Below are 576,716 nucleotides of genomic sequence, written 5' to 3' on the forward strand. Positions count from 1 at the left end.
GAGACTACAGCCAAATAGACATTGAAAGTGTGTATAATGCTGGACTAAAAATTTTCCGGACTAAAAACTTTTGTAGGATTGGGAAGGGCCCAACGAAGGGTCTGTCGGAGTGCTGAGAAACAGCCAAATGCCGACAGACCGCCCAAAGGGACAAACCCTATGATCAGTCCAGAAATCCAAAAATTTCTAGATCACTATTGAGTCCTCGAGGTGCCAAGGTGCCGAATTCAAAGATTTTCCTCGACTCGGCTCTTGACATTTTGTTAATAAAATTACCCCCCTCCAGTCATGTTGGATTTGTTGTATGGCCATATATTTAAGATTATTTGGGTTACCTTGATGGTATTGCTTGAAATGCGCCGAAAGGGGGTATTTCTCATTTTGTTTCTTGATATTGTAATGGTGTTCCAGTATTCTAGTTTTGAGTGCCCGTGACGTACGTCCCACGTATTGTTTCTGACACGGACACTCAATTATGTAAATTACCCCCTTACTTGCGCAATTCAAAAATTCATTAATTTTAAAAACAAAACCATTTGTAAAGGATTTGACTGTTAAAGTGCGTTTGTCAAATTTAGTCGCTTTGCAGCTGGGGCATTGCCCACATCTAAAAAAAAACCTTGAGGTCTATCAATGTAGAGGATGTTTTTGTGTGGGATATGTCTGCCCGAACGGTAGGTGCAACTTTAATACTCAGATTGGCTGCTTTTGTATAAATAATTGGTGGTTTAAGTGGAAGAACATCACCCTAAGCCTTATCTTGTTGTAATATTGGCCAATATTTTTTAATAATGTTCTCAATTCTTTTAGATTGAGTATTAAAAGGTATAATCAATTTAGACTGTTCTCTCTCAACTGTGGATCTGGAAGTTGGATTTTTGGGTATAAAAAATGTAGATCTATCTAACTTACGTAATTTCTCCAGTGATTGCTGGATATTTGTCAAAAAATGTATTAGTCAGAGTAATGGCTTCTGCTTCAAATTGATCATTATGTGTGCAATTGTGTTTTAGTCTACGGAACTGACTTGTTGGAACATTAGTTAACCACTGAGGTAAATGGCAGCTGGTGTGTAATATAAATCCATTCTTGGATACTGGTTTGTGGAAAGTGCTGCAAATGAAACTATTGTCACTGGTGGTGATGAGCAAATCTAAAAATGCAACGGAAGTAGAGCTGATATTTGGAGTAAATTGTAAATTAAGGTTATTGGAATTAAGAGATATGAATAAATCCAATTCAGTTCTAGAACCTCGCTAAATGAAAAAAATCAATGTAACAATGCCAGGACACCAGATTCCTCCCCCCAGCTGAGGATTGATGGTCGTACACTCCCAATTGGCCATAAAAAGATTGGCATAGCTGGGGCAGAATCTGGTGCCCATAGCTGTACCGTTAATCTGTAAATAATAATCTGAACCGAATAAAAAATAATTATTTGTAAGAATGAATAATATACTGTCTGTTATGAAGTTGATCTGTTCTGGTAATAGTTCTGCGTACATGGCGGCCATTTTGAAGTTGGCCATTTTTAATCCAACTTTAGTTTTTTCAATAGGAAGAGGGTCATATGACACATCAAACTTATTGGTAATTTCACAAGAAAAACAATGATGTGCTTGGTTTTGACGTAACTGTATTCTTTCATGAGTTATTTACAAGTTTCTGACCACTTATAAAATGTGTTTAATGTGCTGCCCATTGTGTTGGATTGTCAATGCAACCCTCTTCTCCCACTCTTCACACACTGATAGCAACACCGCAGGAGAAATGCTAGCACAGGCTTCCAGTATCCGTATACACTGCTATATACTACTATATACACCGCAGGAGAAATGCTAGCACGGGCTTCCAGTATCCGTAGTTTCAGGTGCTGCACATCTCGTATCTTCACTGCATAGACAATTGCCTTCAGATGACCCCAAAGATAAAAGTCTAAGGGGGTCAGATCGGGAGACCTTGGGGGGCCATTCAAATGGCCCACGACGACCAATCCACTTTCCAGGAAACTGTTCTTCTAGGAATGCTCGGACCTGACACCCATAATGTTGTGGTGCGCCATCTTGCTGGAAAAACTCAGGGAATGTGCCAGCTTCAGTGCATAAAGAGGGAAACATTTCATCATGTAGCAATTTTGCATGCCCAGTGGCCTTGAGGTTTCCATTGATGAAGAATGGCCCCACTATCTTTGTACCCCATATACCACACCATACCATCAATTTTTGTGTTTCAACAGTCTTGGAGGGATCCATCCAAAGTGGGTTAGTGTCAGACCAATAGCGGTGGTTTTGTTTGTTAACTTCACCATTCACATAAAAGTTTGCCTCATCACTGAACAAAATCTTCTGCTTAAACTGAGGGTCCTGTTCCAATTTTTGTTTTGCCCATTCTGCAGCACCTGAAACTACGGATACTGGAAGCCTGTACTAGCATTTCTCCTGCAGTGTTGCTATCAGTGTGTGAAGAGTGGGAGAAGAGGGTTGCATTGACAATCCAACACAATGGGCAGCACATTAAGCACATGTTATAAGTGGTCAGAAACTTGTAAATAACTAATGAAAGAATAAAGTTACGTTAAAACCAAGCACATCATTGTTTTTCTTGTGAAATTCCCAATAAGTTTGATGTGTCACATGACCCTCTTCCTATTGAAAAAACAAAAGTTGGATTCAAAATGTCTGACTTCAAAATGGCCACCATGGTCACCACCCATCTTGAAAAGTTTCCCCCCTCACATATACTAATGTGCCACAAACAGGAAGTTAATATCACCAACCATTCCCATTTTATTAAGGTGTATCCATATAAATGGCGCACTCTGTATAATGAAACGTATTAAGTTAAGTTAAGTAAAGTAAATGTAAGCAAATCTCCAGGGGCGGATGGACTACACCCAAGAGTTCTTAGAGAGGTAAGTTCAGTAATATCTGTACCCTTGTTCATGATATTTAGAGATTCTCTGGTGTCTGGTATTGTGCCAAGGGACTGGCGCAAGGCGAATGTGGTACCAATCTTCAAGAAGGGTTCTAGGTCTTCGCCAGGCAATTATAGACCGGTAAGTCTAATGTGCATTGTGGGTAAATTGTTTGAAGGACTTATAAGGGATTACATACAGGAATACATAGGGGATAATAGTATTATAAGTGATAGCCAGCATGGGTTTACTAAGGATAGAAGTTGTCAAACCAATCTAATTTGCTTTTATGAAGAGGTGAGTAGAAGCCTTGACAGAGGAATGGCTGTGGATATAGTGTTTCTGGATTTTGCCAAAGCGTTTGATACTGTCCCTCACAGATGTCTGACAGGTAAGTTAAGGTCCTTGGGCTTGGAAACTTTAGTTTGTAACTGGATTGAACACTGGCTCATGGATCGTACCCAGAGAGTGGTGGTCAATGATTCGTACTCTGATTGGTCCCCGGTTATTAGTGGTGTACCCCAAGGTTCAGTACTGGGCCCGCTGCTGTTTAATTTATTTATCAATGATATAGAGGATGGTATTAACAGCTCTGTTTCTATCTTTGCAGATGACACCAAGCTTTGTAGCACGGTACAGTCTATAGAGGATGTGCATAAGTTACAAGATGACTTGGATAGACTAAGTGTCTGGGCATCCACTTGGCAAATGAGGTTCAATGTGGATAAATGTAAAGTTATGCATCTGGGTACTAATAACCTGCATGCGTCGTATGTCTTAGGGGGGATTAAACTGGCAGAGTCACTGGTAGAGAAGGATCTGGGTGTACTTGTAGATCACAGACTACAGAATAGCATGCAATGTCAGGCTGCTGCTTCCAAAGCCGGCAGGATATTGTCATGTATCAAAAGAGGCATGGACTCAAGGGACAGGGACATAATACTCCCCCTTTATAAAGCATTGGTACGGCCTCACCTGGAATATGCTGTTCAGTTTTGGTTGCCTGTTCATAAAAGGGACACTGCGGAGTTGAAAAGGGTGCAGAGACGCGCGACTAAACTAATATGGGGCATGGAACATCTTAGCTATGAGGAGCGATTAAAGGAGTTACAATTGTTTAGTCTTGAGAAGAGACGTTTAAGGGGGGATATGATAAACGTATATAAGTATATAAATGGCCCATACAAAAAATATGGAGAAAAACTGTTCCAGGTTAAACCCCCCCAAAGGACGAGGGGGCACTCCCTCCGTTTGGAGAAGAAAAGGTTTAGTCTAAAGGGGCGACACGCTTTCTTTACCATGAGGACTGTGAATTTATGGAACGGTCTAACTCAGGAACTGGTCACAGCAGGAACAATTAACAGCTTTAAAACAGGGTTAGATACATTCCTGGAACAAAATAACATTAATGCTTATGCAGAATTATAAAACTACATCCCTTTCCCTTATCCCCTTACACCCTTCCCTTCAATTGCCTGGTTGGACTTGATGGACGTATGTCTTTTTTCAACCATACTAACTATGTAACTATGTAACTATGTATGTAAGTTATATGTGCATTTTCTAAAAATCGTGTAAGCTTATCTAATTAATTGCAGCTGTGGTATTCTTACTTAGGCTTTTGTGTTCCCAGCAGTCAATGCGCATGAATAAGAGGGTCCGCCCCTGAAACATTGTGCTATTGTTACACTATGCACTCCGGCCTCACACGCTGGCCGTGAGCACATGGTCCCCTTACATTCTGCTGCCGATGGGGCTGAGACTTTCATCGCGGGACGCACCCACATGCGAGCCCCAGTCCATCACTGTTTGGGTGTTTCTCCTGCCTCTGCCTCCACCTCTCTGCTCCGGCGCGGGTGTCCCCGTCCCTTAGGGTGTGCGCGCACCGGAGCTTTAAGATTTAAAGGGCCAGTACGCTCATTAGTGTAACCACCTGTGGCTTGTTTATAAATTCCTCCACCCTCCTCAGTTCTCTGCCGGATCTTTGTTGCCTTGTGCCCTAGAGAAAGTGTTCCATTGTTTTTCCTTGCCGTGTACCAGATCTCCTGCTCTTGTGACTTGACCTTACTCCTCTGCCGCCTGCCTACTGAACTCCTGCTATTTCCAGACTACACTACTGTGCCGCCTGCCCTGACCTACTGCGATCCAGACTACAAGTTGCTTCATCCCTCCTGTGCTTCGCATCTCCTCAGCTGCCTGTGTGGCCGAGCCATGTCAGGGGTAGCAACCTGGGTGTCGACTGCAGCTGCAAGCCCATCCTGCTTTGTGGCGGGCTCTGGTGAAGACCAGCGGCATCTTAGACTCCGCTCACTGGTACGGTCCAAGTCATCTGCCACACAGGTACAGCGGATCCACATACACAGGAGTTCCTGTCTTCAGAAACGTGAGTGTTACAGTAACATCCGGCCATGGATCCCGCTAAGATACCCCTGCCTGAAGTTGTGGATCTTTCCTCCATTGTGATACATCAGTCACAGCAGTTGGTCCGACAGGCGCACCATTTTCTCAACTTGCAGCCATGATGCAACAGCTTTTAGCCTTGCAACAGCAGCAGGTACCACAATCTGGCCCACTCCCACCTCCAGCTCCTGCAGTGTCTCCTGGCTCCCAACTGCACCTGCCTTTGCCTTCCAAGTATGATGGGGATTCCAAGTCATGCAGAGGCTTTGTTACACAGTGCTTCATGCATTTGGAGCTCATGTCTGACCTGTTTCCGACGGAACGTAGAAAGGCGGCCTTTGTCATTAGTCTACTTTCCGGAAAAGCCCTGGCTTGGGCTACACCCCTTTGGGACCGTGGTCATCCGGTATCCTCCAATTTGTCGGCATTCTTGGCAGAATTTCGCAGTGTCTTTGAGGAACCCACACGTGCCTCTTCAGCTGAAACGGCGTTGCTGAACCTCTGTCAAGGGAATTCTACCGTTGGTGACTACGCAGATCAATTCCGCATTCTAGCCTCTGAACTTGCCTGGAATGAAGAGGCCTTGTGTGCCAAATTTAGAAAAGGTCTGTCAAGCAGGATTAAAGATGCCCTTGCCGCACGAGATCCTTCATCTTCTTTGACTGAACTTATCCACTTGGCCACACGCATTGATGTGCATTTTGCTGAAAGACAGGAGGAATTGTGCTTTGAGAGGGAATCTGCCTGCCTGAAACCTGTGTTCCAAAGTCCACCTCTTCTGTCTCCTGCACCTCTTGCCGAAGAGGTTATACAAGGAGATCGTTCTCATCTTACGCAACAGGAGAGGTCACAACGACGCAATGAGAATTTGTGTTTGTACTGTGCCAGCCCGGAGCAATTTCTCAAGGACTGCACAGTTCGCCTGCACCTAGGGTACGTGGGAGAGGCATCCCTGGGTGTGAATACTACCTCTCCATGCTTAATTATTCCTGTACATGTCTTCGTTTCAGCCAAGTCTTCCTTCAGCGCTACAGCATTTTTGAATTCCGGATCAGCAGGTGACTTTATTGATGCAGCTTTAGTCCACAATTATCATCTTCCCCTTACTCGGCTTGCCAAGCCCTTGTTCATCTCCTCTGTTAATGGATAAAATCTGGACTGTAAGGTTCACTTCCATACTGAATCTCTCATCATGCAAGTGGGAGTATCGCATAAAGAAAAGATTGAACTCTATGTTCTGCCACACTGTACTTCTGAGATTCTTCTTGGTCTTCCTTGGCTGCAACGCCATTCCCCACAACTGGAGTGGAGAACTGGAGAAATAATTTGCTGGGGACAATCCTGTCAAAATTTTTGCCCCCAACCTGTTCTGCATAAAGTTGTTTCTCGTCTTCCTCCTTTACCTGGCCTGCCGCCACCTTACCAAGATTTCTCAGACGTCTTCTGCAAGAAGCAGGCTGAATCTCTGCCTCCACATCGTCCTTATGACTGCCCTATTGATCTTCTGCCTGGTACCACTCCTCCTCATGGGAGGATATACCCTCTGAGACCAATGCCATGGCTGAGTATATCCAGGAGAATCTCCAAAAGGGTTTTATCCATAAGTCCTCTTCTCCTGCTGGAGCAGGTTTCTTCTTTGTAGGGAAGAAGGATGGCTCACTCCGTCCATGCTTTGACTACAGGGGACTTAAGAAGATCACGGTCAAGAACCGTTACCCTCTACCTCTTATCTCAGAACTTTTTGACAGTCTACATGGTGCCAAGGTCTTCTCTAAGTTGGACATACGTGGTGCGTATAACCTCATTCGTATCCGCAAGGGAGATGAATGGAAAACGGCCTTCAATACTCGTGACGGAAATTTTGAGTATCTTGTAATGCCTTTTGATCTCTGCAATGCTCCAGCCGTTTTCCAGGAGTTTCGTCAACAATATCTTTCGTGATCTTCTCTACACCTGTGTTGTCGTATACCTAGATGACATCCTGATCTTCTCTTCCAACTTAGAGGAGCATCGTACTCATGTTCGTCGGGTTCTTCAGCGACTACGGAAGAATCATTTCTACGCGAAACTGGAGAAATGCCTGTTCGAGAAATCTAGTCTTCCGTTTCTTGGCTACATTGTCTCTCATCAGGGCCTGCAGATGGATCCAGATAAGTTTTCTGCAGTATTGGATTGGCCTCGTCCCTCGGGCCTACGTGCAATTTAACGCTTTCTGGGATTCGCTAACTATTATCGTCAGTTTATCCCACATTTTTCATCCTTGGTTGCTCCTATTGTGGCTCTCACTAAAAAGTCATCTAATCCTAAATCTTGGCCTCCAGAGGCTGAAGAGGCCTTCTCCCGTTTAAAGTCTGCATTTGCCTCTGCTCCAGTGCTTACAAGACCTGATCCAGAGAGGCCCTTTGCTTTGGAGGTTGATGCCTCATCTATTGGAGCGGGTACTGTTCTCACTCAGAAAAATGCCAAGGGCAAGAGTGTAACTTGTGGGTTCTTCTCCAAGACTTTCTCTCCTGCTGAGAGAAATTACTCCATTGGAGATCGTGAACTCCTTGCTATCAAGCTAGCTTTGGAGGAATGGCGACATTTATTGGAAGATTCTTCTCATCCGGTCAGCATCTACTCCGATCATAAGAATCTTCTATACCTTCAGTCTGCTCAGCGTCTGAACCCTCGCCAGGCAAGATGGTCACTGTTCTTTTCCAGGTTCAACTTCTTCATTCACTTCCGTCCAGCAGAATAGAACATCAGGGCGGAGGCTCTCTCCAAGTCCTCTGACGTCATTGGTTTGGACTCCACGCCTAAGCCTATTATTCCTCCTGACCGTTTGATTCCTGCCGCTCCTGCCGAGATTCAGCAAGTTCCTCCAGGAAAATCCTTTGTGCCCACCAGATTGATACACAAGGTACTGAAATGGGGTAATTCTTCCTTGACAACAGGACATCCTGGAATATGCAAGACCCTACTTCTTATTTCCCAGCACTACTGGTGGCCCCATCTTGAACGTGATGTTTCTGATTTTGTTCGGTCCTGTGTAACATGTGCCCGTGACAAAACTCCTCGGCAAAGACCTGCAGGACTCTTACAGCCTTTACCCATTCCAGAGACTCCCTGGTCCCAAATCGCCATGGATTTCATCACCGATTTGCCACCTTCTCATAATAACACTGTCATCTGGGTCGTGGTAGATCGGTTTTCCAAGATGGCTCATTTCATTCCTCTACCAGGTCTTCCTTCTGCTCCGCAGCTGGTGAAGTACTTCTTGTTGCATGTCTTTCGTTTACATGATCTTCCATATAGTTACATGGTCTTGCATATAGTTTCGGATCGAGGAGTGCAGTTTGTCTCTAAGTTCTGGCGAGCCCTTTGTAACCGTCTGGACATCAGTCTGGACTTCTCCTCGGCCTACCACCCTCAGTCCAACGGTCAGGTGGAGAGGGTTAATCAAACCTTGAGACTTATCTTCGGCATTTTGTTTCAGCACGCCAAGAAGATTGGGTCGACCTTCTCCCCTGGGCTGAATTCTCATATAATCTTAAGGATTCCGAGTCCACAAGGTCGTCTACCTTTTTTGTTGTCTACGGACTGCATCTCCGTCCTCCTCTTGCTCTCCCAGTCTCTTCCGGTGTGCCTGCTGTTGATGAGCTGGTCCGTGACATCTCCACCATCTGGCAACAGACCCGACAGTCATTGTCCCAAGCTTCTTCACGCATGAAGGCGCAAGCGGATAAAAGTAGAAGACCTCCTCCGTCCTTCTCTCCTGGTGACATGGTGTGGCTTTCATCCAAATACATCCACTTCAAGATCCCCTGTTACAAGCTCGGTCCCCGCTACCTTGGTCCCTTCCAGATTCTACAAAAGATCAATCCTGTCTCCTACAAACTCCGTCTAACGTATTCCCAATTCCTTCCACCTCTCTCTCCTCAAGCCTCTTGTCGTTAACCAGTTCTCTCAGAAGAATCCTGTACCAACATCTGTCTCCGGCTCATCTGACATCTGCAAAGTTAAACAGATTCTTGCTGCAAAGACTGTGAGAGGTAAACAATTTTTTTTGGTCGACTGGGAGGGTTATGGTCCTGAGGAGAGATCTTAGGAACCTGAGGAGAATATCCTGGATCGTGACCTTCTCAGGAGTTTACTCTTTCGTAAAAGGAGGGGGAGACCAAAGGGGGGGGTACTGTAACACTATGTGCTCCGGCCTCACACGCTGGCCTTGATCGCATAGTCCCCTTACCTTCTGCTGCCGACTGGCCTGGGAATTGCATCGCGGGATGAGCCATCATGCTTGTTTATAACAAGCCTGTGGCTTGTTTTTTAAATTCCTCCACCCTCCTCAGTTCTCTGCCTGATCTTTGATGCCTTGTGCCCTAGAGAAAGCGTTCCATTGTATTGCCTTGCCGTGTACCAGATCTCCTGCTCTTGTGACTTGACCTTGCTCCTCTGCCACCCGCCTACTGAACTCCTGCTATGTCCCGACTACGCTACTGTGCTGCCTGCCCTGACCTACTGCTATCCAGACTATGAGTTGCCTCATCCCTCCTGTGCCTCGCATCTCCACAGCTGCCTGGGTGGTCGAGCCATGCCAGGGATAGCGACGTGGGTGTCGCCTGCAGCTGCAAGCCCATCCTGCTTTGCGGCGGGCTCTGGTGAAGACCAGTGGCACCTTAGACTCCGCTCCCTGGTATGGTCCGGGTCATCTGCCACACAGGTCCAGCGGATCTACATACACCAGAGTTCCTGTCTTCAGAAACGTGAGTGTTACAAAAATGCTATTTTTCTGCTGCTATAATGCTGTTTAATCTAGACCTGAGAGAAGAATCCATGTTCAATAAGGAATGATGCAATAAAATCGGAAGAATTTTATGCATACTCACTTGCTATGTGAAGCTTATTTGGTGTTCTGTCAGCATTCTATTGCCATATAAATGTGTTCTACCCAGAGCTTAGAGGTAGCAGCAGCATGAAGAGACCATAATCTGTCCGAATGACACAGCCTAGAATTGGTGGCATCCAGAGGAGACCATATAGTGGCTGAATTACACAGCCTGGAATTGGCAGCAGCATGAGGAGACCATAGAGCCTCACAATCCCTAAGATAAAAAGAGGAATTTTCACATTTAAATTGAAGATTTATGGTTGCTAATGCTATCATAAAAATGTTTAGGTAATGTCCGAGCAGCATAAGGAGACCATATAGTGGCTGAATGACACAGCCTGGAGTTGGCAACAGCATGAGGAGACAATAGGGCTTCACAATCCCTAAGATTAAAAGATGAATTTTCAAATTTAAACTGAAGATTTAGGGTAGCTAGTGCTACCATAAAATGTTTAGGTAATGTGCCAGCAGCATGAGGAGACCATTTAGTGGCTGAATAACACAGCCCGGAGGTGGTGACAGCATGAGGAGACCATATGGTGACCGAATGACACAGTCTGGAGTTTGTGGCAGCATGAGGAGAACATATGGTGCCTGAATGACACAGCCTGGAGGTGGCGGCAGCATGAGGAGAACACATGGTGGCTGAATGACACAGCCTGGAGTTTGTGGCAGCATGAGGAGACCATATAGTGGCTGAATGACACAGCCTGGAGTTTGCGGCAGCATGAGAACATATAGTGGCTGAATGACACAGCCTGGAGGTGGTGGCAGCATGAGGAGAACATATGGTGGCTGAATGAGACAGACCTGAGGTGGCAGCAGTAGCATCCGGAGTCCTGAAAGTGACCCAGTGACAGAGTGGTGCGGTGGGTCGCAATATCAGTACTCGTTGACGAAGGTGGGTGAAAAAAGTTTTGATGCGGAGAAATGTTTGTAAATGGGGAGCAGTGCCTTAAATCTGTTTTGCAATATCCATATTTGTGAAGTGTTGGTGTGGCACCATGGTCAACCTAAATCCTGGATGATCCATGCCTGATTCATCTTCACAAAGGTCAGTCTCTCCACATTTTTTGTGGACAGACGAGTTCTCCTTAGTGTGACTATGGCCCCCGCCGCACTAAACATCCGCTCTGATGGCACAATACTGTCTGGGCAGGACAGCTTTTCCAGGACAAACTCTGCTAGTTGCAGCCACAAATCAAGTTTGGCTACCACGAAGTCCAGTGGATCTTCAAGGTGTGTTGGCATGAGCATGTCAAGGTATGCCATCACCTGCTGATTCAGGTCCAGCTCCAGGTTTACCTGCTGCTGATGAGTTGCTTCACTATGTGGGCGAAGAAAGGTACTTGTCACGATGCCGGCTGGCAGGTAGTGGATCCTCTGTGCCAGAGAGGGATTGGCGTGGACCGTGCTAGTGGACCGGTTCTAAGCCACTACTGGTTTTCACCAGAGCCCGCCGCAAAGCGGGATGGTCTTGCTGCGGCGGTAGTGACCAGGTCGTATCCACTAGCAACGGCTCACCTCTCTGGCTGCTGAAGATAGGCGCGGTACAAGGGAGTAGACAGAAGCAAGGTCGGACGTAGCAGAAGGTCGGGGCAGGCAGCAAGGATCGTAGTCAGGGGCAACGGCAGAAGGTCTGGAAACACAGGCAAGGAACACACAAGGAACGCTTTCACTGGCACTAAGGCAACAAGATCCGGCGAGGGAGTGAAGGGGAAGTGAGGTGATATAGGGAAGTGCACAGGTGTAAACGCTAATTGGAACCACTGCGCCAATCAGCGGCGCAGTGGCCCTTTAAATCGCAGAGACCCGGCGCGCGCGCGCCCTAGGGAGCGGGGCCGCGCGCGCCGGGACAGAACAGACGGAGAGCGAGTCAGGTAGGGGAGCCGGGGTGCGCATCGCGAGCGGGCGCTACCCGCATCGCGAATCGCATCCCGGCTGGCAGCGGAATCGCAGCGCCCCGGGTCAGAGGACGTGACCGGAGCGCTGCCGCGGGGAGAGTGAAGCGAGCGCTCCGGGGAGGAGCGGGGACCCGGAGCGCTCGGCGTAACAGTACCCCCCCCCTTGGGTCTCCCCCTCTTCTTAGAGCCTGAGAACCTGAGGAGCAGACTTTTGTCTAGGATGTTGTCCTCAGGTTCCCAGGATCTCTCTTCAGGACCACAACCCTCCCAGTCCACTAAAAAAAAATTTTTCCCTCTGACCTTTTTGGCAGCTAAAATTTCTTTGACCGAGAAGATGTCCGAGGAGCCGGAAACAGGAGTGGGAGGAACAGACTTGGGAGAAAAACGGTTGAGGATGAGTGGTTTGAGAAGAGAGACGTGAAAGGCATTAGGGATACGAAGAGAGGGAGGAAGAAGAAGTTTATAAGAGACAGGATTAATTTGACACAAAATTTTGAAAGGACCAAGATAGCGTGGTCCCAACTTGTAGCTAGGGACACGGAAGCGGACATATTTAGCGGAGAGCCATACCTTGTCTCCAGGGGAAAAAACGGGGGGAGCTCTTCTTTTCTTATCCGCGAACTTCTTCATGCGTGATGAAGCCTGTAAGAGAGAATTTTGGGTCTCTCTCCATATGATGGAAAGGTCACGAGAAATTTCATCCACAGCGGGCAGACCAGAGGGCAAGGGAGTAGGGAGGGGGGGAAGAGGGTGACGGCCGTACACCACGAAAAATGGGGATTTGGAGGAAGACTCAGAGACCCTGAAGTTATACGAGAATTCGGCCCATGGGAGGAGATCTGCCCAGTCATCCTGGCGGGAGGAAACAAAATGTCGCAAATAATCACCCAAGATCTGGTTAATCCTTTCTACTTGTCCATTGGACTGGGGATGATATGCAGAAGAAAAATTTAATTTAATCTTGAGTTGTTTACAGAGAGCCCTCCAGAATTTAGACACGAATTGGACGCCTCTATCCGAGACAATCTGCGTAGGCAATCCGTGAAGACGAAAAATGTGTACAAAAAATTGTTTAGCCAACTGAGGTGCAGAAGGAAGACCAGGAAGAGGGATGAAATGTGCCATTTTGGAGAATCGATCAACGACCACCCAAATAACAGTGTTGCCACGGGAAGGGGGTAAATCAGTAATAAAATCCATACCAATCAGAGACCAAGGCTGTTCGGGGACAGGCAGAGGATGAAGAAAACCAGCGGGCTTCTGGCGAGGAGTCTTATCCCGGGCACAGATAGTGCAGGCACGCACAAAGTCCACAACATCCGTCTCCAGAGTCGGCCACCAATAGAAGCGGGAGATGAGTTGCACAGATTTCTTGATACCCGCATGACCTGCGAGATGGGAGGAGTGACCCCATTTGAGGATTCCGAGGCGTTGGCAAGGAGAAACAAAGGTCTTTCCTGGAGGAGTCTGCCTGATGGAGGCAGGAGAAGTGGAGATCAGGCAGTCAGGTGGAATGATGTGTTGCGGAGAGAGTTCAACTTCTGAGGCATCCGAGGAACGAGAGAGAGCATCGGCCCTAATGTTCTTATCGGCAGGACGAAAGTGAATCTCAAAATTAAATCGGGCAAAGAACAGAGACCACCGGGCCTGGCGAGGATTCAGCCGTTGGGCAGACTGGAGGTAGGAGAGGTTCTTGTGGTCGGTGTAGATAATAACAGGAGAACTTGATCCCTCCAGCAGATGTCTCCATTCCTCAAGTGCTAATTTAATGGCTAGAAGCTCTCGATCCCCGATGGAGTAGTTCCTCTCCGCTGGAGAGAAGGTCCTAGAGAAAAACCCACAAGTGACAGCATGCCCGGAAGAATTTTTTTGTAGAAGAACAGCTCCAGCTCCCACTGAGGAGGCATCAACCTCCAATAGGAAGGGTTTGGAAGGGTCAGGTCTGGAGAGGACGGGAGCCGAAGAAAAGGCAGACTTGAGTCGTTTAAAGGCGTCTTCTGCTTGAGGAGGCCAGGACTTGGGATCAGCATTTTTTTTGGTTAAAGCCACGATAGGAGCCACAATGGTAGAAAAATGTGGAATAAATTGCCTGTAATAATTGGCGAACCCCAAAAAGCGTTGGATAGCACGGAGTCCGGAGGGGCGTGGCCAATCTAAGACGGCAGAGAGTTTGTCTGGATCCATCTGTAGTCCCTGGCCAGAGACCAAATATCCTAGAAAAGGAAGAGATTGGCATTCAAACAGACATTTCTCAATTTTGGCATAGAGTTGGTTGTCACGAAGTCTCTGAAGAACCATACGGACATGCTGGCGGTGTTCTTCTAGATTGGCAGAAAAAATTAGGATATCGTCCAGATATACAACAACACAGGAGTATAACAGATCACGAAAAATTTCATTGACAAAGTCTTGGAAGACGGCAGGGGCGTTGCACAGTCCAAAGGGCATGACCAGATACTCAAAGTGTCCATCTCTGGTGTTAAATGCCGTTTTCCACTCGTCCCCCTCTCTGATGCGGATGAGGTTATAGGCGCCTCTTAAGTCCAATTTAGTGAAGATGTGGGCACCTTGGAGGCGATCAAAGAGTTCAGAGATGAGGGGTAAGGGGTAGCGGTTCTTAACCGTGATTTTATTAAGACCGCGGTAGTCAATGCAAGGACGTAGGGAGCCATCCTTTTTGGACACAAAGAAAAATCCGGCTCCGGCAGGAGAGGAGGATTTACGGATAAAGCCCTTTTTTAGATTCTCCTGGACGTATTCGGACATGGCAAGAGTCTCTGGGGCAGAGAGAGGATAAATTCTGCCCCGGGGTGGAGTAGTGCCCGGGAGGAGGTCGATAGGGCAATCATAAGGCCTGTGAGGAGGTAGAGTCTCAGCTTGTTTTTTGCAGAAAACATCCGCGAAGTCCATATAGGCCTTAGGGAGACCGGTTACTGGAGGAACCACAGAGTTACGGCAAGGGTTACTGGGAACCGGTTTTAGACAGTTCTTGGAACAAGAGGACCCCCAACTCTTGATCTCCCCAGTGGACCAATCCAGGGTAGGGGAATGAAGTTGAAGCCAGGGAAGTCCAAGGAGAATTTCCGAGGTGCAATTGGGGAGGACCAAAAGTTCAATCCTCTCATGATGAGATCCGATGCTCATAAGAAGGGGCTCCGTGCGGAAACGTATGGTACAGTCCAATCTTTCATTATTTACACAATTGATGTAGAGGGGTCTGGCGAGACTGGTCACCGGGATGTTGAACCTGTTGACGAGAGAGGCCAAAATAAAATTTCCTGCAGATCCAGAATCCAAGAAGGCCACTGTAGAGAAGGAGAAGGCAGAGGCAGACATCCGCACAGGCACAGTAAGACGTGGAGAAGCTGAGTAGACATCAAGGACTGTCTCACCTTTGTGCGGAGTCAGCGTACGTCTTTCCAGGCGGGGAGGACGGATAGGACAATCTCTCAGGAAGTGTTCGGTACTAGCACAGTACAGGCAGAGGTTCTCCATACGGCGTCGTGTCCTCTCTTGAGGTGTCAGGCGAGACCGGTCGACCTGCATAGCCTCCACGGCGGGAGGCACAGGAACAGATTGCAGGGGACCAGAGGAGAGAGGAGCCGAGGAGAAGAAACGCCTCGTGCGAACAGAGTCCATATCTTGGCGGAGTTCCTGACGCCTTTCGGAAAAACGCATGTCAATGCGAGTGGCTAGGTGAATAAGTTCATGTAGATTAGCAGGAATTTCTCGTGCGGCCAGAACATCTTTAATGTTGCTGGATAGGCCTTTTTTGAAGGTCGCGCAGAGGGCCTCATTATTCCAGGACAATTCTGAAGCAAGCGTACGGAATTGTACGGCATACTCGCCAACGGAAGAATTACCCTGGACCAGGTTCAACAGGGCAGTCTCAGCAGAAGAGGCTCGGGCAGGTTCCTCAAAGACACTTCGGATTTCCGAGAAGAAGGAGTGTACAGAGGCAGTGACGGGGTCATTGCGGTCCCAGAGCGGTGTGGCCCATGACAGGGCTTTTCCGGACAGAAGGCTGACTACGAAAGCCACCTTAGACCTTTCAGTGGGAAACAGGTCCGACATCATCTCCAGATGCAGGGAACATTGGGAAAGAAAGCCACGGCAAAACTTAGAGTCCCCATCAAATTTATCCGGCAAGGATAAGCGTATCCCAGGAGCGGCCACTCGCTGCGGAGGAGGTGCAGGAGCTGGCGGAGGAGATGACTGCTGAAGCTGTGGTAGTAACTGTTGTAGCATAACGGTCAGTTGAGACAGCTGTTGGCCTTGTTGCGCTATCTGTTGTGACTGCTGGGCGACCACCGTGGTGAGGTCAGCGACAACTGGCAGAGGAACTTCAGCGGGATCCATGGCCGGATCTACTGTCACGATGCCGGCTGGCAGGTAGTGGATCCTCTGTGCCAGAGAGGGATTGGCGTGGACCGTGCTAGTGGACCGGTTCTAAGCCACTACTGGTTTTCACCAGAGCCCGCCGCAAAGCGGGATGGTCTTGCTGCGGCGGTAGTGACCAGGTCGTATCCACTAGCAACGGCTCACCTCTCTGGCTGCTGAAGATAGGCGCGGTACAAGGGAGTAGACAGAAGCAAGGTCGGACGTAGCAGAAGGTCGGGGCAGGCAGCAAGGATCGTAGTCAGGGGCAACGGCAGAAGGTCTGGAAACACAGGCAAGGAACACACAAGGAACGCTTTCACTGGCACTAAGGCAACAAGATCCGGCGAGGGAGTGAAGGGGAAGTGAGGTGATATAGGGAAGTGCACAGGTGTAAACGCTAATTGGAACCACTGCGCCAATCAGCGGCGCAGTGGCCCTTTAAATCGCAGAGACCCGGCGCGCGCGCGCCCTAGGGAGCGGGGCCGCGCGCGCCGGGACAGAACAGACGGAGAGCGAGTCAGGTAGGGGAGCCGGGGTGCGCATCGCGAGCGGGCGCTACCCGCATCGCGAATCGCATCCCGGCTGGCAGCGGAATCGCAGCGCCCCGGGTCAGAGGACGTGACCGGAGCGCTGCCGCGGGGAGAGTGAAGCGAGCGCTCCGGGGAGGAGCGGGGACCCGGAGCGCTCGGCGTAACAGTACTCATCAGCGACTGTAGACTCAGGCTGCTGCTGATGGAGCTGATACTGCACCTGCCACCCCACCCCTCCCCAGCAGCCATGGCAGTGGAAGGTGAGTGCAGAGGGCCCGAGTCATACATGCGAGAGGATATTGGCATCGGCTAACTGACTACATAGGGTGTCTCTGTAGTAGATCAGTTTGTCCTCCCGCTCAGTGGGTGTAAAAAAGACCCCCATTTTCTGCCGGAAGCGAGGGTCCAATAAGGTGGAGAGCCAGAAGTCATCCCTTTGCCGAATGGTGACAATTCGGCAGGCACTACGCAAGCAAGTGATCATGCCATTTGTGCAAGTGACTCGGAGGGACTCCCTGCCTCCATCTCCACTGCATACTGCCACGTTGTGTCTGGGTCCTCTGTCTCGCCTTCCTCATAAGCCTCAAGCTCCTCTGGCGGCTCCTGCTCTCCTGTCAGATGACTAGAAAAACAGTCCATTTCGTGAAACCTAAACTGTGCTCCACTGTGCCCCTTCCCCTCCAGTTCAGCCACCACAGGGCTGATGTGGCCGTGAGATGTAGGCGCCACGTCTCCAGTGCCCACATCAGCCATCGTTTCCAACACGTATTGTAGGAAATGAAGCAGTGGAATGACAATGTTCATCCTGTAATCCTGGTGACTGACTAATAATGTGGCTTCCTCAAAGGGCCTGAGCAAACGGCAGGTGTCACATATGAGCTGCCACTGGTTGACATTAAAGTTACACAGGGGAGTACCCCTATCCGCTTGAATCATCAAGAAATAAGTGATGGCTTTTCTCTGTTCAGTCCAACATATGTAGGGTGGAATTCAAACATGTGGCAACATCGCAAATCAGACTATGTTAGGGGATACCGTTCTGATGCTGCAGCTCAAGGAGGGTGTGCTTTGTGGTGTACGAGTGGCTGAAGTGCATACAAAGTTTCCTTCCCATTGTTAGGATGTCTTACTGGTGCTGTTCTAGACAAATACTTTTAAGCGTAGTGGAGCGGATTCTACTTTCACATTATCTAGGCCCTTGAGACTTTAACAGGAACAAAATAGTACACCACTTAGATGTACGTATGTGGTTTGCACTTATGAGGGCAGAAAAATGCGCTAGTGTATGCTTAAAAAAGTATTTGTGTACAACACTAGCTGGTGAGTACTTTTGCCTGGCCTTTCACAGTTTCTAGGCCCTTAAGACTTTAACAGGAACAAAATAGTACACCACTTAGATGTACGTATGTGGTATGCACTTATGAGGGCAGAAAAATGCGCTAGTGTATGCTTAAAAAAGTATTTGTGTACAACACTAGCTGGTGAGTACTTTTGCCTGCCCTTTCACAGTATCTAGGCCCTTGAGACTTTAACAGGAACAGAATAGTACCCCACTTAGATGTACGTATGTGGTATGCACTTATGAGGGCAGAAAAGTGCGCTACAGCAGGCTTAAAAAAGTATTTGTGTACAACACCAGCCGGTGAGTACTTTTGCCTGGCCTTTCACAGTATCTAGGTCCTTGAGACTTGAACAGGAACAAAATAGTACACCACTTAGATGTACGTATGTGGTAGGCATTTATGAGGGAAGAAAAATGTGCTTCAGTATGCTTAAATGAGTATTTGTGTACACCAGCCAGTGAGTACTTTTGCCTGGCCTTTCACAGTATCTAGGCCCTTGAGACTTTAACAGGAACAAAATAGTACACCACTTAGATGTACGTATGTGCTATGCACTTACAAAGGCAGAAAAATGCGCTACAGTACGCTTAAAAAAGCATATGTGCACAACACCAGCAGTACATACCAGTGCTGCAGCACACATTCGCTGTGTACTACACTCAAAGTTGCACTCTCTCTCTCCCTTCCCTATCAGTGCTTCTAGGCAGGATTTGTGCTTGAGCTGAATCGCTGCTGTTCTTCTGTACAACACACTGCTCTCAGTAATAGAAAGCTCTAGACAGTGACTGTAAGGCAAATCACTGCAGTAAGAATGTTTTTCTGTGAAACACACACTGCCCTCTTTCCCTCTCTCCGTGCAACAGAATGCTGACTTGACTAGGAGGTGAATCGCTGCTGGAAAAAGCTTTTCTGTGCAACACACAGCGCTGTCTGTCCCTATGCATCTCTCTGCAGTGAAAGGCTGAAGTGACTGGCCACAATATGGCTGCCAATTATATAGGGCTGTGACATCACAGGGGTGACTGGCTGCTGATAGGCTGCATCCTGTATGTGATTTAGGGTCATCCCATCAACCCCTGTCCCCGCCTTCCCAGGATTCCTTGCTCCATGTGCTCACATGTGTATCTGCCATTTTAGATGCCCTGGAGCCTGGACCTCACTAAATGGAGTTTAGTTAAGCGATTTGCGCTATAGAATTGTAGCGATATTCGCATTCGTTGCGAATCAAATTTTTCCTGAAATTTGTAATGAATTCGGATTTGTCACATTCCATTTGCTCATCCCTAGTAGCAAATATTCAGGTCCTAATGGCTTAGGGGGCCACAAGAATCCTCTCAACATTCAAAAAAGCTTGTTTTTAACCCCTTAAGGACCCAGCCAATTTTCACTATAGGACGCGGCCATTTTTTGCACATCTGACAACTGTCACTTTAAGCAATAATAACTTTGGGATGCTTTTACCTTTCATTCTGATTCTGAGATTGTTTTGTCGTGACATATTCTACTTTATATTAGAGGTAACATTTTGTCGATACTAGCATCATTTCTTGGTGAAAAATTCTAAAATTCCAAATTCCGTATTAGTCCAGTAATGCAAATCATAAAATGTTGCAGTATCTTGTAATACCTTTTTTATTGGACAATTGCTGTTAGTCCAATAAAAAGAAAGGTATTACAAGATACTGCAACATTTTATGATATGAAAAAATTTTAAATGTAGCATTTTTTTAAACTTTGAAACTCTCTGCTTATAAGGAAAATGGATATTCCAAATTTTTTTTATATTGATTCACATATACAATATGTCTACTTTATGTTGGCATTATAAAGTTGACATGTTTTTACTTTTGGAAGACATCAGAGGGCTTCAAAGTATAGCAGCAATTTTCCAATTTTTCACAACATTTTCAAAATCGAAATTTTTGAGGGACCAGTTCAGTATTTCTTATTAGAAATACCCCATAAATAACCCCATTATAAAAACTGCACCCCTAAAAGTATTCAAAATGACATTCAAAAGGTTTGTTAACCCTTTAGGTGTTATACAGGAATAGCATCAAATTGAAGGAGAAAATTCAAAATCTCAATTTTTTACACTGGCATTTTCTTGTAGACCCAGTTTTTGAATTTTTGCAAGGGGTAATAGGAGAAAAAGCCCCACAAAATTTGTGACCCAATTTCTCTTGAGTAAGGAAATACCTCATATGTGTATGTCAGGTGTTTGGCGGGCGCAGTAGAGGGCTCAGAAGGGAAGGAGCAACAATGTGATTTTGGAGAGTAAATTTTGCTGAAATGGTTTTTGGGGGGCATGTCGCATTTAGGAAGCCCCTATGGTGCCGGAACACCAGAAACCCCCCCCCCCCCACATGGCATACCATTTTGGAAACTACACCCCTCAAGGCACATAACAAGGGGTACAGTTAGCCTTAACACCACACAGGTGTTTGACGACTTTCCGTTAAAGTCGGATGTGTAAATGAAAAAAAACATTTTCTCTGCAGTTTTTTTCCCCAAATTTACAATTTTTACAAAAGTTAATGGGAGAAAATGCCCCCCAAAATTTGTAACCCCATCTCTTCTGAGTATGAAAATACCCCATGTCAGGATGTAAAATGCTCTGCGGGCGAACTACAATGCTCAGAAGAGAAGGAGTCACATTTGGCTTTTGGAAATCAAATGTTGCTGAAATGGTTTTTGGTGGGCATGTCGCATTTAGGAAGCCCCTATGGTGCCGGAACACCAGAAACCCCCCCCCCCCCCCCACATGGCATACCATTTTGGAAACTACACCCCTCAAGGCACATAACAAGGGGTACAGTTAGCCTTAACACCACACAGGTGTTTGACGACTTTCCGTTAAAGTCGGATGTGTAAATGAAAAAAAACATTTTCTCTGCAGTTTTTTTCCCCAAATTTACAATTTTTACAAAAGTTAATGGGAGAAAATGCCCCCCAAAATTTGTAACCCCATCTCTTCTGAGTATGAAAATACCCCATGTCAGGATGTAAAATGCTCTGCGGGCGAACTACAATGCTCAGAAGAGAAGGAGTCACATTTGGCTTTTGGAAATCAAATGTTGCTGAAATGGTTTTTGGTGGGCATGTCGCATTTAGGAAGCCCCTATGGTGCCAGCACAGGAAAAAAAACACATGGCATACTATTTTGGAAACTACATACCTCAAGGAACGTAACAAGGGGTATAGAGAGCCATAACACCTCACAGGTGTTTCATGACTTTTTTTGAAAGTTGGATGTGTAAGTGAAAAAAAAATATTTCACTAAAATGCAATTTTTTCCCACATTTTACATTTTTACAAGGGGTAATAGGAGAAAATGACCCCCAAAATTTGTAACCCCATTTCTTCTGAGTATTGAAATACCCCATGTGGTGACATCAAGTGCTCTGCGGGCGAACTACAATTTTTAGAAGAGAAGGAGCGCCATTGAGCTTTTGGATAGTGAATTTGTTTGGAATGGAAGTCAGGGGCCATGTGCGTTTACAAAGCCCCCCGTGGTGCCAGAACAGTGGACCCCCCCCCCACATGTGACCCCATTTTGGAAACTACACCCCTCACAGAATGAAATAAGGGGTGCAGTGAGTATTTACACCCCACTGGCGTTTGACAGATCTTTGGAACAGTGGGCTGTGCAAATTTTCACGGACCACTGTTCCAAAAATCTGCCAGACACCTGTGGGACGTAAATGCGTACTGTACCCCTTATTACATTACATGAGGGGTGTAATTTCCAAAATGGGGTCACATGTGGGGGGTCCATTGTTATGGCACTATGTGGGCTTTGTAAACACACGTTGCCTTCAATTCTGGACACATTTTCTCTTCAAAAGCCCAATAGTGCTCCCTCTCTTCTGAGCATTGTAGTTCGCCAGCAGAAAACATTACATCCACATATGGGGTATGTTCTTACTTAGAAGAAATGAGAAACCTTGGCGTTGGTGTGCGGGCTCTGGTGTGTCCTTCATATAAGGATACACTGGCGAATGTCTCAATTTTAACATCAGTGTTGAGGGATTAGCCAATGTCATTGTATACATCTACCACAGTAGTGCACCTAAATTTCTGTGTTGTATTATCAGAAGAAATGGGGTTACAAATATTGTTTTGTTTTTTCCTATTTTCCCTTGTGAAAATGAAAAATTCAGGGTAACACCTGCATTTTAGTGAAAAAAAATTTTCTTTTTCATTTTCCCATCCAACTTTAACGAAAATTCATCAAACACCTGTGGGGTGTTAAGGCTCACTACACCCCTTGTTACGTTCCGTGAGGGGTGTAATTTCCAAAATGGGGTCACTTGTGGGTATTTATTCTTTTGTGTTTATGTCAGAACTGCTGTAAAATCAGCCACTTCTGTGCAAATCACCAATTTAGGCCTCAAATGTGCATGGTGCGCTCTCACTCCTGAGCCATGTGTGCTCAAAGAGCATTTTACGCCCATATATGGGGTATTTCCGTACTCAAGAGAAATTGTGTTACAAATTTTGGGGGTCTTTTTTTCCTTTTACCGCTTGTGAAAATAAAAAGTTTGGGGCAACACCAGCCTGTTAGTGTAAAAATGTTTATTATTTTACACTAACAGGCTGGTGTAGCCCCCAACTTTTCCTTTTCATAAGGGGTAAAAGGAGAAAAAGCCCCCAAAAATTTGTAGTGCAATTTCTACTGAGTACGGAAATACCCTATATGTGGCCCTAAACTGCTTCCTTGAAATGAGAGAGCGTAATGCGCATTTGAGGACTAAATTAGGGATTGCATAGGGGTGGACATAAGGGTATTCTACGCCAGTGATTCCAAAACAGGGTGCCTCCAGCTGTTGCTAAACTCCCAGCATGCCTGGACAGTCAGTGGCTGTCCAGAAATGCTGGAAGTTGTTGTTTTGCAAGAGCTGGAGGCTACGTTTTGGAAACACTGCCATACAATAAGTTTTTCATTTTTATTGGGGGGAACAGTGTAAGGGGGTGTATATGTAGTGTTGTACCCTTTATTATGTGTTAGTGTAGTGTAGTGTTTTTAGGGTACACTAACACTGGCGGGTTACAGTGAGTTTCCCACTAGGAGTTTGTGCTGCGGGAAAATTTGCCAAAGCTCATACTTCAAGAAACTTACTGTAAACCCGCCAGTGTGAATGTACCCTGTACATTCACATGGGGAGGCAAACCTCCAGCTGTCTCAAAACTACAACTCCCAGCAAGTACTGACAGACGGTGCATGCTGGGAGTTGTACTTTTGCAACAGCTGGAGGCACACTGGTTGGAAAACCTTCAGTTAGGTTCTGTTACCTAACTCAGTATTTTCCAACCAGTCTGCCTCCAGCTGTTGCAAAACTAAAACTCCCAGCATGTACTGATCGCCGAAGGGCATGCTGGGAGATGTAGTTATGCAAGAGCTGGAGGTATGCAACTACAACTCCCAGCATGCCGAGACAGCTGTTTGCTGTCTGGGCATGCTGGGATTTGCAGTTTTGCAACATCTGGAGAGCTACAGCTTAGAGACCACTGCACAGTGATCTCCAAACTGTGGCCCTCCAGATGTTGCAAAACTACAAATCCCAGCATGCCCAGACAGCAAACAGCTGTGTGGGCATGCTAGGAGTTGTAGTTATGTAAGATCTGGAGGGCTACAGTTTGTAGACCACTGTACAGGGGTCTCAAACTGTAGCCCTCTAGATGTTGCTAGGCAACTCACCGGCTTCCGTAGAATCCAGGGAGCTGCATCGCCGTCCTCTTCTGCCGCTGATCTCCGTCACCGATCATCGCTCCGCTGACACGGATGGGTAGGTGGACTTCGGCGCCGGTCCTTTGTCGGTTTCCCTGTTCTTACCCGTCTACAGTGTGTGGGCAGGATAGGGAAACCGAAAGTTAACCGCCCCGCCCCCGATCTGCTATTGGTCGTCGCGTCTATACGACCAATAGCAGGGATAGGAGGGGTGGCACCCCTGCCACCTCAATCCTGTCCCTTCAGGGGGATCGTGGGTGTCTTGCACAACCCTGATTCCCCTTATTTTCCGGATCACTGGGTGACCATAGACCCGTATGAACCGAAATTGCGCAAATCAGAGATGTGAATTCACCTGCGATTTTCCGCGATCGCCGACATGGGGGGGGGGTCTGATGACCCCCTGGGCATTTGCACGGGATGCCTGCCGAATGATTTCAGCAGGCATCCTGGTCTGATCCCCGCCCGGCGCGCGGCGGGGACTGGAATTGCCCATGACGTATATGTATGTCATGGGTCCTTAACCCCTTAAGGATGCAGGGTTTTTCAGTTTTTGCATTTTGTTTTTTTCCTCCTCACCTCTTAAAAATCATAACCCTTTAAATTTTCCACCTAAAAATCAATATTATGGCTTATTTTTTGCATCACCAATCCTACTTTGCAGTGACATTAGTCATTTTACCCAAAAATCCACAGCGAAACGGAAAAAAAAATCATTGTGCGACAAAATCGAATAAAAATCGCCATTTTGTAACTTTTGAGGGCTTCCATTTCTACGCAGTGCATATTTCGGTAAAAATGACACCTTATCATTATTCTGTAGGTCCATACGGTTAAAATGATATCCTACTTTAATTTTGTCGTTCTTCTGGAAAAAATCATAACTACATGCAGGAAAATGTATACGTTTAAAAATGTCCTCTTCTGACCCCTATAACTTTTTTTATTTTTCCACGTACAGGGTGGCATGAGGGCTCATTTTTTGCGCCGTGATCTCAAGTTTTTATTGGTACCATTTTTGTTTTGATCGGACTGTTTGATCACTTTTTGTTCATTTTTTTTTTAATGGTATAAAAAGTTACCAAAAATACGCTTTTTTGGATTTTTGAATTTTTTTACGTGTACGCCATTGACCGTGCGGTTAAATTAATTATATATTTTTATAGTTCAGACATTTACGCACACGGCGATACCACGTATGTTTATTTTTATTTACACTGTTTTATTTTTTTTATGGGAAAAGGGGGGTGATTCAAACTTTTATTAGGGAAGGGGTTAAATGATCTTTATCAACACTTTTTTTTGATATGTTATAGCTCCCATAGGGAGCCTGTGATCAGTGTTATCGGCGCTTGACTGCTCCTGCCTGGATCTGAGGCACAGAGCAGTCATTCACAAATTGGACACCGAGAAGGCAGGTAGGGTCCCTCCTGGTGTCCTGTAAGCTGTTCGGGATGCCACGATTTCCCCGCGGCTGTCCCGAACAGCCCGACTGAGCAGCCAGGATAGTTTAACTTTCGCTTCAGACGCGGTGGTCAGCTTTGATCACCACGTCTGAAGGGTTAATACAGGGCATCACTGCGATTGATGATGTCCTGTATTAGCTGCGGGTCCCGGCCGTTGATCGCCACCGAGACCGCAGCGATATGACGCAGGAGCCGGCGCAGGACGTAAATATACGTCCTTCGTCGTTAAGTCCTAGGGTGTCATGACGTAACGTTACATCATGAGTCCTGTAGGGGTTAAAATATCACATAATATATGGGGAGCCCTGTTAGAGATTTTGCATTAGAACAAAAAATACAACAAGCATTCCCCTGGCTAGAGGTTCTCAGTAATGGGACCACTCACACTGTTTCACAGGTTATTGCCCTAAAAACGATTATGCAACCTAAAAGACAACACTCATTAGGCCTTAAACATTATGAAGGTAATATTCCTGGATTTCTATAGCTGCTAACTCAGACAAACATACAACCAGTTATACTACTACATAATGGGATCATGGGCACTGCCTCAACCAGGCAATAAGCCTTTTTTAATACCATAAATTCATGAAAGTGCAACACTTTGTTGGGACAATACAACGCATTTCAGGGCCAGTTACCGGAAGAAGAGGCCAGATCGTCCATGAAACGCATTGTATTGTCCCAATTTTTGCCAATTATTGCTTGCTCAAGGCAGTGCACATAAGCTCATTGTGGAGTTAATACAGAGTTAGCATTGGGACTCAAGAGCTAAGTGTTGCATTTCTGGCTGGCTGCAAAAGCAGACACAGCTCATGAGCAGAAGACACTATTTCTAAATGATAAAAAAAAATCACTAGCGTTAGCCATGACCCATCTCAGTTAGAGGTTGGTGGGCATTTCCTGTGTGTTGAAAAGAAAAGCAGGAAGTGTTATGCAGCAGGGATCAGGGACTGTCTGGACAGCATTAGTGGAGACTCATGGCAAGTGTGTATTTTTTTATTTCTAAGACAGTCTGGGATAATTTATATTATATATTTATAATATTTAATTCATAAGGGAATATCTGGATGGCATTAAAGGTATTACCTTTCCTAACTCCCTGGTGGCCCACTTTTGCCTTCCCTTAGCTATCAGAAGTATAACTTCTGAGATTTCAGGAACATCATGCAGCCATTGGTCACTGCAGATGGGAGTAATTTTGCCCACATGTAATGATCACGATACAAAACTTGTCCTCCCCATCTGAGACAAAATTTTGGTATAACTAGAGTGCCAACAGCAAGGAAAAACAATACTTTTTTAAACGTGTTGTGTTTTTATGATGTATTGATGTATGTATGGATACTTAATAAAGTTGCATATTTTACGGCAACAGATCAAAGTTCTGGAGACTTCCTTCTGGGATTATACTCCATCATTATACAATCTGTCAATTCTGATTACCCAATAAATCTGGCCATCCGAGAGCCCAAATCACATGGTCAATTCGTACATAGCAACACCAACACTGTAGACCATAATGAAATAGTCATGTATGAAAAATATACTCAATCTTTATTGAATTACAAAGGTTGAAAAAAACAAATAAAAACATACAATGGTTGGGTACAGAGGCATACACAGGCAGAAAAAGCAGGGGATGAGGGCAATAATAGAATAATCACATAGTTGTACAGGTATATGACGGGGCATATGTCACACAGATAATGAACGAAGAATATAATCTCAGATAAAGTACAGCCTGATGGTAAAGGTGTACCACCAGTTAAAATGTGCCTAGAGCACAAGAATACAGCACATGTACCAATGTGGTTCTACAGGAGAGGCAATGGCTACCCCTGCAGATACCAGAAAACATCACAATAAAGAAGAATGCTAGGATATAAATGGTCATATGCAAGATACCTGAACATGCACCCTACAGAACACCTCTCACCTGCTACCCTGAACGCATTTTCACTATGTCGCTTTGTCGGGGGGCGTGTCTACTGAGTGGTGGGGATCAGCATATATGGGAGAAAATGGCCAATCACAGTCCATATAGGTCAAGAAAATTGGTAACATGTGGTACTCACAGTCATGTCCATGTCATGTCCAGCAAAAAGTAACATGGAAAAACCCACACCATGTACATGTCCAAATTTTAAGGTATGTATAATATATTATTTTATAGATAAATAAATAGATAATACATATGAGATAGATAGATATTTTTTTTCTTTTATGAAAGATCAATTTAGTATGGGGAGATTGGGAAAAACATATCTCAGACAACAATAAACTGAGAAAAAGTCCTCTCACCCCTCAAAATCCATGTTAAAATCAGTCAAAAAAATGACAAAGGGATATTTCCTTAACGTGTTGTGTTTTTATCATGTATTGATGTATGTATAGATACTTAATAAAGTTGCATATTTTACAGAAATACATCAAAGTTCTGGAGACTTCCTTCTGGGATTATACTCCATCATTATACACTCTATCAATTCTATCTCAGACAACCCCTTTAAAGAGTACCTGTCTCCAAACTAAACTTTTAATATATTTTTCCTTATGTAATTATAAGACACTTTGCTATTTAAAATATAAATGAAACAGTCCTACTAGACTATAGGTGGGAAAAAAGGAGAAAATTGGGACAGTTAGAATGAGAAAATGAAGAAAGGGAAATCAGGATTGTGTCTAATTAAATTACATTTATTGTGAATAGTAAATGATATAAAAGTGAGATCCCAAGCAGGGCCCTTGCTTAGGACACCTCACAATACAAGTAATTTATAAATAGTATTTATATACATTAAAAACTAGTGATGCACAAGATAAAATTAATGAAATAGTGGGGACATATGTAAACTGCGCTATAATAAGCGCAATGCGATAGTCCAATTTATACTGGTGACTTATCGCTGGGGTGATATGAGTCACAGTTCATTAAACAGTTAGTTGGCGCAAGCAGCGCTAATAGATTAAATCCAGTATGGGGCTGCTGTATACTTCGTGGCTGCACTCAGTAGCGCTGGGGACTCCTGAATGGGAGCCCACTGGATCCTGGTCTGCGCAAGGCTGGTCGGATGCGCAGCCCGGCACTCTCTATACCCGACGGCACGGGGACAAATGGTAAGGGAGAATAGGAAGTCCGGCACTATGTGCCTCTTACCAGATCTGTTGGTGCAGGGTTGGGGATGTAAATCCAGTATATGGCAGCGTAAACGGTCCTCAGGGATTCTCCCTCTCTACCCCGACGGCACGGGGAAAGGTGTGAGAGGGGGATGGAGGTCCTGTGCTGGAGGCTTCTTACCGGCTTTGCCGGTATAAGGTTGAGATACTTGTCAATATCTGTAGTGATGGGTCCCAATCCTTGTGCATGCATACAGTCTCGGATCAGACGCGTTTCGGGGAGCCTTGTCCCCTTTTTCAATGGTGAGAAGGAAAAGACTGAATGCTCGTGGTTGAAAATAGCAGTCTTATATAGATTATATAGTCTTCTGACCATTGAAAAAGGGGACAAGGCTCCCCGAAACGCGTGTGGTCCAAGACTGCACGCATGCACAAAGATTGGGAAGATTGGTAAGAAGCCTTTCAGCACAGGAACTCCATCCCCCTCTCACACCTTTCCCCGTGCCGTCGGGGTAGAGAGGGAGAATCCCTGAGGACCGTTTACGCTGCCATATACTGGATTTACATCACCAACCCGGCACCAACAGACCTGGTAAGAGGCACCTTGTGCCAGGCTTCCTATTCTCCCTTACCATTTGTCCCTGTGCCGTCGGGGTATAGAGAGTGCCGGGCTGAGCATCCGACCAGCCTTGCGCAGACAAGGATCCAGTGGGCTCCTATCCAGGAGTCTCCAGCGCTATCGAAGTATACAGCAGCCCCATACACGATTTAATCTATGTAGCGCTGCTTGTGCCAACTAACTGTTTAATGAACTGTGACCCCCAGCGATAAGTCACCAGTGTAAATTGGACTATCGCATTGCGCTTATTATAGCGCAGTTTACATATGTCCCCACTATTTCATTAATTTTATCTTGTGCATCGCTAGTTTTTAATGTATATAAATGCTATTTATAAATTACTTGTATTGTGAGCTGCCCTAAGCAAGGGCCCTGCTTGGGATCTCACTTTTATATAATTTACTATTCACAATAAATGTAATTTTATTTGACACAATCCTGATTTCCCTTTCTTAATTTTCTCATTCTAACTGTCCCAATTTTCTCCTTTTTTCCCACCTATAGCCTAGTAGGACTGTTTCATTTCTATTTTATAGTGTTCTGTTTGGAACATTGGGTATGTGCAACACAGTATCCACAGCTTAAGCCCCTTCCGTTTTATGTAGAGCTCCCACACCTATGTATTTTGTATTTAACACTTTGCTATTTACTTGCTGTTAAAATTCTCAACCTTTATTTTAATGTGATTGAAAAAACGGCCACTTGGTGTCTCTGTTCTGTTCTCTGCACAAGTCAAACAGTTAGTTTGGACTCCTCCCAAACTTGCAGAAGTCCAAACTCAGGAAGTGGATGCAGGGCATCGTGAGGCCCAGCTTTCGCAAGCTTCAGTGACATTGCGTCTGCTGGGGAACGCCCACTTTCTCCTGCCGGGAGCTCACACAATGTGAGCAAGGGAAAAGGTATGATACACAGCCTTTTAAAGCTTGGAAGTATTTTTAAGGGCAGGAGGGGTGTTAGGAGTAGTTACAGACTATAATCTGAGTTAGTTTAGAAAATATGGTTTGATGACAGGTACGTTTTAAACATATAAAGAACATATTCAACTCCTTGACCATAGGAGTCCTAAGTGGTGGGCTTTCTTTATGACATCCTTATGTCCTATTATGGTATATGTAATGGGATAGAGTTTATCAGTTAAAGGGTTACTGCAGCCAGAATTAACTTATCCCTTATCCACAGGATAGGGGATAAGTAGCTGATTGCGGGGGGATCTGACCACTGCGGCCCTCCGCGATCTCCTGAACGGAACCTCGTCCTGCTCAGTCCAGAGCGCGTGTCATCTACCTCTAGATGGCACGTGCTCTATTAAAATGAATGGCGCGCATGCTGTCTAGAGGTAGATGACACTCGCTCCTGACTGAGCAGGCCGGGGGTTCCATTCAGGAGATAGCGGTTGACCCCAGCGGTCAGCAATCAGCTACTTATCCCCCATACTGTGGATAGGGGATATTTGAAACACTTTAAATAACTAAATTGGTCAACTCAAAGCTGGATATACACAATCCAAACAATAAAGAATGGAAAGAAGCCCCCCACTAGAAATGTCATTCCCAATATTAGCCTGCATTATTTTCTAAGATGTCCTCTAGCCCAGAGGCAGGTGCTAGTAATCCAGGAGATATTTCAAGTTTGGGATGTTCATGGTTTAACATTTTATACAGATTTCTTTCTTTCCTTCCCTCTAACTGACTCCATTATGACCAACAGAGCACATTATGTTTGGTGCAGAAAGTATCTTTCAGCTGTCTCACAGTAGAATGGAGATCATATGGAGGCCACATGGAGCAGAACCCTACATATATGCAGACAAGGAGTCAGGGCTGCGCTGCATGTGTCAGAATATTAACAATGAGGTCATCCATTAATGAAACATTCATTGTATTTAACACTGAACAGAGGCAGAAGAATGCACATAACAAGACAGGATCCTGATGTTAATAATATGGCAAGATAAATGGATTAAAATCACAGGACCAGCGACGTGCTGACCTTCAAATTCTTTCAGCCGTGTCTACTGTATAGACTAAAATTACATCTATTATATACACATAAATGTATGTCATACTCCTCCCTCCAGGACTGTCCAGAACTTTCCTGAGAAAGTGAAGACCTTCTGGACTCCTGGAAGATTAGTTAGTCTTTGCTGCATAGCTGGGAGTGGTCACTGGTCACTGTTATTGGATGAATACTTCAGTTTCCTTGAGGCATAACTGTAGGGGGTGCACAGGGTGCAATTGCCCCTGTGCCCATGTGATGTCCCAGTTCAAAACATGGTCCTGTACTACCCTTAGGCCCTGTCAGGTTGATTCCCCAGTGGCCTGGGGGCTCCCCTGCAAGGTCTCCCCCTCTTGGTTTTATAAAGGTGTGTGTGTCACTTTAAAGCCTAGACAGGATCCTTATGTATAGGTAGTATAGAGGACCTGTGGGAGGTCTCAAGGACCTGTGCAAGTCTGTCACGTTAAGTTATGCTGTCACATGATTTGTTGTCACATGTTCTCCCAGAGAGCACCAGTTTAACCTATGACCCGCAGCGTGACCAACGGGCTTTAGTCCAGACCCCCACTATATAAAGGGGTCGGCCATTACAATTTATCTCAGACTCTTCCTTTACTGAGAACCAGCAAGTACAGATGTCTCAGTGCAAGTGATCAGCATCTGGAAGACCTCAAAAGCTACAAAAGACCCCAGTAAGTCTCAAGTCTATGCCTGCAGACACAGTGTGAACACAGACAGCAGAATGAACAAACATAATCCTAAAACCGACTAATGTAATTCAGACTAAAATACAAGGAGTATGATATGTAACCATGGCTAAAAACCAAGATAAAATGACAAGATAAATACAAAGTAAATGCTCAAGCAGACATAGTCAGAATATTGCACAAACAGACATAGTGGCATAAAACTAAATGCAGGAGAAGTTTGGCTTAAAATAGAAACGCCCGAGTTTTCATTCTGTAACGGAGCTGGATGTGGATCCTCTAACCTGTGTGGCTGATGACTCGGACCGTATTGGGGAGCGGAGTTTAAGATGCCGCTGGTCTTCACCAGAGCCCGCCGCAAGGCAGGATGGGCTTGCTGTGGCAGGCGACATGGCTCGACCACACAGGTAGCTGGGCAAGGCGAGGTACAGGAGGATAAGGCAGTAGCGTAGTCATCGTAGCAGAAGGTCAAGGCAGGCGGAGTCAAATAACATAGCAGAAGGTCTGGGTACACGGGCAAGGCAAACAGGCTATAGGGAATGCTTAATTTCAGGGTAGGGGCACTTAAGATCTGGTAGGGAAGTGTGGGAGGTGCAGGGACTTTATAAGGTAGTGTCAGGTGCAAACAGTAATTATGGGCGTACTGGCCCTTTAAATTTCAGAGCTCTGGCGCGCGCGCCATAGGAGACGGGGACGCGTGCGCCGGGGCTGAGACACAGGAGTGGAGGCGGCAGCAGTACAGGGTGAGTGACGGGCCGGGATTCGCATGTGGGCGCGTCCCGCGATGCGAATCCCGGCCCCGCCGGCAGCCGGGGACAGGTAAACAATGCGCTCACGGCCGGTGCAGGCGGCCGGAGCGCAGGGCATAACACATTCATTCAGAGCATTAACCATTCCCTATCTAGGAAGAATAGAAAACTGCTCTGAACAACCTAGTGTGTGAATACACATCTAAACAGAAAAATACAAAAACAAATGAACGGACATTACAGTACCCCCCACCCCCTTTAAAGAGGGGCCACCAGACCCTCTAAAAAAACACAAAACAAGCATAAAAACATACCATACATTTTTTTTTTACAAAAAATACCTGGGCACCCATGTAGCTCCACGATTGCCACCTGGACACAGATGCATGGCTCAGGAACGGAGGAACGCCATACTGAAGCAGACAGGCCGAAGAGGTCCTTGCATCTTGTCCACTTGAAAACGGAATCAGGAACATGAAAAGTGGCAAGAGAGCAAGTGGGTTGGCTGTTTATTCTGTCATGACCGACTGAGGGACAGGGAGAGTGAGCCCTAACTGACCCTAAAAAGACTCTCCCGGCCTACTTGCCCATCCACCCTAAATGATGGATTGACAACTAGGCGCCGGTCCCTTCCTGCGCTAAAGTGCAGTTGTGTAAAAACACATAATATACATAGTCAGTCACAGGCCAGGTAGAGCATAAACCATTTCCTACCTAGGAAGAATAGAAAACTGCTCTGAACATCCTAGTGTGTGAATATACACCTAAACAGAAAAATTCAGTAAAGCCTCCGTTTGACCATAACTGGTTGTGGACTCTCATTTCACTTCTAGCAATTGGGATAGCGGAGAATCCTGGCATGTGGTGATCCGGAAACACTAGGGGTTAATACCATCCAGCCCCTGGGGTTAATACCATCTGATCCCACCACTCACACCGCTACACCCGTGGTCCCGCCATTTCACCCGGAGGTCCACCACACCCAGAAACCAGATGGGTTTCACTTTCCTATATGAGGAGACCATTGCTATCAATGAAGTATCAGAGTTTTGCACTGGGGCCCAGAAGGTCTAAGTTACGCTTCTCATTCCACCACTGATCTCTTGCTGGAATGAGAAGAATTGGGGGCATTTTTTTTTATTAAAGGGTACCTCTAGTGATCTTGATACATTTTTTAATCCTCCCAGTTCACTCCTCCATCATGATAAACCACCCCCAGCCTTTATTTTCATTATATTGTAGTGTTCTACCTTGTTATTGCTCTGTACCTTTTGCTCAGTCAGCTCCACAGACTGGGAAGGGGTGTTATCCAGCAGATGTGACATCATCTAAAGTCCTGCTGAGGAAAACTTCCTCCCTTACTTTGCTTTGCTGCTCTAAACAAACAGCCTAGAGGAGTTCAGTGTGTAATGGACTGTGAGAGCGCATAACCCCCTCAGCTCTTTGAACTGAACTTTACAGTGGGTCAGCTCTTCCCAGCAGCTCCAAAGGGGGGTATAAATATCCAGCACAATGTTTAGCACAATATTTAGCACTATGCACTGTAGGCATCATGACTCTACAGCAGTGTTTCCCAACCAGGGTACCTCCAGCTGTTGCAAAACTAGAACTCCCAGCATGCCTGGACAGCCAAAGGCTGTCCAGGAATGCTGGGAGTTGTAGTTTTGCAAAAGCTGGAGGCACCCTTGTTGCGAAACCTTGCTCTATAGTCTAGTTCAACTTAAAGGAAAAAGGAGCTGAAATATTCAGCTCTATACACTGTGCTGAGCAGAGGTCCCATGTTCATTTCCTGACATTTGTCTCTGCCAGGCTGCTGCAGGAGACAATCTGCAAGCAGGATCAGAAGGAGGACCCCTGGTGGCCAAACTTTTAGGGGTTGATTTAACACAAAGTTACAACATTTTATTAAAAAGCATATTAGAAAAGTAATGCCTGGTACCCTTTAAAGTATGGCACATGATGATACTATTCACAAGACACAGTGCCATAAACCATTAATGGGTTTACGCCAGTTGAATCTGTGGTGTCCCGGTACCGTACATCGTACCGTACCTTGTGTGCTAAGCCCCCAAAGTCAGAGTATCTGCGCACCGGTAGGATCCTCCTAGTGGGATAACCCCTTGTCACCTCTTCCTTCTTTAATTTTATATGTTTGGTGTATAAAATTTGTATATCATTTATATATGTATAGTACTTCTAGGACCTTAGGTCACATAAGGACATTTCAGGTCACGTGAGTGGGTCACATGATGTACCACAATGCTTTGTGAAAGGACTGACAGTTGGTGGAAACCAATAAGCTATGAACCTGCCCCCTTGCCATATAAGGGCGCTGTATCCAATCCTTGGTCTCTTGTTCCTGATCATCTCTAGAGAAAGCATCACTGTGTACAATTCTGCAAGAGAACTTAGGCCTGAAGCCTGCTAACTTCAGCCGAATACCAAAGTTAGTGAGTTCAACTAAACTCAATCCTAAATCTACGTGACTACTGAACCTAAAACCAAACCTTAAATTCAGTGGAACAGCGTAAAGCAAGCCTCAGAGCTTATTCCCTACAAGATCCCAACCAACTGTGAGGAACTTAAAGTCCGGTCCTCATTAAAGACTGTTACTACTGTTAACCTGCATAAACGTTGCAGTAAAGTTATTTCCAGTTTACTAAACCTCCGGTTGTGGACAATCCTTTATTCCTCCCTATTGTTCCTGGGATGGGTGGGATATAAACATATAGAGGAAGAACCCGTACCCTGGCATCACGACAGTTATGGGTTAATCCAAGACCCTTTCATCACTGCACAGCTACACCCTTCCTACCCTACATCCCCACAAGCTCATCACAAATCTATTTATATAGTCATTTGTCCTGAACTACTCGGGGGTGCACTATGTCTAGATTTATCTATTGGGCACTTTGTCTGGAACCATTAATAAGGGCATTATTGCTTTATGTATTCACACTGGCTTAAAGATTTTTTAGGGCACTATGGTTGGCTCAGTTTATGGGGACACTGATAGAAAATATTTATGGAGCACTTTGGGTTAAATGGCTTATAAAGGGATTCTGGCTTGAGCTATTTTGGGGCACTCTGACATGCATTTTTCATGGGGCACTCTGGCCGCCACAAGTAGTGTCAAATATTCACACAATGCACATAATATTTTCCAATCATTTCCCTTCAGTAGGTAATACGACAAGGTAGAAAATGACTTATAAATGTAAACAGAGTTTTTTTTTTCCTTTTCCGACAAGAAAGTGAGATTATATTCAAACATTTTACATTCACTTCCAGGCTCTTTAGTTAAATCCTTTGCATTAGAGGAAGAATTTTCTTCATTTGTTGCTGATTGACCATATAGTAAGAGGATCAGTCATTAGATGACATCTGTATATAGAGATAATGTCATTTATCAGAATATTCACTTACTCAAATGGAACGTTAATCCTCCATTGACAGAAAGGAAAGGATGGCACATCTATTATTCTTGTCTATTTTAACAGTCAGGGGCTTCTCATTTTTGCATAGGGATTATAGAACAGTATGAATAAAATAGCATTTTCTCTTTTACACCAACTCATTGTCACGATTCGGCTAGCTGGATGTGGATCCTCTGTGTCAGCGAGGGATTGGCGTGGACCGTGTCGGTGGACCGGTTCTAAGTTGCTACTGGTTTTCACCAGAGCCCGCCGCAAAGCGGGATGGTCTTGCTGCGGCAGTAGCAACCAGGTCGTATTCACCGGCAACGGCTCAACCTCGCTGACTGCTGAGAAGGCGTGGGACAGAAGGACTAGACAGAGGCAAGGTCAGACGTAGCAGAAGATCGGGGCAGGCGGCAAGGTTCGTAGTCAATGTGGATAGCAGAAGATCTGGAACACAGGCTTTGGACAACACTAAACACTTTCATTGGCACAAGGCAACAAGATTCGGCAAGGAAGTGCAGGGGAAGTGAGGTAATATAGCCAGGGAGCAGGTGGAAGCTAATTAGGCTAATTGGGCCAGGCACCAATCATTGGTGCACTGGCCCTTTAAATCTTAGAGAGCTGGCGCGCCAGGACATGACAGCCGGGGGCCGGGACAGGTGAGTGACTTGGGATGCGATTCGCGAGCGGGCGCATCCCGCTATGCGAATCGCATCCCCGCCAGCAATGTCAGTGCAGCGCTCCCGGTCAGCGGGTCTGACCGGGGCGCTGCAGAGAGAGGAACGTCGCGAGCGCTCCGGGGAGGAGCAGGGACCCAGAGCGCTCGGCGTAACAGTACCCCCCCCTTAGGTCTCCCCCTTTTTTTGTCCGACAATTGCTTCACGTGGGACGAGGACACTGGGAGCGATTGTAGGGTTTCCTCAAAGGCAGGCAGTTCAGCAGGAGTGGGAATGGGGAGGGAGGGCAGAGGGTGAAGCTTGGCACGGGGCAGAGTGTCACCAGGACGGGGGCTATGAGGAGGCACGGCACAGTCCTGATAGGCCTTGGGGAGACCAGGCACAGGAGGAGACACTGAGGCCCGACAGACGGGACTGGGAGCAGAGGTGAGGCATTTCTTACGGCAAGCAGAACCCAATTCTTGATCTCCCCGGTGGTCAAGTCAAGGGTGGGAGAATGATGCTGGAGCCATGGCAGACAGAGGAGGACTTCAGAGGTACAGTTGGGAAGGACGAACAATTCAATCTTTTCGTGATGGGGTCCAATGCACATTAAGAGAGGTTCTGTGCGGTAACGCACAGTACAGTCCAACTTCACTCCGTTGACCGAAGAAATGTAGAGCGGCTTGACGAGACGGGTCACCGGGATGCAGAACTTATTCACCAAAGAGTCCAGAATAAAATTTCCAGAAGCACCAGAGTCCAAGCAGGCCACGGCTGAGAGGGAGGAGTTGGCAGAAGGAGAAATCCGCACGGGCACAGTGAGACGTGGAGAAGCAGACTTCATACCAAGAGACGCCACACCCACGTGAGCTGGGTGCGTGCGTGCGTTTCCCAGACGTGGAGGACGAATAGGGCAATCCACCAAGAAATGTTCGGTACTAGCGCAGTACAGACAAAGATTTTTTTCCCTACGGAGAGTCCTCTCTTCCTGGGTCAGGCGAGACCGATCCACTTGCATAGCCGGCTCGGGGGGAGGCACAGGGGTAGATTGCAAAGGATACTGTGGGAGAGGTGCCCAGAGATTAAGGTCTTTTTCCTGGCGGAGCTCCTGGTGTCTCTCAGAAAAACGCATGTCAATGCGGGTGGCCAAATGGATAAATTCTTGCAGGTTGGCAGGAATCTCTCGTGCGGCCAGCACATCCTTGATGTTACTGGATAGGCCTTTTTTAAAGGTCGCGCAGAGAGCCTCGTTATTCCAAGATAATTCGGAAGCGAGAGTACGAAATTGGATGGCGTACTCGCCTACTGAAGAATTACCCTGAACCAGGTTCAGCAGGGCAGTCTCGGCAGAAGAAGCTCGGGCTGGTTCCTCGAAGACACTACGGACTTCAGCGAAGAAGGACTGGACTGTGGCTGTGGCAGGATCATTGCGGTCCCAGAGCGGTGTGGCCCAAGACAAGGCCTTTCCAGAAAGAAGACTCACTACGAACGCCACCTTAGACCATTCTGTGGGAAATTGGCCCGACAACATCTCCATATGTAGGGAACATTGAGACAGAAAGCTACGGCAGAGTCTAGAGTCCCCATCAAAGTTGTCCGGCAGGGACAAGCGGAGGCTGGGAGCGGCCACTCGCTGCGGAGGAGGTGCAGGAGCTGGCGGAGGAGATGGTTGCTGCTGTAGCAGTGGCAGAAGTTCCTGTAACGTGGCGGTCAACTGCAACAGCTGCTGTCCTTGTTGGGCGATTTGCTGCGATTGCTGAGCGACCACCGTGGTGAGGTCAGCGAGACTTGGCAGCGGCACCTCAGCGGGATCCATGGCCGGATCTACTGTCACGATTCGGCTAGCTGGATGTGGATCCTCTGTGTCAGCGAGGGATTGGCGTTGACCGTGTCGCTGGACCGGTTCTAAGTTGCTACTGGTTTTCACCAGAGCCCGCCGCAAAGCGGGATGGTCTTGCTGCAGCGGTAGCAACCAGGTCGTATCCACCGGCAACGGCTCAACCTCGCTGACTGCTGAGAAGGCGTGGGACAGAAGGACTAGACAGAGGCAAGGTCAGACATAGCAGAAGGTCGGGGGAGGCGGCAAGGTTCGTAGTCAATGTGGATAGCAGAAGATCTGGAACACAGGCTTTGGACAACACTAAACGCTTTCACTGGCACAAGGCAACAAGATCCGGCAAGGAAGTGCAAGGGAAGTGAGGTAATATAGCCAGGGAGCAGGTGGAAGCTAATATTCTAATTGGGCCAGGCACCAATCATTGGTGCACTGGCCCTTTAAATCTTAGAGAGCTGGCGCGCGCGCGCCCTAAGGAGCGGAGCCGCACGCGCCAGGACATGACAGCCGGGGGCCGGGACAGGGGATTGCGTGACTTGGGACGTGACGTGGATAAAATTGTTAGTACCCTAACGTTAAGGACAGAAACACTCACAATGCTCTCTGAAAGAACTTGAAGCTGACAAAAGTAATAATGAATAAAAATTTACTGAAAATGGCTTGGGTAATTGTGGTGCAACAGAATCATTTAGAAAAACAATATAATGAAACTGTTCTGGACAAAAATGATGGTCCCTGAACTTAATATTTTGTTGCACAACCTTTTGGGCAGTCACTGCAATTCAATGATTTCCGTAACTTTCTGCACTTGTCTCCAGGTATCTTGGCCCACTCCTCATAATATTCTGCTCCAGCTGTCTCTGGTGTGAAGGTGTCTCCTAATTAGTTCTAAACCAAACAACGACTTTAGTGTCACTATCATTACATTATCTTAACTTATTTTTGCCATTTTTTTTTTTTGCATGAATAAAAATTGCCCCCAAAAATTGTGGGCTTTAGGTCTTGCCATTTTTATTCCCTGCTTGTTTTTCATTGCATGTCATATGATTCATTCATCAAGTGACTCAAGGACTTCTTTTGAAGAATTGGGGGGGGGGGGGGGGGGAACACCCAGGAATGTCAATATTAAACCTACATTGCTTTTGTTTCGGTGTATTTTTCCTCCCATAGAAGTCTATGGAAGAAATGCCATAGTCTCAGTATGCTGCATTTTTTAGGAAACATAAAAAAAAATGTGGTTTTGGCATTTTATATTTCCCTATTAACTCTGGCCACTGTGTTTTCTGACCAAAAAAAACACCATGTGGCGAATAAAAAAAATAAAAAAATTGTGAAAACACAGCCTACAATAGGTGTCCCCCCAACCAAACTTATGACCTAGCCACTAGATAAAGGTAATACATGTGTGAATGTATGCTCATATTAAAACTTTTCAACAGGGGATTGAAGGAAAAAACGAGCACTCACCCCAAACTGAAGTCTTGAAAAATATTTATTCCATTCAGGACATCACAGAACACGACCAGGAGCAAGGTGTGCGGGTGTGGATATGAGGCGGGGGTAGTTTGTCTATATGAACTGTTCCCTTAAGTATGTGAGCACCCCCATAAGTCTAATACACGAGCCATGCCGCCAGCATTCTAGAAGCATTACATCTATTAGTGAAGGTCTCCAGATATTGCTTCATATTGACTTTGGTGCCAGTGTCCACTCTACCTTGCTATTGTATACTCATATTAGCCTTGCCCTATCCTTCATTTCTATGCAAATTCTACATGTGATTATTTAGATTTTTCCAGGTTACAGACAAAATGCAGACAATCTTTTAGATCACTTTCTTTGCTGAAATACAATACTCAAATATTCAGACTGTAAATTGACTTCTTCCTATACTTTCTACAAAGCAGAACATTCCTTTAAGAACACAGAACCTTCACATTCTCAGATCTGCTAACTGGAACTTACGACCGACAAATCATTAATCTTTGTCCACGCCATGGAAATGCAGAGTTGTGTAGACTGCCCGGTGGATCTTATACAGAAGGAAGTTTTCTGCTCTAGTTGAAGTGCACCAGCTGGTAACGTCATCTTATGGTATGGCGGTATTTAATAATTGCTTTTTAAATATTTGGTTAGCCGCTTTAGCATTGTAAAGCCTTTAAAAGACTAACTGTGCCATAGCCAAATGCACAGTAGATCAGGGAGGAGTCCACAGTGTATTGAGCCCCCGGTTGAAAATTAATACATATTTATTTAAGGACAACACAACATGTAAGTGAGATCAAAGGATGCCCAGTTGGCTGTATACACAGAACTGTCGGTTGTGGGGAGCATCAAGGCTAAGCTACAGGAAAAGTTTAGAAGAAAATTACGCTATGTAAAGGCTTGAATGTAGAAGTTGAGGACCTCTTTGAGGTGGTTACTATATACATGGATATAATCTGGCTTCAAGACTTAATCATTGTCAGAGGAACCTTCCAAAAATATATCAGTGTAAATGGTTGGCTTACAAAATATTAATAATACTTTCTTCAAATATGTCACGCTGTAAGAAATACTTCCAAGATTTGATAGATTGATATTCCTACATTAAAAAAATAGGAATAATGGAGGTATGCTGATTTGTGTATATCTCATGAGCATGTCATGAACAATCTTAAAATGGTAGTGATATTGCTAGCAAATGGCATATCCTATGGGTCTATTGCCTGGGGCCCTGTGTCCTTAAAATGGCACTGTTAGATTCAAAAACATTTTATATGTTGTACATCTTGGCAAAACGTTACTCTTTTTATGTACTTCATAGGAAAATGTTATTTACTTTTTATAGAAATCATGGCCCCATTCCATACAGAACATAATCCTGTCTGGCTGCAGCAGACAACCAGTGACAAAGCCCAGTAAGTGAGAGTGGGACTAGCACTCCTCTGTGTTCACTCCTGTCCTATCAGACTCCTGTCTGAAAACAGAGAGGAGGGGCTTACGGAGCAGCCTGCAGTGATTGGACGAAGAGACCCACCACTCAAGAGGAATATAAGTCATGCACAGTGAAGACATGTCAGCAACAGAAAGAAGGTATTTGTCAGAGAAATATAGGTGCTAGACACATAAAAATTATATATGTACATGATCAGGTAAAATATAAAGGTATCTTTAGAGTCTTCCAACACCCTCTTTTGTCAATGTAACTGTCTGGTGTTCTGTTCTGCAGTACCAGACATAGCCTCGTGGGACGTACTGTGTTGGGTAATTTAATGAAGGGGCTCCATGTAAGTACATGGTCTCTTTGTTGAACAAATAATTGTGGAGCAAACAATCATTTCACAGATGCAGACAATACCCATTATAGTCCATATGGGCTGTTAAAGTTCCTGAAGCTGGCCAAACATGATCAATGACACCAGGCAAAGGACGAATGATCTTTATGGATATATTGTGAGAATGTTCTTTCACAAACAATTGTCAACAATCTTTCTATCTATCACTCAATAATTTCCAACATGATCAAAAGGACTATAACAGCCTATCGATTGGCTAAAAATAATGGTTCATTGTTAAATGTCATCTGACAGAAAATCATTTTGTTTCAAGTATCCACTTTGATCAACTTTAACCTAAGGTTTATTGGCCCCTTAAGGCTTCTATGGACTATGCTAAGGCTTCTCATCTTCCAACCTGGCAACACAGCTAACCCCCTTCAAGCCAGGAAAAACTATGAGGCCGTGTCGGCATGAGATAGGAAGTGGAGCAGGGAAAGGCAATACCAGGAAAAAATAGATGAGTGTAGCTCACAGAAAAAATATGCGAGGTTAACTGAGAAATTCTCTCACCCAATGGAGAATACATAAGGCAAATGTAAAAAAGAAGAGTACTCAGTCCTCAGCACAACCACTCAAAAAGATTGTACGGTGGATGTGTGATATAACATGGAAAAAATGACCTTGCAGACCAATATAATAATTTTTTTACTTTTTAAATTTAATAAGCAATATTGATAGTAAAAGTTAGAAAAATTACAGCCGCAGGGCCCTACGGCTGTATAGTAATAAAAAAGAAATATTGCCAATAAAACCTCAGCGACAATTCATATTTACACCACAATATTCATAATATTCATAATTACACCACAAAGCAACATGGAATGAATGGAACAAATGTAGCAATATGTTTAAGTGAATTATAACAACTATACCATTCTAAACCTATATGGAAGAAAGTGTATATTGTTGTCCTGATAAATATCAGCTTCCGTCCTACAAAATAGATAGGCAGTGGGTAAATGCCCCAAGGGTGAAATGGACAATAGATAGAATGTCCCAAGAATGTAACTGGAAGTTCTCTGCGGGAGATAATGAACACCTGTTTCGGGGTGATAACACTGGAAGCTCGGCTAAAGATCTGCTGTGCCGATGGAGATCCTGTTAGGGAAAAAAGACACAGGCACTTGAGTGCCACTCACCCACTCCGCAATGGATCCGGTAACGGTGGTCGTCCTGCTCTAGCTAAGAACGGCTGGAGCACTGGCAAGTGCAAGCGCCGCCGCAAGCTCTCGGCGTCTGATGTAGCGGGTGGGTGGTCACGTGTCTGGCAACCAGCTGATCGGATGGACTCGGCCTGCTTCCCAGTGATGTATTAGTTGTGGCAATACTCAGATGATGATGTGGATAGCCAGCAATAAAGAAATCCTGCACAGATAGATTCCTGTAGTATGGGTGCTGAAAGGTAAGTCCGATAGTCCAGCACAGCTGTTGAAAAGTTGCCAAAATTATCCTTCGTAGAGGCAAATCCCCACAGATAGGGTATCCTTTAGCACAATGGATAAGTCCAGTATTCTGGCACAATGGATAAATCCAGTATTCTGGTAATGGAAATAAATCCAATAGTCCGGTACTGGCAAATGTACCGTAGTGATCTTATAATTTCATCAGAAAGCCCTCCAAGGTTGCTATAATGAGACCGTTTTGGTCTATATAGATATGATGAGGCAAATCAATAACATAAAATATGAAAATAAGAAAATAAAACACCAAACGCGTTTAGGGGTAAACCACTCCAACCCCTTCCTCAGTGGTGAATAGTATGGGTACCATTCACCACTGAGGAAGGGGTTGGAGCGGTTTATGCCCATTCACATACCCCGAAACACGTTTGGTGTTTTATTTTCTAGATCTAGATTTGCCTTTGTCCACAGTGCGCAACATTATCAAGAAGTTTGCAACCCATGGCACTGTAGCTAATCTCCCTGGGCATGGACAGAAGAGAAAAATTTATAAAAGGTATGAATGCAGGATAGTCTGGATGGTGGATAAGCAGCCCCAAACAAGTTCCAAAGATACTTAAGCTTTCCTGAAGTCTCAGGGAGCATCAGTGTCAGCGCAAACTATCCGTCAACATTTAAATGAAATGAAACTATGGCAGGAGACCCAGGAGGACCCCACTGGTGAACTTGAGTAAGCCAAAATCCTTCTGGGAAAATGTCTTGTGGACAGATGCGACCAAGATAGATCTTTTTGGTAAAGCATATCATTCTACTGTTTACCAAAAACGGAATGAAGCCTACAAAGAAAAGAACACAGTACCTACAGTGAAATATGGTGGAGGTTCAATGATGTTTTGTGGTTGTTTTGCTGCCTTGAATGTGTGCAAGGCATCATGAAATCTGAGGATTACCAAGGGATTTGGGGTCGCACTGTACAGCCCAGTGTCAGAAAGCTGGGTTCGGAAAAGGCGCCCTTCTAATAAGAAAGACCTGGAGCAGTTTGCAAAGGAAGAGTGGTCCAACATTCCAGCTGAGAGGTGTAAGAAGCTTATTGATGGTTATAGGAAGCGGCAGATTTCAGTTATGTTTTCCAAAGGGTGTGCAACCAAATATTAAGTTAAGAGTGCCAATGATTTTGTCCAGCCCATTTTTGGAGTTTGGTGTGACATTATTTCCAATTTGCTTTTTTTTCCTCCCTTTTTTGGTTTAGTTCCAATACACACAAAGGGAATAAACATGTGTATAGCAAAACATGTGTTACTGCAATCCTTTTTTGTGAGAAATACTTCATTTTCTAGAAAAATTTCAGGGGTGCCAATAATGGTAACTCAAAGTGACACATTTCTCATGCTCCATGTTCCAAGGAACATGGAACATGAGAAATATGTCACTTTGAGTTTCCATTAATGTATATATATCCTAATGGTTTCATCCACCAATTCTTTCCCTTATCCCTATCCACACTTAGATTGAGACTAGCAAATTGATAGGCAGGGATTATCAAGTGTCAGGTATTCACCTGTATCCTACCCCCTCCCCATCAGGAACCATTGTCAACCCTGTGATTTATGGTGTTTGACTTTTTTGTAATTTTATATGAATCTAGTAAAAGTTATATTTTATTTATCCTTGCCTTATTGGTTAAATTTTTCTATATTGTGACCACCCTTTTTAGTATATTTTTAAAAGTTCCAAGAGAATACATGGTCTGTGTCATAATCTCGCTTATCGTGAAGAAACTTATCTCTTTTTTGCTCCTTGATCTCAATCTGTAACAAAGCCATTTTTTCATCTAGATTTTGAAAGAATACTGAGGCTTGAGTTTCAGATAATCTAGTACGTAACTCTGTTTTAGACCTACATATGTCTTCTGTAATTTTGCTATAATCTTGTCTATGTTGATCCAATTTCTACCAGAGTTAACGTATGGGCCTTCTTCCATGTGTTAATAAAAACTTCATTATTGTAAAACTGGGAAGGAAATTTATAACTTCTCAGTCCCCTCGGTGCTCTCCCTGATTTCAAATAAGCCTGAAAAGAATTGATTGATTAAAAGGCCAAGGCTTCTTTGTCTGCTAGTGAGGTGACTCTGTGCTCTAGTGCTAATTATCTGCAGCTCGTCCTGCGTGTTGCAGGACGAGAAAAAGGCCCCTGCATCTTGTCTTCCTACGTCCGGTACCTGATCCCCACTGTATCCGGCTACCTCCATCTCCATAACGCTGTTATAGGATAACATGCTCAGCTCTTACAGGAATATGAAAGGATACATGTAGACACTTTTAAAGAACATCAATAGCGGCACCGATACATTCCATATCACAGTTCTCGCCTATGGATCACGGAACTACAGTGTGGGTAATCAGGATAACGACCCGCGGTGGTGCTAGGACAGGACTGAAAGCATTTATCAGCAAATGCAGAATGATGCGCTTCTTCCGGCATCGTTTACGTCATCGCGCTGTGCAGGTAAATAGTGCAATGCAGTGATCATGTGATCTCGTGACGTATCCCGCAGATAACAATAATAAAAAAAAATCTTAAAGTGGTACTCCGCCCCTAGACATCTTATCCCCTATTCAAAGGATAGGGGATAAGATTTCAGATCGCCGCGGTGCCGCTGCTGGTGAGCCCCGGGATCCCTGCTGCGGCAATGCGCTACCATTACAGCACAGAGCGAGTTCGCTCTGCACGTAATGACGCGCAATACAGGGGCCGGAGCATCGTTACATCACGGCTCCGCCCCTCGTTACATCACGGCCCGCCCCTTTCAATACAAGTCTATGGGAGGGGGCGCGGCGGTCGTCACGCCCCCTGCCATAGACTTGCATTAAGGGGACGGGCGGTGATGTCACAAGGGGCGGAGCCACGACATCACGCAGCTCCGTCCCCTGTATCGCCCGTCATTACGCACAGAGCGAACTCGCTCTGTGCTGTAATGATAGTACAGTGCCGCAGCGGGGATCCCGGGGCTCGCCAGCAGTGGCACCACGGCGATCTGACATCTTATCCCCTATCCTTTGGATAGGGGATAAGATGTCTAGGGACGGAGTACCCCTTTAACAGCCCCTCCGGTGGAACCCAAGTCAGGAGCTGTGTGACCTATACTACTGCGGTGAGTGCAGGTCTTTCAGTTTCTACTATTGCACTTACTACCTGCCTATCTACTTAGCAACCTTACTACCTGCCTACATACCTAGCATACTTACTACCTGCCTACCTACTGAGCATACTTGCTACCTGCCTGCCTACCTAGCAAACTTACCGCCTACCAACCTAGAAAATGTACTGCCTACCTACATAGCAAACATGTTGCCTACCTACTTAGCAAATGTACTACCCACCTAGCAACCATTATAGCTGCCTAACAAATTTACTACCTACCCAGCAAACTTACTACCTTCCTAACAAAGTTACTACCCACCTACCTATCAGACATACCACCTACTCACTGAACCGGCTAGCAAAGTTATAAGCTGCCTACATAGAAACCTTACTACCTAGAAGGTAGAGTAAAGAAAAATACTAGACACATATACAAGGAAAAAGATTGCTGCCAGGCACTGCTGAAGGTGGGGTGATAGGTGGTGCGGCTTCAGCACGGCATGTGCTAGTGAACACAATGAACAACTTCAATAGCAGTAGAAGTAAGAAAGAATCGCACTCACCACAACAGCAACACCAAGGAAGACGATCTTTACTCCAAAGAGCAGATGGAGCAGCAAAAATTTAGGAAAAAGGCAATTCCTAGGAGTGGGGAGTGAGAGCAGCCGCTCTCAAGACGCAGGGGCACACAGGGGGAGTGGCAACTAGTTTTGCGTCAGCCGAAGCTTCTTCCGGCCAGGTGTATGCTCACCACGTCTCTAGATGAAGTATCCAGCGGACTCTCCAGCTGCATGGACCAGCACTTGACCGTTTGGTAGTGAAGGCGTAAGCTGAGGAGCAATGGGAAGATCGCAACGAACAGTCCAGCACTCCGGAGAATGATATCAAATAAACGTCTTTATTTAATCTAAAGATAAAATCACAAAGGCAGTGCAAGTAAAACCAACCAACGCATTTCGCATAGCCTTTATCAAGGTATAAAGAAAATAGACCTTAGGTGACGAATAAATAATACTAGTCTGTAATAGCACTGCCTCCTAATCAAATTGTGAAAGAGCAGACACCTGTGTATCTCACCTCGTGCACACCCATTCACAGTAGTTAACTCAATGTGTGCTGAAATGAAACATCAAACCACATAAGAAGACAAATGCCGCACACATAAAAAAAACGGCGCTTGTGTGTGCATGGGAACATATGGGAAATGCACACCTAAAAAAGTATGAAAATAGAAAAATATATCCATAGTAAATAATGAAATTATCATAATATGGAATCTTGAGAGAGTAGCCATATTTTAAAGAAACCCCGATTAATAGCATAAAAATATAGAAAAAGGTTTCAATTACCACATAGCTGGTTATGCATAGGAAAATCGGAACCGCGTTATACGCTGTTTTAAAGGTAGTATTTAAGGTACATTTGTTGAGGGAAAAACGCAGACAATGATGGAAAAAAAAAACTGTTGGGCTAGTTCACACACGGCATACCCTATCACAGTAATAAACAAAAGATCTATGTTAATTTAACAGAAAAAGCACAATAAAAACTGAACAAACTGGATATACTAAAAGGGGGAATAAAACAACCTGTGAATAACTGATGTATATGTAAATATTATTTTCACCAAGAAATAAAATTGTCAATAGAAATACATAACATCAGAATGATAATTCATGCCCTGGTGCATTCTGGTGTCCATTTCCACGATCCAGAATACTTCCCGAGCATGAAGTTTCTTAATCCATCTTGAAACATGTTCAATGACAGTTAACCCAAGTAAAGAGATAGACCATCACCAATTTCTTGATGATCCAAGCGGGGGGACTCCCCTGTGTAACTTCAATGTCAACCAGTGGCAGCTCATACATGACACCTGCTGTTTACACAGGCCCTTTCAGGAAGCCACATTATTAGTAAGTTGCCAGGATTACAGGATGAACAAAGTAATTCCACTGCTTCATCTACTACAACACGTGTTGGAAACGATTGCTGGTCAGGGCACTGGAGACGTGGCGCATACATCTCACTGCCACATGAGACCTTTGGGGGCTGAACTGGAGGGGGAGGGGCACAGTGGAGCACAGCTTAGGTTTCGCGAAATGGGCGGTTTTTCTAGTCATCTGACCGGAAAGGAGGAGCAGGAGCAGCCAGAGCAGCTAGAGGGTTATAAGGAAGGTGAGACAGAGGACCCAGACACACCGTGGCAGTACACAGTGGAGATGGAGACAGGGAGTCCTTCCGAGTCACTTGCACAAATGGCAAGCTCACTTGCTTGCGTAGTGACCACCAAATTGTCACCATTCGGCAGTGGGATGACTTCTGGTTCTCCACCTTATTGGACCCTCGCTACACAAAATGGGGGCCTTTTTCACACCCACTGAGGGGAGGACAAACTGACCTACTGCAAAGACATCCTACGTAGTCAGTTGGCCGATGCCTATCTGCGCCATCATCCATCCTCTCGCAGGTCTGACTCGGGGGTCCTTTGCACTCACCTTCCACTGCCATGGCTGCTGGGGAGGGGTGGTGTGGCAGGAGCAGTACCAGCTCCATCAGCAGCAGCCTAAGTCTACAGTCGCCGATGAGTAGCTTTCTTCACCCGCATAGTGAAGCAACTCATTAGCAGCAGGTAGACCTTGAGCAGAACCTGAACCAGCAGGTGGTGCCATACCTTGACATGACCCTTCCAACACACCTTGAAGATTCGCTGGTCTTCTGGGTAGCCAAACTTAATTTGTGGCCACAACTAGCAGAGTTTTCCCTGGAAAAGCTGTCCTGCCGGCCAGAAGTGTGCCATCAGAGCGGGTGTTTAGTGCAGCGGGGGCCATAGTCACTACAAGGAGAACTTGTCTGTCCACGAAAAATGTGGAGACACTGACCTTTATGAAGATGAATCAGGCATCAGGCAGTGCTGCTCCCGAGTTACAGACATTCCTCCGCATCAGACCACAAGTAAGTATCAAGGATATGCAGTACGTAAAACTTAACTTTTAATAATATTCTTAGGATAAAATATATGGACCCACATTTTTTTTTTAAATGAAACAAAAGGAGAGGTGTGCAAAAAAACACCATGCGCCACCTACACCACCAAGTACTGATGTGATGCAAAGACCTCTAAAAGGTGGAAGGGAACAACATATGGTCCATTGTAACCAGTGGGAGTAAAAACTTCCACTCTAAGGCCCTACTCTAGCATTATTAATTCCCTTCTTGGCAAGTGTTACTTGCCCTAAAAAGGGCGGCCCCACACAGGAACCTCTCCCTATTTCCCCCTACAAACACTGCCTTTTTCCCAGGGTTTTTAGGTGGAAATAGAGAGTTTCCTGTGTGGGGCCGTCCTTTTTAGGGTGTATAACACTTGCCATGAAGGGAATTAATAGGGTGAGAGTAGAGAGTTTTTACGCCCACCTGCTACAATCGACAATACATTGTTCTTCTCCACCTTTTTAAGGAAAGTGTTACTCGTTTTAAAACGGGTGGCCCCACACAGGAACCAATCCCTATTTCCACCTAAAAACCCTGGGAAATGGCAGTGTTTGTAGGTGGCAATCGGGAGAGGTTCCTGTGTGGGGCCGCCCTTTTTAGGGCGAGTAACACTTGCCAAGAAGGGAATTAATAATGCGAGAGTAGGGCCTTACAGGGGAAGTTTTTACCCCCACCGGTTACAATGGACCATACATTGTTCCCTTCCACCTTTTAGAGGTCTTTGCATTACATCAATGCTTGGTGGTGTAGGTGGCACATGGTGTTTTTTGCACACCTTTCCTTTTGTTTAATTTAAAAAAAAAATCGGGTCCATATATTTTATCCTAAGCATATTATTAAAAGTTAAGTTTTACGTAATGTATATCATCAATACTTACTTGTGCACACTAACACTTTTACATAAGAGACCGTTTTCTACTGCCTACCTGCCTCAGCTACTATTCTGATCCGGCCACCCACCTGATGCCAAGATCTCTTTTTTTCACCCACCTTCGTCACCGGGTACTGGTATTGCCACCCACCTTACCACTCTGTCACTGGGTCACTTTCAGGACTCCTGATGCTGCTGCTGCCACCTCCAGGCTGTCTCATATATGTTGTTCTCCTCATGCTGCTGCCAACTCCAGGCTGTGTCATTAAGCCACTATTTGGTCTCCTCATGCTGCCGCCAACTCCACTGTCATTCAGCCACTATATGGTCTCCTCACGCTGCCACCACCTCTACGCTGTGTCTTTCAGGCACTATACGGTTTCCTCGTGCTGCCGCAGCTTCCACCTTGGCTCATTCAGCCACTAAATGTTCTCCTCATGCTGCTGCCAACTCCAGGCTGTCAGTAAGTCACTATATGGCCTTCTCATTCTGCCGCCAACTCCAGGCTGTGTCATTTAGCCACTATATGGTCTCCTCATGCTGCCACCAACTCCAGGCTGTGTCATTCAGCCACTATATGGAATCCTCATGCTGCCTCCACCTCCACGCTGGGTCATTCAGCCACTATATGGTCTCTTCATGCTGCCGCCAACTTCGGGCTGTGTCATTCAGTCACTATATGTTCTCCTCATGCTGCTGCCAAGTCAAGGCTGTGAGCCACTACGTGGTCTGCTCATGCTTCTGCCAACTCCAGGCTATGTCATTAAGCCACTATGTGGACTCCATGCTGCTGCCAACTCCAGGCTGTGTCATTCAGCCACTATATGGTCTCCTCATGTTGCCGCCAACTCCAGCCTGTGTCATTCAGCCACTATATGCTCTCCTCATGCTGCTGCCACCTCCACGGTGGGTCATTCAGCCACTATATGGTCTCCACATGCTGCCGTCAACTCCAGGCTGTGTCATTCAGCCTCTATATGGTCTCCTCATGCTGCCGCCACCTCCAAGCTGGGGCATTCAGCCAGTATATGGTCTCCTCATACTGCCACCAACTTCAAGCTGTGTAATTCAGCCACTATATGGTCTCCTCATGCTGCCCTCTCCTTCATGCTGGGTCATTCAGCCACGATTTGGTCTCCTCATGCTGCCACCACCTCCACGCTGTGTCTTACAGGCACTATATGGTCTCCTCATGCTGCCGCCACCTCCACACTGTGTCATTCAGCCACTATATGGTCTCCTTATGCTGCCACCAACACCAGGAAGTGTCATTCAGGTACTATATGGTCTTCTCATGCTGCACCCACCTTCACACTGGGTCATTCAGCCACTATATGGTCTCCTCATGCTGCTGCCAACTCCAGGCTGTGTCATTCAGCGTCTATATGGTCTCCTGATGCTTCCATCACCTCCACGCTGTGTCATTCAGCCACTATATGGTCTCCTCATGCTGTCGCCACCTCCACTCTGGTGCATTCAGCCACTCTATGATCTACTCATTTTGCCGCCAACACCAGGCTGTCATTCAGCCACTATATGGTCTCCTCATGCTGCCGCAAACTCCAGGCTGTGTCATTCAGCCACTAAATGGTCTCCTCATGCTGCCGGCACCTCCACGCGTGGTCATTCAACCAGTATATGGTCTCCTCATACTGCCACCAACTTCAAGCTGTGTCATTCAGCCACTATATGGTCTACTCATGCTGCCCCCACCTCCATGCTGGGTCATTCAGCCATGATATGGTCTCCTCATGCTGCCACCACCTCCACGCTGTGTCTTTCAGGCACTATATGGTCTCCTCATGCTGCCGCCACCTCCACGCTGTGTCATTCAGCCACTATATGGTCTACTCATGCTGGTGCAAACTCCAGGCTGTGTCATTCAGCCTCTATATAGTCTCCTCATGCTGCCGGCACCTTCACACTGGGTCATTCAGCCACTATATGGTCTCCTCATGCTTCCGTCACCTCCACACTGGGTCATTCAGCCACTATATGGTCTACTCATGCTGTCGCCAAATCCAGGCTGTGTCATTCAGCCACTATATGGTCTTCTCATGATGCCCCACCTCCACACTGTATCATTCAGCTACTATATGGTCTCCTCATGCTGCTCCCACCTCCACAATGTGTCATTCAGGCACTATATGGTCTCCTCATGCTGCCACCACCTCCACGCTGTATCATTCAGCTACTGTATGGTCTCCTCATGCTGCCGCCACCTCCATGCTGTGTCATTCAGCCACTGTATGGTCTCCTCATGCTGCCACCACCTCCACGCTGTGTCATTCAGGCACTATATGGTCTCCTCATGCTGCCGTCAACTTCAAGCTGTGTCATTCAGCCACTATATGGTCTACTCATGCTGCAACCAACTCCAGGCTGTGTCATTCAGCCACTATATGGTCTTCTCATGCTGCCACCACCTCCACGCTGTATCATTCAGCTACTGTATGGTCTCCTCATGCTGCCGCCACCTCCATGCTGTGTCATTCAGCCACTGTATGGTCTCCTCATGCTGCCACCACCTCCACGCTGTGTCATTCAGGCACTATATGGTCTCCTCATGCTGCCGTCAACTTCAAGCTGTGTCATTCAGCCACTATATTGTCTCCTCATGCTGCCACCACCTCCATGCTGTGTCATTCAGGCACTATATGGTCTCCTCATGCTGCCGCTACCTCTACGCTGTGTCATTCAGCCATGATATGGTCTCCTCATGCTGCTCCCACCTCCACGATGTGTCATTCAGGCACTATATGGTCTCCTCATGCTGCCGCCAACTCCAGGCTGTCATTCAGCCACTATATGGTCTACTCATGCTGCCACCAACTCCAGGCTGTGTCATTCAGCCACTATATGGTCTTCTCATGCTGCCACCACCTCCACGCTGTATCATTCAGCTACTGTATGGTCTCCTCATGCTGCTGCCCCCTCCATGCTGTGTCATTCAGCCACTGTATGGTCTCCTCATGCTGCCACCACCTCCACGCTGTGTCATTCAGGCACTATATGGTCTCCTCATGCTGCCGCCAACTTCAAGCTGTGTCATTCAGCCACTATATTGTCTCCTCATGCTGCCACCACCTCCATGCTGTATCATTCAGGCACTATATGGTCTCCTCATGCTGCCGCTACCTCCACGCTGGGTCATTCAGGCACTATATGTTATCATCATGCTGCCGCCACCTCCACGCTGGGTCATTCAGCCACTATATTGTCTCCTCAAACTGACGCCACCTCCAGGCTCTGTCATTGTGCCGCTCTGCGACGCCTCTGATCTGCAAGTCATACTGAATAACAGTATTATTTCACTAACCCAGCACACACCCTATGTGTGGTACAGCAGGGCAAAGTGTTCTACATCCCAATTGATGCTCTCTGTAGGCCAGAAATAGACGTTTGTAATAACAATTCACCGCAAATAAATTCGGACTGAAAACATTTTGGTGGGGAAATTCAGCGAATCGGCCGAATCGAATATTTAAAAAAAAATGTACTCCTCTCGACCTTGGGAAATAACGAGTCTTATAAATTAACCATGCTTTAATGTTTAATTTCATTCAAGAGAGTCTCTGATGTTAAAGCTCTTGATATCTCTCATAGACAGTTTTTTCCCCAAGGCGTTCAATTTTCAATTTATAAACGCACTAAAACTAATTTACACACCGTTTTCTACACTGCTTTTCCTCACAATTATGATTTATGTGTTGTGCATTGTTTAAAATCTTACAAACAAAGAACGGGATTGATTCAACATCCTTCCTCTTCACAATTGCTATTATCTTATTGCAAACCTTATTTGCCAGTCTCTACTCTAGCTAGATGGATTAGACAACTTATGTCTTTAGCAGGTATTGATGTTTTTGCTTTTCGGTGCTCATTCGAGAGGTTCTAGAGGTGCTATGTTAACCAGGTCTTTCAAGCTAGAGGATCTCTGTCAGATATACACCCTGTTTAAAATTATTATGCAAATGATTTACCTCATTTACCTAAATAATTGATGTAAATAACAGTCTGCATAATTCTCATGTTATCAACAAAGAGTAAAATTCAAATTTTATTGAACAAACCTCCTAATGATAACAGTATTTTTTTAAAACATAAATGCACTGTTCCAAATTCAGTGGGGGACATTCATCATTGCTTTTAGAACATTTTTTTATTTGTCTATGTTTAGGCGCAGTTCAGGCGCAAGCAGCATATTTTGAAACTTTTATGCGCCTTTTGATATAGACAGTTTGACTCTTTCTTCCTACCTGTAGAACTTTTTCTTTTTGACCATGCAGTGGTCACGTATTTATCATTTGCGATAAATCATTTATCATTAGGCGGGAGAATAATTTCTACCTTCCACAATTCAACATTTAACCCCTTGTGGACGACAGTGTCCCACTCCCCGTCTATGACACGTGCTCAGGAGCTGAGCGCGGGTCATAGCTGGGTGGTCCTGGTGGCTATCTGCCACCAGGACCCATCTCTAATGCCAGACATCACCGATCACGGTGATGCCCGGCTTTAACCCCTTAGACACCACAATCAAATTTGATTGTAGCATCTAAAATGCAAGTAAAAATGTAACGGCAGCTCTGTGAAAGTAAGTAAAAACACCTATCCTGCCAAATTCAGGACCCGGGAAAGTGCCTAGTTCCCTCCCTCACAAGTGTCTAGAAAAAGTGTATGTAGTAGAGATTTTCCCACCACAGCAGAGCTGCACAAAATTCATTATCCTGCTGCACCTTCTTGATAAATAAAATGCACGCTAGTCAAACCCACCACTCAAATAACTGTGGTAAAATAGCTCTACCGTAGACATTCCTTGATAAATCTGGGCCAGTAAGTTTCAAAACACTTCATAGGTTGTAAAGAACTGAAAATTGTCATTTGTTGTGTTTGCAGCATATTTACTGAAATCAAAAGCTATTTCAATCAAACTTTTAACAACAATTAACTTTTTAACCCCTTAAGGACACAGGACGTAAATGTACGTCCTGGTGAGGTGGTACTTAACGCACCAGGACGTACATTTACGTCCTAAGCATAACCGCGGGCATCGGAGCGATGCCCGTGTCATGCGTGGCTGATCACGGCTGCTGATCACAGCCAGGGACCCGCCGGCAATGGCCGACGCCCGCGATCTCGCGGGCGTCCGCCATTAACCCCTCAGGTGCCGGGATCAATACAGATCCCGGCATCTGCGGCAGTTCGCCATTTAAATGAACGATCGGATCGCCCGCATCGCTGCTGCGGGGATCCGATCATTCATAACGCCGCACGGAGGTCCCCTCTCCTTCCTCCGTGCGGCTCCCGGCGTCTCCTGCTCTGGTCTGTGATCGAGCAGACCAGAGCAGGAGATGACCGATAATACTGATCTGTTCTATGTCCTATACATAGAACAGATCAGTATTAGCAATCATGGTATTGCTATGAATAGTCCCCTATGGGGACTATTCAAGTGTAAAAAAAAATGTTAAAAAATGTAAAAGTAAAAGTAAAAAAAAAGTGAAAAATCCCCTCCCCCAATAAAAAAGTAAAACGTCAGTTTTTTCCTATTTTACCCCCAAAAAGCGTAAAAAACATTTTTTATAGACATATTTGGTATCGCCGCGTGCGTAAATGTCCGAACTATTAAAATAAAATGTTAATGATCCCGTATGGTGAACGGCGTGAACGAAAAAAATTAAAAAAAAGTCCAAAATTCCTACTTTTTTAATACATTTTATTTAAAAAAAAATTATAAAAAATGTATTAAAAGTTTTTTTATATGCAAATGTGGTATCAAAAAAAGTACAGATCATGGCGCAAAAAATGAGCCCCCATACCGCCACTTATACGGAAAAATAAAAAAGTTAGAGGTCATCAAAATAAAGGGATTATAAACGTACTAATTTGGTTAAAAAGTTTGTGATTTTTTTTAAGCGCAACAATAATATAAAAGTATATAATAATGGGTATCATTTTAATCGTATTGACCCTCAGAATAAAGAACACACGTCATTTTTACCATAAATTGTACGGCGTGAAAACAAAACCTTCCAAAATTAGCAAAATTGCGTTTTTCGTTTTAATTTCCCCACAAAAATAGTGTTTTTTGGTTGCGCCATACATTTTATGATATAATGAGTGATGTCATTACAAAGGACAACTGGTCGCGCAAAAAACAAGCCCTCATACTAGTCTGTGGATGAAAATATAAAAGAGTTATGATTTTTAGAAGGCGAGGAGGAAAAAATTAAAACGTAAAAATTAAATTGTCTGAGTCCTTAAGGCCAAAATGGGCTGAGTCCTTAAGGGGTTAAACATTTAAACAGGTCACATTACATTTTTACATAGGACCCCTTATTTGATAGCAGCTTCACAAGTCTTGCATCCATTGAACTGTTTTTGGACAGTTTCTCCTTGAATTTGTTTGCAAGATGTCAGAATAGTCTCCCAGAGCTGCTGTTTGGATGTAAACTGCCTCCCATCCTCATAGATCTTTTGCTTGATGCTCCAAAGGTTCTCAAAAGGATTGAGGTCAGGGGAGGATGGTGGCCACACCATGACTTTCTCTCCTTTTATCCCCATAGCAGCCATTGATGCATAGGTATTCTTTGCAGCATGAAATGAATATTACAGAAAGCATAGTTCTTCCTTCTGTACCAGGAAAGAAAGTGGTAAGTCAGAAACTCGACATACTTTGAAGATGTCATCTTTACACCTTTGGTGACCCTAAAGGGGCCGACCAGCTCTCTTCCCATGTTTCCAGCCTAAAACTTGAATCCACCACTGCCTTGCTGACATCGCAGCCTTGTTGGAACAGGGTGGCCGTCCACCAAGCATCCACTACTCCATCCATCTTGACCATCCAGGGTTGCACAGCACTTATCAGTGAACAGGACTGTTTGAAAATTAGTCTTCATGTATTTTTCTGCCCATTGCAGCCTTTCTGCTTGTGAGCATTGGTTAGTGGTGGCCGAATAGAAGGTTTATGCATGGTTGCAAGACTCTAGGGGGGGACATTTACTAATCTAGTCTATTCTGGGTATGCTTATAGACCAGCATATGTGGTAGTCTCCTGTCTATTGTGCTCCTAATTTATCAAAGGTCTCACAGCCCTTGATAAATTCTGTGCTCAGACTTCAGGGTCTACAGCTTAAACTGCATTTAGACCTGCTCCAACATGGTCTGACATTTCAGCGTATTTTGGGCAGATGCGACTTGTCGCACAAAAGTCGCACTTGATAAATTCAGCACCAATGCATTTTCCAATGCATTTCCGTTAAAATAGACTTGCATGCATCATGTTCTAAAAATCCTCTACAGCAAAAGTCGCAGAAAAGTCGCACATATTTAGACTGCGACTTTCTGTGCGACAAATTTAGACAGGAAAGACAGTCTAAATCCTTTGATAAATCTCCCCCCTAGGACTCTATATCTTGATGTCCGTGGGACTCCAGAGGTGCCAGCAGCTTCAAATATCTGTTTGCTGCTGTGCAATGGTATTTTAGCAGGTGCTCTCTTGATCCAATGCATGGATCTGGCAGAAATCTTCCTCAATGTGCCTTTATCTGCACGAACACGTCTATGATCTGAATCAGGCACAAATCTCTTAATAGACAGATGATCACGCTTAAGTTTTCGTGAAATATCTGATTTTTTCATACCTCGTTCAAGGCATTGAACTATTTCACTCTTTTCGACAGCAGAGAGATGCCTTTTCTTCCCCAAATTGCTTGAAAATTCTGTTCTGCTTAATAATGTGGAACACCTACATTTATAGTTTTTCCTTAAATTGGGCTCACCTGGCAATCTAATTATCACAGGTGTCCGAGATTGTTTTCAGTCATCAAAAGAACCCTGAGGCATAATGCCATCCATGAGTTAAACTGAAAAACAAAATATGTAATCTTTGTGACACTTAAATAGAATTTTCATAATAATTTGGAAAAGGGTGTACTCAAAGCTGCTTGGGGTTTAGGGTGGTCAACATACTATAAACAGGTATGTGATTAGACACCTCCTTCGACCATTTCCTGGATCTGTAGTTCTGGATTGTTTATAATAGACAAGATGATCTCTATTGGTTGCAAGGGATGTAGTTCTGGGACTTGAGTGCAATGTAGCCTAGTCTAGAATGCACAAGAGGGTATTGACGGACACTCACAAAGAGGGGTGGTCCATTCCCTTATGGTTCGAGGATCCTTATATCACAGTTAGAGGTGAGCGATTTGCAGAACATTTCGGAAAAATTTGGTCCGATCCGAATTTAATCGCGGTGAATCTATATTAAAAATGGCTATTTCTGGCTGACAGAGAGCCTCAATAGGGATGTAGAACACTTTGCTGTGTTCTGACACGCATATGGAGTGTGCTGGGGTAGTGAAATAATACTGTTAATCAATATGACATGCAGATTACAGGCATCACTATTAGAATCACTGCCACAGAGCGGCACAATGACAGAGCCTGGAGGTGGCATCAGTATGAGGAGACCATATAGTGGCTAAATGACACAGCGTGGAGGTGTTGGCAGCATGAGGAGACATATAGTGGCTGAATGACTGATACAGCGTGGAGGTGTTGGCAGCATGAGGAGACCATATAGTGGCTAAATGACACAGTGTCAGCATGGAGGTGTTGGCAGCATGAGGAGACCATATAGTGGCTGAATGGCACAGTGTGGAGGTGTTGGCAGCATGAGGAGACCATATAGTGGCTGAATGGCACAGCGTGGAGGTGTTGGCAGCATGAGGAGACCATATAGTGGCTGAACGGCACAGCCTGGAGCTGAAGGAGGAGACAATAGGGGCTCACAATCTGTAAGATTAAAAGATTAATTTTGAAATTTAAATTGAAGATGTATGGTAGCTAGTGCTACCATAAACCTTTTAAGGTAATGTCCCAGGCCCAGCAGCCTCACTAAACCATGTAGTTGCTGAATGACACAGACTAGAGCTGGCCGCAACATGAGTACACAAGAGGGCTTCACAACCCCTAAGATTAATTGGTGAATTTTGAAATCTGAATTAAAGATTTATGGTAGCTAGTGCTATCATAAAATTTTTTTTTAGGCCCAGCTGCATCAGTAGACCATAAATTGGCTGAATGACACAACCTGGAGGTGGCTGAATCATAAGGACATGCTATAGTGGCTTAATGGCACAGCCTGGTGGTGGCTGAAGCATGAGGAGACCATATAGTGTCTGAATTGCACAGCCTGGAGTTGGCAGAAGCATGAGGAGACCATTGAAATGTAAGAGTTTTGAATTTAAATTAAAGATTTTTAAATTGAGGATTTTTAAATTGAAATTTTAAGGGCCTCACAATCTCTAAGAATAAAAGATAAATTTTGAAATTTCTATTGAAGGTGTATAGTACCTATTGCTACCATAAACATATATAGCTAATGTCCTAGGCCCAGCAGCATCACTAAACCATGTAGTTGCTGAATGACACAGACTAGAGCTGGCAGCAGCATGAGTAGGCCCCAGGGCTTCACAATCCCTAAGATTAATTGATGAATTTTGAAATTTCTATTGAAGATGTATGGTACCTAGTGCTACCATAAACATATATAGGTAACGTCCTAGGCCCAGCAGCATCACTAAACCATGTAGTTGCTGAATGACACAGACTAGAGCTGGCAGCAGCATGAATAGGCCCCAAGGCTTCACAATCCCTAAGAATAAACGATGAATTTTTCAATTTAAATTGAAGATTTATGGTAGCTAGTGCTACCATAAAATTTTTTAAGCCCAGGCGCAGCAGCATCAGTAAACTATATATTGGCTGAATGACACAGCCTTGAGGTGTTGGCAGCATGAGGAGACCATATAGTTGCTGAATGACACAGCCTGGAGCTGGCAGCAGCATGAGTAGGCCCCAGGGCTTCACAATCCCTAAGAATAAAAGATGAATTTTGAAATTAAAATTGAAGATTTAAGGTAGCTAGTGCTACCATTAAATTTTTTAGGCCCAGGCTCAGCAGCATCAATAAACCATATATTGGAATGACACAGCCTGGAGGTGTCTGAAGCATGAGGAGAGACCATATAGTGGCTGAATGGCACAGCCTGGAGTTTGTGGCAGCGTGAGGAGACCATATAGTATCTGAATGGCACAGCCTGGAGTTGTCAGAAGCATGAGGAGACCATTGAAATTTAACATTTTGAAATAAAAATGTAAGATTTTGAAATTGAAATGTAGGATTTTGAAATAGAAATTTTAACTCCAAAGTTATTGTGTCGCGGGCCCCGGCATCTGGGAACAAAGGACCAAATGTAACATGGAGTCGTATGTCACATGGCAGCACAATGACAGAGCCTGGAGGTGGCTGAAGCATGAGGAGAAACCATATGGTGGCTGAATTGCACAGCCTGGAGTTTGTGGCAGCAGGAGGAGACCGTATAGTAACTGAAAGACACAGCGTGGAGGTGCTGGCAGCATGAGGAGACCATATAGTGGCTGAATGGCACAGCCTGGAGTTGGCAGAAGCATGAGGAGACCATTGAAATTTAAGATTTAGAAATAGAAATTTAAGATTTTGAAATTGTAATTTTAGCTAACCCTCCCAGGTACACTTAAAAAAATTTGTACTTTTGCCTGGGCTTTCGCAGTATGTAGGCCCTTTACAGATTAACTGGTACTAAATAGTACACTAGTTAGATGTGCGTATGCGGTATGCACTTATGAGGGCAGAAAAATGCACTACAGTACGCCTAAAAACTCTGTATTTTTGTAAAACACCAGCTGTTGATTACTTTTGTCTGTCCTTTCACAGTATGTAGGCCCTTGACAGATCAACAGGTACAAAATAGTACACCACTTAGATATACATATGCGGTATGCACTTATGAGGGCAGAAAAATGCGCTATAGTACCCTTAAAAAAACATATTTTTGTAAAACACCAGCAGTACATAACAGTGCTGTAGCCAAAAAAAGCTGTATACTAAACACAAAATTGCACTCTGTCACAGACTATTATGAATGGACTGCTGGTTATTATACCATCTACAGACTAGTATAACCAGCAGATGATTTGTTGTGGAACAAAGACACTGAATTGCACTGAAAAATTATCCCTGCCTCCTCTGCTAAGGTTTATGAAGTTGAGGCAGCTTGTTGAAATGTATGAGCAAACACACAGCTATCTACCCCTCTCTGTAATACAATGCTGAAGAAAGTGACTGGGAGGTTAATGCCTGCAGCTGCAGTAAAAATCCTTTTCAGTGAAAAAATGAATGCTCTTCGTCCACGAGAACGCTGATGTGACTAGGAGGATGTTAAACGCTGCTGGACTGCATGCACTTTTCTCGGCTTTAACACACACACAGGCTCTGCGTCCTATGATCCTTCTGCAGTGTATTGTAATGAAGTGAGGAGCCAGTATTATGGCTGCCAATTATATAGGACTGTGACATCACAGGGGTGACCTGCTGCTGATAGGCTGCATCTTGCATGTGATTCAGGGTCATCCTGCCTCCTTCCCTTCCCGCCTAGCCTTCCCAGTGTTCCTTGCCCCATGTACTGACACGTGGATCCGCCAATTTGATGCCCTGGAGCCTGCACCACAGTAAATGGAGTTTAATGAAGTGATTGGTGCGATAGAATCGCGGCGATATTCGCATTGTTTACGAATCGAATATTTCCTGTAATTTGTAACGAATTCGGGTTCGTCAGCTTCAATTCGCTCATCTCTAATCACAGTGTACACCCCTGAGAGCATATACAGTATCACCAGAGAAATAATTTCCTTTTTTTTTTTTTAGCTAAAACCGAATTCAGTCAGATCTTCAAACTGTGACCACTCTAGACTGTTGCCCCATCATAGTCACTTTTTTCCATAGTTAAATCCTATTAAAACATTGAACTGACATTTTCCTTTCAGCAAACTCAACTTCCCCCTGTTCATGATTTGTTCTTCATGTAACGGGTTTTATCTTATTTGACCACAACTATACTGTGGTTTGTTTTCTTTATTTTTTTAATGTCTGCATTTCGTATTCAGCTGCAAGATCAAAGCAGTTCGCTATGGTAATTGTTCAGATTGATCTCACTCTTGTGTGTTTATTGAAGATCAAAAACAAACTGGGACAAAGTGCTGGGAGCCTGCATTTAATTACAATGACTTAATTTGGATGATTTCTGCCCGTCCTGGGTTTCTGCAGAACAGTAAGGATTTTTTCCCACCACAAATGTACACAGTTAGGGCCGTACTGTGCAGTGTCCCCACCTGCTTACAGGGAAAAATGTTTAAAGCCACCATAATGACTGATAAACCATGCACTATTATGTGTTTCCTGACAACCTCTTTTACATCTACTAATGGAGAAACAGCAAGTATGTGGTGGACTGATGGTATATCAGGGCAGGCTGTAGAGGTGTATAACTTTCCAAAAGGTATTCAGACATGTGTACTGAAGGATCAGCACTCTTTCTGGACATTTTATAACTTGTTTACAGAAATTTTTACCCTTTTAATTTTCAGTTGTTCTCAAACTAGTAGATGAAGCCTAGCCAATATAATGTCTCCCATACACTACACACACAGAAGACCGGATCCTGCTCATCTATGTCTCTAGTTTCCCCTCATAAGCAGCAGAAGCAACATGGAGGACATTATAGAACAGTTTTAAGATATTGTAATCTCTGCAGTCTGATTAAAGGGGATTTAACCTCTTCAGGACGCAGTGCATATGGATACGTCCTGAATTCCGAGTCCTTAAGGACGCAGGGCGTATCCATACGCCCGTGGGAATTCCGGTCCCCACCTCTAGCCGGTTAGGAACTGGAGCCGGATGCCTGCTGAAATCGTTCAGCAGTCATCTCGGCATATCGCCCAGGGGGGGTCATCATGACCCCCCATGTCCACGATCGCAGCACATCGCTCATCAATGTGCTGCTATTCCGATCCCCGACGCTCGCCGGGCGGGGATCGGAGCCAGATGTCTCCTGATTTCATTCAGCAGACATCCCGGCAGTGTGCCGGAGGAGGTCTGGAGGACCTCCTATACCGGCGATCGCTGCAGGACGCCGGTAACTACTTACCAGCGTTCTGCAGCGGTTTCGTGTCATCAGAGTCACGTGTGACCCTGCGACCTGGATATAGATGGTGACTGGTGGTGTAATATACACCACCAATCACCATCCATGCTGTACTGGGGGCTGGCATTGTGGCCACCCCCCTCAGTACAGTTGTGATTGGGTGGCCAAAATGGCCACACCAATCACAGTGTAATGGGAGAGGATGGTGGGGACTAGGAGCATGTTGCTCCGTTCTGACCGCCATTTCACAGAGATCTGGCGAGCAGGACGGAGCCCCATGCTGCCCACCATCCCCTCACTGTAAAAAAAAGTGCCCCTTGCCCCCTTTCTGTGGCCCCTTGGCACAGAAATCCCAAGGGATAGCTTTAGATTTAGGTAGGGACAGGTTAGGGTTAAAAAAAAAAAAAAAAAAATTTTTTAATTTTTTTTGGTGTACCTCAGTGGGTGTCCGTGGGTCCGTAGCACCTTTAGTTGCATGACCCCGGCCCTGCTGGGTCGCTGCGGTCTGCCGGCCAGCCTTTTTTTTGGCACAGATCTTTTTTTTTCCTAAGCGTGTGTGCGGACCCTCTTAGTCATAAAAGAGCGGTCCGCCACCATTTTGTTAAAGCCCACCCGCCGCTGATCAGTCCCGTTTTTTCGGGGTTAAGCGTTTTTTTATTTTATTTTCAGTTTTTTTGTGTGGGGGTCTGTGAACAAGTCACCAGCCACTGTTCTGGACTGAGTGGCCGGACCCCCCACTGACTTCTGCTCCCCCTGCCGCCACAAGCGCTAATCAGTGCGCACACCACTGATTAGATAAACGCTTTTTTTTTTTGGTGCAGGGCTTTTTTGCGCTAGAAGTCCCTTTTTTTTTTTTAAAGTCCCCTTCTTATTTTTTTCTGTTAGGGCGGGTTAGTTTAGTTAGGTTAGGTTAGGGAGGGTTAGGGCGGGTTAGGGAGGTAGTCTCGCACCACACCACACACAGCACATACACCAATAAAGTTCCCCCCCCCACACACACACCCGTATCCCCATTAGAGTAGGGAAATGGCCCGCAGAGTGTTTTCGGCGGAGGAGGCATAGGACATAATTGCCTCCGACACCGAGAGCGGCTCAGAGGACGGTGAAGACCCCACCTTCCTTATTTCATCGTCCTCCTCATCATCTAGTTCTGATGATGAGCCACCAAGGCGGCGGAGACTGTCCTTGACCCTGTGCCCCATGCTAGTATGAGTCCCCCTGGCGCTCATACTAGTGAAGCCCCCCAGCCAAGGTCAATGGTACCTCGTACCGGAGAACTTGTCTGGGCTGAGCCAGCGGACCATGAGCCTGTGATTCCTGAGTTTGTTGGTGACTCAGAATCAAGATTAACATAGCCGGGTTCACTGAAAAGGACTTTTTCGGTCATTTTTTCAGTGACGACTTTATTAATCTAATGGTTACACAGACGAATCTGTATGCCCAACAGTTCGTCGCCGCTAACCCGGGCTCACTTTTAGCTAGACCCGGCGGCTGGACTCCAGTCGATGCAGCTGAAATGAGGACCTTTTGGGGCCTTGCGCTGCATATGGGTCTAGTTAAAAAACCCAGCGTCAGGCAATATTGGAGTGGGGACATTTTCTACCAGACCCCGCTCTACAATATGGCCATGACACGTACGCGGTTCGAGGCCATTCGGAGATGTTTGCATTATGCTGATAATGCGGCATGTCCCCCCCCGAACTGATCCCGCGTATGACCGCCTGTATAAAATCAGGCCGGTCATCAATCACTTCGGGGCCAGATTTTGGGAGGCCTATGTCCCTGGAAGGGAGGTCGCTATTGATGAGTCTCTCATCAGCTTTAAGGGGAGACTCAGCTTCCAGCAATACATCCCTACCAAGCGAGCGCGGTATGGCGTGAAGATGTATAAACTTTGCGAGAGTACCTACGGGTACACTAGCAAGTTTATGGTGTATGAGGGAAGAGATTCCCACATTGAACCCCCAGTTTGCTCCCCCACTCTGGGTGTTAGCGGGAAAATCGTTTGGGGCCTTTTGCACCCATTGCTAGATAAAGGTTACGACCTTTACGTGGATAACTTTTATACTAGTATCCCTCTCTTCACATCCCTCGCCGCCAGATCCACGGTCGCTTGTGGGACAGTCCGGAAGAATCAAAGAGGCCTTCCTTCCTATCCCCTGCAGACTCCTATCCCCCGGGGTGAGTCCCGTGCCTTTTCCCATGAGAACCTGTTGTTGGTCCGGTATAAGGACAAGAGGGATGTCCTTATGCTCACCACTATTCATGAAAACGGCAGCACCCCTGTCCCTGTGCGAGGTACCGTGGGACCGGTCCTCAAGCCCGATTGTATTCTGGACTACAATCGGTATATGGGGGGAGTTGATCTTTCTGATCAAGTCCTCAAGCCATATAACGCCATGCGGAAAACAAAGGTATGGTACAAAAAAGTTGCGGTCTACATGGTACAGGTTGCCATGTACAACGCTTTTGTACTGTACAAGTACGCTGGCAACACAGGGACATACCTGCAGTTCCAAGAGGAAGTTCTAAAGGCCCTCATCTATGGTGACCGCCAAAGAGCGGGTCAGAGCACCTCTGGATTTGTGGGCGCCCGGATCGTCCCCGGCCAACATTTTCCAGGTGTGATCCCCCACACTGGAAAGAAGGGACGATCTCAGAAGAAATGCAGAGTGTGTCGCAAGAGGGGGATTCGGAAGGACACTACCACTCAATGCGACACTTGCGCCCATCATCTGGGCCTCTGCATAGGCTGCTTCAGGGAGTATCACACTTCCATGGAGTACTAAATTTTCCATCCTTTGCCCTAATTTTCATTCCCCAAAATTCGACTCCAATGTACCAGTCCAGAGTACATTGTCTTCCAAATTTTATACAACCACCCCCCCCCCCCCCCGAAAAAAAAAAAAACAAAAAAAAAACCTTTTCCCAATACCCCCAATATCTTTTTTATTTCTTCCCCCTAACAAATGGGTCATGGGACACAGAGTCAACAGCATTGGAGGTTTGCAGTTGCCTCAAATGCGCAACGCTCTCTCTCCACCTGAGCGGGTTGCGCATTTGAGGTAACAGAATAGGGACGGCCCCACACATTCCCTTCCCAGAATGATGATTTAGAGTATAGGGTTTGGGGCGGGCATCATTTTTACTTTTGGCTGTACTCTGGGTCATCATTCTGGGAAAATAATTGGCATATCAGTACTAAAATTGCAATTTTCTTCCCCCCATAGTACACTTCATCCATTCCTGGAAAATAAATGAAGGGAACACCCGTCTGTTCCAAATCTCCACTTCCCCCTATACACCTTCCCTAGGGGGTGTACTGTTTGTAATAGGTTCACATGTGGGTGTTCCTTTCTTGTATTTTCCTCTGAATGTATGTAACTGTTAGGTCCGTAACAAACATCCGCCTCAAATGCGAAGAGTTCTCGCTGAGCTCTGTCGTATTTCCAGGCGACAATTCGGAGTCAAATGTTAGTTGTTTCCAGAAAAATGAAGCAGAGCATAGGTTGAAAATTGCAATTTTCAAAAGCTACCCTTCATCCTTTCCTGGAAAATAAATTTAGGAAACACCTGTGCGTTCAAAATGTCCTCTTTACCCCTATACCCATTCCTCAGGGTGGGTACTTTCTGTAATGGTGTCACATGTGGGTGTTTCATTTTTGTATTTTCCTCGGAATGTATGTAACCGTCAGCTACTGATATGCCATAGGCCACAAATACAAAGTGACCTCTATGACTTCTGAGCCTTGTTATGCGCCCACCCAGCACGTTACCCCATATGTGGATGTATTTTTATAGTCAGGGGGAAAAGCCCTCCAAAATTTGTAACCCAATTCCTCATATTACCCCTTGTGAAAATGTTAAAAATTGGGTAACCCCAGCATTTTACTGTAAAAAAATCAAATTTTTCAATTTATGGCCCACTTTTCAAAAAACCTGTGAGGTGTTATTTCCCACTGTACCCCTTGTTACGTTCAATGATGGGTGTAGTTTCTAAAATGGTGTCACATGTGTTTTTTTTTTTTTTTTGCTGTTGGGGACTTTATAAATGCACATGACCCCCGACTTCAATTTCAACAAAATTTTCACCCCCTTCTATTCTGAGCATTGTAGTGCGTCCACAGAGCAATTTACATCCACATATGGGGTATTTTTTTTCTCAGACAAAATTGTTCTACATATTTTGGGGCCTTTTGCCCTATTACCCAATGTGAAAATGAAACATTTGGGGTAACACTATCAATATAGTGCAAAAAAAAATGTTTTTTCACTTTTATGGCCCACTGTTCAAAAAACCTGTGAGGTGTAAGAACTCACTGTAACACTGTTACGTTCCCCGAGGGGTCTAGTTTCAAAAATGGTATGCCATGTGGGTTTTTTTTTTGCTGTCCTGGAACCATAGGGGCTTCCTAAATGCGGCATTCCCCAGAGCAAAATTTGCTTCCAAAACGCCAAATGTGACTACTTCTCTTCTTAAACCTGTAGTGTGCCTGCAGAGCACTTTTCATCCCCATATGGGGTGTTTTCTGAATCGGGAGAAATTGGGCTTCAAATTTTGGGGGGTATTTTCTGCTTAAACCCTTTCTAAAAATGTAAAATTTTTGAGAAACCAAGCATTTTAGGTAAAAAATATGCATTTTTTTTACATATGCAAAAGTCATGAAACCCCTGTGGGGTATTAAGGTTCACTTTACCCCTTGTTACGTTCCCCAAGGGGTCTAGTTTCAAAAATGGTATGCATTGTGGTTTTTTTTTTTTTTGCTGTCCTGGCACCATAGGGGCTTCCTAAATGCGGCATGCCCCCAGAGCAAAATTTGCTTCCAAAACGCCAAATGTGACTACTTCTCTTCTTAAACCTGTAGTGGGCCAGCAGAGCACTTTTCACCCCCATATGGGGTGTTTTCTGAATCGGGAGAAATTGGGCTTCAAATTTTGTGGGGTATTTTCTGCTTTAACCCTTTGTAAAAATGTTAAATTTTTGAGAAACCAAGCATTTTAGGTAAAAAAAACATTATATATTTTTTTTTACATATGCAAAAGTCATGAAACACCTGTGAGGTATTAAGGCTCACTTTATCCCATGTTACATTCCCCGAGGGTTCTAGTTTCCAAAATGGTATGCCATGTTTTTTTTTTTTTTTGCTGTTTTGACACCCTAGGGGCTTCCTAAAGGTGACATGTCCCCCAAAAACCATTTCAGAAAAATGTTCTCTCCAAAATCCCCTTGTCACTCCTTCCCTTCTGAGCCCTCTACTGCGCCCGCCGAACAATTTACATAGACATATGAGGTATGTGCTTACTCGAGAGAAATTGGGCTACAAATATAAGAAACATTTTCTCCTTTTACCCCTTGCAAAAATTCAAAAATTGGGTTTACAACAACATGCAAGTGTAAAAAATGAAGATTTTGAATGTTCTCCTTCACTTTTCTGGTATTCCTGTGAAACACCTGGATTTTGCTAAAGCGTTTGATACTGTCCCGCATAGACGTCTGACAGGTAAGTTAACGTCTTTGGGTTTGGAAATTTTAGTTTGTAACTGGATTGAACACTGGCTCATGGATCGTACCCAGAGAGTGGTGGTCAATGATTCGTACTCTGACTGGTCCCCGGAAATTAGTGGTGTACTCCAAGGTTCTGTACTGGGCCCGCTGCTGTTTAATTTATTTATCAATGATATAGAGGATGGTATTAACAGCTCTGTTTCTATCTTTGCAGATGACACCAAGCTTTGTAGCACAGTACAGTCTATAGAGGATGTGAATAGGTTACAAGATGACTTGGATAGACTAAGTGTCTGGGCATCCACTTGGCAAATGAGGTTCAATGTGGATAAATGTAAAGTTATGCATCTGGGTACTAAGAACCTGCATGCGTCGTATGTCTTAGGGGGGATTAAACTGGCAGAGTCACTGGTAGAGAAGGATCTGGGTGTACTTGTAGATCACAGACTACAGAATAGCATGCAATGTCAGGCTGCTGCTTCCAAAGCCGGCAGGATATTGTCATGTATAAAAAGAGGCATGGACTCGAGGGACCGGGACATAATACTCTCCCTTTATAGAGCATTGGTACGGCCTCACCTGGAATATGCTGTTCAGTTTTGGTCACCTGTCCATAAAAGGGACACTGTGGAGCTGGAAAGGGTGCAGAGACGAGCGACTAAACTAATATGGGGCATGGAACATCTTAGCTATGAGGAGCGATTAAAGGAGTTACAATTGTTTAGTCTTGAGAAGAGACGTTTAAGGGGGGATATGATAAACGTATATAAGTATATTAATGGCCCATACAAAAAATATGGAGAAAAACTGTTCCAGGTTAAACCCCCCCAAAGGACGAGGGGGCACTCCCTCCGTCTGGAGAAGAAAAAGTTTAGCCTCAAGGGGCGACACGCCTTCTTTACCATGAGAACTGTGAACTTATGGAACAGACTACCTCAGGAACTGGTCACAGCAGGAAAAATTAGCAGCTTTAAAACAGGATTAGATACATTCCCGGAACAAAATAACATCAATGCTTATGAAGAAATATAAAATCCCATCCCTTCCCCAATATCGCGCCACACCCCTACCCTTCAATTCCCTGGTTGAACTTGATGGACATATGTCTTTTTTCGACCGTACTAACTATGTAACTATAATTACAGCGGTTTTGACAAATGCAAAAAAAAAAAAAAAAACACCCAGATGTGACCCCATTTTAAAATCTACACCCTCACGGAACATGACAAGGGGTAGAGTAAGCCTTAACACGCCACAGGTGTTTAACCTCTTAAGGACTCAGGGCGCACCTGTACGCCCTGAGCCCAGTCCCGGTGTGAAAAACGGGGTCACGCCGTGACCCCGCATCACACCGGGTCGGTCCCGGCTGCTAACCATAGCCGGGACCCTGGGCTAACAGCGTGTGGCACCGATTGTGCCGCGCGCTGTTAACCCTTCAGACGCGGCGATCAAAGTTGATCGCCGCATCTGAAAACGAAAGTTAACGCTTCCCGGCGGCTCAGTCGGGCTGATCGGGACATCGCGATAAAATCGCGATGTTCCGATCAGCTGGGACGCAGGCGGAGGTCTCCTTACCTCTCTCCGTGGCGTCCGATCGGGGTATGATTGCTCCAAGCCTGAGCTACAGGCTTGAGCAATCGAGCCCCTATCTCGCTGATCCGTGCAAAGCTATGGCTTTGCAGAGATCAGCATAAGAGATCAGTGTGTGCAGTGCTATAGCACGGCAAAAAAAAAAAAGTGAAAAAAAAGTTAACAAAGGTCATTTAACCCCTTCCCTAATAAAAGTTTGATCCTTTTTCCCATAAAAAAAAACTGTGTAAATAAAAATTAACATATGTGGTATCACTGCGTGTGTAAATGTCCAAACTATAACATTATATCATTAATTAAACCTCACGGTCAATGGCGTACGCGCAAAAAAATTCCAAAGTCCAAAATAGCGTATTTTTGGTCACTTTTTATATCATAAAAAATGAATAAAAAGCGATCAAAAAGTCTGATCAACACAAAAATGGTACCGATAAAAACTTCAGAACACGGCGCAAAAAATGAGCCCTCATACCAGCCTGTACGCAGAAAATTAAAAAAAGTTACAGGGGTCAGAATATGACAATTTTAAACGTATACATTTTCCTGCATGTAGTTATGATTTTTTTCAGAAGTGCAACAAAATCAAACCTATATAAGTAGGGTATCATTTTAACCGTATGGACCTACAGAATAAAGATAAGGTGTAATTTTGACCAAAAAAGGCACTGCGTAGAAACGGAAGCCCCCAAAAGTTACAAAATGAAATTTTTTCTTCAATTTTGTCGCACAATGATTTTTTTTCCATTTTGCCGTGGATTTTTTTGGTAAAATGACTAATGTCACTGCAAAGTAGAATTGGTGGCTCAAAAAATAAGCCATCATATGAATTTTTAGAAGGTGATGAGGAAAAAATGAAAATGCAAAAAATGGAAAAAAGCTGAGTCCTTAAGGGGTTAAAGAATTTTCGTTAAAGTTGGACGTGAAAATGAAATTTTTTTTTCACTAAAATGCTGGTGTTATCTTAAAGTTTTCATTTTCACAAGGGGTAATAGGAAAAAAGCCCCCCCATAATTTGTAACCCCATTTCTACTGTTCTGGCACCACGGGGGGGCTTTGTAAATGCACGTGGCCTTCAATTCCAGCCAAATTATCTCTCCAAAAGCCCAATTGCGCTCTTTCTCTTCTGAGCACTGCAGGGCTCAGAAGAGAAAGAGCGCAATTGGGCTTTTGGAGAGATAATTTGGCTGGAATTGAAGGCCACGTGCATTTACAAAGCCCCCCGTGGTGCCAGAACAGTGGAACCCCCCCCCCACATGTGACCCCACTTTGAAAACTACACCCCACACGGAATGTAATAAGGGGTACAGTGAGCATTTACACCCCACTGGTGTCTGACAGATCTTCTGAACAGTGGTCCATGAAAATGAAAGATTATATTGTTCCAAAAGTCTGTCAAACATCAGTGGGGAGTAAATGCTAACTGCACACCTAATTGTATTCCATGAGGGGTGTAGTTTCCGAAATAGGGTCACATGTGGGGGATCCACTGTTCTGGCACCATGGGGGCTTTGTAAACACACATGGACCCCGACTTCCATTCCAAACAAATTCTCTTTCCAAAAGCCCAATGGCATTCCTTCTCTTCTGAGCATTGTAGTTCGCCCGCTGAGCACATCCACACATTTACATCCACACATGGGATATTTCTGGGGGCATTTTCTCCTATAACCTCTTGTAAAAATGGTAAATTTGGGGGAAAAAACAACATTTTAGTGAAAAATTTTTTTTAATTTAAACTTTACCGAAAAGTCGTCAAACATCTGTGGGATGTTAATGCTCACTGTACTTCTTGTTACGTGTATGAGGGGTGTAGTTTCCAAAATAGTATACCATGTGTTTTTGTTTTTTGCTCTTCTGGCACCATAGGGGCTTCCTAAATGCGACATGCCCCCCAAAAACCATTTCAGCAAAATTCACTCTCCAAAATCCCATTGTCGATTCTGAGCCTTCTAGTGCACCCACAGAGCACTTTACATTCACATATGAGGCATTTCCTTACTCAAGAGAAAATTGGGTTACACATTTTGGGGGGCATATCCTCCTTTTACCCCTTGTAAAAATTCAAAAACTTTGCTGCTATTCTTGTGAAACACCTAAAGGGTTAACAAACTTTCTGAATGTAATTTTGTGTACTTTGAGGGGTGCAGTTTTTATAATGGGGTAATTTATGGGGTATTTCTAATATGAAGGCCCCTCAAATTCACTTCAAAGTAACAACATGTCAACTTTATGATGTCAACATAAAGTAGACATATTGTATATTTGAATATAATGTATTTGGTATGTCTACTTTCCTTACAAGCAGAGAGCTTCAAAGTTAGAAAAATGCTACATTTTCAAATATTTCATGACATTTTGGAATTTTTCATTAAGAAATTATGCAAGTATCGATGAAAATGTACTACTATGTAAAAATAGAATATGTCACAATCTAACAATCTCGGAATCAAATTCATAAGTAAAAGCATCCCAGAGTTATTAATGCTTAAAGTGACAGTGGTCAGATGTGCAAAATTATCTGGTCCTTAAGGTCATAATGGGCTTGGTCCTTAAGGGGTTAAAGTAAATTGTTTCCAATTTTGAGTTCAGAAACTTAGGCACTTATTGCTACACATTAGATGAATGTCAGCTGAACCTACTTAATTTAGTAGGAATAGAATCTATGTGTGAAGGGAGATAAGCATCTGAAATCTGAATGTCAACTGCTTGATGTTAAAAATTACCGGAACGCTAAAATATAACCGGTCTGACCATGGAGAGAGTGAGCTCTTTGTTTGTATAAAAAAACATACGTTTATTGTAATCTTCTTGACATCATGGCAGACAGTACATAAAACAAGAAATCTTTATGTAAAGGCAGTCCTTAGCATAAGTAAATAATGTAGGAGGCTTATGTAGGCATGTCCATAAATCTTGTCTCACCTGCTGGGATTTCTTCCTTAGTACTTTATCCAGTGTGGTGGATCCATCTTGAAATGTCCATCAAAATGGCCGCCTCTGTTAGCTTCCTCCAGCTATCATCCTCCTTGTGCTGAAGGGCTGTACAAGACTTCCTAGAGATCTTCATCTGTTCATCTATCCACCTGGCTTTCTCTGGAACAACTTATGCTCAAATGATGGGTGTGTCCATCATGATTGAAGATGTGTCCTTTATAAATGTGGGCGTGTTTATCCTAATTGATCATGTGTCTACTATCCATAAATATACAAATAAGGTTTATTAACCCCTTAAGGGCCAAGGGCGTACAGGTACGCCTTTGCTCCCTGGTACTTAAGGACCAAGGGCGTACCTGTACGCCCGTGGGAATTTCGGTCCCCGCCGCGTGCCGGGCGGGGACCGGGCCGGGGTGACTGCTGATATCTATCAGCAGGTACCCCGCGCAAATGCCCAGGGGGGTCATTAGACCCCCCCATGTCGGCGATCGGCGCAAATCGCAAGTGAATTCACACTTGCGATTTGCGCCGATTCCGGGTCATTACGGGTCTATTGTGACCCGGTGACCCGGAATAGAAGGGGGATCGCGGGTGTCCTAGACACCCACGATCCACCTGTAGAGATAGGAGTGAGGTGGCAGAGGTACCACCCCTCCTATCTCTGCTATTGGTGGTCTAGACGCGACCACCAATAGCAGATCGGGGGCGGAGGGGTTTACTTTCGGTTTCCCCGTTCTGCCCACCCACAATAGGCGGGACAGGACGGGGAAACCGACAGGGACCGGCGCCGAAGATCCACTTACCCATCGGCGACAGCAGCGGCGACGATCAGCGGCGGCAGCGGACGACGATCGGCGGAAGAAGAGGACCGCGACGCAGCTCCCTGGATCAAACGGAAGCCGGTGAGTTACTTAGCAACATCTGGAGGGCTACAGTCTGAGACCACTATAGTGGTCTCTAAACTGTAACCCTCCAGATGTTGCAAAACTGCAACTCCCAGCATGCCCAGAGAGCTGTTTAGGCTTGCTGGGAGTTGCAGTTTTGCAACAGCTGGAGGTCTACAGTCTGAGACCACTGCCAAGTGATCTCTATACTGTGCACCTCCAGATGTTGCAAATCTACAACTCCCAGCATGCCCACACAGCAAACAGCTGTCTCTGCATGCTGGGAGTTGTAGTTGCGATCCCTCCAGCTGTTGCATAACTACATCTCCCAGCATGCCTTTCGGCGATCAGTACATGCTGGGAGTTGAAGTTTTGCAACAGCTGGAGGCACACTGGTTGGAAAATACTGAGTTAGGTAACAGAACCTAACTGAAGGTTTTCCAACCAGTGTGCCTCCAGCTGTTGCAAAAGTACAACTCCCAGCATGCACGGTCTGTCAGTACATGCTGGGAGTTGTAGTTTTGAAACAGCTGGAGGTTTGCCCCCCCCCCATGTGAACGTACAGGGTACATTCACACTGGTGGGTTTACAGTAAGTTTTCTGCTTCAAGTATGAGCTGCGGCAAATTTTTCGCCGCAGCGCAAACTCCTAGTGGTAAATTCACTGTAAACCTCCGCCAGTGTGAACGTACCCTAAAAACACTACACTACACTACACTTACACAAAATAAAGGGTTAAACACTACATATACACCCCCTTACACTGTCCCCCCCAATAAAAATAAAAAAGGTATTGTACGGCAGTGTTTCCAAAACAGAGCCTCCACCTGTTGCAAAACAACAACTGACAGCATTTCCGGACAGCCACTGACTGTCCAGGCATGCTGGGAGTTTAGCAACAGCTGGAGGCACCCTGTTTGGGAATCCTTGGCGTAGAATACCCCTATGTCCACCCCTGTGCAATCCCTAATTTAGTCCTCAAATGCGCATGGCGCTCTCTCACTTCAGAGCCCTGTCGTATTTCAAGGAAACAGTTTAGTGCCACATATGGGTTATCTCCGTACTCCGGAGAAATTGCACTACTAATTTTGGGGGCTTTTTTTTCCTTTTACCCCTTATGAAAAAGAAAAGTTGGGGTCTACACCAGCCTGTTAGTGTAACAAAAATTAAAAGGAAAAAAAGATCCCCAAAATTTGTAACGCAATTTCTCCTGAGTACAGAAATACCCCATACGTGGGCGTAAAATGCTCTGCGGGCGCACAACAAGGCTCAGGAGTGAGAGCGCACCATGTACATTTGAGGCCTAAGTTGGTGATTTGCACAGGGGTGGCTGATTTTACAGCGGTTCTGACATAAACCCAAAAAAATAAATACCCACATGTGACCCCATTTTGGAAACGACACCCCTCATGGAATGTAACAAGGGGTATAGTGAGCTTGAACACCCCACAGGTGTTTGACAAATTTTCATTAAAGTTGGATGGGAAAATGAAATTAATAAAATGCTGGTGTCACCCTAAATTTTTCATTTTCACAAGGGAAAATAAAAAAAAGCCCCCCAAAATTTGTAACCCAATTTCTTCTGAGTAAGAGCATACACCATATGTGGATGTAAAGTGCTTTATGGGTGCACTACAATGCTCAGAAGAGAAGGAGCGCCATTGGGATTTTGAAGAGAAAATTTGTCCGGAATTGAAAGCCACTTGTGTTTACAAAGCCCCCATGGTACCAGAACAAGGGACCCCCCCCCCCCATATGTGACCCCATTTTGGAAACTACAGCCCTCATGTAATGTAATAAGGGGTACAGTGAGCATTTACGCCCCACAGGTGTCTGACAGATTTTTGGAACAGTGATCCGTGAAAATGAAAAATGTAATTTTCCATTTGCACAGCCAAAGATCCAAAGATTCCAAAGATCTGTCAAACGCCAGTGGGGTATAAATGCTCACTGCACCACTTATTCAATTCTGTGAGGGGTGTAGTTTCCAAAATAGGGTCACATGTGGGGGGGGTCCACTGTTTCTTTGTAAATGCACATGGCCCCTGACTACCATTCCAAACGAATTCTCTTTCCAAAAGCTCAATGGTGCTCCTCCTCTTCTGAGCATTGTAGTTCGCCCGTAGCGCACTTCAGGTCCACTTGTGGGGTACCTCCATACTCAGAAGAGATGGGGTAACAAATTTTGGGGGGTATTTTCTGCTATTAACCCTTGCAAAAATGTGAAATTTGGGGGAAAACACACATTTTAGTGAAAAAAAATATTATTTTTTTTACATATGCAAAAGTCGTGAAACCCGTGTGGGGTATTAAGGCTCACTTTATTCCTTGTTAGGTTCCTCAAGGGGTCTAGTTTCCAAAATGGTATGCCATGTGTTTTTTTTTTTGCTGTTCTGGCACCATAGGGGCTTCCTAAATGCGACATGCCCCCGAGCAAAATTTGCTCTCAAAAAGCCAGCTATCACTCCTTCTCTTCTGAGCATTGTAGTTCGCCCGTAGTGCACTTAAGGCCAACTTATGGGGTGCCTCCATACTCAGAAGAGATGGGGTTACAAATTTTGTGGGGTATTTTCTGCTATTAACCCTTGCAAAAATGTGAAATTTGGGGGGAAACGCACATTTTAGTGAAAAAAAATATATATTTTTTTTACATATGCAAAAGTCGTGAAACACCTGTGGGGTATTAAGGCTCACTTTATTCCTTGTTACGTTCCCCAAGGGGTCTAGTTTCCAAAATGGTATGCCATGTGTTTTTTTTTTTTTTGCTGTTCTGGCACCATAGGGGCTTCCTAAATGCAACATGCCCCCCAAAAACCATTTCTGAAAAACGTACTCTCCAAAATCCCCTTGACGTTCCTTCGCTTCTGAGCCCTCTACTGCGCCCGCCGAACAATTTACATAGACATATGAGGTATGTCCTTACTCGAGAGAAATTGGGCTACAAATATAAGTATACATTTCTCCTTTTACCCCTTGTAAAAATTCAAAAATTGGGTTTACAAGAACATGCGAGTGTAAAAAATGAAGATTGTGAATTTTCTCCTTCACTTTGCTGCTATTCCTGTGAAACACCTAAAGGGTTAAAACACTTACTGATTGTCATTTTGAATACTTTGGGGGGTGCAGTTTTTATAATGGGGTCATTTGTGGGGTATTTCTAATATGAAGACCCTTCAAATCCACTTCAACCCTGAACTGGTCCCTGAAAAAAAGCGAGGTTCAAAATTTTGTGAAAAATTGGAAAATTGATGCTGAACTTTGAAGCCCTCTGGTGTCTTCCAAAAGTAAAAACACGTCAATTTTATGATGCAAACATAAAGTAGACATATTGTATATGTGAATAAAAAAAATGGAAAATTTTCAAATTTTTCATCAAATTTTGGGATTTTTCACCAAGAAAGGATGCAAGTTACCACAAAATGTTACCACTATGTTAAAGTAGAATATGTCACGAAAAAACAATCTCGGAATCAGAATGATAACTAAAAGCATTCCAGAGTTATTAATGTTTAAAGTGACAGTGGTCAGATGTGCAAAAAACGCTCTGGTCTTAAGGTGTAAAATGGCCTGGTCCTTAAGGGGTTAAAAGTAGCTCTATATATATATTCGGCAGCCATTTTCCGGCTCGTCATTTCCTTCATTACACTGCAGAGAGAGTATGGACATCGCTGTGTGTGTGTTTCACAGAAAAGCTTCTTGCAGCAGCGTTTCACCTCCTAGTCACCTCAGTGTTCTGTTGGACACAGAGCAAAGCTTTTTGCACAGAAATTAATTCTTACTGCAGCGATTTACCCCTCAGTCACTGTCAACAGCATTGCATTACAAAAAGGGGCAGAGAGCTGTGTGTTAACTCAGCTGCAGAAAGGTTTTCAGAGGAGGGAGAAATAATTGTTTAGGGCAAATCTGTGTCTTTGTTCCATAACAGCTGGTCTGCTGGTTATACTAGTCTGTAGACAGTATAATCCATACCCAGCAGTTCATTCCTAATAGTATTTGAGAGTCTTTTTGCAATTTGGGATTTAGTACACAGTGACTGTGTCTGCAGCATTGTTGTGTACTGCTGATGATGTGAGCAATTATTTTTAGCATACTGTGGCGCATCTTTATGCCCTCATAAGTGCATACCACATACCTACATCTAAGTGGTGTACTATTTTGTACTTGCTAATCGCTCAAGGGCTTAGATACTGTGAAAGTCCAGGCAAAAGTAATCACCAGCTGGTGTTTTACTAAAATACCTATTTTTAAGCATACTGTAGCACATCTTTCTGCCCTCATAATTGCATACCACATACGTACATCTAAGTAGTGTAGTATTTTGTACCTGTTAATATGTCAAGGGCCTATATTCTGTGAAAGGACAGCCAATAGTACACACCTGCTGCTGTTCTAGACAAATACTGTTTAAGCGTAGTGAAGCGCATTGTACTCCCCTCATATACGCAATAAGTAAGTCAGGCAGAGTATTGCCAGGATGTGCACAGTGGAGTGGCAGAGGCCTAAATTTATCAGGCGCAGGTAGAGGTCGAAGCAGAGTAGGGGGGTGTGGCAGCCAGAGTTGCAGCGAGAGGTCTGAGCCTCCGGTGTCAGCTAACAGTCGTGTCTCAACCAGCAACCCAGTAGCCGTGATTGATCAGTTCACTCGGTCATATACTTCATCCCAAGTGAGATCCGACACCCCCAGTCAACAGTCGGTGGGTTCCTGAGACTCAACCCTCAGTTGGCATGGCACTCATGCTGCTGCTGCCACCTCAAGGATCTGTCATTGTGCTGCTCTATGGTCTCATCATGCTAATGCTACCACCTCCACGCACTGTCATTGTGCCACCATATGGTTTCATCATGCTGATGCTACCGCCTTCACGCTCTGTCATTTTGCAAACATATGGTCTCCTCATGATGATGCTGCCACCTCCAGGGTCTCTAATTGAGCTGTTCTATGGTCTCTTCATGCTGATGCTGCCACCTCCAGGCTCTCTAATTGTGCTGCTCTATGGTCTCCTCATGTTGATGCTACCACCTCCAGGCTCTCTCTGTCAGAACCTATAGGGTTAAAAGGTTCTGACAAGTTATTTGTTTATTTTGTTGCCAGGTTACACCTAGCTGTCTAGCTGGTCAGCTGACCGCTTGATGAAAGCACCTGTGAGTTGTCCATTTAACCCAGCAGTTGGCTCTCAGTCAGCGCCTGTGAAAGAGTCTTTTTGCTCCAGCGTGTATTCCCTGTTTCCCCTGTATAACCCGGCATCCTTGATATTGGCTTTCAGCTCGACTTCTATCTGGTATTAGCGACTTTGTACTTTGATTTCTCCTGGCTTTGACGCGGTTAGTTGACTCTGGACTATTGTGTGAGTCTGTAGTTGTACTTTGTTAAGTCTGTCTGTTATGCCACTGTCCCTGGACCTAGTCAGTGTCATTTTAGTTTATTATTTTGACAATTACACCCCTCACGTATACAGGAAGGAACTGCCTTTGTGGTTACGGACCTGTCGTTTAGGGCAGGTACGTAAGTAGGCAGGGATAGATTTGTATGCACTTCTTCCCAGCCCATACTTGACACTCTCATTGTGCTGCCATGGATACTGCAAAACATATTTAAGGTGCTGGTCCCCAGTTTCAGAAATTCCTCTGCATTAGGGTCACTTTTCACGACTCCTGATGCTGCTGCTGCCACCTCCAGGCTGTCTTATTCAGCCACTATATGGTATCCTCAAGCTTTAGCCAACTCCAGCCTGTGCAATTCAGCCACTATATGATATCCTCATGCTGCAACAAACTCCAGGCTGTGCCATTGAGCCCCTATATGGTCTCTTCATGCTGCCACAAACTCCAGGCTGTGCCATTCAGCCACTATATGGTCTCCTCATGCTTCCGCCACCTCCAGGCTGTGCCATTCATACTGATGCCACCTCCAGGCTCTGTCATTGTGCCGCCATGTGACATGTGACTCCGTGTTAGATTTGGTCCTTTGTACACACACGCTGGGGCCCAGGCCACTAAAACTTGGGAGTATTGGCTAAAATTTCAATTTCAAAATCTTAAATTTCAATTTCAAAATCTTAAATTTAATTGGTCTCCTCATGCTTCTGCCAACTCCAGGCTGTGCCATTCAGACACTATATGATCTCCTCATGCTGCCACAAACTCCAGGCAGTCATTCAGCCACTATATGGTCTCTCCTCCTGCTTCAGCCACCTCCAGGCTGTGCCATTCAGACACTATATCGTTTACTGATGCTGCTGGGCCTAAAAAAAATTATGGTAGCATTAGCTAACATAAATATTCAACTAAAACTTCAAAATTCATCTTTTAATCTTTGAGATTGTGAAGCCCTAGTGTCTACTCATGCTGCTGCCAACTCCAGGCTGTGCCATTCAGACTCTATATGGTCTCTCAGTGCTGCCACAAACTCCAGGCAGTCATTCAGCGACTATATGGTCTCCTCATACTAATGCCACCTTCCGGCTCTGTCATTGTGCTGCCATGTGACATGTGACTCCTTGTTATATTTGGTCCTTTGTGCCCACACGCCGGGGTTTGGGACACTAAAACTTGGGAGTTAAAATTTAAATTTCAAAATCCTCCATTTCAATATCTTAAATTTCAATGGTCTCCTCATGCTTCAGCCACCTCCAGGCTGTGCCATTCTGCCACTATATAGTCTTCTTATGCTTCAGCCACCTCTAGGCTGTGGCATTCAGCCACTATAGGGTCATGATTTAACAAGCCCCAATATATGGTTTACTGACACTACTGGGCCTAAAACTTTTATGGTAGCACTACCTACCATAAGTCTTCAATTTAAATTTCAAAATTCATCTTTTAATATTAGGGATTGTGAAGCCCTAGTTCATGCTGCTGCCAACTCCAGGCTGTGTCATTCAGCAACTATATGGTCTCATCATGCGGCCAACACCTCCACGCTGTGTCATTCAGCCACTATATGGTCTCCTCACGCTTCAGCCACATCCAAGCTGTATCATTCAGCCACTATATGGTCTCTTCATGCTGCCAACACCTCCACACTGTGTCATTCAGCCAATATATGGTCTCCTCATGCTGCCAACACCTCCACGCTGAGTCATTCAGCCACTATATCAGGGATAGGCAGGTATAGGATAGGTATTTGTTTAGCATGGATAAGCATTTTAATTCAAACCCCAGAATCAGACCTCACCATAAAACAAACCCCAGAATCAGACCCCAGTATCACTGCCCTATATAATACTGACCCCATAATCAGACCCCACCATAATACAGACCCCAGAATCAGACCCCAGTATCACTGCCCTGCATAATACAGACCCCAGTATCACCACCCTTCATAATACAGACCCCAGAATCACTGCCCTGCATAATACAGAACACATCACAATACAGACCTCAGAATCAGACCCCACCATAATACAGACCCCAGAATCCGACCCCACCATAATACAGACCCAAGAATCAAACCTCTCCATAATACAGACCTCAGAATCACCACACACCATAATACAGACCCCAGAATCACCATCCACCATAATACAGACCCCAGAATCACGACCAACTATAATACAGACCCCCAGAATCAGTCCCCACCATAATACAGATCCCAGAATCCCCGCCCACCATAATACAGACCCCAGAATCAGACCCTACCATAATACAGACCTCAGAATCAGTCCCCACCATAATACAGACCCAGAATCAGACCCCACTATAACACAGACCCAAGAATCACCACCCACCATAATACAGACCCCAGAATCCCCACCCACCATAATATAGACTTCAGAATCATCACCCACCATAATACACAGACCCCAGAATCACCACGCACCATAATACAGACCTCAGAATCAGTCCCCAACATAATACAGACCTCAGAATCAGACTCCATCATAATAAGACCCCAGAATCAGACTCCACTATAATACAGACCCCAGAATCAGACCCCACCATAATACAGACCCCAGAATCACCACCCACCATAATACAGACCCCAGAACCACCACCCACCATAATACAGACCCCAGAACCACCACCCACCATAATACTGACCCCAGAACCACCACCCACCATAATACAGACCCCAGAATCAAACCTCACCATAATACAGACCTCAGAATCAGACCCCACCAAAATACAGACCCCAGAATCAGACCCCAGCATAATACAGACTCCAGAGTCCCCACCCACCATAATACAGACCCCAGAACCACCACCCACCATAATACATACACCAGAATCAGACCCCACCATAATACAGACCCCAGAATCAGACCCCACCATAATACAGACCCCAGAATCACCACCCCCCATAATACAGACCCCTGAATCAGACCCCACCATAATACAGACCCCAGAATCACCACCCACCATAATACAGACCCCAGAATCAGTCCCCACCATAATACAGACCCCAGAGTCCCCACCCACCATAATACAGACCCCAGAATCAGACCCCACCATAATACAGACCCCAGAATCACCCCCCCCCCCATAATACAGACCCCTGAATCAGACCCCACCATAATACAGACCCCAGAATCACCACCCACCATAATACAGACCCCAGAATCAGTCCCCACCATAATACAGACCCCAGAGTCCCCACCCACCATAATACAGACCCCAGAACCACCAACCACCATAATACATACACCAGAATCAGACCCCACCATAATACAGACCCCTGAATCAGACCCTACCATAATACAGACCCCCAGAATCACCACACACCATAATACAGACCCCAGAATCAGTCCCCACCATAATACAGACCCCAGAGTCCCCACCCACCATAATACAGACCCCAGAACCACCAACCACCATAATACAGACCCCAGAACCACCACCCACCATAATACTAACCCCAGAACCACCACCCACCATAATACAGACCCCAGAATCACCACCAGCCATAATACAGACCCCAGAATCAGACCCCACCATAATAGACTCCAGAATCACCACCCACCATAATACAGACTCCAGAATCACCACCCACCATAATACAGATCCCAGAATCACCACCCACCATAATACAGACCCCAGAATCACCACCCATCATAATACAGACCTCAGAATCACCACCCACCATAATATAGACCCCAGAATCAGTCCCCACCATAATACAGACCCTAGAATCACCACCCACCATAATACAGACCCCAGAATCACCACCCACCATAATACAGACCCCAGAATCACCACCGACCATAATACAGACCCCAGAATCACCACCCACCATAATACAGACCCCAGAATTCCCACCACAATACAGACCCCAGAATCACCACCCACCATAATATAGATCCCAGAATCACCACCCCCCATAATACAGACCCCCGAATCAGACCCCACCATAATACAGACCCCAGAATCACCACCCACCATAATACAGACCTCAGAATCACCACCCACCATAATACAGACCCCAGAATCAGTCCCCACCATAATACAGACCCTAGAATCACCACCCACCATAATACAGACCCTAGAATCCCCACCCACCATAATACAGACCCCAGAATCACCACCCACCATAATACAGACCCCAGAATCACCACCGACCATAATACCGACCCCAGAATCACCACCCACCATAATACAGACCCCAGAATTCCCACCACAATACAGACCCCAGAATCACCACCGACCATAATACCGACCCCAGAATCACCACCCACCATAATACAGACCCCAGAATTACCACCACAATACAGACCCCAGAATCACCACCCACCATAATACAGACTCCAGAATCACCACCCACCATAATAGAGATCCCAGAATCACCACCCACCATAATACAGATCCCAGAATCACCACCGACCATAATACCGACCCCAGAATCACCACCCACCATAATACAAACCCCAGAATTCCCACCACAATACAGACCCCAGAATCACCACCCACCATAATACAGACTCCAGAATTACCACCCACCATAATAGACCCCAGAATCACCACCCACCATAATACAGGCCCCACCATAATGCAGACCCCAGAATCAGACCCCACCATAATTCAGACCCCAGAATCACCGCCCACCATAATACAGACTCCAGAATCACCACCCACCATAATGCAGACCCCAGAATCAGACCCCTCCATAATAAAGACCTCAGAATCAGACCCCACCATAATACAGACCCCAGAATCAAACCCACCATAATACAGACCCCAGAATCAGACCACACCATAATACAGACCCCAGAATCAGACCACACCATAATACAAACCCCAGAATCAGAGCCCAGTATCACCACCCTGCATAGTATAAACCCCAGAATCAGACCTAAGAATCACTGCCATGCATAATCTGTAGATGAGTGTTATTGGGATCTGTACAGTGGGGATCAAAAGTTTGGGCACCCCAGATAAAAATGTGTATTAATGTGCATAAAGAAGCCAAGGAAAGATGGAAAAATCTCCAAAAGGCATCAAATTACACATTAGACATTCTTATAATATGTCAACAAAAGTTAGATTTTATTTTCATCATTTACACTTTCAAAATAACAGAAAAAAAAGGGTTGGCCGGAAAAAGTTTGGGCACCCTGCAGATTTTATAGCATGCACTGCCCCCTTTGCAAAGCTGAGACCTGCCAGTGTCATGGATTGTTCTCAATCATCATATGGGAAGACTAGGTGATGTCAATCTCAAGGGTTTTGAATGCCCAGACTCATCTAACCTTGCCCCAACAATCAGCACCATGGGTTCTTCTAAGCAGCCATAATACAGACCCCAGAATCAGACCCCACCATAATAGACTCCAGAATCACCACCCACCATAATACAGACTCCAGAATCACCACCCACCATAATACAGATCCCAGAATCACCACCCACCATAATACAGACCCCAGAATCACCACCCATCATAATACAGACCTCAGAATCACCACCCACCATAATATAGACCCCAGAATCAGTCCCCACCATAATACAGACCCTAGAATCACCACCCACCATAATACAGACCCCAGAATCACCACCCACCATAATACAGACCCCAGAATCACCACCGACCATAATACAGACCCCAGAATCACCACCCACCATAATACAGACCCCAGAATTCCCACCACAATACAGACCCCAGAATCACCACCCACCATAATATAGATCCCAGAATCACCACCCCCCATAATACAGACCCCCGAATCAGACCCCACCATAATACAGACCCCAGAATCACCACCCACCATAATACAGACCTCAGAATCACCACCCACCATAATACAGACCCCAGAATCAGTCCCCACCATAATACAGACCCTAGAATCACCACCCACCATAATACAGACCCTAGAATCCCCACCCACCATAATACAGACCCCAGAATCACCACCCACCATAATACAGACCCCAGAATCACCACCGACCATAATACCGACCCCAGAATCACCACCCACCATAATACAGACCCCAGAATTCCCACCACAATACAGACCCCAGAATCACCACCGACCATAATACCGACCCCAGAATCACCACCCACCATAATACAGACCCCAGAATTACCACCACAATACAGACCCCAGAATCACCACCCACCATAATACAGACTCCAGAATCACCACCCACCATAATAGAGATCCCAGAATCACCACCCACCATAATACAGATCCCAGAATCACCACCGACCATAATACCGACCCCAGAATCACCACCCACCATAATACAAACCCCAGAATTCCCACCACAATACAGACCCCAGAATCACCACCCACCATAATACAGACTCCAGAATTACCACCCACCATAATAGACCCCAGAATCACCACCCACCATAATACAGGCCCCACCATAATGCAGACCCCAGAATCAGACCCCACCATAATTCAGACCCCAGAATCACCGCCCACCATAATACAGACTCCAGAATCACCACCCACCATAATGCAGACCCCAGAATCAGACCCCTCCATAATAAAGACCTCAGAATCAGACCCCACCATAATACAGACCCCAGAATCAAACCCACCATAATACAGACCCCAGAATCAGACCACACCATAATACAGACCCCAGAATCAGACCACACCATAATACAAACCCCAGAATCAGAGCCCAGTATCACCACCCTGCATAGTATAAACCCCAGAATCAGACCTAAGAATCACTGCCATGCATAATCTGTAGATGAGTGTTATTGGGATCTGTACAGTGGGGATCAAAAGTTTGGGCACCCCAGATAAAAATGTGTATTAATGTGCATAAAGAAGCCAAGGAAAGATGGAAAAATCTCCAAAAGGCATCAAATTACACATTAGACATTCTTATAATATGTCAACAAAAGTTAGATTTTATTTTCATCATTTACACTTTCAAAATAACAGAAAAAAAAGGGTTGGCCGGAAAAAGTTTGGGCACCCTGCAGATTTTATAGCATGCACTGCCCCCTTTGCAAAGCTGAGACCTGCCAGTGTCATGGATTGTTCTCAATCATCATATGGGAAGACTAGGTGATGTCAATCTCAAGGGTTTTGAATGCCCAGACTCATCTAACCTTGCCCCAACAATCAGCACCATGGGTTCTTCTAAGCAGTTGTCTAGAAATCTGAAACTGAAAATAGTTGACGTTCACAAAGCTGGAGAAGGCTATAAGAAGATAGCAAAACGTTTTCAGATGTCAATATCCTCTGTTCGGAATGTAATTAAGAAATCAGGAATAGTGGAAGTTAAAGAAAGATCTGGAAGACCAAGAAAAATATCAGACAGAACAGCTCGCAGGATTGTGAGAAAAACAATTCAAAACCCACGTTTGGCTGCACAATCCCTCCAGAAAGATCTGGCAGACACTGGAGTTGTGTTACACTATTCCACTATAAAGAGATACTTGTACAAATATGGTCTCCATGGAAGAGTCATCAGAAGAAAACCTCTTCTACGTCCTCACCACAAAAATCAGCGTTTGAACTTTGCAAATTAACATATAGACAAGCCTGATGCATTTTGGAAACAAGTTCTGTGGACCAATGAGGTTAAAATTGAACTTTTTTGCCGGAATGAGCAAAGGTATGTTTGGAGAAGAAGGGGAACAGAATTTAATGAAAAGAACCTCTGTCCAACTGTTAAGCATGGGGGTGGATCAATCATGCTTTGGGGTTGTATTGCAGCCAGTGCGAGTAGAAGGAAAAATGGATTCAATAAAATTTCAGCAAATTTTGGATGCTAACTTGATGCCATCCGTGAAAAAGCTGAAGTTAAAGAGAGGATGGCTTCTACAAATGGATAATGATCCTAAACACACCTCGAAATCCACAGGGGGATTACATCAATAGGTGTAAACTGCAGGTTTTGCCATGGCCTTCACAATCTCTTGACCTCAACATAATTGAAAACCTATGGATAGACCTTAACCCCTTAAGGACACATGACGTACTGGAACGTCATGTGTCCACTCCCGATCTATAACGCGGGGCCACGGCGTGGCCCCGCGTCATAGCGGTTCGGGCCCGGCCTCTAACAACGGCCGGGACCCGTGGCTAATAGCGCGCGGCATTGATCGCTGTGCCGCGCGCTATTAACCCTTTAGACGCGGCGTTCAAAGTTGAACGCCGCGTCTAAAGTGAAACCGAAAGCATGCCGGCTAGCTCAGTCGGGCTGTTCGGGATGCCGCGGCTAATCGCGGCATCCCGAACAGCTGACAGGACAGCGGGAGGGCCCCTTCCTGCCTCCTCGCTGTCCGATCGCCGAATGACTGCTCAGTGCCTGAGATCCAGGCATGAGCAGTCACACGGCAGAATCGTTGATCACTGGTTTCTTATGAGAAACCAGTGATCAACATAGAAGATCAGTGTGTGCAGTGTTATAGGTCCCTATGGGACCTATAACACTGCAAAAAAAAAGTGCAAAAAAAAAGTGAATAAACATCATTTAACTCCTCCCCTATTAAAAGTTTGAATCACCCCCCTTTTCCAATAAAAAAAAAAACACAGTGTAAATAAAAATAAAAATAAACATATGTGGTATCACCGCGTGCGGAAATGTCCGAATTATAAAAATATATCATTAATTAAACCGCTCGGTCAATGGCGTGCGCGCAAAAAAATTCCAAAGTCCAAAATAGTGCATTTTTGGTCACTTTTTATATCATTTAAAAATGAATAAAAAGTGATCAATAAGTCCTATCAATGCAAAAATGGTACCGTTAAAAACTTCAGATCATGGCGCAAAAAATGAGCCCTCATACCGCCCCATACACGGAAAAATAAAAAAGTTATAGGGGTCAGAAGATGACAATTTTAAACGTATTAATTTTCCTGCATGTAGTTATGATTTTTTCCAGAAGTCCGACAAAATCAAACCTATATAAGTAGGATATCATTTTAATCATATGGACCTACAGAATAAAGATAAGGTGTCATTTTTACCGAAAAATGTACTACGTAGAAACGGAAGCCCCCAAAAGTTACAAAACAGCGTTTTTTTTTTCAATTTTGTCGCACAATGATTTTTTTTCCCGCTTCACCATAGATTTTTGGGCAAAATGACTGACGTCATTACAAAGTAGAATTGGTGGCGCAAAAAATAAGCCATCATATGGATTTTTAGGTGTAAATTTGAAAGAGTTATGATTTTTTAAAGGCAAGGAGCAAAAAACGAAAATGCAAAAACGGAAAAACCTCCGGTCCTTAAGGGGTTAAAAGAGCAGTGTGTGACAGACAGCCCAGGAATCTCAAAGAACTGGAAGACTTTTGGAAGGAAGAATGTGCAACGATACCTCAAACAAGAATTGAAAGACTCTTGGCTGGCTACAAAAAGCATTTACAAGCTGTAATACTTGCCAAAGGGGGCAGTACAAGATATTAACTCTGCAGGGTGCCCAAACTTTTGCAGACGCCATTTTCTTGTTTTCTGTTATTTTGAAAGTGTAAACGATGGAAATAAAATCTAACTTTTGTTGATATATTATAAGAATGTCTAATCTGTAATTTGATGCCTTTTGGAGATTTTTCCATCTTTCCTTGGCTTCTTTATGCACATTAATACAAATTTTTACCTGGGGTGCCCAAACTTTTGATCCCCACTGTAGATGATACACTGTTATAGGGGGATCTGTGGATGACACACTTATGGGGGATCTCTGGATGATGCATTTATGGGGGATCTTAAGATGATACACCTTTGTGGGATATGCAAATCACACACTGTTATGGGGGTCCCTTAGATAACACACTTATAGGAAGATCTGTGAATGAAACATTTATGGGGGATCTGTGAATGACACACTTATGGGGGATCTGTGAGTGACACACTTATGGAGGAGCTGTGAATGAACACTGTTAGGGGGGAGCTGTGAATGACACACTTATGGGGGATCTGTGAATGACACACTTATGGGGGATCTGTGAATGACACACTTATGGGGGAGCTTTGAATAAACACTTATGGGGAGCTGTGAATGACACAATTATGGGGGGGCTGTGAATGACACACTTATGGGATAGCTGTGAATAACACACTTATGGGGGAGCTGTGAATGCACACTGTTATGGGGAGCTGTGAATGCACACTGTTATGGGGAGCTGTGAATTAAACACTTAGGGTGTAGCTGTGAATGACACACTTATGGGGGAGCTGTAAAAGACACACCTATGGGGGAGCTGTAAAAGACACACTTATGGGGGAGCTGTGAATGACACACTTATGAGGGAGCTGTGAATGACACACTTATGAGGGAGCTGTGAATGACACACTTATGGGGGAGCTGTGAATGACACACTTATGGGGGAGCTGTGAATGACACACTTATGAGGGAGCTGTGAATGACATGCTTATGGGGGAGCTGTGAATGAACACTGTTATGGGGAGCTGTGAAGGCACACTGTTATGGGGGAATCTGAAGATAACACAGTTATGGGGATCTATAGACTGACAGAGACCAGAGCCTGTCTTTGGGGCAGGAAAGCTGCTGTCAGAGCAAGGAGCTGAGCTAAGTGTACTCCACAGAAACATACAGACGACTTACTGGTCTGTAGCAGTGACCCCTGACCTCCTTCAGACACCTCACTGTGGTTGGTACAGAGCTCAGAGCGATCCTCCTCCGCCCTTCATGCTGCCGACAGACAGCGGAGCACGGTAGCTGAAAGGTAACAGGGGAGGAAAAGAGAGAAATCTCTCTCTCTCTTAAGTTGTTCCTAGCGCAGCACAGCAATAACCGGGCAGGGAGAGGGAGGGATACATCATCTTCCATGCCTGGCCGGATCTTTTAGCAGCCGCTTAAAGTGACAGAGTCCCGGGAATACCTGCAGGTCGGCACTCGCCATGCTGCGTGCCAGGGGTTGCCGACCCCCAGGGCCAGATAAAGACTGCCTGGAAGACGGAGCAATTCATTATGATGCGCCCCCCCCCCCCCCCCCCGATAGTCCCCCTTCCCTTTCACTGAGACCTGTTGCGGGCCTGTCAAGTAAGGAACAGACTGAAACCAAAAATAGGCCTGGGTATGTTAGACTATGTCCCCTTTTTTTTTTTTGGTGGGTGTCACAGGAGTCAGGCCCCCGTTAAAATAAAATGGCTGCATGGTTTAAAATCACTTCAGTTCAAGTCACTCTTTACAGCTGTTGCAAAACTACAACACCCATTATGTCTGGAGAGCTTCAGGCATTATAGGAGTTGTAGTTTTGTAACAGCTGGAGCCTCAAATTGGGGTACAGTGTCATCCATTATTACTGCAAAAAATCGAATGGGACAGTCAGGAGAATACACAAACATAAAATGACTCACAGGAGACCTCTTCTCTGTTGTCTTTCCTTTTCTTCTTCATCTGGTCCAGACGCCATGTCTTCTTCCAGCTATATCTTCCTCTGTAAAGTTCGACGCCTGGACATCATTGGTTCCTCACTCTGCCAGCCGATCCTCATCCTCTGTATTAAGACAACAATCATTATAACACTTCAAGAGACTGTGCTTCCTAAATATAATACTGCCAAACCCTGTGTATACTGCCAAACCCTGTGTACCCTGTATATTATACTGCCAAACCCTGTGTACTCTGTTTATTATACTGCCAAACATCATGCCCTCTAAAAATAGTACTACCACACACTGTGTCTTCTGTAGTGTGCACAGAGCAGCAGCATCCCATTGAAAACAAGCAAAATTCTGCTGGCGGAAGTTCATAGTGTGGACGAGCCCTAATTCCCCCAGACCCCTCTGCCCCCTCAGACCCCTAAGTCCTCCTCCAGACTCCTGCTCCCAGAGACCCTTAAGGCTAGGTTTCCCCCTTTTTTAACCTGCAAAAACACAGAAAAACTGCTACTGCTTTTTCCTGTGTTATGGTAATTTTTTTACTTGTGCTTTTGCCTTCTCTGGAAACTTAGACTTAGTCCTCCCCTGGTCCTTAAAGGGTACTCCACCCCTAGACATCTTAACCCCTATCCAAAGGATAGGGGATAAGATGTCTAGGGGTGGAGTACCCCTTTAAGTCCCCCCCTTCAACACTCCTGGTCCTTCTCCACTATTACACTTTTCTGCACCCCCTCCCCCCCTCAGTCCCCTTCACACTCCTCTGCCCCCTTTACCAAACCCACATTTACCTTACCTCACCCCCCACCCCCCCAAACAACCTCACTTCAGCCCCCCATGCCCTCATGGTCCTTCTCCACTACACTTTTCTCCACTAAACCCACCCACAGTTCCCCCACATTAGGTTGTTGTTCCCCCACATTAGGTTGCAGTTCCCCCACAGTAGGTTGCAGTTCCCCCGCATTAGGTTGTAGTCCCCCCACATTACGTTGGCAGCGTCCCCCACAGACATACAGCCTCCAGCCATATACAGTGTATGGCTGGAGACTGTATGTCTGTGTACTGCCCCACTTCAGTGCTCCGACCACCGCTCCTCTGGTCCAGGGTCATGATCTACTGCAATGGCCTAGGGGCCATAGCAGCTGGTCCCGGGACCGGAGGAGCTCCTATGGGCGCACGCACGGGACGTCAGTGATGTCCCTGCGTGCGCTACCTCCCTGCGTTTTTAAAGTTATTGCGAGGCCACAGAAAGGTAACTGGGACATCCTTGTGTCCCGAAAAGATCTTTCAGGACCACAGGGATGTCCTGCTGAATGTGGGGGGGGGGGGGGGGAGGGGGAATTACAGTATTTATCTGCGTATAACACACACTGGCATATAACACGTAACCTCATTTTCACAGGAAAATTTGAGGGGAAAAAAATTAATGTAAAATAAATAACTATAGCTCTGAACTATATGCCTCATCATCCCCTCAACTTTGATTCCCCTTGATCCTCAGTTTGCCCCCCCTCCTTCCTCCAACTTTTATCAGCCCCTGTGCCATATTTAACCCCCCCGTCTCCTTTCCCATGTTTTCCCCTGCTCATCATCCCCCCTGCTCATAATTCTCCCCCCTGCTCATCATTCTCCCCACCTGCTCATCATTCTCCCCTCCTGTTCATCATTCTCCCCCCTGCTCATCATTACCCCCCCTGTTCATCATTACCCCCCCTGCTCATCATTACCACCCCTGCTCATTATTAACCCCCTACTCATCATTCCCCTCCCGCTCATCATTCTCCCCCTGCTCATCATTACCCTTTCCCCCTGCTCAATATTACCCCCCTGCTCAACATTCCCCCCCTGCTCATCATTCCCCCCCCCCCCCACTCATCATTACCCCCTGCTCATCATTCTCCACCTGCTCCTCATTACCCCCTGCTCATTATTACCCCGCCTGCTCATCATTCCCCCCTGCTCATCATTATCCCCCCTGCTCATCATTCCCCCCCCTGTTCATCATTACCCCCTGCTCATCATTACCACCCCTGCTCATTATTAGCCCCCCTACTCATCATTCTCCCCCTGCTCATTACCCCCCCCTGCTCATCATTCCCCCGCCTTGCTCATCATTACCCCGCCTGCTGATCATTCCCCCTCCCCTGCTCATCATTATCCCCCCTGCTCATCATTCCCCCCTGCTCATCATTCCCCCTGCTCATCATTCCCCCCCCCCCTGTTCATCATCCCCCCCCCCTGTTCATCATTACCACCCCTGCTCATCATTCCCCCCTGCTCATCATTATCCCTCCCTGCTCATCATTCCCCCTGCTCACCATTATCCCCCCTGTTCATCATTACCACCCCTGCTCATTCTTAGCCCCCCTACTCATCATTCTCCCCCTGCTCATCATTACCCCCCTACTCATCATTACCCCCCCTGCTCATTATTACCCCCTGCTAATCATTACCCCCCCTGCTCATCATTCCCCCTCCCCTGCTCATCATTCCCCCCTGCTCATCATTCTCCCCCCCTGCTCCTCGTTCTCCCCCCCTGCTCATCATTACCCCTCCCCTGCTCATCATTCTCCCCCCTGCTCCTCATTCTCCCCCCCATGCTCATCATTAGTCCCCCCTGCTCATCATTAAATCCCCCTGCTCATCATTAACCCCCCCCCCCGCTCATCATTAACCCCCCCCCCCTCATCATTAACCCCCCCCCCCGCTCATCATTAACCCCCCCCCCGGCCAATCATTCCCCCCATCATTGCTCCCCCCTCTTCCTCCTTTTTCTATTTTTCATATTTCCTTACCTGGCCGCGCTCGGCAGGCTTAGGTGATGCGTCGGGTCTTGTGGGCTGTGACGAGTGACGTCTCCTCTGCACAGTGTCAGGGACGTAACTCGTCATTTCCTGCAGCGCTGAGGTGTAATGAAGAAAACTGTGCCCTGCAGGAAATGATGAGTGACGCCCCTGACGTCGTGCAGAGGAGCTGCAGGAGACATCACTCGTCACAGCCCACAAGACCCGACCCATCACCTGAGCCTGCCGAGCGCGGCCAGGTAAGGAAATATGAAATATAGAAAAAGCAGGAGGAGTCCGGTGCGGGCCCACAGGAGCCGCCGCTGGTCACTGTTTTAAAGTGGCCGCGGCCGGGCTATCGGGGGGGCCCCGATCCGCTACTGAGCAGCCCGCAGGGATGTCCCGAATGTGATGGGGCCCCCTGCGGGCACGGGGCCCGGAGCAGGTGCTCCATGAGCGCCAATGATGATCCGGCCCTACTGACCCCTGCAATATATGGTCTCCTCATACTGATGTCACCTCCAGGCTCTGTCATTGTGCCGCTCTACGGCAGTGATTCTAATAGTGATGCCGGTAATCTGCATGTTATTCTGAATAACAGTATTACTGTATTTTTCGCCCTATAGGATGCACCGGCGTATAAGACGCACCCAATTTATAGGTGCAAAATCTAAAAGAATAAAGATTTTGAACCCAATAGTGGTCTTCAACCTGCGGACCTCCAGATGTTGCAAAACTACAACTCCCAGCATGCCCGGACAGCTGTTGGCTGTCCGGGCATGCTGGGAGTTGTAGTTTTGCAACATCTGGAGGTCCGCAGGTTGAAGACCACTTGTATAGGAGGTAATGCTCATGTGTCCCCGCCGCTTCGGACCCGTCACCGCTGCCCTGAATGTCGCTCCATCGCTGTCGCCGTGTCCCCGTCGCTCCGGAACATCTCTGCTGCCGGCCGGGTATCCTCGCTCTCCATTGCCGCCATCATGTCGTTACGCACGCCGACGCACGTACGCGATGACGAGGAAGGAGAGCGCCGGCCATACAGGGGATCCCGGCACGGAGTAGACTCCGAGGAGGCAGGTAAGGTCCCTCCCGGTGTCCTGTAAACACTAACCCGGCTATTCAGTCGGGCTGTTCTGGACCGCCGCGGTGAAATCGCGGCGGTCCCGAACAGCCCGACTGAACAGCCGGGTTAGTGTTATTTTCGCTTCAGACGCAGCGGTCAGCTTTGATCACCGCGTCTGAAGGGTTAATACAGGGCATCACCGCGACCGGTGATGTCCTGTATTAGCTGCGGGTCCCGGCCGTTGATGGCCGCAGCGACCGCCGCGATAGGGGTGTGTTCGCTGTATAAGACGCACCAACTTCCCCCCCCCCCCCCCCCCGTTTTGGGGAAGAAAAAGTGCGTCTTATATGGCGAAAAATACCGTATTTCACTAACAGAGCACACTCCATATGCGTGTTAGAACAAAGCAAAGGCTCTCTTTAGGCCAGAAATAGCCATTTTTAATATAGATTCTCCGCAAATAAATTTGATCCAAAACTATTTTTTTCGGAAAATTCGGCCGAATCAAATGTTTCAAAAGTTCGCTCATCTCTATATGTGATATTGAAAAATGACATACTTTTTTTCACCTGATCATTTAGTTCTTGGGGAGATAAGTTGCCACATTATGTGTCTGGCAGCTGCTTACCACCTCTTCCCTACTGAAGACATATGTAAATTTCTAAGCTCCATCTAGTAATTGTTTCAGGTGGCCTGAATTTTACTTTTTACAGTGGGGCAAAAAAGTATTTAGTCAGCCACCATTTGTGCAAGCTCTCCCACTTAAAAAGATGAGAGAGGCCTGTAATATTCATCATAGGTATACCTCAACTATGAGACATTATGAGATTTTTTTTTTTATAAAATCACATTGTCTGTTTTTTAAATAATTTATTAGCAAATTATGGTGGAAAATAAGTATTTGGTCAGTAACAAAAGTTCATCTCAATACTTTAACACAAACGAATGTCCAGCACTAGGTATGCGAATAAAATTTTTCCGTTTATTGAAGTTGCACAGGACAAACAGGTACAAGTGGTCAGAAAGACCACTTGTACCTGTTTGTCCTGTGCAACTTCAATAAACGGAAAAATTTTATTCGCATACCTAGTGCTGGACATTCGTTTGTGTTGGATTTACTGTGGAAGCCGGGGCGGTGCCGGCGGGTCCGAGACACAGGTGTGCGCATTGCAGGAGTGAGCTGTATCTTGCTTGGATATCTCAATACTTTGTTATATACCCTTTGTTGGCAATGACAGAGATCAAATGTTTTCTGTAAGTCTTCACAAGGTTTTCACACACTGTGGGTGGTATTTTGGCCCATTCCTCCATGCAGATCTCCTCTAGAGCAGTGATGTTTTGGGGCTGTCACTGGGCAACATGGACTTTCAACTCCCTCCAAAGGTTTTCTATGGGGTTGAGATCTGGAGACTGGCTAGGCCACTCCAGGACCTTAAAATGCTTCTTACGAAACCACTCCATTGTTGTACGGGTGATATGTTTGGGATAATTGTCATGCTGAAAGACCCAGCCACGTTTCATCTTCAATGTCCTTGCTGATGGAATGAGGTTTTCACTCAAAATCTCACGATACATGGTCCCATTCATTCTTTCCTTTACACGGATCAGTCGTCCTGGTCCCTTTGCAGAAAAACATCCCCAAAACATGATGTTTCCATCCCCATGCTTCACAGTAGGTATGGTGTTCTTTAGATGCAACTCAGCATTCTTTCTCCTCCAAACACGACTAGTTGAGTTTTTACCAAAAAGTTCTACTTTGGTTTTATCTGACCATTTGACAGTCTCCCAATCCTCTTCTGGATTATCCAAATGCTCTCTAGCAAACTTCAGACGGGCCGGGCATGTACTGACTTAAGCAGGAGGACACGCTGCATGATTTGAGTCCCTGGCGGCGTAGTGTTACTGATGGTAGCTTTTGTTACTTTGGTCCCAGCTCCCTGTGGGTCATTCACTAGGTCCCCCCTTGTGGTTTTGGGATTTTTGCTCACCTTTCTTGTGATCATTTTGACACCACAGAGTGAGATCTTGCGTGGAGCCCCAGATCTAGGGAGATTATCAGGGGTCTTGTATGTCTTCCATTTTCTAATAATTGCTCCCACAGTTGATTTCTTCACACCAAGCTGCTTGCCTATTGAAGATTCAGTCTTCCCAGCCTGCTGTAGGTCTACAATTTTGTTTCTGATGTCCTTTGACAGCTCTTTGGTCTTGGCCATAGTGGAGTTTGGAGGGTGACTGTTTGAGGTTGTGGACAGGTGTCTTTTATACTGTTAACAAGTTCAAACAGGAGCCACCAATACAGGTAACGAGTGGAGGACAGAGGAGACTCTTAACCCCTTAATGACGCAGGACGTATATTTACGTCCTGCGCCGGCTCCCGCGATATGAAGAGGGGTCGCGCCGCGATCCTGCATCATACCGCGTCGGTCCCAGCGCTCAACAACGGCCGGGACCCGCGGCTAGTACCACACATCGCCGATCGCGGCGATGTGCGGTATTAACCCTTTAGAAGCTGCGGTCAAAGCTGACCGCCGCTTCTAAAGTGAAAGTATCCCGGCTAGTCAGTCGGGCTGTTCGGGACCACCGCGGTGAGATCCAGGCAGGAGCAGTCAAGCGCCGATAACACTGATCACAGGTGTGTTAATACACGCCAGTGATCAGCATGAAAGATCAGTGTGTGCAGTGTTATAGGTCCCTATGGGACCTATAACACTGCAAAAAAAAGTGAAAAAAAGTGTTAATAAAGGTCATTTAACCCCTTCCTTAATAAAAGTTTGAATCATCCCCCTTTTCCCATAAAAAAAATAAAACAGTGTAAATAAAAAAAAATAAAAAACATATGTAGTATCGCCGCGTGCGTAAATGTCCGAACTATAAAAATATATCATTAATTAAACCGCACGGTCAATGGCGTACGCGCAAAAAAATTCCAAAGTCCAAAAAAGCATATTTTTGGTCACTTTTTATACAATAAAAAAATGAATAAAAAGTGATCAAAAAGTCCGATCAAAACAAAAATCATACCGATAAAAACTTCAGATCATGGCACAAAAAATTAGTCCTCATACTGCCCTGTACGTGGAAAAATAAAAAAGTTATAGGGGTCAGAAAATGACATTTTTAAACGTATAAATTTTCCTGCATGTAGTTATGATTTTTTTCCGGAAGTACGACAAAATCAAACCTATATAAGTAGGGTATCATTTTAACCGTATGGACCTACAGAATAATGATAAGGTGTAATTTTTACCGAAATATGCAGAAACGGAAGCCCCCAAAAGTTACAAAATGGCGTTTTTTCTTTGATTTTGTCGCACAATGATTTTTTTTTCCATTTTGCCATGAATTTTTGGATAAAATGACTAATATCACTGCAAAGTAGAATTGGTGACGCAAAAAATAAGCCATAATATGGATTTTTAGGTGGGAAATTGAAAGGGTTATGATTTTTAAAAGGTAAGGAGGACAAAACGAAAGTGCAAAAACATAAAAACCCTGAGTCCTTAACCCCTTAACGACGCAGGACGTATATTTACGTCCTGCGCCGGCTCCCGCGATATGAAGCGGGATCGTGCCGCGATCCCGCATCATATCGCGTCGGTCCCGGCGCTAATCAACGGCCGGGACCCGCGGCTAATACCACACATCGCCGATCGCGCCGATGTGCGGTATTAACCCTTTAGAAGCGGCGGTCAAAGCTGACCGCCGCTTCTAAAGTGAAAGTGAAAGTGACCCGGCTGCTCAGTCGGGCTGTTCGGGACCGCCGCGGTGAAATCGCGGCGTCCCGAACAGCTGATCGGACACCGGGAGGGCTCTTACCTGCCTCCCCGGTGTCCGATCGATGAATGACTGCTCCGTGCCTGAGATCCAGGCAGGAGCAGTCAAGCGCCGATAATGCTGATCACAGACGTGTTAATGCACGCCAGTGATCAGCATTAGAGATCAGTGTGTGCAGTGTTATAGGTCCCTATGGGACCTATAACACTGCAAAAAAAATTAAAAAAAAAAGTGTTAATAAAGGTCATTTAACCCCTTCCCTAATAAAAGTTTGAATCACCCCCCTTTTCCCATAAAAAAAATAAAACAGTGTAAAAAAAATAGAAAATAAACATATGTGGTATCGCCGCGTGCGTAAATGTCCGAACTATAAAAAATATATCATTAATTAAGCCGTACGGTCAATGGCGTACACGAAAAAAAATTCCAAAGTCCAAAAAAGCGTATTTTAGTCACTTTTTATATCATTAAAAAATGAATAAAAAGTGATCAAAAAGTCCGATCAAAACAAAAATCATACCGATAAAAACTTCAGATCACGGCGCAAAAAATGAGTCCTCATACCACCCCATACGTGGAAAAATAAAAAAAGTTATAGGGGTCAGAAGATGACATTTTTAAACGTATAAATTTTCCTGCATGTAGTTATGATTTTTTCCAGAAGTGCGACAAAATGAAACCTATATAAGTAGGGTATCATTTTAACCGTATGGACCTACAGAATAATGATAAGGTGTAATTTTTACCGAAATATGCACTGCGTAGAAACGAAAGCCCCAAAAGTTACAAAATGGCGTTTTTTTTTTCGATTTTGTCGCACAATGATTTTTTTTTCCGTTTCGCCGTGCATTTTTGGGTAAAATGACTAATGTCACTGCAAAGTAGAATTGGTGACGCAAAAAATAAGCCATAATATGGATTTTTAGGTGGAAAATTGAAAGGGTTATGATTTTTAAAAGGTAAGGAGGAAAAAACGAAAGTGCAAAAACGGAAAAACCCTGAGTCCTTAAGGGGTTAAGGGGTTAAGGACAGGGGCTTTTTCCGTTTTTTCATTTTCAATTTTTCCTCCTTAACTTTAAAAAATCATAACTCTTTAAAATTTTCACCTAAAATGCTATATGATGACTTATTTTTTGCGTCACTAATTCTAATTTGTAATGACATTAGTCATTTTACCCAAAAATCTACGGTGAAACGGGAAAAAAAAAAACAATGTGCGACAAAATTGATGAAAAAACACTATTTTGTAAGTTTTGGGGGCTTCTGTTTTTACGCAGTACATTTTTCGGCAAAAATTACACCTTATCTTTATTCTGTAGGTCCATACGGTTAAAATGATACCCTACTTGTATAGGTTTGATTTTGTGTCACTTCAGAAAAAAATCATGACTACATGCAGGAAAATTTATACGTTTAAAATTGTCATCTTCTGACCCCTATAACTTTTTTATTTTTCTGTGTTCAGGGCGCTATCAGGGCTCATTTTTTGCGCCGTGATCTGATATTTTTAGCGGTACCATTTTTGTTCTGATAAGACTTTTTGATCCCTTTTTAAAGTACTCCACCCCTAGACATCTTATCCCCTATCCAAAGGATAGGGGATGTCTTGCCGCTGGGGACCCCCGCAATATAGCATGCAGCACCCACCTGTTACTGCTCGAGAAGCACCGGAGGGTCTGGCTCCCGACCACGGGAACGGAAGATTGTGACGTCACAACTCCGCCCCCTGTGTGACGTCATGCCTCACCCCGCCTCGCGTGACGTCACGATCTTCCGTTCCCGTGGTCGGAAGCCAGACCCTTCAGCGCTTCCGGAGCAGTAACAGGTGGGTGCTGTGTGCTATATTGCGGGGGTCCCCAACGGCGGGACCCCCACGATGAGACATCCCCTATCCTTTGAATAGGGGATAAGATGTCTAGGGATGGAGTACCCCTTTAAAGAAGAAGTTACAGGTCTGTGAGAGCCAGAAATCTTGCTTGTTTGTAGGTGGCCAAATACTTATTTTCCACCTTAATTTGCAAATAAATTCTTTAAAAATCAGACAATGTGAATTTTTTCTTATTCTGTCTCTCATAGTTGAGGTATACCTATGATGAAAATTACAGGCCTCTCTCATCTTTTTAAGTGGGAGAACTTGCACAATTGGTGGCTGACTAAATACTTTTTTGCCCCACTATATGTGTATTTAAGGAACTTAGAACTATATAAAAAAAATCCCTGATGGACATAAACCTATTGACTTTACATTTCATAGAATTTACATTCTGAAGGTATGTGTAATACTATCCCTGTATAACTTTACAGGGGTACTCTGTCCTTTCTGTCCTACGCCTTGCACCTATTGTAGTATTGTGCTTGGAACACTTTTGCTTTACAACAGTATTTCTCAATCAGCGTTCCTCCAGCTGTTGCAAATCTACAACTTGCAGCATGCCTGGAAATGTTGTAATGTTGCAACAGCTGGAGGCACCCTGGTTGGGAAACACTGCTTTGAGAGAAATCTATTCTCTTCTCTGAATACATCGGATTGCAGAAATGGACAGTATTAAAACGTTTGTATTAACAACAATCTGCTGAATTATTGCAGCTGCCAAATAGAAATGGTGATCTATTTCATTGTACTCGCTCTCCTGATTACCTTATAATGTCAGAGCTGAGCCAGAACAGAATGTTAAAATAACATGACGTGAGGTTATGAACTCTGCAGATATTAAAGCTGTCTTTCATTTAAATGCTGGCACTCTCAGAGCCCGTCTCCTTCCAAATTTCCCATAGTCGAAAGGTTTAGTGAAGTCACCCTATAAAAAAAGTAAAACAAATATTTTATTCAATTGTTACACGAGCAAAGAGAGCGGTCTCATTCCGGGAATATACGGAGCAAAGTGTCTAAAAACATATATTTCGTATTGCAGTAAATAGGATGAAACATTTTTTACTGCCGCTAAAAATATTTGTATTTATTTTGTGTCACCAGCGTTTCTGGAGTGCAGTGACCAAGAGCTGAAGATGTCAAGTCCAAAAAACAGTGACAGGAACAGGTGTTTTTTTTTTTGGGTGCACTCAAATTCCAGTATCCAGAATACTTCAAAGAAAGCTTATCCAGCAACAATGTGTGTGTTTAAACGGTGATTCTTTATTCCAAGATGTGCATAGTACGGAGCAAGAAGCCTTTCGGGTTGGGTAACTCTTAGTCATGGCCTTAGTTGACCTAGTCTCTCACTGGAAGTGGCCAACGCTCAAAGAATTGTTCCAGAAGCATCAGTTGTAGCGCCTCTGCTTCTGTGGTTACTTGACAGTCCCTTCTGATGCCCAGGTCATCTGATGAGCCCATTCTATGAAGATCTGCTCATCTTGTCTCCGAAGGTTGTGGATCTTTAGATGAGGTGCTTCTGAGGTTATGTTGAAGTGAGCCAGCAGCCCGTCTTTCACCTATTCATACTCGGTTATCTCTTCATATAGCTTCATATGCTTCCAGCACTTGCCCTGACTGGCAGATTTTCAGCAGGGTGGATCATGAGGGCATAGCACCATAGGACCACCACCATGGGATGGCAGTGTGCCATGTGGATGAGAACAATAGCATTACAGACAATCCCCAACATACAGTCCCATGTAAATAACATCTCTCCCCAGCATACAGACCCATGCAGATAACATTACTCACTTCAGGCTCTCCAATACACAGTTCCATGGTAATTACATTATTCCCTTCTGGCTCTCAATAGATAGTCTAATGCTAATTACATTTCTCCCTTTATGCTCCTCAACAAACAGTCTCAGGTAAATTACATAACTTCCTTCAGGCTCCCCCCACACACAGTCCCATGTACATTACTATACTCCCCCATAGTCCCATGTAAGCAACATCATTCCTCTCCCTTTAGGCTCCCCCAACATACAGTCCCATACAAATAACATTGCTCCCCTACCTTTAGGCTCCCCAACATACAGGCCCATATAAGTAACATCACTCCCATATTTTTAGGCTCCCCCACACAGAGTCAAATGTACATTACCATACTACCCCATAGTGTAATGTAAACATCATCATTCCTCTCCCTTTAGGCTCCCCAACATACAGGCCAATGTAAATAACATCTCTCCCATACCTTTAGGCTCCCCAACATACAGGCCCATGCAAATTACATAACTCCCTTCAGGCACTGCAACATAGAGTCCCTTATAAATAAGATCACTCCCCAAAATACAGCCACATGTAAATTACATAACTCCCTTCAGGTTCCCTAATACACAGTCTCATGTAAATGCAGAAATGCTAGGTCACCTGGCCCCTTTGTGGACTGTTCTTGCCCCGCACATCTCTCTCCTGCACTGACAGTTAACTTAATTTTCGGCCAGGGAGCACAACAGGCTCAAGAAACAGCTGCTTGGGCCCCCTAGGATTGACTGGGCATGGGGAAGCTGCCCCTCTTGCCCTGTGTTAAAGATGGCCCTGGATGGGACTGATTGCTTTTTATTAAATTTTTACCAGGATGTGATATGACCAAAATTTAGCAATTCTGCCATTGCACATTTTATTTGTCATTTTTAACCATGCAGGATCAAGAGTATTATATTTTGATAATTACTACTTTTCTGCACATCGTGATATCCCAATGGCTTTGAGTGGCGTGTCTTTTACTCAGAGTATATAGGGAGAGATGCATCACTCGTGTATAGGAGAACAAGTGGGGCTCTGTGCACTGATAACAAGCAGACCTCTGTGCACTGAGGAAAAGCAGGGCTCTGTGCACTAAGAACAAGTGGGGTTCTGTAAACTGATAACAAGCAGGGCTATGTACACTGAGGACAAGAAGGGCTCTGTACACTGAGGACAAGCAGGGCTCTGTGCACTGAGGACAAGCAGGGCTCTGTGCACTGATGAAAAGCAGGGCTCTGTGCACTGAGGACAAGCAGGGCTCTGTGCACTGAGGACAAGCAGGGCTCTGTGCACTGAGGACAAGCAGGGCTCTGTGCACTGAGGACAAGCTGGGCTCTGTGCACTATTAACAAGTGGGGTTCTGTAAAATGAGGACAAGCAGGGCTCTGTACACTGAGGACAAGCAGCGCTCTGTGCAATGAGGACAAGCAGGGCTCTGTACACTGAGGACAAGCAGGGCTCAAAACACTGAGGACAAGCAGGGCTCTGAGCACTGAGGACAAGCAGGGCACTTTGCACTGAGGACAAGCAGGGCTCTGTGCACTGAGGACAAGCACAGCTCTGTACACTGGGTACAAACAGGGCTCGGTACACTGAGGACAAGCAGGGCTCTGTACACCAAGGACAAGCAGGGCTCTGTACACCGAGGACAAGCAGGGCTCTGTACACTGAGGACAAGCAGGGCTCTGTACACCAAGGACAAGCAGGGCTCTGTACACTGAGGACAAGCAGGGCTCTGTACACCAAGGACAAGCAGGGCTCTGTACACTGAGGACCAGCAGGGCTTTGTGCACTGATAACAAGCAGGGCTCTGTACACTAAGGACAAGCAGGGCTCTGTGCACTGAGGACATGCAGGGCTCTGTGCAGTGAGGACATGCAGAGCACTGTACACTGAGGAAAAGCAGGGCTCTGTGCACTGAGGACAAGAAGGGCTCTGTGCACTGAGGACAAGCAAGGCACTGTACACTGAGGACAAGCAGGGCTCTATACACTGAGGACAAGAAGGGCTCTGTGCACTGAGGACAAGCAGGGCTCTGTGCACTGGGGATAAGCAGGGCTCTGTGCACTGAGGACAAGCAGAGCTCTGTGCACTGATAAGCAGAGCTCTGTACACTGGGTACAAACAGGGTTCGGTACACCGAGGACAAGCAGGGCTCTGTTCACAGAGGAAAAGCAGGGCTCTGTGCACTAATAACAAGTGGGGTTCTGTAAACTGATAACAAGCAGGGCTATGTACACTGAGGACAAGAAGGGCTCTGTACACTGAGGACAAGCAGGGCTCTGTGCACTGAGGACAAGCAGGGCTCTGTGCACTGATGAAAAGCAGGGCTCTGTGCACTGAGGACAAGCAGGGCTCTGTGCACTGAGGACAAGCAGGGCTCTGTGCACTGAGGACAAGCAGGGCTCTGTGCACTGAGGACAAGCTGGGCTCTGTGCACTATTAACAAGTGGGGTTCTGTAAAATGAGGACAAGCAGGGCTCTGTACACTGAGGACAAGCAGCGCTCTGTGCAATGAGGACAAGCAGGGCTCTGTACACTGAGGACAAGCAGGGCTCAAAACACTGAGGACAAGCAGGGCTCTGAGCACTGAGGACAAGCAGGGCACTTTGCACTGAGGACAAGCAGGGCTCTGTGCACTGAGGACAAGCAGAGCTCTGTACACTGGGTACAAACAGGGCTCGGTACACTGAGGACAAGCAGGGCTCTGTACACCAAGGACAAGCAGGGCTCTGTACACTGAGGACAAGCAGGGCTCTGTACACCAAGGACAAGCAGGGCTCTGTACACTGAGGACAAGCAGGGCTCTGTACACCAAGGACAAGCAGGGCTCTGTACACTGAGGACCAGCAGGGCTCTGTACACCAAGGACAAGCAGGGCTCTGTACACTGAGGACCAGCAGGGCTTTGTGCACTGATAACAAGCAGGGCTCTGTACACTAAGGACAAGCAGGGCTCTGTGCACTGAGGACATGCAGGGCTCTGTGCAGTGAGGACATGCAGAGCACTGTACACTGAGGAAAAGCAGGGCTCTGTGCACTGAGGACAAGAAGGGCTCTGTGCACTGAGGACAAGCAAGGCACTGTACACTGAGGACAAGCAAGGCACTGTACACTGAGGACAAGAAGGGCTCTGTGCACTGAGGACAAGCAGGGCTCTGTGCACTGGGGATAAGCAGGGCTCTGTGCACTGAGGACAAGCAGAGCTCTGTGCACTGATAAGCAGAGCTCTGTACACTGGGTACAAACAGGGTTCGGTACACCGAGGACAAGCAGGGCTCTGTTCACAGAGGACAAGCAGGCAGGGCTCTGTACACTAATTACAAGCAGGGCACTGTACACTGATGACAAGCAGGGCACTGTACACTGAGGACAAGCAGTGCTCTGTACACTGAGGACAAGCAGGGCTCTGTGCACTGATAACATGCGGGGCTCTGTACATTAAGGACAAGCAGGGCTCTGTGCACTGATAACAAGCGGGGGTCTGTACACTTAGGACAAGCAGGGCTTTGTACACTGAGGACAAGCAGGGCTCTGAACACCGAGAACAAGTAGGGTTCTGTACGCTGATAACAAGCAGGGCTCTGTACACTGAGGACAAGCAGGGCTCTGTGCACTAAGGACAAGCAGGGCTTTGTGCACTGATAACAAGCTGGGCTCTGTACACGAAGGTCAAGAAGGGTTCTGTGCATTGAGGACAAGCAGGGCTCTGTACACTGAGGACAAGCAGGGCTCTGTACACTGGGGACAAGCAGGGCTCTGTACAATGGGGACAAGCAGGGCTCTGTACACCAAGGACAAGCAGGGCTCTGTACACCAAAGACCAGCAGGGCTTTGTGCACTGATAACAAGCGGGTCTCTGTACACTGAGGACAAGCAGGGCTCTGTACACCATGGACCAGCAGGGCTTTGTGCACTGATGACAAGCGGGGCTCTGTACACTGAGGACAGGCAGGGCTCTGTGCATTGAGGACAAGCAGGGCTCTGTGCACTGAGGAAAATCAGAGCTTTGTGCACTGATAACAAGCTGGGCTCTGTACACGAAGGTCAAGAAGGGTTCAGTCCACTGAGGACAAGCAGGGCTCTGTACACTGAGGACAAGCAGGGCTCTGTACACTGGGACAAGCAGGGCTCTGTACACCGAGGACAAGCAGGGCTCTGTACAACAAGGACAAGCAGGGCTCTGTACACCGAGGACAAGCAGGGCTCTGTGCACTAAGGACAAGCAGGGCTCTGTGCCCTGAGGACAAGCAGGGCTCTGTGTACTGAGGACAAGCAGGGCTCTGTGCACTGAGGACAAGCAGGGCTCTGTGCACTGATAACAAGCAGAGCTCTGTACACTGGGTACAAACAGGGCTCGGTACACCGAGGACAAGCAGGGCTCTGTGCCCTGAGGACAAGCAAAGTTCTGTACACTGAGGACACGCAGGGCTCTGTACACTAAGGACCAGCAGGGCTTTGTGCACTGATAACAAGCGGGGCTCTGTACACTAAGGACAAACAGGGCTCTGTGCACTGAGGACAAGCAGGGCTCTGTACACTAAGGACAAGCAGGGCTCTGTGCACTGGGGACAAGCAGGGCTCTGTGCACTGAGGACAAGCAGGGCTCTCTGCACTGATAACAAGCAGAGCTCTGTACACAGGGTACAAACAGGGCTCTGTACACCGAGGACAAGAAAAGTTCTGTACACTGAGGAAAAGAAGGGCTCTGTGCACTGAAGACAAGCAGGGCTCTGTGCACTGAGGACAAGCAGGGATCTGTACACTGAGGACTAGCAGGGCGCTGTGCACTGAGGACAAGCAGGGCTCTGTGCACTGATAACAAGCAGAGCTCTGTACACTGGGTACAAACAGGGCTCGGTACACCGAGGACAAGCAGGGCTCTGTGCCCTGAGGACAAGCAAAGTTCTGTACACTGAGGACACGCAGGGCTCTGTACACTAAGGACCAGCAGGGCTTTGTGCACTGATAACAAGCGGGGCTCTGTACACTAAGGACAAACAGGGCTCTGTGCACTGAGGACAAGCAGGGCTCTGTACACTAAGGACAAGCAGGGCTCTGTGCACTGGGGACAAGCAGGGCTCTGTGCACTGAGGACAAGCAGGGCTCTCTGCACTGATAACAAGCAGAGCTCTGTACACAGGGTACAAACAGGGCTCTGTACACCGAGGACAAGAAAAGTTCTGTACACTGAGGAAAAGAAGGGCTCTGTGCACTGAAGACAAGCAGGGCTCTGTGCACTGAGGACAAGCAGGGATCTGTACACTGAGGACTAGCAGGGCGCTGTGCACTGAGGACAAGCAGGGCTCTGTGCACTGAGGATAAGCAGGGCTCTGTACACTGGGGACAAGCAGGGCTCTGTGCGCTGAGTACAAGCAGAGCTCTGTACACTGGGTACAAACAGGGCTCTGTACACCAAGGACAAGCAAGGCTCTGTACACCGAGGACACACAGGGCTCTGTACACTAAGGACCAGCAGGGCTTTGTGCACTGATAACAAGCGGGGCTCTGTACACTAAGGACAAGCAGGGCTCTGTGCACTGAGAACAAGCAGGGCTCTGTACACTGAGGACTAGCAGGGTGCTGTGCACTGAGGACAAGCAGGGCTCTGTGCACTGAGGACAAGCATGGCTCTGTACACTGGGGACAAGCAGGGCTCTGTGCACTGAGGACAAGCAGAGCTCTGTACACTGGGTACAAACAGGGCTCTGTACACCAAGGACAAGCAGGGCTCTGTACACCGAGGACAAGCAGGGCTTTGTGCACTGAGGACAAGCAGGGCTCTGTGCACTGATAACAAGCAGAGCTATGTACACTGGGTACAAACAGGGCTTGGTAGACCGAGGACAAGCAAGGCTCTGTGCCCTGAGGACAAGCAAAGTTCTTTACACTGAGGAAAAGCAGGGCTCTGTGCACTGAGGACAAGCAGGGCTCTGTTCACAGAGGACAAGCAGGGCTCTGTACACTAATGACAAGCAGGGCTCTGTACAATGATGACAAGCAGGGCACTGTACACTGAGGACAAAAAGGGCTCTGTACACTGAGGACAAGCAGGGCTCTGTACAATGATGACAAGCAGGGCACTGTACACTGAGGACAAAAAGGGCTCTGTACACTGAGGACAAGCAGGGCTCTGTACACTAATGACAAGCAGGGCTCTGTACAATGATGACAAGCAGGGCACTGTACACTGAGGACAAAAAGGGCTCTGTACACCGAGGACAAGCAGGGCTCTATGCACTGAGGACAAGCAGAGCTCTGTACACTGGGTACAAACAGGGCTCTGTACACCAAGGACAAGCAGGGCTCTGTACACCGAGGACAAGCAGGGCTTTGTGCACTGATAACAAGCGGGACTCTGTACACTAAGGACAAGCAGGGCTCTGTGCACTGAGGACAAGCAGGGCTCTGTGCACTGATAACAAGCAGAGCTATGTACACTGGGTACAAACAGGGCTTGGTAGACCGAGGACAAGCAAGGCTCTGTGCCCTGAGGACAAGCAAAGTTCTTTACACTGAGGAAAAGCAGGGCTCTGTGCACTGAGGACAAGCAGGGCTCTGTTCACAGAGGACAAGCAGGGCTCTGTACACTAATGACAAGCAGGGCTCTGTACAATGATGACAAGCAGGGCACTGTACACTGAGGACAAAAAGGGCTCTGTACACTGAGGACAAGCAGGGCTCTGTACAATGATGACAAGCAGGGCACTGTACACTGAGGACAAAAAGGGCTCTGTACACTGAGGACAAGCAGGGCTCTGTACACTAATGACAAGCAGGGCTCTGTACAATGATGACAAGCAGGGCACTGTACACTGAGGACAAAAAGGGCTCTGTACACCGAGGACAAGCAGGGCTCTATGCACTGAGGACAAGCAGGGCTCTGTACACCAAGGACAAGCAGGGTTCTATATACTGAGGCTCTGTGAGATGCTCCCTGCTCACACAGCAGGCTGATTGGCAAGCCAGGAGCCTCAGAGCCCTGCTTGTCCTGCCCACACTGCCTGTAATTTGTCTCTGCACAGAGAAACACAGCCAATAGCTGCAGAGACAAAACAGCATTTTTGTACACAAAAATATAATATTACAATACATTTAATGTTATTAACTACAATATATAAAAGTTTTTTGCAAATGACAGGTATATTTTAAGGACAGGCATCCATTTAGGCTTAAGCAACTATAGCAAAGCAAACATTCACACGGCAGAATATCGAAGCTGAAAAATTCCGCAATTTAAGCGCCCAGTGTTTTTATTGGGATTCTGCTGCACATGGCAGAATTTCAATTATAAATTTTAGATTCAACATGTTTATTCTTTAAGCAGAATCCACTCGTATATACATTGGCATCAATGGTGACCGCGCCTGTCAGGATGGTCCTAGCAACAACTGATTGAGTCGCCGCCTGCCGCACACAGAATGAATATTCCGCCTTATGACTGGGCCCTTATTATAAAGACCTTCACAGGATCCCCATAGGCCAGCAGGTGCACCTTGATGAAATCAGAGCAACTCCCTCGAGTCTGAAACAATTAGAATCCGGAACCTTTTCGAAGTGATACAATAAAATCATGTAACAGATTATTTTCTTTATGTGTGAGTGATATAGCATCACCATGTACAACAATGATAAATGCAATCACAGCATCTGTAACATATGTGGTTGATCTGGGTCCAAAAAGTCCCATCGGATGAATCAGCAAGAGCAGATTTACTGTACTGCGACGCAGGGAAATATAATAACTTTCCCCCCATTGTAATGGTAATTCCTTTTGACTACAAGACATTACAATAGTAATCCCAGAAGGAGAAGGCGAGCGCTGATGGAGGCTAAAATAAGTAAGTAAATAAAAGGGGGTTTGGAGAAATTCTAAGATCTTTGGCCAAGATTTCTGGCAGCAGATAAATGGAGAAAACCCTTAATGATTGTTAAATTCAATCTAGTCACATTTGTGCCAAGTAAGACCTCCTTGAAACCTACAAAGAGCTTTCAGCTTGCACGACCATGAGGCACCTCTCATCGCGGGGAACGTAAATACTGTTATATATCGGGTGGCGGTTACTGTATCTGTGTAATCACGTAATGAGCCACAATTAACACAACGACTTTATTAAGTAGTCGCTAGAAGGGGTCGGATTTCAGATTCCTTCTGCATTCTGGCAGTCAGGATCCGCCATAGAAGGGGACCGAATTTGGGTAATTGGCAGATATGACACTACTATGTATGGTGCAATCTTATGTTTGTCCTAGCAATGTATTAAGTGACCCGGTGCAGGGTGCTGAGAGATCTGATTAAGGTCTTATTATACGTGCATTAACAGATTAGGCTTGTCAGGAGAAATTGCCCGGTTGCTTTCATGTAGGAGAACGACTAATTAAGGTGGATTATTTTCCAGAAAATGACATATCCAATTACACCAAAAAAAAAAAAAAAAAAACTGGGCCGCCAGCTATTGCAATGCGCAGACCTCAGGGATGATATTGTGCTCTTTGGATATTTATACAGCATTGGAGAATTCCTAGGGCGAGGACAGTTGTTGGGGTGGGAGGGGAAGTGGTAGTAAGGTATGCAGCTGACAAGGGCGCTAATGGAAATATGAATGTCCTTTAGACCTCTTGTACATGGCACACATAGCTCTCTAATACACTGTGCAATGGAGGATGCCATAATTATTTCCATCAGTGTCAAAAACTTCTGTATGAATGCGTAGATCAGTGTTTCCCAACCAGTGTGCCTCCAGCTGTTGCAAAGTTACAACTACAAGCATGCCCGGACAGCCTATCCGGGCATGCTTGGAGTTGTAGTTTTGCAACAGCTGGATGAACACTGATTGGGAAACACTGATGTAGATTGTAAACCCTTGCAAGCAGGAACCTCCCTGCCTCTCTCTGCACCAGTCTTTATTTTGTGTATGTTTATTGATAAGTGCAGGATAATGCACCGGGGGTGTAAAAACCCAAGGGCAGAGTATAGAATATGTGATACAGTCCTAAGACTTAAAGGTAGGCAGACAATGTCATAGAGCAGCAGAGGTATTAGCAGTAGAGGGAAGTGCTCATGGGTTTATAGGGAGAGGTATTAGCATTAGAGAGGGAAGTGCTCATGGGTTTATAGGGAGAGGTATTAGCAGTAGAGGGAAGTCCTCATGGGTTTATAGGGAGAGGTATTAGCAGTAGAGGGAAGTGCTCATGGGTTTATAGGGAGAGGTATTAGCATTAGAGAGGGAAGTGCTCATGGGTTTATAGGGAGAGGTATTAGCAGTAGAGGGAAGTGCTCATGGGTTTATAGGGAGAGGTATTAGCATTAGAGAGGGAAGTGCTCATGGGTTTATAGGGAGAGGTATTAGCAGTAGAGGGAAGTCCTCATGGGTTTATAGGGAGAGGTATTAGCAGTAGAGTGGGAAGTGCTCATGCCGCTGTACAGAGCACTGGTGAGACCTCACTTGGAGTATTGTGCGCAGTACTGGAGAACATTATCTCCAGAAGGATATAGATACTTTGAAGAGAGTTCAGAGAAGAGCTGCTGACCTAGTACATGGATCGCAGGATAAAACTTACCAGGAAAGATTAAAGGACCTTAACTTGTACAGTATAGCTTAGAAGAAAGATGAGATAGAGGGGATATGATAGAAAGTTTTATATACATAAAGGGAATCAAATCAAAACTACCACAAGATGACATAGTTTTATATTAGAGAAGCAAAGGTCTCTGCAGTAATATCAGGAGAGTAGTGATTGCATGGAATAGTCTTCCTGCAGAAGTGGTCGCTGCAAATACAGTGAAGGAGTTTAAACATTCATGGGATAGGCATAAGGCTATCCTTCATGTAAGATAGGGCCAGGGACTATTGATAGGATTTCGATTATTACAAATCCATATCCTGATAGTATTAGCAGCTGGCAAGTTTTGGTCTACAAAGCTTTAGCAGGTACCCTGCTGGCAAACCAACATCTGTTACACTTTCATTGTGCCTTAAAATTAATAATTAAGCCAGAGGCATCTGGAGGTATAGTTGGGTCTATGGTTGCTATAATATGTTCTTGTGTAACTCAAAGGGTAAGCGTGGTTTAGAGGGGTGGTTTCATGCCCCCTTATTTTGTGATATTGGTGTGATAAATCCTTTCCTCTTAATAAATCTGATATATAGCCGTCTGTGTGTCTTAACCTGTGCCAGATATGAGTAGCTTTAGATTTGCAAACCTTTGGTCTCTGGGTTACAGATGATCTAGTTATGATCTAAACTTTTAAAATGATGCTTTAAATATTGCATTCAGCTGTTCCTGCTTCATCTGCTTCCAGGAAAGCTGGGTGATAACGATATTGCAGCAATCTTATTTCCTGCAGCAGCTCTCATATTCCTGAATGGCAACTCCAGCCACTTATGCAGCTATACAGGAGCAGGGGATGTACTGCTAGATAACCAACAAGATTTGGCATTCATGGTTCCATAGCCAAACTACCAATGCTAATATTGTTTGATATTCAGCTTTCCTAGAAACAGATACAACTATTAAATATCTAAAGTGATTGTTTTAAGTCTGATTATTAGTAGGTTGCAGAGACTAGATATACAGATTTATTATAAGACCCTCCATTTAAAAGTCTACCTTCTTATCCTGCACAATAATTGCAACAGGGCAGAATGGCTCACATGATCCTTTCTATGCAGATAACATTTCAGGATAACTGTTTCGTATTTATGGTAAGAATATACATCAGCTGAAGCCACCGTCTCACTGACATTTATTGTTCACTCATAAATTACACGTGGGTGCTTAATATATGTACTGTAATAGAAAGGTCTGGAGTGCCATCTAGTGGACAGCTAAAGGATTTTTTTTAATATACAGAAGTTTTCTTTTTCATAAGAAAACCCAAATATACTATATTATAAATGGCATTACAGCCCCCTGATGGTCATTGTGAGGTGGAACTGGTTTCATGTGACCAGAACATGATCAGAATCTTTAACGCACAGGTAGGCAAAGATAGATTTCTATGGTGATGGTTTTGTCAGATAAAATTATTTTTATTTAAATCATATCAATGTAATCCACAGCACTGTACAGCACTTGTCATCAATCATATTGGTCCCTGTCCTCAGTCAGATGGTGGAGCATTTTTAGGAAAACCCCAGTGAATTATTATTATTATTTTTTTGTAAATACATAAATAAATCCATTAAGCAGGAGTATAAGGGGGATTTACCCTTTATTTACACAGATTTTTTTGTGTGTACATTTGTCACAATTTGCGCAAAAACTGCCACATTCAAGTTTGACTTCTGGTTGCGGTCACGGGCACATGTGGGTCTCATCCCGACCCCATTCACTTCAATCAGCTTCGGCAAAAGTCACTTCAATAAAGGTGTTTTCTGGGCCTTAAGGGTCTATTCACAAGTACAGAATTCTGCGCAGATTTTCAGGTAATTCAGTTTACATTGAAATCTGCAGCAATAAATCCTGCGCATCAAATTTGCGCAGAATACTGTCCGTGTGAATAGACCCTAAAGGTGTTTTCTGGGCACCAAGGAGCGTTTATATGTTGCTGGGGGCCACAGAGGCATACTGGCCTCCCCCAGTGATTGGCTGAACCATCAATGCTGAGAAGAGTGACAAGAGAAGGACTGGAAGACATCAAACCAGGAGCTGCGAGGAAACCAGGTAGAGGAGTATGTCCAGGTTTTTTCATGCTACCCCAAAGAACATATAAACTTTTTTCTTTGTATCTGCACAAAACCTTTAAAGAAAACTGGCCACAAAACCATTTGTATTTTTCCAGAAAACTCAGGGGTATTATAAAAGTCCACACCATGCAGTTTAAGGCTTATTTAACCTTTGCGTTGGAGGCTCCATTTGGAGCTTTCTCTGCAGTATCTGTCGCAAGAGACGGGAAGAATAGCACGGCATGCAGTTCTTTTTCTATCAAAATTAAGAACGCCACGATGGAACTTGACAAACCTTGGTATGAGTCATTTTCACTTAACCGCTCCTAAGACAGAACACACAGTTTAGGCAAGGCACACATATCTGTATGGGGCCTCCATTGCAGATTTAGTTCAATAGCAGAAAACAGGGCTAGCTGGTCTATTTTACTGTACTATGGGCAGACAAAAAATACATTTTTTATTTATATAGCATTTTGTGTCCAACTATGTAACCAGATTCTGCGCCAGAGGCTCTGAACGGAACCTCTGACACAGATGTAAATGAAGCAGTTTTTTTATTTAGATTTTAAATACCACGACAAACAGTATCCCAGAAGCTGTGCTGGTTCCCTTATGCCAAATGTCCAATGTTTTGCTACTCCAAGACTATTTATTTGTGTTAAAACAACACATTTCGGGGAATGTTCTCCCTTCCTTAGGTAACCTGATGAAGGGGAAAACATTCCCCGAAACACTTATATACAGTGTTTGCACACTACAACTAGCGTTTGGGGGTCTAACTTTGCTTACCCGTAGAAATTACAGCTCCTTCAGATTGAAGACTTTGGGATAATCATGGCTATTAAAGGGGTACTCTGGTGGAAAACAAATGTTTAAAAGTCAACTGGTGTCAGAAAGTTAAACAGATTTGTAAATTACTTCATAAGCCTTCTAGTACTTATCAGTTGCTTTATGCTCCAGAGGAAGTTGTGTTGTTCTTTCTAGTCTGGCCACAGTGCTCTCTGCTGTCACCTCTGTCTATGTCAGGAACTGTCCAGAGTAGAAACAAATCCCCATAGCAAACCTCTCCTGCTCTGCACAGTTCAGAGGTGTCAGCAGAGCACTGTGGTCAGACTGGAAATAACTACACAACCTCCTCTGGAGCAACTGATAGGTACTGGAGGGGTTAAGATCTTTAAATATAAGTAATTTACAAATCTGTATAACTTTCTGGCATCAGTTGATTTGAAAACATTTGTTTATCACCAGGGTGCCCCTTTAACCTGTTAAGGATGAAGGGCGTACTGGTACGCCCCTGCGCCCTGGTACTTAAGGAGTACATCCAAAAATGATTGTACTGCACAAACAATAATAAAATTAGAGCTGCAATGATTAATCGAAAAAAATTAAATAACGGGATTCGTTGTCGACGGATCCCGTTATCGAGTAATCGCCCGATTTGTTGTCCGCAGCCAGGAGGGTGAGGCGGACAGGCGCAAGTCCCGAAAATCCCACAGCAGCCTCAGTGACAGTGAGTCACCTGTGGAAATTGTATTGCCCAACGCCCGGGACATGTAGTTCCGGGTGCCGGGCAGGTGAATTCTTCAGTCGTGTCATGATATTTCAGCCCATCCCCCTCCCCTCCTCTCTGATCCCCTGCAACCTGTACTCCTCCCCCATGTGCGCTCCAGCAGGCTCAGGGGCTCGACGGTCATTGTTGGTAATGGACCGCATCCTCGGTCTGGAAGGAGGTGCATGCGATGAGTGACGTCATCGCACGCGCCTACGCCAGGACGCTGTCATCCTGCACGGCTCGCTATAAGCTGCAGCGCACAGCTTACAGGGCAAAACCGATTGCATTGTTATATGTGAATTCCTCAGGCATTTGGCCCTGCTTGCCCGATGCAGGGCTAAATGCCTGAAGAATTCACCTGCCCGGCACCCGGAATTGCATGTCCCGGGCGTCGGGTGACACAATTTCCAGTGACTCACTGTCACTGAGGCTGCTGCGGGATTTTCGGGACTTGCGTCTGACCCTCCTGGCTGCAGACAACAAATCGGGTGATTATTCGATAACTAGATTTGTCGACAACTAATCCCGTTATTGAATTTAATCGATTTCATTGATTAATCATTGCAGCTCTGTCAGGATCCGGAGGCGGAATCTAAGGGGTTAGATACCGGACTGGTATACAGAGAGGACACTGGAGGCGGAATCTAAGGGGTTACTGGTTTTCACCAGAGCCCGCCGCAAAGCGGGATGGACTTGCAGCGGCAGGTAACCCCCAGGTCGTTCCACCCGATAGCGACTCCACCCCACTGACAGCTGAGACAGGCGTGGTACACAGGGACAAGGCAAGAGCAAGGTCGGACGTAGCAGAAGGTCAGGGCAGGCAGCAATGGTTCGTAGTCAGGGGCAACAGCAAGGGTCTGAATACACAGGCTTGAGATACACAAAACGCTTTCTCAGGGCACTAGGGCAACAAGATCCGGCAAGGACAGGAAGGGGAAGTGGGTTTTTATATGGAATGGGAGTGATACAACTGATTTGGCCAGGCACCAATTAGTGGTGCACTGGCCCTTTAAATTTCAGAGAGCCGGCGCTCGCGCGCCCTAGAGAGCGGGGCCGCGCACGCCGGGACATGACAACAGGGGAACGGGACAGGTGAGACTATTGGGATGCGACCCGCGGGCGCGTCCCGCTATGCGGATCGCATCCTCGCTGGCAGTAACAGTGCAGCGCTCCCGGTCAGCGGGTCTGACCGGGGCGCTGCAGACAGAAGAACGCCGCGAGCGCTCCGGGGAGGAGCAGGGACCAGGAGCGCTTGGCGTAACGGGTCCCCCCCCTTAGATCTCCCCCTCTTTTTGGAGCCCAGGAATCTGCGGACAAGCTCCTTGTCAAAAATGTTGGCCTCAGGTTCCCAGGACCTCTCTTCAGGGCCACAATTCTCCCAATCAATTAAAAAAAATCTTTCACCTCAGATGATCTTGGAGGCAAGAATCTCTTTGACAGCGAAGACATCAGAGGAGCCAGAAACAGGAGCGGGAACAGTAACCTTGGGAGAAAAGCGGTAAAGCACAAGAGATTTGAGAAGAGACACATGGAAAGAGTTAGGAATGCGAAGAGAAGAAGGAAGATGAAGTTTGTAAGAGACAGAATTAATTTGATTCTTGATTTTAAAAGGACCGAGGTAGCGATGACCCAACTTGTAGCTAGGGACACGAAAGCGTATGTATTTGGCAGAGAGCCAAACTTTGTCCCCAGGGAGAAAGACAGGAGGAGTTCTTCTCTTTTTATCTGCATGTCTCTTCATTCGAGACGAGGCCAGAAGGAGCGAGTTTTGAGTCTCCTTCCAGATAGCGGAGAAGTCCCGGGTTACTTCATCGTTGGCCTGAATTCCAGAAGAAGTGGGAATGGGGAGGGGGGGGGAGAGGGTGACGGCCGTACACCACAAAGAATTGGGATTTGGCGGAGGATTCAGAATTTTTGAAATTGTACGAGAATTCAGCCCAGGGCAGAAGGTCGACCCAATCATCTTGGTGGGAGGAGACAAAATGTCGCAAGTAGTCACCAAGAATCTGGTTTACTCTTTCCACTTGTCCATTGGATTGGGGGTGATAGGAGGATGAGAAATTTAATTTGATCTTTAATTGATTACAGAGAGCTCTCCAAAATTTTGACACAAATTGAACGCCTCTATCTGAGACGATATGCGTGGGAAGCCCGAGAAGACAAAAATCTGCAGAAAAATTTGCTTCGTCAACTGTGGCGCAGAAGAAAGGCCTGGAAGCGGAATGAAGTGAGCCATTTTGGAAAAACGATCAACGACCACCCAGATGACGGTGTTGCCATGGGATACGGGAAGATCTGTAATGAAATCCAAGGCAATTTGGGAACATGTTTGCTCAGGGACGGGCAAAGGATGGAGGAGTCCAGCAGGCTTCTGGCGAGGAGTTTTATCCCGGGCACAAACAGTACTAGCCCGAACAAAATCAGTAACGTCACCCTCCAGTGTAGGCCACCAATACAGATGGGAGATTAGCTGAATGGACTTTTTAATGCCAGCATGACCAGCCAGGTGAGAAGAATGCCCCCATTTGAGGATCCTGAGGCGAAGGCGTGGAGGAACAAAAGTCTTTCCAGGGGGGGTTTGCCCCAGTGAGGCTGGAGCAGAGAAGACCAGGCACTCAGGTGGTATAATATGCTGCAGAGGGGCTTCAGACTCGGAGGAATCCGAGGAACGAGAAAGGGCGTCAGCTCTGACATTCTTGTCAGCGGGACGGAAGTGTATCTGGAAGTTGAAGCGGGCAAAAAACAACGACCATCTAGCCTGGCGAGGATTCAGATGCTGAGCGGACTGGAGGTAAGACAAATTCTTGTGGTCAGTGTAAATGACAATGGGGTGTTTGGAACCCTCCAAAAGATGTCTCCACTCCTCGAGTGCTAACTTGATGGCCAGGAGTTCACGATCTCCAATAGAGTAGTTCTTTTCTGCTGGAGAGAAAGTCTTTGAGAAAAAAACACAAGTAATGTTACGTCCGGTAGCGTTTTTTTTGCAGAAGTATGGCTCCGGCTCCGACTGAGGAAGCATCTACTTCCAGGAAGAATGGTTTCAACGGATCAGGTCTGGACAAAACTGGTGCAGAGGCGAAGGCAGCTTTGAGACATTTGAAGGCCTCATCCGCTTGTGGAGGCCACGACTTTGGATTAGCATTCTTCCTAGTCAGAGCCACAATAGGGGCCACAATGGTGGAGAAGTGGGGAATAAACTGTCGATAATAGTTGGTGAATCCCAAGAAGCGTTGGATAGCACGGAGTCCAGAAGGGTGTGGCCAATCCAAAACCGCCGACAGTTTATCTGGATCCATTTGAAGCCCTTGGCCAGAGAATAGGTAACCTAGGAAAGGAAGACTGTTGCATACAAAGACATTTTTCAAATTTAGCGTACAGGTGGTTTTCACGGAGTCTTTGGAGCACTTGACGGACATGACGGCGGTGTTCCTCTAAGTTAGAGGAAAAAATAAAGATGTCATCCAAGTAGACCACAACACAGGTATACAATACATCCCGAAAGATCTCATTAACAAAGTCCTGGAAGACTGCAGGGGCGTTGCAGAGCCCAAAGGGCATAACTAGATATTCAAAATGTCCATCTCTGGTATTGAAAGCGGTTTTCCACTCATCACCTTTACGGATGCGAATAAGATTATACGCGCCCCTTAAGTCCAGTTTGAAGATACTTGCTCCACGTAGACGGTCAAAGAGTTCGGAGATCAAAGGCAGGGGATAGCGGTTTTTGATGGTAATCTTGTTTAAACCGCGGAAGTCAATACATGGGCGTAAGGATCCATCCTTTTTAGAAACAAAGAAGAACCCCGCTCCAGCAGGGGATGAGGATTTCCGAATAAAACCTCTCTTTAGGTTCTCCTGGATATACTCCGTCATGGCTTAAGTCTCTGGGGCTGACAGAGGGTAAATCCTGCCACGGGGCGGAGTGGTACCAGGAAGAAGGTCAATGGGACAATCATAAGGTCTATGTGGAGGTAAGACCTCTGCTTGCTTTTTGCAGAATACATCTGAATAGTCCTGGTAAGCCTTGGGAAGGCTCGGTAAAGAAGAAGCCTCAGGGGTTTGACTAGTGGAAGCAGACGTGAGACATCGCTTGTGACAAGAAGGACCCCAACTTTTGATCTCCCTGGAGGTCCAGTCGAGGGTAGGAGCATGACGCTGGAGCCACGGCAAGCCGAGAAGAACTTCAGAGGTGCAGTTAGGCAGATCGAAAAATTCTATTTTTTCATGGTGAAGTCCAATGCTCATGGGCAGGGGTTCAGTGCGGTAGCACACAGTGCAGTCCAATTTCTCTACGTTTACTGAAGAGATAAAGAGCGGCTTGACGAGACGGGTTACTGGAATACTGAACCTATTAAGGAAAGAGGCCAAGATAAAGTTTCCTGCAGAACCTGAGTCCAAGAAGGCCACTGCTGAGAAGGAGGAGTTGGCGGAAGGAGAAATCCGCACAGGTACAGTCAGACGTTTAGAGGCAGAATTCACACCAAGTGTCATTTCACCCTTGTGAACTAGGTGCGTACGTTTCTCCTGACACGGAGGGCGGATAGGACAGTCTTTTAGGAAATGTTCAGTACTAGCACAGTACAGGCACAAATTCTCGTTTCGGCGGCGAGTCCTCTCTTGTAGGGTCAGGCGAGACCGATCCACTTGCATAGCCTCCTCGGCAGAAGGCACAGGAACAGATTGCAAAGGACGTTGGAAGAGAGGAGCCTGGGAGGAAAACAGCCTGGTGCGAACAAGATCCTTTTCCTGATGAAGTTACTGGCGTCTTTCCGGGAAATGCATGTCGATGCGGGTGGCCAAATGGATGAGTTCTGACAGATTAGCAGGAATTTCTCGTGCGGCCAGGACATCTTTGATGTTACTGGATAAGCCTTTCTTGAAGGTCGCGCAGAGGGCCTCATTATTCCAGGATAGCTCTGAGGCGAGGGTGCGGAACTGGAGGGCGTATTCACCCACAGAAGAACTCCCTTGGACAAGGTTCAGCAAAGCAGTCTCGGCTGAGGAAGCCCGGGCTGGCTCCTCAAAAAACTTCAGAGAAGAAGGACTGGATAGTAGCGGTGGCGGGATCGTTGCGGTCCCAAAGCGGTGTGGCCCATGACAAGGCCTTTCCAGACAGGAGACTGACCACGAAAGCCACCTTAGACCGTTCAGTAGGGAATTGGTCCGACATCATCTCCAGATGTAGGGTACACTGGGACAAGAATCCACGGCACAGTTTAGAGTCCCCATCAAACTTGTCTGGAAGAGACAGGTGGAAACTGTGAGCAGCCACTCGCTGCGGAGGAGATGCAGGAGCTGGTGGAGGAGATGGTTGCTGTAGTTGCGGCAGAAGCTGTTGCAGCATAACGGTCAGTTGAGTCAGCTGCTGTCCTTGTTGCGCGATCTGCTGTGATTGCTGGGCGACCACGGAGGTTAGGTCAGCGACACTAGGCAGCGGGACCTCAGCGGAATTCATGGCCGGATCTACTGTCAGGATCCGGACTGGTATGCAGAGAGGATACTGGAGGTGGATCCTCTGTGTCAGTGAGGTGATGGCGTGGGCCGTACCAGGGGAACGGTATCTAAGGGGTTACTGGTTTTCACCAGAGCCCGCCGCAAAGCGGGATGGACTTGCAGCGGCAGGTAACCCCCAGGTCGTTCCACCCAATAGCGACTCAACCCAACTGACAGCTGAGACAGGCGCGGTACACAGGGACAAGGCAAGAGCAAGGTCGGACGTAGCAGAAGGTCAGGGCAGGCAGCAATGGTTCGTAGTCAGGGGCAATGGCAAGGGTCTGAATACACAGGCTTGGGATACACAAAACGCTTTCTCAGGAACTAGGGCAAAAAGATCCGGCAAGGACAGGAAGGGGAAGTGGGTTTTTATATGGAATGGGAGTGATACAACTGATTGGGCCAGGCACCAATTAGTGGTGCACTGGCCCTTTCAATTTCAGAGAGCCGGTGGGCACGCGCCCTAGAGAGCGGGGCCGCGCGCCGGGACATGACAAAAGGGGAACGGGACAGGTGAGACGATTGGGATGCGACCCGCGGGCGGGCGTGTCCCGCTACACGGATCGCATCCCCGCCGGCAGTAACAGACCCGCTGACCGGGGCGCTGCAGACAGAAGAACGCCACGAGCGCTCCGGGGAGGAGCAGGGACCCGGAGCACTCGGCGTAACAAGCTCTAAATTTTAATATGGTTTGTACAGTACAATCATTTTTGGATGTCATGATCAAAATAAATAAAAATCAAATGTACATGTAGTAAAGTACCAGGGCGCAGGGGCGTACCTGTATGCCCTTCATCCTTAACAGGTTAAAGGGGTACTCTGGTGATAAACAAATGTTTTCAAATCAACTGATGCCAGAAAGTTATACATATTTGTAAATTACTTATATTTAAAAATCTTAACCCTTCCAGTACCTATCAGCTGCTGTATGCTCCAGAGGAGGTTGTGTAGTTATTTCCAGTCTGACCACAGTACTCTGCTGACACCTCTGTCTGTGTCAGGAGCTGTGCAGAGCAGGAGAGGTTTGCTATGGGGATTTGTTTCTACTCTGGACAGTTCCTGACGCGGACAGAGGTGGCAGCAGAGAGCCCTGTGGTCAGACTGGAAAGAACAACACAACTTCCTCTGGAGCATACAGCAACTGATAAGAACTAGAAGGCTTATGAAGTAATTAACAAATCTGTTTAACTTTCTGGCACTAGTTGACTTTTAAACATTTGTTTGTGCCTAGGGTGCAATGCTCTGAACATACCCCCATGGGTAAAGCAGTGTGTATGTAGTACATATACACTGATATACACATGGTAGTATGTGCAGAGCATTGCATCCTAGTCTTTGTAGTACTACAGAGTCTGTACTACAGACATGGGTCAGGTGCAATGCTCTGCAGTCTGCACATACCCCCATGTGTATAGGAGTGCTATTTAAAAAAGTTAAAAAATGTAAATAAACCGCCAAATAAAGATTAGCTCCCCCTTTTCCAATTGCTATACTAAAAAAGTTTAACAATTTTTTTTTACATATCTGATACTGCCGCACGGCTAACTGTCTGAACTATTAAAATTAAATATTAGTAAATCATTAACATTTAATTTTAATAGTTCAGATAGTTACCCATGCGGCAATATCAAATTTACGATGGTTTCTGTACTGGATCATTAATAATGAGAGCAACCGGCGTAAACGTATAAAAAAAAAGAAAAAACTCAAAAATTGCTGCTGTTTGGTCACATCACATGCTAGAAACTTTTAATAAGGCCATTGTACATAATTTTTCAAGTAGAATCAGCTGAATCCCTTTTTAGGCATTTTGACTTATTTTCTGATTAGTCGATGAAATAATCGACAACTAATCGATTATTAAAATAATCGTTAGCTGCAGCCCTAATTAAAATGACAAATTTACCTCTGCTACATTTTTGATTTGGCAGTTAATAAAAAGACAAAGACACATTCGTATACAAAACCTGAAATATTTTACTTCTCTTAAACTTTGATCTAAGTTTACTTAGATTTCAGTGACTTAATACAAGAGCATTTGATTTAATTTTGTAAATAAAAACACTGTAATAGCCACAATAAACTTCATTAAAAATGTACATGATGCAAAAATAAAAATAACCATAAAAAAACAGCATGAAGGGGGATTATACGCTATAATATAGATGCTGAGCAAGGACAATACACAATCTTAAAGGAAGCTTTCTGCAGAACTCTGGGACCCTATTAGATGCGCGTGCCTGGACCACTTTCCCAAGAGGGGGGAGGGGCGCTCGTAGCAAGTCGATACTGCTTTAGTTAATAAGGCCGCCATTGTTTCCCGTCGCTGGATTTTCATAGACAGAACATCTGGATAATGTGTATATAAACGAAGGTCATACGAAATGTACAAGTATAAAAGATTACAAACATTAATAAATTATTACATCATCACAAAACACAGAACACTTCACAAGGTGCTATTAAAATAACTGCATCATCTTCTCATAATACAATAATTCAAACAAGGAGCTGGTATATCTTTTGAAGGCCAGTCTTCAAAATATCTTTTTTTTATGTCCTGCTTTTTTTGAGGTTTACATAATTTTTTTTATTTTTTTTTTTCATTAATTTTTTTTTTATAATAAGACGTCTTTTTATTATGGCTGCACAAATTAACTACCAGGCATTTTTTTCCTTTCTTGCTTCCCCCCCCCCCCCCATTAAAACAAAAATATAATATAAAATAAAATAGTTTATTATACTTGGTAAAATTCTGCATAAATGCAACTGAAATTATCTATAGAAAAAATGGAAATCCTAAAGATACTGTATTTGATCTTGTAGAAAACAAAAAAAGTATTTAAAAAGCTATTTACAAGCTACATTCTATGAAAAAATATGCTGTAGCCAACACATAATAAAGGAAAAACTAAAAGGATGGGATTGCCTGAGAAACAATGGTGTCTTCTTGTAAGTGCCAAAGTGCAGACAAGTCATTCCTACACTACACACTACCTGCTGGACACATAGGGATCCAGTTACATTGTCAGTACGCGACACCTTCCTATACTTAACGGGAAATACTGGGATTTGTGCAGCCGCATTCTTTTGTAAAAACATCTGTATGTGGTAAGTTATTGGTAATTTATAGATAGAGCACTGGTTGAGTATCTGACGGAGTATTAACAATGGTTGTGAAGGTGGCAGCTAAAAAAAAAGGCAGTTTTGTGTGCACACCCACATAGAGCATCATAACAACAAAAACATAGAAAGGGAATGGCTTACGATAAGTGCGTCTCTTACAAATGTCTTCCAGAAGATGTCTTTTCTAAGATGTTTGTTAGAATCTGTAAAGTGTAACCAGAAGATTCAGATTTAACCAGAGTCAATCACTCACGCCCCAAAATATATATATATTTTTTTACATAAGGTCACATGATGCAAGGATAATGACATATATTAAAGGCTCTGTCCACTTTGCTCCAAACTATAATTTAAAAAAAAAAGAACCGTTTTGGGCTTGCAGGGCATGTGTCTCCATGGTAACAGACTACAAGTAAACGGACTCTGTAGTCACACTCTTTTCCATCTGTTTACTATAAGTTACAAATAATTGAGGACAGATGGAAAGCAGTATAGCGGAATCAGACCACACAGAGATTGTTGTAGGAAACACACGTATGCATAGGAGCTGTGAACAAAGAACGGTAGAATCATTTTAATAAGACTATTTTGCTAATTTTTTTTTTTTACTTAACTTGCATTGGAGCAATAAATAATGAATGAAAGGATGCACTCACCCAGGAATCTTGATAGCAGAAACTTTATTCAGGAATCGGTACAACACATAGGCGGGTAGGCACAGAGGAGCAACCTCGCGTTGCGAGGTTGCTCCTCTGCGCCTACCCGCCTATGTGTTGTACCGATTTCTGAATAAAGTTTCTGCTATCAAGATTCCTGGGTGAGTGCATCCTTTCATTCATCATCTTCTTGGTGTACATTTGTATCTGCTATTTATTGGATTGCACCCCCCGGGCACCACATGAACTGTGTGAATTATCACGGATTATCCCGTTTAGTTTAGGCTGTTTGGACAGCAGTGCCGGACTGTACTCTTTGCATACGCAATAAATAATGAATTGCCAAAAGGAGATAACCTTTAACATTCTCTGAATAGTGCAAAGATCCACCCTGTTTAAATAGTTGGATTATGTGATATCTAGCAGGGGAGGAGGGTATTTTTACAGAGGATGGGGCAGAGCATGATAACAGTGTGATGGAGCAAAAGAAGCTAGAAAATACCCTAATTCACCACTGTTGAACAATAGTATGTTTTGGAGGTGGGCCTCTGGCCTAGGATACCAACAAAAACTGTTTTTGTATTTGTTTTTTGTCTTTTTGTAACTTAATAATTGTCCAGATTTACACATGTCTCATGCATTGTCATAATAGCCAGGAGTAATCTGACCAGGCTAAAAATGGCAGAAGACAGGTAAACCTATCAGATTTCATTGGTAAAAGTCTCATGAATAATATCTGATTATCTTCCTGGTAAAGTGTACAAACAATGAAACATAGGCAATGTTGCACTGTGGTCCCTATTTACAGTGCACTAGAAATACCGGAACAGACATGTATGTGTTACCACAAAACACAGCAATCTCAAGGATGGTATATCCAGTGACGGACATGGCTGACAGAAAACTGAAGAAGGGCTCCTATGCAATAAATCTATCTAATGTCCTGCTGTGTAAGTCTTTCAATAAATAAATGCTGGCAATGTCTTATAATATAAAGGTCAGGGAAAAAACATGATTCTCCAATACAACTCCTATGTTTTTGGCCTTAAAATTAGATGAGTATCTAAAGCCTGTCCAAATACTTAGAAAATCTTTTCATTGTATGGACAGATTATTACATCTATGTTATAGTATAGTAAGTGCAATAATAAGTCTTGTAATTTGCTAATTGGAATTCCTTAAAAGAATACTTCAGGTAATATTGATACTATGTTATCCCTAGTTCAGGGCCGGAGGGTGCGGAGCATTCAAAAAAATCCCTGTGACATTCACTGACCCCTATAACCCTGGACTAGGCATAAGACTGTATCTCTTTCCCAGAGAGTGTTCTTTAATATGCATTCAGATTCTAGCACTATACGTAAGCACAGGTCAAAAAAAAAGAAAAAGAAAAAAAAAACATATTATGGCTTTAAAACCAAATTAGACAGCAAATGATACAGAAGTAGAGCGTAACAAAAGTGATAATGTAACTAATGTAGCTTAATTTAGCGACCCCAAATCTGTCAATAAAAACGAATATATCTTTAAGAAAGCTTTTACACATCTCATGAATAGTGTTAACAAGGGTTTTCACAAACTGGAGTTACAGAGGTTCTACAGTTTTCACTTATATGGTAACTAATCTTTAAACAACCCTTACATAAATCAATAGTGCAATAGTATAAGAAACTTTGTAATATATCTTATTAGAGACAAATGCCTCTTTCTCCAGATATCGGACTCCTTTCCTGCTTCCACCTCACTCTAAAACTCATCATTGTCTATGGGGAGGAGAGGGGGAGTCAGCTGCAAAGTGAGACAGAGGCAAGGAGAGAAACAGACAGAAACTGTTGAAACCTCTAGTAAGTGTTATATCTCACTCAGTGCTGGATTTACAGTTTCCACTACTCAGTAGTGCTCTATAATGTCCTCCATGCTGCTGCTGCAGGAGTGTTATAGAGATATAGAAAAACTGGAATTCCTCTTCTGTGTGTGTGAAGTGTATGGGAGACACCCCAGAGGCTAGTTTCTCCCCCACCAGCTTAGGGTCAATCAAAAAGCTGCAGAATTCGGATAAAAAAATTATATTTACGAGTTATGTAATGGAAAGATATAGTGCTGCTTCTCATGTGCATATAAATAGCTTATGCTTAAGACTGGTGACCATAAAATGTTTCTAATACAGACCTAAATTCTCAACTATTGCATTCATCCATAGTCATTTAAGTAAGCATCTTGCTGATAAGAACATGATGAAAGAACAGTCTCCTAGCTGTGCATTTCAAGGTCCGTGGTTGGATATGAATTGTATAGTAGTTTGGCTATATAAATAATAGACAGAGAACCCCTGTAAATTTCCAGTTTAAAGAAACATCCCCTACTGTTGGTCTGTAAGGTGTTTTAGACGTCTTGTCCCTTGACCTTTATTCCAGATATTTGTATGTCCATAAGCCTACTTAGTTGCTGATACCTAGCACCAGCCTTTGAAGTATGAATTTTCATGATGATGGAAAAGGAAATTTGGTCAATACGTTAATTCTTCCATTTTATATTTGACCTTTCTTCATAAATATCAACCTAAGTCCAAAGAAATAGTGGTGCTCTGTGTGAATTCCACACCTACATTGTCCTGTATAAGAAATGAAAAGCCAAATTTTTTTATCTGATTTTTTCTGGCAACAGCATCACTCTTGTCCATAAGTTTTGTTTGACATTGCAGCTGATCCCTAGGTGAATGGGACTGCAAAACTAGATATTTTTCCTGAAAAAAATCCTAATAAAAAGGACAAATTCTTTAATTTTAAAACACCCAATTGGCAACTGTGCACCTCACCTTGCATTCTGGGGACCATGGCTGTTTGAATATGTATGTATGGACATGGTTTACACCTGCAACCTGTACACATAAAAATGTATGCAGTAGTGTGTAAATGTGCAAGTAAGCAAAATCCATTCATAAAATATCATCATGGGACCCGAGTGCAGGTCTTTATAGTTTACCTTGGGTATATGAATGTGCCAAAGATCCAAGCCAGACAGCAAAATATAGAAAAAAGGAAATGTATGGTAGATGTAGAAGCAAATGCTTTCATATATGGTTCCTTGGTGGACAAAACTACCGTCACTGAGTAACACTAACTAAAGACCTTGACAATAATGGACCAGCTCACTAGAACAAGGATGACAGAATGATAATACAAAGCACGAGACACTAAGCCTGGGATGCCTGGAGTCTATGAGGGAAGGGTTCCTGACCAGATGCAGCCGCCATCTTGTGTGCTGTATGTCTGTAACATGGTTGCAAGATTTAAAAAACAAAAACAAAAAAAAAAAACAAGCAACACATTTATGTTCCTCTCATTGACCAGGTTTAAGTGGGTTCGTTCCTAAGACTGGAATGATCCTATAGATATATATATTTTTTTTTTTTTTCATTTTCTTCTTTCCTGCAAACTAGTCACTCTCAGCAATTTGAGAAAGGACAATATTATTATTATTAAAAAATATTAGCAGTATTCTGTACATGTCAATTGCTGGAAGTTAAAAAGAATTACTAAAGTGGTGGCAGGAAGGTAGAAGGTAGAGCGGGGTGGGTTCCTCCTAGCACATTTTGCAGAGCGCCACTGCAGTCCTTTCGAAAGTTCAAGGTTTAGTGTCAGCTCAAGTCCATGAGCCGCGAGAAGAATGTAAAAGTCTGTCTGTTTACAAACACTAAAGGAGAAGCTTGCCGTTCCGGTGGATTTTCAGGATCTTCCCAAGCCTCTGTTTAGCTGTTGCCATGCCTTTTTTTGTACGTTTACCTGCAATGATAAACACAAAGCCAAATCACAACAAGGAAACAATCTTTACACGGTTTACAAATTTGGCATGGCAGTAGCGTCAAAACTTCAGCACTCTGAACCAAACTCTGGTTAGCATTGGGGAAGCTATAAAATACCCATAAAGGGTTAAATCAGCCACCACACAGAGCATTCTGTAACTGATTGAAAGAAAGTCATTGATTGACAGGGCTCTTCTCTCAGTGCTCCGCTCATACATTTAAAGGACACTTCAGCAGGGTATGAACGAGCCCCATGCATCAAAACTGGTGCACAAGAAACATGGAGCTGTTTGAAACTTTTTCTGGGCACCAGTTTAAATTTACTTGTGTGCCACCAGGTTTGACCCTTTATTGAAATCTTAAATACAGCCTTTATCAAAGAATCAGTGTCTTATTTATTTATTTAAGAGAAGAAGAGCGTGCTCTCAATTCACCCAAGTGCAACGATAAAGTGCAAGTGTTCACACAAAAAAAAACCTGCACGAGGATGCGGTCCATCGCAAGCCCTTCTCTGAAAGGAGAGAGGCCCTCCAACAAACCAAACCCTTCTTCTCTGGGCCAAAAGGCACCTGCAAGGTACCAGGTACAATGTCCCCTTTCGCCGAAGCTACTCAGGGACCGAAAGTGCTCCTGGCGGACAACTAGGCGTTAACCAAGCCAGTTAACCAACCACGGAGGGGAGCCAGTAAAACCAGTTCGGCATTCCTGCCGAAGAAAGAATGTAACGGGGTATGGCAAGGAGGTGACGAAACTGATGGCCACACACACCTCCCCTAGAGCAGCAGGAGGGACACCCAGAAGGGCTACCGCACCCTGGCCAAATCCTAGTTACACATAAAAGAACACAAACGTGAGCACAGTGACAAAAACATATAAAATAAAAAAGTGGATGTGCACAGTGTGATATTGCCCGGACATCCAATCGGATCTATAAAAATTCCTCTGCAGATAAACAGCTGGAAGGCCGGAACGTTAGAGGTGAGTGCTCAGAAGAGTGAGAGATGAAGTGCATGCTACGTTCCATCAGTCAAGTGGGGTCGTTACTCCCAAGTGAGTTCCGGGACCCTGGGGTCACCACTCCCAGGGTATTTTTGCACCTCAGATCTTACCCTACCCAAACCTTAGGGCAAGATCCAGAGAGGAAAGGTCGCTTCAGGGTCTGCTGCCAGGCCATACAGCTGACCCTGGTACACCTGCACCACTCTGTGTGGTTCCCCATCCTGCCTTGGTTGTCTACCACTCCACCAACTAACAGGAAAGGTACTATGCTTGATCTTAGCCAAAAGGCCGAGAAGCTCCGCTCATACATTTGGAGGACACTTCAGCGCAGGGTATGAACGAGCCATATGCATCAAAACTGGTGCACAATAAACATGGAGCCGTTTGAAACGTTTTCTGTGCACCAGTTTAAATTTACATGTGTACCACCTATTCTATTGGATTCTATTGGAATCTTAAATACAGCCTTTATCAAAGAGTCAGTGTCTGATACACTAGAAGGACCCCATCCATCGCTAGTATGGGAGTCTTGTGTACATTGTTAGAATAAAGTGCTGGTTGAGCATGCAAAGTCTATGGAACTCATGGAGATATTGCAATCCATAATCCTGATTGGAATGACTGGCCTCTCATATTTACCTAAAAATATATTACATCAATAATAGTATGCCAAAGCTAGGAGTGGATATGTATAATGGAAAGATTTCCACCTTTTCTGACTTTTGGACCAACTCCTGGTTTTAACTTACAAATACTGCAGTGTGGATGCTGAAGGCTACATGAACTGAATGTTTAATTATACAATACATCCATAGAGATTTAAGTATATATCCTATCCATATGGATGGGACACATCAAGGATCATGCTATTAAACTAGACCAGGACTTGTGCAGAATTAAAAAGCCTTTATTTGCCAGTCTGTACTCCCCTTGCACCACCATCTCCCCAAGAAGTTATCAATACATGGACTTTTACACCCCTATAACATGAAGCCTAGTTATGTATATATGCAAATTTTCTACACTCGAACACTCACCCAAAACTAGGACAATGAGGTATTTTTTTCTACCATACTTCAGAAACACCTTTGTATAATGGTTATGCATATATTGGCCTTCTAAAGGGGTATTATTCACACAATGACAGTATGAGCTTCAGCTAGACCATAAATGTAGGTCTCAAAGCAAGCTATTTTAATATAAATGGCTGTTCAACCACTGTCACATACTACCATGTGCAAATATAATGGCTAAGAATTTAGACTGATACTTGAATATGCATTATTATCAACAATAAGTAAACTGTACTCTAATAATACTAAGGACTAGTATTAAGAGAAACCCCAGTAAATGTGGCAAAACCCGAACCAGACAGCTTGGCCATCGAATGCTTTAGTCTACATAAAATAGTAAAGCTTTCTAGTGCTTCAGTTGCCCGGAAAAGATGGATACAGTTATAGTCATCCTAGACTACATAGAAAGTGCCACTAATCCATCCAGTTTCGAACAACACTACTAAAGACAATAGAATGGAGAAAGCCATACCAAAAGTTATCTACTGCTGATTGAAGCCATGAGGGTTTGTATGCAGGGATGTGGAATTGCTATCGCCTGATGCCCGGGACATGCAGTTCCGGGCAGGTGAATTTTTCTGGCCCTTAGCCCTGCTTTGGGCAAGCAGGGCCGGACCTGACAAGCACGGCATCACTCAGAGGGGTGTATGGAGCGGGCTCCGGACTCGTGCCCACTCCATACTCTGTAGCCCCCAGCAGTTCTCAGTAACTGGGGGTGGGAGGAATCCACTAGAGGTAGCCGGAGGGCTTACCTCTGCTTCCCTGGTGTCTGTGGCTCTGACATTGATAGAGTATGGCTGGACTAGGCTCTATCAATGGATTGCAGAGCACACAGATCAATGGAGTTCAGTAGAACTCTATTGATCTGTATGAGGAATCTAATGATTCCTCCTAAAAGTCTTATTAAGTATAAAACAAAAACAAAAAGCTTTATAAAAGTTTAAGAGACACACATTAACCCCTTCCATGTTAAAAGTTCAAACATTATGTATCCCGTACATTGTGACGTAAATGTAAAGAAAATACCAAATCACTGAATTGCAATTTTTATAATATCCCAGAAAAAAAGTTAGAAAGCGATTTAAAAAAGTCTGATCAATAACAAAATGGTACCGATACAAAAAACAGATTATGGCGCAAAAAATTAGCCCTCATACAGCCTGGTATGCAAAAAAATTAATAAAAAAAGCTACAGGGGTCAAAAAATTGCAAGAATTTTTTTTAAATTACTAAAACATGACGGAAACTATACAAATCTGGTATTGTTGTAATCAGGCTAGCCTAAAGTATCAAAACAACATGTTAGCTCAACCACAAAGTGTAGAAAAGAAAACAAACAAATTAGCAAAATTATCTATTCCTATTTCAATTTCACTCCACCGATATAATCTTTTTTTGGGGTTCGGAGAATATGTTATTGAAAAATTTAAAGGTATCATTATAGTAGGTAGTTATGGCTATTATGTGTGAGGAGGAAAAAATGAGAGTGTAAAAGCGAAAATTGGCCCGGATAAGTGGTTCGTCATGAGGGACGAGTAGATTTTGCTCTGTTTTAGTCCTGTGGACAAGAAGGTTTTTTATTACATTTCCACACCCCTGGTATGTGAAGGTGGAAACAGGAAAAAAAGATAGGAAATAAATAAACAACAAATCAAAAAATGTCTTAAGAATTTCTTAAGTATTACTCCCCCGTTGGTCTGTTAGCAGCTCCCTGCTGCAAGGTTCATTGATGCACAAAAGAAAATAAAGACTTGTGGAGTTTTTTTTTTTTTTCACCACAGATGGAGAGTGCCGTTTTTTTCATATTTTTGCTTTGAATTTAGAATTGGACATAATCTTTATATGATAAACAGAGCACCACCAATAAAGTGGTATTTGTGTGTATCAACATGTATGGCATAGCCTTCCTACTAATGTGAACTGAGCCCTAATCACAGGAGTGTCAGACTTTACCTATCCATTTGCATACATATAACTTACATTTCAATGTAAAATATATATTTATATCTACAATGATATTATAAAAGCTATTTATAACACACAACCATTTTCACAATAAATATTTTTAGATGTATGTTCTCAGTTTAACAAAATTGGTATGAAAAGAGAACAACATGTCCATGGGCACCCCCATCTGCATCTCCAATCCGTGCAATACAACAATACCTAGCAAAGACATAGGATGTTATTTTTAACACTCCCTCAATATAAAAGTAGGAGAATTATAGAGATCCTATAGATCGATGGACAATTATGTGTGCAGAATTATGTGTGTATTCAGAACAAGCTTTCACGCTCACCCTTAACAATACTTGTATTACTTTGCTAGTTGATTGCGTATTTCACTTTTAATGTTCATCATCCAAGAGTTAAATACAGTATATACGTATATTATAATGTATGTATGAAGTGTTTATTTATTCTGTCCACCCATACTCTGCTGTGTATCCCGCTCGTGTCTTGGCTGCGATCTCCTCCAGTAACTGAAGTGGAACTAACGCTTAGCTGCTTATTTAGTCAGGCAGAGCTCCATGGAGGAATGTTAGAGGCTGCCTCGGAATCAAAGGCTGGGTTACTGGGTTACTACATTACTGGGTTATGTCAAGTGGAATCGCCGTCATTTTCTATGTGCACGTCTGACTTCATTACAAGTGTCAATGCCTTAAGATACTCTAATCAAAAGTATTCAATGTTGACATTTAAAATAAGAGGAGATGTGAGGGCCGCCTGTAATCAGGCATCTGATCCATCGCCGCATCACAGTCCAGGTCAAGGATGTTCTCTGGGATTCCTGGAAGCAGCTGCAGCTTTACAGTTCGACATTACACTTTTAGGACAACATTTATAGTATATTATTATTTATAAGATAATATATAAAGTTTCCTTTCACTAACCATATTTCATTCAAGTGAATATTCAGAAAATGAATACACCTCCGACAAGAGATGAAACCGACACAATGGGCTTAGACTGAAGCACAATAAAGGGTAATAAATAAGTGGGAGTTGCAATCTTAGAAATCTTACAATCTTATTATGAAATGTTAAAGGGGAGATCCCTTAGGGCCAAAAGAGCATCCAAGGTTATAAAACAAAAATACAAAATAAAATATTCCCACAAAAATGTGATCCCAGGTCCTTCTTGGCTCTCGCGGAGGCAGTGTTCAGTCACTACTGTTTAGGCAGATCCCAACTGATAACATGTAGCCGGGTGAAGCGCTTAGCAGTGTGCTTAACCCCGTGGCTTGGTACTCAATACAACTGATTGCAGGAAATGGAGCGGGGGAGTGAAGCATGCTGCCATGTGGTTCACCAGCCTATATTTAACACTTAAAGGGGTTTCAGCCCTGAGGCCCCAACCAATCTAAACTTTTGACATTTCTGTGCAAAGGGTTTATTTAAATGACAGAAATACTTTAAAAATGATCTGTCATCCCTTCTGCCAAATCTGGTTAAGTCAATACTTGTAGTTCTCTTTAAAAAAAAACAAAAAACACACACAATCTAAAGCATGTTTCTTGGAATTCTATACTGTATTGTTCCTCTGTCATTCCTACTGGAAGTGTAAGAATAAATTAACACTCGTGGACAAAAGGGAACGTAAATCCCAGTTGTTTATTCATACATTTCCTAAAAGAAAAAAAGGGGAACAGCACAACAGAGTTATGTAATGGATTATAAAAGTATTTACTAAAACAGCTGACAGTCCACTTTAAGCAAAGCTCGGCAGATTGATTTCTCTGTATGTAGCTTTACATAGATAAACAAAGATATGTAAAGACATAAACCCTACATGGTCCTTGAGAGCTGTTTTCTGCGTCTGAGTTGAGAGGTTCTGCTAGGAAAATGTTAAGCCTCCTGTCCTGTGGTTTAGGTGGTAAGACTGGTTAATAGGTATCCAAGTTGCAATTGGAAGGGCCACTATGGCCTAATATACAGCACACAGAACAAAATGTCCTTGTTTCATATTAACTGTAATACTGTGTATAGGAACAGAAATGGAATACCACTGATAACAGACAGTGGACAGCAGTCTGCAGTGAACTGAGACGCCTAGTGGCCAACACTTCAGGTTTTTCTCTGGGGTACTGAGTAATTTTTGGTAACTGCTTTGATTTACAAATGTATTACAGATCATATAGACTACCACATTGCTTGAAATGACAGTGATCCTTTATAGAATAATGTGGAGGCTCTTATGTATGTCTATTTTAGTTTAAATGCCATCCATGGATTGTCTACCATCTTGAATCTTTCTACCCCTCTGATATTGTTCCCCTACATTTCTTATGATGACTCTGACTTAGCAAAACTAGAAGAGCCAGAGTCTTGTCACACTGCCCTCTCTCCATCATCTAAGTCCTGTTTAAAAGCAGTGACACAGAACTACAGTCCCCTAACTCACTTTATAGAGTCTCTGAGTATTTCTATGTAATGCAGCTTGTCTGTTTATCTTATCTTCTACATCTGCATTCTTCAATTTTTCCAAGCAAGAGGCAGTTGAGTGTATTTAAAAAATGTATAACACTGAATACAACATACAATATGCACACAACAAAGAAAAGTTGTATGAGTGAGGGGAGTCTTATAACTCTGCAGTTCATTATTTTATAGTTTTACCTACTGTATTACTGCATTGTTTTCTGGTCTTTTAGATAAGGCATAGGGACACAAAGGGGAAAACAGGGGGCAGATGAGGGTGGGGAGGGGTCTGAGAGCTGCCAAAAGGGGATAGATGCTCATGTAATCCTTTAATTCACAGGAAGTCTACCTCAGGAGAGACTGGCCTACCTTCTACACAGTAGTGAAAGCTCTGGACTGTTGGTCAGACTGGACATCACATGACCCAACTGCCATTTTAAAAGTTCAAAATGTATAGATGCAACTGAACTGGGAAGAAATTAATTACACTGCAGGCATATTGCTTGTTCGCTACAATTATGGGTAAAAAATAAATAAATAAGAAAAAACATGCTATTTTCTTTGAGAATAGACAAGCCAACAAGAGAACAGAATGCTATACTGTACTTGGACCAAAGCATTTTGTTACTAGAAGATGAGATAGTTTGCAGGGAAACCGATGAAAGTCAGTGATGCTTGTTGGCTTAATCTATGAGCATTAACAATCTACTTAGTAAACTTTTACAGTAGAAAAATGGTGTCGTGAATTCCTATGTAGACCCATATCTGTGAAAACGTTTGATTTGAAAAACACCCCATTGACTACAGTGTGACTATTCAGAATCTGGTTCTATATCATGCAAATGCATTAAAATTACTTTGTAATGAGACTCTACTTTGACTTATGTGTGTGTACAATGCATTTGAAAAGTTATTTTTACTTTTTTTCAATTTTTTTAAACATTTTACTAGGTTGAGGCCGTGTGCTAAAATAAAATAAAACTCTTAATCCCCCCACCCACCGACTATTCTGCACTCAATGCCCCATGATGACAAAGTGAAAACAGAATATAATGAATTTTTAAATTAATTTCACATAGATCCTTTGCGATGTTTCTACACCTGTGAGAAACCTGTGGTAACAATTCAGTTGACTGGACATGATTTAGAAAGACACAGTCTTGTCTATATAGTGTCTGGTCCAATGGAACAAAGATTGAACTTTTTGGCCTCAATTCTAAAAGTCATGTCTTTAGGAAACCAGACATTGCTCATCACCTGTCCAATACCATCCCTACAGTGAAGCATGGAGGTGACAGCATCATGCTGTGGGGTAGTTTTTCAACGGCTGGGACAGAGAGACTGCTCATGGTTGAGGAAAGCTGAATGGCACAAAGTAGAGATATTGTAATTAAAAACCTGATCGAGAGTGCTCTGGAGCTCCTACTGAGTCGAAGGTTCACTTTCCAACATGAAAATGACCCTGAACACAAGCAACACATCACAGGAGAGGCTTAGGGCAACTTTGTGAATGTCCTTGAGTGGCCCAGCCAGAGCCCTGACTTGAACCCAATCGAACATCTCTGGAAAGACCTGAAAATGGCTTCCATTGACCCTATCCAAATGGACAGAGCTTGAGGATCTGCAGAGAAGAATGACAGAAAAACCCCAAATCCAGGCGCGCAAATCTTGAGACATTATCCCCAAGTAGACTAGAGGCTATATTTGTTGCCAAAGGTGCTTCAACTAAGTACTGAGTAAAGGGTCAGAATACTTACGTTCTGTTTTCACTTAGTCATTATGGGTTATTGAGTGCAGATTGACGGGAAATGACGGAAAATGACGGAAACTGTGAAAAAAGATAAATTGTTCTTATTGTTGCCTCCTTCCTCATACTGGCCTTTTAAGTTGTCTTAATGTCCCTGGCAGAGCAGATGTGGGGTAATATAGAGGAATGCAAAATAATGAAACAGAAAAATAAAACCAATAAGAAAACGTGCACCCAGCGCTGGCGAATAAAAACTGCTTTATTGACTCTTCATAAAATCTAACTGTACATGCACCAACCAGGCTCTAAACTGTCTGACGTGTTTCTGGAAGCAGACACCTTAATCATAGGCTATGATTAAGCAATCTGCTCCTTGAAATGTGTCAGACAGTTTAGTGCCTGGTTGGTGCATGTTCAGTTAGATTGAATGAAGATTCAATGAAAAAAAAAAAAAAGCGATTTTATTTACGAGCGTTGGATCCATGTTTTCTGTTTTCGATTTCTGGCCTGGCCTATCCAAAGGATAGGGGAGAAGATGTCTAATTGTAGGGGTCCAGCTGCTCGGACCCCACGTGCTCTCAGGGCCGGCGCCGCGGCTTTCTGAAAACGGAAGCTGGGAGCGTCTGTGTTCGTGATGTGACGTCATGCCCCCTCAATTGATGTCTATGGGAGGGGGCGTGACGGCTAGTACATAATCATCATGCCAATACCTCCTCCCATAAATATTAATGGAGGGGGATTGACGGCTGTGGTTGCCCAGCACAGAGCAGAATTAACTCTGTGCACTGGATGACAGGGGTTCCGCAACAGAGATCGCAGAGGGGTGCCAGCGGCGACCCCCCCCAAGATCAGACATCTTGTCACCTATCCTTTGAATAGAGGATAAGATGTCTAGGAGTGGTGTACCCCCTTCAAATACAATGATGTAGTAAACTGATCTAGGCCATGTGTTAGCTACTTTTGGAAAAATATATACCAGTATTTTATTTCTTATCTTCCCAACTCTAGGCCTTAACAGCTGATAATAAAAAAAAAATTTTCCACTAACATTATGGCCATTTCCAAATTTTGGATTACAACACAATCTGGAATACTAACAACTACCGAGATCTGGAGCTGAGCTATGCACTGGTTACATGCTAAGCTCATAAAAGTGATTTACTGACACATTGCTTAGGTAAGTCCAGCATACACTCCACATGTAGGTTTACCTTTGGCAGCTGAGTTATTTTGGGAAGACACAGACGGTCTCCTTTGTGTGACGAACACCCCGGGGGCCATAGGCTGAGACCCTCTGTTTACTTGGGCTACACCAAACGTGCTGACACCGGCCGTGTACTCGTGGTCTGTTAGACTAGTGTCCAGAGATTCCAGCTTTGTGGCTTCAGGAGAACTGCTTTCCTGACAAAGTTTATTTGTGTTGTTAGGTGAAAGCTTCTTTTTTGTATTCTTTTTCTTCTTGACTTTTTTTTCCTCCTTTAAGGAAGCAAATTGTTATCATGAGGCTGCTTTCAAATATGGATTGAATCTATCAGGTAGCAGAAATTTAGAAAAGAAACATCCACAGAAGGTGTTGCTAGAGAGCGTATGTTTACAGTGATTACCGAACGTAAGATTTTTTGTGTTATTTTTTTTTTTAGTTTTAGGGTGGGAGAATTTATTATTATTTTCCTTTCCTTTTTTTTTTTATAATTTAAAGGGGACTTGTTTTATAGACATTTTACTGTTATAATATTTGTATATACAAGTTAACACTCTTTACAAGTGTCTTAAATTAAAAGGAAACAGCATCATTTTACAGTGCAAGACTTTGGGAGCTACTGTGCTTACAAGTGTAATTTTTTTTAATCTTTGATATGTGTGTAGGGTGCTCTAGTGCTGTGTCTTTAACTGATATAAAACCATAAGCACTTTTACGTGAGCTCTGTCCTTACTCAAGTGAATGAGATTTGCAGAATACTGGAAGAGGCCTATATTTCACTCGGCTGTCAATACAGAAAAGATACACGTTTGCCAATGGTTTTCCTGCTTCTATATTCTGACGTATTTTCCTCTGAGTACATCCCTGATGATTCTGCCAGAATGCATGTAAACCTAGTCTACAATGAGAAAATACATCTGTAATAAGAAGGCAGTGTCAAGAGATCAAATACTTCTACTAGCACTGTCAATTGTGACCCAGTAAACCCAAAATCCTAATATATACAATGCAATGCCGCCACAAAGACAAAAGGGACAACCCAAAGTAATGACATAATTGTGACCCTTTCGCATTCTTCTAGCTGAGCTTAAAGGGGTACTCCAGTGAAAAACTTTTTTTTTTAATAAGCTGGTGCCAGAAAGTTAAACAGATTTGTAAATTACTTCTATTAAAAAATCTTAATCCTTCCTGTACTTATTAGCTGCTGAATACTACAGTGAAAATTATTTTCCGTTTGAAACACAGAGCTGTCCGCTGATATCATGAGCACAGTGCTCTCTGCTGACATCTCTGTCCATTTTAGGAACTGTCCAGAGTAAAAGGAAATCCCCATAGCAAACATATGCTGTTCTGGACAGTTCCTAAAATGGACAGAGATGTCAGCAGAGAGCACTGTGCTCATGATGTCAGCAGACAGCTCTGTGTTTCAAAAAGAAAAGCATTTCCGCTGTAGTATTCAGCAGCTAATAAGTAAAGGAAGGATTAAGATTTTTTAATAGAAGTAATTTACAAATCTGTTTAACTTTCTGGCACCAGTTAACTTAAAAAAAAAAAAAAAAAAAAAAGTTTTTCACCGGAGTAACCCTTTAAGTGCCTGTGTAGTTCCAGTCTGGGATAAGTGAAATGAATAATCTCACTATATACATACATATATATATATATATATATATATATATATATACACACACACACACACTAGAGAAATACGATATATAACAAGGGCATTTAAAAAAATATATATCTTGACCTATAATTATAATCTTTGGCCTTTAACTTTATATATAAATGAGGAGGAAACTATCCACCTCAGTGTAACATTAACCATGGAAATTGCCATGGATGTCAAAGAAGTACCGTAGTTTTATTTAATATGTTGTTTCCGGATTTCTTATTATATAGTGCGATAACAGCAGCTAAAAGTCAAACACAACCACATATAATAAAGCACTACAGCACATATCTTAGCACAGGCTTCAGATAAGGTTCTCTTAAGGTTAAAAATACGTGTTTTTTTTTTGTGGGGCTTTAATGTATTCAATCTATTTTAAGAATATGTGCTAGTTACTAGTGGATGCATGGAACATTATTAAACACATCCAGTGCAGGCTTAACTTCCTTCTTCAGAAAATTGCAAACTGCTCGATGAAGGAATTTCGGCTAAACTGCCTGCAACAACAATGCACCAGTCCTGTACTAGAGTGCAGTATGCTCTGCGCAACCCAGTGTTCTGGAGATAGAGATAAGACAACTTTTTTTAGTCTGAACATCATACTCTATATACAGTATGTTGCAAAGTACCTTTTCTTTTTATGCTCCCTAAAATAGGCAAGTTCTACAAAAAGTTAACTTTAGGGCTTTAATGGATTCTCTTTAAAAAATAAAAAAAAAAGTATATATTTCATAGGTATATAGACCAATCAGAAAGTACGTATTTGCAAACACCAAGTGTGCAACAAATGCACATATGCCATGCTGGTGTTTCACATGTTCTTCTAGGATTTATCAGTCCCACAGCACTAGAAAGCTCTACTTGTTTGTGAATGGTGCATATATTGAGGGTTACTATGTTTAGTAGTTACGTGGGCAGGTGTAAGTCATTTACTACCAAAATTATACATTATATTAAGTGTGTATTCTCAGTCATAAAGAGCATTTGTTTAAAGGGACATTGAAAATACAGTCCAATCTGCAGGCATCATGTTATAAGGGCAGAAATAGCTGAACAGATTGTTGTATACTTTGGTGGAAAAACATTCAGTATTACATGATTTATTGATCTAAACCTCTGCTCATTCTGGGCTTAGGAGTCCAGGGGGTGGTCCTACTCAGTGACTGACAGCTATCTCTGTATAAGTAAGCATTTAAAAATCAATGAGTAGAACCACTGAGTCCAGAATGAGCAGAGATTTAGATAAATAAATGACAGGTTATACAAAATCTTTCCCATAAAACTATATATCAGTGTCCTGCTCTATAACATGCGGCTTACAGCATTGTCAGTGTGATAGGTTTCTTTTAAATGGGCAGTCTGGTAATTTCTTCTGATTTTTAAGTAGTGGCCAGGCTGGGCTAAGAAATTAAAAATAAAAAGCAGTATTCACCTCTCCCCTGCTGTTCCATTGGCGCTCGATCCTCGTTGTTTCCCATTTTCTAGTCTTTTCTCAACAATCGGATGTGCCCACTTAGCCAATCATGGGCTGCAATGGTGACTTACCTTAGGCAGGGATTGGCTGAGTAGACACTTCCTTTTGTTGAGAGGAGACCAGGAAGTGGAAAACTGCGAGGGCTGGGTGCTACTGGAAAGACAGCGACATGGAATCAAGGCAGGTGAGGAAAAAAGAAAAAAAAATAAGAAAAAGACTATTCCTTTAATAGCACAGTTCAAGGGATAAAATGTTTTCCACTAGTAATTATTGAGTCTTAAAAAAAAATAAAAACAGTCCAAATGATTGTTGTGTACACTACATTTCAGGATTTCTGATGGTTTAAATGACTTAATGATTTATTTGAAAAAGAAAAGCAAGTGAAAGTAAATAGAGCAAAGAATAAGCAAAGCAAATACAGTGCACACATAAGCAAAACTATAATAATGCAGATGACTAGATATTTCCTAAGTGGGTATGGGAAGCATATGTAGGGAGAGCCGTATCTACTGTGACAACTACAAAAAGGTTGAAATGTACTCAATTAAAAAAATAAGTATTGTAAAATGTGTATCTTATAAAAAAAAAAATAGGATTTTGCCAATTTTTACAAGATGAGGTATGATCCTATAGTGTTAAGGTAAATAATTTCAAATAGATTCCCCAAGTTTGACATATATCACATGCCATTCAGATGTACCAGTCTTTCTCAAATTGCTGTTGGCTGTGGTGTACACATAAGAGGGAGCCCCATAGTACAGATCGATCGGGTCCCCCTACTATAGTGATGGGTGTTTGTTTCCCACTTTATGCCATTTCCACTACACTCAAGTCAACTCCTCACCCCTGTGTTTACTAACAGTGCGAATACTAAGAATAGGAGGGTCCTGACCGGTTGCTCACCATCCACTAGCCAAGGGAATAACCAAGACTAAGTCACCAATTTCCAAGGGCCTCATAGTCATTGCATTGGCTACCTCTATGCCCTTTGTAGATAAGAGGCAATGCAAGGAAAGCTGCATTGACAGGAGTCATCATTTGACATACAGTCCTCTCCTTGTTTGCACCAATATCTGATTTATATATGATACCCAGGAATCACTACGTTCTAGATGGTAACACCCAGCAGAAAACAGCTCCTAGATATATGGTCACTGCTAAATGGATGGGAAACCACAATAGGATCATGGTTCCCATTTTTGCTTCAGTTGTGGCCTTTCATACATAGAAGTTAACGGAAGGTCAGTCAATGGTGTCCTCAAAATTGTAGAGCTGACCGACATGTCATAAATGTCAAATGTGGGAAAACTTAGATTTTTTTTTAAATTAGAAAGTGAACAGAAACAAAAAATTTAATTATCTTCAAAAATGTTTAGCTTAAGTTTGGTAAAATCTGAAAATAGGTTATACCCCTAATCCAAAAATAAAGCTGTCTTTGGCCAAATAAAAAAATGCTTTATTCCACAAAGCCCTATTACTAGTGTGTCTATAATACTATACATTTCTATAAAATAAATATACAGAAAGCTTTACAAGTATGCTAATGTTGGGAGCTGAGTGCAATCTGTGAGGATTCCCTAACACGGCAGCCATTTTTAGAAGTGACATCACACAAAAGTCCACGCTGAGTAAGAGAGACTATTGCATTGTCTCACCTGCTGGGATAACTTGGCTGCAGCAGCTGCAAGTCCCGTTTCAATAGAGGCAACTCTCGTACCTTCACGGATAGGTCTGTCTTGCCGCGGTATGGAGGGGCCAACTCTGGCTATATAATAAATGTAATAAGGAACCGGCATGAATAGGATAACATGCGAGGACCTTACATAGTCATTCAATTCACAAGACCATCTCTGATGATAAAAGTCAATCCCTAATTATAAATGGAGGGTTTTTGTAGGAAAAAAAATAACTATTTATGTGCAGTCATTGCTGATTTTCATTTTCTTTAAAGTTTTGCTATTTCTATATTGATTGCTATAGAAGCATCAAGTCACCAGAAAAAAAAAAAATTTTATTAGATAAGGATGAATCTATAACATTCTATCAATGCTAGAACAATAGGTGCATTTAAACTAACTAAACAGCCAGTAGAAGACCCAACCAAGGGGCCAAAATTGGTGAGTTTCCTTGTGGGTGGCTGAAATGGGTCAAGCTGTTTATTGGGTGCAACTGCACAACCTAGTTCTACTTTCACAGCTCACTGTACTGCTCATAAAAGGAAATTTGTCCGATGGTTTCACATAGGGTAACGCATCATAGGGCCAGTTAGGGGTTTAAAGCCCCTTCAATTACCTACCTTTAGATGTGTGAACTTCTGTTTGTAAACCAAGCAAATTGCATTAAGCCATATATGCAAATGAGCAGGAAGAGCCTACAGAATGAAAATGATTCCATCACGTGTCTAGCATTTCTATCGCCTCTCATTTCTTGCCTCCGCCTTCTGCATTTGACTGACAGCCACTGTGCTATAGGGGATAGTAATGATGGGCACTTGAGGTGGACAGCCCCGGCTTGTGGGCATTTGAGGTGATAGGCCCTGCCCTGTGGGCACTTACTGCTTATTTGCATATGTAAAAAAACACAAATTGCTTGGCTCACAAGTAGATCACAAATTAAAATTATGCTCATTAAGGTGTCTTTACCCTTAGCTTGGTACTGTGATTAGTTACACAATACAAAACCATCTGGCAGATTCCCCTTAATTTAAAGGGGTACTCCGCTGAAAACATTTTATCCCCTATCCAAAAGATAGGAGATAAAATGTTAGAACGGGGTCCCGCCACTGGGGACTCCCGCAAACTCCGCTGTGGCATCCATGTCATTCGGTGCACGGAGAAAAAACCCCCGCTCCGTGCCCGATGACTGACGATACCAGCTGTCACATCCCCTCTCATAGACATGAATGGAGGGGGTGTGGCATGACACCCCCGTTGCCGCCACAGAGATCGCGGCGGTCCCCAGCGGTGGGACTCCTGCAATCTAACTTCTTATCCCCTATCCTTTGGATAGGGGATAAAAAATTTTCAGCGGAGTACCCCTTTAATGAACTTCTGTCCTGTTGACGGGATCCCTGGATTCCTTTTATAATTTTCTTGGTAAAGCTCATAATATGTATATAAAGGAAAGCTGCTGGACAAATTTTCATTCCCTGCCTTCCCATAAACATTCTTACCACTGATATTCCCTAGTTTTGCTGTGAGGGGTACAGTGAGGAGGCCTTCCTACACTTAAGACTGCTGAAAATGGCAAAACATGTATTAGAGCACCTACTTGGATGCAAAGCTATTACCTATAAAGATTACATCCAATAAGAGTAGCCATAGAATTGCATGACCAGTCATCATCAGAAATATCAAGTGTTATGATAACGCGCCTATACTCACATTTGCTCTAACTTCATGTTTTACCAGCTTAATGGTAGGGTCACATGTAACTTATTTTGCTGTGTATTTGCTGCTGCATATTTTCCTATCTATTGAAGTCAACGGGTAGCAAAATAAGCTGCGTATTTTGCTACCAATTTAGTTTAATGGGTAAGAAAATATGCAGCAGCAAAATACAGCATGTGTGACCCTATCCTAAAGGAACACTTCGGGCAAACTGGACAGACTGTGTTAAACCTAATGCAGGGGTTGGTAACTATATGGAATTTTAAACCTCTATGCCCTTAGGCCCTGCATTTGGCATAATACAGTGTAGAAGATTTACCTTTAAAGTGCAACTATCCTTAAATACTATAAGTGTCAAAACTCGTCTGGATCAAACATGACAAAACTTGTTGATTGCACCGGGTCTCAGCTGAGATCCGGTGAGACCATGACTTATTAGCTGGGGAAGTTGGCGGCATTGCGCACTGCTTCCTGGTAAGCCGAGAGATCCAATCATTTCTCGGCAATGTTGCTGGCTTCCCCAACCAATAACTTATGATTGCAGAGACCCAGTACGATCAACAACTTTTCACATGTCTAATCGACTTGCCAAAAGTTGGTTTTAATGACAGTAACTCTTAAAACCTAAATAGGTATTTATTCATACTAACAATTTAGTCTATGTGATTCTCCAATTACAATCTTATTTAGCTTTCAATAGATTTTCTAGCTGACATAGCAATGAATGACTTACTATCCATTTTGCTATTTTCTGTATGTAGAGTTGGATGCATAAAATTTATTTCCAAAAGAGCTGTAACTAATCCAGTAATGTTTTTGCAATTGGTTTGATTTATAAAATGTTTTATGTAATTTTTTTTTTAAATTGCAGTCTAATCTGGGAGGGGGGTGGTGGTAAATACAGTTTATTCATGTGTATTAAAGGCATTATGAGAGCCAGATACACTAAAATTCTAATGTTTTAATTTTGTGCATTACATTTTTTTTATACATTTATTCATTTTTTGCACATTAATATAGGTGTGGATGGGGTGGGAGGCGCTACGTTACCTGGGCTTCTTTCCTGCTTACAGTACTTTACAGCAGCTATATGGACATATGAAACATTAGACTGGAGGAGACTAATTGACTTCTACGAGAAAGGTTCCTAGACATGCTCTGCAACCTGTGCAGAGGTAAGTGTGCAAGAAGAGGTAGGAGAAGAGCTGTGACCATAATCTACTGTGAATCCCGTCTGATCTACATACTGGTGTCACCTTTCATTGTAATATTGCCTGTGATGATAATAATGACAATGCTAAAAGGTTTTCTCCACAGAACAGAAGGAATCAGCTTATTATGATGCCTAGTGGCCAGAATGAAATTGTCAAGATTTTAGGATTACTTTAAAATGTAAATAAGTTCCTAAATATGGTTAACAAAAAAACTTAATTCACACAATAGGTAATTTTCTGAAGAGACATTGCCTTTAAGAAAAATGCTCGTTTTTTTCCCATGGATTTTTAGGTGTACATCTTTTGATTACATATATATAAAGTAAGGAAACATTATCTTTGTTTGGTATATGCATGAAATATATAAACCTACTGTCACGATTCGGCTTCCAGGTAGTGGATCCTCTGTGCCAGAGAGGGATTGGCGTGGACCGTGCTAGTGGACCGGTTCTAAGCCACTACTGGTTTTCACCAGAGCCCGCCGCAAAGCGGGATGGTCTTGCTGCGGCGGTAGTGACCAGGTCGTATCCACTAGCAACGGCTCACCTCTCTGGCTGCTGAAGATAGGCGCGGTACAAGGGAGTAGGCAGAAGCAAGGTCAGACGTAGCAGAAGGTCGGGGGCAGGCGGCAAGGTTCGTAGTCAGGATGGGTAGCAGAAGTTCAGGTACACAGGCTTTGGACACACTAAACGCTTTCACTGGCACAAGGCAACAAGATCCGGCAAGGGAGTGCAAGGGAGGAGACTAGATAAAGGCAGGGAGCAGGTGGGAGCCAATTAAGCTAATTGGGCCAGGCACCAATCATTGGTGCACTGGCCCTTTAAGTCTCAGAGAGCTGGCGCGCGCGCGCCCTAGAGAGCGGAGCCGCGCGCGCCAGCACATGACAGCAGGGGACCGGGACGGGTAAGTGACCTGGGATGCGATTCGCGAGCGGGCGCGTCCCGCTGTGCGAATCGCATCCCCAACGGCCAACACAGTGCAGCGCTCCCGGTCAGCAGGACTGACCGGGGCGCTGCAGGGAGAAAGACGCCGTGAGCGCTCCGGGGAGGAGCGGGGACCCGGAGCGCTAGGCGTAACAGTACCCCCCCCCTTAGGTCTCCCCTTCTCTTTGTCCGGTAACTGCCTCCCCTGGGATGAGGACACCTGGAAAGAATGGAAGGTTTCCTCAACGGCAGGCAGTACAGCAGGAGTGGGAATGGGGAGGGAGGGCAGAGGGCGAGGCCTGGTACGGAGCAGTGTGACACCAGGACGGGGACCATGGGGAGGCACAGAGGCTTGCCTGACGGGACTGGGAGGGGGGGAGAGGCACTTCCTGTGGCAGGCAGAGTCCCAGTTCCTGATCTCCCCGGTGGTCCAATCAATGGTGGGGGAATGAAGCCGGAGCCAAGGCAGACCGAGGAGGACCTCAGAGGTACAGTTGGGGAGAATGAAGAATTCAATCCTCTCAAGGTGGGGTCCAATAGACATGAGGAGGGGCTCTGTGCGGTAACGCACGGTGCAGTCCAATCTGGCTCCGTTGACCGCGGATATGTAGAGCGGCTTGACGAGACGGGTCACCGGGATGCTGAATTTATTAACAAATGACTCCAAAATAAAATTTCCAGAGGCACCGGAGTCCAAGCAGGCCACGGCTGAGAGGGAGGAGTTGGCTGAAGAAGAAATCCGCACGGGTACCGTGAGACGTGGATGAGCAGATTTGGAACCAAGAGACGCCACACCCACGTGAGCTGGGTGCGTGCGTGCGTTTCCCAGGCGTGGAGGACGGATAGGGCAATCCACCAAGAAATGCTCAGTACTGGCACAGTACAGACAGAGATTTTCTTCTCTACGGCGATTCCTCTCTTCCTGGGTCAGGCGAGACCGATCCACTTGCATGGCCTCCTCGGCGGGAGGCCCAGGCGAAGACTGCAAAGGATGCTGTGGGAGAGGTGCCCAGAGATCTAAGTCTTTTTCCTGGCGGAGTTCTTGGTGTCGCTCAGAAAAACGCATGTCAATGCGGGTAGCCAAATGGATGAGTTCTTGGAGGTTGGCAGGAATCTCTCGTGCGGCCAGCACATCCTTGATGCGACTGGATAGGCCTTTTTTAAAGGTCGCGCAGAGAGCCTCATTATTCCAGGATAGTTCAGAAGCAAAAGTACGGAATTGTATGGCGTACTCGCCAACGGAAGAATTACCCTGGACCAGGTTCAGCAAGGCAGTCTCAGCAGAAGAGGCTCGGGCAGGTTCCTCAAAGACACTTCGGACTTCAGCAAAGAAGGACTGGACTGTGGCTGTGGCCGGATCTACTGTCACGATTCGGCTTCCAGGTAGTGGATCCTCTGTGCCAGAGAGGGATTGGCGTGGACCGTGCTAGTGGACCGGTTCTAAGCCACTACTGGTTTTCACCAGAGCCCGCCGCAAAGCGGGATGGTCTTGCTGCGGCGGTAGTGACCAGGTCGTATCCACTAGCAACGGCTCACCTCTCTGGCTGCTGAAGATAGGCGCGGTACAAGGGAGTAGGCAGAAGCAAGGTCAGACGTAGCAGAAGGTCGGGGGCAGGCGGCAAGGTTCGTAGTCAGGATGGGTAGCAGAAGTTCAGGTACACAGGCTTTGGACACACTAAACGCTTTCACTGGCACAAGGCAACAAGATCCGGCAAGGGAGTGCAAGGGAGGAGACTAGATAAAGGCAGGGAGCAGGTGGGAGCCAATTAAGCTAATTGGGCCAGGCACCAATCATTGGTGCACTGGCCCTTTAAGTCTCAGAGAGCTGGCGCGCGCGCGCCCTAGAGAGCGGAGCCGCGCGCGCCAGCACATGACAGCAGGGGACCGGGACGGGTAAGTGACCTGGGATGCGATTCGCGAGCGGGCGCGTCCCGCTGTGCGAATCGCATCCCCAACGGCCAACACAGTGCAGCGCTCCCGGTCAGCAGGACTGACCGGGGCGCTGCAGGGAGAAAGACGCCGTGAGCGCTCCGGGGAGGAGCGGGGACCCGGAGCGCTAGGCGTAACACCTACATACTGAGATTCTTTTAAAGGGTACTAAAGGGTAATCAACTGGTGCCAGAAAGTTAAACAGATTGGTAAATAACTTCTATTAAAAAATCTTAATCCTTCCAGAACTTATTAGCTGCTGAAAACTACAGAGGAAATTATTTTCTTTTTGGAACACAGTGCTCTCTGCTGACATCATGACCACAGTGCTCTTTGCTGACATCTCTGTCCATTTTAGGAACTGTCCAGAGCAGCATATGTTTGCTTTGGGGATTTTCTCCTATTCTGGACAGTTCTTAAAATGGACAGCAGATGTCAGCAGAGAGCCCTGTGCTTGTGATGTCAGCAGAGAGCTCTGTGTTCCAAAAAGAAAAGAACTTCCTCTGTAGTATTCAGCAGCTAATAAGTACTGGAAGAATTTACATTTTTTAATAGAAGTAATTTACAGTTGATTTAAAAAAAAAAAAAAAAAAAGTTTTCCACCGGAGTACCCCTTTAATAAATGAAACCTATATAATCAAAAACATAAAAATACAGTTTTCAGCTCTTTGTATACACATAGGCAATAAAGTTGGTCTGAAAGTTGCTGATCAGTAGTGCAGATGAAACAGGATTCTACCCATAATCCTCTTCACTTTCACTAAAAACTACCTTATGAGGCAGGGCTTACAGTAGTTGAAAGATTGGGTTTATCTTTGGGGGTCTCCTATTATATTACAGTGTTGAGGAAGTTTCCAGCTATAAATCTGGGTTGGCTCCTTCTTCAGCTGAAGAGTACATCTGCATACATACTGGATGCATCCCTGAAAACTGGATGCATCCCTAAAATAAAGGATGAAGAAAAGGAATATTTCACGTTGGTGCCAGTTTTTCTTTTTATTCATTTAGTCCTTTTAAGTAAGAGTCAGCAAAAAGTCCCTCACTCCTTTTTTTTTATTAATTACAAATTTCCTCCCCTTGCCAGCGAAGAGCGCTGCGTCTTCACGCCCCACTCCTCGCTGACTACTTGTGCTCCACTGCCGATACGTTTATTATGCACCCCCCAGGATCAACATTTTCGGGGGAGGATCTTTGAAAGAGCATTTTATATTTTATTTATTTCATTATTATTAATATTTTAGGGGAAACCACTTACATCCAACTCTCACTCCTTCCTTGAAAGGTAATGGACCCCAGAAGTGCAAATACTTGGGACTGTAAAATTTTGGTCATTCTCCAGAAATTCTATCAAATTTTATTGGTAAAAAAAAAATAAAAAAATATATAGATCAAAAGTGGTTCCTTCTGAACTTGCATCTAGTCTAGTGTAATGGGTCTAGGGGATGATATTATGTTATAGGCTTTGATGCACGAGAGACATTAAAATAGATGTAAAAAGATTATTCTGAGCATAGTAAAGATTCAAAACATATCTTCACTTGCTGCATTTTGTGTATGCCGTTTAAGGTAAAAAGATAAAATAGGATATTAAAATAGATAGAGACTATAAAATATCCAACAAGCATATATGTTTGGAGTCATTAAAATATAGAAATTCGGAGGGACATCAGTAAGTCTACCTATGATATATCCACTGGACCTAATCTCTACAATAACATCACATTGGTAACCAAGTACTGGACCTGAAGTTTATTCAACTAAGAGCCTTTTAAGTTTTATGTAGACTGCACTTATTTCTGGGATCTAGATAACTAGTAATATTCAAATTAAATTTGGGAGAGTTTAAAATGTAAAATCAATGTCATAGTTCTTCATTTGGTTTCGTCAATTTACAGGCCCAGACTAATAGAGTGTGTACTACTATGTTCCTCCTTACTATGATTTCTTCCAAAGAAAGGTTGTGTGGAATAAATGGCTTGTCCTATGGGTTCAGGCTGGTTTAAATATAAAAAAAAAAAAGCCATACTCATACCTGCTTGATCCCCCACCTCTTCTGTCCTGACAGTACCCAAGGTTTTCAGTCTCTGCTGATCAGTTTCTCCAGACACACAGAAAATATCTGCTCAGCCAATCACTAGCCATAGCAGTAACCCTCCTATGCCAATGATTGGCTAGTAAGAATTTCCTGTATGTTGCTCAGAGCTGATCAGAGTAAACTGGGAACATGATCCGTGCTTCATGCAGCCTTGGATCTTCAATACCTTACATCTATATTGAGGTATGATGGCTTTTTTGTTAAAGAACATTTTGCCCTTCTTGTCTAAAGCTTTAAGGGAACCTGTGAACACATTCATGTTACCTGAACCTTGACCAATCGGGGCAATTCATGGTGGCTTCTGCTTTCCTTGCTGCCTTGGCTGAAATAAGTCTCCCTATACCCAAACAAGGGGAGATCTGCCAATCAAGGCTGGTGTGGCAGAGAAAAGCCCCCAGAGACCACCCCAATGACTCACCATTTAGGCAGCAAAAAAGTGATGACTGGTCCCCTTTTAAGATGGGATTTACTTTCTCTTGATGAAATAAAAATTCATACATCCAACTTATTTAGCACTTTCAGCATTGTTATGGAATTTTCACTGTTCTTAAAATATAAAACATCAGCTATATGTTTAGGTTTTATTTTGTCTCCACAAATGTCTATTTAAGATTGTATATGTAAAGAAAAACAAAAACTAACAAAAAAAATTATTCAATGTGCAACTTGTTAATATGCTGTTTGTAGAAAAGCAGACCCCTTAATGCTCATGATGGTTAGAGGTCTCACAAAAAATGCTTTAAAGGGGTATTCCAGGAATCAAAAATCCAGCCTTTTTTCTTTCAAAGACACCGCCTTCCTTTTCTGGTTTTGCAGCACAGCTCCATTGAAGTGAATGGCGCAAAGCTGTAATACCACACCCAAAGTGGAGACAAGGAGGGCGCCATTTTTGAAAGAAAAAAAGGCCTGTTTTTTGATTCCTGGAATTGTAAGAAAGATAAATCATGTATAGATGTATAGTGATCTGTTACTTGATCTGTCTTTTTATTTTTCTGTACATTTACTATAAATATTATGTAAATCCATTGCCAGCAATCCTGCCCCCACCTCCCTCCGACCTCCAGCAGCATTTTTTCAGTTACTACTATCCTCATCATCCATCTATACAGTAGTTGTGATGAGATTGGTAATGTAGAGTACTACAAAATCCACTACACCAATGAATTATGTGATGATTTTGATGATATGGGTGCTTTGACAAAAAAATTAAATAAAATGACAAAAATAAAGTGCAATAAAATAAAAGACAACCTTAAAGGGGGATTAGATAAAAAAAATTATGTTTTTAGTTAGAATAAATTCACGTCCCACTGAGTAGAATTCATCTCAGTTGGGTTTTGGTGTCTTTGGGTAAACTGAAAAAACACTGCTGTGCTTTATACAAAGACATAGTCGTGGGCGTCTATACAGCAGGTGGATCACAGAGATGCATGCTCACCTGTGGGGCTATATGGAGCATCATCAGAACATTTTCTCTTCCGTGAACGGGATTTGAACACAGGATTATCTTCATCTGACTCGAGAGATGGGTAAACTACACAAACAGAGATGAGTGTTACTGGAGCGTACTGCACAATCTCCCAATACAAATGGTGAGCAGCAATCTATCCTAGGTGTTCTAAGGACACAGGCTGAATTTAGACAGAAAGTCTACTGGGAAATATACTGCTCTTATCTATTTAAAGAGATGCTCCAATTTTGCAGCTACTGTAAAAATATATTAGGGAACTGCACGAATAGAAATATACTAATATGGTCATCAAAAAGACTCACAGTAGCTGCGGGAGTGATTCAGGTATAACACAATATTCCCATATTTATACTGCAAACGTGTCAGCAATACTGCTCTATGACAATGTCAGCAGCTAACTAATAAACAGCAGTCAGTGCTCTGCTGCCAGGTCTGCAGCAAAAAGGAGGAATCTTAAACCTACACTTACAGAAAGTGATTCAGATATCATTATATAAGTGGGATCCTATTTATGCAGTTTAACAATATTTTCCAAGGGGGTCTTCCAAGTTATTATATTAAATTAATAGTAACATTTTCAATATTAAAGCATATCTGTCATTAGCAAAAACTTTTGATATAATGTATATAATACAATTATATGTATATTTGTAAAATACATTGGTTAAAAAATGTGTACATTTTTGGGTGAAAAAATGCTGTCCCTGCAGCTTCTGCCTGTGTGTCTCTGTAAGGAGACAAAATACAGGAAGTGAGGGCGGAACAAGCAGGGCTCTGTGCAGGCTCCTGGCTTTTCAATCACCCTGCTGTGAGCCAGGAGCGTGTCACAAAGCTTCAGTGCACAGAGCCCTGCTTGTCCTCAGTGTACAGAGCCCTGCTTGTCCTCAGTGTACAGAGCCCTGCTTGTCCTCAGTGTACAGAGCCCTGCTTGTCCTCAGTGTACAGAGCCCTGCTTGTCCTCAGTGTAGAGCCCTGCTTGTCCTCAGTGCACAGAGCCTGTGCTTGTCCTCAGTGTACAGAGCCCTGCTTGTCCTCAGTGTACAGAGCCCTGCTTGTCCTCACTGTACAGAGTCCTGCTTGTCCTCTGTGAACAGAGCCCTGCTTGTCCTCAGTGTACAGAGTCCTGCTTGTCCTCTGTGAACAGAGCCCTGCTTGTCCTCTGTGAACAGAGCCCCGCTTGTCCTCTGTGAACAGAGCCCCGCTTCTCCTCGGTGTACAGAGCCCTGCTTGTCCTCAGTGTACAGTCCTGCTTGTCCTCTGTGAACAGAGCCCCGCTTGTCCTCAGTGTACAGTCCTGCCTGTCCTCTGTGAACAGAGCCCCGCTTGTCCTCGGTGTACAGAGCCCCGCTTGTCCTCAGTGTACAGTCCTGCTTGTCCTCAGTGTACAGAGTCCTGCTTCTCCTCTTTGAACAGAGCCCTGCTTGTCCTCACTGCACAGAGCCCCGCTTGTCCTCGGTGTACAGAGCCCCGCTTGTCCTCAATGCACAGAGCCCTGCTTGTCCTCAGTGCACAGAGCCCTGCTTGTCCTCAGTGTACAGAGCCCTGCTTGTCCTCAGTGTACAGAACCCTGCTTGTCCTCAGTGTACAGAGCCCTGCTTATCCTCAGTGCACAGAGCCCTGCTTGTCCTCTGTAAACGGCTCAGTAAACAGAGCCCTGCTTGTCCACTCACACTCCCTGTATTAGGTCTCTTTACAGAGAAACACAGTCTCTGTCACTGCAGGGGCAAAATATACACCTTTTTAAGTAATGTATATTAGAATATACAAATAAAGTTATTTTCTACATTATATAAAATGTTTTTGCTAATGACAGGTACACTTTAGGTAACTAATGCTGCATTCCACATTGCTGGTCTGCTTGTTTCATACTTCTACAAGATTATGTGTTGTCTCCAGTGACATCACAGGACCACAGCAGCAATGCCTTCTTTATGGACAGTGCGCTATCATAGTATTGTCAGACATTTTGGGCAACCAAGCAGACTTGCAGCATAGAAATGGTGCAGTTATTTAGTACTTTAAAGGGGTACTCCAGTGGAAAACAATTTATTTTAAATTAACTGGTGCAAGAAAGTTATACTTTCTTTGCTAATTACTTCTATTAAAAAAATCTTAATTCTTCCAGTACTTATCAGATGCTGTTTACTACAGAGAAACTTCCTTTCTTTTTGAATTTCTTTTCTGTCTGACCACAGTACTCTCTGCTGACACCTCTGTCCATGTCAGGAACTGTCCAGAGTAGGAGCAAATCCTCAAAGCAAACCTATCCTGCTACGGACAGTTCCTGACATGGACAGATGTGTCAGCAGAGAGCACTGTGGACAGACAGAAAAGAAATTCAAAAAGAAAAGAACTTTCTCTGATAAGTACTGGAAGGATTAAGATTTTTTTTAATAGAAGTTAATTACAAATCTGTTTAACTTTCTGGCAGCAGTTGATTTAAAATAAATCGTTTTCCACCAGAGTACCCCTTCAAGGGCTCTTTTTCAATAAAGAAATTCTGTTCGGCATTATTCAGAGTGGCATTCAGCTTGCAGCAGTCTCCGGCATAATCGCACTTAAAGGGGTATTCCGGGGTTAACTTACTTTTCACTATCCTGCTCATTATGAATAATTATGCTAGTTTTACATTTACTTGCTATACCGCTCTGCCGTGGATCGTCTTCTTTTTCTTCATTATATGGTCCCCCAGGTCTAGCGTTTCCTTTCAGGTCCTGATGACGTTCGTCACACAATCCTTTGTGGCTCGAGGCAGCAGCTGGTATACGGGGGCTTGGCTATTTCTTGTATTTCCTCACAAGACAGCCCCCTGATGACGTTTGCGGTCCATATGTATGTCCTGACATCTTGTGATCTTGGCAATCTGCGCAGGGAACGCCGGCACGTCAGGACGTACAGATGGACCACAAACATCATCAGGGGGATGGCTTGTAAGGAAATACAAGAAATAGCCAAGCCCTGATACCAGCTGCCGCCTCAAGCCGCAAAGGATTGCGAGACAAACATCATCAGGAGCTGAAAGGAAACACTAGCGGTATAGCATGTAAATGTAAAACTAGCATAATTATTCATAATGGGCAGGATAGTTAAAAGTTAGTTAACCCCGGAATACCCCTTTAATGGCCATGTGGGAAATAAGAGCAGTTCATTTGACTGCATTGAAGTTCCAGGCTTAATAAAGCAAAAGAAATGAACATGCTAATTTTTTCGGCGGAATGCAGACCCACCTCAGAAATTCCCTGCCAAGGAAATTTTATAGTGTGCACAATGCAGCAGAATCCCTTTGAAATCAATGGTAATCAGCTGCAAGCAGAATTCATTCAGAATAATTTAGAGCAGAATTTTTAATATGAACAAGCCCTAAAGGTAACTTGTTACATTGAACATGGTACCCAAACAGCAGGCGGCATGTAATAGATCAGGAGGAGCGGAGCAGATTGATATATAGTTTTGGAGGAAAACATTTAGTATAATTTGTAACTTATTAATCTAAAACTTTTGATATGTCATAGAGACATATTAAAGGTTTTTATCAGTTGGGGTCTTGGGTGTTCAGCCCCCTGACCTATCAATAGATAAAGCTGGGAGAAGTGGGTTCTTGGCGCGTTCTTTCTTATCTCTGTGTCAGGTGATCCAGGACAGACTCATAATGTAGCTATTTGGGCCGTCTCGCTCACACAGAGGGCAGTGAGAGAAGTGTGTAGCATTCTGGGTCTAAACACTCATTCTCCAACCAATAAAAACCTCCTACTCAGTGACTGAAAGCTATTGTGCCTAGTCATACATAGAAAGCAGTAAAATACTAATGGAGACTGCCCACTGGACTCCTAAGTTCAAAATGAGCAGAGATTTATATGAATAAAATAAAAGTTATATTAAATCTATTCCTACAAAATTATATATTAATCTGCTCCGCTTTTTATATTGTGTAACTTGAGGCCTGTGACAGGTTCCCTTTAAAGGGGTTGTCCGGCAAAAATATTTTATCCCCTAAAGTATCTGATCCTGGGGAGTGGGGTCCAACTGCTGGGACCCTTTGCTATCTCGAGAAAGGGGCCCAAGCTCCATTTCCTTCTGTAGGAGCACCAAAGATACTCGAATACAGCACTTGGGCATCTGTGGTGCTCCCATAGAAATAGAGGGCATGCAGTCTACAGAGTTGGGGCCTGTTCTGGAGATCCAAGGGGGATCCCAGAAGTCAGACCTCTGTGACCAGATCACTGGACAACCCCTTTAACTTAATTGACAAAGGTTAATAACTCAGAATACCCCTTTAGGGTCTATTCACATATGCAGTATACATACCGTTTTATACTTTAGGGTCTATTCACATATACATATACAGTTTTATGCTGCAGATTTCAATGTAAACTAAATGATTGGACACTGCTTCAAATCTGTAACATCAAATATGCGCAGGATACTGTAAGTGTGAACAGATCCTTAAAGTAATAATACATTTCATATATTGTGTGGATCTGTTCTTCACAGTTTTCAATCTCTGCTATTAGCCACTAAAGGAAAACTTACAGACCATCATGTCCTGGCCAGGATAACCACATAGATTCATGGCTAATCACAAGAGAGATGTCTGATAACTGGATTGTACAAAGCCCTGTGCTTATACGTCTATGACATTACCAGGAGATATTTTCCGCTCCTGGAAGTAATCAATGAAGGTTCCTATTCAATGGCTACAAGCAGAGATCTTGAAAATGGTGACAAATCGATACACACATGATTCTAGGAAATGGTATAACTTTCTATTACACAATGAATAAGCTACATTTGCCTAAACCAGAAGACTAAATGTCTAGAGGGAGTTGATATGAAGTGTATTCCATATGTATTAAATTAACAAAATAATTAACAAAATAAGATTAATGGTTATGGACACAATATGTTGCAGACTTTGGTACAGTGTGTGAGGTATGTAACACACCAGAGTATCACAAAGGACAGGTGAAATGATTGGAGCATAACAATGGCCCAGCTACACACCAACTACTTCATTTGCCTAAAAAACACAGATTTACTTTTATGTAATGGACATGAATGGTCTAAGGCGCTGTTGCTACATCAGCATTGAGGCCTCCGCAGATGCCAGCACATTTTATGGAAAAGTAGAGCGGCATGCAGTTATTTTTTCTGGTGAGAGGACAGAAACCTCAGTAGAATTCACCATAAACTAATGGGGATCATCGGGTGCCGCTGGGGTTTTTGCTATAAAACCACAATCAAGATGTGAGCTGAGCCCGTAACAATAACACAAACATGTAGAAAAACAATGAAACATAAGTTAAAAATTGTAAAACCATCTATAGAAAATGTTCACTATAAACAGGGTTGGTACATATTGTGTTTATGTCAAAACATTAGAATAGCAAAGTTTGTAGGTGGTCTCTAATGCCCACTCCAGGTCATCTTCTATGCAAGGCACAAGTATGAGGAGAAAAATGGAGCTGACACTTTATAGTGGTTGCGCACATTGTGGCTGGTATAGGTAACAAACTATGTATGACAATGTATACAAGGGGGCACGGTGTGGCACCGTCATACTCACCTCATCAGCAGAATACCCACATTTTTATTTTAAAAATTCATCAAGTCAGACAATGCTTTATTTTCTCTTCTAAAGAGGTTCTTCAGCAGCTGAGGTAAAGATTCCGACTAATCACTAAAAAATGTCATCACTTTATGATCAGTGATGACGTGAGCACTGTGTTCCCCACAACCTCGACAATGAAGGTCCGGCAGGGCTTATTTATACTTCCTTGCAGTATGGCCTCATTTAAGATGCATTGTGGCCCCTTCAGTCTCAAAATTCAGGAGGTTGGAGCCAAATCGATCATTAAAGGGGTACTCCGGCCCTAAGACATCTTATCTCCTATCCAACTGGGGATAGACTTCCAAAGAGTGGTGGGTCTCCACGGCACTGACCAAGGACGGACATGTCAGGTTAGTAGAAGGTGGTTTCACCGCGCATTGTCCCAATAAAACCTGACGTGTCCGCGCTTGGTCAGTGCCGTGGAGACCCGCCACTCTTTGGAAGTCTATGGCCAGTTGCTGTTCACCTGGTTGGGAGGCTGTAGACCGGACCATACCGCTCAATCACACTTACCTTTTTTGTGTGTGAGTCCACACAACCACCTGGGGTAAGAGGCTTGCATAACCACTCCTTTTGCCATATCCACCCGGGTGGTTTTACGCTATGGAGCGCTCTCTTTTGTTTTTATATCTCCTATCCAAAGTATAGGGGATAAGATGTCTGATCGCGGGGATCCCGCCACTGGGGACCCCGGCAATCTCTCATGCAGCACCCACCTATGTGAGCTCCATGCATCGCTGGAGGCTCCCAGTCTGAAGCGCTACGACCACGGGGCCGAAGTATTGTGACGTCACGACCCCGCCACCATGTGACGTCACGCCACGCCCCCTCAATGCAAGTCTATGGGAGGGGGCAGGACCCCCACAATCAGACATCTTATCCCCTATCCTTTTGAGTACCCCTTTAAGTGATGGCATATCCTAGCAATAACCCTTTGTAACTGCTGCTGTGTGCTTGTATTGTCTCCAAAATAAAAATAACCTCTTACATCCATACGTCCAGAATAGATGGAATACAGTAAGTTAAACATTAATCCATATATATATTATGCTATTAATCTGTTTGACAAATGTTGATTTTCATGTATACTCCTATAATAAAGTTACTTGAATACATGAATACAGTCCAGTACACATTATTTATTCCAATTTAATTACTATTATATACTATTTATCTTACTTTACATGGGAGATAGTGTGCACAGTACTGCATTGTTTGAGATCAACTATACAGCCCCACATCTCAGTACAACTTCTGTAAATTCTTTAGGCCAGTATTTCCCAACCAGTGCGGCTCCAGCTGTTGCTAAACTACAACTTCCAGCATACTCAGATGTCCTTTTGGTGTGCTGGGAGTTGCAGTTTTGCAACGGCTGGATGCACCCTGGTTGGGAAACACTGCTTTAGGTCATATAAGGACAGTTGCACATTGTCCCAATAAATATACTGAATGAAACAGATATAATCAATCGTTCAACGTGTCAGACCAGTTTGTGCAGTATCACTTCCTTGGAAGGGACCTAGACACAGCCTGTTTCACGTAGTCTACTGAATAACACATGAAGCATCCTGTGATCACTTCTGCTTAAGTAACTGCAGTACATGCTCTCTACATGGTCACTGAGAAGAGAGATCAGGTCTTCCTAAAGAAATGCTAAAGTTGTAATATCTGTAACAGACATACATATTAATGGTTATGTAATACTACTGTAAGTATAATGTGTGTATCCGGTCACTGCCATTTATCTGACTTGACATCTTACTCAACCTGTCTGTTTTGGTAAATACTTGGATTCCTCATGGAATTATAATGTTGCACACTTTTCTTTCATTTTTAATGGTGGCGTTTCTCTGATACTCCTCCTGAAAATATGTGCATTATGACTGACAACTGGGTGTTACCCTCCCCCTCTGTCAGTGGGGGTGTCCCTACAAAGTATCACACTGTCCAATTAGTACTGGTTGTAAAATGACACACTCTGTCAGCAAAGTGGAATGGTAACACCCAGTTATTAATTTATTTATACTTTTCCAGGATGAATTAGAGAGGAACAGCCATATGGAGAGTTCTGCTCCAGCATTTTAATTCCAACTCTCCATTGTGCTGTTCCTTTTGCTATTGTTCCTGGAAATGTATGGCTAAATTGACAACTGGGTGTTAGCCTTCCCCTGTCGATGGGGGTGCCCCTACAAAGTACCATGCAGTCAAATTAGTACTGGCTGTGAAATCACACACTCTGTCAGTAAGGAAAAGATAACACCTAGTTGTTAATTTATTCATACATTTCCAGGAGGAATAACAGAGGAGCAGCACAATGTAGAGTCTTTCTCCAACATTTTAATTCCAACTCTCCATTGTAATGTTACTCTGTTCTTCTTCTTGGAAATGCATGACTAAACTGGGAACTGTGTGTTACTCTTCCCCCTGTCGGCAGTTTGTGCTCCTATATAATTTGAGACTTATGGACCTATGGACTGTATAAGACGGGGTGGGGACATCCCCTATTGACAGAAGGAATGCTGAAATCCACATACCAATTTATTCGTACATTTCCAGGAGGAATACCAGAGGAGCAGCACAACACAGATTTATCAGGAAAAATGTTCAGAACTGTTATTTGGGGAGGTAGGTCATTATGATGGATTTTAGGGCTGGCGGTATACCGGTTCATACCGAATACCGACATTTTTGGGCTGCACGATATTAATTTTTCCCATACCGCAATACCGGTTTGGCCCCTTCCCCTTGGGAATGAATTATCAGCCCCCATATCAGGGAACTAATCATATGTGACCCGCCAGCGCTGTTCTGCTCCCCCCCAATAATTATCAGCCCAGCGCTGCCCCCTTATCGGGGAACTAATCATATGTGACCCACCAGCGCTGTTCTGCTCCCCCCCACCAAATCATGTTACCCACCAGCGCTGTTCTGCTCCCCCCAAATAATTATCAGCCCAGCAGGGTACTACTCACATATGTCACCCGCAAGCACTGCCCTCCTCCTCTTTGTTGGGGGCCGCCGGCGATGGAACTCTATACTGTATGCCAGTGGTCTCCAACCTGCGGACCTCCAGCTTATGCAAAACTACAAATCCCAGCCGTTGGCTGTCCGGGCATGCTGGGAGTTGTAGTTTTGCAACAGCTGGAGGTCCGCAGGTTTCAGACCACTGCTGTACACTGTATCCCAATGCCCGGGCTGCAAAAGATAAAGAAAATAAACTTTAATTTACCTAAGTCGGCCTCACGCTGTTCCTTGGGACTGGAATGTCGGACAGCAGTCAGCCTATCACTGGCCACAGCGTTGTCCCGCCCCGGCCAGTGATAGGTTAAATGCACTGTCATGTAAGAAGCCGGCCAGAGCTCCTTACATGACAGTGGACTCAGCCTATCACTGGGGCGGGACATCGCTGCGGCTGGTGATAGGCAGACGGCTGTCCGACATTCCAGTCACAAGGAACAGTGTGAGGCTGACGTAGGTAAGTTACAGTTTCTTTTCTTTATCTTTTGCAGCCCGGGCATAGGGATACAGCGTACAGCAGTGGTCTCAAACCTGTGGACCTCCAGCTGTTGCAAAACTACAACTCCCAGCACGCCCGGACAGCCAACGGCTGTCCGGGAAAGCCGGGAGTTGTAGTTTTGCAACAGCTGGAGGTCCGCAGGTTGGAGACCACTGGCGTACAGTATAGAGTTCCATCGCCGGCGGCCCCAACAAAGAGGAGGAGGGCAGTGCTTGCGGGTGACATATGTGAGTAGTACCCTGCTGGGCTGATCATTATTGGGGGGGGAGGAGCAGAACAGTGCTGGCGGGTAACATGATTTGGTGGGGGGGGGAGCAGAACAGCGCTGGTGGGTAACATGATTTGGTGGGGGGGGAGCAGAACAGCGCTGGCGGGTAACATGATTTGGTGGGGGGGAGCATAACAGCGCTGGCGGTTCACATGATTTGGGGGTGGGGGTGAAAGAAATACCGTGGAACCGCCATAAGTTACAATAATACCGTGATACACATATTTGGTCATACCGCCCAGCCCTAATGGATATGACTACTAAGTGCATTTTAGGTAAAGACAGAAAACAAGGACCAGGATGTGTGTTGTTGCTCTGCAGTATAGATTATGGTCTCCTTCCCATGTACACGCTTGTCTCCTTTTCTGTCATTCACTTACACAAAGCCATTACAATGTATAGGCAGGAGCACAGGAAATGGATTATCCGCTGCAAACATTTTCTAATATTTATTTGCAATCTAAGTGCGCACAATTGTTGTTCACAAAGACTCCGTGCCAAAGTCTGGAAACCAAATTTCTTTTACTGGCCTGTGCTCACCACTGGAGGCCAAACCTGAAATCTATTTACATGAGACCACCGGCTGTTTCTGATTTCAACCGCAAATGGAGCTTTAAATTAAAGGAGAACTATTGCCTAATGTGAGCCCGGAATCAGCCGTCTCCTACATATTCATTTGTCTTGAGAACAAAATTGGGTTCACAACATTAAACAACCAAAATTATATTACTTTTCTGCGCGTCAATACAAGGAGAGGAAAAAGAACAACCAGTCTTGTAAACCTAAACGTTCTCTTGTCGTCCAAACTTTGGCAGCCATGTTCATGCAAAATATTACTATACAACGAAACTGTGAAAGGAAGTAGTCAAGTGTAGGTGGTTCCAATAACATATTATGAAAGTGGTGACATGACTACACGGTCTTCCATGCATGACAATCCCAAGATGTTTAATTCTGTCAACAGTAGGGGTCCCGACTGTCTGACATCTTTCACAAAAAGGTATCTAACCCCCCAATAAGATGTTGTCTAATGAGAACAACCCTGATCATAATGGTCTCTTAGTGCAAAAGCACATTATAAAAGGAGGGCCCCTCACGCAAAAACCCCTTTGATAAACCAAAACCCTAAATTAGCAGCTCTTGCTTTGGCAGACCTGAGCCTTCCTTGTATTATAACAGTCATGTGACTGGCTGCCTCGTAGTAGGTATTGCAGTTGAGTTGTCTTTGCTGGGACATCACCTGTGGCCTCTTTTGCCTATCTTACTAAATATTTGTATAACCCGCAAAATAACAGTTCTGAATCATCCCATAGCTCTGTGTTGTGCCGTTCCGCTGTTATACTTCCTAGAAATGAAGGGTTAATAGCCAACTGGGTGTTACCAATTGGTGGCGTGTCCCTACACTGTCTTGAGACTATCCAATCAAAGCTGACTGTGCCAGACAGTGTAAGGACACGCCCCCAACTGGTGACGCCCAGTTGGCTAACAGAGGATAACAGAGGAACAGCCTAACACAGAGCTGTAAGTAGAGATAACCCAGAATTGACATTTCATAGGAAATACATGTACAGTGGTCCCTCAAGTTACAATATTAATTGGTTCCAGGACAACCATTGTATGTTGAGACCAGAACTCTATGGAAACCTGGTAATTGGTTCTAAAGGCACCAAAATGTCATCCAAAAATAGGAAAAAGTGAGGATTAAAGAAAAATAAGTAGATAACTAATATAGATAAAGCAAATCCTTACATATAAAAGTAAGAAAGATCTGCTGGGAGTTGTAATCACTGTCTATGTCAGTGTTTCCCAAGCAAGGAGCCTCAAGCTGTCGCAAAACTGCAACTCCCAGCATGCCCAAACAGCCAAAGGCTGTCCGGGCATGCTGGGAGTTGTAGTTTTGCAACAGAGGTGGGCACCCTGCTTGGGAAACACTGATCTATGTAGAGGACAGGAGCTTCTTCGGGGTCCTGTACAGTATATGCAATGTCCTAAAAAAGTAAAATGGAGTCGCCCTCACCTGGTGTCCAAAGGAGCAGGTAACCCTGGTACAGGTAAAGAGTACAGAACATGTAATATCTCCCTGTACTGTAGGGGGCACCTCCAGACACCAGTCAGTGCATACGCTTCAGTAATACAGGGGTTTTACCAGTGAATGCCCATTCTGATTGGTCAGTTCTTCCAGCCATTGACGTGTTTCATAGATCTGGACTGTCCGTAGTATTGTATGTTGAGTCTGGTTTCAACTTACAATGGTCCAGAAAAGACCATTGTATGTTGAAACTATTGTATGTTGAGGCCATTGTAAGTTGAGGGATCATTGTATTAACTAAAACAGACAGTCCAGGCCGCAGGTCCTGTTTAAAGGGGATGTCTGGGCTTTTCTATAATAATAAAAATTAAAAAAAAATTAATGTCTGTTTCAATAAATACTTGTACTGCCATTCATGTTATTTCTCTTGGAAATGTATGAATAAAATAACAACTGGGTGTTACCATTCCCCTGGCCAATGGGGCGTATTTCTACATAGTTTGACATTGATCAATCAGTGCAAGACTACATAGGGACACAGCCTATTAACAAAGAGACTGGTAATGCCCAGGTGCCAATGTATTCACACATTTCCAGGAGTAATAACAGAGGTTTCATACAGTGCAGCAGATGTCCTGTTAGATGAGAACTTTGCTGCAGACTGACCACAGATTTCACCTCTGCTCCATTATCACTGGTAGAATCCACAGTATTCCCATAAGAGAGTGAGTATACAGCAGACCTGCCGCACAGACCTTGTCCGCCGTACGAGGATAAGATGAACAGCACCAAAGCACTTAGTCTGCAGAGATATATTGTGCCCACTGTGTGGTTTTAGTCTAATATTTCCTTTATACGGACATTTATATTCCCATTGTCTGTTCTATTAACATTTGCGTCAGCCATTGATTATAACTTGCAGAATAATTCTGTCTCATTTTCAGCTCCTGAGACGTTATGATCACATTTAGAAGGTGCCTGCAGCGTCTCACAACCTTTCCATGTATCACACAATACTTGCCAACAGTCACAGACTTCGGGGAGCGAGCCACAATGAGACGTCTGAAGGTGTTCAGCAAAATCTGAGGTTTTTGTTATTCAGCTGTATACACTGTACCTGGTGCAAAATTCCTTTATATATGAGCATATTGAATCGCGCCAACTTCACAGCACCGCAATTCTTGATCTCTATACTGCATGTACAGTAATTGCAAATAAAAAAAATTGTTGATAGCTCTGGATCTACTTTATGCATTAAAGGGCTGCTCTATTAACCCAGCGCCTGTCCATATGTCCTCTTAGGCATTTCGACATCATAGAGGGGGGTCTATCACCTGCAATCCCCTCCATGAGCCCTAGTAGAGAGTCTCTCGTTGTGAAAGACATGAGAGGCTGAATGACTGCAACATAACACTAAATCTTCCCCTGCAGGTGAAGTACATGGCTATCTATGGTAACTCCAGTGATAACAGCGGATCACCAAGGGTTAATGAAGCATACCGATGGTGATCAGCTCCTTCAACATGTGTTACATAACAGCACGACATCCTCCAAACCTAATAGCACTATTATGTGCTCTCATCAGATGGTCAATGTTACAATACACTCATGCAGGGTGTATTCATCTGATGTGTCTTACCAAAGTCGGAGTCTTTAAAGCACGCTCCCAGGTTGTCCTGCTCCTCCTCGTAGTCGTCCGCTGTGATGTTGTTCTTGGTGGCTTTCTTGCTGACCCGCTTGCTTGTACACTTGTTGTTGCCTGATTTCTTTGAGTTTTGGGCTGATATGGAGTTATTTTTAGACTGGTTTGTACTCCATGACGTCTGTAGACAGGAGTCAGAAGGCAAGTTAGCCATCGACAACATGCCCTGTATTGCTTCTTGTGTGCTTGGGGATGCGGGCGGCTGACTGTGGAGCAAATATAAAGTTTGGTTACAACACAGCAGAACATATACTGTGACAATCCCCTTTTTCTGTATTGTAGGACCTCTCCGGAACATACTTACTATGCCTAATGAATATGGCCCTGCAGACTTTTTATATGATATTATTGCCTGGTAGTTCATGACTTTATGTCATATTGTACCCCACCAAAAACAGAAAATATCAGGATGCACCCCGATGCAGGTCCTAAATGACTAGAACAGTACGTTATAGCAAAGCACTCTGACAGCCAAAGAAAATTCTTATTTAGTGTCTTCCTATATGACATTTAAATGATTCAGGGTTAATTCACATGTCCAGTGATCTGGAGCCACCCCATATGTAAACTAAAGATGTAAAAGGTTTGAGGTATTACATCTGGCATCCGCATGGCACTCCATAGAGTCTAACTGGCACGGCACCAGACCTGTTAAACAATGCTGCAATAAAATATGCCAGGAAGCTCCTTTCAAATGCTGGATATTTACTATAAGAACGTACCTTAAATACCAGATATTTCTATGTATCTACACAAACTGATAAATGTGCCCCAATTTACAGATGGGTACAAGTTTAGGGCTCATTCACATCTATGTTGAGGGAACTCTGTTCACAAATTATGTTAAAATGATGGGAGTTGTGCTAAGAAAAAATTGCAGGTCAGTTTTTTTCTTCACTCAACTCCTGCAAACAATGGACACCAGACAAAAATCTGACAGACCCCACTCAAAATTAATGGGACCTGACTGGTGTCCATTGTGCAATGGACCATCCAGCTCCGTTGTTTGTCTTGGAACGTACTCAGCGAAGGAGCTCCTGAACGGATGTGAACTTATAGGCAAGCTGTGTACATCCAAAGATATGCATACTATGAACTACATATGAGCAACACACACAGAAGTCATTTTTGGGGCTCATCCAACACACTTCCCACACAATGCCAGTCTTTGGTTCAGGCACCATATTTTCAAATAGGCAATTAAGTACGGTAATAAGGGTTGGATCACACGTTGCTTCTTTGCTGCAGATTTTCTTCCCAGAATTTCCACATGGAAAGTCTGAAGCATTTAAAAAGCAGCAAAAAGGATAAGATTTCAGATCATCAATTCTGCAGCCTCCTTACAGCAGAAAACCTGCAATATTTCCGAACCAAAATCCACAACAGAAATTCGGCACCAAAACTGAGCTCTTATTCTTTTGTATGGGCAGGGTTTGTCAGTTTTTTTCCATATGCAGATTGATAAATCTGGGCCAAAGTATTTAAGAACCTGCAGTTGTGAATTTTGCAGTGTATCTGCAGCGGAGCAACATATACAACACTGCACATATCTGCACACTGCAACATATACAACACTGCATATTTACTGTTGACTCCCCAGAGGAGTCAACAGAAAAATTCAGAATTAAATTTGTCATAAAAAATGACACAGATGTCGATTTGAAATATTCACTCTAGGTCAAATTCTGAACAGATAATGTGTGATTTTTCTTTATTCAGCATCTGTCTGCTTGGCTTTCAACACTGATCCCTGTAAATAAATCATGCAGGGCAGTGAGGGGGTGAGAAAGGCAGGAGACATGCATTATGCAGTTCAGCATCCCCTCTATGGCACTTGAGCTTGGAAGGAAAACAAGATTTTATAACTTTGCAATTTATTGCACAATTTGTTTTATCTCCTTTTAGCTAGCTGTTTCTGTTTGCAGCGCCGAGCATGATATATACTTGACAGATTCCCCTTAGGATTAAAAATGCAATTAATACTAAACATTTGGTTCCCCTTTAAGCTTTTAGCTATGAGAGCCTTTCTACTCAGCATCACAGAGTAATGAGATATGTGAAAAGCATCCATGCAAGTCTCTGAGCCGGGACCCTTACGGATTGCTACAAAGAAGGGGCCTGCAGAGCTCTACCCATTTAACTTAGATATTATGTGTTTTTGAGTTTTTTTGTCTGCATGTTGTGAATAGACGCACCACTAACATAGTTCAGACATATGGAAGCCTCTTAGCTAAAAGCATGTGCTCAATGGACCATTTCATTCTAGGGTACAAAGGGACCCCAACAAATGGACCTTCACAAATACTACCTACTGATATGTCACAAGCCATACCCGAGTGTTCACTTTCTCAAGGCAATGTCCTTATTTAACCTATTGATGGAACAGGAAGATATCAGCTCATCGCTAGTGAGATCTGCCAAGAAGCTCTGCAGCGTATTGCTGTGTGCGATCTCCTCTTACTCCTTCCCAGAGGTAATTGTAGGTGAAACAGACCATCAAACCTGCAGGAAGAGCGGCTGCCACGTATTGCTAGAGCTCTGCGCTATTAACCAGCACATAGAAGAAGGGGCCAGATCATTGCGGCACTGCCCATTACTCAATCAAGATGGAAATTCACATCTATGTGCGGGAATCCCATTACATTCAATACTATCTGCATCTTAATCTGTGTAATGAAGGACATTACCTACAGCTAAATCCTCAATGCATATTAACAGAGGTTATCTTAACCCAATGCTGGATACCCCTAATGGATTTATTAGAGGCCTGTCTAAAATCATTTGTGGAAAATTTCCCACTGATGTTAATCTCAGATATGTTAAAATGCTATTTTTAAACATATTTTGACTGCTTTCTCCATTAGAATGAATGAAAATGCATTAGGCGGGCTGTTTTCCCTCTTGTATAATAACCAAAGTACAGTAGGTACATAATGGATGAAGTTTGACTACAGGGGCATCAGACACAAGACAGACAAAGAGAGTTTAGTGTACAAGAAAGGAGAATGTCCAGCGCAAAAGACTCAGGAACGAGGGGTTTATTCACAAGCCACGCAGGACATAGTGCAGACTCAGGTACAAGTACCTGTAATGGAGTCTGCATTGTGTCCTGTGTGGCTTGTGAATAAACCCCTCATTCCTTAGTCTTTTGCGCTGGACATTCTCCTTGTACATTTACCTGGGGCGAGGTCCACGCCTGGTCCGTGCTGCATGCGGCGTGAGCTGAAGCACTTCACGCAAAGAGAGTTTAGGGATGAAAAAGAAGCAATGTGGCCCAATGACCAAAGCCAGTTCTGCTACACCAACTTACAGGGTGACTAGGGTTACAGATTCTTGTTTTAGCTTTTAATAAGAAATGCAGCTCTGCAGAACAAACTGCAGCACATCTAATGTATGAATAGTTACAGTTTAAACAGAAGATATTTCTTAAACAGAACACCTGGCACTGCTCTCAGGGAATCAATACTATGCATACTGCCGTCAGTGAGTATTGCGCTCATTCACATTAGCTGGATGTATGGTGGTGCTCACGCTATGGGAGTTCGATTAAACATTATTCCAAAGTAGACGAAAGAAAGAAGCGGTTCACTCACCAATCCATTGCTGTGCTCTTTATTCGATACAGTAGTTACATTGGCAACATACGGTAAGATGGAACGGCAGGGCAGGAAGTGTAACAGAAGCGACGGCGCCCTTTCACGACCCCCTGGGCATTTCTTCAGGCCCGGAATTGACCCAATTGGGATCGCTTCGGACGGGGCTCTGTTACACCTCCTGCCCTGCCGTTCCATCTTACCGTATGTTGCCAATGTAACTACTGTATCGAATAAAGAGCACAGTAACAGATTGGTGAGTGAACCGCTTCTTTCTTACGTCATCTTTGGAATACTGTTTAAACATAAGATATAGTCCTAGCAAATCTCCCTGGCATCTGCAGCACCTCTTAGACTAGGAGATGAAGGCTTCTTTAAAGGGGTTATCCAGTGGCTGGGCCCGTTTTGACACACAGGAAGCACCTGGGCCCGACAGTCAAGCTGCGGCTCAGAAACAGGATTGCTGCAGGGGACCAGAGCAGGACACAGGAGGCACCGCAGGAGTGCAGGAGGTAAGTAAGGGCTTGTTTTGTTATATACTACAGAACAGAATACTTTTGAAAAAAAAAAAGAAAACCGCTGCTAAATATCCTCTTTAACTCACTGACTGAGATCTACGCTTTCTAAACTTCTCTATTGGGGCCCAATCACACTACTGAATCTCTGCCAAGATCCTCTTTGCAGCAGGTACGGTCTAAATCCATAGTACTAGGATTGCGCAGACATGCACCGTCAGTATTGACGGCAAAGCAGTTTGTGTGGATGTCCACATAAAGAATGAACATGTTAATTCATTCGGCGGGTACGGAATCTGGAATTTTCACAGTGTGAAAGAAGATCCATTCAAACCAATGTTAAATTCATGCAACGGAATTTACAATTTCCATAGTGTGAATGTATTTTACTCTAGAATGCTGTTTCCAAACATGCGGCTCTCCAGCTGTTAGGATATGCAGGGAATTGTAATTCTGAAATAGTCGGTGGGCCACAGGTTAGCAAACAACACCCTAGAGCAGTGGTCTCCCAACTGCGGACCTCCAGATGTTAGGATATGCAGGGAATTGTAATTCTGAAACAGTCGGTGGGCCACAGGTTAGCAAACAACACCCTAGAGCAGTGGTCTCCAAAATGCGGACCTCCAGATGTTAGGATATGCAGGGAATTGTAATTCTGAAACAGTCGGTGGGCCACAGGTTAGCAAACAACACCCTAGAGCAGTGGTCTCCAAAATGCGGACCTCCAGATGTTAGGATATGCAGGGAATTGTAATTCTGAAACAGTCGGTGGGCCACAGGTTAGCAAACAACACCCTAGAGCAGTGGTCTCCCACCTGTGGACCTCCAGATGTTGCAAAACTACAATTCCCAGCATGCCCGGACAGCCAACGGCTGTCCGGGCATGCTGAGAGTTGTAGTTTTGCAACATCTGGAGGTCCACAGTTTGAAGACCGCTGATCGAGGCCAGTGGTCTCCAACCTGCAGACCTCCAGATGTTGCAAAACTACAATTCTCAGCATGCCCGGACAGCCAACGGCTGTCCGGGCATGCTGGGAGTTGTAGTTTTGCAACATCTAGAGGTCCGCAGGTTGGAAACCACTGCCCTAGAGCAAAATCCGAAACCAGTTATGCACAGGCCACAGATAGAAGATGCACACAGCATCTGGAGGTACAAAAACTATGGATTAGGTACCACAAGTATCAGAAACACTTATTTGGGATTAAGGTTAATATTTTCTCGCCTCCATCTTCATGGGCAAAAATCCGGAATAGATTTCAGCAATAGATAAAACCTCTGGACATACCGTACATATTTATTGACATCAAATGCTTATATGGAAACAGTTAGTTAGTTTGATAACCTTTTGGTTTAAAGCTACATTGATACAAAAGTATTTAGTAAAAAACCTTATCGTATCCATTTCTACTTCTACACAACTTCCTATAGTCCCATGTGTTTTCAGGTATGGAAATCGTTCCGATAATTCTTCCACAAGGTGGATACTTCCAGCTGCTCATGTGTAAGGCAGAATTTTCATGCAGAATTCCGTACAGACATTCTGCAGCAGCAGAGTCCCATTGATTTCAATAGGATTCCGCTGACCTGTGCTGAATTTCCACGCTAGATGTTTCTGGCCGTAAAAACATGTTCAATGTTTCTGTAGAGTCCGCACGGAAATGCACTGCCGTCTATTGAGTCTGCAGTTTTCAGAATCACCGCACTGAGAGTTTCTGCGTGGACATTCTGCCGTGTGAACCCGGCCTAAGATGTGACATGTGTGAGTTGTGTTCTTCTCTATCTTTTTCCCATCCCCACACATCGGTATATCATCAATAAGGAGCACTGACAAGACAGAAATGGTTTCTTTCCATCCTAGTAGTCACAGAAGTTTTATTGGACAGACCTACCCCTGAAGCCAGGTTGGCGAAATGCATATGTCTATATATTTCTGTCCATTTTAGTTTCCATGCCAGTCCAACATCCGTCCACTAGAACAGCTAAAAACAGCAGACACTTGCCTTAGGTGTATTAGAAATGTTCTGCCAAAGCATCAATAGCTATTTCCTTGTCACCCTAAAACATTATGACACCAATTCTGAAGCGCTCCGGTAAGACTGTCTGGATTTTTACCACCTGATACGGGTCCGGGGCTGCAGGCATTATCACTGGTACAGACACAATACTGTTAAAGGGGTTATCCAGGAAAAAAACTTTTTTTTATATATAGCAACTGGCTCCAGAAAGTTAAACAGATTTGTAAATTACTTCTATTAAAAAATCTTAATCCTTTCAGTACTTATGAGCTTCTGAAGTTAAGATTGTTCTTTTCTGTCTAAGTGCTCTCTGATGACACGTGTCTCGGGAACCGCCCAGTTTAGAAGAGGTTTGCTATGGGGGATTTGCTTCTAAACTGGGATGTTCCCGAGACACGTGTCATCAGAGAGGACTTAGACAGAAAAAAACAATCCTAACTTCAGAAGCTCATAAGTACTGAAAGGATTAAGATTTTTTAATAGAAGTAATTTACAAATCTGTTTAACTTTCTGGAGCCAGTTGATATATATATATATATATAAGTTTTTTCCCTGGATAACCCCTTTAAGTAGCTGTCAGTGTATTTAGATAAATCCTGGGAAGGAACACATTTCACAAGTGCCGCTCCCTCCGCCTGTCACCTGTACCTACCTATTCGAATTATAATCCAAGCCACCAACTTCTTTACTTGCTTGCAAAAGGTCCAGAATGCCCCCAGAACTTGTGCTGTCCTTCTTCACTTTGGAATTTCGGGCTGGTTTCGCTTCTGTGTCAATGTGCAGAGATCCCTCGTCGGAGGAGTCGTCACTCTGTATTGTGGGAGACAGCGTTAGATATATTACCTTCTCCTTCCAGGAATTCTATCTTCTATGGAAATCATTAGAGATGAGCGAACTTACAGTAAATTCGATTTGTCACGAACTTCTCGGCTCGGCAGTTGATGGCTTATCCTGCGTAAATTAGTTCAGCCTTCAGGTGCTCCGGTGGGCTGGAAAAGGTGGATACATTCCTAGGAAAGAGTCTCCAGCCCACCGGAGCACCTGAAAGCTGAACTAATTTATGCAGGAAAAGTCATCAACCGTCGAGCCGAGAAGTTCGTGTTGAATCGAATTTACTGTAAGTTCGCTCTTCTCTAGAAATCATCATAGAGCTTTCTACACCGCTCTATGTATCCAGATCAAAGAATACTCTACGCTGTCTTGTACATTGCTTTATTTTGTCAAATATTTCATGACTTCAGCGGCATTATGGCACATGTTAGCATGTCTTGCATACCTAGATCAAAGACGTAGAACAGTGGTCCTCAACCTGCGGACCTCCGGATGTTGCAAAACTACAACTCCCAGCATGCCCCGACAGCCGTTGGCTGTCCGGGCATGCTGGGAGTTGTAGTTTTGCAACATCTGGAGGTCCGCAGGTTGAAGACCACTGACATAGAACAACTAGGCATGCGTATCAGTCTATCCTCTCTTGTGTCTGTAGAGAATATACACTCATGTCTGTGATTTGCTTGTAACGTTAGTACAGGGGGATGTGTTTGCCAACCCAATGTGACAGCTGTTGCAAAACTACAATTCCCAGCATGCTCGGACAGCCAAAGGCTGTCCGAGCATGCTGGGAGTTGTAGTTTTGCAATAACTGGAGACACACTGATCGGGAAACACTGGTATAGGGACTGACAAGACCTTGAAGCGAGTTGTGATCTTATGTATTTCGGTTGTAATCTGGACTTGGAGGGGAAAAAAAGGTATCAATACTTAGTGGGGTGCACTAAGAAGGTACTGGGCAGCCAACCTGATCTAGTTGTATGAGTGCGATTAAAGGCTCCTTAACGTGGGCTGACAGGCTCCCAAAAACATACGCCATTCTTGTTACTTGGTGCTCGTCTACTGAGTCTTCATTTTATCATTGTCGGCCGCAAGTCCCCTGCTAACACAGGGCAATATGCGGCTGATAATGATGATTTTATTGGCCGCACAAGAGATGCGATCAGCTGACAAACAAGCGTTTACTCCTTCAACAGCTGATCAATGGCCCGTCATTTGCATAGTAGCGGAGACCGGTGCGGTCTTCCATTTCTCTACATATAATATACGGTATATATATCTATCACCATGACAAACCTGCAATCAAAAACTTAAAAAATGTGTGTGATCACAGGTTATTATACACTGCTCAAAAAAATAAAGGGAACACTTAAACAACACAATGTTACTCAAGGTCAATCACACTTCTGTGAAATCACACTGTCCACTCAGGAAGCAACACTGATTGACAGTCAATTTCACATGCTGTTGTGCAAATGGAACAGACAACAGGTGGAAATGATAGGCAATTAGCAAGACACCCCCAATAAAGTTCTGCAGGTGGTGACCGCAGACCACTTCTCAGTTCCTATGCTTCCAGGCTGATGATTTGGTCACTTTTGAATGCTGGTGGTGCTTTCACTCTAGTGGTAGCATGAGACGGAGTCTACAACCCACACAAGTGGCTCAGGTAGTGCAGCTCTTCCAGGATGGCACATCAATGTGAGCTGTGGCAAGAAGGCTTGCTGTGTCTGTCAGAATAGTGTCCAGAGCATGGAGGCGCTACCAGCAGACAGGCCAGTACATCAGGAGACATAGTGGAGGGCAACAACCCAGCAGCAGGACCGCTACCTCCGCCTTTGTGCAAGGAGGAGCAGGAGAGCCCTGCAAAATGACCTCCAGCAGGCCACAAATGTGCATGTGTCCACTCAAACGGTCAGAAACAGACTCCATGAGGGCCTGACGTCCACAGGTGGGGATGGTGCTTACAGCCCAACACCATGCAGGACGTTTGGCATTTGCCAGAGAACACCAAGATTGACAAATTCGCCACTGGCTCCCTGGGCTCTTCACACATGAAAGCAGGTTCACACTGAGCACATGTGACAGACGTGACAGAGCCTGGAGATGCCATGGAGAAAGTTCTGCTGCCTGCAACATCCTTCAGCATGACCGGTTTGGTGGTGGGTCAGTAATGGTGTGGGGTGGCATTTATTTGGGGGGGCCGCAAAGCCCTCCATGGGCTTGCCAGAGGTAGCCTGACTGCTATTAGGTACCGAGATGAGATCCTCAGACCCCTTGTGAGACCATATGCTGGTGCGGTTGGCCCTGGGTTCCTCCTAATGCAAGACAATGCTAGACCTCATGTGGCTGGAGTGTGTCAGCAGTTCCTGCAAGAGGAAGGCATTGATGCTATGGACTGGCCCGCCCGTTCCCCAGACCTGAATCTGATTGAGCACATCTGGGACACCATGTCTCGCTCCATCCACCAACGCCACATTACACCACAGACTGTCCAGGAGTTGGCAGATGCTTTAGTCCAGGTCTGGGAGGACATCCCTCAGGAGACCATCCACCACCTCATCAGGAGCATGCCCAGGTATTGTAGGGAGGTCATACGGGCACGTGGAGGCCACACACACTACTGAGCCTCATTGTGACTTGTTTTAAGGACATTACATATACTTGGATCAGCCTGTAGTGTGGTTTTCCACTTTGATTTTGAGTGTGACTCCATATCCAGACCTCCATGGGTTGATACATTTGATTTCCATTGATAATTTTTGTGTGATTTTGTTGTCAGCACATTCAACTATGTAAAGACAAAAGTATTTTATATTAGTTCATTTATTCAGATCTAGGATGTGTTATCTTACTGCTCCCTTTATTTTTTTGAGCAGTGTATTTCTTTTTCTTTAATCCGGTACCATGGTATAGTGTGAGGGTGCTGGTAATCTGCACAGTGATTTACTTTGATAATGTTTGTTACATAACTGTTTCCTGTCTGCTCTATAAAAATAATAAAATAAAATCACTGCACTGACTTGCATTATTTCTGCACCCTTCTAAGGTGTGCACTATAGAATACTGTGTCTAATACACTAAAACTAATATACCTTAAAAGAGCAATCAAATGTATATCAAGATTATTTTTGCAGGTATATTAAATACGTTTCCTAAAATGGACAGGATAGATGGTAAACAATTACTGGAGGCCCTCCTTACTGCATAATCACAGCAAGGAGGAGTCTGAAAGGAGCAATGGTTGAGTATGCACAGCGCTGCTTAATTCAATGCCCATGGGATTGAAGAACATTGCTAAGCTGTTCCCATCAGCCCCATAGACAATGAATGGAATGACACAGGGGAAGATTTATCAAAACATGTGTAGAGAAAAAGTTGACCAGTGGCCCATAGCAACCAATCAGATTGCTTCTAAAAAGGTTTCTAAAAAAAGGAAAAAAAGCTATCTTACTGGCCGCTATGGGCAACTGGTCAACTTTTCCTCTACACTGATAAATCTCCCAGATTGTGCATAAATATATAAAAACACATACTTATATAACAGGCTATGATAGGTTGATGCTTTCTTTCCAGATCAGTGCAATCCAGACCACCCCCATAGTCCATTCTCCCTCTCCATGGATAGTATTAACAGTGACTGCCGAGCAAAAACCTACAAATAAATGAAGTGCAGGTAGATTCAGAGAACACAAAAGGAGCCATGTCTGACAGGTGTCATACCTTATACTTCTTTTCCAGGACTTTGGGTTTCTTGGCTGGCACAAGAGGAGGAATTTCCTTTGTATCTGATAAAACTGGACACAGAATGACAACTTAGTCTTAGATTTATTCTAATGCACATTTTAGTCTGATGCATATACAATAGAAGAGGAAGAAGCTGCTATGTGAGCTGTGTGTCATGTCAAAGGGGATTACAGTGGTGATTTTTTAATGCAAAGTCTATTCTTCATTCTATCCTACACATTCCCTGGTTACAGCAACCTCCAAATACTCCCAAGGGACTTCAATAGGCGCAGAAAGGATGAGGAGTAATAGATGTATAAACGATAGCATTTATTTGCAGAACAACGCGTTTCGACACCAGGACGGGCGTCTTTCTCAAGTTCAGGAACTTGAGCTTGAGAAAGACGCCCGTCCTGGCGTCGAAACGCGTTGTTCTGCAAATAAATGCTATCGCTTATACATCTATTACTCCTCATCCTTTCTGCGCCTATTGAAGTCCCTTGGGAGTATTTGGAGGTTGCTGTAAGCATTACACCTATGTGGTGGCGGGACTGGCTGCATTTTGGAAACTCTTAACAGTGTTGTGCCTGGTACACTAGCACAACCTACCGGGTAAGCGCTTCCAGTAAACTACTGTGAATTTCAACTTGCCCGGTTAATGCACTATGGATCGCTTCTTTTTCTATTGTATTTGTACACATTCCCTGGTAAACCAGATATATATCAGGTCAATGTTCTGTTTTTAGGCCCCAATGAAACCCCAAGAGACATAAAACAGTTGCAGGTCATTATTTTAGCGTGTCCAAGCTCAGGTATATCTTGCTAAGAAGTGCCAATAAAACTGCACAAAGTGAGTGTCATGGACTACCTTTTTTTCTTATGGCCAATTCACAGTTTTACCACTAGAGGTCAATGATCCAAGCCCCTCTGTCATTATTTGGCATCTCCTGTTTTATCTCAGGATCAAACAAATCACTAAGGTCGTGATCACATCTGAGAAGTCTATGTTTGTGGTACAGGTTGGGTAACCGGCAGAACAATACAGTGATCCCTCAACTTACAATGGCCTCAACATACAATAGTTTCAACATACAATGGTCTTTTCTGGACCATTGTTACTTGAAACCAGACTCAACATACAATGCTACGGACAGTCCAGATCTGCGAAATATGTCAATGGCTGGAAGAACCGACCAATCAGAATGGGCATTCACTGGTAAAACCCCTGTATTAGCGCGTGCACTGTAGTACTGAAGCGCATGCACTGAATTCCTGTCTGGTAGCGCCAACAGTACAGGGACGTGTTACATGTCTACTCTTAACCTATCTCACAGCCGCTCCTTTGCACACCAAGTAAGGGCGGCTCCATTGAACTTTTTTTTTAGGAAATTACGTGTACTGTACAGGACCCTGAAGAAACTCCTGTCCTCTACATAGACCAGTGTTTCCCAACCAGGGCGCCTCCAGCTGTTACAAAACTACAACTCCCAGCATGCCCGGACAGCCTTCGGCTGTCCGGGTATGCTGGGAGTTGTATTTTTGCAACAGCTGGAGGCACCCTGGTTGGGAAACACTAACATAGACAGTGATTTACAGCTCCCAGCAGATCTTTCTTACTTTTATATGTAAGGATTTGCTTTATCTATATTCGTTATCTACTTATTTTTCTTTAATCCTCACTTTTTCCTATTTTCGGATGACATTTTGGTGGCTTCAGAACCAATTACCAGGTTTCCATAGAGTTATGGACTCAACATACAATGGTTTTAACATACAATGGTTGTCCTGGAACCAATTAATATTGTAACTTGAGGGACCACTGTATGCTTATGTTTACGGTGCTGCACCCATACCAGAACTATTGATTTCACTGGACTGAACATGTGCTAGTAGTGACTACGTTCAATCCATAACAGAGGGGCATAGTGTCACCATGTAAAGACTGTCCTGATTTTAAATCTATGACAGAACAAAAGGGTGTGTGCCCTTCTGATGAATAAACCATGATGACCTGCTCTGGTATGGTGCATCAGTATTAATATAATTCCTCATATTAAAGTAAGAATAGGACAACAGGTTCTCCCAAGATTACAAGTTTTCTTACATACTGAATAGGGGATAAATAGCCGATTGGTGGGGATCTGACCGCAGGGACCCCTACCTATCACAAAAATGGAGGAGATCTGCCTCCTGAGTGAATGAAGTGGTAGCCCACATGCTCAGCCACCACTTAAAGGGGTACTCCAGTGGATTTTTTTTTAATCAAGTGATGCCAGAAAGTTAATCAGATTTTTTAATTACTTCTACTAAAAAATCCTTAATCATGCCAGAAATTATTATTATTATTTTTTTTTTCTTTTCTGTCATGACCACAGTGCTCTCTGCTGACACATCTGTCCATTTTAGGAGCTGTCCAGAACAGCATATGTTTGTTATGAGGATTTTCTCCTGCTCTGGACAGTTCCTAACACGGACAGAGGTGAAAGCAGAGAGCACTGTGGTCAGACAAAAAAGAAATTCAAAAAGAAAATAATTTCCTCTGTAGTATACAGCTGCTAATAAGTACTGGAAGGATTAAGATTTTTAATAGAAGTCATTTACAAATCTGTTTATCTTTCTGGCACCAGTTGATTAAAAAAATAATAATTTCCACCGGAGTACCCTGTTAACTCACTCTCTATCGGACTTCCAGACATTGCTGAGTGAATGGAGAGGAGGCCAAGCTCTTGCAGAGTGGTCCCAACAGTCAGAACCCTCACCGATCAGCTAGTTATCTCCCCCATCCTGTGGATAGGTGATAACTATTAATCTTCAGATAACCACTCTATAAACAATGGATAGAATGAAAGATATAACAGGACACTATAAAAACATGAGATGCAAATCACTCATTTCTTAGATATCAATGTAAGCTGCTTTTTATGTGCCTCTGTGATCACCCCAGGCCAGAAACCAGGGATCTATCTGTATGACATCTTACATGATAAATCCCTCTTTGTTGTCGTTTTCTTCCTCCTGATTGGAAACTCATCGATTTTCAGTTCCCCGTCATCTGAGACATATTCATATTCATCTCGGATTGGCTTGTTTTTATCTTCTTTAAAATTCTGCAAGGATCCAAAGATGCTAGGGCTGTTCTGGGGCTTGATTCCCTTATGACTGAGAAAAATAACCACGTTACTAAAGGGGCCACAAAAAATCAACTTATACCAAGAAGAAAGTCCGGATAAGTGTAAGTGATGGAAAATGACAAGTCACACTGAAGGATAGTAAAACCTCAGCACTGGGATATGTGATTGTATGGTGGTCACTGTCACCCATCCACCTCTTGTATAAGTGCAGCTATCAGGGATTGTACAGTGTGTGGAAGCTGTATAACGTGGAGGCAGCTTAATCTTGTGGACAATATATGTCATCCCGAGCACAAGCAAAGGCCTATGTGAAAAGGTAAAGGGTAATAAGTCCCTGCAATGAATAACACGTTAGTACCTGCACAATGATCAATGGTGTCCTATACAGATAGTAAAAGACGCCCAGATTATCCAGATCATCATCTGGACCATCACATTCACCCCTCAAATGTAGAAGGCAATTATGGGACCAAGGATCTGTGATTTGTCAGGTGACCTGGATGAACCTGAACATCATTGGGAAATACTAGATTCACTTTATAGTGTCTTATTTTATATCCAGGTTCTTGGGAACGTTGGGGGAGATTTATCAAAAACCTGTGCAGAGGAAAAGTTGCCCAGTTGCCCATAGCAACCAATCAGCTCGCTTCTTTCATTTTTAACAAGGCCTCTGAAAAATGAAAGAAACGATCTGATTGGCTGCTATGGGCAACTAAGCAACTTTGCCTCTGGACAGGTTTTGATAAATCTCCCCCTATGTGTATTTATATAAAACTATTGTTTTATATAAGGACCACAGGAGAGAGAGTCCATCGCGGGGTCACCCTCATCAGGACAGTCCACATTTTCTGCCTTAGGACAAGCTTAGGATATTATAGGGTTAATGTACATAATACATTTTCAACTTGTTCCTAAGCATTGACTGTCAAAGGCATTATAGATAATCTTCTCAAATGGGTTTTCCGCCCAAAGACATGTATGGATAATTCAAAGCATATAAAAGTCTGATGACTCCTCATTCACCAATCTGCCTGGTGAAGCAGCTACCGTCTACCACATTAAAGGGAACCAATCATCAGATTTTACCCTATATAACGCTTGGTAAAGTGTTCTATAGGGTAAAATATCCTCACCATCTTCGGGGGACGTTCCTGCCTGCGGGGATGGTGAGGATATGAACTTATAAACTGCTCCCCGCTGGCCCTGTAAGTAGTCCCCTGAGCGGGGAGCTCCTCTCACCTAATCCCTTTGTTCGGCTGGCAGCACCGCCCCCTCCGCTTGATTGACGGGCTGCGTCATCGCTCCGCTCCGTCCGTTCAGTGAGCAAGGTGGGGGTCCCACCGCTGGTGAACCCTGCAATCTCTCCTGCAGCACCCGATTGTCATCAGCTGGATGTCGCAAAGATCGCTCCATGCTGATGACTCACGATACAGGGGCCGGAGTATTGTGACGTCATGGCCCCGCCATCACGCCCCCTTCCATAGGCTTGCATTGAGGGGGCGGGCTGCGACCTCACGAGGGGACGGGGTCATGACGTCACGATACTACGGCCGCTTTATTTTGAGTCATCAGCATGGAGTGATCTTCGCTCCGTCCAGCTGATGACAATCGGGTGCTGCAGGAGAGATTGCAGAGGTCACCAGCGGTGGGACCCCCCGATCAGACATCTTAGCCCCTATACTTTGGATAGGGGATAAGATGTCTAGGGGCGGAGTACCCCTTTAAAGTATATTGGGCAACACATCAAAATTTGTTTAAATTAGTTTAAAGTATCATTTGAATAAACATGGGGGAGATTTATCAAAACCTGTGCAGAGTAAAAGTGGTGAAGTTGCCCAAAATACCGATCAGATCGCATCTTTCATTCTTCACAGGCCTCATTTAAAATGAAAGAAGCGATCTGATTGGTTGCTATGGGCAACTGCATCACTTTTCCTCTACACAGCTCTTGATAAATCTCCTCCATGTTGTCCAGACATGTCAAAAGTTTAGATCGCTCTGCGTCTCATACCTCAGACCCACTGTGATAAGTGAATTATTACCCTGTGAATTGTGTGAACCCTTCACTCCCGACCGTCTGCTGCATGTGACCTTTTTTCTTCATAGACTTATGCAGTGCAGGTGTCTGCCGCACACTTCACCTGGCTGTAACCAGGGCTGAGACCTCATGCAATCTAAACTTTTAACATGTCTGGAAAACATGTCAAAAGTTTATTCAAATTACCATAATACTTTAAAGAACTTCAGAAATATGGAAACGTAAGCTAAATGGGTGCATTACTATGGGGTGTCCATTCTGTGAACTTGTGCCGTGGATCAGCTTAGAAAAAAAATCTCTTTCACACAGGAGAATCCGCATAGAAATTGATTCGCAGTAAGGATTTTAAAGCCCCATTTTATGTTGTGCATATAATTTGCTGCATATTTTCCATATCAACTTTTATGGGGAAGTATAGGCCCACAACAAATCTGCTATAAAATTTTATTATTGGCAATTTTGCTGCAGATTTTTTAATATATTGAATTTTTTATTTTATTTACATAATCTGCAGTCCATTCTGCAGCGGCAAATCTTCATAAAATCTGCACTATTTGGTGAGGATTTGCTGCCACAGATATAACTTTGGAGATTATGCAAATTTTCATTTTACAGTATTTCTGTTCCACGGGAAATGTACCCCAACAAAAGAGGGTACTACTAACACCTCTAGTGCCGCATTTCTCCAGCAGGGACATAGGATTGGAGAGGATAATACCCAGACTAAGCTCCATAGTAATCAGATTGTCAATGAACAGCTCTGCAATTGGCAGGATCTATCAATGCAAAGCTAATAGCTTGTACAACATCAATAGTGCTAAGTGATCTGACAAGCCATCAGAATCAAATGGGAACAATAACTATACTTGCATTAGTTGCGTACATTTTTTAGGACGTCACATACCTAAACAATTTCTTGCCAGTGAAGGAGAACTTGAATTTGCTATCCTTAATGGAGGAAAATGGGCTTTTCTGTATTTTATGCTCCTCTTCCATTTTCAGTAAGGAATCTGGCTTGCTGTTCTGCAATGTAAGGAAGTAAATGGGTTAATCAGTCTTCCGGCGTGCTTCCCCATAACAATCCCACCTTCACAGGTTTTATGTTAATCATAATCAATTCGGCTTCATTTTGCGCACTGGCAATGTATTCTAAACAGATGTAATGTACAGTTAGACAATATTACAAAGTTTATCTCAATCTGCCAAGTGTTACTTATTATCACAACGAATATGTACACTTGTCAAAATGCACATTAACTTAATGATCTCATTTTTATTTCAACTCAAGAACATTGCACCAAACAGCATATGAGAACAATAGGAGTCATTTGGGAAAGGGAAAAAAATGCAATTCAGATTCTGCTTTTCTGCTTTGCGTCTCAGCGTTTGCCTCACTGTCTGCAAAGATGGTGAATTTGATGATATGCAAAGAATACGGTCGGGGACAGAGTTTCCTGTAGATCTAATAATGTTCTCCATTTTTTCAGCTCATTACTGTAGCCCGGAGACATCCAGCATCGCATGTTACAGGAGGTCTTATTACACTACTTCATAGTGCACTCATAAAAATACAGACTACTACGTTTTATTCATATCAATAGTAAACTCTAGTAGGGAGACTAAGGACACTAGCAGACATGCTTTCCTTCTGCCATGAAAATGTACTATTGCATGGCATCTATGAATGGTTGGCCGTATAATGTTCCAGAACTAGAGTCACATATACTTCAGAGTCTATAACAGTGTTTCCCAGTATGTCACGAAAGCCACAAAAGAAGAAAAAAACTGTCTTGGGAGGCGCTGCTCATTGAGGTTACAAATTGGAGAGACACAGGCCAGCACAGGACAAGTAAATTTATTGACAAAAAGGACAACGCGTTTTGGCACATACCGAGTGCCTTCCTCAGGTCAAACGAATACAGCACTCTTCATTTAATGATGGGTCCAAGAGATACTGGAGGGGATCCTGTGTGATGCGGCGCTGGCGTTGGTCTGACAGTGCTGTATTCGTTTGAACCTGAGGAAGGCACCCTGTATGTGCCGAAACACGTTGTTCTTTTTGTCAATACATTTACTTGTCCTGTGCTGGCCTAAGTCTCTCCAGTTTGTGACCTCAATGAGCAGCGCCTCCCAAGACCGTTTTTTTCTTCTTTTGTGACTTTCGTGTCGTACAACTGGCTCTTCCCCAAGTGTCCATTCCCGGTCAGAGTGCAGCAGCCTCCATTCATATTCACCCACCAACTCACAACAGACATTTATGAACAAAGACCCCACGCAACTTGGGATCCAGTCTCATCAATCAACAGGTGAGTATATCACCTATGTGTGGTGGAGGGACATAACTAGTCCATACACCTTAAATAGGGAGTGCCCCCTGTCTCTCGTTTTTGTCTATCTATTTCTGAACATTCAGTATGTCGTCACCTGATGCAAAACTACAACATCCTGCAAGCTCAGACAGCCAAACCAAAACACAGGGTGCAAGAGGCAGATAATCTACAAACTGTCATGTCACATATATGAACCTCATTTAGAGGGGTTATCCAGGGGATACATACAATTTACATACTGTATTAGTACTGCCCCCCAGCCGAAGCCAAAATCCTTGTGTGAGTGCTGCAGCCTCTTCAATGTTTACTGCTGCTCATCCTTTCCATCTCACAGACACTAAGATGCGCTTGCGCCTCTTAATAAATTTGGTGCATTGTAACCCAGTGCCCATTGCTGTAAGACAGGCATAAGATATACCAGTCTTAATAAATTTCCCCCATAGCTTTTAAAAGGCTTCCTAAAATGTTGTACAATGGAACAGTGGAATTTAAAAAGTAAAAATGGCTCTTTACATTCTCGTAAAATACATAATATATTTGATAATAATCCTCCATGAGCAGCCGGTGCACCAAGCATCTTTATAAAGAAGCCATTAGTGAGTAAGATTTTTCCAGTGACTAATGACTTTATTTCTTTGCTTCCTTTCAGTTCCTGTAGTTCTCTTCGCTATGATAGCACAAAAGAGAGCGATTCATGCAAGTGATAATTACATGTAATTTACCACATATCAGATACAGTGTTGCCAAGTAGAAAAATTATGGGTCTGAATTTATTGTAAAGGCACAGGATGGTTATGACACCAGCCGCTTAAACTACTCTGAACGTTAAAATAGAGAACTTTTTTATTTTGAAAATATGTAATGAAATACCTTTAAAGGGGTACTCCAGCCCTAAGACATCTTATCCCCTATCCAAAGGATATTGGATAAGATGTCTGATCGCAGGGTCCCGCCGCTGGGGACCCCCGCTATCTCACATGCAGACACCACCTCTGGGATAATATAATAATACAGGAATATGGGTGCACTACTGTGATAGATGTAAACAATGACATTGGCTAAACCTCAACACTGATGTTAAAATTACAGCGGCATTAGGTCCGACTAACAGCCTGCTCCCAGGTTACCTCCAGTGTGGCTGGGCACATATACAATGGGAGGATATTACTATTATAGGCAGCATTAAGGTTCCCCTGTGAGGCCAGCAATATATTAGCCAACTTGGGTGGGGCTCATAGCCTTCTTCCCTCCTCCCATTGTATGTGTGCTCAGCCACACTGGAGGTAACCTGGGAGCAGGATGTGAGTAGGACTTAATGTTGCTGTAATTGCCCACTGGCCCCTGGTATTGACCATACGGCACAGGTAGGTTTAGTGTTAGGTCCTGTGCCACTTGAGAAACCTTGGCTTTGGTGTGCGGGCTCAGGTATGTCCTTCATATAAGGATATATTGGCTAATGTCTCAATTTTAACATCAGTTTTGAGGGTTAGCCAATGTCATTGTTTACATCTTTCACAGTAGTGCACCTAAACTTATGTATTATTGTATTATTCTAATTGTTACGCATCCACACCTTTCATCTGGAGTTGAGCACCTCCTGCCATTTGAGACCATGTCTGTGTTGTTGTTTAAACCCACCTGTGGGAGCTGCACACAGTGCTGCAGCCTCGGAGTCTGCCTGGTCACGACTACAGGGCCGGAGTATTGTGACGTCACAAATCCACCCCCGGCAATGCATACAGACTCCAAGGCTGCAGCGCTACATGCAGCTCCCAGAGGTAGGTGCTGCATGCGAGATAGCAGGGGTCCCCAGCAGCAAGACCCCCGCGATCAGACATCTTATCCCCTATCCTTTGGATAGGGGATAAGATAACTTAGAGCTGGAGTACCCCTTTAAAAAGAAAAGAAGATAATGCTAAAACAATGGGAGAGATTCATCAAAACCTGTGCAGAGGAAAAGTCGACCAGTTGCCCATAGCAAGCAATCAGATGGCTTCTTTCATTTTTAAAAAGGACTCTGAAAAATGTAAAAAGCTGATTGGTTGTTATGGGCAACTGGTCTCAATAGGTCTTGATGAATCTCCCCACAACGATTCCTGGTGGCAATGACTAGGACAACTTTTGTCAATTTAAAAGTGACAATAGTCCTGCTGTGATGTCACAAGGCAACCAATGACTTCAGTTTTCCATTGAAAACTTGGGTTTTAGCAAAGCAAATACTGTAATACGCAGATAACAATATCTGGCGCTTATGGAAACAGTAAGCCGCTATGACACCCACAAGTGGTTCCCTGCTTTGCCATTAAAAAATGAATAAAGTGTATGAAAGAAATAAATTGAGTGTCAGGGCTAAAAATAATACTGGTGATGGTGGTTAATATTTGAAAAAGTAAAGTATTAAATTACTACTATTGCAAAAAGGGTGATGGCAATATATATTTTTGATGCAATGCTGATATTTATTAGTGGATGTTATCTATTGATGCTTCCTTCTTGGACAATATATACTGTACTTTAAAAATGCAAAAAAGTCGTTCCACTGACGGCATTGGTGTGGAGGTCTGGGTGACGGTACCTTTGGATGTTACTTGCAAAGGAGTCTTTGTGCCTTTTCCTTGTAGCGGGTGCCGGGAGACATCCCCGGCCAGTGGCATCTATAACCGGCAGTTCCGCTGTAAAAAGAGAAAATGACCCGGCTAACCATAGGCTGGCAGTGAAGTCACTACAGTTTCCAATATGGATCAATTCTAACGCGTTTCGGAAATTAGCGATTTCCTTCCTCTAACTCTAACGCATTTCAGAAATAAGCGATTTCCTTCCTTTGAGGAAGGAAATCGATAATTTCCAAAACGCGTTAGATTTGATCCACACTGGAAACTGTAGTGACATCACCGTCAGCCTAAGGTTAGCCAGGTCATTTTATCTTTTTACAGCGGAACTGCTGGTTGTAGATGCCACCGGCCGGGGCTGTCTCCCGACACCTGCTACAAGGAAACAGCACAAAGACTCCTTTGCAACTAACATCCAAAGGTACCGTCACGCAGACCTTCACACCAATGCCGCAAGTGGAACGACTTTTTAGCATTTTTAAAGTACAGTATATATTGTCCAAGGAGGAAGCATCAATAGATAACATCCACTAATGAATATCAGCATTGCATCAAAAATATATATTGCCATCACCCTTTTTGCAATAGTAGTAATTTAATACTTTACTTTTTCAAATATTAACCACCATCACCAGTATTATTTTTAGCCCTGACACTCAATTTATTTGTTTCAAATACTGCAATACATTTTTTCCCTTGAAATACTTATGTTGTGTTGAACTATCCTATAACCTGTATCTGAGCACAAACAATCACAGCCATTGCAATATACGGTCCCGGCCCTGAAGTAGGTGTGGTGCTTAGTAAACTGCCACTGAAAATCCTCATGCTCCCCTATTAATATATATATATTTTTTTTTTGAGAAATTAAAGATATATAAGTAGAATAGTAGAAAGTAGAATAGAAACTGAGTGACATTTTTATACCATAATAAGTACAAAGCAATAATAATAATGCATTTAAAGTAGTCAATAGCCTTTAAAGTGTACCTGTCACCAGACTAAACTTTTAATATATTGTTCTTTATGTAATTATAAGACACTTTGCTTTTTACTTGCTGTTAAAATTCTTAAACTTTAAAGTTTTAAGGTGATTGAAAAAACGTCCACTAGGTGGCTCGGTTCTGTTCCCTGCGTCAAACAGTTAGTTTGGTCTCCTCCCGGCCTGGCAGGCTTCAGTGACATTGCGCCTGCTGGGGAACGCCCACTATCTCCTGCTGGGAGCTCACACAATGTGAGCAAGGGGGAAAGATATGATACAGAGCTTTTTACAGAGTTAGTTTAGAAAATATGGTTTGATGACAGGTACTCTTTAAAGCAATTACATAATTGGTTGTTAGTGGTAACCAATCATATTGCTCTGTTCCACCATCATGCCCTACATTTTTGTAGACATCTCTCCGGCTCACTTATAAGTATAGCTTACCTTGTATTTCCACTTTGCTTCAGTTTTGATTTTATTCTGCTCTCGGATTTCAAACTTTTCGATCTCATTGTTGTGTTGTTTAGTTGTTTCCTCTTTGATCGGGACACTAATCTCTTCTTTAGGTGTCTAGAAGACAGAAATAGCCATTACCAACAGAAAGGAGATCAGTCATTTCTACATTTAGTGATGTACAAAGGCCTAACCATTAAGTACTGTACAAGGACTGTAAGCAGTATGGTCAGAGGTAGTAGGCAACACACCTGTATCGAACACATACCTGCACCACGTTGTAACCATCCTTGAAATCCACACTACCATTCTATGACAGACTTAAATGTTCTACCTATCTAATATGCATAGTTATTTTTCTTTTCGATCCATCTATTTAAATGCAAGAAGTCAAGCAGCACTCCAGGGGATAGTCAAAGCACTATTCTCTGGAGTGCTGGTGGATTTCTTGCATTTGGATCTACTATCACAGTCTGCCACTGGGACTGTTCTTCTGTCTCCTTGCACCCTGCATCCTTTGTACACTATCTAGTTGTGTTGCTTCTACATCCGTTGCTATCTATCTTTTGTTAGACCTGATATTTGATAGTCTATTATTAGATAGGGAATTGTTCTTGCTAGATGTACTGTAGGCAATAATATCATAGTTCACTGAGCACTTAAACGGGTTGTTGCACCATTTCTTATTATGTTTGAAACTGCTCAGGCCTAGCTAAAAATAATAATAATAAAGTCTGTACTCACCTGCCTGATTTCTGGCTGCTATTCCTATGACACCCAATACCCACTGCTCATCACTTCATGATCTCTCCACAAGGAAGATCCTGTTCTGCCAATCAATGGCTGAAAAGAGTCACCACTGCGGAGGTGCTGAGCATCAGGAACTGGGCACCATCAGAATGGCAGCAGGGTATCAGGTTAGGAGAGTACAGTCTATATATATGGAATGGTTTTAGCCCAGCTTAAGCGATTTTAAGAGGGAGTGCCTACTAGTTTAAAAGTAGATACAGGAAACAGTGCAAGATAAGTATAGCTGCTTGTCATAAAAAAAAACTGCACAAAAGCCAAGCACTAATAATGACAGGATATAAATCATAAGCAAATGCTAAAAGTTCTCATCTGTGTTAACATGGACATCACCGTCCAAGTGAATGTACACATAAACACGAGGTATACTCACCGTTACTTTCTTTGGTGTTTCAACTTTAACCAGAGCATCCTTAGTGTGGGCCTCAAGAACATCGAGGTCAGGGGAGTCTGGTACTGAAGATGGTGAATCTTTGACCTTCTTTGTCTTCTTTTTCCCTCCTTCTTTACTTTTAGGTGATTTAGGGGGTTTGGGAGGTTTGGGCAGTTTGGCAACTTTTGGAGGTTTTATCTCTTTGGGGGGTTTAGGTGGCTTTGGAGGCTTGGGTAACTTTTCGTTCTTAGGAGTCTTTTTTTTCTGTACTTTTTCCACAGGTGGAGGAGAGTCTGGCACAGGTGAGGGAGGTTCTTCTTTCTCGATTTTCACTTCTGGAATATTGTTCACTTCTGGAATTGTGTTGGCACTGATGTCTACTTTGTTGACTTTCGATGCATTCTAAGTAGAAAAAAAAAGTGGTTATTAATTTACATGTAAACCTGGCTATAACATATAAGATACAAATTTGGCTCAAACTGTTATGGGGGAAACAAAGATTAGGCCTGTTGAATTTCAATTGCTCCCATAAGGATTAGAAGCAGCACATGTACATGGCTTATATCTATACCCTTCTCCTTGTGACAGGTAACATCAATGTGTGTACAGGAGGCAGAAATTTCTGTGACTGTTCCATTCATTTAAATTGCAGAAATCCCTGCACCTGCTACAGAAAACAGTCTCATTTATTGAATGGAAGAACATTTGTAATTACAGAAATTATTTTCAATTAGTAGTATTTCTAACATCACTCGTAGATGTATTTTGAAAACATACAAACATATGTAGTCATCAAAAATTATTATAGCTTCTATTGATGTGCAAATGAAGCTGACAAAGCAGCAAAAAGTCCCCATCTTTCTTTGGCTGAGCGTTCATGTTTTTAGAGTGGTGGCTTATCTGAGAACTAAAGGATCAGATGCCCGATCATTGCCTTCCCAGACATCAGCTGTTAGGGGCGAGTTCGGCCGACATGTCAGTTGTGTATGGGGACCATTCATCAAAAGACTCTCAAAAACTCACCTCTGTTAACCGTATTTCTTTGGCAAGGTCCTTGATAAGCTGTGAGGGTTTGAAATGTTCTGGAAGTTCATCCTCATGTTCTAATAGAGCCTTAAAGAGACAATGGAAATTTGTTATCAACTGGAAAAACAGTCATCCTAACTTAAAATGGCCAAAGAGCTTTTAAAGGAGAATACCCATCTTATGGAATATTGCTAGAACATACCAAATGGTAAGAGGCAAAAAATAGGTCTTCGAGGCACTGCTCAGAACTGGCATAATACCGACCATAGGTGTAGCACAGGAGGACAATCACTTTATTTGGTTTACAACTGAATAACGCGTTCCGGCACTAACATGTGCCACCAGAGCAACTGATGTAGCGTCCTGGTTTGGATCTATACGACGGTGATCCAAACCAGGACGCTGCATCCGTTGCTCTGGTGGACCTGAGGAAAGCACATGTTAGTGCCGAAAAGCGTTGTCCAGTTGTAAACCAAATAAAGTAATAGTTTTTTTGCCTCTCACCATTTGCCATTGATCCACTCTGTTAAGGATTGGGATTAGGTCAGAGTGCGGCAGCTCATTTACAGTTCGTTTTCCACACCTCCTATCAGAGTTTTGCATATCACTAACACTCCACCAGGTCTGTATATCACTTTAGTGTGCTGGTGTTATACACACCATTTGATAATACACACCATTTGATATACTACACAAGGGATTAACCCCTTTATTTTCTTTTTATTCCCTTACTCAACTTCTAGAACATACCAAAGCATTAGGACTGATAGGGTCCAAACTCTGGGTCCCCCAGCTTATGCCAAAACAAAGATATCCATTTGGCTTCACTCATGTGTTGCAATTTCCCCTAAAGTGGATGGCCAGCAATTGCGTTGTGCAACGAAAATTTATGAAGAAATATGTAGCCTCTTATTCTAAGGATCGGTGGGGGTCCCAACGTCAAACATCAAAGCCATACTGAACAGGAAGTGAAGGCAGTTCTTAGCCATATGCCATTACTTCTAGCTCTGGCAAAACCATGATGTCCCTAAGCACATACAAACATGGATTGTCTTAAATAAATACAGTGATCCCTCAACTTACAATGGCCTCAACATACAATAGTTTCAACATACAATGGTCTTTTCTGGACCATCGTAAGTTGAAACCAGACTCAACATACAATGTACAGACAGTCCAGATCTGTGAAACGTGTCAATGGCCGGAAGAAAAGACCAATCAGAATGGGCATTCACTGGTAAAACCCCTGTATTACTGAAGTGTATGCACTGACTGGTGTCTGGTAGCGCCCCCTACAGTACAGGGAGGTATTACATGTTCTGTACACTTTACCTGCTCCTTTGGACACCAGGTGAGGGCGACTCCATTACTTTTTAGGATACTGTGTACTGTACAGGACCCTGAAGAAGCTCCTGTCCTCTACATAGACCAGTGTTTCCCAAGCAGGGTGGCCCCAGCTGTTGCAAAACTACAACTCCCAGCATGCCCAGACAGCCGTTGGCTGTCCGGGCATGCTGGGAGTTGTAGTTTTGCAACAGCTGGAGGCTCCCTGCTTGGAAAACACAGACATAGACAGTGATTACAGCTCCCAGCAGATCTTTCTTACTTTTATATGTAAGGATTTGCTTTATCTATATTAGTTATCTATTTATGTTTCTTTAATTCTCACTTTTTCCTATTTTTGGATGACATTTTGGTGCCTTTAGAACCAATTACCAGGTTTCCATAGAGTTCTGGTCTCAACATACAATGGTTTCAACATACAATGGTCGTCCTGGAACCAATTAATATTATAACTTATAAAAAAGGAATGTTTTCTAAAGCAATAAAGAACATTGTGAACTTAGCAATTTAGAACTATAGTATGGGTTGCAAACATAACTTACATGTTTTTTCGTCCATGATCTAAAAGCTCCATTGAGAATTTTGGCCCCCTGGACAAGGTGAGGCACCGGCTGCTTCCCCGACTTATGTAATGCTGCAGCACAGTAACACACATAATAAGAGAGAAAGACATGTTCACATTATCAGTCTGAAAATGATTACCAATGATCAGATTAAAAGTAGCAGTCACAATTCTAAAAAACCTGGGCAACTTTTTAAAACTTTTTTTTACCCCCAAAAAATCAGCAGCAGCCCTGCCAAGGATCGCTGATCTGTGATACCGTCTGTGACGTAATAGAAAGAAGAATAGGTGCTTTAATTTAGACATTAAGGGGTGAGGAGTGCTGGGCGGGTGTAATTGCACCCACTAAGAGTTTTAGAATATCATCTACTAACAGGAATGTCATAGTGATAAAGATTTCTCTAGAATGATCCAATTGCTTTATATCAATTCATCTAGGCTGGAAAAATCCAGTCAAATGTCCGAATCCTCTCATCTCAGCACAGATTTGTCAGCGATTCTTTTTCTTCATTGGTGTATTGCTGTAGTACAGGTATATATATATATATATATATATATATATATATATATATATATATATGCTCAGTGCTGCATAGCCACAGAGACCAAGACCATTGAGACTCCTCTTTTGTGTAGCACCAGTGACCACACTGCTGGAAAGGTCGCACTTAAGGGAGGAAACTGTACCAAGGATTAAAATTTACTAAAAATTATAAAAGGCATAAGAAAAGCAACTATAATGGGCAGAAAACAACTATTACATAGGGAAAGGAAATGTGTATCCCAGAAAAATGAAGCTTAGCATTGTAATTACTCCTTACAGGGTTCCTACAGACTTCCTACTTAATAATATGTTCGAAATTCTAGATATTTCCTAGCAACTGAAGACAGTGCGGAAATCCCACGTTCCTGTGGAGATAAGTGTATTTATTCACTGAAGAAGCCCTGTGATACTCCACTCTGTAGGTTCCAGCGGCACGTCCATACGGTTCCTCCTTTCATGCTCTAGTCTTTGGCTAAGGCTGTTCAAGGGGTATTCCAGGAAAAAACATTTTATATATATATATATATATATATATATATATATATATCAACTGGCTCCAGAAAGTTACAACAGGTTTGTAAATTACTTCTATTAAAAAAAATCGCAATGCTTTCAATAATTATCAGCTGCTGAAGTTGAGTTGTTGTTTTCTGTCTGGCAACAGTGCTCTCTGCTGACATCTCTGCTTGTCTCGGGAACTGCACAGAGTAGAAGAGGTTTGCTATGGGGATTTGCTTCTAAACTGGGCGGTTCCCGAGACACGTGTCATCAGAGAGCACTGGGACAGAAAAGAACAACTCAACTTCATCAGCTCATAAGTACTGAAAGGATTAAGATTTTTTAATAGAAGTAATTTACATATCTGTTTAACTTTCTGGAGCCAGTTGATATATAAACAAAAGTTTTTTCCTGGATAACCCCTTTCACACTACAGAATCTCTGTGCGCAGATTCCAATCAGAGATTTTGTCAGGCTAGACCATGCGGACCTGCGCTGCCACCAGTGACGGCAATGCAGTCTGTGAGTAATTCCGCCAAAAGAATAAACATGTTAATTCTTTCACCGGATCAATTTTCACTGTTGAAATTCCGCAGAGTGCAGAATTCCCGGGCACAATTGCGTGCATAAATATATTGTAGTGTGAATATACCCCTAAGGGTCTGCTGGGTCAGGCTGCAGTTCTGCTCTGGATGCTCAGCGGCAATAGGTTTCTTAGGAAAAAGGGAATTGTGTGCTATGCCTTGCCAGCTGATTGTGGTTTATTCTGTATCCTGGGTTGACTCCTGATCCTGACCTCAGCCTTGTTCCATGATATTGCCCATACTTGTTGCTGTACTGTAGTGTCTGACCTTAAGTTTTGCTCCTGTCTTGTCCTCCAGCTTATCACATTGCTACTGCTTTCGTAGTGACAACCCTAAGTTCTGTTTCGGATTACATTGCCACAGCTTTTGTGCCACTGTTGCCAATCTGTGATTATTCTGGGAAATGCAACCGTGACATTTTCCTGCAGCAAAGTGCATATCTCTTTGTGGGGATAAAGACCAGGAGATCCTCAGATTACACCACGCACTTTAGCTATGCCAAACAGATTATGGTTTAGGGCAGCGGTCTACAACCTGCGGACCTCCTGATGTTGCAAAACTACAACTCCCAGCATGCCCGGACAGCCAACGGCTGTCCGGGCATGCTGGGAGTTGTAGTTTTTCAACATCTGGAGGTCCACAGGTTGAAGATCACTGGTTTAAATAATCCACATTTCTGGTACATGACTGTAGAAAACTATCTATAAAACACACAAACTATAAAATAAGGGGCTTTTGTCCAGTGCCAGCTCACTGACCGGGATTAAAAACAAAAAAAGGAGGTTGACACCTCTTATTGGTTGCATCTTTTGAGGATTAGCTACAACCAAAGCTTGTCCCAGGGGGACAGTCAATGGTTCTAAAGACTTGGCAGAGGAATATGGAGTTAGTGATTTTTCACCCTATAGGACGCACCGGCATATAAGACGCACCCAATTTTAAAGGTGCAAAATCTAGAAAAAAAGATTCTGCACCAAACAGTGATCTTCAACCTGCGGACCTCCAGATGTTGCAAAACTACAACTCCCAGCATGCCTGGACAGCCGTTGGCTGTCCGGGCATGCTGGGAGTTGTAGTTTTGCAACATCTGGAGGTCCGCAGGTTGAAGACCACTGGATAGGAGGTAGTATTCACGTGTCCCTGCCGCTCCGGACCCGTCACTGCTGCCCTGGATGTCACTCCATCGCTGTCGCCGCGTCCCCGGGGTGTCCCTGACACTCCGGACGTCTTCTTCCCCGGGATCCACGCTCTCCGTCGCCGTCATCACGTCGCTGTCATCACATCGCTACGCACACCGCTCCTATTTGATGACGGGACGGCGTGCGCGACGACGTGATGCAGGGGATCCCAGCACAGAGCAGACACCGAGGAGGCAGGTAAGGTCCTCCCGGTGTCCTGTAAGCTGTTCGGGATGCCGCGATTTCACCGCGGCGGTCCCGAACAGCCCGACTTTCACTTCAGACGCGGCGGTCAGCTTTGATCTCCGCGTCTGAAGGGTTAATACAGGGCATCACCGCGATCGGTGATATCCTGTATTAGCCGCGGGTCCCGGCCATTGATGGCCGCAGGGACCGACCCGATAGGTGTGTATTCGCCATATAAGATGCACCAACTTTTCCACCCCAGTTTTGGGGAAGAAAAAGTGCGTCTTATACGGTGAAAAATACGGTATTTTTTCTTTTTTATAGCAGAGGTAGGTGAACGAGGGAGGAGTATCCCAGACACTATCCCTATATTTTACATACCTTTGAACTTCTCCATCAGGTGTCTGCCCACATACCAACAGGCTGTCTCATAATTTGGGAACTGTGTTAAGCTGACAATCTTCAGTCTCTTTTCTACCTCATATGCCCTGTGGGATAGGGAATAACACACGGATGTTAAAACACCAATATCACCAAAATATAGCATTGCCATTTGTGTTGGTGAAAATATTTAGTATTAACTATTTTGACATTTTATTAATGTGGCATAGGGCAGTGACATACCAAGTGAAGGAGGTTTGAGAAGTGCTAAGCATGCTTGCACCGCTATGCCCTCAACTTGCATTAAAGACTTGAACAATCCGAGAGAGACTGGTTGCTATGGTTATGCTACCTGACAACACCTAAAAAAGGTTTTGTCTGTCAAGCAGAATATTGCTTACAACCAGGCCGACCCATGTGACATTGCTATTGGCACAGAACTCATGCAGCTTTGACAAAAATTGCTGCAAACTTCTGGATAGGCTTCACTTACCTAAACAATATCCTGATACTTATAAATTCCTTTAACAAAAGATTATTTGTGTTTCTGTAATCTTTAATAAAAATATTTATAATAGCACTGTCACTTTAAAAAAAAAAAACTCTTGACATGTCAAAAGTTTCAATAGATCGGGATCTCAGTGTTGAGACCCCGACATACAAGAAGAGTGAGCAGGCATAAGAATGAGGAATAAGCGTGCAGCAGTGTGTTTTACTCCCCGGCTTTCAGTGATCTTTGTTTTGCTGCCTCATAAGCTTATAATCACTTTTCTTCTTAGAGTACTTTAAATGGACACGTCAGATTCAAAAACTTTTTATATGTGGTTACTGATAAAAACTAAAGACCTTTTGTAATATGGTTATAAATTTTTTTTTGAATATTTAATAAAGAAAACAGCTACTGAAAATCCCACCACTAGGGGTCCCTCATACCTACTGGGACACTAACCAGTCCTGCAGCAGCATCAGGCTTGTCCATGAGTCATGGACAAGAGATGCCTCATGGACAAGGCTGCATGAGCAGTCACACCAATCATCTCCCACCACCACAAGGGAGGGACAAACCCCCTTCTCCTAAAGGATTTTTTAACACTGTGAGCTAATGAAAAGAAGTATTTTGTAATAAATATAGATGATGGAGGCATAAATATTAGATGCCCATGGTCAGGATAGGTACTGAGTAACATATTTATTTAATAATTTTTTATTGTGGGATCTGACAGGTACGCTTTAACCCCTTAAGGACCAAGGACGTATGCGTACGTCCTAGCTAACTGGTAGTTAAGGACCAAGGACGTATGTGTACATCCGTGGGAATTTCGTAGGGTGACTGCTGATATCTATCAGCAGGTGCCCCATGTCGGCGATCGCCGCAAATCGTCGGTGAATTCACACTGGCGATTTGCGGCCATTCCGGGTCATACGGGTCTCCGGTGACCCGGAAAATAAGGGGGATCGGGGTTCTCCAAGACACCCACGATCCACCTGAAGGGATAGAAGTGAGGTGGCAGGAATGCCACCCCTCCTATTGGTCATCAAGAAGCGATGACCAATAGCAGATCTAGGGCGGGGGTTTCCCCGTTCTTCCCATCCACAGTAGTCAAGGGCAGAACGGGGAAACCGACAGGGACCGGCACCAAAGTCCACTTACCCATTGGCGATGGCAGAGGTGATCGGCGGAGGCAGAGGACGGCGATGCGGCTCCCTGGATCCTATGGAAGCTGGTGAGTTGCCTAGCAAAATCTGGAGGGCTACAGTTTGAGACCACAATACAGTGGTCTCTAAACTGTAGCCCTCCAGATGTTGCAAAACTACAACTCCCAGCATGCCCAGACAGCTGTTTGCTGTTTGGGCATGCTGGGACTTGCAGTTTTGCAACAGCTGGAGGGCTACAGTTTGGAGATCACTGTGCAGTGATCTCTAAACTGTGGCCCTCTAGATCTTGCAAAACTACAACTCCCAGCATGCCCACACAGCAGTTTGCTGTCTGGGCATGCTGGGATTTGTAGTTTTGCAACATCTGGAGGGCCACAGTTTGGAGGTCACTGTGCAGTGGTCTCTAAACTGTAACCCTCCAGATGCTGCAAAACTGCAAATCCCAGCATGCCCAAACAGCAAAAAGCTGACTCAGAATGCTGGGAGTTGTAGTTGCGTACCTCCAGCTCTTGCATAACTACATCTCCCAGCATGCCCTTCGGCGATCTGTACATGTTGAGAGTTGTAGTTTTGCAACAGCTGGAGGCACACTGGTTGGAAAATACTGAGTTAGGTAACAGAACTGAAGGTTTTCCAACCAGTGTGCCTCCAGCTGTTGCAAAAGTACAACTCCAAGCATGCATGGTCTGTCAGTACATGCTGGGAGTTGTAGTTTTGAAACAGCTGGAGGTTTGCCCCGAAACTCACTGTAAACTTCGGCCAATGTAAATGTACCCTAAAAACACTACACTAACACATAATAAAGGGTAAAACACTACATATACACCCCCTTACACTGCCCCCCCCTCCCCCAATAAAAATGAAAAAACGAATTGTACCGCAGTGTTTCAAAAACGGAGCCTCCAGCTGTTGCAAAACAACAACTCCCAGCATTTGCGGACAGCCACCGATGTCCAGGCATGCTGGGAGTTTAGCAACAGCTGGAGGCACCCTGTTTGGGAATCACTGGCGTAGAATACCCCTATGTCCACCCCTATGCAATCCCTAACTTAGTCCTCAAATGCGCATGGCGCTCTCTCACTTCAGAGCCCTGTCGTATTTCAAGGAAACAATTTAGGGCCCCATATGGGGTATTTTCGTACTCGGGAGAAATTGCACTACAAATTTTGGGGGGGGATTTTTCTCATTTTACCACTTATGAAAAGGAAAAGTTGGGGGCTACACCAGCCTGTTAGTGTAAATTTTTTTTTTTTTTTACACTAACATACTGGTGTTGCCCCATACTTTTTATTCTCACAAATGGTAAAAGGAAAAAAAGACCCCCAAAATTTGTAACGCAATTTCTCCTTAGTATGGAAATACCCCATATGTGGGCGTAAAATGCTCTGCGGGCGCACAACAAGGCTCAGGAGTGAGAGTGCACTATGTACATTTGAGGCCTAAATAGGTGATTTGCACAGGGGTGGCTCATTTTACAGCAGTTCTGACATAAACGACAAGGGGTATAGTGAGCCTTAACACCCCACAGGTGTTTGATGAATTTTCGTTAAAGTTGGATGGGAAAATGAAAAAAATAAAAAGTTTCCACTAAAATGCTAGTGTTACCCTAAATGTTTTATTTTCACAAGGGAAAATAGGAAAAAAGCCCCCCAAAATTTGTAACCCCATTTCTTTTGAGTAAGAACATACCCCATATGTGGATGTACAGTGCTCTGCTGGCACACTACAATGCTCAGAAGAGAAGGAGAGAAAATTTGTCCGGAATTGAAGGCCACGTATGTTTACAAAGCCCCCGTAGTGCCAGAACAATGGACCCCCCCCCCCCCACATGTGACCCCATTTTGGAAACTACACCCCTCATGTAATGTAATAAGGTACAGTGAGCATTTACGCCCCGCAAATGTCTGCCAGGTTTTTGGAACAGTGGTCCGTGAAAATGAAAATGTAATTTTTCATTTGCACAGCCCACTGTTCCAAAAATCTGTCAAACACCAGTGGGGTGTAAATACTCACTGCACCCCTTATTAAATTCTGTAAGAGGTTTAGTTTCCAAAATGGGGTCACATGTGTGTGTGTGGGTCCACTGTGCTGGCACCACGGGTGGGTCTTTGTAAACGCACATGGCCCCTGACTTCTATTCCAAACAAATTCTCTTTCCAAAAGCTCAATGGCGCTCCTCTTCTTCTGAGCATTGTAGTGCGCCAGCAGAGCACTTGACGTCCACACTTGGGGTATTTCCATGCTCAGAAGAAATAGGGTTACAAATTTTGGGGGTAATTTTCTCCTATTACCCCTTGTAAAAATGTAAAAATTTGGGGCAAAACCAGCATTTTAGTGAAATTTTTTTTTGTTTTATTTACACATCCAACTTTAACAAAAATTCGTCAAACACCTGTGAGGTGTTAAGGCTCACTGTACCCCTTGTTACATTCCTTGAGGGGTGTAGTTTCCAAAATAGTATGCCATGTGGGCTTTTTATTTATTTTTTATTTTTTTTGCTGTTCTGGCACCATAGAGGCTTCCTAAATGTGACATGCCCCTCCAAACACCATTTCAGAAAAACTCACTCTCCAAAATCCCATTGTTGCTCCTTCCCTTCTGAGCCCTCTACTGCGCTCGCCGAACACTTGACATACACATATGAGGTATTTTGAGAGGATTTTTCTCCTTTTACCCCTTGTAAAAATTCAAAAACTGGGTCTACAAGAACATGTGAGTGTAAAAAATGAAGATTTTGAATTTTCTTTTTTCACTTTGCTGCTATTCCTGTGAAATACCTAAAGGGTTAACACACTTACTGAATGGCTATAAAAACTTGTATAAAAACAGTATTTCAACACTGCCTTTTTTTAATATTTTATTTTTTTTATTTTTTCCTTTACCTTTCCCAATGCCCCTCCCTGACAAGCACACCTGACTGTGACGTCACCCAACCAGCCGATTTTCGCGGTCTTTTTGTGCATATAAAAAGCATTATGTTACCTGTCTCTGTACCCATGACCTGAGGAAGAGGGGCGATCCCTCGAAACGCGTTGTCTGTCCTTTATGAAGAAATAAAGACTGAACTCTTTACCACACCTGTAGTCTTTTACCTTATTGACCACCTGGACGGATCCTGCGAGCGCCAGATGAGTATCTGATTTTCTATTCTGTGACCTCTGCCATGGGCACAGAACGCGCATCTTGACAAAACCGCCTCAACTATCTCGAGAAACGGAAGGATACAGGCTGCCGCGGATCGCACTATTTCGATACCAAGCCCACAACGGTGTCGCGCTCGCAGCGGGACGCAATAAGGTGAGCAACTTCCCACCCCCATTTCTTCTCTTGTCCCCACGAGGTAACGGCACAGGGTGCGCTGGTCTTTTGTTCCCTTTTTCTCCTCCCTTTCTAAAGCTATAAAAACTTGTAAACTCTGATTGTTAGCTTAAACTTTAAACATGACTATGGGATTCTGCTAGGGAAATCATGTTTTATAATAAATACCCCTTCCTGGATCCTCCCACTGCCCTATCTTCCGATTCCGATTTTGAAAATTCCGATTTTGAAAATTTAGTGAAAAATTGGAAAATTGCTGAACTTTGAAGACATATTGTGTTTGTGAATCAAAATATAATTTATTTGGAATGTCAATTTTCCTTACAAGCAGAGAGCTTCAAAGTTAGAAAAATTTTGGAATTTATCACCAAGAAATGATGCAAGTATTGATGAAAATTTACTACTAACATAAAGTAGAATATGTCACGAAAAAACAATCTCGGAATCAGAATGAAAGGTAAAAGCATCCCAGAGTTATTAATGCTTAAAGTGACAGTGGTCAGATGTGCAAAAAACGCTCTGGTCCTACAGTGAAAATTGGCCTAGTCCTTAAGGGGTTAAGCTGGCCATACACACTAATTACAGGGGTTTTGTCACCATGGAAACTTATCCCCCAAATGTGAATAGGGAATAAGTGTATGATTGGTGGTAGTCCAACTGATGGGACATTCCGCAATCTTGAGAATGGGAGAATGTAGCAGTAGTGTGCATATTTGACTGCAGCTATCTTTAGCACTCCCCTAGACAACAAATGGAGCAACAGTAGAGAATGCACATGCCAAATCATTGTAAAGTGTTTATACTAGGGATCGACCGATATTGTTTTTTTAAGGCCGATACCGATACTCTGTGGAGGTTAGGGCCGATAGCTGATAACTTATACCAATATTCCGGGATAAGTTAACGGCTATTTAAATTAAAAGCAAGTTTAAATGTCCCAATTCACAAAAAGTTTTAATTAATGACTTCTCTACTATAAGAATAAAGACCAATGCATGCAGTGCCTCACGTAACAGCAAAACGAACACGTTAAGTGACCGTGAAGAAGCATGCTTTTCATGTGCTTCACTATATGGCACACAACGCACAATTAGGAGTGGCAATACTTATACTTTCCATAGTGTTGTGTTCTGCTGTTACAGGGAACCCATGGGTAACCTAGCCTCTCACTTATAAGGGATGTTTTGTGCAGGACTAGAGACACTTGTATAAGTGAAGGGAATGGAGGGTCAATAGTTCAAGACTGAAGCTGTAAACCATTGGAAAAACTGCGGCCATTCAGCTAAGGCTATAAAAACTTGTAAACTCTGATTATTAGCTTAAACTTTAAACATGACTATGGGATTCTACTAGGGAAATCATGTTTTCTAATAAATGCCCCTTCCTGGATCCTCCCACTGCCCTATCTTCAGCAGCAGATCAGCACACAAAAAGGAGAAGGGAGCAGCTTCTGCCCAACTACAATCTCTGCTAGAAGAGCTTAGAAGAACTTGGTGGAACATCTTCTTGGATTCAACTGTAAGTGTTTATAAATACATTTGCATATTAATACAGAGGAGTCTGAGTCGGGGAGTCGGAGTCGGAAGTACAAAAAACTGAGCCGGAACATTTATCTACCGACTCAACAGCCCTGGTTCTGATAACCAATACACACAACTCCCAAAGCCTGAATGAGAGAAACCCGAGAGTAGCACTTATTTTACAATCCTGGAGCCAAAAGGACTAATGTGTTGTGAAATATGCTCTAAGCAGCCAGTTCACTATGTAGAAAATCCAAGACTAGCCCTATACATACACTCTATTAGGGCCTAAGGGCTGCTACAAATAGGGGCTGATGGAGGACATGCCTAATTGCATATAAAAAAATGGATCTAGGGGAATCCAAAAATATTGTAGTAATAAGTATATTCATAAGAGTAAATTATACCTCATTTGCATTTCCACGCTGAGACTGTGAAGGAAGTGACCAGAAAATGCTAAACAATCCACGGGGGTCAATGTTGCGTAGATCCACCCTACAACAGAGACAATAGAGATCATTAGCAAGTAACAAAATCCTACTATGTGAAACAAAAAAAAGAGAAACCGAAACATAGCCGCTAACCCACCATTTGTATTTTGATCTACTTGCTTCTCAGCATAATTTCAAAAACGAACAGGTTGTTAGTATATATTTTCATCAAAAAGTACAAGCCCACTCGCCACGTCAAGGCCACCTAGTCAGAGTGGGTCCCTAACCTACCACTGGCATAGTGCCGGGCGGCGACCACTGCCTCCGAGACACCAAGCCCACAGGGGGAATGACCCAGTGGCCAGGCAGCTCTACTGCTGCCTGACCAAGCCAATGGCTCAGAGCCACACTATTCCACAGAAAAAGCATCACAGAAACAATGGCCACCACAGAGCACCACGCCAGTGTTAGGTTAGGGACCCACTCTGACTAGGTGGTCTTGACGTGACGAGTGGGCTTGTACTTTTTGATCAAAATGTATACTAACAACCTGTTAGTTTTTGAAATTATGCTGAGAAGCAAGTAGATCAAAATACAAATGGTGGATGTGTGGCTATGTTTCTCTGTTTTTGTTGTACATTTTTAGTCTCTCCCCTCTTCCATGGCCAGCACTCCACTCCACCCATTTGGCCCAGGCATTTTTAATTAGCAGGAGACTGCATGTGGGTTTCCCCCTAGCATTCTCCCAGCCCACTGGTAGGGAGCACACGGTAGGTGTTCACACTGGTCTACACAGATCAAAATACAAATGGTGGATGTGCGGCTTAGTTTCTCTATTTTTGTTGTACAAAAATCCTATTGTGTACTTCCTTTTTTTTATCCCCAACATGAAGAAACAAAGAGGGTTGTCCAGCCAAAACTAACTTATTAAGATGGCACTTGATAATTTCTAATAGAGTGCCGAAGAGACCAGAGTACAGCACTAGGGCATCGCAGGCACTTCCATAGAAATTAATGGAGCACATGCAGTCCCGTTCAAGAGATCGCAGGGGTTCCCAGCAGTCAGACTCCCAGCGATCAGCTACTTATCCCCTATGCTGTGGATAGAGGATAAGTTCGTTTTGGCTGGACAACCCCTTTGACCATTATATGCAATAGCACTTCCATTCTCACTATCATGCAAAATCCCATAGAACAAACATGTGCCACGATCCTTTGTAAATTGTACATGTAGATCCTTATAAATATCTCTGGCTCAGTCTCACCTGATGGAATGAAAAGAGTCTGCCCTTGTTTAACTGTACACTTGTAACATTTGTCTACTTGATCTGCAAAGAACATCTCATAGTGATTGGCAGCTGATCTCCAGCGTTCGTATAGGGAGAGATTGGCTGAAGCCGGTCTGATCAGATAAAATATTTTTTCCCCCTGAGAAGAAAAAAAAAGACAAAAATTACATAATTTGCTATATCATCATTATAATCATATTAGGTGGAAAGGTTACTGCCTACCACAACACCAGCACAATCCGCTCCTGATGCTATGATCTTATGTGATACCCACGTTATATAGACTTGTAAATGTTAATATATACCATTCTACATTATCAACAGGTAACCCCATTAGGACCACATGTGCATAAGACTCTTACAGTCTATAGGAAATGGGTTAGAGGCGTAAGGTGGCCACTTATTTTGCAGCAAAAAGAGACTTAAAGAGACGCTCATACTTTGGGGGACTCAGGGTAACTATGTATTACATGGTAAACTGAATGGGTGCCATGCAACACCAACAGGTAGTGGACACCTCTGGTTTACCAAGGCAACAGCAGCTGATCACCATTGGATCCTCATTTACAGAAGGGGTTTTTCATGGAACCCATTTAATATTACCAAACCTTCACATAAAATGTCACAAAAAGCTGTGTCTCATGAGTAATAGTAACATAGTTCATAAGGTAGAAAAAAGACCATCAAGTTCAACCTATAACCCTAATGATACCCTACTGAATTGATCCAGGGAATGCAAAAAACCCTCATACTAGAGGTAAAAATTCCTTCCCGACTACAGAATAAATCCCTGGATCAACCTTCTGTCCACATAGATCTAGAATCCATAACCTGTAATGTTATTATTCTCCAAAAATGCATCCAGACCCCTTTTAAATTCTTTTACCGAGTTAACCATGACCACCTCCTAAGGTAGAGAAATCCACAGTCTCACTGCTCTTACAGTAAAGAACCCCCGTCCGTGCTGATGTAGAAAACTTCTTTCCTCTAAACGTAGAGGATGCCCCCTTGTTATAGATACAGTCCTGGGTATAAATAGATCATGGGAGAGATCTCTGTACGGTCCCCAGATAAATTTATACATAGTAATTAGGTCTACCCTAAGCCTTCTTTTTTTCTAAACTAAATAACCCTAATTCTGCTAATCTTTCTGGGTACTGTAGTCCTCCCATTCCTGTATTACCCTGGTTGCCCATCTTTGAACCCTCTCCAGCTCCACTATATCTTTCTTGTACACTGGTGCCCAGTACTGTACACAGTATTCTATGTGTGGTAGTGATTTGTACAGAGGTAGGATTATTTCCTTGTCGTGGGCATCTATGCCCCTATTGATGCACCCCATGATTCTATTTGCCTTGGCAGCAGCTGCCCAACACTGGTCACTACACAGCTAAATTTACTGTTAACTAAGACCTCTTTAACTAAGTCCTTTTACATGTCAGTCGTCCCAAGTGTTCTCCCATTTAATAAATAATCCCAACCCGGATTTTCCTCCCCATGTGCATAACCTTACATTTATCAATGTTGAACCTCATCTGCTACTTCCCAGCCCAAACCTCCAACCTATCCAGATCTATTTGTAACAGTGCACTGTCCTCTATTGTGTTGACCGCTTTACAGAGTTTAGTATCATCTGCAAAGATTGCTACTTTACTATTCAACCCCTCTACAAGGTCACTAATAAATATATTAAACAGGACCCAGGACTGACCCCTGTGGTACCCCACTAGTAACAGTCACCCAATCATAAGAAGTACCATTAATAACCACCCTCTGCTTCCTATCACTGTGCCAGTTACTTACTTACTAACACACATTGTCCCCCAGCCCAATCCTTCTCATTTTATGCACCAACCTTTTATGTGGAACCGTATCAAATGCTTTAGAAAAATCCAGGATATACGACATACAGTGATTCCCCCCTGGTCCAGTCTGGAGCTCACCTCCTCATAAAAGCTGATCAGGTGAGTTTGACAGGACCCATCCCTCATAAATCCATGCTGATACGGGGTCAAACATTTATTTTTATCAAGATACTACAAAATAGCATCTCTTAGAAAACCCTCAAACAATTTACATACAACAGTGGTTGAACTAACAGGCCTACAATTCCCGGGGTCACCTTTTAACCCCTTTTTAAATAGTGACACCCCATTTGCCATGCACCAGTCCTGGGGAACAGTCCCTGTTACTATAGATTCCTTGAATATTAAAAATAGGGGTCTGTCTATTACATTACTTAATTCCTTTAGAACACGGGGGTGAATGCCATCTGGACCTGGTGATTTGTCTATTTTAATTTTTTGTAGGCGGCACTGTATTTCTTCCTGGGTAAGACAGGTGACCTGTACTGGGGAGTTTACCTTATCTCGCTGTATTTCACCTGGCATTTAATTTTCCTCGGTGAAAATAGTGAAGAAGAATTTGTTTAATATATTTGCTTTTTTCCTTAATCCAGTTTATAATTTCTTCATCATCGTTTTTTAAGGCGCCTACACTTTAATTTTTTGCTATTTATATAATTTAAGAACATTTTTGGGTTGATTATACTCTTTTTGGCAATGCGTCTTTCTGTCTCTATTTTTGCGGCTTTCATCTGTTTTTTACATATTTTACATTTTTCGCTATAGCTTTTTAATGCTTCTTCACTGTTGCACTGTTTTAGTAGTTTAAATGCTTTATTTTTGTTATTTATTGCCCCCTTAACATTTTTATTCATCCATATTGGTTTTCTTTTATATCTGACCATTTTATTACCATAAGGTTCATACATCTTACAGTGAAAATTTAAAATATTGTTAAATGTCTACCATTTAGTGTCAGACATTATCCCATTTTATATTGCTTTCCTAAAGTTCAATGTTTTTGTGGCCCCTCGTGAGATTCCCTTATTGAAGAACAAGCTATAATGTATTATATTATGATCACTATTTCCTAGGTGTCCTTCTACCTGCAAATAAGTTACTCTGTTAGGTCTGTTGGTTAATATTAAGTCCAATAGGGTGCCCCCTCTGGTTGGGCCCTGCACCATTTGGGACAGATAATTGTCTTTAGCTATAGTCAGAAAACTGTTTCCTTTATGAGATTTACAGGTTTCAGTCTCCCAGTTTATAAGACGATATTTAAAGTCCCCCATTATTATCACATCATTCTGATTTGCTGCCTTGTTTATTTGCATCAGTAATTGATCTTCTGGCTCTTTCATTATGTTTGGTGGCTTATAGCAAACCCCTATCTGAATTTATCTCCATATAACTCTACCCATAATGACTCCACATTATCGTTTCCCTCCCGTATATATATCCTCCTGCAGTGCGGCCTTCAGACTTGATTACATATAAAGACAAACTCCTCCCCCTTTCCATTTTGTCCGATCCTTCCTGAATAGACTATAACCCTGTATGTTGACCGCCCAGTCACAGCTATCATCCAACCAAGTCTCTGTTATACCCACTAGGTCATAATTTTCCTCAGACATTATCAACTCCAGTTCCTCTGTTTTATTGGTCAGACTTCTGGCATTAGTCAACATGCAATTCAAAGGTGTATGTTTTTTCTTTCTATGAAGCCTATACCTGTTAACTATTCTAACCCCTCCCTCCGCTCCACCCCCAGGTACATTAATAAGTCCCCTCTCTCTATCTACACTATCTTCCTTCTCTATGTTGTAGGTTCTCTCCCCCCCAGTCCCTAGTTTAAACACTTCTCCACCCTTCTAGCCATCTTCTACCCAAGCACAGCTGCACCCTCCCCATTGAGGTGCAGCCCGTCCCTACGGTAGAGCCGGTAACCGACAGCGAAGTCGGCCCAGTTCGTAATGAACCCAAACCCCTCCTTCCTACACCAGCTTCTGAGCCACTTGTATACCTCCCTAATTTCCCACTGCCTCTCTGGTGTGGCTCGTGGTACAGATAATATTTCAGAAAACATTACCTTGGAGGTCCTTGCCTTAAGCTTGTGGCCTAAGTCCCTGAAATCATTTTTAAGGACACTCCACCTACCTCTTACTTTGTCATTGGTGCCAATATGTACCATGACTGCTGGGTCCTCTCCAGCCCCACCCAGCAACCTGTCAACCCGATCCGTGATGTGCCAAACTCTAGCGCTAGGTAGACAACACACTGTTCGTTGATACCGGTCTTTCTGACAGATCACCCTGTCTGTCCCCCTAATAATTGAGTCCCCCACTACCAGTACCTGTCTGGCCTGCCCTGCACTCCTGCCTCCCTCCTTACTGGAGCACACCCCCCCGTGGCGGTCAGAGGCAGAGTCCTGCTGCAGTACTGCTAGCTCTGAAATGGCATCCCCCTCAACTGCCAATGGGGCAAACTTGTTGGGGTGTGCCAGATCAGGACTAGCCTTCCTGACACTTTTCCCTGTACTCAGTTTTCTAACTGTAACCCAGCTAACTGCCTGACTGCCCTGCACCTCCGTCCCACTATCCTCCCCACCTCTACCCAAAATAGTACTTGCTCAGTGAACAGGAGATTCCTCTCCAAGTTGTCAATGTGTCTCAGTGTTGCCAGTTGTCCCTCTAGATCCAGGATCTGGGCTTCCATATGAACAACTCACACACATCTCGCACAACAATATGCACCCTCAAACTGCTGTTCAAGGATTACTTACATTGTGCAAGATGTACACTGGACTGCCTTTTCCAACATGGAGGCCATACTAGATTTGGGGATTGCAAAAATTAACAGTAAAAAAACAATCAAATATTTCAATTAAACTCCCTGAATTTCAAGTCCTTTAATTTTAAGTCCCTCTCATTTTTATACTTACACTCACTTGTATACTTCACACTCTTGTATACAGACACACAATCACTAGCTCAGACAATCACTTAGTATACTTTCTTTTATAGTTACCAGACACCATCTCTCTCTTCCACTGCCTGGAAGTGAATGCAAACGCAAATATCTCTTGTTAATGTTATTCAATGACAAACTATGTCTTATGGCTCGTTCACATGTTGTGGCACAGAAACATTAACAAAGGCCTGCTGACATATCTCATAGACATCAATGGCCTGATTGTAGTCAGCTAGTGACTACGTTGGAGTCATTTACAGAGAGTAAAGGTGTTCTATCTCAGATTTTAATGTACAGTGTGCTGAAGTCAATTGGGCTCATGTCTGTCGGATTACAGATATTTTGCCATTTTGACCAATTTTGTGGTCCAAATTAAATGACTATCACAGAGTATAGGATACACTTAGTGTCAACCGAAAAATTCCTAATCCAAATATGAAACACTAAAATTTAACTTTTATTATATACCTAAATTAAAGCAAATGAAAATTAAGATCCTATCAGACCAACATATGTTAAAATCAAAGGTCCTGATATATATTCATATTGGCATGATGAAAGCCATAATTGATTCATCAGAAAACCAATTGCTCCCACCAATCAGGAGACTTGCCGTTAATGGTCCGTTATATGGTTACTAAGGAAAAGATGGGGGGGTGGGGTAAAGGGCCTAGGGATATATTGGCCTATGGATGGCGGCCTCTACCTACTAGCCCTTTCTACTAGGTCCCTTCACTACCCCTAAACCTAGACGGAGTGATCGCCCTAGAAAGGGCGGCCCTGTACTGGAACCTACCCCTATTGTACTGGCCTTACCCTGTACTATAGACCATGGGGAGGCTCTCTGTCTCACTAGTGGGGGCTATCTATCTCTTAGGATGGGAGAAGGATAGAAATGACCTATTGTCACCACTGTCATAAGGATACCATCTGAGATGGATCTAATTGTAAGGGAAATGACAACAATGGTCCGTTGTCACCCCTATCATAAACTGTCGCTGGTACTATAGATCTTACTAGGTAATCTATATATGCGGTTATAGTACAATTGGGTTTTTGTATTGTCTCAACCAGCTACTTGGTATCACATAAATATAACATATGATGAAAAAGGATCATAACAGTATAGATAGACTGTAGTATATGTTAAAGCGACAGTAGGATCATACACAAGCACATATTGTGGAGACAGAGCAATAGGTGTAACCATGTAACTTATCTGGACCAAAAGTGGAGAAATCGATGATGGGGTGAAACCCCAGCTGTGTCCCGACGCGTAGGGAGCGGGAACACTGGTCATCTTATCCCTATCCCCAACTAACCATCATGCTGGACAACCCTGGTCCTAATTTCATCTTACACCCTTTATTGTCCCCTGACGATTAGGGCAAGAAACGCGTCGGGACACAGCTGGGGTTTCACCCCATCATCGATTTCTCCACTTTTGGTCCAGATAAGTTACAAGGTTACACCTATTGCTCTGTCTCCACAATATGTGCTTGTGTATGATCCTACTGTCGCTTTAACATATACTACAGTCTATCTATACTGTTATGATCCTTTTTCATCATATGTTATATTTATGTGATACCAAGTAGCTGGGTGAGACAATACAAAAACCCAATTGTACTATAACCGCATATATAGATTACCTAATAAGATCTATAGTACCAGCGACAGTTTATGATAGGGGTGACAACGGACCATTGTTGTCATTTCCCTTACAATTAGATCCATCTCAGATGGTATCCTTATGACAGTGGTGACAATAGGTCATTTCTATCCTTCTCCCATCCTAAGAGATAGATAGCCCCTACTAGTGAGACAGAGAGCCTCCCCATGGTCTATAGTACAGGGTAAGGCCAGTACAATAGGGGTAGGTTCCAGTACGGGGCCGCCCTTTCTAGGGCGATCACTCCGTCTAGGTTTAGGGGTAGTGAAGGGACCTAGTAGAAAGGGCTAGTAGGTAGAGGCCGCCATCCATAGGCCAATATATCCCTAGGCCCTTTCCCCCCCTCCACCCACCCCACCCCCCCATCTTTTCCTTAGTAACCATATAACGGACCATTAACGGCAAGTCTCCTGATTGGTGGGAGCAATTGGTTTTCTGATAAATCAATTATGGCTTTCATCATGCCAACATGAATATATATCAGGACCTTTGATTTTAACATATGTTGGTCTGATAGGATCTTAATTTTCATTTGCTTTAATTTAGGTATATAATAAAAGTTAAATTTTAGTGTTTCATATTTGGATTCAAAATTAAATGAGCCTCCCTTATAAAAAAAAAAATATATATATATATATATATATATATATATATATATATATATATATTGTAAAATAAATTGTAAAAAATCACATATGAATATCAGACTGTTGATGGTCCACTGCTGCCATGTTGTTAAAACCTGACTTGGTCATTCCTTATGTTTGCTCCTATAATGATGCGGCTACCACAACAATCATGTTCCAGGAATGCAGCGGTGCACTCCTCTTTCTCATACTGGCAGATTTTATACTCCAGAGACAATTCTATATTGTTAGATGTATCATTCGCAGCAAAAAATCTGCATTATATGGAAATTTATTCAGACTATTGAAATAACAAAAATATAAAAACACAATGGTGTGTATGGTGAGTATTGTAAATCTGCATACATTTACATTGTTATTACAGAGCGATGATGTGCAGGACTAGATATTGCAAGAGGAACACACAAGTGATATGATAAGATAAAGACCCAAGAAATCAAGGATTTGGTGACTTACTTTAAGCACATGGTACCAGGCTGAGGCACCCCCCGAGTCTATGTGGAAGTCAGTGTAGCTGTCTTTTACACATATCAAACAATACTTGGTCACTTTTGGTTTTGCGAGGAGAGCATCATCAGGCCAATGGTTGTCCACCCACGAGAGCTTCTTGACAATGTCTGGGGATTCAACAAAGCTGGACATTCTGGGGACAAAATGTCAAAGGAAAAAATTCTAGACCATCCTGACATATATAGTCATGTAACACATACTGCATTAAAGGTTACACATAAATATTCTACAAGACAGAGACTGCATTATTTAGTGTAGCTTCCAACTAATCCCAATGGATCATTCCTTGTTATGGTGAGGTCACTGAGACATGGCTGAAGATGCCATCGGTGGTGGTGGTTGGGGGGGGTATCCCTTAGGATCAAAATAACAAGTGGGGATGTGGCTCTCTTTCGATCTTTGTTCCTTCAGACCCACTTGCATTGTAGTGGATGGGAGATTTCCAACCAAAGATATTAACATTTAAGGATCAGAAGACAAAGGGGCACATCAATCTTAAGAGCACAGTGATCCCTTTATTATAGAGATCAGTGGGGGTCACAGGGCACAGACCTCTACAAATAATAATTTCTCACACGTCTCAGTGACATTTCAGATGTTTTCAGGGGAACCTTTCCATTAAAACAAAATAATCACTATTTAAATCTTCCTAGGACTACAGTTACATTAACCCCTTGACGGCACATGTTGGATATGCCATGGCGCTCCCAAACCAAGCCCCCTCCATACCCCACGCCTGTCAGCTGCTGCTAATAGCCAGCTATTAGGTGTTTAAATGCAGCTGTCAAAACTGCCAGAGGAATGTTTGACACACATCATCATTGGTGGTTCAAGAGATGAATCAGCCCGCTGCAAGCCAATCTGCTATCATGGCAGCCTGATCCATTCTGAAGGCCTCTGTTCCTGTCATGAATGATCTGCTTCGGGCCACAAGCTTTATAAGCAGATAAATTATTAAATAAATCAATGCAGTGGCAATCAAATGATTGCTTATACAAGTTATATATTTTTTTTTTATGTTAATAAAAATACATGATATAAAAAAATGCACACATAATAAAGTTTTCAAATAAAGTAAAAACTAAAACAACACTACATATTTGGTATAATCACATGCAGAATTGGCAGAGCACCCTTAAAGGGGTACTCCGTTTGAAACATCTTATTCCCTATCCAAGGGACCCCCGCGATCTCCAGGCTGGCAGTGGCGGCGTCCGGAACACGGAAGCTTGCAGCTTTCACATTCGTGACGTCTCGCCGCGCCCCCTTCATTCATGTCTTTGGGAGGGGGTGTGAAGGCTAGTACATAGCCGTCATGCCTTCTCCCATAGACTTGAATGGAGGGGGCGTGGGGGCTTACATCGCCAGTCATCGGCCAAGGAGCAGAGTTCGCTCCCTGCACCGAATGACGGTGTGCTGCGCCGTAGATCATGGGGGTCCCCATCGGCCCCATACAACATCTTATCCCCTATCCTTTGCATAGGGGATAAGATGTTTCCAGCAGAGTACACCTTTAAGAGGATAAAGCCATGCAAGCAGAAATTATACATGTCGTTTGGAGTCAGCGGACCAGGGTCTAAAATCTCCTTTGCGGGTAAATGAAATATATAGGATTTCCCATCAAGAAATCTACTATCCATTTTCCAATAGGTATAATAAGACAAATGGACGTCTTATAGAGGGGTCCCCCAGCCCATGACACCTTATATTAGTCAATGTAGAGGGCAGCTGCAATGAAGTAGCTCCTAAACTGGGGGACATGGTTTTGAAGACAAAGTTGTTATGATGGGACAAGCCCCTTTAACTAGTTGCAGCAGAGTTGAACTTGTTGTCTTGTGGTTCCTTTTATGTAACATTATACAGTTGACTTAGCAGATCACTTCATGCTAAACATTAATGCTTGACTCTGCATCATCTGCGTGTTCACATCACGAAACTGTTTTCAATCCGTTTTTCTAAAGAAAACCGCATGGCAAAAAAAACGGATGGAACAGTATGGGAAAAGGTAAACCGTATGCGTTTTTAAACTGTATACGGTTTTTAAAAGTGCATACAGTTCTGTTCGTTTTTATTTAAAAAAAACAAACATAAGTTTTGATAATTTTGCCCATTTTTAATGGGAGGGGTGTTGGGTGGGGACTTTGGGATGCAAATGCGCACGTGCAAAGTAAAAACCGTATACGGCTTCCCATATGGAACCATATACATGTGCATTTCCCATTGACGTCCATGTTAAAAAAATGTATGCGGTTGCAGTACGGTTTTTAAACCGGAGTCAAAACCTTGGTTGACCACGTTTTTGTCTCCAATTTAAAAACCCCACTGCAACCACATACGTTTTTTTTTTTAAACATGGACATCAATGGGAAACGCACATGTGTACAGTTCCATAAGGGAAACAGTATACGGTTTTTACTTTGCATATGCGCATTTGCATCGTAAAGTCCCCTCCCAACACCCCTCCCATTAAAAAGGGACAAAATGATCAAAAATGTATGTTTAAAAAAACAAAAAAAACAAAAACGGACGGAACTGTATGCACTTTTAAAAACAGTATACAGTTTAAAAACGCATACGGTTTACTTTTTCCCATACTGTTCCATCCGTTTTTTTGCCAAACAGTTTTCTTTAGAAAAACGGATTGAAAACAGTACGGCAAAAACGTGATGTGAACCCAGCCTTATTATATATAAGCAGTAGAGATCAGCAAACTTACAGTAAATTCGATTTGTCACGAACTTCTCGGCTCGGCAGTTGAGGACTTATCCTGCGTAAATTTGTTCAGCTTTCAGGTGCTCCCGTGGGCTGGAAAAGGTGGATACAGTCCTAGGAAAGAGTCTCCTAGGACTGTATCCACCTTTTCCAGCCCACCGGAGCACCTGAAAGCTGAACTAATTTATGCAGGAAAAGTCATCAACTGCCGAGCCGAGAAGTTCGTGACGAATCGAATTTACTGTAAGTTCGCTCATCTCTAATAAGCAGATATGTCATGACTAGTGAAAATGTGCTGTACCTGAAAATCTACTAAATGTTTGCTGTTTCTTGGAAAATATTTTAAGATTTTTTATAATTTTTTCGTAACAACAAAATTGATTTCCACCCTGAAAATCCTTCCCAATATGACAGCGTCTACAAAAATACAGCGAATATATCTGAATGCCCACAGCTGTAGTATTATTATTATGACTAGCTGAAGTGACATATCTCTATTGCTCACCTGGTGTCTGAGAATTCTAGGTTGGTTACATTGAGAACCCTTTTCCTGTTCGTGCTGTAGTAATAATCGACAAACTCCTTGAGCTTCATCTTGCAGTCCTTCTGTTTTGTGACGTCCGTAACATCAACCACCCTCTCAGGACCTGCAAACCAAGGTTAAGGAACCATTGAACACATTAGGCTGAATTCAGTCAAAAAATATCTGTCTGGAAGAGCTGGGTTTGCATTGTTGCCAACAGATAAAGCAAGGAAATGTCACACTCCGAAAATGCAACATGTAGAAATACTTAAAGGGGTATTCCAGGCAAAAACTTTATATATATATATATATATATATATATATATATATATATATATATCTCAACTGGCTCCGGAAAGTTAAACAGATTTGTAAATTACTTCTATTAAAAAATCTTAATCCTTCCAATAGTTATTAGCTTCTGAAGTTGACTTGCTGTTTTCTGTCTAACTGCTTTCTGATGACTCACGTCCCGGGAGCTGTCCAGCTCCTATGGGGATATTTTCCCATCATGCACAGCTCCCAGGACGTGACATCATCATTGAGCAGTTAGACAGAAAACTTCAGAAGCTAATAACTATTGGAAGGATTAAGATTTTTTAATAGAAGTTATTTACAAATCTGTTTAACTTTCCGGAGCCAGTTGATATATATATAAAAAAAAGTTTTTGCCTGGAATACCCCTTTTAAGCCGACCAAAAGTAATATCAATATAACCATTCACACTGCACAGGTTAATTTATAAATAGTCCCTAGAGCAGTGTTTCCCAACCAGGATGCAGTCAGCTGTTGCAAAACTACAACTCCCAGCATGCCCGGACAGCCGTTGGCTGCCCGGGCATGCTGGGAGTTGTAGTTTTGCAGTCAAGGTCTGAGTGTTCAGGCCCAGAGTGATCATTAAAAGGGTACTCTGGTGGAAAACTTTTTCTTTTTTTTAAATCAACTGGTGCCAGAAAGTTAAACAGATTTGTAAATTACTTCTATAAAAAAAAATCTTAATCCTTCCAGTACTTATTAGCTGCTGAATACTACAGAGGAAATTCTTTTCTTTTTGGAACACAGAGCTCTCTGCTGACATCTCTGTCCAGAGTAGGAGAAAATCCCCATAGCAAACATACGCTGCTCTGGACAGTTCCTAAAATGGACAGAGATGTCAGCAGAGAGCACTGTGGTCATGATGTCAGCAGGGAGCACTGTGTTCCAAAAATGTATTTCCTCTGTAGTATTCAGCAGCTAATAAGTACTGGAAGGATTAAAACATTTTAATAGAATTAATTTACAAATCTGTTTAACTTTCTGGCACCAGTTGATTTAAAAAAAAAAAAAAAGTTTTCAATGGAGTACCCCTGTAAGAACAAACAGAGAGGGAAGCATGCAGCTGTGTGTTTCTCTCCCCTTTTTGTGTCTATGAAACAAGGATGGTCCCATTGACTTATGAGTCAGTTTAGGTCACATGACATAGAAACGGGAGATATTGTGCTAAACATGCACTTCTGCCTTGTGATCGATTGGGGTCAGAACACTCGGACCTCAACCAATAAAAACTTTTGACATGTCTCAACAACACATTTTTAATGGCTAGAAATACCAATTATAAAAAATTAAATCAGTTTTTTTTCCATATGTGATCACTACCCCCCCCCCCCCCCCCAAAAAAAAAAAAAAAAAAAAACACCAATTTATTTCACAGCTGCAAAAACACTACAGCCACGAAATAATAATAATGTGTTTGCACTAAATGCTGTTTTACTAGAGTATTAACTAAAATCATTAAAAAATAAATGTTTAAAGCCTTATTTTGGCCTGTGTTTTTTATTTTTTTTACCAAGTTCTATGGGCATTTTATGGCCAAGACTAACAGGCTAAGATACATTGTGTGAACGTGCCATAAAAAGAACCTGTAACCTCTTTTGGTCTGTTTAAAGGAACCTGTCAGCAGATTTTACCCTGTATAGCTGTTGCCAACATGTTATATAGGGTAAAATCAATAGGGGAGATTTATCAAAAGCTGTGGAGAGAAAAAGTTGGCCAGGTGCCCATAGCAACCAATCACATCGCTTCTTTCATTTCTAACAAAGCCTCTGAAAAATAAAAGAAGCGATCTGATTGGTTGCTTTGGGCAACTGACAAACTTTTTCTCTGCACAGGTTTTGATAAATGTCTCCCAATGGGGGAAATCTATCTAACCCTGTTCAGGGGCTAAGTTGCCCAGTTGCCCATTGCGACCTATAAGCTTGCTTCTTACATTCTTAATAAGGCCTCTGAAAAATGAAAGCAGCGAGCTGATTTGTTGCTATGGGCGACTTTTTCTCTGCACAGGTTTCGATAAATCTATCCCAAGGTTCTTACCATGTTCCGATGTCCTGGATTGCGCCCTCCAAAATGCCGAAAAAATTAATTAAAAAATGTCCTTGTCATATGTTAATGACTCCCAAGTAGTCCCCTGGATGTGGTTCCACGTCAGCTAGTCACGCTGCTCTGGGCTGTATTCACACCTACCCGAGAGTGACTGAAAGCCCAGACAGCTCCGACGTGACCGTTCTGCTGCGTCTGCACATTCAAATGTGGGGGTCATTAACATATGTTGCAGAACATTTTTTTAAGTGATTTTTGTCATTTTGGAGGATGTAATCCAGCACACGGTAAGAACACTGGGGGAGATTTATCCAATCCTGTCCAAAGGAAAAGTTGCCTATAGCAACCAATCAGATCGCTTCTTTCATTTTTGAAAAGGTCTCTGATGGTCAACTTTCCCTCTGGACAGGTTTTGATAAATCTCCCCCAATGTGTTCACCCTACATAACATGTTGCCAACACTTATATGGGATAAAATCTGCTGAAAGGTTCCATTTAAAGGGGTTTTATATTTATTTATATATATAAACAGCACCACTTTTGTCCTCAGTCTGTAAGTGACATCACAGCTCGGTTCGTTTGAAGTGAATGGAGCCAAGTTGTAATACCACACACAGCCTGAGGACAGGTGTGGCACTGTTTTTGTACGAAATTAGCAGCTTTTCTGTGTCTATATAATATATAACCCTATATATAATATATATAATATATAATATATAACCCTTTTAAGCATTTTTCACGTTTGGGTTATACATGCAGGTTATATGTCAACATATCAGTAATAAGGTATTGTGACATAAACCACCGCATGTCTGCAGCAGGTCCATTGATAGACTTGGCGTAGTCTACTAGGGACTATTTACCCTTTATTTTCCAAACCTATATTTTATATGTGCGGGACCCAAAAGTCCCACGTAGCATGTTTGGGAAATGGACCACAGTCACTAATAGACTGTGCTCGGGCCATTACCCTTGATGTATAGTATATTGATGTATAGCCACAGTATACATCGGCATACCTTTTGCCAATATGCTAATGAATATTATAAATTCATGGCCCAAATATGATTTGTTTGGGGCCTTAGTAAATACTCGTATTGTCCATTAAACAACTTTAGAGCACCCTCTCTCTGTACAATTCTCCTGAATACCTATACAATAAATTGACAAATGGGTGTGTCCCTACACAGTCTGGTACTGGCAGCACTGATTGGACAATGTCTTGATAAGATGGAACACACCCCCAACCGGTAACACCCAGCTGTCAATTTATTCATAAATGTCTAGGAGGAATAAACAGAGGAAAAGCACAATGCAGCGTTATAAGAAACTATGTTCCAGAATTGATGTTTTAGGAAGAATACAAGTGTTTACTAGAACAGACACGTCAGGAAAGCCGACAAGTCCTGAACCGACTTTATTGCAGACTGTAAAATGAATTTACTCCAAACTTAATGCAACATGACAATAGGATGGGGTGGGGAGAGAATTACGGGAACGCTCGATAATGGTGACTTACCAACATAGTTTTCAACATCGCTGACATAGAATGTGGGAGCAGGTACAGAGAGACCCAGGCCATCTTTCTTTGGCACCAGAATTGGTTCTGTAAACCCAGTGTCTTCAAAATATTCCACTGTTAACTGACTACCGACCAGTTTGGTGACCACATCCTCAGCACTGCAAAACAAAAGGCACATATACTTTACTGGATAGCTTAATAAACAATAATAAAGGGGTATTCCAGCAGAGCTGAGGTTGCATTTAAAATAACAGAGGCTAATATCAAACTCGTTGGTTACCCAAAATAGTAAGTTACGAGTATAGTAATACTCTGGTCACTTACACAAATAAACACCAAAGTAGAAGACCAAAGTATAATTTTTGAAAAAGACATGTAAAGCTTTATTTAAAGTTAGACACATCAAATATATATATATATATATATATAAATATAAATATATATATATATATATATATATATATATAAATATGGCAAGATGGTGGCACAAGAAGAAATGGGAGGCTGAGAGGAGCTGTATATCCTATGTGCAGAGCATACCCATGGTATACAAATATTGATGGATGGTCAAGTATAAAAATGTAATTAGCCACATGGGGCATTAACAGTATATATGGCAGACATAGTGTATAAACACACAAGTATTTTACAACATAAGAAAGCAGAACAAAGTAATAATGAACATGCACCTATTCGGGATACCTCTCACCTCCACCCCTTATACCATGGGTATGCTCTGTACATAGGATATACAGCTCCTCTCGGCCTCCCATTTCTTCCTGTGCCACCATCTTGCCATATTATATATGTATTTTATGTGTTTCTATATGTCTAACTTTAAATAAAGCTTTACATGTCTTTTTCAAAAATTATACTTTGGTCTTCTACTTTGGTGTTTATTTATAATATCAAACTCACCTCACAATCTCCTACGGCTGTCGTTCTAATGGCTCCCAGGCCCCAAATGTTACTCACCTGCCCTATTGATAACTCCTGGTCCCCACTGCTTCCTTCTTCCTGTGATGCAGCAGCGACCCTTGGGTCCCAGGAGTCCGGGACTACGGACGTGATGTCACGCCCCCTCCCATAGACATGAATGGAGGGGGCGTGGCGTGACGTCATGTACCAGGGATCACTGTATTAGCAAATCGCCTTTCTGAGCAAATGGCAGTGCAGCAGAGAGAACGTGAAATTTTCTGCTTCGTCTTTCCAGGTGCTGTGACGGTGGCCTTCTCACGGAGCGGTGGCAAGGTGCTGACATCCATCATAACAGCTCTTTTGAGAACTCAATTCACAGAAGTCTGTAATTCTACTGATGAAGTCTTCAGGAAAGGAGCTGCAAAAGGTTTCATTCACTATATTAGGTGGCTTCAAAGCGGAGTCTGCCTTCAGGATAATGCTCACCTCTTCCTATATCTAAAACAACCGATTCTACACCACTATGAGGTGTGCCTAATGACAAACTCAGCTCTGCTACATCTTCACATGAACACTGATTGGAGCCTACAACCTCCTCGGATTCACGACGCCTGGAATTGACACTATTTCGCACTAAATTTTAACGCAGAAATAAGATTTGGAAAGTCCCATTAACTAATGAGCTTTTCTGCTGCGATGTGTGAACAGAGCAGCAGCATCCCATTAAAAGCAACGGGAGGCTGCTGCAAAGTATTCCGCTCAGAATAACCTCGTGAAAATTTATAGCTGAATTTCTGAGGTGTGAGCCCTAACCAAAGACCAAGGAATCTCCAGACTTAGGCATGGTTCACACTTAGAAGTTTCCGGTCAGAGATTCCCAGTGCGGCCAGCGCTGACCGATTCAGTCGGCGCAAGGACCACGCAGACATTGCCGTCCTTATAGACGGCAATGTTTGCGGAGTAGAAATCCGCCAATGTTGATATGTTCTGGCGGAATTTTTTGAGAAGATTTTCCAGGTGGAATGTCCGCCTCAAAAACTCTGCAGTGTAATCCCATTGCCAGCAATGGGACTCTGCTGCCCCAGAATTTCTGAGAAGATTTTCAAAACAAAATTCCGCTTGGAAATTCCATAGTGTGAACCCAGCCTTAAAGGAGTACTCCACTGGAAAACATTTTTTTTCTAAACCAACTGGTGCCAAAAAGTTAAACAGATTTGTAAATTATTTCTATTTAAAAATCTTAATCCTTCCGGTACTTATCTGTTATATGCTCCACAGGAAGTTCTTTCCCTTTTGAATTTCCTTTCTGTCTGACCACAGTGCTCTCTGCTGACACCTCTGTCCATTTTAGGAACAGTCCAGCGTAGAAGCAAATCCCTATAGCAAACCTATCCTGCTCTGGACAGTTCCTGATATGGACAGAGGTGTCAGCAAAGAGCACTGTGGTCTGTGGTCAGACAGAAAGGAAAATCAAAAAGAAAACAACATTCAACAGCTGATAAGTACGGGAAGGATTAAGATTTTTTTTAATAGAAGTAATTTACAAATCTGTTTAACTTTCTGGCACCAGTTGATTTAAAAGAAAACATTTTTCCAGTGGAGTACCCCTTTAAAATTTACTCTCAGGAATTTGGTGGCACTGAAATTCCGCTGCCCATTTGTTTGGCGGAATCAGCCTGGAATACACTGGGATCTATGGAAACGGTAATGTACTCACAGTGGATCAGTTGGCACCGGCCGCACTCGGACTCTCCAGATGGATTTTATCTGGCAGAAAATTACGTAGTGTGAACCTAGCCTAAAAGGCAATGCACAGAGTAGTATTTACCAACAAGTGTGCCTCCAGCTGTTGCAAAGCTACAACTCCCAGCATACCCGGACAGCCAACGGCTGTCCGGGCATGCTGGGAGTTGTAGTTTTGCAACAGCTGGAGGCACACTGGTCGTGAAACACTGGCACAGACTAAAGTGAGTCTTAGGGCTCATTCAGCTTCCTATTGAATTCTATGGGATTCACATGTTGAAAGTTCCGTCGTGGGACTTACGATGAGGAACTAGATTCTGGACAGGTTTAATCTCTGGCGGAATCCGTCAATAAAGTGTTGCTCGTTAAAGGGACATCGATTATGGCAAATTGTTGCGGACATAAGCGACAATTTTGGCAGATTTTTAACAGTGCGGATCCACTGTGGTAATTCGGCGTAGTATATTTCTGTGGTGTGAACATAGCTTTAGACTCAGCCTGTGAATTACTGATTTCATGTATGGATTATATAAATAAAGATCCGGCCCGTCTATTAGGCTTCCATCGATTCATATAAAAACAATTATTTAGACAAATTGCTTAGATGACGTGAGAAATGAGACATGACAGGAGACGGATGGAACAGCCACTTGTGAAGAATTATTAATTCAGCGCGCGGGGGTTTATTAAGAATTCATGAATTTTCAAATGAGAAACGCAGCAACACAATATAAAGGGAAGCTCAGAACTTGTGATTACTGTAGACCGGAGCTCACACATACCTAAACACATCGCACGCTAGGCATCGGGTACAGATGTAGCAGAGTGGAGTTTGTTACTGGACTGAAATAACCCTCTTGGCAGGCAAACACCGACCACGACTGTTGATAAATGCCAATACAGCCAACAGCTATTTCTCCTGTGCCAAACACACACACTCAGTGCATCTGATCATGCATTTTATTTTTTGTTTGTTTTGGTTATTTTTGGCATTTTATGCACTTTTTTTTTGTTTTGTTTTTTTTATTACAAGTCATGTGATTATTTCATCATGTGACAAATTTCTATATTATAAAAAAACTGTAGGGTAAAAACACCTGAAATAAAAGCCAATATTTATACATACTTTTTTTTTTTTTCCACCATAAGAAATGATGTATGGGAGAAAAAAATGCCAATATTTCCTTAACACAAGAGCATGCTGTGATTTTGGAAAACTGCTCCTGAGCTTAAAGGAAAACTCCACTACTGAACACACAGGTGTTAAAAAGAAAGTCAAGCAATGCTTCAAACTTTTGCGCCAATGGCTGTGGGGGCATGCTGGGAGTGGTAGTTTTGCAACAGCTGTAGGGTCACAGTCTGAAGACCACTGGCATTAAGCTATCAAAATGACATACAAGGCTTTGGCTCGCAGTAATTACACAGAGCTGACATCATGACCACAGTGCTCTCTGCTGACATCTCTGTCCATTTTAGGAACTGTCCAGAGCAGCATATGTTTGCTATGGGGATTTTCTCCTACTCTGGACAGTTATTAAAATGGATAGAGAGGTCAGCAGAGAGCACTGTGCCCGTGATGTCAGCAGAGAGCTCTGTGTTTAAAAAAGAAAACCATTTCCTCTGTAGTATTCAGCAGCTAATAAGTACTGGAAGGATTAAGATTTTTTTGTTATAGAAGTAATTTACAAATCTGTTTAACTTTCTGGCACCAGTTGATAAAAAAGAAAAAAGTTTTCCATGGGAGTACCCCTTTAAAGTTAATGCTGAGTTAATGCTGAGTCAGGGAACTGCTTTAATGCACACGTAATCCCAAGAATTTGTCTGCACAATTCTTCTTTTCACCGATCATTGTACATCTCCACTGTAATATTCTTAGATATGAGCTTTTATTATTGAGAGCTGCCAGCAGGTGGCGATGCAGAGAGCTTCCTCTCAATGCGTGTTTGTTTACATTTCATACAGTATGGAAGATTTGGTTTTGTGACAAAATAAAAGGCGGGAGCGCTTCCTGAAATATCCAGAGATTGTCGCTGTGAAGTCATCCTATGGCACACAAAAAAAAACAGACAGCCTTTCAATCTGATGGCTGTAAAATGAGCAACAAATGCACGCCTATAGGACAACATAAAAATAAAAAATGAATAAATAAAAAAAGGGGCAGGAATCTTATTGATAAAGGCAGAAAAAGAAGATGGAACTGGCGTATGAAATACTGTCATTGTTGCAGGTTACTCTACTTGGAGCTTCATGAGTTAACGCCCAGCAGATTTCCATGTAAGAAGGAAACCCATAAAAACTAACAAAAATGTGTATTTAAGGTTATTTTTCCTCAGGATTACAAAGACAATAGCTGCTTTCTTGCAAATTTTCTAAAAGTCAAATCCACACATTGTGGGGGAGATTTAACAAAACCTGTGTAGACAACAAGTGGTACAGTTGCCCATAGCAACCAATCAGATTGCTTCTTTTATTTTTAAGGAGGCCTTTGAAAAATGAAAGAAGTGATCTGATTGGTTGCTGTGGGCAACTGCACCGCTCTCTCTCTATACAGGTTTTGTAAATTTCCCCTGAATGTGACATTCTAGTTTAACCCATTTTCTTCAATGGAGCTGCCAGATACCCATGGACAGGTGTGGCACTGTTTCTGTACAAAAATAAATTACTATAAAATCTCTTTCTCTGAGAATCCATTGGGGGAAACAGGAACTGTGGGTATATCTTTCTGCCACTAGGAGGTTGACACTAGGCATTGACAAAAAAGAAGTCAGCCCCTCCTGGCAGGATATACCCTGCCCACTGGCTCTGAGCTAATCAGTATAGTTCCAAAGCAGTAGGAGGGAACCGTAAAACACAACAGAAGTCCGAGTAAGGCCCAGACAAAAACAACCTAACAAACCTACTGACAGGCAACCGACCCTCAGGTCAACAAACTAATAACCAACGGGGTGGGTGCCGTGTCCCCCAAGGGATCCCCCGAGAAAGAGATTTTACAGTAAGTATAAAAAAATCTACTTTACTCATTGGGCTCCATTGGGGGACACAGGAACAGTGGGATGCACCAAAGCAGTCCCCGGGGTGGGAAGCAGAACATAGTCAGAGAAAAATCAGGCGGAGGGCAACGCCACTGTCGCCTGCAACACTTTACGCCCAAACCCCGTGGCAGCAGACGCGGAAGTGTGCACTTGGTAGAATTTGGACATGTGCACGGACGACCATGTGGCCACCTTACACACCTGCAGTGCCGAAGCCCTGTTAAAGACCACCCAGGAGGCCCCAACGGAACGGGTGGAATGTGCAGTTACCCGGAAAGGAGGAACCTTCCCTTTAGAACGATAGGCCTCTGAGATAGCAGATCGGATCCACTGGGAGATGGTCGCCTTAGAAGCTGGAAGCCCCTCGCGCCAGCCTTCCAGAATGACGAACAGTGAATCACTGCGCCGAAAGAGGTGGCGGAGAGATAGACTCGAAGAGCACTGACCACATCCAAATTGCGGAGAAAGTGCTCATTAGGGTGAGAAGGGGCCGGGCAGAAGGAGGGAAGGACAATATCCTCACTCAGATTTAAAGCGAAGACTACCTTAGGGAGAAAGGACGGCACCGGCCGAAGCACAGCCTTGTCCTGACGAAGGACAAGAATAGGAGGGCGGCTCTCCTCTCTACGCGCCGGATGGAGGTAACGGCGATGAGAAAAAACACCTTCCAAGAAAGGAAGCGGAGAGAGACCTCCCTGAGGGGCTCAAATGGGGTGCCCTGCAAGGTGCTGAGTACCATATTCAGGTCCCAGGGCGGAGTGGGGGACCTGTATGGAGGTACCTCGTGAGCCACACCTTGAAAGAAGGTGCAGACATGAGGGTCGGATGCTAGGGGACGCTAAAAAAAAAAAGGATGGAAAGCGCCGACACCTGCCCTTTAAGGGAACTGAGTGCCAGACGCGTTTCCAGATCCGCCTGCAGAAAGGAAAGCAGGTTTGGCAATGGAAAAAACAACTGGAGACAGGGACCGGGCCTCGCACCATCAAAAGTAGGCACGCCAGGTGCGATGGTAGATCCTGGCAGAGGACGGCTTACGTGCCTGAAGCATGGAGCGAATGACCCAGACAGAGAAACCTCGAGCCCTTAGCACCGCGGTTTCAACTGCCACGTCGTCCAACCCAGCGGCAGTGAATTGGGGTGGCAGAGAGGACATGGAAACAGAAGGTCGGGACAGTCAGGAAGCCGCATGGGGAAGTCCGCCACAAGACCAACTACGTCAGTGAACCGTGGGCACCGGGGCCAATCCGGAGCCACAAGAATTGCTGAGACGCCTTCAGTCTTGAGCTTCCTCACTACCCTGGGCAGAAGGGAAGTGGAGGGAAGAGGTAAGAAATGGTTAACTGCTCCCAGGAAATGACCAACGTGTCCACGGCCAGAGCCATAGGATCGCGGGACTTGTCCACGAACTCTGGGACCTGTCTGTTTAGACAGGACGCAAAGAGGTCCACGTCCGGGGTCCCCCAACATTCGCAAATTGCTGCGAATACCTCCGGGTGGAGAGACCACTCCCCGTGGTCAGCGAGGAGCGACTCAGAAAGTCCGCTTCCCAATTGTCCACACCCGGAATGTGAATCGCCGAGATGGAGGGAACCTGACGTTATGCCCAGAACAGAATCCTTGTCATCTCCGCCATTACCGACTGATATAAGCCACTGCTGTGGCATTATCCGTCTGAAGTCGAACTGGACGACCTCGGAGGGACGACTCCCAGTGGAGGAGACAAAGAAAGATGGCCTGAAGTTCCAGGACATTGATGGGGAGATGGGCTTCCTGGGGAGACCAACGTCCCTGAACAGTTCAGTCCTGAAAAACGCCCCCCAAGGAGACTTGCATCGGTCATTAAGACCAGCAAACAAAGCTGGAGAAACAAGCGTCCCTCCCGGAGAAGAGGAGAGCAGAGCCACCAAAAGGAGAGACTGGCGAGCTGCTAGGGGCAGACTGATACAGCAGTGGAGGGACAGTGGAGATTTGTCCAACAGGGACAGGATGGCCCACTGGAGAGGACGAAACCGGAACTGGGCAAAGGGAACGGCTTCCATGGCCGCCACCATCTTGCCCAGCACTGCCATGCAAGAACGGATGGCCACTGGTTCAGGGCGGCGCAAGAGGTAAATCCCGGACAGAAGAGCACTCCGCTTGTCCAAAGGAAGCAGAACTCGAGCCCTTGCGGTGTCGAAATGAAGCCCCAGAAAAAACAGCGACAGAGGGAAAGAGATTGGATTTTTTTCTCCCGATTGATCACCCAGCCGAAACTGGTTAGGGTCTGAAGGGTGATGTTGAGACTCTCCTGGTTTTGGGCCAAGGACGGAGTACCGACACTCCCCAAGAATGGAGAATAGCAATCACCACCACTTGGTGAAGACCCTGGGAGCCGTGGCCAGTCCGAAGGGCAGAGCCACAAACTGAAAATGTCCTGTAGGGACAGCAAACCGTAGGAACCATTGGTGGGCTGGAAAAATGGGGATGTGGAGGTAAGCATCCCGTATGTCCACCGAAGACATAAATTCGCCCTGGTCCATTGACACAACAACAGAACAGAGAGATTCCTTCGGAAGTGCAGCAGGCGCAGATTGAGGAGCTTCAAATCGAAATTGGGCGTACCATTTCCTTTTATGGGAACGACAAACAGATTTGAATAAACCCCCAAAAAACCTTCCTGGGGCGGAACTGGCACAATGAACCCCTGTGCAAGGAGGGTGTGGAGTGCCAACTGAAAAGCCGCAGCCAGGGCAGGAGAGCAGGGACGACGGGACTGGAAAAAACGTTCTGGGGAAAAGAACCAAACTCAATTCGGTAGCCATCAGAAACGACGTCCCGAACCTAGGAGTCCTGGACCTGCGCCAACCAAACATCCCGGAAGAGGGACAGGCGACCACCCACCCGAGAGGAAGACTCAGGTGGGAGCACCCCTTCAGGCGGAGGTAGGCTTGCCGGTACCTGGTTTGGCGCAAAAACATCCAGAATGGCCGTCCTGCTTCCAGGAGGGACGCGCTTTAAAGGAAGGAGCCTTCCGAGACTTTGAGGCCGCTGGCTTGTCCTGGCGGCCCGAGGCAGAGGGCCAAAAAGAAGACTTGCGTCAAGAATTGGTGCGATGCGTCTTATTCTGAGATAATTTGAGAGATTTCTTGGAGGCCACATTGACATTCCAGGCCTTTAGCCACATAGCGTGGCAGATAGCAACCATACTGCATCAGCTAGAGGAAATTTTTTTACGCCAAAGTTATCAAAGACCGTGCTCCAAAATAAAAACTTTGGTGCAAAGATACCAAAAACACAGAAAAAAAAATCTACACAAATAGCTTTCCTTAACGAGAATTGATAAATCCCCCCCCCCCCCCAAATTTATGGCTCAAAAAGACTATTAATTTATAGCACCAACTAAATGTTGATTTTAACTGGTTTTTGGACCAATTATGGCTCAAAAAAGATAGACAAAAAGAAGCAGCTAAAAAGGGTGCTTTGCATAAAAAATTTACACAGGTGCGAGATTTGAAAACAGGGCTTGGCTTCCAGTTGACTGTCAATCAGGGATGGAAAGGGGAGAGAAGAGGCATTCTAGCCCTCAGCACTTCAGGGGCTTGAGAACACATCTTTGACACTTGGCACCAGAGAATAAAGTTTTTTATTATGTTATGGAGGCATAGATTGATATATAAAAGGTACTGGGTGCCTCCTTATCCTAACGGCTATCTGAGGCCATGTTAACATTACGGAATTTCCGAGCGGAATCCGTAGGAAAAATTCAGCTTGGAAATTCCATTGCAACAGAATCCCATTTCTTACAAACATTGGAAACATCTGCCATGGAAATTCGGATTCCGGCCTCCGCTCGGAATTGCATTGCCATCTATGGAGACAGCGCATCTCCAAGTGGTCCTAGCATTGCCATATTCTGCCGCAGCTGCTATTTGCAGAATGGCAGCCCATGTTTTAAGGGCGGAAATTCCACCAAATTTCCGACTAATGTTTGCACAGTGAAAAATCAGTACAGGCATTTTGCTGCAGCAGAGACCCATTGATTTCAATAGGATTCTGCTGCACTTTGCACACAGTGGAATATTCCGATTTTGGCGTCCACAAAAAGAATAGACTTGTCTTTACAGATTTTGCTCGGAAATGCATTGCTGTCTATGAGATGGTGCATTTCCGAGTGGTCCTAGCACACGCTGGACTTTCAAATGTTCAGAATATCCACCCGTGATTTCCAGACAGACATTCCACACATTTTCCTTCTGTGTGAACATACCCTAAGTGTCAGCAGTTTGTGACGTGAATTGCAGCTGACAGATTCCCTCTAAATATGTGAACTGCAATGCCACACAGAATCCATGGACTAATGTGGCGCAGTTCTTGAATAAATTTTGGACAAGCCCTTTAAACCTTGGTAAACAATAAACCTCTAGGCCGGTGTTTACCCCCATCCACACAGATTTCCTTTTTAATTTATGCATTCCTAATTCCAGACTGTATTTGATAGAAAGTGCCTTCCTTTTGAGGGTTATGTTCTATTTTCTTTTTTTATCATCTACATTTCTTTTCAGGATCGGAGCCAAACGCTCAAATCAATTCCTTTCCAGCTAGGCGGGCATTCTAGAGCAGAGCAACTTCCCTTTCAGAAGGTCTGCCAGCCCCTCCTGCCAGGAAGACATCTGTGGTCAGATGGCGGCTCTTCACAGTCCCCACGCTGCACTCTGAAGCCCGCATTGAGAAGCCACTAGTTGAATGAGGGTTTAATCTCATCAAGAAGACGGGCGCTCATTGCTGATACCGAACTGCGGAATCACACAGATTAATAAAGGCAGGTGCCGGGGTGAGGAGCCAACGGGGTCACGTTCTCCATATCAGGTACAGAAATGTGTATGTAAATGTATGTTTTTCTTTAAACAGGCAGGCACTATACATAAATGCTATATACACTGTATTATTTACTGTTCACACTGCCATCACAAGCTCTGTTTATATCCTCTGTCAGCAGTTCAGGCTGATTTGATGGTAAGAACAGCGCAGCATGTAGTGCTATTGTTGCCACCATAATGATAGAAACCCTAATGGAACCTATAAAAGGTGAATGGGTCTGTTGGACGCTATTATAGTCCATCGTATGGAAGCCGCAATGCACATGTGACAGAGCCTAAGAACTGGAAGGTCAGGTTCACACAGGAACATAGAGTGAAATTTGAAAAGAAATAAATATATAATAAAAAAAAACTACTGCATTCTGACAATGCTTTTGTCTTCAGTGCAAAATAAGTATATATAGTAATTCTGTTCCATTAAAGTTGTTTTCAAGCTTTTTTTTGATAACCTATCAACAATACAGACAATCAATATCTGATCAATGAGGATCTGACATCCAGTACCCACTGATCAGATGCTTGATGGAGCTGCAAAACAAGTATACAGTGGGCGCTCGAGTTACAATATTAGTTCCAGGAAGACCATTGTATGTTGAACCCATTGTATGTTGAGATCATAGCTCTATGGAAACCTGGGAATTGGTTCTGAAGCCCCCAAAATGTCATCCAAAAATAGGAAAAAGTGAGTACTAAAGAAAAATAAGTAAAACAAATTATACAGCTAAAGCAAGTTCTGACATATAATGTAAATCTCTACCCCCACAGGAGATTCTTCAGGGTTCTGTCCAGTACACAGTGTCTAAAAAGGAGGCGCTACCAGAGAGTCAGTGCATGCACTTCAGTAATACAGGGGTTTTACCAGTGAATACCCATTCTGATTGGTCAGTTCTTCCAGCCATTGACATGTTTCACAGATCTGAACTGTCTGTAGCATTGTATGTTGAGTCTCATTTCAAGTTACAATGGTCCAGAAAAGACCACTGTATGTTGAAAATATTGTAATCTGAGGCCATTGTAAATTGAGGGATTACTGTATACTATAAAAAGAGCCAAAATTAGACAATGCAATACATCGTGTAGTAGCTGTGTTGGGTTACTGCATCTTCAATATGAGTCCAGTTGCAGTAACCCTGCACGACCCCTACACAATATTTGTAGCAGTCTAATCTTCAGGATAGGCCATTGATAGACGCTCCCAGCATCCGACAATCAGGTTTTTGCCAGACAGAGAGAAGCAGACCCCTTCATAGATGTCAGGCATTGTCTGCTTTTGGCTCTTTTTCCTGTATATAGAAGCATTGTGCATCTGTCAAACATCTGATCAGTGGGGTGCTGGATGTAGGATCCCCACCGGTCAAATATTATTGGCCGATCCTGAAGACTGAAGTCCAAGCAGCAAAAAAATCCCTGGATATCTGGAGCAGCACTTTCAGCAGACGTCATCAATGGGACCTCTCTGGGCAAAGAGTTAAAGGGGGAAATTTATTAAGCTGTTTTTATGCTTATCTTGGGTAACAATATACCGTATATACTCGAGTATAAGCAGAGTTTTTCAGCACGATTTTTCGTGCTGAAAACACCCCCCTCGGCTTATACTCGAGTGAACTCTCGACCCGCAGTGGACTTCAACCTGCGGACCTCCAGAGGTTTCAAAACTACAACTCCCAGCAAGCCCGGGCAGCCATCGGCTGTCCGGGCTTGCTGGGAGTTGTAGTTTTGAAACCTCCGGAGGTCCGCAGGTTGAAGACCACTGCGGCCTTCGACATCATCCAGCCCCCTCTCACCCCCCTTTAGTTCTGTACAGTACTCACCTCCGCTCGGCGCTGGTCCGGTGCTGCAGGACTGTCCGGAGAGGAGGTCGTCCGGTGGGATAGTGGTTCCGGGCTGCTATCTTCACCGGGGAGGCCTCTTCTAAGCGCTTCGGGCCCAGCTCCAGAATAGTCACGTTGCCTTGACAACGACGCAGAGGTACGTTCATTGCCAACGTACTTCTGCGTCATTGTCAAGGCAACGCCTCTATTCTGGGCCCGAAGCGCGGAGAAGAGGCGCCCCCGGTGAAGATAGCAGCCCGGAACCACTATCCCACCGGACCACCTCCTCTCCGGACAGTCCTGCAGCACCGGACCAGCGCCGAGCGGAGGCGAGTACTGTACAGAACTAAAGGGGGGTGAGAGGGGGCTGGATGATGTCGAAGGCCGCAGTGGTCTTCAACCTGCGGACCTCCGGAGGTTTCAAAACTACAACTCCCAGTAAGCCCGGACAGCCGATGGCTGCCCGGGCTTGCTGGGAGTTGTAGTTTTGAAACCTCTGGAGGTCCGCAGGTTGAAGACCACTGAGGGCGGATGATGACAAGAGGATGATGAAGGGGGTGTGTGGGATGATGAAGGGGGTGGTGATGATGACAAGGGGATGATGAAGGGGGGGTGTGGGATGATTACAAGGGGATGATGAAGGAGGGTGGGGATGATGACAAGGGGATGATGAAGCGGGGTGGGGATGATGACAAGGGGATGATGAAGGGGGTCTGGATGATGACAGGCGGTGATGATGATGAGGATGTTAATGACGGGTCTGGATGATGACAGGGGGGGATGATGTATTTCCCACCCTAGGCTTATACTCGAGTCAATAACTTTTCCTGGGATTTTGGGTTGAAATTAGGGGTCTCGGCTTATACTTGGGTCGGCTTATACTCGAGTATATACGGTAAGCATACTGTATGTGTATATATATATATATATATATATATATATATATATATATATACATGGCTAGATCATTGTATATAGAAAGCACTTGTTAAATTTTGTCTCTACCCCATTCCTCCAGCTAGAGGCAGATTTTTTGAAAACACTTGGCTGCACCAGACACCTAAGGATTTTCTACTACTTAAATGTCTATTACCCTATGCCTAGATGTCTGAATTGCAGGGAGGACTCAAGAATGGCAGACCACGCTACTCCTTAATAAATGCTGTTTTAAGTCATTGTGTCTCTCATTCAACTCCTCCAGGTGAACAGCTCCCCTGCTGGGAATATGGAACATATCGATGTAATCTTGTTCTGTTGTCTATATATACTGCCCTGTGAGAAACTCTAAGGGTATGTTCACACTGAAGAATTGGCGTGGAATTCTCGCTTAAAGATTGCGCCGCGGAATTTCAGTTTTTTTGTGCAGAATTGATGCGGAATTCCGCTCAGAATTCCACGCGCAAGTTTTTTGTTTTTTTTTTGCTGGACAATAACCACCAGAGCAAATTGTGTAGTTCCTTTCTGTCTGACCACAGTGCTCTCTGTTGACACCTCTGTTCATGTCAGGAACTGTTCAGAGCAGGAGAAAATCCCTATAGCAAACTTCTTCTCCGTATAGTTCCTGATACGGACAGAGGTGGCAACAGAGAGCACTGTGGTCAGACTGGAAAGAACTACACAACTTAATTTGGAGCATACAGCAGCTGATAAGTACTAGATGGATTAAGGCCGTGTTGACACGATGTAATTTCCACACGGAATTCCGAAAGGACATTCCCCTGCAGCAGAGTCCCATTGATTTCTATGGGATTCTGCTGCGCTGTGCACACGGCCGAATATCTGTGGCAGATGTTTCTGCCGTGGAAATCCAGATTCTGGAGTGCTCACGTAAATGCACTGCTGTGCATCATGTGAACATCTGTGGGGCCAATAATAATTATCTTTTCTTCATACACCACTACCATAAAATATCCATAGAAGAAACACTCAATATTTCATCTAATACATTATCTATGGGAATACAGTAACTTTCTATATCAGCTGGTCAATTAACAATCATTATTAGAGTTATTCCTAAACTTTGAATACCCTTGCGCATGCGCAGTGATCTCCGTGTATATCGGGCTAAGTCCGGGTAATGAACAAACACGCAAGCGCGTTTTCCGGACATGCGCATTGAGGCGAGATGCCGAAGTGGAGCACAAACATCAGATATGTGGAACGCAAACAAGGGTGTGCACGATCTAAAGCCCAGGATTGGACGCGAATAATCAGATGACACACGCGTCACTACCCAGCGCCTGTCCACTTTGATGACGAGGAGATAACTCCGGAATGATGATAGGCTGATGGTGACACAGGTAAGATCAGTAAACAGGACCTGATTGGTCCCAATTAGCGTTACACAGGTGCGCACCAAATAATGAACTCATGATAGGTGGATCTATGAAAGTGGGAGTTTCCTAAAGGTATAAATACTCAGTAGGTAGACCAAGGAGTTGATGCCCATTTTCCCTCCTGAGGACGCTACGGAAGTAGTGAAACATGTAGAGGGGGCATTTTCAGCATTTTAACATTGTCAGCTTGTGCGTGCAATATATTGTGGAACTGCAGTCCACATAGGGACCAATTCACCTACCAGTGACAACTGGATGAAATACAAAACAATACTATTAAGCACACACAAGCCTATATATTTTTTAAGTTATACACTCACTTTATTAACTCTTTTAATAATATATGAATAAAAGTTAAATTTTAGGGGTGGGAGATAATAAGGGTTTCAGTGACCCTGGGCTTCCCAGGGTCAAAAGTTCTTTGATTCATTTTCACCCTAACCCATCCTGGGAATTGGTTGTTGCGGTCATGTGAACATAGCCTAACATTTTTGAATAGAAGAAATGTACACATCTGTATAACTTTCTGTCACCAGTTGAATACAAAACATTTTTCTTGCCTCCATAGTGGATTTCTCTTAAAAGGGATATACAGCACTCATTTACTGCACAAAAAGCGGCATAACACAATTGATGAGGGCCCCGCCATGCTTATTGCACTTGTCACTAGGAAGAATTTGAAATAATTGAGTAGAGAAGTGTAAAATGAGTTCATTTCTCTTTTACCAGTTGATGTGAATCTAAACCATTTTTGAATCTACTTCAGATTTCACACCTTGTATGAAAATACTATCCCGCAGATGAGAGATGATATAAGCGAGACGCAGCTGCAACATCAACCCCCCCCACCCCCCCACCAAGGCAGGATTTGTTTTCAGGCGCCTAGTATCGATCCTTGTCTTGTTTTATGTGCCGGTACAATTGATAAGGGATTCACCAAAATTTGACAGATCCTTTATGGAACTAGTCAATTTGTTTTTTGTTTAGGGAAAACTATTGCACCATAGAAGAGTTTTGACATTGGTGGCAGCGCCAAACCCTCTCACTCTGAAACTTTTCTTTTAAGGGTACGTTCCAACGTACCCTTAAAATTCATATCTATTAAAGTCAATGGGAAGGAAAATCAGTTTCAGAAAACTACACACATGTTAACGTACCCTAAGTAATATGTAAATCTCAATGAATTCTAAATAAAATATGAAGAAAATCTTGATTAAAAAATATCCTTCCATTTTGAGTATGATCCCACAAAGACCTATGTGCCTCCATGGCTACAGACTACAAACGGTGTGAAGTCTGAACTTAAAGGGGTTATCCGTAAGGAGAGTTTATTTTTTTTTCAGAAGAATGCCCATTCTACCTAATATAAAGAACAAACCTTTACTTACCTCCAGCGCTCCCGCATTGCCTCCACTGTCATACTCCTGTCCCTGGTTGCGATCATCCACCCGTGAGGAAGCATGAAGCCTGGGCCCGGAGTGATGTCGGGTTCCAGAGTGTCAATACAGCCGCTCATCCAATCAGTGGCCGAGGCGGGACATCTCTGCAGCCATTGACTGGCTGAGTGGCAGTATGATGATGTCACTCTGGGCCCAAGCATTATACTTTCTTACAGAAGGAGGATTACAACAAAAAATACAAACCTGCACATTCAAAACAAGAAAATGAATGGCAGGAGGGGATTTAATAATGCATTTATGCCTGTTTTATGGCAGTAAAAGTAGCACATTTCAGAAGAGACCTGTTTTCATGGCAGTAGTCACACCTACACCAATCTAATATAGATGGTCCCAGCTTGATGGACTATCTTAAGGATAGTTCATCAATATCAGATCAATCCTTGATGAACTATACTTAAGATAGTCCATCTATATCAGATCGGTGGGGTGTCTCTACTAGCATGAAAAGAAGTGTGCACCAATTTTTTTTTATTTTTAGTCTTGGTTGGACAGCCCCTTTTACTATAGTTCTGTTCTACTGCAAATAGGGAAGAGGGGGGAGGCTACTGCTGCAGTTAGTTTTCTTACAGGCAGACACAAGACAGTGAGGAGGAGAAGGGGGACATAGTTGATCTCCTGGGAAACATTCTTTAAATATTCTTTTTTCTATTGTTTTTTTTTGTTTGTTTGTTTTTAAAGCAGTATGCGACCAAATAAGATCAAAGGGAAGAAGAATATGCTAGTAATATACAGTAGATAGTCTACAATGGAATCAGCATCCGGACTGATCTTCACGCTGCAGCTTTTTGCAGAACTGCTTCCAACGAACGTTACCTGTTTACTTATCTCAGTGATCTTGGAGATTTTATGTATTTCAGTTTAGGAATTAATGACGTTCATTGAGATATTCTGCCTTTTCCTTTGATTTAGCTTAATAGACTGAGCAATGTAAATCATGGGACAACCCTAGAGTGCAATCCGTTTGCTCTCATTCTACATTTCTAAGTAAATTATATTTATTGTGTGTATTAAAGAGTTGCGAACTGGCTCTTCATTTGGATAGCGAACACTAAGTCATACAGCAGCTGACATGTTCCTAGGGCGGCCACGGCAATGTCTGGAGATTCTTCCATGCTGCTTCTGATTACCCAACCTTATGCCAAATAAGTGAATTTCTATGAGTAAGATAGTCCTGAATCCCTGGCATGTCATGGAATACAACACATCTGTTGTATTTTCTGCCCGACTTGTCCTCCTCTAGTACTGATCGCTGGCATTACAGCTTGGCATAGGAAGGGATAGCTACATACAAGTAACTACTTGTTCATAAGGCAAGATCATAGAGGTGGTGCATTGTATAACTATAGCTGGCACATCTGAATGGCATATTTGTATTGGTACTTTTATGGCTATAACATTTCTCTGGAAACTGTTGCAAGGGTACAGCTACACGTGATGAAAGTGCTGCAGATTATCAACACAGAATTTACGGTACATGCAGTAATTAATCTGCAGCATTAACTGTACCAGCAAAGTGCATGAGAATCTAAAAATCTGAACCATGCACCTTAAAAAAAGATTTTTGAAATGGTAATTTCAATTAATTTACCTCCATGTTATATCCTATGTGATTCCTAACATTTATAGCTCACTTTATTTACTAAAAATAAATTTTTAACCCCTAAAAAAAGCTTTAAATCTTGTCCACTACATGTCTCAATTCCCTGCATTCTGTTGTTCCATGCCTGTGCTCAGTCAGTCTCTAGTAACAGAGACCAGGAGAGAAAACTGGATGTGGGGGTGAGGCTTAGCAGGTGCTATCTGCAGGAGAAATTCTGAGCTGCGAACTTGAGATCAGAATGCCTGTCTGTCTCCTCCAGAGGATCCACACTGTCAATTAAAGGTAAATCAAAGTGTCCCTCTTATCTCTGATTCTTGCTGTTCCTTGAGTTCTTACTACTGTATGTACACAGTGCTGCCTCCTGAATAAAAGCCCCTTCCCCACTCTCTTTATCAATATCATCAGCAGCAGCAGCATCACTTCAGTGCTTAGTGTAATGCCTTCCTTGCTGTGCTGCTGTTTTTCAAATTTCTACTCACATATAACCTTGCAATCCCAATGCACCAGTCCACTAATAGACTTCTCCCTCCACATGGTATCTTTATAGTGTACTACGTAAATCATCCCTCAGCAAAGTGCCAGTCTGTTCAGTCCAGTGCACTTTTACCAGCCCTTTGTCATTGGAGAGACAAGTTGGTGTTGTCCTGTGTTGTGATTTGCTACAAATGGAAAGAATGCCTTGTGTGAGTACTGCTGGATAACAGTCCAGCTCTGGTCCCACTGATCAGAGCAATATTTAGGACTATTATTAATAGCTATAGCATGTCCAGTATTGGTTTGACTTTTACAACTGTATTCATAATGATAATTGTTTGATTTAAGTCTTGGAATAGTGCAGGGTAGGCAACTACACGTTACATAATAAAAGAGAATATTTCATGAAAAATCAGTCACAAGTACCATTAAACAGATTTTTTAGGACCTTTATATTAATGGCCTACCCTCATAGTAGATCATCAATATCTGATCAGTGCAGGGTCCGATATCAGGCAACCCTGAAGATGAGCTACTTGTCGAGTCAATGCGCCTGCTTTCACAGTGAATGGAGGAGGAAGTAGACAGCACTGTACATTGTGTTGTGGCAATGCTGTGTGGGAGCTGAGCTGCAGAAACCCGGCATGGCCATTTAACCTTTTACAGAACTGTCTACTTTCAGCTCCATTCACTGACTATGCAGGTGCTGAGGCTCTGATAACAGCTGATGGTTGGGGTGACCAATTAAAAAAAAATTGCCATAAAGGAGTACTCCACTGGAAAAAAAATATTCAAATCAACTGGTGCCAGAAAGTTAAACAGATTTGTAAATTACTTCTATTTAAAAATCTTAATCCTTTCAGTACTTATCCACATGAAGTTCACATGAATTTTCTTTCTGACCACAGTGCTCTCTGCTGACAACTCTGTCCATGTCAGGAACTGTCCAGAGCAGGAGCAAGTCCCCATAGCAAACCTATCCTGCTCTGGACAGTTCCTGACATGGACAGAGGTGTCAGCAGGGAGCACTGTGGTCAGACAGAAAAGAAAATCAAAAAGAAAGGAACTTCCTCCGGAGAATACAGCAGCTGATAAGTACTGGAAGTAATTTACAAATCTGTATAACTTTCTGGCACCAGTCGATTTGAAAAAAATAAATATTTTCCACTGGAGTACCCCTTTAAAATAAAGGTAACCAACCTCTCTATATAATTGACTTTCTATTTCTTGTGTAGCAACTATGTATGCATTTCAGCGGGCATACAATATTCTTTGGCTGCACCACATAAAAGGGGGTATTCCAGTAATTTTTTTTCAATTTGACTATGCTACAGGGGCTGTAATTTTAGTGTAGTTCATAATATGGTGTCTCACAATTCTTCTGTGATTATCACCCCGATATTAAAAAATTACTCAGGACTTCCCAGGTTGCAGTGAGGCAGAGACCTGACATCACTAATCAGGTATGCAAAAGGTGACTGTCCAGCTTCAATGGGTGGAGCGACCGCTGAATGGGAGAGAGATAATTTTGCAACAACTGGAGGCACCCTGGATAGAAAACACTGGTCTTTTGAATGGAATGCAGCTCATTTGTATTTCAATGGGTGGGGTGGCTCATGTGTGGGAGGGAGAAAAGTCACCTCACACTTACAAACAAGGAATTATGGGACATGTTTGAGAGAACGAACTCCAACAGGAAATACCCACTTCACAAAAAGCTAGCCACAGTGTTATGGTAATCTCACAACATAGCCATTTAGCCCCTTGACAAGCACAGATCCTTCCTAAGCATGCCCATTACTGTCTGCCAGGTATGTACTAAAATCCCCTTACGGTGGATAACCCCTATAAGATTTTGGTTATTTACCTTGGGAAGGTTCGACTCCGGAGTTCTTTAATAAAGACTTGACTGCCATTCTGGACTGGTTTGACATCTGTAGCTTGTCCCGTGTCATGTTTGTGCCAATTTCTTTTCTTTTTCACTAAGACAAAGCAGACAGAAAGAAAACATCATATTTCATTCCTAGATAAAGTGAACAATAGTATTAAAGTGTACCTGTCGTCAACAAAAACTTTTTATATAATGTAGATAATACCATTATATGTATATTTGTAATGTACATTGGTGAAAGAATGTGTATATTTTTCTCCCTGCAGCTATTACCTGTGTGTCTCTATGAGGAGTCCAAATACAGGAAGTGATTGTGGACAAGCAGGGATCTGTGCAGTAAGAAAAAGCCGGACAGTGTGCACTGAGGCTCTATAACATGCTCCTGGCTCATATATCTGGATGATTGACAAGCCAGGAGTCTGCACAGATCCCTGCTTCTCCCGCCCTCACTTCCTGTATTTGGACTCATCATAGAGACACAGACAATAGCTGCAGGGACAGCATTTTTTCATGTAAAAATATACACAATTTTAAACCAATGTATATTACATATATACATATAATAGTATTATCTACATAACATAATACGTTTTTGTTGACAACAGATACACTTTAAAGGAGAACTCCAGCAAAAAAAAATTATTTTGACATTTTGCCTGGGTTGCTGCAACTAAAATACTAAACCTTAACTTAGCTTCTGCAGCTCCCTTGATGCTGTTGGATTGCTCTCGCGTCCTCCGGCTACAATCTTCTTTCTGCTTTTGGTGTCTGACGCATCACACTGCGGTCAGCTAATCTCCGGTCACAGTGATGTCCCGGTCGGTGATAGGCTTAGCGGTAAGTTAAGGTTTATTATTTTAGTTGCGGCATCCCAGGTATAATGGCAAAATATTTTTTTTTGCCAGAGTTCTGCTTTAATAATGAATGGCAATGTCTGAAGACAGGAAAGCTTTCTTTGCAGTTGATAATCATCCTAGATTGTGCTGCAAATCAGGTTTACATTATGAAATACAATCCATTAAAGATAAAAACTGCAACCGATAGCGATAACATTCAGTGAATAGTTAAAGGGGTACTCCCATGCTCAGTGATTGGAACAAACTGTTCGGAACGCTGAAGCCTCAAGATTTTGGGCATTATCGGTATCGGCAATTACCTTGCCGATAATGCCCCGCCCCCCGCAACGCACCACGACCAATAACCCCCCCCCCCCCGACCCGCCGCACCGCACCGCCCCGGCCCCACTGCCTCCCCCATCCCCGGTTTTATAATTACCTATTCCCGGGGCACGGGGTCCACGCTACTTCTGGCTCCTGCTGCGTCCTGCGTTACGCTGTGCACAATGACGAGTGACGTGACGTCACCGTCAGTGCGCACAGTGACAGCTCAGGAGGACGCCATCGGAGCCAGATGTAGAGTGGGCCCTGGGAACAGGTAATTATAAAACCGGGGATGGGGGAGGCAATGGGGCCGGGGCGGTGGGGAGTGCGGCGCGGCGGTGGTGGTGGGGGGGGGGGGGGGGCGGTGCGGGGGTGGCGGTGATAGGACTAAGGACCCCCGGACAGGCAGGGGGAGAGTAGCGGGTGGCGGCGGCGGTCTATGGCACCACAAAAGCCACTGCAGTTCATTGATTTAAAGCGCCCGCTTTAAATCAATGATCTGCAGCGGTGTCGCGAGGGGATAAATAGCCGATAACTTATACCGGAATATCGGTATAAGTTATCGGCTATCGGCCCTAACCTCCACCGATTATCGGTATCGGCCCTAAAAAAACGATATCGGTCGATCCCTATAAAGAACAGTGATATAATTCAGTTAATGTCACACAGTGTAGAATTTGGCCAAGTGTTTTATTTTACGCATGAATTTTTTGCCACAATCCACAAGAAATTGTGCCTAAATTTTTTCTAATAATGGATGAAAAATGGGCGCATAAAATATGCAGCCAAATTTTAAGCTGTGTGACCAAAGCCAAAATCAGCTAGTTATCACCTATCGGTCAAATCATGAAATTCGAACTGCCAGCAGCTGTCACTAGGAGGCGCTTAGGAGTGTATTGTATAAGGTTTATCACTGAGCTCCATAATACAATGTTGTCCAGTAAACTGCCAGAAATGTGGTTTAAGGCTGTGTGTAAGCAGGTAATCTCTAAAAAAGAAAATAAAGATCTAATAATTATAAAACATTAATTAAAGTGGTCGGTCACTTTATGGTTAATGTTGTAGATCAATACATGCAACTTATGAATATACCCTATGCCTTGTACCATTTGTACATTGGCTATGCTATTCCCCCTTGGACAACAATAATTTGGATGGAGCTTCCACCCATAAAACAACTGCAAATAGATTCCACAAATCTAAAGTACAGTGGTCCCTCAAGTTACAATATTAATTGGTTTCGGGACAACCATTGTATGTTGAAACCATTGTATGTTGAGACCAGAACTCTATGGAAACCTGGTAATATCAACGAGGTGCAAAAGGAGCTGAAGTACTCTAAAGAGCTTTGGAGATCAGCACTGATCCGAGCACAAGAACTATATTTTCTGATGTGGACCTATTAAACATTTTTATCGTATTTCCCCTTTAAGTATTATACAGTAGTCCCTCAAGTTACAATATTAATTGGTTCTGGTACGACCATTGTATGTTGAAACCATTGTATGTTGAGACCACAACTCTATGGAAACCTGGTAATTGGTTCTGAAGGCACCAAAATGTCATTCAAAAATAGGGAAAAGTGAGGATTAAAGAAAAATAAGTAGATAACTAATACAGATAAAGCAAATCCTTACATATAAAAGTAAGAAAGATCTGCTGGGAGCTGTAATCACTGTCTATGTCAGTGTTTCCCAAGCAGGGAGCCTCCAGCTGTTGCAAAACTACAACTCCCAGCATGCCCGGACAGCCAAAGGCTGTCCCGGCATGCTGGGAGTTGTAGTTTTGCAACAGCTGGGGGCACCCTGCTTGGGAAACACTGGTCTATGTAGAGGACAGGAGCTTCTTCAGGGTGCTGTACAGTACACACAATGTCCTAAAAAAGTAACATGGAGCCGCCCTCACCTGGTGTCCAAAGGAGCAGCTAACCCTGGTACAGGTAAAGAGTACAGAACATGTAATACCTCCCTGTACTGTAGGGGGCACTACCAGACACCAGTTAGTGCATACACTTCAGTAATACAGTTAAAGAGTACAGAACGTGTAATACCTCCCTGTACTGTAGGGGGCACTACCAGACACCAGTTAGTGCATACACTTCAGTAATACAGTTAAAGAGTACAGAACGTGTAATACCTCCCTGTACTGTAGGAGGCGCTGCCAGACACCAGTCAGTGCATGCACTTCAGTAATACAAGTGTTTTACCAGTAAATTGCCCATTCATAAATTGCCCATGGTCAGCTCTTCCGGCCATTGACACGTTTCACAGATCTGGACTGTCTGTACATTGTATGTTGAGTCTGGTTTCAAGTTACAATGGTCCAGAAAAGACCATTATATGTTGAAACTATTGTATGTTGAGGCCATTGTAAGTTGAGGGATCACTGTAATTTGGCAACCAGCTTTATATCGGATGATGGATGGTAATACTATATATGTTATACATTGGCTCCAAGATATCACTTTAATTTTGACAGAATCAAGATAGAGTCCTGAAGCTTAGTACGGACATACAAATCCATTGTCATTCTAGGCCTCATCTCCTGAAATCAATATAATAACCAATGATGCTGAGGAAATACTTATTTTATAGATGGAATTACACAGACGCTGGAAGTCATTACAGGCATCAACTACAATGACAATCCTATAGTGCCATCAAGGCAGAATGTCATGTCAGACTTTCTGTTTTCTGCTGAATTTTACATATTATAATCCAATAATAACAATAATAAATAGATAATCGTCTTTTGCCCCGATTGAGTCCAAGAACTTTAGGCCGTATTCACACACTGCAGCTAATTAGAAATACCGCAACTAATTACCGCGTGAGTTTTGCTGTGAAGGACTGAGATTGTGTTTAAAAATGGTGGTAAAATGCTTCATTTGTACTGTAATTATGGTCATTCACAGCAAATACCTAGGTGGTTATTTACTAACTCGTGCGGGTTACCGGGTACCAAGCGGGTGAGTAAAACAAGTAGGACAGTGTCCTTGAGGATGGCCACTTACCTCGAGATGTTATGCTGAGAGCATAACATCTGAAAGTGTATATGAATGGATTGAGAACGCTGCCACTGTGTCCCTCCGGGATTCCTAAAGCTGGAAGCCGGTGTGTAGAGACTGTTCATACGTAGGAAGGAGATAACTTCCAAAGAAAAAGGGGGAACTCAAACCAGGGCGCAGGACTCGTATGCAAAAAAAGGAAGATTTATTGGAAATGGGTGCAATGCCAACTATAAGGAGCGTTTCCAGCCCGGGCTGGAGACGCTCCTTATAGGTGGTTATTTAGCTGCGATACCGCTAATTAGCTGCAGCGTTAGAACAAGCATCAAAATTATACCAAATTATAAAATATAAAGGAGAAAAACGGTCAAAAACAGGCAAGTTTATCAGATCCAGGTTAGCCATGAGACGTACAAATTAGGGATCGCCCGATTATCGGCTGATATTCACGATTATGGACGTTATCGATATCGGCAATTACCTTTCCGATAATCCGATAATGCCCCGCCCCCACCGCACCGCCCCGGCCAGAGACCGCCGCCGCGGCTGCCCCATTGCCTCCCCCATCACCTGTTTTATAATTACCTGTTCCCGGGGTCCACACTATTTCTGGCTCCTGCAGCGTCCTGTGTTACGCTGTGCGCTGCGCAGCGCAATGACGAGTGACGTCCTCCTCAGGAGGACGGCACCGGAGCCAGAAGTAGCGCGGACCTGGACCCCTGGAACAGGTAATTATAAAAGCGGGAATGGGGGGAGGCAATGGGGGGAGGCAATGGGGGGAGGCAATGGGGCAGCGGCGGCGGCGGTCTCTGGCCGGGGCGGTGCAATGCGGTGGGGAGTGCGGTGGTGGGGGCAGTCGCGGTGATAGGACTCAGGACAGGCAGGGGGAGAGAAGCGGGTGGCGGCGGCGGTCTCTGGCACCGCAAAAGCCGCTGCAGTTCATTGATTTAAATCAATGATCTGCAGCGGTGTCGCCGGGGGGGCGGGGGGGGGATAAATAGCCGTTAAATTATACCGGAATATTGGTATAAGTTATCGGATATGTGCCCTAACCTCCCCAGAGTATCGGTGTCGGCCCTGAAACCCTAAAAAACGATATTGGTCGATCCCTAGTACAAATGCCTGTGTGTGAGAGGGGAAAAGAATTTCACTGTTTCAGTTTTAGGGTGATAAAGTTTTATTCTCACGACAAACCATCAATAATAGATCAGCGGGGGGCTGACTCCTGGCACCCTTGCTGATCAGATGCTTGATGGTGTTGTACAAAAATCTGCAATGTTTACCAGTTCTTGTATATGCATAGCTGTAACATTAATGGAATAACCAATCATAGGCCTGCCAGACACTGCAATAACGCAATGTGAAATCAGCATAACTGGGTTATCCAGCAGCTATGGGGTATTTCAAAAGTATGCCCAACACCCCCCCCCCCTTAAATGTCTTTGGTGTTCGCCTCCTCCCCAGTGATTATCTTCTTAAGCTGCAGTGTTGTGTCCGGGAAGTACCAGGCAAAGTGTGTCACACTGCCGCTTAGTGAATCGCTGGCCACAGCAATGTCCCACCTCAGATAGCAATTCACTGAGGGAAGTGAGACACACTGGGCCCGGGTGCCTTACGGGCCTGACAGTCACTCTGCAGCTTTAGGAAGACAATCGATGTGGAGGACTGGAGCAGGATACCAGAGGCATTGTGGGATCGCTGGAGGTATGTTAAGGTTTATTTTGTTATACCCCACACAATACTTTTGAAAAACACCCCCAGCCAGTGGATAACCCTTTTGGGTGTTCAATTTCCCTGCAGTACCACATTAGGGAAAATTAAAGTATACCTGTCAATCAAAAAAAAACTTTTTAAATGTGGATGATAGGAGATGTTAAAAATGTTATCGGTCTAGATCTGAGTGTTCAGACCTTGACTAATAACGAGAATGAGCAGGGAGAGAATCATGCAGCCGTGAGCTCCTTTCATTGCTCTGTGTCTATGAGAGCTGGCGGGGCATGTGCCCAGAGTGCTTGGTGCCAGGTGGGACAATGCAGCACCAAGATGCCACTATGCCAGGGTATTTAGACACAGGGCTAGGGTTGGGAACTATATATTTGCCTTGGGTGAAACAAGTGGATCTTCTCCGCATAATACACCAGCAGAAAGATGACAACCACAGTGTGTGCCACTTTTTGCCACTAGATGCCTATAAAGTGTAGTTGTTTCTACTGGGACCATGAATATGTAATAAAGAATTAAAGAAGCCTGCTGCACCTTAACCGTGAGTGCCTTCTCATTTTCTCTTCTCTTTTCTTCATTTTGGACAACACTGATCAGGTACCACTGCACTTGTGAGTGATGCATCTTCTTTAAGGTTTATCAGGCACAGCGCTGTACATCTAGTAGTGGCAGTACCTGGTACTGCAGTTTAGTCATTTGTTGCTCAAAGCACAGCCACTATAAAATGAATCTGTTTAACAACGAATGGGATGTGGCACTCGCCAGAGTGCGATGACTCCTTCAATCAGCTGATCGATGAGAGTGCCAGGAGCTGAAAATCCACCGATCAGATACTGATGGCCTCTCCTAACAAGTGGAGCAGGGCAGCAACTGCGGAGATCACATTTTCTGCTGATGTTGCACTGTAAAAAAGCCCATGCATGCCTAAAATGTTGCAGAAAATATATTTTTATTATTTCTGTTTTGCTCTACTACATCACACGAGACAGAGAGTTGTTATATATGTATTTCCAACCTGGTGCATTACTCCATTCACACCCAAGTAGAATGCATGAATTGTACATATTATATCCCCATTCAATGCATCGATTTAACCATTTAATATGCCTAGATGGCTACAACCTCAGGGATGATTGATCCCTCTGATGCAAAGTGACTGCCTGTGCAAACTGACCACGGAGCCGTCAAAATAATACATGCATTCATTTTCTCTGTGGCTGGTCTGTGCGCCAGATACTGACACCCTCCTTCTGGACAGGCAGCAGCGGCATTCTCTGTGATTAATAACTCCAGTGACTATCAGTTTGTTCAGGCAGCTAAGAAGCAATTTAGTCGTGGGGCACGCACACTACTAGGCGAAACACGTCAATCTGGGCCCGCTCTAACAGGAGCCATCAAAACTAGATGAAATAAATGTGGATCGGGAAAAGAAAAAAAATCACAAGAAAACTCAAAAACCAAACAAACTAATTATGAAAAAAATTCAAGAGACACCACCAAACGTGCAGACATACATGCCGTATAAAGATGTTTAAATGTATTTATTTTTTGTCTGTAGCTGAAAACAGAAGAGACATCTGCTGCGTAAGATGAAAACCCAACCAGCTCCAGAAACATTTAATGGACCCCATGTTCCTTGAGGAGCATGGATTGGAGGGTTTACATCTCAGGAGACGACAGACACAAATCGTCTGGTGCCTTGGGCATTTACAGGAGAGACATGAGTTATTAGAAAACAGGGAAGGATAGGTTTATAGATATAGTATTTTAGTCAGTATTTTTAACCAAAACTAGCAGTGGGTCCAAAACACAGTAAAAAGGTGAAAATCCTTTCATTAAAAGTTTTGTCTGCGTTTCACTACTGGTTTTGTCTAAAAAAAATACCGACCAAAAAATGGCAATACACTAGAAATTGTACATTAAAGTGACTCTTTCGCGCTCCACTCCCCCCATTATGCCTTGTTTGACAAACAGGGCTCGGCTTCCAGTGTTGTGCTTTTGTCTTTGGGCACAAGCGCCGCCAAAGCTGAGGAACTTACCATAATTGGGCCTGAGCCGACTGCAAAGCACTTGAACGAGATCTCAACAGAGGTCAGAGCTGGAGCCAAGCCCTGTCTCTCAATCAAGGCGTGGAGAGGTGGAAGAGGTGGAACCAAAGGTGCTCCAGCCCGAGGCACTACAGGGCCTTAGGAACATATTCTTGACACCTGGAAGCGTACTATAAAGCTGTTTTTTATACGTTTCTGGACATTGTCAGCCTTTATTTTTAGTGGTGACAGATTAACAGATCTTGATGCACATTCACAGCAATCTCACAGTAAAACCACCATGTGTTACATGCCAATTCTCCTGCAGATCCAATGTGGCTTTCAACCCTTTACAATTAGGGCACGTCCCCACTTGGCGTATACGCAGCATATTTCATGTTGTGCAAAGTCTGCAGCAGGAAATACGCTGCGTATCCCTCACTCACCATTCACACAGGGCTTTCCGGTGGCAGCCTAATGCGTGTAGTGAGCTACTGCCAGAAAGCCCTGTGTGAATGGTGAGCAAGGGTAACGCAGCGTATTTCCCGCTGCTGCTGCAGATTTTGTGGGAACGTGCCCTAAAGGAATAAAATCTGCAGTGAAAATCCATAGCATTTCAGCAGCACAATGAGTGCACTGTGGATTTTAATATGTACATCCTTTTCCCCTTTCTGTTTAGATTTGCTCCAGTACATGTAGATGGGGGCATTAAAAATTGAATCCATTTGTGCCGTTATATAAATGGGTGGCAAATCCACTACATCTAAAACCAGCCTAAAAATATTGGAAGAACACATTGCAATGTTCTGCTTTATTTTAGAAGGGACATACACATTTTTACTTAAAGAGAAAGCCCAGAGAGCACAACTTTTTAGACACTGCCAATCACTGGCTGAGGTAGGACATCACTTAGACCGATGATTGAGTCCAGGAAGGATGGGGAAAGGAGCACAACGAGGAATGTAAGTAGCCAGGGCCCCATACAGGAGATCAGACAATTATTCCCGATCCTGTAAAGAGGGAATAAGTGTTGAAAAAGTTTGGTTCCCTGGACTATCCCTTTAACATGTAGCAGCACTTTCAGGATAAGATGTCATGTGTATACATCATATAACTAGTATATGGCATTATTTACCAGTTTTCCATTCTGAAAAATCCATCTCTAATTTTCAGCTGTCCCTAAGCTACTGGTTGGAGACTACCTGTAACGATGTCTTCAATACACTGCAAACACAAAGAAGAGAAGTTCCTGCTCCCCTATATCTTTATAGCAGACTCTCAGAAGCAGCAGCAGCATGAGGACATTATAGACCAGTACTGAGTAGTGTAAGTCTGGGCTATGCCTGTGTTGTATATTTTGTTGTCCTGATTCATTACAGGACCAAAACAATAAATGAAAATTGCACCAGCAGATCCCTAACACGTCAGACACTATTGCCGGATAATCCAGTGGGCTTCGTGCATGATGACAGGCATTTTACTAGATAAAATAGTGCAGTGTGCTGTGCTATTTGGTCCAATCTTTCTTTTTTACACAACCTGCAATGGAGCCTCCAACACAGTGACTTCTGCACTGGGGTGAGATATAACAATTAAAAGGGGCACTCCAGTGGAAAACAAATGTTTTCAAATTAACTGGTGCCAGAAAGTTAAACAGATTTGTAAATGACTCTATTTAAAAAAAACTTCCAGTACTTATCAGCTGCTGTATGCTGCAGAGGAAGATGTATAGTTCTTTCCAGTCTGACCACAGTGCTCTCTGCTGCCACCTCTGTCCATGTCAGGAACTGTCCAGAGCAGGAGAGGTTTGCTATGGGGATTTGCTTCTGGTCTATATACAGATTTATTGAATTCAAGACAAAAAACGTTATTCTTTTTAAGTAGACTCATCTGAGCTTTATTTCGAATGTACAGGTAATGGTTTACAGTGACAACATATTGTTGGCTTTGAAATAACTCATATGTAACAAGCTGGACTGCTTAAATTATTGCCTCAGGAAACTGCTTCTTAGTGCAAAATGTCATTGAATTTATTTATCAAAACCTGTGCAGAGGAAGAGTGGTGCAGTTGCCCATAGCAACCAATCAGATTGCATCTTTCATTTTCCACAGGCCTCTTTAGAGGCCTGTGGAAAATGAAAGAAGCAATCTGATTGGTTGCTATGGGCAACTGCACCACTCTTCCTCTGCACAGGTTTTGATAAATCTCCCTCATTGTCCTTTGCAGTCTATGAGGAGCCTGTTCTCTCTATAGATAAGTGTCTCAAGGGTAGAACCTGTACCTATCATGCATCTATGGCATACAGGGATTTTTACTAAACTTTAACAGAGCTTACAAAAAGGGGAAAACATTTAGTTTTAATTATTAATCATTTGCCAGACCTGTGAATGGCTACCAAGAATGACTCTCACTCCCAGTACACCCACGTATTAAAGGGGTACTCCCGTGGAAATCTTTTTTTATTTTTTTTTAAATCAACTGGTGCCGGAAGGTTAAACAGATTTGTAAATCACTTCTATTAAAAAAATCTTAATCCTTCCAGTACTTTTTAGGGACTGTATACTAAAGAGAAATCCAAAAAAGAAATGCATTTCCTCTGATGTCATGACCACAGTGCTCTCTGCTGACCTCATCTGTCCATTTTTGGAACTGTCCAGAGCAGCATATGTTTGCTATAGGGATTTTCTTCTGCTCTGGACAGTTCCTAAAATGGACAGCAGAGGTCAACAGAGAGCACTGTGGTCATGACATCAGAGGAAATGCATTTCTTTTTTGGATTTCTCTTTAGTATACAGACCCTAAAAAGTACTGCAAGGATTAAGATTTCTTAAGAGAATTGGTTTACAAATCTGTTTAACTTTCTGGCACCAGTTGATTTAAAAAAAGAAAAAGTTTTCCACGGGGTACCCCTTTAAATGGACACCCGATAGATGGTAATTGTGCAATGCATAAAGAAGTACTCCGCCCCTAGACATCTTATTTCCTATGCAAAGAATAGGGGATAAGATGTCTGATCACGGGGGGTCTGGCTGCTTGGACCTCCACAATCTCCAGGCCGGCACTGCAGCGTTGCTGCCACAGTGCCAGCCCAGAGATCTTGGGTGGTCCCAGCGGTCGGATCTCCCGCGATCAGACATCTTATCCCCTATCCTTTGGATAGGGGATAAGATGTCTAGGGGTGGAGTACCCCTTTAAAGGTGTACTCCAATCCTTTTCTTTCCAATCAACTGGTGCCAGAAAATTTAACAGATTTGTAAATGACTTATTTTAAAATCTGCTGCTGCTGTATACTGCAGAGAAAGTTGTGTAGTTCTTTCTAGTCTGACCACAGTGCTCTCTGCTGACACCTCTGTCCATGTCAGGAACTGTCCAGAACAGGTGCAAATCCCCATAGCAAACCTCTCCTGCTCTGGACAGTTCCTGACACGGACAGAAGTGGCAGCAGAGAGCACTGTGGTCAGGCTGGAAATAACACACAACTTTCTCTCATACATACTCCTTACAGCTGATAAGTACTGGAAGGATTGATATTTTTATTTAGCAGTCATTTACAAACCTGCATAACTTTCTGACACAAGTTGATTAGAAATGTTTTCCGGAGTACCAGTTACATTTCTCAGGAGGAAAACACATGCAGATGATCCTCTAAAGCAGCTGGAAATCCTTTGTGCAACTTATCGTAAGGGGACCCTTCTAACAAAAAGCGAATAAAATGGGTTGCTGTATCCACTGTGTATTTATAGTGAAGGATCGATGCAAAAACGAATATGTCGTCTCCACTAAATATATTTTAATTATCTAACCCAGTGTTTCCCAAATAGGGTGCCTCCAGCTGTTGCAAAACTACAACTCCCAGCATGCCCGGACAGCCCGAAGGCTGTCCGGTCATGCTGGGAGTTGTAGTTTTGCAACAGCTGGAGGCAACATGGTTGGGAAACACTGGGTTAGATAATTAAAATTGTTGTAGTTTTGCAACAGCTGGAGGCACCCTGGTTGGGAAACACTGATCTAACCTCTTAAAGGGGTACTCCCGTGGAAAACAATTTTTTTTTTTTTTTTTAAATCAACTGGTGCCAGAAAGTGAAACAGATTTGTAAATCACTTCTATTAAAAAATCTTAATCCTTCCAGTACTTTTTAGGGGCTGTATACTAGGGATCGACCAATTATCGGTTTGGCCGATATTATCGGCCGATACTCACGATTTTGGGCATTATCGGTATCAGCAATTACCTTGCCAATAATCCGATAATGCCCCGCCCCCGCACCGTCCCCACCGCCATCGCCCCCCCCACCGCACCGCCCCGGCCCCATTGCCTCCCCCATCCCCGGTTTCATAATTACCTGTTCCCGGGGCCCGGGGTCCACTCTACATCTGGCTCCTGCTGCGTCCTGTGTTACGCTGTGCGCAATGACGAGTGACGTGATGCGACGTCACCGTCAGTGCGCACAGTGACAGCTCAGGAGGACGCCACCGGAGCCAGATGTAGAGTGGACCCCGGGCCCCGGGAACAGGTAATTATGAAACCGGGGAAGGGGGAGGCAATGGGGCCGGGGCGGTGCGGTGGGGGGTGCGACGCGGTGCGGTGGTAGGGGGCACGGAGCAGTGCGGTGCGGCGGTGGGGGGGGGGCAGTCGCGGTGGCGGTGATAGGACTCAGGACCTCTGACAGGTAGGGGGAGAAAAGCGGGTGGCGGCAGCGGCGGTCTATGGCACCGCAAAAGCCACTGCAGTTCATTGATTTAAAGCGCCCGCTTTAAATCAATGATCTGCAGCGGTGTCGCGGGGGGATAAATAGCTGATAACTTATACCAGAATATCGGTATAAGTTATCGGCTATCGGCCTTAACCTCCACCGATTATCGGTATCGGCCCTAAAAAAAGAGATATCGGTCGATCCCTACTGTATACTAAAGATAAATCCAAAAAAGAAATGCATTTCCTCTGATATCATGACCACAGTGCTCTCTGCTGACCTCTGCTGTCCATTTTAGGAACTGTCCAGAGCAGCATATGTTTGCTATTGGGATTTTTTATCCTGCTCTGGACAGTTCCTAAAATGAACAGCAGAGGTCAGCAGAGAGCACTTTGGTCATGGCATCAGAGGAAATGCATTTCTTTTTTTGGTTTCTCTTTAGTATACAGCCCCTAAAAAGTACTGGAAGAATTAAGATTTTTTAATAGAAGTGATTTACAAATCTGTTTAACTTTCTGGCACCAGTTGATTTTTTTTAAATAAATTTCCACGGGAGTACCCATTTAATCAGGATCCTCTTTCCAGGTTCTCCGATACCCCAGCATTTACCCCTAGTGAAGCTTGTCCACAGCTTTCTTGCCAGAATTTAGGGTTTTTGCAGAAAGGTTTTTGACATTATTCTTGGCTAAATCTGAGTTTGTTGCTTTATCCTCCAAAACCAGGCTCATCTGCAAGGCAAAAGTTGCCAAAGTAAAGGAGGCCCCAAACATCATGATCACTAGGATGGATAAGCTAGAATTGGCCCACAAGCAGATGACCTCATCCTCCTTCAGGAAATTACTCTTCTGCCGTTATATGACTGAAGACAACAACTAGATGATAAAGTGTCAGGATGTGAATGAATGTGAGATCTCCCTGAAATAACCTCTATACGGACTCTGCTATTAACTCCTTAAAGGGTTATTCCAGGAAAAAACGTATTATATATTGCGAAAAGAACAATGAGGTCCGGCACTAGGTGGTTGCAGGTAAAAACTGTTTGTTGCTTTATTGAAGATAACGCAGTACAAAGCTGGAAGTCTGACGCGTTTCGCATAGATGCTTAATCATAGACTGCCAAACAATCACAAAATACAACTTAAAATACAAAAGGTACAAGTCACATGACTGTCCTCGTCATCATTAGAATCATGCACATGTAAAACCCGGAATTGGAATCCATTATATCCTCACCATATGGTGTCTGTTCACATTGAACAAATAAAATGCACTGCGTTTAATTTTCTATATCTATAAGATTATATAATCGCTGTCTGAACCGGAAAAGGGTTATTTCTTGTAATATATTTATATTTTTGTATATCTCCTTCTACATTTTCTCGTTATTATTATGAAAACCGCAGTTCAAAATAGTCTCAATGTGAACTAGACATATGACTTACAAATATTTCTATACAAGTTGGGTCACCAAGAGGAGAAGATGCATCAGTTGTTCATAGTGTTATGTGCGGGAAAGATGTATACATATTATTCTAAAATTGTAAAAAAAAATTAAAAAAAGAAAAAAGAGGAAACATTTCTGTCTAATAATAGAAGCAAGGTAAAATTTATATTTTTTGTATATTAAACCTCTTAAGAATTTTTCCTGATGGTATGTTGTTGTTGCCAGTAATAGTTCTTTATTATTCTTTCAATTATTATATTATGCCGTTATTACTAATTTATTATTACCGTATATACTCGAGTATAAGCCGACCCGAATATAAGCCGAGGCCCCTAATTTCACCCCAAAAACACAGGAAAGTTATTGACTCGACTATAAGCCTAGGGTGGGAAATACAGGGTGATGATCATCCCCCCCCCCCTTTTTTTTAAATCCAGACCCCCGTCATTAACACCCCCATCACCCTGTCATCATCCAGACCCCCGTCATCAATCCCTTCAATCAGTGGTCTTCAACCTGCGGACCCCCAGATGTTGCAAAACTACAACTCCCAGCATGTCCGGGCATGCTGGGAGTTGTAGTTTTGAAACCTCTGGAGGTCCGCAGGTTGAAGACCACTGCGGCCTTCGTCATCATCCAGACCCCCCCCCCCCCCCCTTTAGTTTTCTACTCACCTCCCCTCGGTGGGAAGGAAGGGTGAGCTGGTCCGGGCGATCTATGCTGCAGGGACCGTCCGGTGAGGAGGGTTAGTCATTTCGGGCTGTCCATCTTCACCGGGAGGCCCTCTTCTCCGCTCCGGGCCCGGACTAGTGACGTTGCCTTGACGACGACGCACAGGGACGTCCCTGCGCATGAACGTCCCTGTGCGTTGTCGTCAAGGCAACGTCACTAGTCCAAGCATGCTGGGAGTTGTAGTTTTGCAACATCTGAAGGTCTGCCGGTTGAAGACCACTGAGAAGGAATGGACAGGCGGCGAGTTCACTCGAGTATAAGCCGAGGGGGGCGTTTTCAGCACGAAAAATCATGCTGAAAAACTCGGCTTATACTCGAGTATATATGGTAACTTATAATTTATTGTTATGTGTTTATTGATTTTGTTTTCTATTTTATTTTTATTTTATTATTGATAATTTTTTTGTTATTTGTTAGTTCATTATTTTATATTTTCTTATTAATTATTATTTTTTATTATTTAATTAATATTAATTACAAGACAATATAAAATAATTAACTAACAAACATAACAAAAAATGATCAATAATAAATTAAAAATAAACAGGTTTCTGACTATAACTAAAGACAATTATCTGTTCCAAATGGTGCAGGGCCCTACCAGAGGGGGCGCCCTACTAGACTTAATATTAACCAACAGACCTGACAGAGTAACTAATGTTTTAAAAAAAAAAAAAAAATCAGTTATGTTTTTCTAATACTGAATAACCACTTTAATATGCATAGTTCTGTATTAAAGCTCTTCTATGGGTTGGACACTGACATACAGGATATCTACATATGAGTGGCACTCGGGAGAGCAGTTTCTTGCTTCTGTAGTAAAGCTAGCTTGCATACTTTTTTCCTATGGAGCATTGCCTGCAAGACTTCATAACCAGTAGGATCTCCTCGATGACCATCGGTACCCCTCACAGATATTAGAGGTATCATGTTCAATGTCGAAAACTATTTTTCTCTTATGACCTACTTCAATTAATGGCTTCTGATGTGCAATAAATAGGTTACATCCGCAGTCAAAAATGTACTAAAGGCTTCATGACTTCATGAATTTATACTAAAATATCCTCATTATTTACAAAGGTACTTTAAAAGAATTCATAATAAATAAGAAACAGGCTCCAGTACAACGTGATAAAGCAGAAAACATGAAGAGGGCAACAGATCACATAAACACAAAAAATTAAATAAACAATACCATGAAGATTAACAGATCAAAAAATGCATAAGGAGAAAGCAACACAGGAGAAACATAATGGAAACCAACAATGCATTTCATGTAGAGGTGATTCAGGGGTTCAGACAATAATATCAGACAAAACAGAGCGTGACAAAGGAAAGCAGGAAAAAAATACACGACAAAGCTTTAGCCTCAATATCAAACCATTGGAATGTTTAATATGGGTATTGTGCATCGTACCTATGGCTCATTATTTTTATCTGAGCTCCTCTGGCAGCTTGTCACCTTTTTCTACAAGATAAAATTATAATTTAGGCTACGAAAAAGCTATAATAAAAAACTAAATAAAAACGACCCTGACCCGTGTCTTGCTTCCTGCCAGCTATGTATTTGGCACTAGGTGCCAGGACATACGAAAGGTTTGCCCAGTAGCAGCTGATCGCTGGAGATTGATGGCGATCAGCTGATCAAAAGAGTGACTGTCTTAGGCTTTATTCACACGGCGGAATTTTAGAGGGAAATTTGGCTGAAATATTCTGCTCAAAAATTCTGCTGCAGCAGAGTCTCATTGATTTTAATGTAGTTAGGCTGCATCGTGCACATGGTGGAATTTCTGTGGCAGATGTTTCCATCGCGGAAATCAGATTTTGGTGTTTGCAGAAACAATGAACATGTTCATTGTTTCTGCAGATTCTGCTCAGAAATTAATTGCCGTCAATAGAGAAGGAACATTTCCGAGCGGTCATAGCACCAGTAGAACATGCAAATTTGCGGAATGTCTTCCCGTGTTTTCTGGGCAAATCCGCAAATTTTCTCAGTGTGGGTAGCCTTGGGGTGTGTTCAAACTACGGAATCTCCACCCAGAGATATTCCAGACCGACGTTCTGTCATTAGATGGTGCTGGAGTTCTTTGGGGTGGACCTGTGGCCTCACCACTGACAGCAATGCAGTCTGCACATAATTCCACCAAAAGAATGAACATGTTCATCCTTTGGGCGGGAGAATTTTCCTCCTCTGAAATACGGTAGCGTGAATGGGTCAATCCTTAAAGGAAGACCCATTTACACCAATGTTAGATTAGTGCAGCGGAATATCAGAGCAGAATTACGTGCATAGGTTTTGTAGTGTGAACATATACTTAAGGAATGTTCGCAAGAGGCTGTTCACATCACATTTAGGCTGTATATCGCAAATATAAATCAGGATATCGTCGCCTATTATGTACAGTGACCCCCCCCCGACCTACGATGGCCCCGACATACGATCATTTCAACATACGATGGCCTCTCAGAGGCCATCATATGTTGAAGGCAGCATCAACATACGATGCTTTTGTATGTCGAGGCCATCGCATAAACGGCTATCCGGCAGCGCTGACTACTTCAGCTGACACCGGATAGCCATTTACGGTGCCCCGTGTGGTCCGCTGACGATCACTCACCTGTCCTCAGGGCTCTCCATCGTCGTCATCACATTGCTGCGCACGCCGTCCCGTCATCCAATAGGAGCGGCGTACATAGCGATGTTATGGCGGCGACGGAGAGCGAGGATGCCGGGGAAGCAGAGGCCTTGCCGGAGCTTCGGGGGACACGGCGACAGCGATGGAGGGCGACATCCAGGGCAGCGGTGACGGTCCGGAGCGGCGGGGACAGGTGAGTATAACCTCCAATACCAGTGGTTTTCAACCTGCGGACCTCCAGATGTTGCAAAACTACAACTACCAGCATGCCCGGACAGCCAACGGCTGTCCGGGCATGCTGGGTGTTGTAGTTTTGCAACATCTGGAGGTCCGCAGGTTGGAGACCACTGTCCTATACTTTACATTGCACGGATCCCTCAACATACGATGTTTTCTGCAAACGATGGTCCATTTGGAACGGATTACCATCGTATGTTGAGGGACCACTGTACTCTACAATGATTTTGTTTCCTGCAGATAAAAGATATACCAGAGAAAAACAAACCAAACAGTCACATGTACCTCTGGTCTAGTGAATTCTATGGCCAAGCCATGGGTACATATACATTTAAACAGAATTTCAACGGAAACCCATGGCCGAAACATGATTTTATTTATTTATTTAATCTAATTTAATACCTTAGTCAACCATGTCACATGGTAAGGATTGAGACAGCACAATATATGAAGTTAAAGGGGTACTCCACTGGAAAACATTTTTTTTTTTTTTAAATCAACTGGTTACACAGATTTGTAAATGACTTCTATTAAAAAAAAAAATCTTAATCCTTCCAGTACTTCTCAGCTGCTTTTATGATCCACAGGAAGTTTTTTCTTTTTGAATTTCCTTTCTGCCTGACCACAGTGCTCTCTGCTGACACCTCTGTCCATTTTAGGAACTGTCCAGAGTAGGATAGGTTTTCTATGGGGATTTGCTCCTACTCTGGACAGTTCCTGACATGGACAGAGGTGTCAGCAGAGAGCACTGTAGTTAGGCAGAAAGGAAACTCAAAAATATAAGAACTTCCTGTGGATCATAACAGCAGCTGATAAGTACTGGAAATATTAAGAGATTTTAATAGAGAAGTAATTTACAAATCTGTTTAACTTTCTATCACCTGTTTATTTAAGTGGAGTACCCCTTTAAATCAGCTACTCTTGGTGACGTCTCAGAGGTCAGACTCCTCTGCATTGACATTGAAGAGGTGTAGTTGACCTACTGTACTGTAATTTGCAATATTCTACTTGAGTGCATGAGAACTTCTAGACCACTATGTGACTCCAAGATAACATGAATGATTTCTTGCTTGTCATTCACTAATTTCTGTTGGGTCAGCCTGTAATAAGCTGGATGACATGAGTGAACGGAATATCAATTGAACACAAGTATATTAAGATCTTGTCTACAGAGGAGGCACACGGTGTCCTTGGACTAGAGGAAAACTTGCTTATTCCGAATACAGAAGGGAATCGTAAGAAAAGAAAGCAATCCGAACACTGTAAAAGATACCTATGATCTATTGAAAAGACACAATATTATTCAGAGGCCTCTCCACCGCTGTCTCTGACCTTGCAGACAATTGAGATAGCAAGACTTGGTTAAAGGGGTACTCCACTGGCCGGCGTTCGGAAGTAATAGTTCTGAATGCTGTTTTCGCACTGTGGGGGTCGGTCACGCCGCCTGTTACATCACGGCCAAGCCCCCTCAATGCAAGTCTACGGGAGGGGGCGTGGCATTGACTTGCATTGAGGGGGGGTGGCCGTGATGTCACAAGGGGCGTGTCCGACCCCCGCAGCGCGAAAACAGCGTTCGGAACATTTACTTCCGAACGCCGGCCAGTGGAGTACCCCTTTAAATGCATCAATAGCTCCACCACTCGTGTATTTAGATTCTACCAGTCACAAAGCTGGATATGACAAAGCAAGGTCTGAATATACAGCCACAAAATATTTGGGAGATAATACCATTTAGTGGGTATTGCAAGATACATTTTATTTTTTATTTTTTAGAAAATTCTATATTAGTAGTAGGATAATGTATTTTATTATCCCAGAGCAGATAAAATAAAAAATAAAGCATCTATTTTTCCCCCTCCCATTGACTTGCATTGAGGGGGAGTGACCATGACGACACGAGGGATGTAGCCAACCCTCGCAGCGCAAAAACAGTGTTCGGAACATTTATTTCCGAACGCTGGCCAGTGGAGTACCCCTTTAAAGGAAAACTGTCAGCTTTCTCCCCCCGCACTAACCAGCGGTACTGGCTGGTAGTGCGAGCGACGCTCATCAGTTTGATCCTTACCGTGCCCGGATCCGCCGTACCGTTCGGCCGTAATCTTCTATTATGGGTATATTCAAATGAGGTGCTAACTGGCACTCTAACGTCAGTCAGATGTCAGAGTGCCAGTTAGCACCTCATTTTAATATACCCATAATAGAAGATTACGGCCGAACGGCACGGCGGATCCGGGCACGGTGAGGATCAAACTGATCAGCGTTGCCCGCACTACCAGCCAGTACCGCTGGTTAGTGCGGGGGGGAGAAAGCCGACAGTTTTCCATTAATACTCATACAGACATAGCCGCCCTTATCTTGATCCCTGTCTTGTTAAGATATTAGAATACTGAGTTACACAAACCCAGTTTTAACATTTCTCCAATCCAGTACTGGCCCTATCTTTGATCTCTGGTGCATTAGAACACATCTGTATGTATAGGAGATAGGAGATAGGAAGATTGTGAGGCTCTTTCTACTGATATCTATACGCAGCGACCGTGCATGTGCTGCTACCTTTCCTGTCCTTTGTCACCTGCCCTCTCTCTAAATAGTACGTTTTAGAAAACCAATAGCTTTTTACTGAAGAAGGAGCTTGAGAAAGGCCAGGAGAGCTGGCTGAAACGTTGTTTATGGACACTCGTTTTTAGACGGAATAAATATCACCTTTTTTTGGAAATGTGTGCTGCGGATTCATATAATTTTTCTGTATACTACACGTACCCCTGACCCAGGTCTGCTTTTGCGTGCACCGCCTACATGGTTACATATCTGGATTGTGCTGCTTCTCTACTACTATTTTTACTGAAGTAGATAGACAAAAGATGAATACTCACATGTAGACTTCCCGTGGGTCTTTTCACAATTTGGACAGTGGTAGATATCGATATCAGGAGCTTCATCTTCCTCCACGCCGACACAGCTGTAACATAACAAAAACAAAAAGTTAATCTTTTGACTTAGGTTATCATTATTTCCTATAGCTCTTGTCAGTCTCTATTTCTCTGCAAACTAAATGTTAGAAAACCGGAGACCATTTACATCACTTTTCTGCATACAATTTTTATTTTAGGTTTCTTTGGCTACGTGCACACTGCGGAATCTCATTGTCGCATTGTCTTTTTGAATCCATGTATATTATTTTTCTAATAAAGATTAATATTTTATACAGGATATTGTTTTAACTGAGAGGTGTGCACTGCATTAATCTTTATTAGCAAAAAAAATAAAAATATACAAAAATACACGGATACAAAAAGACAATGCAATAATCGCATTGTCTTTTTGTATCCATTTATTTTTTGTATTTTTTTGCTAATAAAGATTAATATTTTATACAGAATATTGTTGTTATTGATAGGTGTGCACTGCATTAATCTTTATTAGCAAAAAAATATACAAAAATACATGGATACAAAAAGACAATGCGATAATCGCATTGGGGGAGATTTATCAAAACCAGTACAGTGGAAAAGTTGCCCAGTTGCCCATAGCAACCAATCAGATCGCTTCTTTCATTTTGCAGAGGCCTATCTAAAAATGAAAGAAGCGATCTGATTGGTTGCTATGGGCAACTGGGCAGCTTTTCCTCTGCACTGGTTTTGATAAAACTCCCCCATTGTCTTTTTGTATCCATGTATTTTTTTTATATTTTTTTTTTGCTAATAAAGATTAATATTTTATACAGAATATTGTTGTTACTGATAGGTGTGCACTGCATTAAAGGGGTTATCCAGGAAAAAACTTTTTATATATATATATATATATATATCAACTGGCTCCAGAAAGTTAAACAGATTTGTAAATTACTTCTATTAAAAAATCTTAATCCTTTCAGTACTTATGAGCTTCTGAAGTTTAGGTTGTTCTTTTCTGTCTAAGTAATCTCTGATGACATGTGTCTCGGGAACCGCCCAGTTTAGAAGAGGTTTGCTATGGGAATCTGCTTCTAAACTGGGCGTTTCCCGAGACATGTGTCATCAGAGATTACTTAGACAAAAAAGAACAACCTTAACTTCAGAAGCTCATAAGTACTGAAAGGATTAAAAAATTTTAATAGAAGTAATTTACAAATCTGTTTAACTTTCTGGAACCAGTTGATATATAAAAATATGTTTTTTCCTGGAATACCCCTTTAATCTTTATTAGCAAAAAAAAAAAATATACAAAAATACATGAATGCAAAAAGACAATGTGATGATCGCATTGTCTTTTTGTATCCATCTATTTTTGTATATTTTTTTGCTAATAAAGATTAATATTTTATACAGAATAGTGTTGTTACTGATAGGTGTGCACTGCATTATAGTTTATCCCCTTTTTTCTCCTTTTGATTTGCATATGGCTAATGGGATATCCTGCTTTGCACCCTGATATGTCCTCTGATATAGAGGTTGAGCCCCCATGTTTTTGTGATTGTATGGTACAGGTAATCTCCCCTCTTCTTAGAGAACCTGGGCGCGTTGTGCGTCTTTTCCCACGGAGTGTGTTAATCGGAGATCAGCGCAGTAAATGAACTCACAATGAGGTCTTAATAGACGCCGCAACACAACGCCGGGAGGCATGCGAAAAATAATCTGGTTTTCCAAGAACCGTATATATAGAAGATTTGCATCATCAAATATATGGAAACTAGGCCCAACGCATAGGAATATGTAATAAACTTATCTGCTCAGGGAACCCCAGGCCTCTCTAACACTCCTCCTTAATTCCTCTTTCATTTGTTACACAATAGAGGTAGGGTGCGGGGATTACTGCGACATTACACTCCAGATCACAAGAGACATGATGAGGAGTCTCCTCAATGCTGATAACGTTAATAAAGGATCAATGACACACCGGCTTCCTTTGGCACCCATACGAATATTCTATTGTATTGATGTATCTATATATTACAATTGTATTGATGTATCTATATATTACACAATGCTGTGAGACATCTTTGTCCCCGTGCCCCCAGGGCTTGTGATCTGATTTTACTTGCGAAAGGCAATAATGGCATTAAAATGAATAGGAGGACCATAAACCTGCCAATAGATTTATGAACATTGGGACGACATAAAACATTGATATGTATCGATGCAGAACGTAAAACTCTAAAAAGCCAACCAAGCCACTGATCTGCCATATAACTACTTATCATGTCATTCAGTTATACCTGTAGTTGTGACTTTAACTGTATTTTGCACAAAAATTTAAGCGTTGCACTAAATTTTGTCACCGGTTTTCTGGTGAAAGCTTTAAATGGGTACTTCGCTGCTCAGTGTTTGGAACTAACTGTTCCGAACGCTGGAGCTGGGAGCTCGTGACGTCATAGCCCCACCCCCCATGACGTCACGCCCGCCCCCTCAATGCAAGTCTATGGGAGGGGGCGTGACAGCCGTCACGCCCCCTCCCATAGACTTGCATTGAGGGGGAGGGGTGTGACATCACGAGGGGGTGGGGCTATGACATCACGAGGGGTTGGGGCTATGATATAACGAGGGGTGGGGCTATGACATCACGCGGGGTGGGGCTATGACATCACAAGCTACCGGCGCCGGCTCCAGTTTTCGGAGCAGTTTGTTCCAAACGCTAAGCAGCGGAGTACCCCTTTGAGAAATACCCCCTTCCCTCAACAAAGGGTTCCAACAGACCCCATTGATTTATAAATGGGGTACATCAGTTTTTGTCGTTGTAGGGGAAAGAATAGCACTGCATGGAAAATGCAACAGTCTCTGGACCCAGATGTGAACACAGCCTATGTTTAGCCCAGAAAAGTCCTTAAAATTGTCACTTTGAAAGGCTATGGACACCTTTGCACTGATCTTGGCACTTTCTAAACTGTCTTCATTAGAGAAGCATTCCAGGTTTTCTATTTTCCCATATCATCCACATTTACTATCACTAGTCGTACAGCGCAATTATTATTTTTTTTCCAGCACAGCTGCATCTTTGTGTTTCATTACTGTAACTTGATCATGTGATCACCATTTTGACTCTGGGCTTATTACTCAGGACTTGACTTCCATTGGACACATTAAGCCAGGGTATCCTAACCAGGGTCCCTCCAGCTGTTGCAAATATACAAATCCTAGCATGTCTATAGGTATGCTGGAAGTTGAAGTTATGCCAAAGGCTGTCCAGGCATGCTGAGAATTGCAGTTTTGTAACAGATGGAGGCACACTGGTTGGAAAAGACTGCTATAGAAAAAGATAAATAAAGATATTACATTTTTGCTGCTCTCTGTTCTATGATGTGGAGCAGAATTTCTGAGTAAAAACTGAATAAATCCTGACAGGACTCTTAAGAGAGACAGCGAGAGTCCTGAATACCTTACACAGTGATTGACAGCCTTATCTGTATGCAGACCGATACAAGGAGCCAATCAGTGTGTGTGATAGTGAAAGAATAGGGAAGACCGGCAAGGAAGCGCCTAGTGCATTACCATGGGAGACAAAGTAAAAAATGTAAGCATGTGGGAGCAGATAGCCCCTAGGTAGTGGGTGCTCACCTGAAGCGAGCAAAAATTTGCATATCAACCCTCACAATAGGGTTACAATGATGGAAACAGCTGCTGAGCCCAGGGTACAGGAATCGGCTGGCGGGTCCTGGATGAGAAGTAGAGGTGAGGACGAAAATACCCTTAGTAGCAATATCAAGGTCCAGTACTACCTACCAGACCTTAACTAACCTTTAGTAGGGGTTGCACATACGTAACATAGTAGCACCCAGCAAACTCAAATCCAAGACCACACAAGCTACCTCCTCTGACTTTCTTGCTATCACCGGTAGCTACAAATGCGGACTCCGCAAATGCAAATGTTGTACCTCCATCACCCACAAATGCAGGTTTATCACCCCCACCACCACCAAAGCATCGTATCCCATCAAATCGTTGCTTAATTGTGGTTCTCAATACGTGGTTTACCTCCTGCAATGTCCTTGTGGGCTCCAGTATGTTGGGAGGACCATACAGTGTTTTAGGGAGCGCATTAATAAACATCGTAGCAACACCACCAATGGTTTCTTACTACATAGTGCGTCTCGTCACATGACAAAGGTCCACTCGGGAGATTTCAGCCTCATCAAAGCCACTCCCCATCGAACAGATCAATTAAAGGAGTATTCCAGCGCAAAATAACTTATCCCCTATCCAAAGGATAGGGGATCAGTTATAGATCGCGGGGGGTCTGAGCACTGGGGCCCCCGGGATCTACTGGACGTTGCCGCGGCAGTCTGCAGGAAGTGAAATTTTGTCCCCAGCAGAAAGCCGCGGCAGACACGCCCCCTCCATGTATCTCTATGGGGTATATGGAGGGGGCGTGTCATACCTGTGTATCATACCTTTCCCCTTGCTCACACTGTGTGAGCTCCCTGCAGGAAAAAGTGGGCGTTCCCCAGCAGGCGCAACATCACTGAAGCCTGTGAGAGCTGTGCTTCGCCATGCCCCGCACGCACTTCCTGAGTTTGGACTTCTGTAAGTCCAGGTGGGACCAAACTAACTGTTTGACTTGCAGCAGGGAACAGAACAGAGACACCTAGTGGACGTTTTTTCAATCACATTAAAAGCATATAAAGGTTGAGAATTTTAACAGCAAGAAAATAGTAAAGTGTCTTATAATTACATAAAGAACAATATATTAAAAGTTTCGTTTGGTGACAGGTACTCTTTAAGAAACTCAATGTGTAGCGCAGTGTTGGCCAACCAGGATGCCACCAGCTTTTGCAAAACTTCAACCCCCAACAAACTCGGACAGAGGGAACCCCGGTTTAAAAACACTGGTGTAGTCCATAAACAGCCCTATAATGAATCAGGTTGTCAGTGAAGGTCAGACTTCTAAACAGCGTTTAAACTGCAAAGTTCAGTCGTGTTCCTAGTGATTAAATGAGGATGTAAAGAAAACATCTTACAGATCAGAGAACGGAGATGAACAAGTGTTCTGGAGAAGAGATCGGAGCCGAGATGAGAGCTGGCAAATTGTCAGAGGCAATAAGGCTTCCTGTATCATTCGTCTAATCAACTCCGAGCCTCCAGATGCCGACTTACGCTCTACCTCAACCTGCCTCCTCCTCAGGTACACCAGAGTCAACATCACATTGTGTAATGAGATTACGGAGCCGGCCAGGACCATCACATCATCGATGAATGAACAGCAAAGTATCAGACACGCTGGAAATGTACAGACATCCTCGGAATCGATAGATTAATAGAGACACATCTGACTGCGAAAGATCTCATGAATGTTCAATCCATACGAAAGATATCGAGCATTGATCTGCCCCTAACACTGGATCAGCCCTCTTACTGACGACCCCCGCTGAGCCTTCAATAGGAAACAAAATGTGAACTGCTCTGTCTTCCTGTACACGACAAAAGCGCTAATCCTCATAGCGGAGCTGACCTCCTTCCATGAAACCACAGAAATACAATAAAGCTCTGAAAAAGAGAGACATCATGTCAGATCCATCCCTATGTATTAACTATTAGCAGGATGATCTGGGACTAAAATTATAATTTGTATTGGGGTCATGAATCAGATGTGGTATGGGGAATATATACCTTGCGGAAAAAAAAAAAGGAAAGAAGAAGAAAATAGATAAATAAATAAAAAGTATTAAAAATAATAGAGCTCATACAGAATAGTAGATTTATGAACAGCATGCCTTATAAAACCCTGTCCATATTCACTATTAGAAGTAGTGTTTTCCAACCAGAGTGCCTGCAAAACTACAACTCCCAGCATGCTCAGACAGTCTTTGGCTGTCTGGGCATGCTGGGAGTTGTAGTGTTGCAACAGTTGGAGGCACCCTAGTTGGGAAACACTGATTAAAGGGGTATTCCATTTAAAAACATTTTAACTCTGTGACATTAGTATGTATTAAAGGGGTATTCCAGTAAAAAAAAAAAATTATAATAATTTTTTCCATATCAACTGGCTCCGGAAAGTTAAACAGATTTGAAAATTAAATCTATTAAAAAATCGTAATCCTTCCAGTACTTATCAGCTGCTGAAGTTGAGTTGTTCTTTTATGTCTGACAACAGTGCTCTATGCGGACACCTCTTTCCTTTGTACAGATTTTGATAAATCTCCCCCTAAGTGTATAGAACAGTGGTGTCCAAACCGTTGCCTCCAGATGTTGCAAAACTACAATTCCCAGCATGTCCGGACAGCCGACGGCTGTCCGGGCATGCTGGGAGTTGTAGTTTTGCAACATCTGGAGGGCCACAGTTTGGACACCACTGGTATAGAACAACAGTGATGTCTGTTTTGCTCTCCGGTCATTTATAAAGTGATGTGATATTGTTTACTACACAGCATAGGACATGCTGAACAATGCCCCCATGTGTGTATATATATATATATATAAGCACAACAATGGATTACCGCTCACGACATCCACGGCTGCTCCTTAGCTCGTGCTGCGGACACGCCGGTACCGCCTCCGGCTCTCACATCGTACAGCAAAAAGAAAGTCCGGCACAGAGCTGTGGTTTGCAGTTAAAAACTGTGATTTTCTTTATTTCAGTACAACGCAATACACAGGATAATCTGACGCGTTTCGCACCTGAGTGCTTAGTCGTGATCTACGACTAAGCACTCAGGTGCGAAACGCGTCAGATTATCCTGTGTATTGCGTTATACTGAAATAAAGAAAATCACAGTTTTTAACTGCAAACCACAGCTCTGTGCCGGACTTTCTTTTTGCTGTATATATATGTATTATGAGGTGGATGCGGCTTATTATACATGAGAGGACCTGCATTAACAATTACACCCAAAGTAGCAACTAAACTGTGAAGGCTTTTTATACTGGATTCAGCTGCTCATGGGTTATCTTGGTCTCCTGTACTGTTACAGATGCTGGGAGACAATATATTACAAGGTCCACAGTGACTGGCACCCTGTCTTTCCACCATGTAAATCAGTCTTGTTCCTATTGCTCTGCTCATGGGTCGGTTATCACTGAAGCTCTGGCATTCTGTTCATGAGGCAGAGGAATCAGGATGAACTCTATTAGGCTATGTTCGCACATCGGAAAATCCGCGTGGAAAATCTCCGTGCGGACATTCCAGAGTCTGCAGGAGCTGTCTCATAGATGGCCATGCATTCCGTGCAGAGTCTGAAAAAAGAATGTATGTGTTCATCGGAATCGGAATTTCCGTCCCGGAAACATCTGGCACGGAAATTCCGCCGTGTGCACAGCGCAGCAGAATCCCGTTGAATGAGGCCATGTTCATACATCGGTATTTACGTGCCGAATTCAGCATTGAAATTCGGCACAGAAATTCTGACGTGTGAACATGTCCTTATTCCTGCAAAAATGTTTGCCCTGTGTGAATTTACTTTTACAAATCCCACCCAGGCAGAGGTGTCTAAATTAAAGATTTAGTAAGTGTTCACACAGGCAAAATGTGCCCCAAAAAAGGCCTTCTCCCAAAAAGTGTAGTTTCCAGCATATTTAACCTTTTACTTCATGGGGAATGTTATATATATATATATATATATATATATATATATATATATATATATATATATAGCTTGTTTGATGTGACAGAAATAAATTCACACTTTTTCTGGGATATTTGAGTGCTGCACCATGATATATATATATATATATATATATATATATATATATATATATATATATACACATGAGCATTAACAGTAGTTTTCATAAAATGGCACTGGAAAACAGGAGTCACTTTTTAGAGCAGTTCTGCTTAGAAGTTCCCATTATTATTAACAGGACCTTGAAGGGAAGGGAAAAAAAAAAAACGCCTGAAAAGCCACATCAGAATCAGCACAGCAAACTACATGCTGATTTTTAGGTAGTTTTTTCAGAGTGATTGTTGCCTGAGTGAATGCAGAATTATTTGGTAAATGGTTGTTTGGATGACAGTTATATTTCCTGATCACTTTATACACGTGAATGCTCGGCACGGCCTAGACTACTCTAGTGGGGGGTTTATCTTGAATATCGATCCTTCTCTCCTCCAACATCTTTGGAGGGATATCAGGACGCCCCTGTACATGGTTGGCAAGCCCAGGTGAAATCAGCAGGTTTGGCCAACTTATCTTTAGGGTACGTTCACACGAGCGGATCCACAGCGTATTTTACACTACAGATCTGCCGTTGAAGGACCCCTACAGGGTGCCTTTACATGTGCCTGCTCGAAGTGGCAATAGGCCGCTACGAACAGACACTGCTGCGCATGCGCGGTGTACTCGCACACATCGCGGCCGCTCCCCCTGCTCCCTGAGCTAGGCTGAGATCAGCCGCGATGTGCGAGTATACAGCAGCATAGAGCGGCCCTTCAGCGGCAGATCCGCAGTGTAATAAGCGCTGAGGATCCGCTCGTGTGAACGTACCCTTAATGTGTACAGGGAACTTTAGAGCCCATGTACACTTCAGGTTTTCAGCTTGGAATCAATTCTGATGGCTGTCTGCAGCAGAATCCTGATCTTAATAGGATTCTGATTTTCAGTGCACACTACAGAAGTTCTGTCGCAGATCTTCCAATGAGGATCCAGATTCTGCCAAAAAGAATTAACAGGTTTATTCTTTTGATGGAATTCCACCCAGAAAAGCCTATTGCCAATGGGGCTCTGAACTGCATGGGTTAACTTCTCAGATCTGCTGACAGTATTCGGCAAGTACGGTAGATTGACTTGTTTATGTTCATTATCATAATCCAATGATGGTTGGTACAAACCACTTTACATCATTATCGGCAGCACATGTCCTGTTCACACAGGGAGAGGAGCTGCCAACAAACAACCATTTTTATTCCCACTTTAAACATGTGATCAATGACAAACAAGCGTTTTATGTTTTTTTCGCTGGATGTCTGGGCAGGAGTAAGATTACTCCGGGTAATGACTGAGAATGAACGTTCCTAAGAAAGATCATTCGGGTGATCATCGTCTGTGTAAAGGGCCCTTAATAATAAGTGAAGAAATGCAAAATTCATGGCTGCAATCTGGTCGTCCTCCTCTAATTCCATATCTTCACGACTTTCTACATCTGTCTCTTCTCATTAGATGACTACATTAGTTGTGTTTCTGTGAATCTTTCTAGGAATCTAAAAAAAATAACAACTTGACTAAAACATCTTAAGCAAATTCCCATAAAACACAGTGGCAGGGGAACCGCATTAACTTGCCATAAGATTCCTTGCTGATACCTTCTGTTTGAGGAGTAATTGTGCACTTATCTTCTGAAGACTAAAGAAGAGGGGAAACTGATGAAATAATAATAGCAAGAAAACAGTGGGAAAAAAACACTAGGAATAAATCACACAACAAAACAATATTACATGGGAACGTTGTGTGTAAAAACCTGCTGGGACTGTTTGCCGGCACGTGGCATGCGGCGCTGCAGGACGGGATGTTTCATGTGCGCGCAGGCGTCCTATCTCGTAGCACAAAGGCAATGTAAATAGAGATAAATAAAAAGGACAGTCAGCTATACGGCAGCGCAGTTACGCGTCTCAATTCCCAGGCTGGTGCTCTCTTGCAAGAGTTACATTATCAGCTAATTCAGCTGCTTTATACGCAGCTCAAATTGTGAGTACGGAGGGTAAAGAAACCCGAAAAGAAAGCTTAGTAAGACCTCAGGAAAAACATTTCTTTGAGAGACAAAAAAATAATAATTGTGTTTAATGTTAAAGCCAGACCAAAAAGGCAGATTCTGTTTAATCATTGTGACATTTTTAGGTCCAATATTCTGTGGCAATTCATTTTTAAAGGGGTACTCCTCTGGCCAGCGTACGGAAGTAAACGTTCTGAACACTGTTTTCGCGCTGCGTTGGTCGGCACGGCCCCTCCCATAGACTTGCATTTTGGGGGGGGGGCGTGGCCGTGATGACACAAGAGGCATGGCCGACCAACGCAGCGCCAAAACAGTGTTCGGAACGTTTACTTCCAAACGCTGGCCAGTGGAGTGTCCCTTTAATATACCTTCAGGGCCCATATACACTATAGAAATTCTGATGCTCAGTTCACACTACTGAAGTTCCAAAGAATCGGATTCCTCCAGAGAAGTCCCAGCAATGCGGACAGTAAGGATCACACTGAGGAATTTCTGCCTGTCTGCTTGGAATCATTTCTGTGTATTTTCCATTTTCCGCCTGTTCAATGCTCTTGCGGTATTTTTCGAGCTGATATTCCAGGCTAAATTTCTGCTATAAAATACCGCCGTGTGAATGGCTGAACGGAAAACCCATTCAGTCTCATATTATTTTCCTGTAGCGGAATTTCCATGTGGAATTCCAGACAGAAATTCCGTAGTGTGAATCTAGCATAAGCGTCGACTCCAGAGAAGGATGGTGTAAAGTGGAATTCAGCAGCTAAAAATCCCCAAGTGGATTTTACTACCCAATCGACTTCAACGGGTAGTGACAAGATCGGCTTGCGGATTTTCCGTTGCAAAAGTTCCACTTGTGGAATTCCACAGCGGAAAATCTGCAAGCAAAATCTGTGAGCAAGCCGCAGCAAATTTATTTACATTTGAACATACCCTAGGCCATATTCACATGGCCGGAAATGTGTGGAATGTCCGCCTCTGAATGTTCTGGCGGTCAGTAGGACTGCTCAGAAATGTGCCGTCTGGTAAACAGCAATACATTTTTTGAGCAGAATCTGCAGAAAGAATGAAAGTAAAGGGATGAGTGTCAGATCGTGGGGGATCTGACCCCTGGGCCCCAGGCTCTCCTTTTAAATGGAGCGTGTCGGCCACCGCACAAAGCGGCGGCAAACACACCCCACCTCTCAATGCAGGTCTATAGGATATTGCTGAGTGCAGCGCACCGGCTCTTCCATAGAGCTGCATTGTGGGTGGCATGTCGGTCACCGCTTGTTGCAGTGGTCGACACGCTCCATACAGGAGGAGAGCCAGGGGGCGGTATGGGAAATTGTGTTAGGTCCCGGCGGTCAGATGCCACCATTCCCCCCATGATCTGACACTTATTCCTTATCCTTAGGATAGAGTTTTTGTATCACGGAGTACTCCTTTAATCTATTTCATTCCGTTTTGTTGCAGTGTAAAAATAAACATGGGGCACTCTCGAAAAATGCATAAATTATCTAAAGAAGAGCCGCTTTACTTAAGAAATATTAGAGCTTTAGGATATTTCCTATTTGTCTGTATTTTGTATCCACATTCAGTGTAATTACTTGTCCAATAAATGAGATTTAATATGCACAATAATGCTCACAGCAGAGTAGAGTCAGGATTGCGGCTAAGATCCTGCACATCAGACCGCCTGCAAATGTTAGGGTCTCACGTACCAGAAGCCTGGAGGCTGAGATACCGGTGTGGGCATGCTGTTTAGTGTAGTATTTTATTGATTGGTAAGCAGTTTTACAAGCAATAAGCAGACTCTATAGCATATCATTTTGCTGGGAGACAGCTTGCAAAACTGCATGTCTATAATCGATCAATAGGAAATCGCGCCGAACACTGTGTCAGCGCGACGTTTAACTGCAATGCAGTCACCTGGTTGATACCCAACCTAAAGGGAGGAAGGGGTGATATGAAATCCACATTTTATATAATAATACATTTTTATTTATATAGCACCAACATATTCCACAGTGCAGCTTTCTGTTTGTAGTGCGGCTTTCCATCAGCAGAATCTCTGCAGCCTTTGGCTGCACAGGCATGCTGGGAGCTATAGTTTTTTTTCAACAGCTGGGGGCACCATGGTCAGGAAACACTGGTGTAGGTGAACAATATTTGTCCACCTTTTGTCTTGTGAGGTGTTAAGGTACACAATTCCGTAAATGTCGCTTTAGAACCCCCTTTCAATGGTTTACTGGTGGTGAAATTTTTTTTGACTACTTATCCTGTTGCACAAAATTTGCCACTTTTCCACACACACCAAAAACCAAAGGCATGTCTGGGCTGTTGTATACTTGCAACTTTCTGGAGGTGTTTATTTGCGAAAGCCGCAAATGATAACAAGCCGCAAATGATAATTGTTGGGTACTGCAAAAAATAAAAATGCAATACTACATAACATTTTTTCTTAAAGGGGTTCCCCAGGCTTTTGAACATCCGGGTTGAAAGGCTTGGAGCAGCGGCCACAGTTGCGACGTCATGGCCATGCCCCCTCCATTGATGTCTATGGGAGGGGGCATGACTACCGTCACACCCCCTCCAATAGACATCAAGAAGGGGACATGGTGTGGCATCGTGACCGCTGCTCCAAGCCTTCTGAACCAGATGTTCAGAAGGCTGGGGCACAGGAGTACCCCTTTAAAGGAGAACTCCAGCTAAAATTAAACCAAACTTAAAATGTTATTCTCATTTTAATCCCCCCCCCCCCCCCCCATAAGCTGAAGATACGTCAAAAGAATATATTTTTTGCTGCCCTGGGCACAGGCTCACTTGTGCCCAATGGCAAATACAGCCCTGTGTCATATAGGATTACAAGACTAAAATGTGTACATTTGACACATAGGGTGACTTTTAGTCAACTTAAAAGGTACCTGTTAGGATCTATTCCTCCCTGTGATCAGTCAATTCCAGCCGTGTTGATTAGCAGACAGATTTAATGCACATGTATCGATACAGGTGGATGATCTCTTACATGCAGAGAAACAGCTCCGCAGAAGAAAATCATACCCCAAAATAGATTACAGCCCATTTATATGCAACACTCTAAGTGTGAGCTTATTGGCTAAGGAAACCCCGGTGGATAATAGTGTATAACTTTATTACCAATCACAGGGTTCCTTTACACCTTCTTCCTTATCATAGAAAAAGCTGTTTATCCAACAAAAACCTCATTATTTACCAAGATCATTTGGATAGGTTTCGAGCATCACTGGGCGCTGGCCAGGACTAAGACAATGGTTCATTGAAACTAGATAAACCCAGCCAACATATATATATATATATATATATATATATATACACACACACACATACATATACAGAGAACATAGATATCAAAATATAATTTTACCAACAGTACCCCTCTTATGGTGCTTATGGCGGCGGGTTGTGTGCGAAAATATCAGAGCCACTTCTGATTCTGTGACTTTCTTGCAGACTATTGCGATCTGAAGAGGGAGTTAATGGAAGTCCAACAGACTCCTATGGGACTTCAGACAACTCTGCCACCAGTATGTGATAGCTGACAACCAAGTCACAGGATTGTATGCGGCTCCGATATTTTTGCACACATCCTGCCACCGCGAGCACCATTAGAGGTACCCTCTAAACCTTGCATGACAAATGAGTTGCCTATAATAAGGCCGCCACAGTTTACCATCTGTCTACTCAACCCTTGGCTTGACGACCATACATCATATGTACCCAGATCCCCATGGACCTGTTGGTATCTGCTATTGCTTGGTTGGGATTCACTATTCTATACATTCAGGCAGCAGGCTACATATATAAAAAGGGGAATTATTTCCTTTACCTAAAAAAAAAAAAAAGTAAAGAGATAAAATATGTTAAGGAATGGCTTAAATACTCTGCACCCCCACTGAAAGTACTGGTGGTATGTCCTCAATGCACGAGCCCAAGGCTCCTGCAGGATAGCAGCTGACTACATATTAGTCTTTACAGAAAAGGTGTAAATTCAGCATAGTCACCAGCTGGCTCTGGCACCAATTTCAAGGTAGCCAAATAAATTAGTGAAGGTATTCATGATGGCTCCTAAAATGATTCCGAATCCCCCTATAAATACATCCAGGCCTCCGCACGGCTTAATAAGATCATTTTATACACATTTACTAATATTGGAGAAAAATAATAGTAAACATATTGGTGCATGCCGCAGCTCGCAGTATTCCCTCTACAAGACTCTGGCAGTAAAGTGCCCTGATCCTGAGAATCATCCGTAAGGAGAGCAGAGAAGCATGAACACGATAGGCAGAGCTGCGCACTTCCTGCTGGTGCCCTCCATCTGCCCACAATCTACAAATGGGAAAAACACCACTTTATATCAGAAAACTTAGATAAATATGTATATACCCGGTGAACAGCCGGCCAGGTCGGGGGCATAACAACTGAAAGAGGCATTAAGGAAGCTGCAGTTGTCAGGAAGGCAGCCAAAACCATGTTTTGTCAGTTTGCATCTCCTTAAAGTGACAGTGCTCAGCCATATAGGCAACGAACATATGGACTCTGCGAGGGTTCCTCTCCACATAAAATATCTTTCTCAGTACTTGTATCTTAAGGCAGGTTATTAAAGGGGGTCACCCAGGAGCAGAAAACGTGAGCTAATTTTATTCAAAACCACCACCACCCCTATCCTTTATTGGTTCTATGTGGTATTACAACAACTTGACTTTAATGGAAGGGAGCTGCAATAACACACACAACCTGAGGACAGTGCTGTTTTTTGAAGAAATCAGCTCTGTTTTTTCTAATCGTGGATAACCCCTTCAACAGGATTGCAGGGTTCCGATGAATGGTGGCAGATGGCCCCCTTACCTGAGCCAGTAGAGCACGAATCCCACTGCTCAATGCAATGAACAGTGAATGAAATCTAGTGGTGAAACAGCTGGAGGCACCCTATGTAGATAAACTAAGGGCGGAATTCCCCCCCCAGAAGGCATCAGTGACGTGGTGCCTGCTGTGGAAGTCTGCCTGGTAGTGAGCACGCTACCAGGCAGAAAAAAAGGTATTTTTAATATAGTAAAAATAAAAATGTAAAGCAGGGAGGGGGTTAGGGATAGATTGGCAATAGGCAGGGACAGAAAAAAAAATAAGATGGTGGGAGCTACCTTTAAAAGGTGTAAAATAAAAAAAAATATATATTTTTTTTAACTACATAGTAGCACCTTTCCAAATAAAAAATTAACATACCTCTCTTTTACTTACTTTACAAAAATAAAAATAAACATATTTGGTATTGCTGCAATATTGAAATATATTGTTTATGATTCTGCGGTGAACAGCTTAAATGTAAAAAAAAAAAAATACCAAATGCCAAAAATGCTTATTTTTGGTCAAACATAAAAAAAAAAATGAATAAAAGTTACCAAAAAGCCCCATCAAAACAAAAAAAGGTACTGAAAAACTACAGATCACGCCGCAAAAAAAGAGCCCTCATACAGCTTTGTATACAGAAAAATAAAAAAGTTATAAGATTCACGATAGGGCAATTTTTAAGCAAACTGATTTTGTTTGACTTTTTTTTTAAGTAGTACAATAATAGAATAACAACATAAATTGGGTGTCATGTTAATCCCATTGATCTACGGAATGAAGAGAACTTGTCATTTTTACATTTGATATCACTGCATGTGGAATTGATTGAACTATTAAAATTAATATTTTTTAATTGTGAACAATGAATGGAGTAAACAGAGATAAAAAAAAAAGCCAGAATTGTGTTTTTTTTCACATTCCAGCGCCCAACTGACCGATTATAAAAATAATTGTTATTGCTCAAACATCCTTAATTTGGTATTTAAAAGGGAACGTGCCACCACTTTAATGCTGCTAGAACTACGAGTGGTCCCAAGCGGCTCCTACCTGCTCCACCAACCCTAACTGATAGACCACTCCTTGTCTGGGTATAGGGAAAGGATAGAGGGGTGGGGAGAAGCCACCAGGGACTGCCCCCAATGACCCACGGTTCCAGCAGTATGAAAGTGATGACAAGTTCCCTTTTACACTGAGGGGATGTAAGTTTTATTGATACTTGTATACACTTTGTATGATTAGAAAGTTACAAGATGTACACGTATACTGATATAACAAATTGAAAAAAATTCTGGTTCACCATACATTTGGAAGACTGCAAAAATTTAAGTGTACCCGTCAGATACAACAAAATTTTTTTTTAAATATATCACTCAGTACCTAATCCTGACCATGTACATCTAATTTTTATGTGTCTAGCACCTTTATTTATTTTTTATACACTTTTAACTTAGCTCACTAGTCTGAATTCCTCTCAAAGGGAGGGGGCGTGGCCTCACTGTGCAGGTCTCCGCCCCCTCCCTCAGAATGCAGTCTGCTCACATCTCCCCTAGCATTAGTAAAACTACAACTCCCAGCTTATCCTCACTGGCAGTAGCGGGACACAAGCTGACAGTGGGAGGATTTTTCCTCCAGCTGTGAGCCCTGCGCTCACAGTTGTCAATCAAGGAAGTGTGTCCATGACATAGGTGATTATGCATGGACACAGCAGGACTAGTATGTGTCCAAGCAGGCAGGGGGGCAGTTGTTTGACTGTCTTTTTCAGTAGGAAATACTGAAATTTTTCTAATGAAAGCAATTGCAAAACCTATTGGTTATACATGCTTTACAATATCAAAAGTTTTTGTATCTGACAATGCCCATTTAAAGCTGGAATAACAAAAATCTATTTACATATACATATAGGTTGGTACCGATCAGCTCCCATAATGCCCCATTATAATGGATAGGCCAAGTTCTTTTTGAGCTTTAGTGTCAGGCCGGCGGCAATGCTTGGTAGTAAGTGCTTTAAATCAGACGTGTATGTTATGTGATGGTGAATGCAGACATTGAAGAGATTCTCTAGACATCTAGAAATGCGACGACTGTCTGCAGCCGTTCCATCGCTCTGTCTAACAATAAGAACCGTAACGTTCTAATGAGTCACATTCGCAGCTCCAGATGACCACAATGTCACGTGGCCCATGTTAAGTGCTGTAACCTACTAAGATAAGAGCGGCTCCACACCAGCGCATAGGACATTTATTTCTACCAGGCGCTCACCGGATCCACTGTGTTTGCTTTGCTAGACAATACAGTACAGTGCTTTAGTAACTGATATGTTCCACGCTGAAGATTATTTCCATCCTATGTAATTCATTCTGTACAGCAGAACTGGTCTTTTCCTGGTATTGCAATGGTGCCGAATATGAAGCACTGCAGTCCTATTGGTGTTTGCTGTGGAATATCCCTGCCTAGCAACAGATCGCTTAATGCTCATTCCCCACTGACTGTCATTACTTATTTATGCTACATATAAGTCCCTTAAAGAAACAGTGTGCCATTAAAAAAAAAAAAGTGCTACTATAGTTACAAGAAATTCTACCATAAAATAAGCAGCATGCTACTTAATCCATATTGTTTCAATGCAGAAATGCCAAGGATTATTCCAGTCGTGTGACAATGGGGCTAATCCTTCTATAGATCTGCACACTTTACACTGCAAATCTGAGGAAAATTGAGTGCCACGGATTCTGCTGGTGAATCCTCGAGTAAATACATTCTGTACCAGCACTGATCAGAGGGAAGAGATGCTGTACACTGTCAAAGTTGGATTGTATTGATACATTATTGGGTAAATAGTTTGGGAGCATTAGCAACTACAACACTGACCAAGAAAACTCTGAAACCATATTGGGGGAAAAAAAAGTTGCAATCCACGTTTCAATTTTTGCCAGAAGCAGAGATTATCAGAGCACTAATAGGCTAGGTTCCCACTATGAGAATTCTGCTTAGGAATTGTATATTAAATATATAAATTTAATGTCATTATCTACATTATATAAAAAGTTTTTGCAAATGACAGGTACACTTTAAATGAGCACTGTCATTTACAAAAACGTTTTAAATATAATGCAGATAATGACATTATATGTATATTTGCAATATAAATTGGCAAAAATATGTATGTTTTTGAAGAAAAAATTCTCCATACTTCTTAACTTTAGTGTCTGTGCATCTGGGCTGGGACAAAATACAGGAAGTGTGGGTGGACATCAGCCTGCTGTGTGAGTCGGGAGCATGTCACAGAGCCTTTGTGCACAGAGCAGCCAGTTGTCAGCTGTAAGGAGATAAGGAGGAAGTTCTCATATAAGATGTGAGGGCAATTGTTATCTCTTGTGGGAACACCCCCTCCTTCTCAATGAACTGCATGTAGTGTGAGTAACATAGACAAGGGAACTAGGCACGCAGATTTCGGCAACCAGACAGGATGACATCAGTTGAAGAGTAAGCTTGGAGCATTTAGTTTTTTTAAATCTCATGACAGATACACTTTAGAAAAATTTTTATAGCGCTTATTTAGTTGTCATTTCTAAACCCACAAGCATAAGATGAAAGTTTAAAGGGATACTCCGCCCCTAGACATCTTATCCCCTGTCCAAGGATAGGAGATAAGATGTCTGATCGCGGGAGTCCCGCCACTGGGGACCCCCGCGATCTCTCCTGCAATGCGGAGCCGAAGTTTGCTCCGGTTGCCGGCAATTCGTGACATCGCAACGTGGCCGGCAGCTCATGACATCACACTGGCGAAGCGCGACGACACGAGGGGAGGGGCCGTGACATCACGAACCGCCGGCCCCTGTATCGTGAGTTATCAGGCACGGAGCAAACTTCGGCTCCATGCTGCAGATGACTAGGGGCTACAGTAAAGATCGTGGGGGTTCTCAGCGGTGGGACTCCCACGATCAGACATCTTATCCCCTATCCTTGAATAGGGGATAAGATGTCTAGGGGTGGAGTACCCCTTTAATGGTTTGTCCACGATTAGAAAAAAAATCAGCATTTTCTTCCCCAAACATATTTTATTTTATTAAGAGCATATGTTTCGTGTTTTTTTTTTTTTTTTTTTTTTTGTTATTGTTCTGTGTTCCCTCTTTTTGCTTTTTAAACTCATGTTATTTGGCTTTTTCAAAGACATGAACAAAAAGCAAACATTAAAAAGGGAACCTGTCAAAGGAACAGTCTGATCTGCCAGCATCAAGTTATAAAGCAAGAATAGCTGAGCAGAACAATCTATAGTGTTGTAGGGGAAAAAAGTCAGTATTTTATTCATATAATTGCTTTATATTCTCATTCTGGACCTAGGAGTCCAGTGGGAGGTCCTAATCAATGACGGACAGCTGTCTGGAGTTTGAAAAAAGGGAAGGTTGTCAATCTAGATTAGCCACTGGACTCCTAAGCAATGAAAGCACAGAGATTTTAAAGGAAAACGGTCATCCTGTTCACCCATACTAAACCCAATACACTGGGTTACAGTGTGGGGGAACAGGAGACCGATGAGGGGGTCAATGAGTTAAATATGTACCTGTAGTCTGAAGCTCTGTCCCTTCGAAGATCCTCTTCTATCCCCACTGGAGGAGGGCCCCCCGCAATTCATCAGGAAGAGGATCTTCTGAGGGACGCAGCTTCTGACTACAGGTATGTATTTAACTCACTGACCCCTCATCGGTCTCATGGTCACCCACACTGTAACCCAGTGTATTGGATTTAGTGTGGGTGAACAGGATGACTGTTTTTATGATGATAAAGTTATACTCAATTTTTCCCTACAACATTATATATCAGAGGTCTCCAAACTGTGGACCTTCAGCTGTTGCAAAACTACCACCCACTGCTCTATAACATGATACCTGTAGACCTTTAATAACTATTTTTTTAGAAGAATGAAATAAGTACGATTAATTGAACTGTGGCAGAGAAAATGTTTATGCCAATGTTCTACGTCAATTTTAGGGGTTTCTAGTAGGTTTGCCAACTTGTTTCCATAGCCCTGGTACATGTTACCATGATAAAGCATGATGCCAAAAGATGAAATTGTTTCCAGTCTCTACAGAATATAAACCTGGTACAAATAATACAGAGCCGTGTAATATTTTGGTGCCCTACTAAAAAGCAAAATGTAGGGTCAAGTGCCAGAGGAAAACACAACCCAGTAAATCAAAGTCATCTTAACACAGAAAACCCCCTTCATCTTGATAGCCATGAATCTAAAAAATATATGAACGACATTAGCAAAGCTCCATTACATCTTACATAACATTTAATTTAATTAGTGCTGGGCAGTATGACCAAAAACGTGTATCACTTTATTTTTCAAACTTATGGCGGTTCCACGGTATTTGATGGTATTTTTTTGATCAGAAGTTCTGCAGCACCCGCGGCCCCCTGGCTTTCAGCGCTTGCAGGGGGAGGTGACAGTTTCCGTTCTCCCAACAGAAGTCCTGCGCCCACGGCTCAGAACTCATTCATTTCCAGCGCCGCAGCTCACAGGAGGAGAGCAGCGCCTGCGGCTAACATAAGTCTCCCGATGTGGGGACAGCGCTGTAGCTGATTGAGGTACTTCGCTCACCATTTGGCCAAATAGCGTGTACCATCCCCCCCCCCCCCCCCCACAATAAAGTGACCTCAATGGGAAGGACCCTACACTATGAATGTGCCTCTGAGCATTCAATTACCAGGCTTGCAAGGTCTAAAACATCCAGCACCTTACAAAATGGGTGGGGTGCACAAAGCAACATGGAGGTAGCCACTCCCCCATATGTACAATACAAAAAAAGGTTAAGTTGGCCAGCACATACTGATACACAACTATTGCATGGACCGGGCATAGAGGTGCATGCTGCTAGGCTAAATATACACAAGCAGGAGAATGCAATAGTTGTGTATCAGTTTGTGCTGGCCAACTTATCCTTATTTATATATAATATATATGTGCGTGCGTGTGTGTGTGTGTGTGTGTGTGTGTGTTTGTGTGTACAGGAAAGTGCCCAGGCTGCCATCCCAGGATTAAAGTACACCAACTCTGGAAATCACAGCACCAGTCAGGTCTTGGATCATGAAGAAAACTGGTAATTTCATTGTCCCCAAATAAAGTGCAACGCTTTGGCAGCAGTAGCCTTTGTCAAGCATAACAAAGGCTACTGCTGATGAAACGTTGCACTTTATTTGGGGACAATAACATTTCCAGTTGTCTTCATAATCCAAGACCTGACTGGTGCCGTGCTTTCCGGAGTCGATATATATATATATATATATATATATATATATATATATATATGTGTGTAATGTTGATGAGGGAATCGGGAGAGAGGGCTGTCAGCCAAATGTGTTGACAATTATACAATTTGTATAGCAAACTATTACGCCGGTGTACCTAAATGTGTATTCTCTAAGCCACAACCTGTTTGGTGAGATTGGGGTGCACAATCTTAGAAGTCCCTGGTATTTACACCTGGCTGGATAAAGATCCCCAGATTGGGATAGCCAGATTGGTGATAGAACAGAGCCAAGAGTTATTACCAGGAGAGCAGTCAGGATAGGACTGCCCAGAGGACAAGACAGCAGCCTAGTAGGAACTGAAGGGTCAAAGCCAGGAGTAAAACAACAGGTACCATATGAAGTATCCAAGGTAGAGGTATATGCAAAACCTGGGACAAAGGCCAAAGTCAGAATGAGAGGCACAAGAAACAAGAGCCAGCACAGGAATAAACCTACAAACACCTCGAAATGGCAGGAGGATTCTTTTTTTCTTCAGACCTAATGTCATCTCACATTGCCTTAGCAGTGGATCGTAAGCTGTATAATGGTGACCCAAACCATCAAGGCCATATAGAGGAAGAAGCAACAATTTGCCTAACAGCCATATAGGGCCAGCATCAGGAGCCATGGCGGTCTGGTGCAATGCATACTGCAACTGGGCATGCTTTGGCTTTTAATAGGATTTAATAGCAGTTGCATCATGGACAGTCTAAAACAGCATCAAGAGTGCTAAAAAACATTTCTGGTTGGCATGCAGCCTATGGAGACATGTGCACCAACTGTGGTTGGCACCATCTTTCTTTCAACTAGAAAGGGAGGAAGGGACTTGTTGAAACTGGACTTCGCTAACATTTAGTATAAGGTGGGGACAGCTATTTGCAAATCTACCAGTAAGAAATAGATCCTAATGACAAGAGATTTGTGCCAAAGTCACCTCCAAATAGGGTTGTCTTCTGCAGGACCTTAGGGGGATGTATTATAGCAATAGACTTCTCATAGAGAGATATATAGTCTCTACCCAGAAGCCAGTCATGCCCAGGAAGGTCCACAGTGTAATCCATCATGATGTAACCTGCACTGGACATGTTTGCACCATAAATCAATACAGCCAGAAGTGTAATTACTGCAAAAAAAGAAAGAGGAAAACTCACATTCATTGACAGTGTCATTTATATACTGATGGAGACGGCCCTTGGTGTGAAGGGATTCTCCAGCTTCAATTTAATCGCACTTTGTAACTCTTAATAATGAGCCTTTCTATGGCCTGGAATGAAATATTAATACCATATTTTATTAATGAAAATGAATCAATGTGAATCGGAACAGAGAAACGCAGAGGGATTTTGCGGCTCCGGCTGGTTGTAAGTTTAATGATGTAAATTATAAAAGCCGTGTCACATTTTATGATAGGCTTTAAATGGTTACGGTGTGGTTGTAAACACGGCACTGGATTCGCTATGACAGTGCTATTTATGGTAAATTGGGGCATTAGATTGTGAATAAATAGGACACCTGGTGCCTAAACCTTGTGGGAGGGTTAGACACTTACCTGACATGGGTGCACAAGTTGCCAATCAATCAAATAAGTAAAACAATATGGCAACAATAATTTTACTTGTGAATATTAGATTTTGCTTGTGAATATTAGATTTTTGCTTGTGAATATTAGATTTTTAATACACAAGTAGTAAATAACTGACAGACTGGTACAAAGAAGAGAAGGCCCCACCCACGAGGACCTACAATCTACAAGGAATGGGTGAAGAAGACAGTAGATGAGGGCAAAATCTGCTCAAAAGGCAATATAATGGCAGCTGGGTTATTGTAAACTTTTCTGAAGAGGTTATTTTTAGTTTTTGTGTCTGGTATGGGGTTGTATGGGAGAAATATTGGAGACAACTGTGTAAGGAACAAAAAAAAAAAAGAGGAGAGCAAACAAGGAAAATTGGAGATTATGTGTGAGGAGGTATCAAGAGACCAGATCAGAGATTCACGGATGTGACAGGGTACGGACAGTCTTGTAGGTCATTGTTGATATTTTAAACTGAATTGCTGGGCAATGGGTAACCTGTGTGGGGACTTGTAGAGGGGTGAGGTGGAATGAGGGGGATGGAGAATTAAACGTAGAAAAAAAAATTACAACAACAAAGACATTTCACTCCCAACATAATCTTGGTAAAATGAGAAGAAACAGATTTCTTTGTTTGCATCTTCCTGACAGGCTATGATTTTGGTTTTACCAAAACAGAGTTTTCCGGAACTTTTTTGCAGCATGCCATGTGACATGAATGTGCAGACCTTCTTTCAGGTTGTAATCCTACAAACAGTCCTAAAAGACATATGTTACCCTGCAGTACAGACATTAGAAAGTAGGCATGCACCTTCCACAAGACAGACGCCGTATATACTTGAGTATAAGCCGACCCGAATATAAGCCGAGGCCCCTAATTTCACCCCCAAAAACCCAGGAAAAGCTATTGACTCGACTATAAGCCTAGGGTGGGAAATACATCATCCCGACCCCCGTCATTAACACCCTCATCATCATCACCCTGTCATCATCCCCCTCTTCATCATCACCGCCTGTCATCATCCCCCCCTTCATCATTACCCTGTCATCATCCCCCCCCCCTTATCATCCCCCCTTCATCATCACCGCCCCGGGGGGTCTGGATGATGACGAAGGCCGCAGTGGTCTTCAACCTGCGGACCTCCAGATGTTTCAAAACTACAACTCCCAGCATGCCCGGAAAGCCGATGGCTGTCCGGGCATGCTGGGAGTTGTAGTTTTGAAACATCTGGAGGTCCGCAGGTTGAAGACCACTGCGGGCGGAGAGTTCACTCGAGTATAAGCCGAGGGGGGCGTTTTCAGCACGAAAAATCGTGCTGGAAAACTCGGCTTATACTCGAGTATATATGGTAAATGGTGTATATTTATGCAAAAAAAAAAAATAAGTTCCATAAATATCCTCTGCACAAAGGCCTCTTAGAGCTGAACCTACCCTGAGCCGTATTCAGACTGCACTCGCTGGGTGTAGTCTTTAGCTTTAAATATCTTACAAAAATCTCATATCTGTCCGTGGGCTTAGATTTATATACATCGAAGGCCACAGAAATTTTCTTTTACTACAATTCATTTTTTTAATTGAGATTCCGGAGTAAATGTTTAATACACATTCCCGGAGAAATTGCTAAATTATAATCCTTGTGAAAACAGCTATGAAATATGCAAAGCGGTAACCATTACACAGCGGGCTCCTGCCATTATATATATATATACTCACGGGTATAAACGGTGCTCAGAATGCAGGTCACAAAATGAAGTCATCTCCTCGTGTAAAGCCCCGATCCTTCTCTGGATTGTAAATAGCATTGTGTTCTGCCTACCTATACATTACACCCAGTAATACAAGACACAGAACAATGGCTCCTAATGATAGTACAGCGCCCTCATCACATGGCTCATGACTACACGGAAGCATAGTTATAATGTATGACATACAAATATAGTAGATATCGCCATCACAATGCAATAATCTGCACCCAGCTTTCTATTAGGGATCGACCGATTATCGGATTGGCCGATCTTATCAGCCGATATTCAAGATTTTGTAAGTAATCGGTATCGGCATCTGACCTTGCCTATAATGCATCCAACGCGTGCGCCCCCAATGAATATATTTGCAGCCTGGACATCCCTGTGTCCCGAAAGATGTTTTCGGGACACAGGGATGCCCCCGTCAACTCTCTGCGGCCCAGTGTTAAGTTTAAAAAAGCAGGGTGCGCCGGGAGATAGCGCACTCCGGTTCGTCACTGACGGAGGAGCGGAACATGGAGGTGGAAGACGCGCGCTGGCCAGCATGGTAAGTGACCAGCAGCACGTCAGCTTTGGTGCTCAGACCACCGCTCCTCCGGTCCCGGGACCTACTGCTATGGCCAGACCGGAGGAGCGGTGGTCAGAGCACTGAAGTGGGGCAGTACTCAGGCATACAGCCTCCAGCCATACACTGTATATGGCTGGAGGCTGTATGTCTGTGGGGGAACATACTGCACCTAATGTGGGGGAACTATACTGCCAACCTAATGTGGGGGAACTATACTGCCAACCTAATGTGGGGGAACTATACTGCCAACCTAATGTGGGGGAACTATACTGCCAACCTAATGTGGGGGAACTATACTGCCAACCTAATGTGGGGGAACTATACTGCCAACCTAATGTGGGGGAACTATACTGCCAACCTAATGTGGGGGAACTATACTGCCAACCTAATGTGGGGAACTATACTGCCAACCTAAAGTGGGGGAACTATACTGCCAACCTAAAGTGGGGGAACTATACTGCACCTAATGTGAGGGAACTATACTGCCAACCTAATGTGGGGGAACTATACTGCACCTAATGTGGGGGAACTATACTGCCAACCTACTGTGGGGGGAACTATACTGCCAACCTAATGTGGGGGAACTATACTGCCAACCTAATGTGGGGAACTATACTGCCAACCTAATGTGGGGAACTATACTGCCAACCTAATGTGGGGAACTATACTGCCAACCTAATGTGGGGAACTATACTGCCAACCTGATGTGGGGAACTATACTTCCAATCTAATGTGGGGGAACTGTACTGCCAACCTAATGTGGGGGAACTATACTGCCAACCTAATGTGGGGGAACTATACTGCCAACCTAATGTGGGGAACTATACTGCCAACCTGATGTGGGGAACTATACTGCCAACCTGATATGGGGAACTATACTGCCAACCTGATGTGAGGAACTATACTGCCAACCTAATGTGGGGAACTATACTGCCAACAGAATATGGGTATAAGTTATCAGCTATCGGCATGAAAGTTTACAGGTTCTCGGTATCGGCTCTAAAAAGTCAATATCTGTCGATCCCTACTATCTATAGACCCTGAGAGAATACCACATTTAGGCTAGGGCTACAAAGTTGCGAGACCAACATATTTGTGCAATTAGTCAGTGAATTTCTGCTCATCTACCCAAAAACAAAAGTAGTACAGCTGAAAATCCAGCATACCCGGTCCTTCTCCCCCCTCATGACTGCCATCAGGGGAGATTCTGAGGCCACCATACACATTAGATCATAGTTTCTCAAACCATGGTGCCTCCAGCTGTTGCAAAACTACAACTCCCAGCATGCCCAGACAACCTTCGTTTTAGTTGGTTTAGAAACACTGCATTAGATGGTAGGCCGGTTCTGCCCAAAATTCCAAATTAATATATGCACTTTCACAAGTTTTATAGATAACTTAAAGGGGTACTCCACTGGAAAACATTTTCTTTTAAATCAACTGGTGCCAGAAAGTTAAACAGATTTGTAAATGACTTCTATAAAAAAAAAATCCCAATCCTTCCATTACTTAGCAGCTGCTGTATAATACACATGAAGTTCTTTTCATTTTGAATTTCCTTGACCACAAGTGCTCTCTGCTGACACCTCTCTCAATGTTAGGAACTGTTCAGAGCAGGAGCAAATCCCCATAGCAAACCTCTCTTACTGTGGACAGTTCCTGACATGGACAGAGGTGTCAGCAGAGAGCACTTGTGGTCAGACATAAATGAAATTCAAAAAGAAAAGAACTTCCTGTGTATTATACAGCAGCTGATAAGTACTGGAAGGATAGGGATTTTTTTAATAGAAGTAATTTGCATATCTGTTTAACTTTCTGGCGCCAGTTGATTTAAAAGAAAATGTTTTCCAGTGGAGTACCCCTTTAAACGTGTGGTCAGATGAAAAGCAACTTATCAACAGGATAGGGGATTTGTCTGATTGCAGGATGGGGGGTTCTGACCGCTGGGACCCCTGCAAACTCTTGAATGGGCCCCGGCTCTCTGCAAGGAGCATGTGCAACAGATGTGTGCTACATTCTCTATGGGAGTGCCGAAGAGACCTGAGTGCTGAACTCTGGTACGTCTGGTGCTTCCATAGAAATGAATGGAGTGCGTCTGTAGCATTCACTTCTCGCAGAAAGCCAGGACACATTTAATAGATTGCAGGGGGGATCCCAGCGGTCGGACCCCCAGTGATCAAACACTTATCGCCTATCCAGCAGATAGGGGATAAGTTATTTATAGCCGGACCATTCCCATCTTAAATAGTGTCCCCTATACACAGAACAGAATATGATATACCGATTGGTGGGCATCTGACCACCAGCACCCTCACTGATCCTGAGAACAAAAAGAAAATACAACTCTGCTAAGAGTAGAGCGTACTGCACATGCACGCCAGCGCTCCATTCATTGTCTATGGGTATTCCAAAAAACGCAGAACAATGAGCTTGTTAATGGACAGAAGCTCCATAGAGAATGAAAGGAGTGCTGGCCGCACACTCCACTCATACAGAGGTGCATGTTCTCAGCATCAGTGGGGGTCCTGGCGGTCAGATCCCCACCAATTAACACGTTTCCCCTATCTCGTGAATAGAGGATAACTATTTGAGATAGGAATACTCCATTACGCTAGTGAATTGTACTGCTTGGGAAAAAATCCACCCCATATGTACAGTAAATTGTAATAAATTATTCTAAAACCTCTCTGAAAATTTAGCTTAATAGCTTGAAATAAGCCCCATACTATCATCATTAAATTAAAGACAACAGGAACCGCGATTATGATGAGACTCGCCTCTCCACCTCCCGGTAGAGAACATCGCGCCCGTCACTTATTAATGACACCAAATAATAAAGGAGTTGGTGTAAGGTGATGGCGGTGTAATTACTGCCAGCGAGGGATATCTATAAATCTATACATCCCGCGTCTGTGGACAAAGAACAAAGATGATCGTCAAACATAAACCAGGCGGTGAATACACAAGGAGTCATTTATCACGTCGCCACAGGCAGCAAAAGAGATAAACATTTCTTCAAACTTGGACAACATAATTCTCAGCAGCCGAGACCCTCAGGCTATTGGGGGGGCAGGAATAGGGTCTCAGATAACAACTTTCGGACAGCAGTTATCATACCATCTCCCGCCATTAACATGCAGGTTATTCCTATGCAAGGTTCCATTGCTCTCAGGGGTAAATACCATCTCTGTCAACCGAGGTGGTCTGCTCGTAATCTGAGATACATATACATATGTGATAGCCTGGGGGGTGTAGGGTATGGGGACTGTAGCTGAGCGGTAATCAGAAGGTGCTTGTTAACCCTTGCTATTCGTGACGCCAGGGTGAGGGCTCCTCAATAAAGCTTTTCCTACCGCCACCCTTCCCAGGAATGATAGGGAGGTAGATGATAATGGGTTTGAGGTAGCTAATAATAGATTGTCCACAACCGGAAAGCTTCTGTAAACAGCGTTAACTTTTACTGAAGATTTAACATAACATTTAACATTTAACTTCATTAACATAACAGTCCCTTAGCATAACAAATGTTTTCCTTTGGAGATTGACAATGGTTGGGACTTTAGCATTAAGAGTCTCTAGTCTATTGCGCTGTTCCACTGGATTTATGGGAATTCGTTGCGGTCCAGTAGTCATGCTAGCATTAGCAGGAATTTAGATTTGAACTCACGTAGGTTTTGAGGCCTAGTGTGTCTTTGAATGTTGCGTAGCACACCGTCCTGTTAGTCCGGCATCCACAAGAGCAGCAACCCAAGAGAGCGATAATTGGACGCAGCTCCCTTATATGGGCAGGGGCTGGACTAACGCTAATTGGTCCATACGGATGTCAATCACCATTACAGAGATTTGTGGGTAACACGTGAACCAAGGACCTCCTAAGGTCCTACAACATACCATAGAGGTTACTAGCATGGTCACATGATTGAAGGTCCTGCGACGTTAAACAAGGTAAGTACTATACATTCCTATAAAATATATATATAATTATTAAACATAGACATATATTAACATTAAAGTTAGACTTAAAGAGAGGCGACTAGGGGCTGTCCCACCTGAGGAACCCTACCTGAACGTAGTTACTCTGACTTTGGGGACCTCTACACTAGGTACTGTATGCAATACGGTACCGGGACACCACACATACAGTGCATAGTCTTCGGATCCTTTCACTTTTTCCCATTTTGTTATGTTGTGGCCTTGTGGTAAAGTTAAAGGGGTACTCCGCTGCTCAGCATTTGGAACAAACTGTTCTGAACGCTGGAGCTCATTATGTCAAAGCCTCGCTCTCTCATGACCTCATGCCCCGCCCCCTCAATGCTAGTCTATGGGAGGGGGCGTGACAAACGTTTTCTAGAGATTCTTCATAATAATATGGTATACAATTTACTACACTTTTATTTTAACTAGTTATAACAAAGTCCAGACGCAGTTCTGTTCCCCGATTCACCCATGTATATGTAAAAGAAAGAGGAAGATGATTTGTGAAGTAGCAAGTCTAGGCAGGACCATCATATATCATATGCATAGCAGATAGGACATGAGATTTACACACCTTGTTGCTACATATCACGGCGGATAGAGATAAAGGGGAAAGGGGGATTAACAAACAAGAGCAGAGTAACGTGTCAACGTTCTTTCCAAAAAACATTCATGTTTACTTTTTTAAAACATTATTAAAAAAAATAAACCTGGTAGTGCCCTTTAATTGTTCCACCTTGTGGCTGTCACATATGGACATAACCACGACCACATGCAGTGACCAAAGGCAGTGCAATGACCATATCATTTTTGAAGGTAAGACTGGCTTAGTGGTCACAGGCCACTGCATGTGGTCATGGTTTGGTTGGCATTTGGGCAGCTATAATGTAGGAATGCACATGAATGGGACCAGGGTGAAAGCAGAATTATCAGAGGATGTTATATGCCAAATCTACTATCTGGCTCTATAAGAGTACCTCTCATGATCTTGTTAATTTTTATAATCCTCCCAGTTCACTGCCCCCATCATGATAAACCACACCCTGCCTTTATTTTTATTATTTTTAGTTTTCTACCTTGATATTGGTCAGCATTTTCTGCTCAGTCTCAGTCAGATTCTTAGACTAGGAAGGGGCGTTCCCCAGCAGGCGTGACATCATCTGAAGCCATACAGGGGAGAACTTCCTCCCTCACTCAACTACACACAGCCCACAACGGTTCAGTGTGAGAGGAGCTATGATTGGCAAAGGCTGCACACACACACCCTCAGCATTTCCTGATTTTGGACTTCTGCCAGGCCAGTAGAAGTCCAAAGTCTGTTCTAAAGATGGAGGGAAATGTGCTCTGGAAAAGTAGGTAGACACCTAGTGGCAGCTTTTTTAACTCCTAAACGACAATGGACGTAAATGTACTTCATGGTGACGTGGTACTTAACGCACCATGACGTACATTTACGCACTGACATGATCGCGAGCACCGGAGCAGATGTCTGCCATTAACCCCTCCGATGCCGTGATCAATACAGATCACGGCATCTGCGGCATTGCGGTACTTTGAACGGATGATCGGATCGCCCGCGTCGCTGCCGCGGGGATCCGATCATCCTGCATGGCGGACAGAGGTCCCCTCACCTGGCTCCGGCTGTCTCCCGGGGTCTTCTGCTCTGGTCTGAGATCGAGCAGACCATAGCAGAAGATCACCAATAATACTGAGCAGTGCTGTGTCCTATACATAGCACTGCACAGTATTAGCAATCAACTGATTGCAATGAATAGTCCCCTATGGGGACATAAAAATATTTTTAAAAAAGTAAAAAAAAAATGTAAAATAAAAAAATTTGAAAAATCCCCTCCCCAATAAAAAAGTTAAACGTCCGTTTTTCCCATTTTACCCCCCAAAAAGCGTAAAAAAAATAGTTAATACACATATCTGGTATCGCCGCGTGCGTAAAAGTCTGAACTATTAAAATATATTGTTAATCATCCCGTACGGTGAACAGCGTAAACGTAAAAAAAAATTTTTAAAGTCCCAAATTGCTGCTTTTTTGGCACATTTTATTCCAAAAAAATTTATAAAAAATTAATAAAAAGTAAAACCTGAGAAAAAGTAATACTGATAAAAACTACAGATCATGGCGCAAAAAATTAGCCCTCATATTGCCCCATATACGGAAAAATTTGAAAGTTATAGGTAGTCAAAATAGGGCAATTTCAAAACATACTAATTTTGTTAAAATGGTTTGAGATTTTTTTTAAGCGGTATAATTATAGAAAGAAAGAATATAATCATGGGTATCATTTTAATCGTATTGACCCACAGAATAAAGAAAACATATCATTTTTACCGGAAAGTGTACAGCGTGAAAACAAAACCTTCCAAAATTTGCTAAATAGCGGTTTTCTTTTCAATTTTCCCACATCAATAATATTTGGTTGCGCCGTACATTTTATGGTAAAATAAGTGATGTAATTACAAAGTAAAATTGGTGATGCAAAAAAACAAGCCCTCATATGGGTCTGTGGATGGAAATATAAGAGAGTTATGATTTTTAGAAGGCGAGGAGGAAAAAAACGAAAATGCTAAAATAAAATTGGTCTGGTCCTTAAGGCCAAAATGGGCCTGGTCCTTAAAGGGGTACTCCGCCTCTAGACATCTTATCCCCTATCCAAACTATCATTACAGCACAGAGTGAGTTCGCTCTGTGCGTAATGACGGGCAATACAGGGGACGGAGCCGCGTGACGTTATGGCTCCGCCCCTCGTGACATCACGGTCCGTCCCCTTAATGCAAGTCTATGGCAGGGGGGCGTGACGACCGCCGCGTCCCCTCCCATAGACTTGTATTGAAAGGGGTGGGCCGTGACGTCACGAGGGGCGGAGCCGTGACGTAACGATGCTCCGGCCCCTGTATTGCGCGCCATTACGAGCAGAGCGAACTCACTCTGTGCTGTAATGATAGCGCAGTGCCGCAGCGGGGATCCCGGGGATCCCCAGCAGCGGCACCGCGGCGATCTGACATCTTATCCCCTATCCTTTGGATAGGGGATAAGATGTCTAGGGGCGGAGTACCCCTTTAAGGGGTTAAACAAAACTAAAATATAGAAAGCTTAATTTTTTTAAACAAAGTACATTAGAAAGATTTTTTTATTTACCAGAAGTACAAAGGCAAAAAAAAATTTAATGATAGTGCCCATTTATAGGGATATTTTGGAAGACGTTTAATTAAATCAGGCACCTCTTAAAGAGGCATAGAAGTGTTTTTCCAGAATCTTTATAATTATAGGCTATGTTCAGAAAATCAGAATGATGGGGGGGTGGGGGTCCAACGCCCAGCATCATTATTAGTCATCTGATGAGGGGGCCCCACAGTGCTCTAGCATGACAACTGGGCAGTACTTTCCATAGGTCTAATTATAATTGTTATTACTAGAGTCTTCAATAAACTATATTAATTTAGCAAAGTATCATAACTGATATTATTACACTTAATTCCAGTAACACATCAAATAAAAAAATAAAAAGTATTTAAGAAATAGCGTTCTTCCTCCAAGTTGGGTATAAATATCAAGCTGAGGAGTTAAAGGAACTTTCTAGAAATGTTTAAACAAGCCGACCGGCTTTAAACCAGCTTTCAGATCATTCAAGACTAAAATTGCTGAGCAGTGTTCTCCTCATTGTGGAGAGTGTGGAGCGTGAAATTACACTTCATGAAATGAAGAACAATGCGCGATGAACGTTTTGTTCTCACCTGCCGGGAGAATGCTGCGGGTTTCAGACAGGCTGTAATATTAAGAAATAGACATCCTGAGCCCCAAAACGTTCAAAGGAGCAGCACAGCATCCTCCCCGAGATGGCTCCTCACGCTTTACTTACGCGTTTCTGATTTCAACCTCAATGGAAGTCGAGGAGCACATGGCTAACATTGCGAGGACTGAGGTCAGTCAAGCAGAACCAGCAGCTAGCAGTTTTCTAATACTTGAGATATGATACGGCATTGATCAACTTGTAAAAGACAAAAGGGGAGAAAAGGCCGGTGCGCACCTCGTGCAGGTAAAAGGAGTACAATCATGTAAGAATAAAAGAATTAAGGTCAGCAGGATGGACCCGTACCTTATGGTGTTATGCTAAGAGCATAACCACTTGTTGAGGCATGTAGAGTATGAGGTTCGCGGCATCCTGGTTCCTCTGCACGAGTCCCAGTACATCAAGGAGAAGGAGAGTAGATCAGTAGATCATCAAATGGCGGAACATCGGAAGGAGCGCAGACCTCAACACTCAGGAAGCCGAACGTGCCGAACACCAAGAGCATTGAAGCCACCCATGGCTTCAGTGCACGTGGCGTTCGGCACGTTCGGCTTCATGAGTGTTGAGGTCTGCGCTCCTTCCGATGTTCCGCCATTTGATGATCTACTGATCTATTGATCAACTTGTAAGAGCACTAAAATATTGCAAAACCCCATATTATATGGAATTCACACTTATTTTAAAGTATTTTTTCCACTTCTTTATCCTTTTTGATTTATAAGTAATTTCAACTTTATCATTAAACTCCTTCTAGAGCAGTGATCTCAAACTGTGACCTGCCAGATGTTGCAAAACTTCAATTCCCAGCATGCCCGGACAGCCGTTGGCTGTCCGGGCATGCTGGGAGTTGAAGTTTTGCAACATCCAGAGGGCCAAAATTTGAGATCACTGTTCTAGAGTAACGATGGGGGGGGGGGGGGGGCAGTGAAGGTGTCAGTGGTCCAACCGCAACCCATCTAACATTTATCACCTATCCAGTAAATAGGCCAATATTTCCCAATCTGTGGCTCTCCAGCTTACTGTTTAGTCTTGTGATCCCCATACACATTAGATGACCAGACCCCTCAATGGGACTGACTGATATGTATGTGGTGGCCTTCTCACTTCCCAGACTTCTGTTGGTGTAAAGAAGGATTGGGCATGTTGACTTTTAGTGGAGACAAAAGCAGCTTACCCCTCTATTTTGAACACTTGGGGTGGGATTTGCGATTGTATATGGGGTGTTGGGGAAGTCATTCCGACAAGAGCTACCCAAGGTGTATGGTTACCTAAACACCGGAGAGGTCAGTCTGTATGCCCATTCCATAGAGTCCTGGGTAATGGTGGCCCAACATATGACTAGTAAAATACTTCTGCATTGTTTTCTGGCAGCAGTAATTTTATTATTAAAGGGGTACTCCGGTGGAAAACTTTTTTTTTTTTTTTTTTTTTAAATGAACTGGGGCCAGAAAAGTAAACAGATTTGTAAATTACTTTTATTAAAAAATCTTAATCCTTTCAGTACTTTTTAGCAGCTGTATACTACAGAGGAAATTCTTTTCTTTTTTTAGTTTTTTTTTTGTCTTATCCACAGTGCTCTCTGCTGACACCTTATGCCCGTATCAGGAACTGTCCAGAGCAGGAGAAAATCCCCATAGCAAACCTATGCTGCTCTGGACAGTTCCTGACACGGACAGAGGTGTCAGCAGAGAGCACTGTGGACACGACAAAAAAAAAAATTCAAAAAGTAAAAGAATTTCCTCTGTAGCATACAGCTGCTAAAAAGTACTAAAAGGATTAAGATTTTTTAATAGAAGTCATTTACAAATCTGTTTAACTTTCTGGCACCAGTTCATAAAAAAAAAAAAAATTCCACCAGAGTACCCCTTTAAATGTGCGTCTGTCACTTTAAGTTCTAGGTGTTGATGAACTAAAACAATGCCCTCCAAGTGTGAGAGGTGTAAAACACTGTATTTGAACAGTGACATATAAGATACTTTCTCGGCTTCTTAAATGTGTTACTGAAAAATGTGAGTAATTTTTCTCTGCAGATAGAAATTTGTTGCCTCAATATATAAAATGTCACCTTCTCTGCATCTTAAAAGCAAGTATTTAGTTTTCTTTCTGTTTATTAAACCAACAATTATTTCCTTTTATAAAAACCAAAAGGACACCAGTCATCACTTTTATGCTGCATAAACCATTAGTCAATGGGGAGGATCCCAAAGACTTCACCCCGGCCAACCAGCCATAAGCAATAGATCTCTCTCTATATCCAAACAGAGAGAGCCATCTATAAATAAAGGCCGGCTGGGCAGGGAGAAGCCCCCTAATGACTCGTGGTTCAGGCAGCATGAAAGTGATGACAGTTTCCCTTCAAATCTTTAAAAAGTTTAACTATTTAAACATAGAACCACATGTGAAACAAGCCAGGTTTTTCTCCTCTAAATCTAAAAATGGTGGAAGGTGCAGCACAACCACCTCGTCCTGCCTCCAAAACACAACATTGTTTTAAAGCAGTACTCTGGGGAAAAATTACTTTTTTTTTTTTTTTTATAATCGCCAGAATGTTAAAATTCTATTTAAAAATCTCAACCCTTCCATTACTTATCAGCTGCTGTTGGCTCCACAGGAAGTGCTTTTCTTCTTAAAGGGGTATTCCAGGCAAAAACTTTTTTTATATATATCAACTGGCTCCGGAAAGTTAAACAGATTTGTAAATTGCTTCTATTAAAAAATCTTAATCCTTCCAATAGTTATAGTGCATGATGGGAGAATATCCCTTGCATGATGGAAAAAATCCCCATAGGAGCTGGACAGCTCCCGGGACGTGAGTCATCAGAAAGCAGTAAGACAGAAAACAGCAACTCAACTTCAGAAGCTAATAATTGGAAGGATTAAGATTTTTTTAATAGAAGTAATTTACAAATCTGTTTAACTTTCCGGAGCCAGTTGATATATATAAAAAAAGTTTTTGCCTGGAATACCCCTTTAAATTTATTTTCTGTCTGACCACAGTGCTCTCTGCTGCCACCTCTGTATGTCTCAGGAACTGTCCAGAGTAGGAGCAAATCCCCATAGCAAACCTCTCCTGCTCTGGACAGTTCCTCTGGAGCATACAGCAGCTGATAAGTACTGGAAGGATTAAAACATTTTAATAGAAGTAATTTACCAATATGTTTAACTTTCTGGCACCAGTTTTCACGGGAGTACCCCTTTTAAAGGGATGGTCTGATCTTTAACAACTCCTAAGATACCCACAACACCACAGCTGAACAAGATCAGCCATGCTACCACCTTAGTGTCACACTAGGATCAAGAGTAACTTAGGCCAATATGTTCACAGTACAGAGTACCCGCATCAGTAGCTAAAGGGGTACTCCCATGGAAAACAATTTTTTTTTTTTTTTAATCAACTGGTGCCAGAAAGTTAAACAGATTTGTAAATTACTTCTATTAAAAAAAAATCATAATCCTTCCAGTACTTATTAGCTGCTGAATACTACAGAGGAAATGGTTTTCTTTTTGGAATACAGAGCTCTTTGATGACATCAAAACCATAGTGCTCTCTGCTGACATCTCTGTCCATTTTAGGAACGGTCCCGAGCAGCATATGTTTGCTATGGGGATTTTCTCCCACTCTGGACAGTTCCTAAAATGGGCAGAGATGTCAGCAGAGAGCACTGTGGTCATGATGTCAGCTCTGTGTTCCAAAAAGAAAACCATTTCCCCTGTAGTATTCAGCAGCTAATAAGTACTGGAAGGATTAAGATTTTTTTTTTATAGAAGTAATTTACAAATCTGTTTAACTTTCTGGCACCAGTTGATTTAAAAAACAAAAGTTTTCCACAGGAGTACCCCTTTAAATAGTGGCGAGGCATCTAACGCTCTTTTCACACAGCATTAATAGAAAGACTTCCTTTCAGGTTTCTGCTATAATGGAAACCTTGGCTGTCCACTGCAAAAAGCATTAAAAGCAGCTTTATTTAGTTGCTAATATTTTATGAATCTACTGTAATATTTCATTTTTTATCTAGTGTAAACCACCAGTAGTATACACATCACCCCAGGCAATATTACGTACAAATGACCTTGCCTGTGAGCGCCACAATCCCAGAGACAATGGGGGAGATTTAACAAAACCTGTGCAGAGGAAGAGTGGTGCAGTTGCCCATAGCAACCAATCAGATTGCTTCTTTCATTTTCCACATTTAGAGGCCTGTGGAAAATGAAAGAAGCAATCTGATTGGTTGCTATGGGCAACTGCACCACTCTTCCTCTGCACAGGTTTTGATAAATCTCCCCCTATGTGTGTATACTTGTAAATAATGGTCCGTCCCTGGGGAATCAGTCAGTGATCAGAGTGCGCACTATAACAGCACTTTACATACTGCAGGTATGTATAAGGACTGCGTGTAATGTCATCCCAAGGACCTATTCTAGGAGGACCCCATAGACCTCAGCCACAGATACAACATGATTTCCTGATGATAAACACATTATTTTACACAAACAAAACCAAAATCTCTGTACAATTTATTCATTATATCATATAAATCCAGCTTTTCTCTTTCCCCTAGATTTCATGCACTGCAGCCCTTCTCCGGGGTCCTTTAGGCTTCCTGAATTACACATAAAACACCAGAGCTATGGAAACATGCCATTAAAGGGGTACTCCATTGGAAAACATTTTTCTTTAAAGGGGTACTCCACCCCTAGACATCTTATCCCCTATCCAAAGGATAGGGGATAAGATGTCTGATTGCGGGGGTCCCGCCGCTGGAGACCCCCGCAATATAGCATGCAGCACCTACCTGTTTCTGCTCCGTAAGCGCTGGAGGGTCTGGGTCCAGACCACTGGAATGGAAGTTCGTGACGTCACGACTCCACCCCATGTGACCTCATGCCCCGCCCCCTCAATACAAGTCTATGGGAGGGGGCGTGACGCCCCTCCCATAGACTTGCATTGAGGGGGCGGGGCGTGACGTCACACGGGGCGGAGTCGTGACGTCACAAACTGCCGTTCCCGTGGGGGTGACGCCCCCTCCCATAGACTTGCATAGAGGGGGCGGGGCGTGACGTAACACGAGGCGGAGTCGTGACATCACAAACTGCCGTTCCCATGGCGTGACGCCCCCTCCCATAGACTTGCATTGAGGGGGCGGGGCGTGACGTCACACGTGGCGGAGTCATGACGTCACAAACTGCCGTTCCCGTGGTCGGAACCCAGACCCTCCAACGCTTCCGAAGCAGAAACAGGTGGGTGCCGCATACTACATTGCGGGGGTCCCCAGTGGCGGGACCCCCGCAATCAGACATCTTATCCCCTATCCTTTGGATAGGGGATAAGATATCTAGGGGTGGAGTACCCCCTTTAATTCAACTGGTGCCAGAAAGTTAAACAGATGTGTAAATTACTTCTATTAAAAAATCCTAATCCTTCCAGTACTTATCAGCAGCTATTTGCTCCACAGAAAGTTCTCTTCTTTTTAAATTTCCTACAGTGCTCTCTGCTGACTCCTCTGTGTATAATCTACACACACACGCACGCACGCACGCACGCACACACACACGCACGCACGCACGCACACACACACACACACACACACACAAACAAAAAATGGAATAATGTTCTATCACAGATCTATGTAACACGTAGCTTCTAGGCATTTAGGTCTTTCTACAGTACGGATATAAAATGCTGTAATCCCTTCCCTGCATAATCCTCCAGCCTCACTGAAATATCAGATTCTCATCTAATTTCCTATCTAAATAAATATACTTCCTAATGGAGACCTGTCAGTCTATAGGATCACTAATACATTCCACACAGAGCTTATGGAGAGGCAGCGCTAATATCATAGGTGAACAGACACCAATTTCCCTCCCACAAAAGTTAATAGTCTGTCAATTCAATCAAACAGGGTCAGCAGAGGCAGATGGCGACTGTAAAAACTCTAATATACATGACAAATGAATCTATGCATTATAGAGCTATTCCAGGAGGCCCCGTAGATTGCGGCTCCAGATGCAGCCATGCTTACTGATGATCATCGCTGAGATCCAACGTGAGAGGGAAATAAAGGATTGTTCACCCAGGGCTTCCTGGTTTACAAATAAAATGCCACAAATACATACAAAGCAAAAATAATATTAAACAAGTGGAATACGGTAGAAGCTGAAATTGCCATTTTGGATCTCTAAAAGTCTGGAGGATTGGTTGTCACCTGTGGAAATCTAACATCTGCCAAACCAAGATAAGTCAACAAAGCCCCCACAGGGGAGCGGCTCGGTAGCCCACCGGCACCCCTCCTTACAAGGTAAGCCACCCCCTCACTCTCTACAAGCATAGCACAGCAGCTCGGAAGCCCCATTGCAAGTGCCGTTTTGTTGCTGTGTTGGTCACCTTACAGTTCTGGGCTTAAAGGAACACAAAATCTAGAAAGAAATGATACTGATGTACTATGTATATGAAGCCTTAAAGAGCCCATACATAGAAGAGCAAAGTTGGCAGAACCCAGTGATTTAGGCAGGACTGGACAACTATGTGTATGGGGGTGAGCCAGCTGTGCTTGGGCATATGTTAAGGCAAAAGAGGATTGGGCATGATGAATGTTATTATGCCCAATCCATACACTCTCACATATAACCCATAAGCCTTGCCTGGAAGAACTGAGCGCATGGAAGAGTCAGCAAGGAGAACTTTCGGCCAACGCTTTATTTGGTGTATGGACATCTTTAGGGTTCGTTCACACTACGGAATCTCCGCTCGCTGAATTCCACGAGCGGAGATTCCACCTGGCCGCGGGGCACTGAACCGTCACCATTGACGTCTATGCAGTGCTCGCGGAATCCGCGCAAAGAATGAACATGTTCTTTCTTTGTGCGGAACAATTTCTGTGGCGGAATTTTCCGCCGCGGAAAATCCGCAGTGTGAACGGGTCTCGCGGAGACCCATTCACACTAATGTTAAGTTCACACCGCGGAAATCCGCTTGCGGAGTTCCGCTCGTGGAATTCAGCAAGAATTCCGTAGTGTGAACATGGCCTTAGTCTGCAGGGCCTTCTGCATGTCAATATTGAAGAAATCTTGTACAGAACAAAGGGATTCCATTTTCTTTTGATCTCTTCCATTTTCAGCTGGCAAACACATATAAGTGGGGCTTATCCAAGCTTGAACTGTTGCAGAGGGGGGAGGCTCCTGCTGCAACTCCTTTTCTTACAGCCAGACAAAGAATTGTGATGAGAAGGTAGGAAATTGTTGCTCTCCTTGATCAAAATCCTTCTAGAACATCGTGTGAACATTGGAAGTGGGGATTGTGACAACATTTTTACACATTTCCTGAAAGTTTTTAAGGACCTGAAGTCCAGTTTCTCATTTTTAGAGGATCTCATCTTGAATAAATTGCTACAGTATTGACTTGATGATACGCCAAGTTTATGGATATCAGCTCGACAACAAAACCTAAAGTGATAATCACACTGGTCCTCCAGAAATGTCTATTCATCACATTATCATTGACATATTTGAGGCTTGAGTGAAAATCTATAAGACTGTGAGTCCTCAGATTATGCTAATGACCCGGTTCCTGCACGTTGTCTCTAGAAGCAGCGAGTGATGGAATATTTGCAGCTGGCGGTTACAAGGAGATGTGGTTCACAAGGTGACAGCGTTCTCCTCTACCTGGAATTGAACATGCATCATAATTACATCTGTCAGCATCTCTCAGGCCTGGAAACGCGTGTGCGCACTGGCAGAACCAACATATCAACCTGCATCAGAGGGATTGTTATTGCTAAATTGGTACAAATAAACTGAAGGAATAGCAGCGACAGATGCCCTCAGCCCCGAAGCAACAGATATTTTTGACGCTCGCCATGTTCTTCACTTTTGCTGGAGGGTTTGTTTGAGTTGTTTCTTATATAATTGCAATGTCTTTCTGGTGGCGTCTGTTCTGGAGAGCAAGGGTCAGCTGCATACTACTGGTTATTGATGATTACGTTAAAACGCCTACCACTAAATTGCTATTCAATATGCCACTTAGCACAAGAAACATTGCAAAATCTTCCATAAACGTTCAGTAAGATGATGGAAATTAAAAAGAATTGTAGATATGAAACATATCACTATTATAAAAGGGTTTATGGCATAATAGATGGAAAAAAAAACACCATATTGATAGCAAAAACACATTGACAGGTTCTTTTCTGGCCACTGTATGTCATGTTAATGTTAAAGGGGTACTCCGGTGGAATTTTTTTTATTTTTATTTTTTATGAACTGGTGCCAGAAAGTTAAACAGATTTGTAAATTACTTCTATTAAAAAATCTTAATCCTTTCAGTACTTTTTAGCAGCTGTTTGCTACAGAGGAAAATCTTTATTTTTTTTTTGTGTTGTCCACAGTGCTCTCTGCTGACACCTGATGCCCGTATCAGGAACTGTCCAGAGCAGGAGAAAATCCCCATAGCAAACCTATGCTGCTCTGGACAGTTCCTGACACGGACAGAGGTGTCAGCAGAGAGCACTGTGGACAACACAAAAAAGAAATTCAAAAAGTAAAGAATTTCCTCTGTAGCATACAGCTGCTAAAAAGTACCAAAATGATTAAGATTTTTAATAGAAGTAAATTACAAATCTGTTTAACTTTCTGGAACCAATTAATAATAAAAAAAAAAAGTTTTCCACCGGAGTACCCCTTTAATGCCACCGACCTGTGTTGATGTGTATAGACATCCCCCCTGCATACCACAAAACTTTCTGAACAGGTAAAAACTGTGCTCTTTCTGTAGCTCCCATGAACCACATGCAATCACACTTACTGGGGTCATTCTCCATATGGGTCATGGCCCCTGAAGTTGGAATTGTGTCCTGTGAATACTCCATAATTACTGTAAGGGATTGTCTAGTTTAAAAATCCCATTTTCACATCCCTGTTAGGAAACTCTGTCCAAGAGACGGGGATCCTAAACAGAAGTCCCCTCTTTATTTACTCAAAGTTTAGAGCAGTTGTAAAGGGAGCCTACTGATTTGAATAGGCAAAGTGTAATGTCCAATCTCCCCTGTGGTGGAGCTGCAGGGAATTTGAACAGTTACTGCTCACAGATTACAGCTGATTGCTGGTGGTCACTGCAGGGTGACACTGTTATTTGTGTGTATTGTAAAGATAACTTTCTAATAAATAGTGATTGTCCAAAGTGGAGTACCCCCTTAAAATGAGATTATCCCTTTAATATGGTGTCATCAGGAAATACTTAAAGTGGTTGTCCAGTGAATTACAAACTATCCCCTCTCCTATGTCTGTATGTCTGATCGCAGGGGGTCAAGCCCTATTCTATGTATAGGGGATTAATGGTCTTTCACTGGAAAACCCCTTTATTAAGAAAATGTCGACAGGACACTAGAGTTTGGCGAGCATATAATGCGAAGTATGGGGGGAATTTTCCATCTCACGCCAGTCTACAGTAAACTTTTTCTGCTGCACATCAGTTATTATGGGACACTGGCCCCTTTATAAATGTGCCTATGTGTCTGTGCAGTGAGGGGCCGTATGCTGCACAGGAAAATCTACGCCAGCTCAAGGCTAATTTTCCACTTTTTTTTCTGGCAGTTTTTGAGCCAAAGCCAGATGGGTAGTCAAAAGGAATAGGATATATAAAGGAAGAACTTGCACTTCTCCTCCCTTATAGATCCACTTCTGACTTTGGCTCATAAACTGCAGTGGCAGTTTTCCAAAAACTGCCAGAAAAGAAAACCAAGTGGAAACTTAGCCCAAAGCTGCCATAGAATTCCCCTGTATTTGCGCCATGTCACTGGCGTACAACATAATGAATCTGGCGGGGTGCCACTGTCCCCTTGCTCAGCGCACATTTTTGAGACGTGGTGAGGGTGGCTAAAAGTTGCAGAGTTTTGCTTATCTGAGCAATGCGCAAAAAATGAGCGACTTTTAAACAGCAGAAACTGTTTATAAATAGTTCCAACAAAGATGCACTCAGCACTACCTGATGTAAAGGTCGGCATCGGCGAGGTAAATCTGAATGTGCAGTAAACGGCCCCCTAGAAGCTGTAGTAGGTCTATACGGGTGCTGACACGCAGAAAGCAGGTATAGTGGAAAATATTGCATATAGCAGAAATGCGGAGCACTCACCCAGACTTGCTTGTGATAGCTTCTTTGTTGTTCACATGAACATGCGGGGTACAGCGTGCAGGGGAGCAGGTGTGGAAGACACAGGGGTATGAGGCTGGTGACGGGACGTTATCGCACCGAGGCCAGGTCACCTGGCCTGACGAAACTCCTCGGCGCAATAACAGCCAGTCGCCAGCCTCATACCCCTGCGTCTTCCACACCTGCTCCCCTGCACGCTGTACCCCGCATGTTCATAATAATAATAATTTATTTATATAGCGCCTACAGATTCCGCAGCGCTTACAATTATGGGGTACAAACAAAGACAAGTATCAGACATAATATTACACAATAACTATTCAAAGAAGAGGTGTGGGGATATTGTTCATGTGAACAATAAAGAAGCTATCACAAGCAAGTCTGGGTGAGTGCTCCACATTTCTGCTGTATGCGAACTGTTTATAAATACTTTTCATCACCTGAGCCAAACCTGCAATGCCCCTTGACTGTATATTATTGGATTAGAAAACCTCTCAAGGCAGAAAAAAAAAATAAAAGTAAAAAGGTGAAAATGTTTCTTCTTTCTGGCTTTTGATGTGGTACTTGAGAGTGGAGAGCAGATAGTAGACTTTATAGTGGTTCCCACGAGACACCATCTCTAACAACTGGGAGAGAGAGATAGCAAAGGAAAACCGCTACCTGGACATTGGCAAACTTTGAACGCTGCAATAGCAACACGGCTCAAATTGTGTAGGATTCAGGAACCGTCCTAGTGTACAAAAAAATAATTTAACCCTTTATATTTGAAAAATAGTTGTGTTCTTCTCAAAAATCTGAAGTAGAAACAATCAATGGAAATTATTTGAGACTGATATTTTCAGCTGACACGATTGTCTACGACTAAAGGAAGACGTGTAGAACTTTGTTTCCCAACCATTGTGCTGTCTGTGCAGGCTGGGAGTAGTAGTTTTGCAACAGTTGGACTGTGACAGGGAAACATTGGTGAAGAAGGTTAGCTGTCCTTATGGTGAAAAAAAGTTGTCATCCAATTGAAAGGGATTTCTGCTTCATGATGTCCAGTACATCATAGGATGTCAAGTTACATCATTAATATGAGCTCTCCCTCTTCACATCAATGGTCTGGTCAAAAGCAGACAGGAGCAGAGGGGGAAGCAGTGATGGGGCCCCATGCTTTCACAGCCTGTGACATGATGTCACAGCTACAAGGGAGAAAGCAGAGCCGATATGGAGAGATCTGCACATATTGGCTAATAACATTAATAGTAAGTTGTTTTATTATACTTTATGACACTATACACTGGTTGTTTCTTTTGCTGAATAACCCCTTTAACCTTAATTATACCAATAAATAAATAATAAATAAATAAAAGAACAACCTACAAACACGCGCGTGCGCACGCACGCACACGCACACACACAGTCTTAGGGGATATTGTCAAGTTATAAAGGATGACACAATGTGAAGTAAGGGAGGAAAGAAGAAAGTGCTTGCTCTATTCTCTTGAGCCCCTAGTATCCCTTGCCTAGTACCAGTCTCCTTAACAAAATGGACCCAACCACAGAGACAGCCCCTACTTGGCCAACAGTGAGGGAGATAACAATAATGATAGGAAAGAAAACAGAAAGGGGGTGGAACACCCCAATATTCACACCAGAACATACAAACGGTGAGGGGGAAAAAAAAACAGTATTGACAGTTAAATCAGAAAATACTAAAATAAAATCTCAAATTTATCTGATAATATTTCCAACTTCAACGTGTTTCTCCTACAAGATTTAGTAGGTTCATCAGGGATTATGAAGACGCTTATGGCTCAACTAGAATGGGATCTTAAAGAATACAGGGGAAACCCAGCAGAAAGTGTTTGATTTTCCTACAGCACCATCACAGGTGAAATGGAGAATTACATGCTTTTCATTAAAATCAAAGAGCTGCCAATGTGATACATGGGCTGTTGTGTCCTCCAAAGCATTGAATGTTTATTTCTTTTATTTTTATTTTTTGTAGTTCCCTGATCCTGCTAATACATTAGGATATTGAATAGGGAAAATCTTCTATTAATCAGAAAAGTCTTTTTAAAGGGGTACTCCTGTGAAAACCTTTTTTCTTTTAAATCAACTGGTGGCAGAAAGTTAAACATATTTGTAAATTACTTCTATTAAAAAATCTTAATCCTTCCAGTATTTATTAGCTGCTGAATGCTACAGAAGAAATTCCTTTCTTTTTGGAACACTGATGACATCACGAACACAGTGCTCTCTGCTGACATCTCTGTCCATTTTAGCAACCATGCATAGCAGACATATGCTAACGGCAGCATGGTGGCTCAGTGGTGCCGCCTTGCAGTGCTGGAGACTTGGGTTCAAACCCCACTAAGGACAACAATAAATAAAGCTTTATTATTATTATTATAATAACGTCAGCAGAGAGAACTGTGGTCGTGATGTCATCAGAGAGCATTCCAAAAAGAAAATAATTTCCTCTGTAGTATTCAGTAGCTAATAAGTACAGGAAGGATTAAGATTTTTTAATAGAAGTAATTTACAAATCTGCTTAACTTTCTGCCACCAGTTGATTTAAAAGAAAAAAGGTTTTCACCGGAGTACCCCTTTAAGACATTTGAAAATTACACTGGACACACCTTTGGTTCCAATCTTTGTTTTTATTCAGAGGATATTTTGAAATAGATCATTGACAGAAATATAAGCTCTGGGGAGGAATGGGGACTAAACTCTATAAGAATCCCATCAGATTTAAAATAAGTAACATCTGTTGGACTCATAAGCAGCACGCTGGCTCTGAACAAGCCCAGTAAAAGATGCTCCGAATGTTTCTCTCCAACCACAGAATAGGAGAGGCTACAAAGCCCAGTTGTTTCCAGCCAAAACAAATACACATCCAAAGTCCATTTTCTTTCCAGAGCCCACAGTGCCTGCCTGTACCACCCACCTCGACTTGGCACCATAAGTGTTAATATACAGTTCATCTTTTCCCAACATCTCATTCACGTTTTAGTCTAAACAACTTTCCAGTTGTTTTCCTTGAGATAAAAAATGCCAAGTGGCTGCAATAAGCCAATTCTCCTAGAGTACAACTGTGTTCCCAAAATAGTGCAAAACAATGGTTTTATGATCCCAGGTTACAATATCTGGCACTGGAACCATCGTTTAACTTCTACACAAAAAAAAACATTCTGCAAAATGAGGTGTTCAGATTTCAAAGCACTGAATATCACAATAAGTATTTAAAAGGGGGTGTTGGGCTGGTATGAGGTGGTGACATCACTCAGGGGGCGGGGCTAGAGCTCAGAGACAATACAAGCCACACCTCCTGCGCTATAGGATGATGATGATGATGATGATGATGATGATGCTGCATCTTCTTGGGAGAGAAGGAGGAAGCCGTAACCTGCTAAGATAACACCACACTGACAATAAAAGGACTACACAACTTCTTGTCAGGGGTATTTCAAGCAAGAGCATACTAAAGACAGTATAATTTGTTATAACACTATGTTAGACAACGTATATACCAATAAAAGTGCTGCTATAAAAGGGGTACCCTGATAGGAGGGACAGACATAAGAGCCCATTTAAGAATATGATCAAAAAAACATACCTGGCTAATAAGAGAATCCCAGCGTGCCAGTAAAGGTATGTCAATGGTTAATAGAAAACCTGTATACAGACAGATGAGCCATTCAATGTATGCTGTTGTAATACAGCTATTACCGTATATACTCGAATATGTAAAACGACCCCCCCCCCCCCCCCCCCGGCTTATACTCGAGTGAACTCTCCGCCTGTCAATCCCCTTCACTAGTCTTCAACCTGTGGACCTCCAGATGTTGCAAAACCACAACTCTCAGCATGCCCGGACAGCCAACGGCTGTCCGGGCATGCTGGGAGTTGTAGTTTTGAAACATCTGGAGGTCAGCAGGTTGAAGACCACTGCGGCCTTCGTCATCATCCAGACCCCCTTTAGTTTTCTACTCACCTCCCCTCGGTAGGAAGGAAGGGTGAGCTGGTCCGGGCAATCTATGCTGCAGGGACCGTCCGGTGGGGAGGGTTAGTCGTTTCGGGCAGTCCATTTTCACCGGGAGTCCCTCTTCTCTGCTCTGGGCCCGGCCCTGGACTAGTAACGTTGCCTTGACGACGACAAACAGGGACATTCATGCGCAGGGACGTCCCTGTGCTTCGTCATCAAGGCGTCACTAGTCCAGGTATGTTTTTTTTTAATCATATTCTTAAATGGACTCTTATGTCTGTCCCTCCTATCAGGGTACCCCTGTTATAGCAGCACTTTTATTGGTATATACCTTGTCTTGTAGGGGTCAGCCCCAGATGTGGGCAGCAGGTGACTAACACTATATTAGTAAGATATATGTCTTGGGGTGATAGTTTTATTTAAATACAGTTTTCTAATAATAGTATACCCCTTTAGGGATTTTTATGAACAATTTGCTGGACCATTGCTCTTCTCTCTTAGTTGGTCTAAAAAAGTTAAAAACCCAAAAAGTTATGGGCAATACCAGATGTCTGTCAAACTTCTTGGCCTGGCTCCTGAGATTTGTCTATCCCTGACAGAAACTCATAACTTCAAGTGGAAACCCTCTCCCAAAAAAACTTTTCATTCCACCATGCATTTCATGATAGTGGCCATTGTTATGGAGAAAAGGAGACCAATTTTCAATGCAATCTTAGGTAATCTTCCCAAAGAGAGATGAAAAAGATTTCTTACCCATAATTCATGAAGGATTTGACTATAAACCTGAACCCACCACCCACCTAACTAAGATACATCTACTATAACCATCTTACACGAAGCCATCTGAAACCCATTGTTTTTTGTGTCCTTAAATTCAATTGTTTAGATCTGATTCAATTTCCCACTGGTTAAATGACTTCTAAGTAATGGCTTTCTATCTCAGTGCATTAAGGTGACGCAAGGAGTGGATCGGGAATGTCACTTAGTAGTTCATGAGACCTCTGTAAGGAACAAGCCAGGATACGATTAACATAAGGTCTGATAAAACCACCTTCACTTCCTATTAGTACAAGGATGAATCTTGGTTACCAGAACTGAAGAAATAGTTAAAGAAGCCTTCACATGCAACAAAGCAAAGAAACAATGTAAACAACAAATCCAGACAATTCATGATATGTTAGACCCAGGTATGTTTGATCCTATAGGAGAGCTGTACCGGAGGAGATATTAGAGTTATTACCCCTTTCATCATATACTAATATTTCTCCAAGAGGCTCCATACACCTGTCCTGCTAATACAAAAAACTCCAGGACAGACAGTATTAGGGATCAACCGTATTTAGGGCCGATAGCCGATAACTTTTACCGATATTCCGGTATAAGTTATCGGCTATTTCAGCAAACCTCAGCACAACCCCAACCCCCAAACCCTCCCCCATGCCAAGTCCAACCACCGCCGCTGCCCCCCCCCCCCCCCCTGCCTATCCTCTGGCCAGAGATTGCCGCCGCCCGCCTCTCTCCCCCTGCCGGTCCTTAGTCCAACCACCGCCGCTGCCCCATTGCCTCCCCCATCCCCGGTTTTATAATTACCTGTTCCCGGGGTACGCGCTACCTTCTGGCTCCAGCGTCGTCCTGAACTGTCACTGTGCGCACTGATGGTGACGTCGCATTGAGGATGTCACTCGTCATTGGGCAGCGCACAGCGTAACGCAGGACGCAGCAGGAGCCAGAAGTAGCGCGGACCCCGGGCCCCGGTAAGTATAAAACTGGGGATGGGGGAGGCAATGGGGCAGCAGTAGCGGGAGTCTATGGCCGGGGCGGTGCGGGGGGCAGGGCATTATCGGAAAGGTAATTGCCGATAACGTCCAAAATCGTGAATATCGGCCAATAATATCGGCCAAACCGATAATCGGTCGATCCCTAGACTAGTTCTAAGATTTATTTTAGACCTGCTTATAAACTATACTTGGGATGGTCATATTAAAGGGGAACTCCGGCCCTAAGACATCTTCTCACCCATCTGATCGCGAGGTCCCGCCGCTGGGGACCACCCCAATTTCTTATGCAGCACCCACATGTGTGAGCTCCACGCAGCGCTGGAGGCTCTGAGTCTGAAGCCTCACGACCACGGGGCCCGAGTATTGTGATATCACGACTCCGTCCCTGTGTGATGTCACGTCCCGACCCCTCTATGCAAGTCTATGGCGTGACATGACGATACTCTGGCCCCGTGGTCGTGAGGCTTCAGACTCTGAGCCTCCAGCGCTGCGTGGAGCACACACAGGTGGGTGCTTTAGAAAAATTGGGGGTCCCCTTTGGATAGGGGATAAGAGGTCTTAGGGCCGGAGTACCCCTTTAATATAACCATCCCCAGTATACTGTCTGTCCTGATGTTTTTTAAATTAGCAGGACATGTGAATGGAGCCTCTTGGAGAAATATTAGTATATGGTGAAAGGGGTAATAACACTAATATCTCCGGTAAAGCTCTCCTACAAGATGTCTTAGGCCCGGAGTACCCCTTTAAGTCTTCTACCTACTAAGGTATTCCCCAGTGAAGCCAATGGAGGATAAATGCCCCTACCTAGTAGAAGTCCATCTTCCAAACAATGGGGCACCAGAGGCAACTCAACTCAATCCAAGCGATGAATATCAGAATCTACATCTTGTATCCCCAGTTTCCAAAAATAGGCACATGAACATGGTCCTTTACCATCATAAATTATCCTGAACATACCCCAACACAACATGGGCCTACATCTGCAGCCTCCTCCCCAACTACGTACAGAATCTCTTGTGTATTCTATCACATGTAGCATCAGGGACAGGCTGAAGCTGCATCACATAAGAACACACGGAGACACTGCTATGTTAGGTAAACCTATGTCACTGTTGCCTTTCAGATAGTTCTATGTCACTGCTGCAAGTGCAGCATGATGAGGCACAATTTCCTCTGTCTCTGGAAAGTTATATGCATCATGGGAAATGTAGGCAGCAATTGAAGAGCCATATCAGAAGGGATGAAAAATCAAGACAGTAAACAACCTATATATAGCACATCAACTAAAATAGGCATTGTGGGAGTTTAGCTCCATAGATCCAGGCAAATGACACCCAAACAGCAGTCAGAGACAGAGACATACAGTTCAAACAGGGCTTTTCCAGTCTTTACATTTTCACCACAAAATAAAAGTACAGCCTTTTCTTTCAGGCATAGAGGTACAAAATAAATCACACTTGTCAAAGTACTAACTAAACAATATTTTACTTACATACAAGTGACTTTCTACCAGTCACCCCACCAAACAATAGGCAACAAGAGGTGTTACTCACACGTGAATCAGCATGTCCTTTTAGAGGCAGCAAACACTCCGATTCCAATTCCCATCAGAGACCAAGTTTCTCATAGACTCTCCTGCGTTACACCTTTTTTGTAAGCCCAGTTATGATCAGTTTTCAGCACCTGTGCTGATTTAGGCAGAACGGAGAACCAGCCCAGGAAGGGAATGACTGGCCCCGCTACAAACAGCCAGTCGTTCCATAGAAATCCAGGTCTGTAAACAGAATTTGCCAAAAGTCCCTTAGCAGCTTTGGACTGTTAGGAATTTCAGACTATTCCTGGATTTCTCAAATTTCACCCAACTTTTTTTGTATGAGATGTGAACTTCTTTTAGTGTCATAGACATAAGGGAGGAATCTTGCAGAAATTCAGCAATCCCTGATCCCTTTAGTGATACATTAAGCTGCACTATATAAGCAAAACAAAAAGCTGGAGTGCTTCTTTAAGCACTTCCCTAACGTAGAATTGTTAGCTCTATATACCTTGGAAAGTATAAAAATGAGAATGTACTACCTGGTATTAAAAAGATCTTTAGAAAGTATTAATGTACAGTCTGTATCCACACAACCAGCTAGTTCACAAAAAACTAGCCACAGTGTTATGGTAATCTCACAGCATAGCCATTTAGCCCCAAGACAAGCGCAGATCCATGCCCATTACTGTCTGCCAGGTACGTACTAAAATCACCTTATGGTGGAGAACCCTTTTAAGTGGAACACATGCTAACCCATGTCTCTTTTTTTATTTATTTTTATTATTTATATATATATATATATATATATATATATATATATATAAATAATAATATAGGATGATAATATATTTAAATACCTGTCATTTTATCCCAATGCTGGTGGGCATTGACAACTCATCTTCTTATAGAGCATGTACCTAGAACCAACAATACTATTTTTCAAAAATATTTGTTTGTGTATTTTTACAGTTATTGTTGCGAGGACGGGTGCCAAATCTCAGGTGAGGGGTTCATGGCCCCTCTCCTAGGTTGTGCTCCAGGCTCTTGTGCTCCATTATTTTAATTGGTTTTAAACATGTCCCTGTTATGTGTTCACAGTGTGTATATATGATCTCTTTCTTTTGTGTGATAAAGATTATACAGATTATATCTTGGGGTGATACCATATTTCAGTGTTGCTTTCTTTCTTGAACATAATGTTGTAGCACCCATATTTATGGATTCGATTGGATTGAGCCCCCCACGCCCTCTTTCTAAACCGGTATAAGGCCATAGCTGTAATGAACTAATATCAATGCTTTTGCCCTCTGGGCTTATCTATTTCTGGGTAGGAAGCTGCTGTTTTTCTGGCCTGTGGCAATGTTGGCATCTCCTGACCTCATAATGCAGAGTCAGGCTGCAGTTACCGAAGCACTAGATCCATTTATCCAACATGTGCACAGAAAGCTACCGGATAACTCCGAGCTCTGCAACCATTTATCTCATTAGTGAATGTGAGTCTAGAAAAACCATTATCAGCTGTCACAAATCCCCAAAACAGACCTGCAGGGGCAGAGCCATTACACTTCAGATCTGCTATAGGGTATATCCTATATCCTCATAGCTGGATTATACCCGTCTGCTATAGTCCAGGAAATTGCCACTTCGCCATGTTCGTCTCATCCTAACTAACAACTAATATTAGTGTAATAAAATGTCCAATGTAGACACCATGAATGAATAAACAAATATCACCAGACCAGACCTCAGCCTTTATATTGTCATCCGCCCGAGATAACCTACCAAATGTGTCCTAGTAAGGAGGCGATATATAGGGAAGTGTATAACTGCAGAATCAGACTACACAGGGTTTGTTTGTAGTCTGTTACCAAGGAGACGCATAAGTTTGCACAGAAACTGTAAACACTAAAAAAAAAGATTTTTTTTTAAATACTACTATATATGCATTTGCTTTATTTTATTATTAAAGGGGTATTCCAGGAAAAAACTTTTTATGTATATATATATATATATATATCTCAACTGGCTCCAGAAAGTTAAACAGATTTGTAAATTACTTCTATTAAAAAATCTTAATCCTTTCAGTACTTATGACCTTCTGAAGTTAAGGTTGTTCTTTCCTGTCTAAGTAATCTCTGATGACATGTGTCTCAGGAACCGCCCAGTTTAGAAGAGGTTTGCTCTGGGGATTTGCTTCTAAACTTGGCGTTTCCCGAGACACGTGTCATCATAGAGGACTAAGACAGAAAAGAACAACCTTAACTTCAGAAGGTCATAAGTACTGAAAGGATTATGATTTTTTTAATAGAAGTAATTTACAAATCCGTTTAACTTTCTGGAACCAGTTGATATATAAAAAAAAGTTTTTTCCTGGAATACCCCTTTAAGTAATCTGTCCATGGTTACATCAACCTTTCTAAGGGTGCATGCACACTATGCTTTTAGTTTTAGGCTAAACCACCTGCTATCATATCACTGCAAGGCCCCATTCATTTCAATAAGCCGAAGAGAGTCAGCTTGTCAACTGTATAAGATTTTTGGCCAAGAATAAAAACCATGGTCTGCAGTTTTTCAGTCTAGGCCTAAAATCTGGATACGGCCGGAAAATTATCCAACCAGGGTAATTATCTGACGCTCAACTCATTGTAATGAATGGGGTACGGCACATGTCCAACAGTGATGCAGTAGCAGGCGGTTTGGAAATTCCCCTGCCGGATCTGGCTAAAAACTGCTGAAGAAGCCAAATGAACTATTTTTGCCATATAATATATTATATCTTTATTACAGCATTTACATCCTTTAAAGGGGTTGTGCGCTGCCCTGACTTTCGGAGCTCCGCTCACAGCGTCCGGAAGTTCATTACTCCGAACGCTGTATGTGGGCATCCGTGTTCGCAGCCGCCAGGCGTGACCTCACGCCCGGCCCCTCGCGACGTCTCGCCGCCCCCTCAACGAAAGTCTATGGGAAGGGGGCGTGACTATAGACTTTGGTAGAGGGGGCGGGCGTGACGTCACGAGGGGCCGGGCGAGACGTCACGAAGGGGCGGGCGTGACGTCACGCCCGGCGGCCGCGAACACGGAAGCCCGCACACAGCATTCGGAGTAATGAACTTCCGGACGCTGTGAGCTGAGCTCCGAAAATTAGGGCAGTGCACAACCCCTTTAAAGCATGAATTTACTGATGAAATCCCTGTAAAAAGACAAGTCGGCTATTTCATTGTACGAGCATGTCTGTATTCTCTTTATTAAATCTGGCTTATATTTTATGCTTTAAATGGGCACTCGTATTAAAGTAAACTTTTGATATCATATAGCTTATTAAAAACAAAAATATTTCTAATATATTTGTTTAAAAAAAAAAAATGTAGTTTAAAATTTTTTCACCTTTGAAATCCTGGCCACTAGGTGTCTCCCTAATGGGTCCAGGATGCCTTTTTATTGTGCAGTTCATAACATGGAGAAGGAGATTGAGAGCTGCCATGCATGCCCTCTGCTGAGCCTCTATGCACGCTCCTGAGAGGGAACACAGCATAGAGAAGGAAGGGTGGAAGTTAGCCCGGCCGGGCTTCATGTGACGTCACGCCTGCCGGGCCACTCCCCTTTCCTCTCTCACAGACGGCCATCAGCATGAGCAGCAGAGCTCATAGGGAAAAGGGTATTTTTAAGCGGTTTTTATCATGAGATGTATTTATTTTTCAATATACAATATCATTGAATATTTATGTATTAAAGTTATGGTAACCACATGATGAAATAACAAGCTCACCAGCAGCTGTTTCTAGAATATCCCAGTATTGTATATATAGATATGGAATCTATGACATATTGCCATTCTATTTCAAGTACACATGTAGTGTGAGGAAGAACAAGACCATATGTAATGGTTGGTAGGGCTGGGCGGTAAACCGGTTCATACCGAATACCGAAATTTTTGGGCTGCACGATATGAATTTTAGCCCATACTGCAATACCGGTTGGGCCCCTCCCCCTCGGGAATATATTATCAGCGCAGCGCTGTCCCCACATCGGGGAACTAATCCTATGTTACCCGCCTGCGCTGTTCTGCTCCCCCCAATTAATTATCAGCCCAGCCAGCGGGGTACTACTCACAGATGTCAAGCACTGCCCTCCTCCTCTTTGTTGTGGGCCGACACAGACACTGGAACTCTATACTGTACGCCAGAGGTCTCCAACCTGCGGACCTCCAGATGTTGCAAAACCACAATTCCCAGCATCTCCGGACAGCCAACGCTGTCCGGGCATGCTGGGAGTTGTAGTTTTGCAACAGCTGGAGGTCCGCAGGTTTGAGACCACTGCTGTACGCTGTATCCCTATGCCGGCTGCAAAAGATAAAGAAAATAAACTTTTAACTTATCTACGTCGGCCCTGGATCGCCGGACAGCCGTCAGCCTATTACCGGCCGGAGCGATGTCCCGCCCCTGCCAGTGATAGGCTGAGCCCACTGTCATGTAAGAAGCCGGCTTCTTACATGACAGTGGGATCAGCCTATCACTGGCCGGGGTGGGACATCACTCCGGCCAGTGATAGGCTAGCGGCTGTCCAAGTTCCAGTCCCCTGCGTGCGGCCGAGGTGGGTGAGTTAAAAGTTTATTTTCTGTATCTTTTGCAGCCGGACATAGGTATACAGCGTACAGCAGTGGTCTCAAACCTGCGGACTTCCAGCTGTTGCAAAACTACAACTCCCATCATGCCCGTACAGCCGTTAGCTGTCCGGGCATGCTGGGAGTTGTAGTTTTGCGACAACTGGAGGTCCGCAGGTTGGAGACCACTGGCGTACAGTGAGTTCCAGCGCCCGGCGGCCCCCAACAAAGAGGAGGAGGGCAGTGTTTGACATCTGTGAGTAGTACCCCGCTGGTCTGATCATTAATTGGGGGGAGCAGAACAGTGCTGGGGGGGCCAGATGATTTGGGAGGGGGGCTGAACACCACGTGCGGGTCACATGATTTGGGGGGGGGGGGTTTGAGGGAACAGAACAGCACTGGCGGGTCACATGATTTGGGGGGGGAATACCGTTATATACCGTGGAAACGCTGTAAGTTAAAAAAATACCATGATACACATATTTGGTCATACCGCCCAGCCCTAATGGTTGGTAATATCCAATCAGGAACGAGTACATAATACATACACCCATAAGTTAATGCATATTCAACCAACCCACATTGTAAACCATATATATATTTATAGATAGCGAATACATCCTGAATTAGGATAAACATGCCCTCATTTATAAAGGACACTCCTTCAGTCATCATAAACACACCCAGCATAGGTGGCTCTAGAGAAAGCCAACAGGATTGTACGGATGAAGAAAGCTCAGGAGACCGGGCCAACCTGGAGGAGGCGGGGATGAAGACGCTAGGACAACTGACCAGATGGGAGACGGAGGCGGAAGTAAGATGAATCCATTATTTTGTATGGACTGACTAGGCCTGAGATGGTGAGATGGGATTATCCTGACATTAACCTCTACCATTCCTAAGAAAACTCCTGAATAGTATATAAACTAATCATTGTAATAAGCTATAGTATATCTATGTATGTATAAGTGCCATATTTACTCATTAATTAAAGGGGTATTCCAGGGAAAAAAATTATATCAACTGGCTCCGGAAAGTCAAACAGATTTGTAAATTACTTCTATTAAAAAATCTTAATCCTTCCAGTAATTATCAGCTGCTGAAGTTGAGTTGTTCTTTTCTGTCTGGGAGCAGAGCTCTCTGCTGACATCTCTGCTTGTCTCGGGAACTGCACAGAGTAGGAGAGGTTTGCTTCTACTCTGGACAGTTCCAAAGACAGGTGTCATCAGAGAGCACTTAGAAAAGAACAACTCAACTTCAGCAGCTCATGAGTACTGAAAGGATTAAGATTTTTTATAGAAGTAATTTACAAATCTGTTAAACTTTCTGGAGCCAGTTGATGTATAAAAAAATGTTTTTTCCTGGATAACCCCTTTCATAATTAATCCACTTTTTATATAAAAAGCCTGACATGATAATTTCTCCATCGTAGATAAGAAATGTTTTCTTGATTGTGACATTTCTAACATAGTGTCAGAGAGAGTCAGGGACAGCTGGGGGGGGGGTTAGGGAAAGTTTACTTTATATAGGTACTCTTTACTAATTCAATAACCCCAGACCAGAGCACCCGTAGCTACTTAAAGTGTTGCACCTAGTGCTGGGCGGTATACCGGTATGAACCGGATACCGTTTTTTTTTTTTTCTCCCACGGTATGGATTTTTGCCCATACCGCTATACCGGTCGGGCCCCTCCCCCACCCTCAGAGTCAATAAAAATTTTTTAACTTACCCGTAATGGGGGTGGTCCGGGCCATCCATCCTTCCTGTAGTGTCCGCCGGCATTCCGGGTGGAGGGTGAACCGGTCCGGGCTGTCCTCCTTCTCCGGGGGTCCTCTTTTCCACTCCAGGTGCGTCGCTGAGCAGGGGCGTCACTGCACAGCGGCGTCTATGCAGCGTACTAGGCCGGAGCCTGCCTGGAGTGGAGAAGAGGATCCCCGGAGAAGAAGGACAGCCCGGACCGGTTCACCCTCCACCCGGAATGCCGCCGGACACTACAGGAAGGATGGATGGATAGCCCGGCTCACCCTCCCCGGACGGTCCCTGCAGCAACTGGGAAGGTGAGTCAGGGTTCTGGGATGGACAGGGGTCTGTATAATATACCATACCTACAGTAGGCCCTCCAGCTGTTGAGGCCCTCCAGCTGTTGCAAAACTACAACTCCCAGCATGCCCGGACAGCCAAAGGCTGTCCGGGCATGCTGGGAGTAGTAGTTTTGCAACAGCTGGAGGCACCCCTAGTTGGGAAACACTGACCTATACTATACACTACTATATAGTCCAACATGCTGGGAGTTGTAGTTTTGCAACAGCTGGAGGCTGTAGGGTTGTTTGTTACATCTATTTAAAAGGGTACTCCACTGCCCCAGTGTTCAGATCATTTAGTTCCAAAAGCCCATTTAGTTCCGCTACGCTACCTCAATGCAGGTCTCAATGTAAAAAAAAATAAAAATACTGTGAAGTACCGTGATACTTTAGAAAAATACCATGATACTCATTTTTGGTCATATCGCCCAGCACTAGTTGCACCCCTCTTGAACTTCATTTTACAGAGTAAAGTAAAGCTGTACATAATGCTGAGTAAGACGGAAAACACTCCGCTGCACTTATCTATTACTGACTGTGAGTTGCATAATGTCCTGTCCTCCATAAGATGCACACACAGTTCTGCAGGTTATCTGCTGGGAACACAATACGACAGACACATCGGCCTAAAAAATACAGCGTTCCCTTTAAACTCCTTTGCACTGTAGCTGCAGATACTGGTGCCACAAATCACATTTATTGCCATATTTTTTGCCATACACATTAGATAGGAGTTGGTGAAACCCACCGATTTCAGTGGGACCAGCCATCCATTTAATGCAATGGCCTCCAAACTGTGGCCCTCCAGATGCTTCAAAACTACAAATACTAGCGTACCAAGACAGCAAATGTCTGGGCATGCTGAGGGTTGTAGTTTTGCAACATCTGGAGGACCACAGTTTGGAGACCACTGATCTAATGCGTAGGGACCATCCCTCTGAAGGCCATGGGAGTGACTACCTGATTTTCAAATGATCTTTAGTAAAGTATTAATGCACAGTCTGTATATACACAAGAATAAATGTAGTAAATGGATCATGGACAATCCCAGCATGGAACTTAAAAATGTCTGATATTTGTGGAAGACCCAACTGTAATCATCAAATGATCAGACATTTCACTTCATCTTGGATCTGAATAGGCCAGTGTTTCCCAACCAGAGTGCCTCCAGCTGTTACAAAACTACAAATCCCAGCATGCCTGGATAACCAAACGCTGTGCGGGCATGCTGGGGCTTGTAATTTCACAAAAGCCATCCATCTAATGCAGTAATCTCCAAACTGTGGCCCTCCAGATGATGCAAAACTACCGGCGTACTACAACTACCGGCATACCAGGACAGCCAATGACTATCTGGCCATGCTGAGAGTTTTGCCACATCCAGAGGGACAAAATTTGTCTAAGGACCTTCCAACTCTCCCTCTAAAGGCAGTCACCCTGGGAGTGAAGAATCGGGCATGATTGATTTCGAGTACCTGATATTCTTGTACTTAAAGGGGTTATCCACCATAAGGTGATTTTAGTAGTACGTACCTGCCAGAACTGGGTACTTCCTGTTGAAATTCGTTCTCTAAACTACACATCCCATAGTAACCCACCCATTGAAACCCACCTGTAATCCCTTCAATGCAATGCACCAGTGTTTCCTAATCAGGGTGCCTACACCTGTTGCAAAATGAACTCTCTCTCCCCCCCAGCGGTCGCTCCACCCATTGAAGCAGGACAGGCTCCCTCTGATCACCTGACTGGTGATGTCAGGTCTCGACGCACTGCAACCTGGGTAATCCTGAGACCTGACTCATTTTGTATGCTGTAAAAAATTTAAATTGGGACTATAATCACAGAAGAATTGTGAGAAATCCGTCACACACAGGTACAGACACTATATTATGAACTACACTAACTTTACAGCCCCTGTAACATAGTCAAATAAAAAAGATCCTGGAATACCCCTTGAAAGGAGAACTATGGAATAGCAAAACTTATTCCCTATCCCTATGTTCCAGCAGTCGGACCCCCTGCTGCAATCTCCGGCTCTCCCATAGAGTTGCTCTGAGGGGGCGTTTCAACCGCCGCTTTATGAGGTGGTCAAAACGCCCCATTCAGGAGGAGAGGCGGGGCCTCATACAGGAGATCCGACCTCTTGGAAAAACCCCTCCCCCTGTGATCTGACACTTATCCTCTATCCTTACTATTTAGTATACGTTTTGCTATGCCGGAGTTCTCCTTTAAGAGAGTTGGAGGAGTCTGGTAGCAATGTTATCCCCTCTATCCATTCAGAAGACATGCACATTCGGCGGAGTTGAGCATGCGTGTGTATGGAGTGATTCTGGCAGACAGCTGCTGGTTGAATAAGCATTCGGTAGCTATTGTATGTGTATGGCCAGTATAGACACGTGTCATGCTCTCGGGCCTTGCATTAGGTATTACACAGCAGATCAGTTCCTTTAAAGGCAATAATATCAGAAAGGGCAAGTGTGTGCGAATGAAAGCTCATTTACCACCAATTTATTCATGAGAGGATGTCATTTACCCCATATTTCCATGAGAATTTGCTCAGAATCCACTTAATTATAATGTGTATGTATCGCTGCCTGGTAATACTGCAGCACAATGCTTCTAGCAGCGATACAATAAAACAATAGACTTCAAAGGCCCGACAAACCGAGAGTTCACGTAAGTATCAGCGCCGCGCTGAATATCCAGCACTTGTGAATGCAGGAATAGAAATGTATGTGCAATCCTGTGTGTATAATACAATCCTGGATGAACATGTTCAGAACAAAAGATTCTGTATAATTTAGCACCAATGGGGATTTATCTCTTAGTTTGTTAACTAATATACATCAATTATTCAACCAATTTAACCAGCGGCAACATCATCAACATGGGCTTAGAGGAAGGAAACCGTCACGTTTCTCTGCGAAATCACCTGAGCAAGAAAACCGGAGAGAGTAAGCTCGTACCTCAATGTGCAGGTGGATTGGGACCCCAAAACTTCACCACTCACTTTACTGTGCACCGTCCACCATCCACCATTAGGTAAAGGAAGTACAGACAAAAAACTACAATGAGTACGCACACTCAACTCTACTATGCTAGAAAACTATCAGTCCAAGCTTTAACTGAGAGTCTCAAAACTTTTTTTAAATATCTTTATTAAAGTTTTAACATTTTATTACAAAAATAATAGACAGGGACTAGACGCTCCTGTTAGACTGGTATTTAAAGGGGTTATCCAGGAAAAAACTTTTTTTTATATATATCAACTGGCTCCAGAAAGTTAAACCGATTTGTGAATTACTTCTATTAAAAAATCGTAATCCTTTCAATACTTATGAGCTGCTGAAGTTGAGTTGTTCTTTTCTGTCTAAGTGCTCTCTGATGACACGTGTCTTGGGAACCCCCCAGTTTAGAAGCAAATCGCCATAGCAAACCTCTTCTACTCTGAGCAGTTCCCGAGACAAGCAGAGATGTCAGCAGAGAGCACTGTTGCCAGACAGAAAACAACAACTCAACTTCAGCAGCTGATAATTATTGGAAGGATTAAGATTCTTTAATAGAAGTAATTAACAAATCTGTTTAACTTTCTGGAGCCAGTTGATATAAAAAAAACAGTTTTTTTCCTGGAATACCCCTTTAATAAGGCATACAGAAAGGCACATCGAAGATACCAGTAAAGGATGCATTGCACAAACCCCCAACATAACATCCCTCCCTACCCAACATCCACTGCTCAAGAAGAAAATCCTACAAAGACTCAAAAATAATAGGACAAATCTCCACAAAAAATTTTGGATTTTAACTGCCACCAGAGCTGTCTGGCAGCGGCTTACCTCTCCTCATTATATGAACAATTTACCAAGCAGAATTGATGCTCTTGCAAAATATAGTGGTGGTAAACATATTTGCACTTTTGTTCACTTTGCTGCTGCACTTAATTTTTTTGGGCCTGGTGCAATTCTTTCACCTTATGTGTATACTTTTTTTGTGGGTAGCTGGCCATGGTTTGCTCCACAATATACTTGTAATACCAGTGTTATTTTGCTAGAGATGTCCAATGAGTGCCTGCTCAATCTCTTGTTAATGTCGTCTTTATATTACTTTGCACATATTATGTTAAGTATATATTTTCTTTTTTTTTTAACATACGTATCTAATTTTTACAAGGTTTTTAATCTGCCGCAATTTTTGTAGCTTTATATTCTGATTTGTGGTTGTGTATAGCAGTTTAAATAGATTTGTATGAGATAAGAGTTATTGGCTTTGTACACAGCGTGTGTATTGGTTTGATGTTTCCTTGAGTTATATAGATATGTTTCTATTTTCCTTTGTTAGTTTTATTACAACTATTTTAATAATAGGTCATTTAAAGGGGTACTCCGGTGGCAAACTTTTTTTTTTTTTTTAAATCAACTGGTGACAGAAAGTTAAAAAGAAAGATTTGTAAATTACTTCTATTAAAAAAAATCTTAATCCTTCCAGTACTTATTAGCTGCTGAATAAAACTGAGAAAACTATTTTCTTTTTGGAACACAGAGCTCTCTGCTGACATCACAAGCACAGTGCTCTCTGCTGACATCTCTGTCCATTTTAGGAACTGTCCAGAGCAGCATATGTTTGCTATGGGGATTTACTCCTACTCTGGACAGTTCTTAAATTGGACAGAGATGTCAGCAAAGAGCACTGTGCTCGTGATGTCAGCAGAGAGCTCTGTGTTCCAAAAAGAAAATAATTTTCTCTGTAGCATTCAGCAGCTAATAAGTACTGGAAGGATTAAGAGGATTAAGATTTTTTCATAGAAGTAATTTACAAATCTGTTTAACTTTCTGGCACCAGTTGATTTAAAAAAAATAAAAAAAATAAAAAGTTTTTCACCTGAGTACCCCTTCACCTTTAACCCCTTAAGGACTCAGGGTTTTTCAGTTTTTGCACTTTCGTTTTTTCCTCCTTACATTTTAAAAATCATAACCCTTTCAATTTTCCACCTAAAAATCCATATTTTTTGCGTCACCAATTCTACTTTGCAGTGACATTAGTCATTTTACCCAAAAATTCACGACGAAATGGAAAAAAAAATCATTGTGCGACAAAATCGAAGAAAAATTGCCATTTTGTAACTTTTGGGGGCTTCCGTTTCTACGCAGTGCATATTTCGGTAAAAATGACACCTTATCCTTATTCTGTAGGTCCATACGGATAAAATGGTACCCTACTTATATAGGTTTGATTTTGTCGCACTTCTGGAAAAAATCATAACTACATGCAGGAAAATTTATACGTTTAAAAATGTCCTCTTCTGACCCCTATAACTTTTATTTTTCCACGTACAGGGCGGTATGAGGACTCATTTTTTGCACCGTCATCTGAAGTTTTTATCGGTACAATTTTTGTTTTGATTGGACTTTTTGATCACTTTTTATTCATTTTTTAATGGTATAAAAAGTGACCAAAATACGCTTTTTTGGACTTTGGAATTTTTTTGCGCATACGCCATTGACCGTGCGGTTTAATTAATGATATATTTTTATAGTTCGGACATTTACGCACGCAGCGATACCACATATGTTTATTTTTATTTACACAGTTTTATTTTTTTTATGGGAAAAGGGGGGTGATTCAAACTTTTATTAGGGAAGGGGTTAAATGACCTTTATTAGCACTTTTTTTTTAACTTTTTTTTTGCAGTGTTATAGGTCCCATAGGGACCTATAACACTGCACACACTGATCTCTCATCCTGATCACAGGTGTGTATTAACGCGCCTGTGATCAGCGTTATCAGCGCTTGACTGCTCCTGCCTGGATCTCAGGAACGGAGCAGTCATTCACCGATCGGACACCGAGGAGGCAGGTAAGGGTCCTCCCGGTGTCCTGCAAGCTGTTCGGGACGCCGCGATTTCACCGCGGCGGTCCCGAACAGCCCGACTGACTAGCCGGGATACTTTCCCTTTCGCTTTAGAAGCGGCGGTCAGCTTTGACCGCTGCTTCTAAAGGGTTAATACCGCACATCGCCGCGATCGGCGATGTGTGGTATTAGCCGGGACCGACGCGATGTGATGAGCGCCGGGACCGACGCGATGTGATGCGGGGTCGCAGCGCGACCCCGCTTCATATCGCGGGAGTAGGTGCAGGACGTAAATATACATCCTGCGTCGTTAAAGGGTTAAACATATAGGGGAGATTTATCAAAACCTGTGCAGTGGAAAAGTTGTCCAGTTGCCCATAGCAACCAATGAGATCGCTTCTTTCATTTTTAGGAAGGCCTGTGAAAAATGAAAGAATTCATCTAATTGGTTGCTATGGGCAACTGGACAACTTTTCCTCTGCACAGGTTTTGATAAATCTCCTTCATAGTTCCTCTTTCTTTTAATGAGCAATTTCACACTTAAAGTATTAGAATGGTATACAGTAACCCCCCGACATGCGATGGCCCCGACATATGATCAAATCAACATACGATGCTTTTATATGTCGGGGCCATCGCATTAACTGCTATCCGACAGCGCAAAATGCTTAAACTGCTGTCGGATAGCAGTTAAAGCATCCCAGACAGGTTCATTTACCTATCCCCGCTGCTCCGGGTCCACTTCGCGATCCTCCGGCATCTTCTGCATCTTCTCCGGGGTCCGGGCCTCGCTTTCCGGCGTCGTTATTACGTCGCTGCGCACGCCGTCCTGGCGCAGGAACGTAATAACGTCACCAGAAAGCGAGGCCCGGACACCGGAGGATCCTGAAGACACCGGAGCAGCGGGACAGCATCAGGAGCCCCTGGGACAGCATCGGGAGCGGTGAGGACGCGGTCCGGAGCGGCGGGGACAGGTGAGTATTAAATGCACTTTTTACATTGCACGAATCCCTCAACATACGATGGATTCGACAAACGATGGGTCGTTTGGAACGAATTACCATCATATGTTGAGGGACCACTTGTATTGGTTGTTTTGAAACAAAGTATATATTCTTGGGTGAACAGGGAAGCTATGATAACTGTTTGTGTTGGTTTGGGTGATTTTTTTTCTTTTCTTTATTTGTATTTTACTTTAGATTTACTATATATGCACAGGGACCATAAATCCCCATTGGTGCTAAATGACATTTGGCAAATGGCAGAATTAGGTTAGCGAAAAGCCTCCATAAACATGTGTCTGCCAAACCCGATTTGGGGTGTCTGGTCGACCATCTAATCTCTATGTGGCCTCCTGACTCTCCCAAGGTGTTAAAGGAGTAGTCCAATGGTGACTCAGTGGTGAACAACTTATCCCCTATCTTAAGGATAGGGGATAAGTTGCAGATCGCGGGGGGTCCGACCGCTGGGGCCCCCTGTGATCTCCTGTACGGAGCCCCGAGAACCCGCGGGAAGGGGGCGTGTCAACCTCCACACGAAGCGGCGGCTGACACGCCCCCTCAATATAACTCTATGGCAGAGCCGAAGCGCTGCCTTCGGCAATCTCCAGCTCTGCCATTGAGATGTATAGAGGGGGCGTGTTGGCCGCCGCTTCGTGTGGGGGTCGACACCCGCTATCTGGCCGGAGAGCCGGGGCCCCGTACAGAGAGATCGCAGGGGGCCCCAGCGGTCGGACCCCCCGCGATCTCAAACTTATCCCCTATCCTTAGGATAGGGGATAAGTTTTTCACCACTGGACTACCCCTTTAATGAAGAGAAGGATTGGACAGGTTACATTTCAAGTGTCCAATCCTTTTTTTTTTCAGGGAGGTAAGCCACCACCAAAGGTGTCTAGCAATGGCTTATGTCTCACCTTCACTGTGAACACACGAACTTGGTATGCAGCTATCAGATATGAGTTTGGCCTGCTTCTGTAACACAGACACCTGGGGTTTCCATGTTCGCAACGTCAAGCCTCCTCCATTCATATCTATGGGAGAAGGCATGACAGCTGTGTACTAGCCATCACACCCCCTCCTAGACCTGAATCAAGGGGGCATGGTGTGACATCATGAACACAGAAGCACGCAGATTCCGTGTTTAGAACACTGCAGTGTTGGCCCGGAGATTGTGGGGGATCCCAGTGTCCAGATCCCCCGCAATCTGACATCTTATTCCCTAATCTTTGGATAAGATGTCTAGGGGCACAGCAACCCTTTAAGACCCAACAGCTCAACCATTTGGGGGAGCACCCAACAATCCAATAGATGTTAAACTGCAGAAACAGGAACGTTAAACGTGCACTGTCCATTTACAATAATGGTACATTTGTCCTCATAACCAACGGCAAGGTGTAGCTCTAGAGGGGCTCAAATGCCCCTCTACCATAAATATAACTAGCAGAGAAAAGGTGAGGATAGGCCCTGCTTATCAACGCTACAATAAATGCACCACTCCATCCATCTTCCAGCCGAGCATATACGTTCCTAACTGCTCTGAAAACCATATAGAATAATTTTAATATAAATCCTGATGCCTACTGTTTGTTTAAGACTGGTAAATAGTTTGTTCTATGGACATATTGAGTTATGACAACATGTATACTGTTGTGTGCTCGTAAATCATTGCTCGTAACATTTGGTTTATATTCAGTTTCAATTACGTTTCCTCGGCTCCTCACCCATGAAATCATTTCACTTTATGGATCGCAGTGCTGGTCTTTCCAAACACTTAGAGAACAAATTAGGTTTACAAACAAAATTTCCAAAGAGCAACAATGTAATATACAAAGCTCCATAACACAGAGACACAGTTCTTCTATTAGGTTGTCAGCTTTTATTAGAACCTTGGATTTGTCTGCTAGAAATATGACAGGATGAATATTAGAATTCTCATGGGAGCATTCGAGTTTCTCTGATAAGCCTAATAAGCCTTGTTTGCCAACACTGTTACTCTGTAAAAGAGGATGTCCACCACAAAAATTAATTTAAAAAAATATATATATCTCATCACATACACCACCTTTTAACCTATCACAATTTGGCTACAGAGTAGATGACAACTACTCAATTCTTTGCAGTGGCCACTACAGGAGAAATGTAGTATTACATGCAGCCATGCAAATAAATGGTCCAATGTCAACAACCGATCCTTTTGTTTTCAGGGAGAAAAGCTGCCTCCATAAAAGTCCTTACCTCCCCTCTCTATTGTGAACATTTAAATGTGTTGAGGAATTGAGAAACATGCTGTCAATGAAATAAGTATAAAGCTAGTAGCTATCTTATGTGTATGGCCACCTATATACAGAAGTCCTCTGCAGACTACACCCATACTTACTAATAGGACAGGGGTTATCCCGATGGGACAAACCTTTTAATTATTTCTTGATTATAAAGAGATCACACAAAGCATTTATTTGCTCCCGATGGGGTCTGTCAGGCTCTATTGGGGTCAGTCATGCAGCAGACCATCTAGCTTCATTTTCCAGCACCAAACGGAATCTGCAGCAAAGGCCCCAACACAGATCTAATCCTAGCTGTAAGAGCTTTTACTGACACACACGAATAAAAAGGCCATGTTTCCGGTTAGGCTCAGAGGAGTGGGTAGATCTGGAAAGATGTGCCAAATGTTGGGAGTCACTAACCAGGGTATTAAGTGTGCAGTTTATTTGCGTCCAAATACATTTTGATAGATTCTATTGACATCATAACAGTGGGTCCACCAGGTTTTTTGCCATTAAAAACCTACAGGAAAAAAAGCCAACATGACCAGTCTTAGGGTATCCATACACATAATATAGCTGACTGACGTCTCTCAACTTGGGTTAGCATTTTTGTGTTTTAAATGGAGGTGGGTGTAAGTCATTGCCAAACTCGGCTTATCTCCCTGCAAGTAAAAGGATTGAGCATTTGTCCGATCCTTTTCTACACTGACATCATGTCGTGAGAGAATCAGGAGGCCTTCATACACATTAGATGGCCGGCTGGTATTGCCAAAGACAGACAGTTTGGCCACCATGGTGAGACGGTCTGGTGGTCCCTTTTGTTCTCATTGGAGAATGTCACACATCTGGTGATACCTGCACTATCCTAGAAGGCACTTTTTATAACTTAGCTGATTTTTTTGCCTAGCAGGATTGTAATAAAATAAAAATAAAAAAAAAGGCAAATCTTTTTGGTGGGTTCCAACCCAATAATGTGTACGAGTCACTGCGGCCTATGTATTAAGAAGCCAATGTAATGTTGCAGTAGAAGTTCTGTAGATATGCACAAGTTAACACAACAATTGATGACACAACCAGAGTAGACACGTATCATCTGCTACGTTTATCTTCTAAAATCTTTTTTCTTTTACCTCCCACAGAAAATAAATATACATATTTTCTTATATATTTAGCACAAGAAAACCCAGCATCTATCTGTAGAGCAGGATAAGTAATGAAATGCTGAGAATTGATTTTCTCCCCAGATTTTGCTGTCTATGTCGGCTACCTCCTTTCATTTCAGACAATCCAATTTAAATCCATCTGTTTGGAGAGATACTTTTTTTCTTCTTAAAGCATCAAAGTGCTAAACTTACGGCACATCTGCTGTCATGGAACCAGCTGAGCCCGACCCAGACCGTGTCACTGTGCAGCCACTGGAATCCAGCTGATGGAAAACAAGTGACGGCGGCAATCCAGCCCGAGACCCAGTTATATAAAGACTAACACAACAAGGACATAGAAATATATTACTTCTAGTAGATCATCCAGCAGTACATAGCAGACGCCACCGCCTCACACTGCGATACCACAGGGTCTTATAGATTGCTTTGTACCGTGTCACTATGGTGGTCCGTGAAAGCCAAGCAACACCTGTACCCCATATATTTCGATGTACAGCTGCACACAGCCAATTGTTTGTCGCTGAAGCGCAACAACTTCATAGAGATACATGTAATTGTGACTGGAGTCTTGTATTTACATCTTATTAGGATTTTTCACTTCTACTCTGTCAGAATGGCGCTGGAACTTCTGCCTTCTAAGAACACAGAATTCTGATGAAATTCAAGCCACATTGTGTTTTTTGCTGAATTTCTGGCAGAATTCTCCCAATGTTGCAAAACTATAACTCCTAGCATGCTGGGAATTGTATTTTTGCAACAGCTGAAGACACACTGTTTGGAAAAACAGTGCCCAGGGGGTTGTTACTTACCCAGCTCCTAAGAGCGTCTTAAAGGCAAATAAGTCTGTATTGTTCTACAGATATGGCAATAGAAAAAAGGAGGTATATCAGCTTACCCAGTCGTATCCAAGATGCAAGGAATCGTGGCACAATACACCTGAACCAGCGGGAGCTTCAGATGAATCTCTGAGGCCAAGTCCTCAGGTGGAGTAATCACAGAGAAAGGAAGGAAGTTCCGGCTCCCAAGGCTGGGTAAAATTCCAAGTTTATTTCTTCATATAAAATCCAGTGCATGAGCAACAATAAAAACATAGAAAAATAGCAACACAAAACGCACCTATGTGTTTCGACTTAACGCTAAGTCTTAATCATGGCAACTACAATAACCAGCATGACTTCCTTATATAACCTCATGTCCCATGGTGGATAGAGGAAGGTGGGGTTTGTAACCCGCCTATGGGCGTAAACCCACAGGTGAAGCATAAATTCATCAAAAGGTATCTGAATTTGTCCAAATGTATCAAAAAATATATATATCAAAAAAGGAGAAATATATAAAAGTATAAATATATAAACTAGATACGGGGATACATATCACCAGACACTTATACAAAATATTAGTAAATATAAGACAAATCATGTCTGTAGTTAAGTCCAGACGGGAAACGTGAGTCCATACATAGGATCCAAAACGCCTCCCGTCTGAACAAAGCCTTACACCAATCTCCCCCTCTCCAGGGAGGGCGTACTCTCTCCAATCCTGTGACCTCTATCCTAGGGACAATGCCATCATGATTTTCAACTATATGTCTTGTAATGCCCGACATGGATCTGTTAGTAAATTGGACATTTGTAGGTAAGTGTAAGTGTTCCTGAATCCTAACTTTAAGTTTTCTGCTGGTGCATCCGATATATTGTAATTTACAATCTAGGCAAGTAATACTGTACACAACATGGTGGGTATGACAATTGATGTAGCTTTTGATGTTACAACTGATACTGGTGACACAAGATTTAAACGTATTAGAATTGGTCATGAATTTACAGTTGCTGCATCTATTCCTAGTGGGAAGCCAGATATCGCCCTGATTATTGCAAGTGGTGATGTCACTGGGTGATAATTGGGTATATAGAGATCTGGCTTTGCGTGGAATTACTTTTACATTATTAGCTTGTAGTATTTGTGACATAATGAAGTCATGGTGTAGCACTGGTATGTGTTTATGAATGATATTTCTAATATCGGCAAACTGATTAGAAAAAGCTGTGGTGAAGGTTAAAGTATTGTCCATATCATTATGTATATGCAGTGGTTTGTCCTTTAGGTAATGTCCTGGCGGTTTGGAATTGACAATACCCTCTGCTCTGGCTATTGTATGTTTGTCGTACCCTCTATCCTGTAGGCAATAATCAGGCGATATCTGGCTTCCCACTAAAGGGAACTATCAGTGTGGAAGGAATAGATGCAGCAACTGTAAATTCATGACCAATTCTAATACGTTTAAATCTTGTGTCACCAGTATCAGTTGTAACATCAAAAGCTACATCAATTGTCATACCCACCATGTTGTGTACAGTATTACTTGCCTAGATTGTAAATTACAATATATCGGATGCACCAGCAGAAAACTTAAAGTTAGGATTCAGGAACACTTACACTTACCCACAAATGTCCAATTTACTAACAGATCCATGTCGGGCATAACTAGACATATAGTTGAAAATCATGACGGCATTGTCCCTAGGATAGAGGTCACAGGATTGGAGAGAGTACGCCCTCCCTGGAGAGGGGGAGATTGGTGTAAGGCTTTGTTCAGACGGGAGGCGTTTTGGATCCTATGTATGGACTCACGTTTCCCGTCTGGACTTAACTACAGACATGATTTGTCTTATATTTACTAATATTTTGTATAAGTGTCTGGTGATATGTATCCTCGTATCTAGTTTATATATTTATACTTTTATATATTTCTCCTTTTTTGATATATATATTTTTTGATACATTTGGACAAATTCAGATACCTTTTGATGAATTTATGCTTCACCTGTGGGTTTATGCCCATAGGCGGGTTACAAACCCCACCTTCCTCTATCCACCATGGGACATGAGGTTATATAAGGAAGTCATGCTGGTTATTGTAGTTGCCATGATTAAGACTTAGAGTTAAGTCGAAACGCGTTGGTGCGTTTTGTGTTGCTATTTTTCTATGTTTTTATTGTTGCTCATGCACTGGATTTTTATATGAAGAAATAAACTTGGAATTTTACCCAGCCTTGGGAGCCGGAACTTCCTTCCTTTCTCTGTGATTGTTATACAGAGCTCGCAGTCCCTCTAAAAGGGGTTGTCCAGGATGAATTTTTTTTTTTTTTTTTGCAAAAAACAGCACCACTCCTGTCCACAGGTTGCATGAGGTATTGCAGCTCAGATCCATTGAAGTGAATGGGAAAGTTGCAGTACTAAACACAACCTGTGGACAGGAGTGGTGCTGTTTTTAGAAGAAATAAGCAGTATTTTTCTAATCTAATTCGGGACAACCCCTTTAAGACATGTAACAGCCAAATGCATTGATTTCAGTGGAACTGGTCAACCATCCGATGTGTATATATAGGGATCTTGTAATTCTTCTCACCAGAAGATGTCTGCAGAGAGAAGGATTGGGCAGTATACGTTGAATTACGTTGAAGGGCGGATCGAGAGAGATATCTGCCCTTCAGCAAAATTCATATGTTGCTCGCTAAGCGTCCTGGATTAGGATCAGCATTCCAAGTGGCCTAGGATGGGGTCAGCACAGCAAGTGACCTGGGCTATGGTAAGATTGTCAGGTTGCCTGGGTTGGAGTAAACTTGCCAAGTGGCCTGATTTGGAATAATCATAATTAAACTAAAAAGGACAAGACACAATAAGACAATTCCCCAATAAGGGCAACAATAAGCTACATGCCTTTTGTTGTATTTCTTTGTATTAAGACATCACAGTTATCTCAGTCCCCGCATGATGTCATAACCATTCCTGTGACATCATAGTGGCAATTAAGTCTTAAAGAGACAGATTATTGATGCACATACATTTCCAACATAGGAAACAGCACATAAGCTTATCACACTCATAAATAACAATGGGGGAGATTCGTGAGAATGGTGCTGAAGAAAAGTCGACCAGTTGCCCATAGCAACAAATCAGATCACTTCTTTCATTTTTTTTTAAAAGGCCTCTGAAAAAGAAGAAATTTGATTGGGTGCCATTGGTAACTGGTCAACTTTTCCTCATCGCCAGCAATCCTCGTGAGAGCCCAACAAGGCTACAGAGGGGCCCGGCCCTCGCAATGTCAAGAGCGCTGCATGAAAAATACTCTGCTAATTGTCTCAATTCTGGAATCGTTCCACTGCATAATATTTTTATTTGATTTTGATAGCACTTTAAGTTCTAACAGTGTAGAGATTAATAGCATGGAGCGAATGCATAATCTCCTCTAGACTGGCAGCTTTGGGCACTTTCATAGAAATAATAACACGCTGCCATTCAGAGGGAAATATAAAACAAAGGGGTTTTCTTTAGAAAGAATATGATCTGTATCCTGGCGACTGCACAATCCACGCTTCCCTTCCATACTAAATAGGCATTAGCGTTTACACCGTGTTCAGATAGTATCCGGCATGAATCTGCATAATAACAATGTCATCTCTGATACTGTAACCTTTACAAGAGAACGGCCGCTGCATCTTAGGAGAGATCAGAAGCTCCACAGACAAATGGACGCGGATAATACATCATCTGGATCACGTGTGGACAGCACAACATCTGGAGGAAATCTTATCAGCAAACCCTGACTGAAACAAAGAGAATTTATGAATAAGGTGTTGTGACATGGATAAAAGATGAGGGGTCCTTAGTACAGGATAATGTCTTCTGTAATATGGAGGCAAACAGGAATGTCTTTACAAATACAATAAATATTTCTAATCATTTTATAAATTAATGTTGGATAGAATAGCGACAATGACTGAGGGAGGGGAGCAACTGACTGACTGCTTTTCCTTTCTGGTGAAAAGTCCCTGAGTACTAGAATGCCTCCAAGCCCCTCCTATCCCTGAGTGACGGTCAGCTGGAAGCTGAGCCCTGTTTCCAAGTATCACACTTTTGCATATATATAGAGCAGGAACAAGATTTGGAAACAGGGCTCAGCTTCCAGATGACTGTCAGTCAAAGATGGGAGGGGTTTAGAGGAGTTTCTGCTCTTAGCACTTTAGGCTTAAGAATGCTTCTTGGTATCAAAGAATAAAAGCATTTTGGTACGTTATGGAAGCACAGATAGATATATAGAATCTACCATATGTCTCCATGTCCTGATCAATATCTAATAGTGTCAGCAGCTTAGAACATGAATTGCAGCTGACAGATACTCTTTAAATAATGCAAAATGATGTCAATAAGGTTCGACTTTAAGGCTGGGTTCACAAGTAGTATTCTGTTCAGTATTTTTAGCCAAAACCCGAAGTGGAAACAAAAAAAACTATGATGGAAAGACTTGCACAATGTTTTGAGTTTTAGACCCACTACTGGATTTAGCTAAAAGTATTGACTAAATGCCATGTGTGAGCCTAGGGTAACACTGAGGACAAACTAAGGTGTTAAAAGCTTCTTATACTCAGTAGGTCCTTAGAACTGCCCATATGGATGTTATATATATGTCAACAACTAGAGCCCTTAGCCACGATGCACAAACTGATGACTATGGACATGTTCACATATATATTACTTTGGGGTTAAAGTTTAACATGTTTGTGGGTATAGCTGTATACACTGCACCCACATAATGACCTGTCCCAGTACGATTTGTATATAGGGTTCATGTGACCTAGCATAGCTGCCTAGACTCTTTCTGTTTTGTATAGAGTATTGAAGGGCAGCTATGTTCTAATGGAGTCTTGGTTATGAGAAGCTGTCAAAGGGATCCAGGTCGGAGGCTGTTGGTAAAATTATATTTTGATATCTATGTTCCCTGTATTCTTATAATAATAATTTATTTATATAGCGCCTACAGATTCCGCAGCGCTCCTTATCTATCTATCTATCTATATATATTGTCTAACTAAAGATGGTGTTGGCCCTTTTTTTCTAAATTCAGTTAACCATTATCTTAGTTCTGGTCAGCTACAAGTGATGTTTGAAACTATCCAACTGACCTTAGTAGATTAAAGAAGCCTTTGTAGGATAATGAACCTTTTGCTACATTAAGAAAGAAACTGTAAAAGGGACACTGTGTTTGGTTATAAAGTTATACACCATGAGCCACCAGTGTTCCTTAGCCAATCAGCTCACACTCAGTGTTGCCATATAAAAAAGGGCTGCAATCTAATTTTGGGTTATGTTTTCTTCTGTATGTAAGGGAACATCCACCTGTATCGATACATGTGCATTAAATCTGTCTGCTAATCAACACGGCTGGAGTTGACAGATCACAGGGAGAAATAGATCCTAACAGAGGCATATATATTAGTCATGAAATCCCTTTATTCTAGTGGCACATTATCAGTTCCAGCACACAGCTCCTTGTGTATCTTCTATACATTAGCCTTTGTCACACTCTGTGCTGCGTCTCTAGTTAGTTCTGCTCAATGGGCAGTCCCAGAAACCTTTACTTAAGCAGCACATATCTTTTGGAAATAATACACCCCTAGTAAAATAACTGATAACAAGCTGGACATCCAGCCGGTTCTTCAAAGCCTAATACACAGAATGGGCAGTGGTTTACTCTGATAGAGAAATAAAGCCGGAGCCGCTAGGAGGAAACTGCAGAATTAACATCCAGGATGTAAAGACGTATAAAGAAGAAAGGAGACTTGGGAACGCAACACAATCCAATGTCTCTCCATAATGAGACAAAGCTAGGTCATAATTCTAGAGAAAATCATGGTGTGTGAGATGTATATTTTTTTTTACCCTGTTTTCCATGCGGTGTATTTGATGTGGCTGGGACAAATACATCAATAAGTCGCCGTCCTTTTTGAACTGGGAACAGATGCATCAGTAATAATGATGCTGGGAAATGTTGCGGGTTATAGACACTTTACCATGTGGTTGACTTGGTGTGACTAGTGCATAAATGTGGCCCATTGCGGATAAATTTACAAAAGTCCATGACCACTGCAAACAAACTTTTTTGGCACACACAAATGCAGTCCCCGCACAGTTTTGAGTGACTTTTTAAGGGACCATTTTACAAACAAAAAAAGGGTAAAGGCCATGATTAATGCCCCCCAATGTCTTAAGGTCACTGGCTTTCCAATATCATAATGAAGGAGCATCCAAAATAAGTTGAGACAGTCCTGGATATCTGGCATTGAAAACCATATACCTGTACTAAGAGAAGGGATCAATTACCCTGTTTCGGAGGAACAGTAGTTATTCTGCTACTACTGATAATAGTTTTTATCACCTAAAAAGCTATGTTTACATTCACAACAAATTATCTGTTGCTTAAATACATAAAAAATAATAATTTAAAAGCAACTTTGTAAATAGACTTCATCAAAAATGTCCTATAGTTTTGTGTAAACAACTGCTATGCGCATTAATGCATCTCCATGGTAACAGACAACAAACACATTCTGTGTAGTCTGATCCTGCTGTCAGTTTTCATTCTATTAGTCCTCTACCTTTTCTGAACATACATTTAGGAAGGTATCCGAACAGAAAGAAGTATGACTGCACAGACAGACTGCACAGACATTGTTTGATGTCTGTCACCACAGAGAATCAAACCTTTTATTGAGAAGATGATGTAGCCTTCAAATCAAATGGTGGTTAGAAGACAGTATATCTTCTGGCAGGATAGGGAATAACTAGTTGATCAGTGGTAGGTCCAACCTTTGGGGCATCCAACAGGGTATCAATCAATCACGCTTTAAAGGGGTACTTCACCCCTAGACATCTTAGCCCCTATCCAAAGGATGGGGGAAAAGATGTCTGAATGCTGGGGGTCCGGCTGCTGGGACCCCTCGTGATCTCTGGGCCGGCACCACTGCGTTCTGAACATTTATGTTCAGAATGCCGACATAGATTCCTTGATCACGATATCATGGCATGGCCTCCCCATTCAAGTCTATGGGAGGGGGTGTGATGGCTGTAGAGTAGAAGCGGTATTCGCTCCATGGGGTGTTGTGACGGAGATTGTGCAGGACCCCCCGCGATCAGACATCTTATCCATTATCCTTTGGATAGGGAAATAAAATGTCTAGGAGCTGAGTACCCCTTTAAGGGAATAGAGCGTCACCACATCTCTAAGGGGCTTCCAAACTGTAAACCTGTCCGGGCCTGCTGGGCATTGTAGTTTTGCAGCAGCTACAGACACACTGTTTGGAAAACACTGGCGTACAGAACGGCACCAAAATAACATTTGAGAAGTTGCCAATTTGCTTTAATTTGTATTTTAGGCCGCTCTTACAGTGTGCAGTTTTGTTACAGCTTTAAAGCCAAAACTGAGTGTGGATCATAATGAATCAGATAATATACAGAACAGATGCTACTGCTACCCTTTTAAACACACACCTGATGGGGAATGGATTCAAGAGAGAAGTAGCATCTGTTATGTTATCTACTTCATTATGATCATGATGCACCTTATTTGTTATATAAAACATTACAACTGTGGTTACTGCCATTGGGAACTTGTGTTAAAGAAGATGTCTTATGCCGAAAAACATTTAGATGGGAGGGGGGGGGGGGTCTGACAGCTGGGACCCCCACGATTTCCTGTACTTGGCCCTGGCTCTCCCTGGGAACGCAGCATCAAGACCCCTCCCAGGGACTGCCACGCCCCCTCCATATATCTCTACCGGAAACCGAAGATAGCTGAACAGCTCTCCCATAGAGATACATAGAGGGGGGGTGTCAGCCTTTGCTTCGGCGGGGGTTGTGATGCTGTGTTCCCGGGAAGAGCTTTGGAACCCCAGCAATCTAAAATGTATGTCTTATCCTGCGGAAACGTTGTTCAGCATAACATATCTCCTTCAAAGGGGTACTCCGGTGGAAAACATTTTTTTTTTTTTTTTGCTTACATCAACTGGTGCCAGTACTTATTAGCAGCTGTATGATACGGAGGAAATAATTTTCTTTTGTCTTGTCCACAGTGCTCTCTGCTGACACCTGATAACCAAAGCAGGAACTGTCCAGAGCAGCATAGGTTTGCTATGGGGATTTTCTCCTGCTCTGGACAGTTCCTTATAAGGGCATCAGGTGTCAGCAGAGAGCACTATGGACAAGACAAAAAAATAAAGAAAAAAAAGAAAAAAAATTCCTCTGTAGCATACAGCTGCTAAAAAGTACTGGAAGGGTAAAGATTTTTATATAGAAGTAATTTACAAATCTGTTTAACTTTCTAGCACCAGCTGATTTAAAAAAAAAAAATGTTTTCCACCGGAGTACCCCTTTAAAGGCTTTTACACAAGGCAGAAAAGAGGAAGATTTTCCATGTTAAACATCCACAGCATTCTGGCAGGTGAATCCACAGCAGATAGTTTCTACATGTAATGTATTTCTGGAAATCTGCCGGGGTACATAGACTGCACTCCTCCTTGCCCTATGTATGTCTAAAAACCTGTATAACAAAGAAGGGGAAAAAATGACAAAAGAACTGAGAAAAGATCCATCTGAGGGAATTCCCTGGCAGGCTGGGCTCTTCGCATCTAGGCTGTAGACATGGCTGAGCAGGAATTATGGATGTGCTCGGGGGACACATGATGTAGACAGAAGTTCATTGCCGTATGTGACATTTGGGAGAAAGGAATTTGCTTCTGCAAAGAAAAACTTGTCAGGATGAAAGTATAATTTATATGTCAGAATGAATGTGTGTCCAGGGGTGAAATGTACCTGGTGTTAATAAACCGACTTCTCCCATCCGAAGACTGATCTATTATTGAGCTGTCTGAAGACCCATAAAGATGAGTATTACGGCCCCTGGACGTGATCGTGCTGCGGAGCTGACCTCTCCTCGGGCAGTATTAAGAGAGAATACTGAGGGGACAGGAGGCCAGCGACATCGACACAATACAGGTGATTTACAGTGTACACCACAATTGTCACGCAGTCACTGTTATAACCAGAATCGGGATAGTTCTGTCTCTGGTTTTATACAAAGTGTTAAAGTCATTCTATAATGAATGATCCTAAATAATGATTTATTATTGATTTTAAAGGCGTATCCCAAGATATAAAGTTAGAGAATAACTTGCTGATCAGTGGGGTCCTGATTGCTGGGACCCCCACTATCCACTTGGAAGTCCCATTCCCTTGATTGAATAAGGGGGCAGTGTCACTCTCAATAGGACTACTAAATATAGCTGGTGCTGAACTTGGCTATACACAGAAGTCCCATAGAAAGTTAAAAATAAAAGCAGTGGCCAGGCAAATGCACTGCTGATCTATTGACTTGGAGTACAAGGGATCTTTGATCTCATGATCAGTGAGGATCTCAGCAAGTGAACCCCCACTGATCATCAAGTTATCATCTGTTCTGTAGATAGAAGTTAAGTTTGAGGGTAGGGCTATACATAGCACATCCACAGCGCAATTCAGCGTAACTCCCTGCTGCGACTGGGTAGTTTGGCGCATCTGCAGTGTGAAATACGCTGTGGATGCACTGCATGTGACCTTGCCCTAAATGTGTAATCTAAAGGGTACCATTCCTGTTGTCCATGTAACCTAGCTTGTCATCTGCATGTCATATGAAGATTAAGCATGCATAGGATATGCATAAGGCTATAATAATGATTTATATAGAGCCAACAAATGATTCAGCATGATACAATTTTAAAGGTAAAAATAAAGATAAGTATCAGAAATTACAATATATATGAAACACTAAATACGACTGTAGGGGGAAGATTACATTTCTATACACTGCTCAAAAGAATAAAGGGAACACTAAGATAACACATCCTAGATCTGAATGAACTAATCGTATGAAATACTTTCGTCTTTACATAGTTGAATGTGCTGAAAACAAAATCACACAAAAATTATCAATGGAAATCTGGATATGGAGTCACTCAAAATCAAAGTGGAAAACCAAACTACAGGCTGATTCAACTTTGATGTAATGTCCTTAAAACAAGTCAAAATGAGGCTCAGTAGTGTGTGTGGCCTCCACGTGCCCGTATGACCTCCCTACAACGCCTGGGCATGCTCCTGATGAGGTGGCGGATGGTCTCCTGAGGGATGTCCTCCCAGACCTGGACTAAAGCATCCGCCAACTCCTGGACAGTCTGTGGCGCAACGTGGCATTGGTGGATGGAGTGAGACATGATGTCCCAGATGTGCTCAATAGGATTCAGGTCTGGGGAATCGGTGGGCCAGTCCATAGCATCAATGCCTTCCTCTTGCAGGAACTGCTGACACACTCCAGCCACATGAGGTCTAGCATTGTCTTGCATTAGGAGGAACCCAGGGCCAACCGCACCAGCATATGGTCTCACAAGGGGTCTGAGGATCTCATCTCGGTACCTAATGGCAGTCAGCCTACTTCTGGCAAGCACATGGAGGGTTGTGCGGCCCCCCCAAAGAAATGCCACCCCACACCATTACTGACCCACCTCTTGCTGGAGGATGTTGCAGGTAGCAGAATGTTCTCCACAGCGTCTCCAGACTCTGTCAAATCTGTTACATGTGCTCAGTGTGAACCTGCTTTCACCTGTGAAGAGCACAGGGTGGCAGTGGCAAATTTTTCCAATCTTGGTGTTCTCTGGCAAATGCCATACGTCCTGCGCGGTGTTGGGTTGTAAGCACAACTCCCACCTGTGCGCGTCAGGCCCTCATACCACCCTCATGGAGTCTGTTTCAGACCATTTGAATGGACACATACACATTTGCTGCCTGCTGGGCTTTTGCAGGGCTCTGGCAGTGCTCCTCCTGCTCCTCCTTGCACAAAGGCTGAGGTAGCGGTCCTGCTGCTGGGTTGTTGCCATCCTACGGCCTCCATGTCTCCTGATGTACTGGCCTGTCTCCTGGTAGCGCCTCCATGCTCTGGACACTACGCTGACAGACACCGCAAACCTTCTTGCCACAGCTCGCATTGAGCTGCACTACCTGAGCCACTTGTGTGGGATGTAGACTCCGTCTCATGCTACCACTAGAGTGAAAGCACCGCCAGCATTCAAAAGTGACCAAAACATCCGCCAGGAAGCATAGGAACTAACAAGTGGTCTGTGGTCACCACCTGCAGAACCACTCCTTTATTGGGGTTTCTTACTAATTGCCTATAATTTCCACCTGTTGTCTGTTCCATTTGCACAACAGCATGTGAAATTGATTGTCAATCAGTGTTGCTTCCTGAGTGAACAGTGTGATCTCACAGAAGTGTAATTGACTCGGAGTTACATTGTGTTGATTAAGTGTTCCCTTTATTTTTTTGAACAGTGTATAAGATAGGGCCAGAGACTAATGACAGTATTCAGAATAATGTGTCACATAATTCATTTATAATACTTAATTATCACATTTACAGTATACGTGTGGCTGGACAAAACTTCACCCAAACCTGCACAATACTCCAAAAATTAGAGTCCGATTTAAACACACTGCCCTCTTGTCAAGCAAGGCACAAAGTAACCAAAGAATGTCTTAAAGGGGCACTCCGCTGATCAGCGTTTGGAACAAACTGTTCCGAATGCTGGAGCCGGTGCCGGAAGCTCGTGACATCATAGCCCCACCCCCTCATGACGTCCCGCACAGGGGGCGGGATTATGACATCAGAAGCTCCCGGCGCCAGCTCCAGCATTCGGAACAATTTGTTCCACACGCTGAGCAGCGGAGTACCCCTTTAAATTTTAAACATAATAACAATTTGGTGTAAATCATCTAAGCAATTTGTGGGTGCAGACTGCACCCCATTTTGGCACAGGCAGTTTTCTTCCTCTCCCTCAATGTTTCCATGTCTTGTCCCCATACATTCATAGCCTTCAGCCTATGGAAATGAACAGTTCCCATAGAAATCTGTCGAATATTCAGGCGACGCAGAAAGGAATTACAGAAATGGTTTGTTTTTCCTTCTTAACTAATTTGAAGCTGACAAAGAGACACAAACGGCACGTGTTCACACAGACACAGCTGTGACAGCCAGTAAACCACAGGAAACTTCCTCCGGCAGGTGCTCAACAAAGACGACTTAAACCTGCGCGAATCACTGGGTCCTCGAACAGAGAACTCCATGAGTACACACCGTCCAACAGATGTGCCGTAAAAAAAACAACATAAAACATACTGTAAAAGACAATAACAACCAATTGTCATTTTTATGCACATTTCATTGGAAATCTAAGGCTCTCATATGCACATTTTTACTTAAAAAATATGAAACAATGGGACGTTCATAAGGAAAGTGAATGAGATTAACAGCATCAACCAAGTGTGGGTGGAGGCTAAAAGGGTACTCTGCCCCTAGACATCTTATCCCCCATCCAAGGGATAGGGGATAAGATATCTGATTGCGGTGGTCCCACCTCTGGGGACCCCCGCGATCTCGGCTGCGGCACCCCAGACATCCGACGCACAGAGCGAACTTTGCTCCGTGCCGGATGACTGGCGATGCGGAGGCTCGTGACGTCACAGCCACGCCAAGCTTGTGATGTTATGGCCACGCCCCCTCAATGCAAGTCTATGGGAGGGGGCATGTCGCATCCCCTCCCATAGACTTGCATTGTCTGCAGACAAGCACTGTATATGCTTTCAACCAGGGTCCCAATGATGAACAATGCTGAAATGCTGTGTAATATGTATAGTGAGCTGTAAGCATTGCTTATGTCTGCTATCAATTTCTTCATGAAAAAATAAATAAGTGAAAGGGGAGCAGCAAGAACCTGTAAATAATTTCTACATATATATACTCTACCGTCATCTACAGATATATAACCTACATTACGGTGTACGGAGCCTTTAAACAAAAAACAGGCAGTCCATAGATGTCAAAGAAATGTCTTCATGCTTCAGGGAAAATCTATTTCATATGATTATAAAAATTGAAGCACCGGCATTATGGAAAAAGAACTGAAGCTGCTCAAACACCCCTAAATGGCACCCTGGTACACCATTAATTTATGGATCCCAAAATAGAAAACTTTTTAGGTGGTGTTAGCTGATATAGGTGTACATTTTTGTAGGTTTCTGTTTTTACGTGGTAGTACAGAAGGTCTAATCTACAGAGATCTCTGAGGAAGGAAAACAAGTTTTCCGAAACGCGTTAAACCTAGTCTTGACCCTTGTGGGTAACTGGAGTGACGTCACTTACCACCGGTGGTCTTCGGCTCCAATCTCTTCGGCTCGTGCAGAAGCTGGTTGTAGACGCCCTCGGTCGGGGCAGTCTCCCAGCGCACGAACATATAGAAGTCAGAATACTGTTCAGATCGCAGCAGCAGCAGGAACGGATAAGGAGTTACCAGAACATCGTACAGATCCCAGCGGCAGTAAGAACGGATGAGGAGGAATAGCAATGCACGGACATAAGATGAACAACCTCTGTACTGCATGTATAGTATCTGTATTATATACAGTATTTTTCGCCGTATAAGACACACTTTTTCTTCCCCAAAACTGGGGGGGGGGGAAGGTGGTGCGTCTTATACGGCGAATACACACCAATCGCGGCGGTCCCTGCGGCCATCAACGGCCGGGACCCGCGGCTAATACAGGATATCACCGATCGCGGTGATGCCCTGTATTAACCCTTCAGTCTGAAACGAAAGTCGGGCTGTTCGGGACCGCCGCGGTGAAATCGCGGCGTCCCGAACAGCTTACAGGACACCGGGAGGGACCTTACCTGCCTCCTCGGTGTCTGCTCCGTGCCGGGATCCCCTGCATGGCGGCGCTCTCCTTCCACGTCATCACTCCGTCGCGCACGCCGTCCTGTCATCCAATAGGAGCGGCGTGCGTAGCGACGTGATGACGGCGACAGAGAGCGTGGATCCTGGGGAAGAAGACGTCCGGAGCGTCGGGGACACCCCGGGGACGCGGCGACAGCGATGGAGCGACATCCAGGGCTGCGGTAACGAGTCCGGAGCGGCGGGGACACGTGAGTATTACCTCCTATACCAGTGGTCTTCAACCTGCGAACCTCCAAATGTTGCAAAACTACAACTCCCAGCATGTCCGGACAGCCAACGGCTGTCCGGGCATGCTGGGAGTTGTAGTTTTGCAACATCTGGAGGTCCGCAGGTTGAAGATCACTGTTGGGTGCAGAATCTTTTTTTTTTCTAGATTTTGCACCTTTAAAATTGGGTGCGTCTTATATGCCGGTGCGTCCTATAGGGCGAAAAATACGGTAATTTAAAACTAGTTACATTAGTGCCACCTATCCTATACAGGATTAAAGAAATTAGACCTTCTGTACCACCACGTAAAAACAGAAACCTACAAAAATATACACATATATCAGCGCTAACACCACCTAAGCAATGTTCTATTCTAAGTCTAGCAGAGCGTGGCCTTCATGTACTGGATGTATTATTTGTAGCATGCACAGAAATGGAAAAGACATTTGTGAATGACATTATTTAGAAATGCAGAAATCAGTGAGGTCCAATGAGCACACTGCTATACCCCTGCAAAGTACAAAGTTAGGTTCTCAACGTTGCAGAACAAAAAAGGAACGAGAGTCGCCCAAGGTAACACATTTTATAGATATGTTCAGGTAATAGGCTATGGTATGGCCAGTCAGAAGACCCAAATTATTGGAAAAGAGAAAAATGAGAATGAAAATAGAAACTAATGAACATGTCATTCAGAGGAACCAAGCACAGGATGGACATTCTTAAAAATACCTGAGCAAATGGTTATCACAAGTCTCTATTGGACTGTAACTCGTTCTGTATATCATTATTACTGGGACAGGGTAACCCATGTCAGAAGGGGCTAACAAAAACCTATGCACCATGAAGAAATTCTCAGTCACAATTTGTCAGGCTCTTCTCTACTCACTTTTACAGAACAAAACTGCACTTGCCCAACAAAAGCGAAGACATAGTAGAGTGACTTTACCAAGTGCTACAGCCACCTGACTCTGAGAAACGCTTCACAGAATGCCAAAAAGAATAAGGGATAAGTGTCTGATCGCAAGCTACTAACCGCTGGGACCCCAAGCAATCTCCTACAGTACACCCTGGCTCTCAACAGGAACGGAGTGTGTGGACCCCGCACGAAGCGGCAGCCGACACTCCTCCTCCATGGGAGAGCCGGAGGTACAGCGTTCAGGTATCTCCCGCTCTCCCATAGAGATACAACGAGGTTGTGTGTCGGCCATTGCTTTGTGCGGGGGTCGACACGCTCCTTTTCTGGGGAGAGCCAGGGTGCGGTGCAGGAGATTTTGGGGTGTTTCCCAGTGGTCAGATGTCCCAGTGGATAGGGGATAAGTTGTACTGCACCATGGTCCTTTAACAAGTGCTGCAGCCACTTGACTCTGAGGATAAGTTGAGTCACAGATCCACAACATATTTATGACATGTAAGGCCGCATTCACTAAAACAAAGAGTGGGTCCAAAAAGGTTCAAATCTTCTCTTTACAGTTTCTCTCTTTGTGTCCGTTCCACTTCTGGCTTTAGCTAAGAATTACTAACCAACACATACTAAATGTGAGTCTTCAGCTACAATCACACATGGCTTTTTGAGGTCCGTAACTTTTCCGTATTAAAAAATGTAAATGTTAAGAAAAAAGTGAAATTTTTTATTCATATGACCATTTTACATATGTTTTTTACCTTGTTTGTGTGCATAAATGCATAAAATATACAATAAGATCCAACTTCCAGAAAACATGCATAAAAATGCAAAAAAAATATAATAATGCAAAAAAAAAAAAGCTCCATTAAACGAACATCATGTAAAACAACAAAAACATGCACTACTAATATAGTGCTATCACAAATTGTGCTACCTTCAGCCGGCTTTTGCGTGATTCACTCCTGACAGGAAATTGTGTAGTCCTTTCATTGTCTCAGATGCTCTCTTATCTTGTCTCTGAGCTCTAGCCCCGCCCCCTGACCAGCCCCTACAGCCTACATCCCCATCTCCCTGTCATATACACATATATTTTTATTTGGACATTTAGTAAGAATATGGTGTGTTTGCAGCACGCTGCCTTGTGCTGAACACTGCCACAGGCAGAAGAGCAGACAGGGAATGAATAGCAGGTGTTGCAACCTGACTGTGTGGTAGTCTGCTGTGACATGAGATGTTCTGTGGAATGGGAGTAGGCAGGGTGGGAGAATTGTGATGAGGGGCAGAGGGAAAGCAATGCATTCTGGGAAATGTAATGCTGAGCAACTGCTCCCCCAGGAAGTATAATCAGAAAGTACAGGACTAAAACCCCCAAAACAAATAGATTTGAGATGGTTTTGGATTTGGGCAGACAGGTAAACAATGCTATATGCCTCTGCAGCATTTTTAAGTCCGATGTCCGAATAGCCCTTTAAATTTGCTGCAGATTTTATAACCATTTCAGTTTTCGGAAGCACTGGCTATGTTTTGCCCGGTAATCTGAGGCCGCTGTTGCTTTCCCCACTTTTGCTATAATCTGCGTTCCATCGTGTTAAAGAGTTTATTTACTAACACGCTTGAGGGGAAACAAAAATATCCAGTTCTCTTGGTCTAAATGCATAACAAATGTTCAGGGGCTGGTGATCCGACACTTCTTATAATATGCAGCCGGTGGAGCTTGTCCTAAATATTTACTGTAATTCCAAAAAAAGCCCCTGCCAGCCGTCCTCTCGTCCCCTCTATGTATAGTTCTCTGTGCTCATTTTCTGGAGCGCAGTGTGGTACAAATCCTTTGTACTCCGCTAAATTTCATACTTGCTTCAATGAGCAAGTGACTGGGCAGCTGGGCTAGAAATTATGCCCTGCCGAAAAAAAGTAGCGTGGTACCATCCAAATGCTGACAATGTTCTGGTGCAGTATATATTATTTTGTGTCACGGTCTGCAGCTAAATACTGCGCCAGCAATAATGTCAACTGAATAAAAAAACTGAAATACACAGGTCGTTTGCAGATTGTTAACACCGACAAATGCTTCATAGAAAGACAAAATGTTTGGGCAAATGTACATGGAATGGATTTCCTACAACTTATTCTGGTGGCTGAGAACAAAGTACAAGGCAAAACGAGGAGATTTGAATTGTATTTTAAACTAAATAGTCATTAATACAAGCAAATATATAGAAACTTCGCAATAAATTGTACTAGACAAAAAAGCTTCATTTTCAACCCCCCTCCAGCTACTCAAATCTAGTGCTGGGCGGTATGACCAAAAATGTGTATCGCTGTATTTTCCAAACTTATGGCTGAACTAATTTATGCAGGATAAGTCATCAACCGCCGAGCCAAGAAGTTCGTGACGAATCGAATTTACTGTAAGTTCACTCATCTCTAAATACAAGACTATGGAGGAGGAGAAGGGAGCTCTGTTCAACAGCTCTGAGAGAACTGCAAATTACAGATAAGCCTGCAGAGCAGAAATCCTTAAAAAAATAAATAAAATAATAATAATAATAATAATAATAATATATATATACACACACACACATACATACACATACAGATCTTCATATACTAACACAGGGCAGCTCACCCTAAAAAGTCACCTAAAATGACAGGTTTAAGAATTTGACCTGCGTCCCGAACATTTAAATAAGAAGCATGTCAATTTGAGCTGCATGTTGTTTGTGCATTTGTTTTGCTCTGGTCTGTCCATGTATCACATGATTAGTGATTAATATAAATGGTCAGCATGTAATACACTTCATTACTCCGGAAGAGGCCACCATTATCACCAAGAGTTCTGAAGCTGCAGATCATTGGGCTGGCTTTAGGAAAACGGCTTCTCCTCCATACATTGTTCTCCTACCAAACAGGGAGTTAATGCATACAGGGAGCAAGCTACCTACAGGAGGGTCCTACATACAGGGGGCAAGCTACCTACAGGAGGGTCCTACATACAGGGAGCAAGCTACCTACAGGAGGGTCCTACATACAGGGGGCAAGCTACCTATAGTGGATCCTATATACATGGGGCAACTACCTACAGAGGGGCCCTTACATACAGGGGGGTCCTATATACAGGGGTAAGATACCTACAGAGGCAAACTACCTAAAGGGGGTTCTACCTACAGGTGGCAAGCTAACTGTAGGTGTCCTACCTACATGGAGGTCCTACATACTGGACGAAAACCGGTTTTCCACCAGACCTCAAACTGTGGTCGACTACGGTTTTAGGTGCGGTGGGAAAACCACATACGAGGCAAAAATGACCTGACTGGAGTCAGCGTTTCACTCCGGTCGGCTCATTGAAATGAATTACATACGGGGGGCATATGGCAGGGATACGGGAAGGCAAAGTTTTAGCTCCCCCCAGCCGTATGCAATCCCGTATTGGTAAAAATGTGATGTGAACCCAGCCCTAACATCACTCAAACTTTAACCAGATATAGTGGCTAATTGTTAAGTATCACTTCTTACAGCCCACAAATGATCGCCAAAATATCCAAACAGACCCTTGCAGAAAAAAACGTTCCCTATCCCTGGTCTAAGGTATATGCCAACCTCCCGACTCTGTTGGTGGAGAAAAGGGTTGGGAGTGTTGGATTTTCACCACCTGTCCCAATTGTTTTTGCTGAACAGTGCTATTCAGTGCAGAAGCAGTCTGGCTGCGGTCTACCCCTCCCAAAAGAGGAACTATAAACATGCAGCCTCTAATCCATGGGGAAGTTGTAAGAGATGACTGTAATTTACAATGTATGGGCACCTTTAGGCTAGGGTACGCAGCAGACTTTTGGAACATTGCCACTGCAGTTTTTCAGCCAGAAGTAGAACCAAAATAAATATTAAGGAAGGACTTATGGTTGTGTGACTTCAGCCTTTGACTCATTCAATAGTGCCGAACCCTTTAGACTCATTCACTTCAAAGTGAAAGTTACTGACTCTAGCGGATCATAAATTTACATTAATTAAATCACATATGATACTATTTAAAGGACTGACTATATCTCCTATAATGTGAGGAACACGCACTCTTACTAAATTATTTAGAACATATCCTCAGGGGTGACTAATAACCTCCCATACCCCTGTATATATAACTTGGGTAACATCTCGTGTGGAAGACGGTGCAGAAATAGATATAAAAAAAAAAAGGAGCCGAATGTGATTGTGAACAATCTGACGGAATAGAACTCATTATTTTATTTCAGGGAAAATGCCTTGAAATTAATTTGATGAATGAGAGCTGAATTTCCCATAAATCCAGAAAAGTAATAACTCTCAAAACATCTTGGTATCATTTGGCAGATACGGAATGAAAAATGTGCACTGTACAACTTAAAGGGGTACTCCTGTGGAAAACTTTTTTTTAAAATCAACTGGTGCCAGAAAATGAAACAGATTTGTTAATTACTTCTATTAAAAAAATCTTAATCCTTCCAATTAGAGATGAGCGAACTTACAGTGATTCGATTCGTCACGAACTTCTCGGCTCGGCGGTTACTGACTTTATCCTGCATAAATGAGTTCAGCTTTCAGGTGCTCTGGTGGCTGGAGACTCTCTCCTAGGACTGTATCCACCTTTTCCAGCCCACCGGAGCACCTGAAAGCTGAACTCATTTATGCAGGAAAAGTCAGCAAACGCAGAGCCGAGAAGTTCATGACGAATCGAATCACTGTAACTTCGCTCTACTTCCAATACATTTTATGGGCTGTATACTACAGAGGAAATGCTTTTCTTTTTTATTTCTCTGATTTGACGACCACAGTGCTCTCTGCTGACCTCTGCTGTCCATTTTAGGAACTGTCCAGAGCAGCATATGTTTGCTATGGGGATTTTCTCCTGCTCTGGACAGTTCCAAAAATGGACAGAGGTGTCAGCAGAGAACACTGTGGCCGTGACATCAGACAAAAAAGAAAAGCATTTATTCTGTAGCATATAGCCCCTAAAAAGTACTGAAAGGATTAAGATTTTTTAATAGAAGTAATTTACAAATCTGTTTAACTTTCTGGCACCAGTTAATTAAAAAAAAAAAAATATATATATATATATATATATATATATATTTTCCAGTGGAGTACCCCTTTAACCTCGCCTAAGAAGTATTTGGCCCAAAAACACATTAAAAAAACATAAAAATACAGTATGAAACACAGAAACCATGCTACATCACTGGAGATTAGGGACAAATACGCTGCCAGTCTTCTCTATTATTGCTACTTTTACCCTAGGGCTTTAACTTGGCATATTTGCTGCACATTTTCTACACAGCATTTCTGTACAGAACATCCCCAGCAAATAAAGCTAAAATTATCTGAATGGAATTTAGAAAATGTAATCCTTGCGCTGCAGAAAAAAATACACATGGAAATTGACCGTGTTGTGTGACTGTTAAGTCTGTGGGATGCCAACTGTGTGGGATCCACTGGGGATCTATTGAGGATTTTGAACTCCACAACAGATCCACAACTGCGGATTTGAAGAATATTGCAGCAAATCCACACGGATTTCATGCAGAATTTTGGAGGACGATTTTGCTGTAGAAAACCCTTGGATATCCTGTTGCAGAAAATTCAAAGCATATCCACAGAGTGTGATAATTCCCTTTGATGTGTGAAGAAATATTGGTTATAATAAAAACTATTTTAGGCTGCATTCACACCACGTTTTTGCAATACAGTTCCCGTATACGTTTTCAATTTGAAAACCGCACGTAACCGTATTGAAAAGCGCATGCAGTGACCCTCCATTGAAAACCGTATGCCAAACGTTTTCCGTCTTGTACGGTTTTGTCCATTTTTTCCATGTACCCAAAACCGTAGACTACCACAGTTTCTGGTCCGGGTGAAAAACTGTATTGAAACCGTATACGTTTTTTAAAAACATGGGAGTCAATGGGAACCGTAGAGAACTGTATGTGGGTACGGTTCTTTCCAGTTTTCACCATACGGTTTTTTACTTTGCACAGTTTTTTTTTTCTTGGAATTTCAATCAAACAAATGAAACTTTATTCATAATGGAGTGAAAAGTTAAAAACGTATACATTTTTTTCTTTTAAAAAATGGATGCAACCGGACATAATTTTTTAAACCTATGTAGATGTGTGCAGCTCACAACTATTACGCACCGAGGTCAAACGGGGCAAGCAACTATACCTTAATTGCTAGAAAAGGAAAACCAAAAAATACACAGTGTAGCCCGGACCTTCTAGGTGAGTATAAAATGGATATACGTGGATCGTGCTTCAATAATAATTGTCATTTATTTATAAAAATAAGATTTCACCTCTTCTCACAGGGCCCTTGTGAGAAGAACATACATAATAAAAGGCAACCTAACAATGTATTAGGCAATAGTATTAAAATTATACACTTGGCATAGAGTAATAAAATAAAGTAGCAGAGTGAGATCTGTACCATGCAAATATATTAGAAAGTTGCTCTTCTAGATGTTTAGGGTAAATATGTCCCTTTTTAGATACAGTAGCAAACAGTCTGTGTTATTAATTATTATTCTAATAACACAGACTGTTTGCTACTGTATCTAAAAAGGGACATATTTACCCTAAACATCTAGAAGAGCAACTTTCTAATATATTTGCATGGTACAGATCTCACTCTGCTACTTTATTTTTTTACTCTATGCCAAGTGTATAATTTTAATACTATTGCCTAATACATTGTTAGGTTGCCTTTTATTATGTATGTTCTTCTCACAAGGGCCCTGTGAGAAGTGGTGAAATCTTATTTTTATAAATAAATGACAATTATTATTGAAGCACGATCCACGTATATCCATTTTATACTCACCTAGAAGGTCCGGGCTACACTGTATTTTTTATAATTTTTTAAACCGTATATGGTTTTTAACCGTATATGGATTACAAATTTGTACACACTTTTTGATACAGTTTAGTCCGGTTTTGAGGAATCCGTTTTTCATCAAAAACCTGATACGGGAACTGTATTGCAAAAATGTGGTGTGAATGCATCCATAAAAGACAATAAATATAATCATAAAGATCATTTGTCTTTTCATCGTTCCTCCACCACTATTGACCATCAAATACCTGTTTACCTCAACAATTACCTCAAAGGACAATCATCTTCAGGGCCAATATAAAATATTCGATCAACAACAGGAGAGTTGTTTCTCGCTGATAATGCAGTCGTTGGACAAGGCCAATGATTGTACTGTAGCAGATGTGGGAGGTAGGAATCCCGGCACGGGTCTCCTAAACCTTCCCGTGGGTGACTACTTCGGCGCATGCGGACCTGACGAAGGAGGGAGCCCCTCCAAAACGCGTTGTCCATCCAACACTGATTCTTTTTTATGATTATACAATAAAAAGTTATCACCATCCTCTGCACCATCTCCAATTGTCAATTTCACCTCGCCAATGTAGCGCTGCAGCGCCAAAGTCGTCAACCTCGGGAAGGTTTAGGAGACCCGTGCCGGGATTCCTACCTCCCACATCTGCTACAGTACTACCGTGTTTCTCCGAAAATAAGACCGGGTCTTATGTTAATTTTAGTCACAAAAAACACACTAGGGCTTATTTTCAGGGTAGGGCTTATATATTTATTGGGGGGGGCTACAGGAGTGTGGAGGATGGGGGGCTGTGGGAGGATGGGGGCTGTAGCAGTGTGGAGGATGGGGGGCTGTGGGAGGGTGGAGGATGGGGGGCTGTAGCAGTGTGGAGGATGCCACCCCCCCATCTTCCACACTGCTACAGCCCCACATCCTCCCACAGCCCCCATCCTCCACACTCCTGCAGCCCCCCATTCTCCACACTTCTGTAGCCCCCCCCCCCATCCTCCACACTGCTACAGCCCCCCATCCTCCCCTTCCCCCGTCGTCCTCCACACTCCTACAGTGCCCCCCATAATAAACTACACATTTCATCCCCAGTAGAAACCAGCACTTCCCCACCTTCATAGCGTCCGCAACTTGTAGAAGCTGCAGCTCTCTGCATCGGCGGGATCTCCTTCTGCTGCTTAGCAGCCGGGGCAGGGACACGTCCGTGACGTTGGGCGTGCATGCGCGCGGACTTTTTAAAGCGACAGCGTCCCTGCCCCAGCTCAATTAACTTGCCGAGGGACCAGCCAAAGGGGGGGGCATTACTCAAGAGGGGGGAGTTGTTGAGAGCGGCTGCATTACTGGCGGCCGTGGTCCGGATCTGGACCGCGGGCTGCCAGTTGAGTAAACCTGGCCTAGGTCTTATTTTCGGGGTAGGGCTTATATTGCAGCCCACCCCGATAATCCAGCTAGGGCTTATTTTCGGGGTAGGGTGTATTTTTCCCGTCTCTGACGGGACCGACGGCCAGCTGCTCCCGGCGCACCTACGGAAATGATACCTGCTCAAGGCTTACATCAGCGTTGCGCCTGACATTAGCGCAACCCCTAAAGGTGAGCAGGCTCTTATCTATCTACCTAACATCCGTTATCCATGGATAACCGGCACTATATTAGCGCCACATCTGTCTTTTTTCTCCCCTACATATTAAGTCCAATGACTGGGAACTTTTACCCAGTCTAACAATATTATAAATGACAATTGTCCCGAGTAAAAGGTCCTTTATACTGCTGCAATAAAGACTGGTATTCCAGAGTCGTAGCATGCAACATTTACACCAATATAAATTAAAATGATTGAAAAAAATGGCCCAGGCACAAAACAGCCACCTCCCTGCACAGAAAGATGGGGAAAAGCCTTGGTGGATCAGTCACACAGAGAGCGCCATGTTTCTTTCACTCCTTATTTCTGAGAACCAGGACAGCGTAGGAAAAAGTATGGCACTCACCATTAAGGGTAGGTTCACACGTAACTGATCCGCAGCGGATTTTGATACCATTGACTTCAATGGGTCAGCGGAAAATCTGCAAATCTGCCACTATTGAGGAATTTCTACAAACCCTTTTAAGCCAATGGTATCAAAATCATCAGCAGATTAGATAGGTTTGAACCTACCCTAACGCGAGGCTTGGCCAATAACAAAGAAAGATTAAAATCCCGGTATAAACATATTATACGGTATTACTGAAGAAACACTTAAAATGAAAGCAGTTTCCCTGTTCTTCCTGTGAAAACCCCGACTCTTGAATTTTGGATGTCTGGCGGAATCAATATGGCTAAATGATCTGCTAAATTAGTGTTAATAAGGACTTCATAATAAACCTGGAAAATCAATGCTTCTTCCTCAAGCACAAAAAAAAAAAGTCTTGAAGAAAAGCTCCATGTGTGTGACTGAGATTAGCAAATGTAAATCCTCGCATCATTGTAATAAATCTTCATTATGTGCTTCGTTATTTTGGCCATTTCAAGAACAGAAGGAAAAAACTGTTACTATCCGAAAACCATCAAGAAGCAGGTCAGCTGCCCATGGATTGTAGTTTTATTTCTCGGTGTGTAGGATGAACCTCAATATTCTGTATTGAGAGTCCATGATGTCTACCACCGGTTAACAATCCTACACGCCGAGAAATAAAACTACAAGAGAAAATTACCTGTTGTTTTAATCAGGTTTTTAGGTTAAAGGGGTACTCCCCTGCCCGAGCTTTCAGACCATTTAGTTCCCAAAGCTCGGTGCGTGGTCGTGATGTCACGACCACGCCGCCTCAATGCAAGTCTATGGGAGGGGGCGTACGCCCCCTCCCATAGACTTGCATTGAGGGGGCGTGGCGGAACTAAATGGGCTTTTGGAACCAAATGTTCTGAACACTGGGGCAGTGGAGTACCCCTTTAACCCTACCTATTTTATAATAATCCTGAAACATTGTAGTTCCCATTCTGGCCACTAGTTCTAAAACTAAGCTGAGACTTCCTGTTCTGTCTGTTCTGAGAAGAAAGGCATTACTGGGAAGTAATCCGTACAGGAGTACGGTGAATAGTGACACCAGTGTAAAGATAACACTGGATCCACCACCCTTCACAGGAAAGATCAGCATCCCTTTTCCTGTTGACCAGAGTTTCCCAACCAGTGTGCCTCCAGCTGTTGTGAAAGTACTACTCCCAGAATGCACGGATGCACACTGGTTAGAAAATACTGCTGTAGAGTGACCTCTGAAAAGGTAACAGGGAATGTCCAGTAACGTCTCTAATTCACCCGATTGGGACAGGTTCTACCAAATGTACAGCCAGGCATGCTGGGAGTTGTAGTTTTGCAACAGCTGGACGCACACAGATTGGGAAACACTGCAGTAGAATGACTTCTGAAAAGGTCACAAATAATGCTCAGTAACTTCTCCAATTCACCCGAATAGGAAAGGTCCTGTCGACTGTTGTCATTAAGGCTGCCATAAAGCATATCACTAAATGCTGCAAAAACAACTCAGGGAAGATGGCTGCCCCCATAATAATGTATGAAAAAAATATATTTCAATCAGAAGAGAGAAACAGATAAGAAGAAAAAAAAAAGACTGTTTTAGAATAGGTTTGTAAACAGAAAAAGCATTCTAGGTCCTTAGCTTCCAAACTGTAGAGCTCCAGCTGGTGCAAAACTACAACTCCCAGCATGCCCAGAAGGCCACAGCTCAGAGACCACTGGCCTAGGTGATACATTTTCACTCCCCTGACTGTCCACACACCCCACACTAAGATCCACCAGCCGGCTTATTGGTGGTTTTCTAGCCGCAAGAGATGTTTTCTAAAGAAAAAGGCGAGAAAGATCATAAAGTTTTATTACAAATTTCCTTCTTTTTTTTTTTACTATACAGTCAATGATCATCACGGGTGAAGTTTCCCTTCAGACAATCATTCGCTCCCAGAAGATAAACAAGAACTGATTTACAGCCCCGCCATAATTCACAATACCGGAGGGCACAAATGCTAGAACAATTAGTACTACCAAAATGGAATATATATGCATTTATTAGCACAGGGTAATTACACTGTAGAAGATTAATGGTATTTCGGGAGGCCGGGATTACATTACAGGTAACAATAGGAGAGGAAGATGGAGCACAGATAAGGAACCCTCCATCAAAGGGACCTCAGCACATTAATCCAGGACCGTACATCACAGATCAGGAGGATTTATTGACATCTGCCTTGGAGATGCCTCTGATGTATGTGACTCTATTGACCAGGGTGCCTCCAGCTGTGGCAAAACTACAACTCCCAAAAGCTGTCTGGGCATGCTAGGAGTTGTATTTTTACAAGAACCCCAATAATAATCTAAGAGGGACTGTTTTAGAAGAGACAACCCCTTTCAAAGTAAGGCAGGCGATATTTAGTAGTACAAAGCGACCATTCAGACCTCAATGTAGTACATGGACAACTTAAAAGGGGTTATCCAGGAAAAAAACTTTTTAGATATATCAACTGGTGCCAGAAAGTTAAACAGATTTGTAAATGACTTCTATTAAAAAATCTTAATCCTCCAATACTTATTAGCTGCTGAATACTACAGAGGAAATGATTTTCTTTTTGGAACACAGAGCTCTCTGCTGACATCACGACCAAAGTGCTCTCTGCTGACACCTCTGTCCATTTTAAGAACTGTCCAGAGTAGGAGAAAATCCCCATGGCAAACATATGCTGCTCTGGACAGTTCCTAAAATGGACAGCAGAGGTCAGTAGAGAGCACTGTGGTCATGATGTCAGCAGAGAGCACTGTGTTCAAAAAAGAAAATAATTTCCTCTGTAGTATTCAGCAGCTAATAAGTACTGGAAGGATTAAGATTTTTTTTTAATAGAAGTCATTTACAAATCTGTTTAACTTTCTGGCACCAGTTGATCTAAAAAAAAAAAATAAAAAAAAATAAAAAAAAAGTACCCCTTTTAGAGGCTCCCAATGTGTTGCATTTGGGAAGGCAATAGAACTGAACAAGCTAAATGCTTCAAATACAGTAAACTGTAATACAGAAACCCCCATCAGTCCAATGCTGCATTGACAGATACTCTGAAGGTATTCACTAGAGATGAGCGAACTTACAGTAAATTCGATTCGTCACAAACTTCTCGGCTCGGCAGTTGATGACTTATCCTGCATAAATTAGTTCAGCTTTCAGGTGCTCCGGTGGGCTGGAAAAGGATACAGTCCTAGGAAAGAGTCTCCTAGGACTGTATCCACGTTTTCCAGACGACTGGAGCACCTGAAAGCTGAACGAATTTATGCAGGAAAACTCATCAACTGCCGAGCCGAGAAGTTCGTGACGAATCGAATTTACTGTAAGTTCGCTCATCTCTAGTATTCACATTACAACTAACCTGTTTAGAGCGGGTGTTATGGGCTATCCCGGGGCACCATGCTTTCTTCAGCAGCAGCATTGCCGTCTATTAGACCAGACTTGATCATTTCTATGCTATCACACGACACCGTACACTTGAGATGTCTATTCCTGCACATTGGGGCTCATTTACTAAGAGTCTTGTGTTTTTACTAGAGGGAAATGTTGTTTCAGATTCGCAGGATTCCGCCGTATTTACTATAGGGATTCACAGATTTACAAGTCGGGAACATTTTCTTTTTCTAGGTGGAAATTTCCAGCCATTTATCCGCAGGATTTTCTGTGAATTCACTAGTAAATAGGTCGGGTTGTGAAACCACGCCCCCTTTTTGGACATACCACGCCCCCTTTCGGCTTTTCACACTGCAATGTCGGGTTTGTGGGATTTTCCTGGCGCACACTGTCTCAGACACTCTGCGCCAAAATAATTCGACAAAAACTGGTCGGTTTCCGCTTAGTAAACGAGGGCCGATCGTCTGCGCTCGCATAATTAAAGCAAAGAGATTTTTATATCTGGTCCTGAGAAACATCTGCTCGGGTTCTCCACCATCTCCTCCGACACTTGGGCTCTTTTACACATCTGCAAGAGAACTTCCCGGTGCCGAAAAGAAAGGGACTCCGCAGAAAAAGCAAAGGAAATCATTCTCACCAAGATTATGGAGGAGAATAATGACTTATTGTGAAGACTCCTCTATTCTCCTAGTACAGGAAATATCATTGTCTTATATCATTACATTATACACACAACAAGCTGCACTACAGGGATTATTCTCTTCTCGATTTATCAGGATACTGAGGCTTGTAAATAAGAAGAGCAGTGTTTCCCAATCAGGGTGCCTCCAGCTGCTGCAAAACTACAACTCCCAGCATGCCCGGACAGCCGTTGGCTGTCCGGGCATGCTGGGAGTTGTAGTTTTGCAACAGCTGGAGGCGCCCTGGTTGCGAAACACTGAAGAAGGGGTTCACGTCACGTTTTTGCCATACTGTTTTCAATCAGTTTTTCTAAAAAAAAAAAAAACGTATGGCAAAAAAAAGGATGGAACAGAATGGGAAAAAGTAAACTGTATGCGCTTTTAAACCGTATACTGTTTTTAAAAGTGCATACAGCTCTGTCCGTTTTTATAAAAAAAAAAAAAAAAAACATAAGTTTTTGAACATTTTGTCCATTTTTAATGAAAGGGGTGTTGGGTGGGGACTTTAGGATGCAAATGCGCATGTGCAAAGTTGCAGTACGGTTTTTAAACCGGAGACAAAATCGTGGTCCGCCACGGTTTTGACTCCGGTTTAAAAAGCGTACTGCAACCGCATACGTTTTTTTTTTTTTTTTTACATGGACGTCAATGGGAAACGCACATGTATACGGTTCCATACGGGAAACAGTATACGGTTTTTACTTTGCACGTGCGCATTTGCATCCTAAAGTCCCCACCCAACACCCCTCCCATTAAAAATGGCCAAAATTTTCAAAAACATGTTTTTTTTATATAAACGGACAGAACTGTATGCACTTTTTAAAACAGTATATGGTTTAAAACGCATACGGTTTACTTTTTCCCATTCTGTTCCATCCGGTTTTTTTTTGCCATACGGTTTTCTTTAGAAAAACTGATTGAAAACAGTATGGCAAAATCGTGATGTGAACCCAGCCTTATCCTGTTCTGCAACAATGACAGCCTATATTTAGGGTATTTACGCTACGGAAAATCCACAGTCCCTACTGATTTCAATGGGGCTTACGGCGGATTTTCCACAGTGTACATTCCGCCGCGGAAAATCGGCTGCGGACAGCCGAGAAGAGCCCACCCACTTTCAAATACGCAGCAGAAAACCCGCAAAAAAAAATCTGCGCGTGTGAACGTACCCTTAGGCTATGTTCCCACGGCAGAATGTCCGAGCCGAATACTGCATGAATCTTCCGTTTGAACATTCCGCAGCAGCAGAGTCTATTTGATTTCAATGGGATTCTGCTGCGCTGTTCACATGGCAGAATAAATCACAGACTATAAACATGTAAATAAACATGTAAAACGAGCCATGAAGCCCCGCCCAACTTGCGTGATTCATTGAATTTAGCACAGAATCTTATGGGGGATATATCTAAGGACCTACAGGACATATTTAAAGAGTACCTCACATGATCTTGTTAAATTTTTTAATCCTCCCAGGTCACTGCCCCCATCATGATAAACCACCCCCTGCCTTTATTTTTATTTTGATTATTTTTTAGTTTTCTACCTTGATATTGCTCTGTATTTTCTGCTCAGTCTCAGTCAGATTCACAAACTGGGAAGGGGCGTTCCCCAGCAGGTGTGACATCATCTGAACCCATACAGGGGAGAACTTCATCCCTCACTCTGCTACACACAGCCCAGAGCAGTTCAGTGTGAGATGAGCTATGATTGGCTAAGGCTGCACACACACACACCCTCAGCACTCCAGACTGCATTTCCTGATTTTGGACTTCTACCAGGCCAGCAGGAGTCCAAAGTCTGTGCAAGAGATAGGGGGAAATGTGCTCATTAGAAAGATGTTTTATTTACCATAAGGAGTGCAATAGCAAAAATGTGTTTTAATGATAGGGCCCATTTAAGTAAGTGACCCCTCACTGGACTTCTGTTCACCCACACTATAATCTAGTGTATTGGGTTAAGTGCGGGTGAACAGGCTGACTGTTCTCCTTTAAATACTACGGCAAGGGGATGAGATCTGTACAGAACACAAGCCTGGTAATGCGATCTGCTGCAGACTTTACCTGGACAAATTTACGTGAAAAATATGTCACGTGTGGACTGTGCATTTCAGGGGGGGAATTTATCATCAGGTTTAGGCAGAGTTCACACCAGCGTTGTGCTCCGGCTAAATCCGTTAAAATTACGGGACTTCAGCAGAGGAGAAAAAAATACTGAAACCAGTAATTTTTTTATTTGCGAAACTGCGATACAACTCCTGATGGAAACCAGTTGGACCCTATTCAAAGTCATTGTGACCCTTCGCGACCCGGCAGAGTCTGCTGTGCTCCAACCCCTTCAGGGTCCTTTCGCCGCAGAAAGAAAAGGCAAACAGACATTGAACAGGATGGAGCACAAGGCTGATGTGAACTTAGCCTTACACCTTTATTTATTTTTTTTGGTGGCAAAAAGTAAAAAAAAAAAAAAAAAGCCGCAAAAAAACCGCAACAAATAAACCGTGTCCTAAAGTGAAATCACAGGAAATGTGTACCTGGTAATACATTTGGCACACGTCCACACTAACACCACACAAAATAAAAAGGTGGATAAAAAGCATTCGCCTACCGCCATGGTCTCCAAACTGCGGACCTCCAGCTGTTGCAAAACTACAACTCCCAGCATGCCCGGACAGCCAAAGGCTTATCTCTAGACCAGTGTTTTCTAACCAGTGTGCCTCCAGCTGTTGCAAAACTACAACTCCCAGCATGCCCGGACAGCCAAAGGCTCATCTCTAGACCAGTGTTTTCTAACCAGGGTGCCTCCAGCTGTTGCAAAACTACAACTTCCAGCATGCCCGGACAGCCAAAGGCTTATCTCTAGACCAGTGTTTTCTAACCAGTGTGCCTCCAGCTGTTGCAAAACTACAACTTCCAGCATGCCCGGACAGCCAAAGGCTTATCTCTAGACCAGTGTTTTCTAACCAGTGTGCCTCCAGCTGTTGCAAAACTACAATTCCCAGCATGCCCGGACAGCCTTTGGCTGTCCGGGCATTCTGGGAGTTGTAGTTTTGCAACAGCTGGAAGCACACTGGTTGGAAAACACTGCTCTAAGGATATTGAACATATAGCCTTTGGCTGTCTGGTCATGCTGGGCGTTGTAGTTTTGCAACAGCTGGAGGTCCGCAGTTGAAAGACCACTGATCAACGCCAAGAATAGAAAATAAATCCTTCCTTGAAGTAGAAAGCTACTTCTTAGGCGCTCTTCCTTATAGTCAAGTACATAAATCTATTATTTTACACATAATCTCAAAATATAATAATGTAATAAAATATAAATAAAGCCTTCTAGAAAATACATTTCCTACGTATCAAACGGTGTAAACATTTCCGCACACAGAAGTCTTTGCAGCGCAGGCCCGTGGATGCAGCGATGATCTAATATACTATCATTACATCTCCCCATAGCGATGACTGCACTCGTACCACGTATCTGATGCAACATCAGCCCTGGCAGAGAGCAGTCGTCGCTGGCTTCAGGCTCCTTTCATCCCAGAAGCCTCGCAAACGCAGACAGGGTATCATTAAAGCGCAATTATCAGACTTGGCAATAAACACCAGGATTCGGAGACTTCATGCTAAAGAAATTATATCTGACAAGTGAGGTAAAGAAAATGCCCATCAAGACTCCATTTGCCCGAGCAGAAGATACAGTCACTTTGGAAGATGGATTCTAATAAGAGTACAGGCGCATCCGTACACTACATCAGCCGCTAAATACAGTAGTACTTCATAGGACTTAAAGGGGTATTCCAGGATTTTTTTTTTATTTGACTATGTTACAGGGGCTGTAACGTTTGTGTAGTTCATAATATAGTGTCTGTACCTGTGTGTGATGGTTTTCTCACAATTCTTATGTGATTTTTCACCCCAATATTTATTTATAACAGCATACAAAATGACTGTTGTCTCAGATTTTTCCCAGGTTGCAATGCGGCCGAGACCTGACTCACTAGTCAGCTGATGACAGGGAGCCTGTCTGCTTCAATGGGTCAATCTGCAACTAATGCAACAGCTGTAGGCACCCTGATTAAAAACCACAGGTCTTTTGAATGGATGCAGCTCATTTATGTTTCAATGGGTGGGGTGGCTGATATGTGGGAGGGAGGAAAATGGAATTATGGGATTTGTAGTAAAAAAAAAAGAAAAAAAAAAAAAAAAAGAAAACTAACACAGGAAATACCAGTTCACAAAAAGCTAGCCACAGTGTTATGGGAATCTCACAACATAGCCATTTAGCCCTAAGACAAGCGCAGATCCTTCCTAAGCATGTCCATTACTGTCTGCCAGGTACATACTAAAATCACCTTATGGTGGAGAACCCCTTTAAAGGGGTACTACCTTGGAAAACATTTTATTTATTTTTTTTATCAATTGGTGCTAGAAAGTTAAACAGATTTATAAATTACTTCTATTAAAAATCTTAATCCTTCCTTTACTTATCAGGTGCTGTATGTTCCACAGGAAGCTCTTTTCTTTTTGAATTTCCTTTCCTTCTGACCACAGTGCTCTCTGCTAACACCTCTGTCTATTTCAGGAACTGTCCAGAGTAGGAGCAAATTCCCATAGCAAACCTCTCCTGCTCCAGACAGTTCCTAAAATGGACAGCTGCTGTATGCTCCAGGGGAAGTTGAGTTGCACCTTTCAGTCTGACCACAGTGCTCTCTGCTGACACCACTGTCCATGTCAGGAACGGTCCAGAGCAGGAGAAAATCCCCATAGCAAACCTATCCTGCTCTGGACAGTTCCTAAAACGGACCGAGGTGTCAGCAGAGAGCACTGTGGCCACACAGAAAGGAAATTCAAAAAGAAAAGATCTTTCTGTGGAGCATTCAGCAGCTGAAAAGTACAGGAAGAATTAAGATTTTTAAATAGAAGGAATTTACAAATCTGTTTTACTTTCTGGCACCAGTTTATTTAAAAAATTTTTTCCAGGGGAGTACCCCTTTAACCCCTTAAGGACTCAGGGTTTTTCCGTTTTTGCACTTTCGTTTTTTCCTCCTTACCTTTAAAAAATCATAACCCTTTAAATTTTCCACCTAAAAATCCATATTATGGCTTATTTTTTGCGTCGCCAATTCTACTTTGCAGTGACATTAGTCATTTTACCCAAAAATGCATGGCGAAACGGAAAATAAAAAATCATTGTGCGACAAAATCGAAACAAAAACGCCATTTTGTAACTTTTGGGGGCTTCCGTTTCTACGCAGTGCATATTTCGGTAAAAATTACACCTTATCATTATTCTGTAGGTCCATACGGTTAAAATGATACCCTACTTATATAGGTTTGATTTTGTCGCACTTCTGGAAAAAATCATAACTACATGCAGGAAAATTTATACGTTTAAAAATGTCATCTTCTGACCCCTATAACTTTTTTATTTTTCCACTTACGGGGTGGTATGTTTTGATCTGACTTTTTGATCACTTTTTATTCATTTTTTAATGTTATAAAAAGTTACCAAAATACGCTTTTTTGGACTTTGGAATTTTTTTGCGCGTACGCCATTGACCGTACGGCTTAATTATATATTTTTATAGTTCGGACATTTACGCACACGGCGATACCACATATGTTTATTTTTATTTTTTTTTACACTGTTTTATTTTTCTTATGGGAAAAGGGGGGTGATTCAAACTTTTATTAGGGAAGGGGTTAAATGACCTTTATTAACACTTTTTTTTTGCAGTGTTATAGGTCCCATAGGTACCTATAACACTGCACACACTGATCTCTCATCCTGATCACAGGCGTGTATTAACACGCCTGTGATCAGCATTATCGACGCTTGACTGCTCCTGCCTGGATCTCAGGCACGGAGCAGTCATTCGTCGATCGGACACCGAGGAGGCAGGTAAGAGCCCTCCCGGTGTCCGATCAGCTGTTCGGGACGCCGCGATTTCACCGCGGCGGTCCCGAACAGCCCGACTGAGCAGCCGGGTCACTTTCAGTTTCACTTTAGAAGCGGCGGTCAGCTTTGACCGCCGCTTCTAAAGGGTTAATACCGCACATCGCCGCGATCGGCGATGTGTGGTATTAGCCGCGGGTCCCGGCCGTTGATTAGCGCCGGGACCCACGCGATATGATGCGGGATCGCGGCGCGATCCCGCTTCATATCGCGGGAGCCGGCGCAGGACGTAAATATACGTCCTGCGTCGTTAAGGGGTTAAAGGGATATTATATTCAAAACGGCAATATCAATAAAAATGACACCGGATCATTGCAGATCATGGAAATGAAAGCAAATAATTCCTAGAATATACTCTTCCTACTGACAAAGAAAAACTCTAAAATGAGACATGTATGTACTATCGGGCTATCATGATTATCATGATTATTACCCAACATAAGGTGGCTTTAGGCATTTTCTTACCAAGGATCTGTGCTTGTGTTGGTGGTAAATGGCCATGTCCTGTGTCCCCCATCATGCTGCTGACTTGTTTTTGGGAACTGGCTACTTCCTGTTTCTGTCACCTCTCAGACTATAATCCCTAAAATCCTTTGTTTCAAGGTAGGAGGGGACTTATTTCCCTCCCACACATCGGTCGCCCCACCCATTGCAGCACAGCACAACCGGACACACAAGCTGTGGATCTGTGGGATGATGAATGCAAGCACATGTGCGCCAGTAACGTCTTCAGGGGACTGGCTTCACACACAACAGACAAAGCAGACCAAGCCCCCTTTTAGCACCTGATTTGTGAAATATTGTCTTGGGATGCACAGCAAGCTGGGAAAAGTCCGAGACAACACTCATTTTGTAGGCTACGGACTCCTGGGGAAAAGAAATACAAAGAAATTCGATAGCAGCCACCAAAAACAGTGAAGTATATTATTAACTAGACTAACTTTGCTGCTCCTGTCTTACATTTAAAGGGGTTCTCCAGTGCTTAGACATCTTATCCCCTATCCAAAGGATAGGGGATAAGATGCCTGATCGCGGGAGTCCCGCCGCTGGGGTCCCCGGGGATCTTGCACGCGGCACCCCGTTTGTAATCAGTCCCCGGAGCGTGTTCGCTCCGGGTCTGATTACCGGCGACCACAGGGCCGACGGCATAGGACGTCACGCCCCCACCCCCGTGTAACATCACGCTCTGCCCCTCAATGCAAGCCTACGGGAGGGGGCTTGACAGCTATCACGCCCCCTCCCGTAGGCTTACATTGAGGGGCGGAGGCGTGACATCACACGCCGTCGGCCCTGTGGTCATCAGTAATCAGACCCGGAGCGAACACGCTCCGGGGACTGATTACAAACCAGGTGCCGCGTGCAAGATCACGGGGGTCCCCAGTGGCGGGACTCCCGCGATCAGGCATCTTATCCCCTATCCTTTGGATAGGGGATAAGATGTCTAACCACCGGAGAACCCCTTTAAAAGAACCAAAAATCCCAGAATAAAAATATTCTCTGACTTGTCATGCCAAAGGCTGTCGAGTTGTAGTTTTGCAACAGCTACACTGCTCTAGAGTACCTGGATGGGACACAGACTGCCAAAATGAATCTGCAGAGTTTCCACTATCCTGAGGGCCCAGGAAAACAACTAGACTATGTTTATGTCATCTTCAAAAATACAAAATTAATTCCTATGTGGCTTTTTTTGTTAGTTTTTTTTTGCATTTTTAGGAATTCTAAAAAATTTGTAAGAAAAAAAAATCAGTCATACAGGTAAAACGAAGCAGAAAAGATGTGGAATTGGCACTTAATTTCTGCAGAATTTACCACGAAATGTGGCGCAAATTTCAAATTCCCATTGACTAAGGGCTCATCCACACTGCAGACATTCACCCAGTGGAATTTCCCCTGTAGCAGGTGAAATCATTGGTGGACCACACCGTCTCATAAACGGCAATGCAGTCCGGTTTATTATTTGGGAGGCTTTCCATTGCACCCGCTGAATTCCGCCGTGGAAATTCTGCAATTTATTCTTCTGATGGAATTTGGAGCCTTGCTGGAAATGTCCACAAGAAAATCACTCTGTGTGCAAAGCAGAAGAAACCCTATTACAGTTAATGGTAAAGAGATGTAAGGTGGAATCCACGCAGACATTTCTTGCGTATTCCCCCTTCATTTTCCGTAGTGTGAACGAGCACTAAAGGGGACACAGCACTACATCCTCAATGTATCCTGTTACAGTGGTCCCTCACGTTACAATATTAATTGGTTCTGGGACGACCATTGTATGTTGAAACCATTGTATGTTGAGAACAAAACTCTATGGAAACCTGGTAATTGGTTCTAAAGGCACCAAAATGTCATCCAAAAATAGGAAAAAGTGAGAATTAAAGAAAAATAAGTAGATAACTAATATAGATACAGCAAATCCTTACATATAAAAATAAGAAAGATCTGCTGGGAGCTGTAAATCACTGTCTATGTTAGTGTTTCCCAAGCAGGGAGTCTCCAGCTGTTGCAAAACTACAACTCCCAGCATGCCCGGACAGCCAAAGGCTGTCCGGGCATGCTGGGAGTTGTAGTTTTGCAACAGCTGAGGGCACGCTGCTTGGGAAGCACTGGCCTATGTAGAGGACAGGAGCTTCTTCAGGGTCCTGTACAGTACAGGCAATGTCCTAAAAAAGTAACATGGAGTCGCCCTCGCCTGGTGTCCAAAGGAGCAGCTAAGCCTGGTACAGGTAAAGAGTACAAAACATGTAATACCTCCCTGTACTGTAGGGGGGCGCTACCAGACACCAGTCAGTGCATACGCTTCAGTAATACAGGGGTTTTACCAGTGAATGCCCATTCTGATTGGCCAGTTCATTGACACGTTTCACAGATCTGGACTGTCCGTAGCATTGTATGTTGAGTCTGGTTTCAACTTACAATGGTCCAGAAAAGACCATTGTATGTTGAAACTATTGTATGTTGAGGCCATTGTAAGTTGAGGGATGACTGTATTCTCACAATCGGGGGTCCCACAGATCTAAACCAACCATTAATAAGATGATGGCATTTCCTAGCATTATATCGTCCCTTTATAGATGGGATTGCCCCTTTAGATTGCTGTCATTCTCCAATATGTTCTCATTGGCGCAGTGAAGATGAAGCTACACTTTAGCGCTTTCTATAGTTCCGTCATATTTCTCCTCTGAAATCTTTATTGGGAACAGTTTAATACTGACTTGATATAACACAGAAACTCTAATAACCAGCGCTGTCTCCGCTGGAGAAGAAACAAAGCATTCATGTTCGCCTCTGTAAAAGGATCTTCTTTTCCTTTGAAGTCCAATGTGAATCATCAGTAATGACGGAGAGCGGTCAGTGCACGCTCACACCTTCCATATGTCCCTGTTTATTGGGACGGCCCACATGTCGCTATCTGTACGGAGAACCGTCAGGGAGAGGCACAATTGCTGGAAGCTGTCAGTCATCTCCTACGCATCATCCCAGTGTTGTGGCACATAAATAGCTTCGTGAAAACAATCCCGCTCTCTGTCATTATCACAATTGCGCTAACAGAGATGAAACCTAAAATAATAATAATGACAGATCGGCGTTGTTGACAGCCTCAGAGCGGTGACAAAGATGAGAGATGTGGACGACCACCGCTCCCCATGTCCCAGGCTGCAGGAGGATAAGGCTGGGTTCACACCACGTTTTTCAAATACGGTTACCGCATACGGTTTTCCGCTAAAAAACGTATGGCAAAAACCATATGCAACCGTATACAACCGTATGACTCCAAATTAAAACGTATACGGTTTTTCCCCGTACGGTTCTATCCGTTTGTATCAGTTTTTGCCAACGGTTTTGCTATTTTGATGAAATTAGTTTTCCAGCAATTTAATAAAGTTACTATAGTTCTATTGAAATTCCTTCTGCGCATGTGTCAACTCCAAAAACGGATTAGAAAAACCGTGTGCAACCGTATTCTGAAATTCTGTGTACGGTTCTCATAGACAACAATGTTAAAAGCACCGCATACGGTTCGCATACGGTTTTCCAACCGGAGGCAAAAACGTGGTCAACAGCGTTTTTGCCTACGGTTGAAAAATCGGCAAAACCGTATCCGAGGCAAAACGGATGCAACCGTACACAACATTTGGAATACGGTTTACAATGCATTCTCTATGCATACGGTTTCGGATACGGTCGTATACGTTTTTTTGTGGAAAACCGTATACGGTTACCGTATTTGAAAAATGTGGTGTGAACCCAGCCTAAGGGGGCCTCCATCTACCCCATTGATGCTTTATTACAAGGCATCTGAATGTGTCAGCCAACCAAGGCTTTGGGAAGGAATGCTTGAAGGGGTTCTCCAGTGGAAATGATTTTTTTAAATCAACTGGCTCCAGAAAGTTAAACAGATTTGTAAATTACTTATATTTAAAAATCTTTATCCTCCAGTACTTATCAACTGCAGTATAATACAGAGAAAGTTGTATAGCTCTTTTCAGTCTGACCACAAGTGCTCTCTGCTGACACCTCTGTCCATGTCAGGAACTGTCCAGAGTAGAAGCAAATCCCCATAGCAAACCTCTCCTGCTCTGAAGAGTTCCTGACATGGACAGAGGTGTCAGCAGAGAGCACTGTGGTAAGACTGAAAATAAAGTCAAAAAGAAAAGAACTTCCTCTGTAGTATACAGCAGCTGATAAGTACTGGAAGGATTAAGATTTTTAAATAGAAGTAATTTACAAATAAGTATAACTTATTAGTTGATTAGAAAAAATTTGAAAAAAAGTACCCCTTTAAAGGAGAACTCTAGAATATATAAATTGTCCCCCATACTGCCGGCAGTAAAAAAATTTAAAGATGTACATACCTTCCTTCGCTCCCCCAGGGCCTCCGGCAACCGTCTCTGGTCTCCTCCGCGATCCTCTTCCTGGTTGCTGGTCGGCAAGTCATACTGCACTCAGCCAATCACCGGCCACAGTGAAGTCCCGACTCGGCTGGTGATAGGCTGAGCGGCAGTGTGAGAACACTTCAGGACACAAAATTCTTCACTACACCGGGGCTGACGGGGCTGAAAACGTCACACTGCCGCTCAGCCTATCACCAGCCGGGTCGGGACTTCACTGCGGCCGGTGATTGGCTGAGCGCAGTAAGACTCTCCGACCTCCAGCAACCAGGAAGAGGATCGCGGCGGAGACTGGAGCCGGTTAAGGCCCCGGGGGAGCGGAGGAAGGTATGTACATCTTTATTTTATTACTGCCGGCAGTATGGGGGACAATTTTTATATTCTGGAGTTCTCCTTTAAGGTGCACGTCAGAGACAGTGTCATGAGAGATGACAAAAGTCTGCACATGAACCATCTGCTAAGAGGGAAATAAAAGGGCCTTTTATCTATCTGTCCCCCGCAACAAATGCTAGCAAATATTCCAACAACAGTGCTGCGTACTATAGTGTTACACAAACCCAAACAAGTCTGATCCATGTGCCGGCCAACAGGAGGTGCCAAATACAGAGATCTCCCAGCAGCTTTAGGGGAATTGCACGCGCCGTGGAAATGCTGCATACATTTCCTATAGATTTGTGCAGTAAAATTCTGCCGCGGATTACAGAACCAACCATATGGAGAGGGACACGCAGTAAGTCAAATTCTGAATAAATAAATGTTACACATATAGATATAGGGCAGCAGATTCGCAGCGGAAAAATCCCTCACATGTGCACCTTTTAAGGTTGCATTCCTGTTTTCGCAAGTCGATTTTGGCATGGACTTGTTACAGATTATGTAAATAGGAAAACATAACGGTCTATATATTTAACCCCTTAGGGTCTATTCACACGGCATCATTTCCGCTTGCGGAATTCCAGTTGCAGAACTCCAGCTCAAATTAAAGCCCATAGACTTCTATGGGATTCCGCACTCCCATTCACACTTCTGGAATTCCGCAAGCAGAAATTCAGAAGTGTGAATGGGAGTGCGGAATCCCATAGAAGTCTATGGGCTTTAATTTGAGGCGTGGAAATTCTGCCGGGTCCATTCTGAAGTGGAAATTCTGCCGGGTCCATTCACGCTACAGAATTTCCACCCAAATCAACCAGCGATATAACCGCAGAAATGTGCGCCTTCCCCATTGAACACAATGCAGTCAGCACTGAATTCAGTCACAAGAAGGAATATGTTCATTCTTTCAGGAGACCCCAAAACACAAAATTTTTAAAGCAGAAATTCTACAGTGTAGCAGAATCACGTTGAAATTAATGGGAGGTGGCTGCACCAAAATTTCCGAGCGGAATTTCTCAGAAACTCCATAGTGACCGAGTCGATTTAATATTTTACATTTTCTCCTCACCTTCTTAAAGAGTACCTGCCACCATCTTGACTGCTTCATATTATGCTGCTGGTATGTTGCCCTCTTCATTACCTGCCCCCCACAGTTTTTCTTTTTCATTTTTGTCCAGTATTTCCATCATAACCCTCTTTCAAAGCTTGCTCCCTGCAGGCAGTGTTCAATATAACTGAGGTGTGCCATGCAGTGTGCACAGCGCTCGCTCCCGTCTGGGATTGACAGGCAGAGAGCTGCGCTGTGCTCGTCAGGGTCCAGGCTGCACTATGAGAGTTAGGACTCATGCAGGAGTCTGAACTCATGAGAAACTTGCGGGCGGAACATGTAGGGAGACCCCTAGTGGTCAGTTTTTACAAGTCAAAATAAATATATAAATATACACAGAGCGAGCTTTGCTCCATGCCGGATGACTGCGATGCGGAGGCTCGTGACATCACGGTCACGCCCACTCAATGCAAGTCTATGGGAAGGGACGTGACAGCCACCACGACCCTCCTATAGACTTGCATTGAGGGGGCGTGGCCGTGACCGTGATGTAACGAGCCTCCGGCACTGAACCCAACGCTCTAAGCAAATGCCAGGTGCAGCACGGAGATCGCAGGGGTCCAGCCTTTGGATAGGGGATAAGTTGTCTAGGGGCGGAGTACCCCTTTAGAGCCAATGGGATCTGTCAGGATCTTTTGGGGTCTGTTATGCAACTGACCGTTCAGCTTTGTTTTGTGGTGCTGGTGTGCACTTAGCCTTAGAGAAGGAGAGAGACCAGTGTATGGAGGGTCACAATATCCAATAAATTCCTATAGATCATCCGAAGATGACCCAAAAAATACCCATTCTTCCCATACACCCTAAAGACGTAAGTTAAAAGTGCAATCTTTATTGTATTGTACGCACGCAAATTGTATTAAAATACTAGGAGCCACTGTAATCCACCTTCCTAATAAATGTGAAATGGTCATTTTACATTTATTAGGAAAGTGGATTACAGTGGCTCCTAGTATTTTAATACAATTAGCGTGCGTACAATAAAGATTGCACTTTTAACTTACGTCTTTAGGGTGTATGGGAAGAATGGGTATTTTTTGGGTCATCTTCGGATGATCTATAGGAATTCACTTAGCCTTAGAAACTCTTATTTTCCCATCTACAAAGCCATATGAAAGCTTGCTTTTTGTGGTACCAATTTTACTTTGTAATGACACCTTTCATTTTATTGTAAAATATACTGCAAAGTAGTGCTGGGCGGTATAACAGTTCGTACTGAAGACCGGTGTTTTTTTTCTGTACGATATGAATTTTTCCCTATTCCGCAATACTGGTCAGGCCACTCCCCCCCCCCCCCCTCCCCTCGAACGAATGAACCATCAGCTGCTGCGCTGTCCCCACATCAGGGGACTAATCATTTTACCCGCAGGCGCTGCTCTCCTCCTCCTGTGAGCCGCGGCGCTGGAAATAATTGAGTTCTGAGCCGCGGGCAGAAGCTGTCACCTCCCCCTGGCCCGCGGCCCACTGGCTTTCTGTGCTTGCAGGGGGAGGTGACAGCTTCCATTCTCCGAACAGAAGTCCTGCGCCCGTGGCTCACAACTCATTCATTTCCAGCGGCCGTGGCTCACATTAGACCCCCTATGTGAGCACAGCGCTGGGGCGTATAGTTCATTTGGTGGTGGTGGGGGGGAAGCAGAGCAGCACCCGCAGGTCATATATGATTACTTCCCCAGCGCACTGTGGCTGATAATTCATTCGAGGGGGGAGGGGTTAGAGGGAAATGAGTGGAAAAAAAAATACCGTCAAATACCGTGAAACCGCCATGAGTTTGAAAAATACTGTGATACACATTTTTGGTCATACCGCCCAGCACTACTGCAAAGCCCCACAAAAAATGAGTTGTGTAGTGATTTTATATACATATATATTATAAATGGGGGGCACATATAAAGGAAAGATTGAGACTTTGCTTAATCTTAAACTATTTCTAGGTTTGGTTCAAAAACTGCATCAAAAACACCCATGTCATCAGTGTCAATGCTAGGAAAAGCCCTTATTTAAAGTAAATACATTGGTGGACATCTACTTTTAACTCAACCACAATATAAAAGAATATTTCCCCGATTCTAGACAGGGATACCTGTGGTACCCAGCAGCCATAGAACATTGCATATGAAAAAACATTACTGTCACAGAAGTAAAAGCTGGAAGCCGGAAGACAGTAGCTAAAAGGTGTGATTTATCTTCCTATTCAGTGATGCTAATAGCAGGGTCGTAGTTGTGGCAACCTCTCCTACTTTCTCACGATAACGATAATGGCTATTACAATGAAGAAGACATTATGAGCAATCTGTGTAAGTATGGTGGATCTCACGGACATTTAATGAAATCCGAGGGCTTAAATGAATGGAATAAAGAATCTCCGGAGTTTCTCATTGTAATTGACCATTAAGATGTCCTTCACTTGGCCCACGGTTTGGTAAGCAGCGGCCATCTATAATAATGGGCAGTTGTTGACATCACAGCATGAAGGTGGCACATCCAGATATCCATGATCTTGTGGAAATGTGAATACAGATGACGTGCTGGAGTCCAATGAGTAACACTAACCTATGCAGGGACAGAGTAACATTACATATTTGGTTTTACTTACTATTGTTTCTTTAAAGGAGACTGAAGGAATCAAGCATAATACTTCATATCATCCCATAAATGACGTGTATTGTACAACCTCTCCTATTAGGGTGATCACATACTATAAATATAAGTCTAAGTGGTTGGGTTGTGGAGCGGTGTGGCACAAAGTTCAATGAGTAAGAATACTCTAGTACTCTAGCATCATCTATATCAGTGGTCTCCAACCTGCAGACCCCCAAATGTTGTAAAACTACAACTCCCAGCATGCCCAGAGGTCCGCAGGTTGAAGACCAATGATCTATATTATATTACTAACTGCTTGCATGTTATGATAAAAGTCCATTGAAGTAGTTGCACACGATATTGTTCATTGTAAAGAGTCCATTCCAGTATTTGATTATACAGTATTAGTGCTAGGGATCGACTGATTATCGGTTTGGCCGATATTATCAGCAGATATTCACGATTTTGGAGGTTATCAGTATCGGCAATTAATAATAATCCGGTAATGCTCCGCGGCCACCCCACCGAAGCGCACCGAAACTGCACCGCACCGGCCAGAGACCGCCGCTGCCCCATTGCCTCACCCATCCCCGGTTTTATAATTACCTGTTCCCAGGGCCAGCGCTACTTCTGGCTCCTGAGGCATCCTTTGTTACGATGTGCAATGACGAGTGACGTCCTCAATGCGACGTCACCGTCAGTGGGCACAGTGACAGCTCAGGACGCCGCCGGAGCCAGAAGTAGAGCGGACCCCGGGAACAGGTAATTATAAAACCGGGGATGGGTGAGGCAATGGGGCAGCAGCGGTGGTTGGACTAAGGACCAGCAGGGGGAGAGAAGAGAAGCGGGCGGCGGCGGTCTCTGGCCAGAGGATAGGTGGGGGGGGGGGAAGCGGAGGTGGTGGTTGGACTCAGGAGGACCCCAGGACCGGCAGGGGGAGAGAAGCAGGTGGTGGCAGCGGTCTCTGGCACTGCAAAAGCCGCTGCAGTTCATTGATTCAAAGCGCCCGCTTTAAATCAATGATCTGCTGCGGGGTCGCCGGGGGGGGGGGGGGGGGGGGGGGGGGGGGGGAATAAATAGACGATAATTTATACCGGGATATCGGTGTAAGTTATCGGGTATCGGCCTGAACCTTCACAGATTATCGGTATCGGCTCTAAAAAAAAAAAAAAAAAAAAAACGATATTGGTCAATCCCTAATTAGTGCCTCCATCGGGACTATGTATTAATACAGGACTATGGGGAATTTTGTCACAAAACTATAAAGGAATTGGAGCACTCACGATAGGTTCAATATTTTTGGACATTTTTATACATGGGAGGAGTGCAAATAATGGTGCATAATATTGCATTAATATTGTGCCCTAAGCTTCATATTGTATATTGGAACATCAGGGGTGCGGGGGAAAAAAAAAAAAAAAGAAAAAAAAAACCTACTTGTCCAAGGGACTAAAGCGGAACACAATTTAGTTATCACTCAAGAAAATCCACTTGTCCTGGTAGATCAAAGAATTTCAACCAAAATAGTATGTAAATAAGGTCTTTATTAGTTTCTGCACTTTAGTTTTTTCCTCCTCGTCCTATAATAGCCATAACTTATTTTTCTATCTACAGACCCATATGAGGCTTGTTTTTTTGCGGGCCAAATATACTTTGTAATGACACCTTTCATTTTTCCATAACTTATACTCTGAAACAAAAATAAAATATATTTGGGAGGTGAAATTGAAAAAAAAATGCAAATTTTTGGGGTTTTCTTTTTTCGCCATTCACCTTGTGGTCAAAACGTACATATTATTTTGATACTTTAGGTCTGCCTGATTACACCAATACCAAATTTGTTTCGTTTCTGTCATATTTTTTTTTCTTTACTTTTTAATAAAAAAGAAAAAAAAATCCCTGAGCCCCCTATAATATTTAACATTTTTCCGTATACTGGGCTGTATGAGAGCTAATTTTTTGGGCCATAATATGCTGTTTGTATCAGTACCATTTTGGTATTGATCAGACTTTATGAACACTTTTTGACTTCATTTTTTCCAGGATATCAAGATATAAACATAAAAAATGCAATCCTGCGATTTTTTTTTTTTTTTTTTACATTAACGCCATTTACCGTACGGGATACAAAAGGTTATTTCTTAATAGTTCGGTCAATTAGGCACGCGCCAATACCAAATATTTTTATTTTTATTATGTCTACATATTTTTATATGGAAAAGGGGGTGATCTAAACTTTTCATATGGAAGGGGTTAATGGGTGTTTTTAAACTTTTATTAAAACTTATTTTTAAATACCTTTTTTTTTTTTTTTTTGGAGGAATCATTTAGATTCCTCATACAGATCAATGCAGTTCTATGGAACTCCGCTGATCTGTGTTCATTTGGTTAAGCCCGCTCAGGGCAGGCTCAATCAAATGCAGATCTAAAAAGGGGGCAGCTATGAATGCAGAGGTAAGCCCTCCGGCAACCTCCACAGGGGATTGCCCCCCGAAATCGCACTAGACCACATGGGATGGTTAAAAGATCCCTTTAGACACCGCTGTCAACTTTGACAGCAGTGATCTAAAGGGTTAATAGCCGGCCACGGCTGATTGCCGAGTATGGAGCGGGCTTGAGTCAGGAGCCCGCTCCAAACACCCTGAGCGCCTGTGTGAGGTGCAGACTTGTGTCCCAAGCAAGTCTACATCCGCTCCTGCACCTCACACTGCATAAAAAAATATATAATATATGAAAAATTGACCTGAAATCACCTGCCCAGTGCTCAGAACTACATGGCCCGGGTGTCGGGCGATAGGATTTCCACATCCCTGTACCTACTGTATGTTGAGTCTCATATGTACCGTATATGTTTTTTTAACAATGTTTAATAAAATTTAGTTTTATTTATCTATTGCAGTATAAGCTCTACATTTTTTTTCTAGTGTACAAAGTCTAAGTGGTTTCAGACACTTATCTCGTGTCAGACATGTTGGATTTTCCATAAGATAAATGCTGTCAATAGAGCCAACCAGTTATTCGTCTTCCATCACTTCATTTAACCTAGTCAGACATGAAGGATATGCCATCAAAATATATTTTGGTGCCCTGTGATCAGTTGTCGTACTATTCAGTTGAAGTAATAGTTGACATATTCCATATCTATGACTATCTTCTGACCGCTGGGACCCTTCTGCGATCTCCTGCACTGTGCCCCGGCTCTCCCCATGCAAAGAGCTGTGTTGACCACTGAACGAAATTGATGGTGGACAAGTCCCCTCCATTCATCTCTATGCGAGAGCTAAAGCGCTGTACTCGTGTATCTTCACCGCTTCATGATGTGGTCGACACAGGAGATCGTGGGGGGGGTCCCCGCAGCTGGACCCCCTGCGTTCAGACAGTAATCTCCTTTCCTTTTGGATAGGGGATAAATTTGCCTCAGTTGAATTACGTCTTCAAAGCCAATAAGGTCCGTCAGGCACCACAGAAATCCAGAGCATTCAGCACCATTTATTGAAGCGGTGTTCCTGTTTGTATTCACCATGGAAACCAATGACATCTCTGATTTCATTTCACCCGAGCTTGTGAAAATATAAAAGCTGAACTGTGATTGGTTACTGTGAGAAAACCAGATACTTTCGGTCCGCAGACATATTGGTAAATCTGGGTCAGTGATCTCAATGAGGCTCAACTCTGTGTCAAATTTTTGTTCTCCTAGCTTCTGGGAATGACAAATGGCATCTACATGCATACAGTGGTGCTGCTGAAGTCCACATTATTTTTTTTTTCTACTGTACAGTATTTTTCTTATTTTCTTCTCAGTCTACGATTAAGCACATTCATGTGCGAAACGCGTCAGATGTCCTGCCTTGTACTGCGATATCTTCAATAAAGTAACGCAAGCTTTTATCTGCAACCATCCTGGTGCCGGACCTCGTCTTTGTTCTTATCTAATAGTAGGCTGGAGGCGGTACCAGCCGGTCTACGGCACAGGTGGTGAGAAGGGCGTGCATGTGGTGAGCGGCTCACACTTTGCTACAGTATTTTTCTTATGTATAATAACTTACTTTTTCCTTACTAAATCCATGAGTACAGCAAGAATCATGGAATGCCACATTAGAGGCAGCAATATAGCAATATTCCTCATTGCTTCTAAGAGAGGATAACTGCGCAAAACACAACTAAAAAGAATACACACAGCTCTGTAGTAGAGATAGGAAATACTGTAAAATGTTCTTTCCTCTAATATTGTGAAGAAGATTGTTTTCTACGTAAACTTAGATGCTGTAATTTGTCATACTTACTGCATATTCCTCCCATGTAATAAACATTGTCCCAAGGGAATGTACTTATACTTAAAAGTAGTTTTTCCATAGAGTTCATTTGAAAAAAAAAACTAAAAACTGCATGCATGGCAATAAACAAACATTATTCTAGCTCCAAGCTAAATACAAGATAATGAATAAAAAAGAAAAAACACAACAAAACTTGTATTGACTGAGGCATAATATAGCGGTAGTGTTCTGGGTCTGGCGAGGTAATTACGGGAGTAATCAATGGACACACATTTCTAAGTTATTTAATTGAAGAGCGTCCGGAAAATTATATATCATAGAAAAAAATCCAGAGACCTTGAAGTGCAAGACAGCAAACATAATATCTGATGGGAGCCGGGAGCCTACTGACGTTCTGTTTTGTAAGGAGGGGGCCAAGTCAGCGGAAATGCTGAATATGATGATATGTAGTGATATATAATATGGGTATCTCGGTAGGAAATTTATTTATTTCAATTTTACATTTAAAAAAAAAAAATATTTTTGAGAGGCCAAAATCTGTACTCTCTCCGCATGATTCTGTCTGGCATTGAGGCTAAAATAATGTATCAGGGGTTCGGCTTATAAAAGGATTTGTTATTTTGCACAGACTTTTGTGGTCGGGTCAAATCTCGGTTACATCAGAATGGGCGATATTGTGGTGGAAGCCAATGGCAGTCCATTTACAAGATTGTCTTAGGGCAGTGGACTCCGATCTGTGGTTCTCTAGCTGTTGCAAAATACAACTCCCAGCATGCCCGGACAGCCAACAGCTGTCCGGGCATGATGGGAGTTGTAGTTTTGCAACAGCTGAAGGACCGCAGTTTGGAGACCATGGACCCAGGTCTAAGTTCTGTACAAGCTAGATAGAGATAAAGGAGTCATACAGCAGCTAGAAATGTCCTGATACCGGCCAACTGAACGAGTACTTGTACTCATGCAAATGTTCCCAATACCCATCCCAATACTGAAAAACTATTTAAAGAAAAAAAAAAAGGCCTCTTTATCGTTCGCTCAGTTATCCAGAGTGGCACAGGACCTGCTGTGCGATCATTTCATCACACAGCAGGTCCTGCATCACTCCAGCTTGGAGGAGAAGGTCCTGCACCACCACTAACGGAGGAAAGGATACAGAAGTCTCTAAGCAGGAGCGAAGGGAAGGTGAGTGGGATTTTTATTAGTTCCTTTTGGAGGGGACTAATTGGGGGAAACTACTTAACTGGGGCATCTACCTAATAGGATGTCCCCTACCTATTTAACTACTTAACTTCTGGGGGCTTCTAACTCAAAGGGAAGGATTTCCTACTTACCAGGGCCTTTAACCTAATAGGGTTACTTACCTATCTTCTGGTGCTTCTATCTACAAGGGGAAGATTCTCTACCTACCTACCTACTGGGGGCTTCTACTTAATAGAAGGGTGAGGTTCACTACCTACCTACTGGAGGCTTCTACCTAATTGGGGGGGGATTCCCTATCTAACTACTGGAGAATATCTTAAATAGGAGTGTCAGTAAGGTCCTCGTGTTTAACTTTCACCTAAGAATTCACAAGACAAGAGCCACCTCAGCTGTCACATGACATTTAAAAAACAAAAAGAAAATTGGTAATTGGTATCTGGGAGTACTTGAAAAATAAGTGATGGTATCACAGCCATAGTCTGTGGGGCCACAATGTACAGAATCCAACATGGCATGTTCCATCGGATGTCATATTATAGAGATGATATGGGGGAGATCCATAGTGTTTTGAAAAATGAAAGAAGCGATCTGATTGGTTGCTATGGGCAACTCAGCAATTTTTCCTCTGAATCTCCCCCATTTTCTCCAGAAGCATTGTTTCTAGGGACGACTATCTCCACAAGCTGATGCCCCATGGAGGCAACATACGGCAGCGCACTCTGCCCATACCCATTGCACTATTTTCCCTTTCCATTTGGTAGAAACATGATTTCAGCATCTTTTGTGTGTTTAACATAAAAGATCAGAATCAGAAAACCCCTTTTTAAAGGATACTTCAAAACCATGTTTTTATCATTTGACAACACGTAAAAAAAATATGTGGTGCTTCAAGGGTTGTTGTTTTTATTTTTTATTTTGTGACATACTGCTCTGTTTTTTGAAGCGCCTGTTGGTGAGAAATGGTTGTTTCTTGTCCATGACCCAGGTCTGTCTTGTGTCTCCCCGCTGTATTGCTGCACCTATGTCTGAAATCTGACATGCCGTTATAAAGAAGTTTTCTAGGATACCATCAGTCCTATTGAGTGCTCCATCAGCAGGAAATTGTCAATAACTATTCAGAAAGCTGTTTAATTTTAAGAAACAAATTAACAATAAGAAAAATTCAGTGCAAAGATTTCCATTGCCTTTAACCCCTTAAGGACTCAGCCCATTTTGGCCTTAAGGACTCAGACAATTAAATTTTTACGTTTTCATTTTTTCCTCCTCGCCTTCTAAAAATCATAACTCTTTTATATTTTCATCCACAGACTAGTATGAGGGCTTGTTTTTTGCGCGACCAGTTGTCCTTTGTAATGACATCACTCATTATATCATAAAATGTATGGCGCAACCAAAAAACACTATTTTTGTGGGGAAATTAAAATGAAAAAACGCAATTTTGCTAATTTTGGAAGGTTTCGTTTTCACGCCGTACAATTTATGGTAAAAATGACATGTGTTCTTTATTCTGAGGGTCAATACAATTAAAATGATACCCATTATTATATACTTTTATATTATTGTTGCGCTTAAAAAAAATCACAAACTTTTTAACCAAATTAGTACGTTTATAATCCCTTTATTTTGATGACCTATAACTTTTTTATTTTTCCGTATAAGCGGCGGTATGGGGGCTCATTTTTTGCGCCATGATCTGCACTTTTTTTTGATACCACATTTGCATATAAAAAACTTAATACATTTTTTATAATTTTTTTTTTATAAAATGTATTAAAAAAGTAGGAATTTTGGCCTTTTTTTTTTCTTCGTTCACGCCGTTCACCGTAGGGGATCATTAACATTTTATTTTAATAGTTCGGACATTTACGCACGTGGCGATACCAAATAGGTCTATAAAAAAAAATTACGCTTTTTGGGGGGTAAAATAGGAAAAAACGGACGTTTTACTTTTTTATTGGGGAGGGGATTTTTAACTTTTTTTTTACTTTTACTTTTACATTTTTTTACATTTTTTTTTACACTTGAATAGTCCCCATAGGGGACTATTCATAGCAATACCATGATTGCTAATACTGATCTGTTCTATGTATATTGCTAATACTGATCTGTTCTATGTTATCTTCTGTTCTGGTCTGCTCGATCACAGACCAGAGCAGGAGACGCCGGGAGCCGCACGGAGGAAGGAGAGGGGACCTCTGTGCGGCGTTATGAATGATTGGATCCCCGCAGCAGCGCTGCGGGCGATCCGATCATTCATTCAAATCGCGCACTGCCGCAGATGCCAGGATCTGTATTGATCCCGGCACCTGAGGGGTTAATGGCGGACGCCCGCGAGATCGCGGGCGTCGGCCATTGCCGGCGGGTCCCTGGCTGCGATCAGCAGCCGGGATCAGCCGCGCATGACACGGGCATCGCTCCGATGCCCGCGGTTATGCACAGGACGTAAATGTACGTCCTGGTGCGTTAAGTACCACCTCACCAGGACGTACATTTATGTCCTGCGTCCTTAAGGGGTTAAAGTAACATCTGCCAGAGAACAAACAAAAAAAGGCATCAAAAAACTTCACAGAAAACACATCAGAACACTGTGTAACAACCAGCATAAATAAGCTTGCCTGTCTATTTCATAGAAGACACATTATTTTTCGACAATGGCTTATTAAATCGGAATTACAGAAATACAAAAGGAATCATTAAACCCGAACATGTCACAATATTCAGTGTAAGTGACGCTCCTGCTTGACACAGATTCCACATGTAATTTCCTACCTGTCTAACCAAAAAAAGTGCCTAGAAAATGGTGGAATCAGAGAAACAGGTTTTACTGGATGGACGTGTCTGAATCCGGAAAAGACAAGAGTGTTTTGTTTGCTAATAATAAGCACACCGAGTACTGTAAGGTTTACTGTCTCACTTGGGAGCAAGATAAAAAGATCTCTGAAATTATATGAACTGGATGAAGAACTTTCTTCAAACAAGTCCTACCCAGCAAAGTCATAGACCATGCAGGGAGTCGAAAAGAAAACCATCATCGCTCTTACTTCCACTGCAATTCGATTGAGGATTTCGTAAAAATAAACAAAAAGTTAACAGGGAGTTGGCCTATTCTTCTCCAAGAGTGAACCAGCCCAAGGAAATTGGATATGGGCAGTGGGAAAATACAAGTCTTGAGCCGCCTGAACAAGGTTGGTTTGGTACTGCAAACCAACACATAGTTTGGTAGTTTGGTACTGCAAACCAACATTGCCGGGTTGTGTGCCAAAATGTTGTGCAGCGTGCAAAAATTTGGCGCATTGAACCACAAATTGTGTCTGCTTCAGTACTAATGACCAAAAATTCAAAGAAACCGGACCAACTCTGCATTTTACCCCTAAAAAAAGGGTTGTGGCCTCTGGGAAAAGTGGGTGTGGTCGCCAATAAAGGGTGTGTTCCCGACATTTTTGAAAAATCTCAACATATTTGCTAATGTTTCCACAGAAAATGTGGTGGATATGAGCTCTGGAAAACCTGACAGCTCAGCGCAGTTGTAAAAAAAGGCAAACGTAGGGAAACATAAATATTATTGAAAAATACCTGTCGGGAATCAAAACCCACAAAGAAATCTACACTTCACTCTTTGTAAATAAGAGCCATAGTTTAGAAATGGATAATGTTACATTGACTCTCCATATATACAACTTTTCCTCTATTCTCATTATGTAAAATAAAAGTGCTAGACACCATGAACTATACTGGCAAACAGAGACTACCTCAGAATGAGGTCAAAACCAATAAAAGGCAAGAACTTAGAAAGAGCAAGTGTGTGAGAGTTTGGCAGCTGCTACCTCTACATATGGTCTTCCTCACATGAATCAGAACTGATGTCTTTAAGGCATACCTGTCAGATCCCACACAAAAAAAATAAGTTATATGTTGCTCAGTACCTAATCCTGGTCATATACATATCATATTTATGTATCCATCACCGATATTTCACTAAATAATAGCATATTAACGCTGCTCAATGTCTTTTTCATTTTCCCAGGGGTGGGGGCGTGTCCTTCTCTTGCCTGCACTGTGATGACTCCTCCCTCTCTCTGCTGACTTACTGCTCTCAAGAGCATGGCAGCCCTGCTCTGTAACCCTTTCCTCTCTGATTTTATGCTGCGCACACACACACACAATGAATATTGGAAATTGCCTGTACTCTACCACCAAAGACAATATAGTGAGTGCATAACTTAGATCTTCCTAAATTAGTGCATAGGTTTAGTGCTAAAAGTACTGTGTTTATTTATGCATACATTTTCTGTTCATATGTCATTCATGTGTATCATTCTTTGTCATTCCTGTAATGCTGGGACTTGTAGTTTTGGAATATTTGGAGGTACAGTGTTTGGATAACTTTTTTGCAGCAGTGTTGCCTTCAGCTGTGCGCTTACAGCTTTTGCAAAATTATAACTCTCAGCATGCCCAGACATCCTTTGAATGTCCAGGCATGATTAAAGTTGTATTTTTGCAACAGCTGGAGGCACGTTTGGTAAAACTCTGTTACAGCAGTGTTGCTGCAAGCTGTGTTCCTTCTGCAGTCTTGTCCATCAGCCATTTCATGTCCATGACCCTTGGACATGCTCATGCTGCTGTGGGACTCATCAGTGTCCCAGGAGGTATGGGGATCCCTAGTGGAGGGATTTTCAGAGGCTGTTTTCTTTCATAAAATGTGAAATTGTTTTAAATAATAGATACTGTACTTCTTTCTCTGTAACCCCAGCATCACAATAACTGCAGGAAGCGCCAAACTTATACCCAGACATGACTATGACTAAGGACACACTATCCGAAACACATCAGTCACCTTTTAGGGATCTTTTGTACTGATTTTAAATCTGTATGCTTTAATAAACATTATTTGTTATTTTTTGGACTACAATCTCGCGAGCTGGATCTTCTTTGCCTCCCTGGATTTGTGTTCAATACCCAGACTGGTGTAGTTTAACAGTAGATGACTAGGTTTACCTTAGAAATGCCTTCTGATGATCATTTAATGTGTAAAACTAATCTGTGCTTCCATTTTCTTGTTGATAGAGCAGACAGGTCACACTCAGAAACAAATGCTTCCGGAACTCTAAATTCTAACATTAGGCTAAATATAGTGCTAAAGAAAAGGCTAAGTAGTCCTGGTAAACCACCAGTAAAAATAGGAAAGAAAAGGCATAAAAGAATCATTCATACCAACATTATGTACACGGCGGAAACCAGCATCCCAGCTAGCAAATATTATTTCTCTGAAATCTTCATGGGCTCGTTCTTCTTACCAGTGTTTTCCTGTTGAGAACTATTTCCGGAAATAAGAAAATATGCTAACTCACAGATGGCGATACCATAAACATCCTGAAAATGGTACCTATAAACTCACATCTATAAGGTCTCCTGACACCAAAAAAAAAAAAAAAATCGCAATTTCTTTGACTGTGAACCTGTCAATTGCAGTGAAAGTGTCATGAATAACATTTTTGTTGTATTACTTCATTTAACTGTGTATTAGTGTTTTTTTATGATGTTCTGAAAATGTTGCAGCTACTTCGATTTTATTTTTAATACCGACTCCATGGGTTGCTATATTGTACAGATATAGTGTACAGATGGTGTAGCAGGTTGCCTGTTGTATGTGGTAACCACAAAAGTGTTTATAGACCCTCAAGAAGAGTACCTTCCAGCAGTACAACACTTCAATACATTTCCTATAGTGATAGAGAGATATCTTTGCTAACCCTGCCCCAATCTACAAAGCAAAGCTGAAAAACAACCTGCAGATAGTATAAATCAAGAATATTTAGAATTATTTTTATTTAAAAAAAAATAAATGCATAAAAATGTTACATAAAAATGGCAACAAAGTAAAAAAAAATTTATAAACTAGGGCTGGGCGGTATGGCCAAATAGGTGTATCGCGGTATTTTTGTAACTTATGGCGGTTCCACGGTATATAACAGTATCCCCCCCCCCCCCCCAATAAAAAATTCATTATTAGCCCAGCGCTGCGCTGTCCCCATCGGGGTACTACTCACGTCACCCGCAAGCACTGCCCTTCTCGTCCTCCTGTTTGTTGCGGCCTATCCCTATGCCCGGGCTGCAAAAGGTAAACAAAAATAAACTTTAACGTACGTTCCTACATTGGCCTTACGCTCTTCCTGGGGACGTGAACGTCGGACAGCCGTTAGCCTATCACCAGCCGCAGCAATGTTCCGCCTCTGCTGGTGATAGGCTGAGCCCACTGTCATGTAAGAAGCCGGCTTCTTACATGACAGTGGGCTCAACCTATCACCGGCCGAGGTGGAACACCGCTGCGGCTGGTGATAGGCTGACGGCTTTCCGACGTTCCATTCCCTAGGAAGCTGGTCCAGACCGACGGGGAAGGTGAGTTAAAGTTTATTTTGTTCACCTTTTGCAGCCCGGGCATAGGGATACAGTATAGAGCAGTGGTCTTCAACCTGCGGACCTCCAGATGTTGCAGACCACTGGTATAGAGTGTCAGCGCCGGCGGCAACAAACAGGAGCACGAGGAGGGCAGAGCTTGCGGGTGATATGTGAGTATTTACCCAGATGGGGACAGCGCAGCGCTGGGATGATAATTAATTGGTGGGGGCAGAACAGCGCTCGCGGGTCACATATGATTAGTTCCTCAATGGGGGAAGTGCTGGGCTAATAATTCATTCCCGAGGAGGAGGGGCCGGTATTGCGGTATGGGCTAAAATTCATATCGTGCAGCACAAAAATTTCGGTATTCGGTATGAACCACCCAGCCCAGCCCTAGTACATACCTTGGAAATTGTAACCAGATAATACAATTTACAACAGAATACTTTCAATTTATAGTGTCCCTGTCAAAAAAGAGATTTTTTAAAGAAAAACTGTCATCAGTGTCACAGCATTAACCTGTTGGTTTCCCCAAGCCGGCTCGCAGTGGGGCCCAGCAGAGACGTAGCAGCAGTGATGTCAGGAAACTCTGCCCGTGCCCCAAGCCTTGCGCTCAAACGGAAGGAATGGAGAAAGATAACAGAACAACGGAACCATTAATTGGGGACAGGTAAGTATGGTTATCATTAGGGATCGACCGATTATCGGTATGGCCGATATTATCGGCCGATAATCACGATTTTGGGCATTATCGGTATCGGCATTATCTTGCCGATAAGCCGATAATGCCCCGCCCCCCGCACCGCCCCCACCACCCCCTCGACCCGCCGCACCGCACCTCCGACCCACCCCCCACCGTGATGCTAGGCGGTATACCGGTATGGATTTTTCCCATACCGCTATACCGGTCGGGCCCCTCCCCCACCCTCCGAGTCAATAAAAAAAATTAAACGTACCCGTAATGGGGGTGGTCCAGGCCATCCTTCCTTCATGTAGTGTCCGGGGGCGTTCCGGGTGGAGGGTGGTCCAGGCTGTCCTTCTTCTCCCACGGTCTTCTTCTCCACTCCGGGCAGGCTCCGGCCTAGTACGCTGCATAGACGCCGCTACGCCGTGACGTCAGGTGCGTCGCTGTGCATGGGCGTCACTGCGCAGCGACGTCTATGCAGCGTACTAGGCCGGAGCCTGCCCGGAGTGGAGAAGAGGCCCGCCGGAGAAGAAGGACAGCCCGGACTGGACCACCCTCCACCCGGAACGCCCCCGGACACTACAGGAACGATGGATGGATGGATGGCCCGGAGCACCCTGGCAGGTAGGGGAGAGAAGCGGGTGGTGGCGGCGGCGGTCTATGGCCCGCAAAAGCCACTGCAGATCATTGATTTAAAGCGCCCGCTTTAAAATCAATGATCTGCAGCGGTGTTGCAGGGGGTTAAATAGCCGATAACTTATACCGGAATATCGGTATAAGTTATCGGCTATCGGCCCTAACCTGCACCGATTATCGGTATCGGTATCGGCCCTAAAAAAACTATATCGGTCGATCCCTAGTTATCATCATCATCATCACCATCATCATGATGCCTGTACCAACAGTCACTGATGACAGTTTTCCTGAAGGTTTTGACCTTCCTAGCATGCTTCTCTGGACTGCCCCTATGTAAGTGTATTGGGCCATTCAGTAAAGCAAGTTAGAATTCACTGTGAGGTGGAGAGTGAAGCGCACTAGTGTGCACTTCTCCCTCATTGTTCTAATGATCATCAGGGGTCTTAGCACTGAGACCCCAACCAATCAAAACTTTTGATATGTCTCTGTTATATGTAAAAAAAAAAAAAAACTTTAAATGGCAATTCAAATACATGTTGTTTAATACCAATTCTAAACAAAAATATCTGTCATTCTTATGTATGACACATACCTATCCTCAAAGTCCACCAGCAGTGAAGGAAATGATCAGGCGTAGTACATTCTCCAGCATGTAGAAGCACCGAATTCAATACTCAGTGCTTGTTACCTACCCCTCTCATTGCTGCATTCTCAGCAGATCATTGGACTGGACCAAAACCAGCTATCAACATCAGGCTCTAGTGTATTATCTTGGATTACGATGACAAGACTTCTCAAATCCGGAAACAGTGATTATCCAAAAACCAAAAAACCGAAAGAAATCCTGTTGTCTTCAAAAAGAGAATTAATGGACAACCACCTCGGGTCTTTTCTGATGTAAAGGAAAACAATTCATCTCTAGTGAAACAAATAATATATTCTCCTTTAGCTCCACTTTTAAGATTAAACTTCTCTATTTTTTTTTGGCAAATTATCAGCAAAAAAAAAAAAAAGAAAAAAAAAAAAAAGAAACTTTGATTTCTCTCCCGACCTCCAAGATGCCCTGTTAGCTTAATCCGCTGAGAGCCCAAGGACAAGGTATTATACACTGGAAAAGGTGTTAAGCCCTAACAATCGATGAATTTCATTTTAATAGTAAATGTGGCTGAAAACGTAATAATCAAAAACACAAAGCAAATATTCCAGGATCGGTCTTCCACTGAGGAACTCAACAAACTCAGTATTTCTCCCTTTCACCATTGCGGTTATTTTAGGCTAATTTCACATTAACGTTGTGCTCCATCCCATTCTGGGTCCACTTGGCTCTTTTATTGCTCCAAACGGTCCCCAAAAACGGGTTCGAGCACAACGGACTTCACATATTCCTGACGGATCACATTGACTTAAAGGGGTATTCCGGGCAAAAACATTTTATCCCCTATCCAAAGGATAGGGGATAAGATGTCTGATCGCGGGGGGCCCACTGCTGAGACCCCCCGCGATCTCCCTGCAGCACCCGCATTTAAGCGGGAGCTGTGTCTCCCGTTTCGGAAACCTCCGAGTTTCCGGAATTGGGGACATGACGTCACGCCACGCCCCCTCCATTCATGTCTATGGGAGGGGGCGTGACGGCCGTCACGCCCCCTCCCATAGACATGAATGGAGGGGGCGTGGCGTGACGTCACGTCCCCAGTCCCGGAAACTCGGAGGTTTACGAAACTGATGATTCAGCGCATTTGGGTCATACACCTGTTGTCTGGTTGGGACTTGCGAGGACTGTGTAGGGCCCCCGAAGCTGAATATCTAAGCCTCTGTCCATGCAATATATTGGACAATAGACCTTAAATTTACTACAGACTGTTCAACAAAGTAAAAAAAAAAAAAAAAATAACATAAATAAATAAAAAAAGAGAGAGATCTGCTCTAGTTACCCTAAAAAAAAGTTTTCTCAATTTATTTCCAGATTTTAAGTCAGAAGAAACAATTTCTTGAAAACCTAATTTACAAATCTTATTAGGACTTTGGCCCTGTTCGGCTCGCCTCCTGGTACGCAGGTGTCCTCGGCTATTTCAAGAATATTACCAGGGACACACCACCAACCAATAACATCTTCTGAAAAGATCCCGCATAATGAAACAATACATAAGCAGTTTGATGTTCCCATTAACTCCATGTTATTCAATGTTCTTCTTTACGAACAACAGAACATTTGATTTCTTTTTTCATCAAAGAAAAACACCGGCAAATCTCATCATTTCACGTTTCCTCATTACGGCTAATGGATTTTTTTTTCTTCCCGAAGAACATCTTCATTCTAGTAAAATAAGAGAGAGGAATCTCGGCTTCGCTAAAGAGACTGCGTTATCTTCTAATATTTAAGGCATATATTCCAGCATAGCAAGGATGTGCCTCCAGGTCCACTGATATAATGCCACATTTTTTACGTAAAAGTACCGTATATACTCGAGTATAAGCCGAGTTTTTCAGCACGATTTTTCGTGTTGAAAACACCCCCTCGGCTTATACTCGACTGAACTCCGCCTGTCAATCCCTTCTCAGTGGTCTTCAACCTGCGAACCTCCAGAGGTTGCAAAACTACAACTCCCAGCATGCCCGGACAGCCATCGGCTGTCCAGGCATGCTGGGAGTTGTAATTTTGAAACCTCTGGAGGTCTGCAGGTTGAAGACCACCGATGAAGGGATTGACAGGCGGTGATGATGAAGGGGGGGGGATAATGACGGGGTCTGGATCATGACGAAGGCCGCAGTGGTCTTCAACCTGCGGACCTCCAGAGGTTTCAAAACTACATCTCCCAGCATGCCCGGACAGCCGATGGCTGTCCGGGCATGCTGGGAGTTATAGTTTTGCAACATCTGGAGGTCCGCAGGTTGAAGACCACCGATGAAGGGATTGACAGGCGGTGATGATGAAGGGGGGGGGGGGATAATGACGGGGTCTGGATCATGACGAAGGCCGCAGTGGTCTTCAACCTGCGGACCTCCAGAGGTTTCAAAACTACATCTCCCAGCATGCCCGGACAGCCGATGGCTGTCCGGGCATGCTGGGAGTTATAGTTTTGCAACATCTGGAGGTCCGCAGGTTGAAGACCACTGATGAAGGGATTGATAGGGGGTGATGATGGAGGGGGGGGGGATGATGATGGGGGTCTGGATGATGACAGGGGGGGGTGATGTATTTCCCACCCTAGGCTTATAGTCAAGTCAATAACTTTTCCTGGGTTTTTGGGGTAAAATTAGGGGCTTCGGCTTATATTCGGGTCGGCTTATACTCGAGTATATACGGTACATGTCTTCATATATTTTTTCCCGGGCTAAGTGGACTCTACTGAAAGGCAATAAAACCATCAGGGTCCATTCACATGTTCAGGATTTGAGAGAATTGCAGAGCAAATTCTGCTCTTAAAGGGGTTATCCAGGAATAGAAAAACGTTAGCCCCCAAGACAAGCACAGATCCTTCCTAAGCATGTCCATTACTGTCTGCCAGGTACATACTAAAATCACCTTATGGGGGATATGGTGTAGACTATTGACCTACCAAAAACGGTTCTCCAGAACATAAAAAATGGCTGACTTTGGCTGTATTTTCTTGTTGCAGATTACAGGAGGAAATGCAGGTCTGGAGCACAACATGCGGCTAAGATAAAGGATGAGAAAACTACATGTGCCTACTGGACATGGAGGATACTTCTGTCTAGTGTATAAATATGGAGGGTTTGCTTGTTGTACGCAGCACCACTAAACTATACACCAGACGCTACTGGATATCAAATACAAAAATTACGTCATCCTCTAAGCAGGAATACATAGTTCGCGCTGCCATTTTATACATAGGCTTTTTTTTTTTTTAACACAAAACAACCTCCAAGATGCTTTCTTTTCTCCCTCAAACTCAATGGGACCAACTCTGTTTAATTTTACTACCATAATTGTTACGGACATAAAATTAAAACAGAGTTTAAAAGTACGTCCTCATTTTGGCATGTATTTTGGGACATGAACAGCTCGTTTGCATAAAACTATTTTGTGGGCTACAGCTTTTAAAGTTTTAAGAAAAAAGAAAAAAAAAAGTTTAAAATGGCTTAGAATCTGCTGAAATGCAAAAAAGAAGGCAACAAAAAAATTTAAAAAATAAAATAAAAAAAGACCAGCCTTAAAGGGGTACTCCGCCCCTAGACATCTTATCCCCTATCCGAAAGGATAGGGGATAAGATGTCAGATCGCCGGGGTCCTGCTGCTGGGGACCCCGGGGATCGCTGCTGCGGCACCCCGCCATCATTGCAGCGCAGAGCGAGTTCGCTCTGCACGTAATGACGGGCGATACAGGGGCCGGAGCATCGTTACGTCACGGCTCCGCCCCCCTCAATACAAGTCTATGGAAGGGGGCGTGGCGGTCGTCACGCCCCCTGCCATAGACTTGCATTAAAGGGACGGGCCGTGATGTCATGAGGGGCGGAGCCATGACGTCACGCTGCTCCGGCCCCTGTATCGCCCGTCATTACGCACAGAGCGAACTCGCTCTGCGCTGCAATGATGGCGGGGTGCCGCAGCAGCGATCCCCGGGGTCCCCAGCAGCGGGATCCGGCGATCTGACATCTTATCCCCTATCCTTTGGATAGGGGATAAGATGCCAGGGGCGGAGTACCCCTTTAAGTTTCAGACCATTTTTTTTTCTCTAAGTCTAGATTTACCAGTGTTGTCGTTTGTGGGATAACTTTGCAAATAGGGATGTCCTGAGAACGAATACCAACACTTTTTTTTAAGTACTCGCTGATACTTTAAAAAAAAAAATAAATAAATAAATAAAAAAGGTGACAGCAGAGGTGGCTCTATACTTTGTAAAGCCATTGGCTAAAGTCTTACTGACACTCGTAATTAAAGGGGTACTCCACTGCTCAGCGTTTCGAACAAACTGTTCCGAAGGTTGGAGCCGGTGCCGGGAGCTTGTGACATCATAGCATCGCCCCCTCACATAGACTTGCATTGAGGGGGCGGAGTGCGAAATCATGAGGGGTCGAGGATATGACGTCACGAGCTCCCAGCGCCGGCTCCAGCCTTCGGAACAGTTTGTTCCAAACGCTGAGCAGCGGAGTACCCCTTTAAGATATTCCCTTAGTAGTTAGTGAATACCACCTATTAGATACAAGCCCCTATTACTTAGGCAGAAAATCCCCCTTTTTAGGTATGCCCCCATTTTGTCGGTAATTTTTCCTATTAATTAGCCCTTAGTAATTAGGCAGGTAGAGAATCCCACCTATTATGTAGAAGCCCCTAGTAAATAGGTAGGGAATTCCCCCTATAAAGATCCCCTAGGACAGTGGTCTTCAACCTGCGGACCTCCAGATGTTGCAAAACTACAACTCCCAGCATGCCCGGACAGCCGATGGCTGTCCGGGCATGCTGGGAGTTGTAGTTTTGCAACATCTGGAGGTCTGCAGGTTGAAGACCACTGCCCTAGAAGATAGGTAGAAAATCCCCCCTTTTAGGCTGTAGCCCCCCAGTAATTAGGTTTTAGGTAGATTAGTTTTCCCCAATGAGTCCGCTCCAAAAGAAAACAACTAAAATCCCTCTTACCTTTCCTTCACTCCCGCAGCAGGTACTGACTGCATCACTCCAGATAATGGAGCGAACGATGGTCTCAGCGCGGGTGCGTAGGAAAGGAGAGATATTTTATGGTCTGCTTTATCGGGGACAATTTTGGTTTCGACACTGATCCCAATGCCAGTATCGGTAGGTACATACCTATTGAAATATTTATTTGTAGGACAACCCAACAATAACCAGAACTCATTCTTAGAAAGCAAATGTATTTATTTGAAATTGACACCAAATTTTCATAAATTTCCTGATGTCAGGACATGCTGGGAGTGGTAGTGTCAGCCGGAGAACAACACGTTGCAGATCCCTCACCTAGCCCCATCCATTCACTACAGAAGGGGATAAGATCGCTTACATGGAGAGAAAGCTTATGGTAATGAAATTAGTGTTTTGCTGAAATAAAAGTAGATCATTCACGGAATAACTTTGCGGAGAAGGAGGCAGGAGCCAATAAAGTGACAACAAGGCAGACATAAAGCTCGGGGAAATTGACAGATTAAATAGGCACGCTGTTCATCTCGTGCTGTGAAATTCTATGGTTAGATAGAGAATTACTGGCATCACATTTTACACATTATGTAATGAACGCCTTTTTACTAAGCGCAAATCTGGAAATCTGCGCACATTGTTGTTTTTCTGAATGCTGTCTGGGGTGTGGGGAAAAAAAAAAGTAAGTAAATAAAAATAAAAATGGGGGGGGGGGGGAGGAAAAAGAAATAAAAAAGTTGGGAGCATAAAGAAGAGGATAGAACAAGACATGGTATGGCCTGGTAATGGTAAAGTTATTTTCCTCTCTATTAGAGATCATTTGTCGCCACTGAGAGCGCAGAGCACTTGGCACAAGACGATGAAGGGTTGCCATAGAAATTCCTCTTCTCTTCGTTTTCATTTCAAACATTTCGTCAACACCCCCCCTTCTTCAAACCTCCGACCCCGCCCAACCCCAAAATCCACTTCCATTACAGAATGACTGGCAGCGGTCTGTAATAGTATACTGAGGACTTTTAATAAGAACGTGCAAAACGTGGAGTCTCTGGACATCTCCCATCTTGCTGACAATGTATCAAGATTGAAAGCGAAGTAAGCGGCTGCCAGACACAGCTGATGGCAATTCATCTCTAGACCAGTGTTTCCAATCAGGGTGCCTCCAGCTGTTGCAAAACTACAACTCCCAGCATGCCCGGACAGCCAAAGGCTTATCTCTAGACCAGTGTTTTCTAACCAGTGTGCCTCCAGCTGTTGCAAAACTACAACTCCCAGCATGCCCGGACAGGCATAGGCTTATCTTTAGACCAGTGTGCCTCCAGCTGTTGCAAAACTACAACTCCCAGCATGCCTGGAAAGCCAAAGGCTTATCTCTAGACCAGTGTTTTCTAACCAGTGTGCCTCCAGCTGTTGCAAAATTACAACTCCCAGCATGCCCAGACAGGCATAGGCTTATCTCTAGACCAGTGTTTTCCAACCAGTGTGCCTCCAGCTGTTGCAAAACTACAACTCCCAGCATGCCTGGAAAGCCAAAGGCTTATCTCTAGACCAGTGTTTTCTAACCAGTGTGCCTCCAGCTGTTGCAAAATTACAACTCCCAGCATGCCCAGACAGGCATAGGCTTATCTCTAGACCAGTGTTTTCCAACCAGTGTGTATCCAGCTGTTGCAAAACTACAACTCCCAGCATGCCCGGACAGCCAAAGGCTTATCTCTAGACCAGTGTTTTCTAACCAGTGTGCCTAAAGCTGTTGCAAAACTACAACTCCCAGCATGCCCAGACAGGCATAGGCTTATCTCTAGACCAGTGTTTTCTAACCAGTGTGCCTCCAGCTGTTGCAAAACTACAATTCCCAGCATGCCCGGACAGCCAAAGGCTGTCCGGGCATTCTGGGAGTTGTAGTTTTGCAACAGCTGGAGGCACACTGGTTGGAAAACACTGCTCTAAGGAAATTGAACATATAGCCTTTGGCTGTCTGGTCATGCTGGGAGTTGTAGTTTTGCAACAGCTGGAGGCACATTGGCTGGAAAGCAATGCTCTAGACAAAACAAAAGGGTCAGGCATTGAGTTTCCCAGCCTCATGTATTGGAGGAGAGGCCTTCATACACATACGATAGTTGGCCGGTTTGTTCCCAAAAGGATGCTGCTGCATCACTCACACTACAAAATGTCCACAGCGGCAGAGATTGGCGCTAGGACTGCTCGGAAATGCACCATCTCACTAGACGGCAATGCATTTTAGAGGGATTCTGCCGACAGAATGGACTTGCTCCCTTTGGAAATTCCATAGTGTGAATGAGCCCATACTGATAAAAAAAAAAAAAAATGGACTGTCAGTAGTCCACCATGATGTAAGCCAGTGTTTCCCAACCAGGGTGCCTCCAGCTGTTGAAAATCTACATCTCCCAGCATGTCCAGGCATGCTGGGAGTTGTAGTTTTGCAACAGCTGGAGGTGCACTGCTTGGGAAATACTGGGGTAAGCACTTACTTTTTGGTCCCTATAAATGTCTTTTTGATACATGAATGAGAGACTCCCTGTCAAACCGAAGCGTAACTTTCCTTCTTTCCATAGAAGTGTTCACCATCTGCATTACAAAAATCACTAAAAAGGGAGTTTCCTAGACAGTCAAGAATGTGGCAATAGGCAGGGAATCAAAGGGGTTTTCCATGACTGTAAATAAGCACTCCAGCTTTTTATCATGAACGTTCACTACCAATTTGTTATTTTTCAACACAGCTACAGCTAAGCATTTTAATACTCTAACTAGGTCATGTGATCTCCAAACGAACTCCCACAAAGTTCCCTTCCCTTTTAATGTGTGTCAGAGGATGTTAGTCCAGGGTCAGCTGACTTGCTGGAAACTACAGGATGACATCATTAACTACAAGCTTCCCTCAAGCTAGCTCCCAGACGCCTCCCCTCCCATATCTACTGCTGCTATCAGCAGTATACAGATATGGACAGGACATCTAGTGCATTTTCTGCATATTTGCTGAATTTTTTTCTAATTTCGCCCGGGACATGTAGTTCCAGGCGGCAGGCAGGTGAATTTTTCCGGCCCTTAGCCCAAGCAGAGCCGGACCTGACAAGCGTGGTGGTGCTCAGTAGTCTGTATGGAGCGGGCTCCCGATTCGTGCCCGCTCCATACTCTGCAGCTCCCGGCTGTTTTTTTTTTCAGTAGCCGGAGGCCGCTGCTAATAGCCAGCATGCCGCGATCGCCGCAACTAGCTAGTAACCCTTTAGATCGCCGCTGTCAAAGCTGACAGCGGCGTCTAAAGGGACATGTGAATGCTCCCTGGTGGGCTAGTGGGGTGGATCGCCTACACCCCAAACCACCCCCCCCCCCCCCCCCCCCCCCGCAGCGCGATCGCAGGGGAGCGATCCACTATAGAGGTAGCCGGAGGACTTACCTCTGCTTCCTCCTGTCCCGGCTCTGTCATTGATAGAGTCTGGCTGGACTAGGCTCTATCAATGGATCACAGAGCACAAAGATCAATGGAGTTCAATAGAACTATATTGATCAGTATGAGGAATCTAATGATTCCTCTATGAAAACCATGTAAACATATTTAGAATCGCTGAGTGCATAATTGTACAAACTTAAAATATAACATTATGTATACCATACGGTAAATGACGTAAATGTAAAAAAAAAAAAAAAAAAATACCAAACCACAGAATTGCAATTTTTATAATATTCCAGAAAAAAAAAAGTTCAAAAGCGATTAAAAAGTCAGATCAATACCAAAATGGTACCGATACAAAAAACGGATTATGTTGCAAAAAATGAGCCCTCAAACAGCCTGGTATGTGAAAAAAAAATTTCACAAAAAAAAAAAGCTACAGGGGTCAAAAAATGTCAATTAAAAAAATTCGGAAAAGTTCTTTTTAAAATTTGTGAAACATGGCGGAAACTATACAATTCTGGTATTGCTGTAATCAGGCCGAGCTAAAGTATCAAAACAACAGGTTATCTGACCACAAGGTAAATGGCGTAGAAAAAAAAAAACCAAATTAGCAAAATTATCTTTTACTATTTAAATTTCCCCGATTATATATATATATTTTTTTTTTTTTTTTTGGTCCGGAGAATATGTTCATGAAAAATTAAGGCATCAAAAGGTATCCTTATAGTAGGTAGTTGTGGCTATTATAGGGCGAGTAGGAAAAAATTAGAGTGTAAAAGCGAAAATTGGCCGGACAAGTGGATCGTCATGAGGGACAAGTAGATTTTTCTCTGTTTTAGTCCCGAGAACAAGTAGTTTTTTTTAATTAAATTTCCACACCCCTGGATTAGATGACCAGGCGCAGTAATCAAATGCCGCACCCTTAGTCAAAGCATTCATGGGAAATATAGGCTGCATTACAGAATCCTTTCACTGATTGAATTCCAAACCAACATGGAGCCAAATCTAATGCATGCCACATTCACTTAAACAGGTAAGCACGAGGCATACACAAGAACATGTACATTATTCTCTGGTAATACCCTAGGCTGCACTATATTAGTAAAAATAATAATAATTCCCAAACAGCTTATTTAATACTGATGGTCAGTCCTTAGGTTTTGTCATCATACATGATGCTTTTTAGCACCTGCTGCCGGGGCCGAAAACGTCACGCTGCCGCTCAACCTATCGGCGGCCATGTCGGAACTTCGCTGCAGCCGGTGATTGGCTGAGTGCAGTATGACTCGCTGACCATCGGCAACCAGGAAGAGGATCGCGGCGGAGACCAGAGTGGGTTACCGGAAGCATCAGGGAGCGAAGGAAGGTATGTATCTATTTTTTTTTTTTTTTTTACTGCCGGCAGTATGGAGGACAATTTTTCTATTCTGGAGTTCTCCTTTAACATTGTAAACTGTGTGTCAAACGCATCATCTGGTTTACGCCGTTTTGCGTCTTATACGGTTTTGTCCGTTTTTTTACCGGTACCAAAACCGTAGACTACCACGGTTTTTGGTCCGGGTGAAGAACCGTATTAAACCGTATATGTTTTTTTTTAACATGGGAGTCAATGGGACCCGTACAGAACCGTATGTGCCTACGGTTCCATCCAGTTTTCACCATACGGTCTTTTGCTTTGCACTGTTTTTTTTCTTGGAATTTCAATCAAACAAGTGAAACTTTACTCATAATGGGAGTGAAAAGTTAAAAACGTATACTCTTTTTCTTAAAAAAACGGATGCAACCAGAGGAATCCGTTTTATATCAAAAACCTGATACGGGAACTGTATTGCAAAAACGTGGTGTGTATGATCCCTTAGGCTGGGTTCACATCACGTTTTTGCAATACAGTTTCCGTATCAGGTTTTTGATGAAAAACGGATTCCTCAAAACTGGACTAAACTTCTCAAAACGTGTGTACAAATTTTAACCCGTATACGTTTTTTAAAAAGGATGTCCGGTTGCATCCGTTTTAGAAGAGAAAAAAAATGTATACGTTTTAAACTTTTCACTCCATTATGAATAATGTTACACTTGTTTGATTGAAATTCCAAGAAAAAAAACTGTGCAAAGTCAAATACTGTATGGTGAAAACCGTATGGAACCGTACGCACATACAGTTCTGTACGGTTCCCATTGACACCCATGTCAAAAAAAAAAAAAAAAAAAAAAAAAAAAAAAACTTATATGTTTCAATACGGTTTTTCACCCTGACCAAAAACCATAGTAGGCTACGGTTTTGGGTACAGGATAAAAACGGACAAAACCGTACAATACGCAAAACGGACACAACCTGATGCCTATTTTGGCATACGGTTTTCAGATTGAAAACATATACGGTAACTGTATTGCAAAAACGTGGTGTGAACCCAGCCTGAGAGAGAGAGCAGGAGAGAGTGCTGCCTTCTTCACAGTCTATACACAGAACTGTTTACACGGCTGTAATAAAAACCACAGTAAGGTGAATAGTAAACCCAATCATTTAGCCAATATATAGATTTTATTGCTCATGTTGTAGGTTTAGTTTATAACTCCATGTTAAACTTAGAGTTAGTGAAGGATGGGGGTCTTCCCTTTAGAGACCCCATAGAAGTGGTAATGGAAATGTCGCCAATACCCTAAAAAACAACGTCAGTGTACAGAGAACAACCAATCATACTCCACAAGGACAAGGGCTCAGCCGGCTCTTCTTATACAGATCAGCATTCTGCCAAGTGACAAATCAATTTAAGACATTGCCCTAAAGATATGACATATGGCTTCAACTCTCTGCGGTGCCACATCAATGGATGATAGGGTACGGAATAAAGAGAATCCACATGTATTATCTACAACCTTTATATATAAATGATATCTACGGGTTCAAATAATTTATTTAACTGACAGTTTGTCTAACTAGGATCCTATTTAACTCTCCATATTATATATTGACATCCACATAGATAATAGAGATAGTCACCCTGCAGCAGAGGCCCAAATAATTCCTAAAATCCACATAAGGTATTTAATAATACAATAAAGTTTGAAGTAGTTGACCACACACACACACCAATCTACAAAGAGAAGGAGGGTCTAGCACCAGAGGTATCCCCAAAACTTCCACTTTATTTCAAATCGATTAAAAGACATTTACATCCAAACTGACGGGTTTCGGTATCAAAGTCTTCATCATAAAATGAATACATGATTAAGACGGTGATGCTGAAATCCGTCAGTTGTAAAATACCTGTTTCCTTTTAAAGAGGTTGCCTCTTTACAACTTTTTTTTTTCTTATAATACGCCCCAAAATACCAGCATTAAAACAACAAACATTGAATCACCTACCTCCTATTCCCTGATGCGACTGAAATCAGTGTCCCGCCACCAGCCCTGGTCTCCTTGCTGCTTCTGGGGGTCAACACGTCACACTGTCGTTCAGTTAATCGCCAGCAGCATTGCTGTTATGCCTTGGGAGGTAATAGTCTGAGTGGCAGTGTCATGTATCGAGTCCAGACACCAGAAAGAAGCTCAGACCAGGACACAATACATGACACTGCCGCTCAGCCTATCACGGGCCAAGGTGAAACATCCCTGCATCCGGCGATTAGCTGGGCGGCTGTGTGACGTGTTGACCCCCCCCCCCCCCCCCCGAGAAGCAGGAAGAAGACCGGGGCCAAAGGACGGGATGGCAATTCCAGCAGCACCGGGGGAGTCACAGTAGGAAATGCAAGGTTTATTGTTTTAATGTCGATATTCTGGGGAGTATTACTTTTATCATAAAAGTATTAAATGACACAACCTCTTTAAAAGACAAATACATCCATGGAAAAAGGAATATTACAACCAGACGTGTTTCGGCATCAAAGCCTCAATTGTAGTTTTGATATATGATTAGGGTTTTAATGCCGAAACGTGTCAATTTGTAACATACCTGTTTCCTTGGATGTACATGTCTTCTAATCAATTTAAATAAAAGTTTTACCTCTGGTGCTGGACTCTCCTTCTCTTTGTGTATCTGCTTCGGACCGTTCTGCAGGTTGTCTGCTGCATGCCAGGAATCTAGGGATGGTGAGAGATCACTGTTGTTTCTTTTGTCTACACACACACAATGATTGACGCCTAAAACACATTTCAAAACCAAATGTAGCACCCCACCGAGTGACCCTCCTGCCACTTTATCATCCAGTAGTAAAGAAGATGAATGCACAGAACCAAGGTGTCGGAGGGTGGTGCTCACCACTGCCCAAAATAGAAGGCAGATGCACACATGGAGGAGAAAAGCAAGGGGGCGCTACCACTGCAAATTATTTCAGAATTTTTGGATGTTTGTCATTACATTTATACTGCATAATACTCATTTTTTTAAGTTTTTTTTTGCAGTGGTCTCCAAACTGTGAACCTTCAAATGTTGCAAAACTATAACTCCCAGCATGCCCGGACACATGCTGGGAGTTGTAGTTTTGCAAGCCCTGCAGGTCCACAGTTTGAAGACCACTGCTTTAAAGGGGTACTCCACTGGAAAAGATTATTTTTTTAAATCAACTGGTGCCAGAAAGTTAAATAGATTTGTAAATTACTTCTATTCAAAAATCTTAACCCTTCCAGTATTTATCAGCTGCTGTATGATCCACAGGAAGTTCTTTTCTTTTTCAATTTCCTTTCTGTCTGACCACAATGCTCTCTGCTGACACCTCTGTCCATTTTAGGAACTGTTCAGAGCAGGATAGGTTTGCTATGGGGATTTGCTCCTGCTGTGGATAGTTCCTGACATGGACAGAGGTGTCAGCAGAGAGCACTGTGGTCAGAGTGAAAAGAACAACTCAACTACTTCCTCTGGAGCATACAGCAGCTGATAGGTACTGGAAGGGTTAAGATTTTTTAATAAAATTCATTTACATATCTGTTTAACTTTTCTGGAACCAGTTAATTGGAAAAAAAAAAATTCCACTGAAGTACCCCTTTAACTAGTGGTTACCTTTGCTAAGTTTTCAATGGGGAGAGCAGACAGGTTAATGCCTTGTTTAGAGTTGAGCAGTATTATAACCCCCCTTCCCCCTGACAGTCTATGAATATTAGAGGGGGCAGTCAGCAATTATCTCAATAGGGGATTAAATGATGTATATTTTAAGACCAGTATATCCAACCAGCATGCCTTCAGCTGCAAAACTCCCAGCATGCCCAGACAGCCTTTCCCACCAGTCGTAGCGCCAGCATGTTCTGCTGTTGCCCAATGTCTGATGAATGTCCGCCCAGTAATTTTTTGGGCAGATATTCCGCCGGGCGTAATCCAAAGGAGAAGTTCTGTTGCATTGTTTTCAATGGGATTCTGAGGCACTGTGCACATCTGCCGCGTAAATTCCGATGCCTGCCTCCGCAGTAAGAATTGACATAGAAAAAATTGATTGGGAGCGCTACATAAAACAGAATCCTAAACCGAAGATACTGTGATACACATTACCCTATGTGCCCAGGACAAAAGAGAAAAAATTCAGATTAAAAAACAGTCCTGCTAGGTTAAGGATATGAAATTGAAAATGGAAGAAAAGAAAGAAAAGACAAGGGCAAATATGTCCAATAGATTAAATTACAATTTATTTAAAATATACTAAGAGGTCTTCTGCAGGGCCCTTGCATCAGACAAAAGTTAAAAATAAACTAATAAAAAAGGTGTGCTAAAAAAGATAATGATAATATGCCGACTTGTTAAAATTGCTTGCAGAAATTAATTCCCCATTTGGCATACAGTCTTACTGGGAGGGCTTAGAGACTCTCCACTTGATATTAGTGTATTGTAATGATACAGTAATAGGATGATGATTTTCTCCGCACTATGATGTTATACAGTGATACGGTGTTAATTCAATGTGATGGCCGTTTTTGAAACCTAAAGTAAAGTTAGTGGGTGCCGGTATGTGCGCTCAGCAGCGCTGCAGTACCCCTATTTCCTTCCCACTCTACCCTGACGGCGCAGGGCTATGTGCAGTTGTGTCTTTGAGTGGGATGGGGATTAGGTAAACATGCCAGGCTGGTGCACTATGCAGCGCTGGAGTCCCCCTGATGCACTTCCACTTGACCCTGGCGGCACAGAGATAATGTGGTATAGGTTCCAAGTGGGGTAGGGGGTTGGCACCAGGTGCCTCTTACCGGTATCGTGTTGGCTGGTCAGAGGAGTACATGAAGTCTGTGTTTGCAGTGGAGATTAGAGTGATGCGAATCCTCTGGTTTTGCCAAAGGCTCATTGAAACGCGTCTAGCTTATTCACCTATGCACTTGCCCCCCCGCAAGTGCATAGGTGAATAAGCTAGACGCGTTTCAATGAGCCAGGTCCCCTTTTTCAATAACTAGTCCTTCTGCAGAATCCATTTTCCACAGAAGCAGACTACACATTTGTAAGGGGTCCAAGCGCAGGCATGTTGTACCATTGTCTGCCATATGAACAAAGCCTCAGAAAATTCAGCAAGGACGAGAAAATTTCCTCTGCGGACCAGTGTTGCCTAGAATCAGCGCTTACTTTGCATATAATTTTACCACAGAAATAAGCATCGGAAATCACAGTCCCAAAACGCGTTCATTCTTGTGGCGGAATCCAGATCCACGTAAGAAGTTCTTGTACGGAAAGTATGACATTTCAAGAGAGGAGCAGAATCTCATTGAAAACAATGCTGCCAGCAGATTTCGCTCAGAAAATCCACTTCATTTTGGGCGGAATTTCTTTACTGTGCATGGGCCCTTAGGATTACAGTATACCGCGCAGATCCTCCATTAATCCTCCGGGAATTGTAAGAAAATATTGAAAAAGTCGTATCTATTTCTCTTGTCAATGAGACATGTCCCTACACAGTCTGCAGTCAAACTGGCGGATGTCACAATCAGATTTAAATTTCCCTTTCATGCTGTCCGAACCATAAGTCATCTTGGCAATCCCAGCAGCTTGTAGACCACGCCAGCCTTGACTGACAGTAGATCTCTCCCTGTTTAGGCATAGGAATAGTTTTATTACCCAAGGATGGTGGGGAAGGTAGAAGTCACCGGGGATCGCCCTGATACCTCGTTCTTCAGACAGTATCAAAGTGATCCAGAGATAGAAAACACAGCTAGATTCTTCTGAAAACAGTGCCCCTACTATCATCAGGTTGTGTGCGGTATTACAATTTACTCAATTTACTTCAATGAAACTGAGCTGCAATACCACACACAACCTGAGGACAGATCCAGCGCCAAGAATGTCTAAAATAGATAGAACCCTTTATAGAGATCCATTAAAGGGGTATTCCAGGAAAAAACTTTTTTTTTATATATATCAACTGGCTCCAGAAAGTTAAACAGATTTGTAAATTACTTCTATTAAAAAATCTTAATCCTTTCAGTACTTATAAGCTTCTGAAGTTAAGGTTGTTCTTTTCTGTCTAAGTGCTCTCTAATGACACCTGTCTCAGGAAACACCCAGTTTAGAAGATGTTTGCTATGGGGATTTGCTTCTAAACTGGGCGTTTCCCGAGACACGTTTCATCAGAGACGACTTAGACAGAAAAGAACAACTTTAGCTTCAGAAGCTCATAAGTACTGAAATGATTAAGATTTATTAATAGAAGTAATTTACAAATCTGTTTAACTTTCTGGAGCCAGTTGATTTATATAAAAAAGTTTTTTCCTGGATAACCCCTTTAAATGCATTTGTTCCTAAACAGCGTGCCTTCAGTGGTTGCAAAACTACAACTCCCAGCATGCCCGGACAGCCTGAGAGTTGTAGTTTTGCAACAGCTGGAGGAAGGCTGGTTGGGAAACACTGCTTTAATGTCTGATCCCTGGAATGGATATGTAATTCTGGTTCGTAACCTGTATTTGCAATAACTATACACATACATACATACATACATATATATATATATATATATATATATATATATATATATATATACATACACACACACACACTAGCTGAGTACCCGGCGTTGCCCGGTTTTTCCTTCCAAATCCTTTTTGGAGAGGAAAATAAACAAAGGAGGAAGCTTTTGACTTCATATCCCGTCCTCATATATTGTTGTCATATCCCAACCCCATATCCCGTCCTCATATATTGTTGTCATATCCCAACCCCACATCCCGACCTCCTATCCCGTCCTCCTGTCCCGTCCTCCTATCCCGACCTCCTATCCCGTCCTCCTATCCCGACCTCCTATCCCGTCCTCCTATCCCGACCTCCTATCCCGACCTCTAATATGTGTAGCAGTTATTGAAATATCTCCAGCCGTATGGAAATTATATGGGAACATACATTTCCCATTGATATGCATGGGACTTTAAACAAAAACCCTGACCCTCACAAATGTGGGTAGTTAAGGGTTAAATAAAAAAAAAAAGGGTTAAATTAACTATCCTATATTTTAAGTAGACACATAAGTAACGTGATCAAGTATTATCGAAATATCTCCAGCTGTTTGGAAGTTATGCAGTAACATATATTTCCCATTGACTTGTATGGGACATTAAACATAAACCCCGCTCCTGGCAAATGGGGGTGAGTAAGGGTTAAATCACCTATCCAATGTTTGTTGTTGACATATAAGTAACATGTGTGCCAAGTTTCATGTTAATATCTTTAGCCGTTTGAAAGTTTTTGTGGAACATACATACATACACACGTCGAGTTTTATATATAGATATATATATATATATATATATACACACACACATACACACATATAAATATACACACACACATATATATTTTAAGAAACAGTCAGCACTGATTTCCTCCTCAAAATTTCAAAGTCATTAATAAAATATCTAAGTAAAAAATATAAAAATAAAATAAATCCCATCGTAGCTTCCAGACAGAATCCTTTGACATTGAAGTTAACCTCGGTTTCCACAGGACACGGCATCTGCTGTTCCCTCCACACGGCTGCACATGCAATGCACCATATCTGCCCGCAATAATCACGCACTATACATAATGGGGGGGGGGGGGCAATCACCGTTGTCACGGGAAGCCATCGCCAGCGGAAGATAAGTCATACAAGGATGAGTACACGCCGAACGAGTACAATCGGCATCGCCATATATACCTGACACAGGCCGCTTCCCTGGGATAATTGTTGGTGTCAAAGACGAAAGACCGATGCCAGAAAGGAAGCGACGTCAAAAGGAGCCTTTACAGCAGTTCGAGGGTTAACCCACCAGCTCAGAGGCATTATGGGCGATTTCCCTGATATATGGCTATTTTAAGATGCGGTTAGTGACACTGCTCCAGGCAGGCAGACGTACGCCACAATGACAACTGGAGAACGCGAGATCGTATCGGTCGCGTCCGATGGTTGTGCAGCAAAACGATGACCGTTACTTGGCGCTTTATTGCGCAGTAGCTTATCTAATGTCCTATAGATTCGTCATTCGTAATGTGATGATCGCTGTGGGTCGCTGGAAAAGTACAGGACCGATTCTAGAGATGTGACCGTCACGATAGGTAACCTGCAGTTTTAGGCCCATTTCTAAACCCATAGACTTCGTCTGAGGCACAAGTTGTGAAACGTTCTCGCGCAGGCCTGGATTATGGATTCATGTTGTATAGAACAAAAAAAAAGAAACTAAAAATGAAAATAAATTAATTAAATACATAAATATAAATAAATGAACTAATAAATTTAAAAAATAGAATGTTCTATTGCAGTGTTTCCCAACCAGTGTGCTTCTGGCTGTTGCAAAACTACAACTTCCAGCATGCCCAGACAGCCATTGGCTGTGAAGCTTAAAGGGAAACAACCATGAGATTTTACCCTATATAACGCTTGGCAAAGTGTTCTATAGTGTTCTATACGGTGAAATCTTTATCCTCACCATCCTCGGGGGACGTTCCTGTCTGCGGGGATGGTGAGTATATGAACTTATAAACTGCTCCCCGCCGGCCCCGTAAGTAGTCCTCTGGGCGGGGAGCTCCTCTCACCTAATCCGTTACTTCGACCAGCAGTGATGCCCCCTCCGCTTGATCGATGGGCCTCGTCATCGCTCTGCTCCTTCTGTTCAGTGAACAGAGCGATGACGCAGCCCGTCAATCAAGCGGAGGAGGAGTCTCTGCCGGCCGAAGACACATGACTAGGTGAGAGGAGCTCCCCGCCCAGGGGACTACTTACGGGGCCGGCGGGGGGCAGTTTATAAGTTCATATCTTCACCATCCCTGCAGGCAGGAACGTCCCCCCGAGGATGGTGAGGATAAAGATTTTACCCTATATAACACTTTGCCAAGCGTTATATAGGGTAAAATCTGATGATTGGTTCCCTTTAAGCAGAGAGCCTCAACTATGTCTGTAGACTGTCAAGGGGGTGGACACCAACGATCTGGAGTCAACAGGGAGATACTCAGGTTCACCCCCTATTGAGAACATTTGCTGACTGGCCTTTACATATCTACAGACTGCATGATGGGAGTTGTAGTTTTGCAACAGCTGGAGGCAGACTGGTTGGGAAACACTGCTCTATTGCAAGCCATAATTCAGATATGTCATTCCCTACCAGCAGCACTGGTAATACGTTCCATTCAACATTGCACCACATTCGTTTTTCTCATAGAATGCACATCAACTGGACGTACGGCTATAGGCAGTATAAGCCTACAGACCAGTAACGTGGCACTAAGCGGGAACCCTAAAGGCTGCATTTGAGCGAGGGGCGGGAGTATTCTCCGCCCCCCACACTTCTAGGCGGGGTGTTTGGAGTTGTGTAATCGGAGGGTGGGGGTACATAACGCCCTGACACCTACTGGCTGGGCATACATGACCCCTCCCAACCCTCCCTTTTTCTCAATTCATTCATTACAGGGCATGTCATCTAAAGGCGTGCCCTCCATCGTGGTTATGGGCACAAATCTGACTGCTGTGTTAAGGATATATTTTGTATACAGGTAGGTATGTAAGCATCGTTATAATCACAAGCACGAGAGTGAAGACTTGAGCATATATATATATATATATATATATATATATATATATATATACGGGGTCAGTACTTTCCTCGGGGAGAGGACACCTCTTCAGGTGTAACGGAGATTCATGTTAGGCCATTTAGCACTCCGCGGGCTTCTGGGTAAAAAAAAACATTTAAATTAGCTCCCCACACCACCTTCACAGGTAGTGTGTCCTGCAAAACAGCTCAGGCTCCATTTAAGAAGTCTCAGAACTGATTGGGATTTATGCCAAGCCAGAACTCTCTCCAGAAGGAAAGAGGACCCATCTGCATACAGCTGTTTCGGGGCGTCTGCCCCTAGTCAGTACAGAGCAGGGTGATCTGGCTTGGCTGTGGTGAGAGGCCTGTAGCTTTAAACGGGGTCAGTACTTTCCTCGGGGAGAGGACACAGCACTCCGCGGGCTTCTGGGTAAAACATTTTTATATATTATATATATACACACACACACATATATTGGGTTGGAGCAACCTACCATCTGTACGAAAGACTCCCAACTCTTCCTCGAAGAATTGGATTTTACTATGTCTGATCCTATTGTTCTCAGGGAAATAAGTCACAGCCAGAAGTGTCTGGAAGGATTTCTCCCCATTCAGAACACACAAACATTAGGCCAAGGTAGTGGTGCACCACCCATAGAGGCAGGCCACCCAACTGCTATGGGCCCAGTGGGTCAGGAGGGCACGTCTGCCAAGACACTCTGCTCCATTGCCGTGGCTCTGGCTTTGCTAAGATTATCAGTTCAGAATGTGGGGGGTTAATTTAGATTTTTGCTATGGGTGCCCTCTGAATCCTATTTACACCCCTGGGCCAAGGGTACACATGTTTATGAGGGGGAGGAACAGGATAGGGAGATGTCAGTCAAAAGAGAGTTGGGCCAACAACAGCACAGGTATGAGTTGGGTCCACACGTGGGACAATTCATTTAGTCACAAATCCAATGAAAATTTGAAGTTTCACATGAGATGTTCCGACATTTAACAGTGGTGAAATCTGCTTTGAAAATACATGAAAAAAAGTTATCATGGAGCATTGAAAAACCCCATCCACTTCTCCTGGGATCTACAAATCCACAAAACTTTAACCACTTATATAATGTAAGCCAGAATAGACGTCAATGCGCCCCACGAGCTAGAACAGTGTTTCCTAACTAGTGTGCCTCCTGCTGTTGCAAAAAAACTCCCAGCATGCTTGCTGGGAGTTGAAGTTTTGCAACAGCTGGAGGCGCACTGGTTTGAAAACACCAGCAAACCATACTACAAGACCACATTTCAATGCAGCTTTCAGTGGTCAGTTCAAGAGATTTCCCTGTATAGTGTGTCAATAATAAAGTTTTATTACAACAATAAAAGTTAATATTAAAAGTGCTGTGGAATTTGTTAGTGCAGTATCATTACTAAATGTTATTTATAATAATAATAAGTCATATTTTTATGTATCTTTATACCAACAACACAATACAAAAAATATCTACAAAACCACAGAATATAAAACCCAAATCCACAGGCACAGGACACATACATTTATATTTAACAACTTTTTCCTTTTCTTGATTTTTTTTTTTACTGAGGAGTAAAAATAATTCCACAAAAAACACGAAAAAGCATAAGAAGTGAATGTATTCCAAAAAATAAATAATTCTGGCATCATCCCCCTTCTCCCAGGACTCAGGGCTCAACAGGGAATCATCTCCTTATTGTAAGCGCAATGTGACAGGCAGCTATAGAGAGCGCCCCAGGCCGGATGCCAGCTATAGAGAGCGCCCCAGGCCGGATGCCAGCTATAGAGAGCGCCCCAGGCCGGATGCCATCTATAGAGAGCGCCCCAGGCCGGATGCCATCTATAGAGAGCGCCCCAGGCCGGATGCCATCTATAGAGAGCGCCCCAGGCCGGATGCCATCTATAGAGGGCGCCCCAGGCCGGATGCCATCTATAGAGGGCGCCCCAGGCCGGATGCCATCTATAGAGGGCGCCCCAGGCCGGATGCCATCTATAGAGGGCGCCCCAGGCCGGATGCCATCTATAGAGGGCGCCCCAGGCCGGATGCCATCTATAGAGGGCGCCCCAGGCCGGATGCCATCTATAGAGGGCGCCCCAGGCCGGATGCCATCTATAGAGGGCGCCCCAGGCCGGATGCCATCTATAGAGGGCGCCCCAGGCCGGATGCCATCTATAGAGGGCGCCCCAGGCCGGATGCCATCTATAGAGGGCGCCCCAGGCCGGATGCCATCTATAGAGGGCGCCCCAGGCTGGATGCCATCTATAGAGGGCGCCCCAGGCCGGATGCCATCTATAGAGGGCGCCCCAGGCCGGATGCCATCTATAGAGGGCGCCCCAGGCCGGATGCCATCTATAGAGGGCGCCCCAGGCCGGATGCCATCTATAGAGGGCGCCCCAGGCCGGATGCCATCTATAGAGGGCGCCCCAGGCCGGATGCCATCTATAGAGGGCGCCCCAGGCCGGATGCCATCTATAGAGGGCGCCCCAGGCCGGATGCCATCTATAGAGGGCGCCCCAGGCCGGATGCCATCTATAGAGGGCGCCCCAGGCCGGATGCCATCTATAGAGGGCGCCCCAGGCCGGATGCCATCTATAGAGGGCGCCCCAGGCCGGATGCCAGCTATAGAGGGCGCCCCAGGCCGGATGCCAGCTATAGAGGGCGCCCCAGGCCGGATGCCATCTATAGAGAGCGCCCCAGGCCGGATGCCATCTATAGAGAGCGCCCCAGGCCGGATGCCATCTATAGAGAGCGCCCCAGGCCGGATGCCATCTATAGAGAGCGCCCCAGGCTGGATGCCATCTAGAGAGAGCGCCCCAGACTGGATGCCATCTAGAGAGAGCGCCCCAGACTGGATGCCATCTAGAGAGAGCGCCCCAGACTGGATGCCATCTAGAGAGAGCGCCCCAGACTGGATGCCATCTCTCACACCTCCCCTGACTGATAAGCTTCATAAATCTACTGCAAAAAAACCTCTAAACCTCTTCCACATGCCCTGGTCAGATACTGATGCTTCCCTGCCGGGTGGTCAATCTATTCTTGGCCTTGGCTTGGGCATCATTGTACCAGGGTGGCATCAGTTCTAGCCTTGCTGTTTGCCCTCCCTGCTGTGCTGAGCCTGGGTACGGTGGCACTTGTCTCTCCGCCAGCGATGCTGGATGAGGCAGGAAGTAGTTAATGGAGCACAAGCTCCTTATTGTTTGCCTGTCAATGAAGCAGCCAGAGCGAGACCAGCTGATCCCCATTCACCGCCACTAAAGCCATTCACAGCACAGGCGGCAGCGGCAACGTTTCCTCATGATGGTGCCGTCCAAAGCGCTGGCACCACAGCCGGAGACATAAGGAGTGTCGTGTACCCTCTCCAAGCCCTACTGACCGACAATGGAGGACGGCAAAGAGTTAACACATACGTAGGAATAAGAAGCATTCATCTAATGTGGACGCTCTGCATATGTAGTGCGATACATTACGACTCCACTGATGGATCGGATACAGCTGTGTACCCACTGTGCCATCATCTATAGGATCCCTCTATGTAGGGTGATACATTACGACCCCACTGATGGATCGGATACAGCTATGTACCCACTGTGCCATCATCTATAGGATCCCTGTATATAGTACGTTACATTACGACCCCACTGATGGATCGGATACAGCTATGTACCCACTGTGCCATCATCTATAGGATCCCTCTATGTAGAGTGATACATTACGACCCCACTGATGGATCGGATACAGCGGTGTACCCACTTTGCCATCATCTATAGGACCCCTGTATGTAATGCGATACATTACGACCCCACTGATGGATCGGATACAGTTGAATATATCATCTATAGGACCCCTGTATGTAGTACGTTACATTACCACCCAATGATGGATCAGATGGATACAGTTATGTGCATTATCTATAGATATGACATTTTTTCAAACCAGGGTGCCTCCAGCAGTTGCAATACTACAACTCCCAGCATGCCCGGACAGCCGAAGGCTGGGATTTGTAGTTTTGCAACAGCTGAAGGCACACTGGTAATGAAACAACACTCTAAGAAGTATGATACATTATGACCTCATTGATGAATCGGATACAGTTGTATACATCCTTTATAGGACCCCTCCAAGTAGTAAAAAACATATCAACCTCATCGACGGATTGGATACATTTGTATACATCATCTATAGGAACATGAAACATTACAACCCCACTAAAGGATCGGATACAGTTATATACATCATCTATAGGACCCCTGTGTGTACAGTATGATACATTGCGACCCCACTGATGGATCGGATACAGTTGTATACATCATCTATAGGGCCCCTGTGTGTACAGTATGATACATCTTTTATAGGATCACTCTATGTAGTGCCATACATTATGACCAGATCAGATACAGTTGTATAGCACTCATTGTTTGGATACAGTTGTATACATCATCTATAGGACCCCTGTGTATAGTATGATACATTATGACCTGATCAGATACAGTTGTATAGCACTCATTGTTTGGATACAGTTGTATACATCATCTATAGGACCCCTGTGTATAGTATGATACATTATGACCTGATCAGATACAGTTGTATAGCACTCATTGTTTGGATACAGTTGTATACATCATCTATAGGACCTGTGTGTACAGTGTGATACATTATGACCTAGTTGTATAGCACTCATTGTTTGGATACAGTTGTATACATCATCTATAGGACCTGTGTGTACAGTGTGATACATTATGACCTGATCGGATACAGTTGTATAGCACTAATTGTTTGGATACAGTTGTATAGCACTCATTGTTTGGATACAGTTGTATACATCATCTATAGGACCCCTGTGTATAGTATGATACATTATGACCTGATCAGATACAGTTGTATAGCACTCATTGTTTGGATACAGTTGTATACATCATCTATAGGACCTGTGTGTACAGTGTGATACATTATGACCTAGTTGTATAGCACTCATTGTTTGGATACAGTTGTATACATCATCTATAGGACCTGTGTGTACAGTGTGATACATTATGACCTGATCGGATACAGTTGTATAGCACTAATTGTTTGGATACAGTTGTATAGCACTCATTGTTTGGATACAGTTGTATACATCATCTATAGGACCCCTGTGTACAGTGTGATACATTATGACCTGATCGGATACAGTTGTATAGCACTAATTGTTTGGATACAGTTGTATAGCACTCATTGTTTGGATACAGTTGTATACATCATCTATAGGACCCCTGTGTACAGTGTGATACATTATGACCTGATCAGATACAGTTGTATAGCACTCATTGTTTGGATACAGTTGTATACATCATCTATAGGACCTGTGTGTACAGTGTGATACATTATGACCTAGTTGTATAGCACTCATTGTTTGGATACAGTTGTATACATCATCTATAGGACCTGTGTGTACAGTGTGATACATTATGACCTGATCGGATACAGTTGTATAGCACTAATTGTTTGGATACAGTTGTATAGCACTCATTGTTTGGATACAGTTGTATACATCATCTATAGGACCCCTGTGTACAGTGTGATACATTATGACCTGATCAGATACAGTTGTATAGCACTCATTGTTTGGATACAGTTGTATACATCATCTATAAGACGCCTGTTCACACAATGTCTCCAGCACCGCTGTCATTGTCACGATGAAGGTTCACATACTGTATCTATGAGCCGTATATCTAATCCACTGTCACGACAGAAGTGCCCGTAGTGGATGTCGCCATCAATGATACACTGTCCACACAGTCTACATGATAGGAGACACATATGTGACAGGATAGTAACAATAGAAGCCGCGGCGGAGCCTCCTCGGTGTGAACGGGGACATGTCAGGGAGCAGACAGTACAATGCATCTCTATAGGAAACAAGAAGAAGAGATGGAGGCGGCGGCGCTTGTCATTCCCACCAAAAACAAACAGCGATATCGCCACATCCTCCGGCCGCGACACCTCCTCCGGCAGCCGCTCTGCCCCGTCCGGGCGTGTGTCGCGATCAGAGAGACGCATATCGCGCGGAGCCTGTCACTGTATCGCGACATACAGGGCGCCGCTGTCATCCGGGAAGAACTCCAGCTGCACACAATAGAGACGAGATGACAATACGAGTCCCCCACCGGCGGCCCCCGCAGCAGCCCGGGCAGGGGCCTCACAGCGCCCGCTCACACCCCACACACACCCGCTTCACCCGCTCCTACCTGCCGTGGAACCAGTCCTTGCAGGCGTCGCACTCGATCATAAAGCGGGTCACGTCGTAGGGCAGGCGGCAGATGCAGTACACAGGCACCGTCGCCATGTTAGATCCCCGCTCACAACAACACTCCCAGGGAGGGACTGACAGAACACCGGGGAAGGAGGGGGGTGCACGGCGGAGAGGCGGGAGGACAAGCCGCCCCCGGGACTCCGGATCCGGACACAATGCGGGGAAAAATGCGGGAAAGTTTCCGTGGGCTCTCCACGAGCTCCTCCCGGAACAGAGCGAGGGAGGCGGCGGCTGAGCGGGGCTCGGAGCGGGGACAGGCTTTGTCTGTGTGCCCCCTGGTGACGGCTCCACACTGCACCACACTGTACACTGGCCTCCGGATAACGCTGTGTACTACACACTGGCCTCCACAACATTACACACTATATATATATATATAACACTGAATACTACACACTGGCCTCTACAACAATACACACTATATATATAACACTGTGTACTACACACTGGCCTCCACAACATTACACACTATATATATATATAACACTGTATACTACACACTGGCCTCCACAACATTACACACTATATATATATATATAACACTGTATACTACACACTGGCCTCTACAACATTACACACTATATATTACACTGTATACTACACACTGGCCTCTACAACATTACACACTATATATAACTGTATACTACACACTGGGCTCTACAACATTACACACTATATATATATATAACACTGTATACTACACACTGGCCTCTACAACATTACACACTATATATTACACTGTATACTACACACTGGCCTCTACAACATTACACACTATATATAACTGTATACTACACACTGGCCTCTACAACATTACACACTATATATAACACTATACTACACACTGGCCTCCACAACATTACACACTATATATATAACACTGTATACTACACACTGGCCTCTACAACAATACACTCTATATATATAACACTGTATACTACACACTGGCCTCTACAACATTACACACTATATATATAACACTGTATACTACACACTGGGCTCTACAACAATACACACTATATATATAACACTGTATACTACACACTGGCCTCCACAACATTACACTCTATATATATAACACTGTGTACTACACACTGGCCTCTACAACAATACACACTATATATATAACACTGTATACTACACACTGGCCTCCACAACATTACACTCTATATATATAACACTGTGTACTACACACTGGCCTCCACAACATTACACACTATATATAACACTGTATATTACACACTATATATATAACACTGTGTACTACACACTGGCCTCTACAACAATACACACTATATATATAACACTGTATACTACACACTGGCCTCTACAACAATACACACTATATATATAACACTGTATACTACACACTGGCCTCCACAACATTACACTCTATATATATAACACTGTGTACTACACACTGGCCTCCACAACATTACACACTATATATAACACTGTATATTACACACTATATATATAACACTGTGTACTACACACTGGCCTCTACAACAATACACACTATATATATAACACTGTATACTACACACTGGCCTCTACAACAATACACACTATATATATAACACTGTATACTACACACTGGCCTCCACAACATTACACTCTATATATATAACACTGTGTACTACACACTGGCCTCCACAACATTACACACTATATATAACACTGTATATTACACACTATATATATAACACTGTATACTACACACTGGCCTCCACAACATTACACTCTATATATATAACACTGTATACTACACACTGGCCTCTACAACATTACACACTATATATAACACTATACTACACACTGGCCTCTACAACAATACACACTATATATAACACTGTATACTACACACTGGCCTCTACAACATTACACACTATATATAACACTGTATACTACACACTGGCCTCTACAACATTACACACTATATATAATTCTGTGTACTACACACTGGCCTCTACAACATTACACACTATATATAACACTGTATACTACACACTGGCCTCTACAACATTACACACTATATATATAACACTGTATACTACACACTGGCCTCCACAACATTACACTCTATATATATAACACTGTATACTACACACTGGCCTCTACAACATTACACACTATATATAACACTGTATACTACACACTGGCCTCTACAACATTACACACTATATATATATATATATAACACTGTCTACTACACACTGGCCTCCACAACAATACACACTATATATATAACACTGTGTACTACACACTGGCCTCTACAACATTACACACTATATATAATTCTGTGTACTACACACTGGCCTCTACAACATTACACACTATATATAACACTGTATACTACACACTGGTCTCTACAACAATACACACTATATATATAACACTGTATACTACACACTGGCCTCCACAACATTACACACTATATATATAACACTGTATACTACACACTGGCCTCTACAACATTACACACTATATATATAACACTGTATACTACACACTGGCCTCTACAACATTACACACTATATATATATATATATAACACTGTATACTACACACTGGCCTCTACAACATTACACACTATATATATATATATATATAACACTGTATACTACACACTGGCCTCTACAACATTACACACTATATATAACACTGTGTACTACACACTGGCCTCTACAACATTACACACTATATATAACACTGTGTACTACACACTGGGCTCTACAACATTACACACTATATATAACACTGTGTACTACACACTGGCCTCTACAACATTACACACTATATATAACACTGTGTACTACACACTGGCCTCTACAACATTACACACTATATATATAACACTGTATACTACACACTGGCCTCTACAACATTACACACTATATATATATATATAACACTGTATACTACACACTGGCCTCTACAACATTACACACTATATATAACACTGTGTACTACACACTGGCCTCTACAACATTACACACTATATATAACACTGTATACTACACACTGGGCTCTACAACATTACACACTATATATAACACTGTATACTACACACTGGCCTCTACAACATTACACACTATATATAACACTGTGTACTACACACTGGCCTCTACAACATTACACACTATATATAACACTGTGTACTACACACTGGCCTCTACAACATTACACTACACACTATATATAACGCTGTGTACTACACACTGGCCTCTACAACATTACACACTATATATAACACTGTATACTACACACTGGGCTCTACAACATTACACACTATATATAACACTGTATACTACACACTGGACTCTACAACATTACACACTATATATAACACTGTATACTACACACTGGCCTCTACAACATTACACACTATATAAAACACTGTGTACTACACACTGGGCTCTACAACATTACACACTATATATAACACTGTATACTACACACTGGGCTCTACAACATTACAGTACACACTATATATAACACTGTGTACTACACACTGGCCTCTACAACATTACACACTATATATAACTGTATACTACACACTGGCCTCTACAACATTACACACTATATATAACACTGTGTACTACTCACTGGCCTCTACAACATTACAGCACACACTATATATAACACTGTGTACTACACACTGGTCTATACAACATTACAGTACACACTATATATAATACTGTGTACTACACACTGGCCTCTACAACATTACACACTATATATAACACTGTGTACTACACACTGGCCTCTACAACATTACAGTACACACTATATATATAACTGTATAGTACACACTGGCCTCTACAACATTACACACTATATATAACACTGTGTTCTACACACTGGCCTCTACAACATTACAGTACACACTATATATAACACTGTGTACTACACACTGGCCTCTACAACATTACACACTATATATAACTGTATACTACACACTGGCCTCTACAACATTACACACTATATATAACACTGTGTACTACACACTGGCCTCTACAACATTACAGTACACACTATATATAACACTGTGTACTACTCACTGGCCTCTACAACATTACAGTACACACTATATATAACACTGTGTACTACACACTGGCCTCTACAACATTACACACTATATATAACTGTATACTACACACTGGCCTCTACAACATTACACACTATATATAACACTGTGTACTACACACTGGCCTCTACAACATTACAGTACACACTATATATAACACTGTGTACTACTCACTGGCCTCTACAACATTACAGCACACACTATATATAACACTGTGTACTACACACTGGTCTATACAACATTACAGTACACACTATATATAATACTGTGTACTACACACTGGCCTCTACAACATTACACACTATATATAACACTGTGTACTACACACTGGCCTCTACAACATTACAGTACACACTATATATATAACTGTATAGTACACACTGGCCTCTACAACATTACACACTATATATAACACTGTGTTCTACACACTGGCCTCTACAACATTACAGTACACACTATATATAACACTGTGTACTACACACTGGTCTCTACAACATTACACACTATATATAACACTGTATACTACACACTGGCCTCTACAACATTACACACTATATATAACACTGTATACTACACACTGGGCTCTACAACATTACACACACTATATATAACGCTGTGTACTACACACTGGCCTCTACAACATTACACACTATATATAACACACTAGCCTCTACAACATTACACACTATGTATAACACACTGGCCTCTACAACATTACACACTATAACACTGTACTACACACTGGGCTCTACAACATTACAGTACATACTATATATAACGCTGTGTACTACACACTGGCCTCTACAACATTACACACTATATATAACACTGTGTACTACACACTGGCCTCTACAACATTACACTACACACTATATATAACGCTGTGTACTACACACTGGCCTCTTCAACATTACACACTATATATAACACACTGGGCTCTACAAAATTACAGTACACACTATATATATAACACTGTGTACTACACACTGGTCTCTACAACATTACACACTATATATAACACTGTGTACTACACACTGGCCTCTACAACATTACAGTACACACTATATATAACACTGTGTACTACACACTGGCCTCTACAACATTACACACTATATATAACACTGTATACTACACACTGGCCTCTACAACATTACACACTATATATAACACTGTGTACTACACACTGGCATCTACAACCTTACACACTATATATAACACTGTATACTACACACTGGTCTCTACAACATTACACACTATATATAACGCTGTGTACTACACACTGGCCTCTACAACATTACACACTATATATAACACTGTATACTACACACTGGGCTCTACAACATTACACACTATATATAACACTGTATACTACACACTGGACTCTACAACATTACACACTATATATAACACTGTATACTACACACTGGCCTCTACAACATTACACACTATATAAAACACTGTGTACTACACACTGGGCTCTACAACATTACACACTATATATAACACTGTATACTACACACTGGGCTCTACAACATTACAGTACACACTATATATAACACTGTGTCCTACACACTGGCCTCTACAACATTACACACTATATATAACTGTATACTACACACTGGCCTCTACAACATTACACACTATATATAACACTGTGTACTACTCACTGGCCTCTACAACATTACAGCACACACTATATATAACACTGTGTACTACACACTGGTCTATACAACATTACAGTACACACTATATATAATACTGTGTACTACACACTGGCCTCTACAACATTACACACTATATATAACACTGTGTACTACACACTGGCCTCTACAACATTACAGTACACACTATATATAACTGTATAGTACACACTGGCCTCTACAACATTACACACTATATATAACACTGTGTTCTACACACTGGCCTCTACAACATTACAGTACACACTATATATAACACTGTGTACTACACACTGGCCTCTACAACATTACACACTATATATAACTGTATACTACACACTGGCCTCTACAACATTACACACTATATATAACACTGTGTACTACACACTGGCCTCTACAACATTACAGTACACACTATATATAACACTGTGTACTACTCACTGGCCTCTACAACATTACAGTACACACTATATATAACACTGTGTACTACACACTGGTCTATACAACATTACAGTACACACTATATATAATACTGTGTACTACACACTGGCCTCTACAACATTACACACTATATAACTGTGTACTACACACTGGGCTCTACAACATTACACACTATATATAACACTGTATACTACACACTGGCCTCTACAACATTACACACTATATATAACACTGTCTACTACACACTGGGCTCTACAACATTACACACTATATATAACACTGTGTACTACACACTGGACTCTACAACATTACACACTATATATATATAACACTGTGTACTACACACTGGACTCTACAACATTACAGTACACACTATATATAACGCTGTGTACTACACACTGGCCTCTACAACATTACAGTACACACTATATATAACACTGTGTACTACACACTGGCCTCTACAACATTACACACTATATATAACACTGTATACTACACACTGGCCTCTACAACATTACACACTATATATAACACTGTGTACTACACACTGGCCTCTACAACCTTACACACTATATATAACACTGTATACTACACACTGGTCTCTACAACATTACACACTATATATAACGCTGTGTACTACACACTGGCCTCTACAACATTACACACTATATATAACACTGTATACTACACACTGGGCTCTACAACATTACACACTATATATAACACTGTATACTACACACTGGACTCTACAACATTACACACTATATATAACACTGTATACTACACACTGGCCTCTACAACATTACACACTATATAAAACACTGTGTACTACACACTGGGCTCTACAACATTACACACTATATATAACACTGTATACTACACACTGGGCTCTACAATATTACAGTACACACTATATATAACACTGTGTACTACACACTGGCCTCTACAACATTACACACTATATATAACTGTATACTACACACTGGCCTCTACAACATTACACACTATATATAACACTGTGTACTACTCACTGGCCTCTACAACATTACAGCACACACTATATATAACACTGTGTACTACACACTGGTCTATACAACATTACAGTACACACTATATATAATACTGTGTACTACACACTGGCCTCTACAACATTACACACTATATATAACACTGTGTACTACACACTGGCCTCTACAACATTACAGTACACACTATATATAACTGTATAGTACACACTGGCCTCTACAACATTACACACTATATATAACACTGTGTTCTACACACTGGCCTCTACAACATTACAGTACACACTATATATAACACTGTGTACTACACACTGGCCTCTACAACATTACACACTATATATAACTGTATACTACACACTGGCCTCTACAACATTACACACTATATATAACACTGTGTACTACACACTGGCCTCTACAACATTACAGTACACACTATATATAACACTGTGTACTACTCACTGGCCTCTACAACATTACAGTACACACTATATATAACACTGTGTACTACACACTGGTCTATACAACATTACAGTACACACTATATATAATACTGTGTACTACACACTGGCCTCTACAACATTACACACTATATATAACACTGTGTACTACACACTGGGCTCTACAACATTACACACTATATATAACACTGTATACTACACACTGGCCTCTACAACATTACACACTATATATAACACTGTCTACTACACACTGGGCTCTACAACATTACACACTATATATAACACTGTACTACACACTGGACTCTACAACATTACACACTATATATATATAACACTGTGTACTACACACTGGACTCTACAACATTACAGTACACACTATATATAACGCTGTGTACTACACACTGGCCTCTACAACATTACAGTACACACTATATATAACACTGTGTACTACACACTGGCCTCTACAACATTACACACTATATATAACACTGTATACTAAACACTGGCCTCTACAACATTACACACTATATATAACACTGTGTACTACACACTGGCCTCTACAACATTACAGTACACACTATATATAACACTGTGTACTACACACTGGCCTCTACAACATTACACACTATATATAACACTGTATACTACACACTGGCCTCTACAACATTACACACTATATATAACACTGTGTACTACACACTGGCCTCTACAACATTACACACTATATATAACACTGTGTACTACACACTGGACTCTACAACATTACAGTACACACTATATATAACACTGTGTACTACACACTGGCCTCTACAACATTACACACTATATATAACACTGTGTACTACACACTGGCCTCTACAACATTACAGTACACACTATATATAATACTGTGTACTACACACTGGCCTCTACAACATTACACACTATATATAACACTGTGTACTACACACTGGCCTCTACAACATTACACACTATATATATATATAACACTGTGTACTACACACTGGACTCTACAACATTACAGTACACACTATATATAACGCTGTGTACTACACACTGGCCTCTACAACATTACACACTATATATAACTGTATACTACACACTGGCCTCTACAACATTACACACTATATATAACACTGTGTACTACACACTGGCCTCTACAACATTACACACTATATATATATAACCCTGTGTACTACACACTGGACTCTACAACATTACAGTACACACTATATATAACACTGTGTACTACACACTGGCCTCTACAACATTACACACTATATATAACACTGTGTACTACACACTGGCCTCTACAACATTACAGTACACACTATATATAATACTGTGTACTACACACTGGCCTCTACAACATTACACACTATATATAACACTGTGTACTACACACTGGCCTCTACAACATTACACACTATATATATATATAACACTGTGTACTACACACTGGACTCTACAACATTACAGTACACACTATATATAACGCTGTGTACTACACACTGGCCTCTACAACATTACACACTATATATAACTGTATACTACACACTGGCCTCTACAACATTACACACTATATATAACACTGTGTACTACACACTGGCCTCTACAACATTACAGTACACACTATATATAACACTGTGTACTACACACTGGCCTCTACAACATTACACACTATATATAACACTGTATACTACACACTGGCCTCTACAACATTACACACTATATATAACACTGTGTGCTACACACTGGCCTCTACAACCTTACACACTATATATAACACTGTATACTACACACTGGTCTCTACAAAATTACACACTATATATAACGCTGTGTACTACACACTGGCCTCTACAACATTACACACTATATATAACACTGTATACTACACACTGGGCTCTACAACATTACACACTATATATAACACTGTATACTACACACTGGACTCTACAACATTACACACTATATATAACACTGTATACTACACACTGGCCTCTACAACATTACACACTATATAAAACACTGTGTACTACACACTGGGCTCTACAACATTACACACTATATATAACACTGTATACTACACACTGGGCTCTACAATATTACAGTACACACTATATATAACACTGTGTACTACACACTGGCCTCTACAACATTACACACTATATATAACTGTATACTACACACTGGCCTCTACAACATTACACACTATATATAACACTGTGTACTACTCACTGGTCTATACAACATTACAGTACACACTATATATAACACTGTGTACTACACACTGGTCTATACAACATTACAGTACACACTATATATAATACTGTGTACTACACACTGGCCTCTACAACATTACACACTATATATAACACTGTGTACTACACACTGGCCTCTACAACATTACAGTACACACTATATATAACTGTATAGTACACACTGGCCTCTACAACATTACACACTATATATAACACTGTGTTCTACACACTGGCCTCTACAACATTACAGTACACACTATATATAACACTGTGTACTACACACTGGCCTCTACAACATTACACACTATATATAACTGTATACTACACACTGGCCTCTACAACATTACACACTATATATAACACTGTGTACTACACACTGGCCTCTACAACATTACAGTACACACTATATATAACACTGTGTACTACTCACTGGCCTCTACAACATTACAGTACACACTATATATAACACTGTGTACTACACACTGGTCTATACAACATTACAGTACACACTATATATAATACTGTGTACTACACACTGGTCTCTACAACATTACACACTATATATAACACTGTGTACTACACACTGGGCTCTACAACATTACACACTATATATAACACTGTCTACTACACACTGGGCTCTACAACATTACACACTATATATAACACTGTGTACTACACACTGGCCTCTACAACATTACACACTATATATATATAACACTGTGTACTACACACTGGACTCTACAACATTACAGTACACACTATATATAACGCTGTGTACTACACACTGGCCTCTACAACATTACAGTACACACTATATATAAAACTGTGTACTACACACTGGCCTCTACAACATTACACACTATATATAACACTGTATACTACACACTGGCCTCTACAACATTACACACTATATATAACACTGTATACTACACACTGGGCTCTATAACATTACACACTATATATAACACTGTGTACTACACACTGGTCTCTACAACATTACAGTACACACTATATATAACACTGTGTACTACACACTGGGCTCTACAACATTACACTCTATATATAACACTGTGTACTACACACTGGCCTCTACAACATTACACACTATATATAACACTGTATACTACACACTGGGCTCTACAACATTACACACTATATATAACACTGTATACTACACACTGGGCTCTACAACATTACACACTGACCTCTACAACATTACACACTATATATAACACACTGGCCTCTACAACATTACACACTATATATAACACACTGGCCTCTACAACATTACACACTATATATTACACACTGGCCTCTACAACATTACACACTATAACACTGTGTACTACAGACTGGTCTCTACAACATTACACACGATATATAAAGCTGTGTACTACACACTGGTCTCTACAACATTACAGTACACACTATATATAACACTGTGTACTACACACTGGTCTCTACAACATTACACACTATATATAACACTGTATACTACACACTGGCCTCTACAACATTACACACTATATATAACACTGTATACTACACACTGGGCTCTACAACATTACACACACTATATATAACGCTGTGTACTACACACTGGCCTCTACAACATTACACACTATATATAACACACTGGCCTCTACAACATTACACACTATATATAACACTGTGTACTACACACTGGCCTCTACAACATTACAGTACACACTATATATAACACTGTGTACTACTCACTGGCCTCTACAACATTACAGTACACACTATATATAACACTGTGTACTACACACTGGTCTATACAACATTACAGTACACACTATATATAATACTGTGTACTACACACTGGCCTCTACAACATTACACACTATATATAACACTGTGTACTACACACTGGGCTCTACAACATTACACACTATATATAACACTGTATACTACACACTGGCCTCTACAACATTACACACTATATATAACACTGTCTACTACACACTGGGCTCTACAACATTACACACTATATATAACACTGTATACTACACACTGGCCTCTACAACATTACACACTATATATAACACTGTATACTACACACTGGCCTCTACAACATTACACACTATATATAACACTGTGTACTACACACTGGCCTCTACAACATTACAGTACACACTATATATAACACTGTGTACTACACACTGGCCTCTACAACATTACACACTATATATAACACTGTATACTACACACTGGCCTCTACAACATTACACACTATATATATATATATAACACTGTGTACTACACACTGGACTCTACAACATTACAGTACACACTATATATAACACTGTGTACTACACACTGGCCTCTACAACATTACACACTATATATAACACTGTGTACTACACACTGGCCTCTACAACATTACAGTACACACTATATATAATACTGTGTACTACACACTGGCCTCTACAACATTACACACTATATATAACACTGTGTACTACACACTGGCCTCTACAACATTACACACTATATATAACACTGTGTACTACACACTGGCCTCTACAACATTACAGTACACACTATATATAATACTGTGTACTACACACTGGCCTCTACAACATTACACACTATATATAACACTGTGTGCTACACACTGGCCTCTACAACCTTACACACTATATATAACACTGTATACTACACACTGGTCTCTACAAAATTACACACTATATATAACGCTGTGTACTACACACTGGCCTCTACAACATTACACACTATATATAACACTGTATACTACACACTGGGCTCTACAACATTACACACTATATATAACACTGTATACTACACACTGGACTCTACAACATTACACACTATATATAACACTGTATACTACACACTGGCCTCTACAACATTACACACTATATAAAACACTGTGTACTACACACTGGGCTCTACAACATTACACACTATATATAACACTGTATACTACACACTGGGCTCTACAATATTACAGTACACACTATATATAACACTGTGTACTACACACTGGCCTCTACAACATTACACACTATATATAACTGTATACTACACACTGGCCTCTACAACATTACACACTATGTATAACACTGTGTACTACTCACTGGCCTCTACAACATTACAGCACACACTATATATAACACTGTGTACTACACACTGGTCTATACAACATTACAGTACACACTATATATAATACTGTGTACTACACACTGGCCTCTACAACATTACACACTATATATAACACTGTGTACTACACACTGGCCTCTACAACATTACAGTACACACTATATATAACTGTATAGTACACACTGGCCTCTACAACATTACACACTATATATAACACTGTGTTCTACACACTGGCCTCTACAACATTACAGTACACACTATATATAACACTGTGTACTACACACTGGCCTCTACAACATTACACACTATATATAACTGTATACTACACACTGGCCTCTACAACATTACACACTATATATAACACTGTGTACTACACACTGGCCTCTACAACATTACAGTACACACTATATATAACACTGTGTACTACTCACTGGCCTCTACAACATTACAGTACACACTATATATAACACTGTGTACTACACACTGGTCTATACAACATTACAGTACACACTATATATAATACTGTGTACTACACACTGGCCTCTACAACATTACACACTATATATAACACTGTGTACTACACACTGGGCTCTACAACATTACACACTATATATAACACTGTCTACTACACACTGGGCTCTACAACATTACACACTATATATAACACTGTGTACTACACACTGGCCTCTACAACATTACACACTATATATATATAACACTGTGTACTACACACTGGACTCTACAACATTACAGTACACACTATATATAACGCTGTGTACTACACACTGGCCTCTACAACATTACAGTACACACTATATATAAAACTGTGTACTACACACTGGCCTCTACAACATTACACACTATATATAACACTGTATACTACACACTGGCCTCTACAACATTACACACTATATATAACACTGTATACTACACACTGGGCTCTATAACATTACACACTATATATAACACTGTGTACTACACACTGGTCTCTACAACATTACAGTACACACTATATATAACACTGTACTACACACTGGGCTCTACAACATTACACTCTATATATAACACTGTGTACTACACACTGGCCTCTACAACATTACACACTATATATAACACTGTATACTACACACTGGGCTCTACAACATTACACACTGACCTCTACAACATTACACACTATATATAACACACTGGCCTCTACAACATTACACACTATATATAACACACTGGCCTCTACAACATTACACACTATATATTACACACTGGCCTCTACAACATTACACACTATAACACTGTGTACTACAGACTGGTCTCTACAACATTACACACGATATATAATGCTGTGTACTACACACTGGTCTCTACAACATTACAGTACACACTATATATAACACTGTGTACTACACACTGGTCTCTACAACATTACACACTATATATAACACTGTATACTACACACTGGCCTCTACAACATTACACACTATATATAACACTGTATACTACACACTGGGCTCTACAACATTACACACACTATATATAACGCTGTGTACTACACACTGGCCTCTACAACATTACACACTATATATAACACACTGGCCTCTACAACATTACACACTATGTATAACACACTGGCCTCTACAACATTACACACTATAACACTGTACTACACACTGGGCTCTACAACATTACAGTACATACTATATATAACGCTGTGTACTACACACTGGCCTCTACAACATTACACACTATATATAACACTGTGTACTACACACTGGCCTCTACAACATTACACTACACACTATATATAACGCTGTGTACTACACACTGCCCTCTACAACATTACACACTATATATAACACACTGGGCTCTACAAAATTACAGTACACACTATATATATAACACTGTGTACTACACACTGGTCTCTACAACATTACACACTATATATAACACTGTGTACTACACACTGGCCTCTACAACATTACAGTACACACTATATATAACACTGTGTACTACACACTGGCCTCTACAACATTACACACTATATATAACACTGTATACTACACACTGGCCTCTACAACATTACACACTATATATAACACTGTGTACTACACACTGGCATCTACAACCTTACACACTATATATAACACTGTATACTACACACTGGTCTCTACAACATTACACACTATATATAACGCTGTGTACTACACACTGGGCTCTACAACATTACACACTATATATAACACTGTATACTACACACTGGACTCTACAACATTACACACTATATATAACACTGTATACTACACACTGGCCTCTACAACATTACACACTATATAAAACACTGTGTACTACACACTGGGCTCTACAACATTACACACTATATATAACACTGTATACTACACACTGGGCTCTACAACATTACAGTACACACTATATATAACACTGTGTCCTACACACTGGCCTCTACAACATTACACACTATATATAACTGTATACTACACACTGGCCTCTACAACATTACACACTATATATAACACTGTGTACTACTCACTGGCCTCTACAACATTACAGCACACACTATATATAAAACTGTGTACTACACACTGGTCTATACAACATTACAGTACACACTATATATAATACTGTGTACTACACACTGGCCTCTACAACATTACACACTATATATAACACTGTGTACTACACACTGGCCTCTACAACATTACAGTACACACTATATATAACTGTATAGTACACACTGGCCTCTACAACATTACACACTATATATAACACTGTGTACTACACACTGGCCTCTACAACATTACAGTACACACTATATATAACACTGTGTACTACACACTGGCCTCTACAACATTACACACTATATATAACTGTATACTACACACTGGCCTCTACAACATTACACACTATATATAACACTGTGTACTACACACTGGCCTCTACAACATTACAGTACACACTATATATAACACTGTGTACTACTCACTGGCCTCTACAACATTACAGTACACACTATATATAACACTGCGTACTACACACTGGTCTATACAACATTACAGTACACACTATATATAATACTGTGTACTACACACTGGCCTCTACAACATTACACACTATATATAACACTGTGTACTACACACTGGGCTCTACAACATTACACACTATATATAACACTGTATACTACACACTGGCCTCTACAACATTACACACTATATATAACACTGTCTACTACACACTGGGCTCTACAACATTACACACTATATATAACACTGTGTACTACACACTGGCCTCTACAACATTACACACTGTATATATATAACACTGTGTACTACACACTGGACTCTACAACATTACAGTACACACTATATATAACGCTGTGTACTACACACTGGCCTCTACAACATTACAGTACACACTATATATAACACTGTGTACTACACACTGGCCTCTACAACATTACACACTATATATAACACTGTATACTACACACTGGCCTCTACAACATTACACACTATATATAACACTGTGTACTACACACTGGCCTCTACAACATTACAGTACACACTATATATAACACTGTGTACTACACACTGGCCTCTACAACATTACACACTATATATAACACTGTATACTACACACTGGCCTCTACAACATTACACACTATATATAACACTGTGTACTACACACTGGCCTCTACAACCTTACACACTATATATAACACTGTATACTACACACTGGTCTCTACAACATTACACACTATATATAACACTGTATACTACACACTGGGCTCTACAACATTACACACTATATATAACACTGTATACTACACACTGGACTCTACAACATTACACACTATATATAACACTGTATACTACACACTGGCCTCTACAACATTACACACTATATAAAACACTGTGTACTACACACTGGGCTCTACAACATTACACACTATATATAACACTGTATACTACACACTGGGCTCTACAACATTACAGTACACACTATATATAATACTGTGTACTACACACTGGCCTCTACAACATTACACACTATATATAACTGTATACTACACACTGGCCTCTACAACATTACACACTATATATAACACTGTGTACTACTCACTGGCCTCTACAACATTACAGCACACACTATATATAACACTGTGTACTACACACTGGTCTATACAACATTACAGTACACACTATATATAATACTGTGTACTACACACTTGCCTCTACAACATTACACACTATATATAACACTGTGTACTACACACTGGCCTCTACAACATTACAGTACACACTATATATAACTGTATAGTACACACTGGCCTCTACAACATTACACACTATATATAACACTGTGTTCTACACACTGGCCTCTACAACATTACAGTACACACTATATATAACACTGTGTACTACACACTGGCCTCTACAACATTACACACTATATATAACTGTATACTACACACTGGCCTCTACAACATTACACACTATATATAACACTGTGTACTACACACTGGCCTCTACAACATTACAGTACACACTATATATAACACTGTGTACTACTCACTGGTCTATACAACATTACAGTACACACTATATATAATACTGTGTACTACACACTGGCCTCTACAACATTACACACTATATATAACACTGTGTACTACACACTGGGCTCTACAACATTACACACTATATATAACGCTGTATACTACACACTGGCCTCTACAACATTACACACTATATATAACACTGTCTACTACACACTGGGCTCTACAACATTACACACTATATATAACACTGTGTACTACACACTGGCCTCTACAACATTACACACTATATATATATAACACTGTGTACTACACACTGGACTCTACAACATTACAGTACACACTATATATAACGCTGTGTACTACACACTGGCCTCTACAACATTACAGTACACACTATATATAACACTGTGTACTACACACTGGCCTCTACAACATTACACACTATATATAACACTGTATACTACACACTGGCCTCTACAACATTACACACTATATATAACACTGTATACTACACACTGGGCTCTATAACATTACACACTATATATAACACTGTGTACTACACACTGGTCTCTACAACATTACAGTACACACTATATATAACACTGTGTACTACACACTGGGCTCTACAACATTACACTCTATATATAACACTGTGTACTACACACTGGCCTCTACAACATTACACACTATATATAACACTGTATACTACACACTGGGCTCTACAACATTACACACTGACCTCTACAACATTACACACTATATATAACACACTGGCCTCTACAACATTACACACTATATATAACACAATGGCCTCTACAACATTACACACTATAACACTGTGTACTACAGACTGGTCTCTACAACATTACACACGATATATAATGCTGTGTACTACACACTGGTCTCTACAACATTACAGTACACACTATATATAACACTGTGTACTACACACTGGTCTCTACAACATTACACACTATATATAACACTGTATACTACACACTGGCCTCTACAACATTACACACACTATATATAACGCTGTGTACTACACACTGGCCTCTACAACATTACACACTATATATAACACACTGGCCTCTACAACATTACACACTATGTATAACACACTGGCCTCTACAACATTACACACTATAACACTGTACTACACACTGGCCTCTACAACATTACACACTATATATAACACACTGGGCTCTACAACATTACAGTACACACTATATATATAACACTGTGTACTACACACTGGTCTCTACAACATTACACACTATATATAACACTGTGTACTACACACTGGCCTCTACAACATTACAGTACACACTATATATAACACTGTGTACTACACACTGGCCTCTACAACATTACACACTATATATAACACTGTATACTACACACTGGGCTCTACAACATTACACACTATATATAACACTGTGGACTACACACTGGCCTCTACAACATTACAGTACACACTATATATAACACTGTGTACTACACACTGGCCTCTACAACATTACAGTTCACACTATATATAACACTGTGTACTACACACTGGCCTCTACAGCATTACAGTACACACTATATATATAATGTTGTATACTACACACTGGCCTCTACAACATTACACACTATATATAATTCTGTGTACTACACACTGGGCTCTACAACATTACAGTACACACTATATATAATGCTTTGTACTACACACTGGCCTCTACAACATTACAGTACACACTATATATAACGCTGTGTACTACACACTGGCCTCTACAACATTACAGTACACACTATATATAACACTGTGTACTACACTCTGGCCTCTACAACATTACACACTATATATAACACTGTATACTACACACTGGCCTCTACAACATTACACACTATATATAACACTGTATACTACACACTGGCCTCTACAGCATTACAGTACACACTATATATAACGCTGTGTACTACACACTGGCCTCTCTACAACATTACAGTACACACTATATATAATGCTGTGTACTACACACTGGCCTCTCTACAACATTACAGTACACACTATATATAACGCTGTGTACTAAACACTTGCCTCTCTACAACATTACAGTATACACTATATAACACGCTGTGTACTACACACTGGCCTCTCTACAACATTACAGTACACACTATATATAACACTTTGTACTACACACTGGTCTCTACAGCATTACAGTACACACTATATATAACGCTGTGTACTACATACTGACCTCTACAACATTACAGTACACACTATATATAACGCTGTGTACTACACACTGGCCTCTCTACAACATTACAGTACACACTATATATAACGCTGTAGTACACACTATATATAACATTGTGTACTACACACTGGCCTATCTACAACTTTACAGTACACACTATATATAACGCTGTGTACTACACACTGGCCTCTCTACAACATTACAGTACACACTATTTATAACCCTGTGTACTACACACTGGCCTCTCTACAACACTACACATTATATATAACACTATACTATACACTGGCCTCTCTACAACACTACACACTGGTCTCTGTATACCACCGTATTCTACTCACTGGCCTCTCTACAACACTATACTACACAGCACACACTATATATATAACACTATACTACACACTGGCCTCTCTACAACATTACATTACACACTATATATAACGCTGTGTACTACACACTGGCCTCTCTACAACATTACAGTACACACTATTTATAACGCTGTGTACTACACACTGGCCTCTCTACAACACTACACATTATGTATAACACTATACTATACACTGGCCTCTCTACAACACTACACTACACACTGGTCTCTGTATACCACCGTATTCTACACACTGGCCTCTCTACAACACTATACTACACAGTACACACTATATATATAACACTATACTACACACTGGCCTCTCTACAACATTACATTACACACTATATATAACGCTGTGTACTACACACTGGCCTCTCTACTACACTACATGTTATATATAACACTATACTACACACTGGCCTCTCTACAACACTACACTACATACTGGCCTCTGTATACCACCGAATTCTACACACTGGCCTCTCTACAACACTATACTACACAGTACACACTATATGTATATATAACACGTGTACACAAAAGAAAGTTGCAACAGCATTCTAGGTCAAAAATGGAGGCTCTCAGCGCACTTTTTGATCAAAATGTGTCCCCCCCATCCACCACGCGGAGGTGGCCTCGTATGGGATGGGACCCTAACATGATAACTCACCTCTGCTGTGCATATAGCCTCTGACTGTGTGACATGTTGGATCAGCCTTTGACTAAACCACCTCCAGTCTGAGAGGGGTGGGGTGCACAGCCAAAGAGGGTGCCACACCCCCAACTTACAAAGTAAAAACAAAAGGAAAAATAGCCAGCACAACAACCTAATACACAGGTGCCCGCTGCTGTGGCAAATACAAAATGTACAAAAAAGAAAGTTGCAACAGCATTCTAGGTCAAAAATGGAGGCTCTCAGCGCACTTTTTGATCAAAATGTGTCCCTTCATCCACCACGGGGAGGTGGCCTCATATCGGATGGGACCCTAACATGATAAGTCACCTCTGCTGTGCATATAGCCTCTGACTGTGTGACATGTTATATATAACACTATACTGCACACTGTATGTAACACTATACTACACACTTGCCTCTCTACAACACTGTATTCTACACACTGTATATAATGCTAAACTACACACTGTATACAGTATAACGCTAAATTACACACTGTATATAATGCTAAACTACACACTGGCCTCTCTACAACACTATACTACACAATGTATATAACGCTAAACTACACACTGTATATAACGCTAAATTACACACTGTATATAATGCTATACTTCACACTGGCCTCTCGACAACACTTTATTCTACACACTGGCCTCTCTGCAACACTATACTACACACTGGCCTCTATATTCTACACACTGGCCTCCCTATTACACTGTATTCTACACTGTATATAACGCTATACTACACACTTGCCTCTCTACAGCACTATACTACACACTGTATATAACACTAAACTACACACTGTATACAGTATAACGCTAAACTACACACTGGCGCCTCTACAACACTATACTATACACTGACCTCTGTATAAGACTGTATTCTACACACAGGCCTCTCTACAACACTGTACTACACACTGGTCTCTGTATAACACTGTATTCTACACACAGGCCTCTCTACAACACTATACTACACACTGGCCTCTCTACAACACTATACTACACACTGGCCTCTCTACAACTCTATACTACACACTGGCCTCTTTGCAACACTAAACTACACACTGGCCTCTGTAGAACACTGTATTCTACACACTGGACTTTCCACAACACTATACTACACACTATATATAACGCTATACTTCACACTGGCCTTTGTAGAACACTGTATTCTACACACTGTCCTCTATACAGCACTATACTACACACTGTATATAATGTTATACTACACACTGGCATCTGTATAAGACTATACTACACAGTGGCCTCTGTATAACACAATATTACACACTGTATATACCACTATACTACACAGTGGCCTCTCTATAACACTATATTCTACACACTGGCCTCTGTATAACACTGTACTACACACTGTATATAATGTTTTACTACACACTGGCCTCTCTACAACACTATACTACCCACTTGCTTTCTTCCAGCCACAATTCTTCACCATTAAACTTGCAAAGCAAACCTATTAGGCTCCGCACTTTTTTTTTTTTTTACATGGGTGACAGAGGGGTGTTGAAGAGTGTAGAGGAATGTACATGGGTGATAGATGGGTGTACAGTGGTACCTCAACATATGATGGTAATCCGTTCCAAACAGACCATCGTTTGTTGAAACCATCGTATGTTGAGGGATCCGTGCAATGTAAAGTATAGGACAGTGGTCTACAACCTGCGGACCTCCAGATGTTGCAAAACTACAACACCCAGCATGGGCTGTCCGGGCATGCTGGGTGTTGTAGTTTTGAAACATCTGGAGGTCCGCAGGTTGTAGAACACTTTTAGACGAAGTTGTACTCACCTGTCCCCGCCGCTCCGGACCGTTACCGCTGCCTGGGATGTCGCCATCCATCGCTGTTGCTGCATCCCCAATGCTCCAGTAAGGCCTCTGCTTCCCCGGGATCACGTAGCTACGCACGCCGCTCCTATTGGATGACGGGACGGCGTACGCAGCGACGTGATGACGTCGATGGAGAGCGCCGACGATGCAGGGATCCCGAAGAGGACGCGCCGGAGCCACGAGGACAGGTAAGTGACCATCACCGGAGCTCACGGGGCACCGTAAACGGCTATCCGGCAGCAGCTGAAGCAGTCAGCGCTGCCGGATAGCCGTTTATGCGATGGCCCCGACATACAAAAGCATCGTGTGTGGATTCTGCCTTCAACATGCGAGGGCCTCTGAGAGGCCCTCGCATGTTGAAATTATCGTATGTCGGGGCCATCGTGGGTCGAGGGGTCACTGTACATGGGTAACAGAGAGGTGAAGAGGATAGAGGAGTGTACATGGGCGGCAGAGGGGTGTAGAAGAGTGTACATGGGTGACAGAGGGGTGTAGATGAGTACATGGGTGACGGGTGTAGGAGGAGTGTACATGGGTGACAGAGGGGTGTAGATGGGTGTAGAGGAGTGTACATGGGTGACAGAGGAGTGTAGAAGAGTGTACATGGGTGACAGAGGGCTGTAGAGGAGTGTACATGGGGGACAGGGCTGTAGAGGAGTGTACATGGGGGACAGGGGTGTAGAAGAGTGTACATGGGTGACAGAGGGGTGTACATGGGTGACAGGGGTGTAGAGGAGTGTACATGGGTGACGGGTGTAGAGGAGTATACATGGATGACAGAGGGGTGTAGAAGAGTGTACATGGATGACAGAGTGGTGTAGAAGAGTGTACATGGGTGACAGGGGTGTAGAAGAGTACATGGGTGATGGGTGTAAAGAGTGTACATGGGTGACAAAGGGGTGTAGAAGAGTGTACATGGGTAACAGATGGGTGTAGGGTGGTGACAGAGGGGTGTAGAGGAGTGTACATGGGTGTAGACAAAGGGGTGTAGAAGAGTGTACATGGATGACAGAGGGGTGTAGAAGAGTGTACATGGGTAACAGAGGGGTGTAGGGTGGTGACAGAGGGGTGTAGAGGAGTGTACATGGGTGACAAAGAGGTGTAGAATAGTGTACATGGATGACAGGGGTGTAGAAGAGTGTACATGGGTAACAGAGGGGTGTAGGGTGGTGACAGAGGGGTGTAGAGGAGTGTACATGGGTGACAAAGGGGTGTAGAAGAGTACATGGATGACAGAGGGGTGTAGAAGAGTGTACATGGGTATCAGAGGGTTGTAGGGTGGTGACAGAGGGGTGTAGAGGAGTGTACATGGGTGACAAAGAGGTGTAGAAGAGTGTACATGGATGACAGAGGGGTGTAGAAGAGTGTACATGGGTGACAGAGGGCTGTAGAGGAGTGTATATGGACAAGGATGACAAGGGGGTAAAAGAGGGGTGGACAGGAGTGACAAAGACGGGTGGACTGGGGTGACAAAAAGACAGGGGTGAATAGGGGGGGTGGACATTGGTGACGGGGTAGACTGGGGGGTGGACTGGGGGGACATGGGTGACAGGGATGGACAGGGGGCGGACATGGGTGACAGGGATGGACAGGGGGCGGACATGGGTGACAGTATGGCGGACATGGGTGACAGGGAGATGGACATGGATGACAGGAGGGTGGACATGAGTGACAGGGAAGGACAGTGGGCCATGGGTGACAGGAAGGGTGGACATGGGTGACAGGAGGGGTGGACAATCCAAACATGGATGACAGGGATGGACAGGGGGTGAACAAGGCGGACATGGATGACAGGAGGGTGGACATGAGTGATTGGGGGGTTGGACAGGGTTGAGAAGGGGTAACAGAGGGGTGGAAATGGCACAGTACCTTAAGCAAGCTGGCACAGGAATCCGGCACAGCTTGCACAGGGGTGTGGAAATTTTATAAAAAAACTACTTGTCCACGGGACTAAAATGGAGCAAAATCTACTTGTCCCTCATGACGATCCACTTGTCCGGGCCAATTTTCGCTTTTACGCTCAAATTTTTTCCTCCTCGCCCTATAATAGCCATAACTACCTACTATAATGATACCTTTTAATTTTTCAGTAACATATTCTCTGAATAAAAATAAAAATATATATATATATATTAAGGGAAGTGAAATTGAAATAGTAAAAGATAATTTAGCAGATTTGGTGGTTTTTCTTTTCTGCGCCATTTACCTTGTGGTCAGATGACATGTTAGTTTTATACTTTAGGCCGCCTGATTACAGCAATACCAGATTTGTATCGTTTACGTCACGTTTTACTAATTCTGAACGTTTTCTAATTTTTTTAATTGCCATTTTTTTAACCCCTGTAGCTTTATTTTTTTTCCGCATACCAGGCTGTATGAGGGCTCATTTTTTGCGCCATAATCTGTTTTTTTGTATCGGTACCATTTTGGTATTGATCTGACTTTTTAATCGCTTTTTAACTTTTTTTTTCTGGGACATTATAAAAATTGCAAATCTGTGGTTTGGTATTTTTTTACATTTACCGTACGGGATACATAATGTTAAATTTTTTTATAGGTTGTACAATTACGTACGAAGCAATACCAAATATGTTTATTTTTATTATGTTTGCATGTTTTTATATAGGAAAAGGGGGTGATTTGAACTTTTAACATGGAAGGGGTTAATGCAGCGGTCTTCAAACTGTGGCCCTCCAGATGTTGCAAAACTACAACTCCCAGCATGCCCGGACAGCCAACGGCTGTCCTGGCATGCTGGGAATTGTAGTTTTGTAACATCTGGAGGGGCACAGTTTGAAGACCACTGGGTTAATATGTGTCTTTCAAACTTTTATTAAAACTTTTATTTTTATTTTTTTTACACTTTATTAGACTTATGAGGAATCATTAGATTCCTCAGACAGATGAATAGAGTTCTATTGAACTCTATTAATCTGTGTGCTCCCCTCCCCTTTACGGTGCCGTGAGTCATAGGCGCGCTGGCCTGGGCAGGACATTTAAAAAAATAAATAAATTCACGGCAAAATCCCGCGGCACCCTGGGCAGTGCCGAACGGCACCCCGGTAGCGAATCACTCTTCTACACACTGGCCTCTCTATAACACTACTACACAGTGTATATAACACTAAACAGAGGGGCAAAAAAGTATTTAGTCAGCCACCAATTGTGCAACTTCTCCCACTTAAAAAGATGAGAGGCCTTTAATTTTCACCGTAGGTATACCTCAACTGTGAGAGACAGAATTAGAAAAAAAATCCATAAAATCACATTGTCTGATTTTTTTAAGAATTTATTTGTAAATTATGGTGGAAAATAGGTCAATAAGAAATGTTCATCTCAATACTTTGTTATATACCCTTTGTTGGCAATGACAGAGGTCAAACGTTTTCTGTAAGTCTTCACAAGGTTTTCACACACTGTTGCTGGTATTTTGGCCCATTCCTCCATGCAGATCTCCTCTAGAGCAGTGATGTTTTGGGGCTGTCGCTGGACAACATGGACTTTCAACTCCCTCCAAAGGTTTTCTATGGGTATGAGATCTGGAGACTGGCTAGGCCACTCCAGGACCTTGAAATGCTTCTTACTAAGCCACTCCTTCGTTGCCTTGGCGGTGTGTTTGGGATCATTGTCATGCTGAAAAATGCAGCCACGTTTCCTCTTCAATGAGAGCTCTTCTGAGTGTTGCTGTGTAAGAGGGGGCGTGAAAGAGGAGTTACAAAAACTGTGATTATCTGTTGTGCGGAGTGAATCTGTGGAGTGGGTGCGACTGCCTATAGTCCACATTCACATTTTGGGTAAGTCTTTCTCTTTTGCACATAGTGGGATAACTGTTAGAGTTTAAACACCCTTTTTCATTTTTTTTTCTCTGTTCCACCTCTAGGGGGAGGAGGAGTAGATTGGGCACAGGTGTATAAATCTTAGCTTGGGACTCTTATTGAGAGCTTGCTCTTCTGAGTGTTGCTGTATAAGAGGGGGCGTGAAAGAGGAGTTACAAAAACAGGAGTTTGAAAACAGGAGGTTGAGATCGCTGTGAGTGTTAATTTCTGAACCCACAAGGTCTACAAAAAAATTTTAAGTGTAATTTTGACTGTCTGTTTTAGGGATCGACCGATATCGATTTTTTAGGGCCGATATCGATAATCTGTGGAGGTGAAGGCCGATAGCCGATAATTTATACCGATATTCCGGTATAAATTATCGGCTATTTCTCTATTGCGCCAGCATAATTCCACTGTGGCAATTCCACAGTATACACAGAGCAACAGAATCCCATTTTAAACAATAGGACTCTGCTGCTAGTGGATTTCCACAGTGAAATTATGCCAGCCGAATGTCCGCAGTGTGGATGAGCGCTTAGTCCCCCTAGACCTCTTAGTTCTCCTCCAGATCCCCCCTTTCCCCTTGTTTGGAACCCTTAGTCCAGTGGTGTCCAAACTGTGGCCCTCCAGATGTTGCAAAACTACAATTCCCAGCATGCCCGTTCCATTGGCTGTCCGGGCATGCTGGGAGTTGTAGTTTTGCAACATCTGGAGGGCCACAGTTTGTACACCACTGCCTTAGTCACTCTCAGACCCTCTGTTATCCTCCTTCAGCCACTAAGTCCCCCCCAGATCCCCTTGTCTCCACCACCACACTTTTCTGCCATCAACCACACACACACACCTCTCTGATGCTTTATTATCTTCTAACCCCCCCCCCCCCCCTCTGTGATTTTCTACACTCCAATTACAGCCCCCTCCCTCATTCCATACTGCTCTTTCTCTCCCCCATCCTCCTTTTCACCCACCTTGTGGGGAGGACAGCTGAAGCAGCTCTGTGGCGGCGGGATGTCCTCCTCCTCCTCCAGCCAGGGTACGGACCGTGACGTTAGGCTCGTGCCTGCGTCGTGTGCTGCGTCCCTGCCTGTTAACTCATCGCTGTTGTAATAAAGAAAACTGTGTCCCTGTAGCAGAATGTGACTCTCCTCCACAGGGACACAGTTTCCTTTATAACACCGGTCCGGAGCGAGGTCCCCTTCAGTGCCGAAGGGGAGGAGAGCGGCGAGGTCCGCATATGCTTTATTAAAAGAAAAAGTGCAAGGGCAGATGAACGGCCCCTGTAAATATGCCACTACCGCCTCCTGACTTTCGGGGCTCCTTTGCTGACATATGGGGCTCAGGCCCCGGATAATTTGACTTAGTGACGCCCCTGCCGTGGATGGCAGCGTGAGAAAGGTGAGGGAGTGGAGAAGTGGAGGAGCGGAACAGCTGACAGCTTCCTCTTCACCATGCTGTCAGGCAATTGCTCCGCACGGCAAAACAAGGCGTGCGCACGAATCGCGGGACTTCAGTCCCGGCCTGAAGTTCAGGGCCGGGACTGAAGTCCCGCGATTCGTGCTCACGCCTTGTTTTGCGCATTATCGGCCATTATCGGCATTAGAAGCCGATACCGATAACGGGAAAAAACGTGAATATCGGCCGATAATATCGGCCGTGCCGATAATCGGTCGATCCCTAGTCTGTTTTTTCCTATACATTTGTGAAATCCCCATAACTAGATGGCCTCCATGTTGGAAAATGCAGTCCAATGTACATCCTGTTCAATGTATGCAATCCTTGAACAACAGTTTGAGGGTGCATATTGTTGTGCGAGATGTGTGCTAGTTGTCCGTTTGGAAGCCCAGATCCTGCATCTAGAGGGGCGACTGGCAACAATGAGAAGCATTAACAACATGGAGAGGAGTCTCGTGCTCACTGAGCAGGCACTCTCGGGAATAGAGGTGGGGGAGGACAGTGGGACGGAGTTGCAGGACAGTCAGGCAATTAGCTGGGTTACAGTTAGAAAGAGGGGTAGGGGAAAAAGTGTCATGGAGGCTAGTCCTGAACTGGCACACCCCAACAAGTTTGCCCGCTTGGCAGATGAGGGGGATGCCATTACAGAGCTAGCAGAATTGCAGCAGAATACCGCCTCTGACCGCCAGGGGGGTGTCTGCTCCAGTAAGGAGGGAGGGAGGAGTACAGGGCAGGCCAGACAGGTACTAGTGGTGGGGGACTCAATTATTAGGGGGACAGACAGGGCAATCTATCACAAAGACCGGGATCGCCGAACAGTGTGTTGTCTGCCTGGCGCACAAGTTCGGCACATCGCGGATCGGGTTGACAGGTTGCTGGGCGGGACTGGAGAGGACCCAGAAGTCATGGTACATATTGGCACCAATGACAAAGTAAGAGGTAGGTGGAGTGTCCTTAAAAATTATTTCAGGGACTTAGGCCGCAAGCTTAAGGAAAGGACCTCCAAGGTAGTATTTTCTGAAATACTACCAGTACCACGAGCCACACCAGAGAGGCAGCGGGAGATCAGGGAGGTAAACAAGTGGCTCAGAAGCTGGTGTAGGAAGGATGGGTTTGGGTTCTTGGAGAACTGGGCTGACTTCGCTGTCGGTTACCGGCTCTACCGTAGGGACGGGCTGCACCTCAATGGGGAGGGTGCAGCTTTGCTTGGGGAGAAGATGGCTAGAAGGGTGGAGGAGTGTTTAAATTAGGGACTGGGGGGGGGGGGAGGGAACCTACAGCAAAGAGGGGGAAGATAATGTAGATAGAGAGGTGGGAATTATAAATGTACCTGGGGGTGGAGCGGAGGGAGGGGTTAGAATAGTTAATAGGAATAGGCTTCATAGGAAAATAAAACTTACACCCTTGAATCCCATTAACCCCAATAACATAAAGGATGGAAATGTAAAGTGTATGTTCACAAATGCCAGAAGCCTAGCAAATAAAATGGGGGAGCTTGAGGCCTTGATACTGGAGGAACATATTGATATAGTTGGGGTCACTGAGACATGGCTGGACTCCTCGCATGACTGGGCTGTCAATCTGCAGGGGTTTACATTGTTTCGCAAGGATAGAATGAACAGAAAAGGTGATGGAGTCTGTCTGTATGTAAGAAGTGGTATGAAAGTCAGTGTGAACGATGCCATAGTGTGTGATGATTCTGAGGAGGTGGAATCACTGTGGGTAGAATTACAAAAGGAGGGAAATACTGAAAAAATAATATTTGGGGTAATCTACAGACCCCCTAATATCACTGAAGAGATAGAAGTTCGGCTTCATAAACAAATAGAGAGGGCCGCCCGGGCAGGTACAGTGGTAATAATGGGAGATTTTAACTATCCAGATATAGATTGGGGTCCGGGGTTGGCTAAAACTACAAAGGGGTGTCAATTCCTACATTTATTGCAGGATAATTTTATGGGCCAGTTTGTGGAGGACCCAACAAGAAGTGATGCCTTGTTGGATCTGATAATTTCCAACAACGCAGAGCTGGTTGGTAATGTAACTGTGCGGGAAAACCTTGGTAATAGCGACCACAATATAGTTACTTTTGACTTAAAATGTAGAAAACAAATTGTATTATAAGTGATAGCCAGCCATGGGTTTACTAAGGATAGAAGTTGTCAAACCAATCTAATTTGCTTTTATGAAGAGGTGAGTAGAAGCCTTGACAGAGGAATGGCTGTGGATATAGTGTTTCTGGATTTTGCTAAAGCATTTGATACTGTCCCTCATAGACGTCTGACAGGTAAGTTAAGGTCTTTGGGTTTGGAAATTTTAGTTTGTAACTGGATTGAACACTGGCTCATGGATCGTACTCAGGGAATAGTGGTCAATGATTCGTACTCTGATTGGTCCCCGGTTATTAGTGGTGTACCCCAAGGTTCAGTACTGGGACCGCTGTTGTTTAATTTATTTATCAATGATATAGAGGATGGTATTAACAGCTCTGTTTCTATCTTTGCAGATGACACCAAGCTTTGTAGCACGGTACAGTCTATAGAGGATGTGCATAAGTTACAGGATGACTTGGATAGACTAAGTGTCTGGGCATCCACTTGGCAAATGAGGTTCAATGTGGATAAATGTAAAGTTATGCATCTGGGTACTAATAACCTGCATGCATCGTATGTCTTAGGGGGGATTAAACTGGCAGAGTCACTGGTAGAGAAGGATCTGGGTGTACTTGTAGATCACAGACTACAGAATAGCATGCAATGTCAGGCTGCTGCTTCCAAAGCCGGCAGGATATTGTCATGTATCAAAAGAGGCATGGACTCAAGGGACAGGGACATAATACTCCCCCTTTATAAAGCATTGGTACGGCCTCACCTGGAATATGCTGTTCAGTTTTGGGCACCTGTCCATAAAAGGGACACTGTGGAGCTGGAAAGGGTGCAGAGACGCGCGACTAAACTAATATGGGGCATGGAACATCTTAGCTATGAGGAGCGATTAAAGGAGTTACAATTGTTTAGTCTTGAGAAGAGACGTTTAAGGGGGGATATGATAAACGTATATAAGTATATTAATGGCCCATACAAAAAATATGGAGAAAAACTGTTCCAGGTTAAACCCCCCCAAAGGACGAGGGGGCACTCCCTCCGTCTGGAGAAGAAAAAGGTTAGTCTCAAGGGGTGACACGCCTTCTTTACCGTGAGGACTGTGAATTTATGGAACGGTCTACCTCAGGAACTGGTCACAGCAGGAACAATTAACAGCTTTAAAACAGGATTAGATACATTCCTGGAACAAAATAACATTAATGCTTATGAAGAAATATAAAATCCCATCCCTTCCCCAATATCGCGCCACACCCCTACCCCTTAATTCCCTGGTTGAACTTGATGGACATATGTCTTTTTTCGACCGTACTAACTATGTAACTATGTAACTATGTAATGTCCTTGCTGATGTAAGGAGGTTTCATCTGACCATATGACATTCTCCCAATACTCTTCTAGATCATCCAAATGCCCTCTAGCAAACTTCAGACGGGCCCGGACATGTACTGGCTTAAGCAGGGGGACACGTCTGGCACTGCATGATTTGAGTCCCTGGCAGTGTAGTGTGTTACTGATGGTAGTCTTTGTTACTTTGGTCACAGCTCTCTGCAGGTCATTCACTAGGTCCCCCCGTGTGGTTCTGGGATTTTTTCTTACCGTTCTTGTGATCATTTTGACACCACGGGGTGAGATCTTGCGTGGAGCCCCAGATCGAGGGAGATTATCAGTCGTCTTGTATGTCTTCCATTTTCTAATAATTGCTCTCACAGTTGATTTCTTCACACCAAGCTGCTTGCCTATTGCAGATTCAGTCTTCCCAGCCTGCTGCAGGTCTACAATTTTGTTTCTGGTGTCCTTTGACAGCTCTTTGGTCTTGGCCATAGTGGAGATTGGAGTGTGACTGTTTGAGGTTGTGGACAGGTGTCTTTTATACTGATAAGTTCAAACAGGTGCCATTAGGTGGAGGACAGAGGAGACTCTTAAAGAAGAAGTTACAGGGCTGTGAGAGACAGAATTCTTGCTTGTTTGTAGGTGACCAAATACTTATTTTCCACCATAATTTGCAAATAAATTCTTTAAAAATCAGACAATGTGATTTCATGGATTTTTTTTTTCTCATTCTGTCTCTCATAGTTGAGGTATACCTATGATGAATTACAGGCCTCTCTCATCTTTTTAAGTGGGAGAACTTGCACAATTGGTGGCTGACTAAATACCTTTTTGCCCCAATATATTTACTACAATATAACAATATATTCTACACACAGGCCTCTCTATAACACTATATTCTACAAACGGCCTCTCTGTAACACTATATTCTATACACTGGTATCTCTATAACACTATAATCTACACACTGGCCTCTGTATAACACTACTACATGCTGTATATAACTATACTACACACTGGTCTCTCTACAACACTATACTACACAGTGGACTCTCTATAACGCTATACTACACACTGTATACTATACACTATATATATAATACTATACTACACACTGGCCTCTATATAACACTATATTTTACACACTGGTATCCGTATAACACTGTATACTACACACGGGCCTCTGTATAACACTATGCTACACACAGTACATAACACTATACTACACACTGTATACTACACACTTTATCACACTATACTACACACTTTATAACACTATAGTACACACTGGCTTTTGTATAAAACTATACTACACACTGTATACCGATCTCTGTATACTAATGTATACTACACACTGTATATAACACTATATTAAACACTTTATATTACACATTGGCCTTTGTATAACACTATACTACTCACTGTATATAACACTATAGCGCACACTGTTTATAACAAACTGCACCACACTATGCACTGGCCTCTATATAACACTTTATACAATACACTGGCCTCTGTATAGTACTATACTACACACTGGCTTATGTATAACACTATCCTACACACTGTATACTGGCCTCTGTATAAAACTGTATACTACACACTGTAATTAACATTATAATACACACTGTATATAACAAACTTCACCACACTGTGCACTAGCCTCTGTGTAACACCGTATACTATACATTGGCCTCTGGATAATATTCAACTACACACTGTATATAGCAAACTGCACCACACTGTACACTACCTCTGTATAACATTTTATACTACCCACTGGCCTCTGTATAGTACCAGACACTGTATATAACACTATTCTACACACTGTATATAACACTTTACTACACACTCTTCTCTGTAGAACACTACTACACACTGGCCCCTGTGTTACATTTTATACTACACTCTGGCCTCTTTAGAACACTACAACACACTTGCCTCTGTAGAACATTGTATAAAACATTATACTACACACTGTATATAACACTACTACACATTGTATATGACACTACACTACACACTGTATATTAAAGTATCCTACACACTGACCTCTGTGAAACACTATATTACACACTGTATACTACATACTGTATATAACAAACTGCACCACACTGTCCACTGGCCTCTGTATAACATTTTATACTACACACTTGCCACTGTATAGTACTATACTACACACTGTATAGAACACTATACTACACACTGGCTTTTGTATAACACCATACTACACACTGTATATAACACTAGTGTGAAGGAGTGTTTATTGTAGGTCATAGGTTTGCTTGTAGAGATCTTCTTTAGGTTGCTTTTGAAGCTCTTGATGGTAGGCGAGAGCCGGATATGTTGGACAGGTAGATGGCCTTGTATGTCATGGTGAACAGTTTCCACTGAATTGGTTGGGCAAAGGGTAACAAGTAAAGGGGAGAGGAAGAGGAGAGGTGGATTAGTTGGCTCCAGAGTTCAGGACAGATTGGAGGGGAGCAAGAGTGTTTGATGGAAGGAAGGCCACAGAGGGGGATGCTGCAGTAGTCCAAGTGGGAAATGATAAGGGCATGTACCAATAGTTTATCTGAGCCAAATTTTAAGAATCATCGTATTGAAGAAATGTTTTTGAGGTGAAGGCGGCAGGAGGTGGTCAGGGTCTGGATGTGCAGTTTGAAAGCACAGAATTAAAGGTGACAACAAGGCCGTGAACTTGTGGAACTGGACAGTAGAGCCATTGGAGGGGGGGATTTATCAAAGTTTTCTATTTCCCGCATCAATATAGACCAACTTACAGAGGGTTAGGCTGGTCTATTGTGCGTCTAATTTATCAAAAGTCGCACGACTCTTGATAAATTCTGCGCACGGACTTTGGGATCTATGGTTTAGACTATATTTAAACCTCCTCCACCATGGTCTGACATTTCAGCGTAATTTCGTCCGATGCAAATTTTCGCCTTAAAAGTCGCTATTGATAAATTCAGCACCAGTGCATTTTTCCATCTAAAATAGACTAGAATGCATCATGGACTAAAAATCCTCTAAAGAAAAAGTCGCACGTATTTAGACTGCGACTTTCTGTGTGACAATTTTAGATGGGAAAAACCATTCTAAATCCTCTGATAAATCTCCCCCACTGACTGTGATAAATAGATCAGGTGGGGGAGGGGGGGGATGGAATTATAATACATTTCATTTTCTCTATGTTGAGTTTTAAAAAGGAGGAGAAGCATGGGGACATAATCTGTAAGGTTGAAAAATCCATTGAGTGCATCGAGTTCCACCTAGAACCCTACTATGTTGATCCAGATCCTGTAATCCTCCCATTCCATTCATTATCTTTGACGCCCTCCTCTGCACCCTCTCCATTTCAGCCATTTCCTTCTTATATACAGGTGCACCAGAAGATACAAATTACAAAAACTCTGGAATCCTGTATAGTAGACCGGTGACATTTGGGTCAGAAAGATGGCTCTCCCTCACAGCGGCGCGTCACGACTCCGGCCCGAAGCGGCAGAGTCGGCAGTCTTCGGCTCTCCCATAGAGCTATATAGAGGGGGCGTGGTGGTCCACACTTCGGGCGGGGGTCGTGACGTGCCGCTGTGAAGGAGAGGCATGGTTCCAAACAGGAACTTATCCTTCGGACAGGGGATAAGTTTTCTTACATTATACTTCTCCTTTAAATGAAAAAGCAAAAGTGTCAGTGTTTAGAAACTGGTTGAAGAGATGGGTTAGGATTGGGATACATACTATAATAAGGTTGGGGATAAGGTGGGAAGGGATTGGGTCAAGTGCACAGGTGGTAAGGTGCAATTTGGAGAATAATGGTGGAAAAATAAATGATGGGGGAAGAGCACTAGGGAGGTGTGAAGATGGGCTGTGACTACACACTTGCCTCCATATAATGCTTATATAACACACTGTACTCTCTATAACACTGTATATAATGTTATCCTACACACTGGCTTCCATATAATAATGTATATAACACTATACCACACTGCACCAGACTGTTTACTACACTTTGGCCTCTGTATAATGTTGTATATCACACAGCTCCCTCTCTATAACACTGTATATAATGTTATAGAATATACTGGCCACCAGTTTCCTGCTTTCCACTGTCTATCTGGGGACTGTCTTCCCCTAATTTAGACCCTGCTCTCAAGGCCTCCAGACCATCTACTCCAAACCATTTCCAAACCAGACCATCCTGTGATCTATGTCTTACTTCTGGGACAACTAGACCAGTTCCTAATGTATTTTTAAGATCCCAGCTTGCTACTATCAGGGGGATAAGCTCAATTTCATAAGCCCCATTTTCGAAAACAATTCTTTATCACCCCTCCTATTGTGCACCAGACTCATACATTGTTGTTAGGACTGACCCAACTAGGCCATGATTCAGACCACTATCCAGACCTAACTATCTAGTCTAAACCACTGGCCTACAGGGTAACCAGACTTTGCTGCAGCTAAGGTTAGTTTCACACTGAGGTATTTTTCCTGCCGGCGCTGACATTGTCCGCATAGATGGCAATGTATTCTGCCAAATAGATGAGCAAAATCAGCTCCTGCCACTGAAATTCAATAGTGTGCACAGTGCAGGGGAATGCCTTTGACAACAATGGGACTTGCATTGTTTTTTTTGAGTGTAATTTATAAGTAGAATTACACATTTGCACGTCATAATATTGCATGTCATAACAGCAAAAGGGTGCTTTACTAAGTACTAAAGGTGTTTGTTATGAAGGGGTTGAATAATTCTGAGTGTGCAGTAATCATTAACCTCTTCAGGATGCAGGGCATATACATACGCCCTGCATCCTGAGTCCTTAAGGACGTATGGGTACGCCCGTGGGAAATCCGGTCCCCGGCGCTAGCCAGTCGGGGACCAAACCGGGAAGCCTGCTGAAACCGCCGAGGGGGGTCCTGAGAAACCCCCATGTCTGCAATCCGGTTCCCGTTGCTTGCCGGGCGGGGATCGGACCGGGATGCCTGCTGAAATCATTCAGCAGGCATACTGGCTCATCGCTGGAGGGGGTCCAGTTTGCCGGTAAATACTCACTGGTGGTCTGCGGCGCTTCCGAGTCATGTGGGTCACGTATGACCCCATGACCCGGATAAGGATGATGATCGGTGGTGTAACATACACCACCAATCATCATCCGTACAGTACTGGGAGATGGCAGTGTTGCCACCCCCCCAGTACAGCTGTGATTGGGCGGCCATAGTGACATCACGAATCACAGCAGTATGGGGAGGTGGGTGTAGGAATATGTTGCTCCGTTCTGCCCACCATTTCTGAGAGATCTGGTGTGCAGGAGGGAGCCCTGTGCAGCCATCTCCCCCCTCATACTAGTCACTGGTGCCCCGTACCGGAGAACTTGTCTGGACTGAGCCAGCGGACCACGAGCCTGTGATTCCTGAGTTTGTTGTCGACTCAGGAATCAAGATTGTCAACGTCGGGTTCACTAAAATGGACTATTTCATTTTTTTTCAGTGATGCCCAACAGTTCGTTACCACAAACCCGGGCTCACTCTTGGCTAGGCCCAATGGCTTGTTCCCAGTCGATGCAGCCGAAATGAGGACATTTTGGGGCCTCATGCTGCATATGAGCCTGGTCAAAAAACCCAGTGTCAGGTAATATTGGAGTGAGAACATCCTTTACCAGACCCCGCTCTACAATATGGCCATGGCACGTCCCCGGTTTGAGGCCATTCAGAAATGTTTGCATTATGCTGATTATGCGGCATGTCCCCCACGAACTGATCCCGCGTATGACTGCCTGTATAAAATCAGGCCGGTCACCAATCACTTCGGGGCCAAATTTTGGGAGGCCTATGTCCCTGGAAGGAAGGTCGCTATTGATGAGTCTCTCATCAGCTTTAAGGGGAGACTCAGCTTCCGGTAATACATCCCAAACAAGTGAGCGCGGTATGGTGTGAAGATGTATAAACTCTGCGAGAGTACCTCAGGGTACACTTGCAAGTTTATGGTGTATGAGGGACGAGATTCCCGTATTGAACCACCAGAATGTCCCCGCACTCTGGGTGTTAGCGGGAAATCGTTTGGGGCCTTTCGCACCCATTGCTAGATAAAGGTTACCGCCTTTACGTGGATAACTTTTATACTAGTATCCCTCTCTTCACATCCCTCGCCGCCAGATCCACGCTCGCTTGTTGGACAGTCCGGAAGAATCAAAGAGGCCTTCCTTCCTATCCACTCCAAATTCCTATCCCCCGGGGTGAGTCCCGTGCCTTTCCCAATGAAAACCGGTTGCTGGTCCGGTATAAGGACAAGAGGGATGTCCTTACGCTGTCCACAATTCATGGGAACGGCAGCACCCCTGTCCCTGTGCGAGGTACTGAGGAACCGGTCCTCAAGCCTGATTGTATTCTGGACTAAAATCAGTATATGGGGGGAGTTGATCTTTTTGATCAAGTCCTCAAGCCATATAATGCCATGCGCAAAACACGGGCATGGTACAAAAAAAGTTGTAATCTACATGGTACAGGTTGCCATGTATAACTCTTTTGTACTGTCCCAGCGCGCTGACAACACAGGGACATTCCTGCAGTTTCAAGAGGAAGTTCTAAAGGCCCTCATCTTTGGTGACTGCCATAGAGCGGGTGAGAGCACCTCTGAAACTGTGGGCCCCCGGATTGTCCCCGGCCAACACTTTCCAGGTGAGGTCCCCCACACTGGCAAGAAGGGATGATCCCAGAAAAAATACAGAGTGTGTCGCAAGAGAGGAATTCATAAGGACACTACCACTCCACTGCAACACTCTAGGTCTTCCCCAGGAAACTATAGACCGGTAAGTTTAATGTGCATTGTGGGTAAATTGTTTGAAGGACTTATAAGGGATTACATACAGGAATGCATAGGGGATAATTGTATTATAAGTGATAGCCAGCATGGGTTTACTAAGGATAGAAGTTGTCAAACCAATCTAATTTGCTTTTATGAAGAGGTGAGTAGAAGCCTTTACAGAGGAATGGCTGTGGATATAGTGTTTCTGGATTTTGCTAAAGCATTTCATACTGTCCCTCATAGACGTCTGACAGGTAAGTTAAGGTCTTTGGGTTTGGAAATTTTAGTTTGTAACTGGATTGAACACTGGCTCATGGATCGTACCCAGAGAGTGGTGGTCAATGATTCGTACTCTGATTGGTCCCCGGTAATTAGTGGTGTACCCCAAGGTTCAGTACTGGGCCCGCTGTTGTTTAATTTATTTATCAATGATATAGAGGATGGTATTAACAGCTCTGTTTCTATCTTTGCAGATGACACCAAGCTTTGTAGCACAGTACAGTCTATAGAGGATGTGCATAAGTTACAGGATGACTTGGATAGACTAAGTGTCTGGGCATCCACTTGGCAAATGAGGTTCAATGTGGATAAATGTAAAGTTATGCATCTGGGTACTAATAACCTGCATGCGTCGTATGTCTTAGGGGGGATTAAACTGGCAGAGTCACTGGTAGAGAAGGATCTGGGTGTACTTATAGATCACAGACTACAGAATAGCATGCAATGTCAGGCTGCTGCTTCCAAAGCCGGCAGGATATTGTCATGTATAAAAAGAGGCATGGACTCGAGGGACCGGGACATAATACTCTCCCTTTATAGAGCATTGGTACGGCCTCACCTGGAATATGCTGTTCAGTTTTGGTCACCTGTCCATAATAGGGACACTGTGGAGCTGGAAAGGGTGCAGAGACGAGCGACTAAACTAATATGGGGCATGGAACATCTTAGCTATGAGGAGCGATTAAAGGAGTTACAATTGTTTAGTCTTGAGAAGAGACGTTTAAGGGGGATATGATAAACGTATATAAGTATATTAATGGCCCATACAAAAAATATGGAGAAAAACTGTTCCAGGTTAAACCCCCTCAAAGGACGAGGGGGCACTCCCTCCGTCTGGAAAAGAAAAAGTTTAGTCTCAAGGCGCGACACGCCTTCTTTACCATAAACTGTGAATTTATGGAACGGTCTACCTCAGGAACTGGTCACAGCAGGAACAATTAACAGCTTTAAAACAGGATTAGATACATTCCTGGAACAAAATAACATTAATGCTTATGAAGAAATAAAAAATCCCATCCCTTCCCCAATATCGCGCCACACCCCTACCCCTTAATTCCCTGGTTGAACTTGATAGACATATGTCTTTTTTCGACCGTACTAACTATGTAACTCTGCATTAAAAACTGCTTCAGGGAGTATCACACTTCCATGGAGTTCAACATTTTTAACCTATTAAAGATGTAAGGCGTTCCTGTATGCCCTACGCACAGTCCTGGTATTTAAAACGGGGTCACGCCGTGACCCTGCGTCATACTGGGTCGGTCCCGGCGGCTAATGATAGCCGAGACCCTGGGCTAATAGCGTGTGGCACTAATCATTGTGCCGCACGCTATTAACCCTATAGACGCGGCAATAAAATTTGATCGCCGCGTCTAAAATGAAAGTGAAAGCTTCCCGGCAGCTTAAACGGGCTGATCGGGACTATCGCGATTAAATCGCGATGTCCCGATCAGCTAGGATGCGAGTGGAGGTCCCCTTACCTTAATCCATCGTGCCCGATCTGTGTTTGATTGCTCCAAGCCTGAGATACAGGCTTGAGCAATTGACCGCCTATAACACTGATCCATGAAAAGCTATGGCTTTGCAGCGATCAGTGTAAAAGATCAGTGTGTGCAGTGTTGGAGCCCCCTATGGGAGCTAAAACACTGCAAAAAAAAGGGGGAAAAAGTTAATAAAGGTCATTTAACCCCTTCCCTTATAAAAGTTTGAATCACCCCCCTTTTCCCCATAAAAAAAAAAAAAAAAGTGTAAATAAAAATAAACATATGTGGTATCACCGCGTGTGGAAATGTCCGAATTATAAAAATATATCGTTAATTAAACTAATAAAAAGTGATCAAAAAGTCAGATCAATACATATATGGTACCGATAAAAACTTCAGATTACGGTGCAAAAAATGAGCCCTCATACCATCCCGTACGCGGAAAAATAAAAAAGTTATAGGGAATTTTTAACATATACATTTTCCTGCATGTAGTTATGATTTTTTTTCAGAAGTACGGCAAAATCAAACCTATATCAGTAGGGTATCCTTTTAACCGTGTGGACCAAAAGAATAAAGGTAAGGTGTCATTTTTACTGAAAAATGCACTGCGTAGAAACGGAAGCCACCAAAAGTTACAAAATGGCATTTTTCTTCAATTTTGTCGCACAATTAATTTTTTTCTGTTTCACCGTGGATTTTTTGGTAAAATGACTAATGCCATTGCAAAGTAGAATTGGTGGCGCAAAAAATAAGCCATAATATGGAATTTTATGTGCAAAATTGAAAGCGTTATGATTTTTAGAAGGTGATGAGGAAAAAATGAAAATGCAAAAACAAAAAAACCCTGCGTCCTTAAGGGGTTAATCCTCTTACCTGATTTTCATTCCCCAGAATTCCACTCCGATGTACCAGTCCACAGTACATTGTCTTCCAAATTTAAAACCAAAACACCCCCTCCCAAAAAAAAAAACTGAAAACCTCTTTGCCAATAACCCCCATATTTTCCCCCCCCCCAAAAAAATGGGTCATGGGACACAGAGTCAACAGCATTGGGGGTTTGCAGTTGCCTCAAATGCGCAGCGCTCTCTCCCCACCTGAGCAGGGTGCGCATTTGAGGTAACAGGTTAGGGACAGCCACACATATCACATTCCCAGAATGACGATTCAGGGCATAGGGTTTGGGGTGGGCATCATTTTTACTTTCGGCTATACTCTGGGTCATCATTCTGGGAATTGTCATATCAGTATTAAAATTGCAATTTTCATTCCATTCCTTGAAAATAAATTTATGGAACACCCGTCTGTTCCAAATCTCCACTTCACCCTATACACCTTCCCTAGGGGGTGTACTGTTTGTAGTATTCTCACATATGGATGTTCCTTTCTTGTATTTTCCTCTGAATGTATGTAACTGTTAGGTCCTTAACAAACATCCACCTCAAATGCAAAGAGTTCTCGCTGAGCTCTGTCGTATTTCCAGGCTACAATTCAGAGTCACATGTTAGTTGTTCCCAGAAAGATGAAGCAGAGCATAGGTTGAAAATTGCAATTTTCAAAAGCTACCCTTCATCCATTCCTGGAAAATAAATTTAGGAAGCACCTGTGCATTCAAAATGTCCTCTTTATCCCTATACTCATTCCTCAGGGTGGGTACTTTCTGTAATGGTGTCACATGTGGGTGTTTCATTTTTGTATTTTCCTCGGAATGTATGTAACCGTCAGGTACTGATATGCCATAGGCCACAAATACAAACAAACCTCTATGACTTCTGAGCCTTGCTGTGTGCCCGCCCAGCATGTTACCCCATGTGTGGATGTATTTTCATAGTCGGGGAAAAAAGCCCTCCAAAATATGTAACCCAATTTCTCCCATTTCCCCTTTCAATTTATGGCCCACTTTTCAAAAAACCTGTGAGGTGTAAGTACTCACTGTACCCCTTGTTTCCTTCCTTGAGGGGTGTAATTTCAAAATTGTGGTCACTTGCCGAGGTTTTTTTGTTTTAGATTTTATGTCAGAACCTAAACCATTGCAGTGCGAAGCACCACTTTAGGCCTCAAATCTCATTGGAGCTGTCTCACTCCTAAGCCCTGTTTTTTCACCTGCATAGTGCTTTACCACCTTATATGGGGTAATTCCTTATTCTGGAGAAAATGGGCTACAAATTTTGTGGAGATTTTTTCTCTACTTGTGAAACTAAATATTTTTGGGTTAATATCAGCATTTCAGTGTTGAAAATCTATTCTTTCACTTTTACGGCCCACTGTTCAAAAAACATGTGAGGTGTAAGTACTCACTATAACTCTTGTTACAGTCCTTGAGGGGTGTAGTTTCTAAAATGGTGTCACTTGTGTTGGGTTACTGCTGTTCTTGCACAATGGGGGCTTTGTAAACGCACATGGCCCCCGACTTCAATTCCAACAAACTTTTCACTCCAAAAGCCCAATGGCGCTCCTTCTATTCTGAGCATTGCAGTGCGCCCACAGACCACTTTACTTTACATATGGGGTATTTTCTCAGGCGAAATTGCACTACAAATTTTGGGGGCCTTTTGTACTCACTGTAACCATTGTTACGTTCCTGGAGGGGTCTAGTTGCCAAAATGGTGTCACATGTGGGGGGTTTCTGCTCTGGCACCATGGGAGGTTTGTAAATGCACATGGCCCCCGACTTCAATTTCAGCTAAATTCTCTCTCCAAAAGTCCAATGGCGCTCCTTCTATTCTGAGACCTGTAGTGCGCCAGCAGAGCACTTAACGTCCACATATGGGGCGTTTTCTCAATCGGAAGAAACTGGGCTTCGCATTTTGGGGTCCATTTTCTCTTATTATCCCTTGTGAAAAAGAAAAATTTGGGGTAACACCATCATTTTAGTGTTAAAAATCATATTTTCCATTTTCACGTCCAACTTCAACGCAGTCGTCAAACACCTGAGAGGTGTTAAGGCTCAATATACCCCTTGTTACCCCTTGGCACCATGAGGGCTTCCTAAATGCAACATGGCCCCCAAAAACCATGACAGCAAAATTAATTTTCAAAAATCCCACAGTTGCTCTTTCCCTCTTGAGCCATGTTGTGAGCCCGCAGAGCACTTTATATTCAACATATGATGTATTTACATACTCGAGATAAATTGGGCTACAAATTTTGGGGGGATTTTTATCCTTATACCACTTCGAAAATGAAAAAAATGGGGCTACAAGAACATGTTAGTGTAAAAAATGCAGATTTAGATTTTTCTCCTCCACTTTGCTGTTATTCTTGTGAAACGCCTGAAGGGTTAACAAACTCTCTGAATGTCATTTTGAATAATTTGATGGGTGTAGTATCTATAATGGGGTCATTTATGGGGTATTTCTCACAGAAAGGCCCCTCAAATCCACTTCAAACTCAACCGGTCCCTGAAAAATTCAGATTTTGACATTTTCTTGAAAATTTTGTAAATTGCTGCTATACTTTGAAGCCCTCTAATGTCTTCAAAAAGCAAAAACATGTCAACTTTATTATGTCAACATAAAGTAGACATATTGTATTTTATGAATCAATCTATAATTTATTTGGAATATCAATTTTCCTTATAAGCAAAGAGTTTCAAAGTTAGAAAAATGCAAAATTTTCATGAAATTTTGGGATTTTTCCCCAAGAAAGGATGCAAGTTATGACAAAAATTTACCACTATATTGAAGTTGCATATGTAACGAAAAAAACTATTTCGGAATCCGAATGAAAGGTAAAAGCATCCCAGAGTTATTAATGCTTAAAGTGTCCTTAAGGTGAAAATGAGCTGTGTCCTTAAGGGGTTAAAAGTGCCATTTTTGTTGAATTTGGAAAAAACACTTATTATATTGTGTTTCGAGCTATTTAAGTTCTTGTATGATTTGTAATTTCATTTACAAATTACAACAGCTGAATGTGTGTAGATTTTACAAATAAACCAATTTTGCACTGTCTCTCAGATATGCTGATTGTCCAGACAAACAATTACAAAGCCAATCCAGGCAGAGGAGAATGAACCGTTCACCCCTTACACACTGTCACCTGTATACGTCACACAGCACACTGTATAGAGTGGTGTAGCTACAGGGATTATAAAGGTTGCAATTGCAACCGTTTCCCTAGGTCAGGGGCCCCCCTCATGAACACAGAGCTGCTCATTGGTATCATGACTCCTTCTCACTTCCTCTCCAGGCCTCCAGGTAGTTCCTCCTGACTGTTGTAAGTAGCCAGCATCAGGCAGAGTGTGTACTGGGACCACATCCACCAGGACATGAGCAAACAGAAAAAAACGCATGGTCTGCACTGCTCCCTTAGTTACACACATTGGAGTACAAATGCAGGCATACACCTCTTTTCCCATATTTTCCTAGGTGGTCCTCTATCTTTAATGTCAGCACAAAGTGAAATTTCCCATGAATAGAATGATGATGGCACTCACCAAAGTAAGGAAAGTTCGTATTTTATTTTCCAAATGAACAGTCCGATTTGGGATATTATGTGGCTCGCTACCACGAGCGCTTAATTGTGGCCTATAACCTTTTCTAAAACCCCTTCTCTTTTATAAGAGAAAAGTTTATTTATACAGACAATTATTAAAGCAGTACTATGGTGCTTTAAAAAAAAATTTTTTATCCCCTGTGCCCAGGCTGCAAAAGGATCCAAAACAAACTTTAACTCACCTACCTACGCTCCCCCGTTGCGCCGATATCGGTGTCCCATTTTCCTGTCTTCTTCTGCTTGATTGTTGCGGCCCGTGATACGCTGAGTGCAGACCAGAGAAAGGGACACCAATATCGGTGCAATGGGGGAACATAGGAAAGTGAGTTAAAGTTTGTTTTGCTTAGATTTTGCAGCCCGGGCACAGAGGGTTAATAATAAACCCTAATAAACACTAAACATATATATATATATATATATATACCTAATTTCTCCTACAAATAATGGGGTCATATTGCACAATTTCATCTGATTTCATTTTTCTTATAAATGCTGAAACAGACATAGATCTAATCAATCTTATGTTCACGTAGGTATGGTCTACACGGTGTGATACTGTGGCAAGGAAAGGGTGTATTTCCTTGACTCACCCTGGAGAAACCTCCACCTGTGGCCTAGTTAATGAGGCAGCAGAGAAGGGAGGTGTGTTTATAAGGAAGAGGAACAGTGTAGTCTTCGCTCTCCCTAGGAAACAGCAGGCTGGCTGTAGGGGCGTGACATGGGTTCTGCTGAGGAACACACAGCCCGAGCTGAGAGTGGCCCAAAGAGTGGTGTGAACTGGGAGTAAAAGGTTGCAGGAGGCATATGTAGCTCACCAGTTATTAGTCAGGGCATGCTGATCAGCGTAGTTAGTGACCAGAGGGTCTAGGATTTTATTTTGTTCCTGCGTTATGTTTATTTTTCCTGCAAGCTGTCTAAATATAGCTGGCAAGGTGCCAGACTTACATTAAGAACTGTTGTCTGCTGAATTTTTGAGAGGAAACGTGTCCCGTGGCAGTGTCCAGGACGATCCTGGAGCTATCCCCAAGGGGGAATCCTTACAACGGACAGACACCTGCGCCCAAAACTTAAAGGACATCTTATAAGATATCTGATCTCGGGGTCCCGCAGCTGGGGCCCATCACGATCTCCCGCAGCACTCACGATCACGGCTGCCCACTCCAAACGTTCTGAATGTGCGGGCACAGGAGTACACCTTTAACAATGGAACTTCTAGGGTTAAAGCACTTAAAGGAAATCTGTCACCAGTATCAACCGCTTTAAACCTGTCATACAGGCCTGTAGTGCGGGTGAAACTGCTCAAAAAGATATTCACCATGTCCCGAACGGTCCCGCCGTTATCCCGTTCTTTCTTTTTATGTAAATGAGGTCCCTCGGGCACAGGTAGAGCTATGTCCGGGTGTGTGCTCTGCCCAGCTCATCAATATGCATGACCTCTCTACCTGCTATGTCAGCAGGTTCACTCCAGGTACACCCGGAAGCTTGTCAGTTTCAGCCTCATTCTTGCAGTCAGCTTTCCTCCATGCATCCACAGTTCAGTGCACTGTCTATAATGTCTGCCGTGGAGTGAACCTGCCGACATAGCAAGGAACAGCCATAGCCGAACAGCCATAGCCAGCAGGGGTAAGGTGGCACTGGTGCCACCTCACGATCGCCCTGATTCGTCAGCCGGTTTACTGGCCGACCAATCAGGGCACCTGCTGCGGGTGTCACTCCCGCAACCCGCTCCGCCCCTCTTCAGGAGGACGTGATCGGGTGCGGGAAGAGGATCCCGGCAGCTGGGGACCCCGATCCCCGGCGTCCCTGTTGGGATCGGGGCCCCAGGAGCGGCGGCGACGAGGGACTGACCTGCGCGGCGGCGTGGATCAGCTGTTGGAGCTGAGTGACAGCCTCCTGCTGTTGCTTAGCAACATCTCCCAGCATGGCAACCTTTCAAAATGGGATGTTCTATTCTACATGTCTTGTCCTATTCTACTTAGACCTTCATCAGGGATGAAGAAATGAAAGTCCCAGTAGAGGTCGTGGGGAATACATTGGTTCCTGTATACACCATAATGACCACCCATTGCTGATCTGGAGATGGGTGATAGCTTATTATTGATTTTTTTTTATTATAGGCTGTTGCAGCATTGCTTGCCTATTTTACTTTTAGTACTTTACTGGTATATTCATTACAGTTTTGTTTTGCACATCACTAGTGTTGTCAGCATTGTTGCATGTATTTATTATGTGCTCAGTTCATTTACTGTATAGTTACTTCTCATTTTTCTGGTTTGAGGTTCATTCTACATGTATTTATCATTATAGAACCATTTGTACCTCAGAGGGTGAGCCTAGTACCCCCTGTTGTTGTTTTCTGTGTGGGCTATTTTATATGTTTTAGTCATTATTTATTGTCTGTTGCATCAATGTTAAATAAATAGTGCTTTTAACTTTATGATGACTTACAATTTGGGGGCGCACTAATTTTCTTGTGTTCCTTGTTGTTTTATTTTCCAGTAGGGAGGAATAAAAGACGTTTGCTATCAAATAAAGCTGTTTTCTGAAGTCATTTCTATACTCTGGAAGGACTTGTGGAGATTCCCTGTGGTATGTTAATGTTTTGCGTAGTGTCCTGATATTTAGGATTTATCTGACCAGATGATGTCCAGGCTGTTGATCAAATTCAGTGCTATCCTTGGTATAAGGCAATACTTGACTTATTGTAATATATTGCCATAATTACTGTAATACTCCCCTATATTTTTGTTAAGGTGATACGTATAACTACAGTGGTCCCTCAAGTTACTATATTTGTATTATTGGTCCCAGGATGATTTTTGTATGTTGAAACCATTGTATGAACAATGTCTTATGAAAGAGAAATGACACGACACCCAGGACACCTTTTTGCAATCACTTGCTGCTTTATTGCTTGGAGCAGGGTATACACGAGGATGCACTAAACCAACAGGGCTCCCTCCAAGCAATAAAGCAGCAAGTGATTGCAAGAAGTGTCCTGGGTGCCGCGTCATTTCTCTTTCATAAGGCATTGTTCATACACCTTACTATCAGATGCTGGCACCAGACAGTCTGCTGAGCGATTCTCATCTTTGGCTGTTATCCGAAGAGGAGACAGTTCACATTATAACAGGTGAAGTGGTGCTGACTTTAATTCTCATTGACCGTGAAATTATTGTATGTTGAGACCATAACTCTATTAAAAACTGCTAATTGGTTCTGAAGCCATCAAAATGTCATCCAAAAAATAGATTAACTGAGGATTAAAGAAAAATTAGTGGATAACTAATACAGATAAAGCATTTCATAAAAAAGTAAGAACGAGCTTCTGGGAGCTGTATCATTGTCTATGTAGAGGACAGGAGCTTCTTCGGGGTCCTGTACGGTACACACAGGGTCCCAAAAAAAGGAAAATGGAGCCGCCCTCATCTAGTGTCCAAAGGAGCAGCTAACCATGGCATAGAGTAGTACAAGACATGTAGTACCTCCCTATACTGTAGGGAGGCGCTACCAGAAAACCTGTAAGTGCATGCACTTCAGTAATACATGGGTTTTACCAGTGAAAAGCCCATTGTGATTGTTCCATCCATTAACACATTTTGCAGATAGGGATTGTCCTTAGCATTGTATGGTGAGTATTGTTTCAAGTTACATTAGTTTAGGGAAAAAAAAATATTGTAACATGAGGACATTGTAAGTTGAGGGACCACTGAACACAATTTGTAACTTTTAAAAAGTGTTTTGTACAAGAAAACTTGATGTTTATCCGAAAGGAGGTAGGGGGATGGTTATCTGTATTGTAACATTTTATACACTTTGTACTCTTTCTCTTTTTATGTAAGAAAATGGAAAATCTAGATTGTTATTTTGTTAATAAATATATTGGGTAAATATATCTCTAAATACCTTGTTTATTCATTTTTTTATAAAAAAAAACAAAACAAAAAAAACAAAACAAAGTGAGCCATATTGGCTACCTATATGGTGTGTAATATAAGGCACGTTGGGCTATTTGTACCACATGATAATATTAACAAAAGTTGGACACTCCAGGCTCCAGGGACACTTTGGGCCTAAAGGGTATACAAAAAGTTTTTATTTCTATTGTAGATGTGAGAGTAACAAATCTATGAAGAAGAAACATAATAACCACCCACAAGACAATGTTACAACAAGGGGAGATAATAGGACAGCAGGCAAACATTCCCATTCTCATTCCAAGGAAGGGAGGGGTTTAGCTTGAACAAATATCTTAAGCCCCTGGAATAAAACACGTGTTGACTTTAATGAAGTTACATTATATCAACCACTGTAACTCAGTCTTATATTTTGTATCACATTACTGGCTTTAGTCCAGACCACCTTTAAGATTGGAGCATTTGTAAAGTAAATGTTGCTTCCAAGCATCAGGCAGAGCCATTTGCATAGAATAGAATAGTGCTTGTATAGAAGCACAGGGATTACTACATCTCTGTATTATGGAGTCATGAGCACTATGTATGCCATCACATGGAAATACCTTCATATGGTACCTTATTACTGAGATAATGTCCCCTAAAGGCAATGCATCTAGGAAAAGAAATGCCTTCGTATTATGAAATATGGAGCATGCACCTTTTGCTGCTATGGAATTGTCATAGAACATACAATGCCCCAGATATCCCAGGTTTACCTGTGACTTTGTTCAGTATATTTTTAAACAAGCTGTAAGTTACCATGGATTACTGCATTTTGCTGTAACATTGACATTAACCATATTAAAACCACTAGAATACATTCCTAGGTGACCCTAGCAGTATTATACAGGGCATTAGAGCTCTTAGGCAGTGTTATACACAAGTTTTGAGGCTTAAAGGGGTGACGTCAAGACCATGGCCGCACGAACCTAGCGTTCTGAACTAAAATGTTCAGAATGCCAGGGTGCCAGAGATCACAGGGGGGTTCCAACGACTGGACCCCCCCACGATCAGACATCTTATCTTAGGGGATAAGATGTCCAGGGGCCGAGTAACCCTTTAACCAAACTTTTTCAGAAAGTTCAGTGATCCAGCTTAACCAGTTTGCACATCTCTTCTAATATCCATGGCAAATTTAAGTTTTCCCTTTATTAATAAACTTGCAAGAATGTACAAAACTCTGTTCTCGCAATCTCTTTATAGGGTACTGAGTGCACAATGATGGGGGAAATTTAGATTTTTATTGTGTACTAGCTGAGTACCCGGCGTTGCCCGGTTTTTCCTTCCTAATCCTTGTTGGGGAGGAAAATAAACAAAGGAGGAAGCTTTTGACTACATATCCCGTCCTCATACATTGTTGTCATATCCCGACCTCCTATCCCGACCTCCTATCCCGACCTCCTCTCCCGTCCTCCTCTCCCGTCCTCCTCTCCCGTCCTCCTCTCCCGTCCTCCTATCATGTCCTCCTATCCCGTCCTCCTATCCCGTCCTCATTTCCCGTCCTCATATCTCGACCTCCTTTCCCGTCCTCCTATCCCGTCCTCCTATCCCATCCTCCTTTCCCGCCCCTCATATCTCAACCTCCTTTCCCGTCCTCCTATCCTGTCCTCCTATCCAGTCCATCTATCCCGTCCTCCTATTCAGTCCATCTATCCCGTCCTCCTATCCCGACCTCCTATCCCGACCTCCTATCCCGACCTCCTATCCCGTCCTCCTATCCCGTCCTCCTATCACAACCTCCTATCCCATCTTCATATCTCGACCTCCTATCCCCTCCTCCTATCACGACCTCCTATCCCGTCCTCCTATCACGACCTCCTATCCCGTCCTCATATCTCGACCTCCTATCCAGACCTCCTATCTCGACCTCCTATCCCGACCTCCTATCCCGTCCTCCTATCCCGTCCTCCTATCCCGTCCTCCTATCCAGTCCTCCTATCCAGTCCTCCTATCCCGTCCTCCTATCCCGTCCTCCTATCTCGTCCTCCTATCTCGTCCTCCTATCTCGTCCTCCTATCTCGACCTCCTATCCCGACCTCCTATCCCGGTCCTCCAATCCCGTCCTCCTATCCCAACCTCCTATCCCGACCTCCTATCTTGACCTCCTATCCCGACCTGTAATATGTGTACCAATTATTGAAATATCTCCAGCCGTACGGAAGTTATATGGGAACATACATTTCCCATTGATTTGCATGGGACTTTGAACAAAAACCCTGACCCTCCCAAATGGGGGTAGTTAAGGGTTAAATTAACTATCCTATATAAGTAACATGTGACCAAGTATTATCGAAATATCTCCAGCCGTTTAGAAGTTATGCAGTAACATATATTTCCCATTGACTTGTATGGGACTTTAACCCCTTAAGGACTCAGGGTTTTTCCGTTTTTGCACTTTCGTTTTTTCCTCCTTACCTTTTAAAAATCATAACCCTTTCAATTTTCCACCTAAAAATCCATATTATGGCTTATTTTTTGCGTCACCAATTCTACTTTGCAGTGACATTAGTCATTTTACCCAAAAATGCACGGCGAAACGGAAAAAAAAATCATTGTGCGACCAAATCGAAAAAAATACGCCATTTTGTAACTTTTGGGGGCTTCCGTTTCTACGCAGTGCATATTTCGGTAAAAATTACACCTTATCATTATTCTGTAGGTCCATACGGTTAAAGGACTCATTTTTTGCGCCGTGATCTGAAGTTTTTATTGGTATCATTTTTGTTTTGATATGACTTTTTGATCACTTTTTATTCATTTTTTAATGTTATAAAAAGTTACCAAAATACGCTTTTTTGGACTTTGGAATTTTTTTGCGCGTACGCCATTGACCGTACGGCTTAATTAATGATATATTTTTATAGTTCGGACATTTACGCACGCGGCGATACCACATATGTCTATTTTTATTTTTTTTTACACTGTTTTATTTTTTTATGGGAAAAGGGGGGTGATTCAAACTTTTATTAGGGAAGGGGTTAAATGACCTTTATTAACACTTTTTTTTTACTTTTGTTTTGCAGTGTTATAGGTCCCATAGGGACCTATAACACTGCACACACTGATCTCTCATCCTGATCACAGGCGTGTATTAACACGCCTGTGATCAGCATTATCGGCGCTTGACTGCTCCTGCCTGGATCTCAGGCACGGAGCAGTCATTCGTCGATCGGACACCGAGGAGGCAGGTAAGAGCCCTCCCGGTGTCCGATCAGCTGTTCGGGACGCCGCGATTTCACCGCGGCGGTCCCGAACAGCCCGACTGAGCAGCCGGGATACTTTCAGTTTCACTTTAGAAGCGGTGGTCAGCTTTGACCGCCGCTTCTAAAGGGTTAATACCGCACATCGCCGCGATCGGTGATGTGTGGTATTAGCCGCGGGTCCCGGCCGTTGATTAGCGCCGGGACCCACGCGATATGATGCGGGATCGCGGCGCGATCCCGCTTCATATCGCGGGAGCTGGCGCAGGACGTAAATATACGTCCTGCGTCGTTAAGGGGTTAAACATAAACCCCGCCCCTGGCAAATGGGGGTGAGTAAGGGTTAAATCACCTATCCTATGTTTGTTGTTGACATAAGTAACATGTGTGCCAAGTTTCATGTTAATATCTTTAGCCGTTTGGACGTGATGCTGGAACATACATACACACACACGTTGAGTTTTATATATATATATATAGATTTTAACGCAAGTCCACAACATAACAAAATGTGAAATAAGTGAAAGGTTCTGGGGACTTTTCGAATATATTGTATATTGAGTAGTTTATTATCTTCTTATTTTTTGTCATTTTATATGTTTTTTCTCTTTTCTCTATTACCTTATAATATGTAAGAATGTGTAAACATTATAACTCCAACATTCAGACACTAGGAGGCACTAGACAGCAATCTCTACATACATGGCATAGTGACATTTCATTCATATTCATATGAAGTGTAAATGGGTTCAGAAGCCCAGATGTTATGTTCCTGTTACGATCACGTGAACATTTTATATTGAAAATATTTATCATGTTCAGATTCAACAAATACAATGTAGGAATATCTTATAAAATATGTATCAGTATTTGCTACACCATCAATAGTAGGCACTGAAATGGAACAGCAGCTTTAAATTTGTCATGACATCTATATATATATATATATATAAAACTCGACGTGTGTGTGTATGTATGTTCCACAAAAACTTTCAAACAGCTAAAGATATTAACATGAAACTTGGCACACATGTTACTTATATGTCAACAATAAACATAGGATAGGTGATTTAACCCTTACTCACCCCCATTTGCCAGGGGCGGGGCTTATGTTTAAAGTCCCATACAAGTCTATGGGAAATATATGTTACTGCATAATCTCCAAACGGCTGGAGATATTTCGATAATACTTGGTCACATTATATTTATATGTCCCACTTAAAATATAGGATAGTTCATTTAACCCTTAACTACCCCAATTTGTGAGGGTCGGGGTTTTTGTTTAAAGTCCCATGCAAATCTACAGGAAATGTATGTCCCGCATTACTTCGGTACGGCTGGAGATATTTCAATACCTGGTACACATATTATAGATGGGGATATGAGGACGGGAGGTCGGGATAGGAGGTCGGGATAGGAGGTCGGGATAGGAGGTCGGGATAGGAGGTCGGGATAGGAGGTCGGGATAGGAGGTCGGGATAGGAGGTCTGGATAGGAGGTCGAGATATGAGGACGGGAAAGGAGGATGGGAAAGGAGGACAGGATAGGAGGACAGGATAGGAAGTCGGGATAGGAGGTTGAGATAGGAGGTCGAGAAAGTAGGACGGGATTGGAGGTCGGGATTGGAGGTCGGGATTGGAGGTCGGGATTGGAGGTCGGGATTGGAGGTCGGGATTGGAGGTCGGGATTGGAGGTCGGGATAGGAGCTCAAGATAGGAAGTGGGGATAGGAAGTGGGGATAGGAGGACAGGATAGGAGGACGGGATAGGAGGATGGGATAGGAGGTCGGGATAGGAGGACGGGATAGGAGGACAGGATAGGAGGTTGAGATAGGAGGATGGGATAGGAGGACGGGATAGGAGGACGGTATAGGAGGTCGGGACAGGAGGTCGAGATAGGAGGACAGGATAGGAGGTCGGGATGTGGGGTTAGGATATGACAACAATATATGAGGACGGGATATGAAGTCAAACGCTTCCTCCTTTGTTTATTTTCCTCCCCAACAAGGATTAGGAAGGAAAACCGGGCAACACCGGGTACTCAGCTAGTGTTATATAAATTCTGTGGATGTCCCAAAATATCAGCTATAGTAGTTGCCTGATGTGATTGGGTAAACCAAGCCTTCAAGGTGAATGTTTCCCTTTGTGAATATCTGGCATTAATATAAATGCACGTGATTTCAAAACTCGATTTAAAGAGGTATTCTAGATTAATATGGTTTCTGTCTTAGTCATTGTGCAATAAAAGGTTGTGCAGTTATTCAGTATATTTTGAGGATTATTTCCTGTTTGCATTCATTGACCTTTTTTGAATCTTTCATTTTTTTTTATTTCCAAAGGATGAGTATCTGTCATGTCATGCGCTGATCATACAGGTGCCCAGCTCATTACAGTGCAGTTATTAGCAATGTTGTAATGTAATGAAAGGATTGTCTGGTTTGGACAAGTATGTCTTAACCTCTTAAGAACTATGGGGGAGATTTATCAAAACCTGTGCACAGGAAAAGTTGTCCAGTTGCCCATAGCAACCAATCAGATCGCTGCTTTCATTTTTATCAAGGCCTCTGCAAAATGAAATAAGCAAGCTGATGGTTTCTATGGGCAACTTGACAACTTTTCCTCTGGACAGGTTTTGATAAATCTCCCCCTAAGGGTGTACAGGTATGCCCTTGAGTCCTGGTGTTAACCCCTTAACGACGCAGGACGTATATTTACGTCCTGCGCCGACTCCCGCGTGTAAAAGACAGCCCCGATCATCCTAAAGGATAGGAGTGAGGTGGCATGGCCGATCAGGACTGATCAAAGTTGAGATCCCTTCTCTGCCCAGCTGTTGCAAAATAACTCCCAGTAGTGCCGGACAGCCATTGACTGTTCAGGCATGCTGGGAGTTTTGCAACAGCTGGAGGCACCCTGTTTGGGGAACACTGCTGTGTCCGTCCCTATGTAAATCCCTAATGCAAATGCCGCGCTCTCACTTCGGAGCCCTGTCGTATTTCAAGGCAACAGTTTAGGGCCATATATGGGGTTTTTCCGTACTCAGGAGAAATTGCCTAAAAAATTTTGGGGGGCTTTTTCTCCTTTTACCCTGTATGAAAAGGCCAAGTTGGGGTCTACACCAGCATGCTAGTGTAAAAAAATTAAAAAATTTACACTAACATGCTGGTGTTGCTCCATACTTTTAATTTTTACAAGAGGTAAAAGGAAAAAAAAGACCCCCAAAAATTGTAATGTAATTTCTCCTGAGTAAGGAAATACCCCATATGTGGGTGTAAAGTGCTCTGTGGGCGCACTACATGGCTCAGAAGTGAGAGTGCACTATGCACATTTGAGGTCTAAATTGGTGATGTGCACAGGGGTGGCTGATAGTTACAGCGGTTCTGACATAAATGCAAAAAAATAATCACCCACATGTGATCCCATTTTGGAAACTTCACCCCTCAAGGAACGTATCAAATTTTCGTTAAAGTTGGACGTGAAAATGAAAAATCTGATTTTTTTTTTCACTAAAATGCTGGTGTTACACCAAAGTTTTTATTTTCACAAGGGGTAATAGGAGTATAAGCCCCCAAAATTTGTAACACCATTTTTTCTGAGCATGGAAATACCCCATATGTGGATGTAAAGTGCTCTGCGGGCACACTACAGAGCTCAGAAGAGAAGGATTGGAATTTTTTTTTTCTTCAAATCAACTGGTGCCAGAAAGTTAAACAGATTTGTAAATTACTTCTATTTAAAAATCTTAATCCTTCCAGTACTTAAAAGCTGCTGTATACTACAGAGGAAGTTGAGTTGTTTTTTTCTGTCTGACCAGGGTGCTCTCTACTGACACCTCTGTCCATGTTAGGAACAGTCCGGAGCAGGAGAGGTTTGCTATGGGGATTTGCTTCTACTCTGGACAGTTCCTGACACAGAAAGACTGTGGTCAGACGGAAAAGAAATTCAAAAGAAAATAACTTCCTCTGTAGTATACAGCAGCTAATAAGTACTGGGAGGATTAAGATTTTTTAATATAAGTAATTTACAAATCTGTTTAACTTTCTGGAGCCAGTTGATATGATTTTTGTAATTTTTTTTGTTACCCCTTTAAAGCCAAACAAAGTGTTTAGGGGAACCTGACAATATGTGCTCAGTTTCCCTACAGGACCACAGTAGAAATCAATGGGCTGTCAATGTATTGCAGGGATGCACAGGGTCCCCTAGATAGACAGATGTACTTTATAGTGGCTCTATACTCCAGCTATTTGATGCAGATCTCTAAAGAGTAATTTCCCCTATTACTACAGCATACAGGGTATTGAAAATGGGTTCACTAAGAAGCTTGATGATCCGAGTCAGATCTACCACACTGCTCCTTAGTACTGACCTAGTACAGACTTACCGATAATGCAGGACATCTGCGAGATCGCCAATGCCCAGCATTAACCTCTCAAATGCCGCAATCATAATTAATTACAGCATTTTAAATGTTTCCTTAAAGATCAGTGGACTGATTAGGACCTCCACAGTGCAATCTCGGGGTCCCCATCAGTTGACAAGATGACCAGAGGGTCCATACCCCCCTCCAAGTCTCAGAAGCCTGTATCGGCAGAGCACAGATAACACTGATTAATGCTAATTGATGTTTGATTAATGTCATTAGTGCTATGACATAGCTATGGTTTAGCATTAAACAGTGTTTGAAAAGGAAAGGTTGCATTCATTAGCCCCCTAAGAAACGTAAAAAAAAATTGTGGGAAAAATGTTAATAAATAAATGTAAATAAGCACCTCCCTCAATAAAACTTTAAATCACCCCCCCCCTCCCTTTCCCATCTTTTAAATAAAATAAGGTAAACAAAAATAGACATATTTGTTTTCGCAGTATGCATGTCCAAACTATTAAAATATGAGGTCAATGAAACTGCCTGGTGAATGGCGTAAAGGTAAAGAAAGAAAAAAACTAAAACACCAAAGTCCAGAATGACAGATTTTGGCCAATTCATATACCAGAAAAAAATTATAAATGCACTCAAAAACTATCATCCCAACAAAAATGGTAGTGATAAAAACGAAAGATTACAGTACAAAAATGAGCCCTCGTACATCCCCGTATACGGAAAAATAAACTAGATTGTTCCCCCTATTGATATTTTTCCCCCTGTATTCGCTCCCCAAAGATCAACGTTTCGGCAACAAACTGCCTTTTTCAAGCATAACAAAGAAAGTGACAATGTGCATATATATAGGAACAAAGGTGTTCACAGATTGGTTAAACAGCAGGTGTCTCACATGTGTCATTACATCTCTCTTCATCATCCATTGGCTAAAACATGTTATTATAGTGATCCATGTATACAAAAAAACAAATACATTAAAATATCAAAGTTACATTAATTGACTGTGCATATAAACATCCGATGAGCTTACTGGGACTTCACTTACATATATCCATGTCTATGATTGTGGCCTCAGCATACCGATCACTCAGTTTCCACATGTCTCCACGCTGTGTGATGGCTTGGAAACAAACACTCTGCGTCTACGAGGATACTCTGTGTACAGGGCGTTACTCGTATCAGCTGACCCGCCTAGGTCAGCTGATGAGCAGATGTCATGACATATTTGCCCGTGGCCTCTCTATGCGCATGTGTCATGCGCATGCGCTGATTATCGGACATGCGCATGACCATGGCAATAGCTTTAAACACTCACGAGTCCAACCTGACTTCCATATAAGTGTAGTGTGTATGACACCAATATATAATAATCAATAGGGCTAACAGGGCAAACAAATTTGGCAATTTTCTTTTTATTTGAGTGAAATAGAAGAAGCGCCACATTGATACAGGGATTAACGTACCACATAATACACTATAACAGCCAGTTTACATTTTATCTCGTGAAGTCCTCTGTAAATTCATCATCTGATGTAATCTTCATTTAAAGTGATAGCCTCCATTAAGTGATAGGAATAGTATTTTACTATATGATAGTTTTCATCCCAAATCTACCATTACATTTTTACCATGGAGTCAAATGTTACGGGTGAAGCGTATAGCTTTGAATCCCGAACAATCAGTTAAACAAATAGATGAGATGCAGAAAAAATTTAGACACAGGGGTTATCCACAACACCTATTAAAGGGGTTATCTACCATAAGGCGATTTTAGTACGTACCTGGCAGACAGTAATGGACATGCTTAGGAAGGATCTGCGCTTGTCTTGGGGCTAAATGGCTATGTTGTGAGATTACCATAACACTGTGGCTAGCTTTTTGTGAACTTGTATTTCCTGTTTGACTTTTCTTTTTTTTGACTACAAATCCCACAATTCCATTTTCCTCCCTCTCACACATCAGCCACCCCACCCATTGAAACATAAATTAGCTGCATCCATCAAAAGACCCGTGGTTTTCAATCAGGGTGCCTACAGCTGTTGTATTAGTTGCAGATTGATCTCTCTCACAGAGCGATCCCTCCACCCATTGAAGCAGACAGGATCCCTGTCATCAGCTGACTAGTGAGTCAGGTCTCGGCCGCATTGCATGCTGGGAAAAATCTGAGACAATAGTCATTTTGTATGCTGATAAAAATAAATATCGGGGTGAAAATAACAGAGGAATTGTGAGAAAACCGTCACACACAGGTACAGACACTACATTATGAACTACACAAACTTTACAGCCCCTGTAGCATAGTCAAATAAAAAAGATTCCTGGAATACCCCCTTTAAACCAGCAGGTAAAAAAAACTAGAGAATTTTGAGAGATCTCTTTTAAAAAGTACTCCAAAACAACCCTCAGACAGAATACCTTTTGTTTCAACAAATTCTGTAAATTGTCAGGCGATAGCCAATATAATCAGACGTAACTGAACATTATTAAACAAGACAGTGGGATTTGATAAATCACCTGTGATAGAGGGCGTGGCGAGGCGCCGTGGAAGATGGCTGCTCATTGTTAGAGCTCCGGTGCCACGGGGACCATAGCCAGCTGTAAACCGCCCTGACCACCTCCAGCTACATGGGGAAACCTTCTCGGAGGACCTCTAAGACAATTCCCGCTGCCCGTCACAAGTCCCCGGCCCCAAGAGGCATCCAGCAGTTCCTGCACCAGCTCTCGGGCCTGCTCACCTGGGTCCTGCTGCTGGGCCTGTATCCGGGCTGCGCTCCCGCTGGAGAACTGCGGTGCCACTAGGGGTCACCTCCGCCTCCAAGCCGCAGTCTGTGGACCCATCGTGCTCCTCCGTACACCCTCCTCGCTGCCTCCCTGCTGTCCTGGCTGCCTTCAGTGTCGCTGGCGAGCCGGAGTGCGCTTTGCTGGAACTGCCCGCTGGCCTGGAGGAGGAGCTGAACCTGCGGTCTGCGCACCCAACAGGCTCCCTATGCTGCTGTTGTGAGGGGTCTCCTCCTTCATCACTCAGGGACTACCTGCTACAGCTACTACCCAGGACTCCCTGCTTGCCCCCCTGGATCACCCTCCTGCTGAGCTGGATTGGGCCTCACCTTCCCCCCCATCCCCCCCCCCCCCCTGACCCCAGGAGGCACCTTGGACTCTTCATCTCCCTGCGCTCCTGCTGCTCTTGCTCCCCAGCCCCCCAGTACTATGGCCTCTGTCCCTCAATCAGCGGGGACCTCCACCTCATCTCCCCAAAGGATCCCTAAAGAGGTGCAGTCTGTTGCTGGCACCCCTCCCCCTCTGGACGTAGAGGACTGTTGTCCTGGAACAGCCCTCCTGACATGGAACTGGAATGCTCGGGTGGCCCTGCCCCTACACCAACACCCTTTGACCTCTCTCAACGTCTGTCGCACTTCCCTCCCAGAGAGGATTTTCGCTCATTCATTTCTGAAGTCAAGGAAGCCTGCAGAGCTGAAATTGCTTCCATCCGTCAGTATTTGCAGCATATTTCTGACCGTGTTGAGACTTTGGAAGAGACTCATGATTCTACCAGGGTGTATATTGTACAGCTTCAGTCCACCGTTGCCTCCCAATCAGAATTCCTCAGTGATATGCATAACCACCTGGAGGACCACGATAATAGGGGGCGCCAGAACAATATCCGAGTGAGGGGTCTCCCTGAAGCTACCCGTGACGAGGACCTTCCGGTGACCCTGGAGAGCCATCTTTATTATGCTTCTTTGCGAATCTCCGCCTGTCTGGATTAAACTGGATAGGGCTCAATGGGCCCTCCGCCCCAAGCCTTCCAACAGTCCCCCTAGGGATGTCATCTGTTAATGACTACCAGCTCAAGGAAGCTATCATGGCTAAGGCTCGCTCCCAGCGGAGCTTTGATTTTGATGGAGCTCCCATTCAGCTGTACCAGGATCTCTCTTGGATTACCTTAAGGAAGAGACATTTGCTTCAACTTCTCCTGGCTGTTCTCAGACAGCACCACATCCCCTACCACTGGAACTTTCCCTTCGCCCTGCAAGCCCGCAAAGATGGACGCTTTGCTGTGTTGAGAGCCTACTCTGACATTCCATCCTTTTGCTCCTCTCTGGATATCTCTGCCCCTCAAGTGGTGGACTGGGGTCTCTCCCCTGCTCCCCCTCTTCTCCCCCCTGTGTGGCAGCCAGTCTGCAATCAGCGGTCTGGTGGGCACAGGAAGGCATCCCCCACTGGCAGGCCCCCCTTCCCTCCTGCACCCCCGTGAAATGGGGGCTAGGGGCTTACGGGTGTTCCCTTGCTATTGGCGGACTTTGTCCTACTCTCCTGTTTGACCACGAGTTGCCTTCCTTATTCTTACTGTTTTTTTTTGTTTTTTGAACTATTGTAGCTTCTATTTCATTGTAATGCATACTTTTTGGTGGTCACTTTTTTCTTGCAGTCTTTGGCATGGCCTTGTGGGGTGGATCCTTCCGAGCTGGTTTAACTTACTCTGGTGATGGCCTCTGATCTCCCCACTGAGGCCTTCTCAAATACCATGATTCCCTGGTGGGGTTATCACACATTACTCATGTTCTTAATTTGTGCCTCCTCCTTGGCCTTGTGGTCAAGGGTTACCTCCTTGATTGGTTGTTGTCTTCCTGTATCTGTTTCCAATTCCTACACCATCTTTACCCCCTTGCCTATTCGGCCTCTTCAGATACGAAGATGGCCAGGGGGGCAATCTTAATCTCCAGGACGTGCTCTGTCCAAGTATCCTCTTCCTACTCAGACCCCCCTTGGCCGATGCGTGATAGTGGGGGGCTCCCTGGGGGTAGGCCCCTTCTCCTGTGTAATGTATATGCCCCTAACTCATCCCAGATACCCTTCTTGCGTCGGGTCCTGGCCAGGTTGAGTAAATATCCCCCGTCGGCTTGGCTTTTTGGAGGTGATTTTAACCTTATTTTCTCCCCCTCCATGGGCCGTTTTTCTGTCTCTGGCCCACCCCCGCCCCCTGCCCAATTTCGCCTCGCTTCCCTGTTTCGGCGGTTGATTCGCTCGTCCTCCTTATACAATCTGTGGAGGATTAATCACCCTACCGATAAATCATTCTCGTTTAAATCACACCCGCATAAACTACATACTCGCATAGACTACTTTTTCGGTAATCTTCCCATGGTCCGCATGCTCTCCTCTGCTTCTCTTGATCCTATTTCTTGGTCTGATCATAGTCCTGTGATACTTTCTTTCTCTCCTCTTTCCTCCTCTCCTCGCTGCTGTCATTGGAGGCTCAACTACTCTCTGTTTAAGTCTTTGCCTTCCCGGGAGTTGATCCAGGCTTCTATAGTCGAGTATTTCACCCTTAACCAGGGCTCCGTCTCCTCTCAGGCGGTCCTCTGGGAGGCGCACAAATCAGTAAGTAGAGGACATTGTAGAGCCCTGGGCTTTCGTTTGAAGCGTGATGCTCTGGCTCGAACACGGGAATTGCAAATGCAAATTTGTGACCTTGAAGCTACCTTGCTCGTATATGTCCACAGCTGGGTGAGCTTGCGCTCTGCAAAGTGGAGCGGCAGGTCCTCTATGCCAAACAAAGATTCTATGAGAAGGTTAACAAGGCCCACTCCATGCTAGCTAGACATTTGAGAGATTGTGTTGCGGCCAAGACGCCCTCGGCTCTGAGGGACCCTTCTGGTACTCTTCAGTATAATAATAATTTATTTATTAATAATAATAATTTATTTATATAGCGCCTACAGATTCCTCAGCGCTTAATATCAGTATCAGTATCACCCTGATGCTATCTCTCGCCTCTTTCGGGATTATTATTCTAAGCTTTACTCTCTTCCTTCTCAGCTCCCCTCTGACTCTGGGGAACGTGATGCTTTCCTGGACTCCTTTCTGTCAGAGTGCCATTTGCCGTCCCTCGGGCTACTATGAACACTTGAGGAGGTTTTAAAGTCCCTCCCTTCGGGGTGTTCCCCGGGTCCAGATGGTTTCACCTATTTGTACTATAAGACTTTCGCTCCTTTACTTCTTCCTCATCTGGTCTCCCTCTTTAACTCTTTCATGGGGGTGGAGGGCTCCTGCAGTCCTTTCTACACTCCCTGCTTACCCTTATTCCGAAACTGGTTAAGGACCCGCATGACTGCTCCAGTTATAGGCCTATAGCCTTACTTAACACCGATCTGAAGCTGTTCTCAAAAATTTCTCATTCATAAGGATCAAGTGGGTTTTATTCCCTGCCGACAGGGGGGGGTGACAACACGCAGGGCCGGCGTTAGGGCGGGGCAAACCAGGCAATTGCCTAGGGCCCCCATCCCCCAGGGGGCCCCCTGTCGGATGCTCAGCATAGGCGTGCTCACAGGGTGTTCCGGGTGTGCCTGGGCAGACCCAAATCAAGCCCAGGGGGGGATCTGCGGCCGCCACTGAGCAGCCCGCAGGGGGCCCCGTCACATTCTGGACATCCCTGTATCCCGAAAGATCTTTTCGGGACACAAGGATGTTGTTACCTTTCTGCAGTGACCACCACGTTAACTTTACAAACGCAGGGGCCGCCGGGAGGTAGCGCACATAGCGATGTCACTGACGTCCCAAGCGTGCGCCTATAGCAATGGTGGAGTGGAGCATCGAGGAGGACGTGCACCGGCTGGCATGGTAAGTCACCAGCACCAGCTGGCAGCACGTCATCTTTCGTGCTCCGACCACCGCTCCTCCAGTCCCGGGACCTACTGCTATGGTTTATAGGCCATAGCAGTAGATCGTGACCCCGGACCAGAGGACTGGTGGTCGGAAAACACTGAAGTGGGGCAGTACACAGACATACAGCCTCCAGCCATACACTGTATATGGCTGAAGGCTGTATGTCTGTGGGGGAACTATACTGCACCTAATGTGGGGAACTATACTGTACCTAATGTGGGGAGCTAATAGCTCCCCACATTAGGTGCAGTATAGTTCCCCACATTAGGTGCAGTATAGTTCTCCACACTAGGTACAGTATAGCTCCGAGCTATACTGCTATACTGCACCTAATGTGGGGGAACATTACTGGACCTAATGTGGGGGAACTATACTGCACCTAATGTGGGGGAACTATACTGCACCTAATGTCGGGGAACTATACTGCACCTAATGTGGGAAAACTATACTGCACCTAATGTGGGGAGAACTATACTGCACCTAATGTGGGGGAACTATACTGCACCTAATGTGGGGGAGCTATACTGCACCTAATGTGGGGAACTATACTGCACCTAATGTGGGGAGCTATACTGCACCTAATGTGGGGAACTGTACTGCACCTAATGTGGGGAACTATACTGCACCTAATGTGGGGAACTATACTGCACCTAATGTGGGGGAACTATACTGCATCTAATGTGGGGAACTATACTGCACCTAATGTGTGGAACTATACTGCACCTAATGAGGGGGAACTGTACTGCTCCTAATGTGGGGGAACTGTACTGCACCTAATGTGGGGAGCTATACTGCACCTAATGTGGGGGAACTATACTGCACCTAATGTGGGGGAAATATACTGCATTTAATGTGGGGGAAATATACTGCACTTAATGTGGGGGGACTGTACTGCACCTAATGTGGGGGAACTGTACTGCACCTAATGTGGGGGAACTGTACTGCACCTAATGTGGGGGAACTGTACTGCACCTAATGTGGGGGAACTGTACTGCTCCTAATGTGGGGGAACTGTACTGCACCTAATGTGGGGGGAACTGTACTGCACCTAATGTGGGGGGAATTATACAGCCAACCTAATGTGGGGAAACTGTACTGCGCCTAATGTAGGGGACTGTACTGCACCTAATGTGGGGGGGAACTGCACTGCACCTAATGTGGGGGAACTATACAGCCAACCTAATGTGGGGGAACTGTACTGCACTTAATGTGGGGGGAACTGTATTACACCTAATGTGGGGGAACTATACAGCCAACCTAATGTGGGGGAACTATACAGCCAACCTAATGTGGGGGAACTATACAGCCAACCTAATGTGGGGGAACTGTACTGCACCTAATGTGGGGGAACTGTACTGCACCTAATGTGGGGGAACTATACTTCCAACCTAATGTGGGGGAACTATACTGCCAACCTAATGTGGGGGAACTATACACAAATAAAATTGTACTATTCTGAACCCTATAATGCTTTTATTTTATCTGTATATGGGGATGTATGAGGGTCATTTTTTGCACTGTGATTTGTAGCTTTTATTGGTACCATTTTTGTTTTGATGGGACTTTTGCTTTTTTGATATTTTTATGGTATTTGAAGTGACCAAAAATGTGCAAATCTGGTTAGTGCACTATTACGGCTTTTGGGGTCCCTCTTTTGATTTTGCCCAGGGCCACGCTAAGCCTAAAACCGGCCCTGACAACACGAGGCGGGTAGTTAGCTTGATTGATTTGGTTAACTGACGGTCTGAGCAGGCTGTTGTTCTTAGTCTGGATGCTGAAAAGGCCTTTGACAGGCTAGGCTGGCCTTTTCTCTTTGCTACTCTCAAGAAATTTACGGTTTCCTTCCTCACAGCGCTGTAGGGTCTCTATTCTTTCCCTACAGCCTCTCTTAAACTTCCTCATGCCTCCTCTTCTTCTTTCCCTCTGTTTAATGGGACTAGGCAGGAGTGTCCACTATCTCCCCTAATTTTTGCTTAATGTATCGAGCCTCTTGGTGCCTTGATCCGGGGGAGCGTGGACATCTCTGGCATTGCTCTCCACCACAGGGAATTTAAAATCTGCCTCTTTACTGACAATGTTCTTCTTCCTCTCACTAGACCTGTGACCTCTCTTCCAAACCTCTATAAAAGCCTCCTCGATTACGGCACTGTCTCTGGTTATAAGATTAACCTCTCTAAAACGGAGGTTCTGTCCTTGAATCTTCCCCCTCCTCTCGCTGCCCAGCTGCGTGGTTCTAACTCTTTTCGCTGGTCTCCCTCTGCCATTACTTATCTTGGTGTTCATCTCACTCCTAGCTACTCATCTCTCTACTCTGCAAATTATTGCCCTCTTTTCTGACATCTTTGCTTGCTTATGGATAAGTGTCGATCCAATATATTTCCTTTTTCGGTCGGATTGCGGCGGTTAAGAAGACTATACTTCCCAAGTTGCTTTATTTTTTGAAACGTTGCCTATTCAAGTATCGTTAGCTGTCCTGCGTGCGTTTCCATCCGCTATTTTTCATTTTATCTGGGACGGTAAGAGGCATCGCATCCCAATATCGGTTATGCTGGCAAGCCGTAACATGGGGGGTTTATCGGTACCGGATGTAACTAAATACTATTGGGCCGCTCATTTGCGCCATTTAGCTGCTTGGGCCACCTATCGTGCCTACAGCCGCTGGATGGAGCTGGAGAAGTTGTGGTTGGCTCCCTTCCATCCTAACACGATTCTCTGGAGCGCTCTTCCTCCAGCGGTTCCATCAGGCCCACTGCTCGGACCCATGTCCTTCTCTAGATACGTCTGGGGATATTGCTCTAGGAAATTCCAGCTTTTCTCCCATGTATCTCCCCTCCGGTCATTTCTCTACCACCCTGCTTTCCTCCCAGGCCTGATGTCCCCAATGGTTAGGGAATGGCGGGTAAGGGTCTCTTTTGCTGGGCGGATCTAGTCGACCCTCTCTTTCGTACTCTCCTATCCTTTGAGAACCTGGTTTCCTGGTTTGGTCTTCCCTTCCTCCGAGCGACTTCAGTATCTCCAGCTCAGGCATTTTATGCAGTCAACCCTGGGCACTCTTGTGGTTTCTATGCGTACGGCCTTTGAGCGGTTATGCCATTCAAGACCACAGACAAAGGGTCTCCTATCAGACCTCTATTCTATTATAAACGCTCCTTTGGTCATCGTTACGAGTCGCTACATGAGTCTAGACTGCATACGTCCACAATTGAAAAAGGGAGGGCTCACTCCCGAAACGCGTCTTGTCCTTGTATCACCCCCAAATGTATGTGTCTGAATAAAATATCGTTGGATTATACTTTTGGCATCTTCATTGACCATCTGACATTCCAAGCAGCGCTGGTACAAAGATCCTTTTTTTCTTCCCGTATCCTGCTTTATGTACTTGCCGACTCCCAGGAGGATCCCGGCCACGACCTGCAGGCTGCAGCTCCGGATTATCCACCAGTACCCCAACACGGAGGGGTTATATGCATGAACCCAAGGTTCACGTAAGGTGAGCATATTACCTGCTGTTTTTCACACAATACGTGACCCGTCGGAATTACACGAGGCGCTGTCCTCCATTTTCTCTAGCTATTCCCTGGGTTTATCCTGGGCTCTTATGATTGCCTAAGCACTGTTTTGTTTAACGATACCCGAATGTCTGTTCTGTTATGGACCTCTTGTATCTCACTGATGTTTCATGGACCGATTCTGTTTTTGTATTGTAACCTTTTGAAATCTTTAATAAAAATTTACATTAAAAAAAAACACCTGTGATGGCGTACCGTAAAGGCAGTAACCTTAAGGATCGCCTAATACGATCAGATGTAGGTTCCTTTAAAAATAAGGTAAGGCAAAATACTTTTGCAGAAATTAAACAAGGTAATTTTCCATGTTTAACCCCTTAAGGACCGGGGTTTTTTCCGTTTTTGCATTTTCGTTTTTTGCTCCTTGCCTTTAAAAAATCATAACTCTTTCAATTTTGCACCTAAAAATCCATATGATGGCTTATTTTTTGCGCCACCAATTCTACTTTGTAATGACGTCAGTCATTTTGCCCAAAAATCTACGGTGAAACGGAAAAAAAAATCATTGTGCGACAAAATTAAAAAAAAAAAACGCAGTTTTGTAAATTTTGGGGGCTTCCGTTTCTACGTAGTACATTTTTCGGTAAAAATGACACCATATCTTTATTCTGTAGGTCCATACGATTAAAATGATACCCTACTTATATAGGTTTGATTTTGTCGGACTTCTGGAAAAAATCATAACTAATTAATACGTTTAAAATTGTCATCTTCTGACCCCTATAACTTTTTTATTTTTCCCTGTATGGGGCGGTATGAGGGCTAATTTTTTGCGCCGTGATCTGAAGTTTTTAACGGTACCATTTTTGCATTGATAGGACTTATTGATCTCTTTTTATTCATTTTTAAATGATATAAAAAGTGACCAAAAATGCACTATTTTGGACTTTGGAATTTTTTTGCGCGCACGCCATTGACCGAGCGGTTTAATTAATGATATATTTTTATAATTCGGACATTTCCGCACGCGGTGATACCACATATGTTTATTTTTATTTACACTGTTTATTTTTTTATTGGAAAAGGGGGGTGATTCAAACTTTTAATAGGGGAGGAGTTAAATGATCTTTATTCACTTTTTTTTTCCACTTTTTTTTGCAGTGTTATAGGTCCCATAGGGACCTATAACAATGCACACACTGATCTTCTATGCTGATCACTGGTTTCTCATAAGAAACCAGTGATCAATGATTCTGCCGCATGACTGCTCATGCCTGGATCTCAGGCACTGAGCAGTCATTGGGCGATCGGACAGCGAGGAGGCAGGTAGGGGCCCTCCCGCTGTCCTGTCAGCTGTTCGGGATGCCACGATTAGCCGCGGCTATCCCGAACAGCCCGACTGAGCTAGCCGGCCACTTTGGTTTCACTTTTAGCCGCGCGGCTCAGCTCTGAGCGCGCGACTAAAGGGTTAATAGTGCGCGGCGCCGCGATTGGCGCTGCGCGCTATTAGAGGTGGGTCCCGGCTTCACTATGACGCCGGGCCCGCCGCGATATGATGCGGGGTTACTGTGTAACCCCGCGTTATATCAGGAGAGCAGGACCAAGGGCGTACCTGTACGCCCTTGGTCCTTAAGAGGTTAAAGGGGTATTACGCCCCTAGACATCTTATCCCCTATCCAAAGGATAGGGGATAAGATGTCAGATCGCCAGGGTTCCGCTGCTGGGGACCCCGGGATCGCTGCTGCAGCACCCCGCTATCATTACTGCACAGAGCGAGATCGCTCTGCACGTAATGACGGGCAATACAGGGGCCAGAGCATCGTTTCGTCACGGCTCCGCCCCTCGTGACGTCACGTCCCGCCCCCGTCAATACAAGTCTATGGGAGGGGGCGTGGCGGTCATCACACCCCCTGCCATAGACTTGCATTAAGGGGACGGAGCATTGAAGTCACGCTGCTCCGGCCCCTGTATCGCCAGTCATTACGCACAGAGCAAACTCGCTCTGTGCAGTAATGATGGCGGGGTCCCCAGGAGCGGGACCGCGGCGTTCTAACATCTTATCCCCTATCCCATAGATGCCGGGGCGGAGTACCCCTTTAAGTTGTAGCCATTGTAATTCTATGATTAAGGGTGATTCCTTTACCCGTATGTGGATGATTAAACCATTTAAAATACGTGGAAGGTTTACATGCCACTCATCTTTTGCAATTTATTTATTTTCATGCCCATGTGGGCTTTATTGTGTAGGTGAAACTGTTATTGATCAGGTGCCCCCCTTGAGAAGAGGGGGTGATTATTGCGATAGAAGGAGTTGAAATGGTTCTACACATTCAACACGATGTACCCTAAGGGGTTAAACATGGATTTTGGCCTGAAACCATTTATGTAGGCTATCATGGATTCCTCATTTGTTTTTTTCTTTCCTCTTTTTATTGTTATCTTTATTTAAATGTTCCTTTTTTTGTTTTTTTCTTATTTTATTTATATTATATTTTTATTAATCTTTTTTTTTTTTACATCCAGTACTTGTACAATATATACATGGTGCAATATAAGGTTCATGGTTGTTTTTAATTTTTTCTTAAAAAAAAAAATTCTATTTATTTTAGAGACACTTTCACTATATCACTTTATGGAGGCTATCACTTTAAATGAAGATTACATCAGATGATGAATTTACCAAGGACTTCACGTGATAAAATGTAAACTGGTTGTCAATGTATAACGGGATACGTTGATCCCTGTAACAATGTGACACTTCTTCTATTTCACTCAAATGAAAACAATTTCTGCCAAATTTGTTTGCCCTGTTAGCCATATTGATTATTATATATTGGTGTCATATACACTACACTTATATGGAAGTCAGGTTGGACTCGTGAGTGTTTAAAGCTATTGCCATGGTCATGCGCATGTCCCATAATCAGCGCATGCGCTTGACACATGCGCATAGAGAGGCCACGGCCAAATGTGTCATGACGTCAGCTCATCAGCTGACCTAGGCGGCTCAGTTGATACGAGTAACGCCCTGTACACAAAGTATTTGTTTCCAAGCCACCACACAGCATGGAGACATGTAGAAACTGAGTGATCGGTATGCTGAGGCAGCAATCAGAGACATGGATATATGTAAGTGAAGTCCCAGTGAGCTCATCGGATGTTTATATGCACAGTCAATTGATGTAACTGATATTTTAATGTATTATATTTTTTGTATACATGGATCACTATAGTAACATGTTTTAGCCAATGGATGATGAAGAGAGATGTAATGACACATGTGAGACACCTACTATTTAACCAATCTGTAAACACCTTTGTTCCTATATATATGCACATTGTCACTTTCTTTGTTATGCTTGAAAAAGGCAGTTTGTTGCCGAAACGTCGCACTTTGGGGAGCGAATAAAGTCACACTCCATCACGAATTTTAGTCTTCAGCTCTTTGGTGCTGTATTTAGAGATGAGCGAACTTACAGTAAATTTGATTAGTCACAAATTTCTCGGCTCGGCAGTTGACTTTTCCTGCGTAAATTAGTTCAGCCTTCAGGTGCTCCGGTGGGCTGGAAAAGGTGGATACATTCCTAGGAAAGTCTCCTAGGACTGTATCCACCTTTTCCAGCCCACCGGAGCACCGGAAAGCTGAACTAATTTATGCAGGAAAAGTCATCAACTGCCGAGCGGAGAAGTTCGTGACGAATCGAATTTACTGTAAGTTCGCTCATCTCTAGCTGTATCTACTACTTGTCTTGTATGCTTCTCGGGGTTGCCATTCCTGGATGATCACAAGTACAGCTATGGAGTCCAGTGCTGTCTCCAACAGGTTTCCCTATAAGTATTAGTTACTCCCTGTAGGTAGGTCATGCTGTACATAGTAGTCCCCTGTAGGTAGTAGCAGGCCTCTGTAAAAAGTTGAAGCACCCATGTATATAGTAGCAGCCCTCTATTAAGTAGTAGTACCCCTTGTAGGTAATAGTCACTGTAGGTAGTGGTAGCCACCTCCACCCCATATGATGTAGCAGCCCCAACTGTAGATAATAGTATCCCCTGTAGGTAGTAGCACCCCCTTCAGGTAACAGTAGCTTCTGTAGGTAGTAATAGCCCCCCCCCCCCCCCTGTATGTTGTTGCAGCCCACGCTGTAAGTAACTGCAGCCCCTGTAGTACTAGCTCACCCTCCCCCTTCTCTACTATTTCTACTAAACATTCTGTACTAATATCTTAAAATATTGTTATAATGGTCTATGCTGTTTTTTTCTGATTAAGAGCTCAGATACCCTGATGCTATAGTTTCAAACAACTTACCTCCATGTAATAGGCTATGTGATTTGTAACATATTTGTGCTGTTCACTGTTTTCAAGGGAATTCTGTCTCTAACAGCTAGACCAGAACAAAATATAGAAAGATATCAAAGATTCCCTTTGCAGCTGTCCATTGAGCAAATAGTGCTGCAGTGTAAACTCTCCTTCCTATAGCTTGTCGTCATCATCATATCACTTAGTGTAACCTTTTCCTTGCTGTGATGTTGCTGCTAATTTAATTTCTGCTCCCATTGCACCTTGCAAGCCCTCATGCCATCTATAGTAGTGTACAATGTGAAGCATCACCCAACACAGAGTAAGGGTGCATTTACACCACATTCGCAAAATCCGGCTGGAGAACCTGACGCCAAATCTCATATATTTAAATAAGCCGACCAGAGTCAGATAGTGACTCCAGTTGGCTCATTTTTGCCCTGTATCCGGTTTTGTGGCCAGACTGAAAGCCATAATCACCAAAAAGCAGCAAATTTTTCCTTTTTTTCCCCCCACTTTTATGCAGCTCACTGTACAGGAACCTTAACATTTTATTTTGATAGATTGGACATTTACGTATGTATAATAATTGTTTTTTGAGCTTTGAGTAAAATGGATAAAAGGGTGATTTAAATTTTTATTGAGGGAGGGGCTTTTTCACTTTTTTTTTACTCTCTAATAGAGATGAGCGAACTTCCAGTAATTTGATTCGTCACAAACTTCTCGGCTCGGCAGTTGATAACTTATCCTGCATAAATGAGTTCAGCTTTCAGGTGCTCCGGTGGGCTGGAAAAGGTGCATACAGTCCTAGGAGAGAGTCTCCTAGGACTGTATCCACCTTTTCCAGCCCACCGGGGAACCTGAAAGCTGAACTAATTTATGCAGGATAAGTTATCAACTGCCGAGCCGAGAAGTTTGTGACGAATCGAATTACTGGAAGTTCGCTCATCTCTACTCTCTATGGGGGAGATTTATCAAAACCTGTGGAGAGACAAAGTTGACTAGTTGCCCATAGCAACCAACCAGATCGCTTCTTTCATTCTTAACAAGGCCTCTGAAAAATAAAAGAAGTGATCTGATTGATTGCTATGGGCAACTGGTCAACTTTTCCTCTGCACAGGTGTTCATAAATGTCCCCCAGTGTTATTTTATTTGTACGCTTTATTTTTGCGTCTGCAGACAGACCTGATTTGATTTGCCAAAAAGCTTCAATTTTGTCTCATCTTTCAGCTCTATGTCCGCAGACACAAAAATGAAGAGTACAAAGAAAAAAAAAACACTGGACCTACTGTGAAGCATGGATTGTTGTGGGTCCTGGCCGTCCGACAATCGTGTGATCACCTATCGTGCGGATAAGTAATAAACACTATTAGTGGCACAAGTCCTTTGTGTCCACAGCCTATTTTTAACAGCAATGTTTTCAGACTAGATTATCTCTGGTTTGATACACTTATGGGCAAAATATTTGTTTTACTTTAGCACAATAAAAACACTGCAACTTTAGGGTATGTGCACACTGCGGAATCTCCGCTCGCAGAGATTCCATCTGGCAGCCACCGCGCAGCACTTCACTGTCCCCATTGACAGCTATGCAGTGCTCGCCAACTTCTGCGCCAACAATGAACATGTTCTTTCTTTGCGCAGAACAATTTCAGCAGTGGAATTGTCCGACACCGAAATTCCTCAGTGTGAACGGGTCTAGCGGAAGATGCTAATGTTCACTGTGCGTAATTCCACTCATGGAATTCGGCTCACAGAATTCTGTGGGAATTAAGCAGTGTGAACATACCCTAAAACAACTTTTGACAGACATATGAAACATTTTGATTGGTCAGGGTCTGAGTGTTTTGACACTGAAAGATCCATGGAACAAGCCAGGAGAAGTTTGTCTGTATGTTTTACTACATTTTATGTGTTAGTATTTTTTATTACCAGTTGTTTTTTGGGACATGTGCAAAAGGATATCTATGTAGTATGTGGATTTTTGGAATAAAGGCTAAGGGGGAGATTGATCAAAACCTGTCCAAAAGTTGCTGTGTTGCCCATAGCAACCAATCAGATCACATTTTTTCATTTTTCAGAGGCCTTTCTCAAAAATGAAAGAAGCGATCTGATTGGTTGCTATGGGCAACACAGCAACTTTTCCTCTGGACAGGTTTTGATAAATCTCCCCCATAATGCTATAATTAACATATATTGCTGGGATGTACAGTTCTTCATTGCATAATAGATATTTCTTTTATGTGGCTGTTTTGAATATTCCATTTGCATTTGCATATATCTCCATGTAATAGAAGGTGGTGCCCACCCATTTCTTTGTATAGTGGGGGCTCAGCAATCGGACACCCTATGATCAAATTTTGAAGAGGATTTTCTAACAGATTTGTCAACGATGAAAAACCATAAAAACACAAAAAAATAAACACAACATAAAGCAATAAAAAAAAAACAAGAAGTCCGGATTTATACTAAAAGAATAAAGATTTTTATTAAGCATTGTAAGTTGCATTCAATAGCCTTCAAACATAACGCACCACAATCCACCGACTTCCAGTCAAAGCCAACAGTAGTTCATTCTTGCACAGTCCATGAGTGGGGGCAAAACTCCTTTCAACTTACACATTTAAAAATACCTACTCAGCTCTTGCGGGCAAGGAATGGGGGAGTTACACCTCATTTCTGATCACTAATGAGTGATGAAGAGCATCAGGAGAATTATATGAAAACGAAGAGAAAGAAATGATTTTGGATTTTTTTTTTCCAAAAAAGTACATTTAAAAGTTTTTGGAAACACTAACAAAAACATCAAAATGATACAGGTGTACTTTTCGGAAGGAAAGCGCTACATTCCTGAAAGAGAAGAGACTCCAGGAACCAGCAAACCTGTCCTGCTAAAGAAGTGGGGGGGTGGGGAGGATTAAAGATCAAAGCACTTTATGATTTTTTTTTATCACAGAATTCATAGTTTCTAATGTGAAAACAGCAACAAAGAACAATAATGCAATACAGCAATGGATACACCAGGGAAACGTTGATATTTAAACGGCTAGATAATTTTTTTTTTTGTTTTTAGGATAAATGCAACAGAGGTCAATAATCACAAAATTTTTTTTAAAGGTTAGAGAGAGATCAGTCAATGACTAAACATAAGTAACATCTTTCATAGAACTATTACTGATTATTAGTTTTTTTTTTTCTTGTTTTGCAGATGGGCACAGAACTTGTAAGAATGGTAGAAATAGGACAAGAACATGCATAATATTAACTACACACCTTAAAATGATGAACCATGCGGTCAATAGTAGCACTAATGGTCTACATCTGATTCAAAAACCACACAACTTCATTGATCACGGATGCATGGTATAACAGTATCACGGAAACTTTGAGAACGCCCGTTTTTCTCGGTTCAGAGAAAAAAAAAACAACAAAAATAAAAAATAAAAAAACAGAAAAAAGGTCAGTTTTTTTTTCCCCTATGATTTTCTAACTTGCTTGAATAGTATGAGTAATGAGTATTTAAAATATCAGCAAAAATCTGCAAAGGTTACACTATTTTTTTTGTGTTCCAATAAGTTGCACGTCTTTAGTAGAAAAAAGAAAAAAACCACGTCAACAGCGATGAAATAATAAAGAATGAAAAGGAAAAAAAAAATGCTTGTGCCATATTTCAGTATCATAATCCGGAAACCAAAGTTTCAGATTTTTTTTTTCTTTTTATCTTGTGACACAGTAATGTAAAATCAAATATAATGGCATACATATGGTGCCAGATACTACAAATTATATTTAAGCTATATATATATACTGAAAAAAACTGCCAAAAATTTGTGTTCTGGTATCGCAAGAAACAGAACAAGCGGTTTTATTTTTGTCTTTCTTGTTGTTGTTATAACCAGTTTCATCTCTGTGTATGTTTCTTTAACTATGGGAGTCAAATGCTCTTTTTATTCAGCTGTGATTTATCCCAGTAGCATTTTGACTACAAACTGGTTAAAAAGTAAAATAAAATCTTTTCTCTTTTTTTATTTATTTTTTTTAGCCTGACATCAGAAGAGGGATCCGAATTTCCAAATCCTCATTTTTCGCTTACGGAAAGGAAAAAATGTACATAACTGTAGGCTCTCCATCTTTCCAGATATTCCTAACCCTGAACTGTCTAACATCCTTCACCCTCTAGAAAAATAAGTTTACTCTTCTTTTTGTAAGACAGCCGCCTCGAGAGTCTCGTCTTCGCGGCGGCCGCTGTCTGGAGCTACTGCATTTAAGTGAGGATTCGTATTGCACTGTTTAGAGTCACTGCTTAAGGCACTTTCAGAGTGATTAGAAGGCCGGACTTCTCCTGAGCCCCCATTTAGCTGGGAAGCTTGTGTTTCCTCATTTGCCACTCCGTTCTCAGTCAGAGATCCATCTGAAGACACAGCAGATGATTTGGAGTCTTCGGATTGCGTCTTAAGCTCTTTGGCCACTTCGGCTGCAGAAGTGGCATATGCCGGCTTGGTCTACAGATAGAAATAAAGGTAAGTCATGCTCCCTATTAAAAACAATTCCCAAAACTTTCCAGGATTTTCAGCTAATGGCCTATCCTTAGGACAGATTATCGATGATAAGCAAAAAGGAGGGGTTAAAGGAAAACTGTCAGCTCGTTCACCCACAATAAACTCAATACACTGGGTTATATATAGTGTGGGTGAACAGGATTCAAACGAGGGGTCACTTACTTATTTTTGTCAACTGTTTCCCGAGATATATGCTTTTAAAGTTCCGGGATTTCCAAAATGAATAAGCGCAGTGAAGGCGTCTCCCCCGCCCGCTGGCCGCCTCTCTCCCCCGAGGTAAAGCTCCTAAGCCCGACCCTCTGCATATTCATTAGCTTCAACTCCACATCTTAGGGATAAAGAGTCAAAGCTCACGTGATCGCAGCGCTCTGCGTCGGTCTCTCGCTACACCTCCCTGAATTGTTTGCGAACATCACACCTAAGCCCGCTCTCCCCCTCCAATCACCTTCCTCTACCTCCGCCTTAGTCCCGCTCCCTCCAATCAACACTCCATGATTGGTTCTCTCAGAGCGCAACCAATCGCAGCGCTCCCCTTCTTCCTCCCTTGTGCCCGCCTTCTCCGGAAATGCCCAAAGCTTGTGTCACTTTCGGGAAAGGATGGCGGCCTCGCAGCAGAGCGCCCAAAACCCCCCGCCCCCCCCCCCCTTACGCTGTCCTGATGACGTGAGAGCTGGGGAAAATAAAGTGGCGCATGACAGAGCACTGCGATCATGTGAGCTGTGACTCCTCGTCACTAGGACGTGGAGTTGAAGCTAATGAATATGCAAAGCAGAGAGGCGGGCTTAGGAGATTTACTCCGGGAGAGAGAGGCGGGAGCGATTTACTCCGGGAGAGAGAGGCGGGAGCGATTTACTCCGGGAGAGAGAGGCGGGAGCGATTTACTCCGGGAGAGAGAGGCGGGAGCGATTTACTCCGGGAGAGAGAGGCGGGAGCGATTTACTCTGGGAGAGAGAGGCGGGAGCGATTTACTCCGGGAGAGAGAGGCGGGAGCGATTTACTCCGGGAGAGAGAGGCGGGAGCGATTTACTCCGGGAGAGAGAGGCGGGAGCGATTTACTCCGGGAGAGAGAGGCGGGAGCGATTTACTCCGGGAGAGAGAGGCGGGCTTAGGAGATTTACTCCGGGAGAGAGAGGCGGGAGCGATTTACTCCGGGAGAGAGAGGCGGGCTTAGGAGATTTACTCCGGGAGAGAGAGGCGGCCAGCGGGTGGGGGAGACGCCTTCAGTACGCTTATTCATTATAGAAATCCCAGAACTTTAGAAGCATATATCTCGGCAGCCAGTTGACAAAAATAAGTAAGTGACCCCTTGTTTGAATCCTGTTCACCCACACTATAACCCAGTGTATTGGCTTTAGTGTGAGTGAACAAGCTGACCGTTTTCCCTTTAAGCATTTGTTTGATAGCTTCATTGTTTATCTAGTGTTTCCCAACCAGGGTGCCTCCAGCTGTTGCAAAACTACAACTCCCAGCATGCCTGGACAGCCTTCGGCTGTCCAGGCATACTGGGAATTGTAGTTTTGCAACAGCTGAAGGCACCCTGGTTGGGAAACACTGATCCAGGCATTAAAAGGTGATTATGTTAGGTAATACAGCTCAGCCTTGTTCACCTGTTGTATAGCTTCATTTTAGAGCAATTACACTTTTAGAGGGACTGGCCCACAAACAGAATGGGAGCCTCCCGACTCTATCCTTACAACACGACAAAAAAAGAGAAAGATCAGGCAGTGAGCTTAAGACATGCAAGATCCTTTTGTTCTGGAAGGCTACTTTCTTCTAGACACAGTGACATTACCTATTCTCTTCACTTATAAGGGGGCTGAGCTGCAATACCAAACACAAAACCATCACTATACTTACAAGGCTAGGGATGGATCTATTCAAACTAAAAAAAAACTAAGTTGCCCATTACAACCAATCACAGGTCAGCTTTTGTTTTCCAATAAAATGGTAAAATGAAAGCGGAGATGATTGGCTGCTATGGAAAGATCGTACAGTTTTTACTTTTATTTTTTTTTAGAAGTTTTGCTTAATCTGAGCCATAATGATTCTCCCATGTCAAGTCCTCCAGAAGTGGTTAACTACCTACCTGAGATGGCCCTTGATTCTTGTATCCTCCTCTTCCATAATATTTGCCCCCTCTTCCAAATGTTCTTATAACTGGAGTCGATATAACTCCTCTGGGGCGTCTGTAAGCAAATACAGCGAATCACATTTATGCCATCCCCCCCCTAAAACGGAAACACCTTCATGTACAATCATCCTAAGTACATCTGAGGAACTTCATACATTTTTTTTTTTGCATAATGAACCTTCACTTTAGATAATATGAATTAAGCATCATACAATTTGGACAGGAATAGCCGGCTGTAAAACATAACTAGGTCTATTTGCGATCACCTAGATGAGGTAGGAGAGGCTCCAGTCAGGGACTCTCCAGTTGTGAAACTATAACACCCAGCATGCCATGATAATATGAAAGACAGGCATCAAGTGGATAGTAGAGTGTCATTCCCCTGTGGGCACTAGTGTTGCGGCGGCAGTGGTCGCCACTCAGTACTGCGCCATTTTATGCTAGGGATGTTCGGGACCCACTACTTACAAGTGGCCATGACGTGGCTGGTGGGCTTGCACTTCATGATCATAAAGTACACTACGACCTGTTAGTTTTATAAATGTTGTTGAGAAGCATTAGATCAAGGTGCATGTTGTGGATGTGCGACCATGTCTGTTGTTTTCTCTATTTGAACCCACCATGTTAGTATTGAGTCAGACTTTACATACCCTCTATTTGGTCCACCAACAGAAACCACCTGCAGTGGAAATGGTCCTCTGCCTCGGCCACGTCTTGTTCCTGCCCATTGGCCAACCACTGTCCCAGCTATTTCAAGCTTCCCTCCCTGAGAAGGAATGGGCTGGACTCCTGTATAGAAAAGAACAAAATGCAAGAGTGAATGTTTTTTACATAAAATCCTGCTTGTGATTCCGTTCAGGATACAACCCAAGGTAGCTCCAAGTACAGTGGTCCCTCAAGTTACAATATTAATTGGTTCTGGGACGACCATTGTAAGTTGAAACTAGAGATGAGCGAACTTACAGTAAATTCGATTTGTCACGAACTTCTCGGCTCGGCAGTTGATGACTTATCCTGCGTAAATTAGTTCAGCCTTCAGGTGCTACGGTGGGCTGGAAAAGGTGGATACATTCCTAGGAAAGAGTCTCCTAGGACTGTATCCACCTTTTCCAGCCCACCGGAGCGCCTGAAGGCTGAACTAATTTACGCAGGATAAGGCATCAACTGCCGAGCCGAGAAGTTCGTGACGAATCGAATTTACTGTAAGTTCGCTCATCTCTAGTTGAAACCATTGTATGTTGAGACCAGAACTCTATGGAAACCTGGTAATTGGTTCTATAGGGACCAAAATGTCATCCAAAAATAGGAAAAAGTGAGAATGAAAGAAAAATAAGTAGATAACTAATACAGATAAAGCAAATCCTTACATATAAAAGTAGGAAAGATCTGCTGGGAGCTGTAAATCATTGTCTATGTCAGTGTTTCCCAAGCAGGGAGCCTCCAGCTGTTGCAAAACTACAACTCCCAGCATGCCCAGACAGCCAAAGGCTGTCCGGGCATGCTGGGAGTTGTAGTTTTGCAAAAGCTGGGGGCACCCTGCTTGGGAAACACTGGTCTATGTAGAGGACAGGAGCTTCTTCAGGGTCTTGTACAGAACACACAATGTCCCAAAAAAGTAACATGGAGTCGCCCTCACCTGGTGCCCAAAAGAGCAGCTAACCCTAGTACAGGTAAAGAGTACAGAACATGTAATACCTCCCTGTACTGTAGGGGGCGCTACCAGACACCAGTCAGTGCATATACTTCAGTAATACAGGGGTTTTATCAGTGAATGCCCATTCTGATTGGTCAGTTCTTCCAGCCATTGACACGTTTCACAGATATGGACTGTTTGTACATTGTATGTTGAGTCTGGTTTCAACTTACAATGGTCCAGAAAAGACCATTGTATGTTGAAACTATTGTATGTTGAGGCCATTGTAAGTTGAGGGATCACTGTAGTTTTAGTGGTTACAAATAGACATGCTTAGGCTGAGTTTACATCTGGGTTGTCAATTCTGGTTTTCTAGTCCGGCATAGCTGCTAGATCTACTGTACAACAGACCCAAACAGTGCAAGACAGAACCCACTGACTTATTTTGTTGACCAAAACTTTAAGAGCATGGCTTCAAATACAACAAAATCTGCAATGAAGACTCCTAGCGGACCTCATAACGTAAATGTGAATGGACACATGAGGATCCTTTCCACTTTGTTCAACCTTCTCAATATGAAGACTTAGGGTAGTGTCACGTGCAGTATTTTGCCGCTTCATTTTTCCTACCCACTGAAGTCGATAGGTAGCAAAGTCAGCTGCAGGGAATACACAGCTAAATATGCAGCAAAATACACCGCGTGTCACAAAAACTTAAAAACTTTTTGTCTAAAAGGTGTTGTCTACATCCCTAGGCCCTCTAACACCTTGAACTGGGCCTTAAAGTGTACCCGTCAGATCAAACCCAAAAATTTTTTTTTTTTTTTTATATATCACTCAGTACCTAATCCTGGCCATGTACATCTAATTTTTATGTGTCTAGCACCTTTATTTATTTTTTTTATTACACTTTTAATTTAGCTCACTAGTCTGAATTTCTCTCAAAAGGAGGGGGTGTGGCTTCACTGTGCAGGTCTCCGCCCCCTCCCTCAGTATGCTGTCTGCTCACATCTCCCCTAGCATTAGCAAAACTACAACTCCCAGCTTGTCCTCACTGACAGTAGCGGGACACAAGCTGACAGTGGGAGGATTTTTCCTCCAGCTGTGAGCTAACCCAATGTTTCCCAACCAGGGTGCCTCCAGCTGTTGCAAAACTACAACTCCCAGCATGACCAGACAGCCAAAGGCTGTCTGCGCATGCTGGGTGTTGTAGTTTTGAAACAACTGGAGGCACCCTGGTTGGCAAACACTGGGCTAACCAATGACTGAAGAACCAAGGGTTTTTATGCTTTGTACACTCAAGAACCCTATTGTGTTCAAATTGCTTCAAATTCAAATTGCTTTTGCTACTTTCTTCTGTACCATGACCATATGGTTAGCTCTCAGATAAACTTAACTCACAACATAAATTCCTTTTTACAGCCATTTTGGAAAACTGCAGAAAAAACATGGCCAAAACTGAGTAAAAATGGGTAAAAATTGCAAAGTGTAAACACAGCCTGGAGACTTCACATCTTTATAAAACAATAGTGATTAAAAGTGAAATCACGTTTGCGTCATGGCAGCATTTTTCTTAAAAACACAAATAAGAAAATGCATTAAAACTGCACATGATGTGAACTGAAACCAACCCACTTATGTGTCTCAGCAGTTCAGGCTTCTGATTGCTGGAGTCCAGTCATGTGATTAGGTTGGTCCCATCATCTCTCTCTGCAAAGCCAGAGGATTCATGTGAAATGTAGGCCACATGAGTCCCATATTTTTCGCCGTATAAGACGCACTTTTTCTTCCCCAAAACTGGGGGGGGGGGGGGGAAAGTCGGTGCGTCTTATACGGCGAATACACCCCTATCGCGGCGGTCCCTGCGGCCATCAACGGCCAGAACCCGCGGCTGATACAGGACATCACTGATCGCGGTGATGCCCTGTATTAACCCTTCAGACGCGGCGATCAAAGCTGGGTGTTCAGTCGGGCTGTTCGGGACCGCCGCGATTTCACCGGATTAGTGCTTACAGGACACCGGGAGGGACCTTACCTGCCTCCTCGGTGTCTTCTCCGTTCAGGGATCCCCTGTATGGCCGGCGCTCTCCTTCCTCGTCATCACGTTGTCTCGTAGGCGTGCGTAACGACGTGATGGCGGCGACTGAGAGCGAGGATACCCGGCCGGCAGCAGAGACGTTCCGGAGCGACGGCGACAGCGATGGAGTGACATCCAGGGCAGCGGTGACGGGTCCGGAGCGGCGGGGACACGTGAGTATTACCTCCTATGCAGTGGTCTTCAATCTGCGGACCTCCAGATGTTGCAAAACTACAACTCCCAGCATGCCCGGACAGCCAACGGCTGTCCGGGCATGCTGGGAGTTGTAGTTTTGCAACATCTGGAGGTCCGCATGTTGAAGACCACTATTGGGTTCAAAATCTTTATTTTTTTAGATTTTGCACCTATAAATTTGGTGAGTCTTATACGCCGATGCGTCCTATAGGGCGAAAAATACGGTAAATCATTCCCGTTCAGTAATAGGAATTATTAAGGCTGAAACCTTAAGCCTGTCTCATCTGCTAAAACAGGTAAGCACAAGGCTTTCACAAGAACCTCTGCAATATTCTCTAACAATAGTCTTTGCTGCATTATGGGGAAGATTTATCAAAACCTGTGTAAAGGGAGAGTGGTGCAGTTGCCCACAACCACAAGATCGCTTCTATCATTTTAAGGTGTTTTTAAAATTAAAAGAAGCGATCTGATTGGTTGCTATGGGCAACTGTACCACTCTTCCTCTGCACAGGTTTTAATTAATCCTCCCCTACATGTGCAAAAAAATTAATAAAATTCTTGGAGTGCTTCTTTAAACACTGACACTATCAAAGGTCAGCCAAAAGCCTAACATACAGCTTAATGTTTGCATGGCTAAAAGCAATGCCAACAAAAATGCTAAACTGAAGCAAAATAATAAAAACACTCAAGAACCTTACCTTAGGGACAAGAGGGGGACGCTTGGATGATCTTAACACTGACTGTGCCTGGTTCTGAGTTTAGCAATGTTCAGAAGCTCTATAGAGAATGAATGCAGCATTGGCCGTGCATTTGGAGTAACATTTGTTCTCTGTTTTTGAGAATGGTGGGAATCCCGCAATCAGACTCTTATCCCCTATCCCAGTGTTTCCCAACTAGTGTGCCTCCAACTGTTGCAAAACTACAACTCCCAGCATGTCCAAACAGCCAAAGGCTGGGAGAGTTGTAGTTTTGCAACAGCTGGATGCACCCTGGTTAGGGGATACCTTTTAACTAGGAGTATACCCCTTTACATTTCTGAAGAGAGCCTGGATTGCACGAGCCAAGTGCAAACCAAGCAACCAAAAATCTGACACAAGACTCTATGAAGGAACAAAGGATCAAGAAAAGTCTCCTCTTCTGCTCTAAGTGTAGTATCCCCACTTAGATTAGGTTTAAGGCTGTTCATCATAAAAATGCCAATAAGGTTGGAGGCCCAAGTCAACACACTGGCTTCCTCACACACTTACCAGAGAATCCTCTTCCTCTGCCCGGAGGTGGAGGCATTGGTCCAAAAGGTCGTGGATACATAGCAGCAGGGTAGAAAGGCATGGCAGGTGGTGGTGGGAAGGGCAGTGGGTGGTTCTGCCTGGCAAAGTGCAAACCTTCCAGGATGCTTTGTCTCATCTTATCCACCTTGGCAGCTTGTTCTGCCTGCAGAAAAAAAAACATTACTTAGGATGATGTCATATCAGTATTGGCTGGCAAAAAAAACAGGCAGAGAGGCAGGTTCACATGTTTTGTAGCTGTGAATCTCAATGCAAGTTGGAATGAATGTAGTCTACTAGTGACTACGTATGTTCAATCTATTTCCTGAACATATATTTTCATAGCATGGTAGACTAAACTATAGATTCAAGAAATTGACCGGTCACTAGTAGACTATATTTGGTCCAGTACAACGTACTTCACTGACGTGGCGTGAGCCTAACTAATGAGAATGTCAACCCTTTACACTAAATGGGGAGAAGAGGTGCCAGGCAGAAGATTGTTAGGGGTCCCAGCGGTTAGACCCCCCGCGATTAGACACTTATCCCTTATCCTATGGATAGGGAAGAAGTTGTTAAAGTATCTTGTAAAAAAAAAAAAAAAAAAAAAAACTTGTCCCCTATCCAAAAAATAGGGAATAGGTTTTAGATCGCAGGGGGTCCGAGCGCTAGGGGCCCCCCACAATCTCACGTTTAGAGCCCCGGCTCTCCTTTACAGTGGCACGTCACCCCCCCCCATATAACTATATAGATAGGGGGCGTGGAGGCCCCCCACTTCAGGCAGGGGTAGTGATGCGCCACTGTAAGGGAGAGCTGGGGCTCTAAACGGGAAAGGTCGGGGGAAGGATACTTATTTTTTACATGATACTTGTCTTTTAAATATCGGAGTTCCCTTTTAAATGTTCATATCTGGCATTTATATTTAGTGTATTGTTCCTGCACCAAAATATATTAATGTACTTTGATCAGCAGTGTGTAAATGTTTCCTAAGACTCCTTAGTCTCTTTGTAATAATGTTTGTGGTGTACTAACTTCCATGTGATGGCTCGTTCACCTACTACACATAGGGAAGTATAGACAGCTTACGCACTTACCTAGAGCTCTGGTCACATACCTGACCATCACAGAGGTCAATAAGTGAGGCCTTCTCCCTGGTGGCTTTTATGAGTTTGCTTTGAAACAATTTCCCATCGAAATACATCCATGGACAGCAGTGCTCCCAAGGAATGGGCTGTCCACAGGCGTCATTGGCCAGGAGAGCCATGTCCACTCCGCTCATGAACAGTGCAGACAGCTGAATCCCTCTGGGGTCCAGGTTATCAATCTGCAACAAAAAAATAATTAATCATGAAGGTGATCTGGCAAAAGTTCAGAGGTTCCACTAAAAACTTTGTTTTCCCATGGCAGTACACCATCATGAAGTCAGCACGTGGCCAAAAATGCTGATTTGGTGTAAAAAAAACCCCATAAAATTATAATTATGTGAAAAAAAACCTGAAGAGACCATGCTGAAAATAGACAGCATGTAGAGCAGTGTTTTCCAAACAGTGTGTCTCCAGCTGTTTTAAAACTACAACTCCCAGCATGCCAGAGGAAATCGCTTTTCCACTGTTCAGAAAGCAGCACTTACCTTGAGTTCTTGAAGCTGATCAGGCTCATAGAGTTTTGGGGACAGTGCTTGGGTGAGGAAGGCATCAAGTTCCTGGCGGCGAAGTATTCTGATGCCAGGCCACTGCACCATATACCTGCATAAAGTAAAGGGTAAATTTGTATTTTAATATTAAAAATAGTAACCCCTACATTATTGGTGACCTCAAAGCCCACACATACACATTACACAGGACTTAACAAATTCTAAAAAAGAAAAAAATCTTTTAGACAAAGCTTTTAGCACAGCATGGAAACTATACTGCATTGAGAGAATCACAATAGTAGCTGTGTGGTATACAGGGAGGCCGTCACTAAGTAACCATAGGACAGTATGAAGGTGGAAGAATACTGTAAATGCCGCAGAAAATTAATGTACTCAGCAGTATTCATCCTGTAGTGAAACTACCACTCAAAGTACCACATGTTGTAGATCACCGCTGTACATTATTTTCGACCATGGAAACCACTGTGCATAAGTTTATTACTACATTTATGTAAATTGAACTCCATTGGTGCTATTGTATAGTACATCGCACTGGTATACAATATAATGAAGAGGTACACACACTATTTGGGGGACAGTTAGAAAATTAAGGTCTAGGAATTGTTCTGCAGCATGCCAGAAGTAGTAACAAGTATAAGCTGCTTACCGTAAAACACAGCACAGCACCATGAGGTGAGTGGGCACATTGGCGGGATTAAGCATGGCTGGTGTGTCAGATCTCATACATGCCAGAAAAGCTCTCATCCTCCGGTTCTTGTCTTCCACTGCTTTCCCCAACCAAAGTTTCTTCAGATTAGGGCAAGTCCATTCCCTGAAAGCAAGGGCTTCCACGAGTTCTGGGGTCTGTGGGGATTTTCCCTTGTAGGCGGCCCACTCCTTAATAATGACTGGGTAATCTGAAATATATAATGCAACAAACTCAATAGTAAACAAGTAGAACAAATTAATACACAAGGTGGTGTCCAAACACTTGTATTAAAAGGGGTATTCCATAGTAATAGGGGATAAGATGTATGATCGCAAGGGACCAGCTTCTGGGGACCCCCGCGATCTCTGTGCAGCCCCCAGAATTCTGTACCAGGCACTGCCTCTGAGACGGGGATGTGACATCACACCACGCGCCCTCCATTCATGTCTATGGGAAGGGGCAGGACTGCCCCAAGGCCCCTCCCATAGACATGAATGGAGGGGGCGTGGCATGACCGTCTCGGAGGCAGCGCCTGGTACAGAATGCTGGGGGCTGCACAGAGATTGCGGGGGTCCCCTTTGGATAGGGGATAGGATGTATAAACCCGGAATACCCCATTAAGGCACCAAGAAATGTGTATGGAGCCTTGCTTTTCATTATCACACCTGAATTTACATGGAGACATGCCATATTTCTGCCTTTAGGAGAGAATAGCTCAGGATTATTTGGCACGCCAAGTACATTTAACTCTACAGCATGAAGCCACAGGGACCCAACATAGCATACTATTTGGCCTAAGGCTTGGTGAACATTGCTGCTGTGGATCTAAAAATAATTCAAAAGTACATTTCCTTTATACTATTCTCTTTAACAAATCTGCACTGTAGGAACCCACTTTTAGAGCAGAAAAATATATATTTTTTTAATGCAATGAACAAATTAGGGCTCGTTCACATTACCGCTGAGCTCCTGCGCAAAAAGACAGGAGTGGAGAAAAAAAAAAAAATACTGCATGTTCGGTATTTTTCTCCACTTAACTTCACTTACCGTATATACTCGAGAATAAGCCGACCCGAATATAAGCCGAGGCCCCTAATTTCACCCCAAAAACCCAGGAAAAGTTATTGACTCGACTATAAGCCTAGGGTGGGAAATACATCATCCCCCCCCTGTCATCATCCAGACCCCCATCATTAACACCCTCATCATCACCGCATGTCATCATCCCCCCTGTCATCATCCCCCCTTCATCATTACCCGGTCATCATCCCCCCCTTCATCATCACCGCCTGTCACCCCCCCCCCGTTCATCATCCCCCCCCGTTCATCATCCCCCCCCCCATCATCACCGCTTGTCAATGTCTGAACAGTGGTCTTCAACCTGCGGATCTCCAGATGATTCAACAGGGACGTTGCGCATGAACGTCCCTGTGCGTCGTCATCAAGGCAACGTCACTATTCCGGGGCCGGGCCCGAAGCGCGGAGAAGAGCCCCCCTGGTGAAGATGGACAGCCCGGAACGACTATCCCTCCCCACCGGGCGGTCCCTGCAGCACAGATGGCCCGGACCAGCTCACCATGACTTCCCGCCGAGGGGAGGCGAGTAAAAAACTAAAGGGGGGGAGCTGGATGATGACGAAGGCCGCAGTGGTCTTCAACCTGCGGACCTCCAGAGGTTTCAAAACTACAACTCCCAGCATGCCCGGACAGCCGATGGCTGTCCGGGCATGCTGGGAGTTGTAGTTTTGAAACTTCTGGAGGTCCGCAGGTTGAAGACCACTGAGGGCGGATAGTTCAGTCCAGTATAAGCCGAGCCGAGGGGGGTGTTTTCAGCACGAAAAATCGTGCTGAAAAACTCGGCTTATACTCTAGTATATACGGTAAATAACAGATACCGGACAGACCCCATTCAAGTCAAAAGGGATCCGTCAGGACGCGCCAGTTGTGTTTGGCGCCGAACGAACCCTGAAGAGGATGGAGCTCAGTAGTGATGTGAACTTAGCCATATACAATAATGTATTTATTTTTTCTTGCAAACAGATTAAATTATTGCACTATATAGTTAATATTTCATTAGCCAAGTACATTTGACATTCTTTTGCTCCTGCTAAGAAGGTTGACAAGATTAAGGGGTCGTATGACTGAATTTGTCAAGAAACAGGGCAACTCTTGCCCATGCTACATCCACAGCCCATATGATACTAGTGGTGCTGTAATTGGAGCAAGGAAAAAAAAAAAAAAACTTTTAGAATGTATTCACACAAACAATATCATGCGCATATTTGATTCTGAAGATTTGTTGAAGATGCAGATTTTATGCTGCAGAGTTTAATGTAAACTAAAGACAGCTTCAGATCTGCGGCTTTAAATGGTCACACTGTCAGATACAAAAAATGTTTATATGTTGTACATCTTGGCAAAACATTAACCTTTCTCATATAATTCACAAGAAAATTTTATTTCCTTTTTATAGAAATTGCGGCTTATAAAACCATGGATTTGTCCAAGCTGATGCACAGGCATGGACAAAGTCCAATACGTGAGGGTGTGCTAGCACCAGGAGAGAGCACAGAGGAGTGCTATCAGCCAGGAGAGAACACAGAGGAGTGCTATCAGACAGGAGAGAACCCAGAGGAGTGCTATCAGACAGGAGAGAACACAGAGGAGTGCTATCAGACAGGAGAGAGCACAGGGGAGTGCTATTAGACAGGAGAGAGCACAGAGGAGTGCTATCAGCCAGGAGAGAACACAGAGGAGTGCTATCAGACAGGAGAGAACCCAGAGGAGTGCTATCAGACAGGAGAGAACACAGAGGAGTGCTATCAGACAGGAGAGAGCACAGGGGAGTGCTATTAGACAGGAGAGAGCACAGAGGAGTGCTATCAGCCAGGAGAGAACACAGAGGAGTGCTATCAGACAGGAGAGAACCCAGAGGAGTGCTATCAGCCAGGAGAGAACACAGATGAGTGCTATCAGACAGGAGAGAGCACAGAGGAGTGCTATCAGACAGGAGAGAGCACAGGGGAGTGCTATCAGACAGGAGAGAGCACAGGGGAGTGCTATTAGACAGGAGAGAGCACAGAGGAGTGCTAGTCCACCCTCTCTTACTGAACTTTGTCCACGACTGTGCTTCAGCTTGGACAAAGAGATGATACCTTTTCTTATGAAGTAAATTAGAAAGGTTAATGTTTTGCCAAGATGTACAACATATAAAAATAATTTAAATCTAACAGTTCCCATTTAAATATGTGCAGGAAATGTGTGTGAAACGAGTGCCGTATTTTGCTGCTTATTTTCTGCAGCTGATTTTGATACCCATTGACACCAATGGGTTGAAAAATATGAGGCAACAAATACGCAGCAAAATATGGCACGTGTGAGCCTACCCTTAACGACGCAGGACGTAAATGTACGTCCTGGCGAGGTGGTACTTAATGCACCAGGACGTACATTTACATCCTAAGCATAACTGTGAGCATCGGAGCGATGCCCGGATCATGCGCGGCAGGTCCTGGCTGCTGATCGCAGCCAGGGACCCGCCCGTAATGGCGGACACCCGCGGATGTCCGCCATTAACCCCTCAGATGCTGTGAACAATACAGATCACGGCATCTGCAACATCGCGGTCATTAAAATGGATAATCGGATCGTCCGCAGCGCTGGCGCGGCGATCCGATCATCCAGCATGGCAGACAGAGGTCCCCTTCCCTTGCTCCGCTGCCTTCCCGGCGTCTTCTGCTCTGATCTGCCTTCCCACAGACCAGAGCAGAAGATGACCAATAACCCTGATCAGTGCTATGTCCTATACATAGCACTGAATAGGATTAGCAATCGAATGATTGCTATAAATAGTCCCCTATGGGGGCTATTTAAGTGTAAAAATAAAAGTAAAAAAAGTTTTTTAAAAAAGTAAAAAAAAATGTGAAAACACCCCTCTCCCAATAAAAACGTAAATTGTCCAATTTTCCCTATTTCACCCCCAAAAAGTGTTAAAAAAATATTTTATATACATATTTGGTATCGCCGCGTGCGTAAATATCTGAGCTAAATATAAAGTAAATATCTGAGGCTAAGTTTCCACCTTTTCCAGCCCAGCGGAGCATCTGAAAGCTGAATTAATTTATGCAGGATAAAGTCCGCAACTGCCGAGCCGAGAAGTTCATGCCGAATCGAATTACTGTAACTTCGCTCATCTCTACTTATAACATTAGACAAATGTTGAGTTTCACCAGCACTTCACTAAGGCCAAGTTTCCACTTGTTTTTTTTTTCCTGTCAGTTTTTGGAATACTGTCACAACAGTTTTTGAGCCAAAGCCAGAAGTGTATTCAAAAGGAAGGACTTACACTTCTCCTCCCTTATGGATCCACTTCTGGGATCAAAAAATGTTGTGGCAGATATCCAAAAACTGCCAGAAAAATAAAATTAAAAAAAACAAGTGGAAACTTAGCCTTAGTGAAGTGCTGGTGAAGCTCAACATTTGTCTAATGTTACAAGTAGAGATGAGCGAAGTTACAGTAATTCGATTCGGCACGAACTTCTCGGCTCGGCATTTGTGGTCTTTAACCTGCATAAATTAATTCAGCTTTCAGGTGCTCCGGTAGGCTGGAAAAGGTGGATACAGTCCAAAGAGACTCTATGCTAGGACTGTATCCATCTTTTCCAGCCCACCGGAGCACCTAAAAGCTGAATTAATTTATGCAGGATAAGGTCAGCAAACCCCGACCCACGAGGTTCGTGCCGAATCGAATTACTGTACCTTCGTTCATCTCTATGTACAAGTGAAAAGTCCATTACCAGTACTTTATTAACCCTTTTTAGTTGCAGCAATTTTAGTTTTTTCCTCCTCATCTTCTAAGAGCCATTTTTTTTTTTTAGTTAACAAAGTTGTATGAGAGTTTATTTGTTTTTTTGCAGGGCAAATTGTACCCCTTCATTTTATGTCACACGCGGTTCGTGCTTACAAAGCTATGTGAAGGCGGTTTCTTCTTTTACCCAGCACACTGAGCTATGTTTTTTTATTAGGGTGGATGGTACTTGTTGATCACTTTTAATTCCATGTGTTTTTAAGAGGCGAGGTGACCAAAAGGTAGCAGTTTTGCATTTTTTTCTTTGTTTTCAGTGTTATGGTGCAGGACACAATGTTATATTTTAACAGTTTAGACTTTTCTATACATGGTGATACAAATAATGTTATTTTGTATTATAGGTAATATAAATAAATAAAAAATTGCAAAAAAAATGTTGATTTAAATTATGTTTAGTTAAAAAGAAAAAAAAAAAAAGTGGCTTGTGAGAGCCTAGCTCCCATGGTCACTATTTACTACCATATCTAGGAGGTTAAATGGTCAGGATCAGAGTTACCCATTGGCACCCATCATGTTGAGAGCAGGCTCAGCTCAAAGACCATGTCATACATATATATGTTAAATGTCAGGACAGGGTTAATGGTTCTACCACTTTAATAATCTGATCAGTTTTGCTCTATCTTCGTTTGTAATAACCCTCAAGCACTTACATTCTGGAGGCATTCTGTTCTTTCTAAATGCCAGACGCTCAGTTTTCTTCCTGTTCTCTGCCAGACTGAAGAGGACTCCGTAGACGTACTGGCGCACTGGTCGGTAAAGAATTGCGGCAGGGGGGAGGTCCTTGTTTGCTTCATCTTCAATTGTAACTGGAATTTTTATTTCTCCCTTTATTAAAAAAAATATTTGATACATGTATTAACATTAATATTTATTATCATCAGCTTAGATTAAACTTGACTAAAACATCCTAAAAAAAAAAAAAAAAAAATATAGCATCTATGTAATGATTCTTCCTTCTGAAGATGCTGTTTTCCGATTGCAGCACTTTTTGTTAATACATGGCACAGAGTAAAACAGATATGTATAGGTGCAAACTAACACTCTGTCAGATACAAAAACTTTTGATATGTTGTAAAGCATGTATAACCAATAGGTTTTGCAATTGCTTCCATTAGAAAATTTTCAGTATTTCATACTGAAAAAGTCAGTCAAATAACTGCCCCCCCGGCCTGCTTGGACAGATACTAGTCCTGCTGTGTCCATGCATCATCACCTATGTCATGGACACACTTCCTTGATTGACAGCTGTGAGTGCAGGGCTCACAGCTGGAGGAAAAACCCTCCCACTTTCAGCTTGTGTCCCGCTACTGTCAGTGAGGACAAGCTGGGAGTTGTAGTTTTGCTAATGCTAGGGGAGATGTGAGCAGACAGCATACTGAGGGAGGGGGCGGAGACCTGCACAATGAGGCCACGCCCCCTCCCTTTGAGAGGAATTCAGACTAGTGAGCTAAATTAAAAGTGTAATAATAAAATAAATAAAAGTGCTAGACACATAGAAATTAGATTTACATGGTCCGGATTAGGTACTGAGTGATATAGTAAAAAAAAAATATATTTTTGTTGGATCTGACAGGTACGCTTTAAACAAAAAAAGATTGACACTTGGCTCGAAGCAAGGAATGATCTGGAATAATTTTACACTCCATAAGGGAAATGATGTCACACATCCAATATCACACCCCAGAAGGTGGTCTTCTGATCAGCACCTGGCAACTGCAGGGTGCAGTAAAGCCATTGCATACCTTTGTCAGGATGTGAAAGATGTAAGGGTACATTAACCCTTTCTTGTGACGATGTTCTGCTACTCTCAATACTTCAGGTGCTACAGGAGGCAGTGGAGGAGTTGTGATATCCATGTGGTTCCTGGTGGGCATGGAGAGAAGACAGGGTATCTGCAGACCCCCTTGGTTGCCTTTCTTGTCTGTGGCCTTAGATCCTGATGGGGCTGGAGAGGGATTTTCAGTCTACACAAATGAGAGAAAAAAAAACAAAGGAATAAGAGACACACTTGCTCTAAAACATAGGGCAAAGTATAACTTCTCAAAGAGTCAATATGCATTTTGGTCTTTTTCAGTAGGACTGTTATCCCTCAAGAAGACACTTTCTTCAAGGACTTTATGATTTTGTCTTATTTTATAGAAGACAAAAAATTGGGAACTGTTTCCCAAAGTGCTTTCCAAAGTGTTCTCCTTTCTCTGCAATATAAGGTGGACCAGGGAACATGGAGAAATTAGGGTATGTTCACACTGAGGAAATCTGGAGAGGGAATCTTCCTCGCTGAATTCCTCTGTGGATCCGCAATCTTCTGGCTCCATGGTAAATAGAGCAGAGATGATCTGGATTCAACAAAAATTGCAGTGGATATTGACAAACAATCCTATTGACAAATGGGACTTCTCTAGTGGAACTTCTCTATATTGAACATGTTTCAGATCTGCATCGGAAGCTCCACTATGTGCACACGGCAGCAGAAAGCCTATTGAAGTCATTACAATTGTTCTCCAAAGTGGAATCCGTGCAGAATTCCCAGCAGACATTACTTGCGGATTCCACATTGCAATTCTGTACTGTGAATATACCCTTGAACAGTATATTACACATGTTTAGAAATCACGGTAGATTTTACCTGTAGTGGTAAATTCTGCAGCAGACTACAGTACTATACAAGTGTATGAAATGTTACAAATCTCATCCACACTGACCCTGACCAGCAGAGCAGATTTTTTTGGAACCAGAACAACCTGTCAATGTCATGTTAACTATCACCACGCATTTCACCTCTTCAATGTATTGGGGAATCTATATGTGACACATGTGGATTATGCTGTAGATTTCCAGCAGAGATCGCTGGCAGATCTGAAGGAGGCAAAACTGCAGTGTGTGGTCTGCGCCTTACCTTGGCTTGGTCTGGGGTATCCTTCTTTGTTTTGCCAGGTGATTTACTCTTTTTGTCCCAGTCAGGTTTGGTCCCGCTGATGTGGCTGAAAGGGAAAACAAGAACAAATTATGAAAAAAATATCAACAGAACCTATGCTTGGATGAAAAGGCACAACCCATCTTTTAAACAGAATTATTCCAAAATGCTTCACTCATTTTTTTTTTTTTTTTTTATAATTTGAATATAAATATAAAATAAGCTAAAAAAAACAATGACTGAAAAAGGTTAAAACTACTGAAAAGAAAAAAGCAGAGCAGTTGCCCATTGTATCCAGATTGATTTTTTGCTTAAAATTAGATGTGGAATCTGACTGGTCACAGACAACAGACTCTCCACTCATCGGTATTGGTTTTCACACATTTCCTCCAATGCACTAATCTTTCTAATCCCAAATCCTACAGCAGTGTTTCCCAACCAGTGTGGCTCCAGCCAATGGCTGTCCGGGCATGCTGGGAGTTGTAGTTTTGCAACAGCTGGAGGCACACTCGTTGGGAAACAGTGTCCTACAGTTACTTGACCCAACGCCCCTGCAGCTGTTTATACAAAGATCAGTGAGAACCACAGGATTCCGCAAGAGCTTTAAAGTGACACTCTGCTTTGTTTCATAGAGGAGGGGACCAATCTATGATACTCATGTGGACAGAGAATGTCACGGTAAGACAGCCCCTTTAGGGACAATGCTTGATAAATTAAAGGGGTATTGCAGTAAAAAAAAAAAAATTATATATATACACACATATATATATATATATATATATATATATATATATATATATATATATTTCAACAGAACTTTTTCAAAAGTTACGGTAAACAGATTTGTAAATTAGAAAAAGACAAAAATACCCAGACCTCAAGGAAGGTAAACTATATGAATCAATTGAAGGAAACAAGGATCGTGCTTCAATTATAATAGGATATACAGATTTTATTAAAAATTGATATAAAATATAAAATATTCCACCTCACAAGGGGCCCCTTGTGAGAGGAGTAGACAATGACCTAAAATAGACAATCACTGGTAACTAATTAATATCACAGAATGCAACTATTAAACTGGAACAGTTATAGACAAATTGCACTGAAATAGTGAAGGCAAAATATGCTGATATGGACTGAAAGAGTTAAAGACCCTTGAATTGCTGGAAAGTCTCTTGGAAAACAGTCCTTTTCACTGGAGAGATGATAATGTAATATTGTAACAAGTTCCTCTTAATGGATGGCAATGAAACAATGTTTGGGGTGTTAGACTGAGGAAGTATTAATGTTCACAGTTGCTGGTTTCACTGTATCACTGTGTCAGGACAGATAACAGGCAGCTTGGTGGTACATTACCGGTCCTGAGAGCGGAAGACTCCCGTGAGGCTGGATGGATCTAGCACTTGGATGGTCACCGCAGGTGGGCTACCTCCGAGTCCCGACGCTGGCAGGCGTCGGGGGTGGACACTTTCAGAGGTGGCACTCGCTGGTGGAAAAGTCCTGCCGTGGAGACCAGGTCTGCAGCAGACCGGTAGTAGATGCCTCTGCCTCGTGAGGGTGGCGTGTGATGTCAGTGCCAGCACTTGCAGAATGTGCTTTGATTCCACAGCTCGCTGAGGATCCACTCAAAACTAGATGTAAATTATGGACCGGAGCAGCAAGATCAACAGGGTCGTCTCCGGACCGGACCAGCAAGGCCACAGAGGTATGTCCAGATAGAATTTAAGTGCCAAGTGCAGTCAGTGATAGTCCGCAAACTGACTAGACGCGTTTCAGGGTATATGAATGGACCCTTTCTTCAGTAGTCACTGCCAGCGCCGGGACTCGGAGGTAGCCCACCTGCAGTGACCATCCAAGTGCTAGATCCATCCAGCCTCACGGGAGTCTTCCGCTCTCAGGACCGGTAATGTACCACCAAGCTGCCTGTTATCTGTCCTGACACAGTGATACAGTGATACTAGCAACTGTCAACTTTAATACTTCCTCAGTGTAACACACCAAACATTGTTTCATTGCCATCCATTAAGAGGAACTTGTCACAATATTATATTATCATCTCTCCAGTGAAAAGGACTGTTTTCCAAGAGACTTTCCGGCAATTCAAGGGTCTTTAACTCTTTCAGTCCATATCAGCATATTTTGCTTTCACTATTTCAGTGCAATTTGTCTATAACTGTTCCAGTTTAATAGTTGCATTCTGTGATATTAATTAGTTACCAGTGATAGTCTATTTTAGGTCATTGTCTACTCCTCTCACAAGGGGCCCCTTGTGAGGTGGAATATTTTATATCAATTTTTAATAAAATCTGTATATCCTATTATAATTGAAGCACGATCCTTGTTTCCTTCAATTGATTTATATAGTTCACCTTCCTTGAGGTCTGGGTATTTTTGTCTCTTTTTCTAATATTTATTATTGGCACCATAGGTATAGGTGCATTACCCATTTGTCCTCGGTTGGTGATATAATTGTGAGCTGCACATATTTCTTCCTCTTTTGTTTCCTAGAGATTTGTAAATTACTTCTATAAAAAAATCTTAATCCTTCCAGTACTTATCAGCTGCTGAAGTTGAGTTCTTTCCAGTCGGACCACAGTGCTCTCTGCTGACACATCTGTCTGTCTCAGGAACTGTCCAGAGCAGGATAGGTTTGCTATGGGGATTTGCTCCTACTCTGGACAATTTCTGAGACAGACAGGAGGTGTCAGCAGAGAGCACTGTGGTCAGACTGGAAAGAACAACTCAACTTCAGCAATAAGTACTGGAAGGATTACGATTTTTTTAATAGAAGTCATTTACAAATCTGTTTCACTTTCTGGAGCCAGTTGATATGAAAAAAAATTGTTTTTCACTGGAGTACCCATTTAACCATGTATGCAAAGATGAGCTTTAAGAATACAACATAAAAACATTAATTTCTTCTTTCAGGCACAGACACGAATAAACCATTGGTGTACTCAGGTAAATGGTTGTCAGCTGAAAGAAGGATGATGGCTAAAACTCACTTGGTGGCTCCTCCGTTGCCATCATCATTATCGGATGAGGATGAAGCAGATGATGGTGGGAAGTACGCAGAGTCTACATGGTTTGGGCTCCCACTCTGCGCTGGGTTGATAGGAGAAGATCGCTCGTACAGGGGGGTGTGTTTGCCTTCATGAGGAATGTTACTGTAACTGTTCTGTTCAGACACACTCTTGTTTGTTGGACTGACGGCTGCGGCGGATTCAGAGAAGTTGTACAAATATGGACCTTTATTGGGAGCCCCACATGGGATGGGCATGGGATGTCCCTGTAAATATATCAAAAGTCAATATATGGGAAAAAGCAAGGTGTGGGTGTTTTCTAGAGTCGCCAGTTATCCACTGCTAAACTGTACACTTGAATGAATGACTTTATATCTACACGTTTGGTGTAAAGAAATTCATGTATTGATTCATTGTGGACCGCTATAGATTACTAAAATATGAAAAGCATCACCTGTTCACACCTGGGTGGATGCAGTGCGTTTTTAGCGGTGAGGGCTCCTAGCTCACTAAAAGTCCATATAGCAATAAAATCAAACGCCACACTCAACTTTCTTGCTTATCTTAGTTGCTTTAGTGATAATTTTGCATGAATTCACAATTTCTTAGGCAAACATTGCCAAAAGTAGAGTATACAAAATATAACAAAAATAAATCGCCCAAGGTGCACGTTCTGCGGACACGCTAGACACTCTTCGGGCTGCAGGAGATTTTAAGCCCATATCCGGGCTCTCTTTAGCCGACAACCTTCCTCTCACGAAGGGGAACAGAGTGGAGCTTCCGTCGACACTTACGACGTTTCGGAGACCACGCCTCCTTTTTCAAGTATTTTATTTCTTACTTAAAAAAACGGAGGCGTGGTCTCCGGATATGGGCTGAAAATCTCCTGCAGCCCGAAGAGTGTCTAGCGTGTCCGCAGAAGGTGCACCTTGGGCGATTTATTTTTGTTATATTTTGTATACTCCACTTTTGGCAACGTTTGCCTAAGAAATTGTGAATACATGCAAAATGATCACTAAAGCAACTAAGATAAGCAAGAAAGTTGAGTGTGGCGTTTGATTTTATCGCTATATGCCATAGATTACTACTTTTGCTAAATCCGGACATAGGGGGAAGATTTATCAAAATCTGTGAAAAGGAAAAGTTGCTGTGTTGCCCATAGCAACCAATCAGATTGCTTCTTTCATTTTTCACAGACCTCTTTAAAAATGAAAGAAGCGATCTGATTGGTTGCTATGGGCAACACAGCAACTTTTCCTCTGGACAGATTTTGATAAATCTCCCCCATTGATCCTTCCAAAGGAACAAGCTACTACAAAATTGGGTGTGTAATACCATTAATTTGGCAATAGGTATCATTATAGTGGGGTTGGTTGGCCCATTTTTTTTCTTACACCAGTGCTGACCAGTTACAATTATTCGGTATAATCAGAAAATACCTGAGAACATGATATGATGCATACACACTTCAGGTGGCAATATACATTAGACAAATGTCGGCAGACCGATGCCGATTTTGGGGGAAGGAGGGGTTTGAACATCTAATTTGTATGTGGTGGTCCCGGCTTCCTCCAACAACAGATAACAGGAGGAAAGGAGGATTGGGCAATGTTAGGTTTTAATAAGCCCAATCTAGGGTTCCTAAGGTAGATAAGCGAGTGTAGCAGTCGCTTAATCACTTCTCTCTGGTAAAACACATGTACACTCAGCAAAGCCAAGCGTGCATGAGTATGCCGGAAGAGGAGTTGGAAGGAATATCACCTAAATGAGCCTTCGGATGACAGGTTTCTAAAACACACTTTGAGAAGACAATTTGACACTTTTGACATACCTGCATCATTCCAGGGCCTCTATTTGGTCTTCCTGTTTAAACAAGAAAAAAACACCCATAAATCAATAGTAATCTAACTACTAGAACAGATATATACTCATACATGCAAACCTTTCTCTCACAACATTTAATACGATAAATGCTGCCATGTGTAGTTTAAGAAAAAATGCTGCCATAGTAATGGGTAGAGATGAGCGAACTTACAGTAAATTCAATTCGTCACAAACTTCTCGGCTCGGCGGTTGATTTATCCTGCATAAATTAGTTCAGCTTTCCGGTGCTCCCGTGGGTTGGAAAAGGAGGATACAGTCCTAGGAGACTCTTTCCTAGGACTGTATCCACCTTTTCCAGCCCACCGGAGCACCGGAAAGCTGAACTAATTTATGCAGGAAAAGTCAGCAACCGCCGAGCTGAGAAGTTCGTGACAAATCGAATTTACTGTAAGTTCGCTCATCTCTAGTAATGGGATTCATTTTTACTGTAAACTGAGGTGAATAAATACATTATATTTTATAAGACTCACACACTTTTACAAGATATTTTATATGATAAATTTATAGAGTATTATATTATAATATCTTAGATTTAGAAGACAAGACACTTGTTCCAAGTCCTCTCCTATTATATCTCCCTGCTTGATCCAAACTACAACAGATGTCAAAGGCTAAAGTCACAACTAACTCAATTACACCACCCATGATGCAACTTTTCGGCATCTCCTAAAAGCCTGTCAAGAAACTCTACATCAGAAGTTGTCTTCAGCTAGACCATTGTTTCCCCAACCAGTGTGTCTCCAGCTGTTGCAAAACTACAACCCCCAGCATGCCCGGACAGCCGAAGGCTGTCCGGGCATGCTGGGGGTTGTAGTTTTGCAACAGCTGGAGGCACACTGGTTAGGAAACAATGACCTAGCCCTAATAGGCTGATCCTAAGCCCCCAGGCAAGTGAAAAAAATATCTAGTTGTAAACCAATGGTGCATCCACCTGAGAGGCTTTGCTACCCATCAAGATAAACTATGTTAAAGTATTGGGGCTGGGGGTTCAGCAGCGTTCCTATTCTGAGCATATGTATAACATCTGCTTATTCCCTGCCACTCCATTGGTGCCTCTATTGTCCTACTGTGCTCTTCTTCCCGATTCCCTGGGATCAATACGTCACTCTCGGCTAAGCAAATAGCCGGCCCCATCATGGTCAGTAATTGGCTATGCCGCAAAGTGACAGATTAATCCCCGGCACCATGGAAAAGACCTGTGCCGGAGAACCATTACAAAGTGCAGATCTCACTCTGGAGGACTCAGGGTGGCTATGACATGACTGTCCAATCATTTATACAGGCACCATGTAACATCACATTTACCGCGTAGAAAATATATACGCAAATACCTATATAGCAAGTACATCAAATAGTCTGGAGCTTCTGCTGCCAAATGGGACAATACTTTAGATCATCCATGTCTCACACTTACCAGGGTAAAGAGCTGCTGGATATGGCAAGGGCTTGTTGGTGGCTCTGTAGTAGGCGACTGCTCTCTTGAAGCGGGAGACTTTGTCATCTGTTCTTGACTGAAAAGCAGAATTAACCATGAATCCGAGAGAAAAAAACAAAACCTCTGTTGTGTAACCTGTCCACACCTACAAACCGTTACACTATTTACTTGCTGTTAAAATGCTCAACCTCTATGTGTTTTTAATTTTAAATTAAAAAAAACGGCCAATAGGTGGCTCTGTTCTGTTCCCTGCAGCAAGTCAAAACAGTTAGTTTGGTCTCCTCCTGGCCTGGCAGGAGACCAGACTCAGGAAGTACATGGGGGCATGGTGAGACTCAGCTCTTACAGTGACATTGCACCTGCTGGGGAACGCCCACTTTCTTCTGCTGGGAGCTCACACAATGTGAGCAAGGGGAAAGGTATGATACAGAGCTTTTTAAAGCTCAGAAAATTTTCTTAAGGGCAGGAGGGGTGTTAGGAGTAGTTCGGGAATATCATTCTGGAATAACTCTGTATGACGATTCCCAAGTCTTACCCCACAGAGACATGGTTTTCATATCATGGACTAATGGAGGGAGTAATAAATCTAAATCTCAATACAAGCTGGAATAAAGGGCTCTATCCTTTGAGGCTGTATTGGTGTTCCATACAATGGAATCACCAGATGTTATCCAGGGCTACCCTTGGATTTCTGCTGCACATTTTCACTTTCTTTGCTGCATGTTTGGATATGGGTGAGCCCCATCAAATAGGGTTAATCCACATCCAGGCAACCTGACGGCGTATCTGTTCCTGAAAGCGTTTCAATAAGTGACAGGACAATTTTTTGCAATGTCAATTCCAAATCCACAGCAAAATTTGTGCAGCATATATCACAGTGCAGATTCTCATTGAAAATGTATAGGATGAGGCGCTTCTCCACAGAAACAATGGGACAATTTTGTCCTGTGCACAGGTTTAAAAGGTACTAGTATTTATTCAAAAAGGTAGAATGTCCGGCACTGGATATGCATAAGAATCTTTGCTTTATTTCTGCTTTGGCAAGGAGTCACAATACAGAGCAGGAACGTCTGGCGCGTTTCGCAACGTCAGGTGCTTAATCGTAGACTAAATTCCAGAATACAACATGCAATTAAAATAACCAGATACATGGTCACATGTCTTATGTCACAAATAAAAACCTCTTGGAAATTCCAAGGAAAACCAGACATGGATATATATAGGTTATAATTTCTAAACATGGAACATGGAATCACTTAGTACTTCAAGTCTGAATTAAGACATATGTGCACCTCATTGAATAGAAAGGTAGGGCATAAAACTAAATACTTTTTTTATGTCATAAATATGCCCCCTCATGATTAATCGAAAGAAAAAGAAAATTTAGTATTTATTGGACAACCTGCTTATGGAAACAACAAATGCAACAAGTTCGATCAATTGCTTCCAATATTCCATCCAGTGCTCCATATGCTGAAATGAGATATAGCATCAGACCCATCTACCATCTGACATAGTTGCCCTCTGGTGTTGTTGAGCCAAGCCAAATAATACTAAATGCAGCATTTTTGGCACTGGCACGTGCATGCAGGATCACAACTATGCCAAATTGTTAGATATATGTGAGCACAGCCTTCGGTCTACACTAGAGATCAGCCGATATTCACGATTTTGAACGTTATCTGTATCGGCATCTAACCTGCCGATAATGTGTCCAGCGATTCCTGCGCACACCTTGTTTTGCCGTGCGGAGCAATCTAGTTTAGATTTTGAAAATTAAAGCATTGAGGTTAACCCTTTGCAGGTCCGAATGGCTAAGAAGGAGCCTATTTTGCAATATTTTATAAATATATTTGGCAATTGCCCCTCTCTGACAGCATGGTGTCAGCTGTCCCGCTCCACCACTCCCTCACGCTGCTCCATTCTTGCAGTGGGAGTGAAAGCCGCAGGGATGCCATCCACGGCAGGCCGGCGCCATGACATCACATCATTGCGCCGACGCTCGGAGATCACGTCCCCGCAGCTCTCACTCACACTGCAAGAACGGAGAAGCATGAGAAAGGTGACCACTGCTCGGGCACAGTATGGACGGGTGAGGAACACAGGACAGGGGGTATTATATATGAGGGGCACATGACAGGGGGGTATTATATGTGGGGGCACATGACAGCCACCCCCCCCCCCCCTGTCATGTGCCCATATAATGCCCCCCTGTCCTGTGCCCCTCACATATAATGCCCCTCAATGGGGCAGGACAGGGGGTACTATATATGAGAGGCACATGACAGGGGGGGGGGGCATAGGACAGGGGGACATTTATGTTTATTTACCAATGGAAAAAAAAAAGATTTACAAAAAAAGCTAAACATTAACCATAAACATGTTCATTTAACAGCAGACATATGTAGAATTTTTCTTTCCCCAAAAATAAAAATGCATGGAATATCGGTATAAATTATCGTCTATTGGCCTGAAAGTTCACAGGTTATCGGTATCGGCTCTAAAAAATCAATATCGGTCGATCCCTAGTCTATACAGTAGTTTGAGTTACCAAGTTACCTGTGAATGCTGGAAAACATCGGCAGAAATGGAGTCCAGATCATTTGTATCCTTAATATTACGCACATAGTCGGCAACCGCTTTGATAACAACATCACACGGGGGTAACACAAGCTGGTGGGCACGGACCTGAACACAGAAAGGTAAATCAGTTAAACCACAGTTTGCGCAACAATTTTTTTTTTTTTTACTGAGAATCATTCTGTGTATTTTTGTTTTAGATTTTCAGTCACTTTACAGGTACACTTGAAGGCTGGAATTCGGGGAGTATTATTTGTATATTTTTTCCCCCCAATTTTATTCCAGTTTAAAGGGGTACTCCCACTGGCCAGCCTTCTGGCTGCGTTCAAAACATTTAGTTCCTAACGCTGTACGCGCGCCACAGCGCGCGTACAGCATTAGGAACTAAATGTTCCGAATGCAGCAGGAAGGCTGGCCAGTGGGAGTACCCCTTTAATGTTGTGGATGAGCCCTTTAACATTTTTTTTTCCCATCACATGACTGCCAAGACAGAAACAAGAAGTTTTATGGCAGTCGGCTGCCCTATGTTTAGCGCAGTGTATACAGTGATTAGGAAGACATGGAAAGTAGTAAATCAGCATCTGGCTCTGTTCTCCGGCACTTGTATGGAAATTTAGGAACATTTTTGGTGGTCTGCATGTGGTTCAAGACCAAATGTTTTTAATTTATATACATGTAAGACTATAATTGTATTCAACTTAAAAAAAAAAAACAGATGTGATGCTGGTAAATGTACACACATTGACAATTCCCAGGCACCCCAAAGCATCCATTACCCCCTACCCCCACATTTTTGAGCTGCATTGTTACAAAAGACAAGTTGTCCTGAAGAATGAATAGGAGCAATCACTGTTTATTGACCCGCTGCCTTTTGTATTCCAATTCAATTGCGTCCTGTACAAACATTTTAAGTGTCTGTAAAGAAGAATTACATTTGTCATTATCAACCGGCTAACAAGCGATTGCAGCAAAGATAATCGGTGACATGCAGCTCCAATTGTCTTCTCCTCCAGGCAGGAACACAGGACAAATAGCATCTGCCAGGTCATCAATGTGGACATACACAGCCCCCAGTAGGTCTCCTGGGACCCGCGTGTATGAGAGGCCAATAAAGGTTCAGTTATCCTGTAAGACTCTATGATCATTTATGACCTGTAAACTGTATTTTCCTTTTGGAAGACACCTAGCTATAGCTGATGGGCAAAGGCAACCAGGTTCTTTAATGCTATCAGAAAAGGAATTTAAAGGGGTACTCTGGAATAAATAAAAATGTATCCCCTATCCTGTGGATAGCAAATAATATTCTGATCGTGGGGAGGTCTGATCGCTGGGCCCCCCCCATGACCTCCTTACAGGGGCGGCTACTCACCCGTCCTCAAGCTCTCCATCAGTGACAGCCTCCCCCAGCACAGCCGGTGATTTGCTGAGCAGGCTGTCCCTGAAGCCTGTGGATGGGAAACCAGTTTTATTTCCCCAGAGTATCTCTTTAATACATTTGGCTATGTAGTTCACACATAACTAGCACATGCAACCACACAGAAAAACTGCGTGCATGCTTTTTACTATGAATTGCCTGTGTTGCAATGCTTCTTTTGGCTGCATAAGGTGGTACTCCGGTGAAAAACTTTAAAAAATAAAATTAACTGGTGCCAGAAAGTTAAATTACTTCTATCAAAAAAATCTTAATCCTTCCAGTACTTATTAGCTGCTATATACTACAGAGGAAATTGTTTTCTTTTTGGATTTCTTTTCTGTCTGTCCACAGTGCTCTTGCTGCTGAAACCTCTGTCCGTGTGAGGAACTGTCCAGACAGGGATGTGGAATTCCTATCGCCCGGGACTAGCAGTTTTGGGCGCCGGGCAGGTGAATTTGTCCAGCCCTTAGACCGGTGTGAGGTGGTTTTTTGCGCCCCCGTAGATCCATGCGTCCGCTCCTCCCCCAGCTCTCCGAACATTTCCGAAGCTAGAACTGGGGGAGGGCAGAGCAAGGGGAAGGAGAAAGTTCACGCCCCCTCCCTGAGCTCGGCTGCTGGACGCAGATCTCCACGGCACGCCCCCTCCCCGAGGACATAGATCTCCACGGCAGGTCCCTCCCTCATCTCCCCGAGCTGAGGACGTAAATCTCCACGGCAGGTCCCCTCCCTCATCTCCCCCAGCAGATCTCCACGGCAGGTCCCCTCAAAGGGGGACATACTGCACGGGCTACAGGCTAAAGGGGGACAAAGGAGGACATACTGTACGGGCTAAAGACTGCACAAGATAAAGGGAGACATACTGAGCTCTATGTGTAAAGGGGGACATTTAGCCCGTACAGTATGTCCCCCTTTACACATAGAGCTCATTGGGAGCACTGCTCTACGTCCTCAGCTCGGGGAGATGAGAGAGGGACCTGCCGTGGAGATCTATGTCCTCGGGGAGGGGGCGTGCCGTAGAGATCTGCGTCCAGCAGCCGAGCTCAGGGAGGGGGCGTGAACCTCCTCCCTCCCCTTGCTCTGCCCTCCCCCAGTTCTAGCTTCGGAAATGTTCGAAGAGCTGGGGGAGGAGCGGAAGCATGGATCTACGGGGGCGCAAAAAACCACCTCACACCGGCTTCGGGCAAGCAGGACCGGACCTGACAAGTCGCCCGGACCTCTGCAGTCTGTATGGAGCAGGCTGCCGACTCCTGCCTGCTCCATACTCTGCAGCCCCGGGCTGTAAAAACCTGTGTCCTCCGAAGCAGAGCAGGGGAGATGAGAAGCTGTGTATTTGTCTTCTCTCCCCTGCTCTGCAGACGTGCGGGGGGAGATGAGGGGGCGTGGCTTCTTGCTCCCCGTGCAGACCTGCGTCCTCTGCCTTCACTCCCCCCAGCTGTAGCTTCGGAGAGCTGAGGGGAGGAGGCGCGTCTGCACGGGGAGAAGCATGTGGCGCTCTGCAGTATGTATGGAGCGGGCTCCGGACTACTGCCCGCTCCATACTCTGCAGCCCCCGGCTGTTCTCAGTAGCCGGGGCCGCCGCTAATAGCCAGAATGCGGCTGGCTATTAACCCTTTAGATCGCCACGGTCAAAGCTGACAGCGGCGTCTAAAGGGACATGTGAATGCTCCCTGGTGGGCTAGTGGGGTGGATCCCCCCCCCCCCCCCCGCAGCGCTATCACAGGGGGGAGATCCACTATAGAGGTAGCCGGAGGACTTACCTCTGCTTTCTGCTGTCCCGCTCTGTCATTGATAGATCCTGGCTGGACTAGGCTCTATCAATGGATCACAGAGCTCACAGATTAATAGAGTTCAATAGAATCTATTAATCTCTCTGAGGAATCTAATGATTCCTCATATAAGTGTAATAAAGTGTTAAAAAAAAAAAAAGTTTTAATAAAACTTTGAAAGACACACATTAACCAAGTGGTCTTCAAACTGTGGCCCTCCAGATGTTACAAAACTACAATTCCCAGCCATATATAAAATTTCCACACCCCTGCCAGAGTAGGAGAAAATCCCCATAGCAAACATATGCTGGTCTGGACAGTTCCTAAAATGGACAGAGGTGACGGCTGTCCCGCCCCCTCCCATAGACTTGCATTGAGGGGGTGGGGCATGATGTCATGAGGGAGGCGAGGCTATGACATCACGAGCTGCCTCCAGTGTTCAGAACAGTTTGTTCCAAACGCTGAGCAGCGGAGTACCCCTTTAAGTAACTCCCTCAAATAAAAAATTAAAAATAGAGTTAGGGGACCCAAAAGAAGCGGCTACACAATACACACGTTATTCACTTACTTTTAATGAAGCCAATGGATGATCTGGCCCAAGTAAGCTCCAATGGAAAGCAGCTAAATCTTCATCTGGTAAGATGTGATTACCTACAAACAGAGAGAAAAAATAAGAACAACCCGAAGAACAAAGTTCTAAAGCAATAAACCATGTGAGTCTCGCCTAGTCACATTGGGTGAAATCAGGTGTGAAAATATGGTGCAGATTTTAACATAGTTACATAGTTAGTACGGTCGAAAAAAGACATATGTCCATCAAGTTCAACCAGGGAATTAAGGGGTAGGGGTGTGGCGCGATATTGGGGAAGGGATGAGATTTTATATTTCTTCATAAGCATTAATCTTATTTTGTTCCAGGAATGTATCTAATCCTGTTTTAAAGCTGTTAATTGTTCCTGCTGTGACCAGTTCCTGAGGTAGACCGTTCCATAAATTCACAGTCCTCACGGTAAAGAAGGCGTGTCGCCCCTTGAGACTAAACTTTTTTTTCTCCAGACGGAGGGAGTGCCCCCTCGTCCTTTGGGGGGGTTTAACCTGGAACAGTTTTTCTCCATATTTTTTGTATGGGCCATTAATATACTTATATACGTTTATCATATCCCCCCTTAAACGTCTCTTCTCAAGACTAAACAATTGTAACTCCTTTAATCGCTCCTCATAGCTAAGATGTTCCATGCCCCATATTAGTTTAGTCGCGCGTCTCTGCACCCTTTCCAACTCCGCAGTGTCCCTTTTATGGACAGGTGACCAAAACTGAACAGCATATTCCAGGTGAGGCCGTACCAATGCTTTATAAAGGGGGAGTATTATGTCCCTGTCCCTTGAGTCCATGCCTCTTTTGATACATGACAATATCCTGCCGGCTTTGGAAGCAGCAGCCTGACATTGCATGCTATTCTGTAGTCTGTGATCTACAAGTACACCCAGATCCTTCTCTACCAGTGACTCTGCCAGTTTAATCCCCCCTAAGACATACGATGCATGCAGGTTATTAGTACCCAGATGCATAACTTTACATTTATCCACATTGAACCTCATTTGCCAAGTGGATGCCCAGACACTTAGTCTATCCAAGTCATCTTGTAACTTATGCACATCCTCTATAGACTGTACCGTGCTACAAAGCTTGGTGTCATCTGCAAAGATAGAAACAGAGCTGTTAATACCATCCTCTATATCATTGATAAATAAATTAAACAACAGCGGTCCCAGTACTGAACCTTGGGGTACACCACTAATAACCGGGGACCAATCAGAGTACGAATCATTGACCACCACTCTCTGGGTACGATCCATGAGCCAGTGTTCAATCCAGTTACAAACTAAAATTTCCAAACCCAAAGACCTTAACTTACCTGTCAGACGTCTATGAGGGACAGTATCAAACGCTTTAGCAAAATCCAGAAACACTATATCCACAGCCATTCCTCTGTCAAGGCTTCTACTCACCTCTTCATAAAAGCAAATTAGATTGGTTTGACAACTTCTATCCTTAGTAAACCCATGCTGGCTATCACTTATAATACTATTATCCCCTATGTATTCCTGTATGTAATCCCTTATAAGTCCTTCAAACAATTTACCCACAATGCACGTTAAACTTACCGGTCTATAGTTTCCTGGGGAAGACCTAGAGCCCTTTTTGAAGATTGGCACCACATTCGCCTTGCGCCAGTCCCTTGGCACAATACCAGACACCAGAGAATCTCTAAATATCATGAACAGGGGTACAGATATTACTGAACTTACCTCTCTAAGAACTCTTGGGTGTAGTCCATCCGGTCCTGGGGATTTGCTTACATTTATATCACTTAACTTACCTTGTACCATCTCTACATTAAGCCAGTTCAGTACATTACATGATGTGTTACCAGCACTGACCTGGCCAATGTCAGCTCCTTCTACCATAGTGTATACAGAACTAAAGAACCCATTCAGTAGCTCCGCCTTCTCTTGATCGCCTGTGACAACCTCCCCATTATCATTATTAAGGGGTCCTACATGCTCTGTCCTTGGTTTTTTTGCATTTATATATCTAAAAAAATATTTAGGATTAGTTTTGCTTTCTTTGGCCACCTGTCTCTCATTTTGAATTTTTGCTGTTTTTATTACATTTTTACAGATTTTATTAAGCTCCTTGTACTGTTTAAATGTTATCGCTGACCCATCAGATTTGTATTTTTTGAAGGCTATTTTTTTGCTGTTTATTGCTCTTTTAACATCATGTGTCAGCCATGTAGGATTTAGTTTCAATCGTTTATATTTGTTCCCCTTTGGTATATATTTAGCTGTATAGTTATTTAGAGTTAATTTAAAGATGTCCCATTTACCTTCTGTATCAGTATTTGAGAACACCTCCCCCCAGTCTATGTCCTGTAGTGCAGCCCTCAGCCCAGGGAAATTTGCCTTTTTAAAGTTATATGTTTTTGCCTTCCCCGCCTGTCTTTGTTTTCTACATTTTAAGTCAAAAGTAACTATATTGTGGTCGCTATTACCAAGGTTTTCCCGCACAGTTACATTACCAACCAGCTCTGCGTTGTTGGAAATGATCAGATCCAACAAGGCATCACTTCTTGTTGGGTCCTCCACAAACTGGCCCATAAAATTATCCTGCAATAAATTTAGGAATTGTCGCCCCTTTGTAGTTTTAGCCAACCCCGGACCCCAATCTATATCTGGATAGTTAAAATCTCCAAGACAGTCTCTCCAAGACAGTCTTTCCCAACCAAGGTGCCTCCAGCTATTGCAAAACTACAACTCCCAGCATGCCCAGACAGCCAAAGGCTGCCCAGGCATTATGGGAGTTGTAGTTTTGCAACAGCCATAGGCACCCTGGTTGGGACACATTGCTCCAAGGTGAATTTTACACCTTTGATTTCATCCATATCGATGAAGAGAGTTTAAAGGAAATCTGTCCGTAGTATCACCTGCTCTAAACCTCACACAGGCTTGTAGTGCGGGCGATGCTGATTAAAATGGTTCTCACATTGTCCAGATTCGCCCAGCCGTTCCGCCGCAAAACTCGTTTTTCTCTTTATGCTAATGAGGGCCTTGGAGCATGGGTGGAGCTCCGATCCGAGCTTGGGGCACGCTGACGTCATCTTCTCCGGGCGGCGGCTCCGCCCAGCTCATCAATATTCATATCCCCCCTCCCTGCTTAATCGCCCGTGTTAGTGCACGGCACATGCTTACTGCGCGCGGGGGTGGGGGGTTATGAATATTGATGAGCTGGGCAGAGCGGTGCCCGGCAAAGATGACGTCAGTGTGCCCCAACTCGAATTGGAGCTCCACCCATGCCCCAAGGCCCTCATTAGCATAAATAGAAAAACGCGATTTGCGGCGGAACAGCTGAGCGAATCTACACAATGCGAGTACCGTTTTAGGGTGCGTTCCCACAGAGCGTATACGCAGCGTATTTATTTATTATGTATTTTTATTCATTTATGGCAGCAGCGGGAAATACGCTGCGTATTCCTTGCTCACTATACACACAGGGCTTTCCGGCGGCAGCCCTATGTTTAGTGAGTTTTGGAGGCGGGGCCGTGTGCCAGCGTGACTGTGACGCGCGGCTCCGCCTCCAAAACTCACTATACACATTGGGCTGCCGCCGGAAAGCCCTGTGTGAATGGTGAGCAAGGAATACGCAGCGTATTTCCCCCTGCTGCTGTAAATTTTGCGCAGTGTCAAATACGCTGCGTATACGCCCTGTGGGAACGCATCCTTAATCAGCATCACCCGCACTACAAGCCTGTGGGACAGATTTAGTGCAGGCGACACTGCTGACAGATTTCCTTTAAATCCGCTGCGTATTACACGTGTAGATTTTCACCCAGGATTGGTGCCAATATCTGTAGCTAGATAACAAATGTTACGCATGACCCTTGCTTTATTACACGTGTGCAAGTCTGTAGGTACGATTCATAGCATTTCTATCCGGATACATTTTTTATTTTTTAGAGTTGCAGCAAAACATAATAAATGTTTACCCCCTCCGCTGATGCCAGTCTCCCTGCTAAGCGCTTTCTGTTCTCTTTCCCGACACACAGAAAATGCTGCTCAGCCAATCACTGGCTCCCGATGCCCCACCTTACCCACCGATTTGCTAAGCAGCATTTCCTGTGTGTCAGGACCGAGAACAGGAAGCTCTGAGCAGTGGGAATGGCACAGGGGGGAATCAGTGGCAGGTAAGGTTTTGTTTTTCTTCTTTTAGTTTTTCTGCCACCTTTAGCGTTTCTAAAAATTAAAATTCCTTTCAGGGCTCGTTCACACGGACAGATCCGCAGCGTATTTTACGCTGTGTATCCGCCGACGATGGACCCTAAAGTGTGCCTCCAGATGTGCCTGCTCGGCCTAGCTCAGGGAGCAGGGGGAGCGGCCGCAATGTGTGAGAGTACACTGCGCATGCGTGCAGCGACTCGCACATTGCAATGTGTCTGCTTGTAGCAGCGAATTGCCGTTCCGAGCAGGCACATCTGAAGGCACACTTTAGGGTCCATCATGGTCGGATCCACAGCCTAAAATAAGCTGCGGATCCGTCCGTGTGAGCGAGCTCTAAGGCTGCGTTCACGCATGTGTATTTTCTGCTGCAGATTTGCTACAGCAAATTATGCAATTCTGCAGCAAAAATACGCATGTGTGAACGTAGCCTAAGGGTACGTTCAAACGCGCAGATTTTTTAGCGGGTTTTCCGCTGCGTAGTTGAAAGTGGGCGGGCTCTTCTCGGCTGTCCGCAGCAGATTTTCCATGGCGGAATATGCGCTGCGGAAAATCCGCCACAGTCCCTACTGACTTCAATGGGGCTTGTGGCGGATTTTCCGCAGTGTACATTCCACCGCGGAAAATCTGCTGCGGACAGCCGAGAAGAGCCCGTCCACTTTCAAATACGCAGCGGAAAACCCGCTAAAAAATCCGCGCGTGTGAACGTGCCCTTAGGGTACATTCATACGGGCAGATTTATTTGCAGGCTTGAGGAGCTGTAGTTTTGCAATGCTGGAGGCACGCTGGTTAGAAAAAACTGAAATAGGGGATACATGTTAATGGTTGGACAACTTCTTTAACTGGGATAATGTGCATAAAGCTTCATTCTCCAATTCCCATTGATCAGCAGTCAACCGGAGGTCCAAGTGCCGGGGTCTGTTTCCCTTCATTCAAATACTATTAGGTTAAGAAATTCCGCAAGGAAATCCCTCACTGAATGTCCTCAATGTGAACGGACTTCTGTCTCCACCATTGCCTGCACGTGTTATGATGGAGCCTGGAATCCCGGTAACACTCTACAATTATTTTAAAATCTGAAAACCATTTAGAAAAATTTCCTGTACGCTACCACCAACAAATCCCACCAAGCCTCTTATACACAAAACACCGCACTTCTACACCGTATAGGACAGCGGCACAATGTATAACGCATGCTGCCGGCAAACCACCAAGATCGCACCTCCTGGATAGGTTTTCTACGATTTCGATGCCATTCACAACTTGTTTCCACACAGATGCCCAGTGCATTCCTCCCTCGGTGGCAGTGGCCACTGCTGCTCTATCACAGGCAAATTACTTAGCATTAGGAACAATGAGACACTTCTGGCTAAGCCCGGAGAATGAGCTTGGCCGCCTCCATTGGAGATTAGCACCTGACGCCCCACTGAAGGATTTGGTAACCTTGACAACAGACCAGGCCTCTCCATACAAAGCTGTAATGATCATTTCACACACAGACACGCTTCGTACCAAAGACTCCCGGACTCAAAACGATGCTAAATGGCAATTTATTCCACCGGCACTGTTACCGCTGACACCGTCAATCCTAACGCCAGAATTAGCATATCGTTCACAAAATTTTTCTGTCAAATTAACAGAGATTTACGGTCACGGAAGCGATCCAAGTGCTTCTCCATGGTGACAATATACGCGAGGAGAACAGTAAAAGAAGCAGTGGGACTGGATTATTTGTACAATGGCAACGTTTACTAGAACAGAATGATCAGCGGAGACCGCGCCGAACACAACAGCGCGTCTCTTTATTAGGCTCTGCTCACCTCACGTTCAGTCCAAAAAAACACTATACCGATATACAGTTCGCTGCCGCCATAGCCCAATACATATGTATGAAATGGATTGTATTGTAACATTTAACATTGAGAGAACAGGATGTTTTGGGAGGAATATGACTGTATAACACCCCCCCCCCCCCCAATCTGGAGTACAAGGTCCTGAATAGCCCGTCTGTGTGGCAGCTAAGTGTTTTTAAAGGGGTATTCCAGGGAACAACTTATATATATCTCTCAACTGGCTCCAGAAAGTTAAACAGATTTGTAAATTACTATTAAAATCTTAATCCTTCCATTAATTATAAGCTGCTGAAGTTGAGTTGTTCTTTTCTGTCTGGCAACAGTGCTCTCTGCTGTCATCTCTGCTTGTCTCGGGAACTGCACAGAGTAGAAGAGGTTTGCTATGGGGATTTGCTTCTACTCTGGACAGTTCCCGAGACAGGTGTCCTTAGAGAGCACTTAGACAGAAAAGAACAACTCAACTTCAGCAGCTCATAAGTACTGAAAGGATTAAGTTTTTTTTTTTTTTAAACAAATCTGTTTTAACTTTCTGGAGCCAGTTGATATATAAAAAAAATTGTTTTTTCCTGGATAACCCCTTTAAGGGAGCTGGCGCATGCACGGCTTCCGACGGGAGACTCAAAACCCTGTTTAAGATTGTGAGGGGGGATGAGGGGGGGGTTGTCGCAGAAGGTAGATTCCTTGTGATCATACACTTATAGGGGAGCGTACCTCCAGCTGTTTAACTTCAACTCCCTAGGTTACTGTAGCGTAAATCTAACCGCACTCCCTAATCCAGTGCTTCCCAACTAGGGTGCCTCCAGCTGTTGCAAAACTACAACTCCCAGCATGCCCGGACAGCCTTCGGCTGTCCGGGCATGCTGGGAGTTGTAGTTTTGCAACAGCTGGAGGCACCATGGAACGGAAACACTGCCCTAATCATATACATTGCCATCCCTAAGTGTGTTTCGCACTAGCTTGGCAAGAGCAGCACTTCTAGTTGTAGCATGATGAGCAGAATGACTGCCATTGATTGCTTCTGCCTGCGAGAGATGTCATTTTCACTAAGTGGGGCAGGGCTTGTGTACTCGCGCGTGCGCAGTAGCATGAGCAGCTGATCTTTTTTTAATCGGTCCGATCACACGCTGCAGATTTGCTGCAGATATTCTTCAACTATTCTGCAAAAGATCTGCAACTGATTTTTAAACATATTTGTTTTGGTGCAGAAACACTGCACATTTTCTGCCACTGATCTCCAGCAGATCTGCAGAGTGTGAATATATACCGTGGGGGTATTTTCACACATACTGTATATGCTGCAGATTTTATGCTGTGTAAATAATTAGAGATGAGCGAACTTACAGTAAATTCATTCGTCACAAACTTCTCGGCTCGGCAGTTGATGACTTTTCCTGCATAAATTAGTTCAGTTTTCAGGTGCTCTAGTGGGCTGGAAAAGGTGGATACAGTCCTAGGAGACTCTTTCCTAGGACTGTATCCACCTTTTCCAGCCCACCGGAGCACCTGAAGGCTGAACTAATTTATGCAGGATAAGTCATCAACTGCCGAGCCGAGAAGTTCGTGCCGAATCGAATTTACTGTAAGTTCGCTCATCTCTATAAATAATCATGAATAAAGAGATGAACACAGCTTTAAAATCTCTTCGTAACTTGTAACAACTGAGCTCCTGCCGCAATATTGTGGATGCAATGGGCACAAGCAGCTAGTCCATAATGACTGATCTATCCAATATGATGTGGGAACATGCACTAGCTCATGACCGATATGTCAGTCAATAAGGGGTTAAGTGTTGCTACTGACTGTAATCCAGCAACTATATTTCAATTTGTTTTAATTAACACTCATTAAGGAAAAAAATATATATATACAAATGCATGAACATTACATGGAACCAAAGAAGTTACCTAGAAGAGCAGCAAATATGGGAAAGCGGTTGGGGTTGAGGTCCAGTTGTTTGGCCACCTCGTGCATCAGATACTGGCTGGTTGTGATACTTTTCCCATTGCGACTCAGCTTTAGCGCATGGGCACTGAAGTAATAAGGGATGTTGCACAGAGCGTAGTCTGAATCATAGGCAACAAGGCCATGGAAACCATTTTCTCGGCAGAAACTAATAACTTCTTGGTGATGGTCTTCAATGCTCTGCGCGACCTGGAAGAAAAAGAAAGATGGTGTAGAAAGACGGACAATAATAGTGAAGCAGTTACTTGGGAGCAGAAAGTGGGATCAGTGTGTGCCACAGTTAAAGACGTACTCCGTCCCTAGGCATCTTATGCCCTATCGAAAGGATAGGGGATAAGATGTCTGATCGCGGGGGTCCCGCAGCTGGGACCCGCACAATCTCGGCAGCACCCAGCGTTCGTTTAGAACCCTGAGTCTGGCAGCGGGGTTCGTGACGCCACACCACACCACCTCAATGCAAGTCTACGGGAAGGGGCATGGTGGTCTCCACGCTCCCATCCCTATGACTTGCATTGGGAGGGGGGGGTGTGGTGTGACATCACAAGGGGCGTGGTTGTGACATAACGACCCCCGTCGCCGCCTGCTCAATGGGGCAGCAGAGTACCCCTTTAAGAAAAATCCATTACACACAACCTTACACTTATTACTGGTAATAACGTTAATTAGACTGTCTTATATAGCGGACACAGCTAATAAACACAAAAAAAAAAAAAAACAACTATTCATCAGGAGAGGGGTTTAGGCAAGGTAGACAGGCAGATCCATGACAAGGAAAAAACCCAGATCGGTTTCTATCAATAACTCATAAGAGATATTTATTAAGTTATTATCAATTATTTACACGGTACAAGGTGGATCCACACTACAAGAGAGGTGATGAGCAGCATAGGCCATATTCGAATTCGCGATATTTTGCAAATATTTGGACGAATATTCGTCCTATATTCGCTAATTTCGCATAATCGCCATGTTCGTTTTTTTCATGCAAAAATTCGTAATACAATTTGCAAAGTGCGCATGCGCAATTATATCTTTCATCTAAAAGAAGGGAGGGATCAGTGCCCAGTCTGGAAGTGCTGATAGTCGCATAAATTCGCATAAAACAAATATAAATAAATAAAAGAATATTGGTCATTCTGAATATATATATCTATATTCTAAATATTGGCGAAATTGCGAAGTGACAATATTCGCGGTAAAAATTTGCATATCGAATATTCGCGCTCAGCACTAGTGATCATAGGTCCTGCAATAACACTATTTATATGGTCCTCTTAGATGTTTCTAAACTTCTGACTATACGTTAGCAAACAGTAGAGGACAGCTGACTACAGGGTTTGTAGTCTGTTCCCATGAAGAAATATAAATCTATTAAGGAGCTGATGATACAAAGTGTCAGGAAATCTTTGCAGCATTAAAGGGGTTGTGCGCTGCCCTGGCTTTCGGAGCTCCGCAACGATGTGTGCGGGCTTCCGTATTCGCGTCACGCCCGCCCCCACAATGAAAGTCTATGGAAACGGTGCGCGACTGCCCCCTTCCCATAGACTTTGGTAGAGGGGGCGGGCGTGACGTCACGAGGGGGCCGGGCGTGATGTCACGCCCGGTGGCCGCGAACACGGAAGCCCGCAAACAGCGTTCGGAATAATGAACTTCCGGACGCTGCGTGCGGAGCTCCGAAAGCCAGGGCAGCGCACAACCCCTTTAAAGGGGTACTCCCCCCCCTTTTTTTTTTTTTTTTTTTTTTTATCAACTGATGCCAGAAAGTTAAACAGATTTGTAAATGACCTTTATTTAAAAATCTTAACCCTTCCAGTACTTATCAGATGCTGTATGCTCCAGAGGAAGTTCTTTTCTTTTTGAATTTCCTTTCTGTCTCACCACAGTGCTCTCTGCTGACACCTCTGTCCGTGTCAGGAACTGTCCAGAGTAGGAGCAAATCCCTGCTCTGGACAGTTCCTGATACGGACAGAGGTGTCAGCAGAGAGCACTGTGGTCAGACAGAAAGGAAATTCAAAAAGAAAAGAACTTCCTCTGGAACATACAGCAACTGTTCAATACTCAAAGAATAAAGATTTTTGAATAGAAGTCATTTACAAACCTGTTTAATTTTCCAGCGGAGTACTCCTTTAATTCATTTTAAATGTACCGAAACAATAAAACAAATTTCGGTTGCCGTCGGCGTAACCCAACCCAAGAACGTAGCACTCCTCCAGCTAGATGACAGCCCCATCACTTGGAGCACTGGGCTATACAGAAAATAATCTAAATAATAATGTAAATAATATATAGAAAATGTTCAGGCCCATCAAAGGAAGAATCGTATCCTGACTGTAACTGGACTGTACAGTAGCCCTTATTTTAGGGAAATTGATGAAGGGTTCTGATCATCGAGACTAAGTTAATCTTAAAGGGGTATTCCAGGAAAAAACTTTTTTTTAATATATCAACTGGCTCCAGAAAGTTAAACAGATTTGTAAATTACTTCTATTAAAAAATCTTAATCCTTTCAGTACTTATAAGAGCTTCTGAAGTTAAGGTTGTTCTTCTCTGTCTAAGTCCTCTCTGATGACACCTGTCTCGGGAACCGCCCAGTTTAGAAGCAAATCCCCCATAGCAAACCTCTTCTAAACTGGGCGTTTCCCGAGACACGTGTCATCAGAGAGGACTTAGATAGAAAAGTACAACCTTAACTTCAGAAGCTCATAAGTACTGAAAGGATTAAGATTTTTTAATAGAAGTAATTTACAAATCTGTTTAACTTTCTGGAGCCAGTTGATATTTAAAAAGAAGTTTTTTCCTGGAATACCCCTTTAAGCAGTAGTCTCAAACTCTGGCCCTCCAGATGTTGCAAAACTTCAACTCCCAGTATGCCCGGGCATGCTGGGAGTTGAAGTTTTGCAACATCTGGAGGGCCACAGTTTGAGACCACTGATCTAAGGAAATCAGACCAACATTGTTATCAGCTGTCATGAGGGACCCCACTGGAGGTTGTGTTGAGAGCCTTAGTTAGCAGGTCAGGATAACACAGCATCTATATACCAAGTCTAGTGGTCAGAATGACAGAAACCATAATGGGACCAACTGTACACGAATGGTGCCTCTCTAGCATCATGGCGAGCGGGTGTATGTTGATTTTGGACAGTGTTGTAGCTTTTGTTATGAATGGAGCCTCAACTCAGAGGTGAGCAAAGAATGTAGTTTAGAGTAGTTTTGTACATAAGATTGCTTAACAAAAATATTCTTGTTTATTGGAAACACTGGGGTGAATGTGGAATGTAAACTATTAGGTTAAGAGGGGTATTCTGCCATCATAAAAAAAAAAAAAATAGAATTTTTTTTTTAGATTGCTGAGGACCTGCTCCTCTGCCCCTGTCTTCTGCCTGCTTCTGTTTGGAGCAGGACCTGCCCGCTCAGCGAATCACTAGCTGCAGCAGAGTTGCATCTCGACCAGTGATTATCTGAGCGGAAGCAAACAGGACCTGCACAGGACCGGGGGTAGATTAGTATATACATTTTTTTTTTTTCCCAGAATACACCTTTAAGAAATGTAAGAGGACACCACACCTGAATGCCAAAAGGAGAAATGAATAAGATTTCAAGAAGAATTTCCATCTCAAAAGTGATTATATATTTTATTATTGACTTTATGACTGTTGAAGGTCAGACCTCTGGGACCCCCAAAGATCATGACAATGAAGGGCATATAGAATGTAGAAAGAGGCAATCTAGATGACAGCACTCACCTATACTGCCTCTTTCTACATTATTTATCCTACTCCCGAATTGTGCACCACCGCAATCTAAACAGGTGCTGGTATTGCAGCGGCCATATCTGCAGAGGTAGCAAGTAAAAAAATCCCGGCACTCCGTAGTTACTTCATGATGCTTCTACTTTTTTATGATTTCAACTATGACGTCATTGGTTGCCTTGATGGAGCCTCTGGCACCTTTAAATAACATCATTGTACGATTCCAGTTCAAGCAGTTGAGAAAGGCTTAATTGCCGGAACGCGTGCTGCTGCGTCCGTTATATGCTGTATATGCAATGAAAAAGAAGTAAAAGCATCATAAAGCAACTACGGAGCGCCGGGACTTTTTTTTACTAGGGATCGACAGATTAACGGTTAGGCTGATATTAATCGGCCGATATTCACGATTTTGGACATTATTGGTATCGGCAATTACCTTGACGGTCTCTGGCCAGAGAATAGGCAAGGGGGGGGGGGGGGGGGAGGGCAGTGGTGGTAGTTGGACTCAGGAAGAGACCCCACCTCTTCCTCTATAAATACCATTCACTTGTGTCTGTTCCTTGTATGACTAAGGCCGCGTCACCTGTCATCTATGTTGGTTGATTGCTGAATAAATCGATTTGCATTGCTCCAACTAACCGCGCTGGACTTTTCCTCGTTCTTTCCAATAGACACTTATTGTACCATTGTTAAAAATGAAATTGGGGACATTGTTAAAAAGGTGATTTGCATACTCTTACAAATTTATCTGCAAGAGAAAAACAAGCTCTTATGGATCTGTCCACTGACCGCAGCATTACAATAAAGCCTGCAGATGAAGGGGGCGCTGTTGTAGTTATGGACACGACACTGTATAAAAAAGAAATTCTACGACAGATAGTGGACAGAAATACATATGAGCCTGTTGATAGAGATCCATTACTAAGTATACAAAAAAAAGATAACAGAAGTGATGATGAAATATCAAGACAATGGTAAAAATGGATGAAAAATTGTGTAAATATTTACAACTTGAAATCCAATAACACCTGTGATATATATGGTACCTAAAATACATAAACAGTTACACAATCCACTTGGATGCCCAATAGCGGTGTCAGTGGACTCTGTGCTATCACTTTTATCCATAGTCTTAGAAAAAGCATTACTGCCAATAGTAAAAAACATAACACCAGCTTTCTTGCTAGATACCTCTGACCTTCTTAATACCATCTCTACGATAACTAACATCACAGATGAGACACCGCTAGTTACAATCGATGTAGTAAGTCTTTATACTTCCATCAAACATGATGAAGGGATAGAGGCAATAGGCTGGCTATTACAACAGAGTCAATACACAACTCATCAGAAAGATTTTTTTATGGATATCGTAAGCATAGTACTCAGAGAAAATTACTTCCTATTTGGGGACTGTTTTTACATCCAACACTGATGAAGGACAATAATGGGGGACTCAGTACTGATCTGTTTAGGAAAACAACAGACAGGAATAGTATATTACACTATACGAGCGCTCATCCGCTTAGCATAAAAAAATCTATCCCCTTCTCACAAAAAAGAATCAATAGAATAGTTAAAGACCATGAGAAAAGACAGTACAGGCAGGCAAAGCAAAAATGGAGCTGATAGGCGCTGTTCCAAGGCAGTTAATAAGATGAACGGACACATATCAAATTTCCTAAAATCAGACTTATTGGCAATATAGCAACGCATTTCTGGTCCGGAACGGACCCTTCGTCAGGCTACATGCATCTAGCCTGACGAAGGGTCCGTTCCGGGCCAGAAACGCGTTGCTGTATTGCCAATAAATCTGATTTTAGGACATTTGATATGTGTCCGTTCATTTTATTAACTGCCTTGGAACAGCGCCTATCAAATGTCCTAAAATCAGATTTATTGGCAATATAGCAATGCGTTTCTGATCAGGAACGGACCCTTCATCAGGCTACATGCATCTAGCCTGACGAAGGGTCCGTTCCAGACCAGAAACGCGTTGCTGTATTGCCAATAAATCAGATTTTAGGACATTTGATATGTGTCCGTTCATTTTATTAACTGTCTTGGAACAGCGCCTATCAGCTCAATTTTTGCTTTGCCTGCCTGTATTGTTTTCCGGACCTGTATCGTTCAAGTCCGGCAGAGCCACGGCTGCGGATCCATAACCAGCACCATTTAAACTAGACATCCACTGAGGTGTTGCACTCTTAGCGCAACCTCATAGGGTGAGTGCAATTCCGCCTACTGTATGCTTGTCACTAGGGGCGCATATCTCTCTTTTGTCTTTTTTCCTGTGCATGAGAAGCAGAGACAAGAGGAATGGAGACAGAAATTTAAACAGAGAGGATATCCAGATAGAATCATTGATACTATTCCTGAGAATAGAGAGAAGAAGAGAGAAATGGAGGGGAAAATGTGTTCCCTTGGTGAGAACCTATCATCCATTAATTCATAAGATTGATGGTGTGGTACGTACCCATTGGTCCATCTTACCCAAGGCATATCTCACAGCGAGCGAGTCCAATCCCCTCCGTTTATATGCAATAAACATTTACCTAATTTGGAGGACAAACTTATAAGGGCAGATGTAGGATCAGCCAAGAAATCCAGTCAAACTTTTTTAAACACCAGGAAACTAGGGACCTTTCCGTGCCTCCGCTGTGCACAATGCAGTAATAAAATAAGAGGAGACAAAATAATACATCCACATTCCGGAAAGGAATTCCAGATAAAAGGCTTTTACACAAGCCATTCAAAAAACGCCATCTATTTCATCATCCCAACATGTAGGAGACCGCATCAATAGACATAAGTCTACAATCCGATGTGGCAACCTGATGTTTCCCATTCCCTTCCTTATTAAATAAAAGGGACAGAATATAACCCAACTCAAATCCCAAGACCAGGTGCTCCCCCAAGAAGAGGAGGTGATATAAAACAACTTCTTCACAAAAGAGAGGCATTGTGGATACATACACTAGATACTTTAGAACCGCAGGGTATAAATAGGGACTAGGAACTAGCCCAATTACCATATTTTTCGCCCTATAGGACGCACCGGCGTATAAGACGCACCCAATTTATAGGTGCAAAATCTAAAAAAATAAAGATTTTGAACCCAATAGTGGTCTTCAACCTGCATACCTCCAGATGTTGCAAAACTACAACTCCCAGCCGTTGGCTGTCCGGGCATGCTGGGAGTTGTAGTTTTGCAACATCTGGAGGTCCGCAGATTGAAGACCACTGCATAGGAGGTAATAGTCACGTGTCCCCGCCGCTCCGGACCCGTCACCGCTGCCCTGGATGTCGCTCCATCGCTGTCGCCGTGCCCCCGTCGCTCCGGAACGTCTCTGCTGCCAGCCGGGTATCCTCGCTCTCCGTCGCCGCCATCACGTCGTTACGCACGCCGACGCACGTACGCGACGACGAGGAAGGAGTGCGCCGGCCATACAGGGGATCCCTGAACGGAGAAGACACCGAGGAGGCAGGTAAGGTCCCTCCCGGTGTCCTGTAAGCACTAACCCGGCTATTCCGTCGGGCTGTTCGGGACCGCCGCGGTGAAATCGCGGCGGTCCCGAACAGCCCGACTGAACAGCCTGGTTAGTGTCACTTTTCCTTCAGACGGGGCGGTCAGCTTTGATCACCGCGTCTGAAGGGTTAATACAGGGCATCACCGCGATCGGTGATGTCCTGTATTAGCCGCGGGTCCCGGCCGTTGATGGCCGCAGGGACCGCCGCGATAGGGGTGTATTCGCCGTATAAGACGCACCGACTTTCCCCCCCCAGCTTTGGGGAAGAAAAAGTGCGTCTTATACGGCGAAAAATACGGTACTAAAAAAACTTTATTTAATATGTGTTCAACAAATAATATTAAAGATACATAACCTTTTATATTTACATTTACAGATGCAAACATGAATGGATGGGATCCACAGTGATCCACTATGTTCATCCAAGTCTGACAAGTATCAGTGAAAGATTTATATCCCTTACAATTGTTTATCGTTACTGTGTTGTCAAGGCAACCAATGACGTCATAATTGTGAGCCTCTGGCACCTTTAAATAACATCATAGTACGACTCCAGCACATCCAGTTGAGAAAGGCTTAATTGCCGGAACGCGTGCTGCTGCGTCCATTATATGCGATGAAAAAGTAGTAAAAGCATCGTAAAGCAACTACGGAGTGCTGGGACTTTTTTACTTACTATTTCAATTACCTGTCCACGTGCACCGAATTGCTACTGCAGCGCCGACCAAAACTCTACTACTATATCTGCAGAGGTTACTATCCATCTCTTAGTGGTGCCAGTATATTGCCTTTAGAATTGTGTCCTCTTTGCTGGTTTTACCCCAAACAGTGGCCCCTGTTCACCCAGCTGTGCAAGGAACTTCAGTGCAGGAACATTGCAGAGCAATGTTCTCCATTAATTTAGAGGACACCCACCGCCACTGATCATTTAAAGGGGTACTCCCGTGGAAAACTTTTTTTTTTAAATCAACTGGAAAGGTAAACAGATTTGTAAATTACTTCTATAAAAAAATCTTAATCCTTCCAGTACTTTTTAGGGCTATAAACTACAGAAGAAATGCTTTTCTTTTTGGATTTCTCTGATGTCATGACCACAGTGCTCTCTGCTGACACCTCTGTCCATTTTTGGAACTGTCCAGAGCAGGAGAAAATCTCCATAGCAAACCTATGCTGCTCTGGACAGTTCCTAAAATGGACAGCAGAGGTCAGCAGAGAGCACTGTGGCCGTGACATCAGAGAAATCCAAAAAGAAAAGCATTTCCTCTGTAGTATACAGCCCATAAAATGTATTGGAAGGATTAAGATTTTTTAATAGAAGTAATTTACAAATCTGTAACTTTCTGGCAAAAGGTGATTAAAAAAAAAAAGAAAGTATTCCACGGGAGTACCCCTTTAACCTCTTAAGGACGCAGGGCGTATGGATACGCCCTGCATCCCGAGTCCTTAAGGACGCAGGGCGTATCCATACGCCTGTGGGAATTCCGGCCCCCACCGCTAGCCGGTTAGGGACCGGAGCCGGATGCCTGCTGAAATCGTTCAGCAGGCATCCCGGCATATCGCCCAGGGGGGTCATTATGCCCCCCCATGTCGTCGATCGCCACAGATCGCTGGACAATTCAGTCCAGCGATCTGCGGCGATTCCGGGTCAATCGGGTCTCCAGTGACCCGGTGACCCGGAATTACTGGCTGTTCGGGGGGCCGTCTCTGACGGCCCCGAACAGCCAGAGCCTGCAGGGGTGAGGTGGCACTGATGCCACCTCACAATCGCCCTGATTCGTCGGCCGGATTACCGGCCGACCAATCAGGGCGCCTGCTGCGGGTGTCACTCCCGCACCCGCTCCGCCCCTCTTCCGGAGGGCGTGAGCGGGTGCGGGAAGACGACCCCCGGTGCTGGGGACCCCGATCCCCGGCGTCAATGTTGGGATCGGGGCCCCAGGAGCGACGGCGACGGCGGCGGCGAGGGACAGCCTGCGATGGAGCAGCAGCAGGAGGTGAGTTACAGCCTCCTGCTGTTGCTTAGCAACAGCTCCCAGCATGCAAAAAGGGCATGCTGGGAGCTGTAGTTATGCAACAGCAGGAGGCAGATCACCACAACTCCCAGCATTCCCTTATGGGCTTGCTGGGACTTATGGTTTTGCAACAGCTGGAGGCACATTTTTTCTATGGAAAAGTGTACCTTCAGCTGTTGTATAACTACAACTCCCAGCTTGCACAAACAGCTAAAGTGCATGCTGGGAGTTGTAGTGGTGCATCTGCTGGTTGCATAACTACAACTCCCAGCATGCCCGTTGGCTGTCGGTGACTGCTGAGAGTTGTAGTTTTGCAACAGCTGAAGGCACACTGGTTGTGAAACTTAGAGTTTTTTTTTTTACCTAACTCAGTGTTTCACGACCGGTGTGCCTCCAGCTGTTGCAAACTACAACTCCCAGCAGTCACCTTACACTGTACATGCTGGGAGTTGTAGTTTTGCAACAGCTGGAGGCACACTGGTTTTGAAACACTGAGTAAGGTCACAAACTGTGATACATAACCAGTGTGCCTACAGCTGTTGCAAAACTAAAACTCTCAGCATGTACAGTCTGTCAGCGCATGCTGGGAGTTGTAGTTTTGCAACAGCTGGATGTCCCCCCCAATGTGAACGTACAGGGTACACTCACATGGGCGGAGGATTACAGTAAGTATCGGGCTGCAAGTTTGAGCTGCAGCAAATTTTCTGCAACAGCTCGTGCGACTGTACCCTAAAAACACTACACTACACTACCACAAAAAATAAAATAAAAAGTAAAAAACACTACATACACACATACCCCTACAGAGCCCCCCTCCCCTCCCCAATAAAAATGAAAAACATCTGGTACGCCATGGTTTCCAAAACGGAGCCTCCAGCTGTTGCAAAACAACAACTCCCAGTATTGTCGGACAGCCGTTGACTGTCCAGGCATGCTCGGAGTTTTGCAACAGCTGGAGGCACCCTGTTAGGGGTATTCTACGCCAGTGATTCCCAATGTCCACCCCTATGCAATCCCTAATTTAGGCCTCAAATGCGCATGGCGCTCTCACTTTGGAGCCCTGTCGTATTTCAAGGCAACAGTTAAGGGTCATATATGGGGTATCGCCGTACTCGGGAGAAATTGGGCTTCAAATTTTGGGGGGTATTTTCTGCTTTTACCCTTTTTAAAAATGTAAAGTTTTTGGGAAAAGAAGCATTTTAGGTAAAATTTTTTTTATTTTTTTTACATATGCAATAGTCGTGAAACGCCTGTGGGGTATTAAGGTTCACTTAACCCCTTGTTACATTCCCCGAGGGCTCTAGTTTCCAAAATGGTATGCCATGTGGGGTTTTTTTGCGGTCCTGGCACCATAGGGGCTTCCTAAATGCGGCATGCCCCCAGAGCAAAATTTGCTTTCAAAAAGCCAAATGTGACTCCTTCTCTTCTGAGACCTGTAGTGCGCCAGCAGAGCACTTTTCACCCCCATATGGGGTGTTTTCTGAATCGGGAGAAATGGGGCTTCAAATTTTGGGGGGTATTTTCTGCTATTACCCTTTTTAAAAATGTAAAACTTTAGGGAAACCAAGCACTTTAGGTAAAAAATTTTTATTTTTTTTTTACATATGCAAAAGTCGTGAATCACCTGTGGGGTATTAAGGTTCACATTACCCCTTGTTACGTTCCCCGACGGGTCTAGTTTCCAAAATGGTATGCCATGTGGGGTTTTTTGCTGTTCTGGCACCATAGGGGCTTCCTAAAGGTGACATGCCCCCCAAAAATCATTTGACGCTCCTTCCCTTCTGAGCCCTCTACTGCACCCGCCGAACACTTTACATAGACATATGAGGTATGTGCTTACTCGAGAGAAATTGGGTTTCAAATACAAGTAAAAATTTTCTCCTTTTTACTCCTTTCAAAAATTCAAAAATTGGGTCTACAAGAACATGCGAGTGTAAAAAATGAAGATTGTGAATTTTCTCCTTCACTTTGCTGCTATTCCTGTGAAACCCGTAAAGGGTTAAAACACTTACTGAATGTCATTTTGAATACTTTCGGGGGTGCAGTTTTTATAATGGGGTCATTTATGGGGTATTTCTAATATGAAGACCCTTCAAACCTGAACTGGTCCCTGAAAAAAAGCGAGTTTCAAAATTTTGTGAAAAATTGGAAAATTGCTGCGGAACTTTGAAGCCCTCTGGTGTCTTCCAAAAGTAAAAACTCATCAATTTTATGATGCAAATATAAAGTAGACATATTGTATATGTGAATAAAAAATAAATTATTTGGAATATCCATTTTCCTTACAAGCAGAGAGCTTCAAAGTTAGAAAAATGCAAAATTTTCAAATTTTTCATCAAATTTTGGGATTTTTCACCAAGAAAGGATGCAAGTTACCAAAAAATGTTACCACTACGTTAAAGTAGAATATGTCACGAAAAAAAACTATCTCGGAATCAGAATGATAACTAAAAGCATTCCAGAGTTATTAATGTTTAAAGTGACAGTGGTCAGATTTGCAAAAAATGGCCGAGTCCTTAAGGTGAAAAAGGGCTCAGTCCTTAAGGGGTTAATGGATAGGCGGTTACTTTTGATGTTGGGAATACCCCCTTGAAAGGACATTCAGAAACAACTTTAGTCATTTAGCCATTTCCCAATTTCCATTTATTATTTTGAACGGAGGGGTCCATCTCCTCAAAAATGTAAAAATTTTCCACCCCTTAAGTCTCTGCATTGGTACAGATTAGGCTGCTAATATGCCACAAAATGAATTTGTTGGAATCCTCTCTTCAAGGAATGTCGAGCATGGTGTCAATGTACAAGACCGTTCAGTGGTCACAAAGAATGCTCTTCCTACTCCCGGGATTACAGTCACAGCTGTTTTTTCTTCCAGCACAGAAAGTACAGTACTATTTCTCAGAGTGTTTGATCATTGTATATGTCCAGTTCTCCAAAATATCCAAAATACTTGACGTTATGACCTAGTCCCAACTTTCAGATGCCTGGAATTTCACTCTTGGATTCTAAAACTACTGGAAGGATAAAAGGAAACCTTCGACACAACTGAGCGGTCCATGTGAACTCTTACCAGAAGTCATGACGTTTGAAGTCATCGCACTTTATCTGCCAGGACCATAACGCATCAAAAACTATTCCCACTGTCACTGCCAATAGGGATTTTTTTTTGTCACATTTGGTCGTCCTAAATGCCGACTCCTAAGAGATAATCTGTGCAAGATCAGATGGCTGTCAAAATATACTGTACATTATTCATTGCTTCTAGTTGTCCTGTCCGTAGATCAGTGTTTCCCAACCAAGGTGCCTCCATCTGTCGCAAAACTACAACTCCTAGCATGCCCGGACAGCCTTTGGCTGTCCGGGCATGCTAGGAGTTGTAGTTTTGCGAAAGCTGGAGGCCCCCTGGTTGGGAAACACTGCCCTAGATGGTAGAAGCTGATGAGACTTGTCTGTGCACTTTCAAAAAGTTCCAAAATATGTAACCGTATTGGCGTAGGTCACTCATATGCACAAATCCAGCAAAATAATCTTACACTCGTATGTATTTCTTTTACGCTCTTGCGCAGTTCAGGAAAGCCCAGTCTATTGGGCATTCAGATATACCGTAAGTAAAAAAAAAAAATAAAAAAAGCCAATGGAGGACAACAAAACACTCTGTTGAGCAAATGGCAGCCTATGAATACATTTGGCATAGGAGCCTGGAACTTTCCCAGCAAAGAACAAAATGTGAACAAAGTCTAAGGGTCGTTCTTACAATTATTATTCAGAGCATATTGTATTCGTTGGCTATGCTTGTGTAGCGACTCGTCATTGAGCTCTATGGAAGGAACAACTGCGTAAAGTTGCTATGTATATAAAAGGATCATTCAAGAGAGTGAAAAACCTTGACATCTATGAGAAAAACGTGGAGTGACCAGAGACAGACGAATGATCGGGTGTATGCCAGTTTAAACCTCAATGAAACAAAGGGTTAAAATGCCACATGTTCTTCCAATTCTATAACGGACACACAATACAACACCCACACTTCCTCCGTCACCCAGGCCGAGCTTATAGCTGAAGAGGGAAGTGAAGAAATGTTTGCTAACATGGCGTTCACCAACAAGGCCCTGACTGTATCCAGCTCAGTGCTGCTAGGTAAGTACATGTCTATACAGTGCCAGTGACCAACCACCTAAAGATAAATGTGACAACACTACAGGTTTTCTACAGAAGAAGAACACACTACAGCCTACACATTTTCACACACATGTACATTTTATCAACCTAAACCAGAAGTATAAAAGTTAACAGACTGCGCTTCTCTTCTCACTGAATTGTTAATCCACATCTGCATACAGAAACCGGGCAGACTTACTACATGGATGTCTGGTGGGATTTGACCTTAGACTTCCAAATCATGTGAACATAGCTTAAAGGAAAACCGTCACATATTTTCTCCCGCACTATCCACATGTACTGGTGGATAGTGCGGGAGACGCTGATTAAAACGAGCCCTACCTTGGTCTGATCCGCGCCGCCGTTCGCCCGCAATTGTAGTTTTAATCTCTGTGTATATCCAGCTGTAACTGGCAAAGGCGGGGCTTCTGCGGGCTAACGGACACTGACGTCAGCGCCGCTCATGAATATTCATGAGCGGCGCTGACGTCAGTGTCCTTTCGCCCGCAGAAGCACCGCCTTTGCCAGTTACAGCCGGATATACACAGAGATTAAAACTACAAGTGCGGGCGAACGGCGGCACGGATCAGACCAAGGTAGGGCTCGTTTTAATCAGCGTCTCCCACACTATCCACCAATACCAGTGGATAGTACGAAAGAAAATGTGTGACAGTTTTCCTTTAAAGGACAACTGCAGCCATAACAACTTACCCCTTTTCCACAGAATAGGGGACAAGTGTTTGATCGCAGGGGGGACCCCCCGCGATCTCCCAAACGGGCCCGGTATTGCTGCTGTGTGAGCGGCTAAGGCAAGTAGCGTCGTCCTCAGTGAGGTTGACTGTAGGCCCCCTCCCCATACAGCTCTATGGGAGAGGTGGTTAAGGTATGAACGCTGCCTCCCCGCCTCTCACATAGAACTACACGGAGGAGGCGTGTCAGCCGCGGCATCATGGTGCGGGCGGCACGCCTCCTGCATGGCAGAGTCGGGTCACAGCGGTCGAACCCCCCCGCAATCACACACTTATCCCCTATCCTGTGGATAGGGTATAAGATGTTATGGCTGCATATTTCCTTTAACCCCTTAAGGACCAGGCCAATTTTATTTTTGCATTTTCGTTTTTTCCTCCATTCCTTCTAAAATCCATAACTCCTTTATATTTCCATCTACAGACCCATATAAGGGCTTGTTTTTTGCATGACCAACTGTACTCTGTAATGAAACCTCTCATTCAGGGGTCAAGTCCTGGGGAAAAAAAGTGTGAGAGCTCACCCATGATTTCCACTCAAGGGCTAGTTCTGCAGGACTTCTGCTAATGGGAACAGTGTTCCTGCTCTGGAAAAAGTGCAGGAACTCCGTTCCTGTGCGTTTCTGCAGGACTTGAGCCCTGCTCTCATTTTACCATACAATGTACGCCCCCTCCCATAGGCTTGCATTGAGGGGCGGAGCGTGACGTCACACGGGGGCGGAGGCATGACGTCACGCGCCGCCTGCTCCGGGGATTGATTTTAACTGGGGTGCTGCGTGCAAGATCACGGGGGTCCCCTTTGGATAGGGGATAAGATGTCTCAGGGCCAGAGTACCCCTTTAAGGCCTGAAGCACATTCCAAGAAGCCATGAACCTGCACAGTGGTGTATGGTGATGGACGCTGCGATGTGAAGCACCATATTTCTTCTATGGACAAACACCTTTGGACATGACACAAATGAAGCATGAACCTTTTTTTTTTCCTTCTTTTGAACCTGTGTGTATACCTCAGAGTAAAACTGGAAACACCAGAAAATAAGGACAATAATAAGAGTACGGAACAATTTACAGAGGGAGTGGGACAATAAAACCCAACTTTTAAAAGAATAGAACACAAAGAACCACTATTAATCCTGAACAACGATGGAAGATATTCAAATGTGACAACAGTTCATACAATGATACAAACTGGTATCACTGTATTGTTGAGAAAATATCTTCTACCCAGTCAGTCGGCTTCATCTACACCAGATGCACATCTACATTGGAAGTTATGTACGGAGTCCCAATTGCACAATTAGTTATTTAAAAATAAATAAAAGAAAAACACCCCCAGATGAAATAGCATAGCGTGTTGTACTATTTTGGCCCACAAAATGCAGGACACCATGACAGGAACCCAACAGACCTCATAAAGGTCAATGGGGTCCATTGGGTGTCAGACATGCAGGGAATCCTGCGTCACAATTTATTTCCCTCTTCTGCTGCTATGATGGAACAGAAGGGATTAAACACAAATGTGAACTCAGAACTCCTGGAACATTCTCATTTGACCACTTAGAATCTGGTTTCTGCACTTTACACTCTACAGAAAGGGCCCTTACCAAAGTGTCACATGATCGGATGGCAGAATGTAAGAGCAGCTATTCTGTAGATTCTTCGGAACCTCTCCACAGCAATTGACACTGTATAATCACAAAAAACTTATCTATTGGCCTTACAGGGGGGTTTCCAGGGTTTTTCTTTATGATGGACTATCCTCAGGATTTGCCATAACTATCAAATTGGTGGGACATCTATCATCACTGCACAATATTGCAGCTCGTCCCATTCACTTTCATTGGGAAAGCTAACGTGGGACAGATGGACCCCCTCACTGCTACCTCTAATATATTTATATGTGAAACTAAATGTTTGAAATACTGACTAATTTCCACCATATAGTAACCTGTTCATAACTACTATAATTTTTAGGCTGCATGTCTACTATCTAGGGCAGTGTCTCTGAACCAGGGTGGCTCAAGCTGTTGCAAAACTACAACTCCCAGCATGCCCGGACAGCCTTTGGCTGTCCGGGCATGCTGGGCGTTGTAGCTTTGCAATAGCTGGAGGCACCCTGGTGTGGTTCCCATCTGTCCTCCATTCACAATATTCAGTCACTAGCCCCTCAAAACCCCTTAGAATCTGCCTTTCTTAGGCTGCATTCACACCTCGTTTTTACGTTACGGGTACCAGATCTGGCTGGGGGAGGGGAAAATCAGGCGCTCCCGTACCCCAGCCGGACCAGCGCTGAAATCCATTTACTTTAATGAGCCGACCGGAGTCAAACGGTGACTCCGGTTGGCTCATTTTTGACCTGTATCCGGTTTTGTGACCAGACCTAAAACTGCTGGTCCAGCTGGGGTATGGGAGACCCTGGTTTGCCCCTCCCCCAGCCGGATCCGGCACCCGTAACGTAAAAAACGAGATGTGAATGCAGCCTTACTGTGGAGATCAGGTGACGACTTCCAGGAAAGTAGTGGCATGCCTGATGAAACCACGCAAGCGTGGTGAAACACGCTGCTTTGTTTTATCCAATAAACCTTTTTATCCTACCTGACGCGCTTGCTCCTGGTCAGCGCCGTTGAACCCCAATCCTTTCCTGGGAGTCTTCACCTGATATTGATCGTTTGGTCGGGAAGTCTGCAGACCCAGTTCTATTGCTCATTCACGCTGACCATTGTTGTGTGTGAGTCTACACAACCTCCTATGGTAAGAGTTCCTAGCTACATTGGTGGATCACCTATAAGCAGTTTTACGCTATGGAGGTACGGTTGCCGGATCCAGCTGGGGGAGGGGAAAACCGGGCGCTCCCGTACCCCAGCCGGACCGGCGCTGAAATCCATTTACTGTAATGAGCCGACCAGAGTCAAACGGTGACTCCAGTCGGCTCATTTTTGACCAGTATCCGGTTTTGTGACCGGACCCAAAACCGTAGTGTTTTTCCTGGATAACCCCTTTAACCTCTGAGAACATAGAGAGTACATTAACGCCCTGCAACCACTACAGGATTTTGATGTGAGCTCAGGAGGGGAGGTGAAATGGCTGCTATGAGAAGCCAGGACTCACGGCTAATGTCTGACACCGGCAATCATGTTGATGTACCGCATTAACCCAGGTGGTTATCAAAGTGGACAACTGTACAAAGAAAAAGAGTAGCCAGCAGCTCGATCAGGCTATCCAACCATTATCTACACACTGAACGGTATTCCATAGGTGAACAGGTTTCCTGCTGTAACACGCTAGTGGTGCTCTACTTGGAGGTAACATATCACAGTGTGAAAAAAAAGTTAAGACCGCGGCACTCACCACTCATGTACAAAAGTTATTCTTGGAGTGCACACTCAGGTAACATGTCGCACATTGCGGGGGCACCTCTGGGATGGCATTCAAGCCAGTGCTCCAAGCGTGCTAAGTCACACGAGACAGATGCCATCCCAGAGGCGCCCACGCACTGCCTGACTGAGGTTACCCGAGTGTGCACCCCAAGAATAAAGACTTTTGTACACCAGCGGTTATCAAAGTGGATCACTTGGCTATGGGTTAGGGGGCTGATCAGGACATCTGCGGTGCTGCGATCAGGGTTGCCCTACCTGCCTCCGTGCCATTGGATTGGCTCTCCAAGTATACAGACAGCCTGTAACTGCAGAGCGCCATTTACACTGATCAATGCTATGCCATGGCAGTGTTAAATGTTGAAGTAAATGTGATTAAGCCCCTCCACTAATAAAAGTTTATATAATCCCCCCCCCCTTTTTTTTCCAATTTCAAATAATAAATGAAAGAAATGCTAATAAGAGCTACAGCAATCAGGCACTGCAGCTGTAATGACCTCCACATTAGGGAACATCAGAACGTCCAGACTATGTCTCCGATGTATAGACGAGGGGGTGCCAGCTTGTGTGAACAAAATTCAATAATAGCAGCAAAGTCACTTAGGAAAAAAAGCTGCACTCACCCACGATTTTGACTGCCAGCAGAACGATCTTTATTTTCGGTGTCAACCAGCACGGCATGCAAAGAGTTGTACGTGCGGGGAGTGAGAGACAGAGCTCTCAGGTGCGGGGGGTTTCGAGTGAACCCATCTCAGGACAAGTGCACTTTAAAGTGGGCTCCTTTCCCTTTCAAGAAGCCTTAAAGGGGTACTCTGGTGGAAAACATTTTTTTTATATCAACTAAAGTTAAACAGATTAGTAAAGTACGGTACTTATCAGCTGCTGTATAATACAGAGGAAGTTAATTTCTTTTCTGTCTGACCACAATAATCTCTGCTGACACCTCTGTCTATGTCAGGACAGTTCCTGACATGGACAGAGGTGTCAGCAGAGAGCACTGTGATCAGACAGGAAAGAAATTCAAAATGGAAAGACTTTTCTCTGTATTATACAGCAGCTGATGAGTACTGGAATGGTTAAGATTTTTAAATAGAAGTAATTAACAAATCTGTAACTTTCTGGCACCAGTTGATTTAAAAAAAAATGTTTTCCACCAGAGTACCCCTTTAAGGCCCTGTGGGCAATGTACACTGCTCAAAAAAAATAAAGGGAACACTTAAACAACACAATGTAACTCCAGGTCAATCACACTTATGTGAAATCACACTGTCCACTCAGGAAGCAACACTGATTGACAATCAATTTCACATGCTGTTGTGCAAATGGAACAGACAACAGGTGGAAATTATAGGCAATTAGCAAGACACCTCCAATAAAGGAGTGGTTCTGCAGGTGATGACCACAGACCACTTCTCAGTCCCTATGCTTCCTGGCTGATGTTTTGGTAACTTTTGAATGCTGGCGGTGCTTTCACTCTAGTGGTAGCATGATACAAAGTCTACAACCCACACAAGTGGCTCAGGTAGTGCAGCTCATCCAGGATGGCACATCAATGCGAACGGTGGCAAGAAGGTTTGCTGTGTCTGTCAGCGTACTGTCCAGAGCATGAAGGCCCTACCAGGAGTCAACCCAGTACATCAAGAGACAGGGAGGAACAGGAGGAGCACTTTCAGAGCCCTGCAAAATGGCCTTCAGCAGGCCACAAATGTGCATGTGTCCACTCAAACAGTCAGAAACAGACTCCATGAGGGTGGTATGAGGGCCCGAAGTCCACAGGTGGGGGGGTTGTGCTTACAGCCCAACACAGTACAGGACATTTGGTATTTGCCAGAGAACACCAAGATTGGCAAATTCACCACTGGCACACTGTGCTCTTCCCAGATGAAAGCAGGTTTACACTGAGCATATGTGACAGACATGATAGAGTCTGGAGATGCCGTGGAGAAAGTTCTTCTGCCTGCAATATCCTCCAGCATGACCGGTTTGGCGGTGGGTCAGTAATAGTGTGGGGTGGCATTTCTTTGGGGGGCCACACAGCCCTCCATGTGCTTACCAGAGGTAGCCTGACTGCCATTAGGTACCGAAATGAGATCCTCAGACCCCTTGTGAGACCATATGCTGGTGCAGTTGGCCCTGGGTTCCTCCTAATGCAAGACAATGCTAGACCTCATGTGGCTGGAGTGTGTCAGCAGTTCCTGCAAGAGGAAGGCATTGATGCTATGGACTGGCCCGCCCGTTCCCAAGACCTGAATCCGATTGAGCATATCTGGGACATCATGTCTCGCTCCATTCACCAACGCCACGTTGCACCACAGACTGTCCAGGAGTTGGCGGTTGCTTTAGTCCAGGTCTTGGAGGACATCCCTCAGGAGACCATCCACCACCTCATCAGGAGCATGCCCAGGCATTGTAGGGAGGTCATACGGGCACGTGGAGGCCACACACACTACTGAGCTTCATTTTGACTTGTTTTAAGGACATTACATCAAAGTTGGATCAGCCTGTAGTGTGGTTTTCCACTTTGATTTTGAGTGTGACTCCGTATCCAGACCTCCATGGGTTGATAAATTTGGTTTCCATTGATAATTTGTGTGATTTTGTTGTCAGCACATTCATCTATGTAAAGACGAAAGTATTTCATACGATTAGTTCATTAATTCAGATCTAGGATGTGTTATCTTAGTGTTCCCTTTCTTTTTTTTGAACACAGCCTGTACCTGTCCTTTCATTCATTCATTTCATTCAATCTTTATTGGAGACATTTACCATGTGGCCTGTGACATTTAAAGGCTCCAATTAATAACATGTTATACGTATGGCGCCAAAACCTGTCCCTGCAACATTGATAAACCCGCAGCCGCGTTCACACCCAGAGTCAGAAGAAAAGCATCAGAGAGGGGTTAATGGATTATATTATCCGCCCTGCATCTCTCCCAGCCACCACTATGGTTTAATCTTGTAGATAGGGCGGGAGCAGCGCCATCCTGATAATACTAAGCTCTGGTTACTAATCTCTCTGCTCCGAAGGTCAAATCCTATAGACTACTCCATGTAACAAAGAAGCAGACACTTAGACATACATGCAAGTCAAACCCATTATGGTGGATAAAGATAAAACAATAAATAAATAAACCATGTCTTTGTCAATGTATGCCCCATATCGGCAGAAACAATGGAAACGTAGTTGTCTTTAAGTCATATGAAAGAGTACTGTGTACAGGGTGGGCCATTTATATGGATACACCTTAAAAAATGGGAATGGTTGGTGATATTAACTCCCTGTTTGTGGCACATTAGTATACGTGAGGGGGGGGGGGAAACTTTTCAAGATGGGTGGTGACCATGGCGGCCATTTTCAAGTTGGCCATTTTAAATCCAACTTTTGTTTTTTCAATAGGAAGAGGGTCACGTGACATCAAACTTATTGGGAACTTCACAAGAAAAACAATGATGTGCTTGGTTTTAACGCAACTTTATTCTTTCATGAGTTATTTACAAGTTTCTGACCACTTATAAAATGTGTTCAATGTGCTGCCCATTGTGTTGGATTGTCAATGCAACCCTCTTCTCCCACTCTTCACACACTGATAGCAACACCGCAGGAGAAATGCTAGTACAGGCTTCCAGTATCCGTATACACTGCTATATACTACTATATACACCGCAGGAGAAATGCTAGCACAGGCTTCCAGTATCTGTATACACTGCTATATACTACTATATACACCGCAGGAGAAATGCTAGCACAGGCTTCCAGTATCCGTAGTTTCAGGTGCTGCAGAATGGGCAAAACAAAAATTGGAACAGGACCCTCAGTTTATGCAGAAGATTTTGTTCAGTGATGAGGCAAACTTATGTGAATGGTGAAGTTAACAAACAAAATCACTGCTATTGGTCTGACACTAACCCACATTGGATAGATCCCTCCAAGACTGTTGGAACACAAAAAGGATGGTATGGTGTGGTATATGGGGTACAAAGATAGTGGGGCCATTCTTCATCAATGGAAACCTCAAGGCCACTGGATATGTAAAATTGCTACATGATGATGTGTTTCCCGCTTTATGCACTGAAGCTGGCACGTTCCCTGAGTTTTTCCAGCAAGATGGTGACCACCACATTATGGGTGTCAGGTCAGAGCATTTCTAGATAAACAGTTTCCTGGAAAGTGGATTGGTCGTCGTGGGCCAGTTGAATGGACCCCAAGGTCTCCCGATCTGACCCCTTAGACTTATCTTAGGGGTCATCTGAAGGCAATTGTCTATGCTGTGAAGATACGAGATGTGCAGCACCTGAAACTACGGATACCGGAAGCCTGTGCTAGCATTTCTCCTGCGGTGTATATAGTAGTATATAGCAGTGTATAAGGATACTGGAAGACTGTGCTAGCATTTCTCCTGCGGTGTATATAGTAGTATATAGCAGTGTATAAGGATACTGGAAGACTGTGCTAGCATTTCTCCTGCGGTGTATATAGTAGTATATAGCAGTGTATAAGGATACTGGAAGCCTGTGCTAGCATTTCTCCTGCGGTGTTGCTATCAGTGTGTGAAGAGTGGGAGAAGAGGGCTGCATTGACAATCCAACACAATGGGCAGCACACTGAACACATTTTATAATTGGTCAGAAGCTTGTAAATAACTCATGAAAGAATAAAGTTATGTTAAAACCAAGCACATCATTGTTTTTCTTGTGAAATTCCCAATAAGTTTGATGTGTCACATGACTCTCTTCCTATTGAAAAAACAAAAGCTGGATTCAAAATGGCCGACTTCAAAATGGCCACCATGGTCAACACCCATCTTGAAAAGTTTCCCCCCTCACATATACTAATGTGCCACAAACAGGAAGTTAATATCACCAACCATTCCCATTTTATTAAGGTGTATCCATATAAATGGCCCACCCTGTATAATAAAAGTGCATTCCAGTCTCCAAACTGTGGATCTCCAGCTGTTGCAAAACTACAATTCCAAGCATGCCCGGACAGCCAACGGCTGTCCGGACATGCTTGGAATTGTATTTTTGCAGTAATGTCATAGAGACATTGGGGAGATTTATCAAAACCTGTCCAGAGGAAAGTTGCCCATAGCAACCAATCAGCTCGCTTCTTTCATTTTTAACAAGGCCTCTGCAAAATGAAAGAAGTGATCAGATTGGTTGCTATGGGCAACTTTTCCTTTGCACAGGTTTTGATAAATCTCCCCCCATTGTTGCAAAGATATGGAAAGATGTCAGAAGTTGTGATTGGTGGGGGTCTGACTGAGACCCCCACTGATCACTACTAGGAAGGGACCCAAGCGCCCGCCTGAGCGTTGTGTCTCTTTGCTTCTGCTCAGCTTTCCTTGTAATGTCGAGCACACGGTGTACGGACGCAGTGAAAGTCTACGAGACTCTGAAAGCCCAAAGGAAAGATGAGCAGAAAGGATGGGTCACAGTTCTCGTGTGTCCCATCGTTCTAGCAATTGCTGGGGTCTTTATGACATGTCAGAAGTTATGTAAACGTGAAGGTACACTTTAATATTTAGGAGGAAAGAGGGACAAAAAATGTCATGAAAACGTGTCAACCAGCCAATCTAAAAACGGGTGGAGGCCCGAGTATGACCGCTCTGATGTTATTCATTTGTATCCATTATTGTTCAGTTAACAAAAAATAATAATTGCACGTTCAGAAGTAAAAACGGATCAAAAGACGGATTGTAAAAATAGATACAAACGGATGACATTAAAAGCTCATCCGTTTTCCATAGACTTCAATGTTAAAGGGGTACTCCGGTGAAAACCTTTTTTCTTTTAAATCAACTGGTGCCAGAAAGTTAAACATATTTGTAAATTACTTCTATTAAAAAATCTTAATCTTTCCCGTACATATTAGCTGCTGAATGCTACAGAGGAAATTCCTTTCTTTTTGGAACACAGTGCTCTCTGCTGACATCACAAGCACAGTGCTCTCTGCTGACATCTCTGTCCATTTTAGCAACCGTGCATAGCAGATATATGCTAAGGGCAGCATGGTGGCTCAGTGGTTAGCACTGCTGCCTTGTGGTGCTGGGGCCTTGGGTTCAAATCCCACTAAGGACAACAATAAATAAAGAGTTATTATTATTATTATAAAGACATCAGCAAAGAGCACTGTGCTCGTGATGTCATCAGAGAGCATTCCAAAAAGAAAAGAATTTCCTCTGTAGTATTCAGCAGCTAATAAGTACAGGAAGGATTAAGATTTTTTTTAATAGAAGTAATTTACAAATCTGTTTAACTTTCTGGCACCAGTTGATTTAAAAGAAAAAAGGTTTTCACCGGATGTATCCGGTTTTTCTTCTGTTTTTTTTTTTTTTGACGGAAGAAAAAAAAATACTGCATGTGCCGTTTTTTCTGCCTTCAAAAAAGTGCAGACAGGTACAAACGGATGTAAAAAAAATCCCGTTGACATGAATTGGATTTTTTTTAAACTGTTTTTTAATCCGTTTTTTTACAACCTGCAAGAACGGAACCCAAACGGGGATAACATTTGTTTTTTTAAACAGGGGGGGGGGGGGGGGGGGGGGGGAGACAGACGTCCGTGTGAACGCACCCTAAGACATTTCTGTAGATAACAATTCTGACAAGATTCTAAGCAGAGAACCATTAAAATCAATGGCCCAGCGCTCCGCGCATCAGATTTCTGGCAAGAAGTCTGAGCTGTACCATAAAGAGAAGATGGTATCAATATCACAGTGGGAAAGGGCATGCACAATACTGTAAGAGGTCTGGGTACTTTCACTGCTTTGTATTGAGGGATGTTCAGTGCAATGGATCCAGACAATAGGGATCGAGCCCCTTGTACTCCCCGGGACAATGAGACATGGCTGCTCTCCATTACACCTGCGTTGCCTGTCATTAACCCACTAAAGGCAAATCTGGAGTTCAAAGCGCTGCAGTTTCCTGTTACACACACGGATACGGAGACTCAAAGGTCACGTCCGCCTTACCAGGGCTTATAATGGGGAGAAATATCACAATACAACAGCAGGCTGGAGAGGAACAATGCTGGGGATGTTATTCCACAGGAGCAACAGGTAGCTTCAACAAGATTCACAGTGCCCAAAATACATCAGATACCCAGACACTGGTGCGGGCGTCTATTCATAAACCACTGGACACAGCGACCATTATGCCCAGGACACACAGCACCATCACAGAGTTTTTTACTATAGGGCAGGGGTGTCGAAACCATGGCACTCAAGCTGGTGCAAAACTACAACTCCCAGCATGCTCGGACAGCCGTTGGCTGTCCGAGCATGCTGGGAGTTGTAGTTTTGCAACAGCAGGAGGGTCGCTGGTTGGACACCACAGATTTTCGCAAACTTACAGCAATAGGCCACATAAAAAATATAACAATTAAAAACTTAATTTTCAGCCTTTTTGCAGAATTTTCTGGCATAGTTTAGGCTGCATTCATACTAGGGATCGACCGATATAGTTTGTTTTAGGGCCGTTAGCCGATAATCGGTGCAGGTTAGGGCCGATAGCCGATAACTTATACCGATATTCCGGTATAAGTTATCGGCTATTTAACCCCCCGCGACACCGCTGCGGGCGCTTTAAATCAATGCACTGCAGTGGCTTTTGCGGTGCCATAGGCCGCCGCCGCCACCACCCGCTTCTCTCCCCCTACCTGTCAGGGTGGTCCGGGCCATCCAACCATCGTTCCTGTAGTGTCCGGGGGCGTTCCGGGTGAACCGGTCCGGGCTGTCCTTCTCCACTCCGGGCAGGCTCCGGCCTAGTACGCTGCATAGACGCCGCTGCGCAGTGACGCACCTGACCTCACGGCGTAGCGGCGTCTATGCAGCTACTGGGCCGGAGCCTGCCCGGAGTGGAGAAGATGACCCCCGGAGAAGAAGGGCAGCCCAGACCGGTTCACCCTTCACCCGGAACGCCCCCGGACACTACAGGAACGATGGATGGCCCGGACCACCCCCATTATGGGTAAAATTTTTCTATTGACTCGGAGGGTGGGGGAGGGGCCCGACCAGTATAGCGGTATGGGCAAACATCCATACCGGTATACTGCCCAGCATCACGGTGGGGGGTGCGACGCGGTGCGGTGGGTCAGGGGTGCGGTGCGGCGGGTCAGGGGGGTGGCGGTCGTGGTGCGGTGCGGGGCATTATCGGCTTATCGGCAAGGTAATTGCCTATACCGATAATGCCCAAAATTGTGATTATCGGCCGATAATATTGGCCATACCGATAATCGGTCGATCCCTAGTTCATACTACGTTTTGGGCCTCTAGGTGCCAAATTTCCGCCGTATCTCTGCCAGTCCCATGCTGTACCTCATTCCATCCAATGGGTCAGACAGTCTAAGGCTATGTTCACACAATGGAATTTCCCTGCGGAATTCCGAAAGCACTGATTTTAATGGGATTCAGCTGCACTGTTTACACAGCAGTATTTCTGTACCGCAAACATCTGGCGTGGAAATTCAGATTGCCATGTCTGCAGAAAGAATAGACATATCTATTCTATACCTATGAGACTGCTAATTTCCGAGTGGTCCTAGCACCGCAATGTTTTTCCGGCACTCCGCCGTCAGGGGAATGTCTGCACTCTGCACAGAGATTTTCTGTGTGGACATTCCCATGTGTGCCTAAGTACTTTTTTGGGGGCTATAGCATATACACACACAATGCTCAAAAAAATAAAGGGAACACTTAAACAACACAATGTAACTCCAAGTCAATCCCACTTCTGTGAGATCACACTGTCCACTCAGGAAGCTACACTGATTGACAATTTCACATGCTGTTGTGCAAATGGAACAGACAACAGGTGGAAATTATAGGCAATTAGCAATACAACGCAATAAAGGAGTGGTTCTGCAGGTGGTGACCACAGACCACTTGTTAATTCCTATGCTTCCTGGCTGATGTTTTGGTCACTTTTGAATGCTGGCGGTGCTTTCACTCTAGTGGTAGCATGAGACGGAGTCTACAACCCACACAAGTGGCTCTGGTAGTGCAGCTCATGCAGGATGGCACATCAATGCGAGCTGTGGCAAGAAGGCTTGCTGTGTCTGTCAGCGTAGTGTCCAGAGAATGGAGGCGCTACCAGGAGACAGGCCAGTACATCAGAAAACGTGGAGGAGGCCGAAGGAGAGCAACAATGCAGCAGCAGGACCGCTACCTCAGCCTTTGTGCAAGGAGGAGCAGGAGGAGCACTGCCAGAGCCCTGCAAAATGACCTCCAGCAGGCCACAAACGTGCATGTGTCCACTCAAACAGTCAGAAACTGACTCCATGAGGGTGCTATGAGGGCCCGGCGTCCACAGGTGGGGGTTGTGCTTACAGTCCAACACCATGCAGGATGTTTGGCATTTGCCAGAGAACACCAAGATTGGCAAATTCGCCACTGGCGCCCTGTGCTCTTCACAGATGAGAGCAGGTTCACACTTAGCACGTGACAGATGTGACAGAGTCTGGAGATGCCGTGGAGAACGTTCTGCTGCCTGCAACATCCTCCAGCATGACTGGTTTGGCGGTGGGTCAGTAATGGTGTGAGGTGGCATTTCTTTGGGGGGGCCGCACAGCCCTCCATGTGCTTGCCAGAGGTAGCCACGTTGCACCACAGACTGTCCAGGAGTTGGTGGATGCTTTAGTCCAGGTCTGGGAGGATATCCCTCAGGAGACCATCCGCCACCTCATCAGGAACATGCCCAGGCATTGTAGGGAGGTCATACGGGCACAAAGGACATTATAGCAAAGTCCCTTTATTTTTTTGAGCAGTGTACATAAAATACATCTGAGAAAACAGCTGCCCAAATGGTTGTATTTCATTTACAGCTGTTTTTATTTTTTCTTTGCTTTTGTTTTTCTCTGTAATTGGCTGAAAAAGCAACCGTAAATAAAATAGTTTTTTTTACATGCCTTATTGGCTTTAAAGAAAAAGAAAGGAATTAATGCTTAATTTTTCAGCTGTAAAAATGAATGTATGAAACAGACAGTTCTTTTACTACTGAGGTCAGGGGACAGGGCAAGGTTTTGGATAGTATATAAATCCTTTCCGAAATGCTATTAAGAACACGATAGAAAAAATAAATAAATAAAAAAAAGGTGCCTCCAGCTCCTCCCATGAAAAAAGTGCTTGTAATATTAAAACATTTAATAGATATGCAGTAAAAAAAAAAAAGGAAAAAAATTGGACTTCAACGATAAAAAAGGAAAGGCATTTCATACTGTAAATGATATGTTAATGTACATTTTTTTTTTTTTTTTTTTTTTTTTTTACACACGCGAGCGTGTGTGTGTATATATATATATATATATATATATATATATATATATATATATATATACATACACACACACACACACATACACGTGTGGGGGGGGAATATAAAAAATACCATACTGTAGTTTTATTTTGGTGTACACAATAGCGTGGTTGGCCAAGTTTTCCCTCACTCCAGCACCGACCTCCCCATGAACGGAAGACAAGAGTATCCAGAGATTGACCGGTTGCTATGGAAGCATTGCCTGACAACCCCATCGGCAGCTGTTAGGTAGTGTCTCCATAGCAACCAGTGACTCAGCTGTTTATAGGCTGGACTGTCACTGTGCTGACAGCAGTGGAAAAAAAAAATGGAAAGGCAGCCGGGTAGCAGCCTCCGTGTCATTCCCCATTCAGGGCCTCTGCATTATTAATCAGATTTTTCTAAAAATAAATTTTAGGTGAAGAAACTTCTGCTGCTTTCTAGTTAGGGTCAAGCGCTGAGCTAGAACCCGATTTTTATGGACAGTTGTTGGCATCAACTCTGTCATACAAGCTCTATCCAGGACATGGCTAGGTTCACACCTACATTTGGCATTGGTTTATGTAGCTAAAGGGATCCAAGAAAAAAAAAAAAAAAAAAACGAACACTCTTCCGTCACCATAGACTTCAATCTAAAATATTGAACAGAAGTTGGATTTCTATTTTTTAATAGACCAAAAAAAAAATGTAAAAAAAATAAATAAAAATACGGGAACAAACTGATACTGTAACGCACCTATTTAAAGCAATGTAATCAGGCCACATCCGTTTGTCTAATGTCAGAATACAACAGACAAAAGGACATAAGGAAGGGAACACAAAACGCAGACGTGAACCCGTTCCGCCATATCTATATGGGTGCATTCACACCAAAGTTTATGCATACGGCGACCATATATAGTTTTTATATATTATGAAAGTGTATGGAACTGTATTTGCTGCTGTATCCAAAGACCGGCATTGAAAAACATTACTAAAAATAAAAAGTCAATCCGGTCTTGTACGGTTTAGCACATTTGCAGTTCATTCCGGTTTTTTTTTTGCCCCCAAAAAATAAAATATCCGGTCATACCACGGTTATGTCTACTGTTTAAAAACTGTATTCACTGTATACGGTTTTCTATAGTATTCTAGTTGATGAGAACCATATTAAACCGTAAGTGTGTATAACAATGTTTCCTAAGCAGGGTGCCTCCGGCTGTTGCAAATCTACAACTCCCAGCATGCCCGGACAGCCGAAGGCTGTCCGGGCATGCTGGGAGTTGTAGATTTGCAACAGCTGGAGGCACCCTGGTTGAGAAACATGCGGTTTCATAGAGATATTATTATTATAAAATTATTATTTATATGGATTTTAGAGATTTTATTTTTATTACTATTTATACCGATTTTATAGCGTTTATAGCTCATACGGTTTTAATATCCCTGAATCGTAAACATAAACCACGGTGTGAATTAAAAAGCGCCTGCACAAAACAAAGCCTGTATAGGATCCATACTTGACGTTCTAAAGCAGCGTAAATGTCCCAGCATGCACTTGTCTGCCCTCGGTGTACAGTTTACGATTGCACTAGGAATGGACAGGAGATATTCGGATGGGAATAGGACTATTTTTGGTGGAACTTCACTTTGAAGGGTTGCTAATGGGGGGGGGTGGGTCGGACATATGGAGGTGACAACGCTAACCTTATTTCGGAAGACTAGGACAGATAAGGTGGGGTTGCCATGGCAGCCGAATAACAGTTTTTTATTTTTTTGTTTATTCTTTTTTTTTTTTATTGTGCATTATAAAGACAATACCTGGCTGCTTTGGATGGAGCATGTCCTCTACTCACTAGTTTTACGTATAAGACCTCGTTCACACCATTCAGAAGACAGAGCTAACAGCATTCTATGGAGCCGGCAGTTACACACTGTTACAACAAGGAAGATTTTGAAAATATTTTAAAAAAATGTAAACTGTCAAAAGAGAAACTGTCGTTGTTCCCATAGCAACCAAACACAACATCTACCCTGGATGGTTTATCTTTAAAAAATGTATTTATATATATATATATATATATATATATATATATATATATATATATATATATATACATACACACATATATTTCCAAAACAAAATCAGACATTTCCCTAATACACAGCTGCTCTATCAGACGAAACCGGACCGTCACAAACCAAGAATCTAAATTCTCAGAGATGAGCGAACTTACAGTAAATTCGATTCGTCACGAACTTCTCGGCTCGGCAGTTGATGACTTTTCCTGCGTAAATTAGTTCAGCTTTCAGGTGCTCCGGTGGGCTGGAAAAGGTGGATACATTCCTAGGAAAGAGTCTCCTAGGACTGTATCCACCTTTTCCAGCCCACCGGAAAGCTGTACTCATTTATGCAGGAAAAGACATCCACTGCCGAGCCGAGAAGTTTGTGACGAATCGAATTTACTGTAAGTTCGCTCATCTCTAATTCTCAGCCCTCCAATTCCAGCCGATCAGACCTTTATATAAGGTGTATTTGATATACTGTATAGGATATACGTTCCTGACACACATGGCGATGCTTTGTAGACACCTGACAGCAGGTTATCTATTATGGCAGTGGTTGCCAAAAACTGTGGCCTGCCAGCTGTTGCAAAACTACAACTCCCAGCATGCCCGGACAGCCGTTGGCTGTCCGGGCATGCTGGGAGTCGTAGTTTTGCAACAGCTGGAGGTCATTTAGCTGTCTAGGCATGCTGGTAGTTGTAGTTTTGCACATCTGGAGGTGCACCGTTTGGAGACCACAAGGAATCTACTATATCAAACATGGCAATCTTTCCTCACCCACATCTGCCGTTAAGGGGGCATCCTGGCAACTCACTATACGACATGATTGATGGCCTCTGATCTATAGGCAGAACAGGGATACCATACACAGCAAGGTTACTAGGCAGGTATGGTGGCATCATCCCTACTAGGTCGCCTGGCATTGATCCAAGAATTCCATGATTATTTACAAAAAGGCTTTACCGGCATCTCCCTGGCATTGATCCGCCACCCTTGCTTTGGATGAACACATTATAGGCTTGACTAATGCCCAGTTGGCATGGTACCCTGTGCTGTCAGATGCAATTCTAGGCTGGGTCATGAGGCATCCTGTGGTTAATGTACCATGCCACCTGTTGCCAGCATTGATCAGCACAGGGTACACCCATGGCACAAGATACCTGCAGTTCACTATTGGCCACAATACTCTGACCAGGGCACTGTGAATGCAAGCTGGGGCATGGTGCCACCTATCCCTGGCATTAGTATGGCAGTGCACATCTAGGCCCTGGCTGCACAGATACTTTGCACACTTGTTTGCATTAAGGGCAGAGATGCGGCCCTGCTGCCATCTGTGGGCACACTGACATGGGTGATATGGGGCCCTGCTGCCATCTGTGGGCACACTGACATGGGTGATATGGGGCCCTGCTGCCATCTGTGGGCACACTGACATGGGTGATATGGGGCCCTGCTGCCATCTGTGGGCACACTGACATGGGTGATATGGGGCCCTGCTGCCATCTGTGGGCACACTGACATGGGTGATATGGGGCCCTGCTGCCATCTGTGGGCACACTGACATGGGTGATATGGGGCCCTGCTGCCATCTGTGGGCACACTGACATGGGTGATATGGGGCCCTGCTGCCATCTGTGGGCACACTGACATGGGTGATATGGGGCCCTGCTGCCATCTGTGGGCACACTGACATGGGTGATATAGGGCCCTGCTGCCATCTGTGGGCACACTGACATGGGTGATATGGGGCCCTGCTGCCATCTGTGGGCACACTGACATGGGTGATATGGGGCCCTGCTGCCATCTGTGGGCACACTGACATGGGTGCGGGTGATGTGTAGCCCGGGCCTGGTTGTGCATTCAGTTGGGGGGGCGGCACAGGGTTTCCCTGGCATCATCACAGGCCGCCATATTGAGCTGGCAGAGAGAGGGAGCAGGGCACCTGCCTCACCTTGATGTGGAAGCGGACAAGGGCCAGGCGGATGCAATGGGCCATGCAGACGGGGGGCAGGAACCAGACTTTGGGGGGCGGGGTGCCCTTGTTCTGGACGTGGCTGATGATCTGCTGCCCGGTCTGCCTCTCGTTGCTCTGCCGCTTCACCCACTCATGGAGCCGGGCCTTGTCCAGGGCGCCGTTGAAGAAGACGAAGAGCTCGATGTTGCCGGCGTAGCAGGCCTTGGCCAGGGCCGCCAGGTAGCCCAGCATGTGGTTCCATTGGCCTCCGCTCACCCAGTCCGTGTAGAAGCCGCCGTACAGTCGGTGCAGGCAGTTCTCGGCGTCGATGAGCAGGCGGAGCGGGGTCTGGGGGGGTCTCTGTCGGCCGCCCCCCACTAAGCTACCCCGGGCCAGCTTCTGCAGCTCCACCGGGACTACCGCGCCCGGGCAGCGCTTCTCGATGTAGTCCTGGAAGCCGTGCACCCCCATGATGCCGCCGCCTGCTGCTGCTTCTTGTCGTGGTTGTTGGTGGTGGGATGGGCGGGTGAGTCGGGCGTAGTGTCGGGTGTCTAGTGGCGGAGGAGGAATAGCGGGGGGGTGTTGGATGGTTTGGGGGGGCTCTGCATGGCCGCGGCCGCCATGTGCTGTCTCACAGAGCCATGTCCGGGGATGTGTGCGGGAGAGGAGGGGGCACAGGAAACCGGAACGGGAGGAGCCGGGCCCCGCTAACACCGCTGTCACTGCCGCCCTGAGAACACCCGACGCTGTCACTACCGGCCGGGAGCTCACCCGAAACTGTCACCGGACACCATGTCACCTGTCACTGCCGCCCTGAGAACACCCGACATGTAACCCGACACTGTCACTACCGGCCGGGAGCTCACCCGAAGCTGTCACCGGAGACCATGTCACCTGTCACTGCCGCCCTGAGAACACCCGACATGTAACCTGACACTGTCACTACCGGCCGGGAGCTCACCCGAAGCTGTCACCGGACACCATGTCACCTGTCACTGCCGCCATGAGAACACCCGACATGTAACCCGACACTGTCACTACCGGCCGGGAGCTCACCCGAAGCTGTCACCGGACACCATGTCACCTGTCACTGCCGCCCTAAGAACACCCGACATGTAACCCGACACTGTCACTACCGGCCGGGAGCTCACCCGAAGCTGTCACCGGAGACCATGTCACCTGTCACTGCCGCCCTGAGAACACCCGACATGTAACGTGACACTGTCACTACCGGCCGGGAGCTCACCCGAAGCTGTCACCGGACACCATGTCACCTGTCACTGCCGCCCGGAGAACACCCGACATGTAACGTGACACTGTCACTACCGGCCGGGAGCTCACCCGAAGCTGTCACCGGACACCATGTCACCTGTCACTGCCGCCCTGAGAACACCCGACATGTAACGTGACACTGTCACTGCTGGCCCATAGCTCACCCGACATTGTCCCACAACACTGTCACTGCACACCAGACATGTCACCTCATAGTGTCCCTGCCAGCCCAGAGCTCACCCAACATTGTCCGCTGTCCTGAGAACACCCGACATGTCACCCCACACATTACCCATTCTGATGTGCCCAGAGCACACCTGACACTGCCGCCCGGAGCACACCCGCTATATTACCCATTATGATGGCCCAGGGCACACCTGACACTGCTACCTGGAGCTTACTCAACATGTCACCCGACACTGTCACCACCGCCTGGAGCACACATGACACTGTCACTGCTGTCCGGAGCACATTGGGCATGTTACCCGAAATTGTCACTGCCGACCCAAAGCTCACCCAACACTGTCACCTGGAGCTCACCCAACACTGTCGCCATTGCCCAGAGCTCACCCCACACTGTCACCATTGCCCAGAACTCACCCCACACTGTCACCAGACACTGTTACTGCTGGCCGGAGCACACCAGGCATGTTACCTGACAGTCACTGCCACCTGGAGCACACCTAACATGTCACACAACACTGTCACTGCTGTCTGGAGCACACATGATACTGTCACTGCTGCCTGGAGCACACCTAACATGTCACACAACACTGTCACTGCTGTCTGGAGCACACATGATACTGTCACTGCCACCTGGAGCACACCTAACATGTCACACAACACTGTCACTGCTGCCTGGAGCACACATGATACTGTCACTGCCACCTGGAGCACACCTAACATGTCACACAACACTGTCACTACTGCCTGGAGCACACATGATACTGTCACTGCCACCTGGAGCACACCTAACATGTCACACAACACTGTCACTACTGCCTGGAGCACACATGATACTGTCACTGCCACCTGGAGCACACCTAACATGTCACACAACACTGTCACTACTGCCTGGAGCACACATGATACTGTCACTGCCACCTGGAGCACACCTAACATGTCACACAACACTGTCACTACTGCCTGGAGCACACATGATACTGTCACTGCCACCTGGAGCACACCTAACATGTCACACAACACTGTCACTACTGCCTGGAGCACACATGATACTGTCACTGCCACCTGGAGCACACCTAACATGTCACACAACACTGTCACTACTGCCTGGAGCACACATGATACTGTCACTGCCACCTGGAGCACACCTAACATGTCACACAACACTGTCACTGCTGCCTGGAGCACACATGATACTGTCACTGCTGCCTGGAGCACATATGATACTGTCACTGCTGCCTGGAGCACACATGATACTGTCACTGCTGCCTGGAGCACATATGATACTGTCACTGCTGTCTGGAGCACACATGATACTGTCACTGCTGTCTGGAGCACACATGATACATTCACTGCCGCCTGGAGCACACATGACACTGTCACTGCCGCCTGGAGCACACATGATACTGTCACTGCCGCCTGGAGCACATATGATACTGTCACTGCTGCCTGGAGCACACATGACACTGTCACTGCTGCCTGGAGCACACATGACACTGTCACTACTGCCTGGAGCACACATGACACTGTCACTGCTGCCTGGATCACACATGATACTGTCACTGCTGTCTGGAGCACACATGATACTGTCACTGCCGCCAGGAGCACACATGATACTGTCACTATTGCCTGGAGCACACATGACACTGTCACTACCACCTGGAGCACACATGACACTATCACTGCCGCCTGGAGCACACATGATACTGTCACTGCCGCCTGGAGCACACATGATACTGTCACTGCCGCCTGGAGCACACATGATACTGTCACTGCCGCCTGGAGCACACATGACACTGTCACTGCTGCCTGGAGCACACATGATACTGTCACTGCCGTCTGGAGCACACATGATACTGTCACTGCCGCCTGGAGCAGACATGATACTGTCACTGCCGCCTGGAGCACACATGATACTGTCACTGCCGCCTGGAGCACACATGACACTGTCACTGCCGCCTGGAGCACACATGACACTGTCACTGCTGCCTGGAGCACACATGACGCTGTGTGGAGCACACATGATACTGGAGCACACATGATACTGTCACTGCCTGGAGCACACATGATACTGTCACTGCCGCCTGGAGCACACATGACACTGTCACTGCCGCCTGGAGCACACATGATACTGTCACTGCCGCCTGGAGCACACATGATACTGTCACTGCTGCCTGGAGCACACATGACACTGTCACTGCTGCCTGGAGCACACATGACACTGTCACTGCCGCCTGGAGCACACATGATACTGTCACTGCCGCCTGGAGCACACATGATACTGTCACTGCCGCCTGGAGCACACATGATACTGTCACTGCCGCCTGGAGCACACATGATACTGTCACTGCCGCCTGGAGCACACATGACACTGTCACTGCCGCCTGGAGCACACATGACACTGTCACTGCCGCCTGGAACACACATGATACTGTCACTGCCGCCTGGAGCACACATGATACTGTCATTGCTGCCAGGAGCACACATGACACTGTCACTGCTGCCTGCAGCACACATGACACTGTCACTGCCGCCTGGAGCACACATGATACTGTCACTGCCGCCTGGAGCACACATGACACTGTCACTGCTGCCTGGAGCATACATGACACTGTCACTGCCGCCTGGAGCACACATGAACTGTCACTTGCTGCCTGGAGCACACCTAACATGTCACACAACACTGTCACTGCTGCCTGGAGCACACATGACACGTTCACTGCCGCCTGGAGCACACATGACACTGTCACTGCCGCCTGGATCACACATGATACTGTCACTGCCGCCTGGAGCACACATGATACTGTCACTGCCGCCTGGAGCACACATGACACTGTCACTGCCGCCTGGAGCACACATGATACTGTCACTGCCGCCTGGAGCACACACGATACTGTCACTGCTGCCTGGAGCACACATGACACTGTCACTGCTGCCTGCAGCACACATGACACTGTCACTGCCGCCTGGAGCACACATGATACTGTCACTGCCGCCTGGAGCACATATGATACTGTCACTGCTGTCTGGAGCACACATGATACTGTCACTGCCGCCTGGAGCACACATGATACTGTCACTGCTGCCTGGAGCACACATGACACTGTCACTGCCGCCTGCAGCACACATGACACTGTCACTGCCGCCTGGAGCACACATGATACTGTCACTGCCGCCTGGAGCACACATGATACTGTCACTGCCGCCTGGAGCACACATGACACTGTCACTACTGCCTGGAGCACACATGATACTGTCACTGCCGTCTGGAGCACACATGATACTGTCACTGCCGCCTGGAGCACACATGATACTGTCACTGCCGCCTGGAGCACACATGATACTGTCACTGCCGCCTGGAGCACACCTAACATGTCACACAACACTGTCACTACTGCCTGGAGCACACATGATACTGTCACTGCCACCTGGAGCACACCTAACATGTCACACAACACTGTCACTGCTGCCTGGAGCACACATGATACTGTCACTGCTGCCTGGAGCACATATGATACTGTCACTGCTGCCTGGAGCACACATGATACTGTCACTGCTGCCTGGAGCACATATGATACTGTCACTGCTGTCTGGAGCACACATGATACTGTCACTGCTGTCTGGAGCACACATGATACATTCACTGCCGCCTGGAGCACACATGACACTGTCACTGCCGCCTGGAGCACACATGATACTGTCACTGCCGCCTGGAGCACATATGATACTGTCACTGCTGCCTGGAGCACACATGACACTGTCACTGCTGCCTGGAGCACACATGACACTGTCACTACTGCCTGGAGCACACATGACACTGTCACTGCTGCCTGGATCACACATGATACTGTCACTGCTGTCTGGAGCACTCATGATACTGTCACTGCCGCCAGGAGCACACATGATACTGTCACTATTGCCTGGAGCACACATGACACTGTCACTACCACCTGGAGCACACATGACACTATCACTGCCGCCTGGAGCACACATGATACTGTCACTGCCGCCTGGAGCACACATGATACTGTCACTTCCGCCTGGAGCACACATGATACTGTCACTGCCGCCTGGAGCACACATGACACTGTCACTGCTGCCTGGAGCACACATGATACTGTCACTGCCGTCTGGAGCACACATGATACTGTCACTGCCGCCTGGAGCAGACATGATACTGTCACTGCCGCCTGGAGCACACATGATACTATCACTGCCGCCTGGAGCACACATGACACTGTCACTGCCGCCTGGAGCACACATGACACTGTCACTGCCGCCTGGAGCACACATGACACTGTCACTGCTGCCTGGAGCACACATGACGCTGTGTGGAGCACACATGATACTGGAGCACACATGATACTGTCACTGCCTGGAGCACACATGATACTGTCACTGCCGCCTGGAGCACACATGACACTGTCACTGCCGCCTGGAGCACACATGATACTGTCACTGCCGCCTGGAGCACACATGATACTGTCACTGCTGCCTGGAGCACACATGACACTGTCACTGCTGCCTGGAGCACACATGACACTGTCACTGCCGCCTGGAGCACACATGATACTGTCACTGCCGCCTGGAGCACACACGATACTGTCACTGCTGCCTGGAGCACACATGATACTGTCACTGCCGCCTGGAGCACACATGATACTGTCACTGCCGCCTGGAGCACACATGATACTGTCACTGCTGCCTGGAGCACACATGATACTGTCACTGATGCCTGGAGCACACATGATACTGTCACTGCCGCCTGAAGCACACATGATACTGTCACTGCCGCCTGGAGCACACATGATACTGTCACTGCCGCCTGGAGCACACATGATACTGTCACTGCCGCCTGGAGCACACATGACACTGTCACTGCCGCCTGGAGCACACATGAAACTGTCACTGCCGCCTGGAGCACACATGATACTGTCACTGCCGCCTGGAGCACACATGATACTGTCATTGCTGCCAGGAGCACACATGACACTGTCACTGCTGCCTGCAGCACACATGACACTGTCACTGCCGCCTGGAGCACACATGATACTGTCACTGCCGCCTGGAGCACACATGACACTGTCACTGCTGCTTGGAGCATACATGACACTGTCACTGCCGCCTGGAGCACACATGAACTGTCACTTGCTGCCTGGAGCACACCTAACATGTCACACAACACTGTCACTGCTGCCTGGAGCACACATGACACGTTCACTGCCGCCTGGAGCACACATGACACTGTCACTGCCGCCAGGAGCACACATGATACTGTCACTATTGCCTGGAGCACACATGACACTGTCACTACCACCTGGAGCACACATGACACTATCACTGCCGCCTGGAGCACACATGATACTGTCACTGCCGCCTGGAGCACACATGATACTGTCACTGCCGCCTGGAGCACACATGATACTGTCACTGCCGCCTGGAGCACACATGACACTGTCACTGCTGCCTGGAGCACACATGATACTGTCACTGCCGTCTGGAGCACACATGATACTGTCACTGCCGCCTGGAGCAGACATGATACTGTCACTGCCGCCTGGAGCACACATGATACTGTCACTGCCGCCTGGAGCACACATGACACTGTCACTGCCGCCTGGAGCACACATGACACTGTCACTGCCGCCTGGAGCACACATGACACTGTCACTGCTGCCTGGAGCACACATGACGCTGTGTGGAGCACACATGATACTGGAGCACACATGATACTGTCACTGCCTGGAGCACACATGATACTGTCACTGCCGCCTGGAGCACACATGATACTGTCACTGCCGCCTGGAGCACACATGACACTGTCACTGCTGCCTGGAGCACACATGATACTGTCACTGCCGTCTGGAGCACACATGATACTGTCACTGCCGCCTGGAGCAGACATGATACTGTCACTGCCGCCTGGAGAACACATGATACTGTCACTGCCGCCTGGAGCACACATGATACTGTCACTGCCGCCTGGAGCACACATGACACTGTCACTGCCGCCTGGAGCACACATGACACTGTCACTGCCGCCTGGAGCACACATGACACTGTCACTGCTGCCTGGAGCACACATGACGCTGTGTGGAGCACACATGATACTGGAGCACACATGATACTGTCACTGCCTGGAGCACACATGATACTGTCACTGCCGCCTGGAGCACACATGACACTGTCACTGCCGCCTGGAGCACACATGATACTGTCACTGCCGCCTGGAGCACACATGATACTGTCACTGCTGCCTGGAGCACACATGACACTGTCACTGCCGCCTGGAGCACACATGACACTGTCACTGCCGCCTGGAGCACACATGATACTGTCACTGCCGCCTGGAGCACACATGATACTGTCACTGCCGCCTGGAGCACACATGATACTGTCACTGCCGCCTGGAGCACACATGATACTGTCACTGCCGCCTGGAGCACACATGACACTGTCACTGCCGCCTGGAGCACACATGACACTGTCACTGCCGCCTGGAGCACACATGATACTGTCACTGCCGCCTGGAGCACACATGATACTGTCACTGCCGCCTGGAGCACACATGATACTGTCATTGCTGCCAGGAGCACACATGACACTGTCACTGCTGCCTGCAGCACACATGACACTGTCACTGCCGCCTGGAGCACACATGATACTGTCACTGCCGCCTGTAGCACACATGACACTGTCACTGCTGCCTGGAGCATACATGACACTGTCACTGCCGCCTGGAGCACACATGAACTGTCACTTGCTGCCTGGAGCACACCTAACATGTCACACAACACTGTCACTGCTGCCTGGAGCACACATGACACGTTCACTGCCGCCTGGAGCACACATGACACTGTCACTGCCGCCTGGATCACACATGATACTGTCACTGCCGCCTGGAGCACACATGATACTGTCACTGCCGCCTGGAGCACACATGACACTGTCACTGCCGCCTGGAGCACACATGATACTGTCACTGCCGCCTGGAGCACACACGATACTGTCACTGCTGCCTGGAGCACACATGACACTGTCACTGCTGCCTGCAGCACACATGACACTGTCACTGCCGCCTGGAGCACACATGAACTGTCACTTGCTGCCTGGAGCACACCTAACATGTCACACAACACTGTCACTGCTGCCTGGAGCACACATGACACGTTCACTGCCGCCTGGAGCACACATGACACTGTCACTGCCGCCTGGAGCACACATGACACTGTCACTGCTGCCTGGAGCACACATGACGCTGTGTGGAGCACACATGATACTGGAGCACACATGATACTGTCACTGCCTGGAGCACACATGATACTGTCACTGCCGCCTGGAGCACACATGACACTGTCACTGCCGCCTGGAGCACACATGATACTGTCACTGCCGCCTGGAGCACACATGATACTGTCACTGCTGCCTGGAGCACACATGACACTGTCACTGCTGCCTGGAGCACACATGACACTGTCACTGCCGCCTGGAGCACACATGATACTGTCACTGCCGCCTGGAGCACACATGATACTGTCACTGCCGCCTGGAGCACACATGATACTGTCACTGCCGCCTGGAGCACACATGATACTGTCACTGCCGCCTGGAGCACACATGACACTGTCACTGCCGCCTGGAGCACACATGACACTGTCACTGCCGCCTGGAACACACATGATACTGTCACTGCCGCCTGGAGCACACATGATACTGTCATTGCTGCCAGGAGCACACATGACACTGTCACTGCTGCCTGCAGCACACATGACACTGTCACTGCGCCTGGAGCACACATGATACTGTCACTGCCGCCTGGAGCACACATGACACTGTCACTGCTGCCTGGAGCATACATGACACTGTCACTGCCGCCTGGAGCACACATGAACTGTCACTTGCTGCCTGGAGCACACCTAACATGTCACACAACACTGTCACTGCTGCCTGGAGCACACATGACACGTTCACTGCCGCCTGGAGCACACATGACACTGTCACTGCCGCCTGGATCACACATGATACTGTCACTGCCGCCTGGAGCACACATGATACTGTCACTGCCGCCTGGAGCACACATGACACTGTCACTGCCGCCTGGAGCACACATGATACTGTCACTGCCGCCTGGAGCACACACGATACTGTCACTGCTGCCTGGAGCACACATGACACTGTCACTGCTGCCTGCAGCACACATGACACTGTCACTGCCGCCTGGAGCACACATGATACTGTCACTGCCGCCTGGAGCACATATGATACTGTCACTGCTGTCTGGAGCACACATGATACTGTCACTGCCGCCTGGAGCACACATGATACTGTCACTGCTGCCTGGAGCACACATGACACTGTCACTGCCGCCTGCAGCACACATGACACTGTCACTGCCGCCTGGAGCACACATGATACTGTCACTGCCGCCTGGAGCACACATGATACTGTCACTGCCGCCTGGAGCACACATGACACTGTCACTACTGCCTGGAGCACACATGATACTGTCACTGCTGTCTGGAGCACACATGATACTGTCACTGCCGCCTGGAGCACACATGATACTGTCACTGCCGCCTGGAGCACACATGATACTGTCACTGCCGCCTGGAGCACACCTAACATGTCACACAACACTGTCACTACTGCCTGGAGCACACATGATACTGTCACTGCCACCTGGAGCACACCTAACATGTCACACAACACTGTCACTGCTGCCTGGAGCACACATGATACTGTCACTGCTGCCTGGAGCACATATGATACTGTCACTGCTGCCTGGAGCACACATGATACTGTCACTGCTGCCTGGAGCACATATGATACTGTCACTGCTGTCTGGAGCACACATGATACTGTCACTGCTGTCTGGAGCACACATGATACATTCACTGCCGCCTGGAGCACACATGACACTGTCACTGCCGCCTGGAGCACACATGATACTGTCACTGCCGCCTGGAGCACATATGATACTGTCACTGCTGCCTGGAGCACACATGACACTGTCACTGCTGCCTGGAGCACACATGACACTGTCACTACTGCCTGGAGCACACATGACACTGTCACTGCTGCCTGGATCACACATGATACTGTCACTGCTGTCTGGAGCACTCATGATACTGTCACTGCCGCCAGGAGCACACATGATACTGTCACTATTGCCTGGAGCACACATGACACTGTCACTACCACCTGGAGCACACATGACACTATCACTGCCGCCTGGAGCACACATGATACTGTCACTGCCGCCTGGAGCACACATGATACTGTCACTGCCGCCTGGAGCACACATGATACTGTCACTGCCGCCTGGAGCACACATGACACTGTCACTGCTGCCTGGAGCACACATGATACTGTCACTGCCGTCTGGAGCACACATGATACTGTCACTGCCGCCTGGAGCAGACATGATACTGTCACTGCCGCCTGGAGCACACATGATACTGTCACTGCCGCCTGGAGCACACATGACACTGTCACTGCCGCCTGGAGCACACATGACACTGTCACTGCCGCCTGGAGCACACATGACACTGTCACTGCTGCCTGGAGCACACATGACGCTGTGTGGAGCACACATGATACTGGAGCACACATGATACTGTCACTGCCTGGAGCACACATGATACTGTCACTGCCGCCTGGAGCACACATGACACTGTCACTGCCGCCTGGAGCACACATGATACTGTCACTGCCGCCTGGAGCACACATGATACTGTCACTGCTGCCTGGAGCACACATGACACTGTCACTGCTGCCTGGAGCACACATGACACTGTCACTGCCGCCTGGAGCACACATGATACTGTCACTGCCGCCTGGAGAACACACGATACTGTCACTGCTGCCTGGAGCACACATGATACTGTCACTGCCGCCTGGAGCACACATGATACTGTCAATGCCGCCTGGAGCACACATGATACTGTCACTGCTGCCTGGAGCACACATGATACTGTCACTGATGCCTGGAGCACACATGATACTGTCACTGCCGCCTGAAGCACACATGATACTGTCACTGCCGCCTGGAGCACACATGATACTGTCACTGCCGCCTGGAGCACACATGATACTGTCACTGCCGCCTGGAGCACACATGACACTGTCACTGCCGCCTGGAGCACACATGAAACTGTCACTGCCGCCTGGAGCACACATGATACTGTCACTGCCGCCTGGAGCACACATGATACTGTCATTGCTGCCAGGAGCACACATGACACTGTCACTGCTGCCTGCAGCACACATGACACTGTCACTGCCGCCTGGAGCACACATGATACTGTCACTGCCGCCTGGAGCACACATGACACTGTCACTGCTGCTTGGAGCATACATGACACTGTCACTGCCGCCTGGAGCACACATGAACTGTCACTTGCTGCCTGGAGCACACCTAACATGTCACACAACACTGTCACTGCTGCCTGGAGCACACATGACACGTTCACTGCCGCCTGGAGCACACATGACACTGTCACTGCCGCCAGGAGCACACATGATACTGTCACTATTGCCTGGAGCACACATGACACTGTCACTACCACCTGGAGCACACATGACACTATCACTGCCGCCTGGAGCACACATGATACTGTCACTGCCGCCTGGAGCACACATGATACTGTCACTGCCGCCTGGAGCACACATGATACTGTCACTGCCGCCTGGAGCACACATGACACTGTCACTGCTGCCTGGAGCACACATGATACTGTCACTGCCGTCTGGAGCACACATGATACTGTCACTGCCGCCTGGAGCAGACATGATACTGTCACTGCCGCCTGGAGCACACATGATACTGTCACTGCCGCCTGGAGCACACATGACACTGTCACTGCCGCCTGGAGCACACATGACACTGTCACTGCCGCCTGGAGCACACATGACACTGTCACTGCTGCCTGGAGCACACATGACGCTGTGTGGAGCACACATGATACTGGAGCACACATGATACTGTCACTGCCTGGAGCACACATGATACTGTCACTGCCGCCTGGAGCACACATGATACTGTCACTGCCGCCTGGAGCACACATGACACTGTCACTGCTGCCTGGAGCACACATGATACTGTCACTGCCGTCTGGAGCACACATGATACTGTCACTGCCGCCTGGAGCAGACATGATACTGTCACTGCCGCCTGGAGAACACATGATACTGTCACTGCCGCCTGGAGCACACATGATACTGTCACTGCCGCCTGGAGCACACATGACACTGTCACTGCCGCCTGGAGCACACATGACACTGTCACTGCCGCCTGGAGCACACATGACACTGTCACTGCTGCCTGGAGCACACATGACGCTGTGTGGAGCACACATGATACTGGAGCACACATGATACTGTCACTGCCTGGAGCACACATGATACTGTCACTGCCGCCTGGAGCACACATGACACTGTCACTGCCGCCTGGAGCACACATGATACTGTCACTGCCGCCTGGAGCACACATGATACTGTCACTGCTGCCTGGAGCACACATGACACTGTCACTGCTGCCTGGAGCACACATGACACTGTCACTGCCGCCTGGAGCACACATGATACTGTCACTGCCGCCTGGAGCACACATGATACTGTCACTGCCGCCTGGAGCACACATGATACTGTCACTGCCGCCTGGAGCACACATGATACTGTCACTGCCGCCTGGAGCACACATGACACTGTCACTGCCGCCTGGAGCACACATGACACTGTCACTGCCGCCTGGAGCACACATGATACTGTCACTGCCGCCTGGAGCACACATGATACTGTCACTGCCGCCTGGAGCACACATGATACTGTCATTGCTGCCAGGAGCACACATGACACTGTCACTGCTGCCTGCAGCACACATGACACTGTCACTGCCGCCTGGAGCACACATGATACTGTCACTGCCGCCTGTAGCACACATGACACTGTCACTGCTGCCTGGAGCATACATGACACTGTCACTGCCGCCTGGAGCACACATGAACTGTCACTTGCTGCCTGGAGCACACCTAACATGTCACACAACACTGTCACTGCTGCCTGGAGCACACATGACACGTTCACTGCCGCCTGGAGCACACATGACACTGTCACTGCCGCCTGGATCACACATGATACTGTCACTGCCGCCTGGAGCACACATGATACTGTCACTGCCGCCTGGAGCACACATGACACTGTCACTGCCGCCTGGAGCACACATGATACTGTCACTGCCGCCTGGAGCACACACGATACTGTCACTGCTGCCTGGAGCACACATGACACTGTCACTGCTGCCTGCAGCACACATGACACTGTCACTGCCGCCTGGAGCACACATGAACTGTCACTTGCTGCCTGGAGCACACCTAACATGTCACACAACACTGTCACTGCTGCCTGGAGCACACATGACACGTTCACTGCCGCCTGGAGCACACATGACACTGTCACTGCCGCCTGGAGCACACATGACACTGTCACTGCCGCCTGGAGCACACATGACACTGTCACTGCTGCCTGGAGCACACATGACGCTGTGTGGAGCACACATGATACTGGAGCACACATGATACTGTCACTGCCTGGAGCACACATGATACTGTCACTGCCGCCTGGAGCACACATGACACTGTCACTGCCGCCTGGAGCACACATGATACTGTCACTGCCGCCTGGAGCACACATGATACTGTCACTGCTGCCTGGAGCACACATGACACTGTCACTGCTGCCTGGAGCACACATGACACTGTCACTGCCGCCTGGAGCACACATGATACTGTCACTGCCGCCTGGAGCACACACGATACTGTCACTGCCGCCTGGAGCACACATGATACTGTCACTGCTGCCTGGAGCACACATGATACTGTCACTGATGCCTGGAGCACACATGATACTGTCACTGCCGCCTGGAGCACACATGATACTGTCACTGCCGCCTGGAGCACACATGATACTGTCACTGCCGCCATGAGCACACATGACACTGTCACTGCCGCCTGGAGCACACATGACACTGTCACTGCCGCCTGGAGCACACATGATACTGTCACTGCCGCCTGGAGCACACATGATACTGTCATTGCTGCCAGGAGCACACATGACACTGTCACTGCTGCCTGCAGCACACATGACACTGTCACTGCCGCCTGGAGCACACATGATACTGTCACTGCCGCCTGGAGCACACATGACACTGTCACTGCTGCCTGGAGCATACATGACACTGTCACTGCCGCCTGGAGCACACATGAACTGTCACTTGCTGCCTGGAGCACACCTAACATGTCACACAACACTGTCACTGCTGCCTGGAGCACACATGACACGTTCACTGCCGCCTGGAGCACACATGACACTGTCACTGCCGCCTGGATCACACATGATACTGTCACTGCCGCCTGGAGCACACATGATACTGTCACTGCCGCCTGGAGCACACATGACACTTTCACTGCCGCCTGGAGCACACATGATACTGTCACTGCCGCCTGGAGCACGCACGATACTGTCCCTGCTGCCTGGAGCACACATGACACTGTCACTGCTGCCTGCAGCACACATGATACTGTCACTGCCGCCTGGAGCACACCTAACATGTCACACAACACTGTCACTACTGCCTGGAGCACACATGATACTGTCACTGCCACCTGGAGCACACCTAACATGTCACACAACACTGTCACTGCTGCCTGGAGCACACATGATACTGTCACTGCTGCCTGGAGCACATATGATACTGTCACTGCTGCCTGGAGCACACATGATACTGTCACTGCTGCCTGGAGCACATATGATACTGTCACTGCTGTCTGGAGCACACATGATACTGTCACTGCTGTCTGGAGCACACATGATACATTCACTGCCGCCTGGAGCACACATGACACTGTCACTGCCGCCTGGAGCACACATGATACTGTCACTGCCGCCTGGAGCACATATGATACTGTCACTGCTGCCTGGAGCACACATGACACTGTCACTGCTGCCTGGAGCACACATGACACTGTCACTACTGCCTGGAGCACACATGACACTGTCACTGCTGCCTGGATCACACATGATACTGTCACTGCTGTCTGGAGCACACATGATACTGTCACTGCCGCCAGGAGCACACATGATACTGTCACTGCCGCCTGGAGCACACATGATACTGTCACTGCCGCCTGGAGCACACATGATACTGTCACTGCCGCCTGGAGCACACATGACACTGTCACTGCTGCCTGGAGCACACATGATACTGTCACTGCCGTCTGGAGCACACATGAAACTGTCACTGCCGCCTGGAGCAGACATGATACTGTCACTGCCGCCTGGAGCACACATGATACTGTCACTGCCGCCTGGAGCACACATGACACTGTCACTGCCGCCTGGAGCACACATGACACTGTCACTGCCGCCTGGAGCACACATGACACTGTCACTGCTGCCTGGAGCACACATGACGCTGTGTGGAGCACACATGATACTGGAGCACACATGATACTGTCACTGCCTGGAGCACACATGATACTGTCACTGCCGCCTGGAGCACACATGACACTGTCACTGCCGCCTGGAGCACACATGATACTGTCACTGCCGCCTGGAGCACACATGATACTGTCACTGCTGCCTGGAGCACACATGACACTGTCACTGCTGCCTGGAGCACACATGACACTGTCACTGCCGCCTGGAGCACACATGATACTGTCACTGCCGCCTGGAGCACACATGATACTGTCACTGCTGCCTGGAGCACACATGATACTTTCACTGCCGCCTGGAGCACACATGATACTGTCACTGCCGCCTGGAGCACACATGATACTGTCACTGCTGCCTGGAGCACACATGATACTGTCACTGATGCCTGGAGCACACATGATACTGTCACTGCCGCCTGGAGCACACATGATACTGTCACTGCCGCCTGGAGCACACATGATACTGTCACTGCCGCCTGGAGCACACATGATACTGTCACTGCCGCCTGGAGCACACATGACACTGTCACTGCCTCCTGGAGCACACATGACACTGTCACTGCCGCCTGGAGCACACATGATACTGTCACTGCCGCCTGGAGCACACATGATACTGTCATTGCTGCCAGGAGCACACATGACACTGTCACTGCTGCCTGCAGCACACATGACACTGTCACTGCCGCCTGGAGCACACATGACACTGTCACTGCTGCCTGGAGCATACATGACACTGTCACTGCCGCCTGGAGCATACATGACACTGTCACTGCCGCCTGGAGCACACATGAACTGTCACTTGCTGCCTGGAGCACACCTAACATGTCACACAACACTGTCACTGCTGCCTGGAGCACACATGACACGTTCACTGCCGCCTGGAGCACACATGACACTGTCACTGCCGCCTGGATCACACATGATACTGTCACTGCCGCCTGGAGCACACATGATACTGTCACTGCCGCCTGGAGCACACATGACACTGTCACTGCCGCCTGGAGCACACATGATACTGTCACTGCCGCCTGGAGCACGCACGATACTGTCACTGCTGCCTGGAGCACACATGACACTGTCACTGCTGCCTGCAGCACACATGACACTGTCACTGCCGCCTGGAGCACACATGATACTGTCACTGCCGCCTGGAGCACATATGATACTGTCACTGCTGTCTGGAGCACACATGATACTGTCACTGCCGCCTGGAGCACACATGATACTGTCACTGCTGCCTGGAGCACACATGACACTGTCACTGCCGCCTGCAGCACACATGACACTGTCACTACTGCCTGGAGCACACATGATACTGTCACTGCTGTCTGGAGCACACATGATACTGTCACTGCCGCCTGGAGCACACATGATACTGTCACTGCCGCCTGGAGCACACATGACACTGTCACTGCCGCCTGGAGCACACATGACACTGTCACTGCCGCCTGGAGCACACATGACACTGTCACTGCTGCCTGGAGCACACATGATACTGTCACTGCCGCCATGAGCACACATGACACTGTCACTGCCGCCTGGAGCACACATGATACTGTCACTGCCGCCTGGAGCACACATGACACTGTCACTGCTGCCTGGAGCACACATGACACTGTCACTGCTGCCTGGAGCACACATGACACTGTCACTGCTGCCTGGAGCACACATGATACTGTCACTGCCGCCTGGAGCACACATGATACTGTCACTGCCGCCTGGAGCACACATGATACTGTCACTGCTGCCCGGAGCACACATGATACTGTCACTGATGCCTGGAGCACACATGATACTGTCTCTGCCGCCTGGAGCACACATGATACTGTCACTGCCGCCTGGAGCACACATGATACTGTCACTGCCGCCTGGAGCACACATGATACTGTCACTGCCGCCTGGAGCACACATGATACTGTCACTGCCGCCTGGAGCACACATGACACTGTCACTGCCGCCTGGAGCACACATGACACTGTCACTGCCGCCTGGAGCACACATGATACTGTCACTGCCGCCTGGTGCACACATGATACTGTCATTGCTGCCAGGAGCACACATGACACTGTCACTGCTGCCTGCAGCACACATGACACTGTCACTGCCGCCTGGAGCACACATGATACTGTTACTGCCGCCTGGAGAACACATGACACTGTCACTGCTGCCTGGAGCACACATGACACTGTCACTGCCTCCTGGAGCACACATGACACTGTCACTGCCGCCTGGAGCACACATGAACTGTCACTTGCTGCCTGGAGCACACCTAACATGTCACACAACACTGTCACTGCTGCCTGGAGCACACATGACACTGTCACTGCTGCCTGGAGCACACATGACACTGTCACTGCTGCCTGGAGCACACATGACACTGTCACTGCTGCCTGGAGCACACATGATACTGTCACTGCCGCCTGGAGCACACATGATACTGTCACTGCCGCCTGGAGCACACATGATACTGTCACTGCTGCCTGGAGCACACATGATACTGTCACTGATGCCTGGAGCACACATGATACTGTCACTGCCGCCTGGAGCACACATGATACTGTCACTGCCGCCTGGAGCACACATGATACTGTCACTGCCGCCTGGAGCACACATGATACTGTCACTGCCGCCTGGAGCACACATGATACTGTCACTGCTGCCTGGAGCACACATGATACTGTCACTGCCGCCTGGAGCACACATGATACTGTCACTGCCGCCTGGAGCACACATGATACTGTCACTGCCGCCTGGAGCACACATGATACTGTCACTGCCGCCTGGAGCACACATGATACTGTCACTGCCGCCTGGAGCACACATGACACTGTCACTGCCGCCTGGAGCACACATGACACTGTCACTGCCGCCTGGAGCACACATGATACTGTCACTGCCGCCTGGAGCACACATGATACTGTCATTGCTGCCAGGAGCACACATGACACTGTCACTGCTGCCTGCAGCACACATGACACTGTCACTGCCGCCTGGAGCACACATGATACTGTTACTGCCGCCTGGAGAACACATGACACTGTCACTGCTGCCTGGAGCACATATGATACTGTCACTGCTGTCTGGAGCACACATGATACTGTCACTGCCGCCTGGAGCACACATGATACTGTCACTGCTGCCTGGAGCACACATGACACTGTCACTGCCGCCTGCAGCACACATGACACTGTCACTGCCGCCTGGAGCACACATGATACTGTCACTGCCGCCTGGAGCACACATGATACTGTCACTGCCGCCTGGAGCACACATGACACTGTCACTACTGCCTGGAGCACACATGATACTGTCACTGCTGTCTGGAGCACACATGATACTGTCACTGCCGCCTGGAGCACACATGATACTGTCACTGCCGCCTGGAGCACACCTAACATGTCACACAACACTGTCACTACTGCCTGGAGCACACATGATACTGTCACTGCCACCTGGAGCACACCTAACATGTAACACAACACTGTCACTGCTGCCTGGAGCACACATGATACTGTCACTGCTGCCTGGAGCACATATGATACTGTCACTGCTGCCTGGAGCACACATGATACTGTCACTGCTGCCTGGAGCACATATGATACTGTCACTGCTGTCTGGAGCACATATGATACTGTCACTGCTGTCTGGAGCACACATGATACATTCACTGCCGCCTGGAGCACACATGACACTGTCACTGCCGCCTGGAGCACACATGATACTGTCACTGCCGCCTGGAGCACATATGATACTGTCACTGCTGCCTGGAGCACACATGACACTGTCACTGCTGCCTGGAGCACACATGACACTGTCACTGCTGCCTGGAGCACACATGACACTGTCACTGCTGCCTGGATCACACATGATACTGTCACTGCTGTCTGGAGCACACATGATACTGTCACTGCTGCCAGGAGCACACATGATACTGTCACTATTGCCTGGAGCACACATGACACTGTCACTACCACCTGGAGCACACATGACACTATCACTGCCGCCTGGAGCACACATGATACTGTCACTGCCGCCTGGAGCACACATGATACTGTCACTGCCGCCTGGAGCACACATGATACTGTCACTGCCGCCTGGAGCACACATGACACTGTCACTGCTGCCTGGAGCACACATGATACTGTCACTGCCGCCTGGAGCACACATGATACTGTCATTGCTGCCAGGAGCACACATGACACTGTCACTGCTGCCTGCAGCACACATGACACTGTCACTGCCGCCTGGAGCACACATGATACTGTCACTGCCGCCTGGAGCACACATGACACTGTCACTGCTGCCTGGAGCATACATGACACTGTCACTGCCGCCTGGAGCACACATGAACTGTCACTTGCTGCCTGGAGCACACCTAACATGTCACACAACACTGTCACTGCTGCCTGGAGCACACATGACACGTTCACTGCCGCCTGGAGCACACATGACACTGTCACTGCCGCCTGGATCACACATGATACTGTCACTGCCGCCTGGAGCACACATGATACTGTCACTGCCGCCTGGAGCACACATGACACTGTCACTGCCGCCTGGAGCACACATGATACTGTCACTGCCGCCTGGAGCACGCACGATACTGTCACTGCTGCCTGGAGCACACATGACACTGTGACTGCTGCCTGCAGCACACATGATACTGTCACTGCCGCCTGGAGCACACCTAACATGTCACACAACACTGTCACTACTGCCTGGAGCACACATGATACTGTCACTGCCACCTGGAGCACACCTAACATGTCACACAACACTGTCACTGCTGCCTGGAGCACACATGATACTGTCACTGCTGCCTGGAGCACATATGATACTGTCACTGCTGCCTGGAGCACACATGATACTGTCACTGCTGCCTGGAGCACATATGATACTGTCACTGCTGTCTGGAGCACACATGATACTGTCACTGCTGTCTGGAGCACACATGATACATTCACTGCTGCCTGGAGCACACATGACACTGTCACTGCCGCCTGGAGCACACATGATACTGTCACTGCCGCCTGGAGCACATATGATACTGTCACTGCTGCCTGGAGCACACATGACACTGTCACTGCTGCCTGGAGCACACATGACACTGTCACTACTGCCTGGAGCACACATGACACTGTCACTGCTGCCTGGATCACACATGATACTGTCACTGCTGTCTGGAGCACACATGATACTGTCACTGCCGCCAGGAGCACACATGATACTGTCACTATTGCCTGGAGCACACATGACACTGTCACTACCACCTGGAGCACACATGACACTATCACTGCCGCCTGGAGCACACATGATACTGTCACTGCCGCCTGGAGCACACATGATACTGTCACTGCCGCCTGGAGCACACATGATACTGTCACTGCCGCCTGGAGCACACATGACACTGTCACTGCTGCCTGGAGCACACATGATACTGTCACTGCCGTCTGGAGCACACATGATACTGTCACTGCCGCCTGGAGCAGACATGATACTGTCACTGCCGCCTGGAGCACACATGATACTGTCACTGCCGCCTGGAGCACACATGACACTGTCACTGCCGCCTGGAGCACACATGACACTGTCACTGCCGCCTGGAGCACACATGACACTGTCACTGCTGCCTGGAGCACACATGACGCTGTGTGGAGCACACATGATACTGGAGCACACATGATACTGTCACTGCCTGGAGCACACATGATACTGTCACTGCCGCCTGGAGCACACATGACACTGTCACTGCCGCCTGGAGCACACATGATACTGTCACTGCCGCCTGGAGCACACATGATACTGTCACTGCTGCCTGGAGCACACATGACACTGTCACTGCTGCCTGGAGCACACATGACACTGTCACTGCCGCCTGGAGCACACATGATACTGTCACTGCCGCCTGGAGCACACATGATACTGTCACTGCTGCCTGGAGCACACATGATACTGTCACTGCCGCCTGGAGCACACATGATACTGTCACTGCCGCCTGGAGCACACATGATACTGTCACTGCTGCCTGGAGCACACATGATACTGTCACTGATGCCTGGAGCACACATGATACTGTCACTGCCGCCTGGAGCACACATGATACTGTCACTGCCGCCTGGAGCACACATGATACTGTCACTGCCGCCTGGAGCACACATGATACTGTCACTGCCGCCTGGAGCACACATGACACTGTCACTGCCGCCTGGAGCACACATGACACTTTCACTGCCGCCTGGAGCACACATGATACTGTCACTGCCGCATGGAGCACACATGATACTGTCATTGCTGCCAGGAGCACACATGACACTGTCACTGCCGCCTGGAGCACACATGATACTGTCACTGCCGCCTGGAGCACGCACGATACTGTCACTGCTGCCTGGAGCACACATGACACTGTCACTGCTGCCTGCAGCACACATGACACTGTCACTGCCGCCTGGAGCACACATGATACTGTCACTTGCTGCCTGGAGCACACCTAACATGTCACACAACACTGTCACTGCTGCCTGGAGCACACATGACACGTTCACTGCCGCCTGGAGCACACATGACACTGTCACTGCCGCCTGGATCACACATGATACTGTCACTGCCGCCTGGAGCACACATGATACTGTCACTGCCGCCTGGAGCACACATGACACTGTCACTGCCGCCTGGAGCACACATGATACTGTCACTGCCGCCTGGAGCACGCACGATACTGTCACTGCTGCCTGGAGCACACATGACACTGTCACTGCTGCCTGCAGCAAACATGACACTGTCACTGCCGCCTGGAGCACACATGATACTGTCACTGCCGCCTGGAGCACACATGATACTGTCACTGCTGTCTGGAGCACACATGATACTGTCACTGCCGCCTGGAGCACACATGATACTGTCACTGCTGCCTGGAGCACACATGACACTGTCACTGCCGCCTGCAGCACACATGACACTGTCACTACTG

At 44.0% G+C, this 576,716-nt stretch overlaps 2 protein-coding genes and 1 long non-coding RNA gene across 14 annotated transcripts; 1 reads left to right on the forward strand and 2 right to left on the reverse strand.

The window, feature by feature from the left end:
• Nucleotides 1-91,072: 91,072 nt before the first annotated feature.
• On the reverse strand, nt 91,073-408,960 carry PHF2 (PHD finger protein 2). 12 transcript variants are annotated; one of them, XM_056524306.1, is made up of 24 exons: nt 408,632-408,959; nt 258,689-258,774; nt 238,132-238,246; nt 218,032-218,192; nt 214,140-214,281; nt 210,869-211,055; nt 203,256-203,418; nt 201,967-202,054; nt 195,066-195,172; nt 191,675-191,766; nt 189,786-189,875; nt 188,763-189,164; nt 187,574-187,699; nt 182,113-182,231; nt 179,020-179,198; nt 176,037-176,110; nt 172,138-172,295; nt 165,299-165,567; nt 152,205-152,300; nt 142,872-142,981; nt 138,084-138,348; nt 124,316-124,377; nt 101,310-101,469; nt 91,074-91,170 (listed from the first exon to the last, which is right to left on the reverse strand). In XM_056524306.1, the coding sequence occupies exons 1-23, from the start codon at nt 408,727-408,729 to the stop codon at nt 101,395-101,397; spliced, it is 3,264 nt and encodes a 1,087-aa protein (XP_056380281.1). In that variant the 5' UTR covers nt 408,730-408,959; the 3' UTR covers nt 91,074-91,170; nt 101,310-101,394. The 12 variants fall into 12 exon arrangements, with proteins under 12 accessions (XP_056380287.1, XP_056380281.1, XP_056380286.1 ...); XM_056524311.1 differs by lacking the exons at nt 91,074-91,170; nt 101,310-101,469 and adding exons at nt 123,008-123,397; nt 136,883-136,953 and having other exon boundaries at nt 408,632-408,958; XM_056524312.1 differs by lacking the exon at nt 152,205-152,300 and having other exon boundaries at nt 91,073-91,170; nt 408,632-408,960.
• Nucleotides 385,652-388,512, forward strand: LOC130275829 (uncharacterized). Its single transcript, XR_008844915.1, has 4 exons — nt 385,652-385,922; nt 386,034-386,134; nt 388,032-388,165; nt 388,291-388,512. It is a non-coding gene; the product is annotated as an uncharacterized LOC130275829 (long non-coding RNA).
• Nucleotides 408,961-481,733: 72,773 nt separating the features above from the next.
• Nucleotides 481,734-554,730, reverse strand: FAM120A (family with sequence similarity 120A). Its single transcript, XM_056524319.1, has 17 exons — nt 553,800-554,730; nt 521,892-522,138; nt 513,927-514,009; nt 510,158-510,286; nt 507,578-507,674; nt 506,111-506,142; nt 504,262-504,545; nt 501,236-501,320; nt 500,082-500,303; nt 498,990-499,164; nt 493,432-493,681; nt 492,762-492,876; nt 492,246-492,455; nt 491,114-491,297; nt 486,612-486,750; nt 485,917-486,016; nt 481,734-483,773 (listed from the first exon to the last, which is right to left on the reverse strand). The coding sequence occupies exons 1-17, from the start codon at nt 554,271-554,273 to the stop codon at nt 483,462-483,464; spliced, it is 3,138 nt and encodes a 1,045-aa protein (XP_056380294.1). The 5' UTR covers nt 554,274-554,730; the 3' UTR covers nt 481,734-483,461.
• Nucleotides 554,731-576,716: the final 21,986 nt, after the last annotated feature.

Source organism: Hyla sarda, chromosome 6 (genome assembly GCF_029499605.1).
Source record: "Hyla sarda isolate aHylSar1 chromosome 6, aHylSar1.hap1, whole genome shotgun sequence".
NCBI classification, from domain to species: domain Eukaryota; kingdom Metazoa; phylum Chordata; class Amphibia; order Anura; family Hylidae; genus Hyla; species Hyla sarda.

Excerpts from the sequence above, each read along its gene's own strand:
- PHF2 (XM_056524306.1), bottom strand. The coding sequence starts at position 408,729 with ATGGCGACGGTGCCTGTGTACTGCATCTGCCGCCTGCCCTACGACGTG. Across the intron at positions 203,419-210,868 it reads CCTGGTACCATGTGCTTAAA|GGGGAAAAAATATTTTATCT; the intron begins GTAAGTCACCAA and ends TTTTCTTCTCAG. Across the intron at positions 172,296-176,036 it reads TCCTGGAAAAGAAGTATAAG|AGTGACGACTCCTCCGACGA; the intron begins GTATGACACCTG and ends CCCACAATACAG.
- FAM120A (XM_056524319.1), bottom strand. The coding sequence starts at position 554,273 with ATGGGGGTGCACGGCTTCCAGGACTACATCGAGAAGCGCTGCCCGGGC. Across the intron at positions 491,298-492,245 it reads TTGACCTCTGTGATGGTCAG|GCAGAACAAGCTGCCAAGGT; the intron begins GTATGTGACCAG and ends TTTTTTCTGCAG. Across the intron at positions 483,774-485,916 it reads AGAATCAAGGGCCATCTCAG|ACCAAGCCGGCATATGCCAC; the intron begins GTAGGTAGTTAA and ends TTCTATCTGTAG.